The 576,716-nt window shown below is 43.6% G+C and overlaps 1 protein-coding gene and 1 pseudogene across 1 annotated transcript; one reads left to right on the forward strand and one right to left on the reverse strand.

Moving 5' to 3' along the window:
* The first annotated feature begins 220,388 nt into the window (after nucleotides 1-220,388).
* Nucleotides 220,389-221,967, forward strand: LOC132401186 (AP-1 complex subunit beta-1-like; annotated as a pseudogene).
* Nucleotides 221,968-374,764: 152,797 nt separating this feature from the next.
* LOC132396623 (zinc-binding protein A33-like) lies at nucleotides 374,765-387,893 on the reverse strand. The gene is made up of 6 exons (XM_059974360.1): nucleotides 387,156-387,893; nucleotides 386,134-386,229; nucleotides 385,447-385,680; nucleotides 383,912-383,934; nucleotides 383,706-383,824; nucleotides 374,765-375,901 (listed from the first exon to the last, which is right to left on the reverse strand). The coding sequence occupies exons 1-6, from the start codon at nucleotides 387,564-387,566 to the stop codon at nucleotides 375,348-375,350; spliced, it is 1,437 nt and encodes a 478-aa protein (XP_059830343.1). The 5' UTR covers nucleotides 387,567-387,893; the 3' UTR covers nucleotides 374,765-375,347.
* Between the last annotated feature and the right edge of the window lie 188,823 nt (nucleotides 387,894-576,716).

Below are 576,716 nucleotides of genomic sequence, written 5' to 3' on the forward strand. Positions count from 1 at the left end.
GAGTTCTCTCCACATCCTTCGAAATGCCAGAGAGTACAGACCTAGATCTGTCAATGGTTTGTCGTATGATGACCCTTTCATTACTGGAATCATACTTGTGAATCTCCCCCGGACCATTTCCAATGCCAGCATATCTCGGCTGAGATGAGGGAGCCCGAAGCTGTTCAGAATATTCAAGATGAGGCTTCGGCGGTGCCTTCCAAAGCCTCAGCAACACATCTCTGCTCTTGTGTTCTAGACCTATTGAAATAAATGCTAACCTTGCATTTGCCTTGCTCACCAACATCTCAAACTGCAAATTAATCTTCAAGGTATTCTGCACAAGGACTCCCGAGACCTTTTGCATGTCAGATTTTTGGATATATCCCCCGTTAATAAAATTGTCTGCACATTTATTCCTACTACCCTGTTGCATGGCCATGCACTTTCCGACATGATATTCAATTGCATTTTCCTTGCTCATTCTTCAAATCTGTCTAAGTCTTTCTGCATCCTACCCGATTCTGCAACACTACCTAGCCCGCCACGAACCTTCGTATCATCTGAAAACTTCGCAACAAAGATACCCATTTCATCAGCTAAAATAATTATAAAGAGCATTAAAAAAGTACAGGTAGTCCCAACTGCAAAACTGCAGAACACCACTAATCACTAGCAGCCAACCAGACAAGTAGCCTTTAATTACCACTCGCTGCCTTCTTTCAGTCAGCTAATGCTCTAACGATTTCAGTAATTTGCGCGTAATACCACGGGATCTTGACTTGGTAAGAAGCCTCATGTGTGGCACCTTATCAAAGGGCTTCTGATAGTGCAAATATACAACATCCACTGCGTACTCTTTATCATTTCTACTGGTAATCTCCTCAAAAAATTTCAACAGGTTGGTCAGGCAGAAGTTTCTCTGAAGGAAACCATACTCACTTTATTCGATCTTGCCCAGTGGCAACAAGTCCTTCATTATCTTGACCTTAACATTTGATTCCAACATCTTCCCAACGACTGATGTAAGGCTAACTCTTCTATAACTTCCTTTCTGCTACCTTTCTCTTTTCATAAAGAGTGGAGTAACATTTGTAATTTTCCAGCCCTTCGGCACCCTGCCAGAATGTAATGATTTTCGAAAGATAATTCTTAATGCCGCCGCAATTTCTGCCGTTACCTCTTTCAGATACCTAGGATAAAGTTCATCTGGTCCGGTTGACTTATAAACCTTTAGGTCTTTTTTTAGGTTTTAGAGCAGCTTCACCCTTGTTATATTAACTGCATCCACTTACTTTCCTTCACATACTACAAATTGTGGCACAGTTCTACTTTCTCCAAAGTGAAGAATGATGCCAAATAATCATTTTAATTCATCTGCGATCTACTGGGTCCACATAATTATTTATTTTGCCATTCATTTACTTTTCTGTCCATCTTTGCTTTGTTCTATGCCGTCTCTTTTCGTTTTACATTAGCTTTGTATTCCCTTGTCAGTCACGGTTGTACTATTTTTCCATATGAGTACTTTTTAAAAAAATTTGGAATACACATACCCTTCACCTTCCTCATTTTCCCCAGAACCATACGCCATTGCTGCTCTGCTGACGTGCCAGTACCGATTAAGTTTTTTTTCCCTATTTCTGTCCCCATTACTACCTCACAAACATTAGGTTCCAGTGGTCTCACCTTCATGTCTCACCTTCCTTCTACTCTTTATATAACTGAATTAAAAATGGTTATCCCGCTTTATAGTGCGAGCTTTTCTGTTCAGGTTTCATTTTCTTTTCCCCTTCTTACCGTTCTATTATTTGTCATTCCTTGGATTTTAAGAATTTCCCAATTATCCAGCTTCCCACTCAACTTTGCTACCTTATTTGTCCTTCCCTTGTTCTTTATTCAGTCCTTGACTTCTTTGTCAGCCACAGTTACCTTCCCGTGTCAGTGTCATTTGAGACCTTCTTCCTCAGTGGGACACATCCATATGGCGCCCCGTGAACTGGTCACAGAAGCTTCAGCCTTTACTGCTCTGCCGTCATCCCAGACAGTAACTTCCTCCAATGCCCGTACAGGAATCCGGTCGATGAGCACAAGAAGTTCTTCCTGAATCTTTGAGTGTTTTCCCTCAGGCACCTGTACCTTCTCATCGTTGTAGCGATGAGAGGAAGGCACTTCCTAAGTGGTGGTAGTCGTTCGTGATGAATCCGGTTATAGAGATATCCCTCGTTGAAGATGTGCTGAACGCTACGGTCAGAATCCTCTTAGCGGTACTTTTGTAGAAAATTGCGACTGGCTTTTGTAACATATCAAACTGATAATGAAGTATTCCCACTGTCGTCCCTTCTTTGTAACTGCGTCGATATGCTGTGCCCAGTTTAGATCCTCAGAGATATTGATGCGTAGAAACAAGAAACTGCTCTCCTTTGCAGTTGTGGGTGTAGAAGGGTGGATTGCCAAGTTTGCAGACCCCACAGAGGTTGGTGGTATTGTGGATAGAGTAGAGGATTGTCGAAGATTGCAGAGAGACATTGATAGGATGCAGAAGTGGGCTGAGACGTGGCAGATGGAGTTCAACACAGAGAAGTGTGAGGTGGTACATTTTGGAAGGATAAACTCCAAGGCAGAGTACAAAGTAAATGGCAGGATACTTGGAAGAGTGGAGGAGTAGAGGGATCTAGGGTACATGTCCACAGATCGCTGAAAGTTGCCTCACAGGTAGATATGGTAGTTAAGAAAGCTTATGGAGTGTTTACTTCCATACATCGATGGATAAAGTTTAAGTAATGATGCAGCTCTATAAAACTCTGGTTAGGCCACACTTGGAGTGCTTTTTCCAGTTCTGGTTGCCTCACTATAGCAAAGATGTAGAAGCATTGGAAAGGGTACAAAGGAGATTTACCAGGATGCTGCCTGGATTAAAGAGTATGCATTATGATCAGAGATTAAGGGAGCTAGGTCTTTAATCTCTGGAGAGAAGGAGGATGAGAGGAGACATGATATAGGTATACAAGATATTAAGAGGAATAGATAAAGTGGACAGCCAGCGCCTCTTCCAGAGGGCGCCACTACTCAATACAACAGGACATGGCTTGAAGGGAAGGGGAGGGAATTTCAAGTGGGATATTAGAGGAAGGGTTTTCACTCAGAGAGTGGTTGGTCTGCGGAATGCAGTGCTTGAGTCAGTGGTGGAGGCAGAGTTACTAGTGAAATTTAAGAGACTACTAAACAGCTATATGGAGGTACTTAAGGTGCGGATTATATGTGAGGCAAGGTTTGTGTCGGCACAACATTGTGGGTCGAAGGGTCTGTTCTGTGCTCCATTGTTCTATGTTCTATGTTCTTGCCACCTCTGATCCATCAACGAGAACTATTTGTGTTCCCTCGTCATATGCTTTCTGAAGTCGCTAATCAGTCATTTGGTCTTTCCAATGTTGACTGCAAAGTTGTTGCTGTGTCAACACCCAAATGGCTGACATGCCTCTATCATTTACGCCATCCCTTTGGAAAACTCCATTGGAAATATTCCTAACAATAGCACACAGACCTGGGTATAAGATGAGTAGAGCAATGGGCGAATTACATCGTGCTGATGTGAACCCGTGTTGATTTTTAAAGAATTGAAAGTTATCTCCGATTCCGGAGGATCTGGGGAGGTTGTCGTGGATCCATGTAGAAGGAGAAATAGAGGCCCAGTGTATCGAGCTATTCGAAGAATTGCAGCGGTGATTGTATCAAACGCTGAGCTGTAAACAGCTGTAAGTTTAACTATTGTCGTGGAAAGCCAATGAGATCCCATCCACAGTAGGGCTGATGCGACGATGGGCATTCTGCTGTGGGAACAAATCCTTGCTAAGTCAGGAGTTTATTCTAGTCGAAGCCAATATCTCATCACTAGTGATGTGAATGCTGCTGGACGATAGTCGGTATAGCAGTTCTCCCTGTTCTTCTTTGGCACTGGTTTGATTGTTGCTCTTCCGAAGTAGTTGTAAACCACGGAATGTAGTAATGGCAGTTTGAATTTATGTTTAAGCAACACGGCAGCGGGTTTCCATACCTTACTCGGTACTCCTAGGAAGGACCAGCTGAATGTGAAACGATACAGCAGCGTTTCCTGTGCGATTCATTGACAGCTGAGAAACTCTGCGTTTTCCGGGGTGGAAGGAGGGGGCGCTTCCGACTGCAATGCAGGGTATTCAGTGGGGATTAAAAATGATTTGATGTTGTCACATAGACTTAATTCGAGTGAATAGCTTCTCGGTTTCTATCGGAGAGGACCTGTAAGAGACACTTACTTAAATTTCCCGAGCAAACACGAGGAAATTTGCAGATGCTGGAAATTCAAACAACACACACAAAATGCTGGTGGAACACACCAGACCAGGCAGCATCTTTAGGGAGAAACGCTGTCGAGGTCCGAAACGCTGTCGAGGCCCGAAATGTCGACAGCGCTTCTCCCTATTGATGCTGCCTGGCCTGCTGTGTTCCACCAGCATTTTGTGTGTGTTGTTGTTCCTGTAATTTCCCTATCGCTTGGCCCTCTATTTACACGATAGATAATTGGGTACAACCGGCAAAGCGAATAAGTATAAAGAATGAACAAGAATAGAGATGTTTACGTATCAGCACAGCGACTTAGCGGGAGGGCAATAGGCCAAAAATCCAAAGGTCATCAGAATGAACTCATTCTCTTCTGTTCTGCAGCTGAACTTTTACCGCAAATAAATGTCACGGAGCAGGAGTAAACAACACATATTTGAGTTAGAAATAACTAAAATCGAATTTTGACTTGAAAGGTCCTTTCACACACCATCTTTTTTTGCGATATTTCGAGAAATCCGCGGCTAAACGGATAGTTTCTGCTCTGCTCAGTGATTGTCATACAGACATTGTTCTTCGGTGCAATAAGCTGTGGCCCGCTGTTGAACAGAAAATGCTGGAAACACTCAGCACGTAAAGAAACATCTGTGGGGGAGAAAAACAAGATGTAACTTTCCGGTCCGCGACTCCTCAGTAGAAATGAAGCCGAGAGAAGCAGATAATCTTCACTGCGAAAGAAATTGGTAGGTTGGGATGGTGTGAAAAGGAAACATCTTGATAGGGCGAGACCTATACCTTCCATGACAGGAACCGCGAACGTACAAGGTTGGCCGCTTTACAGATGAAAAAGGGTAACACTAGGCCAAAATTGCAGACCGTTGACGGACAGAAATGTGCAGTTCCAAATGAGAGAGAAAGTGTTTTGGGTAAGAGCTTTATCCAAATGGTGGTTGATAATGGGGACCCACTGATCTGTGTGCGGATGGAGGAAGATTCATAATAATGTCTATTTAAATTACAGAGACCGAAACGTTCTTGGTCCCTTGAGATCTAAGCAGATCACCTACAATGTAACGGATTATTTTAATGACGTTTAGGACTGTACAAACTGAATGAATTGAAATGGCCGGGAATCAATCCCGGGTCAGCTGCTTGGAAGGCAGCTATGCTCACTCCTATATCACCATCAGTCCTTGATGTTACAGGAGATTCGGGTAGTGAAGCGTCTCCCATGCTTCCATGTGACTCGACCAGTTCCCCAATTGCTTTCTGCTGGATCATTCGTCGCTTACTGCAAGTTCTATTCCGGCCACATAGTGCGGCCATTCTGGAAGAATGAAGTTATGCAACAGTCAGTGATATTCACAAGTTATCAAGTCAGCGGGAGACGCTTATGGAGTGAGTTCTGTTTTAGATTCGCTCCATAATCTTTACTTTATTTAACCTTTGATCGCCCTTATCCAACTTATTTTTAACTGCACCAAAAGATTCTTGCTATTTTTTTGGACTTATCGTTAAGAGTTTACTGTGAATTTTTGCAGATATACAAACAGAAATGTCTCTTAGATCTAAAGGACGAGAACCTGGGCGCAACCCGAACGGTAATGGAAAGAAGCACGCTCATCCGAAAAACACTGTATTAACTTATGAACTGTTTATGGAGGTTTTGGATAAAAAAATTGATGAACTACAACGAATTTTTAAACAAGGTATAAAGGCTTTTCAAGATTATAAGGTTAAGACGGATTCAGTAATTAACCAGCAGCAAGTTCATATCGCATCTCTGCAATAAGATGCTCGGAAACGAGATTTGACAATCGAAAAATTGCAACAGATTTTAATGTCGACCATTAAATTGGTGGAAATTCTTAAAGCCAAGAGTGTCGACTTTGAGAATCGGTCCAGAAGACAGAACCGACGTATACTTGGTCTCCCAGACGGCATAGAAAAAGACGATCCTTCAAAATATTTTGCTCAACTTTTAAAAGATGCGTTTCCGTCGGTTTTTCCAAATAACCCTCCGTTACTTGATCGCGCACATAGAATTTTGCGTCGATCATCGAGTGCTCCAGCTAAACCTTCGGTTGTAATCGTCCGGTTTCATTCTGTACACGACAAAGAACAACTTATTCGTGTGACTCGGCGGGTAGGTATGGTTAAATTTCAAGATTACTATTTCCGTTTGGTTGAAGATTTTAGTCCTGAAGTTATGAGGAAAAGGCATCTTTTTAAACCTCTGATGTCTGAATGTTATGAGAAAAATCTAAAACCTGCGCTCTTATCCCCATGCGAAGCTTAGAATCTCTCCGCCGAATGCTCCACGCCAGATTTTCCTTTCAATATCTGAAGCGAAAAGATATCTGGAGGAAAACTTCCTTACTGATACAGACACTAATCTCTAATAAATGAGTGATTCTGATTGTGTAAGATGGTTTTCGATTCCTCAAACCAGATTCAGTCTCTGGTTATTGGTGTAGTTTTATCCTATACTTTATATTTAAGTTAAAGTGTGTTTTCGTCATATTAATCGCTCTGTTTTAAACACTTTAACCACTATACTATATTCTTGACTATTATCTTTGTTCCTTCGAAGGTGTATTTTTAACCCTTCGAAGGTGAATTCTTTTTTATTAAGATGGTGGATTTTTGAAAAAATATTTTTTTTTGGTTTTGTTTAAGATGGCGGTATTTTTTTTCTCTCTTGTCTTCTTCCGACAATGCATCGCTTATCATAGTTTAAATATTTTTTGTTTTGTCTGGGTTATAACCCGAATTATAAGCTTTTAGTGATTATATTCCTTTTTTACAACTAAGTATATTAAGAGGTGTGGTTTTAGTATAGTGATTATAATTTTTAAGGTCGGGGTGTTTTTTTTATATATATCCTTTATATAGGGTGTCTTCTTCCGCTGATGTTGGGATAGAATTAGTCTTATCTTTTACTTTTTCTAGCCACAATTTGGCTTTTTCTTGTCTTTTTCTTGTGGGGGTGCGGGATGGTCTGTTTTCTAATTTTATTTTTCTTTTACTAGATTGTTTTAGATTTTTAATTTGGGCTGTTTTTGAACTTCAAATATGTCTACGATGTCGTCACTTCCGAGTCCGCTCATTATTTTTGTTCCTCTTCCGGGTGCATGAGTTTAAAATCTGGTTAACCCTTTTTATACCAAAGGGTTGATTTTAGAATTATGGCTCAGACCATTAATTTTGTGTCTTGGAATACGAATGGTTTAAAACATCCGATTAAACTAAAGAAGATTTTCAAAGTATTACAAAGACTTAATGCTCATATTATTTTTGTTCAAGAAACTCATGTGAGGAAGGAGGACAAATATCGCTTTTTTAGGTCTTGGCGGGGTCAACAGTATCTTTCGAATTCGAATGCCAAAGTAAAGGGAGTTTCAATTTTTATTGACTCCTCTTTTGCATTTGTTCAACACGATATCTTTCCGCATCCGATTGGTAGATTTTTGTTAATTACGGGTTTACTTTGTAATAAAAAGGTTGCTATGGTTAATGTTTGTGCTCCAAATGTGGATTGTCCTGATTTTTTTAAGTCCTTATTTACTTCTTTTCCTAATCGAAATGAATATAAGTTAATAATGGGTGGTGACTTTAATTGTTGTTTAAATCCTTTGATGGATAAATCTTTATCTATTCAGAATTTACCCAATAAGTCAGCCACTTGTATTAACTCATTTTTGTCTGATAATGGAGTTTTTGATATTTGGAGATTTCGGCATCCTAACGATAAAGAGTTTTCTTTTTTCTCACATGTTTATCATTCTTATTCGAGAAATGATTATTTTTTATTGACTCTTGTTTTATTCCTTCGGTAATCGGTTGTAATTATGATATTATATCTATCTCTGACCATGCTGCATTAACACTTTCTATTCAATTTATGGATACAGCTTCTAATGTTAGACAATGGCGATTTGACTCTACCTTACTGCAAGATCCGGACTTTATTAAATTTAAGAAGGAACAGATCGATTTCTTCTTTTCAATTAATTCCACGGATGATATTTCTTGCGGAACACTTTGGGACACTTTTAAAGCGTATATACGTGGACAGATTATCTCTTACTCCGTTGGTTTGAGAAAACGCATTTTGAAGGAAACTCTTTTATTGGTCGATAAAATTAAAGAGATTGACAAGAAATATTCGATCACTCCTAGTAAGGGGCTTTACAAACAAAGGGTTGAACTTCAAACGGAACATAGTTTATTACTTACATCTCCGATTGAAAATCAATTAATGAAAACCTGATCTGATTTTTATATACATAGTGATAAATCAGGTAAACTGTTAGCTAGTCAGTTGAAGATAGCTTTGGTTAATGGTCAAATCACTAAGATTCGTCCGCAGAATGGGGATTTGACAGTTAACCATGATGAGATAAATAAGTCATTTCAAGACTTCTATACCTCCCTGTATCAATCTGAATTCCCAGAGGATCGTAATACCTTGTGTGATTTTATTGGGAAATTGAATTTTCCAAAATTATCATCCGATGATCTTTCAATATTAGATACTTCTATAACGGACGCAGAAATCAAAGGGGTTATTTCCTCAATGAATTCTGTGAAAGCACCAGGTCCAGATGGGTATACAGTAGAATTTTTTAAATGTTTTTCTTCTACTCTTTCTCTTTGGTGATGCAGGAATTTTGAGGAAGCGATTAGATTGGGGTATTTGCCACAATCTTTTTATAGAGCTTCTAATTCTTTAATACTGAAGAAAGATAAAGACCCTACTGTCTGTGCATCCTATAGACCAATATCTTTATTGAATGTAGACTTCAAGATCTTTTCCAAGTTACTGGCATCCAGGTTGGAGAAGGTTTTACCCCAAATTATTTCGGAAGATCAAACCTGCTTTGTTAAAAATCGCTATTCTTTTTTCAATGTTAGGAGATTACTGAATATTGTTTACATTCCTTCATATAGCTCCTCAGAATGTGTTATTTCATTAGATGGGGAGAAAGCATTTGATATAGTTGAGTGGTCTTACTTATTTAATGTGTTGGAGAAGTTTAATTTTAGTCCTACATTCATTTCCTGGATTAAACTGATATGTCACACTCCAGTAGCCTCAGTGTATATTAATAATCAAAGGTCTCCCTTTTTCTTTATTTCGGGGCACTAGACGAGGCTGTCCTCTTAGCCCATTACTATTTAACATTGCTTTGGAACCCTTGGCAATTGCCATCAGATAATCACAAGATATTTCGGGTATTAATTGTGGGAAGAATATTCATGTTATCTTTGTATGCAGATGATTTATTATTTTTCATTTCTAACCCTGAGAAATCTATTCCAGCATTTCTATCATTGTTGGCTCAATTTCGTGAGTTTTCTGGGTATAAGGTAAATCTTAATAAGAGTGAATTGTTTCCTTTGAATAGACAGGTCCCAATTTATGGAAGTTTACCTTTTAAATTAGTTAATGATTCTTTTATTTACATAGGGATTAAAATCACAAAAAATCATAAAGAATTATTTAGGTTTATTTTTTTACCCTTAATTAATCAGATAAAAGGTTTGTTTACTAAGTGGTCACCATTATCTTTATCTCTGATAGGTAGGATTAATGCTATTAAGATGGTTATTTTACCTAAGTTTTTATATATTTTTCAAGCGGTACCAATTTTTATTCCGAAATCTTTTTTTACTAATGTTGATTCAAAAATGTCCTCATAGATATGGCAGAATAAAAATTCCAGGTTAGGTAAAATACATTTACAGAAGACAAATAAGGAAGGAGGGTTAGCATTACCTAATTTCAGATTTTATTATTGGGCAGTTAATATTAGATATTTGTTATGTTGGTTGGGAGATTGGGATGTATCTTCTGGCCCTCATTGGTTGAGCTGGAAATTAAATCGGTACCAGGTTATGCTCTGGGTTCTATTTTAGGGACTTCTCTCCCTTTTGCTCTTTCTAAATTGCCGAAACGAGTTGACAACCCGATAGTTAAACATACTTTACGTATATGGTTTCAATTTCGGGAATTTCTCGGGTTGACTCAATTCGTTTTAAATATTCCTATTGTATCTAATTACTTTTTCCACCCTTCAATTATAGATCAAGCTTATTCGGCTTGGAAAACTAAGGGATTACTAAGATTTTCTGATTTATTTTTGGACAATTGTTTTATGTCTTTTGAGCAATTATCTAATAAATATAATTTGCCTAGATTTCATTTTTTTAGATATTTACAGACTAGGCATTTTTTAAGTACTGTACTTCCTACGTTTCCAAATTTTATGACTTCAGATATTTTGGAGAGTTTGTTTGAATTAAACCCTTTTCAAAAATGGCTTATATCAAAACTTTATAATATAATTATGAAGATACGTTCAGAGCCCCTTTATAAGATAAAAAAATGATTGGGAAAGAGAGCTTAGTCTTATTATTCCTATTGAGAATTGGGATAGAATTCTTCAATTAGTTAATACATCTTCTATATGTGCCGTACATTCATTAATAGAATTCAAGGTTGGACATCGGGCCCATTTGTCCAAGGATAAATTAGCTCACTTTTATTCTTATATAAATCCTATTTGTGATATATGTCAATTTGAATCTGCGTCTTTAACTCATATGTTTTGGTCATCTCCGCTTTAGAAAAAATATTGGAAAGATATTTTTGATATTATCTCTGCGGAATTAAACATCGATTTACAGCCCCATCCTATTACCGCAATTTTTGGTTTACCAATGATGGACTTACTGCATTTATCTTCTTCCGCCTGTCGAATGATTGCATTTCTCACTCTGATGGCTAGAAGATCTATTTTGCTGGGAAATTAATCCTCTCACTGTATTTCATTGGTTTTCTCAAACTATGTTATGTTTAAATTTAGAAAAAAAATAGAAGTGGTGTATTTGATACTTCTATTAAATTTGAAAAGATATGGAGACCATTTATTCAATATGATGTATTAAGTTCCTGTTCCAGGCTTATTTGATTTTCCAGCTTTAATCTTATTTATGTTGAGAGGATCGGAGTTTATGACAAGGATGATATGTATTCTTGTGAGATATTATAGACAGCCTTTGTTTTCCTTTTCTAGTTTTTATTTCTTTTCTTTTTTGTTTTTTTTTTGCTTTTTTTCTTCTTTATTAGCTATTAGATCAGTAGTTTAGTTATTTTTGCATAATATATATCTTTTTCCTTTTTCTGTGTTTTTTTCTATATTATATATTATGAAATACCTAGATTTACCTTGTTCATACATATACTGTATGGTTCATGTTTTGGGAAAACTCATTTATATTGTAATTATTGCTTATGTATTCCTCCATGTGCAATGGGAATTTGTATGTTTGTAATCCCTTTATTAATATATCAATTGTATTTTGTACATATTATTAATGACAATAAAAAGATTGAAAAAGAAAGACAAGTTATCAGATTAAGTGAAAGCCTAGTCCCTCAAAGAGTTGAGGAACAACAACTGATGTCCCGCCTCACGCATTAGCAAATGGGAAAACAAATCCTGATGATGCATGTTCTTTTGAAAGGCAGATAGATGGATATGGAAGGATGGAGTGGCATAGAGGCAGAATAATTTAGTTCATTCTTATACCCGGTTCGCTGCAGACGCGTTTTAAAAATTCTCTTGTATTTCCAGTTAACGTTTGAAGCAGGAAAACGGTCGTAATACATCGGGGAATTGAACTCCAGTCTTCTGCCTGAAAGCGGTTATAAAACACAGTGCAGACCCTCCGTCCCATGGTGTTTTCATGGCATTATAATTCACTCTCATTGTATTTGCTTCTGTCACCGCCACGGACACACAGCACACGCCTTCTAAACTACCCTGTCAACTTCTTCAGAGGGCTTGTTGGACCTACGGGCGTGAATACGGAGGTCCCTTTCAAAAGACAAAACTTTTCGATGATCGCAGACTGCCACTTGTCGGCCAGCGTCGCATGCTGTCCGTTTTCGGTTATAAACCACAACAACCCTCCACACTATCGACAAGTCCATAAATCTGCCTGTCGTCTGCAGGTTTACTAAATTACCTTTCACGTCCTCATCCAACTCATTTCCTGTCATCGAGTCGTCCAGTAACAGAACAGAACAGCACAGAAACAGTCCATTCGGCCAATCAAATCCATGCGAACGATTTACACTGTACCAAACATGTGTCTATTCATACTTCTCACAGAGTTCAAACCGAACTCGTTCCACAATCCCACGACCCTTAACCACTGTGCCTTGTCAGTAGTTCCACCTTGCCTCAGTGGAAAAAAAAAACGCGTGGCTTAAACTATCTATACCCCGCATAATTTTATCCAATTTGCTCTCAATATTCTATTCTCCAATGAATAAAATCCTAACCTATACGTTATATCCTTCTTACTCAGTTCCTCCAGACCTGCATACATTCCTGTAACATTTCTCAGACCTCTTTCAAACTTATTTACGTCTCTCCTGTACGTGGTGAGAGAGTCGCACCGCCAATGCCATATGCAGCTTCAACATTACATCCCAACATGAACATCACATCGCAACACCGGTACAGAGTAGCTTGAGTAATGAAGATCAATGTGCCAAAACCTTCTTTCAGACCCTCTCACCCTGTGACAACTCTTCCTTACTGTCTACAACACCCCCAATCTTGGATTTACCCTCATAAGTTCTGAACCATTTAACCACATTATTATCCAGATCATTGATAAAGATGACAAACAACGGATCCAGCATCGATCCTTCCACCATTTCACCAACCACAGTACTGTAGTCTGAAAAACAGCCATTTTCACCACTCTCCGGCTTGTTTCGCAAAGCCAATGTCTGATATAATTTACGATCTAATATTGAATGCCTAGCGGCTGACACTTATTTTCCATACTCCGATGCAAGACATTGCAAAATGGTTTATTAATGTCACAGAATACAACACCCAGTGCCCTGCGTTCCTCTGCTTCACTGGTACAGTTATCGATAAAATCCATAAGGTTGTTTAATCATGACCTATTACGCAGGAAACCATACTGATTATACTTAATCAGTCCATGTCAGTTGAAATAGTTAGAAATTGCTGGAAGTCCTTAGAATGCCTTCAACTAATTTTGCCACTATTGACATCAAGCTACTGGCCGACATTTTCCTGCTTTATGCTTACAGCAACAATTATCTGTAACCGAGGATGATTTTGTTATCGCTCTTAAGATATGGAAATTTCTGCACTTGCCTATCTCAGGGCCCGCCGGAGCCCCTTGTCATGCCCCGGGTTTTTCTACACCCTAATTTAGAAATATAGAAAGCCGACAGCACAATACAGGCCCTTCGGCCCGAACAAGCTGTTTAATTTGCCACAGGATATTAAAAAACCTTATGCTCTGTAATCTGGATCAGTTCCAATAAGTTGGTGCAGCTTTGCCTCACTTACATTGCCTGTGTATCCGTCCCTTGAGTAAATACGATACTCAAAGATATCAGTTATGTTCTCCTCCATTTCTTTTGAATCGACACATGGGTTACCATTCTGATCAACCAGATGACCAGTTTTGTCGTTTGCAATAATTTTGCTCTTAAAATATCTGTATTATCTCCTGTGCTTTCCTTTACCTTATCTGCCACAGAAAACATCATGCCTTCCTTTGTCCATCCTGATTTCACTCTTAAATATGTCATTGCATTTAGTAAAATCCATAAGCTCCTCATTGTCTCTTCCTGCCTATATCTGCTGTGCCCTTTTTCTTCACACGGGCTTCCGTATCGTTTGAATACCAAGGTTCTCTGTCCGTGTTGTCTTTACTTGTTTTCTTCGTCTTCAGGCACATACACATATTGTACTCACAAACTTCCACTTCTGAAGACCTCGCTCTTATCTACTGCAATTGTGCAGGACAATAGCCTGTCCCAATTCACACTTGAAAATTTTTTGTTGATGTCGTCGAAAATGGGCTTTCTCCAAATTATATTCTCAACCTCAGAGCAGACAGATGTTTTGAGTATTTACATTGAAACTAATGGCATTCTGATAACTTCATACGACATGTTTTGTTTTCTACTGCACCCAGAACCATTCTGCTAATTGTTCTGCACTCTGGGTCACATCTCGCGCATTGTTTAATCCCCACTTGCAGCGCGAGCAAACGTGTTTGTATGGATATTGTAGGTCTCACCTACCCTCAAAGAGATCCTAATGATCCAAAATACCCTCCCTTCTAAACCAACTCCTGAGCCACATTTAAAGTTCTATATCTTTCCTATTTCTAGCCTGCCTGGCATATGACATGTCGAGCAAACCTGTCATCGCAAGCCTGGACGTCTGGCACATTGCCATAGCACCTAACTCCCTGAACTAACATTTTTGAACGTCTTGGAATATCATCACTCTCCCTACCTACGTTGCTGGTAACAATATGGACTAAGACTTCTGTCTGATTCACTTAATACTGCTGAGGACTCGACTCAAGATATCGCGGGCCTTGGCATCGTACCATTCGGGAATCATTTTCTCCCGCACAGACACTCACTTCTATTCCCCAACAAAAGAATTTTATATCACCATAAATAGCCCCTTCTTTCCCTTTCAATGCTGAATCGCAGATTCCGGCTTAGTATCAGAGAAACAGCTGCTGCTTTCCTCTGCTGGAACATCCTTCTTAACTGTTTTTGAGGGTGTGGCCACAGGGGGTTTCTGCATTGGGTATTTAGCTAATTTTTCCTTCCAGGCTGTCATCCACTTACCTGTGAACTGAACATTAGGTGTAACTTCCGCTCTATATGCCCTATGTATCATACCCCGTTTCACAAATGATATAGCTTTCATCCACTTACTTCTCCAAATATTTCAGCTTGATACACTTTTTTCAGGTGTAGTTGTCAGGCATATGATCATTCTCCCTGCCTACTATCCCACAAGTGGATCTTTCCACTTGTGTTCGAGCATCTAAGCTCTTTTAACTGAGGAACCATACAGCAGAACGAGCAATAAAGGCAGAAAATCTATAGGTAGAGTCCTTCCATACTGTTTATTATGGAAGGACTCTACCTATAGATTTTCTGCCTTCTATCACTCAAGCCGCTGCTCAGTTAATGGTCGAAGAGCTGTAGCCCAAAAATCTACACTCTAACTCTGACAAGTCTAACGATGGCCGCTCTGCATGATCCTCCCTTACTTAATTTTGTTCTTGCCAATCAATACGGAACGCTTTTTGGCCACTGCCCAAATCACCAAACAGCCGCCAATCGCTTATTATTTTAACTCAATCGGCGAACCTGAGAGAACTATGCCTGCTCACTCTTCAAATCTCTGATTTGCCGCTGCTCAAAGGTCCAGACTGTCGGGAATCGCTACGGTTTCCACTCACTCAGAAAACTCGAGAGAACTATGCCTGCTGACTCTTCAAAACTCTGATTTGCCGCTGCTCAGAGCTGCAGACTTTCGTGAATCGCTACGATTTCCACTCACTCGCAGAACATGGGAGAACTATGCCTGCTAACTCTTCAGATCTCGGATTTGCCGCTGCTCAGAGCTGCAAACAGTCGAGAAACGCTACGATTTCCACTCACTCGGAGAACCTGACTGACCTGCATGTTCTAATGCCTCTCGATCTCGGATTGGTCGCAGCCCGAAAATCATTAATTAAAAAAGTGTACAGAATGAAATATCCTCTCAGGCTTAGGTTGTATAATAAAATAAGTGTTACAAACGTTTCTGAGCCATGACATGTACACAATGAAGTTAGTTATAGTAGGTTACTCGGCAGTACTATTTGAATAAAACTGAGTTGGACAATTTGAAATATTTCTTGTTACAATTCATTCTAACTGCTCAGGTTTTAGTTGTATATTCAAACAAATGCAACTAAACTGTTTGAAACATTAAAGATGTACACAATTAGGTGGATTTTTGTTATTCATTCAGGTAGTTAGTTGTATAATATAAGAGCCCTTCGAGCCATGCCTTCCCAGCAAACCTAGACAAACAGGATTAACTCTAATCATATCCGTAACCATGTACAAAGACCAACTCACCTCTTCAGTATGTCTTTGGACTGTGGGTGGAATCATGGGACAAGGGGAGCGCCCAAGCATTCTATGTGGACAACGTACGGAGCCTCCTGACAGAGCAGCACTAAAGTGTTCTTAGAAGTCCAGAACACACTGTAACCGCCACCCTACCCCGGCGACCAAGTTACTTCACAGTGTTTTTGAAAAATAGCTGTATTTTGAGGAATAAGCAAACACTGACTCAGGCATTATTGTCGCATTGTGATATAGACAATAGACAATAGACAATAGGTGCAGAAGTAGACCATTCAGCCCCTCGAGTCTGCACCGCCATTCTGAGATCATGGCTGATCATTCACTATCAATACCCAGTCCCTGCCTTGTCCCCATATCCATTGATTCCCCTATCCATCAGATATCTATCTTGCTCCTTCTTGAAAGCATCCAGAGAATTGGCCTCCAACGTCTTCCGAGGCAGTGCATTCCACACCTTCACAACTCTCTGGCAGAAGAGGTTTTTCCTCAACTTTGTTTTAAATAACTGACCTCTTATTCTCAATCCATGCCCTGTGGTACTGGACTCTCCCAACATCTGGAACACATTTCCTGCCTCAATCCTATCAAATCGTTTAATTATCTTAAACGTTTCAATCAGATCCCCTCTCAATCTCCTCAATTCCAGTGTGTACAAGCCCAATCTCTCCAATCTCTCTGCGTAAGACAGCCCTGCCATCCCAGGAATCAACCTAGTGAATTTACGCTGCACTTCCTCAATTGCCAGAATGTCCTTCCTTAAACCTGGAGACCAAAACTGTACACAATATTCCAGGTGTGGTCTCACCAGGGCCCTGTACAAATGCAAAAGGACATCCTTGCTCTTGTACTCAATTCCCCTTGTAATAAAGGCCAACATTTCATTTGCCCTCTTCACTGCCTGTTGCACTTGCTCATTCACCTTCATTGACTGATGAACTAGGACTCCTAGGTCTCATTGCATTTCTCCCTTACCTAACTCTACGCCGTTTCGACAATACTCTGCCCTCTTGTTCCTGCTGCCAAAGTGGATAACTTCTCATTTATTCACATTGAATTACATCTGCCAAGTATCTGCCCACTCACCCAACCTATCCAAGTCTCCATGAATATAATTGCTTTTAGCTTATCAGGCTTCAGCTGAACAATGAAATCAGTTTTGGAACCATTAACTGCAACAATCATGTTGTTTGCAACATGTTGCTGTGGAGAATTACTGTAAAAGTAGCAATCGCTTATTATTTTTACTGGGAACGCTGGTACGTTGATTCAGTAAATTGAAAATGCGATGATACCGTTGTACTCGGTTGAAGTTATTCTCTCCAACAAAACAACGCTCTGTCGGTTGTATTGACGTTTATTCCTGCTAATTTGCATGGAGTAAAGGGTATAAATGTCCAATCCAACAAAAAACCGCAACACCACGAAGATAGTCGGTATTGAGTTTCAGTCTACTCGTTTTCACGGTGTGTTGTGGTACACGACATGAGTGTTGGATGTGGAGCACATGAGATTGAGAAGGATTTTCATGGCAGCCCCATTTCAAGGCACGCCACAGGTATGATGAATTCCCAGACTGAGTATATAGTGTGGCACAGTTGTCGAGTCCCAAATCCATACAGTATGGAAACGGACCCTTTGGTCCCTATTACCCTGGTCAATCAATTAACCTATCAGAGTAAGTCCCATTTCCTCCCATATCCCTCTGAACAGTTCCTATCCAGCAGTTCATTTCTAAATCTTGCTGTAGTATCTGCTCTGTGACCTCCTCTGCCAGCTCATTCCGCATCCACATCACGCTTTTCGTGTTAGCTTTTCCCTCATATCGCTACTAAATTTGAGTTAAAGGGCATTGAGATAATGTTATACTTCTATAAACGCTGGTTATTTCACACGGGCATTTTGTTCAGTTCAGATCGTCACATTGCATGAAGGACGTGGAAGCCTTAGAGAGGATGCAGTGGAAAATTAACCTGATACAGCCTGGATTAGATAGCGTATCTAATGAGAGTAGCTTGTGCGATCTTGTGTCTTAGTATGTGTAAGGAAAAAGAATGAGAGGTGCACAAGACGGTGAGAACCATAGATGGAGCAAACCGCCAGGTTTGGTTTTCCCAGGGCAGAAATGACTGAATTCAGAGGGCACTGGAGTTGATCGGAGTAAGGTAAAGAGGAAAAGTTAGAGGAACCAGACTTTCTAATCAAACTGGTGGGTGCCTGTAGCAACCTGCCGGTGTGGTGATAGGTGGGCAATTGCGGCATTCTATTTTTAGTTTTATTTTTTTTCTGGCTGCTTTTAACTCATAATTTAATTCCCCTTCTTTATTAAACTTCAAGTTACATTTATTATCAAGGAAAATATAATCAAATCCGCGCAGCAGCTCGGAACAGCAGCTCAGCAACTCAGTTCAGCAGCTCAGCAGCTCAGCAGCTCCCAAGCCTCGATAATCAGTTAATCATATTACCAGCTCAAGTCACCGCCAAGATCCCAGACAGGAAGCCCAGCAGCCTGAGACAGTCTCACAGCCTCAGCGTCACGCAGGTAGGAACATCCAGGTTGTGAGGCTGTCTCAGGCTGCAGTGCTTCGTGTCTGCGAACTTGATGGTGACTTGAGCTGGTAATACGTCCAGCTTTAAATTGTCTAAATCTCGCACTAGGAACCGGGACCCGACGCGGCGAATCGCTTCGGACCAAAATTTTGCAGCCGGAGAAGCCGTTCTCTATCATCGTTTTGCAATCGAATCTCGCCCGACTCTCGATACTCTGTCTTTCAGTCCATCTGGAGAGGTGCTTAAATTGTCCAAACAGCGCTTTTACCTTTTATTAGGTCCCGAGCCTTGCAGCGGTGACTCGTTCCGGGCCAGGGACATGCACCAGTTGGACATGGCCCGGAAGGACGTGGATTTCTCTGCCGACGAATTCGAGCCTGCGCTTAGAGCCATCTACCCTCGCACTGGGTTAAATTGGACGACTTCGGTACTTCTCTGCCCGTTTTCCCCCTTCGGAATCTTCCACTCCAACCAGCACGCCCACATCTTCAAGTGCTTCGATAATGCAGCGCGCCAGCAGTACATACCTCTCAAGTTTGTTTTGCCCTTAATCGCCGCTGTTTTTTTTTTCCAGTGATAGTTACAAGAATTTACTTCAGAAAAGCTGCTACTAATAAAGCTTACTTTTGAAACACGTCTGTTGACGCACGTCTTTGTTAGCACCACCATTAACTGGAACGTATACTTTTATTTACTCCCCTGCAAAAAAAAATTAACTCCGCCTTGGACAGTCCCAAGCACTTCTGCGAAATGAGAATCCTAAAATTCCAGAGTTAGAGAAGCGCCAAAAGAACATCTAGTGACAACATCCCTGGAAGAGATAGGATATTTCAAAATGGACGACAACCTGGGTGTGGACATGACCTTAGATATAATTTACAAAGGGAAATAGAATGGAGTGCAGTAAAGGCAATGCTTCGACAGACCTGGTCGATTTCAGCAAACTGGGAAAATAATTTTGGTGCTGGGTCTCAACGGAGGGAAGTGGAATAGAGCATACGAAATGAATTTTTAGAGCAGTGTTGTTGATATGATCACTGGTGGAATTGCAAATCTGGATTTGGTGTTATGCAAGGAAGCAGATTTTAGTCTGGAACATATGGTAATGCAATCCTTTGAAGCAGTGATCATAATATAATGTTATTGACTCTTCAGTTTGAGAGAGGGGCGATGAATTCAGGCATAATATTATTTTAGTAAAGGAAAGGGATTTACAGACGCTTATGGGAGGAGCTGGCCAAATTTGATCAGATGTGGCACTTACAGGGATGGCGGCAGAACATCAATGACTGGAGTTTCTGGGGAAATCGGAAGGCGAAGGTGTGATGAACCCCAAAGGTAAAGAGGTATTCTGAAGGGGGGTGGGCCGCTGCAACTATGGATGACAATGGAAGTCAAAGAAAGCATAGAACTAAAACTGGAACGTAATAGAGAAAAAACAACTGGGAAGTTGGAAGACTGGGAAGGTAAAAACAGCAGTCAACTAGAATGTCACAGGGAAGGAACTGAATAAATAAAAAGGAAAGAAACCGATTAATATCAAAGAGGATACCAAACCTTTTTGCTTATATATATATATATATATAAAATTGAAGAAAAGTGAGAGTACAGATCAGACGGTTGGAAAATCATGCTAGGGAGGTAAAGTTTGGTGAGAAATTAATGGCAGACCAACTCAATAAGTATTTTGCATTAGTCTTCACTGTGAAAGCCCTAGCAGTATTTCATAAATTCCAGAACATCAGGGGACGGAAGTGGTGGAACACATGGAACAACCCTTAGTGATTTGTTCGCGTTATCTGACAATTTTGCAGAGGGGCTAGTAATTATCTTTCAAGAGTAATTAGATTCTGCAAGGTAAACGAAGGGCTCGAAATTTGCAAAAGCCCTTCCACACTTTCGAAGGTGGGGTGTGTGGGTAGGCAGATGAATAGAAATGATAAGCCAGTCAGCCTCACTAAAGTTGATGAGAATATTTTGGAGTACCCTATTATGCATGGGGCTTTGAGATGCTTTGAGGCACATGATAAAGTACTGAAAGTCTACATGGTTTCTTTAACCGTTTTTTTTTCCAGTTAGTATTACACTACCGAACGCATGCGACGATTTCTAGTAGACAAATTGTTAATAAATTCGATTAAACTTCACTACAAATACTTTGCTGAGGTACTCTGAGTTAGATCGTCACCTTAAATAGTGAAGGGGCGACCGATGTCGGAGTGTGTTCGGGGGATGAACCAAGATGGTGTGTTGCAGAATCGTTGCAGATGCAGTTCAGATGTCCATAGAAATGTATCGGGTGTGAGAACGGAGAGGTCGGGGCCCAGGCAGAGGAGATCTGGTGCCCGTACAACTGAGACTGGTGCGAGGGTCCATCGCTCTGGACACCGAACTGATTCAATAGGTTTCAAACGTACACTTAATGTCAGAGAAATGCATTCTGGGTCCTGTATGTTTTTTCATAATGAAACAGTTCAACACATACTATTTCAGGGTGAAGCATATCGGGTAGAAAGAATTTAACTGCTGGCTTAATTGCAATCTTGTAGGCGTGATAGATTTCATCGAAAAACTTTTAAGTTATGAGAGTGACTTTAATTCCCGGTATGGTGTTTCATTACGTACAATCTATGGGCATTTTGAGTTAATCACACTTCATTTGAAAAATGAGGCAGTCAGCGTTTTATTTTCGAATTTTCGACACCACACTCCAGTTTAGTTGGTTTAGTTCCATATCAGTTAGACTGCTAACCGCCATTTATACAAAAGCTGCTCTAATTCTTCGTCTTAGCCAATTATTTGACAGGAACGCAGAGACTTGTGTAATTGAGGTTAGATTAGCCAACCAGCATCAGACTAGACACCGCCGTCTTGTCATAATATTGGACTGAGAGGTGATGCGCGGAATAGGAATAGATGGACATATCCACAGACCAATGGGTGGGCGACATTTAACCATATAACAATTACAGCACAGAAACAGGCTACCTCGGCACTTCTAGACCGTGCCGACGCTTAGACTCAGCTAGTCCCACCGGCCCGCACTCAGACCATAACCCTCCATTCCTTTCCTGTCCATATACATGTCCAATTTTACTTTAAATGACAATACCGAACCTGCCTCTACCACTTCTACTGGAAGCTCATTCCATACAGCTACCACTCTCTGAGTAAAGAAATTCCCCGTCGTGTTACCCTTAAACTTTTGCATCCTAAATTTCAAATCATGTCCTCTAGTTTGAATCACCCCTACACTCAATGGTAGAAGCCTATCTACGTCAACTCGATCTATCGCCCTCACTGATTTAAATACCTCTATTAATTCCACCCTCAACCTTCTACGCTCCAAAGAATAAATACCTAACTTGTTCAGCCTTTCTCTGTAAATTAGTTGCTGAAACCCAAGTAACATTCCAGTAAATCTTCTCTGTACTCTCTATAATTCGGTGAACAGAACTGTACACAATACTCCAAATTCGGTCTTGACAATGCCTTGTAAAATGTTAACATTACATCCCAACCCCTATACTCAATGCTCTGATTTATAAAGGCCAGCGTACTAAAAACGTTCTTCACCACCCTATGCACATGAGATTCCATCTTCATGGAACTATGCACCGTTATTCTTAGATCACTCTGTTCTCCTGCATTCTTCAATGCCCTACCATTTACCATGTATGTCCTATTTGGATTATTACTACCAAAATGTAGCACCTCAAACTTATCTGCATTAAACAGCTTCGGCCATCGTTCTAACTGGCCTAAATCTCTCTCCAAGCTTTGAAAACCTACTTCATTATCCCCAACACCACCTATCTTAGTATCATCTGCATACTTATTTATCCAATTTACCACCCATCATCCAGATCATTAATGTATATGACAAACAACATTGGACCCAAAACAGATCCCTGAGGCACACGACTAGTCACAGGCCTCCAACCTGACAAACAGTTATCCACCACTACTCTCTGGCATCTCCTATCTAGCCACTGTTGAATCCATTGTACTACTTCAATATTAATACCTAACGATTGAACCTTCCTAACTAACCTTCCATGCGGAACCTTGTCAAAGGCCTTACTGAAGTCCATATAGACAACATCCAATGATTTACCCACCTCCAACTTTCCTCGTAACCTCTTCAAAAAATTCAATACGATTTGTTAAACATGAATCTTCCACGCACAAATCCATGCTGATTGATGCTAATCAGACCCTGTCTATCCAGATAATTATATATACCACCTCTAAGAATACTTTCCATTAATTTACCCAGCACTGACGTCAAACGGACAGGCCTATAATTGTTAGGTTTACTCTTAGAACCCTTTTGAAACAATGGAACCACATGAGCAATACGCCAATCCTCCGGCACCATCACCGTTTATATTGACATTTGAAATATTTCTGTCAGGGCCCCTGCCCATTCTACACCAACTTCGCTCAAGGTCCTAGGGAATATCCTGTCATGACCCGGAGATTTATCCACTTTTACATTCTTTAAAAGTGCCAGTATTTCCTCCTCTTTAATCGTCATAGTTTCCATAACTTCCCTGCTTGTTTCATTACCGTACACAATTCAATCTCTTTCTCTTTAGTGAATACCGAAGAAAATAATTTGCTCAAAATCTCCCCCCTCTCTTTTGGCTCCACAGATAGCTGTCCACTCTGATTCTCTAAAGGACCAATTTTATCCCTCACTGTCCTTTTTGCTATTAATATAACTGTAGAAAAACTTCGGATTTATTTTCACCTTACCTGCCAAAGCAACCTTATGTCTTCTTTTAACTTTTCTAATTTCTTCCTTAAGATTCTTTATATTCCTCGATCATCTCATTTACTCCATGCTGCCTATATTTAATGTAGATCTCTCTCTTTTTCCGAACCCAGTTTCCGATATCCCTTGAAAACCATGGAGTTCTCAAACTTTTAACCTTTCCTTCCAACCTAACAGGAACATAAAAATTCTGTACCCTCAAAACTTCACCTTTAAATGACCTCCATTTGTCTATTATATCCTTCCCATAAAACAAATTGTCGCAATCCAGTCCTTCCAAATCCTTTCGCATCTTCTCAAAGTTAGCCTTTCCGGAGTAGTTCCGGAATAATTCTTTGACTGACATCCGGTGGGTCCAATGAGGTACTGAGTCTCCAGGACGGTGTTTTGCCCCTCCCCAGACACACACTATACTAATGTCCCGGAGCTGCAGGTCGTTGGGACAATCCGCCCGGGAATAAGACCTGGGAGGTTAGGCGGTCAGTATGAGGATCTGGAGCTGGGACTGGAGACAATGAGGTCGCCTTTGTCTTGTGCTCAGTACGCGGCTTTATTAACGAACTGAAGCACCGAGTTCACCGGGTATTTCACCGCGCTGTTCAGTTGCTTCCTAAATTTCGACTGAGTCACGGCATAAATAAATGTGTTCGTGCAGCAGCCGAAATTCCTCAGCAAATACCCGACATGATAGAAGATCCATTCAGAATCATTGAAATCGTATCCTTTTCCTGAGACCTGATAATATATGGCATTTACAAAGTATGTCATCCACAGGAGGATGAAGTTTCCTGAGAGAGAGAAGAGTAAAACCACGGTCCTCCTCCTGCTCTCCATCTCCGGGTCACTGTGGCTGTCCTTTCTCTGACCCTTCAGCCCCTTACGCACCCGACTAGCCATTAAAATGTGCCTGACTGTCAGAGCGTTGAGCAGCAGGATCCCAGCGAACGGGAGGAACGGAGTTAAAACCGTATCGAGCCAGTCATACGCTACCCACCCGGGGTCAGTGAAATAATTGTCCATGAGTTGACAAAACCACGGTACATTATGGATGATCACGCTGGGTTCCTTCGTGAAGTATCGGGGAACATGTCTTTTACAGGAGAGCACTCCGGTTATTGTTAAAACCACAACCGCAGTTTTCCCGGTGCAGTATTTTGTCTTCAGTTTCTGGCAGCAAATGGCGACAAAACGATCAAAGGTGAAAGCGACGGTGAACCAGACAGAACAATCAGTGGCGGAGAACGTCAGTGCTTCTATAACACTACACACCGGGGTGATGCCCAGAAAACTCCACGGGAAATAATATAATCTGATTTGATACAAAATGACCTCAGTGACAATGGTCATTAGATCCGCCCCGGCCATGGCCACCAGGTAGCGAGTGGTGCAGATAGAAAGACCGCATTTCCCCCGGGATAGGATCACAATCGCCACTAAATTCACTGGTGAAGGAGAGAGAGAGAAAAGAGATTGGGAATTACTGAACACATCCTCTGGGAATGAACACGGGATCGGGCTTCAACTAAAGATCAGGAGTGCTGGAGTCTGTGAACGGCTGCTAATCTAACAACAGGCACAGGTCACACTGTCTCTGACCTGCATTCTTCAGTGTGGAGATAAGTGTGGACAACGATTAGTGTTAATACCGATTCCATTCGCAGCTGAGGCCGGTTTCACTTATGTAACCGTGATTGACCAAGCGTCAGGGAACTCAGCATCTGATGCAGCAGAAAATGAATACAGAGGTGAGCAAAACACACAAAATACTGGAGGAGCTCAGCAGGTCAGGCACCATACATGGAATTGAACAAACTCCTATCTCGGGCGAGAACTTTCTTCAGGGCGAAGCGGTCACCCAATTTATGACGGGTCGTAGAGGCAAAGTAGGAACAACGTTGTAATCAGAGGCTGATGGGCATCATTAATGGATTAATTCTACAGCACAGATGAATTCGATAGCACTAGTCAGCATATCCGTGACTACTGGTTCAGGTGATCAGAAACAATTACAGTGGCAGCAAAAGTTTGGGCACCACTAGTCAAAATTTATGTTACTCTGAATAGTTCAGAGCACGGAACGACCAGTCCTTGCTGAACGTCGACGGATCCTCTTTAGAGATCGTAAAGAGCACGAAATATCTAGGTGTTCACCTGGCGGAGAATCTCACCTGCTCCCCCAACACCAGCTCCATCGTAAAGAAAGCCCAGCAGCGTCTCCACTTTCTGCGAAGGCTGAGAAAATTCCATCTCCCACCACCCATCCTCATCACATTCTACAGGGGTTGTATTGAGAGCATCCTGAGAAGCTGCATCAGTTCCTGGTTCGGAAATTGCACCATCTCGGATTGCAAGACCTGCAGCGGATAGTTAGGTCAGTTGAGAGGATCATCGGGGGTCTCTCTTCCCGCCATTACATATACTTACACGACCCGCTGCATCCGCAAAGCAAACAGCATTATGAAGGACCCCACGCACCCCTCATACAAACTCTTCTCCCTCCTTCACAGCTGGGAAAAGGCACCGAAGCATTCGGGCTCTTACGACCAGACTATGTAACAGTTTCTTCCCCCAAGCCATTAGACTCCCCAATACCCAGAGTCTGGATTGATATTAACTTACTGCGCTATACTGAGCCTAGTATCCTGTTTATTATTTATTGTAATGCCTGCACTGTTTTGTGAAATTTATGCCGTTCTGGGTAGGGCTGTAGTCGAGTGTAGTTTTTTTATTCTTTCATGCAGCGCCATGGTCCTGAAAAGAAAACGTTGTCTCGTTTTTACTGTGTACTGTGCCAGCAGTTCTGGTCGGAATGACAATAAAATGTGACCTGACTTGACTTGACTTGAATTGACATGAGTGAGTAGAAGACGAAATGAATTCCAAAAGTCATAAAGTTAAAGATGAAACATTCTTTTCAAAGTTTTCAGCAAAATTAGTGTATTATTTTCATTTTGTTCAATTGTAGAGTGAAAAAAAAAGAACAGAGCCCAATATAAAAGTTTGGGCATCGCAAAAGTTTTGAGCTCTCAGATAACTTTTTGTCATGGTCCGGTATGTGAAATCGCCATTCCGGTTCACGGTCCGGTTCATCTACCTTATTCCAGGTTTTCCGGGTTTCCCCAGTTTCTGTTGAGGCAGATGATTCTTGTTTGGGCTGGCCTCATAAAGAGCTTCAGGATTCAGCCTCTGGTTGCTGGATTGTTCCTGTCTTAACGCCTTGTCTCTTATCCCTTCCCTTTACCTTCCTGCCTGGAGCGTTGCTTCGCCTTGAGCCTGCCTAGATAATTGCCTCGACTTGCCTCTGCCTGGAGCCTTGCATCGCCTCGCTTGTGTCTGCAGCCTCGCCCTATTTGGAACTGTCTGTCTGAGTCCACGCCTTCGTTAGGTATGTGCGGCCGTTTTGCCCCGTTCAGCTTTATGAGTTATGAGTCCCGGCCCTACGTCCTGTACCCAAGGAGGGGTCCCGGCTCTGTTTTCTGTATAATGAATCCCGACCCTACGTTCTTTACCGAAGGAGGGATCCCGGCTCGGTGTTCCATGTTCCCCTCTGTCCCTGGACTCTGTGTTCTGCGCTCCGGGTCCCCTTCGACAAGGCTTTGTGTTCTTGTCTTCTCGATGTGCCTCGCCCAGTCCAGCAGCCGGCTGCTGGTAATCAATCGTCCTGTAGCCACGTCTTGCCCTCGCCTTGTTCTGGAGTCCGAGCCCGAATCAAGACCCAGGTTCTGGGACCTTCTGCAGTCTCTGGCTTGGAGTGCAGGCCTAGGCTCCTAATTCCCAGATCCATGTCCTGGTTCCGCTATCCTTGTCAAGTCCTGGCCCAGACCCAGTTTCCTTGTCTCGTCCGGGGCCTTTGTCATGTCCAGCGTCCTTTCTTCCTCACTTCCCTTGCATCCTTCCCATGTCTAATCCGGTTTCTGGTAGTACAGTGTCTGTGACTTGCATTTGGGTCCACTTCCAACGCCCCACATGACACTTTTACTTAGGTTTCAAACCTTAATTAACAAGTTCGGCTATGGCCTTTTCACAGTCATAGTCCGGAAAGTCCAGGTGATGCAAATTTCAAAGGTTTATAAATACCCTGACTCCTCAAACCTTGTCCCAACAATCAGCAGCCATGCACCCCTCTAGCAACTGCCTAGCAATCTGAGAAATTTAAGTAAATGATGCCCACAAACCAGGAGAAGTTTATAAGAAGATACCGAAGAGTTTCCAGGTAACTGTTTCCTCTGTTAGCAACATAATTAAGAAATGGCAGTTAAGAGGTTCAGTGGAGGTCAAGTTGAGGTCTGGAAGACCAAAACAAATTCCGAGAGAACTGCTCGTAGGATTGCTGGAAAAGCAAATCAAAAACTCCATTTGACTGCAAAAGACCTTCAGGAAGTGTTAGCGCACTCGGGAGTGGTGGTGCACTGTTCTATTGTGCAGCGACACATGCACAAATATGACCTTCGTGGAATAGTCTTCACTAGAAAACCTTGCCTGCGTCCTCACCACAAAATCCAGCGTCGGAATATTGCAAATATACATCTAATCAAGCCTCAAGCATTTTGGAATCAAGTCCTGTGGACTGATGAAGTTAAAATAGATTTTTTGCGGCTGCAATAACCAAAGTTATGTTTGCAGAAAAATAAAAGGTGCAGAAATTCATGAAAAAACACCTCTACAACTGCTAAACACGGGGGTGGATCGATCATGCTTTGGACTTGTATGGCAGCCAGTGGCATGGGGAACATTTCACTGGTAGAGAAAAGAATGAATTCAATTATATACCAGCTAATTTTGGAAGCAAACATGAAGCTGTCTGTAAAAAAGCTGAAGATGAAAAGAGAACGGCTTCTACAACAGGATAATGATTCTAAACGTACCTCAAAACCCACAATGGACTCCCCCAAGAGGCGCAAGCTTAAGGTTTTGCCATGGCCCTCACAGTCCCCCGACCTAAACATCATCGAAATTCTGTGAATAAACCTGAAAAGAGCAGTGCATGCAAGACGTCCCAAGAATCTCACAGTACTAGAAGTCCTTTGCTAGGAAGAATGTGTGAAACACCCCAAACAAAAATTGAAAGACTCTTGGCTGGCTACAAAAAAAAAGTGTTTACAAGCTGAGATACTTGCCTAAGGGGGTGTTACAAAGTACCGATCATGCAGGGTGCCCAAACGTTTGCTTCGGGACCTTTTCCTTTTTTGTTATTTTGAAACTGTAAAAGATGGAAGTAAAAAAAAACATCTTGCTTAAAATATTAAATAAACATATCTTCCTTAAATTTAAGTCTTTTGGAAATCAGGTCATGTTTTACTCGCTTAGTTGTTCACAGTGACAGAAATTTTGAAAAGGACTGCCAAAACTTTTGCATGTCGTTGTATTAACCAATAGACCGTGAAATCCGACTCTGCGATATCCGACCTACAGGAAGACATCAAACGCATGACCAGGTTTTCTCTCTGATCATTAACTCAGAAACAGCGAACTTTACAAGGTAAGCCCTCCCACTCTCAGTCCCGGAGAGCTTCCCGTCGCCCAATCAGGGGCAGCTCTGGATAAGTTGTCATTAAAGGTAAGAATAACATACAAGTCGATCCATTGAATCTGAGGAGACATAAAGGTTTAGTTCCACTTGTCATTACATATGAAACATCTGAATGTTTAACTGGTAGGCTCAATATTTCTGACGGATATTTTGCGCAACTCTCATAACGTTGGAAGCTTGTACAAACGCCATTTCCAGAAAAGCTGGGATATTTTCCAAAATGCAATAAAAACAAAAATCTGTGATATGTTAATTCACGCGAACCTTCATTTAACTGATAAAATACAATGAAAAGATTTCAATAGTTTTACTGACCAACTTATTTGTATTTTGTAAAGATACAAAAATTTAGAATTTGACGGCTGTAACACACTCAACAAAAGTTGGGACAGAGGCATGCTTACCATTGTGTTACATCACCTTTCCTTTTAATAACACTTTTTAATCGTTTTGGAACATAGGATACTAATTGTAGTACATTTGCAATTGGAATTTTCGTCCATTCTTGCCTGATACATGACTTCACCTGCTCAACAGTCCGTGCTCTCCGTTGTCTGATTCTCCTCTTCATGATGCGCCATAGATCCGGACAGGCTGCCGGCCAGTCAAGCACAGGCACACTGTATCTACAAAGCCACGCTTTTGTAGTCCGTGCAGAATATGGTCTGCTATTGTCCTGCTGAAATAAGCATGGACGTCCCGGGAAGAGACGTCGCCTTGATGGCAACATATGTCTCTCTAAAATCCTAATATACGCCTCAGAGTCAATGGTACCTTCACATACATGCAACTCACCCATGCCGTGGGCACTTATGCACCCCATACCATCACAGATGCTGGCTTTTGCACCTTTCGCTGATAACGATCAGGGTGGTCGTTTTCATCTTTGGCTTGGAGAATTCGACGCCGGTTTTTTCCTAAAACTAGCTGAAATGTGGACTCATCTGACCTCAGCACAAAGTTCCACAGTCTTTCGATCCATCTGAGATGAGCTTGAGCCCAGAGAACTCGCCGGCGTTTCAGCATAGAGTTGATGCATGGCTTCCTCCTTGCGTTATACAGTTTCATGTTGCATTTCTGGATGCAGCGACAGACTGTGTTAAGTGACAATGGTTTTCCGAAGTACTCCCGAGCCCAGGTGGCTATAATTGTCACAGTAGCATGACGGTTTCTACGGCATGCCGCCTGAGGGCTCGAAGATCTCGCAAATTGAACAGTGTTTTCCGAACTTGCCCTTTACGCACTGAGATGTCTCTGAAACTTTTTCACAGTTTTATGTACTGTAGATGTTGAAAGACCTAAATTCTCTGCAATCTTGCGTTGGGACATGTTCCTTCTGAACTGACTAACAATTCTCTCACAAATATTGGCACAAAAGGCTGAGCCGCGACCCATCCTTGCTTGCAAAGACTGAGCCTTTGATGGACGCTACTTTTATACCCAGCCATGATACCTCACCTGCTACCAATTAGCCTGCTGAATGTGGAGTCTTCCAAATTGATATTACTTAAATATTCTGTGCACTTTTCAATCTTACTTTAAATCTGTCTCAACATTTGTTGAGTGTGTTGCAGCCATCAAATTCTAAATTTGTGTATATTTACAAAATACAATTAAGTTGGTCAGTAAAGCTTTTGAAAATCTTTTCATTGTACTTTTGTCAGTTAAATAATGGTTCACGTGAATTAACATATCACAGATTTTTGTTTTTATTGCATTTTGGAAAATATCCCAACTTATTGTAAATGGGGTTTGTAAAACGATAATATAGAAGTTGACTCCGGTTAACACACAGAAATGGCAAACAAGAATGGCTGTGCTCACTCACCTGGAACTCCATTCACGGTAACGAACACGTACAATATTTTTTCCACACTCTCGTACCTATCCAACATTGCAGACATTTTCTGTGTCCAGTGTCTGTGCCACTGTGAGCCGAGTGATTTCGCGGAATCAAATGTTGAGGCATAATATACTTGGGGATTATAACACCATTTAGCTACTCCACAGGGACAGATTTCAATAGATTTAAAAATGAGCATGCTTAAATTATTTACAAACCGATTACATCAGACAGGTGCAATCCCCACGGTGACAGATTGCGATTAATTTAGTGAATTATTTTTAGAGTATTAGTGAGAGTTATTTTCTCCAAAAGTGAACCCTCCGAAGTGTCTCATCAGTAAATGTCCTTCCCCTGTAAATATGTACTTCAAAGGAAACATTTGTCAAACAAACAATATTGCAGTAAATTATGTTATTTTAGCTGATGAAATGTATTGAATCACCCACTGTTACAATTGATATAGTTTGTGTTTGGGGGATTCTATCGAGAGTGTCAGGATGAAACTGTATGTTTGTGGTGACGATTAAACACTGTAAATTCCACGAAACCCTCCAACGTCTTCAGTGACTCATCAGACTCAGAAAATTTGTGGGCACGTCTAGAACCACCCCTTACCCTCATACATGTCCAGAAAACTCAGCAGTCTAGTGTGGGTGGGAGATTATGTTTTAATGATATCACACAGTATGTGTCAATGAATATGACGGAGGGCTGGAGAGGTGGTTAAGAAAATGTAGGGGTGTGTGTGTGTGTTTGTAGGGCGTAGTGTGTGTATCTCTGAGTGTGTCTGTGTTTTTGTCTGTCATTTGTCTGTCTATATGTCTCAGAGTGTTTCTGTGTCTGTGTCTGTGTACACTTATTGTCTCTGCCTGACCCTGCCTCACTGTGCACGTGTCCGTATACCTCGAATTCAGTTTATCCCCCTTGGTTCATTCTTTTCCCATCTGTCTCCTCTCCACAAACTACAGATGCTCTCGACCTTTCATTTCAAACATTTCACAAAATGGTTTCTTGAATCAGAAACATCAAGAAAATTTTTCAAAATTAAAACTGCAGTGCTGGTTAATGTCTGTGCAAATTATACAACCTTGAGATTCGTTACGGCTACAAATCAGCCGACACCCTAACTTGCAGAATGGATTATCCCAGAGAAAGTATTTCAGATAGCTCACTAAACGGCTGCCTCCATCTGAGAAAATAGCAAGAACAATTTTCAACGTTCAAAGTGCATTAATTATTAAGGTATCTCTTAATATAATAACTTTTTAGTGTCGCCTATATCGTGAGAACCCTGTAATAGATGCGAACCCTCAAGTCCATGAGCATGCTCTAAAACCACCGATTCCCCAAAATCCGTGTGTCCCCTCAAAACGGCATTCATTCCCAAATTTCTGCACACAGTCAAATCCACAGGAACACCCAAATACTTAAGCACCCTGAAATCGTTGAGCACACCCGTCTCAGTTTGCTCGCATAGCTGCCGCCACTCTCAAATCGACATGCATAACAATATTCGCTGACAAGCACACATTTCTGTGCACGTTACGAAATCCTTGCCTTCCCTCATATTCTCAAAAACAACCCGAAATCAGCAGAATCCTGAGATCCGTCTGCACCAACAAACCCGTGCGATCCCCCGTACCTGCTAACACTCATACATGTACATTAGGTTACGCCAGAGCAAGAATAATATCAAATAGTTCAAAAAAAATGTTTGCTTGTTTTTTAAAGCATGAATGGGTTTGAAATGTGTGTAAACGGAAAAATCTTGAGATTCGACACAATTGCAAATCCACCGACTCCCCCAAGTCAGTGTTCATCCCGGAATCCGCCAAAATACCCAACATTGCGCATATTTGCAAATCAGTGTGCACACCCAAAGCAACCGACACAAGACATTTTCTGTGCACTCGCACATTCCCTGACATTCGCTAAATCTGCGCAGATCTGCAAAGCTGCATGCGCCACCAAATCAGTATGTACTCCCAGATGCACAGAGAAACCCAGAAATATTCACACATCACCAAATCGGCGCATACAAGTACATATTAGGATATCCCTCAGAAGGAATCATTTCCAAAACTTCACAAAATAGCTGCCTCCACCTTAAAAGTATCAAGAACAAAGTTCAAAGTCCAGCCACACGTCCACATGGGTCTTTACCCGTATATACGTTGACGCCCCTAAAATCAGCACACATCCCCAAGTCCGTATACACCGCCAAATACGTGTGCATCACCAAATCAGTGTGAACCAGAATTCTGCGTGCACCCTAAACCCGTTGGCGCCCGACATGCACATCACGTTATCCTAGAGGAAGAATAATTTCAAGTAGTTTCGTCTTCATAATACTACAAGAAAAAGTTCAAAGTTCAAACCAAAGTATTTATGAACGAAACAATTTTTTTTTGATTTTCCACACCGTGAATTACGTATGCACCCCATTTCCATAAGCAGCTCCAAATCCACCAGCTCCCAAAATCCGCGTCCAATTCCATGCCCGCTGACATTCCCAACTGTGTGCAAATCCCCAAACCCATCTTCACCCCCTCGTCAGTGGTGACCCCAAATCCAACGACATCCCCATATTAGCTGAAAAATCATTACTTCCGTTTACATCACCTAATCCCTAAGCAATCCCCCCCACCATTTTCGCCAAGACACGCCTAAGTCAGCGCTTTCCTCAAATCTGTCTGCATCCACAATTCCGTGCGGTATCCCGAACCTGCTAATACAACCACATGCACATTAGGTTATCTCAGGGCAAGACTCATTTCAAGCTGTTCACAAAATATCTGCCTTCACCCCAAAAAGAAGCAAAAGCACGGGTTAAAGTTCAGGTTGTATTTGTTATTAAAGTCTGTATAAATGAAACAGCATTGAGATTCGACAAACCTCAAAACCCAACGGGCTTCACAAATCTGCGCCGATCTACATTCCCAAATGTGTGCACACCCTCAGACCCGCATGTAACTCCCAACTTAATGTTCACCTCAGAATCAGTGTGCATCCACAAATCCTTACCTACCCCCAAAACCTATGAACACCCAAAAATCAACCTACATATCTTTTATTTAGAAGCAGGGCACATTATCCTGGAAAATATAGGCTCACGTCAGGGATAGAGAAGTTCCTGGAGAGGATTCTTAGGGATCGAATGTTGAGCTAAAGACCACCTCTCAAATAAACAGACCAACCAGCTCTTTAATCTGTGATGTCCTGTTTTCCGTCCCTGCCCTATGGAATTGCACCACCAGAACTACAGACTTTAATACCGGTCCCACCTATGTACCTCTCCAAGTGTCTCCTAAATGTTGCAACAGAACGTTTATTCACCACTTCTTTTGGAAATTCATTCCACACTCACACTACCGTCTGAGTAAATAAATTAATTTTCATATTCGTTTTAAACATTCAGCTTTTACCCTTAACGTATGACAACTTGTTCTAGTCTCACCCAACCTGGGTGGGGGTCGGGGTGCGGAATCTGTTATCCTACGGACAGCTGACCCAATTTGCTAAGAAACCCCTCGGATTGACCTCAGTAGCATCCTACACAACTTCAACATAACATTCCAATTCGTGAACGCAGTACTTTGATATATGTAGGCCAAAGGCTGGCAATTTGAATATCACTGCCAAGGCCTCTCAAATTGCTGCAGTAGACTTGTACAAGGTTTGAGATGATACCTTGTCACAAGCAAGAATTTGATCCGCCCTAAATTAGACCATAAAACTTTCAGGTATAGGAGCAGCATTCGGGCATGTTCCTTCGCTATTCCTTCGACAGTTCATCAGTTCCCAAATCGGTGCACACCAGCAAACCCGCTTGCAACCCAACACAATGCTCTCCATCAAATCCATATGCGTTCTTAAAAATGCCGACACCACCAACTCCACCAACATACCCAGATCTGTGCGCAGCCAAATCCTGCTGAGAAACCCATAGGCACTTTAAGTTGTCCCAGAGCAAGAATCATTTTAAACAATTTACAAAATAGCTGCTTCCACTTTAAATCAAATATCAGAACAAACTTCAAAATTCAAAATGCTTTTGCTATTAAAGTATCTATAAATTAAACAAACTTGTGATTCATCATAACCCCAAATCCACGGAGACAGCAAATCCGTATGCATCCCCAAAGTTGCTGACACGCTCAAATTTGTCCGCAACCCCAAATCCCTGTGAAACCTCAAACACACATGCTACCCCCGAAACCGTGTGCACCACTAAATTCAACGGCATTCCGCAATCCGTGTGCACCCGCATAATCGTCGACACACCCTGAAACCTGCGCACATCTACAAATGAACGTGCAGTCCCATTTCCTTGTGCACCCCAAACCCAATGAAATCCCGACATACACATTAGATTTTTCCAGAGCAAGAATCATTTCAAACAATTCACAAAATAACAGCCTCCATCTTTAAAAAGTCCGAAGTTCAAAATGCATTACTTATCAGAAAGTATATGAGTGCCTGCATGTCTCTGAGTTGATATGAGTCCGCGTCTGTATCTGCCCATCTTTTTATGTGTCTTATTCTGTTTTTGTCAGAAACTAGTCAGCAGACAGCGCCCGCTCTTTGTCGACACAGCGTCGCTGCTGAGAATACTGAGCGAGTGTGGAATAAACCGTTCAGAACACCACAGCGACGTATATACACTATTCCAGGGAAATACATAGCTTTACATAGTTTGTAAGGGATGCAGCAACATCATGGGGTTCAATCGGACGAGGGGAGAGCTCGTACAGTATTAGAAACCTACAACACAATACAGGCCCTTCGCCCACAAAGCTGTGCCGAACATACCCTTACCTTAGAAATTACTAGGCTTACCCATAGTGCTCAATTTTTCTAAGCTCCATGTATCCATCTAGGAGTATGTTTAAACATTCTGTTGTTTCCGCATCCACCACTGCCGCCAGCACCCCACACCACGCACTGATCACTCCCTGCATAAAAAAATTAACCCTGGCATCTCCTATGCACCTGCTTCCAAGCACCTTAAAACTATACCCTCTCGTCCTAGTCATTTCATCCCTGGGATAATAGCATTCGACTTTCCATACGATCAATGCCTATCATCTGATGCACCTCTATCTGTCCTACAGTTCCCTTTCTACTGCCCTCACGCTTATTGAAGTGGATTAACATTTGCAATTTTGAAGTCTTCAGGAACCATACCAGAAACATTTGATTTTTCACTAATGCCGCCAGAATCTCTTCAGGCAACTCATCTACCTTCGTATCTTTCGGTTTTTCAAGAACCATCTTCACGAACTTCATGACGCCTGTCAGCTGAAACTACAGTGATTGTGTCTTCCGCAGAGATGTCTGAAGCAAAGTGCTTATCCAGTTTGTCAGCCATTTCCTCCTCCCCTATTACTCCCTCTCGAGCATCGTTCGGTAGCCATCCGATATCCAGTCTCACCGCTCTTTTAAACTGGATGTATCGAAGAAATTTATATATCCTCTTTAATACTATTGGCTAGCTTGCTTCCGTATTCCATCTTTTTCGTTGCTTTCTTTGGTATTTGACAGCTTCCCAATCCTCTAACTTCCGATTATTTTTTTCTCTACTCTATGCCCTCTCCTTGGCTTTTGTGTTGCCTTTGACTTGTCTTTATGGCCACTGTTGTGAATCAGCGGAATTATTTGACCCTCGTGCCTCTGAAGGTCTTTATTGGCTGTATTTCAAACAGACGTTGATAGATCCCTGGTTAGTGAGAGCATAAAGGGATATGGGGAGAAGGCAGGTGGTGGGAGCTAAGAGGGAAAATGGATCAGCCATGACGAAAATGTGGAGCGGACTTCATGGTTGAAATGTCCTAATTCTGCTGTCATATAGTCTGAGCGGCCAGAAGGTATGGATACCAAATTCATGCGCGGGAAGACGGAGGATGTTCTTCAAAGTGAGTACAGTGAGTTAGATGATCTCAGCATTTCGACCCACGCCAAAGTGCCAGGAAATGGAGAAGTAGGAAGATAATATCGTTCTTCATGTGGCAAAGTAGTTGGTGTAGGAGCGAAAGCTTCAGATTCAGTAATACTGGGATGAAATACCAAGTGAATGCTCTGTTGTGTTCAAAAATCGAACAGTAGGTAAATAGACGAGAATTTAAGCTTACAGTTATAAAATCACAAGTTGCATGTTTTCAAAATATAATTAATATATCCGCATTGGAAATGGATTCATGGTCAATCTCCTGAAGCTGTTTCGGTGGTGAGCTTTCTCGCCATGTGGATGGAAAGTAAGTTGTCATATAAGCAGCGCATCAGTAAAATGACTGACAAATGCACAGGAGCATTAAATATATTCAGGTGTCTTGGTGGATATTTTTGGAGTGCTACACCAACATCTTTATTGACCATTTAAATTTGTGTAGTCAGATCTGTTCTTGATAATGGTTGCGTGGCTTATGGATCAGCTTAATCTTCAATTTTAAAATGGTTGGATATGATGAGGCACAGGCTTTAACATTGTGCTGTAGTGTAGTAAGGATTCAGTTTTACTGCTTGAGATGAACAAAAAATCCTTTCAGTTGCAGAGTTTGTTGTTGATATTGTTATGTGTGCTGAACAAGCCAGATGGAAATGGCATCCAGAGCTAACAACCCCCCCCCCCCCCCCCCCGGAACTATGCAGCTAATGTGAGAGAGAGAGAGAGATGATGAACAGAGGAATAGACACCGGCTACAGATAAGAGAGAGAGACACAGAGAGAGAGAGAGAGAGAGAGAGAGAGAGAGAGAGAGAGAGAGAGAGAAAGACGGATGATTTAGTATTATGGCTTCTTCACTGATGGAAAGGTAAACAATCTTTTGCTACAAGGACACTTCTTTGTTCGTTAGCATTGTTGCTGAGACAGCAGGGAGTGGACTAGTTTGATGGACATGGACATGTTGAGTTGATGGATAGCTGATATCCCGTCAGTGGGGATAAAAGACGGTTCTGGGGAGACACCCTCAGACACACCAGTGGACACTGAAAGAGTGTTATACACCCTCAGGAAGGTGGAGGCCTGGAGGATCGGTTCAGGAGAATCGGTCCGGGGCACGGTGGATGAAGGCAGACCGGTGGGGACTTGTGTGTGTGTGTCCGCCCTTGCCTGGATGACGAGTCCATCACTGAAGAACGATGTAGACTGGAACGGAAGGGTCATAACTGGTGACCCCAACGGTACAGCAGAACAAGAAGACGACGGAAGGTTTGCATGCAGCAGCTGCTCATCTTTTGCTCGCTCCCTCTCTCTCTCTCCAACATTGCAACACAACAACTACATCAGCGCGAACTGAACTGAACTCTATATTCTCTTATTCATTTATCCCTAGACTTTGATAGAACTTGTTTTTTACTGTTGATCCTTATTCCTACCATTCTGTTTTTATTATTGCTAACCTGTTTTGTATGTATATTGGCATTTTTCATACTGTATTGTTTAGTTTACTAATAAACACTTTTATTTACAGTACCACCAGACTCCAACATTCCCTTCCATTTCTGCTGGTCTTTCACCCAGTTACGGAGTACGTAACAATGTCAACAAACTTGATTAATTAATGGGGGCAAAGACATGATCTTTGCCTCTTTCCCTCTAAGACATGTTAATGGATCTTTGGAGAACTGTTACAAACATCAAAATAAGACTGTTTTTAGTTCTGGGTATCACTTTCGGAATACGGGTTAGTTGGATTATGCAATATGCCCCAGTGCAGCTTTCTCTATAAACCCATGTTATTTTTTCCAACGAATTTTGTTGATTTTAGGTTACCAGATTGAATAAAATCGAAGCATGCCTGACAGTCTGTTGGTTCATCAGTTTATGAAGGAAAACTATCATGATAGTTTGACTATTATTACACAGAAGTCAAGGGATAATTCAACTGGGAATGTTGGTGTGGCTAATTTAGTGCCCGAATTATAGGTGTAACCTCCTGGTCGCCTCAGGCTCGCTCAGCTCGTTCTTGTCTAGGTGGAGTAGCCTTCGGCTCCACCAGACTGGGTAATCATGTTGTGTAGATGCTGTGTGATGTCCCCACCTCGCCAAAGAACAGACATTACACCATATGCAATTAAATGATTACACTTTTTTGATGTTACTATAACCAAGTGATTAATAACGATACAGTATATATGAAGGAAAAGAAAATAATGAAAAGGCGCCAATCATCAAAGTCCAAACCACTTCGTGCACAACCGTTGAAGCTCAATTACCGAAGTCTTCTGGCCACCATTCGAGCCCCTGCGAACTCCTTGTCTGGCAGCTCAGGACCACCCGAAGTGGTCAACCAAGCACATCTATCTTCGTCTCCTCTCCTCGTGGAACTTCCTGGCTTCGGACCCCCGCTTGGGATTCGTTCCTCGCCCAGTTTACAGCATCGCGTCCTCTCTCTCTCACTCCCTCGCGCCGATTCCCCAAAATGCCCGCCAACAATAGCTTACAGACTCAGAAGAAAGAACAACATTAATCCCAATTCGTTAACAAAGTAATACAATTCTCGATATCAGTAAATTTTAACCCAAACAAGCTTCCAGCACTCTCTCGCAACAAAGAAGCAGTCCTAACTTACCAAAACAAAAGAAGCCATTTTGATTAACATACGCAGTAATAAAGAAAAATAAGAAAACCCCTTTACATAGGTAACGATAAAGAAAATAAAATATTAACCATTTATCAGCATCTTCATCAGAATTAGTTGCCATCATTATAGGCTCAGTCTGTGGAGGAAATGTGTTCATGTAAAGTTGTAATTTGCTCTGACTCCCATTCGGTTTTGATGTGTCTCAAAACAGGTCATTCCAGCAGTAGGTCAGATTTAATATTATAGACTCGTCAAACTTTATTTCACATACGGAGAATGGGTTTCCACATCTGTATTGCACTGGTTCCTGCACATTGACTGTTGAGGGGGTTGAGCAGTTTGACTGTTCCGCTACAGAAACTGTGAAATGTTCAACTATGGATATACAAATTTCACGAAGCAAATCGGAAGCTGAAGGGTTTGGTCGGGTAGATTTGCCTGGATATTTTTGGGTATGTCGGCAAATATGGGGTTGTACACTAATAAGGTGCATATGAAGAATCGGGGTGTGCCAACGCATATGGCGGTGCAAACAGATTCAGGTGCATCGAGAATTTGGGGATGCACACGGATTCAGGGGGCATCGGCTGATTTGAAGGCGTGACGAACCCGAGGTTGTTTCATTTGTAGATACATTAACATTGGATCTCGTTACTGCTATTTTGTAATGTGGAGACAGCCATTTTGTGAACTGTTCGAAGTGCTTCGTAATCTGGGATAATCTAATTTGCATGGGAGTATCAACGGGCTGTGTTACGCCCAGATTGGAGGTGCATGACGAGACGCTGAGCATTCGGACGTCGAGAAGTAGGTGGAACTGAGGGATCTTTGAAAACCGATTCATAATTAGTCGAAAGTGGCATCACAGGTAGACAGGGTCGTAGAAAGAGATTGCAAATCAACGTATTGGGTACAGGAGATGGGATTATATATTGAAGTTGTATCAGACATATGTAAAACCTAATCTGGAATATTATGCGCAGTTAGTGTTATCTGCCTACAGGAAAAATATCAACAACTTTGAAAGCATGCAGAGAATATTTACAACACGTTTGCTGGGACTTGAGCTCTGACTTGCAGGAACTGGTTGAATAGGTTAGGAATTTATTCCCCGGAACGTAAGAAAATGATGTGAGATTTCATAGTGGAAGACAGAATTATGAATGTTATAGATAGGGCAAATGGAGGTCGACATTTTTCATCTGAAGCTGGGTAAGACTGGACAGAGTTCACATTTTAAGCGTGAAAGATTAAACATTTAAGGGGAACAAGAGATGGAATTTCTTGTCTCAGAGGGTTTTACTGGTTCGGGAAGTCCTGTCAGCGGAAGTGGCGGATGTGGCTTTGATTGCCTGGAAGTGACATATGGATAAGGACACGGATGTGTTGAGGACCATCTTAGAGGCGAGGTCATGGAACTTGGGAGTATAACAGTTTGGTACGGTCTGAGGAACGGAAAAAGTCAATTTCATTTTTATAGTCCTCTCTGACACTAAATAATATGCACATGAAGGGGAAGTGGTTGGCTCCGTTGTCTGGAAAGGTTTTAATGGGTCATGGAAGTGTATAAGTGCTGGACATCCATTATCAAATTAAGGCGATCAGGGCCAGGGATTTTAAAGTTGTCCAATAGTTCGAGAGCATGTGAAGTTCACGGAGCGAGATGGGAAAGGACTGAATACAGGGATAAAATGAATTTGAAGTATACGGACACGAGTTCAATCGGGCAGGGGTAGGAAGTGACAATGAGTCTACCCATACAAAGTCACAGAAACACATTCACACGCACTTACACACATAGACAGACGCAACGTCGGACACGTAAACAAACAATTCAATGCTATATAGTTCCCTGAGCCAGTCTGGTGTCCTAAAGAGTTTCTTTTACGCTGGCCAGGTGTTCTCAGCAGCCTTGCTGTTTGTGACACAAGCACAACCACGCAAAAAAAAAAAAAAAAAAAAACGGATAGGCACACGCTGGGACGCATACAGTGACATGTAAAAGTTTGGGCACTCCTGGTCAAAATTTATCTTACTTTGAATAACTAAGCGAGTAAAAGATGACCTGATTTCCAAAAGGCATAAAGTTAAAGATGACACATTTCTTTAATATTTTAAGCAAGATTATTATTTTTTTAAAATTTCCTTCTTTTTCAGTTTCAAAATAACAAAAAAGGAAAAGGCCGGGAAGTAAAAGTTTGGTCACACTGCATGCTCTGTATGCTTTCTGTATGCAGCTCAAAGTCCTTCAGATCTCTGAAATTCGTGGGCCGCATTGCATGCACTGCTCTTTTGAGGTATATCCACAGATTTTCGATGATGTACAGGTCGGGGGACTGTGAAGGCCTTGGCAAAACCTTTAGCTTGCGCCTTTTGAGGTAGTCCATTGTGGATTTTGAGGTACTTTTAAGATCTTTATCTTGTTGTAAATTCAATGCTCTTTTCATCTTCAGTTTTTTTTTGAAACGGTGTGAAGTTTGCTTCCAGAATTTGCTGGTATTTAATTGATTTCATTCTTTCCTCTACCAGGGAAATGTGCCCCGTGCCACTGGCTGCTACACAAGACCAAACCATCATCGATTCACCCCCGTACTTAACAGTTGAAGAGGTGCTCTTTTCATAAAATTCTGCAACCTTTTTTTCTCCAAAATTACCTTTGCTCATTGATGCCAAAATGTTCTATTTTAACTTCCTCAGTCCACAGAACATGTTTCCAAAATGCATCAAACTTGTTTAGATGCTCCTTCGCAAATTTCTGACGCTGAATTTTGTGGTGAGGACGCAGGAAAGGTTTTCTTCTGATGACTCTTCCATAAAGTTCATACTTGTGCAGGTTTTGCTGTACAGTAGAACAGCGCACCACCACTCTGGAGACTGCTAAATCTTTCTGAAGGTCTTTCGCAGTCAAACGAGGGTTTTGATAGTCCTTTCTAGCAAGCCTTCGAGCGGTTCACTCGGAAAGATTTTTGGTCATCTAGACCTTAACTTGACCTCCAACGTTCCTGTTATCTGCCACTTCTTAATACATTACGAACTGAGGAAATGGGAAGCTGAAAACGCTTTGCTATCTTCTTAAAGCTTCCTGTTGATTTGTCGGCATCGTTATTTTTATAGTGCTAGGCAGCTGCTTAGAGGAGTCCATGGCTGCTGATGTTGGGAAAAAGTTGGGAACCAGGTTATTTATAAAGCTTTGAGATTTGCATCACTTGGCCTTTCCTGACGATGACTGTGATCAAGCCATAGATCTAACAAGCCAGGTAAGGTCTGAGACCTTGGAAAAAAGTTATCTGAGAGCTCAAATCTTCTGGGCTGCCCTACTTCTGCATGGTGCAAATTTCCTTTATTTTCACTCTAAAATTTTCAAAACAAAACTAACATACCAATCTTGTTTAAAATCTAGAAAATAATATTTCATCTTAAACGTTATGACTTTTGGATATCAGTCCATCTTCTACTCACTTAAATATTCACAGTAACAGAAATTTTAACCAGTGGTGCCCAAAGTTTTGTGTGCCACTGTAGAAGCACATGGAGAATGTATTTTGAACGTTGAACTTTTTGAGATGGAGGCAGATATCTTGTGACTTGCTCGAAATTATTCTTGCTCTGGGAAAGTTTAATGTGCATGTGGGGATGGTTACGGGAATGAGGTTGGACTTCGATTTGCGGATGTGCGTAGGTTTCAGGGTGTGTTGGCAACCATGGTGGTGCACACGGAATTCACAGTGTCAGTATACTTGGGGATAAACACTGCTTTGATATTTGCAAGTTCTTGAGTGTGCAAAGGAATATTGGATTGCACATGGATATACGGCTGTGGGCAGATATGGGAGAGCTGATCTGGAGATGCACACTTGTTTGCGCCGTCCGTGGGGTTACATGCGGCTTTGCAGGTGTGCGCAGATTTAGTAATGCACACAGATTTGTAAATGTGCGCAAATTGGCCAATCCTGGTGGATTTTCAGGTGTGTCAAATCTCAAGGTTGTTTCATTGATACATACTTTAATATCGAATGCAACTTGAATCTCAAACCTCTATTCTTGCTGTTTTTTGAGGTGGATGCAGATATTTTGTGAACTGCGTGGAATGATTCTTGGTCTGGAATAATCTAATGTCAGCGTGCCGAATGTTCCGGACTGCAAACAGATTTGGGCTGCAGACTGATTTGAGAATTACGCTCTTAGGGGTGTTTTGGAGAATACAGGGTTGCACAGGGAATTGGTGATATGAACATAAATAAGGATTTGTCATTGAATATGGGGTGTCGATGGATTTGGAGGCACCCATTGAAACAGGGGTTCAGATGGGTTTGAGAAGGTGTGCAAGTTTGGTAAAGTCAGCGGATTTGGGTTTGCACGTGGTGCGAAGATGTGGACCCAAATGCAGGACACTGGCACGGGGACAGAGCTGGGATGCAGACATGGACGTGAGCATCAATGGAACTGACCGGAAAACAGGAGGATGAATGGAAAGGCAGGCGGCAGGCAACACTTATCTTAACACGGAGAGACAGAGTTAACGCAGGCAAACAACAGTGCTGAAACAAAACTTAGAATACACAATCCTAAGCGGTTGGGAACATGAATTAGCACATTAGAGGAAAAAACGATCTGGCGATCAGTGGATGCAAAGCCGGGATATTTATGCAGAACACTCAAAATGCTGGTGGGACACAACAGGCCAGGGAGCATCTATAGAAGAAGCCCTGTCGACGTTTCGGGCCGAGATCCTTCGTCAGGACTAACTGAAAGAAAAGACAGTAAAAGATTTGGAAGTAGGAGGGTGAGGGGGAACTCCGAAATGATAGAAGACAGGAAGGGGAGGATGAAATTAAGAACTGGAAAGCTAATTGGAAAAAAGCATACAGAGATGGAGAAGGGAACGGATCAGAGGACGGGAGCCTAGGGAGAATGAAAGGGGTAGGGGAGCACCAGAGGGAGATGGAGAACAGGCAAAGAGTGATTGTGAGAGGGACAGAGAGAGAAAAAAGGGGTGTACATAAATAGATAGATAGATAGATAGATAGATAGATAGATAGATAGACAGATAGATAGATAGATAGATAGATAGATAGATAGATAGATAGATAGATAGATAGATAGATAGATAGATAGATAGATAGATAGATAGATAGATAGATAGATAGATAGATAGATAGATAGATAGATAGATAGATAGATAGATAGATAGATAGATAGATAGATAAATAGATAGATAAGGGATTGGGTAAGAAGGGAGGAAGAGTCTTAACAAAAGTTAAATAAATCAATGTTTACGTTATCAGGTTGGAGGATAACCGGACGGAATATAAGGCGTTGTTCATCCAACCTGAATGTGGCTTCATTTTCACAGTAGAGGAGGCCACGGATAGACATATCTGAATGGGAATGGGACGTGCAATTATCTTGACAGTAGGGGAGTCTATGGATAGACATAACAGACTGGGAATGGGACGTGGAATTGGACTAGAATATTTGCGCTGCAGATTTAGATTACAATCAGGTTTGCCACAACCAAGGAGCCCGGAAGAACACGGGGATAAGCAAATTAGGAGAATATGAGGAATCAACAGTTGGGAGCGCGATAATAACACCCCCTTACCCCCCTCTACGGGAGCATCCAGGCGAACCACCAGGCTTGCCAGGATTGCCACAATAGAAGTCTCTGATGAATGAGAGGTCTAGAATGAAGTTGCGGGATATCCAGGTACGATCCTCAGGACCGTATCCCTTCCAATCGACGACGTACTGGAATCAACTGGCTCGGCGGCGTACATCCAGTTTTCGCCGGATTGAGTACGCTGGGTGATCGTCGATGATCCGAGCGGGTAGAGGTAGTTCAGCAGGAGGGCATAAAGGGCTGACAGACACAGGTTTCAGTTGGGAGAGGCGGAGCGTGGGGGTGACTGTGCATGCATCTCTGTAGCTTGAGTTTGACCGTCAAAAGGTTGATGGTGCTCTCTATTTCAAATGGTCCGAGGGAACGAGTGGTGAGTTTCTTGGATTCGGTTTTGAGGGGATGTCTCTTGAAGAGAGCCAAACCTTCTGAACAGGCTGATGTTGGGTGACATGATGCCGATCGGCTGTACTCCGGTTGCGGTCAGTGGAGTGGAGCAGGGCAGAGCGTACATCCTTCCAGACCTTGCGGCGGAGATGCGCCTAAACTGAAGGCTCGGCGATGTCGTCTTCGTGGGCAGGAAGCGGAGGGTGTTGATAGCCTGGGGAACATTCGAAAGTGGATATACCGGTGTCGGCGCTGGTCGGAGAGTTCTGGGCATACTCAATCGAAGGGAGATGTGTGGTCCAGGATGACGGGTTACTGGTGGAAATGCAGCGCAGTGCTGCTTCCAAGTCCCGATTGGCTCACTCTGTCTGACTGTTAGTCTGTGGACGGAAACCGAAAGACAGACTCACTGAAGCTCCGACGGCCTGAGAGAAGATTTTCCAGACTTGGGAGATGAGTTGGGGGCACCCCTTCAGAAAAGATGACGGAGGGGATGCCTTGTATGTGGAGACCTGTTGTACAAGGAGATCAGCTGTTTCCTGGGCTGTAGGGAGTTTTTGAAGGGTTATGAAGTGTATGGCTTGGAAAAACAGTCCAGCACGGTGAGTGTAGCTGTGTTACCATGTGAAGGGGTAGCCCAGTGACGAAATCTAGAGCAATGTGGGACCAATTGTGAACAGGGACAGGTAGGAGATGAAGCAGCCCAGCAGGTGGCCGATGGGAGGCGGAGACGAAGAAGCGAGTGTCAGCATCTATGGTGGATTACCAGAAATGTTGCTTCAAAAGGGATAGGGAGCGACCTATTCCAGGATTACATGCGAACCGGGAAGGATGCCCCCAATGAAGAACCTGAGAAGGGATAGTGTCAGGTACGATGAGACAGTTAGGGGGAACATCGCCTGGGTCAATTTGAGTCAGTTGAGTCTCCCTAACTACGGCCTTGATCTTCCATGTGAGGGCAGCCACGATACAGGATGGTAGAAGGGTGGTTTCCGGGCTAGAAGAGCTCTTCTTGGAGAGGTACAGGCGGGAGAGAGCATCTGGCTTCACGTCTTCGAATCAGTGCTGTAGGTAAGCGTGAAGTTGAAGTTCCCGAGAGCAGTGCCCAACGGACATGGTGGGAGATATGACGTTTAACTGTTTGGATCTATGCCGGCTTCTTATGGTTAGTCCAATGATGATCGGATATTCTGGTCCCTCCAGCCAGTACCTCCACTCCTCCAAGGCGAGTTTGACGCCAGCAACTCACGTTTCCCAACGTCGTAGTTACGTTCGGCGGGGTATAGACGGTGAGAGAAGAAGTCGCAGAGATGGAGATTTTGGTCGGGGGCGGAGAGTTGAGAGTGGACCAATCCCACACCAGAGTCGGTGGCGTCCATCTCCACTATGAACTGACGAGATTGGTCAGGCCAGACTAGGATGGGAGCGGAGGTGAAACGCCCCTTATGCTCTGAGAAGGCTGAGTCCCCTTCAGGAGTCCAGTGGAAGAGGTTCGCAGGAGAGGTAGAAACATAGAAACATTAAAAAAAGTGCAGGAGTAGGTCATTCGGCCCTTCGAGCCTACACCGCTATTCAGACTTAGAACTGACAGTCCTGAAAACCGTGGAACGAGGGTACTCATACACGAGTCGACCAACAAACTGGCGGCTCCTTGTTGTGGTCGCGGGGTTTTTATACTACATTTGCTGATGTAAAGCAGGTGTTCGTAGTTAGTGAAACCAGAGATTGATTGGAACTAAACGAGGTGATTGAGGCCCAATTCCTGAGGTGAATAGACAGGTGAACGATTGCCAGTTGGGACCCGTGACAGTACCCCAACCTCAACGTGAGCCTCTCAGTGATCCTACAGGCCTGTCTGGATGGTCCTGATGAAAATCCTGGATGACAGAATGGTCTAAGATGAAGGAGCGGGAAACCCAGGAATGCTCTTCTGGACAGTACCCTTCCCCTTCTACCAGGTATTCGAGACATTTGCCCTTACGGCGGACATCCAGTAGTCTTCGGACGGTGCATGCCGGATGATCATCGATGATATGGGCAGGTGGGGGAGTCTCAGCCGTGGGACACAATGGGCTGACGGAGACTGGCTTTAACTGAGACACATGAAAAGTTGAGTGGATGCGTATGGGCCTTGATAGCTTTAGGTGGACCACTGTGGGGTTGATAACCCTTTGAAACGTGAATGGTCCCAAGAAGCGAGGGGTGAGTTTCCTATGTTAATTTTTGAGCGGGATGTCATTGGAAGAAAGCCACACCATCCGCCCAGGTTGGTACTCTGGTGCCGGAGTCCGGTGTCGTTCGCCTGTCTTCTTATTTCGATCTGTTGTACTGAATAGGGCCGTGCGTGTTTCCTCCGAAACCTTGAGGCACCGATTGACATTTTCCCGAACCGACTATACCGCACTCTCCTCTTTTTACGCAAGGAACAGCGAGGGTTCGTACTCAAAGGGAGCACTCGAACGGAGAGCTTCCAATGGCAGAGCTCGTCAGAGAGTTGTCAGCGTACACAACACACGGGAGGTGGTCGCTCCAGGTCGAAGGGTTGTTTCCCGTTACACAACGGAGCGTCGCCTCCAGATCTTGCTTGACCCGTTCCGTCTGCCCATTCGCCTGGGGGTGGAAGCCGGATGACAGCCTGGCCAAAGCTCCTAAGGCTTAACAGAAGGCCTTCAATACCTGCAAGATGAACTGGGGACCTCGATCGGAGACTATGTTCGCGGGGTTCCGTGGAGGCGGAAGACGTGGCAGTCGAGAAAATCTGTGTTTTCTTGAGAGGAAGGGGGATAAGGAGGGTCACAAAGTGCACCGCCTTAGAGAATCGGTCTACTACGGTGAGGACAGTGGTGCTTCCGCCAGAAGGGGGTAGACCGGTGACGACGTCTAGGGCGATGTGTGACCAGGGCCGACTATAGGACGAAGTAGACCCGCAGCTGGTCGATGAGAGACTTTTCCCCGGGCACAGATGGAACAAGCCGAGGCATAAGCACGGATGTCCACCTGCATGGACGGCCACCAAAAGTGCTTTCAGAGGAGAGCCAGGGTACAATCACTCCCGGGGTGGCAGGCGAACCGGGACATGTGCCCCTATTGGAGAATCTGATACTTGACGGAGACGTGGAGGTACAGGCGATCGCCGGGTCCATTCCCATGGTCGGGGTCGTCCTCCTGAGCTTCCTTTACTTTAGTCTAGATCTCCCAAGATTATGTGGCCACCACGCATGGTGTTGGGAAGATAGTCTGGGGACTGGAGGTATCATCCTTGGAGTCATGTTGGCGGGATAGCGCGCCTAACTTCCCGTTCTTGGATCCTGACGGAATGTGAGGATAAACTTGAACCGCTCAAAAAACAATTGCCAACAGGCCCAGTGGGAGTTCAGTAGTTTGGCGGTATGAATATATCCCTCGGTTCTTATGATCAGTCCACACCACAAACAGGTGTTCTGCCCTTTTCAAACAGTGCCTCCATTCTTCCAGTGTTAGTTTGACCGCCAACAGTTCCCGATTCCCCACGTCGTAATTCCATTCACCGGGGTAGGGTCGGCGAGAGTGGGGGTGAAGTTTTTCTTCCGAACTTGCCCGTTGGGATAGGATCGATCCTACCCCGGAGTCAGGGGCGTCCACCTCAACGTTGAATTGACGGGGTAGGTCCGGATGGACCAGGATGTGAGCTGTGGTGAAACGCCTCTTCAGGTCGGTGAATGCTGAGTCCGCTTCCGAGTCCCAGCAAAACAGGGTAGTAGGGGAGGTAAGGCGGGTAAGGGTGGCCGCCACTCGACTGTAGTCCCTGATGAATCTGCGTGGAAGTTTGCCCCAGGAATCGTTGAAATTGTTTGCGTGACGTGGGGCTGGGCCATTCCTCCACTGCCCGGATCTTCACAAGGTCTGGTTTTACCGGCCGGCTTTCATTGATGCAGCCTAGGAAGCTGACCGAAGGAAAGTGGATCTCGCATTATTCCGCCCTTGCAATGAAACTAGGTCCCCAGCGTAGGGTTCAGGCTCGGGTACATAGGGCTCTCGAAGGGCTGGGATTGCTGATTCCGGGGGCAAAGCCATCCGAAGCAGACGGTTTGGATAGCCAGGGTTCTTGAAGGGAACGGAGAAAAAGAAGCGGAGACCCGGTCCACTTGTTCACTGAACTTCCGCATATTTGTGGCTAGTGTCCGAAGGTTTACCGTGATCTCCCGAAGTAATTTGTCTTGGGCACCCAATAGGTTGCCCTGGCTAGCCAGGGCCTACTGTACGGGATCCGTTTCCGCTTGGTTCATCGTGGACAGTTCGTTCTGTTACACAGACGTGTTGGTGGAAGGAACCCAAGTGCTGAACACGGGCGCCGACACCGAGTCGGGAGGAGTTACAGTCCTAGCGACCGTGGACTGGTGCCAACGGAGTCTTTACCCGGAATCTTGGTTTTAGTCCATAATTCAGGAACGATGCAAGACTTAGAACTGATAGTTCTAAGAAGCATGGAACGAGGTTACTTACACACGAGTTGAGCAACCAACTTGCAGCTCTTTGTTGTGTTCACAGGGTTTTTAATACTGCATTTGCAGATGGAAAACAGGTGTTAGTAGTGATTGGAACCTGGGAATGATTGGGAACTAAACGAGGAGATAGAAGCCCAATTCCTGAGGAAAATAGCCGGGTATGTGACTGCCAGAACGGACCGTGACACCGTGTGTCTCTGCATGTAAGAGCGACGGCAGAAAATGTTTTCCAGGATGTCGCCAGGACAAGATGACCGTTGTTATATGGAGAGGTTGGATAGGCATCAGGCTTAGGAGAATGAGAGGAAAACAAACCGAAACGATTAAAATTACCAAAGTGTCTGATAGGCAGCACACAAGATGCTAGAGGAACTCAGCAGTTCAGGCTTCATCTCTGAAAATGGTAAAACGTCGACATTCCGGTCCAAGACACATTTTCAGTCCCCAATCTCTAATTTGCCATCCAACTCTCCGAATTACTGTCCAGGGACCCTAATCTGACCTCTCTCATTCTGTATGCGTCACCATAAATCATAACCGGAAATTTAGGTCCCCGAAGTAAATTCTGTCTTTGAACACCACAACGGAGCGGTCCCTAATCCACAATCTGGTTTCTGACTTCACAAAACCCTATCCCATTATCCTAATCCGACATTTGACTCACTCACGTGCTTACTTCTAAACCCAAACTGACCTCTAACTCACACACATACTTGTCAAGAATTTCAATCTCATCTCGAACTTATCCACGTGCATGTCCCTAAACCCAAACAGAGCCCTATCCCATCCCTAAATCTGTCCGCTCATAACATTGCATTGCAGTTACTGAATCCTAATCGGCACTGTAAAATCCCACTGTAGCATTACTGCACCTCAACCTAATCTGATTTCAAAGACCCTACATCACTGTCCCTAAGCACTGATGTAATCTAATGTCTAATACTCCACATGCCTGTTCCCAAACATACTCTAATCTGATCAGTAACACCCAACGTCCCTGGCCTTAAAACATAATTTAAACCTGGGTTCTTTACATTCATGTCCCTTAACCCTAAACTGACTTCTACGCCACCCCAATATCCCTGTCCCCAAACGTAAATGTGGCTTCTTACAATATTACATCCCTGCACCTTACCCTTATATGACTACTAATTTCTTAACATCCCTTTCCCTATATCCTAACACGAACTCTAAATAACCTCATCACTGACTCTAAACATTAGTCTGACCTCTAGGTCCCCACTGTCCTGTCCGTAAACCCCTTCCAGACTTCCAACCCACCAGAACCATGACCTAAATTCCAATCTCTATCTCTCCATATCCCTGACGAGCAAACCTACACTCTGCTCTGAATCTCCACACCACTGTCCCCAAAGCGTAATCTACACTCAAACACACCACATCCCTAAACCTAAAACTTCATCTAATCTGACATCTAATACCCCACATCCCTGAACCTAGACCCTACCGTGACATCAATCCCATTACAGCCGTATCTCAGAAAGCTTGTTTGACCTCTAAATTCCCTAAATATAATCTGGATTATATGTCTGCACGTCCTTGTCCCTAATTCCGAATCTGAGCAAACTGTATTGCATGATCCAGAACAAAGTGGCAGGGCAGCGTGATACTGAATCTCGAGTGAGAACAAGAAGCACAAATAGGATGATTTTCCTAGTCAGCATAATCACATCCTAACCCAAAGTGAGACACTTTTCATTCTCCAGGTTCACGAAATGACAATGCTAAAGACGTGATGTTAAGAAAAGACAGCTAACCAGAAAGTGAAACCAAAGCTTTGAGAACAGAAAATGGGGACCACAAAACCATGAGTGACAGGGTGGAGTGACACTGAATCTCCATCAAACCCTGTTAACTTAACCCTTGCAATTCTCTGGGCCCAGATGTAGAGTAATGATCAGTGTAAATCAAAAGCAGGTAAGTCACATTTTACTTACTTTGAGAAGAAGCTTCATAACTTCTACTTTACAAATGGTCACAACATGACAAAATAAAGAGATATAAAACAACAGAACCCTGAAGATAACAAGGCTTTCATTATCTTGGTACATGTGTTGTAGCCAGGCTGGGCCTGATTAACCTTGACTGAGTCACTGGAAAAGGGCAACTGGTGATTAAGTACCCGAAACACTCATTCCCATTAACATTATTAATGATGGGCACTAATACACAGGCAATCAATTAAATCAAGTTGTGTTGGGCCAAGTTCATGAAAGGCATGGGCCAGGTTCAAGTAGCAGGGCTGTATCACACGGTCTGTCGAGTTATGAGGTCGAGAAGCCCAAGATAAATGATCTTGCCACAGACTGATTAAACTCAACCAAATCAAACACTGGGCCACACCACGCCACCACAAACACAGTGGAACACCCCACAGAACAACACTCATTCCCTACAATGCACCATCACCTATCCCATCATAAAAGCATATTCATAATACTATAAATTAAAATTTGTGTAAGGTGGTGGGTGATCCCAATAAAGTCAAGTGTGGCAGCTGTTTAATGAAGATGTGTGACAGAGCAAAGTGGCAGGGCGTCGTGATTCTATATCTCAAGTGTCGGGATCAAGAACACAGGACAGATGATATTCCCACTCTGCGTAATCACAATTTAACCAAACAGTGACAAACTTTTCATTTTCTTGACCAACAAAATGCCAATGAAGAAAGCCAAGGGTCGAGAATGGAGGGGGAAACTCTATGTTAAACCAAAGCTGGGAACAGAGAAAACAGGTCACCACTAAACTCATAGTGACAGGATGGAGTGTCATTGAATCCCGAGTAAATCCTGTTAATTTAATCCAATCGATTTCAGGCATCAAGATGCAAAATGAAGATCAGTGTAAATTTAAAGTAGGGGAGTTACATCTTATTTTGAGATGAAACCTCATAAGTAGGGCTCAAAACATCCTATTCCCCTTACAGTTAAAAAAACAAATAAAGATGCCTAAAATATCCAAACTCTCAAACTGACATGCATTTCACTGGCTTCGTCCATGGGAATAACACACGCAGGTCTGATCAACTCTGCAGCACTCTTCTCACCCTCCGAACCACAGACTTGCAGAACCCCAAAACCTACTGGTTCACGTGTTAATCCGACATCCCACAGGCAGTCTCTCTCCCTGTTACGTATGCCGTAACTGGGTGTCAGACCAGCAAAGACAGAGGTATCCGTTGGAGTCTGGTGGTAACAAAACTAAAGGTGTTTATTAGTAAATTACAGATTAGAGTATCAAAAATGCAAATATACAAAAAAAAACAAGTTAGCAGTAATAAACCTAAAAGTGTAGGAACAATAATGAGCACTAATAAAAAAGCTCTATCGATGTCTAGGGGTAAATGAATTGTCATAGAAAAGTATAAAGTTCAGTTCAGTTCATACATGCTGAGGTAATTATGGTTGCTGTGATGTAATCGTTGCAGAGGGAGAGAGAGAGAGAGAGAGAGAGAGAGAGAGAGAGAGAGAGATGTAAAAGCTGCAGTAGTCAAACCTTCTATTGCTTTCTTATTCCGTCGTATCATTTGGGTCATTCAGCTATGACCCATCGGTTCTTCAGCCAGACCATTCTTCTGTGATGGACTCATCACTCTGGCATGAGTGGACACACACACAAGTCCCCACCGGCCCTGCTGTACACTGTGAGCTTTATTCACCGATCTCCTGATTCGGTCTCCAAAGCCCCCACCTTTCTGTGCGTTCACAACACTCATTCAGTGTCCACTGGTGTGGCTGAAGGGTGTCTCCCCAGACCTGTCTTTTATCCCTACTAACGGGGTCTTAGCTATTATTCAACTTTGAATGACTGTGTTCATCAACTCAGGCAACTCCTGCTGTCTCCTGAGGAATGGTACCTAGCAAAGTAAATTCCTTGGAGTATAAGGTAAATAATCCAGGAAGAGACAAAATACAATAGATCAACAGACTCTCTGCCTCTTATCTGCAGCAGATGTTCTTGCCTGGGCTTTATCTCTCTCTCTCTCTCTCTCTCAATAGCAGCATAGCAGCAGCAATAGTTCAGAGTTCTCAGGCGGAGGGGGGAACGGTTAACTCTGCACCCCATTTTCCATCAGGTCTGTTCTTCACTCATAACACCCCCATCCTTCTGGGAATGTTCAGCAGGGTGAAAATTAACTAATAAAGTATATTACTGAATTACAAAATTTTACAAAATACAGAGGTGGTCTTAAGTACAAGAATAATACAGAGACACTTTCAAATTAACATCTAGATAAGCAATCAGCAAATATAGTATCACTCCCCTTTACATGCTGTATTTTAATATCGAATTCTTGTAACAACAACTCCAACTTAATAACCTCCTTATTTTTATTTTTCAAGTTAGCCAAAAATATCAAGGGATTCGGATCTTAGCTTTGGTGTATGTTAACCAATGTGTGAACCAATAAATGTGTGATTACCATGTAACACATTATAGAAATGTACAAATACTAATCTCTATTTTATTTTTAAACTTAACATTCAATCTTCCATGATGTTGTCTTTATTATTCACATGCTTTGTTCAAAAAATATCAAATTCTCGCAAAACAAGATCCTGTTATTCAAAGTGGCATTTTGTCAACCCTCGCCTCTCTTCCACTTAACCCTCACCTGGATAGAGTGCTCACCAGTGTGGAATAGGCCTTCAAAGACTCCTATCACATGAGCTAGCTTATCACCAATGTTTTCCAAACTAAGCCCATTTGCTGATCTTCCTCAACACTCATTAATTTTAAGCATGGCATTAATTTTATCTTCAGGATCTTTAACTCTGTTAGTTTCCAGTTTAACATCTGCAGGTGATCCGTGATGATCAACAGAACACTTTAATTTCTGTCTCTCCAAATCACATACTTGAACAACATCAAGTTTTTTATCCTTAAATTCCAAAACAAACTGTAATTGATTCACAGGCACCTTGTTAACAAATCATTGTTCAGTTAACGGTCCCTTCACTTTTGTCAACACTCCGACACCAAACCCGACATTAAATTTTCTTTATTCAGAAGTCTAGGAAAAATACTTCTCCCTTTCCCTTCAATAATATTCACATCACCAGCTTCAATCTCATTACTAACTTTTAACACACCTTCTAACACAAGTGACTGAGAATTCTCACTTTCTACCGGTGCCAAGGTTAAACCTTTCTTCACTGAACCAAGTCCATATGACCCAAAAGGACTGCATTCCTTTACAACTAAATCAGACACCTCAGACTTTTCCTGAGCTTCAACACTAGGTTCTTTACCCTGTGACTCCACATCTTTCACATCCTGAACACAAGCAAACGGGACATCTGCCTCTCCTAGGCTTTCAATATCAGTCCCCTTTTCAAATTCCAAGTTCTCTTGATCCTCCTAGTTACTCTATGGGCAACTCCCCTTCGGAGTAAACTCAACCTTGCAGGTTAAATCAACCTCGTCTGCTAACCCTGCAGACTCCCTCAAGGTAGCGGCATCCTTTTCCTCTAGGACTGTTCTCATATCATCGGGAACACACTTAAATTCTTCAACTGCACACAGCTCTGTCAAGCCAGACAGATCATCCATGTCCAACCCTGGACCTCCTAACTGCCCCATCTGTTTATCATCTTGGCTCTGTGCCTCCGTAACCTGCTTCCTCACTCTTAAATGTCCACCTAGGGGTATCATATGGGTAAGGTTCAAAATTTCATTATTTGACAACACTAAATTTGCTTCGTCTCCCTTACTTTCCTTAGCTCCACTATTCTCCGTCCCACCTTTAACCCCTTCTGGTACAAGGTCGGTAAAAACGCCTCTGCTAAATCAATACTGGACTAGTTTAAACTAGTTGCTGTCTCAGCCGCCTTTCGAGACTTGCTGTGTGTTACTGCGCATGCGAGATAAATCTTGGAATCTATGGGTGGGTCCTCAGCACTTACAGGCTTAATTGTCAGCATCGCTGAATACACGTCACCAACTGCCAGATCGTTACCAAGTAGGACGTCCACGCCGTCCACCGGTAGTTTCGACCGCACCCCTATTTCGACTGATCCAGATACCTGGTCACATTTCAGAAATATCCTGTGCAAAGGTACGGCCTCAGTCCGTTTTCCGATATCTCTCAACACATCCTCCCCAGTCTCAGTCTCAGAACCAAAATCTAACACCTTCCTTAAAATCAATGGCTGATCAGGCACAGTATCCCTCCAGATCCGCACTGGAACTGAGGTTTCTCCTTCCTTAACAGACACCGTCCCTTCCGAGATAAACTTCTCACGTCCCTCTTGTGCTCTATCTAACTTTGGCTTCCTCATCGATCTCTTGACCGACTCAATGCAACCAGTCGGGATTGCTGATTTCCCTTTTCCAGTCTCTTTCTTCGGAACAAAGCACTTAGATGCTGTGTGGCATACTTTCCCACAATTATAACACGTAAAGTTGGGAAACTTCCTGCCGGCCTGTTTGTCCTCTTCCTTACTTTTTCCACTAGCTCCCGGCTTATTCTCTGCCTTAGCTGGTGGGCTTTCTCTGGTGTCCCTTCTGCCTCTCTGGTAGCTCTTATTTGAGGAAAACTTTGTCTTCGGTGTTAAGGCATACTCGTCTGCTAACGTGGCAGTCTCAGACCGAGTCTCTGTCTCCCTCTCATCCAAATGCGTCTTCAGACTCTCAGGGACACAACTTTTAAATTGCTCCTTGAGCACCATCTGTTGCAGCTTATCAAAATTTCCATTGACCCCTTTTGAGGCACACCACCGATCCCAACATATTTGCATCTCACAGGCAAACTCTAAATACGTGTGGTTCCATGGCTTTCTCAAATTCCGGAACTTCTGCTGGTATGCCTCTGGCATCAACTCGTAACTCCTCAATATAGCCTTTTTTACTTCCTCATTATTCATAGACTCATCCATAGACAATGCCGAATACGCTTGCTGAGCCTTCCCCCTAAGAACGCTCTGTAACAGAACAGCCCATTTCCCCTTAGGCCAGTTCTGATTCACAGCCATTTTCTCAAAAAGGAGGAGGTACCTATCGACATCTCCTGTCCAATCTTGAACCCTTCATTTGGGTTTGATGCCCGGTCTCTTCGCTGTGATGCCTTTAAACTCTCCATTTCCAGCTCATGCTGCCTCTCTTTCTCTCTTTCCTTCCTCTGCCTATCAGCTTCTTCTAGCTGCCTTGCAGCTTCTATCTCCTTTATCTGGAGTATCTGGAGCTCATGCTCCCCTTTCTCCTTCTGCGCAGCCAACCTTAATCATTCTATTTGTAACTGGATCTCACCCTCGACTGGGTTTCCTCTCAGGAAACAGGTCCAATACATCCGACGTAAGCACAACTTCGGATACGTAATGCACAGCTATTGCTGTCTGTATATCCAACTTTCTCATCGACGATTTCACCGCCGAGAGATTTTATCGTTTTGCAACGCTCACCAATTCCGCCTTCCCGGCATCCTCTAATGAAATCCCGGAGACTAGGCCCCAATTTGTTCCGTACACCATAACTGGATGTCAGACAAACAAAGACAGAAGTATCCCTTGGAGACTGGTGGTACCAAAAAAGAAAATGCCAAGTCAAAGAGTATTCCAAGTCAGGGTTACCGACACCCCCCCCCCCCCGCCAATCCCCAGCACCCGCGCGCACCCAGGAAAATCTAGAAGGAAAACAAATGAGATATCAGAGAGAAAAATTGAGCAGTTTCCGTAAATGCAAACAAAGGCGTCGCCGTTTAGTGCTATCTTGACTTCACCCCGGCTCCATTTCCTGAGAGACAATGCGGGAATAATTTGTTCTTCATTAGTTAGTCAAAGGAGAATTTTGGACTCACATAGTTGACTCCTCGTGTCGGGAGTTGTGGAGAGTGATGGGTTTGTTTGTTTCTCTTTCTGAGTTGTCTTTCGGTATCACAAAGCTGCGTTCTTGAGATGGGGGGTGGGTGGTGTGGGCGGACGTGAAAGCACATGGGCGTGCCCTCAAGATGAAGAGCGTCGAAAAAACTTCTTTATGCGGAGGATATTTTCCACGATATTTTCCCATTATCCCATCCACCAGTCACTGGGGGATGACTGAAGGAATGGCGTCAGCTCTCAGCCAGTCAGCGGCTTTCATCGTTAGCATTGTGGGATAAGATGGAGGAGGATTCATCGCTGGGCATGGTTGTTCTCTCGACGGATGGGCCAAGAGACCTCCGAGAGCGGTCTCGGATCTCAGATGGAAAGAAATGTCACGGAAAGCGTCACACTCAATATTGTTTCAAAGTGTCACTGTGATTTAATATAGAACAGCAGTTGACTGTCCCTGGAGTGTTTGCTGTTTTGTGCACAGAGAGTGCTCAATATAATAATAATAATAATAATAATAATAATAATAATAATAATAATAATAATAATAATAATAATAATAATAATAATAATAATAATAATAATAATAATAATAATAATAATAATAAAATATTATTATTAATATTCTGTTTTTATTTTCAATTTCTCATGTTTTGCACATTGGTTTTTCGTCTTTGATCGTCTTTCACTGATTCCATTGACTTTCCTTGTATCGACTGCGAACGATCAAAAGAAAACGTATCTCGTGACTGTGGTACATACAACTGTGCATGTTATTTGATAATAAATTGCCTTAACACACTGGGAATTTTCCTCAAAATGACTAAGTCCCAACCTGTTCAACGCCTCCCCATATACTAGCCCCGTAGTTCGAGGCAATATTCTCCTAATTATTTTGTAATAGAAGGACAACTTTTCTCCAATAGGGTGACGATAACTGTAGACAGGACTCCTCTCGACAACATCGTGTTCAACTGCATCACAACATCTCACCCCTTGTGTTTGCTCCTCGGGCTGATAGAGGGCAGTGTCACATTCTTTCTCATCCAACACTATGAGGGATCTTGATGGGGTGAACGGTTACAGCCCTTTCCCCTGGATAGCTATGTCGAAAACTAGTGGGCACAGGTGTAAGACGAAAGGAGTGTTGTAAAGGTGTCCAGGGTGTCAAACAGCTCACCCCGACGATGGTCTATATGGAATGAGCTGGCAGAGAAAGAGGTTGACACACTTTCATAAGTGATGTTTAAAGATACTCGGACAGGTAAATGGATAGGAAATATTTCGGCGGGGTTACCCAACATTTTGCATGCGGTTGCGCCCTATTATTAATCGAGGGGTTCATATAAAAAGAACATGGAAACATAGGAAACCCCGCGCCCAATGCATGCCCATCAGCCCACAACGTTGTGCTTAACACGTCCCTACCTTAGGAAGTACTGGGCTTATCTATAGCCTTCTATTTCACTAAGCTCCAATTACCTATCTAACAACCTCTTAAAAGAACCTATTGTATCCGTCTTCACCACCGTTGCCGGAAGTCCATTCCACGCACTTAATACTCTCCGAGTAAAAATAAAAACTTACCCCTGCCATCTCCTCTGCACCTACCCCCCAGCACATTAAACCTGTGTCCTCTTTTGGCAACCATTTCAGCACTGGGGAAAAGCCTCTGACTATCCACACAGTCAATGCCTCTCATCGTTTTGTACAACTCTATCAGGACTCCTCTCATCCTCCGTCGCTCCAAGGAGAAAAGGCAGAGTTCGCTCAGCCTATTTTCATTAGGCATGCTCCCCAATCCAGGCAACATCCTTGTAAATCTCCTCTGCAACCTGTCAGTGGCTTCCATATCCTTCCTGTAGTGAGGCGAACAAAACTTGAGCACAGTACTCCAATTGGGGTCTGATCAGGTTCCTATATAGCTGCAATATTACCTCTCGGCTCGTAAATTCAATTTCACAATTGATGAAGACCAATACACCGTATGCCTTCTTAACCACAGAGTCAACCTGCGCAGCTGCTTTGAGCGTTCTATGGACCCGGACCGCAAGATCTGTCTGATCCTCCACACTGCCAAGAGTCTTACTATTAATACTATATTCTGCCATCATATTTGACCTTCTAAAATGAAACTCTTCACACTTATCTGAGTTGAACTGCATCTTCCACTTCTCAGCACAGTTTTGTATCCTATCCCGCGGTAACCTCTGACAGCCCTCCACACTATCCACGACTCCTCCAACTTTTGCTTCATCAGCAAACTTACTAACCCATCCCTCCACTTCCTCAACCAGTTCAATTATAAAAATCATGAAGAGTTAGGGTCCAAGAACAGATTCATGAGGCACTCCACTGGTGACCGACCTCCATGCAGAATATGAGCCGTCTACAACCACGCTTTGCCTTCTGTGGCAAGCCAGTTCTGGATCCACAAAGCAATGTCCCCTTGGATCCCATGCCTACTTACTTTCTCAATAAGCTTTGCATGTGGGACATAGTAAAATGCGTTGCTGAAATCCATATACACTACATCTACTGCTGCTCCTTCCTCAATGTATTTAGTCACAACCTCAATCAGGTTCGTAAGGCATGACCTGCCCTTGACAAAGCCATGCTGACTACTCCATCATATTATACTTCTCAAATGTACATGAATCCTGCCTCTCATGATTTTCTGCATCAATTTAACAACCACTGAGTTAAGACTCTCTGGTCTATAATTTCCTGGGCTGTCTCTGCTCCTTATCTTGAAGAAAGGTGTCGTGCTGTGGTCCGTGAAGACCGCATTCCGGTTCACGGTCCAGTCTATGGACTCCGGTCTCTGGATCTTCTGGCTGTCCCTTATTTCAGTTGGGTTTAATCATAGGCACCTGATGCTCGTCTTGAGGCCGGGAATGTAAGTGGCCCTGGTTTCGAGTGCAGGTTCTGGTTCGTCTTGTCAGTATCTCGTCCTTGCATCCGTGGGGTAAGTCGGGCGTCTTTGCCGTTATCCTGCAGGTTGATCTGTCCCTTCCTGTCCTTGACTCCGTTTGATAAGCAAGGTCATCTTTGCCGTTACTCCGAGGCTGCAATTGTCTCTTCCCTTCCCTTCCTTTCATCTTCCTCCTGTAGCCTTGTCTGAAGCCTTTGCCTGAAGCCTTTGAGTGAAGCTTTGTCTTCAACTGCGCCTGTGTCCTCGCCTGCATCGCTGTCAAATTCTACCCCGGAGCAAGACCGCAGCCTTGCTGTGTCTAGATAAGAAACAGTCTATCGTTGTTGGGAACCGACTCTGTGTCCACTCCTTCGCTAGGTAGGTTCGGCCGTTTGCCTCTACCTTGTGTTAGGAACCGTGTCTGTGTCCACGCTTTCGCTAGGTAGATCCTACCGCTTGCTGCTACCTCGTGTTATGAACTGTATCTCTATGTTTTGTGTACGAGTCCAGGCCCTACGTCCTGCTCCCTAGGAGGGGTCCTGACTCCGTGTACAGCCCCGGCCGCAAGTCCTGTTCCCAAGAAGGGGTCCTGGCTCTGTGTTTCATGTTCATGTGTTCCTATCTCTGCCAAGACCAAGTCAAGGCTTCGGGGTCTCGTCTCGTCCTAATGCCTCGCCGAGCCCAGGAGTACCACGTACTGCCCAGCAACGCCTAGAAGAATCCAGGCCTTGTTTTGTCCTGTAGCCACGTCATGTTTTCGCCCAATTCAGGAGTCCAAGCCCCAGTTGGTCTTGCCCAGTCTCTGGCTCGGAGTCCATACCCAAGCCACGCCTGGTCCCGCAGCCAAGCCTCGAAGAACCCAAGCCATGTCCAGTACTGTAGCCACGTTATGTCCTCGCCTAGTTCCGGGGTCCGAGTGCAAGTCAAGGCCCAAGTCTTGGGTCCTCATCCAGTCTCTGGCTCTATGACCAAACCCTTGCTCCTGGTTCACAGTTCCTTGTCATGGACCTGCTTTTCAAGCTAAAGCCCTAGCACAAGTCTGTTTTCCTGTCCCAGCTCCTAGTCTGTGCCCTGTCCTAACTCCAGCTCTCTGCTATTCCTTGTACTTCAGTGTCTGTGTCTCGCATTTGTGTCAACTCCCAGCGCCCCACCTTATGACAAAAGGAACAACATCTGCAAGCCTCCGATCCTCGGGAGCCTCTCCCGTCCGTAGTGATGATGCAAAGATCATCGGCAGAGGCTTAGCAGTCTCCATCTTCGCCTCCCTCAGTAGCCTGGGGTACATTTCGTCCGGTCCCAGCGACTTACACAACTTAGGACGTTTGCTTTCACGTCTTATCCTCTTGCTCTTCACATTCTTGAAAAATGTCTTGGTATTTTCCTTAGTTCCGCCCGCCAAGACCTTCTCATGGCCCCTTCTAGCTCTTCTAATGTCCTTCTTAAACTTCTTCCTGTTAGCCTTATAATCTTCTAGATCTCTAACATTCCCCAGCACTCTAGACCTTTTGTAAGCTTTTCTTTTCTTCTTTACTAGACTTATTGTAGCCTTTATACACCATGTGGCACTCTCAGAACCTCTAACAGTGGTGTTAACAGTTGAGGCTAACAAAATGGCTCTCTGTATTGTTATAATGAAATGGCTTTTCTGTAATGATATTTAATGCTGTAATCGGCTTCTGTGTCTGGTATGCTTCGGTTATGACTACTGATGAGGTGGAAAATAACCAATGGATATTTGTTATGCTATCTTTTATGTATAAGCTGAGCGGGAGTTCGCGGTATTTTTCGGGAGGAGAGCGAGGATGACGGACGTGTGAGGAGCAGACAGCGGTTCTAGACCGACGGATACTGGACATCGGCGGTTCGGACGGTGGTCGAAGGCTCGGAATGTCGTTGTGGATGGAACTGGAGGAGTGAGCTCCAATGTATTAAAATATTATGTGCACCAACTGATAAATTTATTTATTTGGCGCATTTAGATTATCTGCTTATACTAACCCATCAGTAAGAGATAAGTATAAAGTTGCAATTACTTACTCGCTTTTGGGTGTATTGTCTGGTATTTGTAATCCGAGCGTGTACAGGGGGTGGGGTGATTACTCCTTTTTTACACCGAAGTCCGGCACTATTGGTGGGACAACGGTGGTTCACGCCGAGCGGGCTGGGGTCAACAACAATCATGGTTCCTGTACCCTACTATAGCTTCCCTGTCTCATTGGAACGTACCTATACAAAGCTCTACATATATATCCCCTGAATATTTGCCACATTTCTTCTGTGATTTTTCCTGAGAACATCTGTTTCCAATTTAAGCCTGCAATCTCCTGCCTGATAGCCCCATCATTCCCCTTATTCAAGTCAAACGCTTTTCTAACTTGTCTATTCCTATCTCTCTCCAATGCTATTGTAAAGGAGAAAGAATTATGATATCTATCTGCAAAATGCTCTCCCACTGAGAGATCTGACACCTGACCAGGTTCATTTCCCAATACCAAATCAAGTACAGCCTCTCCTCTTATAGGCTTATCTACATACTGTGTCAGAAAGAAACCTTCCCGAACAAACTCCAGCCATCTAAACCCGTTGCTTTAGGAAGTTCCAATGAGACAGGGAAGCTATGGTAGGGTACAGGAATAGACCCGTTGCCAATCGATACTTGGGAAATTAAAATCTCCCATCACGATAACTCTACTATTATTACACCTTTCCATAATATGTTTCCTTATCTCTTCCTTGGTATTCCGGTTACTATTAGGCGACCTATAAAAAACACCCAGTAAAGTTATTGACCCTTTTGTGTTCCTAACATCCACCCACAGAGATTCCGTAGACAATCGCTCCAAGGAGCCCAACTTTGCTGCAGCTGTGACACTATCCTGATCAACAGTGCCACCCGCAGTGTCAGCTCCTTGTCCTTTCTGAAACATATAAAGTCTGGAACTTGAAGTAACTAATCCTGCCCCTGAGCCAACCAAGTCTCTGTAATGGCCATCACATCATTTCTCAAAGTTCTGATACACGCTCTAAACACATCCGCTTTGTTTACAACACTCCTTGCATTAAAATAGGCACATCTCAAGCCTTCGGTCAGAGCCCGCCCCTTCTCTATCACCTGCTTATCCTCCCTCTCACACTGTCTACAAGCTTTCTGTATTTGTGAGCTAACCTGCTGTTCCCTGGTCGCTTCATTTCGGTTCCCAATGCCCAACAATTCTAAGTTGAAACCTCCCAAGTAACCTTAGCAAACCTTTCCGCCAGGATATTGGTCACCCTGGGATTCAAGTGCAACCCATCCTTTTCGTTCAGCTAACACCTGCCCCCCAAAAGGTCCCAATAATCCAGAAATCTGTATCACTGCTCTCCCGTGCTCCAATCCCTCAGTCACGCATTTATTCTCCACCTCATCCTATTTCTTTAGCGCTCTACCGGCTGACGTCACGCGTCTGTGCAGTCTCTCCCCTCTTTAACCCGAGCAGAAAAAAATATTCGTTTCGCTCCGACAAATCAGCAGTTCATTCGCAGCCTTCTTGCTCCGAAGTTCGTCAGCAGCAGTTTGGGAGCACCTGTTATAGAGAGAGCACGTGTTATAGAGGGATGCTATGTTTTGTAATTGCAATATTAAACGAATTCAATTGAAGATACATGAGTTCTAAATGTAAGTCTAACTTCTTCATTAATTTAGGCGAGGCGCGTAGGTATTACGTGGAAACGTGATGACGCATCCAGTTCACACTTTCAGACATTGGAATCAGAATGAATTATTGGGACAGCCTATCTAATACACCTAGGAAGTACATATATACACAGGATAATATTTTATAAATTGTTCAATTCAGACCTAAAGATATCCAGCCTCACTTCAACATAAGAACATAATAAATAGGAGCAGGAGTGGGCCATCCGGCCAATCGAGCCTACACCGCCTTTCAATAAGATCATGGCTGATCTGTCCGTAAACTCAACTCCATCTACCTGCCTTTTTACATTGACCCTTAATTCCCTTACTATGTAAAACCCTATCTAACTGTTTCTTAAATATATTTAGTGAAGTATCCTCAACTGCTTCCCTGGGCAGCGAATTCCACAGATTCAACACTCTCTGGGAAAAGCAATTTCTCCTCAACTCCGTCCATAATCTTCTCTCCTGATTCTTGAGGCTATGTCCCCTAGTTAAAGACTCACCTACCAATGGAAACAACTTTCCTACTTCTATCTTATCTATCCCTTTCAAAATGTTGTATGTTTTGCTTGTGAAATTTTGTAATTTCTAGATATTAACAGTAAAGCACCAGTTAATCGGATAATTGTTCACAAGAATGTTACTGTGCGACACCAGCTCTTTGTGCCATAAGGTCTTGTTACCAGACAGAACTCTAAAATAAATCAAATAAATGGTGTTAGCGTACGGAAAATGCACCAAGAGAGCGAAGCTGTGATGCAGACCGCCGAACCATTTCAAGAAAGCTCTTTAAGAGGATTTGTGAAAGTGTGTGAAACTACGAGCAGGTGCCAGGAGAGAGAGAGAGAGAGAGAGAGAGATAAAGGGAATGAGAGAATTAGGAAGTACCTGTAACATCAGATGATTTTGTGGACAGAGGATCGGACAGAGAGAGTGCATGAGTAGAGTATAGGAAGGGCAAGAATGGAGGTGGACAGTAAAAGACAGATTGTGTGACAAGATGAGGTAGAGGTGACATTAAAAATGTATGAAAGGGGAAATGAACAGACCTTTCAGAGGAGTGAATTGGGAGAACAAAGGGAACGGGAAAGCGATGGAGAAAAGTTGAGCGGGAATGAGGTAAGCTCGGTAGGCGTTGGATGGTGCGGTAAATAAATGACCAACTGTAATGCATTTGTGTTATTTACTTCACTGAGGGCTGCCTGTTTCCAAAACTAGAACAAATCTGGGAACTTTTCATTAAAGAACCATGTGTTCTCACTGATCAGTCACTCAGAAACTGCCAACAGCATACTTATAAGTTTCCCAATAACATAGTCACGGAGAGCCGCCTGGAGTCAGCACTGGGAACACTCTGGACAAAAGGTCATTAAGGGGGATCCCGTTAGTTCTAGTGGATCAAGTTCGAGGAGACACGGGGGTTATCTTCCGTTTGTTATTAAATGTGAAAAATCAAAATCTTGAATTGACACTATCGTATCACTGACGGATGTTTGTGCAATTTTCATCAAGCTGGAAGCTTGTAAAGCGACCATAAACAGATTCACACCGGTTAACACACATAAATATCAAACATGATTTTTTCTTCTCATTCACCAGGAACTCAAATTACAGCAATTAACACGTGCAATGCTTTACGCATACTACAGTACATACACCACATTTCCCACATTTCCTCTGTCCGGTGGTTCACCTCCTGTGCTACAGGCGATTTCTATCAGAATGAAGTGTTGCGGCGTTACATACCTGGGTTCTTAACACCATTTAGCGACCCCACAGGGACGCTTCAAATAGATTTTAAAATAAAGATTTTTTAAATTATTGACAAATGGATTTCGTGATACAAGCACAAACTCCGAGGTTACAGATTGTCATTAATTTGGTAAAGAAATAATGAAACTGACAACAATGGAAATTGTTATGTTACTAAAAGATATACATCGATTACTCCTGCAAATTGGTTATTGTTTCAAACACCATTAGACCAAACTTACTCAGGCCAGCTGTTTGGTTACGTCCTTATTTCCGTTCAGGAACTAAAACTGTCATGGTCCGATCCATGAAATACGCATTCCAGTTCACGGTTCGGTCTTGTCCCTTATTCCAGTTCTTCTGGTTTCCCCCGTTTCTGTTGAGGCAGCGGATTCTCGTTTAGGCTGGCTTTAGAAACAGCTTCAGAATTCAGCCTCTGGGGGCTGGAATGATCCTGTCCATACACCCTGTCTGTATTCCTTCCCTTCACATTCCTCCTGGAGCATTGCCTGGAGCCGCACCTCGCCTCGCCTGGAGCTTTGCTTCGTCTTACCTCACCTGAAACCTCGCTTTGCCTCGCCTGGTCTGGAGCCACGCCTCGCCTGGATCCTCTCGTTGCCTGGAGCCTTGCCTTCACTGCTGTCAAGTCCAACCACTGGAGCAATATAAAGAACTGTCTATCGTCGATTGGAAATGCCTCTGTGACCACTCCGTCGCTAGGTAGGTCCTCTCGTTTGCCGCTAATTAGTGTTTGGAACTCTCTGGTGTTCAAGCCTTCACAAGGTAGGGCAGGCCGTCTGCCGCTACCTTGCGAGTACCGTCTCGTTGTATTCTGCATTCTATGTTATGAGTCCCGGCCCTATGTCCTGTTTCCAAGGAGGGGTCCCGGCTCTGCATTCCATGTTTCTGTCTCTTACTCGACCAAGTCAAGGCTTCGGGGTCTCGTTCAGTCCTAACCATGTCCAATAACCTTGTCCTGTCCAAGCCACGGCTTTGTCTTCTCGTCTAGTCCATGTGCCTCGCCCTGCTCAGCAGTACCTTCCCCAGCCCGATGCTGGGGTTCCTTTGTCCTGTCCGCGAGTCTCACGTCCAGTCCTCGTCTTATAGCCTCGACATGTCTTCGCCTAATTCTGGAGTCCGAGCCCGAGTCAAGACCCAGGTTCTGGGTCCTTGTCCAGTCTCTTGCTCGGGTCCAAGGACAGGCTTCTAGTCCCTAGTTCCATATCTTGGTTCCGCTATCCTAGATCAGGCCCGGAATCCTTGTCACGTCCAAGGCCTGTGTCATGTCCAGCGTCCTTTGATCCCCACTCCTTTTGCTTCCTTCTCACGCCTAGTACTGGCCCTTGTAGTTCAGTGTCCGTGTCTTGCATTTGGGTCCGCTTCTAACGTCCCCCTTATGACGAAAACAGTCGCTCCACTACGATTCTGATCGCAATTCATCTTACTGTACCCACATCCGTCTTTTCCAATTACCATTAACCACCCTGACCGTGCTGTGGTTTTGCAGGCTTTGTGCATGTTCTATATCATTGGGAGGAATGTACTCACTGCGAAATGAAGCGTGGCTGCCTTCCATTTGCCTTCAAACTACACATGTTACGTCTTTCTACATTCCCAGCCTGTCCATGTGTCAACGCTCACTTGGTGTTAGGCATCAGGCTTCTCTGCTCTGAGACGCATTTAGGCCAGTTTTGTAAGTTCGTTCGTCCCAATAAAGACGTCCACGCCCTCAGATGTGTCTTATTTAGTCAAATGTTCTTCAACTGCAATTTTGTACTTCAAAAGCTCCATTTCTCAGACACGAAATTTTGAAGTAAAATGTGTCAGTGTAGCTTGTGAAATTGTACACTTGGGGAGAATGGTAACAGCAAATTATCAATGTGAGTGTTTCCATGGGAAACTGTCCAGATTTGTACCAGTGCTTGGGACGTGTAGCCCTCCGTCTTAGTGTCAATCAGCGGGGTTGTAATGGCTGGCAAAGTCACATAATCTGTCATCGCACACAGACGGACACAGATAAAGACACTCATAGTCACAATCATGCACCCTCACTCATCGATATAAACACCACACACGCGCACGCTGATTTCGACAGGAACAAATCGAGACGCGCAAACAAACACACACACACACACACACACACACACACACACACACACACACACACACACACACACACACACACACACACACACACACACACACACACACACACACACACACACACACGCAACTGCACTTTGTTATCAGACGCTCCAACTTTCCGTCATGTTGGAAGAAACTAACTTCCATAAATGATCTAACAGCATCATAGAAGAGAGAATTCAGTTGCCCATGCTCACGTTGGTGAGGATTGACAAATAGCCGGGTAGAGTGTCTGGATACAAGTGCTTTGATGGAATCCGTTTAATGTTGCGCCGTGGTTGGCAGAGACACTGTGGACCAATGGGTCATGTTAACGTGTTTTACCTTTCTTTGATCTATGGAGAATTATTAATAATAGAAGGTAACTACGTGTATTTTCACAGAGCATACATTTCTCTTAACGCTGAAGAATATAGACATGTGCTTTATCTAGGGCAACGATTTGTACACCGCACGAACACGTTCAAGGTGGTTACTGGACATCGATAAAGACAGATGTGGTTATAACGAGATCAGATTCGATTTACTCTCACTAAGTCTCCTCAACCGATGGACGAAAGTCAACACGACACAGACAAAAGGTGGTAGGCTTGGTGCGATGTTGTTTGAAACAATTTTCCCATTGCTGGAAGAATGACGCTCCCCATTTACAGCCCTTAGTACGATCACAATTTTCATTGTTTATTTCATAATTAAGTCATAATCTGTCACTGCGGCGATTGCCCACTTGCATAAAATAATGTTTGTAAGTAGTTTAAAGATCTCCCTTTAGAGTCGCAAAAGTGTGTTAAAACCCTTGACATGTGCTGCCTGAACATTTCATCCTGACAGATCGTTTGTAGCACAGGCGGACAATTCACTGGGCATAGAAAATATCTACAGTGTTGGGCAGGTGCAGATGTATGAGCGAAATATTGTCCGTGTTTATTGCGGTCATTGGCGCTCCTGGCCGGAAAGGTTTGACGTGGAAAAATTACACTCTGAAATGCACCATTTCTGAGTTATTGATCAAAGTGATCCAATGGATCTATTGACGTCTGCTATCCAATTGAACTGAGCTGTACAGTTAATACATTAACAGAGCAAATCAGCCACTGGTTGTCCCCTCTTTCTTTCGAAGACCAGTCGTGGATCGCGGCACGAATTCATCCTGACCTGAAGAAGGCTGTCTGCTCGAAACTTTGATAGTTTGTTCAATTTCCATGTATTCTGCCTGACCTGCTCAGTTCCTCCAGAAACTTGTGTGTGTTGCCCCCTCTGTATCCCTTCTCGGCCCTATCGAATAATGACTTTCCAGGGGCCTGGTCAGTCACAGTCAAATCACTGAAAACGGTCTCATCGACTAAAATCAGGATTAGCACAAATCGTATTTATTCATGGAGCTCATTTTTGTACCCTACGAATGCACACCCATCGCCTTATCTCCACATTACAGACGGCAGGTCGGAGACAATGTGGCCCGTATCTGATATTAGATTAGTAGCCGTTCACAGACTCTATCGCAGCTGATGGTACATGGTGTGTAGAAAAAAATAAAAAGTTATGCGTAACCGTAGGTAATTCCTAAAGTAAGTACATGCTTGGCACAGAATTGTGGGCCGTAGTGCCAGTATTGTGCTGTACTTTTTCTGTGTTTCTATGATCTTCAGCTAAAGCCCGATCCCTTGGTAGTTGCCGGAGAATGTGCCCAGTAATGCCCATTGTATGTTCTCTTTGCTTACATTCCCCCCCCCCCCCACCAGTCAATTTAGTGGCGTTTGTCATCTGTCCCGGGAAAGTGCGGTCTCTCTACCTGCACCTCGTGGCCATGGCATCGACGGTTCCACTGACCATTGTAACCGAGGTGATTTTATATCGGATCAATAATTATAACTTTCCTTTGAATCTTCTGGACATTACCCGTGTGTGCAGAGTTATTGATGTGTAGGTGTACACAGCCACAGACTGTTCTGTCTGCTTCACCTTCACTTTCCCCTTTGATCGCTTTGTCGCTATTTGCTGCCAGAAGCTAAAAACAAAATATTGCACCGGGAAACTGCAACCGACGTACTGTTCTGTCTGACAAACTTTTCCCGAAACTTCATGTTGGAACTGCAACGGATAATCAATAATGTACCTTGGTTATGTACACCCAAACAAAGGGTCTTCATTGACCATATTTGGGTAGGATATGGAGAATAGTGTAAAAGTAGTGTAAAGCCTACTTTGACTCAAAAGTCAGTACGATAAAATTAAGCCCAGGTCAAAGAGTGATGTTTAGAATAAATCAACCCACACTACTTTAAAATCCAAGGTTCGCAGCCCCCTATGAATTTAGACAATGCAAATCTATCAGCGTAAGAACTACGGACTTATCCAGATAAAAGTGTGTGGTACCACATCAACCAGCTGTAATTGCTGGGGGAGAAAAAGGGAAATTATCATCCGAAGCAGTTAACAATTCATGTGCATGATGACTTGACAGTCGTTGTACATGATACTTCTTCTTTGGAAGATCTGAGTTTCGAAAAGTTATTCAAAGAAGATGCAACAGATCTGACCGATGAAGAGAGTTTCCATTTTCTCAGTCCAAAAGTCAAGGGTGGGTGTTTGTAAAGAAAGTAAAGAGAATAAGAACTACACGCTTCCCAGGCTCCCCTATCCTGAAATTAAACTGCGTGAGAAAAGATGGATGGCTTGAGTCCAAAGACAATTGGAAGCCCTGATTGGATGGGTTAGTAAAAAAGATGGAACATATGGACTTAAAGTAAGTTGAGATTAGAACTGGAAATAAGAGCAGATATTACCGTTGTGTATTTACAGATTTAATTCTACATGAGTCGAATAATGCACTTTATTTTGATGGAATTTACCATGACCGACGCCATGAAAAGTTGTGCACAGAAAGATTACAGGCGATGAAAATGTCAACAAAGACTTCGTTACATGAAGCAGATTGTGTGATCAGTTTTTTTTTCGCAACGGACACGGGTAATAGGCACATATGGAAGGAATTGAAGAAACAATTTTGTAATACGCTGAGGTAGATGGTTTGACATGCGTGGATAAAAAATTAAATATTCCAAAGGGGACTGAGCTACAATTCCTACGTAATAACATTTTGCAGATGACATTGTTTAGTAATCCAGGGGGGATAATTATTAGTTAGTTCCTATGCCCAATTATTGAGCAACCTGCAGGTGACGATAACCACACTAACATATTTTTTGTGGGATCAGAAATATGTGGAACAGAGTGGTAAGTAGCACTGGGGCTCCACAGGAAACTGCCCTGTCTCCATTCTCTTCACCATCTACACCTTGGACTTCAACTACTGTACATAGTCTTGCGATCTTCAGAAGCCTTCTGATGACTGCATCAGCAAGGGAGATGAGGCTGAGTACAGGACTACGGTGGGAAACTTTGTCATATAGTGTGAGCGGAATCATTTGCGGCTTAATGTGAAAAAATCTATGGAGCTGGTGGTGGACCTGAGGAGGGCTAAGGCACTGGTGAACCTTGTTTCCATTCAAAGTGTCAGTGTGGACATGGTGGAAGATTACAAGTACCTGGGGATACGAATTGACAATAAACTGGACTGGTCAAAGAACACTGAGGTTGTCCACAAGAAGAGTCAGAGCCCTCTCTATTTCCTGAGGAGTCTGAAGTCATTTAACATCTGCCGGTCTATTCTGAGGATGTTCTACCACTCTGTGGTGGTCAGTGCCATCATGTTTACTGTTGTGTGCTGGGGAAGCAGGCATTCGCAAGGCCAGTGATGTTGTGGGGGTAGGACTGACTCTCTGACAGTGCTGTCTGAAAAAAGGATGCTACCTAAGTTGCATGCCGTCTTGGAAATTGTCTCCCATCCACTCCATAATGTACTGGTTAAGCACAGGAGTACATTCAGCCAAAGACTCATTCCACAGAGATGCAACATTAAGCGTCATAGGAAGTCATTCCTGCTTGTGGCCATCAAACTTTACAAATCCTCCCTCTGAGTGTCAGACACTCTGAACCAATAGGCTGGTCCTGGACTTAGTTCCACTTGGCATAATTTACTTATTATTATTTAATTATTTCTGGTTTTATTTTGCTATTTTTCCATATTATTCTTTTTTGGTGCAACTGTACCGAAACCCAATTTCCCTCGGGATCAATAAAGTATGTCTGATCACACCCATGTGAATTTTGAGTGGGGGTAGTGAAGTACAGAAGAGATATATCGATTGGGGTGACCACTTCAAGTGTTTATGAATGATTGTTTCTATTATTATAACCTGTCCACAGGAGGATGCAGTACAGGGAAGAGTAGAATGGAAAGGTCGCCAAGGCACACGGGAAAGAGTTTCTGTCAGGGTCAAGGCCCCTCCAGCGTTTTGAAAACTAACAGAAAAATGATCACTCCACAACCTGAATTAACTAGAACTACATCAGAACCTAAATGTAGTGAGTCTTAGTGTAATGCAAAAAGTGTAGATTTAGTATTAACACTTTGCTGCTTTGGTTCCAGGATACCAGAAAATATAGGTAATTTTTAAATTAACTGAAATAATGGTGCCTGAATGATCCTCATGTGCAACAGAACAACTACTTACTTACCTTCTTGGGGGACAACTAAGCACGAGTGAGTTGAGGTCAACTAAATGTAGAAAGAAGAGAGGACTATTGGAATTAGCGGGACCAGGTCTGGCACGGTCAATACCTCAGGTATAGCAGAATTGGAAAATCCGATACAGTCTCTTCAGCTCAAAATAGAGGATATTACTGGAGAAAGTTATCAGGACCAAAAGCAAACTAGTCAAATCTGATTCATTTAAATTTCTGAAGCCCCTTCAGGATACAGCAAATGTTATAATTGTCCGCAAGGACCCCCTATCTAAAGGAACACGTAAAGCAGAGATTCATACCCGACATACAAGTAGCTTACTCACCATGGTTGGTATGAATTCATTATAACTTGTTGCAACTCAGATACCAAATTGGATATCAGATGAACGATGGGTTGGAGAAGATGTTCCCTTATGTCATACTAACTAATAGACTTATGTAACACTTACCCAAAAGTGTCCCCTATATGTCTAGGGGAAACGGAGATCCAGCCACTCACCAACCCACCTCCCGTTACGCGCAGGTGCTGTGAGAATCGAGTTTATGCCTCGCGCCCGCCAACAGTATCAAACCCATAACAAGTACCGTTATGAAATACACTTTAAAGAGTTTACTAAAATTAAAAGTGTATTAGGCAATACAATATACATATATATGGAAAAAATCAAAAGGCGCCAACTTATCAATGTTCAGTCTGTTTAGTGCACTCGTTGGAGCTCAACCATCGAACCATTCGACCATTTGTCGCTTGCCTCCGACTTCCACGTCTTCCACCCCGGACTCCCCGGTGGTCTTCCGAGCGCACGTCCACCTCCCTCGGCGTCTTTCTCCCGACTCCCCTCACAACAAAAACCCGCGAAAACCCGTCCCCCAAGTTCCCAGCCTCTCAAGACACAATAACATTCCCCATTGATTAACAAATGAATAATATTACCATATCAGCCATTCTAAAGCGAAACAAAGGCGAGAGAAACACTTATCCGACAAAGAAGCATTCCTACTCGTAACAAACCAAAGAAGCCATTTTGAGGAACATACACAGGGCGTTGTACACTTACATTAACCAATACTGTACTAGATACTTGTGACGATGGCAACGGGAGGTTTTATGTTGGTGCAGTATTTCACATTCGCCATAATGGAAACAATTTGACTTACTCCTTGAAAAGGGTTCACAATGTACGTAAACATTACGAAAATTATTGGATATTCTTAATCAACCCACCAAAATGTGTTATTGTTATGAATGATATCGGAAAAGGGATACATTTATGGAAATGCCATCGAGGGAGTAACCTCTGGGCTTGTTCAGAAGAGATAAATAGACAGAAACTTGTGAACTGTGGCTTCAATACTTCCGAGAAATATTCGTTGTCTATTCGTTTGTCTATTTCTGCAGTATGCACTGTTGGGACGAACATATTATATAGTAGCATCAGCCATGCGTTTACTAAGGTATGGAAAGAGAGTACTTTGGAAGGTCACAATGTTTCAATTGGGGGTGTGACTTTAAATTTGATATTGGGGGTCAAATGTTGCCTCGACCAGCAGTGGATAAAGTATTGATCGAAAATCTAGCAATCCAATCGACTATGTTGATACTGAGTTGCCACCGATTCCTCATTTGACTGTAGACTGAACACGAGTTGTGTAGGAGGCAAAAGAGACAATTCATCAATGGACTGAACATACAAACGTAATTAAGACACGTGCTGATGTGGCAAATGTTTAAGGCACGTGTTGATGAGGCAAATTAAATATTGAGTGACTCAGACTTCTGGGATAAGTTTTGGAATTGGGGATCAAATGTTCAAATACATCTATGGGTGAGGATAATCTCACATGGTGCTGTAATATTCATTATATATACACTGGTAATTGTATTGTTTTAATGTGTTTTAGCTTAGAAGATGAAAGGCTGAAATTATGCGAAGGGTACACAATGATGATTTTCAGAACTGAGAAATTTTTACCCGGTACACAGATTGTACGAAATTAGTAAGTAAATGTTATAATATAAGTGCAGCCCACCTCCTGGGGATCCGTGGCAATCCTATGGATATTCAACAGAATAATGGAGGATAGTGATCCTAAGATAAATATTTTTGGACAAGAGAAGTGAGATTTCGGCTCGAAAGACTGACAATCTACAAATCGGTGAATTCAAATTAATTAAGGGTAGTGGAAGCTGTCTTTGTCCTTGACGCATGCTTGAAGACAGATGCTTCCATTTTTAAAGACTCTCCATTCTCCATTCTGTCAGCTTGACGTACTGGGCTTGATCAACGTTTTAAGGAAGACACAACGCTTCTTCAGATAATCTGCAGAATTAGAGTTCATTTCCAAATGTTATTTGTGAGATGTTCTTTGGTTGCTTATAACATGACGGTGTGTAAATGTTGGGGTTGATACTTGGCTGAAGTAATTCGAGCTCATTGCTGATGGAGAACGACGAGCCATGAATTATCGACTGCCACTTGATGGGAAGAAGACAATAAATTGATGTTGGCTTGGAGCAAGAACAAGAACAAGGTGTTAAAGGACAGACACAAGAGCTATGGCCAATTATATTGGAATGCGATATTTGAGTTAATAAGGAATAAATAAAAAAGTGGATGACTTCTGTGTGGCTGTAGCTGAAACTACGACGATGTCCACCGCAGATACCGGCGTAAGCCACCCAACGTGAAACTCGCGTTGAGTGAATAGGGACAACGCAGAACGCCTGGCCAGCTTAAACTCCTTTGTAAGGGTAATGCCTTTGCTATTTTTTGACTATTCAGGGGAGTCAGGGATACTTAGCGGGTGTGCACATAATGTATTAGGGTATGAATTAACGTATTTGTTAGTGTAAACAATAAAGGTAAATGTCAGTAAATTCAGATCTCTCTGTGCTTCACTAATCATCGTTATAAGTAGCTTATTTTACAACAGCAGTGATATGAAATCAGAGTCAGATTTTAATTTCAAATCTCAGCTACTTGAATATATGGCGTATTTACTAGAGATATGAATGTTGCATACTTTCATATGATCTATCAAGAAAACATATTTGAATTTGTCTTCGTTGCATTAAGTCGACAACATAGTGCCACGAGATGCTTGACTCCAATATTCCGGTCCTCCCTGCAATTGTTCGGTGTCGCTGTGCCGTTAGGATAAATTATGGGGAAATTAAGTGGTCCAAACAGGAAATGCAGCGAGTTAGTAATGTTCCGTCAAGACGCAATAGAACTGTTCTTTGACGCTGGGCTTTCATTAAATCACTCTCGTTTACTGTTATAGAATTCAGCAGCTGTGCCGTGTGAAATATTGGTCGGGTCCTGTTCCTAGATCATCGCAACTGGTGAAATTTTAAATTCATACATTAGCAGACGCAAGATATTATATTTAACGCTTCTGCAGAGAGAGCACTTGAATTACAATGAACATTAACGCACACGAAAAAGATCAAATTAATCGTAAATTCACAGCTGATTTCAAAACATGGATCGGGGTGATATTCCATACTCATAATTTTCCCTGGTAATGTGACGAAATTATCATTAGAGTTTCCCGCTCTAGCGCAATTTTATGCTCCCATAAACAAATGAAAACAAGTCCGATGTTGTTTCTTGCAACACCGCTTTCAGTGAAATCCATTATCCCCCCTCTTTCATTCTGATACGGACTCTGTCCTCTTCTGCACAAGCCGTTGCGGTCTCTTTATTCCGAACTTCAGTTATCGCCTCTGCAACACCTGAATTGAAATGTGTCCGGATCTAATTTCTGTGGTAAGGCCGTAAGGCACAGTAGTATAATTTCGCCATTCGGCAAATAAACAGTTCACCAATTCATCACGGCTGATCTAATTTTCCTCTTAGTCCCCATCCCCTGACTTCTCTCCGTATCCCTTCATGCCCTGGCCAGTCAAAGATCTATCAACTTCTGCCTCAACTGTACTGTAGAAAAAGACTTGTCCTCCACAGCTGCCCCAGGGCATAGAATTGCCCAGACTCCCCATTTTCTATTTCTCAAGAAATTCCTCCCCATCTTCGTTCCATAAGGACACCCTTCCATTCTGTGGCTGTGCGCTCTGGTCATAGATGCCCGCACCGCAAGAAACATCCTCTCCACATCCACTCTATCAAGGCCTTGCATATGCGATCGCTTTCATGAGGTCACCCCTCATTCATCTTAATTCTAGCGTATACCACCCGGCCATCAGACGCTCGTCATTTGACAAGCCATTCAATCCTGGAATCTTTTGAGTGAAACTCCTTTTGAAACTTCTCTATTCTCAGCACACCCTTTCTAATCTAAGGAGCAGAACCGGTTCACTGTACTTCAATGACAGCACTGACAACATTATGGGTGTACATACACGTCTGGGACTGCAGCCGTTCAAGAAGGCAGCTCATCACGAACTTCTCAAGGGCAACAAGGAATGGGCAATAAATGGTGGATTAGCTGACGACGACCACATCCCTTAAATGAATCAATTTTTAAAAGTGAAGCTTCACTACCGCTTTATGAAGTTTCAAAATTACCTCTTTGCATCATTCCATCATGATTGTTGTATTGACCCTTCCAGCCCCATTCTCTCACCTTCTCTCTTGCAACCTTTTGCGGGAAGGGATGGGAAGCATTGTTTTTCACGCCACAGCTTCTCTTCGCATACCATCCACTCCTGGTAAGAATGTTACACATCTCTATTCTGTCTCCCTTGTCCTTGTAACCCCTATACTTCATTATCTACAGTCTCTGCCTCCACTGTACTGTATAGTCTGTCCTTTTTATCACCCGTATACTGTAAAATCTCTGTTACTCCCACAGTCTATAGTCTCCAGTCTCTGTCACCCTTATATTGTAGAGTCCCTAATCTATGCCACCCCTATAGTCTATAGTCTCCAATCTCTGGAAACCCCTATGGTTTATAATTCCTAGTCCTTGTCATCCCTATACACTCTCGTCTGATAACACACTCACACCCATATAGCATAGTCCAGCCTCTGTCATTTCTACTCTGTACTGTCCGCAGTCCCTGTCACCACTATACTCATAACGTCTCCAGTCTCTGTCAGAACTGCAATGTATATACAGAGAATATCACTGTATGACACACGCTGTAATTGTTCGAAATACCGACGGACTGAGTGGGAAATGGGAGTGTGTACGCCTTTAGTGGAAAAAACACATGTCGGCGAGGGTTCAGCAGAAGTTTCTCGGGGTGAACATCGGAATCGATACGATAGTTTTCTTTGTGAGGCAACGGGCAAATAAGGTTGGAGATAATTGGAGAGCCCATTTGTTGTTTCTTGCCCCGTATAATTGATGTAATTTTGCTGACTTTACTGGAAACTGCAAACAAATAACATTCGCTTACCTGGCTGCAGGAATGTAGACATATTTACCAGACATTTAAATAGCATGGAAATGCATTTGAAATTGTTCAAAGCGTTCAATTCGAACAGCGTTTTAACTACAGAGCCGATCAAGTAATATAACCAGATGTTTGACTCCTCTCTTCAGCTGCTCCCTGAATTTCCTCTGTGACAGAGTGTAGATACACGTGCTGGTGCAGGTACAGAGATATTGAAACATGAACCCAAACTGTTGCAGTATATATGGTGGGGTATTCAAATATCTGTCAGTGCAAGAGTAATTCTGAAATGGCCAGATCATGGTATATACAATAATGGGGATCCACAACAATATGAAATTGGCTGATAGAGCGAGCAACAAAATTATTGATTTTCTCCGATTCTCCACATCTGGATCATTCTTTTTCTCTCTGCTGTTCCTGAATCCCTGGCGAACTCTGATTGCCGCGATAATAATGACTGACTGTTAAAGCATTAAAAAGTAGAATCAAATTGAATGCCAATAAAGGTGTAGTAATAGCGCTAAACAGCTGGTATGATTTCCACGCTGGTGAGGTAACGAAATCAATGTTTAAAATGCATCGCATGTCTACAGTGTTTATGACAAGGGAAGGATCCACCACAAAATATCATGGGACACCCTTTGTAGGATTTCCTAAAACCACAATTACTATCACAATCGTCGCTGTCCTCTCGGTGCAGTATCGCTCCCGCAGCTGTTGACAGCAGTTTGCAACGCAGCGATCGAACGTGAAAACCACCGTGAGCCATACAGAACAGTCCCTGGTTGTGAGCGTCAGGACAAGTGACAGGGAGCAAACCGGTGTAATGAGCAAAGGAACAGCATAAGTGTAAATACTATTGATTTCACAGAGCACAACAGCAATAATATCACCCATTAATCAGCTGCTGCCATCCCCACCAGCTAACGAGAGATTCTTTTAGAGAGGCCACATTTTCCCAGAGACAGGATCACAATCGCCAAGAAATTAACTGCATGGAAACAAGGAAGTGTTAGATTCATGCGCAGAAATCCCGATCATTTTTTTACTTCTGTGCATGCATCAAAATGTTTTCAATCGTACTGAGTTAACCTTAGACATCTGATCATATGCTTGATCAGACAGGCCTCGAGTCGGGGAGAAAACACATTCGGAGAGTCAACACCGGCTCCATCATTGTCCGTCGCAGGATGATAACGACAGACTAGTGTAGCATTTGAGCCGCAGCTTTCCAGTTGTTAGACATTAACCTATCATTGTAGCTGAGAATGCTGAAGGTTTTATGTATTGCGGTAATAAAATGCATTGAGGAAGACTGTTTCTTTGGAGATAATATTTTCGAGTGCAGGAACGGCAGAGCTAAAAGCATCTTTCGATGTTGAGGAGACAAATAAACTTGAATCTTGGACATTGCGACGGAGACGAAACCTGAAGATTTCTACTCCTTCATGTTGTGAGATGGATGTCAAAGAAATCAAATAACTCTTCTCCATATTAAAACCCGGCAAAGAAGGAGGAATCCGCTAAGTGGAAAGTGGTTTGCAAGTTATTGTGGCAATTTCAAAGACATATCGAGAATTGAACAGAAAAAAAAACACTTTAGTAGCACTAAGCCGGATAGAAAATAACTGTGTTGCTGAATAATCGGGGTGTTGGAGCTGCAGTGATTCTAGAATCTGATTTCGAACAGGTGAAGCTGAAAGGAAGATTAATATTCATTCATTTGTTAATATGTTCGCACAAAAAAAAAATTCAGTAGAAAAATAAAAAAATAAAAGCATGTATATACTTAAAACTGAACGGGCTTAAAATTCTTATCAGATGACGCATCATCTGTAACAAATGCAACAAGAATGAAACACACGCGTGCAGTAGCAGCCATTTCCAGGTACTTACCCGGGATACCAATCGCTGCCCGTACAGGATAGTAAATACACGCGATGTAGAAATTTGCTGGATACCCCATTTCTGGTGTGTATTGATGATCAGTTGAAAATAGTCCAACGGCCGACGTCTACCGTTGTTTGCTTTGCAAGATTTTTTTATACAGGAGAGCAAAATTCACTCTGACAATTAATCATGCCAAGTGGTTAACCATATCAGTGACAGTCCACTGAACAAATACTCCAGGTTTGTTTTCTTTTCTGTTAATTGCGCCATTGTGCAATGAAAATTGTTCCATTAGAATTACAAAATAGCAATCATTTTAATTGTGTCTGTTCACACTTTCAAACGAGACCATTGTACATTATTTCTCGGTGACACTGAGTTTGTGGGATACAAATAAAAATTTTCTTAGTGTCCAATATTTTTACAAAGTGCACTACCGCTCTCCAATAATTATCAATTGTAACAATTGGCGAAGCGCATTAAGATTCTAGCGTTAAGGAAGGGCATTTAGTTTCATTGTTCAATACAATAACCTTTTCATGGAATGGGAATGTTCGCACCTCCTTCTTGCCTTCAGGTTGGTTTGGTGCCGCGATAGTGGTCAACCTGGACGACAAATAACTTAGCGAATGAAGTGATTAATTATGTATCTCGAAGGCCATTTCTACATCAAAATCGTTATGTGTTTCGCGGTGTCGTCTGTGATTAATATAAGGATTCTTGTTTCATGAAACGCTCTTTAAAAATAGATCCAATGCCACGTTTTCCAGTCATAGAAGTGCACTGTTTAACTCGGATTTCTCCCACTAACATAGCAATCCATTTGCATCCTCTCCACTGACAGTTTGTGCCATTTCCTGCAGGAGAGTTATTTTCATATGTTGTTCACTGCACTGTGCTCTATTTTTATCACGCAAATTGTAAAAGATTCAGAGTGTCTATTGTCGGAAGTAAATGATTTCTAAAAGAGGTGATTTATCCATATGAGACACAGTCTCCTTATTTTTTTTTACTGGATTGACGTCGCATTTAAGGAAAATGAATTGATATCGGTCACAACAGAACTACAGAAAGGGACAGTAATTTATTCCGGCTGTCTCTATGTGTACGAAGGCCCATGTCTTCCCGGGAACTTCCTGGGCGGGCTACAGTGGCGGGCTTCTGCGCCCCACCGCTGGTGGTAGAAGCACCATTGTTCGTTCGTCTTCTCACCCTTTCTCTGGGGTTAGCGGGCCTAGCGGCCGGGCCTGGTCTAGTTTGCTGCTGGGAGCGTGACCTGGATATCTGTGCGATGGACGCCCCACTCTCCTTCTTTGCCTTCCACAGCGCGTCCGCCCTGGCCACCCCTTGCGGGGTTCGCTGAAATCCGCGTCGGACAGCAGCAGGCGTATGTCCTCGGGCAACTGCTCCAAGAATGGCTGCTCAAACATAAGGCAGGGCTTGTGACCTCCGGCCTGCGACAGCATCTCGTTCATCAAAGCCGACAGTGGCCTGTCCCCCAAACCATCCAGGTGCAGTAACCGGCAGAAAGTCCTAATGAGCAAGGCTTTGAATTCTGTGTATTTGCCTTCCGCTGGGGCAGTTGTATGAACTCCTCAACCTGGGCGGCTGTCTCCTGGTCGAGGGAGCTCACCAGGTAGTAGTAACGTGTGGCATCCGAGGTTATCTGCCGAATGTGGAATTGGGCTTCAGCGTGCTGGAACCATAGGTAAGGTCGCAGCGTCCAGAAGCTTGGTAGTTTTAACGAAACCGCATGAACAGATGCGGCGTCGTTCATCTCCGGTCCAAATATCGTTTGGGCCGTCGTGGTCACCAATTGTAGCGGTGTGCTATACGCAGCACTGATATAATGACACGGAGTCGGTGATCTGCAGTTGCAAAAGAGGTTTATTCAAACTTCGCGGCCTCGCTTTAAAACCTTCCTGATCCCGCCCTACCCGGGCGGGAATGCTGTGTGGGGCGCGTATTCACAGTCCCGTCCCGCGCGCGGGCTTTTCCCCTTGCTGTTGAAGCTGGCTTAGCGCCCTCTTTGGGACCGGCCTCAATGCCGGTGCGCGCCGATTTGTGAGCCGGTTCGAAAGCGCTGGGAAGTGGGTAACCACAGTTTCATATTTAACTTTATGACTTTTGAAGATCAGTTCATCTTCTACTAAATTAACTATTCACAGTAACAGAAATTTTCACCGGGGTACTCAAACATTTGCATGCCACTGTAAGCCCTGTGTTTGTTGTCCACAATGCTATAATGAGCAGACAAGATACGGGTCATAAATGTGTTTAAATATATTGAATTATTGTGTAGCCGCGCAGTTACAATAATATTCTGGACACGTAAAATGAAATTGCTGACTACAGCTACGCATGTCTGATTAGATAGAATGAGGGTGATTTTAGATGCATATCGTATTTATACTGAGTTAAATACTGTATGTAATTAGTTTTGCTACAATAAGTGTATGGGACACTGGAAAAAACACTGGAAAAATGTTGAATTTCCCCTTGGGGATGAATAAAGTATCTATCTATCTATCTATCTATCTATCTATCTATCTATCTATCTATCTATCTATCTATCTATCTAGCCTTTCAGCTTGAAATTGGTGAGATGCAGAGACGATGAGATTCCAGCCGGCAATACGAACTTTTTGCACTTTTCTTAAATCGCACAAGTTACTTCAAATTTGATTGCGGCCGGATATCTTTGTAACCAGTGACTAAAGTAGGTTATTAAAATGGCTGTTGGCAATGAATTCGGAAAAATTACGTTTGTGGTGCTGGGAAAAGTGTCCGTGCAGCCCCAGATTCTGATGTTTCAGGGCATATTGTCTGCCAAAATAGACTATTTCTCCGTCTGAAAGCGAGGTGACGCCCGCTTGTATAAAGTGAAACATGAACTGTCCGGATACAACTGTAAAGAATTTCCATATGTAGTACCACTGTACGATTTTGTTTTTAAGCGCTTGGATTCTGCTAGTGCTTGATGAAAACATAATGTTTGTTGGTGTTTAGTTCATCATCTTACTTTCGGCTGGAATTCAGTACCTAAAGTAGTCCACATCAATCTTTGTCTCGGCATTCAGTAAATGCCTGCATGGAATGTGTAATGTAAATAAGCTCAGTATATGACAAAATGCTACTGAAACAAGATGCGATGTGCTGCAAATTTCCATTGAGAAGCTTGAAGACTGGCTTCGCTCAGCTGGACGCCTTGCTGTTAGTTTATCTGTCACTGAGCGGAAATTACCCTGAACCAATCAGATCTCTTGGCCCACTTCTGACAGAGGAATCGTCACATCTGTAGAGTAAATCAACGACAATGTGAATCAGTATGAACATTCGGCAAGTATAGACAGCGTCATGATGAGGATGGGACAGATTTTAATTTCACTCAACAACTAATGTGAAAATGTAAAATGAACAGCAATATTTCACATCACAACAACTTTATTTTCCGGACATTTTAAATGAAATAATGGTGCGTGAATGGTGCTCATGGGCAACATAACGATTATTTACTCACTTTCTTGGGGATAACTAAGCGCAAATGATTTTAGGTCAGTCAGAAATAGAAGGAAGAGAGGACTATTGGAATTAATGGGAAACAGGTAACGCTCCAGGGCTGGCAACGGCCGATACTTTAGATATAGCAGAATTGGAAAATCAGATACAGTCGTTTCAGCTAAAAATGAGGGATATTACTGGAGAAAATTCTCCGGACCAAATGCAAACTAGTCAAATCGGTGTATCATGGGTTACGCTGGATTCATTTAAATTTCTGAACCCCCTTTACGATACAAGTTTGATAATTGACCGCATAGACTCCCGATCTAAAGGAGCACATAAAGCAGAGATCTGAGCCAGATATACCAATTCGTTACTCACCATGGTTGGCTTGAATTTCTTACAACTTGATGCACATCAAGTGCAAAATTGGATATCAGATGAACAATTAATAGAATGGGTTGGAGAAGAATTTCCCTTATGTCACATTAGAAGTCTTACATGAACCAATAGAGTACTGGGAACATGTGATGATTATGAAGGGAGGTTTTTATGTTGGTGCTGTATTTCACATTCGGTATCATAGAAATATTTTGACTTTCTCATTTAAAAGGGATGACAATGTAGCTATATGTTATGAGTATTATTGTATATCCTGATGCAACCCACCAAAACATGCAATTATTATGAATGATATCGGAGAAGGGATAGATTTATCGAACTTGTAGATTGTGGTTTGAATACTTCTTAGAATTGTCTGTTGTCTATTTTGCCTGTGAACAATGATCTTATGCTGCAGTATGCACTGGTGGGATGAACATCTTATATAGCAACATCAGCCATGCGTTTACCAAGGAATGGAAAGAGTGTCCTTTTGTTAAGTCACAATGTTGCAATTGGGAGAGTAACTTTAAATTTGACTACTGGAGGACAAACTTTGCATCGACAAGCAGTGGAGAAGATTGTGGAGGAAATCTTGCAAATCAACCGACTCTGCTGTTACTGAGCTGTCACCGATCCATCATTTGTTTGCTAGTTGTGGAGGAGGCAAACTAAATCATTCATCAATGGACTGAACATACAAATGTTATTAAGTCACATGCTGATAAGGCAAATTAAATACTAAATGACTCAGACTTCTGGGATAAGTTTTGGAATTAGAGATCAAATGTTCAAATGCATTAATTGGTCATGATAATCGCACATGCTGCTGTTCTATTAATTTTTATGTACAATGGTAATTGTATTGTTAATGTGTACCAACTTAAAAGATGAAAGGCTGAAATTATGCAAAACGTAGAAGGTTATTTCTTTCAGCATTGAGAATAAGATACACGGTACAAAATTGTATGAAATTAGTAAGTAAGTGTTATAATGTAAGTGCACACCTCCTGGGGATCCGTGGCAATCAAATGGATAGTCAACAAAATAAAAGGAGGATAGTGATAATAAGATAAATATCTTTGGATCAAGAGAAGGGAGATTTCGGCCAAAAGACTGACAATCTACAAATCGGTGAATTGAAATGAATTAAGGATAGTGGATACTGTGTTTGTTTTTGCCGCATGCTTGTGGACAGAAGCTTCTATTTTGTAAAGACTCTCTATTCTGCATTTTGTGAACTTGATGAGCTGGGTTTGATAATTTTGTTTGAAGAAGCCACAATGCTTCTTCAGGTAATCTGCTGGACTGCAGATAATTTCCAAATAAGAAACATGGAAAATGTTCTTTGATTGCTTATGTAATGCAGGTTTGTGGAATTTTGGTGCCTACCTGAAGGGATTCGAGCTGATTGCTGATTGAGAACAACGAGCCATAAATTATCGTCTGCCTCTTGATGGGAAGAGGACAATAGATTGATGTTGGCTTGGAGCAGAGCCAAGAACAAGGCGTAAAAGGACTTACACATGAGCTATGGTCAAAGACAGTGGAATGTGATATTTGAATTGATAAGGAATGGATATAAAATAGGATACTTTGTGTGTGCTAGTAGCGGTAACTTCGAAAATAACCACCGCTGATACAAGCGTAAGCCAATGTATTTAGGAAAGGATTCACTTATTTGTTAGCTTAAGCAATAAAGGTTCTTGTCAGTAAATACAGATATCGCTGTGCTTCACTAATCATCGTCATAAGTAGTATTTGTATAACAGCACTGATATGAAATATGACTCAGATTTGGACCCAAATAAAACACACAGGCACTGAATTACTAGGAAGATGACTAAGTGTATTAAGAAAGTAAGGGAAGTGGGGCAGAAACGACGCTGGACAACACACAGGCCCTGGGCAAGACTAGGAGACTGGGCTACGACTAGAGCAGAAAAATCGGACCTTGACGAGGAACTAGGAACTGAGCACTAGGAACTAGAAACAAGGACTCCGAGCCAGAGACTGGACAGGGACCCGGAATCTGGGTCTTGTCTCTGGCTCGGACTCCGGATCCAGGCGAGGACTGGACGTGGCAAGGGAACAGGGTTGGACGTGGGGGTAGACGCGGGACGCCAGGGCTTGAAGAGGACATGAAGCTCAGATTTGGTCTTGATCGAGGGAGAGCAGAAACGCAGAGCCTCGGTCGAGGGAGAGCAAAGCAGAAGCGGGGAGAGGCGTAGCTGAATACGGGCACTAGCCCTGGACGAGACCAGGACTCGGGGCCTAAGATACGACTTGGAATTGGACATGGACTGGAACCTCTTCGGAGCCACGGACACGGACTGGAAACGCCTCGGAGACTTGGACTTGAACACAGTTTGCTGAACCTTGGACTGGAGCATAGGAACACAGAACACAGATCCGGGACTCCTCCTTGGGAACAGGACATATGTCTGAGACTCATACACGGACACTAAACAGAGGGACAGAAAGAGCCAGTTCCTTCAGTTGGCGTGGCAAGACTCCGGTCTCACTCCGGTGGCAGAACTTGACGGATACAGGCAAGGACGCAGGCGTGGTAGCCGGCAAGGCTTCAGGCGTGGGTAGCCGGCAGGGCTTCAGGCGGGAGTTGCAGGCAGGGCTTCAGGCGGGGGTTGCAGGCAGGGTCTCAGACGGGGGTGGCAGGCAGGGCTTCAGGGGGAAAGAAGGGAACAGTCCAGCCTCAGGGTCACGGCAAAGACGGCCTGATGTACCCAACGGAGGTAAGGACAGGAAGGGACAGATCACCCCCGTAGGTTAACGTCATGGACAGCCTGATTTACCCCAAGGAGTCAAGGACGCGAAGGGACAGATCTCACCGTAGGATAACGACATGAATGGCCTGACTTACCCCGCAGAGGCGTGGACGGGATAGCGACGAGAAGAACCAACCACAATCACACTCGGACCCAGGGCCACCTATATTTCAGGCCCAATATGAGAATCAGGTGCTGTGATTAAGGCCAAATGAAACAACAGACAGCCAGAAGACCCGGAGTCTGGAGTCCACAGATACGACCGTGAACCGGAACATGGACTTCACAGACTGGCATTTTTATTCCAAATTTCAACTATTAACGTTTGCCCACCAGGCTGCTCGAATATATGTCGTATTTACTAGAGATATGAATGATGCATATACTCACATCTATCAAGAAAATTCTATTGGATTTCTGTTCGATGCTTCGAGCCGGCAACACAGCGCCACCAGATATTTGACTCCATTCTTCAGGATCTCCCTGAAATTGGTCACTGTCACTGTGTCGTTGGGTTAATTTATGGAGAAATCAAATGGACCGAACAGGAAATGCAGCGAGGTAGTAATGTTCCGTCAAGCTGCAATGGAACTGTTCCTTGACGCTGGCTTTTCATTAAATCACTCTCGTTTACTGTTACAGAATTCAGCACCTATGCCTTGTGAAGTATTGGTCGTGTCCTGTTCCTGGATCATCCCAACTGGTGAAATTTTAAATACATACATTAGTAGACACAAGATTTTAGATTCGACGCTTCTGCAGAGCGGACATTTGAATTACGGTGAAAATTAACACACACAAAAAAAGAAGAAGATCCAGTTTATCGTCAATTCACAGCTAACTTCCACATATGGATTGGGGTGATATTCCATACTGATCATTTTCCCTGGTAATTTGATGAAATGATAACCAGAGCTTCCCGCTCTAGCGCTATTATGTGCTCCCATAGACAAATGGAAACACGTCAGGTGATGTGTTTCTCGCAACAACGCTTTGTGTGAAATCTATTCCCCCTCCTTCATTCTCATTCGGTCTCGGTCCTCTTCTTTTGCACAAGCCGCTGCCCTTTCATCATTCCGAACTTCAGTCATCGTCTGTGCACCACCTGAATTGAAATCTGTCCGGATCTATTTTGTGCTGTAAGGCCATAAGACACAGGAGCATGATATGGCTGTTCGGAAAATAATCTTTTCGCCATTTCAGCACGGCTGATCTAACTTTCTTCTTAGCTCCCATCCCCTGACTTCGCACAGTATCCCTTCATGCCCTAGCTAATCAAGTAGCTATCAGCCTCTGCCGCAACTGTACGCCAGGGTTTTCCATGTAACATCACATGCTCCTTGTAGTGCTATAGTACATGACGAGAACTTTAAATAATACCAATGTTCTCTCTGACCAACCATTTGTCAGAAGGTTAAATTTTCTCAGCGCTTGAAAGCAGCACGGCACAAACAAAATAACACGTGAGCAGCAACAAAGGCCCTCTGTGTGGGAGCATTTCAGTTAATGTGCAGCTTAGAATAACTTGGAACAGAGAATCATACTAATGGAAGGGATCAGACCGAGCCAAGTCACAGACTGAATGCCCCAAACTTACACAGACAGGAATACTGTCGAAGAATTAGATGGAGAGACCCGATGGCAGCAACATAGAAGGTGAGCTCTTCCCACAACTTAGGTTGAACCTTGCTGTAACAGTGCAATGTCAGAGCTCAGAAAGGCGACTAAAATTATCTGATAATATATTGGCTGTGAAAATGAGTACAGCAACAGAATCATGTCATTTGGCCCATCGAGTCTGCACCAGCATTTCATTACAGCTGATCCATTTTCCCTCTCAGCCCAAACCCCTTGCCTTCTTCCCATATCCCTTCATGCTCTGAATAGTCAAGAATTCATCACCCTCTTTCCTAAAATATACTCTATTACTTGGCCTCCAGAGCAGCATATAAGAACAAATTCCACAGATTCACCATGCTTCGTTTAAAGAAGTTCCTCCTCATTTCCATTCTGAAAGAACAAAACTCGATTTTGAGGCTGAGTCCTCTGGTCGTAGACCCCCCCCCCCCCCTCACTCTGGTAAACATGCTTTCCACATCCACTCTATTGAGAATTTTCAATATTTGATAGATTTCAATGAGGGCCCCTTCACTGTTTTGAACTTCAGTGACTAGAAGCCCCAAGTCATTAAATTTTCTTTATCAGACAAACCTTATAATTCCAGAAATATTTCTGTAAACTTCCTCTGAACCCTTTCCAATGTAAGCACGTCTGTTCTAGATAAGAGGCTTGAATCTGCTCTCAACCATCCAGGTGGGGCCACACCTGTGCTTTGTAAATGTTCAACAACACCTCCTTGCTTTTATATTATCGTACTCTTCAACTTATTTTCCTCTCCTTTGCGAAAACAGTATGCACTCCCATTGATTCTTGCAAAGTGGATGACCATACAATTCTCTGAATTATGTCTTTTACTCATTGATGTCTATTGTAACTCTTTTTCACAGGTTGGAAATGGCAAAAAAAAATGTGTACGGGAATTTTAAACAGAACAACATGTCAAATTTGCTGTCTCTGCCCAGATATTTAAGGAATTACTAGATATTTCCTGAGTAGCACTAATATATCAGTGTTGATCCTTGGAGATGAAGAAGTATCGCATCCCAGCTGGAGAAGTGCTTTGTGTCTGAGATGAAGTTTCTGTTGTAACTCGTGAAATCCATATAAACAGGGGTGCTGAGAACACAACAGCATTTGTTCACTGGAGATCAGTTCAACTACATTGATTATGCAAGGGATCTACTACATCTGATATTTGACTTATGAATTGACAATGAACTATGGGAAGGAATTTACTCTTAACTCAGTCATCTGACCTGCATGCACAGCAGCGAGTTCACACTGGTGATATGTCGTTCACCTGTTCAGACTGTGCGAAGGGATTCACTTGGTTATGTGAACTGAAGATACATCTGCGAATTCACACTGGGAATAGGCCGTTCACCTGCTCAGCATGTGGGAAGGAATTCAATGACGCATCCAGCCTACACCGGCGAGTTCATGATGGGGACAGGCCATTAACCTGTTCAAACTGTGGGAAGGCGTTCATTCGGACATCTCAAGTGATGGTACATCAGCGAATTCACACTGGGGAGAGGCCATTTTTCTGCTTTGAATGTGGGAAGACATTCACTCATTTATCTGACCTACAGGTGCATCAGCGAGTACACTCATTGCGAGAGGCCATTCACTTGCTTAGGCTGTGGGAAGGCATTTTCTCGGTCAATTGAGCTGAAGACACAACAGCGAATTCACACTGGAGAGAGACTGTTCATCTGCTCAGTGTGGGAAAAAGGCGATTCAGACATATCAACTGAAGGTGCAGACTGGAGAGAGACCGTTCACCTGATCAGTCTGTGGAAGGTGGTTTATTCAGTCATCTCAACTGATGGGACGTCAGCAAATTCACTCTGGGGAGAGGCCGTAAGCCTGATCTGAATGTGGACAGAGATTAAGTCAGTCACCTGTCTTACAGACACACCGACGAGTCCACACTGGGGAGAGGCCATTCTCCTGCTCCGAATATGGGAAGAGATTCTCTCCGTCATCCCACCTTGTGACACACTACCGAGTTCCGCTGGGGAAAATGCTAGAACAGGCTATAGGCTGGATATCTAAAACTCACATTTGCTGAATCAAGAGGCAAGTTCAAAAGTAACTGTTGGTACCGAACGCTGCAATTATTGCTGCAGTTCATCAAGCCCAGTTCTGCACCCTGCTCGCTGGGCATGGGAGGATTTCTTTGGCTGATGTTCACGTGTAGTTGGACAGGAGTTTAATAGTGTGGATCTATGACACAGAAATCGGTTCCAATTTAAAGTCCGCCTGCATTGACAGAACCTCCTTTTTCTCCACTGACAATAATCTCCTATAACTACCACAAGGCCTGAATTTACACTTTCCTGTTGAGCACCAGAGCTGACAGTGCCACCGGTCTTTCTGTTGCTGCCGTGCCCCAATGGATCATCCCTACTTCACATCCCCAATCCCTAACACCCACGCAGCAGTATCCAATGAGTTGTTTTGATAACTGAGGGGAATGCCTGTAGGAGAGCCCTATACTGACTTCAAAATGCAACTTTCCACACTTGGTGGTCTTGAATTTCGTATCCAAATCCTGTACTCTGGGTGTAGCTATCTCTTCAGATCTTTCATTGATAGCACTCTCAGGCTCCCGAATGATACTGAGTATATCCAACTCCCTGACCCGGCCAATCGGGGAGCACGTACCGCAAATATAGCAACCAGGAAAATCGTCAGGGATCCAGAATTCCCACATCCGACAGCAGGAGCATCCCATCCTGACTAATCTGTATAAAATACACCACTGTATGTCAGGAAGTAATTAACATAAGCAAGAAAACATCAAACTTGAATGGGTCAATGACAGTTGAAGTAGTGTGATCTATATCTGTGGTCTTACCATGTGGTCGAAGGAATAGAGGTTGCCATTTTGTGAATCTGTTCTGTAACATCCATTTTGTGAACTGATTGATGAACTGATTCTTGTTATAGGGTAACATAATCAAAACAATTGAACACAACAAGTTTCTGGTACTTCCATTCTAAGCCTGAAATCACTCTGAGATAAGGTGCGAGAGGCTTGCAAACTAATCTCTTTATCTCTGCAATGACTGTCAGATAAGCTGTGTATTATGTACACTGTTAGGTCTGCAGAAGTAATCTCGTTATTTCAAAGTGAAATCACTCTTAATAAGCTATGAACTAAGTATAGTGCCAGTTTCGCAGCAGGCAACCCGTTATCTTCTCTGAGTGCCTGAGCAAAATAGTTTTTTTTTTCTGTTTTGAGTTTGTCATGGTCCGGTCCGTGAAGACAGCATTTCGGTTCACGGTCCCGTCCATCGATCCTTATAGCAGCTTTTCCGATTTTCCCTTGTTCTGTTGGGTGCTCTGATTGAGGCACCTGATTCTCTTTCCTTTTTCAATTTTTTAATTGAATTGTTTCAAAAACAGATACATAACCGTCATAATTATACAAAGGGAGTAAGGTTACATTATTGGCAATTAAGACATGAGTAAAAACTATAGGTAACACCATATAACAGACCTCCCGAACCCTTGATATAAACAAGATAAAAGAAAGAAAATAAATATGATTAGAAAAAAAACTTAAATTGAAAATCAAAAAGCATAATAAGTTAAAGTAAACACATCTAAACATACATTTTAAAAAACAAACAAAAAAAAAACAAGCTGGGCTATTCTATTATATCAAAAATATATTAGTCTGGTCAACACCGCTCCTCTACTCAAATTAATGTATAATATAAAGGAATCGAAAGTATTGAATAAACGGCCTCCAAGCTTCTTCAAATTTAACTGAGGAATCAAAGGTAACACTTCTATTTTTTTTTACATTTAAAAAACTGTCTATGGTTTGAGAAAACCAATGAGATATACTGGGAGGATTTATCTCTTTCTACTTCAATAAATTAGATCTTCTAGCCTTTGAAGTTGCAAATGCAATCTTCTGCTGAGCTGCAGAGGGCAGATCAATCATTCGTAAGCCAAAAATTGCAGTAGTAGGATCAAGCTGTAAATCAATATGCTAAACAGTAGTGAATGTATTAACAATATCTTTCCAAATTTTTTCTAGAAAAGGACAAGACCAAAACCTATGAGCCGGAGAGGTCCCCTCAGAGTGACATCTGTCACAAATCGGATTTATATGTGAGTAAAAACGAGCTAATTTATATTTAGACATATTCGGCCAATGTACCACTTTAAATTGAACCAACCCTATGTCTTACACAAATACAAAATTAACTAATTGAATATTTTCCCATTTCTCTGAAGTTAAAGAAAGTTGAAGTGCCTTCTCCAATGTTATTTTTCAATTTCAGCGAATATATCTGGCTGTATATTCATAATCATATCATAAATGATTTCTAATGCACCCTTTTGATAAGGGTTTAATTCTGTTTCCCATGATATCAGTTGGATACGAAATCGGAAAAGTAGGTGGCATCGGATTTAAATTGAATCTCTGATCTGTAAGTATCTAAAAATGAGATTTGGGAAAATTATATTTATTAGACAACTGTTCAAAAGAGTTGACACAGTTATCCAAATATAAATCACGAAAACATAACCCTTCGTTTTCCAAACCAATAAGGCTTGATCCATGAGAGAAAGTTGAAAGATAAAATATTAGATATACTAGGACTAGATAACAAAATATATTCAAGCCACAAAATTTACGAAACTGAAACCATATTCGAAATGTATGTTTAATTAATGGAAAAAAAAACATTTGTTCATTCAATTTAGGTAAAAAAAAAGCAAGGGAAGCAATGTCCCTAAGATGGAAGTCAATGAAAATCCTTGCACAGAATTACTTTCAAGATTAACCCATTGAGGACAAACGTTAATGTCCACATCTTATGCCCAAAATATTAAATGTCGAATATTAATTACAGAATAATAAAATCTGAAGTTCGGCAGTGCCAAGCCACCGTTCTTTCTGGATCTCTGCAAGTATTATTAACTTTGCCTAGGATTTTTATTAACCATATATATGACAAAATTTTTGAATCAATAGTATCAAAAATGATTTAGGCATAAAGATTGGTACAGCTTGGAAAAGATATAAAAATATTAGGTAAGATAATCATTTATTAGCATTGATTCGACCAAGACGGTAAGGACCATTTACCAAGCCGTTGTTTAACCTGGTCTATTAAAGTAAAAAAAAAATGACATTAAATAAATACTTATGTTTTTGTTAGTAATCTTAACATGTAAGTAAGTAAAATAATCCATAGCCAATCTAAATGTTAAACGTCTATAAATGGGAACTTGCTTATTTAAAGGGAAAAGTTCGTTCTTATTAAGATTCAGTTTGGAACCAGAAAGGTTACTAAACTGAGCGAACAAGGATATGACAGCAGGAATGGATTACTCAGGATTCGAAAGATATTATAACATATCATCTGCATATAATGATATCTTGTGTATTACATTTCCGCGGAAAATTCCAATTATAGAAGGTGATTCAGGAATAGCAATAGCTAATGTTTCCAGGGCAATATCAAATAACAATGAACTACAGGACAAACTTGCCTATTGCTGCGACACAACTGAAAAAAAGGAGATCTTATATTATTGGTAAGTACCGAAGCTCTAGCGGCATAGCATACCAATTTAACACAAGATATAAATTGCGGGATAAAATTAAATTTCTCAAGCGTACTAAAATGTATGTCCATTCAACTCTATCAAACGCGTTCTCGACATCCAATGAGATAACACATTCTGAAGTTCTAGCTGAGGGTGCATAAACAATATTCATTAATCTCCTAATACTAAAGGACGAAGAGAGTTTTTCTTTAATAAATCCGGTATTATCAACCGAAATAATTCGAGCCATACATTCTCCAATCTAGTTGCCGCTATTTTCGAAAAAAAAAATCTTAGAGTATACATTCAATAAGGATATAACCCTGTATGTTGCACATTCAGTGGGATCTTAATATTTTTTTAAGAATTAGGGAAATAGAGGCACCATAAAAAGGTTGTGGTAATTTACCTAAAAATAATGCACCTTTACCGATTTTACATAGCTAGGGAGAAAGTATAGAAGAAAAGGATTTTTAAAATTCCCCTGTATAACCATCTGGGCCAGGTGCTTTACCTGAATTCATCGAAATATGATGAATGTTCCGTAATATGAGCATCCAATACTAAACAATTATTAGGTGATGATTTCGGAACATTCAATTTCCTTAAGAATTCATGCATTATAGTGGGGCCATGAGGAGATTTTTATTGATATAAGGAGGTGTAAAATTCTTGAAAGATCTATTTATCTCACCATGATCAAACTTCAAATTGCCATCTCGTTTACGACTTTTAATAATCTGACGTTTAACCGAAGCAGATACAATTGACGAGACAATAATTTACCAGATTTATCACCATATGTAAAAATGCCTGCTGGACCTACTTAATAGATTTTCAATCGAGGATGTTAAAAGTAAACTACGGTCCATTTGAAGTTCGACCGTTTTTATTTATAAAGCTTCTTACTAGTTGCAAAATAGTTTATCTTGTTAATTGCTTTAATCATATCAACCAACATACACATTTCTTTATTAATTCGTTTTTTTGGGCCAGCAGAATATGAGATAATCTGTACACGGATGTATGCTTTAAAAATGTCCGATTGTACCCGGCTGGATATTTCATCCGTAGAGTTTATTAAAGAAAAAAAAAACAATCGGTTCCTTAAAGAAATTCACAAAGTCCAAGTTATGTAACAATATAGAATTGAATCGCTATTCTCCAGTACTAGAAGTCGTAACCATTAGTTCAATAGAAAATTTCAGTGGTGCATGGTCAGAAATGACAATGGAATCTTAATTACAGTCAGTAACAGAGGGAATTAGACGAGAGTCAAAAAAGTAGTCAATTACAGAATAACCATGATAAACGTGAGAAAAGAATGAAAAATTTTTGTTTTTCGTTGGATGTGGAAATCTCCAGATTCCTGAAATTCCAAAATCAAGCATAAAGGAATTGATAAAGTAGCAGATTAATTCGGAACCGCCTAATTAGACTTAGATCTATCAATGGAAGGATTTAAACAACAATTAAAATTTCCTCCCATTATCAACATATAGTCATTTAAATTGGGAAAGGATGTGAATAAGAGTTTAAAAAACTCAGGATAATCAATAGTCGGAGCAAAAGCATTAACGATAACCCGTTTTTCTTTACATAGTAGGCCAGTGATTACCACAAATCTACCGTTCGAATCCGAAATTGTTTCGTAATGAACGAATGAATTCGACAAATCTATAAAAATAAAAAACGCCATTCACTTTCGCCTGGGAATTCGAATCATTTTGTTGACCTTTCCAAAACCTGAAAAAGAAAGTCCTTTCTCTGACATTCCTCACAGTTTCTTGTACAAAAATAATATGGGCTTTCATTCTTCGGAATTCTTTGAATTTTTCCCCCGTTTAATCGGGTGATTTAAACCGTTTGCTTCCACAAAACAAAATTAATAATCTTATCCATTATAATAAGACCAGTAGGATGGTACGGAAAGGATTAACCAGAATACAAACTCATGAACTCGGAAGAGGACGAAAGGTTCAACGAGGAACCGGAAGTTACGACATATCGGACACGTTAGTAGTTTCGAAATAGCCCAGGTGAAAAAATCTAGTCTAAAAAAGAAGAACCTCCCTCCCCCAACCCAAAGACCAGGAAAAAAGCCAGAGATTGACCAAAAGATAAGTTAAAGCAAAATCTACCCTCATCGTTCCTGACGGCAGCCCAAAAGATAAAAGTTTTTTTCAAAGAAGACCTACACATAATTCAAAAAATATATGACTAAAATTATCTAAAAAATAGCAGGAAGAAAATATAACTACCGCTATCTTCTAGCAAAGATTTAAATCACGGAACAGAGTACTAAGATACTACTACTTAGGAAAAAGAGTCCATGTTGTTAATTATTACTTTCACGCATAAACAATTGAAAATGACGCAGCAGGAAAATAAGGTCCTATGGGAAGAACAACGCAGGACGAGATTTTAAAATGTAAAAAAGAGAGCAAATGAAATTCCGTTCAAAAAAAGTAATCAAACACCAAAACATTCACTAAATAATTTCAAGAAATGAAAAAAAACAGTATCCTAAAAAGGAGCAGCAAAGTTAATCTAGAAATACTAAAAATACCTACAGTACAAACCACGACAGAGCACCCACACATAAACATTTAAAAATGATGCCCCAAGAAAATAAGGTCTTATGGGAAGCAGAAAGCAAAACGACATCTTGAAATGTAAAAAAAAGGAGAAAGAATTTATCTCCGTTCAAAAAAAAGAAATCACACATCAAAGCATTTACTAAATAGTTTCAAAAAATAAAGAACAGTAGAATCCTAAAAGGGAACAGAAAAGTTAATCTAACAATACTAAAAAGATACCTACCGCACAAACCAGAAAAGAGAATCCTCACTTTCTAACTGACCCGATCAATAGGCTGGTAAATAGCGTAGAAATTTAAGTAAAAGCAGAGTAAGTAATTAGGTACGTAAGAAAGTAAGTAAGTAAGCAAATAGATAGATAGATAGATAGATAGATAGATAGATAGATAGATAGATAGATAGATAGATAGATAGATAGATAGATAGATAGATAGATAGATAGATAGATAGATAGATAGATAGATAGATAGATAGATTGATTGATTGATTGATTGATTGATTGATTGATTGATTGATTGATAAATGACTGAACCCAAGGAGAGGAGAGGAAGCTTCCTGTTCAAAGATTTTTTGAGCTTCATTTAATGTCTTGAAGAAACAACGGGAATTATCAGAGAGAACGATCCTCAGTCGAGCAGGAAAAAGCAGTGCTGGCTTCAGATCTATTCGAAAAAAATCCGACATCATATGTTTAAACGCCATTCGTTACTTCAGAACCTCAGAGCTAAAATCTTCAACGTAGTGGAAGTTGAATTCTTTAAATTCAAACGTGCCTTTCCGCAGAGCAAAGTGAATCAGAAATTCCTTGACATGAACATAATGGAATAATTACCAGCCATGGATGTGGAGATCTTAGACGTAAAGAGCGATGGATACGGTCGATTAATGGAGGGTCGTCCAGGACCTCTGTGCAGAACACATCGATTAAAATTGAGAAAGAACATAATAGGATTACCCTCCTCAACATCCTTCGGGAGACCAGTTATCCGTAGATTCTGTCTTCGAGATCGATTTTCAAGGTCGGTAACTTTAGATTTATAACAGTCCAGTTGTTGAGACATCAAAGTAAAAGTTTGTTCCAAAGTTGTGATTTTTCGGTCTCTTGGGCGAGACACCTCGTCAATTTCTGAAGTTATTTCTTGCTGCAGTACAACTTCACGTTTAAGCGATCTAAAATTATCCTCGATCGTCTATAAAACTCCTTCAAACACGGCAAATTGAGTACGTTTATCATCTATAAGTTTCCACATTGCTTCAGCAGTTAACGGAGACAGCTTGATTGTTTAGAATCATCATCTCTTTTTCCATTAGTCAGTTGAACTTGCAAACCAAACTTCTGAGATTCCTGCACATGCACTCCAAAACCTCTTTGCAGAACAGTTATTCCGAAATTACTGAGTAATTCTCTGTCTCTTTCTCTGCCAATCTAGTTCCCTCTCAATACTCTCTCTCCTTCTCTCACAACTTACGCTCTCTCTCTCTCTCTCTTCTTCCCTCCCTCCCCTCTTTTCCTCTCTCTCATTCTCTCTCATGCACTCACTTGTTCTCTCTCCCAACTTCGCTTACTGTGTCTCCCTCCATCTCTCTCACACACTCCATCTCACCCCATCCACCTCTCGCGTGTACACGGTCTTCTCTTTTCCACTTTTACTGTAGCTTTCTCCCCCTCTCACGCACTCTTTCCCTCTCTCACTGACCTTCGCGATCTTTCCCTCCTTCACGATGTCTCATTTACTTTGTTTCTATCGCAGTCTATCTTGTACACCCTTCCCTCGCTCTCTGACTTTCCTTCATTATGTCGTACTCTCTCACTCTGTTCCTCACTCTCTCCTTTACGCTTTGCTTCGCAGTCTCACTCCCGCTCTCTCCCTCATAATGTCTCCCTCATGCTCCGCCTTTCAACGCACCCTCTCGTTGTCTCATTCTATTCCGCTTACCCTTAGCCTCCCTAACTCTGTCGCTCGCAATGTGCCTGGTCCCTCACTCTCTCCATCCTCTCAAGCTGTCCCTCTTACTCTCGCACGCTTTCTCTTTCCTTCTCTCTCTCTCTCTCTCTCTCTCTCTCTCTCTCTCTCTCTCTCTCTCTCTCTCTCTCTCTCTCTCTCTCTCTCTCTCTCTCTCTCTCTCTCTCTCTCTCTCTCTCTCTCTCTCTCTCTCTCTCTCTCTCTCTCTCTCTCTCTCTCTCTCTCTCTCTCTCTCTCTCTCGCTTTTTTTTCTCTCGGAGTTCCTCACGGGTCAGTATTGGGACTGCAGTATTGCAGTTCCTGATCCGGACTCCGGGTCCTTCGACCGCCCCGTGTTTCGCCTTGAACTCAAGTAGTCACACCTAAGGGTCATATTAGCTTGGTTGGGCTCAAGTAGGCGCACCTGATGCCTATCGGTTGGCTGTGAATAGAAGGGGCTCTGGGATTGACTATAGTTGGGTGGGGGGTCGTCCTTCTGTCCCGGCTTGGAGTACCACCGTTAACGACAAGTTATGTGAGCGAGTAATGGTCTGGGCTGCTCCGTAGCCCGCCTGAGACTTCAGGCCACAGTTAGTCTTGAAGTCACCCTGGACCAAGCTCCCTTCTTATCCCTCGCCTCCGACGGGTTGTGCCCTGCGATCTGCCCAGGCGCCCCGGGGCCTACCCAGGCCCCTGTGTCCTGCCTGGGAGGTCCGGGCACTGCGCAGGAGTTCTGCTACCCGCCAAGGGGGCAATTCCCTGTATTCTTAGTCCCAAGAACCCATCCTCGCCACGACTCAAGACTCCAGCCTCTAGCAAAGCATCAATACCTCACCCTCAAGCAAACCTCATGATTTTAGCCTCAAGAACCCATCCTCTAGCCAAGCCTCAAGACCTCAGCCTCAACCAAGCCTCGTATCCAGCCTCAAGAACCCATCCTCAAGCCAAGCTTCAAGATCCCAGCCTTCAGACCCCTGCCTCTAGGCAAGTCTCAAGAACCCAGCCTCAAGCCAATCCTCGTGATCCCAGCCTCAAGCCAAGCCTCGGGGGCATCTCTGAACTCCAAGAGCATGTCCACGAACGCCACGGTCCCCACACATTGCCCTTTTCTTCAGCTTGCCCCGTACTTCCCACACTACTTCAGTGCCTGCATCCTGCATTTGGGTACAATCTCACTTCCACTTATGACATGCAGACTATTATATAAATGGGGCGACAATGCAAACATTGGAGATGCAAAGGGAATTAGGAGTCCTCGTGCAAGGCACCCAGTAGGATAATTTACAAGTTGAGTCTGGGATAAAGAAGACAAATGCAATGTTGGCATTTACTTCGGACTGATTAGAATATAAAAGGATGAAGAACACGCTGAGACTTTATAAGACATTAATCAAATTGCACTTCGAGTAAGGTCAACAGTTTTGGGCACTTCATCTCAGAAAGAAAGTATTGGAGAGAGTCCAAAGGAGAATCAGGAGAATGCTTCTGGAAATGAAGAGGTTACCATCTAAGATGCATTTGGCTGCCTTGGCCCTGTACCTAACGGAATTTAGAAGAATGTAGGGGGATCTCAGTGAAACCAACCGAATGTTAAATGACTGCATAAGGTGGAATTGGAGTGTATGTTCCTCTGGTGGAATATCCAGAACTAAAGAGAAGATCCTCAAAATTGAGGCACACTTTAAGGACAGAGGCACGGATATTTTAAGCAGCGAATAGTGAATCTGTGGTATGGTCTTTCACAGACTGTGGTGAAGGCCAAGTCGTTGGGAGATTTTAAAGTTGAGACTGATAATTTCCTGATTGGGGAGACAAAATATCTGGTGAGTTGGCTGGTGCCTTGATGTTGATGGGCTCCAGGATCAAACACAATTACACACACACACACACACACACACACACACACACACACACACACACACACATGCACACACACACACACACACACACACACACACACACACACACACACACACACACACACACACACGCACACACATGCACACACACGCAGCTACGAGTAAATATGATGATAATTTGTCTTCATTTCTAAAATAGTTCAAATTCTGTAACAGGAATCTACCTCAAGCTGGCAGATAGAAGAGCAACCTACAATTTGCGAAGAACGGTTAGAGGCAGGAGTTATGGATGAAGATGAAAATATTCTCCAAGATCTGGCAGTTTTGTCATAACTGGGAAGCAGCGGGAAATGTTGAGAGGGTTGTGAGGAAGTGTCTCCGCTCTGAAAAGTCGACAGTTCATTCCTTTCCGTAGATGATATCTGGCCTGCTGAGTTTCTTTAGTATTTTGGGTGTAGTGCTATGATTCAGCAACAATGAATATAGAACTGAGACAGTTTTTTTTTATATAAACAAATAAAACCTTTATTAAGCACTGCTCAAAAGGAAATCCAAAAATAAACAAACGACCAACTTAACTGGAAGTTAGCTACTATATGGCAGCTCAAACTGTTCTTAAAACGAGAAACGCGAACACAGTTCCTGAAAGTAGTAAATGCAAAAGTCCAACCGATTTACACAGTCAATTAGGAGGGATTTTACTAGAAGTAACTCATTCTTCGAAGACACGACGTTACTACTGATTCCAGCTGAAATATGCCTTGCTCGAAGACTTTACCATGAAGGAAAATGAATGGCTTAAAATCACTGACCTTTCCTTGGCGAAGCCCTGCTCCAGTCCTTTCTGCTCCCTCAGCAGATACTATCTCGGATGCACGTTACTAATTCCTTCCGAATGAGGATCAAATAATGTAGAACCTGTTTTACTGTCGACAACACCAACTTTTTTCGATCCTTCAGCTTCCCGACCTTCGATAATTTTTCCCTCTCCTACTGGACTTTAACTGGCAACGATTATCAGAACTGCCGGCACAACGATTCTTACAATGGAAGTTAAAACTCCACTTTCAACCGAAACTGCGTCATGAAACCAAATACGCAACAGAACGGAGTCACTAACGAATTAAGCCACGAATTGACCTGCGTCATAGCGGGGCGTGCTCCTTTTATACCTGTTGAAAGAGGCCATTACATGACCTCTCTGTGGCATGAAAATTACATTATTCCACCATCACAAGACCATCGTGCCCAGCAGAGCCTCAATTACATCATGGTTATGTGACAGTCACATGATACCCACGGGGATTGTAACAGTAGAAATGAGTAAAGAGTCGACGCTTCTGGACAAAACCCTTCATTGGAATCTCATTTTGTCTGTTTTGTTTTTTATTTCGAGCATCTGTAGATTTTCTCTTGTAACTTTGTTAATCCCATTGTTTCCACTTACCGACAAGTGGGGGAAGAGAATAAGGGGTATGAACGCAGCTTAATTGTAATACCTTGCGACATTTGTCTCTAATCCGATGCAGAGGGTATTTCACCGCATTCTTTAGATATTCTATGAATTTGCTCTGAGTCAGGGCGTAAATGCACATGTTGGTGCAGGAACTGAGAATCTTCAGCATTGCCAATATGTGTTTTGTGATGTTTCGGGGAGCCGTACCAGATTATATAAATATTACTCACTGTAATCCGTTCATCGATAGAAAATGCCATCAGTGTTCCCACAAATATGTGAAACGACCGGTTATGCTGAAAAGCAAAACGATGGATTTGCGTCGGTTCTCCATCTCCCGGTCCCTATCATTCTCTCCACTCTTTTGTCTCGGGAGCCCATTGTGGGTCGACTGGCCGCAAGAGTCCGCCTCACTGTTAGAATGTTGAACAGCAAAATCAGAAAGAATTGGAGACCAGGGACGAAAATGAGGTCAAACAAGTTAAATACCCCCATGTGTTATGGGTCCGTTTGGCCGTTCTCCTTTATCACATCTTTCTCCAAGATTATGCCCCAATTTCATTTATTTGATCTCCAGTTGCTGCTAGCTTATCCAATTACCGTAAACCTGGGTTTCATTGGAGACTGGGAAATAAATACGATGGCGACTTTGTCACAGGTGGCCAGTTTGTTGGTCGATTCTCGTTTGGTACATTGTTCACTTGTCCAGTTAGAACTGTTAGGTCTAAGTTCCGTACTAGTTTCTAGATAGCCCCTGTAAATCCCGCGGTTTCCTTGTCAAAATTCCACCGGTTTCCTGTTCTGCGTTCAGGTTTACGCCAGCCTCCCTAACTCAGCCGACGCGGCGGTGTTTGGCACTTGTGCTCTCCTCGAACGCCACCTTGCAGCACAATGGGGATGAGTTTTTGAAGCTTGATGTATAAACACAACACCAGAGAACACCATCAATTATTTTTCAGTTCCGTATTTAAAGTAATAGGTGACCTTCTCCAAACAGGCCAGCACACTCACTCTCCGACACCCACAGCCGCCGTTCTTCAGGTGCAATATTTTGATTTCAGCTTCTCACAGCCAATAGCCACAAATCGATCGACGTTGAGAGTGACAGTCAGACATCCCGAGGTCGTAGAGCTCGCACAAATCAGCCATTTATTGAGTCTGAACACAGGAGTGATCGGCGAAAATAAATCCGAGCAGTTCACGATAGCAGCGGATTTCAGATAAAGACCAGGAGATCGGCCACAGTCATTACAAGAATCTAGTGAGTGACATATTTGGAGACACCGCACTTTGCCCTTGACAGGATCACAATCGCCACCATGTTATCTGGAAGACAGACAGGGAACGGCAAGTTGAGAAAATACTGAGCAGAAGCCAATGCAGCTGTTCGAGGGTATCATTGAAAATATTCACTTCATTGTTGCATTTGTCGGTCGGAGTGTCCAAGTCTATTTTATTTGAAAACGTTATCCTTATTGCTGACCGAATTTAGATGTTGCAGCAGGAAGCTAAAACTATGCAACTAAGGGTCAATTCTGGATAAAACATTTTCTAACGTTGTCTTCCGCGTCTCGATTGGATGGAATGAATAAATCCGGACGCTGATGGCCGGGTTCTTCCATTAGACAATCATCAACTTCCATGGCGATCCCTGACAGCGACAGAACAGCTGAAAGACGGAACAAAGGCAGGCAATACTGGAGACTCTCATCCAGTCAAAACAGAATCTTCAGTTAAACAGTTAAAGTTTCTTCCTCAGAACTATTCTCAGAGAGATCCCTGTCACGACTGTAAACTGGTTTCTCTTTCCATACAAGCTGCTTGGGGCTTAGTATTTCCAGCATTCCCCGAGTTTGTTTCCTATTCCAGCATTTGCCGCATCACTGACTTTACAACAGAACATTGACTGATTCGAAAGTTACAGGGCAGTATGATACAACCTCAAAGACAGACATGACGCCTACCACTGAATCCATCACAGAGAAGCAGAGGAGAGGAAGTCAACGTCCAGCAGCGAACTCTGTATCGCAGTCAGATGTCTGTAAGAGTGCCATATGTAAGTTTAATGGAATGCACTTCGCAGTATTGATAACTATGAAGACCATCGCTGATTGTGTTGTGACTCAGCAACGCCTTCACAATGCTTTCTATTGACTGATTTTACATTCAGTCATATAGTACACATTCATTAAAAATCCACAGCACAGAATTCTTCATGATTGCGTAAGTGTCACTACCAGCTGATAGTTCGATTGTTGCACCCAATTCAGACAATCGCTCACATATAAGAGCAGATAGTCAATTGATATAATATCCGCGCGAAAAAAACACAATATTTGCAAATGCAGTGCAGCTGCTACAAGAGCAAAAGCACAGAGACCCGAATCACATTATAGATCCCAAACCGCTGGGGGAAAGCTGCCGGACCCGCTCAGTTCCACAGATTTTGCAGGATTCGTTGAATTCCTGCAGAGGTATTATTATTATTAATCATCATCATCATCATCATCATCCTCACAGCGTCTATAGCCTACCGCTGTTTCCACTCCATTCCTGAAATCGGGAATACCTGAAATGGGCAGGCGACTGTGGATACCAGTGACAGAAGCAATCACAACATTGCAATTAAACTTCATCTCCCAACAACGGCAGCTGATACTGCGACTTTACGGGATTTCCAAAGTCTGATATAAAAAGAAAGTAAAATTCCTCTTTCCAGCAGATGATTGGACACACTATATCAGTGAGAATTTGTGATTCCTGTTTTTTCCTGAATAACTAGCTCCGAGAGGCACTCGAGGCATGGATCTTATCCATGACTTGATTTATACATAGAATTAAACTCCAAAGGTACGGTTTCACACTTCATTGATTTTCGTCGTTACATCTGCTTGTAAATGAAACACCCCAATCAAGATATCCGGCTGATAGAAGACCAATGAGTTCGGTAGTTTTAATTTAAAAAGTCTGAATTTTACCACCAAGCAGCTACGGTTACATATTTAATGTTTCCATTTAGCTAAATATACATCTGCAAATGGAGAGAAACTAGACTGACAGAATCCAACTTCTTGTTCCTGCAGGTTCCTATTCCGAACTCTCCTTCAGAACTCTATTTTGCTCCCAGACCAGAATGCAGACAAGTACTGACTTCGCAGTTTGTCACAGTAACGGACATTTGCATATTACTGTACATTAAACGAATTTTCTATATGAACCCGAAATTCAACATCATTGACTTCGAAATCTTGCGTAACATAGTTCAACATTCTATGGAATTGCAGCGCAGACAACGAACATGAGATCTCCTTTTGCCATTTCTACCTGGTGTACAGGGGATGCACTTCAGAATGTCACATGTTTCGCCAACAGGATCACAATCGCCGGTAAATTAACCGCAAAGAAATGAAAAGTAATTCCTGATAGATAAATGAAACATTTGATTTGAGAATACTGTTGTGCAGTACATAATCATTCCAATTCCCGTGAAGCTCTGTTGTAAGAGGCTAGTTGAAGAAACTCAGCGTTGGAACATTTATAACGGCCAGAGAGTGGAATTTCCCCTTTGGCATGAAATGCTGAACAAATACAAAGAATCACATGTCCTTTTCTCATCGGACTATGACGGGCGGTACAGTGATTCTTGTGGATATAATGAATGGAAGACAAATGGACGGATATAAAATATGAGTTTGTTCTCATTTTCTGCTATGAGGTGAAAAGACCTGCTTGTACGGAATCAACTGGAAAGTACACCGAAAGGGCTGCCATGTTGTTGTTGCTGTTGTAGAGAGCCACACTGCGGTCTAAAGATACAAACTGCGACATAGACACGATATACGGTAATCCTTCTTTCAATGGGCAACAGCCGCCGCCCAGTGTTTCATGTCAATGCAATCAAAGCGTGGGATGTCGCAAACAATAAATTGATCCAGAATAGAATTTGGCATCATATAATGTGGTACTGAATACATCAATAATTGTTCCGGCATGATTCATTGGAGATGCAATGAAGACATGGGCCTTCCTACACATAAAGACAGCCGGAATAAATTACTGTCCCTTTCTGTAGTTCTGTTGTGACCGATATCAATTCATTTTCCTTAAATGCGACGTCAATCCAGCAAAAAAAAAAATAAGGAGACTGTGTCACATATGGATAAATCACCTCTTTTAGAAATCATTTGTTTCCGGCAATAGACACACTGACTCTTTTACAATTTGCGAGATAAAAAAAATAGAGCACAATGCAGTGAACAACATATGAAAATAACACTCCTGCAGGAAATGGCACAAAATGTCAATGGAGCGGACGCAAATGGATTGCTATGATAGTGGGAAAAATCCGAGTTAAACAGTGCCGTCCTATGTCAGAAAAATTTAGTATTGATTCTCTCTATTTTTAAGAGGGCTTCATGAAAGAAAGATCCTTACATTAATCACAGATGACCCCGCAACACCAATATTGATTTCGATGTGAAATTGGCCTGCGTGATACATAATTAACCAAATCATTGGCTAACTTATATCATCCAGATTGACCACTATCGAGGCACCAAACTAACCTGAAAGCAAGAAGGAGGTGCGAACATTCCCATTCCGAGAAAAGATTTTTGAATTGAACAATCAACCTAAATGCCCTTCCTTAACGCTAGAATCTTAATGTGCTTTGACTATTGTTGCAATTGATAATTATTTGAGAGACGTAAACTTTGTAAAAATATTGAGACTCAGAATATTTTATTAGAAACACACAAACTCAGTGTCAAAGAGAAAAAATGTACAATGTTCTCGTTTGAAAGTGAGAACAAGCACAATTAAAATTATTGTTATTTTGCAATTCTACTGAGGGAACGATTTTCATTGCACAATGATGCAAGTTACAGAAATTAAAACAAACCTGGAGTATTTGTTCAGTGGATTGTCACTGATATGTCCAACCACGTGTCGTGATTAATTGTCAGAGTGCATTTTGCTCTCCTGTATATAAAAAAATCTTGCAAAGCAAACAACAGTAGACAACGGCTGTTCGACTATTTTCTGCTGATCATCAATTCACACAGACAATGGGATATCCAGCAATTTACTACATCGCGAGTATTTACTATCCTGTACTAGCAGCGATTGGTATCCCTGGTAAGTAACCGGAATAGGCTACTACTGTATCAGTGCGTGTTATCTTGTAGCGTTTTTTACAGATGGTGCCTCATCTAATGAGTGTTTTAAGCCTGTTCAGGTTGAAATATATATTGTACTTCATTATATTATTTTTCTACTGAGTTTTTATTCTTTTCTTATGTGCGAACATATTAACCAGTGATTGAATATTAATATTCCTTTCAGCTTGAACTTTTCGAAATCAGATTCTACAATTGCTGCAGCACCAACATCCTATTTTTTCGGCAATCAGTTATTTTCTCTCCGGAATACTGGCACTAACGTGATTTTTTTTCTATTTATTTCTCGAAATGTCTGAAATTGCCGCAATATCTTGCAAAACACCTTCCATTTAGCGGTGTCCTCCTTCTTCTCTGGGTTTTAATTTAGAGAAGTTTTATTTGATTTTTTACATTCATTACACAACATGAAGGAATATAAATCTTTATGTATCGTCTCCGTCGCAATGTCCAAGATTCAAATTTATTTCCCACCTCAAAATCGAAACATGCATTTAGCGATGCCGTTCCTTCACTCGAAAATATAATCACGGAAGAAGCTGTTTCACTGAATCCATTTTTATCACCGCAATCTATAAACATTCAGCATTCTCAGCTACAATGACGGGTCTGTCTAGATTAGTGTGTACATAAGCCGCCTACTTGAAAACTTGCTGTCAACTGGAAAGCTGCGGCTCAAATGCAGGACTAGTCCGTCGTTGTCATCCAGAAAAGGACAGTGATGGACCCGGAGTTCACTCTCCGACTCGAGCAATGTCTGATCAAGCAGATGATCAGATGTCTGAGGTTCACTCAGTACAATTGAATGCATTTTGTTGCATGCATAGAAGTAAAACAATGATCAGGATTTCTGCGCATGAAGCTAACTCTTCCTTGTTTCCTTGCAGTTAATTTATTGGCGATTGTGATCCTATCTCTGGGAAAATGTGGCCTCTCGAAATGCATCTCTCGTTACCTGGTGGGAATGGCAGCAACTGATTTAATGGGTGTTATCATTGCTGTTGTGCTCTGTGAAATCAATAATATTTACTCTTATGCTGTTCCTTTGCTCATTACACCGGTTTGCTCCCTGACACTTGTCTTGACGCTCGCAACCAGGGACTGTTCTGTTTGGCTCACGGTGGTTTTCACGTTCGATCGCTGCATTGCAATCTGCAGTCAAAAGCTGCGGGAGCGATACTGCACCGAGAGGACAGCGGCTATTGTAATAGTAATTGTGGGTTTAGGAAGTTGTGCAAAGGGTATCCCATCATATTTTGCGATGGAACCTTCCTTTGTCATGAACAACGTACACACGCGTTGCATTTTCAAAATGGATTTCTTTTCCTCACCAGCGTGGAAAGCATACCAGTTTTTTAACACCATCACTACACCTTTATTGGCATTCGGTTTGATTCTATTTTTTAATGCTTTAACAGTCAGTCATATTATCGCGGCGAACAAAGTTCGCCGGGGGCTCAGAAACAGCAGAGAGAAAAATAATGATCCAGCGGTGGAGAACCGAAGAAAGTCAATAATTCTGTTGTTTGCTCTATCAGCCAATTTCATATTGTTGTGGATCCCCATTATTGTATATACTATGATCTGGCCATATCAGAATTACTCTTACACTGACAGATATTTGAATACCCCGCCATATATACTGCAACAGTTTGGATTCATGTTGCAATATCTCTGTACCTGCACCAACACGTGTATCTACACTCTGTCACTGAGGAAATTCAGGGAGGAGCTGAAGAGAGGAATCAAACATTTGGTTACCTTATATATTCGTCTCTGCTGCCAAAACGTTGTTCGAATTAAAAGCTTTGAAAGAGTTTAAATGCATTTCTATGTTGTTTATATGTCTGATAAATGTGTCTACATTCCAGGTGAGCAAATGTTAGTAGTTTGCAGGTTCCAGTCAAGTCAACATAATTACTTCAATTTTACGGGGCAAGAAACAACCAATGTCCAATCTTTGCCGTTGCCTCACAATCATGACTATCGTAACCATTCACCCTGACAATCTTCTGCTGAAATCTCACCAACATAGCTTTTGGTCCATTACTGGCGCCCACACCTCCGTTCCCCCTTCTGTCGGTCGGTATTCTCAACCGATTACAGTGTGTGTCCGACCCTGACACATAGACCACTTTTGAATGTGCGCTGTAGTTTTGACAGAGACTGGAGACGATTTAGTGGTGAAAGGAACTGCGGACTGTATAGAGTAGTCGTGACAGAGTTGGGGATTATACTGTATGAGGCTGAGGGTGCCATTAGACGATAGTGCATACAGAGACTGGAGGCTATACTATAGGGGTACATAAACTGGAGACTGCAGTACAGGGGTGACAGAGACTAGCGACTATACACTATAGGGATGACAGGCACTCGGGACAATTAAGTTTAGTGGTGAAAGTGACTGCGGACTGTACAGAGTAGGGATGACAAAGGTTGGAGATTATACTGTATGGGGGTGAGTGTGTCATTAGACGATAGAGCATAGCTATGACAGAGGCTCCCGACGATACACTATAGGGGTGACAAAAACTGCAGACTGCAGTATAGGGGTGACGGAGACTGGCGACTACCGACTACGGGGTAACAGAGGCTGGAGACTAAAGAGAATAGGAGTGACACAGAATGGAGGCTATAGATTATAAGGGTTACAGAGACTGGAGACTATACTGTACAGGGGTAAAAGAGGGTGGAAACAACGGAGTATAGGAGTGACACAGACAGGAGTCTATAGGTGTATTCGTGGAAGTCTGGAGACATCAGTACAGGACTAACAGATACTCGAGACAAGAGAGTATAAGGGTGACAAAGACTGGGGAGTACACAGGATAGCGGTTACAACGACTGGAGTCTTTACAGTCGAGTGGTAACAGAGACAAGGGACTGTACACTTTAGGTGTGACAGATACTAGAGACAATTCACTATTGTGGTTACAGAGACAATATACTGCAGGGGTGACAGTATACGGGTGGTAAAGAGGACAGACTATACAGTATAGAGGATACAGAGACTGGAGACGATGAAGTATAGGGATGACAAAGACAGGAAACAAAACAGAATAATGGCGTCAGAAAATGGGGTCTATACAGAATAAGGGTATCAGAATGGAGTCTATACAGAATAGAGGTGCCAGAGAATGTGGTCTAAACAGAATAGTGGACACAGTGAATGGAGTCTACACAGAATAGTGGTGTCAGAGAAAGGGGTCAACACAAATAGTGGACTCAGTGAATGGGGTCTATAGAGAATAATGGTGTCAGAAAATGTAGTCTATACAGAATCGTGGTGTCAGAGAATGGGGTCCATACAGAATTTTGGTGTCAGAGATTGGGTCCATACAGAATAGTGGTATCCGAGCATCGGGTCTACACAGAATAGTGGAGTCAGAGAATGGTGTCTATACAGCAGAATAGTGGCGTCAGAGAATGTTGTCTATACAGAATACTGGTATCAGAGAATGGGCTCAATACGGAAAAGTGGTGTCAGAAATGGTGTCAATTCAGAATAGTGGTATCAGAGAATGGGGTCTTTACAGAATAGTGGCGTCAGAGAATGTGGTCTATACAGTTTACGGAAGTCAAAGACTTCAGAATATGCAGAGTATGAGTGAAGGAGGCTATAAAGTATAGGATGAACAGCGAAAAGGGAGTATACCGTACAGAGATAACTGATATAAATAAAGATTCTAGCCACAGTCATTCCAAACAGTTTCATTTATTTTCACTCACACCGTAACATCGGTTTCTAGACCCTCATCGTGTAGAATTCCCCACCCCTCATAGCGTGGAGTGACACTTTCAAATGCACATTAGATTATTCAAGAGCAAGAATCATTTCAAACAGTTCACAAAATAGCTGTCCCTTACAAAAATAACAGAAACAAAGATCAAACTGTATTTAGCAGTGAAGTACCCTGAAACTCATCACACCCCAATCAACTTACACACCTAAATCAGCGTGCACCCGCAAATCTGTGCGCAATCTCAAATTTGCGTGCAACGTCATGTTGAACAACAAACCCATAATTTTGCGCACATTCCCACATCTGTGTGCACCCCCATATTGGCCGCCACATCTCCATATCTGTGTGCATCCCAAAATCCAAGTGCACCCCACAAATCAGTGTGGACCACTAAATACACGGACATTGCGAAAACCGTGTCCATTCCCTTTTTAACGATTCCTTAAATCTGCGTGCACAAGTAAATCTAACTGCACCCCCAAATCTGTGTACAGCCCAAACCTGCTGACAACCCACACGCGCTTTAGATTATTCCAGAGCAGGGTGAATTTCAAACTGTTCGCGAAAAAAAGCTGTCTCCACCTTACAAAAATAGCAAGAACAAAGTTCAGAATTCAAACTGCATTTTTCAGTGAAGTACCTATGAATGAAGCAATGTTGAGATTCTTCTCACCTCAAAACGACTTACACCTCCTGATCCGCGATATTCGCTGACACAACCCTAAATCTGCTGACATCCCCAGATCTGTGCGAACTGCTAAACCCACTGACTCCTTACACATATTTTAGATTATCCCAGAGCAAGAATAATTTCAAACTGTTCAATAAGTAGTTGCTTTCGCCTTAAACTGATATCAAGAAAAAAAGTTCAAAGAACATTTTTATTAAAGTATCAAAAATGAAACAACCTTCGGTTTTGCCAAAACCCCAGACCCGCAGGCACCTTTAATAACAAGTATCCATCATACGGGTAGACATCCATACTATGCCCCCAGAAATCTAGCGTACTACGTGGCATCAATACCTCAAATACCGGTTGTAGAACGATCTGTAGAGCAGAGTAGCGTGAGAATCTGTTTCAAGTTTGTCACCGTAGGGATACACTTCAGATTCGCCCCTTTAAGCATTAAATTTCCCGCACTTGTTTCTGCTGTCTGTCCCCCGATTTATTTCTATTCTTGCGGGAACATGTCGACCTGAAACGTAGACTCTCCATCTCTCTCCAGACATGCTGCCTGACCGGCTCGATTGCTCCTGAACTTTGTGTCTGTTTAAACGGGAGTCTTCTGCTCTTCGTCCAGCGGAAAAAATCTTGGGAAGACATTAGTTGTTCATCTGCTTTTGATGGGTCAAATCACGGGAAGGTTTCGTGTCGGCCACCCGACTGCGCTTGAGGCTCAGCGGCCTTTCCACCAGTCACCGAAGGACTCTCTAATTATCTGTTTCTCCCCCCCCCCCCCAGTCTCTGTCACCCTGGATATGGAAATGGCGAGACCGTGGCTCGAGGTGACTGGGGATCAGAGGAGTGCGGGACTTACCGGGAACCGGAGGTATCTCGCTGACTCCGGGAAGAGATTCATAAACTGGTAATGTGTGTTGGGATCGGAGGGATTCATATCGGAAAGACATTACTGAGAGATGGAGGTGGCGGAGAATCGGGCGTGTGGTCTGGGAGTCGCCGCAGTGTCTGTGGAGGGGAAAGGAGGGGTACGGAGACCGGATTCAGTATCATCGGGTGAGATAATAAGACCAAAAGACAAAAGAGCAGAAGTCGACCATTCGGCCCTTCGAGTCTGCTCTACCATTTTATCATGAGCTGATCAATCTCCCCTTTAGTCCCATTCCACCGCCTTCTCACCATAACCTTTGAAGCCGTAGCTACTCAGATACCTATCAGTCTCTGCCTTAAATACACCCAATGACTTGGCCTTCTCTGCCGCCCGTGGCAACAAATTCCACAGATAATGACGTGATCCAGTAGAATTATGACGTTTTCAAAATTCTCCCCTCCCCTGAGTCCCGTCTCCCGGCCGGTCCCATTCTTGGAAGGGTGGGAGTATAATTGTGTTACAAGTCCGGAACAGTTTCATGTTACAACTTGGAGTCAAAGTCCCATCTCGACACATTCACTGGGAATGAATTCACGGGGAAACTTCATCCTGTCTTCTGGCTGAGAATCTGCTCTCTTTCCGCTGCGTGTCTGTAAATTGGTCGTGTCCCGGGACCGGCGTCAGTGATAAAGTCCCTGCAAATATATGTGTGCGGAGAGTGAAATGAACACGAGACGAGAATTATCAATCAATTGATTATAACTCGTTTACCGCAACTAATCATCAAAAAGAAGCACTGCGGATTCAGCAGAAGCCACGGGCAGCGTGTCCTGTGCACACTCGGGTCCTAAGATCCTCCCGCATGGAAGATAAATATGACAAGTGGGTGTGCTGCTGACTGGAAAAGGGGGTCGTGTGAATCATCGTAAGACCATTAGGCATTGGATAAGAATTTGGACATTCAGCCCATCGTTCCGCTCCGCCATTCCATCATGGCCGAAACCGTTTCCCATTCAACCCTATACACCTGCCTTCTTCTCATATCCTTCGATGGGCTGATCGATCAGGAAATGATCAACTTCCGCCTTGGACTCCAACGCAGTCGGTGGCAGAGCATTGCAGAGATTCACTACTCTCTGGCTATAAATATTCCTCCTTAACTCTGTTCAAAAAGATCTCTCCTCAATTTTCAGGTTGTGCCCTCTGGTCTAGGTACCCACACGACATGAAACAAGCTCTCCACATCCACCCGCTCTACTCATTTCAATATGCAGTACATTTCAATGAGATCCAACTTCCATTTTGAGATCTGGGATTCAAAGCATTCCTTGCTTAAATATTCTGCCCCTTCAATGAAATGCCATCATTGCATTTCCCTTCCTTACTCAACCTGCGAAATCACCTTCTGGGACACTTGCATGAGAACTCCTAATGTGCACCTCTCATATCTGAATTTTCTCCCCAGTTAAATAAAAGTCCACGCTATTATTCAGTTGACTAACATGCATCATCATACTTTCCTCCACACTGTATTTAATCTGTCAAGTGTTTTTTTTAACCTTTATTCAAATGTGTCTAAATCTTGCCACAATCGCAATGCTTCACCAGCACAACATATCCCTCCACCTACTTTTGCAGCATCCACTAACTTTGCCAGTAATCCATCAGGTGACAAGTAGCAGTCCTTATACCGTCCCCTGAGGAACAGCACTAGTCACTGGCAGCCAACCTGAAAAGGCCTCGTTATTCCCACGCGCTGCCTCCTGTCTGTCAGCCATTTCTCTATCCATGCCAATATATTTTCTGTAACGCCATAGGATTTTATCTTGTTGGGCAGTCTCCTGAGTGGTACCTGAACAAAGACCTTCTGTTAAAGCAAATGACATTCAATGCCTCTCATTTGTCCACCCTCTTTTTCACTTCCTCGAAGAACTGGAACAGATTTGTTACGCCACGATTTCCTTCCATACGAACCATGCTGACATTGACTTATTTTATCAAAAACCTCCAAATATCTTGAAAACGCATCCTTGATAAAATAATACAATACTATCCCAACCAGTGAGGTAAGTATAACTGGCCTATAATTCCCTTTCATTTGTCTTCCTCCCTTCTTTAAACGTGATTTTTTTTTCAATGATTAAGGACTATGCCAGAATCAATTGATTCTTGAATGTTCGTGACAAATGCATCCATCATCTTTTCAGTAACCTCTCTCAGGACAGGGACGTAGTTCATCTGGTCCAGCTGACTTATCCACTTTATGACCTTTGAGTCTGTCGAAGACTTCTTCCTTTGTACTACCAAAGACACTCACTGCTGCAAATTATTCATTAAGTTCATCTGCCAGTTCTTTGTCCCCTATTACTACCCCAACAGAATTATGTGCATTTATTTTCGTGTTTAATACTGTGAATTAACTTAAAGTCACTCCCATAACTTAATAATCGTTTTATCTGAAAAATATCTAGCCCCAAATATTGTAAAGATGCCTGCATTTGATTTCTCTCAACCTCATCTGCTTCACATTGAAATAGGTTGTTTGTAACTGCTTGATGATAACAAAACAAAACACAGAAAGTTTTATTTCAATTAGATACGAGGCATATTTCAGCATAATGTCGGCCATTTGAAGTGTCAATATAATTATTTCCCTTCTTGTTTTAAGCCCTTCTATAAACCCAGTTGATTTATATATTCTGTAAAGGTGTCCACTCTCCTACAAGTGTTGCCATAAGCCCATAATTCTTAACCCTACCAGCCCCTTAGCTTCTGATTTGCTAAATAGAAGGTCTATTTCCACAGTTGAACTTTTAACAGCTTTTGTTGCCTAATAGGCAACTCCAATAATTTCCTTCAATAGTGCTGTGTGTATTGTCCATTAGGTGCAGACATATAAACCAAATTTTGTATATGAAATACTGTTTGATGGGTTTCCACCAGTCAATCTGACCTACTGCTAAAAAAAACCATTTTAAGACTCATCAAAACCGGAAAGGATTCAGAAAAAATTACAAGTTTGCAAGGACAAATTTCCTGTACCCACTGTAAGCCTAAACTTTTAGCAAATAATTCTGTTTCATATACCGCTAAATGGCTGGTAAGACATTTCTTTATCATTATCTGCAATTCAGGCATACACGAAAAGAAAACATCCACACCAACATTCCCAGTTCAATTAACTTTTGTCCTTTCTGCAAAAATGTTTAGCGTATGATAAAAACATCCATTAATATATTGATGACTAGCAGACTCTCAGGCAGAACCGAATCCAATTGTGTAACCTAAAATCAACTGAAGTCATTGGAGAAAACAAGGTGTGGTTACCGAGAAAACTACACAGGGAAAATTTGTATCATCCAATACACACATTCTCCCAACTTAATATGAAATCAGCCACCGAAATTAAAAAAAAAACTGCATCGTGATGCTCTCTACTGTCCTCTCGCATACCTTTAACAGGATAATATTTCTACGCCCCTTCAAATTAATCCAGTGTGTTAATATCAACTTCAACCTGTCATTGTAAGAGCAATTGTCCCATTTTGATCAGTAAAGCAAAACATGACCTTATTGCACCAGAACATAATCTTAAGGCCGGTTCTTGTATCACATCCGAACATTTTAAAGTTGAAAATGAATCTGATCCGTAAGCCACACAGACCTAATGAAGAACAGATCGAATTAAACAAATATAAACGGTTTTTATATTTAAAAAGGATTTTCGTGTTGCACCGAAGAACAGCCACATAGATGCCTAAGGAGATTTAATGCTACTTTACATTTTTCAATTATTTTACTGATACTGTGCTTCCATTTTAGCTAATTATCCATCCGCATGCCTGGAAATCCTACAAATGACACTTCTTCAAGAGTTTAAACATACAATTTCAAATCAAATGCAGTTTATTAATCCTGTTTGTAAAACATGGTTTAGCGACTGGAAGCTCATATCTTCAACTATTTGCCCACTGTTTAACCGTATTAATTGCAAAGTCATCGTATTGATAGTAAAATTGAAATTATTACCTCTAATCGATAAAGCTGAATTATCTGAATATTGTGCTTTACACAGCAGAGTACCTATCTCAGAGAAAATATTATTAATCCTAATATTAAATAATGAATGCCTACAAATACTGCCTTGTGGGGTCCCATTCTCTATCTCATAGAAACACAAACGTAACGTGCCTACCCTTACCTGCACAGATCGTCCAAATAAATTCTCAGAATAAATATACAATCTCCCTCTCACTCCTAATTTTCATAATTAAATCCAAAGTCCTTCCTTCCATAATAAATCATTATCAATTATATTATCAAAAATACTGCTAGTACATCAGCGGTATTTAACTGTGCTTTCCTAATATCATGTTCCAAACCTAAACATGAATCTAATGTCATTTTGCCCTTCCAAGTCCACGCTAGTAAAACGCTATATCACCTCCCTATTCCAAAATATAACTCAAGCGCTCGATGATCATATATTGAATCAGTTTATATAAATGAGACGTTAACAATATAGGTCCCAACTAGAAGAATCAGACGGGGATCTGCCAGATTATAGAATAGGCACTACTGCTGCCATTTTCCATGAGGAGAGTAGGTGGCTTGCCTTGACCTGCGTTAATAATAGACTTCTTAGTTTCCTACAAGGAAAGCTCGACATCGGAGATACTATTATTGCTACAGCTGATTTACAACAGAACAGGGCATTCACTGAGATAGCTATCCCTACATTGGTTAACATTTCTTTTAAATTATCTTGATTGCGAAGCGTAGCAAATGACCCAGCCAGTAACACAACGTTCCCTGTTTCAGTAACAATCATTTTGCCCTCATTAATCAACACTGGAATATTATGAACCTTGCAAATCTTCCCATATCCTTAATCATATGCAAACATCTCCGAGTTTGATATCCCTTCCAATATTAACTCAATATGATTCCAGTAAATCACCGCCTTCCTCAATACGGCCTGTGCCTTTTTATTCTTAATAATGTCTTTCGGAGACTGATGCATCATCATATAAAAACTTAAATTTCTCCCAACTTCCTTTACCAAAAATTGCAGCTCCTGCAAGTGGCTGCTTGTCACCGATATAAATCCAGTCTCCAGCTCATAAATACAGGAAGGCTGAATGACGCTCATATTCACTAATCACCGTGTGATTTCTCATTTGGTCGACAGGCACCTCAACCTCTGACAGCAGTGGTGAGAGGTGAGTCCGCGCTACGATAGGCCGAGTGGTAATCTTCCGGTATTCTGTTTGGTTGCTGGTTACCAGTGGTGTTCCACAGGGGTCCGTGTTGGGGCCGCTTCTTTTTACGGTGTATATCAACAATTTGGATTATGGAATAGATGGCTTTGTGGCTCAGTTTGCTGATGATACAAAATAGGCGGAGGAGCCGTTAGTGCTGAGGAAACAGAGAGTCTGCAAAGAGACTTGGATAGATTGGAGGAATGGGCAAATTTGTGGCAAATGAATTACAATGTCGGAAAGTGTACGCCCATGCACTTTGGTAGAAGAAAGAAACGGGTAAGATTATTATTTAAATGGGGAGAGAATTCAAAGTTCTGAGATGCAACGGGACTTGGGAGTCCTTGTGCAGGAGACCCTTAAGGTTAAATTCCAGGTTGAGTCAGTGGACTCTCCAAGCGGCTGCGCAGGTTGGCAGTGGTGTTAAGAAGGCGTGTAGTGTAATTGCATTCAACAACCGTGGGATTGAATTCAGGAGCTGTAGGTAATGTTGAAGCCTTTGTTTGACCGCACTTTCAGTACTATGTTCAAATGTGGTCATCTTACCACAAGAAGTTTGTGGCTACAATAGAGAGTGTGTCGAGGAGATTTACAAGACTTTGGCTTGGTTTGGGGAGCATGACTTATGAGAATAGATTGAGTGAACTTGCACCTTTCTTCTTGGGGCGACTGAGGATGAGAGGTGACCTAATGGAGGTGTATAAGATAATGAGAGGCTTTGACCATGTGGAGAACCAGAGATATATTCCCACGATTGAAATGACTAACACGAGGGGATGTAGTTTTATGGTGCTTGGAAGTGGTTGCAAGGGGGATGTAATGGGTAAGTTTGTAACACAGAGTGCAGTGGGTGTGTGGAATGTACTGACAGGTACAGTGGTAGACGCAGATACAATAGGATATTTTCAGAGATTCTTGGATAGGTAAATGGAGCTTAGAAATATTGAGGGCTATACGATAGGGAAAACCTAGGCAGGTTAAATGGTCAACACAAACTACGAGCTAAAGGGCCTGCAATGAGATGTATTTTGTGGATTCTCAGTACTATTAACTGTGGGGTTAACTGTTCAAGCTAACAGCATGGCTTTTCTGTATGGTTAAAATGAAATGGCTTCTCTGTAATGTTACTTAATGCTGTAATAAGAGTCTGTATCTGGAATGTTTGGATTAAAACTGTAGATGGCGGGGCGGGGAGCTAACCAATGGAGAATTGTTATGCTATCTTGTATGTGAGAGCTGAGCGGGAGTTCGCTGTACTTTTCGGGAGGCGACCGAGGAGGACGGACGAGTGAGGAGCGAACAGCTGTTCCAGGGCGGCGGATACTAGAAGTCGGCGGCTAGGGCGGTGGCCGAAGGGCCGGAATGTCGTTTTGGATGGAACCGGAGACGTGGGCTCCAGCATATTAAAATAGGAAGCAAACAAGCTGATAAACCTACCGATTCGGCGCTTTTAGGTTACCTGCTTCTAGTAACCCATCACTAAGAAATAGCTATAAAGTTGCAATTACTTACTCACCTTTTGGCGTATTGTCTGGTATATGTGTTGCGAGCGTGTACTGGGTGGGGTGGGGGGAAATTACACTGCTTATTCACCGAAGTACTGCACTATTGGCTGGGCGACGGCGGTTCATCCGAAGCGACCGGAGTTAACCTCGGGGCACGGATGCTACATCTGCAGGGTTTCTCGTCCGGGATTTGAATATTTCAGATACGCTTGAATGCGCCCCGGTTTAAACCAGGGGAAATGGATTCGGAAAAGATTCAACTCTTGTGTGAGACCGAGGGAGTACGGTTTACTCATGCATGCGTATTAAGAGGGGTGGGCATGCGTATCTCGGACGAAGTGTTAATTCAACATTTTCTGTACAGTTAGGGTTAGGGTTATGCTATCCTATTATCCTAATGAAGCGTTTCGGCTCGAAACGTCGTTACTACCTCCTCCCATAGATGCTGTCTGGCCTGCTGAGCTCTGCCAGCATTTTGTGCTTTTACTTTTGATTTAGGCTTTGTGTTAGCGCAGATTGGTGCTGACGTCTATCGGTGACCTCAGTGAGGCGGGGCCATGGGCCGTGAACCTTACCACAGAGGAAAGGTTTGACGTTTCTAATGGAACGCCAGAGGAGTTGCCAGCCGCTGGGGCGGAGATTTTCGAGAATGGGTTCTATAGTTTTTAAAGGATGAAGGAGTCGGAGAGCGTTCTTGCATCCGGAGTGAAGGCCATGTGTCAGTTTGCTATCACCGTACAGGCCGAGGAAAAGGAGAGGCCAGAGCGTGCAGTGGACCCATTGGGGGCGTCCGATGACGCCATACTCCTAGCTGACAGTGACATGACTGCTCTGAAGACACCGCAACTGTCAGAGTTAAGTCCGGGGTAAATTGCAACTGCTCACGTATTTGAGATGGATTTGGGAGGTGTATTTGAGAGGTGGGCCGGGTGGAGAAGACACAACACGGCTCATTGCCTCTGTTACTGAGAGAATGGCCTCTGTTGCGGTCGAAGAACCAAATGTTATATCGTGTAACGTCACCTCCGGACCGACTTCGGCGTTGACAGTTGGTCCTGCCTGAGAAGTATCGGAGGGTTGTGATGAAGTCACTGCATGGTGATTGGACGCTTAGGGGTGGAAACGACCGATGGGTTGAACAAGGATCTGTTTTATTGGCCCCGAATGAGGTCGGAGTTCGACGAGTACTGCAAGTCCTGCATATGTTACATTCGCCAGAATACGCTGCCTGTGCAGGCTGCACCGTTGTCGCACTTGCAAAGTGCGGGGCCTTTAGATCTGGCATATCTGGATTTCCTGGCCATGGAACCCGATACCAGAAACACGGCGAATGTCATAGTCATCACGGATCATTTCACCAGGTATGCTCAAGCGTTCCCCACTACGGATCAGAGGGTGACTACGTTGGCAAAAGTGCTATGGGAGAAGTATTTTGTGCAGTATGGCCTTCCCCGGCAGATACATAGAGACCAGCGACGAGACTTCGTGAGTAAACTTATCTATGATGTACTGGATATGCTGTGAATTGAGAAATCGAGGACTACGCCCTGTTATCCGCAGGGCGACCCCGAGCCGGGGAGGTATTATCGGTTCCTACTAGACATGCTCGGGACTCTGGAGATCAGCAAAAACAATCAATGGAGTCAACATATTGGAAATCGGGTTCACTGGTACAACTGTACACGCAATGATGCTGCTGGGTACTCGCCCTATGATCTGATCTTCGGGCGCGAGTCAAGGTTGCCCATTGACCTCTGTTTCGGGACGGCCGCGTATGAAGTATCACCGAAGCCTTACTTGCAGTATGTAGCTAATATGAAGAAGGAGCTGCAAAGGCCTTATGGGTTGGCTGGGAAGGCGGCCGCCAAGCAGAATAGGGGAAATAAGAAGAGGTATGACCAGAAAGTGAAGTTCTCCAAATTCCTGCCGGAAGACCGACTCCTCAAAAGGAATTTGTGGTTGCCTAGGAAACACAATCTGGCTGATCAGTGGGCGGGCACGCCCTATGTGTTGGAGATGCCACATTTTGCCAAATTTAGCGGTTTTCCGAGTGCGACCCGAGAATGGGAAGGGATCCGTCAAGATTCTCAATCTGAGTCACCTGTTGCCTCTGGGGCGAAATGTACAGGTAGAGCGGGAGTCCGAGGTGCCGGTTGCATCTAGTACCAGGACCTTGCGTCCACGCAGGGTGGTGGAAGGGCCTACTCTGGGAGAGTTGAACGCGGGCTCAGCCATTGTGAGGAATACTGAATCGGAGGATGATGACTCGGACGGTTGGTGCATGTGGCCGTTCGCTGATGTCTTCGTGATGGAGGAGGATGCTCCTGGCCCTTTCCCATCTGGATTATACGGGGTAAGGGTGACTAGTGATGGGCCTTCGGGGATAGCACAGAGTGGTGGACAGGAGGATGTGGGGCCCAAGCAAGAGATGGAGGGTTCCGAGATGAAGAGGGGTTTGGGTGACCACTGGCGAGAGGGTACGCCTCGTAGTTTCCATGAGTCTTCCGCATTGCCCGAGGTGGAAGTGTTAGAAGATGGAGTGCGCAGGGGTCAGAGAAGTAGGCAACCCCCCCACCACCCCCCAAGATAGTTTGGCTTATGTAGCGCCCGGGGAGGGTATGATCTCCACTTTTTGGGGGAGTCACAGTTTTCTGCACTTGGATTGGGCTTTGTGTTTTGCAGGAAGGGTTGTCGAATTATTTGAGCGTTATGAGGGAATGACTGAATCCGGTAGGGGGAGAATGTAGGGTTCTCACTACGATTGGCTGTGATGTTTACTGTCAAGGTTAACAAAATGGCTTCTCTATATTGTTATAATGAAATGGCTTCTCTGGGAGTAAGCAGGACGGAGGTGTGAGGAGCAGGCAGCGGTTCCAGGGCGGCAGATACTGGTAGTCGGTGGTTCGGACAGAGGCGGAAGTCTGGGAAGGTCGTTGTGGATGGAATCGGAGGCGTGAGCTCCAACGTATTAAAATATTATGCGCACAAACTGATAAACTTACTGATTGGCGCCTTTATGTTATCTGTTTCTACTAACCCAGCACTAAGACATCATTAGAAAGTTGCAATTATTTATTTGCCTAAGGTGTATTCTTTGATATTTGTGTTGCGAGCGTGCACGGGGGGGGCGGGGGGGGATTACATCGGATTCACTGTATTGCACTGTTGGCGGAACGGCGGTTCACCCTAGACGTACGGGGGTAAACAGGGTGCGCAGACGCTACACTTGTTTAGTTGGTCTCGGCTGGTTTTTAAAGTTTGCCCAGTCCTCCAGTCTCCCGCTACTCTTTGCGACTTTATACAGATGAGCTTTTAATATGATACTATCTTTTATTTCCTTAGATAGCCAACGTTGGCTCTCCCCACACTTACTGTACTTACTTTTGACTGGAATATACTTCTGTTGAGCTCTGTGAGAAATCTCTTCGTAAGTATTCCGCTGTTCCTCAACTGTCCTACCAAGTCGCTTGTGTTCCAAATCCACATTAGCCAACTTCTCCCTCATCCGTTGGAGTGTCTCTTGTTCAAGCATAATACACTAGTTTTAGATCTAACTATTTCATCCTCCATCTGAAAGCGAAATTTAATTGTACTATGACCGCTCTTTCCAAGAGGGTCCCTAACTACAAAATTGTTAATCTTACCTGTCTCATTGTACAGTACTCCATCTAAGATAGTAATTTACCTTGTAAGTTCACTAACATGCTGCTCAAGGAAGCCATCACAGATGCATTATATGAAGTCCTCACAAGATCACAAGACAAAGGAGCAGAAGTAGGCCATTCGGCCCATCGAGTCTGCTCCGCCGCTCCACCATGAGCTAAACTATTCTCCCATCTAGTTCCAATACCCGGATTTTTCTACATATCCCTTGATAGCCTGACTAATTAGATACCTATCAATATCCTTCTTAAGCACCCTCAATGATCGGACCTCCAAAGCTGTATGTGGCAACGAATTCCAGAAATCCACAACCCTCTGGCTCCTCAAGACTTACTTCACCAACCTGATTAACCCAATTTATGTGGAAGTTAAAAGCACGCATGACAATTGCCGTTCCGTGCTTAAGTCTCAGTTATTTCTTGGTTAATCGCTTCTGCCACTGCAATATTTTTATTAGTTGGACTATAGACCACATCCACCAGAGTTTTTTCCCCTTAACAGTACTTAATCTGATAGACTCAGCATTCTGCTCCATAGATTTTATATCGTCTCTCACAATCGTTCTCATCTCATCCCTAATCAGGAGCGTTCTCATCTCCTCTGCCTTCCTGCCTATCTTTCTTATTACATGATAGCGTTAAATATTTAATTCCCAGACATCTCCCCCTTGCGATCAGTTTTTTGTAATGGCCCCTAAATCATATGCCTTGGTACTGATCTGCGCCGCAAGGACACTAATCTTGTTTCTAATACTACGGGTATTTAGATAAAATGCCCTTATACTTATAGTGACCTATGCGATATTTGCTTTTACTTTCATGCATTCTACTCTTACAGTTTTTTTCTTCTCTGACTCCAGCTTTGGTCTCTGCATGACTTCCCTCTTCTTTTCTGTGTGGGTTCCCATCCCCCTGCATATTAATTTAAAGCTTCCCCAACAGCAGTAGCAAACAATCTCCCTAGGACAATGACCCCGGTCCTGCCCAGATACAGACCATCCCGACGGTAGTGCTCCTACCTCCCCCGCAAACGGTTCCATTGCCCCAAGTATCTGAACTCATCCCTCATGCACTATCGCTCAAGACGCATATTCATTCTAGCTATCCTACTATTCCAACTCTGGTTAACACTTGGCACCGGCCATAATCCTCAGATTATTACTTTTGTGGTTCTGCTATTTAATTTATCTCTTAGCTCCCATAATTCATCTTGAGGACCTCATCCTGCTTTTTCTTTATATCGTTAGTACCTGCATGCACGACGAACACCCTCCCCGTTCAGAATACCCTGCAGCCTCTCTGTTACATCTCTGACTGTTGTACCTGAGAGGCAACACACCATACGGGAGACCGGTTTGCGGCTAGAAAAGCTCCTCTGTATATCCCTGCCTCGGAAAGTAGTGGAGACCAATTCTCTGCATGTTCTCAAGAAGGAGCTAGAGAGGTATCTTATGGATAGGGGAATCAAGGGATATGGGGACATGGCAGGAACCGGGTATTGACAGTAGTTGTTCAGGCATGATCTCAAAATGGCGGCGCAGGCTCGAAGTGCCGATCGGTCTACTTCTGCACCTATTGTCTATTGTCTTTTGACTCGGCTATCCCCGCAGTAGTGACCGTTTCCGAACTTTTTGGCAGCGCCACAGATGAGCTGACGATCGATAAGTTGGCGCCGGAATCGATCAGGACAGATATTCGTTTGTCTGCTACTTCAATTGTCAACAGAGGGTGCTCTCTTGGATTTTCTGACAGTGTGATACTACTCTCCTGTATCATCGAGCACTCCTCGCTGCTCTATTGAGGTCCGAAGGATTTGCCGGGGTAAAAGAGGTACTCTGCGAGTATTACGGTGACAGTTTCTGCAGTTCTTAGCTCAGTGTCCTCTTCATCTGCACCGTCCTCACTGACCCTCTGACCCGTTTTGACTTCTGGGGCGGGACTCAAACACTGCATCCTGAGTACCCGCTCTCTGCACTACTGCCCCTTTCCATATACACTTTAAAGAGTCCATTCCGACCCATATTAATCAGAATTTTGTGTCACCTGAGATGAGGTCTGTGTCTGTCATGCAAAGGGAATTAGGAGTCCTCGTGCAAGGCACCCAGTAGGTTAATATGCAAGCTGAGTCTGGGGTAGAGAAGACAAATGCAATGTTGGCATTGACTTCGAAGAGAATAGAATATAAAAGCATGAAGAACACGCTGAGGCTTTATAAGTCACTAATCAGACTGAACTTCGAGTAAGGTCAACTGTTTTGGGCACTTCGTCTCAGAAAGAATGTATTGTCATTGGAGGGAGTCCCGAGCAGGATCACGTGGATGATTCTGAAAATGAAGAGCTTAGCATGTACGATGCATTTGGCTGCTTTGGGCCTGTACTTACTGGAATTTAGAAGAATGCAGGGAGATCTCAGAGAAACCAACCGAATGTTAAAAGACAACATAAGTTGGAATTGGAATGGATGTTCCTCTGGTGGAATTTCAAAAACTATAGGGAAAATACTCAAAATTGAGGCACACTTTAAGGACAGAGGCACGGATTTTTGAAGCAGAGAATAGTGAATCTGTGGTATGGTCTTTCACAGACTGCAGTGAAGGCCAAGTCCATGGGAGACCATGAGACTGATAGTTCCCTGATTTGGGAGACCATGAGACTGATAGTTCCCTGATTGGGGAGACAAAGCATCTGATGATTAGGCAGGTGCATTTATATGGGTGGAATCCAGGATCAAACTCACATACACACACGCACACACACACACAGCTACAAGTAAATATGATGGCAATTCGTCTTCATTTCTAAAATAGTTCAAATTATGTAACAGGAAGCTACCTGAAGCTGGCAGAGAGAAGAGCAGCCTACAGGTAGAGAAGAACGGATCGAGGCAGGAACAAGAGTTATGGGTGAGGATGAAAATATTCCCCAAAATCAGGCAGTTTTGCCATAACTGGGAAGCAGCGGGAAATGTTGAGAGGGTTGTGAGGAAGCGTCTCCACTCTGAAAAGGCGACAGTTTATTCTTTTCCAAAGATGCTATCTGGCCTGCGGAGTTCCTTCAGTATTTTGTGTGTAGTGCCACGATTCAGCACCAATGAATATAGAACTGCGACAGTTTTTTTAATAAACAAATAAAACATTTTTAAGCACTGCTCAAAAGGAAAACCAAAAATAAACAAACGGCTAACTTAACAGGATGTTAGCTATTATATGGCAGATTGAACTGTTTTTTAAAATGAGAAATGCGAACACAGTTATTGAAAGTAGTAAATAGAAAAAGCCCAATGATTTACACAGTGCAATTAGAAGAGATTTTCCTAGAAGTAATTCATTCTTCGACTACGCGAAGTTACTGATGATTCCAGCTGAAATATGCCTTGTCGAAGGTTTTACAACGAAGGAAAATAAAGGGCTTTAAAGCACTGACCTTTCCTTGCCGAAACCCTGCTCCAGTCCTATCCTAAAGACTATCTCAGATGCACGTTACTAATTCCTTCCGAATGAGGATCAAATAATGTAGAACATGTTTTAATGTCACAATCACCACCATGTTATCTGGAAGATAGACAAGGAACGGCAAGTTGAAAAATTACTGAGCGGAAGCCGATGCAGCTGTTCGAGGGTATCATTGAATTATTTTCACTTTATTCTTGCATTTGTCGGTCGGAGTGTGGAAGTCTATTTTATTTGAATACGTTATCTTTATTCTGACCGAAATAAGAAGTAGCAGCGGAAAGCTAAAACTATGCAACTCTCTGCTCAGGGTCAGTACTGGATGAACCATTTTCTAACGTCGTCTTCCTCGTCTCGAATAGATGAAATGAATAAATCCGGACGTTGATGGCAGGATTCATCCATTAGACATCATCAACTTCCATGGCGATCCCTGTCAGCGACAGAACAGCTGAAAGACGGAACAAAGGCAGGGAATACTGGAGACTCTCATCCAGTCAAAACAGAATCTTCGGAAAAAGAGTTAAAATTTCTTCCTCAGAACTATTCTCAGAGACACCCCTGACACAAGTGTAAACTGGTTTCTCTTTCCATACAAGCTGCTTGGGGTTTAGTGTTTCCAGCATTCCCCGAGTTTGTTTCCTATTCCAGCATTTGCCACATCACTGACTTCAAAACAGAACATTGACTGATTCGAAAGTTACAGGGCTGTCTGACACGAGCTCAAAGACAGACATGACCCCTACCACTGAATCCATCACAGAGAAGCAGGGGAGAGGAATTCAACGTCCAGCAGCAAACTCTGTGCCGCAGTCAGATGTCTGTAAGAGTGTCATATGTAAATATAATGGAATATATTTAATTGTATTGATAACTATGAAGACCAACACCGATTGTGTTCTGGCTCAGCAACGCCTTCATAATATTTTCTATCGACTGCTTTTACATTCAGTCGTATTGTACACATTCATTAAAAATCCACAGCACAGAACTCCGCATGATTGCGCAAGTGTCACTATCAGTAGATCTTTCGATTGTTGCACCCAACTCAGACAATTGCTCACATAATAGAGCAGACAATCAATTGATATAATTTCCGCGTGAAGAAAAAACAATATTTGCAAATGCAGTGTAGCTGCTACAAGAGCCAAAACACAGAGACCCGAATCACATTATAGATCCCAAACCGCTGGGGGAACGCTGTCGGACCCGCTCAGTTCCACTGATATTGGAGGATCGTTGTATTCCTGGAGCGGTATTATTATTAATCATCATCATCATCATCATCATCATCATCATCATCATCATCATCATCATCATCATCATCATCATCATCATCATCATCATCATCAACGGGTCTATAGTCTACCGTTGTTTCCACACCATTCCTGAAATGGGGAATACCTGGACTGAGCAGGCGACTGTGGAAACGAGTGACAGAAGCAATCACAACATTGCAATTAAACTTCATTTCCCAACAACGGCAGCTGACATTGCGACTAAACGGGATTTTCAAAGTCTGATATAAAAAGAAAGTAAAATTCCTCTATCCGGCAGATGATTGGACACACTATTTCAGTGAGAATATGTTTTTCCTGAATAGATAGCTCCGGGAGGCACTCTGATCTTATCCATGCCTTGATTTATACATAGAATTAAACTCCAAAGATACGTTTACACACTTCATTGAATTTCTTCGTTACAGCCGCTTGTAAATGAAACACCCCAATAAAAATATCCGGCTGATTGAAGACAAATTAGTTCGATAGTTTTAATTAGAAAGTCTGAACTTTTCCACCAAGCAGCTACGTTTACACATTTAATTATTCCAGTTGGCAAATTGTGCATCTGCAAATGGAGAGAAACTAGACTGACAGAATTCAACTTCTTGTTCCTGTAGGTTCCTATTCCGAACTTTCCTTCAGAACTCTTTTTTTGCTGGCAGAACAAAATGCAGACATAGCAAGACACACACAGTCTGATCTTATCCATTCGCAGAGTCCTTGATTTATACATAGAATTAAACTCCAGAGATACGTTTACATACTTCACAGATTTTCTTGGTTAGAGCTGCTAGAAAATGAAAAATAATGGGGCGACTGAAGACAGATGAGGTCAATAGATGTAATTACAATGTCTGTACTTTGCCGCCAAGCAGTTACATTCGCAGATTTTGTTTTTCCTGTTGACTAATTATTCATCTGCATATGGAGAGAAACTAAGCTAACAGAATTCTACTTCCTGTTCCTGTGGGTTTCCATTTCTAACTCTCCTTCAGAACTCCTTTTTGTTCGCAGACCAGCATGCAAACATAGCAAGACACACACACACACACACACACACACACACACACACACACACACACACACACACACACACACACACACACACACACACACACACACACACACACACACACACACACACACACATTACAATGACCTAGGACGGGATGACCGCGTTGCTGATATACAAACAGAATAAAATTTGCAGATGGAAGAAATCCACAGCGAAACAGATTCCCTACAGCTTTTATTTTCGATGTTGCTAATGTAACAGTCTTTCAGGAGCATCTCCAATGTAAAGAAATTGAGGTAAAGAAATGAAGATTAAAATTTCATTGTACAAATCTGCAAAGGAATGGGCAGAAGGAGGGGACAGAGAGAGACAGAGAGGTTAATTGTGTACATGTCCATCTACGATACATTGTGAGAGTGTGAGAATCATTCTGTACATGCACTCTGGTATATTGTGAGAAAGTGGTTAGAGTATGGCTCATACATTTATTACATTTTCTTGCATTAATCTTGCATTGAGTCGTCATGAATCATGATAACTTCTTTTGTGTCTATTAAATTTCTTAAAAAATTATACTGCCGGAAAGTCAACATTATCACAATTATCTCTTTGGAGTCAAACTGCTTCTGCAGCTTCGTCACTGGCACACATAGCTAGGGAACGCAGGATACAGAGCCTTGGTCGAAGGAGAGACAGTAACATGGAACACGCTGCCTGACCCCTCCTTTGATACAGGACGTAGTGTCGGGACTCATTACTCAGAACGCTAAACACGACGAGAAAGTTCCCAACGCTAGATAGCGGCAAAACGGCTGGACCTACCTGGCGAAGCCGTGGACACAGACAACTCCCAACGCCAGGAAGCGGCCAACGACCGGACCTGCTTAGCGAAGGCGTGAACACAGACGGACAGATCCAAACTCGCGAGGCTCCAGACAGAGGCAAAGCACCACGAAGAGGCAAGGTGAGGCAAGGCTCCAGGCAGAGGCAATGTGAGGCAGGGCTCCATGTAAAGGCGAAACGAGGCAATGCTCCATGCAGAGGCAAGGCGAGGCAAGGCTCCAGGCAGAGGCACTGTGAGGCAGGGCTCCAGGCAGAGGCAAGGCGAGGCAAGGCTCCAGGCAGAGGCAATGTGAGGCAGGGCTCCATGTAAAGGCGAAACGAGGCAATGCTCCAGGCAGAGGCAAGGCGAGGCAAGGCTCCATGCAGAGGCAAGGCGAGGCAGGGCTCCAGGCAGAGGCAAGGCGAGGCAAGGCTCCAGGCAGAGGCACTGTGGGGCAGGGCTCCATGCAGAGGCAATGTGAGGCAGGGCTCCAGGTAGAGGCAAGACGAAGCAAGGCTCCAGGCAGAGGCAAAGCGAGGCAAGGATCCAGGATCAGTGTTCTACGTTCCTGTCTCTGCCTCGACCAAGGCTTTGCTATCCTGTCATTTCGTCTACTAAGTCCAGGCGTCTGGGTTTCATCCAGTCGTAGTTATGTCCAAGGTCTTTGTTCTGTCCCAGCCACGGCTTTGTGTTCTCGTCTTGCCATGTGCCAGCTCAGGAGTACCATGCAAAGCCCGGGGTTGTGGTTCTCCCGTCCTGTGCCACTCTTCGTCCTGTAACCACGTCTTGTCCTTGGCTTGTTCTGGGGTCCGAGCTCGAGTCAAAACTCAGGTTCAGAGTCCTTGAACATTCTCTGGCTCGGAGTCCATGCACAGGCTCTCAGTCCCCAGTTCGATGTCCTGGTTCCCTACCCTAGTCAGGTCCTAACCCAGGCCCGGTGTCTTTGCCTCGTCCGGGGCCGGTGCCATTTCCAGCGTACATTCTTCCACTCTTCTCCTGCTTCCTTCTGTCGCGTAGTCCTGTTCCTGGTAGTTCAGTGTCTATGTCTTGCTTTTTGTGTCCACTCCGAACGCCCATCATATAACGGAACAATCAGACCAGACTTGGATCCAGCGACACAGAAACTATCTTTTAAATCTCGCTGTCCTCTCTCCTGTTAAATACGCCCCACCCCCCGCCTGCCATGGGCCGGTGCGTGAAAAATGCATTCCAGTTCACGATCCGGACCATATTCTTATTCCAGGTTTTCCGGGTTACGCCAGGATATGTTGAGGCACCTGATTCTTGTTTGGGATGGTCTCCTTGTCTGTATCCATTTTCTTCAAATTGCCTCTGCCTGGAGCCTCGCCTCGCCTTGCCTCTGGCCGGAGCCTTGTCTCTCCTTGCCTCTGCCTGGAGCCACGCCCTGTCTGGAACTGTCTGTCTGTGTCCACGCTTTCGGGAGAAATTTCCGGCCGTTTACCGCTTCCTAGCGTTGGGAAATGTCGGTGTGCACGCCAGCGCTGGGTAGGACTGGCCGTTTGCCCCTTTCTAGCGTTGGGAACTGTCTGTGTCCACGCCTTCGCTAGGTAGGTCCGGACGATTTGCCGCTACCTCGAGTGGGTAACTGTAGGGTCGTGTTGAGCGTTCTGGGTAAAAATTCTTGGCACTACGTCCTGTACCCAAGGAGGGAACCAGGCTCAGAATTCCTTGTTTCTGTCTTTCCCTGGACCAAGGCTCTGTGTTCGGCGTTCCTGCCCTCCCTCGACCAAGGCTTTATGTTCCTGTCTCTTCTTTGACCACGACAAGGCCTCGGGGTCTCGTCCTGTCCTAGCCACGGCTTTCTGTTCTCGTATTGTCACGTACCTCGCACAGCTCAGGAGTACCTTGCCAAACCCGGCGCTGGGGCTCCCCCGTCCTGTGCCTCTCCTCTTCGTGTGGCCTCTTCTTGTCCTCGCTTGGTTCTGGGCTCCGTGCACGAGTCAAGACCCAGGTTCTGGGTCCTTGTCTAGTCTCTGGCTCGGAGTCCAAGCACAGGTTCCTAGTCCCCAGTTCCATATACTGGTTCGCCATCCTCCCAGGCCCGGTTTCTTTGTCTCGTGCGTGGCTGATGTCATGTCCAGCGTACTTTCTTCCTCTCTTCACCTGCTTCCTTCTCACGCCTATACATGTTCTTGGTAGTTCAGTGGCTGTGTCTTCCTTTTGGGTTCACTCCCAATGCCCAACGTAAGACAGAACAATCCAGCCAGACATGGACCCAGCAACACAGACACTGTCGTTTAACTCAAGCTATACTCTCTGTTGTTGAATGCTGCCCCCTCCCACCCCGACCGCCCGTGTCGTCCATGGTCTGGGGAAGCCTTTTTCGTTTGCCAGAAGGCTCCCAGAGAAATGGCAGTTCTGTCGAGGTCAAGTCCGTTAACTCCGCATTCCGCTTCACGGTCCGGTTCAGGCTCCTTATTCCAGGTTTTCCGAGTTTCCCCAGTTTCTCTTGATGCAGCTGATTCTTGATTGGGCTGGCGTCATAAATACCTTCAGGATTCAGCCTCGGGCTGCTGGATTGTTGCTGTCCTAACCCCTTGTCTGTATCCCCTCTCTTCACCTTGCCTCTGCTTCGAGGGAACCCCAATGCCTGCTGTGCATGGTACTCCTGTTCAAGGCGAGGCACATGACAAGACGAGAACAGAAAGCCGTGGCTGAGACAGGACAAGGACCATGGGCATGACAAGGACTGGATAAGAACTAGAAGCCTAGACTTGGTCGAGGAAAAGATAGGATCGCAAAACATTGGTCGAGGCAGAGACAGGAACGTAGAACACTGAGCCTGGAGTTTTGCCTCGCCTTGCCTCTGCCTGGAGCCTTGCATCTCCATGCCTCTGCCTTGAAGCCTCGCCTCGCCTTACCTCTGCCTGGAGCCTTGCCCTGTTTGGAACTGTCTGTCTGTTTCCACGCCTTCTCTAGGAAGGTCCAGGCGTTTGCTAGCGTTTGGAACTCTTTGTGTCTATGCCTTCGCTAGGTAGGTCCGGCAGTTTTGCCGCTACCTAGCGTTGGGAAATGTCTCGTCCTGTTCAGCGTTCAGAGGAATGAGTCCCTGCCCTACATCCTGTACCAAAGGAGGGGTCCCGGCTCGGCGTTCCCTGTTCATATCTCTCCCTCGGCCCAGGATCTGTGTTCAGCATTCCTGTCTCTTCCTCGAACAAGTCAAGGCTTCTGTGTCTCGTCCAGTCCTGGTCACGTCCAAGGTCCTTGTGCTGTCTTTGCCACGAATTTGTGCTCTTGTCTTGTCATGTGCCTCACCCAGCTCCGGGGCATCTTGCCCAGCCCGGCTCTGGGGTTCCCCCGTCCTGTGCCTCTCCTCGACCTGTAGCCACGTCTTGTCCTCGGCTGAATTTGGGGTCCAAGCCCGAGTCAGGACCTAGGTTCTGGGTCCTTGTCCAGTCTCTGACTCGGAGTCCAAGCCCAGACTCCTAGTCCCCAGTTCCATGTCCTGATTCCCTATCCTAGCCAGGACCTAGACCAGGCCTGGTGTCCTTGTCTCGTCCAGGGCCAGTGTCATGTCCAGCGTCCTTACTTTCTCTCTTCGCCTGCTTCTTTCTCACGCCTAGTCCTTTTCCTGGCAGTTCACTGTCTGTGTCTTGCTTTTGGGCCAACCGTATGACACTGGAATACTTTTGCAATGACGAATTGGCGAAAATGCACCCAGACAAGAATTGAAAGACTCTGGGCTGGCTACAGTAAGCGTTTACAAGCTGTGATACTTGCCACATGGGGTATTACTAAGTTCTGACTTTGCAGCGTACCCAAACATTTTCGTCGGGCCCTTTTCCCTTTTGTTATTTTGAATTTGTTAAAGATGGGAATTAAAAAAAAATAATATTGCTTAGGCCGGCTGGTGGCTCAATGGCATCAGCGCAAGACTACGGACCGAAGGCTCCCGAGTTGGAATCCAAATCGGGCCACTCCCGAGCACGCTTTCCATCCGTGCCGGGTTGAGCATTGAGCTGGTCACTCAGCCTTGTAAAAATAAAATCAACTTTCGAGTCAGGAGCGTTCATATCGTTAACCGGTTAATCCGAACCTCGATCAACCCTGACACCATGCGCCAGACAAAAATGGCTGATTGTCTTAAATAAATGTGTCCACTTTAACTTTATGCCTTATGGAAATCAAGACATCTTTTACTTGCTTAGCTTTTTACAGTAACGGACTTTTTGACCAAGGGTGTCCAGACATTTGCATGGCGCTGTACATTAAACGAATTTTCTATATGAACCAGAAATTCAATATCATTGACTTCGAAATCTTGCGTAAAATAGTTCAATATTCTATAGAATTGCAGCGCAGACAACGAGCATGAGATCTCCTTTTACCATTTCTACCTGGTGTACAGGGGAGGCACTTCGGAATGTCACATATTCCACCAACAGGATCACAATCGCCGTTAAGTTAACCGCAAAGAAATGAAAAGTAATTCCTGCAAGGGTAAATGAAACATTTAACCTGAGCAAACCGTTGTGCAGTGCAGAATCATTACAATTCCCGTTATGCTCTGTTGTAAGTGGCTAGTTAAAGAAACTCAGCGTTGGAACACTTATAACAGCCAAAGAGGGGAATTTCCCCCTTGACATGAAATGCTGAGCAAATACGAAGAAAAACATATCCTTTTCTTAGCGGACTATGACGGGTCGTACAGTGATTATTTTGGATATAATGAATGGGAGACATTTGGACGGATATAAAATACGAGTTTGTTCCCATTTTCTGCTATGAGGTGAAAAGACCTGCTTGTAAAGAATCAACTGGAAAGTCCACGGAAAGAGCTGCCATGTTGTTGTTGCTGTTGTAGCGAGCCACACTGCGGTCTAAAAGTACAAACTGCGACATAGACACGATATACGGTAATCCTTCTTTCAATGTGCAACAGCCGCCGTACACTGTTTCATGTCAATGTAATCAAAGCGTGGGATGTCGCCAACAATATATTGATCCGGAATAGATTCTGGCATCAAATAATGTGGTACTGAATACATCAACAACTGTTCTGGCATGATTCTTTGGAGATGTAATGAAGACATGGGCCTTCCTACACATAGAGACAGCGCGGGAATAAATTAGTCATTTTTTGTCGTTCTTTTGTGACCGAGATCAATTCATTTGCCTAAAATGCGACGTCAATCCATTAAAAAAATAAGGAGACCGCGTCACCTATGGATAAACCACCGCTTTTAGAAATCATTTGCTTCCGACAATAGACACTCTGACCCTTTTACAATTTGCGAGATAAAACATTAGAGCACAATGCAGTGAACAATATATGAAAATAACACTCCTGCAGGAAATGGCACTATGTTAGTGGTAGAAATCCGAGTTAAACAGTGCAGTCCTATGTCTGAAAAATTTAGTATTGGTTCACTCTATTTTTTAAGAAGGCTTCATGAAACAAGACTTCTTTCATTAATCACAGATGATCCCGCTACACCCATAACGATTTCGATGTGAAAATTGCCTGCGTGATACATAATTAATCAAATCATTGACTACCTTGTGTCATCCAGTTTGACCACTATGGCGGCACCAAACCAACCTGAAAGCAAAAGGAGGTGCGAACATTCCAATTCCGAGAAAAGATTGTTTAATTGAACTATCAAATTAAATGTTTTTCCTTAACGATAGAATCTTAATGTGCTTTGCCTATTGTTGCAATTGATAATTATTTGAGAGAAGTCCACTTTGTAAAAATATTGAGACTAAGAATATTTTTTGAAACGCACAAACTCAGTGTCATCGAGAAAAAAAAGTACAATGTTCTCGTTTGAAAGTGATAATAAGCACAATTAAAATAATTGTTATTTTGTAATTATACTGATGGAACAATTTTCATTGCACAATGACCCAAGTTACAGAAATGAAAACAAACATGGAGTATTTGTTCAGTGGACTGTCTAACCACGTGGCATGATTAATTGTCAGAGTGCATTTTGCTCTCCCGTATAAAAATAAACTTGCAAAGGAAACAACAGTAGACATAGGCAGTTGAACTATTTTCAGCTGATCATCAATTCACACAGAAAATGGGATATCCAGCAATTTACTACATGGCGAGTATTTACTATCCTGTACTAGCAGCGATTGCTATCCCTGGTAAGTAACTGGAATTGACTACTACAGTGTGTGTGTGTTTTGTGCTTGTAGCATTTATTACAGAAGATGCATCATCTGATGAGTGTTTTAAGCCTGTTCAGGTTGAAATATATATTGCATTTTATTCCTTTATTTTTCTACTGAGTTTTTATTCGTTTCTTATGTGGGAAAACAGTAACCAGTGATTGAATATTAATATTCCTTTCAGCTTCAACTGTTTGAAATCTGATTCTACAATCGCTGCAGCTCCAACATCCATTTTTTCGGCAATCTGTTATTTTCTTTCCGGCTTAATGGAACTAAAGTGATTTTTTATTCTATTTATTTCTCGAAATGCCTTTGAAATTGCCACAATGCCTTGCAAAACAGCTTCGATTTAGCGGTGTCCTCCTTCTTTTCCGGGTTTTAATTTAGAGACATTTTATTTGATTTCTTACATCCATCTCACAACATGAAGGAACAGAAATCTTTAGGTTTCGTCTCTGTCGCAATGTCCAAGATTCAAATTTATTTCCCACCTCAAAATCGAAACATGCATTTAGCGATGCCGTTCCTTCACTCGAAAATATAATCTCCGAAGAAACAGTTTCACTGAATCCATTTTATCACCGCAATCTATAAACATTCAGCATTCTCAGCTCCAATGATGTGTCTGTCTAGATTAATGTGTACATAAGCCGCCTACTTGAAATCCTGCTGTCAACTGGAAAGCTGCGACTCAAATGCAGCACTCGTCTGTCGTTGTCATCCAGAGAAGGACAGCGATGGACCTGGAGTTCACTCTCCGAGAGTGCTCACTCTCCGACCCGAGGCCTGTCTCATGAAACGTATGATCAGATGTCTAAGGTTCACTCAGTACGTTTGCAAACATTTTGATGCATGCATAGAAGTAAAAAAAAAATGATCAGGATTTCGGCGCATGAAGCTAACTTTTCCTTGCTTCCTTGCAGTTAATTTCTTGGCGATTGTGATCCTATCTCTGGGAAAATGTGGCCTCTCGAAATGCATCTCTCGTTACCTGGTGGGAATGGCAGCAGCTGATTTAATGGGTGTTATCATTGCTGTTGTGCTCTGTGAAATCAATAATATTTACTCTTATGCTGTTCCTTTGCTCATTACACCGGTTTGCTCCCTGACACTTGTCTTGACGCTCGCAACCAGGGACTGTTCTGTTTGGCTCACGGTGGTTTTCACGTTCGATCGCTGCATTGCAATCTGCAGTCAAAAGCTGCGGGAGCGATACTGCACCGAGAGGACAGCGGCTATTGTAATAGTAATTGTGGGTTTAGGAAGTTGTGCAAAGGGTATCCCATCATATTTTGCGATGGAACCTTCCTTTGTCATGAACAACGTACACACGCGTTGCATTTTCAAAATGGATTTCTTTTCCTCACCAGCGTGGAAAGCATACCAGTTTTTTAACACTATCACTACACCTTTAATGGCATTCGGTTTGATTCTATTTTTTAATGCTTTAACAGTCAGTCATATTATCGCGGCGAACAGAGTTCGCCGGGGGCTCAGAAACAGCAGAGAGAAACATAATGATCCAGAGGTGGAGAACCGGAGAAAGTCAATAATTCTGTTGTTTGCTCTATCAGCCAATTTCATATTGTTGTGGATCCCCATTATTGTATATACTATGATCTGGCCATATCAGAATTACTCTTACACTGACAGATATTTAAATACCCCGCCGTATATCCTGCAACAGTTTGGGTTCATGTTGCAATATCTCTGTACCTGCACCAACACGTGTATCTACACTCTGTCACAGAGGAAATTCAGGGAGGAGCTGAAGAGAGGAATCAAACATCTGGTTACGTTATATAATCGTCTCTGTAGCTAAACGCTGTTCGAATTAAAAGCTTTGAATGAGTTTAAATGCGTTTGTATGTTATTTTTATGTCTGGTAAATGTGTCTACTTTCCAGGTGAGCGAATGTTAGTAGTTTGCAGGTTCCGGTAAAGTCAACAAAATTACTTCAGTTCTAAGGGGCAAGAAACAACAAATGTCCAATCTTTGCCGTTGCCTCACAATGATGACTATCGTAACGATTCAACCTGACAACCTTCTGCTGAAATCTCACTAACATGGCTTTTGGTCCATTACTGGCGTCCCCACCCCCGTTTCCGCTTCTGTCAGTAGGTATTCTCAACCGATTACAGTGTGTGTCCTACCCTCATACATCGACCTCTTCTGAATGTGCGCTGTTGTTTTGACAGAGACTGGAGAGGATTAAGTATAGTGGTGAAATGGACTGCGGACTGTACAGATTAAGGGTGACAGAGGTTGGGGATTATACTGTATGAGGCTGAGGGTGACATTAGACGATAGAGCATAGAGACTGGAGGCTATACGCTATAGGGATGACAGGCAATCGAGACAATTAGGTTTAGTGGTGAAAGTGACTGCGGACTGTACAGAGTAGGGATGACAAAGGTTGGGGATTATACAGTATGAGGGTGAGTGTGTCTTTAGACGATAGACCATAGCTGTGACACAGTCTCCCGACGATACACTATAGGGGTGACATTAACCGGAGACTGCAGTATAGTGGTGACAGAGACTGGCGACTACAGACTACGGGGTAACAGAGGCTAGAGACTAAAGAGAATAGGAGTGACACAGAATGGAGCCTATAGATTATAAGGGTTACAGACACTGGGGTCTATAGAGTATTGGGTGACAGAGACTGGAGACTATAGGTGTATTCGTGGCAGACTGGAGACAACAGTATAGGACTAACAGATACTGGAGACAAGAGAGTATAAGGTTAACAAAGACTGGGGAATACAGAGGATAGCTGTTACAGAGACTGGATTCTTTACAGTCGAGGAGTAACACAGACGAGAGACTGTACACTTTAGGTGTAACAGACATTACAGGAAATATACTATTATGACTACAGAGACGATATACTGTAGGGGTGACAGTGCAAGATACTTTACAGTATACGGGTGATAAAGAGGACAGATTATACAGTATAAGGCAGACAGAGACTGGAGATGAAGAAGTATAGGGGTGACAAAGACAGGAAACAAAACAGAATAGTCTGTCAGAGCTTGGGGACCATACAGAATAGTGGTGTCAGAGAATGGGCTCTATACAGAATAGTGGTATCAGGGAATGAGCTCTATACGGAAAAGCGGTGTCAGGGAATGGGGTCAATACAGATGGTGGTGTCAGCGATAAGGTTCTATACAGAATAGTGGTATCAGAGAATGGAGTCTACACAGAATAGTGGTATCAGAGAATGGGGTCTATACTGAACAGTGGCGTAAGAGAATTGAGTCTATAGAGAATAGTGGCGTCAGAGACTGTGGTCTATACAGTTTTCGGGAGGCAAAGACATCAGAATATGCAGAGTATGACTGAAGGAGGCGGTAACGTATAGGTTGAGCAGCGACAGGGGAGTATACCGTACAGAGATAACTGATATAAGTAAAGATTCTAGCCACAGTCATTCCAGACTGTTTCATTTATTTTCACTCACTCTGTAACATCGGTTTGTAAACAGCAGAATGGTCTCAAGAGACCAGAGGGTCAATTTGGGGCGTTCTGTAATAGTACCTGTGGTAGTAGTGTCAGGCGCACGAACACTTTGCACAGGTAACTCCACTGGTGGGGAGGGAGGCATTATTATTTTATATACATCTAATCATATGGACATTAATCTAAGGGTATCGCCGATGAATTTGTTGCGGATTAAAACTACAGCAGGTTAGAAATGCTGTTTAACAACGTCAGTTTACGTAGATGAAATAATTATTATGATCTATTCACCTAATCCCCCGCACCCCAACACCCCGCCCAAACTAACAGTAGAATTTCGAGCACCTTCTCGGCTAGGCGGCAGCAGATTTAACACTCAACATTTCTCTGCTGGAGAGGTGTAGAGACTGGATTTGTGGATGTTGAATAGTTATATGGGAAAGTTAAAAGACAAATTTTTTCGTGGAGAAAGTCTGTGGATGTTAGGTCCCGAGTGTGCTCAGGACACGCCGCCCGTGGCTTCTGCTGAATTCGCAGCGTTTCTGTTCGATGATTGGATGCGGTGACCGAGTTATAATAAATTGATTGATAATTCTCGTCTTGTGTTTATTTCACTCTCCGCACATTTATATTTACAGGGACTTTATCACTGACGCCAGTCCCGGGAGACGACCAATTTACAGACCCGCAGCGGAAAGGGAACAGATTCTCAGCCAGAAGACAGGATAAAGTTTCCCCGTGAATTTATTCCCAGTGAATGTGTCGAGATGGGAATTTGTCTCCGCGTTGTGAAATGAAACTGTTTCGGACTTGTAACACATGTACACTCCCACCCTTCCAAGAATGGGACCGGCCGGGAGACGGGACTCAGGGGAGGGGAGAATTCTGAAAACTTCATAATTCTACTGGTTCAGGTCATTATCTGTGGAATTTGTTGCCACGGGCGGCAGAGAAGGCCAAGTCATTGGGTGTATTTAAGGCAGAGACTGATAGGCATCTGAGTAGCTACGGGATCAAAGGTTATGGTGAGAAGGTGGAGGAATGGGACTATAGGGGAGATTGATCAGCTCGTGATAAAATGGCAGAGCAGACTCGAAATGCCGAATGGTCGACTTCTGCTCTTTTGTCTTATGGTCTCATTATCTCACCCGATGATACTGAATCCGGTCTCCGGACACCTCCTTTCACCTCCACAGACTCTGCGGCGACTCCCAGACCGCACGCCCGATTCGCCGCCACCTCCACTTCTCAGTAATGTCTCTCCGATATGAATCCCTCTGATCCCAGCCCACATTCCCAGTTTATAAATCTCTTCCCGGAGTCAGGGAATTCCTCCGGGTCCCGGTAAGTCCCGCACTCCTCTGATCACCAGTCACCTCGAGCCACGGTGTCGTCATTTCCATATCCAGGGTGACAGAGACCGGGGGGAGAAGCAGATAATTAGAGAGTCCTTCGGTGACCGGTGGAAAGGCCGCTGAGCCTCAGGTGCAGTCGGGTGGCTGACACGAAACTTTCCCGTGATTTGACCCAACAAAAGGAGATGGACAACTGATATCTTCCCAAGATTTTTTTTTCCACTGGACGAAGAGCAAAAGATTCCCGCTTAAACAGACACAAAACTCTGGAGCAACCGAGCCGGTCAGGCAGCAAGTGAGGAAAGAGATGGAGAGTCTACGTTTCAGGTCGACATCTTCCCGCAAGAACAGTAACGAGTCAGGGGACAGACAGCAGAAACGAGTGCGGGAAATTGAATGCTTAAAGGGGCGAATCTAAAGTGTATCAATACGTTGACAAACTTGAGACAGATTCTCAGGCTACTCTGCACTACAGATCGTTTTACAACCGGTATTTGAGGTATTGATGCCACGCAGTAGGCTTGATTTCTGGGGGCATAGTATGGACGAATACACGTACGATGGATACTTGTTATTAAAGGTGCCTGCGGGTCTGGGGTTTTGGCAAAACCGAAGGTTGCTTCATTTTTGATACTTTAATAAAAATGCTCTTTGAACTTTTTTCTTGATATTAGTTTAAGGCGGAAGCAACTACTTATTGAACAGTTTGAAATTATTATTGCTCTGGGATAATCTAAAATATATGTGGGGAGTCAGTGGTTTTAGCAGTTCGCACAGATCTGGGGATGTGCGCAGACTTAGGGTTGTGTCAGCGAATGTCGCGGATCAGGAGGTGTGAGTCGTTTTGAGGTGTGATGAATCTCAGCATTGCTTCATTCATAGGTACTTCACTGACAAATACAGTTTGAATTCTGAGCTTTGTTCTTGCTGTTTTTGTAAGGTGGAGACAGCTTTATTTCGTGAACAGTTCGAAATTGACCTTGTTCTGGAATAATCTAGAGCGTGTGCGTTGTCAGCAGGTTTGGGCTGTACACAGATTTTGGGGTGCAGATAGATTTACTAGTGCACGCAGTTTTAAGGAATCGGTAAAAAGGGAATCGACAAGGTATTCGCTGGATCGGTGGATTTACTGGTCCACACTGATTTGTGGGGTGCACTTGGATTATGGGATGCACACAGATATGGAGATGTGACGGCCAATATGGGGGGGGGCACACAGATGTGGGGATGTGCGTAAATTTATGGGTGTGTTGTTCAACATGGCGCTGCACACAAATTTGGGATTGTGCACAGATTTGCGGATGCACGCTGATTTAGATGTGTAAGTTGATTGGGGTGTGATGAGCTTCAGGGTACTTTACTGATAAATACAGTGTGATCTTTGTTTTTGTTATTTTTGTAACTGTTTTGTAACTATTTTGTGAATTGTTTAAAATGATTCTTGCTCTGGGAAAACCTAATGTGCACTTGAAGGTGTCACTCCACGCTATGAGGGGTGGGGAAGTCGACACGACGAGGGTCACAAGTTGAAAAACAATCAGATGCCAAACCGAAACAACACTTTAGTGCCAGGTGAAAAAAGTGCAAAAGCTGTTCGAAAGTTGTGAAGAAGAAAAGAGACAAATGGAAACAAACATGTTTGCACAAAAATATACAATCACACAGAGGCTTCACTGACTGTGAATAATAATATCTTTCAATAGCTATCATTCCATAGACTTATTGATCAAGGACCAAACTGATATCTGGAGAATTTAAATGCCAGGCGAGATGGACTGAAAATGCAGGGTGTTGAAACCAGAGAAGTCCAGATCGGGCTGATTCACGGCATTGTTTACTGACCTCTCTGGTGAACTGAGCTGAGGCCGTGTCCTCCTCCGGCTGCTCCAGCCTTTCTGTGCATGGACTCACTTTCACTCTGAGCAGTATTCGCTCTCTTTTATTGTTTGCATGATTTGCTTTTAATTTCTCTCGGCACCTTGTGTGTTTCATGGAGTTTTATGTTTTTGGGTTTCTTTGATTGGTAGCTGCCTGCAAGGAGACAAATCTCAAAGTTCCTACTTTCTTTCTTTTTTAATCTTTTTATTAATTTTCAAATTCATAAACATAGAAACAGTGTAACAGTGGAAATACAAAGAATTTAGTATAACATTATTGGTAATTGACATATGCAAGTAAACGCTGTGGATAATACAATTATAATCGACCTCCTGAACTCTAAATATAAATAACCATGATAATAAATAAAAAATGAAAAAAAAATATGGAGAAAAAATCCCAAAGTGAAAAAATAACTAAACTAAACTGAATCAAAAACTAATCTAAACATAAAAAAACATGGCTGGGCTAATATGTTACAACAAATACAATCATTAATGTCATTAACTCTGCTCCTCTATCCATATATTCTCGGTTAATAAAAAGGATTCGGAAAAGGTCAAGCTACATCAAATGACAGTGTTGAATAAATGGCTTCCAAGTCTCTTCAAATTTAACCGAATGATCAAAATTGACACTTCTGATTTTTTTTTCTAAATTTTACCATGATATAGTTTGTGAAAACCATTGAAATATAGTAGGAGGATTGGTCTCTATCCAATTCAATAAAATGGATCTTCTAGCCATTAATGTAGTACCTTCAATCATCCGACAAGCTGAAGAGGATAAAAAAAAAACTATGTTCCATCATTGGTAAACCAAAAATTGCCGTAATATGATGAAGTTGTAAATCAATACGCAAAACTGTTGGAAATAATATCAAAAATATCTTTCCAAAATTTCTTCAGAACAGGACAATACCAAGGCATATGAGTCAAGGAAGCTAGCTCAGAATGACATCTGACAGAAATCGGATTTATATGTGAGTAAAAACAAGCTTGTTTATCTTTACACATGTGCATCCTATCAATTAATTTGTCCACCTTCAATCAATTAATGTTTAGCACATATGGAGGAAAAGTTAACTAATTGAAAACTTTTCTCCCATTTCTCTCTAGGTAAGTGAAGTGAAGTTGAAGTTCCCTTTCCCATTCATTCGTAATTTTATTACATATACCTGGCTGTATTTTGATAATTATATCATAAATGGTTGCTATTAAACCCTTCTGATTAGGATTTAAGCCTAAAATTTTTTCTGTGATATCAGTTCGATATGAAGTCAGAAGTGTAGGTAGCGTAGTATTCAATTAGTTTCTAATTTGTAAATATCTAGAAAAATGGGATCTGGGCAAATTATATTTATTAGACAACTGTTCAAAAGACATGAAACAGTTATCCAAGAATACATCACAAAAACACATTATACCCTTCATTTTCCATATTAAAAAGTCTTGATCCATAACAGAGGGTTGGAAAAAAAATATAATAAAGGTTGATACAATAAATTTGTTCAAACCAAAATATTTACAAAATTGAAACTATATTTGTAACGTGTATTTGATTATTGGATTAGCCATTTGTTTTTTTCAATTTAGAGAGGACAAAGGCAAGCAAAGTTCCTAAAATAGAAACCAATGAGAACCCCTGTACAGAATTATATCCAAGGTTTACCCATTGTGGACTTGGAATTATATCCTAATCTTGTGTCTAAAGTATTAAATATAAAAATATTAATTGCCCAGTAATAAAATCATAAAATTCGGCAATGAAATACCACTGTCTGTTTTGGACTTCTGTAGGCATTTTTTATTTAGTCTAGGATTTTTGTTCTGCCATGTATATATATATATATATATATATATGAAGAAATTTCAGTATCAACAGTATCAAAAAAGGATATAGGAATAAAAATGGGTACCGATTGAAATAGTTCTAAGAATTTAGGTAGAATAATCATATTAATAGCATTGATTCGGCCTATCAGTGATAAAGACAATGGGGACCATTTAGTAAACAATTGTTTAACCTGATTAATTAACATTAAAATATTCAGCTTAAATAATTTCTTATGCTTCTTAGTAATTTTAACACCAAGTAAGTAAAATAGTCTGTAATCAATCTGAATAGTGAATGCTCATAAATTGGAACCTGCATACTAAATGGAAAAAGTCCACTCTTCTTAAGATTCAGTTTGTAACCAGAGAAGTTACTAAACTGAGCAAGCAAGGATATTACTGCCAGAATTAATTTCTCAGGGTTAGAGATATATAGTAATAAATCATCTGCATACAGTGATAACTTGTGTATCTTATTCCCGTGGGTAATGCCAAGTATATTAGGTGAATCACGAATAGTAATAACTAAAGGTTCCAAGGCAATATGAAATAATAATGGACTAAACTAAGAGGGCAACCCTGCCTAGTACTGCAAAATCACTGTAAATTGGGAGAACTTTGATTATTGGTAAATACCGAAGCTGAAGGGTTAAGGTGTATTAATTTAATCCAAGAATTAAATATTAGACTAACATTGAATTTTTCATCCAAGTTGTATAATCTACAAATTATTTGTTAATAAATGCACTTTGATATTTAAATTCCAAAAAATCGGTCAGGAAAGATTTCTACTTTCGAAATCGTTGCTGACTTTGGCCTGTTATCACATGTGCCGCTAAGTACTCTGAAACCTCACGTTTGATAATTGACTTCAACATTCTTCCAACCACTGAAGTGATGCTAACTGGTCTGTCATTTCCTTTCTACTGCCTCCCTCCCTTCTGAAAGTGTACAGCAACATTTGTAATTGTCCAGTTTTCAGGATCTATTCCAGAATATTGAGAAAATTTAAAAAATCAACGTCTCCACCATATCTTCAGATACCTCTTTCAGAACCATAGGATGTAGTCCATCTCCTCCAGGCCTTCAGACTTTTCACCTTCCCAAGCATCTTCCCTGACGTATGCGCTCACTCCTGCCCCCTGACACACTCCAACTTCCTGCATGCTGCCAGTGTCGTCATCGCTGAAGACTGAAGCAAAGTACATGAGAATAATGCCATGACAATAATTCTGTATCCTGGGACAGGAGAAATTTGTCCTTCTGTTCTTTTTTCTTATACAGATCCTGCTTCCATGAATATCTTCACGGGGACTAGTAATGGTTGGCACTGGTTGTGGTATCAGTTGTTGTCGACCACACCATGGGATAAGGTACTGTATGCACAGAAGATCTTGGGGCTCCAGAGCAACTGGTATCGAGTTGCCTGGGACACATGCTGACCCATGACTTCATTTCTGATTTGAGTCCATGACAACAGCATCATTGCATTCACAATGAAGTTGTAGTTGAGTGGTAGCCCCTTTGAAGAACATAAGACATAGGAGCAGAAGGAGGCCATTTGGTACATTAAGACTGCTCCGCTATTCAATCTTGGGCTTCACCCAGTCCTCTCCATTCCTTGCTTTCACCCCATACCCTTTGATGCCCTGGCAAATCAAGAACGTACCTACCTCTGTCTTAAATGCACACAATGACTTATCCACAACAGCCGCTCATGGCAACTAATTCCACAGATTTACCACTCCCTGACTAAGGTAATTTCTCCACATCTCTGTTCTGAAAGGTCCTCCTTCAATCCTGAACTCACACCCTCTTGTCCCTCCTGAAGCGGGCCCAGTGTGTAAAAAATCTCCGACAAATTCCTGGTTGTAACCTTGGTTGTGTTATTTCTATTTGGGAAAGCCTCTACGAAAGTATCCACGATCACTGGAATATATTTCAGTCCTCCACGGGATGGAGGTAAATGTCCAACAAAATCAATCTGCAGGTTAACGCATGGTCCATCTAATGGGTAAGTGTCTTAAACTGCTTTTCTAGCCATTTTATCTGAGTTATACTGGGCACAAAACAAACAGCTCTTACTATAAAGTTATACTCCTCACATCCTCACATTTTTGGCCACCAACACAGATTCCTCAAACTTTTCCATAGATCTATCTGTGCCCACAAATATTCTGTATCTGTATTCCCGGATATTTTCCATAGTCTGCAGAATGATTTCCTCTCTGTACCTTCGCTCACTCTTGATCCTGTTGCAGTTCCGTGACAATGTCTATAGACTTAATTTTCTGGTTTCAATGCCGTCACTCCCTCTATATCTTGATTCCGTTTTCCCCCACATCTTGCTCCCAGTTTTTGGCGAGCCCACCAGCCTTCTTTTCCCCTTACAGGGATGACATTAAGAGAGCTTCACCTTTTTCACTCCATCCGAGTTTCCTCATGCCATCTCAAATATCTGTTTCAACAAGGGTGTTGATGGTATTGGTTTACCATTTGATCAGCCATATCCTCTCAATTCCCATGGCAAATATTCAGTCAAACTGTTACAAACATACATACTATCTGAGTTTATGACTGATCCTGAAGGATATCTGTCTGAATGGTTGACAAGAAAAGCTATAGCAGCAAGCACTGCCACTTGTGCTCTCATTGCTGTGGGTAACGTGATTGCAACACTTTCCATCTCTACTCCTTCCTCACCCTCCACATATATACCACCCTGTAAGTCTCTCTCCATCCTGAACTGATGACGATCCAGCAACAAATATCCGTAAAGATGAAATTACTTGTTGAATGACTTTATTTTCCTCTCCTGATTTTAAAATGGGAAGGGATGGTCCGTACTGTACTTGTAATACTGTCACCTGACACTCATGAGGTTCACCTGGTAAGTTAGATTGTCTGCGAGCATGTTTGTACCATTAACTCAGTTAACAAAGACATTACAGCCCTATAATAACAATATCCCTCGGTCTATTCGAGTTTGACTGACTGTTCTATCCTTGATACGACCATCCAGAATAAGCTGAATTGGAGTTTGTTCTGTTAAAATGGTGAGTGGATTAAAAATAACCATAGAATTGAAATGGTTAACTGTCGAAAACACTGCTGATAGATGCCACTCAGATGTTGTAAATCATCTGACGGGAGTAAGCTGTCGAGATGCACATGCCACTGTCTCCAGTCGGCCGCGTGCCTCCTGGAGGAACACAGCTGATATTGTGTTACTGGTGGCCATGACTCCAAAGAGAATGGCTCAGAATTGTGTGGGGTCTAAAGAGCAGGGGCTTCTGCAAAGCCAATTTCAAGATCTGACACCACCTTGGTGTGCTCTGTTTTCCTTTCCCATGAAACTCCTTTTTTCAGGAGCTCCATAAATAGGTAAACTTTGCTGAGAAAGCTATTTATGTGATCTCTGCAATACCCTACCAAATCAACTTCAATCCCCTCTCATTTGTGGAGAGAGGTAGTTTTACCACTACATTCATACACTGTTTTGCACTCTCGTTTCCCAGGGGTTATGACCTCCTGTAACACTTGCAATAGTTCTTCACCTAACCCATAATGCTCCTCTTAATCCTGTTATTAAACACACATTACGATTGCTTTTGTAACATTAATGGCCAGAAGGTCTATATTACAAAATTGGAAAGAAGTAAACCCTCCTACCACGTCTCAGTGGCTTTTTCAAACTATTTCTTATCTGAGTTTGGAAAAAATTAGAAGCACTATTTTTGACTCGTCAATTAAATTTGAAGAAACTTGGGGACCGTTCATTCGACATTTTCATATGAATTAATTTGGCCTTTCCCAGACCCTCTGTCTGTTTATTCTTGTTCAGGTATGGAGTTCCGGAGTTCTTTGACACTATCATATACTTATAAACTGTTATTATTGCCCATGTTAGTTTTAGTTTAGTGTTTGTTTCATATATATATTTACTTTCACACATCTCTATTTTTTTTTCTTTTTCTTTTGATGATTAGTTTTTTTTCATATATAATTATATAGACATGATTGATGAATGTACTTTTTTGTTGTTGATGTTTAATAGGATATTATTATCTTATTATCAATGTAATCTTAAGTCTATTGTATTCATAACCTATTCATTATTATGTTATGTTTTTTTATATTTATACGAAACTCAATAAAAAGATTGAAAAAGAAAGAAAAAAGAATGCTCCTTTTGGGTCTTTATCTGTTACATTAGATCATCTCCATATTGAATTAAACACTGTTGAGATGAAAAAGCAATTGGCAACCATTGATGGAAAAAGAATGAATTATTAAATCATTATTGCAAACTGTCCATTTATACAATTGTCCTCTCCAAATGAAAGCAGTTTTATACTGATTCCCTGTTTGAAAAGGAATGGAACAAAATCCATTCCTTATTTGCAGTGCTATGAAACATCTTGCTACAGTATTCTGCTGGATCATGTTCCTGTGACTTGTTACTACAGTGAAGGCAGATAACGTGGTCTGTATTCAATTCCCGGTCATCTATGGTATGTCTCCAACTCTCATTAGATTTCTGAACCGGCTATATGGGTGAATTGTAGATGCTATTTCACACAAAATTCACTGTCTTAACAAACTCTGACAAGTAATCTCTACAGTCATTTCAGAAATCTATATTGCCTCAGGCATTTGGGATCAGGGCATTCTATAGACACCTCTCCTTGCATCCTGCCACAGTTGTGTTTGCAGTTAGAAAATACCAACTGGCAGTCTAAAATAATTTTTTCTGGCCTTTGAGTCCTCTGCAATATCTTCAGCTTTCACGCACGTCTCCCCGTGTGTATATATCCAGTGATCGTCGTCCTGCTGGAATGGCAATCGAGACCTGCTCTCTATAAACGATAACCTGCTAAATCCGAACAATGATCAGATCAAACGGCAGATCAAAATCAATTCAAATTCAAATTTAATTAGCAATCAATCATACATGAATACAGCCGTACAAAACGGCATTAATCTGCAGCCAAGATGGGGTAGATGGGGTGGGGAGTGGCTCATTAGGCTGGAAGAGCAGCCCCTTACTAAGCACGGATGCCATGCTGCGCGGCCTCCAGCATGTCCTCTCCTGGAATGCAGTGGCAGGCTACCCGTAGATACAAGCCTAGTCTTCACTACAACCGAGGCCACGCAGGTACACCACCATCTGTCACATCGCAAGAGAGCATCCACAACACTCACCTAGGGTCTCACTGCACACTATCTTCATGCATCAACTCTGATGCCTCCTTTGCATTCATGTAGCAGACAGCAACACAGTCTGTACCCAGTCCAGCATCTCTGTCACAGAGCAGCTCTCTTATGCAGCAGACAGTAACGCGGTCTGTACCCAGTCCAACACCTCCATCACACAGCAGCTCATTGATGCAGCAGACAGTAACGCGGTCTGTAGCCAGTCCAACACCTCTGTCACAGAGCAGCTCACTGATGGAGCAGACAGTAATACGGTCTGTATGCAGTCCAACACCTCCATCACAGAGCAGCTCACTGATGGAGCAGACAGTAACACGGTCTGTATGCAGTCCAACACCTCCATCACAGAGCAGCTCACTGATGGAGCAGACTATAACACCGTGCAAACCCAAACCCAGCACCCCCGCCACAGAGCAGATCGCCAATGGACTAGACACACAGTTCCCCAAATTCCTGGAGTTCAGAATTGTTTCTCATTTGTAGAAAAAGACGATTAATAAAGAAAAAAATCTGTGGTTGGCAGCATTCGAATGAATCACCGTCTTAATAACAGACCGGTTTACCGAATAAAATCAATTCCTCCAATATGTTCTTGAGCCGTTGCCAAATCTATGAGCACAACCCAGTGGAGCACAGTAAGTTGTCACAACTGCAGTTGCAAGAAAGAGTTTGTCTACCAGAAATATTGATGAACTGAAACAGCCTTGAATGGAGGGAGTGGTTTAAAATTCCTCTTTGCTGTGGGGTCTGATCAGCAGCTAGAGGAAGCGCATGGTGGAGGTTCTTGCCTCTAAGGGAGATTCTACCATTCATTAAATACAAGAGTTTACATACTTTTTCCAGCCTGGATTGTGAATATAGAAAAATAATATGTTCAATAAAGATATGAAAAGTATAATTGTTTTTTGTTTATTAGTTTAGGCAGATTGTGTTTGTTTATCATTGTGACTTAGATGACAAACAGACCACAATTTTATAACTAACAGTACACCAAGTAATTGCAAAGTGTTCAAATCTTTTCTTGTAACAAAATATCTTCCGTGGCATAGTCAAATCCGGTATTTGTGAGTGTCCACTATATCCAGTTAAATTAATAGCTTTGTGTATTTCTCAACGTTGCACTGAATGTGTCTGTGTGTAGGAATCTCCTGGATCACAACAAAATTTGATGGGAAAGCCTCCTACCCTAGATTATACAAGGGGGTCTACCTGCACCATCCCATGACGCGGTACACACCCGCGTAACTGAAGCCTGACATCGTCACTGTGCACTTGGAGTCCCAGTGGGTAACTCCGGATACGGTCATGGCTTTTAATTGGCACCCTGGACATTATGTTGTGGGTAACGTGGTTGACTCTCCAGTGACCATGGGGGCTTTGTTACATCGTGACCATTGCCAAATTGTCTGGGTTGCGGGCAATTCCTGGCAAAAAACAAAAGAAGACCTTTGTGTCTTTAATTGGAATATTTCCATATGTTCAGGTATTCATTAACAGTGGGAATGTAAGCATTCCGATCACATCCTCCACCATCTCATCTGCTAGTGGCGCTGTTGAGCTGGAGAGCACCAGATCCTGATCAGCAACCCGCTTCCTTCATTCTGCCACTGGTCACCTTCTTCTCTTATAAAGGCCGTTTTAGAATCCTCTTTCTCCTTATCCTCATTATATTTCTCCCTTACTTCATCTTCCTATACTCGTGTCATCCTTCTGAGAACCTATGCTTCAGTATGTATGGGATCTGTAGGATCAAACATTTCACGGACACTTTTGTTCTCTTCAGTACTGTGCAATTCCAAGCTCTTCAGGCAGTGAATGCTCTGCTGTTGTGTCAGATTCTGCAGATCCAAAGTAGGACAAGAAACACTCGAGAAAACCGGCCATAGCCAAATCACAAACGCGGAAAGATGTTCCCCTTTCCGATTTTTGCACTTGGTTGAGAGTCTCCACAGGCTCACTTCCATTAGTTCCTGTAACTTTGAATCTAGCCTTCGCTAAATCACCCTGCGTCCCCGGCCTTTGTACCTGTTCTTCCGGCAGGGCTAAGTTTAACATTGAAGTTAGACACAGAAGGGTTCGCTTCCGTTCCTAAGCCTCATTAATCCTGTCGTGGTGAACATCAGCAGAAGAAGCTCCTCCCTGGCCCAGTGACCAGGGAGCAGAACTGGATTTGATGAACTCAGCAACAGCTCCGGAGTCCGACACCAAGTGTCACTTTAAACATAACTCTGGGTTTAGCAACTGTGAAGGTTGAACAACCAGCATGCACCTTAAAGTTTTTTCCCCAGTGAACTCAATAGTACGCGGCGAGGAACGAGGACCAAGTGAATTGCTTCCCACAGTCTGAACAGGTGAACTGCCTTTTCCCAGTGTGATCTCGGTGGTGCGTCTCCAGGTGGGATCAGAGAGTGAATCATTTCCCTGAGCTCGTTCTTTATTCTGTCAATTCATCAAGTCAGATGTCAGATGTAAAGAATCCCTCAAACAATCAATGCCGTTGAAGAATTGATCTCCGGTGAATAAATGCTGGTGTGTTCTCAGCACCTCGGTTCCAGTGAATAACACTGAGCTAAAACAGAAAACAAAACTCGTTTCAGACACAAAACACGTTTCCAGCTGGGATGAGATATTTCTTCATCTGCACGGATCAACAGCTGATATGTCGGTGTCACAAAGGAAATATCTGGCCATTCTGTAAATATCCGGACAGAGACAGCAAAACTGACGTGTTGATGTGTTTGAGGTTCCTTGCATTTTTTGAAAAATTTTGCCGTTATCGACTTGTAAAAATATTTACACACTACATCAATGGGTGAAGGAGAGCATTTTGGGAGGTTTCTGATCAGGTATTTTGGTAGAAGTAATTAAAGAGAACACTATTTTCTAATGAAAAAATATATCAAAAATCTGAAATGCAAAAAGACTTTGGAGTCTTTGTGCAGGAATCACGGAAGGTTATTTTGCGGTTTGAGTTGGTGATGAGGAAGGCAAATGTGATGTTTAGATAGGACTAAAATATTGATTTAGATAAGACTAAAATATGCAAGCATAAAGCACCGGTGAGGCCTCGCTTGGAGTATTGTTATCAGTTTTGGGACCCTTTTCTCAGAAAATTTTGCATAGGTTTCAGAGGAGGTTCATGAATATGATTCTGGGAATGAAATGCTTGACACATGAGTTGCTCCGGGCCTCTGGTGTAGAATTCGGGAAAATTATGAGGTTCCTGATTGAAGCCTATCAAATGTTGAAAAGTGTCGTTGGAGTGGATGTGTAGAGAATGTTTCCTCCAAGACCAGAGGACGCAGCCTCAAAATAGAGGGATCTCTTTTTAGAATGGAGATAAGGGGGAAATTCTTTAGCCAGCGAGTGGGGAATCTGCAGAGTTCGATGCTACAGGTGCGAGTGGAGGACAACTCATTGGGCATTCTTAAGACATGTTCTTGTTAGACGGGACATTAGGGGATATGGGGAGAAGGCATGAGATTGGTGCTGAGTGGGAAAATGGATCAGCTATGAAGAAATGTAAATATGTGTAGTATAAATGTCCGTAATGGCGGGAAGAGAGACCCCGATGATCTTCTCAGCTGACCTCTCTATCCGCTGCAGTGCCTTGCGATCTGAGATGGTGCAATTTCAGAACCAGGCTGTGAAGCAGCTGCTCAGGATGCTCTTAATACAACCCCTGTAGAATGTGATGAGGATGGGGGGGGGAGTGTGTTAGATGGACTTTCCTCAGCCTTTGCAGAAAGTAGAAACACTGCTGGGCTTTCTTTGCTATAAAACTGGAGTTGAGGGACCAGGTGAGATTCTCCACCAGGTGAACACCATGAAATTTAGTGCTCTTAAAAATCTCTACCGAGAAGCTATCGATATTCAGCGGGTAGTGGTCGCTCCGTGCCCTCCTGAAGTCAACAATCATCTACATTGTTTTGTTCACATGCAGAGGCAGGTTGTTGGCTCTGCACCAGTCCGTTAGCCGCTGCACCTCCTCTATGTAAGGTGACTCGTCGTTATTGCTGATGAGACCCTCCACTGTCGTGTGATCGGCGAACATGATGATATGCTTCAAGCTATGTGTTGCAGCACAGTCAGCAGAGTGATCAGTGGACTGAACAAACAGCCCTGTGGAGCCCCCGTGCTCAGTGTGATGGTGTTGGAGATGATGCTCCCGATCCGAACTGAGTGACTTCTCCCAGTCAGGAAGTCTAGGATCCAGTTGCAGAGGGAGGTGTTCAGGCCCAGTAGGCTCAGCTTTCCAATCAGTTTCTGAGGGATGATTGCGTTGAATGCTGAACTGAAGACTATGAACAGCTTCCAACGTATGTGTCTTTTTTTCCCAGATGGGTTAGGGCCAGGTGGAGGGTGATGGCAATGGCGTCATCTGTTGTGCGGTTGGCACAGTACGCAAACCGCAGGGGGTTCAGTGAGGGCGGCAGCAGTGTCTTGATATGCCTTATGACGAGCCTCTCGAAAAACTTCATGATGATGGATGTGAGTGCAACGGGACGGTGGTCATTTAGGCAGGACACTGAAGACCTATGGCACGGGGACGATGGTAGCAGCCTTGAAGCACATTGGAACGGTGTCGCTGCTCAGGGAGATGTTGAAGATGTCAGTCAGAAGATCTGCTAGCTGGTCTGCACATCCTCTGAGCACTCTAATAGGAATGTTGTCTGTTCCAGCAGCCTTCCATGGGTTGATCCTGCACAGGGTTCTTCTCACATCGTCCACGGTGAGACACAGCACCTGGTCATTTGTAGGAGGTGTGGACTTCCTCGCCGCTACGTCATTTTCCGCCTCACAGTTATTCAGCGAATGTGGGACGGAGGCATCACCTGAACAGACAGGTCATGTTGTCCTATAGTTGGTGATGTCCTGGATGCCTTTCCACATGTCCCGCGTGTCATCGCTGTCCTGGAAGTGGCTGTGGATACGCCAGTCAGTCAAGTATGTATACCTGATGCTTTATTTCCAATGTTTATTGACTGCTTACATATTGATACGCACCTTGGCAAGGAGGGAATGTGTAACATTTTGCTACGCACCTGCTGGCACCCTAGGTTGAAGGAGGCGGCACACAATAAAATACGGTCATGTTTAACATGTCAAAAAAATAATGAGGGAAAAGGAGTAAAGTGCGCTTCAGGAAAAAAAGAACACCTTCCAGGCGGTTCATTTGAATGCTTCCAGCTTGGTTTCATTGAATTACCGCGTGTACAATGTTATAAGTATTGTTTAACAGTTGTGGACGTCCTCAGTGGATGGATTGAAGCCTATCCAACCACCAACAACAAAGGCTCAATGATAGTGAGACTGGTACTCACAAACATTATACCAGGATTTGGGGTACATCGACAGATAAGCTCAGATAATGGTCGTCACTTTGCAGGAAGGATAAATAAAGGAGTTGTGTGAGGTATTGCATATTGATCAACAGTTCCACTGTACCTACCACCCTAGGGTGGAAAGCATAGTGGGAAGAGCTAACGGCACCTCGAAAAACAAATTAGCCAAACTGATGTCTGAAACTGGGCTAAGTTGACTAAAGGTTCTCCCATTTGCACTGTACCACATGCGGATCACTCCCCATTCGACTATTGGGGTGTCAGCCGCCGAGATCATTTATGGGCGCCCGGGAAGAACCCCATGGGATGCCAATACCCAACCCCCCCATCCAAGTTGATCTCAACGTCATGTGGGACGATACTACCTGGCTAATTCTGGTAGCATTACATTTACTCTGACCCCCCCTGCTCCCCGGGTGAATGATGATGTGAACTCATCGATTACAATGCCAATTAATATGAAGGAGAGGCCGTAGTCTTTCTCATTGAAGTGTGGTACATTAGTGATGTGAATGCCACTGGTGACTTGTTCTCCCAGTGAAACGTTGTACAAATTGCTGGAAAAACTCAACAGGCTGGGCAGCATCTATGGAAAAGCATACGGTCGAGGTTTCAGGCCGAGAGCCTTCCGCAGGACTGGAGAAAATAAGACGAATAGTACTGTGGTGTTTTGGGGGGAACATTGTGGAAAACAGTTAGTAAAAAGAAGAAAAATTACAATGGATTAAAAAGCTGTTCTAATGGGATGTATGCTGGAAGATCCAAGTGCAGTCACAGAGCCTTTGACAAGTACAGCACAGAAACTGGCCCTTCTGCCCAATCTAATCCATTTAAAACATCAACCTGCTCCGGGACAATAGTCCTCTCTAACTATCCAGCCTTTGCTTAAACATTGAAATCGAGCGCGTGTGCACCACTTGTGCTGGCAGTTCATTCCAGACTCTCTCTGCCCTCAGAGTGAAGAAGATATCCGTCATGTTCCTCTGAAATCTCAATCTTCCACGTTCTATGAAATAAAGTCCTGACCTCCAATCTTACTCCAGGTCATCTAGACACGGGTACATCCTTGTCAACTTTCCCTGTCCACTTCCAACGATATTGAGATCGTTCTTTCAGATAGGTATCCAAAACTGCACACAGTACTCCAGATTACTCCTGGAACACCACGTGGGGAAGTGCCGGCCATTTTACCTGCCGTGGGAGATTTCAGCGATCACTTTGTTGCAGATGTACATCCCACCTCAGGCTCCAGATGAACTCTGCGATGTGATCAACAAGAACAAATAACACATCCTGTTGCCATCACCGTCATTATGGGGGATTTGAAATAGGCCAGCTTGAAAAAGTCTCGAAATGATGATTACCAACTAATCACTTGTGGTACCAGAGAAGCCAACACCCTGGGCCACCTTCAAGATCACTTACCGAGCTATCCCATGTCCACACTCTGGAATGTCTGATCACCTGGTTGTACGTCTTCTCCCAGCGTATTATAAAATACCAAATACTGCAACAGCAGCAGTGAGGACCAAGAAGGTGTGGAGAAGTGAGGCACAGGAGCGCTGACAGGACAACTTTGATTCGGGTGTATTCAGGGACTCATATTCGAGTGTGAGTGAGTACGCCACAGCAGACACCAACTTCATTAAAACCTGTGTGGCTGAGTGTGTGCCAACAAGAACTTATTATACATACCCCAGACCAAAGGCTGTGGATGACCAGGAGGCTCGTTACAGCTATGACATTTAAGTCTGGCGACCCGTGTCTGTCCAAATAAACGAGGCATGACTTGCAGAAGGCTAATTCAAGAGCTAAGAAACAATTCCAAGAGAGGTTTCATGCGACATCGAATGAATGTCAATTTTGGCAGGGTGTGCAGACCATTACATCCTACAAACGTAATGCTCTGAAAACGAAAGCTAACCAATTGGCGGGGCTATTAAAATACACTTTCAATCCCATTGCTATGGTTGGAAGCTCCCACCTGCTTCCAAAGGGCTGTAATTATACCAGTGGACGGGAAGAGCAGGGAGAGCTGCCTTAATGACAGTTGTAACACTCTTATCTTAGGTGATGAAGTGCTTTGAGAGTTGGGTTGTGGCTGAAATCAGCTCCTGTTTCAGCAAGCACTTGAACCACTGCAATTTGCCCATCACCCAATACTCCAAGTTATGTCTTGCCTGTGCTTTTTGAAGATTTAATAACACATCTATATGTGTATATTCTAGTCCTCATGAAATTAATGCATACATATTATTTGGCTTCCTTGCTAACGACTCAGCCCGCAAATTAATCTTCAGGGAATCCAGCACGAGTATTCCCGAGTGTCTTTGCAGCTCAGATGCTTGAAATTCTCCTCCATTTTGAAAACTGCCCGAGCTTTTATTTTATATAATGAACTGCACGATAATACACCTCCCGAAATACTGTCAAAATGAATTTTCTGTCTGAAATAAATTGTTCTGTTGCAACTCAGTGAAATCCACTGGAACTGGGGTGCTGAGAATACATCAGCATTTGTCCACTGGAGGTCAGTTATTCAACACACTGGTTTTGCATTGATGAGCCATTGCTGACACCATGTTGTGTATGTTACTGAGGGGCAGTGCAGAGCACACCAGGACATCCGCATGCAGCACACTCAACGGGTCATTGTTGACAACCCTGTTTGTACAGTCTGTGAAACCTTCCCATGTTGGCGTGGCGAACTGAGTGGCAGAGGAATGACACTGTTAACTACCACTACACTTGCATCAGTACAGATGAATAATGAATATACAATTGGGAAACAATACAGTTTATTGGAGAACATGTAACCTTCAATCGAACAGTTGAACATTATGAGGATACTCATCAGTAGTAATCCAAATTTATTCACTTCCGAATATCTTTAAGTAAAACTATCCAGGGCAACTTCTATACTTATCTGATTACCTGATACCTCCTCGATATTCAACTTCACTTTCGCCTGCTTTATTTCTAGATCATTTGGAGACAAATGTATCTGTTTCTCTCCTCCATTGTCTCTGCATTGGCTGAGAGGATGGAAAAGATGGCCTCGCATTAACCACCATTGTGGATGCTGACGATTATTGGAGTATAAAAATATTATGGAGTATAAAAGTTGTATTATTTGCTGTGTAACCAAAACTGTGTAGTCAGCTTGCTATGCATCAATCCAAAATGAAATCCTAGGAATGTAGATGACAATGGTGTGTTAAAGGTAGCTAAAGAGATGTAGTCAGCTTTGAAACTTGCTATTTGCTATGCATGTACCCACTTTAGCAGGGGAATGAAATATTAAGAATGTAAACTTGCTATTTGCTAGAGAATGAAATCTTAGGAATGTAAAAGACAATGGTGTGTTAATGAGAGGTAGGTAAGAGATGTAGATTAGAACATGATTAATCAATGGGACGTACGTGTGGTACGTGTGAAACTGGACCAGGAGACTGATATAAAAAATGCTGTGTCCGGGGATCGGTGGGCAATCAGCGACTAGCTCAATGACTGTCTCATCTTTGATTTGCAAATTGAAGTTTAACCCTCCTTGAAGAATCTTCTGCGTCCCTGGTCATTTGTAAGGCACGAAAAACCACCGCAAAATTGGCGACTGCGGCAGGTTCGGAAAGAGACCCGCTGAAAGGAAACGGCAGATTGGGGACACTTCTCAGTCCTCTAGGGACCCCCACAAGGCTAAAAGAATTAAGGGTGCACCCAAACAAAAGATAAGCGACAATTTGGACTAAGAATTCTGTTGGCTTTGGGGAGCTCTTGGAGTCTCAGAAGTGTGGAATCACTGCCGAAGGGTCTCTCCGGTCCAAAGAATCTGGCAGAATTGGGGGTTAACAGAGGAGGCTCAGAGGATTGATCAAGAACACTGCAGTGAGGGTCAGTACAAATAAATTAATAAGAAGTTAAGTTAAGAAAAAGTCCACGTGGTGTTGGTAAATCCCTGTGGTTACCGCTTCGTATGAAACGAAGGGCTGAACGGGCAGGGAAAGGAAAATAGAATAGAATTAGAGTAGAAAATCCTCGTGGATACCGCCTTAAGAGATAAGGGTCTGAATAGACGAGGTGTAAAGAGAAAGTTCTGTGGGTACCGCTCTGAATAGAGGTCTTCACGGGCAGAACAGAATAGGAAACAAAGACAGTCCAATATATAGTTTAAAGCGCTGGTCGATAGACGATAGACTAGGCATAGAGTAAATAATATTATCCAGTAAACGAACTGCGAATCTTTAAAATAACTTAAAAAGAGAGAATAACATGACAGGTAAAGGAACAGCAGTAGAGATTCTGAGCGAAAAATTCCCGATAAATAAAAATGAGGTCAAAAAACTTCAGAAAAATGGTAAAAAAGAACCAATAACCTGGTCACAAAGTGGCCAAGAGAAGGAACGTTTGATGTAAGTTTGTGCGAAGAAATGGAGGGACTAATTAAAAATTACAAACCAAAAGATAAATCTGAGAAAAAAGGGCAAAAATAAGAACGAGAAATGGAAGTGCTAAATCTCTTCAGAACGGAGGGGGAAAGGCTGAGGAGGACAGGTAGAATATATATGTATATATTTTTAAAACTTTTTTATTGTAGAATATTGATTACAAGCGAGGAAGACACTCAGGTGCTGGAAAAACAGCTTGTTAGAGAGAGAGAGGAGGGTACAGTGAGAAGCTGGCTTCGGCTCCGTACCCGGATGCGAAAGAAACAGAAAAAACCCCTCCCTACAATGAGGAAGAAACCCCTAAGCAGTGTCCCCTGCTGACGGGGACAGTAAACATGCAGGGAGAAGTACAAGTTTGGGATAATGAGGAAGAAAAAAAAATACGAGAAGGAAAAAGCGGCGATATGGAAGGAGATACAGGCAGAAAGGATAAAGGTGGAACAGGTACAGAGAGTAATGGAAGTAGGGATTGAACGGATGAAATACTTAAGAGAGGAAAAGGAATATGAGGAGTATAGGTTATACCATAGAAATAAACAGACTAGAAAAGAAGGTGACTCATTGGAGGAGCCAGAGTTAAGTGGAGAGAGTGAGGATGTGAGAATGTGTGGGGAACAGGTAGGAAGCAGAAGCCTAGAAGAGCAGCAGGAGGCGGCAGGGGAGCGACTTGCGGAAGTAGAGGGAGAGCCAGATAAGTTACTGAGGGGATTGCCAGAAGAGATGCAAAAAATATTCCAGGGGTCAACCAATTATTGAATCAAGACAGAAAGGAAGGACTCCACAGGGAGACCGAGGGAAGAAGAGGACCCTGGAGAAATTTGTGTGGGAGGCAGTAAAGACATACCCTGAGACAGATGGGGAGTGAGGTGAGGAGGAGAGCCAGCGCAGGTGGGAAGAAGGAGGAAGAATGATGCCGTTGTTAGTAAAAGGATCATGACAAGTGCAGTATATCCCTTGGGGATCCCAGGACCTAGAAGGGCTGAAAAACACTGTTCCCAATCTACATGAAGGAGCAGGGAAATGGATTAGAGCCTTTGAAGAAGAAACGGCGGGACGATTATTGGCTATGGGAGATTTGAAGGCACTATTGATAAGGTTGATGGGAACCTCCAAATTTAACGACCTAATGGGAATGGCTGGCATAGTAAACTCGAACGACCCGAGAACTGATGGAGACGGGTTTGACAGAGTGAGGCAGAAGGGTATGGCAGGCCCTCAGAAAGCTTTCTCCACCCAAAGTGGACCCCAAAGCCTTAAAAGGGGATCCACTGGGAGATACTGAAAACCCAGCAGCCTACGTAGAAGACCAGTTGAAAAGTTGGATACTGGAGACTGAGCAAGAGGTGGAGAATAGCTTATTTATGACATCACTGTTCTGACATAGCATTTTGGATGCAATGCCTCCACAAGTAAAATCCAAACTGGAGGAAGTGGTTGGGGTAACGTCAAAGACCCCACAAAAATTTAGAGACCACGTAGCCCATGCGGTTGAGAAATACCGGAAAGACAAACAAAGGTTGGCTGAGCAGCAGGAAGAGGTGCAAATAAAGTTAATACAAATGCAGCTCGAAGAGCTCAAAAAGAAGGAAAAAGAGAAAAGCAAAAGGATGCTGCCAGCAACCAGCGGGCCGAGTACAGCCATCGAATTGGACAAAGCACTGCTATATGGAGGGACCGATCATACTGTAAGACAAGGTCTGGAAAACCCCATGCCAATAATCGTCTTTGGAGGAGCATTCCCACAAATGCCCTATCAGGAACAGACTAAATTCAAACAGCCCAGGCAGGACTGGAAGTCCCAAGGAGGGGGACAGAGGAGCTATGGGCAGAGGGGACCAGTGAGGAGACAGGGAGAATGAGAGGTAGAGAGATTGTGCTGGGGATGTAATCAGCCAGGTCACATGAAAAGAGATTGTCTGTTTACATCATGGCCTGATACACACCAGCAGGAACCGATAAGAAGGGAACTAAAGTTAAACCAAGGACCAGCCCCCACAGGCCCAAGCGGACCTGTGAACCCCTATGCGAGGTATTAGGGGTGCCCCGAGAACTTGAGTGGGAAGGGACGTAAACCAATGATAACAAGGAAGGCAGACGAGGAACCCTTTGTTCAGGTTATGTTAGAAGGGCAACTGACACCAATGATGATAGATACTGGAGCCACGTACACTTGTGTACAGCCACAGTATGCCCTTCACCTTCCCATGTCAGGGAAGTTTATTAAGACGGTAGGGTTCTCGGGGAAAACACAGTTGACACAGTGCACGGCTTCAGTGCGGTTAAGAATGGGAAATAAAGGAATTGTTTTGCCGGTGCTAGTATTTAAAGGGACTCCGATTAATTTGTTAGGCAGAGATGCCTTATTGAAACTGGAATTAAAATTAGAATGCACCAGATATGGGCTGAGTGTGGAAAGAGCAGGGGCTCAGTTGATAGTGCGAGAAGACGAGAAGGCTAATGTCTTTTGGATAGGAGATATCGCAGATCAGATTCAGGGAACCAGGGAAAAATGGAAAAAGGGGGTGCAGGCAATATTACCCAGGGCAGTAATGCACAAATCTGAGCTACATTGTACAGTGATTTTTGACGAGACTCAGAACAAGGAGTTAGAGGAGAGATGGCACCTGGAGGTATGTACCCAACAGCACCTGGAAGGGGAGGCTGTGATAATTGGAAAGCAAGAGGCAGCTTTGCAAGTTAAGTGGAACACCTTTTTAAAAAAATGGTACAGGTTACCGGAGGCTGCGCCCCACGTAACATTGTTGGTAAACAAGGGATATCAGTCTAAAGACTAAGGACCCTTAGTTAAGAGTGTTGAAACCGTAACAGTGTGGAAGAAGATCACGCCAGAGGTGTGGATATCAGAAGACAAAAATTGCATTAAAATAATGGTAAGTATAGATATGGTAGGGATAGTGAGAGAGGTCGAAATAACACCCCAACCACACATGCCCTTGCTTGGAAAGGAAAGAGGCCAGCAGAAAGATAAAAGTTTAGATGAGTTGCCGACTATTCTGTGGTCACAGCATGACACGGATGTAGGGAAAATAAAAAACAGCTAGTCCGGTGGAAATAAGGCTGAAAATGGGAGCAATTCCACCTAGGAGACCACAATAGCCTCTAAGACAAGAAGCAGAAGAGGGAATAGCATCGACAGTGCAGGGGTTGCTTGAAATATGGGTGCTTAAATGTACAAACAGTCCATGCAATACCCCGTTGCTGCCGGTCTTAAAAGCAGGAATTGCGGTCAGCACCAGCATTAGCTTTACCTGACTACGAGAAGGTTTTTCATTTGTATGTACCTAAATGACAGGAGGGTTATGTCACAGCGGTTCTAACACAAGAGACAGGCACTGGAAATGCAAAGCAGCCGATAAGCATACTACAGTACGAGACCAGATGAGGTGGCTCAGGGGTATCGACCTTGTTGTCAGGGATTGGCGGCGCTGTACTATGCATCTGAAAAGGCATCATCTGTAACCCTGGGCTATCCTGTGACTCTGTACACACACCACAAAGTAGCAGAATTGCTGGAAAGAGGGAAATTTTTGTTGACGCCAGCCAGGATAGCAGCGTATCAGATGCTATTGACATTTCCAGATATAACTATACAGAGATGCACTACCAGTAATATAACTAATTTTGTCCCTCTGGGCTATGAAGGAGAACCCCATGATTGTGTAGGGAAGACGATGGCATTTGCCAAATTGAGAGCAGATTTACGGTCAGAACCACGAGAGGATGCAGATAAAAATGTTCTGTTCGTAGATGGCTCTTGTTATAGGGACTATGATGGAAATCATACGGGGTTCTCAGTAGTACAGCAGGATCAGTTGAGCTATAAGATTATTAGGATGGAGTCTTGTCCCCAACCGTGTTCCGCCCAATTAGCGGAAATCAAAGCCCTGACAGCTGCGTGTGAAATGATGGAAGGTGAGAAAGTAGATATCTATACTGATTCGGCAGATGCTCATGGAGTATGCCATTTGTCCGGGGCAGTGTGGAAGCAGAGAGGTTTTAAAAAATGTAATGGAGATCCCATACAGCATTGTCAGCAAATTCTAGACTTAATAAAAGCCATAATGAAACCTAAAGCATTGGCTATAGTAAAATGCCAGGCACATAAAAAGGCAATCGATGTAATAACAAAGGGAAATCAAGCTGCAGACGAGGCAGCCAGAAAAGCGTCTGGGTGTACATCAGCTGTCATTGCCCCTAGGTAAGCCTAACTCCAGAACCGGAGGTAGAGGAACTGATTGAAATACAAGGTAAGGCAACTTTGGCAGAACAGACAATGTTGAGAAAAAGGGGGGCCAAGCAGAACCCGGAAGGCTTGTGGAGCACGGAAGACGGTTTGTTGGTAGCGCCCACCCCTCTACTGACGATTCCAATTTCAGAAGCGCATGGGATGGACCATTGTACAAGGGGGGAAGTGATAAAGAAAATACAGAAGGATGGTTTTTGGTCACCTTATTTACAGGCTTCAGTGGACTTTGTCTTGTCACAGTGCGAGGTATGCGCACAGAATAATGTTCGAAAGGGAATTACAACCCCAATAGGTCACATTCCTGTACCTGAAGGACCATTTAAACATCTAGTGATCGATTACATAGACATGAAAAAGACAGTGAGAGGGAAAAGATACATGCTTGTAGTAATTGATCAATTTAGCAGATGGGTGGAGGTGGTACCTTCAAGAGATCAAGGGGCAAAGACAGTGGTAAAATTTCTGACAAATGAAGTGATCCCAAGGTTTGGAATACCTACAGAAGTTAGCTCAGACAATGGTTCAGCTTTTATCCAGAAGGTGGTCAAACTGGTACTACAGGATCTGAGGATAAAGCAAAGATTTGGATGTGTATACAACCCTCAGTCGCAGGGCATGGTAGAGAGAATTAATGGAACCCTGAAAGCCAAACTAAACAAAATTTGTGCAGACACTAAACTTAATTGGGTCGATGCTTTACCGTTAGCATTGATGAGTTACCGCATGCAAACTAATGGAATAAAATGCCTGACACCGCATGAGATGCTCACTGGGAAGCTTTCATACCTGTGATAGGGGTAAGAAAAAATGTTGATTGGATAAACTATATATACTACAATCAACAGAGATTCATCAATTACACCGCTGATGCACTGGAGGCCTTAGGGCAACAGCTAGGTGCAACTAGCAGGATGGCGTGGCAAAACAAACAGGTACTGTATTGGCTTTCGGCAGAAAAAGGGGGTGCGTGTGTAATGTTTGGAGAACAATGCTGCACAATACCGAACAATACTAGCCCAGAAGGGTCTTTCACCAGAGCAATGAATAAATTAAAGAATCTGCGTTCAAACAGAATGCACAATTTGAACATCAGTTTTTTGATTGGTTAGAAAGTAGATTCGGAGGATGGGGAGCATGTCTGACTAAAATAGCAATAACTGTCAGTATTGTATTGTTGAGCTGTGCGTTTGTGCTGTGCTGTTTACTTTCTTGTCTCAAATCTCTTGTAGTGCGTGCTGCAACCAAACAATTTCCGATGCTCGTGGCAATTACTGAAGCAAGCTTAGTGGAGAAAGAAACACCGAAAATATATCGTTACAGCCTGCAACACCTGCAGGATGAACAAGAGCAAAACGACAGTGTGCGAGTAGATTGTAAGGGCTTATGAGTCTTTTTCCCTGTCCCATCAGGTACCAAGATGAAGGTTTTTGGCTCAGCGGCCCAGGGTAACAGGGAGAGAATGCTTTGAGATCTTGGCGCAGAAAATTATAGTTTAACCCGAGATTTGGGAATATATGCTTGAGTTGATTGGGGCTTTTGTGTGCGGACTCTTAGTCTTCTTTCTCTGTATGAGACCTCTGGGTCTCAAAGGGTCATTATATTGCAGTATAAAAACATTATGGAGTATAAAAGTTGTATTATTTGCTGTGTAACCAAAACTATGTAGTCAGCTTGTTATGCATGTATCCAAAATGAAATCCTAGCAATGTAGAAGACAATGGTGTGTTAAATGTAGATAAAGAGATGTAGTCAGATTTGAAACTTTCTATTTGCTATGCATACACCCAATTTAGCAGGAGAATGAAGTATTAAGAATGTAAACTTGCTATTTGCTAGAGAATGAATTCTTAGGAATGTAAAAAACAATGGTGTGTTAATGAGAGGTAGCTAAGAGATGTAGATCAGAACATGATTAAGTCAATGGTACGTCCGTGTGGTATGTGTCAAACTGGACCAGGAGACTGATATAAAAAATGTTGTGTCCGGGGATCGGAGGGCAATCAGCGACTAGCTCAATGACTGTCTCAGCTTTGATTTGCAAATTAAAGTTTAACCCTTCTTGAAGAATCTTTTGCGTCTCCTGGTCATTTGTGAGGCACGAAAAACCTCGACACTACCCTTGAGCTCTGGGTGCAAAGTGAAAGTGTTTGCCCAACTGACTGAGGGGTCAACTGTCCCTTCACCGTCACCACTGTTGATTGTCTGAAAGATAAATCGGAGTGTCTCATCATCTCTATCGAGAGCATCCCATCGGCAACGTGCCTCTGGACCTCAGCTTGCAGAGAACATTCACTATCTGCAAGTGGGTTCATATGATGCCAATCTAAACTCTCTGGAGCAGTCTGGACATGATATGTCTCTGCAAATCTCAGAGATAAGATAGGCCCTGGCTAATATATTGGGATTGTAAACTTTTGTCATCTTTCCAACTCCCGATGTTTTATTCGTATTTCAAAATCAGCTGTATTCTGCTGTGTTTTCTTTCCTAAATTATGTTCTGCAAATTAATGGACTTCCTTAGTGGTGTACATTAATTTTGCACAGATAACACCTTTGCAGTACCATCTGCTGTCTCAGGCTTGTATTGCAGACTGGTCACTCATAGTTTCACTGCCGGCTCGTAAAGTGAAATGCTGCATTTCCCTGTGGTCACCCAGATGGCACGGTTTCCAATACTCTTGTCTCTCTAAAAGAAGGTGGAGTAAATTCACGGGCTTACAATTGGACATTGTCAAGACCACTTACACTGACAATCACAGATTTATACAGCGCAAGAACCCGTCCACACCTTCTTCACTACCTTGTCCACGTGTGTCATGACTTTCAGTGAACTCCGTACTTGTATCCCTCTGCCGCTCTGTTCTGTCACTCTCCCTGGCTCTGTCATTCACTCTGTATGTTCTGGCCTGGTTTAACTTCCCAAAATCAATCACATTTTGCTTGTCCGCGTTCTTTAGTTCACTTTCCTAGCTGGTCTCCATCCCACTGTAATCAGAAACAACGCTCTCTTTCACGTCACACCAGCTTAGTGTCAACCACACCCTCAATAATTGTTCAACCTACATTCTCCTCCAAATCATTCACAAACGTGATCAACACCAGTTCACTGCAAGATAAAAGTTAAAGTAGAGACGAGTGAAACAAAGAGCAGGAGAGTGGTGGTGAGGGGAACTCGTTGGGCCTGGTGTCCAGGTGGAAACAGAGAGCTCTGTGGATTTCCTGGTGGGCTTTTTATAGTGAACATAGGGCCAGGAAACTGGAAATTATTGCTAAGATTTTGTGTGCGTTGCTTGGATTTCCAGCAGCTGCAGATTTTCACTTGTTTGTGACCAGGAGATTCTGTTTGTTGTAGGCAGAGTGAATATACTTGACAAAATGGACTCCCGATATACACGGGGTCTCACTGACCTAGAGGAGGCTGCACTGGAAGTATCAGATACAGTAGATCAACCTGACAGGCTCACAGGTGAAATGTTGCTTCACTTGGAAAGGCTCTTTGTGATCCAGAAAGGAGCGGAGGGAGGAAGTAAATGGGGGTTTGTAGAAATTCACTCTCTTGCAAGGATATGTTCTAGGATGGAGATTAGTTGGGGGAGGGGTGTAAAGATAGGAAGGTAGGAAGCGGTTTTGTCAAGATAACTGCAGGTTATATAAAAAGTCAGCTGGTGTGAATCCGTTTTGTGAGCCCCGTCACCTGCCACGGTCAGTGTCTTTCTCGGGTTAACTATCACCTGAATGTGCCAGGGTGGATGGTGGAGGGTTTACAGGGATGCCGAGTGAAAGGCCTCTCCCCAGTGTGAACTCACAGATGTTTGGTCATTTGAAATGACTGACTGAATTCCTTCCCACAGTCTGAGCATTTGAAAGGCTTCTCTCCAATGTGAATTTGATGATGCTCCTTCAGTTGAGAAGACCGAGTGAACACCTTCCCACATTCAGAACAGGTGAACAGCCTCTCCCCAATGTGAACTCGCTGATGAACTTTCAAGTCAGATGACCGAATGAATTCCTTCTCACAGACCGAGCAGGTGAATGATTTCTCCCCAGTGTGAACTAACTGGTGTGTCAGTAGGTGAGATGATCAAGTGAACCTCTTCCCACATTCGGAGCAGGAAAATGGCCTCTCCCCAGTATGAAGTCGCTGATGCACTTTCAAGTCAGATGACCGTGCAAATTGTTTCCCACAATCTAAGCAGGTGAGTGGTTTCTCCCCCGCGAGAACTCGCTGATGTATTTTTAAGTCAGTTGAGCGTGTGAATTCCTTCCCACAGACTGAGCAGGTGTACGGCTTCTCCCCAGTGTGAATTCGCTGATGAACTTTCAACTTATACGACGATGTGAATTCCTTATCCCAATCTGAGCAGTTGAATGGTTTCTCCCCAGTGTGAAGAAACTGATGTTTCGTCGTTTGAGCTGACTGACTGAATCCCTTCCCACATGCAGAACAGGAGAACGGCCTCTCCCCAGTGTGAATTGCATATTCCTTTAAAAGAGTGGATGGCCGACTGAATCCTTTCCCAAATTCAGAGCAGCTGACTGGCCTCTCCCTGGTGTGAACTGACTGGTGACTCAGTAGCTGATTTGACCAAATGAATCCCTTTCCAAATTCAGAGCTTGTGAAGGTCCTGTCTCCGGTGAGAACTAACTGGTGTATCTGTAGATCAGATGACCAAGTGAATCCCTTCCCACAGTCGAAGCAGGCGAATGGCCTCTCCCCAGTGTGAACTTGCTGGTGTCTCTGTAGTGTTGAAAAGTGAATGAATCCCTTCCCACAGCCTGAGCAGATAAACGGCATCTTCTCAGTGTGAACTCACTGGTGTTCATCATTCATTTGAGATGATTGCGTGAACCCTTTCCCACATTCAGAGCAGGTGAATGGCCTCTCCCCTCTGTGAACTTGCTGATGTCACTATGATGTGGTTGAGTGTGTGAATGCCGTCCCACAGTCTGAGCTGGTGAATATTCGGATATATCTTCAGCATCAATGACAGAATGAATTGCTTCCCACAGTCAGAACAGGGAGATCATCTCACTACGGTGTGAACTTCCTGATGTATCTTCAGACTGGATGACTGAGTAATTCCCCTCACTCACACAGAGCGGTTGAATGGCCTCTCCGCACTGTGTATTCACTGGCGTGTCTGTGGCTAGCCTGTGAGTGAATCCCTTTCCACAGTGAGAGAAGGAGAATGATATCTCACTGCAATCAATTCTGTGGCAATTCAAAAAGTTAGATGTTTGAATCCCTTCTACAATCAATGCAGTTGAAGAGCTGATCTCCTGTGAACAAGTGCTGGAGTGTTCTCAGCAACCCTGTTCCTGTGGATATCACTGAATTACAACGGAAAACTACATTTCAGACTCAAAATACATTTCCAGTTGGAATGAGATAATGCTTCATCTACAAGGATCGGGAATCGATGTCTTGGTGTAGCAAGGAAAATATTTTGTCACTCCTTAAGCATTCGGACAGAAAGAGAAAAACTGACATGCTGTTGTGTTTGAGATTCCTGTACACAAGTGTTCTGCCATTTTGAACCTGTAAAAATACTTACAAAATACTTCAATGGGTGAAGGACAATATTTCAGGAGAGATTATAATCTGTGGTGTGAACTTATGAACATAAGAAATAGGAGCAGGAGTAGGCCATCTGGCCTGTCGAGCCTGCACCATCATTTAGTGAGATCATGGCTGATCTGGCAATGGATTCATCTCAACGTTCCTGCCTTTTCCCCATAACCCTGAATTCCCCTACTCCCCCAAAATCTATCCAACCTTGTCTTAAGTATATTTACTGAGATTGCCTCCACTCTTTCATTAGGCAGAGAAATCCACAGATTCGCCACCCTTTGGGAAAAGCAGTTCCTCCTCATCTCCATCCCAATTTCAGCCGAATCTTCAGGCAATGTCCTCTAGTTCTAGACTCATCTACCAGTAAAAACAACATATCTACCTCTATCTTATCTATCCCTTTCATAATTTTATATGTTTCTAAAAGATCTCCTTTCAGTGTGATACCTGGCATCACAATGTTACCCAGTTCAACTCAAGTTGAGATATACCACAGGCTGCTGTGAGAAGTGAAGGGGAGATTGCTGAGCCTCTGGCAATGACTTTTGTATTATCAATCAGGATGGGAGAAGAACCAGAGGATTGGAAGGCATTGTTCCCTTGTTAAGGAGAGGGAGTTGAGGCAACCTAGGAAATTATTTTGAGAAGTATAATTTGATTAGGGCTAGTCAGCATGGCTTTGTCAAGGGCAGGTAATGCTTTACAACCCTGATTGAATTTTTTGACGATGTAGCAGAGCACACTTATGAAGTTAGAAAATTGGATGTAGTGTACATGGCTTTCAGTAAGGCTTTTGACAAGGTACCACATGTGAGGCTCATTCAGAAAGTAATGAGACAAGGATCCAAGGAGACATGGCTTTGTGGATCCAGTATTGGCTTGCCCACAGAAGGTAAAGGGTGTTTGTAGATGGTTCATATTCTTCATGGAGGATGGTGAACAACAGTGCTCCACAGGAATCTCTTCTAGGACCCCTCTTCTTTCTAATTTTTACAGATGTCTTCAATGAGGATGTAGAAGAGTGGGGAAGTAAGTTTGCTGATGACACAAACGTCGGGGTGTTGTGCATAGTCAGTATGGTTGTCAGACGTTACTGCGCCTCATTGATAGGATGCAAATTTAGGCTGAGAGGTGGCAGATGGAGTTCAACCCAGTTGATCATTTCAGTAGGTCCAATTTAAAGACAGAACACAATATCAATGTTAGGACTCGTGACAGTGTGCAGGATCAGCAAGATCGTGGGGTCTGTGTCTATAGAACACGCAAAGCTGTTGTGCAGGTTAACATTGTTGTTAAGAAAGCCTTCATTAAACATGGGACTGAAATCAAAGGCAGTGAGGTAATGTTACCTTTATATGAGGCCTTAGTTAGTCTCCACTTTTGGTACTTCTGGTATTCAATTCAATTCTGCTCACCTCACTATAGGAAGGATGAGGATACGATAGAAATAGTGCAGAGATTTATGAGGATGTTGATTGGATTGGAAAACATGCCTTATGAGAATCGGTTGAGTGAACTTTGGAGTGACAGTAGATGAATGGTGTCCTGATAGAGGCGAATAAAATGATGAGGTCCAGAGTCTCAATTCCCAAGACTGAAATGGGACTGAAATAGCATTAAGGTGCTTGGAAGTAGGTACAAGGGGGTTGTCAGAGTTACGTTTTTCACACAGAGAGTGATGGGAGAGGTGAATACAATAGGGTATTTCCAGAGACACTCAGATAGATACATGGAGCTAGGAAAAGGAGAGGGCTATATGGTAGGGAAATTCTAGGCAATTTCTCAGTGAGGTTGCATGGTCGGCACAACTTTATGGACCGAAGGGCGTGTAATATACTGTAGATTTCTATGTTTCTATACCCTAGTAACAAGGCAAGGATCAGGCATCCTGACTGACCAACAAGGTCTCTTACTGTATTCCTGTCTGTATGAGAATGGGCTATTTCTGTCTTCAATCAACCTGTGACTTGGCTCAATTTGTCCTGACTTTTGGTATTATTTCAAGTTCCGGTCATGTTTCAGAACAATACAAAGAGCACTTATTACTACATGTATGATCCTGGTGATTTTCTAATTATATCCATCCCCTCCCTCCCAAAATGAAAATGAAGGTTAGGGTAATAGATTTTCTCATTGGAGCATGGCAATTTTGTGATGTAAACCCACAAGTCACTTGTCATCGAAGACAAAGCTGTTTCATATCGTTCTTTACCCAGAGAGAACTAAAACTGACGGAAGGACTTTTTGTTTGCCATGCAGCACGAATTGACATTTTTACTGCTAACTAGAAGGTAGACTTTTCATCCGAGATTAATTGGGAAATACATTTTTGTTCCGAGTTACCAATCCTTGGATTTACACAGCTGGAGTTCGGTAGTGTTTGGGAGATACATTCAGTCGCATTTCTTCCTACATTACAGGGACAACGCTGGATCTGTTACCAATGGCTGCATTTTTACCCAGAAGGCATTACGATTGAGAAACCTGTCTGTCAGGCACCGACTGCTCTTGAGGTACATGACTTTGTACTTGCTACACTGAATTTGCAGAAACGGTTAAGGCATCATGCTTACCCAGAATCCTCCAGATTCAGGTAAACAAATGCGTATGCGTATAGATTAGACATTGAGGCCCTGAATCCCTGCCCTCAGTCGACGAAACGACTCGAGACGTTCGGCAACTCACACAAATTGCGAGAGGAACATAGCACCTCAGGCAGAATCTACGGAAAAGAATAAACAGTCGGCGTTTTCGGCCGAGACCCTTCTTCAGGTTTGTGATTCTGAAGGATCGGCAGCAGGTAGGAGCGGATTTCTGGGCGGGGATTTTTCCCGCACTGGTGAACCACAACTGATGGGCAATTATTGCGGTGGCCGGACGCACCGTTCCTCCGCGCCCCGGGACACTCCCGGTCCTAAAGCCCTCTCTCAGATTTACTATCTGTATCCAGGCACTGGGGAAATCTTTGTAGATCAGCGAATGTGGGCAATAGACGATCTCCCGTTCCTGGGGAATTCTTAGAGAGGCAGCCATGACTGACAGAACCAGCCGTTTCCCTGCCAGTCCATAGGGCGTGTTTTCCAGTAGTAGCGGAAAGAAATGGGAGTGAATGGATCTCTCAGACATTGCCGAGCTTCAGCTATCTCATTAAGAGGATTGGCAACTCGATAGAAAATATAGACTCCAGTTAATCTCAGATGAATAGTCTGTTTTGCAAGCAACGAACATGTTAATTAGAGCTGTAGAGAGAGAAAGAACAAAACCCTTCCATCAGACTTAATTCTTACGAAAGTCACCTTTGTGCAGCCTCCTTGTTTTCTGAAACGTTCTACACGTGAGAAATGCTTTGTACAATTCTCTCGGGGTACCAATGATATCAAACGCCTTTGTCCTGGTCAAGTGACGTGTAGCTCTCACATCACAAATATGCCGCACTCTAATGAGAAAAACTTCTGCCTTCTATGTTATAGTCATTGGCATCACCATCTATGAGTTCACCACCGTCAGACACGGTGGAGTGATGGTGGGGGGCACAGACGTAGACAGTTAGTCCAGATGCTGCACCATACCCAGCAGTGCGATGACTTCTTCCCGCATGTTGAGTTGAATCTCGCAGAAACAGTGTCGTGTCAGAGCTCAGCATAGAGTCTAAAATCATCTCATCTGAAATATAAGTCTTAGGAGCAGAATTAACCATTGAGTCTGCTCCGCTAGTTTATCATGGCGGATCCATTTTCTCTCTCAGCCTCAATCTCCCGACTTCTCCCCGTCACTTCATGTCCTAACTAATCAATAATCCATCAACGCCAACCTTAAGTATACCCATTCACTTGGTCTCCGCAGCCTCCTGTGGCATCGGAGTCCACAGATTCTGCACTCTCTGGCTAAAGTGAGTCCTTCTCACCACATTTATGAAAATCTGAAAGAACATCCCTTCATTTTGCAGCTCTGCACTCTGGTCTTAGACACCCCACAACAGGAAATATCTTTTCCAAATCCACTCTGGTGCGATTGAATAGGCTTCAATGGAGGCCTCCATCATCCTTCTAAACGCTAGAAAGTAGAGGCACTGAGCCATCAAATACTCCACGTTATGACAAGCCTTTCACATCCAGAATCATTTCCATGAAACTTCGTTGATCACACTCCAATGTAAGAACATCCTTTCCTAGATAACGTGTCTAAAACAGCTCACAGTTCTTCAACTGGGGCCTCACCAGTGCTCAATGAAGCCTCAATAGCGCAAACGTACTTAAATATTTCTGTCCTCTTGAAACGAATCCGAGCATCCCTGCAGGGATCGGCGTCAGGAGACCTCCAGTCTTGCCAAGGGTTTCAACAGTCCTGTTGGAAGGATTAGACCAATGACGTTAACTGGATTCTTGTCGCAGATGCTACCTGGCCTGCTGAGTTCCTGCAATATTTTATGTGTGTTGTTCGGATTTCTATCATCTGCTGATTTTCTCTTGTTTGTTATAGGATGTTTTTGTCAAACTTGTCCCAGGTTAAAAACGGCAACATAATTTTGTACAAGGATCTCAAAGACTACAACTCGTGAGTTAGGCTGTCACTGTCGTTATACTTAAGGAGTGACCAGATAGTTCCATTGTGGCACTAACATATCAGTTGCTGATTCTTGGAGATGAAGAAGTATCTCATCCCAGCTGGAAAAGTGTTTTGTGTTGTATCTCAGTGAAATCCCCAGAACCGGGGTGTTGAAAACACACCAGCATTTGGTGACTGGAGATCAGTTCTTCAACTGTATTAATTGTACATCTGTCTTGATGAACCGATAGGAAACTGTGGAAACTCATTCGCTCACTCATCCCACCTGCTGATATACCAGCAGGTTCTCATTGAGGAGAGGCCGTTCACCTGCTCAAGTTGCGGGAAAGAATTCACTTGGTCACCTAGACTACTGACACACCAAACAGTTCACACGGGGGAGAAACCATCGCTCTGCTTTTAGTGTGGGAACGGTTTCACACGGTTATCTGACCTACTCGCACACCAGTCAACTCACAGTGGGGAGAGACCATTCACCTGCTTAGAATGTGGGAAGGGGTTTCCTCGGTCATTAGAACTGAGGTGACATCATCGAATTCACATAGGGGAGAGGCCGTTCACTTGCTAAGAATGTGGGAAGGGGGTATTCTCTGTCTACAGAACTGAATTCACTTTTGTAAAAGGTTGTTCAGCTGTGCAGAATTTTGGAGGGGATTCACTTAGTCATCAGATCTACAGCGAGTTGACACTAGGGACAGGCCATTCATCTGCTCGGAATGTGGGAAGAGATTCACTCAGATGACCTAGAGACGCATCACCGACTTCACACTAGGGTGAGGCCATTCACTTGTTCTAAATCGGGAAGAGATTCACTCAGTCATCGACATTTGGTATACAGCCAATCTCACAGTAGTGAAAAGGTTTAAATAATTTGCATGCTGGCTATTGTAACATCGTGGTTACTGAATCCATCGTGAAGTTTAAAAGCGATTGTTGGTGTTGACCTCTGCAATTATTGTTACTGTTCATCATACCACGTTCTGTACCCTGGTCACTGGGCATGGGAGGAGTTTCTTCTGTTGATGTTCACCAGCAATCAGGCAGGAGTTTAATATTCTGGATCTGTGATAAATAAATCAGTTCTATTTTAAATTCTGTCTCTGTTATTTATTCAATATACAACGCACCCGATGTACAGTAGTGAGTCAACTCAGCCCAGCTGGTCCCTGAAGTACTCCACAGCAGTGCTCTTCAATTCATCCTTGCAGTTGACTGATCTCACCCCAGCGGTGATGGGTTGCTAACCTGCAGGTTAACCTTAAGTGTATCCTGCACAAGGACTGCCAAGTCCCTTTGCATCTCTACATTTTGAATTTTCTCCCCTTCTAAATAATAGTCTGCACTTTATTTCTTCCACTCAAGTGCATAACCATACACGTTCCAAACATCTGCCACTTTTTTGCCCATTCCACTAAACTATTTAATTCCCTCTGCAGACTCTCTGATCCCTCAACACTACCCACTCCTATACCTATGTCTATATCATGGCCAAATTGTTCTACAAATCCATTCATCGCATGGTGCAAATTGTAAAAGCAGCGGTCCCTGCTTTTCCTAGGCTACATTGATGACTGCATGGGTGCTGTTTCCTGCAGCCATGCTGAGCTCATCATCTTTATCAACTTTACCCCCAACTTCCACCATGACTTCCATTTCACTGAGTCTATTTAAAACACCTCCATCCTCCTCAATATTTCTGCCTCAATCTCTGGAGGCAGCTTGTCTACTGACATCAATTATCAACCTACTGACTCTCAAGTCTCTTTCAGAATCTCCTCTCACCCTGTAATTTGTAAAAATGCCAACATCTTTTCTCTGTTCTCAGGATGAGGTTTTTTTGTTCATTGCAGAACTGAGATGTTCTCCTTCTTCAAAGAAAGGGTCTTTCCTTCCCCTATTATCAATGCCAACTTCACCCCATCCTCCTGCCACCCCACAGGAATATTGTCCTCACCAACCACTCCACTAGCCTCCGCGTTCAGCGCATAATTACCCATGACTTCCTCCATTTCAAATAGGATTCCACAACGAAGCAAAGCTTTTTTCTCCTCCCCTCCGCCCCTCCGCCCCCCGGTGTGGCCGCCTGTATATCAATGTGACCGGACGTGGTTTGGGAGACCACTTCTGTCGCTAGAACCTGTGATTTCCAGGTGGTCACCCATTATAATTCTACTACCTATTCCAATATGTCTGTCCATGGCTTCTTCTGCTGCAACCGTGAGGCCATATAGATTCGGGGAGCAAACATGTTATATTTTGTCTGGGCAGCCTTCAACCTGAGAACATCAACATCGATTTCTCGAACTTCTAATAATTGTCCCCCACATCTCCTTCACCATTCCCCATTCTTGTTTCCTTCTCTCACATTACCGCCTTGCCTGCCCATCACCTCTCTTTGGTGCTCCTCTAACTACCATTTCTTCAATGGTTTTCTACCATCAACCATCAGACTCTCCCTTCTTTACTCCTTTTCCTTTTCCACCAGACACTCCCCAGCTCCTTACCTATCCCCTCCTCCTCTCCTGGTTTCAGCAGTCATCTTGCTTTTTTTTTCTTCTTCCCCTCCCACCACCTTTATCTCTGAATCCTGATCTAATTCTGATGTCGGGTCTCCACACAAATATTCTACTGTTTGATCTTTTGCAACGATGCTGCCTGGCCAGCATTTCTCCAGCATTTTGTGCATGTTGCTTGGATTTACCGCATCTTCAGATTTTCTCGTGTGTGTGACCTTTCCGTGGCTGATGCACAATGCCTTGAATTTCCTCTTCGACTTTTTATGAAAAGAAAACACAAGCTGACTGTAGTTACGTTTGACATGTCCTTCGTAAGTCAAATCTCTGGGATGAGGAAGAGTGACATTGATAGTTAACCTCCATCCTCCCTGTTCATTTCAGCGTTATGGGTCAGTTTCAATTCTTCTAAAGGACTGTTTGTCACACTGTTGTGTTGTGAGAGTACACCACTGTTGGACATGAATGAATTAATGCACACAAGAAAACATTAACGAATTAAGGATAGCTGAAGTAGAGAAACCAGTCTGATATTTTTGTCATGAGATCGAAGGATTAGTGACTGCCATTTTGTGAAGCTGCTCTGTAACCGATTGATAAACTGAATCTTCCGGTGGGATAAGCTAATGCGAGCAATTGAACCTGGACACAAGGACAATGCAAAGATAAGTAGAGGCACATGCTGTTTTGAGGATATCGAGAGGCTACAGAAGGACATAGGTAGATAAGAAGAATGGGCGAAGTGGCAAATGGAATGCAGTTTCAGGAAGAGTATGGCCATACAAATTGTCGATGAAATGAAAGGGTTGACTATTTTCCAAATGGAGAGAAAATACAAAAATCTGAGGCGCAAATGGACTCCCGAAAGGATAAATTGTAGGTTGATACTAATGTGAGGAAGGAAAAAAAAACAATATTAGCATTCGTTTTTAGAGGATTAGAACATAAATGCAATGATGTAATATTGAGAGTTTATCAGGCATTGGCGAGGCCTTGTTTGGAGTCTTGTAGGCAGGTTTGGGCACATTATCTCGGAAAAGATCTGCTGAAGCTGGTGAGGGTTCAAAGGAGTTTCACCAAATTGATTCCAGGATTAAACGGCTTTTCTGATTAAGAATGATTGACGGCTCTGGGCCTGTATTCAATGGAATTCAGAAGAATGGCGGATAACATAATTGAAACCTAATCAACAGTAAAAGGACTAGACAGAGTGGATGTACAGACGATGTTTCCTCTGGTGGGAGTGCTAAGACCAGAGGACACAGCCTCAGATTCGAGATGTGTCTTATTCGAATGGAGATGAAAAGGAATTTCTTGAGCTGGGAAGTAGGGATTCTGTAAAACGTGTTGCCACGGGCAGCTGCAGAGGCCAAGTCTTTATGTATATTTAAGGCAGAGGCTGATATATTCTTGATTTGGCCGTGCTTGAAAGAATATGGGGTGAAGGTGGGAAATTGAGGCTGTAAGGAAAGATAGATCAGCCATGATGGGACAGATACGATGTGCCAAATGTACTAATTGTGCACGTATATCTTGTGGTGTTGGAACAGCCTCTCATTCAATGAGAGCAAGAGCAAAGAGCTGATTACTGACTTTAGGAGGAGGAAATTGAAGGTCTCTGAGCCAGTCCTCCACAGGGATCAAAAGGTTTGTTTACTGTGGAGAAGGGCATGTAGCCTGGGGAATTCAAGGAAGAGAATGGTAATGGCCTGAAACATGATAAACAAGGAGGTCCTGTCAGTTTCGAACACATAAACCTGAATATATCCCTGGGGTCTGAGGGTGGCAGTGGAGGATTGCTTTGTATATCGGAGGACTGTGATTAGTGCTGTGCTGTGTGGATCGATGCTTGGTTACTGTGGCGACCCACTTTCTGCGCAGGCGAACCGGCTCACAAATAGCCAGCGCGCGGGGGGAAACTTTGGTAATGCACCTCGGACGTAATTTCCGCTCGGAGAGGTTGGGCGCTACGGATTAAATGCCAGCGCCCCGAAGTTGGAATAAACTCGTCTCGAAACGATTTACCGACCGCGTGTCGTCTCTAGCTCTATATGTAGTATATCGCTTAATTGGTGACCCCGACGGTCCAAACGGGATTTGGACAAATGATGACCGACTTTTCATCTGTTCAAGCAGTTTCGCAAAAACTACCGATTTTCTGGACGCTGCGACCACGCGTGTGGTTTAGCCAAGCAGAAGCCTAGTTCCAGATTCGGCAGATATCTTCTGATTCCACGCGGTACTATCACGTGGTGAACGCCCTTGACCAGGAGACAGCCGCCCAGGTTGAGTATTTCACACAGTCGCCCCCGGAAGAAGGCAAATATGAAGCATTCAAAGCACTGCTCATTGGGCCCTTTCGCCTCTCACTGCGTCAGCAGGATGCCAGCCTGCTTCACCTGGACGGTTTGGGAGACAGACTGCCGTCAGCATTGATGAACAAGATGCTGGCCCTGGCTGACGGACACAAGCCCTGTCTCATGTTCGAGTAAGCGTTCCGAGAGCAACTGTCCGAGGACATACATCTGCTGCTGGCCGACGCAGATTTCAGCGACCCCGGAAGGTGGCGGCCCGGGCAGACGTGCTGTGGAAAGCCAAGAGGGAGAGCGTGGTGTCCGTCTGTCAGATTACCAGGCCACGCACCCAACAGCGGACCAGACCAGGCCCGGCAGGGGGGCGCACACAACACAGAGGTGTTTCTACCACCAGCGGTGGGGCACAAAAGCCCGCCGTTGTTGCCCGCCCTGCTCGCCCCGCTAATGACTATGGCGGCTGGCCACAAGGACAGCCTCTTGTACGTCTGGGACAAACAGTCTGGACGCCGCTTCTTGGTCGACACTGTAGCGGATATCAGCGTCTTGCCCCCGACGGGGTACGACACCCGCAACAGGAAGCCAGGACCCACCCTGAGGGCCGCAAACGGCAGCACGATACGGGCCTACGGCACCCGCACAGTGCAGCTGCAGTTCGGCGCCAGCCGGTTCACGTGGGACTTCACACTGGCCGCGGTGGCGCAACCACTCGTGGGGGCGGACTTCTTGCGAGCTCACAGCCGGCTGCTCGACTTGCAAGGGAAAAGACTGGTACATGCCGAGACTTTCCGGACGTTCTCCCTGGGTGAAGCCAATTTGCCGGCCCCACAACTGGATTCCATCACGCTGTCGGACAACGAATTCACCAGAATCCTGGCAGACTTTCAATCGAATCTGACACCGCAGTTCACGACAGCCATGCCCGGACACGGGGTTCAGCACCACATTCTGACCAAGGGAACACCCCTCCACGCCCGCGCACGAAGGATACCCCCGGAATAGCTCCGCCTGGCGAAGGAGGAGTTAAAGAGGATGGAGGAATTGGGGATCGTACGGAGGTCTGACAGCTCATGAGCCTCCTCCCAGCACATCGTGCCCAAAGCAGCTGGGGGTAGGAGACCATGCGGCGACTACGGCAGACTGAACGAGGCTACAACTCCAGACCGCTACCCCGGACTTTGCAGCAAACCCGAACGGGGCATGATTTTTTTCCAAAGTAGAACTCGTCCGGGGATACCATCAAATCCCGGTGTACCCTGAAGACATCCCCAAAACAGCACTTATCACCCCGTTCGGCCTGCTCGAGTTCCTCCGAATGCCGTTCTGCCTGAGATGCCGCACAAACGTCCCAGCGGTTAACGGACGCGGTGGGACGAGACCCTGACTTTGCGTTCATCTATTCGGACGACATCCTTATAGCCAGCAGTAGTCCCCAGGAGCATCTATCTCACCACCGCCAGCTCTACTCCCGCCTGAGTGATTTCGGCCTCACGAACAACTGGGCTAAATGCCAGTTCGATCTCGACACCATCGACTTCCTGGGCCTCAGGATTACAAAAGACGGTGCAACACTTCTGTCCGCCAAGGTAAACGCGATCCGGCACTTTGCCCTGCCCAACACGGTCAAAGGCCTACAGGAGTTTGATGTCATGGTGAACTTCTACCACCGTTTCCTCCCCTCAGCAGCCCGTATCATGCGTACTTTGTACACCTTGATGTCGGGTAAAGGCAAGGACATTACTTGGGACGAGGAGACCGCGGCCGCTTTCGTTAAAGCCAAGGAAGCTTTGGCAGATGCCGCGGTGCTGTTGCACCCCAGAACGGAAGTTCCGACCGCACTCACGTTGGACGCATCCGACACAGCAGTCGGTGGGGTGCTGGAGCAGCTCATCGAGGGGCGCTGGCAACCCCTGTCGTTCTTCAGCAAGTACCTACGACCACCCGAACTCAAGTACAGTGCTTTCGACCGGGAGCTGTTGGCACTGTATCTGGCAATCCGGCATTTCAGGCACTTCTTAGTAGGCAGGCAATTCACCGCGTTCACGGACCACAAACCGTTGACGTTCGCATTCACGAAGGTGTCCGATCCTTGGTCGGCTCGCCAGCAGCGACACCTGTCCTGCATCTCCGAGTACACGACGGACATCCAGCATGTCTCGGGGAAGAGCAACGTCGTGGCGGACGCACTCTCCAGACCAGCTATACAGGCCCTATCCCTGGGTGTGGACGATACAGCACTGGCGGAGGACGATGCAGCATTGGCGCAGCCACAGCAGGCAGACGACGAGATGCCCAGCTACAGGACTGCAGTCTCGTGTTTGCAGCTGCAGGATTTTCTCGTAGGTCCAAGTGAGAGGACCCTCCTGTGCGACGTGGCTACCGGCCAACCTCGCCCAATCGTCCCGGCAGCCTGGAGGCGGCGAGCCTTCGACTCCATACACGGTTTGGCGCACCCAACTATTAGGGCAACCGTCCGGCTGGCCTCCATCAAGTTCGCGTGGCACGAACTTCGAAAGCAGGTCAGTGAATGGGCCGTAACGTGCGCACATTGCCAAACAGCCAAGGTGCAGCGGCACACTAAAGCCTGGCGACCACATTGATGTGGATGTCGTGAGCGCCCTTCCAGTGTCCCGAGGAGCGCGGTAGCTCCTAACTATGGTAGACCGGTTCACGAGGTGGCCAGAAGCTGTCCCGCTCACCGACACATCTGCCGATTCCTGCGCCCGAGCTCTGATTGCAACATGGGTAGCACGCTTCGGGGTACCGGCCCACATTACGTCCGACAGAGGCGCCCGGTTCACCTCCAGCCTGTGGTCAGCTTTGTTGGGAACGCAGCTACACCACACTAATGCCTACCACCCACTGTCGAACGGACTAGTGGAACGCTTCCACCATCACTTGAAGACCTCTCTCATGGCCCACCTGAGAGGACCTAACTGGGTGGACGAGCATCCCTGGGTCCTGCTTGGAATTCGCATAGCGCCCAAAGAGGATCTGTACGCCTCGTAGACCGAGTTTCTGTACGGCGCACCCCTGGTCGTCCCAGGAATGTTCATACCTGCCCCAAGGGGGCAAGAGGAAGAACCCGCAGCAGTCCTGGACAGACTATGCGAAAGGCTCGGCAACCTGGCCCCGTAACGACCGACGGACCCCGACCCATATACCCAAAGGTCTGCAGAACTGTAAGTTTGTGTTTGTACGACGGGGCGGACACTGGGCACCGCTACAGCGGCCGTTCGAGGGGCCGTTCACGGTGATCAACAACAACGGGTACACGTACGTTCTGGACATTGGGGGGGAAAGAGGTTTTCACGGTGGACCGACTCAAACCAGCCCATGTGGACTTGGCGCAGCCGGACTAGGATCAGGCACCGCGGTGCAGAGTCAGACCTCCGAAACAGAGGCTGATCGAGACTGTGGACATTGGGCGGGGGGGGGGTGGGTGTATCGCCGGTTCTGGTATGAGGGGTTATGTGGCGACCCACTTTCTCCGCAGTGGAACCGGCTCACAAATAGCCAGCGTGCGGTGGCAGACTTTGGTAATGAACCTCCGACGTCATTTCCGCCCAGAGAGGGCGGGCGCTCGGGATTAAATGCCAGAGCTGCGAAGTTTGAATAAACTAGTCTTGACACGACTTACTGACTGCGTGCCGTCTCTAGCGCTGTATGTAGTACATCGCTACATTACTATTTTTTGTCATTTTTATTATCGATTTACATGACAGGCTGGTGACATGATCAGTAATTTTATGATGTGAGGTGTGAGCGGATAAAAATATTTAACAAGAACTGAAAGAAAACATTTTCCACACAGAGGATGGAAATAGCTGCAAGTTAAGATGGAAATGCAAGGTTGTAGAGACAGGTGCCACTACAATTATTAAAAGTTAGTTCGGCAAGTACATGGGGAGGAAAGATTTAGACAGAGGCAGACAAATGATGATCACCTTGGTTGCCATGGACGGGTAGGGTCAAAGGGCATTTGTCCATCGTGTATTTTACAAAATACAAAATCCATGGTAACAATCTGTCACTCAGGTGGGGAACCAGGACAATAGTCACGTTATTACGGATTGCATGGTCCCGCCCAGAGTGATGTTTTGTGTTCTGTGTGCTCAGCTTGTCCTGGGCCGAGAAACAGAGCTGAACGTTGGCGGTTTGTTTTATATAAACACAATCTGAGCTTCTCAATTGAATTAACATCACAGAAGATGCAAATTTCGTCAAAGAGTCTGCTTGTGCACTTTACGGTCGGTGGGTTTAAGTCCAAAAACGATCCATGTGGTGTCCTGGTGAGAGCAGACTTGAACACCCAACATGACCCAACAGCGAACATTACTGTTATCGGGACCTTAAAATTGCAAGCTCAAACGTAAACTCAGAGTAACAATTTAGCAAGTAAAAGAACGTTGTTTTTTTTTACTGCATGTGGAATCAATAGAAGTCTTCTTGAAATCATATTCATCTAATTATCAAATAGTCAATCGGATAATCCTATTTAGTTTGCGTTCTGATTAAATAGACAGTTATACTGACGATTTGGATGAGAATGTGGTGACCTGATCAGTAAATCTGCAGATGACACCAGCATTGGAGGTGCGGTGGACTGTGGAGATGCTTATAGCTGAGCATAAATCTATGTTTAGATCAACTGGGAAAGTGGATAAGGAACGGCAGAGTGAATTCAAGTCAGACAAGTGTGGGAAGTTAAGCCAGTAGATGTCAGGACCCCGGGGAGTGTTGAAGAGCAGAGATACTGAAGAAAACAAGTACATCGTTGCCACAGTGAAGATGCAGGTAGGAAAAGTGGAGAAGGCGTTTGATACCCTTGTCTTCATCAGTTAGAGTATGAAGTGCCAGAGATGTCATGGCATGGTACAACTGTTCAAGAGATTGGTGAAAATACACTGGGAGCACTGTGCGGGATTCTGTTTACCTGGCGGCAGCATGGATAGCATTAAGCTGGAAGTGGTGCCGACAAGTTTCATTATGATGTTGTCAGAACTACGTCTTGAATGATATTGGAGGAGCTCGTCGGGATATCAGAGGAACCCGCTAGGGTGTCAGAGGAGCCCGTTGGGATATAGGAGGATTCTGTCAATATGTTTGGATGAGCCATTTTGGGTACAGATGAGTGTCCTGACTGCAGACTGTGCTGACAGCTACCCGGAAGCATCGGAGATTGTCCTGGGCATTTCACTTGCGCTCACAGACTGTCCGATGGTGACAATATAAATTCCCACAGTCCTATGACCCCTGTCTGGTGAAGGGACAGCCGACATTCAATCTGTGTAGCATCAGATGTTGCTAGAACTAGGACTCAGGGTTTGGTCGTGCCTGCTGCTGCAGACCAGGTGATTCTCTGGAAGTGCTACGGTGTGGTTGAGCTCGGCTCAGCAGGGGCCTGGCCTCTCATATTGGTTCTGCCCTCTTGTGCTGGAGCGGTGGAATGACGGGCGAGATTGCCTGCCTCTACACACTGCCCAGAAATTGTACCGTCGTTTGTTCGACAATGTCGCTCAATGTCGTTGATATAATGTATGTTATTTTTGAGTAAATACGTTTCTTTCCTCTATATTTTGAGTTAAGGCACTCACTATTTCTGAATGTTTGCTTGATGTTTTGAAAGTTTTACACGTTGGCCACAGAGGAGAGCAGCCTCGTTTATAGAAACATTGAAAACCTCCAGCGCATAGAGCTGTGCCGAACATGTCCTTACTTGAAAAATTACCAAGGATTGTACTTCACCACAGGATAGAACATAAAGCAGTATATGCAGGAACATCCCCTTCGGCCCATTATCTCTGTCCTGACTATTTATTTATATTTGCCCATCTTTTCACCCTCCTCCTCTACACATCTATTTGTTGACCAGTCCCTTTGATGCTCACCCAATTCAGTCGGTCCACGGTCCAAAATCAGGAATAGAATCGAGAGAAGCCATTCAGCCCCTCACTTGTTCTGTCACCAAATAAGAGAAACACCACTTCACGGTGCTAATGTGACTTTCAATGAATCCCCATTCCATTCGCAACCAAACCTCTGCCCAGTCAGTTCAGATGGCAGCAACGTCGTCTCCAAAATTTCCAGCAGCATAGGTGTATCACAAGGCTGTGTGCTTCGCTCTCTCCATCCCCACCCCGACTCCCAGATCGATGCGTTTCATACTGGTGACTGTGAGGCGACGCATAGCACTAATGCCACATTTAGGTTTGTTGTTAGCACCACTGCTGTTGGCCGAATTGAATTAAGTGATGAATCAGCAGAGAGGAGGGAGATTGAAAATCTGGCTAAATAGTGTCAGTATAACAACCTCGTATTCAGTGTCAGCAAGTGCAAGCAGCTGATTATTGACCCTTAGGGGGATGAAACAGGATCCAGTCCTTATCGGGGATCAAAGATTAGTAACCTTAGATTCCTCCATGTTCTTATTTCAGAGGATTTGTCCTCTGCAATTACATGGAACGCACAGCAGCATCTCAAATTTGTTAAGTTTGTAAGATGCAACAAGACATCTAAAACCTTTAAAAACTTCTGCAGATGTATGCTGTAGAGTCCGTTTAGTGGTTGCACCATAGCTTGGAATGGAAACACCAGAGCCCTTGAAAGGGAAATTCTACAAAAAGGAATGGATACGACCCAGAACATCATGGGTAAATCCCTCCTCATCATGGAACACATCCTTATGGACTGTCATTGCTGGAAAGCAACATTCATGAACATGGAGACCAACGCACAATTCATGCTCTCTTCTCACTGCTGTGACCAGGAAGAAGATGCATGAGCCTTAGGATCCACACCTCCAAGTTCAGGAAGAGTTATCACACCTCAACCTCTTGAACTAGAAGGGATAATCTTGCACAAATTTACTCACCCCTTTCACTGAACTTTTCCCACATGCTACGGAATCACAGCTCAGCTTCGTCAGATTTATTTATTTCATTTTTTTTTTTCTTTCTTTTACTTTTTCATTAGTATTTGCACGTTTTCTTGTCTTTTGCATATTGTTTCTGTTATACGTCCTGCTGGGTGTGGATTTTCATCGATTCCATTATGGTTCTTTGATATAATGAGCATTTCCACAAAATATCGAATCTCAGGATTCTGCATGGTGACATGCTTATACATCAATAATGAATTTAACTTGCATATATAATTTTGCTGATGTCACATCTATTGTTCGTGAGATATATCAGCAAGTTGAGTGGTGTTGCCGCTACAACCCTGTACTTAATATCGTTAAGACGAAGGAATTGATTGTGGACTTCAGGAAGTGGAAGTAGAAGGAGCACACATATAACCACATAGCAATTTCTGCACGGAAACAGGCTATCTTGTCCCGTCGAGCTGCACTCAGCCCACAGCCCTCCATTGTTTTCCTGCCAATATGCCTACTCAATTTTAATTTAAATGACAATATCGAACCTGCCTCGAACACTGCTACTGGAAGCTCGCCCCACTCAGCTACCACTCTCTGAGTAAAGAAGTTTACTCTCGTGTTACCCCTAAACTTTTGCCCCCTAAATCTCAACTCCAGTTCTCTTGGTTAAATGACCTCACACTTATCAGCATTAAAATCAATCTGCCATCTTTCAGCCCACTCGTCAAACTTGTCTAAATCTCTCTGCAAGCTTTGAAAACGTACTTAATTATCCACAACGCCACCTATTTTAATATCATCTGCAAACTTTCTAATCCAATTTACCACCCCATCAGACAGATCATTAATGTATATGCAAAATAACATTGGACTTAGGTATTAATTTAGGTATTAATGCTGGAGTAATAAAATGGATTCAACAGTGGCTAGATGGGAGATGCCAGAGAGTAGTGGTGGATAATTGTTTATCGGGATGGAGTCCGGTGACTAGCGGGGTGCCTCAGGGATCTGTTTTGGGCCCAATGTTGTTTGTAACATACATAAATGATCTGGATGATGGGGTGCTAAATTGGATTAGTAAGTATGCCGATGATACTAAGGTAGGAGGTGTTGTGGATAATGAGGTGGGTTTTCAAAGCTTGCAGGGAGATTTATGCCGGTTAGAAGAATGGGCTGAACGTTCGCAGATGGAGTTTAATGCTGGGAAGTGTGAGGTTCTATATTTTGGCAGGAATAATCCAAATAGAACATACAGGGTAAATGGTAGGGCATAGAGGAATGCAGAGGAACAGAGAGATCTAGGGATAACAGTGCATACTTCCCTGAAGGTGGAGTCTCATGTAGATAGGGTGGTGAAGAAGGCTTTTGGAACGCTGGCCTTTATAAATCAAAGCATTGACTACAGAAGTTGGGATGTAATGTTAAAATGGTTCAAGGCATTGATAAGGCCAAATTTGGAATATTGTGTGCAGTTCTGGTCACCGAATTACAGGAAAGATATCAACAAATTAGAGAGAGTGCAGAGACGATTTACTAGGATGTTACCTGGATTTCAGCACTCAAGTTACAGAGAAAGGTTGAACAAGTTAGGTCTCTATTCATTGGAGTGTAGAATGTTGAGGGGGGATTTGATCGCGGTATTTAAAATTTTGAGACGGATAGACAAATTTGACGTGAATAGGCTGTTTCCATTGAGAGTAGGGGAGATTCAAACGAGAGGACATGATTTGAGAGTTGGGGCCAGAAGTTTAAGGGAATCACGAGGGGGCACTTCTTTACTCAGAGAGTGATAGCTGTGTGGAATGAGCTTCCTGTAGAAGAGGTAGAGGCCAGTTCAGTTGTGTCATTTAAGGTAAAATTGGATAGGTATATGGACAGGAAAGGAGTGGAGGGTTATGGGCTGAGTGCGGGTAGGTGGGACTAGGTGAGATTAAGAGTTCGGCACGGACTAGGAGGGCTGAGATGGCCTGTTTCCGTGCTGTGATTGTTATATGGTTATATGGACTCAGTACAGACCCCTGAGGCACACCACTAGGCACCGGCCTCCAACCTGACAAACAGATAATCACCACTACTCTCTGGCATTTCCCATCCAACCACTGTTGAAAACATTTTACTACTTCAATAGTTTTACCTAATGATTGAACCTTCCTAACTGACCTTCCATATGGAACCTTGTTAAAGATCTCACTGGTCCATATAGACAACATGCACTGTTTTACCCTCGTCAACTTTCCTAGCAAAATCTTCAAAGAATTCAATATGATTTGTCAAACATGACCTTCCACGCACCAATTCGTGTTGACTGTTCCTAATCAGACTTTTTCTATCCAGATAATTATATACACGTTCTCTAAGTATACTTTCCATTAACTTACCCACCACTGATGTCAAACTTACAGGCCGATAATTGCTAGAATTACTCTGAGAACCCTTTTTAGACAATATAACAACATGAGAAATACGCCAATCCTCCGGCACAATCCCGTTTCTAATGACATTTGAAATATTTCTGTCAGGGCCACTGCTATTTCTACACTAATTTTCCTTCTGATCCCAGTGAATATCCTATCAGGACCAGGAGACCTATCCTCTTTTATATTCCCGACAAGCGCTCGGACTTCCTCTTCTTTAATCATCATAGTTTCCATATCTTCCCTACTTGTTTCCCCGACCTTTCACAATTCAACATTGTGAAGACCGAAGAAAAGAAATTGTTCAAAATCTCCCCCATCTCTTTTGGCTCCACATATAGCTGTCCACTCTTATTCTCTAAGGGACCAATTATATCCCCCACTCTCCTTTTGCTATTAATATAACTGTAGAAAGCCTTTGGATTTATTTTCACCTTACTTGCCACAACAACGTCATATCTTCTTTTAGCTTTTCTAATTTCTTTCTTAAGATTATTTTTACATTCTTTATATTCCTCGAGCACCTCATTTACTCCATGCTGCCTATATTTGTTGCAGATTTCTCTTTTTTTCCGAACCAATTTTCCAACATCCCTTGAAAGCCATTACTCTCTGAAACTTTTAACCTTTCCTTTCAACTTAACAGGAATATAAAGATTCTGCATTCTCAATATTTAACATTTAAATGACCTCCATTTCTCCATTACTATCTTCCCATAAAACAAGTTGTCCCGATCCACTGCTTCTAAATCCTTTCGCATCTCCTCAATGTTAGCCTTTCTCCAATCAAAAATCTCAAACCCGGGTCCAGTCCTATCCTTCTCCATAATTACCGTATATTGAAAATAATGGCATCGTGATCACTGGACCCGAATTTCTCCCCAACACATACCTTCATTACCTAACCTATTCCAGTCCCTAACAGGAGATCCAACACTGCCCCTTCTCTGGTTGGTACCTCTATGTATTGCTTCAATAAGCTACCCAGCGCAAATTTCCACCCAAACCTGCCAGTCCTTTTACAGTATGGGATTCCCAGACTATGTGTGGAAAATTCAAACCTCCCACAATCTCAACCCTTTGCTGACTACAAATATCTGCAATCTCCTTACAAATTTGTTCCTCCAATTCTCGCTGTCATTAGATGGTCTATAATACACCCCTATAAGTGTAACTACACCTTTCCCATTCGTAAATTCCATTCAAATAGTCTCCCTAGACGAGCCCTCTAATCTATCGCGCTAACGAGGTGTTAATGGCATATTTCCGGTGTAAGGCAGCCGAGTACCAGAAGGGGCCATGTCAGCCAGAGCACCGCTGTAATATTTTCTCTGACAAGCTATGCAACACCTTCCCCTTCTTCACCCTCCGATTCTATCATACCTGAAGCAAAGAAATCCAGGAATATTTATTTGCCGATCAAGCCCCTCCTGCAACCATGTTTCACTAATAGCTGCAACATCATATTTGCAGGTATCAATGCTCTAAGTTCATCCACCTTTCTTACAATGCTTCTAGCATTGTAATAAATGCATTTAAGAAATTCTCCACCTCTTACTGTCTGTTAGTCACTAACGCTGCAAACAGCTTTACCATCTTTTCCTTCCTTCTCCCATACAGCTGTTCCTACACTCTATAACTAGTTTAAATCCACTGGATTTGTCCCCCTCCAGTTCAGATGTAAACCGTCCCGCCGGAATGGGTCCCACCTCCCCTGGAAAAAATGTCCACTTATCTATAAATCTGAAACCCTCCTTACTGCACCATGCCTTCAGCCACATGTTGATCTGTGCTATCTTACTATTTCTAAACCCGCCTGCACGACGCTGGTATCAATCCTGAGAGGTCTTGTCCTGTCCTTTAACTTGGCGCCTAACTCCATAAACTCACCTTTCAAGACCGCCGTGGATCGGGAACTGTTGTCCTCCTCACTCTTCACACCAGCCTTCATAACTGGGTCCAAAATTAAAAGTGTGAGCAGTTTCCATTTCCGGCCTGTCGACATCTCTGAGGAAATATCCTGTGCCTAACATATTGATGCAGTTACAATGAAGACACAACATCGGCTATATTTCATTCGGAGATTGAGGAGAATCGCTCTGTCACTAAAGAGCATTTAGTGGAGAGCATTCTATCTGGTTGCATCACTGCCTGGTATGGAGAGGCCACTGCATAGGATCGGAAAATGCTGCAGAAATGTGTAACCTCAGTTAGCTCCTTCATGGGCGCTAGACTCCACAGCATCAAGAACACATTGAAATACTGATGCCATTCAAAAGGTGGCATCTGTCGTTAAGGACCCCCATCACCCATGACTTGCCTTTTTCTCATTGCTGTTATCAAGGGTGATGTTCAGAATCTTGAAGTCACAATCAACATTTCAGGACCAGTCTCATCCCCTCCGCCATCAGATTTCTTTATGGACAGTGAACCCATAAACACCTGCTCAGTATTTCCTACTCTGTTCTCCCAATAGTTCTTAATTTTAATTTTATACATACTTATTTTAATTCACAGTTTTTATTACTATGTATTGCAATGTCACAAAACAGCAAAATTCAACACATATGCCAGTGATATTAAAACTGATTCTGATACACAAACACACACAGCTGGGCTCAGACCTACATCACTCCCACATTCCCCCCTTTGTGACACTCTGCTTGCTCCACCGGTACGGAGCTCAAACTCTTGCAACACCTGTCCTTTAAATTCATAGCTGAAGGTGTGTTGTATCTGTTCACTGTTTGAATTGGATATGAAATGAAGAACATTGAATGGGAGGGAAAGTTTGAGTACAATATGGAAGGTCTCCAATGATGGTATACGGGGTCCTGGTGAGAGTGTACTTGGAACACTGTACATGGTCCCCTTCACAGTGTCTGCTTGTAGAATGCGGTGAAGGCTTCCCAGATTGATTTGGAGGGTGGGGGTGAGTCCTCAGGGAGATTAAACTGACTCGGCCTGCCTCACAATTAGACAAATCACAAGTGGAAACTGGCCTTCCATTGAAGGTGAAACAGACATGGGTAATGTTAGGAAGTTTCTTCAGGACATCAGAAAGAAATAACGTTTTCCACACTGAGACGTAGAAAGTCCTGTCCTGTATTTTCCCTGCAGCCACGGATCGTTCATCACCACGAGAACACTAGAACACTAGAACACCACATCACAGTACAGGCACTTCGGCCCTCGATATTGTGCCGACCCATATATTCCTTTATAAAAGTACTAAACCCACATTACCACCTAACCATCTATGTTCCCTTCATGCATGTGCCTGTCTAAGATGCTCTTAAATACCCCTAATATTTTAACCTCCAACCTTTCCCTGGCAAGTCATTCCAGGCACCCACAACCCTCTGTGTAAAAACTAACCCCTGAAGTCTCCCCTGAACTTCCCTCTCTTGACTTTGTACATATGCCCTCTGGTGTTTGCTATTCGTGCCTGGGAAAAGGTACGGATTATCCACCCTACCTATGCCTCTCCTAATCTTGTAGACCTCTATCAAGTCCCTTCTCATCCTTCTACGCTCCAAAGAGAAATGTCCCAGGACTGCTAACCTTGACTCATAAGACTTGTTCTCCAAACCAGGCAATATCCTGGTAAATCTACACTGCACCCTCTTCATAGCTTACACATCCTTCTTATAGTGAGGTGACCAGAACTGATCACAATACTCTAAGTGTGATCTCACAAGTGATTTGTAGAGTTGCAACATTACCTCTCTACTCTTGAACTCAATCCCCCTATTAATGAAGCATAGCATCCCATAGGCCTTCTTAAATATCTTATTAACCTATGCAGCCCGTTTGAGGAATCTATGGATTTGAACCCCAAAGTCCCTCTGTTCATCCTCACTCCTAAGTATCCGACCATTAACCTTGTACTCAGTCTTCTGGTTTGTCTTTCCAAAATGCATCACCTCTCACTTGTCCGGATAGAACTCCATCTGCCACTTTTCTACCCAACTCTGCATCCTATCTATATCCTCTTGTAACCTTCGACAACCTACAGATCCATCCACAACACCTCCGTATCATTTGCAAACTTACTCTCCCACCCTTCCGCCTCTTATCCAGGCAATATATAGAAATCACAAAGAGCAGATGTTTCAAGACAGATCTTTGCAGCACTTCACTGGTAGCCGAACTATCAGGCAGGCAGAATACTTTCTTTCCACTGCTAACCACTTCTTTCTTCATGCAAGCCATTTTTTTTGTACCCAAACAGCCAAGGTTGCACTGACCCATGCCACATGACTTTCTGGATGAGTCTTTCGTTGGGTACCTTGTCAAATGCCTTGCTACAATCCATGTAGACCAAATCTATCGCCCTACCCTCATCAATTTCTTATGTAGTCTCTACAAGTACCTCAATTAGGTTCGAAAGGCACAGCCGTCCCTTCACAAAGTCATGTTGACTATCTTTGAGTAGACTGTACTTATCCAAATGCTGTTAGATCCTATCTTTAAGAATTCTTTCCAGTAGTTTGCAGACCACCGTTAAAACTTGCTGGTCTATAATTCCCATGATTCTCCCTATTATCTTTTTTTTTAAAAAGGAAGGAACTATATTTGCCAATCTCCAATCCCAAGATCATTGTTACTGATCCAGATATCTCTTCTCTCAATGCCCACAGCAACCTGGGGTATATCACGTCCGGCCCTGGGGACTATTATCCATCTTGATTTTTTTAAGAAGATGCAGCATTTCTTATTCCTTAATCTCCTCATTTTCCAAAACACATCCGGCTCTATTTCGACCTCAGACTGATCAAGATCCTGTTCTCTTGTGACTAATGAAGCAAAGTATTCATTTAGGACTTCCCCAACCTCCTGAGCCTCTAGGCACATGTTGCCCTCTTTATCCTTTAGCGGCCCCACCTTCATTCTTGTCATCCTTCCATTCTTCACATACGCATAGAACGTCTTGGAATTCTCCTTAAACCTACATGCCTAGGCCTAGGGTCAGGAACGCCTGGGACCGTGTCTGCAGCATTTTAGAGAGGGAGTGAAAAGAGCCAGATATGTTGGCACATTTTGGCACCAATGACATTGGAACTAAAAGCAAAGACGTCCTGAAAAGAGAATTTGGAGAGCTTAGTAGAAAGCTTAGAAGCAGTACCTTCAGTGATGTAACTTCTAGATTGCTGCCTGTGCCACATGTTGGTGAGGGTAGAAACAGGATAATTTGGCAGAGCAAAGATGGCTGAGAAGATAGTGCAGGGGGGGCAGGGCTTGAGGTTTTTAGATTATTGGGATCTCTTCTGGTGGGGGTATGACGTGCTCAAAAGGGATGAGAGGGATGCAAAATTAATAATGGAAGCAAATACAGCACTAAAAGGTGGATAATCTTGCTGCTCGAATACAGATTGTCAGGTATGATGTTGTAGCCATCACTTAAGCATGTCTTAATGGATGGTTGTTGTTGGGAGCTGAATGGCCAAGGGTACAAAATGTTCCGTTCGTGTAGGAAAGTAGGGCGATGAGGTGGCGTGGCTCTGCTGGTAAATCAGTAGAGAGATGTGACATAGGATTGGAAGATATTTAATCCTTGTGGGTTGAGATAAGGAACTGCAAATTTAATAATGACACGGATGGCAGTTATATACATGCCTCCCAACAGTAGTTGGAAAGTTGGCCACAGTTTACAAATGGAAATAGAAAAGGCCAATGAAAAGGACAATGTTATGATAGTCATGGGAGATTTCAACATGCAGGTTAATTGGAAATAAACAGGTGGGTAAAGGAACTCAAGAGAGTGAATTTGTTGAATGCTATGTGATGGATTTTCAGAACAGTCTGACGTTGAGCCTACTGGGGGAACAGCTCTACTGGATTGGATGTTATATGTTAAACCAGAGGTGATTAGGTAAAAGACACTTTACGAGGCAGTGCTCACGGTGACTGAGTTCAACTTGAAATTTGATAAGGAGAAATTAAAATCTGATGTTATAATATTTCAGAAGAGTAAAAGAGATTACAGTGGTCTGAGAAAGGAGTTGGCCAAAGTAGCTTGGAGAGAGATGTTGTCCGGAATGACAACAGAGCTGAAATTGTGTCAGATTCTGAGAAAATGAGGAAGGTGAAGGATAGATGTATCCAAAAAATAATTAAATACTCAAATGGCAAAATAGTACAATTGTGGCTGAGAAGGGAAGACAAGCTAATGTAAATCCAAAAGAGTGGGCGAACAACAAAGTAAAAATTAATAGGAAGACAGAGAATTGGGAAGCTTTTAAATACCTACAGAGAGGAACTGAAAAAAATGATTGGGAGGGGAAAAATGAAATATGGAATTGGATGGAATTGAATGGACTTTATTTTATTATTTATGCACGAGCAGCGAAAACTTTTATGTAACACCTCCGTCTATATGTGCAGTTTATAGTAATTCATGATAAATAATATGTATAACATGCTTGTTAATATAAAAATATAGTTGTCTCAGCACGAGTTAAGCAGTCTTATGGACTTGTTGAACAAACTGTCCCCGGAGCCTGTTGGTCCTGACTTTTATACAACAGTACCGTTTCCCGGATGGTAGCAACTGGTACAGTTTGTGGTTGGGATTACTCGTGTCTCCAATGATCCGTCGGCCTCTTCTTACACACCTGTCTTTGTAAAAAAAAAAACTGGCAAACTATATCAAATTTTCTTTCGTATTGTAAAAATATAGAGATGAGAGTGGATATAGAACCGTTACAAAATCAGGCCAGATATATAATAATGGGAGATAGAGATATGCCAGATGAGCTAAAGGAGTATTTCGCATCACGCTTCACTTTGGAAGACACTAGCACTGTGCCAGATGTTGAAGGGAGCGAGGGAAGAGAAGTGAGTGCACTTACTGTTACAAGGGAGAAGGTGCTCAAAAAGCTGAAAGACCTAAAGCTACATAAGTCATCCCAACCAGATGGACTGCACCCTAGTGTTCTTAAAGTGGTAGCGGTAGACATTGTGGAGGCATTTGAAATGACTTTTCAAAAACCACTGGACTCTAGTATGGTGCTAGATGAATGGAAAACTGCAAAGGTCACTCAACTCTAATTCAGGAGGGTGGTAGCAGAAAGGAACTTATAGACCAATTAGCCTCACCTCTGTAGTTGGGAAGGCATTAGTTGCAATTGTTAAGTATGAGGTTATGGAATACTTGGTGACACTGGGCAAGATATGACGTCAGCATTGCTTCCTTTAGGGAATATTTTGCATGCAAACCTGTAGGAATTCTTAGTGGAGATTATAAGTAGGGTAGATAAAAGGGTTGTAGTGCATGTTGTATACTTGGAGTTCAGAAGGCCTTTGACAATTTTGCACACATGAGGCTGCTTACTTAGTAACGGTGTTACAGAAAAGTTATCGGTATGGATAGAGCGTCTGCTGGTTGGTAGGAAGTAGCGAACGAGATTACAAAGATCCTTTTATAGTTGGCAGTCAGTGACTAGTGGTGTTCTACAGGAGTCAGTGTTAGGACCACTTCTTTTGATGCTGCGTATTATATATCAGTGATTTAGATGTTGGAATAGATGGTTTTGTTCCCAAGTTTGCAGATGATATGAAGATTTGTAGAAGGACTGGTAGTGTTGAAGAAACAGGTAGGCTGCACAAGGACTTAGATGAGGAGAATGGGCAGGAAAGTGGCAAATTATATACAATGCTGGAAAATTCATGGTCATGTACTTTGGAAGCAGACATAATATGCAGATTATTTTAAATGGGGAGAAAATGCAAAAATCTGAGAGGCAAGTGGACCTGGGAGAACCACTGCAGACACTCTAAAGGTTAACTTGCAGGTAGAGTCAGATCCGAGGAAAGTAAATGCATTGTTAGCGCTCAGTTCAAGGGGTTTAGTATAAAAGAGCAGGGATGTGATGCTGAGGGTTTATAAGGCACTCGTGAGACCTTACCTTGAGTATTGTGAGCAGTTTTGGGCTCCTCATTTAAGAAAAGATGTGCAGATATTTGGGAGGGTTCAGAGGAGGTTCACACGGATGATTCCTGTAATAACATGAAACGTTTAATAGCTTTGTGCCTGTACTCGCTGGAATTTAGAAAGATGATGGGAGATTTCATTGAAACTTTCGAATGTTGAAAGGCCAATACAAAGTAGATGTGGAAAGGATGTTTCCCGTGCTGGAGGAGTCCAGGACAAGAGGGCACAGGCTTAAGATAGAGGAGCGTCAATTTATAAAAAAAAATGCAGAGGAATTTATTTAGCCAGAGGGCAGTGAATTTGCAGAACTTGTTACCACAGGCAGCCGTGGAGGTTAGTTCGTTGGGCGTATTTAAGGCAGAGCTTGATAGGTTCTATATTTAACACAGTATTAAACGTTTTTGGGAGAAGGTCAGGGAGTGAGGCTGAGGAGGGGAACAATGATCAGCTATAACTGAATGGCGGAGCAAACTCGAATGCCAAATGTTCTAATTCTGCTCCTGTATATTATGGCCTTATGGTTATCAGAGCACTACAATGAAGTATTGTGAAAATAAGCACGGACAACCCAACCAGCATTGATATCATTCAACATTTCATCTCAGCAGAAGCACACACATTATAACCGGCCTGGCAATGCTCCTCACACACACACACAAGAAGGATTGGCAGAATGTAGTCAGATTCTCAGCAATATACGTTGTTCGTTGTTATTTCCCTTAGTAACCTGGAAACCATTCTCTTCAGTCACGGTAATTTATGTATTTAAACAACACAAACACACACACACACACACACACACACACACACACACACACACACACACACACACACACACGCACACACACACACGCCAGACATGTGATGACACACTGCAACATACAAATACTGTATGTGTGTGTATACACATACACACATATGTATCAATGTACATATGTCCATATCAATGTGTACACACGCACCCACTGATATTTACCACAATCAACACACACACACAGGGTAACACCTACTCAGTGATATTATCAGAGTGTCACAAACGGCCAGAGAAACAGGCACAAATGTCTATTTAGGAGTGAAATCTGTCGTCCTTACCCAGTCTGTCTGTTCTGAGGCACTGAGCTGCTCCCTGACATGTCGTCATATCAACAGTTCACAGACAGAGTCCAGGGTGCGGTTCCTCAGGATGATGATCCAGGAATGTTAAACCTACGGCCTATCTCATCCATCTTCTTAAGCATGTCCCTTTTATCTGCTTTTGCCCCATCTCCCTCTAAGCATTTCTTATCTATGTACCTGTCTAAATATATATTTTAAATATTTTAATTTTACTTGCTTATGTGCTACAGCAAATTTTAATTTTTCCAGTTACAGCAAGTTCCATATACCCACCTCCCTCTCTGTGAGAATGTTACCCCAGAGATCCTTCGTAAAAGAAAATCCCCTTTCACTTTCAATTTGAGCCCTCTGGGCTGTAAGGAGGTTTAAAAAATACTTATTTTCTCCAGTTTCTTTCAGATTTAACTTCATCAGGAATTCGCAAGGAAGTAAAGCATGTTTATTAAGTAAAGATTATTACCATATCTCCTATATCAGCATGACTTGAGAAATACTAATCAGCCACTTGTAGAACCACGGAACGATAGTGTGCAAAGAATACCTATTCTTTCTACTGCCGGAGGAAATGTGTCTAAGCTGTTCGCTGCCACAGACTGTTGCTGAGGCCATAAGATTGAATGTACAGTATTTTATTGGAGGTTAGTAGGCCCGTCATCAATAGTGGCATCGGAATTTAACTGGGGAAGTTAGGGGAATGTTGTTAGGAGGAAAATAGATCAGCTATGATCGAATGGCTTATGACCGTATGCTGTGATCAGGTTGTCTCAGTTAATGCTCCGAAGGGCTGCTGCTGAGTTTCTGTCTGCACTTTAGTCCCGCGCTCCTCATCTCCGGCCACCCAGTTCGGAAGGGTCGAGTCGAGAGGAGGAAGTCCTGCTCGGCTTGTTCTCGAGCTTGGCCAAGATGGCCATTCTCGGGTCTAGGCGGCGGAAGATGAAGGGCACTGTCAGGGCTAAAAACCTGCCCCTTTTCCGAGTATACGTCCATGCTCGACTGTCCTTGGAGAGAGAGCACGGGGTCGTTGAGGCTTCATTGAGGGAATTCCGTGAGTTGTGGTCACGACGCAGGATTGACTGTCTTACAGACGGTCACAATCATATAATAATTTTCGGAATGGCTACTGTCTTGCGAATAATGATTGTCTTGTGTCCGTGTGTTGTAAATAAACTTTCATTTTCAATAAAAGTTAATGCTTTGAATGCAAAGATCAAATTTCTGATCATTAAAGTTACATACAATCGTTGCACACTGCAGCCCGTCACTGATACGTTGAAACTGAACATGTCTCCGCTCTATGCTTGCCTCAAGTACAGTGGCATGCAAATGTTTGGGCACCTATGGTCAAAATTTCTGTTACTGTGAATAGCTAAGCGAGTAAAGGATGACCTGATTTCCAAAAGGTATACAGTTAAAGATGGCACATTTCTTTAATATTTTAAACAAAATTAGAAAAAGGAAAAGGGCTCGTTGCACCCTGCATGGTCAGCACTCTGTAACACCCCCTTTGGCAAGTAGCACAGCTTGTAAAAGCTTTCTGTAGCCAGTTAAGAAATTTTTAATTCCTATTTGGGGGATTTCCGCCCATTCTTCCTTGCAAAAGGCATCTAGTTCTTTGAGATTCTTGAGCCGTCTTGCATGCAATGCTCTTTTGTTGTCTATCCACAGATTTTCGATGATGTTTTGGTCGGGGGACTCTGAGGGCCATGGCAAAACCTTCAGCTTGCACCTCTTGAGGTAGTCCATTGTGGTTTTGAGGTGTGTTTGGGATCATTATCCTTTTATAGAAGCCATCATCTATTCATCTTCAGCTTTGTTACATACGGTGTGATGTTTGCTTCAAGAATTTGCTGGTATTTAATTGAAGTAATTCTTCCCTCAACCAATGAAATGTTCTCCGTGCCAAGGGCTGCAAAGCCAGCCCAAAGCATAATTGATCTATCCCCAAATAACAATTGGAGAGGTGTTCTTTACATGAAATTCTGCACTCCTTTTTTCTCCAAACATACCTTTGCTCAATCCAGCCAAAAAGTTTAATTTTAACTTCATCCGTCCACAGGATTTGTTTACAAAATGCATCAGGCTTGTTTAGATTTTCTTAGGCAAACGTCTGACGCTAAGGATTTCTGGTGAGGACGCAAGGAAGGTTTTCTTTTGCTGACTCTTCCGTCACGTCATATTTGTGCAGTTGTCAGTAGAACAGTGCACCCACACTCCACAGTCTGCGAAATCTTCTTGAAGGTCTTTTGCAGTCAAACTGAGTTTTGATCTGACCCTCTAGTAATCCTACGAGCATGACTCTCGGAAAGATTTCTTGGTCTTCCAGACCTCGACTTGACATCCACCGATCCCGTTAACTGCCATTTCTAAACTGCATTACAAACTGAAGGAACCGGCTACCTGGAAACGCTTTGCTATCTAATTATAGCCTTCTCCTGCTTTGTGGGCAACATTTATTTTAATTTTCAGAGCGCTAGGCAGCTGCTTAGAGGGGCCCATGGCTGCTGATTGTTGGTACAGGGCTTGTGGAGTCAGGATGTTTATAAAGCTTTGAAATTTGCACTACCTGGCTTTTCCTTAGATGATTGTGAGTACGCCATAGCTATAACAAGTTAATAAATGTCTGAGACCTTTGTGAAAGTTATCAAAGAGTTGAAATCTCTTCAGGTGCCCAAACATTTGCATGGTACTCCTTTCCTTATTTTCACTCTAAAATTGTGCAAAAATATAATACGCTAAATTGTTTAAAATGTTAAAAAGAATGTTTCCTCCTTAACTTTTATGACTTTTGGAGATTAGTTCATCTTCTACTCAATTAACTATTCACAGTAAAATAAATTTTGACCACGGGTGCCCAAACTTTTGCATGCCACTGTATATCTGTTGTGAACCCAGTTGCCTCCTCACTTGCGGTTCCTTTCTAATTAAACTGGGTCCCATCTTCCAGTCCTTCCGCGGCTAATCTGTGTGACTATCATCTGCACGCCGTCCTGTTCCTGAATATTCACAAGGTCCGTCCGCTTCTAGGACATTTGGACGTGCCTACCGTATTATCAAATAGGTCATTCGCATTTCTGCTTAAATCAGAACCACCTCCCTTTCATAAGCTCTCAGGATGTAACCAGAATTTTTTTTTTTACGTTTCCCCCTTTGCTGTCCTTCCGCAATAACTTGGCGTGCAGGTTCTCTAATTGTGAACATTTCTCTTAATGATTCCCCTTCTACCCAGGGTTGTGTTCGCCTGTTCCATATCCACGTACATGAAATGTTTACTTTCTTTTGTTAACCTTTCAAATGCCACTCGGAGTTGATGGCAGGTTCAATGGGGCTGAAAAAGATAACGCATTATCGAGACTTCAATAAATAGCATACATATATGAATGAAAAGTACAAGATGGAGACGGTGAGCCTTGTAACATGATTTGAAGCTGTAATCACTCACTCAATGTCGACAAGCAGGATGAGGGATGCATTAATAAGGCTTTGGGTTGCTGATCTCTCTGCAAACGCTGCGTCCTGGGTAACAATAAGAGACGTGAATCTGCGCTTCAGCTAAACATGGGGGGCGTAAAGGACATTTATTTCACGACAACTGAAATTATGCAGAGTTTATAGATGACGCATCATTCAGTTCCTTTTCCCTCAACATGTACGAAATTCTCGAGTCAATAGCCATCATTATCTGTTGATCCAAGAGATTGCACTGTTTACAGTAGATTGCAAAACGGTATAGGTTTATTGAATGGGAACGCTGCAATTATATTCCACCGTCTTGTACAAACATTTATAACATTGTTACAGTCAAGAAGGGCGTGGGTATTATATGCTTGTTTTAAGAGAACCCTTCCTGATGTGTTTACCCTGATTGTTTCCTTTGATCGTTCTGAACATGGTGAACATATTCATCCTTTCTCGAGGGAAGTGCGGCCTCTCCAGAGCTGTCACTTGCTACCTGGTTACCATGGCAATGGCGGATCTACTGGTTCTTATCCTGGACTTGATACTGAGCAAGATTCCTCTTATGTACATGCCATTCCGCGTTTTCCTCCGCTCAATGACCAAGGGGTGTAATATCACGCTGTTCTGCTTCACACCGTCACCGACTGTTCGGTCAGGTTCACCGTCACATTCACCTTTGATCGATGCATTGCCATTTATTGCCAGAAGCTGAAATCAAAATATTACTCCCTGAAAACTGCGGTCGCCGTTTTGGGGACAGTGACTGCGCTCAGCTGTTTGAAGAATATTTACTGGTAGTTTCGGTTCCCACAGTAATACAACTGGAGTATTGCTCCATTTGTTTGTATTCCGAGAGGGTATGTATATATGCATATCTCGACTGAAATGGAACTCTTTTATTACTTTCTGACCCCTGCAGTCCCATTTGTGATGGTTCTGCTGAAGAATGGCTTCACCGTCAGACACGCTTTAGTCTCCAGCAGAGCTCTCAGAAGACTCAGGATTCCCGGAAACGGGCAGAGTGCCAGAGATCCGGAGATGCAGAAACGCAGGAAATCGCTCGCTTTATTGTTGATCGTCTCGGGGAATTTCATCCCGTTGTAGGCACCTTTCACTCTGTATTATGCGTGTTCTCGGCTGTTTTTTTTGTCACTACGTTTAAGCTTCCGCCACATTCGCTGCGACAGCTGGGCATTATTCTGCAGCTTCTGAGCTGTTGTACAAACACGGCCTTTACGCCTTTACACCAAGGAAATTCAGGGAGCAGCAAATGAAGGTAGTAAAATCTCCGCTTGCACTCATCGTTGCGACGAAGTCGTGAGTTAGCGGCCTCATCCACCCGGACCTAACCAACGTTCCGTACATTGCAGGTACCTTCTGTCCGACCGGGCCGGCACAATCCTTGTTCCACTCAGAACTCCCAAGCAGTAATTACGTACAGAGGTCCCTCACACAGCTGCAGTGTGTTTACTTCATTTGCCAGCTTGTCTTCCCATTTCTGCTCCATCACAGGACCCTACAAATTTAAAGGGCATTGTGTTTCAGAATTCCACCGTGCCGTCCTTTTGCCCGCGCGCGTACACCTATCCAGCTATGAGAATATAGTCCTGAGTCTATGTTCCCAAGCCCATCTGTTCAATCCCTACAATGACGACTAAATTGGTGATGCTTCCTGCACCCACGCTGAGCTCGTCAATTTCATCTACGACGCCGGCAACTTTCCCCACTGCTTGCAGATATACTGGACCCCATTCTGACAACTGCCTCGACTGTACACCTCTCCTTCCCAACTTCAGAGGCACATTGCAAAGCCACTGATCCTCCCTGCAATCCTGGCTGTCCCTCCTGCATCGGTAACATGTAGCAAAGCGCTATTACATTCTGTCATTTCATTGCATGAGCAGTTCCTCTTAGGACATTGCGGATGGGTTGAAGTGGTGCAGGGGAAGTCCGATATTGTACAGTAAACAGAAATTCCCTTCCACCATGATCGGCAATGATATCATTATCAGCTCTATTTCCATCAAGTGTATCATTCCCCCATCCCACCACATATAATTAAGGAGATATGGTCTCCTTGTCCTCAGCTAACGCACCACAAGCCTCCGCATGCAAGCTATGTACCGTAACCTCCATCACTTTCAGAGCGGCTGTACCGCCAGGCACGTCTGTCCTTCCCGCATCTACAGCTTCGCAAATCGTGCTCTGCGCGATTCTATTGTTTACTCGTCGCTCCCCACAGTTCTTCTGTATTCCTGCAACCTTCCTCAACACTGCATCTATCATACACTGACTCTCCTCCGGGACTAAGACCCTCAGCTGTCCTTTCAGGTGAAGAGATACTTTCACCTGCGAAACCTTCTGGGTCATCGTTTGAATCCCGTGCTCCTAGTTCGGCCTCTGCTACCTTAGTAGGACCCGATGTAGATTGAGGGACAGCATCAAGGGCACATTTACTCAATCTGCCGCCGTGCTAAGGATTTCTATGTGTCCATCTATTTCAGTCGCCCTTCACATTCCGGCACCGGCAAGTCGCCCCCTAGCTTACAATTCTGCCACGATAATTCTAACGCATGTTCAAGGACGAACACTTCATAATGCTTCTGGTAGTCTCCAGCCTCATTACGTGCACATCCATTTCTCTTACTGCCGGGAAATAATCTCGTCTATTTTCTCACCACTCTCCCCCTTGTTTTCCAGCAATCAGTTGAGCTTCTCACGCGTTCTCGGCCGTCACGCCCTCATTACCCGTTTATCGCCATCCTCTCGTTTCCGAGATCTGTACTTAATTCCATGTTCCACAGGGCTACCATTTTCATTTTCCTCAGCTCTTTCGTCTTACAGCTATCAATTCCTGGCTTGATCTATGATTCCCTTACAACCTGCCTTCCCAAGCAACTACCTTTCCAATCTGCTGAACTACCGTTTTTCCCTCCAGCTTCTGCTTCTCCCCTTACAGAATCTTTTGGATTCCCTTTGGCTTCAGCCTATTTCATTTCCAACCCTAATGGAGTGACTCGGACAGAAATGCCGACGTCCCATTTCGCTTTCTCAATGCTGCCTGATATGCTGAGTTCCTCCATTAATTTGTTCGTTTTGATCATGATTACCATCATCTTCAGAATTTTTTTTGGCTGTCCCATTCAACAGCCAAGTAAATGCATGACGGAGTGGGGGGTGGGTTAGTAAGTTTGCTGTTGACACTAAATTTGGGGGTGTTGTGGATAGTGTGGAGGGCTGTCAGAGTTTACAGCGGGACATTGACAGGATGCAAAACTGGGCTGAGAAGTGGCAGATTGGAGTTCAAACCCAGATAAGTGTGAAGTAGTTCCTCTTGGTTGATTAAATATGATAGCAGAATATAGTATAGTAGAGTATAATATAGTATAGTATATATAATATAATATAATATAATATAGTATAGTATAGAATATATATAGTACGACCCTTGGCAGTGTGGAGAATCAGAGGGATCTTCGGGTCTGAGTCCATTGGACGCACAAAACAGCTGCGCAGTTTGATTCTGTGGTGAAGAAGACCTTCATTAATCGTGGAACTGAATTTAGGAGCCGAGAAGTAATGTTGCATCTATATAGGATCCTGGTAAGACACCACTTAGAGTACTGTGCTCAGTTCTGGTCGCCTCACGACAGGAAGGATGTGGAGCCGTAGAAAGGGTGCAGAAGAGGATTATAAGGGTGTTACCTGGATTGCGGAGCATGCCTTATGAAAACATATTGAGTGAACGCGGCCTTTTCTCCTTGGAGCGATGGAGGATAAGAAGTATTAGATCACTTCTATCTGACGGCGAGGACAACTAAATAGCTAGATGAAGTGGTTACTAAGACAACATCCGGTCTCACCAATGCCGAGGAAGTCTCACATCGGAGCACCGGTGACTTCACTTAACGCCCAATGGTTTGCATGTGTAATATTGCCGCTTCGGCAGAGCAGTTTTGCCACTGGAGAGTAACGTGAGTAATTGTGGCAGAGGTGATACTTTTACTGACTTTCTTGCAAGAACTTATTGCGTTCTGTGTTGTCGAAACTCAGCGATGCCTACAGCATTTGCGTTATCTTGTTTTATCCGACACGAAGGTGTTCCCAATGAGTTGACTCCTTTGGGTCGTCTCTGTTGTTGCGGCTAGAGGCGAATCGATATGGCTGACCCTTGACCTCACAAGGAATCTCGTGGTAGTATTCTACATTATTGTTTAACTTCAGCTGTTACAAATTGTTCCGCACCACTGTTATTGTACGGTATAAAGTTTTCTTCTCTTTGAAGACTATGCATGACAAGCTTTTTAATGAACATCCAATTCATTGCTTTACGGTACATGCCACAATAATAAAACAAATCCGATTACAATCGTTCCACTGGGAGTCACGGATCACATGTGAAACAGGGTGATCACTACAGGGGTTTAGCCTCTAACAAACGGCACACGGTGAAGTTCCTGGTCTACAGCACATCACTTTCTCTTGCCAACCTTAAAAAAAATCTCATCCTCTTCCTCACAGCTCTCCTTATTCTTTCCCCTCAGTCTGGTGAGTTTCTCGCGCGTTCTCGCCACCCACATTCTCATGACGTGCTCACTAGCATCGAATCTCCTTATTTGATTCAAAGGCCTTCTGTCCTTTCAGATTTCGCTTCTTACGTCTTCCAGCTATCGGCTCCCGGTTTCATTTATGATTCTCTTTCTTCCCTCGTCCCCATTCAGCCGCCTTCCCACTCCACTAGAATTCACTTTCCAGCTTCAGTTCCTTCCCGTCACTGTTCATGTAGGTGCATACAGTGAGTTGACCTCTTTTATGGATTTCTCTCTTGTTTCCCTCTTATGTTGTGTGTATATGATTAAACGTTTGAGTTTTTTAAAAAAATGTTATTGGCTAGCAAAATTTTGTATCCATTCTTTAACTTCTCAATGACATTTTAGTTGCCTTCAGTTTGCATTTAACAACGTCCCAATCATCTACATTTCCATTAATTCCTGTTCTATTGCAAACATTCTCTATGGCTATTACGATGCCTTTGACTTCTCTTGTTTGGCACGTTTGTCTCATGTTTCCTTTCAAAGACATGTCCTCCTTGAGAAGTATATATGCAGTGCCCTCCAAATTCCTTCCAGAAATTACAGACATTGCTGTTGTGCTGTTCATTCCTGCCAGTGTTCTTTTCCAGTCAATTCTGACCACCTCGTCTCTCATGCCTCAGTGCTTCCCTTTACCACAGCGAAATTCTGATGCATCCCACTATAGCTCCCTTTTTCACGTTACAAGGAGAATTCCATCATACTGAATTCATTTTCAACAAAGTGATTTTTTTTTTATCAAGCTCTCTAATCAATTACGGCTCATTACACTAATACCGTACTGGGCTCAACTACCAGCTATCTATACCACATCTAGGCATTCCAAAAATTCTCTCTTGGAATCCAGCACCAACATGATCTTCCCAATCTTGCTGCATATTTAAGACCCTCATGTCGATTGTTACATTGCTGCTTTGGCATACATTTCCAATCTTCCTTTGTAATTTGCAAACCACATCCTTGCTGTTATGGGCGGGCTGTATTTACAGTGGCATGCAAACGTTTTGACACCTCTGGTCAAAATTTTCCTTACTGTGAATAGCTAAGTGTGTAGAAGATGAACTGATCTCCAAAAGTCATAAAGTTAAAGATGAAACATGATTTTCAACATTTTAAGCAAGATTATGTGTATTATTTTTGTTTTCTACAGTTTTGGGGATAAAAAGGAAATGAACACCATGCAAAAGTTTGGGCACCCCTGAAGATGTGAACTGTCAGATAACTTTTACCAAGGTCTCAGACCTTAATTATCTTCTTAGGGTTATAGCTTGTTCAGAGTCATCGTTAGGAAAGGCCACGTCAAGTCAAGTCAAGTCATTTTTTCTTGTCATTTCGACCATAACTGCTGGTACAGTACATAGTAAAAAAGAGACAACGGTTTCAGGACCGAGGTGTTACATGACACAGTACAAAAGCAAGACTGAACTACGTAAAATCAACATAGAAAAAAAAAACTGCTCTAGACTACAGACCTACACAGGACTGCATAAAGTGCACAAAACAGTGCAGGTATTACAATAAATAATAAGCCAGTCAATAAGGTGTCAATCCAGGCTCTGGGTATTGAAGAGTCTGATATCTTGGGGGAATAAACTGTTACATAATTTGGTCGTGAAAGCCCGAATGCTTCGATGCATTTTCTTAGACTGCAGGAGGGAGAAGAGTTTGTATGAGGGGTGCGCGAGGACTTTCCTAATGCTATTTCCTTTGCGCATGCCGCGTGTAGTGTAAATGACCGTAATGGCGGGAAGAAAGACCCCGATGATCTTCTCAGCTGACCTCACAATCCGCTGCAGCGTCTTGCGATCCGAGATGGTGCACTTTCCAAACGTGGCAGTGATGGAACTGCTCAGGATGCTCTCAATACAAAACCTGTAGAATGTGATGAGGATGAGGGGTGGGATATGGACTCTCCTCAGCCTTGGCAGAAAGTAGAGACGCTGCTGGGCTACTTTTGCTATGGAGTTGGTTATGAGAGACAAGGTGATATTCTGCGCCGGGTGAACACCAAGAAATTTGTCGTTCTTACCGATCTCTACCGGGGAGCCGTCGATTCTCAGCGGGTAGTGTTCGCTCCTTGCCCTCCTGAAGTCAGCAACCATCTCTTTTGTTTTGTTCACATTCAGAGACGGGTTGTTGGCTCTACACCAGTTCGTTAGCTGCTGCTCCTCCTCTCTGTAAGCTGTGTGATGCAAATGACAAAGCTTTATAAATACCCTAACTCCTCAAACCTTGTTCGAACAATCATCAGATAAGGGTTCTTCTAATGGGCTGCCTAGCACTCTGGAAATTTAAAAAAAAAGAAAAAATGGTGATCACAAGGTAGGAGATGGCAATAAGAAGATTGCAAAGCGTTTTCAGGTAGCCGTTTCCTCAGTTCGTAATGTAATTAAGAAATGACAGTTAACACGAACGGTAGAGGTCAAGTTGAGGTCTGGAAGAGCCAGAAAACTTTTCTACATAACTGCTCGTAGGATTGCTAAAAAGGAAAACCAGAACCGCATTTGACTGCCAAACACCTTGAAGAAGAATTAGCAGAGTCTGGAATGTTGATGCACTGACTTCTATGCAGCGACACCTGCACATATATGATCTTCATTCAAGAGTCCTCAGAAGAAATCCTTTCCTGCGTCTTCGCCATAAAATTCAGCAACGGAAGTTTGTAAAGGAACATCTCAACAAGTCTGACGCATTTTGGAAACAAGTCCAGTGGACTGAAAGTGGTCTGTGGACAAAAAATAGAACTTTTTTTGCCGCAAAGAGCAAAGGTATATTTGGAGAGAAAAGAAAATGCAGAATTTCATGAAAATCACATATCTCCGACTGTTAAGCATGGGGATGGATCGATCATGCTTTGGGCTTGTGCTGCAGCCAGTGTCACGGGGAAAAATTCATTGGTAGATGGACAAATTAATTCAATTAAATAGCAGCAAATTCTGGAAGCAAACGTAACACCGTATGCAATAAAGCCGAAGATGAAAAAATGATGGTTTCTATAAAAGGATAATGATAATAAACACACCTGAAAATCCACAATGGAGTCGCTCAAGAGGCGCAAGCTGAAGGTTTTGCCATGGCCTTCACAGTCCCCCGACATAAACATAATCGAAAATCAGTCGATAGAACTCAAAAGAGCATTACATGCAAGACGGCTCAAGAATCTCAAAGAACTAGAAGCCTTTGCAAGGAAGAATGGGCGAAAATCTCCCAAACAGGAATTAAAAGTTTCTTAGCTGGCTACAGAAAGCGTTTTCAAGCTGTGAGACTAGCCAAAGGGGTGTTACTAAGTACTGACCATGCAGTGTGCCCAAACTTTCGCTTCGAGCCCTTTTCCTTTTTTGATATTTTGAAACTGTAAAAGATGGAAATAAAAAAGGTAATCTTACTTAAAATATTGAAGAAACCTGTCATCTTTAACTTTATGGAAATCTGATCATCATTTAATCGCTTAGCTATGCACAGTAACATAAATTTTGACCAGTCGCGCACATACCTTTGCATACCACTGTACCTCATTTCATGGTCTTTCGCCCTGACAGTTCGTTAGCTCCATCCACAATGATACAACGCTTCACGACCCTGTAGAACCCCGGTCAAATTATTTTGTTTCATTTTAATCGAATGAGCACCCACCGCCCTTTTGTACCTACTTGCCTGAACTTCAGCTAAAATGTGTATCACTGACATTACACTTCTATCTATAATCTTCTTTGAAACAAGGATTCAATGATTCTTACATCACATGCACGTATGCCGATACTTAACTGTGCAAGAAGTTCTTCTACCGTATCCAGTGTACTGCACACATTCAAATATAACGCCTTCAGTCTTGTATTCAGCCATTTCGATTTTGCCCGCCTTTTCCGTTGTAAATTGAATTCTTGACTGGAATTTTGCCCTATCAGCCTTTCCTTGCTCGGAGTCTCACGAAATATTGCCTCTTTGTAAACCAGCTATCGCATCTTCGGCACTATGACAACAATTCCCTGACCCCTGACAAGTAAATGTAAAACCACCTAAAAAGCTCCAGCTAACCTGTCAGCAAGACATTATATCCCTCGGGTTAGGTGCAATCGGTACCTTTTATACAGCTCCTACCCTCTCCATTCTCATTCTAATGCTCTAATCGTTATTGCCAATGAGCAAATCAACAACAGACCGTCCCTATGTTAGAGGGCCCCAGTGAGATTGAAAACTCTTCAAAGATTGTCTGTCTGGCGTCAATGGTCGCATAACCAGAACCTGTGATATACTCCAGCTGCACACAGGACCATCCTCCCATAGCTTTACGTGACCCTGATCGGTTGGGTGCAGGGGGAGTAGTGGCCTAAGCTGGTGGGCTAACCATGCTAAAGTGTGACCTACAGGCTAGCGGAGGAAAGGAGATTCGTACATCTCTTTTATTTGATCTATCTGCATAAAAATAATTCCGGACATTGTTCAATCGATACGTGGATATAGAATGTACAGCATGAAAGGAGGTTCAGCTTGTGTTCAGTGATGCAGATTATGGATCACTCCGAGAAACCTAGAAATATCGAGTGTAGATAACTTGGCGGTGTATACAGATGTTTTTTTTTTCCGATGTCCAATGCTGTCAATAATAAATTAAACATAATTGTTAACATATACAGTATATCTGCAAACATACGCTTAACATATTAAAAAAAGGAAAAAATATTTTGAAGAATACTGCAAATAAATGTTCAAGTTTATGCTGTTTAACCGGGCTGTGTACAACAACAAAGAGAATTATTCCACATCACAAATTACATTAATGGCACCAGAAAAAGATGCAGTTAACCTGCTGTAGTTCAGCACACGAAGAAGTAAAGTAAATGCCAGATATTGGTATAAAACTAAAATAAAACATATTATTGATAAATAATATGTCCTGACGAAGGATCTCGACCCGAAACGTTGACTGCTTCTTTCAACGGATGCTGCCCGACCTGCTGAATTCATCCAGCTTTTTTGTACGACTTAGTGATACATATTTTGCAACAATTTGGAATGTTTGCCCCAATAGCAGTAAAGATTCCAAGGAAGTTCCCTGTAAGTAGGGACGGTTATGAAACACAGCCCAGATGATTCCGCCCGAAGACTTCGCTAATCTCACTCTGCCTCATCTCTCCGACCTCTTGGAGAGCCACTCTGAACTGCAGAACAGCGGACAAGAAGCAGACACGTTGACTGCAATGCTGGAACGCCAGGACGATTACCGGCTCCTGCATTCAATAAGCAGAATGGTGTACAGTTTCAAAACACATCACCGATCACCTTGATATTGTCATTGCTTTCCTAGCTCACTGAGCTGCAGCGATGATTTTACTGGTGGCTACGCTGATGACGTCATTAGTATTCGACGCCCATTGTTGACTATGTTGATAATATGGCTGTCTTTGGAGCCTTATGACCGTCTACAGTGATGAGATCACAGCGCTTCCTGGTCATCAGCTGAAATGAATTTCAAAATGTATATTTGAATTTCTTCCGCTTTAAATAGAATTCAGCTGGAGATTTATCCAACTCCCCTTGTGCGATTACTGCAGTCAGCTGATGTTCGGTTATCCGGATCAAAGGGATGAACTAACTGGACTCCGTCATTCTGTACAACACTGTTTTTGTTGTTATCTGCGTGGACCGCATTCGCAACTCTGTCACAAATTAACCACTCAGGTGGACAGTCATTCCAGGTGCTACTGTCCTGCAGCCTGAACGCTGACCTCAAATGCAGGACACCGCTTAACCCTTTCTTAGCCGTTAACCTTAAAGATGCAACTGATACGTCGTTATTCTAATGCCAATAGATTGCAATTTGTCAAATTGCATCTCGTTTCTTTTCTATATAGATACGCCACTACCGCAGATTGTAAATAATATCAAATAAAAACCAATGCATATATCTTGCTTTTACAGGTCGGATGACGGAGCGAAGCGATGAAGAGCAATTTGGTATCAGGCTCGTTGTTTATTTCAACTTTTGTTTGTGCGCAGTCAATGTTTCAAACTCCACGTTTGTACCAAAAACATACACACTGGATACACCATAATAAGCATTTTTAATTATATCTGTCGGTGGAAATAATCAACACGGTGCAGCTTTCTCAAACTGTGAGACGTGTTTACACAAAATTGGAGAAAGTCCAATTTTGTGGAAATGAGAAAGTATCTAGGAAGAGTGGATTGGGATAAGTTGTTTTCTGGCAACGATACGTTCAGTAAGTGGAAGGCCTTGAAAGGCAAAATATTTAGAGTGCAGAGATTGCAGGTTTCTACCAGAATTAAAGGCTAAGTCAGCAGGCATAGGGAACCTTGGTTTTCAAGGGATATTGGCGAACTGGTTAAGACAAAGAGACAGGTGTATAGCAGGTATAGGCTACAAGGAACAAATGAGATACTTGAAGCGTATAGAAAATGTAAGAAAATACGAAAGAAGGAAATCATGAAGGCAAAATGAAGACCTGATTTGGCAGATAATGTGAAGGTAAATCGGAAGGGTTTCTTCAAGTACATTAAGACTAAAACGACGGAAAAGGTCAAATTTGGTCACCTAGAAGATCAGAGTGGTCGTCTATGTGTGGAGCCTCACGAGATGGAGGAGATCTTAAACAGATTTTTTGCATCAGTATTTGGTCAGGAAACTGGCATAGCGTATATTGAAGGAAGGAAAACAAGCAGTAGTGTCATGGAACATATAGAGATTAAAGAGGAGTTGGTGCTTGCTGTCTTGCAGCGAATACAAGTAGATAATTCCCCCGCGCCTGAAATGATATTTCCTCGGAACTTTAGAGAGACTAGTGTATAAATTGCAAGGGGCTTGACAGAAATATTAAAAATGTCCTCACCCGCGGTGTCGGAGGAATGGAGGGTAGCTAATTTTGTTCCGTTGTTTAAAAAAAGCTCCAAAAGTAAACAAGGTAATTATAGGCGGCTGAGCCTGAGATCAATAGTAGATAATTAAACATTGAGTATAGCAGTTGGGGTGTAATGTTAAAATTGTACAAGGTGTTGGTGAGGCCAAATTTGGAGTATTGTGTACGGTTCTAGTCACCGAATTATAGGAAAGATGTCAACAAAATAGACAGAGTACGGAGGAGGTTTACCAGAATGTTTCCTGTGTTTCAGCACCTATGTTACATTGAAGGGTTTAACAAGTTGGGTCTTTATTCTTTGGAGCGTAGCAGTCTGAGAGGGGACTTGATAGAGGTATTTACAATTATGAGGGGGATAGATAGAGTTGACGTTCCGATAGCAGGAGTATTAATGCCATTGGTAGATCGTTGAAATGGTAGGAGAATCATTGCTGTAACTTCTGTTCAGCCCAGCAGACAGTTCTAAGGGGTCCCTGCAGAAATTCACTGGAGCTGGGGTGACCAACCGCTGACAGCAACAACAATTTTCTATTGTGGGGGAGATGGTGTCATCTCCTTGATTCCTGTTTACTTCTGTTTTATCAACGCTGTTTGATGGCAAGTTCATTCAAAGGCTGCATTCATTTCTGGGCCGACACCTTGGAGATTCCACTAAAGAAAGTCAGCCTGTAACGACAGATTGCATCGTTGGCCATTTTCCTTAATCCGTGTGATCTGGAAAACATGTGAAAGTCTGGACTGTAACAATTTGACACCAGTATGTACGGAATCATGAGAAAGAATAAACTTGATATTACAGAATGGTTAATGTGGAGAGAATACAATGCGGAATATCAAATGCACATAAAGGCTGAAGGAGACTTGACAAACTATAAAGGGTTTTTAAGTGAAGGAAGGCAAATATTACAGTATACCAGCAGCAGTGTATGAGGAAACATGTGGAAGAAAAAGTTGGCAAACCAGTTAGCAAGTATCTGAAATATTGGAGTCATAGAGTTGTAGTACGTGAAACAAGCCATTCAGCCCATTTCCATATTGACCAATAAGCCTAACTGATCTGTTCTCCTTGCCGGTGTTTGTCTCATGTCTTCACAAACTTTTCCTCTCACTGTGAAAGTCAAGGTTGTTTAATGTCATTTCTAGTGCACAAGTGTAAAGGAGAATAAAATTGTTGTTACTCTGGATATGATGCAAAATAACTTAATAGGCACTAAGAATAGGAAAATATAAACACAATATGCAGTATATGAATACATGAGGTCACATATATAGCATATGTAATAGATTTATTGTTGCACGAGGGGAAATTTAATATGTTCCTTTCCATTCTAAAAAAAAGGTTATCAGATCGTGGTAAAATGTGCTGACGTGGGTTTAGAGTCTATTGACAAACTGCAAACTGACCGATGGATTGATTTTTCTCTTGTAGGTGGCAGATATATTCTTCCGGGACAATAAAAATAATGGAACTTCAGAAAGAGATCTACATCTGTTATACAGCTCTCGTTACATGTACGTGCAGATCAGCTCCTTCCGTGAAAATGCAGAAAGTTTGAAGTTAACACTTCTCCTTCTACCTTAGGCTAAAACTGATCAATCAACCCAGCTGTGGACCACTTTCTGCAGGTCCAACTCGCCAATTTCTGCAAAGAAGTGATCCGCATGCTCCACGACCGCTGGACTAAGTGTGTAAATGTCGGAAAAATAAATGTGCTAGGTTTTCTAAAATTGACTGCCTATGATCACGAACTTATCAATCACAACTCGTATACACCAAAGGTCAATTGGATGGCATGTTGACTGGCGACTGGATACCGTCCCTTCTAGAACAGTAAAACACAGGAACAGGTTGCTCGGCCCACAATGCCATGCCATGCTAACTGAAAAGTAAATCAGAAACCACCACCCCAAAAAGTACACCCTTGTACTGTCACAATATCCATATTCCTCCATCTTCCTCATGTTCTTGCATCTAGCTTATACGTCCCTTCAACGCCTCTAATGAATTTGTTCATTAGCAGGTGCATTCCAGTTATATACCACGCTCTGAGAGAGAAAAAAAAACGATCACTCACATCTCCTTTGAAACCACGATTTCTCATCTGTAAGGAGGTCTCCCAATCTACGTCGAGTCTCACCGATGTACAGGAGGCTATACAGCAAGCAGCAAAAACAGTACATGAGCCCAATAGACGCACAAATGAAGTCTCGCAGACTCAAAAGTGAAGGGTTGTCTCATCTGGAAGTACAGTTTAAGGGCCTGTATGGTAGTGAGGGAGAAAGTGTAGCACTTGTTTGCTTGCAAGGATAAATGTCAGGAGCAAAATTAGTTGGGAAGGATGAATGGACAAGGGAGTCGCGTAAGGAACGACCTGTGAAAGGAGGAAGTGGGGGTTCGAGTTGGGTGGGGCAAAGAAAAGTGTGCTTGGTGGTGGGATCCCTTTGGAGGTAGCGGATGGCACAGAGAATTATGTGCTGGACACAGAGTCCGATTGGGTGGAAGGTGAGGAAGGATCGGGCAAGTGCAGACGTACGGGAAAGGGAAGAGATGTGGTTGCTGGCTGCGTGGATAGCAGAGGAAGGGAAACCCCTGTTTTTGAAAAAAAGGAAGACACCTTCGTTCTGAAATGAAAAGCTTTATGCTGACAGCAGATCGTGCGAAGACATAGTATTTGAGAAAATGGGATGGCGTTTTTATATAGGGAGGGACAGTACAGTTGAGGTAGTTGTGAAAGTCTGTGGGTTTGTAGTTTGCATCTCTTGTCTCCGGAGATTGAGACAGTGAATTCGAGAAAGGGAAGGGAGGTGTCGGAAATAGATCAGGTGAATTTAAGGGCATGGTCGAACTTGGAGGCAAAGTGGATGAAGTCGCCGAGTTTATTACAGGTGCAGGAGACAGTAACAAAGCAGTTGTCGATGTAGATTTGGAAAAGTGCTAGATGGTCATCAGTGTAGACTGTTCCACGAAGCCGACAGTCTGGTATAGTTGGGAACCAGGTGAATGCCCATGGCTACCGCTTCTGTCTAAAGGAAGTCGGTGGAGCTAAAGGAGAAATTATTCAGAGTGAGAACACGTTCCGCTAGGTGGAAGAAAGTGGTGGTGGAGTGGAACTGCTCAAGTCTGGTGTCCAGAAGAAAAAGAAAAAATATAAGATTTGCCCTGGCACCTTCCTGGAGGTGGACGCGGAAAGGAACTGACCATCCATTGTAGAAATGAGATGATGCGGGGCAAGGAGTTCAAAATCACTGCAAAGTTCAATAGCGGGTGAGCTGACACGAATGTAAGTAGGAAGGAATTCAACTAGGGTGGATAAAACATGGTGGAGGTAAGCCGATATAATTTCAGTAGGACAGGAACAAGCTGAAATAATGGGTCTACATGGACAAAGAAGTTGTGGATATTGGATAAGAACAGCCAGGATTTCTTGGTCTCATTTGGCAATTAAGAAAAATATCATAGAATCAAGTACAGAAAAAAATCATCAAAGTGTCCAGTTGACACGTGCTGACTGAGAAACTTCTACGGTCTTGACATTGAAAGTCTCAGACAACAGGGGAAAAATATTGGATGTTGGGAATAGAAAGTGACCTCACCAAATTCCTTCCAGAGACCAAAGGTAAGCTGGATGGTGCGTTCGTTGGCCGAAAGATACTGTCCTTTGCGTTATTGGGTGACCGGAGGAAAGAGGCAATGATAGATAGGGGAGCTCCTGTGGCCCGGTCCAAGACCATATCCACGACAGTTACGTCCATCCAAAACTGATCCTGAGTTCATGGTTAGAATGTAAAGTTTGCTTTTGGGTGAAGAGCTGCAAAGCCATTGCCGGGCTCTGGGAACAACTCTCACTGTTCCCGGGAGCAGTAGACTGTGATGAAAAATACAAACCGAAAACCAGTATTTTTGAAAATTCAGTTAAGACTGGTGAAATCCCTGAGTACTGGAAATGGGCTGAAGTTGTCCCGGTATGTAAGAAATGGGACCGCACTGACTCTGCTAACTGTAGACCTATAAGCGTAGCATGCATCATGATGGAAACACTAATCATGAATGAGTTGGAAAATAAACTGATATGAATAGGCATGTTATCAGAAAGCCAGCATGGATCAGAAAGGGGAAGCAAATCGTCTTTTACTAATATTCAGCAATGCAGATTATTTTAATGAACTAATATTTATAATAACAATAGAGCGATTGATATCATTTACTTGGATTTTCAGAAGGCTTTTGCAAATTTCCACGAAAGAGGTTAATAATCAAATGATAGGAGGTAGGGATTCAGCGTATAGGTCTGCAAATGTGTACAAAATTGGCTCAAAAGCAGAAAACAATCAGTTATGATGAGATGACTTTTTCACACCTGGCAGATCTTAAAAGTGGGGTTCCACAAGAATCAGTTTTGTGACCGCTGCTGTTTTTAATTTACATTAGTAATTTGTTTAAGAACCTAAAAATCTCATAACGTTATTTTACAGATAACACAAAATTAGAGGGAAAGGCTGATAATATTCAAGCAGCAGAATCAATACTGTTTAGATCTAACTAAAATCCGGATAAATAGCAGATTCAAATCAACGTGCGCTTGTGAGGCCTCTCCTTGAGTACTGTGTACAATCTAATTTCCGTATTTTTTGAAGGATGTGAAGAGACTGGAGAAAGGCAATGAGGCTCATTCCCGGATTGTAGCCTATGAGCTGAGAAGATTGAAACAGTTAAAGCTTTTCTGCCAAAGTTGATGCAGAATGAGAGGAGTTATGATAGATGAATTCAAAATAATTAAGAGTAGAACTAAAGGGGATGCCAGCAGCTACTTTAAAAATAATTCATCAACTAGGACACTGGATCACAGGTGGAGAGTGTTTAAAGGGAGATTTCAGACAAACATTAGAAAGGATTTCTTTACACAGTGAGTTGTGGACACTTGGAACAAATTACCCAGTTGTATAGTTGACGGTAGTACCTTAGAGACGTTCTAATCTAAACCCAACGATGAATTCTAATATTATTGACAAGTATCCAAGTCATTTGTTTTTCATTGTCCATCAGTAAATGAGCTAAGAACAATGGAACTGAATCCTGTAGTGTACATTAATAAATAATTGTGCGCATGGACAATGTAGGCTGTTGGTCCCGATATGCACTTAATGAAGTTTGAAGTACAAATCCAACATAACAAGCATCATGGAAACAGGCACTACGTATAATGGATTTCAGTATCAGCTACGCGACAGATGACATAATATTGTTGTTCAAAGTGCAATTTGAACAAAACATGGAGATAATTATTTATGATGATTCAATGCAATATTTATGCAACAAAATACAACAAATGTACGAAACGTACTCTCCCCACTCTGACAGTATACAAGAGACGGACCTGCACAGAATGATTCTCACACTCTCACACTGTATCATAGACTGACGGGCATTGAAAGAAGCCCACACTCTCACACTGCACCAGAGTCGCTGTCTCTCTCACTCTCTCTCGCTTTCTCCTCCCTTCCGCCCATTCCTTTGTAGTATTGAAACGTCTTTACGTTTGACTGATTTGTGATGCTCTAGAAAGACTGTTACATGATGATGATGACAATGACGTCGACTCAGGCATAAGAGGCCAGCTTCGCGGATTTTTATGCCTTACAAAGCGTGGAACACAGACAAGTCGCTGTATTTTTCTATATTTCACTCAACCCGGCACGAATGGAAAGCGTACTCGGGAAAGGACCGACTGGATTTGAACTCCGTTCCGAAGTCTGGCGCTGATGTCACTGCACAACCAGACGACCTGAACATAAATGCTGGGAAATTTTGTGTTGCTGTGGATTTCCACTATCTGCAAATTTTCTCGTGTTTGTATGTTCTCTGTAATGCATCTGTTCATATCGTGTGTGTGTGTGTGTGTGTGTGTGTGTGTGTGTGTGTGTGTGTGTGTGTGTGTGTGTGTGTGTGTGTGTGTGTGTGCGTGCGTGCGTGCGTGTGTGTGTGTGTGTGTGTGTGTGTGTGTGTGTGTGTGCGTGCGTGCGTGTGTGTGTGTGTGTGTGTGTGTGTGTGTGTGTGTGTGTGTGTTGCTATGTCTGCATGCTGGTCTGCGACCAAAAAGGTGTTCTTAAGGACAGTTCGAAATGGGAACCCGCAGGAACTGGACGTATGATTCTGTCAGTTTGGTTTCTCTCCGTTTTTAGATGAATAAGTAGCCAACAAGAAAAATGAAATCTATAAACGTAGCTGCTTACTGGCAACGTTCAGACATTGCAATTAATACTACCGACCTTATTTGTCTTCAATCGGCCGAATATTTATATCGGGGTGTTTTCATAACAGGCACCTGTAATGGAGAAATTCAGTGAAGTATATAACCGTATCACTGGACATTAACTCTATGTATAAATCAAGGCCGCTTTGAATGGATAAAATCAGAGTGTCTCCCGGAGCTATTTATTCAGGAGAAACAGTAATCACTGAGTCTCACTGAAATGGTGTATCCAGTCATCTGGCAGAAAGAAGAATTTTACTTTATATTTATTTCAGCCTTCGGAATTCCAGGTAAGTTGCAGAGTCAGCTTCCGTTGGTAGAAAAAGAAGTTAAATTCCAATGTTGTGATTCTTTCTGTCGCTGGTTTCCACTGTTCCCTGCCCAGTGCCTGTATTCGGAATTTCAGGAACGGAGTGAAAACACCGGGGTACTATAGATGGCATGGTCCCTTCTGGCTCCTGGCTTTCTTCCTGTGCAATTGAGCCTTAATCACCTCGCTTAGTTCACAATCATTCCCTGGTTCCACTAAGTACAATCACCTGCAGTCCATTAGCAAATGCAGTATAAAAATCCCGTGATCACAACTAGGAGGTGCCAGTTCCTTGGTGGATTCCTGTACGACTATCTTCGTTACATGGTTCTTCGGACTATCAGTTCGAAGTCTAGCATCCTTTCTGACTTTTCTACTAAAATCAGGACTCCGTATACAGACTCCCGTGGCGCCCATTCCACGCTCGCTACGACGGTAACGCCTCCCGACGCGGCCTTCGCGCCCGTGCTCTGCACTTCTGCTCCACCGCCACGTCCTTGCAACAATAGATGATGTGATGTAAATAACACAACAAATCGCTACAGGAATTCAATGAAACCTGCATTAACTGTGGAAGAGCCAGCGTTCCCACAGCGGTTTGCGATTAATAATGTAATTCTGGTCACTGTGGTTTTGGTCTTGTGGCAGCTGCAATGCATTTGCAAATATTATGTTTTTACAGCCCGCGGAGATTGTCTGCATTCGTGTGTAAGCGATTGTCTCAGTCGCGTGTAACAATCGAAATATCAACTCGTAGAGACAATTACGCAAATGTTAGGAGTTCCGTGCTGTGGATTTTTAATTAATGTGTACGATATTACTGAACGTAAAAACAGTCGATAGAAAACATAGTGAATCCGCTGCGGAGCCACAACACAAGCAGCGTAGTGCTTCATAGATACTCTGAAATGTATTATAATATATTTACATCTGACACTCTTACAGACATCTGACTGCGGACCCGAGTTTGCTGCTGGACATTGAATTCCTCTACTTGCTTCTCTGTGATGGATTCAGTGGGAGGCGTCATGTCAGTCTGTCTGTGAGGTCGTGATAAACTGTGCTACATCTGTTGGAATCAGCCAATATTCTGTTGTAAAATTAGTGGGGTGGCAAAAGCTGGAATAGGAAACAAACTCGGGGAATGCTGGAAACGCTGAGACCCAAGCAGCTTGTATGGGAAGAGAAACCAGTTAACACTCGTGTCAGGGGACTCTCTGAGAACAGTTCAGAGGAGAGATACTTAACTGTTTTCCACATGGTTGCAAGGACGTGGCGGTGGAACGAACCAATGTGTTGAACGCTGGCGCGGAGGCCGACTCAGGAGGTGTTACCGTCGTAGCGAGCGTGGAATCGGTGCCCACGAGCCACCGCATGTTTAAATTATAAAACACGAATGCTGAAACAGGAATGCCGTGTGTTTCTGGAAATTCCCCCTTGCCTGTTCTACCTTCTTCTGGTTTGCAACTTCATATTATACAAATATCTAGAATGCATTGTTATAAGTATTGCTTAGAGATAGTAGTTTTATTTAGCAGATGGATTGAAGCTGTTCCTGCAATTAATAATACCGCTATGATGGTGGCAAGAATATTGTTAAAATAAATAATTAATCGCTATGGACTTCCAGAAGTGGTAATCTTGGACAATGGGTCACATTTTGTTGCCAAAATAAATGAGGCAGTCTGTAGAAAACATGCTATAAAACAACAGTTCCACTGCACCCATCATCCAAAAGCCGCCGGCATAGTCGAATGAGCCAATGGGTACTTTAAAAGATAAATTGGCTAAACTTACACAAGAAACTAGATTGACCTGGTTAAAGATTATACCCGCAGGCGTATTCCGTATGAGAATCACGCCATCAGGTAAGACTGAGTTATCACCTGCTGAAATTATCTACGGGAAACCTGTGAGAACCCCATGTAGATCCCGACCTTGTTTACCGCTCTTCCCTGAGAGCTTACCTGCACAATTAGTTATACATACCTTGAGAGAGGAGATGAAAAAATATTTATGCAAGTTAACTAAAACTTTCTAAAGCCTGCATTCACAGGTACAACAGGGTTATCGGAAAGACGAAACCCAGCCTAAAGGTGACTACCCCACGTTTGAGTCTGCAGATTTTGCCCTGATTAAGAACTGGGATTGAGGGCTAATCAGACCTCGGTAGAGAGGATCACACTCATCATGACTGATTCCACATATTTCACAACAACCAAGAAAGGAGAAATCTTTGAACTCAAAGCAGAACTCAACAGCGATAAGAAGCAGGAAAAGGAAGGAGCAGTGAAGAATGTGATTGCGTCAAAGACTGTTGGCAAAGATGTCAGTGCCCTCTTTCCTGATGTCATTACCTGTGTGCAGACAGGCAAATTGGAGTTGAAGAAGCTGGTGTACCTCTATCTAATGAACTATGCAACAATCCAAACAGATATGGCAATTATAGCTGTCAACACTATTGTTAAGGACTCTGAAGATCCCAATCCACATCTCAGAGCGCTGGCCGTGAGAACAATTGGCTGCATCAGTGTGGATAAAATCACTGAGTATTCGTGTGAGCCCCAGCAAAAATGTCAAAAGGATGAAGACAAATTATGTAGAAAAAAAACTGCTGCTGACTGTGTAGACAAGTACATGACATCAATGCGCAGCGGATAGAATTCAGGGATTTCTGGACACTCTAAAGGATCTGATATCTGACTCTAATCCAATGGTCATTGCAGATGCTGTGGCTGCTCTGTCGCAGATTGCAGAATCTCATCCAATCACTAACTTGTTAGACCTGAATTTTCAGACAATCATCAAGCTCTTAACCCAATTAAATGAATGTATTAAATAGGGCCAGGTATTTATCCTTAATTGTTTGGCTGATTATAGCCCAAAGGATGACCGAGAAGCTCATCTGTTGTTTGCAGAACCAGAACTCTAATGCATTGCCCTCCGGAATATTAACATCATTATACAGAAAAGTTCTGAGAGTCTTGAGCACGAAACATGGTTTACATTGTAAAATACAATGTTCCAATACATGTGAAACTGGAATACTGGAGATTATCATTCGATTGGATTCTCGAGCCAGCTTTGCACAGGTTTTGGTAGAATTGAATGAGTATGCCACTGAAGTAGATAGTGACTTTGTATGAAAATCAGTGCATTCAATTGGTTGATGTGCAATTAAATTTGAGCATTCAGCCGAACACTGCGTGAATACGCTACTTGACGTCATTCAGACAAATGTAACTTACGACGTCCAAGAAGCTATTGTAGTAATATAGGACATTTTCCGCAGACACCCAAACAAGTATGAAAGTGTTATGGCAACACTTTGTGAAAATTTGGACTCATTGGATGAACCAGAAGCAAGAGCCGCGATTATATGGATAGCCCGAGAGTATAGGTAATGCTAATGTACTGTTAGAGAGCATCCTGGAAGGATTCCATGATGAGAGCACTAGGGTTCAACTACAACTTTTGACTGCTGTTGTGAAACTGTTCTTAAAAACAGCCGACTGAGACACAAGAGCTGGTGCAGCAAGTTCTAAGCTTGGCAACACAGGATCCTGACTACCCTGACTTGAGAGACACTGTATACTGCCGTCTACTTTCTAAAAATTCAGTGGCAGCAAAAGAAGTAGTATTGGCAGAAAATCCTCTGATTTCAGAAGAAACTGATCTTATTGAGCCAACGCTGCTTGATGAATTAATCTGCCATATTGGAACACAGTGCATTTTTGAAGGGACAGTCTCGGAGGATACATCGAACTGACTGCAAACGTGTTACTGAAGGAACTGAGTAGAAGGGTTCTCTTGGACTCAAGAAAAATGTATTGGTTGATAATGGTGTTTTGCACTTGGATGTCTGATTGTATTAATTTCGATTATTGTCTGTATCCTACGGAGCTTTTGGCCATGTTCTGCATCATGTTATAGAAGCAACAATCTGTTCTTGAAAGGTATAATGTGATGATAAAAAGGAGGGAATTATGAAATTTTAAGGGAATTGATGGTCATAAGAAATGATCAGCTGATTCTGGTAAAAGGAGGGTCAAAATTAAGTGCCAGCTTGAGTATGCTCTGTTTTATGAAAAGTAGCAGAGATTGTCCATGACTGGGAAACAAATGCGTTCAGTTTGTTTAGATTAACAGTACGCAGCTGTCCCTTTGAGAACGACGCGTGGGCTGCATTCACATAGGTTGAATACATCATGCCTCACGATGTTACATCACCTTATATGTTTCCACCTTTGTCTATTCAAATTTTACTGAGAAGGCAAGCATTTGTCTGTAATGAAAACTCGTGATTTAGTGTACTCTCATATCTAATTAATTAGGATTTGCTCCAACTGACTTGGCGGGAATATTATGATAACTGAGTGTTCTTTGTCTGCTAATCCTATAAATTGTAGTGTTTTTAACTGGGGGGAGAGGGGGGAGAGAGAGAGAGACTTTGTTATTCGGCTATGAGTTTCTAGCTGGCTGAGCTCGAACAATAAACTGCTGATGAGTTTAAAGAAAAAAATGTTGGTCCGCAGTTTTTAGATTTACAGTGGAAGCAAAATTTATTGGTAAGGCACCACCGAGATTCAGTCACCTTTGTTGGGACAAACTATCTCCCACAAATGTTCTAAATATTGAATCATTAATTTAATCATAATCTGTCCCCACTGGGATTGCACGGGTCTGATGTAACTGGTCTGTAAATAATTTTAAAAAAATCGTTTTTAAATCTGTTGAAATCTGTCCCTGTGGAGTCGCAAAATATTATTAAAAGCCCCAGGCAAGTGTTGCCTCAACATGTCATTCCGAGAGATCACATGTAGCACAGACCGATCATTGGACAGAGAAAATGTCTGCAATGTTTTATTGGTATTTGAGTGTGCAGACAATATTGTACGCGTTGATTGCCGTCATTTGAGTTCCTGATGAGTGAGCAGAGCGATTCATGTTGGGTATTTCTGAGTGTTTACTGGTGTGAACATTTATGATCATTTAACAAGTTTTCAACTTGATGATAATTCTGTAAATACCCGTCAGAGGTATCGATCCTGTCAGGCCATCATTCTGATTTTTCATATTTAACGACAAGCGGATCTAAAGCTATATCTATCCTCTCACTCATCGGATCGACTGGAACGTTATTCTTGCCATTAATGCCATCTTGTCTACATTTGTCTAATGCTGGTGGGAGGGGGTGACCGGGGGGATTTTAATGGAACCTGCTTGCTCCAGTGTTGCCCCATTGCTGGGGACAGGCAGCTCCACAGAAAGGTGTGACAGGCTGGGTTTAAATGAGACTTTGTCCAGATTTGCCCCAGTGCAGGGGTTGGCTTCTCTCCGAGAAGGTGAGCCTGGGAGTGTTTTAATGAGAATTTGTCCTACTTTTTTTCCAATGCTGGGACAACACCTTCCAGGAAAGTGTGACTCGGAGGGTTTTACATTGTGAAATAACCAGTCCCTGGGTTACTGATTACAGAGAAGCCTTGGTTCTGTGTTTAACGTCTCCCTATGAAGCCTGTAACAGTCCGATCCTTCTGTCTGTTGGTCAATGATTGGGTTTGATCACTTGAACCAGTGTTCACGGATCTGCTAACGTTGATATCGAATTTAACTGCGCTGTACAATTAATCCATTAAATAGGCTCTCGGCCTCCGGTTACTAAACTTGTTTCTGCTTTATCTGAGAGGCCCGTCGGAAATCAAGGCCCCGCTTCCTCCCGAAGAAGGATCACAGCCTGAAGCGAGTGTTTGTTCAATTCCGTGGAAGCTGCCTGAACTGCTGAGTTCCTCCAGTATCTTGTGTGTATTGCTCCCTTCTGTATCACTTCTCGGCCCCATCAGATGCTGAGAGTCCGGTCTGCCTGTTCAGTCACGGTGAAATCAGTGAAACCGTTCCCATCAGTGACTGGAATCGGGATCAGCACCGAACGTTGTTGTTCGTGTAGCTTGCTTTTATCGCCGAGGTTTGCCCGCACATCGTCCTATCTCCACAAAGAAGAGGGTAGGTTGGAGACAGCGTAATCCATGTCTGATGTTAGATGAGCAGCCGTTCACAGACTCTAGCTCTCCTGATCTGTAGATGAAACCCGATCGGCTGTTAATTCCCGCAGAATGTGTTCACTAATGTCCAGTGACTGTTCTTTCTCAATCTCTCCAGTGAATTTAGTTGCGATTGTGCTCCTGACCCGGGGAAAGTGCGGCCTCTCTACCTGCACCTCTCGCTACCTGGTGGCCATGGCAGCAGCGGATCTACTCACCTTTGTCCCCGAGGTTTTTTTTTAAATCAATTGGTATTACTTCCGGTTGAGTTTTCTGGGCATCACCCCTGTGTGCACTGTTACCGATAAATTGAGATTCACAGCCACACACTGTTCTGTCTGGTTTACCGGCAATTGCACCTTTGATCGGTTTGTAGCCATTTACTGCCAGAAGCTGAAAACAAATTATTGCACCGGGAAAACTGCGACAGTGATTCTGACAAAATCCGGCGTACTGTTCTGTCTGAAAAACGTTCCCCGATACTTTAGATGGGAACTCAGCATGATCATCGACAATATATCATAGTTGTGTAGAATCATTGACAACTATTTTACTGACCCCGGGTGCATAGGTTATGACTGGCTCGATACGGTTTTAACTCCGTTCCTCCCTTTCGTTGGGATCCTGCTGCTCAACGCTCTGACAGTGGCACATTTTAGTGGCCAGTCGGGTCCGTAAGGGGTTGAAGGGTCAGAACAAGTGGGAGAGCCCTAGTGACCCGTAGATGAAGAGCAGGAGGAGGTCTGCTGTCTGCCCTTTCGGCAACTTCGTCCTCCTGTGGATGACACTGGTTGTAACTTTTATTTATTACCAGGTCTCAGGAAAAGCATACAATTTCAATTAATCTGAATGGATCTTTACCTACGCCATTGTTTTCAGCTGCTGCACGAACATATTTAACTCAGTTGACATTCAGGGAGCAGTTTATCAGAGCGGTGAAATATCCGATCACCTCTATACTTCAGCTTATTAATAAAACTGCGTCTTGATCACAAGCCAGAGGCGGCCGCAAAGTTTTCAGTCCGGTCTCCAGTTTCTCACGTTCCCCACCTGATTTTTCAAGTGTTATTCTCACGCCGATTTCCCATCGACTGAGTTATGGAACATTAGCTTAGATTTTATGTGGGAAGGGGCAAAGCACCGTCTTGGAGAATCAGTATCTCATTGGAGCGGGAAGATGTCAGTCAAAGAAGTGTCAGAGTTCAATCCAGATAAGTGTGAAGTGGTTCATTTTGATAGGTCAAATATGATGCTAGAATATAATACTATATTAATGGTAAGAGTCTTGGCCGTGTGGGGGATCAGAGGTGGCTTGGGGTCCGAGTCCATAGGATGCTTAAAGCAGCTGCGCAGGTTGACTCTGTAGCTACAAAGGCGTACGGTGTCTTGGCGTTCATTAATCGTGGAATTGAATTTGGGAGCCGAGAGGTAATCTTGCAGCTATATAGGACCCTGATCAGACCCCACTTGGAGTACTGTGCTCAGTTCTGATCGCCTCACTACTGGAAGGATGTAAAAGCCATAGAAAGGGTGCAAAGGAGATTTACAAGAATGTTGCCTGGATTGGGGAGCATGCCTTATGAGAATAGCTTGAGTGAACTTGGAGCGAAGGAGGATGAGAGGTGACCTGATAGAGGAACAGAACATGATGAGAGGCATTGATCGTGCGGATAGTAAAAGGCTTTTTCCCAGAGCTGAAATGGCTGCCGCAATAGGACACAGGTTTAAGGTGCTGGGGAGCAGATACAGAGGAGATGTCAGGGGTAAGTTTTTTATTCAGAGAGTTGTGAGTGTGTGGGGTGGGCTGCCGGCTACAGTGTTGGAGGCGGATACGATAGGGTCTTTTAAGAGACTTTTGGATAGGTCCATGGAGTTTAGAAAACAGAGGGCTATAGGTAGGCCTAGTGAAGTCTAAGGTAGGTACATGTTCGGTACACATTTGTGGGCCGCAGGACCTATATTGTGCTCTAGGTTTTCTATGTTTCTATTCTAAAGAACTACTCCGGAAGGCGCCGACACTTTGCTCAGTGGATATTTGCATCTGTTTCCGTTCCCTCCCACCATTCCCACAGACCGCCGTTCCCACATGACGGCGGCGTCTAGTCTCATGCTGTTTGGCTATTTCAGTGTTATAACACCAGTCATCCCTACCCCTACAATGATTGACTAACGTGAAGAAATAGGCGCGATTTTGATAAAAGACGGTCGACACTCCCACTGCAACGCGCAAATACTGCCTGTTGGATCCCATTCTCTATCGCATAGAAGCTAAAATATATCTTTCCCACCTTTACTTGCAGAGACCATCCAAACTAAAAGAATCCGGGAAAAATAATAAATCTCCCCTCCAAATGTCCATAATTTAATCAAAAGTCCTTCCTTCCATAAATATCATCTGCCTTTTTCAATATTTAAAATACTGCTATTACAACTTTATTTAACAGTACTTCAACAACATCGTCTTCCAAGCATAAATCTGTAGTGAATGTCATTCTACCCATCCTAAATTCACTCTGACAAACAATATATCATCTCTCTCTGCCATAATATTACGCTAGATTAACAAACTTTTCATAAGTTTATATAAATGCGCTGTCAGCAATATACAGTATATATCTCTGCCTTAAATATAGTTTGGCCTTTGTACCTGCTCGTCGCAACAAATTCCACAGAGTTACCACCTGCTGACTAAAGTAATTTCTCGCATTTCAGTTTTAAAGAGGCATTCTTCGATCCTGAAATCATGCCCTCTTGTCCCGGAATAGATTGCTTTATTGCCAAGATTGCAGATGATACGAAGATTGATGAAGGAGCCGGTTGTGCTCAGGTAACAGGTAGGCTGCACATGGAATAGGATGAGGAGAATGGGCAAGAAATTGGCAAATGAAATACAATGCTGGAAAATTCAAGGTCATGAGCTTTGGTAGTAGAAATAATGTGGAGATTGTTTTTTAAATGGGGAGAATATACAAAAAATGAGATGAAAATGGACTTAGAAGTCCTTCTGCAGCACATGCTAAAGGTTGGTGGTGAGGAAGGGAAATGCAATGTTAGCATTCAGTTCAGTTCCAGTTTATTGTCAGTTAGGAACCACATGTGCAATGCAGTTAAAAGTGTGAAAATATTCCTCCAGAATAATATCACAAAAGCACACGGCAAAACAGACTACACCAGAAAATTTACATAACATTTGGTAATCCCCAAATCCCGACTCCGGAGAGGCTGCTGCATATTAATATCGCTCTACCATCTTAGCACGTTCCACTGAAAGGAGCTCCATACCCGCCAGTCAAAACAAGACTACCTAGACACACCAAGTCAGGAGACCAACTCTACCACCCAACAAACCAAAAACTAAAGCCACATAACCTACACAAAACCACATAGTTACATACAGTTATAGTTAACATATAGTTACAATCGTGCAGACAATACCATAATTGATTAAAAAACAGACCATGGACACAGTAAACATCGTCCAAAGATCTTAAAAGACTAAGTTCGAAAGAAACCACCACACCGTGTTCACAAGTCGTCAGGATCCATAGAACCATAGAATATTACAGCACAGAAACAGGCCTTTTGGCCATTCATGGTTGTGCCGAATTATTTTTCTGCCTAGTGCCACTGACCTGCATCTGGACCATATCCCTCCAACCCGATCTCATCCATATACCTGTCCAAGTTTTTCTTAAATGTCAAAAGTGAGCCCGCATTCACCACTTCATCTGGTAGCTCATTCCACACTCCCACCAGTCTCTGCGTGAAGAAGCCCCCCTCCCAATTTTCCCTTTAAACTTTTCCCCCTTCACTCTTAACCTATGACCTCAGTTTTTTTTCTCCCCTAGCCACAGTGGAAAAAAAGCCTGCTTGCATTTATCTCTACCCATCATAATTTTATACACCTCTATCAAATCACCCCTCATTCTCCTACACTCCAGGGAATAAAGTCCTAACCTATTTAACCTTTCTCAGTAACTCAGTTATCAAGTACCGGCAACATCCTTGTAAAGCTTCTCTACATTCTTTCAACCTTATTAATATCCTTCCTATAATTTGGTGACCAATACTACACACAATACTCCAAATTCGTTCTCACCATTGTCTTATACAACGTCACCATTACATTCCAACTCTTCAACCTGTGTAAATTCAGTCCCCATGTCATTCTCCAGAGAACATTGTTCAGTTAATCAAAACAAGATGTAGGCAGATTCCACAGCGAAGGACAAACAGTTAATTATACACTTCACAGAACAGAGCACACACAAGTTGGCACTTAATTTTACTCTCTCATGTACAGGAGTTTTACAATAATTTCTTACATCCGCTATTGCCCTTAATACTACTTCAATAGAAATAGGAAAAAACATGGGAAAGATGTGCAAGGTGACGGTCGGATTTGGGGTTCAACTTGTAGGCAGATTAGGAAAATATTGTTGGTGCTGCTTTCCAGGACAGAAAATTTGTAGAATGTCCCAACGATGGCTTTTCAGAACCGCTTGTGCTTGAGCCCAATGGGAGGAAGGCAATTCCAGAGTGAACCAGATAAAAAAACCTTTAGAAAGCAGTAATCATAAAATGATAGAATTCATCCCAGAGCCCGAGAGGGAGATAACGTCAGATGTGTCAGTATCAGAGTGGAGTAGGTTAGTTACGGAGGCATGAGGGACGAGCTGGCCAAAGTAGATTGGAAAGGGACACTAGCAGGGATGATTGCAGAACAATACAGACTGGAGTTCCAGAGCAATTCGTAAAGATAAATCCCAAAGATGAGGAAGTATTAGACAGTGAGAATGAGGTAATCATACTTGACATGGAAATTTAAAGAAAGCATGAAAGCGAAAGAGAGAACATACAATAGAGCAAAAATTCTCAGGATGTTGGATTATTGTGAAGGTTTTTATAATCATCAGAAAGCCATCAGGTGAAAAATGAGTTATGAAGGAAAGCTTGCCTACAATACTCAAGAGGAGACAAAGTATAATGAGTAAAAAAGAGTCGAGTGTGGATATTGGACCAGAAGAAAATGAAACTGAAGAAAAGAAATGCGAGACAAAGAAATGACTGACGTACTTTTTTCGCATATTGTGTCAATCCTCATTGTGGAAGCTACCAGCTATATGTCAAAAATGTGAGAGTGTCTGGGGACATAAATGGGTGTTGTTGCTGGTGCTAAGAAGAAAATGCGAGGGAGGATTGTAGGTCTGAACGTGCCTGGACCAAATGGACTACACCCCAGTGTTTGGAAAGAGTCAGATGAAGAGAATATTGGGGCATGATTAATGATCTTTCAAGAATGGTAATTGTCATTCAAGACTGGAAATTGCAAATATCGCTTCATACTTTAAGAAGGCAGAGCAGCTGAGGAAAGAAAATTATAGCTGTGTTAGTCTGGATGTCGTGTGCTTTTGAAGATGTTGGAGTACAATGTTAAGGACGAACTTTTGGATACATACAGGCACATGATAAAGTAGGGCAAAGACTGCATGCCTTCCCTTAAAGGGAAATCCTGCCCGACAAATCTGTTGGAACTCTTTGATAAACACAAAGCCAAGATAGACAAAGAATGATTTGGATGACAGAATTGTTGCCTTTGTTGCTTGGTTTGCAGATGATATGAAGATATATGAAGGGGCATGTAGCGCTGCAGAATTTCGGAATCTGTGGAAGGAGATAGACAGTATAGGAAATCGGCAAATAAGTAATAGATGGGTTATCGAGTAGTGAAGTCGTGCATGCACTTTGGTAAAATGAATAAAGGCATAGGCGATTGTGTAAGCAGGGAGAAAATACAAAAACCAGAGATGCCAAGGGACATGAATTTCCTTATGTAGGATTACCTAACAGCTAACTTGCAGTTTGTATCAGTGGTAAGATCAGCAAAGTCAATGTGAACATTCATTTCGAGAGGTTTAGAATACAAGAGCAAGGATGTAATGCTGAGGATTTATAAGGCATTATTCAGACCACACTTGGAGCATTGTGAGCAGAATTGGGTCCGTATATCGGAAAAGACGTGCTGACATCGGAAAGAATCGAAGGGCTTCACAATAATTCCGGAAATGAAAGAGTTAACATATGAGGAGTGTTTGATGGTTCCAGGATTGTACTCAGTGCAGTTTAGAAGAATGGCTGATTTATTATCCCCCTCAATCCTATTCTTCCGCCTCCACCCCATAAATTTTGAGACACTGACTTATCAATATGTTTATTTATTAACTTCTGTTTTAAAAATCTGCAGATGCTGGTAATCCAAGCAATGCAGGTCTTGATGAAGGGTCTCGGCCTGATCTCTCTGAAACTATCTCAAGAGAGTTGATGTCAGTAGGATGTTTCTTATAGTGGCTGGGTCGAGCACAGAAGGCACAGCCTCCGACTAGAGGGAGTTCCATTTCGAACAGAGACGAGGAGAGATTTCTTTAGCCATAGAATAGTGAATACGCTACATGCAGCTGTGGAGGCCAACTAATTGAGTATATTTAAAGCAGAGCCACACATACACGAAATGCTGGAAAAACCCAGGTCAGGAAGCATCTGTGGAAAATAATAAACAGTTGACCGTTCAGACTGAAACAGTTCATCAGGACCTGTGTTGTTTCAGGGTCGCTGCAAATTTCTCCGCTGTCCTAATAAGGGGCGGCGGGCAGTGAGTTGGCGGGAAAGAGGACAAAGGGATCCTCATCTTCATCTTTGTTCCCCGCCAGCCTCCCGTTACGTCTACACACACAGTTCACCCATAGGCTTTTCACCCCTCCCACACCTGGTTCTGGTTCAATCTGCCATTCATTTCTCGAATGCAGGCTCCTATTATCAGCTCCTTTACTGCCTCTAAACCTCACATTACCTCAGCACACTCATAAATGACACTAAGGCTACTTCCACACCAGAATGGATAATTTTGAAAACGTCAATTCGCGTAAAAGCGATAAGCGTCCACACCAGGCGTTTTTGAAAATACCTCTTGCTTCTGATAGTTACAAACGACTACAAAGTCACCAAAGCAGAGGAGAACGTGGACTGGGAGTCGTGTCAAACCAAATACAATGACATCTTTTACCGCTATAAAGAACAGTGCATCTGTTCCGGCACGCCATGACAGTACACACTCTACCTCCCAACCGGCGTTAACAGATTGATGAACTTTTTAGAATTTTAGAAAAAAAACATTTTCGGGGGAGGAAAACGCCTTTTCAGTGTCTACGGACGGTGATAACAAAGAGAAAAAGCTTCGGTTATGGATTTATCTGGTCTGGTGTGGATATAGCCAAACCATCATGGGATAGTGGACAGAGAAGAGGGTTATCCTTGTTGACACCTTGTTGTGCCGGGTCCAGTGACAATGTTTTAAGATACATCCTGGCAGGGACATGAATAAGAAAGATGAAAGGAATAATGGACAAATGGGACTAGCTCATTAAAGCAAGTTGGTCGGCAGGAACAAGTTAGGCCGAAGAGCCTCTGTGCCCCTCCTGTTTAAATCAGTTCCCTCTCCCCCTTCCCATCTTAAACCACACCTTTCCCGCACTCGTTTCAGCAGTCTATCTCCCCTATTTATTTCTATTATTTAGTGAAGATGTCGATCTGAAACGCAGACTATTCATCTCTCTTGCCACATGCTACCTGACCCGCTCCGTTCCTCTGGTATTTTGTGTCTGTTTGGTCGGGAAATAACTGCACCCCGTCCAGCAGAAAAACACTGGTGAAACTTTAGTTGTCCTTTCGCTTTCGTCAGGTCAAACCATGGGAAAGGTTCGTGTCAGCCACTCGACTGTGCCTGTGGCCCAACGGCGTTCCCTTTGGTCCCGGGGCCGCGCTGCCCGAGTCTCCCCCCGATCCCCTGGACCGTGCTGCCCGTGTCTCCCCCTCCTCCCGATCCTCAGGGAGTCTCTAATTCTCTGCTTCTTCCCCCAGTCTCTGTCACTTTGGATGCTGAAACGGCGCATCCGGAGCTCGAGTTGTCTGAGAATCGGAAGAGCATGAGATGGACCGGGACCCGAAGGGATCACCCTGTCACCGGGAAGAAATTCTTATCCTGACCTTGTTTACGGGGATCAGAGGGATTCTCATCGGGGAGACATTGCTGGGAGGTGGAGGCGGCGGGAAATCGGCGCTGGTGTCTGGCAGCCGCCGCAAAGTCGGTGGAGAAGGAAGGGGTCGATCTCAGTCCGGAAACCGGATTCTGGGACATTGAGCGGGTTGCGGACGTGACCAAGCAGGATGATGACGGAATCATTTTACTCATCTCTCTTAAGTCCCGTCTCCCTGCCGGTCGCAACTCTGAGCGGGTGGGAGTTTATCTCAGTTACGAGTCCGGGACAATTTTATTTTACAACGTGGAGACGAAGTCCCATCTCCACAACTTCAGTGCGAGTAACTTCACGGAGAATGTTTATCCTTTCTTCTTGACTGCAGATGGAAACCAATGGCTGAGAATCTGCTCCGGTTCCGCTCCGGGTCTGTAAACGGGTCGGGTCGCGGGACCGGCGTTAGGAGTAAAACCCCTGTAAATATAAATGTGCTGAGAGTGCAATAAACACGAGATGAGAATTATCGATCCATAATTTTTAACTCGTTCAGCGCATCCATCAACGGAACAGAAACACCGCGCATTCAGCCGCAGGCGCGGGGCGGCGGGTCCTGAGCTCCCCCGGGTCCTAAAGTTCATAGATTGAAGTCAGATTAAACGCGGCGAGTGTAATCGGTGCTAACTGGAAAAGGGGGAAGGGGGGTCAGGGTGACTCTTTGTAAGGTCATAGGATATAGGAGTAGAATTAGGCCATTCAGTCCATCGACTCCACTCCTCTATTCCATCATGGCAGATCCCGGATCCCACACCACCCCATACAGCTGCCTTCTCGCCATACGCTTTGGTGGACTGATCGATTAGCAAATGATCAAGTTCAGCCTGAAATATACCCACAGACAGATTCCACCGCACTACAGGATCACTGCTCTCCGACCAAAATTATTCCTCCTTACCTCTGTTCGAAAAGATCTCCCCTCAGTATTGAGGCTGTTCCCCCTAGTCTGGATATCCCTACCACATGAAACAACCTCTCTACATCGATCCTATCTGGACCTTCCAACATTCTGTAGGTTTCAATGATATTCCCCTCCCTTTCTGAGACATGGGAACCAAAACATTGACAAAACTGCAACTGTGGCCTAATTTGTGTCTTATATAGACTCAGCATTATCTCTTTGCTTAAACATTCTATTCCCTCCACAGAAATGTCAACATTGCATTTCCCTTCGTAACCAAAGTATCAACCTCGGAAATAACCTTCTGGGACTCTTGCTTAACTTTCTGAGAGCTCCTAAGTCCCCTGCACCTCTGAAATTTGATTTTTTTTTCTCAGTTCAGTAATAGTCCGCACTATTATTTCTTTGAACATAATGCATAGTCATACACTTCCCAACACTACATTCAATCTGACACTTCTTTAAACCATTTCTCCAATTTGTCTGTCCTGCTGCAATCGCATTGTTTCCTCAGCACTACCCATCCCTCCAACTTTCTTAGTATCATCCGCAGACTTTGCCACAAAACCATCAATTCTGTTATCTAAATCAGTGACAAACAATATGAAAAGTAGTAGTCCAGATACTGAGCGCTGGGGAATACCACTAGAAACTAGTAGGCAATCTGAAAATGTCCCCTTTATTTCCACTCGCTGCCTCCGATCTGTCAGCCATTTCTTTACCCATTTGTCTGTAATGTCATAGGATTTTAACTGGTTTGGCCGCCTCATGTGTGATACCTTATCAAAGGCCTTCTGAAAATACAAATAAATGATATGCACTTCCTCTCCTTTGTCCACCATCCTTCTCACCTCCTCAAAAACATCTAACAGATAATTCAGGCATGGATTCCTTTTACATAAACCATGCTGACATTGACTTATTTTATCATTCGTCTACAAATACGTTGAAAACACATCTTCAAAAAAGAAAGATTACAACACTTTCCCAACCACTGAAGTCAGGCTAACTGGCCTATAATTTCCTGTATTTTGCCTTTTTCCATTTTTAAATACTGCTATTATCAATTTTTCAGTTCCTCAAGACCATGCCGGAATTAAGTTATTCTTGAAATATCGTGACCAATGCATCCGTTTTCTGTTCAGCAACCTCTTTCAGGACTCTGTGATGTAGTCCATCTGACCCACGTGACCTACCCACCTTTAGACATTTGAGTTTGCCTAGCACTTTTTCCTTTGTAATAGCAAAGAGACTCACACCTCCCCTGACACTCATGGACCTCTGGTGCTCTGCTTGTGTCTTCCACAGTGATGACTGATGCAAAGTATTCATTAAAGTCATCTGCCATTTCTTTCTCCCCATTGCTACCTCACCAGCATTATTTTCCAGTGATCCAATATCAACTCTTATCTCCCTTTCACTCTTATTGTAACCGACAAAAAAAAAATATCTTGCATCCGCTTTTGTATTAATGGCTAGTTTGTCCATGTAATTCATCTGTACCATTCTTATCGTTTTTTTAGTTGATTTCTGTTGGATTATAAATGCATCCCAATCATTCAATCTCCCACTCACTGTTGCTAACTTATATGCCATTTCAATAGACAATACGCAATAGGCAATAGGTGCAGAAGTAGACCAATTGGCCCTTCGAGCCTGCACCGCCATTCTGAGATCATGGCTGATCATCTACTATCAATACGCGGTTCCTGCCTTATCCCCATATCCCTTGATTCCGCTATCCATAAGATAGCTATCTCGCACCTTCTTGAAAGCATCCAGAGAATTGGCTTCCACTGCCTTCTGAGGCACTACATTCCACACACCCACAAATCTCTGGCAGAAGAAGATTTTCCTTAACTCTGTCCTCAGTGACCTACCCCTTATGCTTAAACCATGCCCTCTGGTATTGGACACTCCCAGCATCTGGAACAGATTCTCAGCCTCGATCTTGTCCAATATCTTAATAATCTTATTTGTTGCAATCAGATCCCCTCTCAATCTCCTTAATTCCAACATGTACAAGCCCAGTCTCTCTAACCTCTCTGTGTAAGACAGTCCGGACATCCCTGGAATTAACCTTGTGAATCTACACTACACCTCCTCTACAGCCAGGATGTCCTTCCTTAACCCTGAAGACCAAAGGTGTACTCAATACTCCAGGTGTGGTCTCAACATGGCCCAGTACAAATGCAAAATGATTTCCTTGCTCTTGTATTCAATTCCCTTTGTAATAAAGGCCAACATTCAATTAGCCTTCTTCACTGCCTGCTGCACTTGCTCATTCACCTTCAGTGACTGATGAACAAATACTCCTAGATCTCTTTGTATTTCTCACTTACCTAACTCTGCACTGTTCAGATAATAATCGGCCTTCCTGATCTTACTCCCAAAGTGGACAACCTCACACTTATTCACATTAAACGTCATCTGCCAAGTATCTGCCCACTCACCCAGCCTATCCAAGTCACCCTGAATTCTCCTAACGTCCTCATCACATGTCACACTGCCACCCAGCTTAGTATCATAAGGAAACTTGCTGAAGTGATTCTCAATGCCTTCAACTAAATTGTTGATGTAAATCGTAAACAGCTGTGGTCCCAATACCGAGCCCTGTGGCACCCCACTAGTCACCACCTGCCATTTCGAGAAACACCTATTCACCGCTACCTTTTGCTTTCTATCTGCCAACCAGTTTTCTATCCATGTCAATGTCTTCCCCCCAATGCCATGAGCTCTGATTTCACCCACCAATCTCCTATGTGGGACCTTACCAAATGCTTTCTGAAAATCGAGGTACACTACAACCTTGTCTAACTTCCTGGATACATCCTCGAAAAACTCAAATAGATTAGTCAAGCATGACTTGCCCTTGGTAAATCCATGCTGGCTCGGCCCAATCCTATCACTGCTATCTATATATGCCACTAATTCATCTTAAATAACGGACTCTAGGATCTTCCCCACTACTGATGTTAGGCTGACAGGACGATAGCTCTCTGTTTTCTGCCTCCCTCCTTTCTTAAAAAGTGGGATAACATTAGCCATTCTCCAATCCTCAGGAACTGATCCTGAATCTAATGAACATTGGAAAATGATTATCAATGCATCCGCAATTTCCAGAGCCACCTCCTTTAGTACCCTAGGATGCAAACCATCAGCCTTCAGTCCCATCTGTCTACTCATTACCGTCTCCTTCCTAATGTCAATCTGTTTCATTTCCTCTGTTATTCTATGTCCTTGACCCATCCATACATCTGGAAGATTGTTTCACTCTTCCTTAGTGAAGACAGATCTAAAGTATTTATTAAATTCTTCAGCCATTTCTCTGTTTCCCATAACGATTTCACCCAATTCATTCTTCAAGTGTCCAACATTGTTCTTGACTATCTTCTTTCTCTTCACATACCTAAAAAAGCTTTTGCTATCCTCCTTTATATTCCTGGCTAGCTTGCGTTCTTACCTCATTTTTTCTCCCCGTATTGCCTTTTTAGTTAAGTTCTGCTGTTCCTTAAAAGTTTCCCAATCATGTCTTCCCACTGACCTTAGCTCTGTCATACCTCTTTTTTTTTAATGCTATGCAATGTCTGACTTCCTTTGTCAACCACTGTGGCACCGTTCCCCCCTTTGAATCCTTCCTTCTCTGGGGGGATGAACTGTGCATTATTATCCCAAGAATATCTGCCATTGCTGTTCCACTATCTTTTCTGCTAGGATATCCGTCCATTTAACTTTGGCCAGATCCCCCCTCATGGCTCTTTAGTCTCCTTTGTTCAACTGCAGCACTGACACTTCCGATCTGCCCTTATCCTTCTCAAATTGCAGATAAAATCATATCATATTTCCTTAGGTTTTACACAGTCCTTAATTTCACTTGTCAGCCACGGATTCCTACCCTGCGATTTGAGAGCTTGTTCTGTGAGACAAATTCATCCTGCACCTTGTGAAGTATTCCAGAAAACTTTAGATAGCTCTACTCAGCCGTCAACAGCGCAGTATCCTCCTCCAATTCACATCGGAACATTCCTCTCTCATGGCTTTGTAATTCTCTTTATTCCATTGCGATAATGATGGATGTGACATCGGCTTCTCCCTCTCAAATTGCAGTATGAATTGAACCGTATTATGATCACTTTCTCCAAAGCGTTCCTTTTCTTTAAGCTTCCGAATAAGATCAGATTAATTATTACATCCAACCCAGTATGGCGTTTCCCCGAGTGGGCCCCAACACAAGCTGCTCCACAAAGACGTCTCGTAGAATTCAACAAATTCCCTCTCTTGAGATCCGACACCAACCTGATGTTCCAAATTTCTTATCATATTGTAGACCCACAATACAATGGTGACATTGCCGTTATTACATGCCTTTCCTGCTCAATACTCTGAATTAACAAAGTCACTCCAGAACTTTAAAAAGGTTTATTTAAAAATTATCAACCCCGTAAGAATGTAATGACGCTTGCATTTGATTTCCTTAAAACTTAAATGCTTCACAGTGTAATAGTATTTTGGAATTAATTCAAGTCAGGCACCATGTAATTTCAATCAACCGTTTCTTCTTTATTGTAACTTCAGCCGGCGATAGATCCAAGATCTCCAGTAGGCAAGATTCGCCTTCTTAACAATCGGACCTCTGACCTAGGATTTCTATCTTTCATGCAGATACTGTCTCTGTTATACAGACATTTAGCAGCAATTCTAACAATTACGGCAGCCTTCGAATTACTTCACCTTAAGCAATCAGCACAGCCAGCAGTCCATATTTGTCCATTTAGCCCCACATAAGGAGCTCGGTGGAAAAGCTCTCTCAAGTCACTTTTGACCACAGGTTGATTGTAAAATACGTTAATTATAAAGCAGGAATAATGTTAATCAAAAAGTGAACAGTATGATCTGCCATCTCTCTCATACGTGACTAGCTCAAATTAGCCATTTTAGCAAAACAGCTTAACAATCTTTTTATCCTGAAAAGGGGATAACAAAGCACCAAAATCCTTTAGCCGTAAAAGGGAATAAGACAGTATCTCCATTACATTATTACCTTTTGCCAAGTTTCAGAAATGGCCACAACGTCATACTTGGTAACTTGTAGCTGAATTTCAAGATCATCCATTTTAATTCGTATACTGCGTGCATTCAGATATAACACTTTCAGTCTAGTATTGAATTAACTTCAGCGAGTAAACACTGGTGAGAATCTGTTCAACTGCTCAGACTGCGGGAAGGAATTCACTCAGTCATCGCAACTGAATGAACATCAGCGAGTTCGCACTGGGCAGAAGCAGTTCATCTGTTCGGACTGGGATGGAATTTACACATTCATCGCTCCTACCGACACACCAGACTGTTTTCAGCACTAGGAGGATATTGACTGTCCAGACATTCACACACTTATCAACGCTGCAGAGACAGTGGTGGGTTCACACTGTGGTGAGGGTGGTCACCAGCTCTGAATGTGGGGTGGGTTTCAATCAGTCATTCATCCTTGCATCGCCCTACTGAGCTTTGACCCATCACTAATCGGAGAGATCAGAAGCTTGAGAGGTCGTATTTCATTCAAGATTCAAGATTCAAAAACTTTATTGTCATTATAACCGTACATCAGCTCTGCAGGGTAGAATGAGACAGCGCTTCCAGGAGGAGTACAATTATAACATAACAAACGCAACACTAAATAATAAACAAAATAATAAATAGTAAAACGCAGCAGTCACATGTCAGTTAAAAACAAGTGATAAGTGTTCAGTGAAAATTATAAGTTTCCAAAGCGGAGTCTGGTAGAGCAGCTATTTAGCAGTCTGACTGCTTGTGGGAGTAAGTTATTTAGTAGACGTGGTTTTTGTTTTGATGCTCCTGTAACGTTTACCTGATGGCAGAAGAACAAATAGTTCATGGAGAGGGTGTGAGGGGTCTTTAATGATGTATCGTGCCTTCTGGAAGCATCGACTCTGAAAGAGGTCTTGGACAGAAAGTAGGGTTACCCCAATAACCTTCTCTGCTCCCCTAACCACCCTCTGCAAGGTTTTTTTTTGTCGGCAGCATTGCAGCTGGAGTACCAGGTAGTGATGCAAAAGGTCAGCACACTGTCAACCACGCCTCTGTAGAATGTAGTTAAGATGTTAGTCGGACGTGTTGCTTGTTTAAGCTTCCTCAGCAAGTGCAAGCTCTGCTGGGCTCGTTTCACAATCGCAGTGTTGTTCCTGGACCAGGTGAGATTGTCCAAGATCTGCACCCCAGGTTCGCCAATCGAGTATTAAAGGCAGTGGTTCAGGGCAGGTTATTTTTGAGCTTTCAGCAGGACCCCATCAGCATTCAGGACTGATTATCAAGAAGATCTTAAAGTCACGCAGGAGCAAATGGAACGGCCTATGTTGGAGTGGGCAGAGTCAGAGCGGAGACTTTGCGGCTTGAGTTTTCAGTGAAGAGAGCATCCAATTAGAGAACGCAGAATTATGCTGGAACTAGATTTTGTTGCCCCTTTTTTTACATTTACTCAGTTAGAACAGTAGAGCTGCCAGGCAAGATAGTGGGAAACTCCACTTGCAGGACGTCGGAAGGCTGGGGACCCCCCGTGTCCCTGATAACTAGACCTGGGAGAACGGTATCCAGCTTCAGCCCCGAAAATTCCACATTAAGTAGTTGTAACTGGAACCTACTGAACTCCAGATCATTCGGGAGGCTGAAGGAGTGATAGGTAGGGCATGTAGAGAGGTAGTTGTATCCAAGGTGCACGGCACAGGAAACTGGGTGACAGTCAGGGAGGGCAAAGGGGGAAAGCGACTGCAGTTTACCCCTGTGTCCATCCCCTGAACAGCACATATATTATTTTAGATACTGTTGGGACGGGACGGTGAGGTGACCTAGCAAAGGAAATTCACAGCAGCAGGGTCTCTGGCCCTCAATCTGGCTCTGAGACTGAGAAGGGAAGGGTGGAGTAAAAGCGAGCTGTGGTCATAGGTGGCTCATTAGCTGAGGGAACTGAATGGATGTTCTGTGGGTGAGAATGAAATGCCAGGATGCTATGTTGTCTCCTGTGAGCTCCAGGTCTGGGACATCTCCGGACGACCGCTCCGCATTCCGCAAAAAGGATGAACAGTGAAGGTCGTGGTCCATGAGGGTACAAATGACATGGGCTGGTAGAGTGACGAGCTTCTGCAAAGTGAGTTCAGGGAATGAGCTGCTCAGTTAAATGGCTGTTCGTCCAGGGTTGTGGTCTCAGGAAAAGGAAGAATATGCAGCTTGATACGTTGCTAAGGAGTTGGTGCAGGAGGGAGAGCATAAAGCTTTTGGAGCACTTCAGTCCGCAAACATTGCAATGTCCACAGGAGCGTGAGCGTGCGGGGTGAGAGGGGACATCGTTGATTGAGGGTGAGTAGGCAGGCAGATCTCTCCCTCTGTCACACCCACTCTGTCACAAACACGTGCACTGGAGTGTCAGGGAGCGGAGTGAGAAGGAAAAAGGGGAATGAGGAGGATGGAGTTCGTGCTCCTTCACAAAGTTCCAGATTCAGCCTCCCCTCGACATCTGGAATTGGTCTCGTTCCCTACCCCAGGCTGGGTGTGAGCATTGAGTTGCCTTGTCTACAAGAAAATGAATTGTTCGATATCATCTGGCTAACACACTTTGATAATAAATTTATGTTCCTGTTAGGTTGAAAGGAAAGGTTAGAAGTTTGAGAGCCATGGTTTTCAAGGGATATTGGAAACTTGGTGAGGACAAAAGGGAGAAATCTACAATAAATTTAGGCAGTATGGAGTAAATGAATTGCTCGTGGTATATGAAGAATGTAAGAAGAATCTTAAGAAAGATATTAGAAAATCTAAATGAAGATACGAAGTTACTTTGGCGAGTAAGTAGAAAATAAGTCCGAAGAATTTCTACAGTTATATTAAAAACAAAAGGACAGTGAGGGATAAAATTGGTCCCTTAGAGAATCAATGTGGACAGCTATGTGTGGAGCCGAAAGAGATGGGGGTGATTTTGAACAATTTCTTTTCTTCGGCATTCACTAAGGAGAAAGATATTGAATTGTGTAAGGTAAGGGAAACAAGTAGGGAATTTATGGAATCTATGATTAAAGAGGAGTGAATACTGGCGCTTTTAAGGAATCTAAAAGTGGATAAATCCCCGGATCCTGACAGGATATTCCGTAGGGCCTTGAGGAAAATTAGTGTAGAAATAGCAGAGGCTCTGACAGAAATATTTCAGATCTCATTAGAAACGGGGATGGCGTCAGAGCATTGGCGTATCGCACATGTGGTTCAATTGTTTAAAGAGGGTTTTAAGAGTAAACCTAGCAATTATAGGACTGTCAGTTTGACGTCCGTTGTGGGTAAATTAATGGAAAGTGTTCTTAACAATGGTATTTATAATTATCTGGATAGACAGCGTCTGATTAGGAACAGTCAACATGGATTTGTGCGTGGAAGGTCATTTTGACATATTTTATTGAATTTTTTGAAGAGGTTACAAGGATAGTTTACCAGGGTAAAGCAGTGGATTTTGTCTATATAGACTTCAGTAAGGCCTTTGTCAAGGTACCGCACGGAAGGTTAATAAGGAAGGTTCAATCTTAGGTATTAATATTGAAGTGGTAAAATAGATTCAACAGTGGCTGGGTGGGAGATGCTTGACAGCAGTGGTGGATAACTGTTTGTCAGGTTGGAGGCCGGTGTCTAGCGGTGTGCCTCAGGTACAATGAGGTTTTGTCATATATGTTAATGATCTGGATGATGGGATGGTAAATTAGATTACTATGTATGCAGATGATACTAAGGTAGATGGCGTTTTGGATAATGAAGTAGATTTTCAATGCTTACAGAGATTCAGGCAAGTTAGAAAAGTGGATTGAACGATGGCAGATGGAATTTAATGCTGATGTGTGAGGGGCTTCATTTTAGTAGGAATAATCCAAATAGGATATCCATGGTAAATGGTAGGGCATTGAAGAATGCAGTGGAACAGAGTGACCTAGTAATAATGGTGCATAGTTCCCTGAAAGTGGAATCTCATGTGGATAGGGTGTTGAAGAAAGCTTTTGGTATGTTGGGCTTTATAAATCAAAGCATAGCGCATTAGAGTTGGGATGTAATGTTAAAATTGTACAAGGCATAGGTAAGGCCGAATTTGGAGTATTCTGAACAGTTCTGGTCACCGAATTATGGGAAGGATGTCAGCAAAATACAGAGAGTACAGAGATTTACTACAATGTTACCTGGGTTTCTGCACCTATGTTACAGGGAATGGTTGAACAAATAGGATCTTTATTCTTTGGAGTGTGGAAGGTTGAGGGGGGACATGATAGAGGTATTGAAAATTATGAGGGGGATATATAGGGTTGACGTGGATAGGCTTTTCCATTGAGAGTAGGGGAGATTCAAGCAAGAGGACATGAGTTGAAAGGTAGGGGGCACAAACTTTAAGGGTAACACGAGTGGAAATTTCTTTACTCAGAGAGTTGTGGAACGAGTTTACAGTAGAAATAGTAGAGGCAGTTTCGGTACTGTCATTTAAAGTAAAATTGGAATGGAATGGAGGGCTGTGGGCTGAGGGTGGTGTAATGGGACGATGTGAGAGTAAGCGTTAGGCACGGACAAGAAGGGCTGAGATGGCCTGTTTCCGTGCTGTAATTGTTATATGGTTATCTGGCTATATGCAGAAACTGTCTCAGTGAGGGTCCGAGAGTAGAAAATGAACCGGTGTTCAGCCCCATTGCTCCGTGCCAAACAAGAGCCCCTATCTGAGTCCATCCTATCTGTCTGTGCTCGACACGATAACTCTCACGTTTCCTCTTTCGGTACTTGTCCCAGTGTCTTTTATTTTCCTCCTCAACCCCATTCCCTGCCTTCTTCCATGACCATTGACGCCTTTACTAATCAAGCACTGACAAATCTCTGTTTTAAATAAACGTGATGATTTGGCCTCCGAGCCTTCCGTGGCAATGAACTCCACAGGTCATCATCTCTCTAAATGCATGTTCTCTAGTATTAGACATTTTGACTCGGAAGGTTAAAAATGGCTGTTATCTACTCTACCTACACCTCTCGTAATTTGATCAAGCTCTATCTGGTCACCCTGAGCCTCCCCTACTCCAGAGAAAACAGCCCAAGTTTATCCGAGATCGCCTTACACATAAGCTCCTGCCTCTAATTCAGGCCACATCCTGGTGAACCTCTTTGCTGCCGCCCTAAACACCAACGGCGTAACGGGCTTTATGTAAGTAAATGGTCGGTTGTTGATTAATGTGAGTGTCAAAAGTGATGTGTTGAAAGCAGCAGTATAAAGTTTAGAGGGAAAATTGAATAGCCATGATCGAATGGTGGAGAAGACAAAGGACGGAATGGGAATTTCAATTCCTAGGACGAATGGTAAAATGTTGAGATGTCGAAGCAATGCGGAGGAAGCTGCGGATGAAGGTAAGTGTGGATGTCCAGGTAGTAGATGGCGTTAAGTACCTTTTCACTACGTCTTCCAACCAACAACAATTAACTCAGTGTGGATCAGACATAAGTGCTTTTAACTTTACTTGCAGAAGGGACGATGAGCAGTCACAAGAGCTGGTAATAGCTTTATTTAAAAACAAAACAAAGGCAGTACAGTCACTCTTATCGACACAAGTTCAAGGACAGGGTGCGTTCTGTTGTCTGCTGAATTAGTGTATTTGGCATTCTTCCAGCAGCACAGATGTGGGTTTGCAGTCAATTGCTCAGGTACAATCAGTATGATGTTGCACGAAGATAATTAGCAAAACTCTCTGAGGTCTACCGAGGCTGCAAACGGTAACGCCCACAAAAATTTTGGCAAGCGTGAGACGTTGTTGTACTTCTGCGTGCATAGGTTCCGCTGGAAATTTCTGTTGGCGGCGTTGCCTAGACCCCTGCTGCAGCCGATTGTCTCCGTGCTAACAGCCTTCTCGTTGATGTCCAGAGCGGGCACCCCGCTGTGAATCTGTATTCGCGGAGTCCACACCCTTCCTGAGGGCCGATCTCCTTTGCGAATTCCCAGCTGCTCCGGTCTGCTGCGCATGCTAACTTTAACATTCATGCTTGCCACTGTTCCCTATCTGCCATACCACTGTATGGCATTGCAGCTCAATGAAAGGCTCGTTTAATGCTCCTGAGCTGTATTGCAAAAATCTGTCCCTGAGGAGAGCTGAACACTCTAATTCCGGTGCAGCCTTCACCACTTCTACGGGACAGATTCTACGGGCCTCTGTCCAGCAGAAATACGAATAGTTTGAAACCTGAAGGCTTCCAGCAGCTCCAGCGCCTCATCGGCACATCCATCTGACTTCTTCCCCTTTTCCTGTCCCTTCTCTAGTATTTGTCACCAGGAGTAATCCAGAGACAGCTCTCCTTATTTCTGTTCCACAGCAGACCCAGAAGTCCATATGAACATAAGATATACGAGCAGAAGTAGCTATTCGTCCCATCGAGTCTGCTCCGCTGTTCTACCAGAAGCTGATCTCATTCTTCCAGTGTTCCCCACTCCCCCTGCCTTCTCCCCGTACCCTTTGATGTCCTGGCTAATCAAGAACCTATCTGTCTTTCCCTTAAATGCGCCCAATGACTTGCCTTCAAGATCCGCTCATGGTAACAGATTCCACATATTTACTACTCTCTGAGTGAAGTAATTTCTCCGCATCACTGCTCTAAATGGGCGTCCTTCAATTCGGAAGTTCCCTCTTGTCCTATAATCCCCTACCATGGGAAATAACTTTGTCATTATAATCTGTTCAGTTCTTTAACATTCGGAAAGCTTCTTTGAGAAACACCCTCATTCTTCTGAACTCCAGGGAACCCTAACCCTAACCCTAATGCGAACTCCAGGGATTACAGTCCAAGAGCTGATGGAGGTTCCTGATATGTAACCCTTTCATTCTCGTGAATTTTCTCTTGAACCCTCTCCAATTGCATAAGGATACCAAACTGCATACAATTCTATTAAGTGTGGCCGCACGAGTGTCCGATAGTACATAAACATCACATCCTTGCTCTTGTATTATATTCCTTTAGAAATGTATGCCAACATTTATTTTGACTTCTTCTTCAACTGCTCAACCTGAAGGATAATCTTTAGGGTATCCTGCACAATAACAGCCAAATCCCTTCGCATCTCTCCATTTGGAATTCACTCCCTATCTAAATAATAATCGGCCCGTTTATTTGTTCCACCAAGTACATAACCATAAACTTTCCAACATTGCATTTATTTTGCCACTTCTTTGTTCATTCTCCTAAACTATCCAAGTCTTTCTTAGGCTCCCTACTTCTTCAGCACCAACCATTCCTCCAACTATCTTCGTATCATCGACAAATATGGCGGCAAATACATTAATATCATTGTACAAGTCATTGACATGCAGCACAAGAAGCTGTGATCCCAACACTGACACGTGCAGTGATCCCAACACTGACCCACGATGAACTCCATCAGTAACCGGCAGGATGCTCGAGTAGGATCCGTTCATTCCCACTCTGTTCATTTCCAATCAACCAATTCTCCACCCATGCTACTAATTCTCCTGTAATTCCATGGGACCTTACCTTGCTAAGCAGCATCATGTGCTGCACCTTGTATCATGTATCTGTACCATGTACCTGCCTTCTGAAAATGCAGGTACACCACATCTACTGCATCTCCATTGTCTGCTCTGCTTGCAATTTCCACAAAAATTGCATTAAAGCTAGTCAGACAGGATTTTCCTTTCAGAAAAGCAAGCTGCGATTGGCCTATCTCGTCATGTGCCTCCAGGTACTCCACGGACTTGGCTGGTGTTGATGCTGAAGCTCCCCTCTGAAAGGTTGTGTTCCTGTGGATCAAATCTCCCCCTATCGGTTTCAACAGTGGTCTAAATGGGTACTTTTCCCTTTTCAAACTGCCATGTCAAGACCATGTCTTCTCTTCCCACTTGTCAACCCAGGCGGTGCCTATTTTTATTAACACCGTTGGTGAAATGGTAGATTAGCCTGAGCACAATTTTGACGTTTCATGAACAACTATTTACTCTCCATTGTTTGATTTCAAACTGATCCATGGAAAGAGCCCAACATCAACGTTACAAATTTGGCTTGGTAAAATAAGACAGGGTGGTAATGAGGGATTGTCAAGTCGGAGGTTTCTAACGGGTGGCATTCACGGGTATCTGTCCCCGTACTCCCCCTTGTCGTAACAATATAAGAACACAAGATATAGAAGCAGAATTAGGCCATTCGGACCACGGAGTCTTCTCCGCCATTTCATCATGTCTGGTAAAAATATCCTCTCACTCCTAATATCCTCCTTTATCCCTGTGTTCCCTCATGCTTTGATCCAACAAGAATCTACTAATCTCTGTATTAAATGTACATTGGAGTTCGCGCCCACAGCTGCCTGTGGCAGCAAATTCCATTGATTCACATCAGCACTCTCTGGCGAAAGATATTCCATAGAACCATAGAACGATAGTGCATTACAGCACAGAAACAGGAACTTTCGGCCCTTTTTAGTTGTGCCGAACCATTTTTCTGCCTAGTCACACTGACCTGCACCCAGACCATATAGCACCATACGCGCCCCCCAATCCATATTCCTTTCCAAATGTTTTCTTGCATTAGGGTTAAAAGTGAGCCTGCATTCACCAATTCAACCGGCAGTTCATACCACACTGCTACCACTCTGTGTAAAGAAGTTGCGCCTAATGTTCCCTTTAATCTTTATCCACCCACGACCTCTCTCTTTTTTCTCCCCCAGCCTCACCGGAAAAAGCCTGCTTTTCCATCGCGACGCCTTTCCAGGCCGCCTCCATCGTCCCTGTGCTGAAGAAGTCTTCATTGCCCTGCCTAAATGACTACTGTCCCGTAGCACTCACATCCATCATCATGAAGTGTTTCAAGAGGTTCGTCATAAGGCATATCAAGAACCTGCTGCCACCCTCACTGGACCCCCTGCATTTTGCGTACCGTCCTAACCACTCAACAGATGACGCCATTGACATTACAATCGACATTGCCTTATACCACCTGGACAAAAAAGACACATACGTTCGGATGCTGTTCATATACGTCAGATCAGCATTTAGCACAGTCATCCCTCAGATACTGATTGGAAAGCTGAGCCTACTGGGACTGCACACCTCCCTCTGCAACTGGATCCTACACTTCCTGACTGGGGGACGACAGTCACTCCGGATCGGGAGCGGCATATACAGCACCATCACACTGAGCACGGGGGCTTCCCAGGGCTGACTGCTCAGTTCACTGTTGTTCACTCTGCTGACCCACGACTGTGCTGCAACACACAGCTCGAACAATATCATCAAGTTCGCCGATGACACGACCGTGGTTGTTCTCATTAGCAAGAACGACGAGTCAGCTTACAGAGAGGAAACGCAGCGGCTAAGGGACTGGTGCAGAGCCAACAACCTGTCTCTGAATGTGAAAAAAACAAAAGAGATGGTTGTTGACTTCAGGAGGGCACAGAGCGACCACTCCCCGCAAAACATCGACGGCTCCTCGGTAGAGATCGTAAAAAGCACCAAATTTCTTGGTGCTCACCTGGCGGAGAATCTCGCCTGGTCCCTCAACACCAGCTCCATAGCAAAGGAAGTCCAGCACCGTCTCTACTTTCTGCGAAGTCTGAGTAAAGCCCATCTCCCACCCACCCGATCTTCATCACATTCTACAGGGGTTGTATTGAGAGTATCCCGTGCAGCTGCATCACTGCCTGGTTCGGGAATTGCACCTTTTCGGATCAAAAGACCCTATAGTGGATAATGAAGTCAGATGAGAAGATCATCGGGGTCTCTCTTCACGCCATCACGGACATCTATACTACACGCTGCATCCACAAAGCAAACAGAATTATAAAGGATCCCACCCACACCTCATACAAACTCTTCACACTCCTGCCGTCTGGGAGAAGGCACCGAAGCATTTGTGCTCTCACGACCAGACTATGCAACAGTTTCTTCCCCCAAGCTGCCATTCTCCTCGATACCCAAAGCCTGCCCTGACACCTTTCCCTATTGTCCAGTTTATTCATTATTGTAATGCCTGCACTGTTTTGTGCACTTTATTCAGTCCTGGGGAGGTCTGTGGTCTAGTGTAGTTGTTGTGTGTTATATTTTTCTCTGTGCTGTTTGTTTTTTTTTACGTAGTTCAGTCTCGTTTTGGTAATATATCAAGTAACATCATGGCCCATAAAAACGTTGTTTTTTTTACAATGTACTGTACCAGCAGTAATGGTCGAAATGACAATAAATGTGAGTTGACTTGACTTGATTGCACTCACTCTATCTATATCCTTCATAATTTGATACACCTCTATTAGTTCTCTCCTCATTCTTCTACACTCCATAGAATAATGGCCTAACCTTTTCAACTTTTATTTGTAACTCAGTTTCTCAAGTCCTGGCAACATCCCTGTAAACCTTCTCTGCACTCTTTCAATCTTGTTAATAGCCATCCTATAATTAGTTGACTGAAACAGCAGACAATGTTCCAAATGTGGCCATACCAAAGTCTTATACAACCTCACCATAGCATTCCATCTCTTATCTTCAATACTTTGATTTATAAAGGTCAATGCACAAAAAGCTCTATTTACTACCCTATTTACCTGTGACGCCACTTTTAGGGAATTATGCCCTGTATTCCCAGATCCCTCTGTTCTACTGCACTCCTCAGTATCTTACCATTTACCTTGTATGCTCTACCTTGGTTTGACCTTCCGAAGTGCAATACCTCACAATTGACCGCATTAAACTCCATTTGCTATTTTTCAGCCCATTTTCCAGCTGGTCCAAATCCCTCCGCAACATTTGAAAATCTTCCTCACTGTCCATTACACCTCCAGTCTTTGTATCATCAGCAAATTTGTTGATACAATTTAACACATTATCATCCAATTTATTGATATAGATGACCAATAACAACGGACCCGGCTCTAATCATTGTGGCACGCCACCAGTCACAGGTCTCCATTCTGAGAAGCAATCCTCCACTACCACTCTCTGGCTTCGCCCATTGAGCCAATGTCTAATCCAATTTATTACTTCACCATGTATACCTAACGACTGAATCTTCCCAACTAACCTCCCATGTGGGAACTTGTCAAATGCCTTACGGAAGTCCATGTAGACAACATCCACCGCCTTCCCTTTATCTACATTCCTGCAAACCTCCTCGAAAAACACTACTGGATTGGTTAAACATGACGTACCACGCACAAAGCCATGTTGAATCTACCTAAATGTCCCTGTCTATCGAAAGTGTTGTAGATCCTGTCTCATAATACTCCTTCCAATAATTTACCTACAACTGATGTCAAACTTCCGGGCCTACGTTTTCTCGGATTACCTTTAGAGCCTCTTTTAAACAGCGGGAAACATGAGCTATCCTCTAATCCTCCGGCACCTCACCCGTGAATGCCGACATTATATATATATATATCTGTCAGGGCCCCTGCAATTTCAACACTAGCCTCCCTCTCGTTACTATGGAATACCCTATCAGGTCCTTGGGATTTATCTACACTATTTGCCTCAAGACAGCAAGCACCTCCTCCTTTTCAATCTGTTTTGTATCCATGATCTAACTACTTGTTTGCCTTATTTCCATAGACTCCTTGCCAGATTCCTGAGTAAATACATATGCAAAGAACAAGATCTCCCCCATTGCTTTTGGTTCCATACGTAGCCGAACACTCTGATCTCAAGAGAACCAACCAATGTTTATCCCTTACTTTCCTTCTGCTATTAACATACCTGTTGAATCTCTCAGGATTATCCTTCACTTTGACTACCAAAGCAACATGATGTCTTCTTTTAACCCTCCTGATTTGTTTCTTAATATTTTCTTGCACATTTTATACTCCTCAAGCACCTTATTTGCTCCTTGTTACCTGTACCTGCCATAAGTCTCTCTCTTCTTCGTTATAAGATTTTCAATAGCTCTCGAAAACCAAGGTTCCTTATTCTTATTCAATTTGCCTTTAATTCTGACAGGAACTTAGAAACTCTGAACTCTCAAAATTTCTCCGTTGAAAGTGTCCCACTTCCCAATCACATCCTTGCCACAAACAACCTGTCCCAATCCACATTTTTGGAACCCTTCTCAATTATTCCAATTTAGCCTTTTTTCTAGTTTAGAATCTCAACCCGAGAACCAGATCTATCTTTATCCATGCTCAAGTTCAAACTAATGGGGTTATGATCACTGGACAAAATGTTTTCCCCTACACACACTTCTGTCACCTGTCCTAGCTCGTTTCCTAATAGGATATCTAATATTGCACCCTTTCTAGCTGGTGCCTTTGTATATTGATTTAGAACACTTTCCTGAATACATTTTACAAACTCTAACTCGTCCAGACCTTTAACAGTATGGGAGTCCCAATCAATATGTGGAAAATCAAAATCCCCTGCTGACACAATTTTATGTCTCCTGCCGTCGTCTGCTATCTCTCTAGAGATTTGCTCCTCTCATTATTGCTGACTATTGGATGGTCTGTAATACAACCACATTAATGTGGTCATTCCTTTCCTGTTTCTCAGCTCCACCTATTTGGCGTCGGGAGACATCCTCTAGTCAGTCCTGCCTGAGCACTGCTGTAACATTTTTCCCTGACTAACAATGCCACCGCCCTCCACCCTGCATCCCTCTACCTCGGTCACGTCTGAAACATCGGAACACTGGAACATTAAGCTGCCAGCCCTGCCCCTCGTAGCCAAGTTTCACCAATGGCTATAACGTTATATTTCCATGGGTGAATCCACGCTTTCAGCTCGTCTGCCTTCCCCACAATACTCCTTGCATTGAAATAGACACAACTTAGAAGATTATTACCATCATATATAACCCTTCTATGTCTGACTTTGCATGAACTTTTAACATCATTTATTTCCAACACCCCCCCCCCCCCACTATCTGCTCGGCAATCCGGTTCCCATCCCCCGGCAAATTTAGTTTAAACCCTCCACAATTCCTCTTCATCTCTGTTCTAAAAAAGTCGCCTCTATTCTGAGACGGTGTTATTTGGTCATAGAATCTTCCATCATAGAAAATATCCTTTCGACATCCTCTCTATCACTGTCTTTCACCATTCGATAGGTTTCAAAGAAGTCACGTTTCATTCTTCGGAAAATCAGCGAACACAGGCTCAAAACTATCAAGAACTCTTCGTATGACAAACCGTCCAATCTGGAACCATTTTTATACGACCTCCTTTGAACATTCTCCATCCTTTCCAAGGTATCCTATGCAAGGCTTATTGAGAATATAAGGAGGCATGGGATCCAAGGAAATCTTCCGTTATGGATCCCGAATTGTCTTGCCCACTGTACGTAAAGAATGGTTGTAGACGGGTCATGTTCTCCATGGAGGTCGGTGAGCAGTGTTATGCCTCAGAGATCTGCTCTGGGACCTCCTACTCTTCGTGATATTTATAAATGAACTAGACGAGGAAGTAGAGGGATGGGCAAGGAAATTTGCTGATGACACAGAGGTTGGGATGCTGTGGACCGTGTGGAGGTGCTGTCAGAGGTTACAGCGGGCCATCAACATGATACAAAACTGGGCTGAGAAGTGGAAGACGGATTTCAACCCAGATAAGTGTGGTGGTTCATTTTGGTTTGTCAAATACAATGGCAGAATATAGTATTGGTGGTAAGACTCTTGGAAGTGTGGAGGATCAGAGGGATCATAGTGTCCGAGTCCATAGGAAAGTGAAAGCTGCTGCTCAGGTTGACTCTTTGGTTAAGAGGACATGCGATGCATTGGGCTTCATCAGTCTTGGGATTGAGTTTAGGAGCCGAGAGGGAATGTGGCAGCTATATAGGCTGCTGGTCAGACTCCACTTGGTGTACTGTGCTCAGTCCCCGTTGACACACTCCAGGAAGGATGTGGAACCCATAGAACGGGTGCAGAGGAGATTTACAAGAATGCTGCCTGGATTGGGGAGCATGCCTTATGTGAATAGGTTGAGTGAACTCGGCCTTTTCACCTTGGAGCGACGGAGTATGAGAAGTGACCTGGAAGAGATGTATAGGATGATGGGAGTCATTGATCGATTTGATGGTCAAAGGCTTTTCCCCTGGATGAAATAGCTAAGTCGAGTAAGATTTATTTATTTATTTATCTATTTATTTATCTGTTTATTTATTTTTCTTTTATTTACGCAGAGTGCTGAGTGCGTGGAATCTGCTGCCGGCAAAGGATTGTGGAGCCACTTACGTCACTGTCTATCTGAGGCTCCTCGATAGGTGTATGGCTTAGAAAAATAAAGAACGATGGGTAAACCGATGCAGTTTGTATAGCAAGGACTTGTTCGTCACAGCTTTGTGGGCCGAAGTGCCTGCTTTGCACTGTAGGCTTTCGATGTTTCTATTGTTCTCAGGTAAGGGGTCCATGACAGTTCACAATACTCACAATACAAGGATGGAGATGGATCAAAGGAGGTTGTATAAAAATGGTGCCAGAACGGACGGCTTGTCATATGAAGAGTTCTGGATGGTTTTGAGCACGTGTTCACTGATTTTCTGAAGAATGAAAAGTGACTTCTTTGGAACCTATTGAATGGTGAGGCTTCACGAATGCTTTATAAAAGCTCAACATTGCATTATTGTTTTTGCAATCTATTCCTCTTGAAATGAATACTAACATCTCATTTGCCTTCCTCACTGGAGACCTGACCTGTAACTTAAACTTTAGGGAATCCGGCACAAGTGGTTTCGTGTGCCTTTTCAACTCAGTTTTGTTGTATTTTATCTTCAAATAAAACTCTTCTTTCAGTTTTTCTCTCAAACTGCATGACCATACACTTCCCGGCACTGTATTCTATTTGCCAACTGTTCGCTCATTCCCGCAATCTGACTAACTCCTTCTGCAGACACCCCCCCCCCCCCGCTTCCTTTCCACTACTTGCTTTGTGATCATCAGCTGTAAAGCCATGTCTCCTTCATCAAAATCATTGACATATAACATGAAAAGAAGCAATCAGTCCAGAATTAGAATCTGGTTTGTTATGACTAACTGATGTGAAATTTGATGTTTGTTGGCAGCAATACAGTGCAAGAACTACGAAGTGCTACCTTACAAGTTAGATGGGTATATGGATTGATAAATGGAACTTTCAATAGGTAGTCAGGTTCCTTGCATTAAAATAAATAAAGGAAAGACAGTTTAGTCTCTAAGACTTTCCTCACCCCTGCCTCTCCGGCATGCTGATCATGCTAACTTTAATATTCATGTTTGCAATAATTCCCTATCTTCCACACCATTGCAATGGATAGCAACCCACTAACAGGTTCATTTAAATCCCCTGAGCTACATTAACAAATCTACTCGTGGGACGTATTTGAACCTGCTAATTCATGCCCAGCGTGTTCAAATTCTACAGGTCGCCTCTTCCCGAGCAAAAATCCCAATACTTTGAACACGGAAAGCTTCCAGCTGCATCAGCTCCTCACCAACACTTCCATCTGCCTCGTCCTCATATTCTTGCCCTCATCAGCATGTGGCACCACGAATAAACCGGAAAAAAACTCTCCTTATTTCTGCTGCACATCGATTCCACAGATTTGGCTGCTGCTGTTGCTGCTCTCCTCTGAAAGGCCGTGTCCCCCATAGATCAACTCTCCAGGTCCATCTGCTTCACCAGTTCGGTAAACAGATACTTATCCCCCTCTAATCTGCCATGACAAGTCCACGCTAACGTTAAGGATGCAAACAGCTCCTTCTCCCCTCCCCGCAGTAGGAAGATCAGATCACAACCTGGTGTAACTCAAACCCTGCTACGTGCCTCAGGTGAAGATTAAACATGCAACCTCGAGCACAGTGAGAAAATAGTCCGTTGAGGCTTATGAGGCACTCCAGGGTTGCTTTGATGTGACAGCCTGGCAGGCACTCTGTGAGCCACATGGAGAGGACATTGATGGGCTCACAGACTGCATCACTGGTTACATCAACTTCTGTGTGGACTGCAATGTTCTGGCAAGAACTGTCCTTTGTTATTCAAATAACAAGCCATGGGTAACAAAGGGCATTAAGGACATTTTGAATGCTATAAAGAGGGAGTTTAGAGATGGAAATAGGGAGGATCTGTGGACAATCGAGAGGGACCTGAAAGACAAGATCATGGAGGCTAAAGACCGGTATAGGAGGAAGCCTGAGTGGAAACTCCAGCAGAACAACATGAGAGAGGTCTGGTGTGGGATGAGGACCATCACTGGATTCCGACAAACTAGCAACAGAGGAGCTGAAGGCAGTATGGACAGGGCCAACCAAGTTAACCTGTTCTTCAACAGATTTGACACTGTGGCCATCCCCCACATGATTCATCTGTTGTCGGTCCCCAAACAACACATTCTCCACTCTCCTCTCCTACCCCTCTTCACAGCCCCCCAGCCTGCTCTCATGACTACACCCCTCCTTCACCTGAAACCACCACTGTAGGCTTCGCAGCTGAACAGTTGAGAAGACAGCAGATACGTCTCCACCGAAGCAAGGCTGCAGGCCCTGATGCTGTCAGCCCTATTGTGCTCAAAGCCTATGCACCCCCACCCCCCCACAATGTGGAGTATTTCACCCTGACCATAGCCTGAGTCTGAGTCTCCAGAGGGTTCCTGTACTGTGGAAGACGTCCTGCCTCGTTCCTGTACCGTAGACGCCGCGCCCTAGTGGCTCTAATGTCTACAGTCCGGTGGCACTGACCTCTCACATCATGAAGACCCTGGAGAAACTTGTTCTAGAGCAGCTCCAGCCTATGGTTAGGGCACACATACGCCCCCTCCAGTTCGCCTACCAGCCTCGACTAGGAGTTGAGGATGTCATCATCTACCTGCTGAATCATGGCTACGCCCATTTGGACAAGCCGGCGAGCGCTGCGGGGGTCATATTGTTTTTATCTTCTCCAGTGCGTTTTACACCATCCGCCCTGCTGTGCTGGGTGAGAAGCTGACAGTGATGCAGGTGGATGCTTTCCTAGTATCATGAATGATTGATTACCTGACTGCCAGACCACAGTACGTGCGCTTGCAACACTGGTGTGTCAGACAGATTGGTCAGCAGCACTGGGTCTCCACAGGGGACTGTCCTGTCTCCCTTTCTCTTCACCATCTACACATCGGACTTCAACTTCTGCACAGAGTCTTGACATCTTCAGTAGTTTTCTGATGACTCTGCTATAGTTGGATGCATCAGCAAAGGAGATAAGGCGGAGTACAGGGCTACGGTGAGAAACTTTGTCACGTGGTGTCAGCAGAATCATCTGCAGCTTAATGCGAAAAAGACTAAGGGTCTGGTGGTGGACCTGAGGAGGGCTAAAGCACCGGTAATCCCTGTTTCCATCCAAAGGGTCAGTGTGGACATGGTGGAGGATTACAAATACCTGGGGATACGAATTGGCAATGAACTGGACTGGTGAAGGAACACTGAGGCTGTCTACAAGAAGGGTCAGAACCGTCTCTACTTTCTGAGAAGACTGAGGTCCTCTAACATCTGCCTGACGATGCTGAGGACTGTGGTGGCCAGTACTATCATGTTTGTGCTATTATGTGTTGGGCAGCATGCTAAGGCTAGCATACACTAACAGAATCAAAGCCAATGATGTTGTGGGGACGGAACTGGACTCTCTGACGGTCTGAAAAAAGGATGCTGTCCAAGTTGCATGCCATCTTGGGAAATGTCTCCCATCCACCCCATAATGTACAGGTTAGGCACAGGAGTACATTCAGCCTGCGACTCATTCCACCAAGATGCAACACTGCCCATCAAACTTTACAGCTCCTCTCTCGATGTGTCAGCCACCCTGAGCCAATGGCTGATCCTGGACTTATTTCCACTTGGCCCAATTTACCTATTATTATTTAATTATTTATGATTTTGCATTGCTAGATTTCTACACTATTCCTGGTTGGTGCGACTGTAACGAAATCCAATTTCCCTCGGGATCAGTAAATTATGTCTGTCTGTCCGTCTGTCTGTCTGTCTGTTCTCAGGCCACTGGAACATCCAGGCCGTGTTCTTTTTTATTCCTACATTTGCGAAGCGGGACTGGAGCCTGAACTCACAATCGATGTTTCAATAACAGCTACTTCCTCTCCATTAGCAGATTTCAAAATGGTCAATGTAAACTGCCTACCATCAGATTTACAAACTTTGCATAGTGAAAGGAGACAGAGGGTGGCAGTGCGGTCTTCTTATTGAAGTTGGACGTTTCTGAAGGATGCAATTCACAGCAATCGGTGCCCGTACTCTCGTTTGTCATAACAACATAAGACTATTTTTACTGTGCCCACGGTCTGCCTTTTAATCAATTATAGTATTGTTTACACTGTTGTAAATATATGTCGTACCTATGTGGTTTTATATAAGTCTTGTAGCTTTAATTGTTGGTTTGTTTTGTGGTAGAGTTCGTCTCCTGACTTGGCGTGTCTGGGTAGTCTTGTTTTGTCTGGTGGTTTTGGAGATGCTTTCTGCGGAACGCCCTAAGATGGTAGCGCGATATAAGTGTGCAGCAGCCTCCCCAGACTCTGGATTTGGGGACTGCCAAACGTTATGTGGATTTCTGGTGTACTCTGTTTTCTCGTGTGCTTTTGGGCTATCATTCTGGAGGAATGTTGTTTCTTTTTTTAAGGGATATTGCATTACAGTTGTGATTCCTAAATGACAGTAAACTGAAATTCAATTCAACCATAAGGCACAGAAGGAGAATTAAGCCATGTGGACCATCAAATCTGCACTGTCATTTCATCATAGCTGGTCCAATTTTTCCGTCAGCCCTAAACTCCTGCCTCTGCCCAAATCCCTGCATGCCTGACCTATCAAGAATCTGCCAATCTCTGTCATAAATACACATAGGACCTCGCGCCGCAGCTGCCTCTGGTGACAAATTCCGTTGATTCACAACTCTCTGGCTAAAAATATTCCTCCCGTTCTCTGTTCTGTAAAGACGCGTATATATTCTGGGACGGTGTCCTCTGATCATAGATTACCCCACCGTAGCAAGATTCCTTCAATATCCACTCTATCTTGATCCTTCAGCACTCGATGGGTTTCAGCGCAGTCACTCCTCATTCATCAGAATTCCAATGCACACAGGCCCAAAGCCATCAAACGTTCTTCATATGAGAAACTGTTCAAACCTCTAATAATTTTCGCCAAAGTCCTTTGAAACCTCTCAATTCTTTTTAAGGCAAGGGGCACAAAACTATGCACAATACTCCAAATGCGCCCTTAAAAGCGACTTATAAAAGCCGAGCATTACATCATGCTTTGAAATTGAATTCCTCTTGAAATGAATGCTAACATCGCATTTGCCTTCCTGACTAGAGACTTGATCTGCAAATTAAACTTTAAACAATACTGCACAAGTACTGTCGTGACCCTTTGCGCCTCCAACGTGTTGCTTTTATTTCATCTTTTGACAATGGCCATTCATTTCATTTATTCTACTAAGGTGCATGACCATACACTTCCCGACAGTCTATTCTACCTGCCATCTCTTTGTCCTTTCGCCAAAACTGTCTAGTACCTTCTGCAGCCTCTCTGCTTCCTTCCCACTACCTGCTTTAACATCAATATTTTTATCGGCTGCAGAGCCATGACTCTATCATCCACATCATTGATATATAACATGAAAGGGAACGGTCCGTACACTGATCGCTGCGAGACACCACTAGTCACCTAAAACTGAACAGAAAAGACCCATTTTATTCAATTAGTTGCGTGTCCGTTAATCTTTCATCTATCCTAGATTATTTCCTGCAATACCATGGGGTGTTATCTTTCTAAGCACCCTGTTATACAGTACTGTCAATAGACTTTCAAGACTTAAGTGAACCAAATCCACCGATAACTCTGTATCTATTCTGCCTGTTATTTCATCAAAAACGCTCAGGCAAGGATTACCTCATGAAAACCATGTGTACTGTGGCTTACCTTGTAATGTATATCTGTTACCCGGAGCCTCATTCTTAATAATCAATCCAAACATCTTCCCAACCGCTGAAGCATGCTAACTGGCCTATACTTTACATTCTGCTGCTAACATCCTTTTATGAAGACTTGAGTGACATTTGCAGTTTTCCAGTCCTCCAGAACTATTCTATAATCTAATGATTTGCAAGTGAGTTGTCCACCTGTCACTTCACACTTACCCCACCATTCAATGACTGATCAATTCCGGGCCTCAACCTTTATTTTCTACCAGCTAGACATCATCCCCACTTGCCTTTTATTTCTAAACTCCATCTGCATACTCTTTAATTCATTCCAGGGATCAGGCCTCCAGAGTTAGAGAACTCTTAACATTCCTACACTCTGCCTGAAAACTCTGCAAATCCGATTTAAATTTCCACTTACTGACCTTGTGACTCCAACCGCTCATTACAGCTTCTGCCATTGGCGGAAACATTTGAATATTTCCCTGTCAGCACTACTAAGGAATTTGCGTCTTTCTGAAGTTTCACTCTTCACTTGTCCACGATACCTGGATAAAGTTTCTGTGGAATCTCTGGACATGAAACCCCCTTTAAACCAGGAACAGGCCTAATGTATCCCTTTTGTAAAGACTCGAGAACCTGCAGTTAGGTAACTAGAACTGTTCCTAGCTGTGACCTCACCTGTTCACATGTAAGAATGCTTCCAGATTTCTCACCTCGTCCCTTCACTAACAAAGAAAAATACATCACTTCCGTCTCTACCTGCTTGCACTCACCTGGCTATTAGCACAAAGTTTTATTCACAAGCAAACTTAGATCTCTTTGTACTTTATAATCGCTCTTCACAGAAACAAGTCTGCTTTTTGATCCATCCTACTATTGCACATGACCTCACACTTAAACGCATGAAGCTCTATTGACCGTTTCCTGACACTCACGCACGTTCTCTATTTCCTGTTTTAGAGGCTAATTGTTCCTATCACTGTATCCCATTCTATCTCTTTCCCTGGTGTTAATAATCGTCGACCCTTCACACTCTGTCCCGTCCCCCAGCTGATTAATAGTAGCTAATTGAGGGGCCAAAACGAATCGTTAGAACACATTTGATGTTGCATCCACTGAAAATGAAAACAGCCCTGTTTAATCTGCCTCTGTCTCTGTAAGAAAATCAGTCTTCAATCCTTGCTAGCTCATCTCCCATCAGTACAGTGAGCTCTGTTCTTGTACAGTAGCCTTTCATTGTCAAATGCTTTCTAAATCGAAGCACACCACATCTATGGTTCCCGTCTAGCGGTATTGCCGGTTACATCTTGATTTACTGACCTTTGACAAACTTTAGGTAATTTATCACTTTTCTCCAGCCCTTTTGTTTCAAATGCTCCAGAGCAAATGGCTGGGAGCTGATGTCATATACGTTTAGTCCCTTTAGTTTACCCTCACCCGCCTTTAGTGAAAGTGTCTGTTACGATAGCTTCATTGTTGAAATATGGCCCATCAGTTTATCGATGGTGCATTTACCCTTGATCACTGTATTATTTATTTGCAGCTTCTATGTTCGCTTTATATTTTGTCTTTCTTCCCAGTTGATTCTGAAGCACTCAGTCTGCCTCCTGTCCTGCCTCTTTATATGCTCTTTGATTCAATATTTACCTTGATTTCTTTTGTTGACCACCTTTTTAATTAAATAGATAGTTCCTTAATTCCTGTAAGGGTAAGATGACGACCAGCTTCACTTATGGATACTATCCACTTTTGCCCGTTACTTGTATACGGACATAATATATAAAAAAAATATCTAATGTGTTCTGAGTCTTGTAAAATTTGTAAAGAAAACGAAAAAAAATATACAGTGAACAATGAATGAAAATAATACAAATACAAGAAATGGCAGAATAAGTCCATGGTGAGAAGGGAGATGACTTGGTGAGTCAGTGGAAAAATCCGAGTGTACGTCTATGCTAGAAATTAGTGTACTCAGCCTGTCCATTTGTTTCAGTAAGTTCATAAAATCGTCCCCATAATCACTACGGATGCAGTGATGTCTTCAGAGTGAAATAATTATGCCAATCGTTTTCTGAATTTCTCATCCACTTTGACGAGTGTTGTAGCAGAAAGCCAAACTAAAAGTAAAGAAACATGAACATTTCCCTTCCAGAGAGAGGATTAACGAATTTAAAGGCCAAAACAAATGGCTTTCCACGACTTCGTAATCTTAATATTCTGCGTCTCTTGTTAATTATTTGAGGGACATTTTAGGTTGTAAAAATATTGGGACATACAATTAATTCATTTGTAACCTGTATAACATGTGGTGGGCTTGGAGAACTATAGTCCCTATGCTGGCTAATGGGTGGTCAGCTTATATGGTTAAGGCATGGACTAGATGTGTAGAAGTTCCATTGTGTCGGCCGTATATTTGCACGAGTCCATTACTCTATTCCCATCTTCCAGTGTAAATGAGCGAAATTAATGAAAACTGGTATTCAATATGTGGAAATATGTTCACCGAGAAACGATTTCCATTGCACCATGATATAACTGTTATAATTTGTTTTCCTTGAAGTGCTTGTTCAGTTCACTACAGAGATGTCTTAGTCTTTGATGGAAATTTAATGAACACCTTGTTTACAAAGTGGAAGAAGTTACTCAGGTAGAGCTAGAAAATTGAATTGACGACAGAATTGTCGAAGATTTTCTAGAAGCATATTTCTTCTTGTGCCCGGTAATTCGTAGAAGAACCAACGAAGATGAGAAAAAGCAATCTTCGACCACCCCCGCAAGGAAAACTTTAATTAACAATGTCATGACATTTCTAAATCAACAGCGAATCCATGGATGCAACCTCAATATTTACTTTCTCTTTTTCACTGTTTCTTTAATTTAATTCCCTCTTTTCCATATACTTCAAAAGAATTTATATTTTTACTATTATTCATTGGATGTAAGCATTATATTTCGCGATATCTGCCAGTGATTGCAAACCTGATTCAGATTTTGAGCTACCAGCGTTCGCCCACAGGCCACCTGAATAGGTAGCGTATTTAATAAAGGTAAGGGTAAAATAAAGGAGCAGAAGAATTTAATTCGTACCCTCGAGTCTGTTCCGCCACTGAATCTTTGGCTGATCCAATTCTGCATTCATCACTATTCCCGTGGCTTTTCCCCATACCATTTGATGCCCTACCTAATCAAGAACCTACCCATCCCTGCCTTAAATGCACCCAATGACTTGGCCCCCACAGCTACTCGTGGCGACAAATTCCACAGATTTACCACCCTCTGACTAAATGAATTTCTCAGCATCTCTGTCAAAATGTAAGTCTTCAATCCTGAATTCGTGTCCATTTGCCCTGAACTCCCCTACCAAGAGAAATACTCTTTTTCCATATACAATCAGTTCAGGCCTTTTAATATTTGGAATGGTTCTATGAGATCTCCCCTCATTCTCTTGTACTCGAGAGAATACAGCCCAAGAGCTGCAAGACGTTACTCATATGTTAAACATTTCTTTCCTGGAATCATTCTCCTGAATCTTCTCTGAACCCTTTCCAATGTCGGTATATCCTTTCAAAAATCAGGAGCACAAAAATGCTCACAGTACTCCAAGTATGGTGTCATGAGTGCCTTATAGAGTCTCAACATCACTCCCCTGCACTTAAGTTCTAGAAAGGAATGCCAACATTGCACTAGCCTTCGTCACCACTGAGTCAGCCTGGAGGGTAGCCTATAAGCTATCCTGCACAAGGACTCCCAAGTCCCTTTGCATCTCGGCATTTTGAATTCTCTCCCCATCAAAATAATAGTCCGCAGTTTATGTCTTCTGCCAAAATGTATGAATATACACTTTACAATATCCTATTTCATTTGCCCTTTTTTGCTCTTTCGCCTAAAATATCTAAGTAACTCTGCAGGCTCTCTGGTCACTGAACTCTACCCGTTCCTCCACCTATTAATAGAGTGGACAGCCAGCACCTTTTCCTCAGGGCACCACTGCTCAGTACAAGAGGACATAGCTTTAAGGTGAGGGGAGGGAAGTTCAAGGGGGGATAATAGAGAAAGGTGTTTCACTCAAAGAATGGTTGGTGCGTGGAATACACTGCCTGAGTCAGTGGTGGAGGCAGATACACTACTGAAATTTAAGAGATTACTAGACAGGTATATGGAGGAATTTAAGATGGGGGTGTTATATGGGAGGCAGGTTTTGAGGGTCGAAACAACATTGTGGGCCGAAGGGCCTGTAATGTGCTGTACTATTCGATGTTCTATATTCTATGTTCTATCTTGGTGTCACCGGCAAATGTAGCCAAAAATTCATTAATATCGGAGTCCAAATCGCTGACGTACATCGTAAAAATATGTGGTCCCATCATCTACTCTACTGGTAACCGGCAGCTAGCCTGACGATGATCTCTTTTTTCTCACTCTCTGTTTTCTGCAGACACGCCAATGCTTCCGCACTCTGGTAACTTCTCATTAATTCCGTGGGCCCTTATCTTGCTAAGAGGACTCATAATTGGCACCTTGTCAAGGGCGTTCAGAAAATCAAAGTACACCACGTCTACCGCATCTCCTTTATTTGCGCTGCTTATCATTCCCTGAAAGAATTGAGTAGGTTTGTCAGGCAGGATTTTCCTTTCAGGAAACCATGCTGATTTTGGCCCCTCTTGTCATGTGCCTCCAGGTACTCCATAATCACAACTCTAACAATCGATTCCAAGAAATTCCTAACCACTGATGTCAGGCTAATAGATCTATAGTTTCTTTTCTACTGCCTCCCATCCTTCCTAAATAGAGGAGTACCATTTGCAATTTTCCAGTCATCTGCTACAAATCGAAAATATATTGATACTTGAAAGTTCAATGTTATTGCCTCCACAATCTGTCAATCCACTTCATTCAAATCCCAAAGGTGCATTCCATCGGTTTCCGGTGATTCATCTACCCTCAGACCATTACTCTTGCTGAACACCTTCTTATAAGGAGTATATTTGTCTGGAACTTCCCTCATTTTTCGCAGAAACTCCAGCCATTGCTGCTCTTGTCCTTTCTGTTAGTGTCTCCTTACAGTCAACTTTGGCCGGTTCCTCTCGCAATTCAATGGCATTCGTCTTATTCCACTAAAATACAAACACATTGAAATTTAGTTTCTCCTTCTCATACTTCAAACGGAACTCGATCATACTGTGATCACTGTTCCTTACGGGTTCCTTACCCTTACGCTCTCTTATGGCATCCACATCACTGCACACATCACCTACCCTTGTTATTTCTCAACTCAAACCACAGAGACTCTACACTTTCCAATTCTATGTCACCACTTACAAATGATTTAATAATATTTCTTATACACAGGGCCTCACCACCCGCTCTGCCAACGAAACTATCTTTCCGATACATGGTATATCCTTAGGCATTCAGCTCCCAACGGAAATCATCTGTTAGCTGAGTTTCAGAGTTTGCCACAACATCCTACTTCCCAATCTGTAGCTGAATTTCAAGATGCAGCATTTTATATCCTATACTGCATGATTTCAAATATAACATTTTCAGTCCAGTATTTATTGCTTTCTGTTTTACCTGCACCACGCCTCTATTGTCCTGCAAGTCATCCCACTAGGTGCGACTACGCCTCATCTCCTGCAAGTGAAATCCATTTTTTCTACAGGTCGTACCACCCCCCAGAAGATGCCCCAAAGATCCAGGAAACTGAAATGCTGTCCCCTACACACGGCTCTGTGCCACACAGATATATGCCTATTCATGCTATTCCTGTTCTTGTTAGCACGTGGCACTGAAAGAAATCTTGAGATTACTACCCCAGAGGTCCTGATTGTATGCTTCCTACTCAACTCTTTTCATTGCCACTTCATGACATCCTCATTTTTTCTAGCTATATCATTGATACCAACGTCCACCATGACTTCTGAGTATTCACCATCTCGCTTCAGAATACTCTGCACCCGATCAGAGACATCCCGTACCCTATCAACTGGGAGGGAACACGCTATGCGCGTATCGCTATCAGGCTGACAGAACGTCCTGTATGTTCCCCTGACTATGGAATGAATCCCCTATGAAAACCGCATTCCACTTCTTCTTCTCTCCCTTCTGCACCACGTAACAACGTTCAAAGACGCGATCGCACTCGTCCATCTCTATCAGGTCGCACCACATCAACTGCATCTAAAAAGAGATAACGAATACTGACAGGGATACCCATAGGTGTGCTCTACTATCTGAGCTCGTCCGTTCCCTTCCCTGACAGTCATCCCCTTATCTAACTCCTACAGCCTCCGGGTGACTGACTCCCTGCAGCTGCTATCGGTCTCATGTTCACTTTCGCCACCAAGCTGGATGTAATCAAGCCGCAGCTCCTGATCCCTTACTTGATCCCTCAGGAGCTGCATTTCTGCACACTTGGTACAGATGTGGCCATCTGGTAGACTGGAAGTATCCCAAGTTTCCCACATCTGGCACCCAGAGCAAAGCTCTAGCCCTAGAGACATGCTCTCTATTCCTTAAAAAAATGTAAGGAAAAATCGAAGTCCACTCAGCCACTTACCTCGCCGATGCCCGAATGAGACATTCTGAAGCATTCTCAGTGAATTCTATCCCCCGTCCTCCTCCATTCTGATATGGACTTAGTCCTCTTCTTCTGCTCAAGACGCTGCCCCTCCTGATTTAGTACTTCAGTCATCCTTTCTGAATCACCTAATTTTACTTCTGTCCGGACCTAATTTCAGCAGCAGGGCCATATGACATTGGAGCATAATTTGTCCATTCGGCCAATCATCTGTTCAACCATATCATCATGGCTGATACAATTTTCCTCTCAGCCCCAGTCTCCTGCCCTCTCCCCTTATCCCTTCATACCCTGACCAAACAAGAATCTATCAACTTCTGCCTCGTATACCGCAAATAAAGTCTTAGCCTCCATGACTTTCTGTTGCAAATAAATTCTACCGATTTACCATTCTCTAGATACGAAATTCCTCCTCATCCCCGTTCTAAAGGGAAGACCCTGTATTCTGAGGCCAGTGCTTCGTTCTTATGTTAAATCATGAGATCTTCTTCATGTTCACCAGCAAGGTCTTACACCATTCCATTGATTTCAGTGACCTCTGCCTTATTCTTGTGAACTCAGGTGAATTACTACCCGAGCTATCTAACGCTGTGCATCTGACAAGTCATTCAATCCAGGAATCATGTTTGCGAGCCTACTTTGAAACCTCTCCAGTGTCAGCAAATCGTCTCTAAGAGAAAGGGCCCAGCGCAACACGAAATGTTCCGAGAAGCCTCGCCAATGCTTCATGAAGTTTCAACATGACGCATTTTCATCTTTCTATCATGTCTGATGTATTATTCGTCTCGGCCCCATTCTCACAGATTCTCCCTGTAAACTTTGACAACATTACTCGAAAAACGGTCGGGCACATTGTCTTTCGCACCCCAGCTGCAATTCGGATGCCATCCCCTCTCACTGAGACTGCTAAAAGTCTATTTATGGCTCAGACAGTGGCCTCGTGCAGGTTTAGACTTCCACTATGGAAGGAAAGTTGCGCTTTCTAAATGAAAAATATCAATAATCGCATATTTTGCACTCTTATAACCGTAGCTCACTTTAAATGAAGCAAACACGAGAAAATCTGCAGATGCTGGAAGTTAAAGCAACACACACAAAATGCGGTGGAACGCAGCAGGCCAGGTAGCATCTACAGAAATCCCTGGAATGGTCAAGTGAAATAGTAGAGAATTGAAAAAATCTTCGAAAAAACATATTGGCTTTACTTAGTTCGTTGACCCAGATAAGGTATTAATCCAAATTTTAATACACTTTCTGCCATAGCAGCGACCACATTAGCGCCTTAAGGTTCTTACTTTCATCAAATAATTACATTAATTTTGCTGACTTTACTGAAACGGAAAAACGAAACTACTAAATTCATTCACCTGGCTGCAAGGGTATATTGACTAGACTAAAAATAAAAAAGAACATATTGAGAACGATTTCAACTTCCTTCAACGTTTACAATTTGATTTACATTTTACCCGCAGAAACGACCATTTAACGTAACGAGACGTTTAACTCCACCCTTTAATTCCTCCCTGAACTTCCTCTGCGACAGAGTGTAGATACATGTGTTGGTACAGGTGGAGAGAAACTGCAACATGAATCCAAATTGTTGTAGGATATACGTCGGTGTATTCAAGTATTTGTCTTTGTAAGAGTAATTCTGAACTTGCCAGTTAATAGTATATATAATAAAGGGGATCCACAACAATATGAAATTAGAAGACAGAGCAAACAACAAAATTATTGACTTTCTGCGGTTCTCCGCCTCTGGATCATTCCCTTTCTCTGTGCTGTTTCTGAGCCCCCGGCGAACTCTGTTTGCCGCGATAATATGACTGACTGTTAAAGTGTTAAAAAGCAGTATCAAACCGATCGGCAATAAAGGTGTAGTGATAGTGTTAAACATTTGGTGTGCTTTCCACGCTGGTAAAGTAAGGAAATCGTTTGTCAAAATGCATCGCCAGGGAATGTTGTCAATGAAATGCATAGGTTCTACTGCAAAGTATAAAGGGACATCCTTTGCACAACTCCATATGCACATGATTACTATCGCAATAGTCGCTGTCCTCTCGGTGCAGTATCGTTCCCGCAACTTTTGACTGCAGATTGCAATACAGCGATCGAACGTGAAAGCCACCGTGAGCCAAACCGAACAGTCCATGGCTGTGACCCTCAGGACAAGCGTCACGGCGCAAACCGGTGTAATGAGCAAAAGACGGGAATAATTATAAATATTATTGATCTCAGAGCAGACAACAGAAATAATAACACCCATTAAATCAGATGCTGCCATTCCCACCAGGTAACGGGAGATACATTTAGAGAGTCCGCAGTTTCCCTGAGACAGGATCACAATCGCCACTAAATTAACTGCAAGGAAGCAAAGAAGAGTTAGGTTCATGCGCACAAACCCTGATCATTTGTACTTATTATCTACGCATATAAACGTGTTAAATCGGACTGAGTGAACCTCAGATATCTGATCCTATGCCCAGTCAGGGAGGCTTCCATTCGGAGAGTGTAAACGTTGTTTTGTACTCGCTGCATGACTGTCCTTCGATGGGATGATTAACAATGGGCCCGAGTAACAGTTGAGCAACAGCGTTCCAATTGACCTTGGGTTTTCCAGTGGGTGGCTTATCGACCCTTTATATAGAGAGCTAAGAATGCTGGAGATTTTATATATTACGGGAATAAAATGGATGAGGGAGACTGTTTGTTAACAGATAAAATTTTGAATTGGCGGGACGGCTGTGCTAAACTTATACTTCGGTATACAGGTGGCAAATAAACTTGAATCTTGTTCATAGCAACGGAGATGCAACAAACAGATGTGCACACCCTCATGGTGTGAGAGGGATGGAAGAAATAAAATAAAACTTTTCTAATCATAACTTAATTTAAACCAGCAAACGAGGAGGACACAATCAAATGAAAGAGTATTTTCACTTTCCTAGTGGCAATTTCAAACGCATACTGATAAATAAATAGTTGCATTAAGACGGAGATGGATATAATGCATGTTGCTGAAAAACAACGGAGCTCGCAGAGAGAGCTGCAGCGACGATAAAGACTTTGATTTAATTTTTGCATACGTCTCAGTTTTACATCGATGTAGATTCAAATTTAAAACACTGCATGCTGGTCCAGTTGGAAGGTCGAATGAAGTAAATGCAAGAAATGTATAAATATTAACACTCACTCGATCTTACATCAGAAACAATTTCAGAGAAAAATCAAATAATAAAATGAAATATATACTTAAACCTGACCAGGCTTAACACGCACATCAGATAAGGCACTATTTGTAACGAATGTTACAAGAACAAAACACAAACATACAGCAGTAGCCGAATTCAGTTACTTACCTGGGATACCAATCACTGCTAGTACAGGATAGTAAATACTCGCGATGTAGTAAATTGCTGGATATCCCATTTTATGTGTGAGATGGTTATCAGTTGAAAATCATCCAACTGCCGATATCAACTGTTGATTTCTTTGCAAGCTCTTATACAGGAGGCTCGGACAATTAATCATATCACCTGCTTTGTCACATCAGTGACAGTCCACAGAACAAACAATTCAGGTAAACTATTTATATAAATTGTGTTATCGTACAATTAAAATCACTCCAGCGGAATAATCACAAAATACGAATTATGTTTAGTATTATTTATTCAGACCTTCAAACGAGAAGGTTGCACAATCTTTCTCAATGACAGAGTTTGCAAGTTTCAAATAAAATACTTATTAGTCTCAATATTTTTACAGACTGCACTCTCTCCCTCAGATAACTATCAATTACAGCAAGAGTCGAAACGCATTAAGAAGCATTAGGATTGTTTGTTCATTTTGATAATCTTTTCGTGGAAGGGAAATGTACCGGTTCTCTCAGTTCTGTTCATACATTCACCAAGTTTTCTTTGAAAATTCCTTCCTGTCAGCATGTTAAATCGTAGTGTTGACGTATTTCAGGGCATTGCTGTAATCTGAATGCTGCAGATTTCCTCTTCGATTCCACCGTAAATATATTAATTCTTAAAGGTATCTACTTGACCATTAGCATTCTCTTAGCTTGGATGGGAAACTTGGTCAAACAACAGAGCATTGCAGATGTTATTGGTAGAAGTTTATTAAAGGAAGGATTGATAGATTTAGTGATGGTATAGACTGAATGTCTGGACTTAAGTGTATGTCGTATGAAGATAACCGAGATAGAACTTTCCTTTTTGGAACAAAGGAGGGTGACGGGTGAGGTATACCTGATGATGAAGGGCGTTGATAGAATCCATACCCAGAGACATAATCCCATTGCGGAAATGAACAAGGTAAAAGGGCATTACTTTAAAGTGATTGGAATTAAGTATAATTGTGTGTGTCAGAGGAAAGAAGATTTTTCAGAGTGGTGGGTGCGTCGAACACCATGCTGCAGGCGGTGATAGAGCTAGGTGCATTAGGGACATCTATCAAGCCCTAGCCATGCAAACAGATGTAGCAAAATTGATGTCTATGTAGAAGTAATTGGTGACTGTGCTGCCAGATTATATTAAGCTTTTCAGTTGTTTGCGAAGTTTCCAGGGGAAGGAAACTGGAAGCATTGTTCTTTGTGTTGTCTTTCCTACATAACTTTTAAAATTATTTTTCCCCCGCAGGTCAGGTGATATCCACGATAACTTGTTGCTAATGTGATGGTCTCGAATCTGGTTACGAGTTTCTCAAGTTCAGAGAAAATTGGCCATCATGGAAATTAACGATTAATGTTGATTTAAATAAGGATTATAAATATAGCATTTTTGGGAGATAGATTTGAATAATTCAGAAGCAATCTCGAAATAAGTCTTTACACACTGCGTTTCCATAGAATGTTAAAGTACTTTGCACAAGATTTCTAAGACACTGATTTTGCATTTCGAGTTCATGCGGACAATTGGTTTTATATAAGCAGTGTGTTTGTCTTCAAAAATACAAATGAACAGACAAGATTGCTGTCATCAATATGTTTAGATTTGTTGAACTATTGTGTAGAGGCGTAGTTAAAATAAAATAATGAAACTATTAAAATACAATTGCTGAAGCCAACTACGCAGATCTGGTTATCCTTTCATCTTGCACGTAATGGGCGCAGACACGATTAGATTCCAGCCACAGAAGCCAAGCTCTTTTTCACTATGTTACTTTTATCTCATGAAGTATACGAAACTTTGCGCCTACATATCTTCCCAAACCAGACATTTAAGTGAGATATTAAAATTGGTCGAGCATTTCTCCGACTCACAGTAACTTGACGCCACACGTCAGCTCTCAAGACACATCTGTAAAACGCATGACAAAGAGGAGGAAGTCTGCAGATGTTGGAAATTCAAGCAACTCACACAAAATGCTGGTGAAACGCAGCAGGCCAGGCAGCATCTATAGAAAAAGCTCTGTCGGCGTTTCGGGCTGATACCCTTCGTCAGGACTAACTGAAAGAAAAGATAGTAAGAGATTTCTTTAAGTTAGTCCTGATGAAGGGTCTCGGACCGAAACGACGACACTGTTTTTTCCTATAGATGCTGCCTGGCCTGATGTGTTCCACCAGCATTTTGTGTGTGTTGTAAAAACATGATATATATAGGGTAACTGAATAGAAATTGCACTGAACCGATCAGTTCATTCGGCCCTCTTTTGACAGCAGAATTGTCACTCACACATAGCCTAGATCATGGATATTAGATCATGGATCATAGATATGAATATTCTGTAAATTCAGACGGCGTCCTGTTGGAGAAGGGATATATATTGTAATTTCACTGAACAACCATTGTTTATTCTCGTAAAATAAAGAGCAGCATTTCACATCACAACAGCTTCCTATTTCTGGAAGAAACAGCACTTATCTAATGAACGACAAAAACACCTTCTAATTATCTGATCACGGCATTGGTCAAACATATTTAAAAAGTCTAAAATCTTAAGGTAGGCAGTCCTCCCATACCCTCGGCATTTATCATCAACCAGTCTCCTGTTTACTCAGAAAATTCCAGGAAGTACCGCAGTAAACCACGTTCCACTTCAGTATGACCGAGGTGGCATTTCATGCATTCTTTCCCAGTTCAGGGCACACAGGACTTTGGACGTGTTTTCAGAAGGCTGCCTTCGCCGCATTACGTAGCACCGTTTGTAGTGGAAAAGGCTGTCAACAAGGTGCCCTATAGATTGCATCTGTCAGCACCACTGAGGATATACCCAGTATTCCAGGTTTCCCAGCTTAAGCCGATTACTACCTCTCCCCTCGCCCTAGACACCTCACCTCCCACTCCTCCCCGCCTTGTGGTCCCCCATTGTTTATACACTGCCGTGCCTCCTGGCATCTTGCCGGGTACGTGGCAAGGTCCAGTACCTTGGAGACTGGGAAGTCTACGGCCCAGAAGTCCATACTTGGATCCCAGCGAAGGACATCTTGAACAACTCGCTGATCCGGGACTTCCAGCGGACACAGGTCTCCGGCGCCTCAGGGGCTGCCCCAAGGGAAGGGGGCAGTGTCACAGCCATGGATTTGGCAGCGCAGTAGATACGGCAATTGCGCTTATGAATTTGTACGGGTCAAGTGTTTATTATTTAATCGTGATAGTATTTAACTCCATTCTTGTCGTCTAAGCGTCGGGACTTGGCCAGAGCATAGCAACACTTTGCTGTTTTTTTTTTTTTTTTTTTTGCATTCTGCCTTCCCTGAGCTATAGAACTTTCAAACCAACTGACTCTGAAGACTAACGACATTAGTTTCATGTTTAGATGTTCGTTTCAGCCTCAGTACAGGCGTCGTTTTCCATCTGAGAGTTTCAGTTAATGGCCGTGTTTGGTCCAGCGTACATTGCTTTATATTTCCTTTAACACTGTTCAAGTTAAAGTCTGTGGACAACCGACCCGCTTCAATGTCTCTCACTCCGCACTTGGGCCATATCTGAACATGGTAGCACTCCAAATGCAATACCACTTCCAATCGTCTCGGCATCGCCTGCTGTAAATTTCCCCAAACCCCTCTTCCATTTCCCAATGCAAAGATGCCCTTATCCCCTCTGCGCCTTCTCTAATATAATCACATCCCATTTCCGACTGAATTTCCTCCAACACAACGCACCCCAAACTATTCTGTAACTTCCCAAATACAAACTCACCCCAATCCACACTCTACCCTCTTTAATACATTCAGAACTACAGCCCCTCTGCACACTCGCCAATACCGTCACATCCAAATCACGTTCGTACCGTCGCTAATGCAAATCCAAGCCCAATTCTCTCGGAATACTCTCCAAAACAATCACATAACCTCACTGCTTAGAAACTATAGAACACTGTCTTTGAAGTCTTCCCCCTCCTCCTGCCCAGGTGCAGGAGGACTTGTGACTTGTGACTTGAGCACTTGTGACTCCGCGCATTCCGCGACATTCTACTTCTTCGCCACTCACCCCCCCCCCCCACCCCCGACAGTAGGGTTAGTCCATGTCTCTGCCTCACTAGGAACCACCGATAGAAGCGGGCAGTTACACCGCCGTTACATCAGCGGTCATCTGAACTGAAACAAGTTCTGAACAGACCATTTTATCAAAATTACACATCACAACAATGATGATCTACCCCACTCAATACGCATGGAGCCATTACCGATAACCCTTCAGAGGCACACCACCTCTCCACACCGGCAACGACCATACCAGCACAGACTTAAACACACAAGCCACTGGTTCGATGCTAAGGGCAATCACACAACATCTAACACAATCAGTTCCGGAACGACACGCCCACAATTGAAACGCTCAAGTTCGGCCAGAACGCGTTTGTCCAGGAGAAGACAGCCTCTGGCCCAGCCAAACGGAGAAATCCCGTTTTGTGGATGCTACGTGATGTGTTCTCCGGTACAAATCGGAAACGCAAAAATATCAGACAGCACAACAAATGCAATTAATCGATTGAACTTCATAAATGTTAATCAGGCTACAGGGTTAGGAAAGAAAATAAAAAGAAAGACGGCCCATTTTAATGGAACAATCTTCTGTGCAGCTTGGAGCACATCAATTCGTCCATTTGTTCCCGATCGACTACCCCTGAGCGTGGATGACCAATGGACCATCGCTCCCAGACCACTCCATCCGACGGTCCACCTACTCTCCGCACTCGCGTCTTACCTCTTCATCTCTCGCTGACCAAATTCCGCGAAATCCCCTCTCTCAGACCCACAAGAAAGAACAACATGGCTCTCAATGGAGAGCACATATTCCAAAACCCCCGTTACCTCTAGTCATAACACAAGCATGGCTGCTACAGAGAAAGCATATTCTTAGCAGTGAGACATTACAGAGAGACCATTACATTAGCGCGTTACACTCAGTTTACCAAGGTCTGTCGTGTTCTTTTGATGTGGAAACAGATAGTGCAGCTCATTTCTCCAGTTCAACCGAACACAAAAGGAATTTTTGCCTCTATACTATCTGAATCTCGATGGTACATGTGATTGACCTCTACTCTCTGTTCCTCTCCGCCCCTCTGCTCGAGAACAGTCAATACCCTCTCCGCATTTCCAACTTATGATCAGAAATATATTTTGACGAGAATTCTGCAGGGCAATACCGAGAGCAGGGCGGTATACAGAGCTGCTCAACGAGGCAATAGGAAGAGATAACTGTTACCAAGCACTGGTATATAAAGATTGATTGGCGCAGGATACTGCCGGTGTTGACGACAGAGTACATATTGCTGAATAATTGAATCGCTGCATTACTCACAGGGAACCTGCCCAAAATTGTTTTATGAAAAACACCCGAACCTATATAGTGCTCCGAGAATTGTCTCTGTATTACAGGCTTAGTTGTACCTTCGAAATACCTTTAAGATTCAACCTCACATACATCACTCTTTTTCGCCTTTGCTAATAACTCCGTGCCTGGCGATGCCAGGAAGTCGGCAATATTCATTGTTGCCGAATACCACAACAAGCCAATCAAACAAAAGGATCGGGTATCCCCTTTTCCAAAACACTGATCGAAAATTAAACAAGCATTTAAACTCAGAATAGGAACACATACCACGAGCCCTCAATTGTTACGATTCAACAACAATGTATATAGAATTGAGATAGGTTTTTATTATAACAAATAAAACTTTTATTAAAAACTGCTCAAAATCAACCCTGAAGTAAACAAGCGACTAACTTAACCAAAAGTCGGCTGCTATACAACAGCTCGAACAGCCCTTAAAACCAGAAATGCGACGACAGTTCTTAAAAGTAGTAGTGCAAAAGTCCAAATGATTTACACAGTCAATTAGGAGACTTTCCTTGAGGTAATAAATTCTCTTACGGCGTGGCGTTACTGCTGATCCCAGCTTAAATATGCTTTGCCCGAAGAATTTAAGATGAAGGAATTAAAAGGGCTTAAATGGACTGACCTTTTCCTTTTGGCGAGTAACTCACAGCACCAGTCTTTTCTGCTCTTACAGAAGGGACCATCGTGAGTGCAGATTATCATCTTCTGAATGAATGTCAAATAAGTTCGATCCCGTATTACCGCTGACACCAACATTACTCGATCCTTCATCTTCCTGAACTTCAATAAATACTTTACTCACCAACTGGAATATAACAGACTGCGATTTAGCGAACTGCCCGCACAACGATCCTTACTACAATTTAAAAGGAATCTGCGTCACGAAATCAAATACGCCGGAAACCGGAGTCACTGATGAATTAAGCCACGAACTGAACTGCGTCACAGGGAGCGGGTTTCCTTTCATACCTGTTGATAGAGGCTATGACATGACCTCTCACTGGCGGGAAAATTACATCACTCCTGCATCACACGACCAGTACATCATGCCCAGCAGAGCCTCAGCTACATCATGGTCATGTGACAGTCACAAGATACCCACGGGGCAGTAACAGGGCAGAGAAGCCAGCAATATTAAACAGGATACTAACAGTTGTTTTTTTCTTCTCCCGTAACAGTGGCATGCAGAGGTTGAGGCATTCCTGGTTAAAATTTCTATTACTATGAATAGCTAATCGAGTAAAATATCGCCTGATTTTCAAAGGGCATAGTGTTAATGAAGACACATTTCTATCATATTTTAAGTCAGATTGCTTTTTTTTATTTCCATCTTTTACAAATCCAAAATAACAAAAACGTAAAGGATACGGAGCAAAAGTTTGTGCACCCTGTACGGACTGTAGTTAATGTGTGTATGCCTCCGTTAGTCTCGTGAGAGCATGAATTTGGGCATTGGAAAGTTTCCACGGCGCAAAGCTGGGCAAGATTATATGGAAGACCGGTAGTTTTCCATACTGCAAGTCTCCCCTCTCCACGCCACCGATGTTGTCAAGAGAAGGTCTAAGGAACCAACCAGCTTGGCATTGGGGTCGTCGCCATTGTCAGTACTTAGCAACAGCCCCTTTGGCAAGAATCACAGCTTGTAATCGCTTTCTGTAGCCAGCTATGAGTCTTTCAGTTCTTGTTCGGCGGATTTTTGCCCATTCTTCCTTGTAAAGTCCTTCTCGGTCTGTGAGATTCTTGGGCCGTCTTGAATGCACTGCGCTTTTGAGGACTATGTACAGAATTTCGATTATGTTTATGTCGAGGGATTGCCAGAGCCATGGCAAAACTTCAGCATCCGTCTCTTGAAGGAGTCCTTTGAGGATTTTGAGGTGTGTTCACGACCATTATCGTTGCAGAAGCCATCCTCTTTTATTCTTCATCTTCATGTGTGAAGTTTGCTTCCAGAAATTGCTGGTATTTAAATTGAATTCATTCTTCCTTCGACTAGTACAATGTTCCCCGTGCCACTGCCTGCAACACATGTTCGATCCAAGCCTGTGGTTGATAGTTGGAGAGGTGTACCTTTCATGAATTTCTCCAAATATAACTTTGCTCATTGCGGCCAGAAATATCTATTTTAACTTCATCAGTACACAGGGATTGTTTCCAAAATGCATCAGACATGTTTAGATGCTCCTTTGCAAACTTCGGACTTTGTATTTTGTGGAGAAGGCGTAGGCAAAGGCTTTCTTCTGATGATTCTTCCATGAAGGTCATATTTCTGCAGGTGTCGCTGCACAGTAGAACAGTGCACCACCACTACAGACTGCTAATTCTTCCCGATGGTCTTTTGCAGTCAAGCGGGGGTTTTGATTTGCCTTTCTAGCAATCCTACAAGCAGGTCCCTCAGAAGGTTTCCTTGGTCTTCGAGGCCTGAACTTGACCACCATCGTTCCTGTTCTTAATTAAATTCTTAACTGTTCTTAACGCCAATTTCTTAATGACATTATGAACTGTGGAAATGGCTACCGGAAAACGCTTTGCTACCTTCTTATAGCCTTATCGTGCTTGGTGGGCATCATTTATTTTAATTTTCAGAGTGCTAGGCAGCTGCATGCTGTTACAGGGAATATAAACCAATATTTTCAGGTCCGAACACGGCCGTTAACTGCAACTCTCAAATGGAAAAGGAAGCCTACACTGCCGCAGAAGAGAACATCTAAACATTAAACGAATGCCGCTAGTCTTCAGAGTTAGTTCATTTGAAAGTCCAATAGCTCAGCGAAGGCCGGAAGCAAAACAGCAGCGAAGCGTTGCTATGCACTCTCCATGTCGCTACATGAATGGAGTTAAATACTATCACGGTTAAATAACAATCTCCTGACCCGTACAAATTCACAAGCGCAATTGCCGTATTTACTGCGCTGCCGGATCCATCGCTGTGTCAGGTACCCCTTCTCAATGCGCACCACCTGAGACGCCACAGACCTGTGTCCGCTGGAAGTACCGGATCAGCGACTTGTCAAGCTGTAATTCGCTGGGATCCAAATACGTTCTTCTGGGCCATGCCCTTCCCAATCCAAAAGCTACTGGACCTTACCGCCTACCAAGCGAGATGCCAGGAGGCGCCGTACAGTATAGACAAATGGGGACTAACAAATGGTGAGGAGGGGGAGGTGGGGTGACTGGGACGAGGGGAGAGGAAGTAACCTGTTGAGCTGGGAAACTTGGAATACTGAGAGGATCTTCAGTGGTGCTTGCAGACGCAATATTTATGTCAAGTCAAACTTGAGTTTCCAGAAAGTCTTGGGACCTAGAGGCAAAAGAAAATAAAATTTTAAAATAATAGCAAGAATTCACTGAAAGACCGGACGGAACCAACTGCCTGAGTACTCCCTCTGACCGGGACATTTGGTGAGGAGGAGTCCTCGCAGCATCACTGAGGAAATACGGGAGCAGCGTTGGAATCTGCCGTAAGTTGCCGAATTTTAAATAACTGGAGACTGTTTCATGGAAAAGAGAAGTGCTGTCACTGCGTTTGGGTTAGCGCTAACTTTGCCACGACGATTATCGCGCGCGGGCACTCTTCGGAAACGGTGCGAGGCTTAAGAAGAGCTCGCGAACTTTCGGGAGTGCTCGCCCGATTTGGAACCAAAACGGTCGTAGACAATACGGTCCATTAGAGAAACTGTCGTGCAGGTCCGAATTCTTCTACAAAGTCCGAAAGGCAGCCAGATTTTCACCTAATGGCTGATTAATTATGACTTATGACTGCTGACTGATGACTAATGGAACTGACTGAACTATGAATCTGCCGCACTTGCTAAAAATAAAAGGTGAAAAAAAGGGAAAGTTGTTTGGTCATTGAGTGGAATCCGGTTAAAAAAAAACCTTCGGGCAATGGAAGATGCACATGTTCAAAGTAGAACAAGAACTCCGTTAGCACAAAGTATATTGTGGATCCTGTGGTCAAATCGACACTAAAAAAAAACAAGCTGGATGAACTCAAGCAGGTCGGGCAGTATCTGTTGACAGGAGCTGTCAACGTTTCCACTCCTTGCTTTCCCTCCCCCACCCCTTGATCTTTCCTCTGATTGATTTTTCACCGGACACATTCCACACACCCCCCACCTTCTTCATATGCCCCTTGCCCCGTCCTGCTGTAGTCCTGACGAAGTGTCTCGGCCCGAAACGTTGACTTTTCCTTTCAACGGATGCTGCTCGACCTGCTGAGTTTATCCAGCTTGTTTGTATGGGTTAACAAGAACTCCGACTTGACAGTGAAACATATTGGTTGACAGTGCAAAACAGAACTCGACCGGGAAACTACAGGACAAGAAAACAGAGATCTGGGAGCTTTGAGCTGGAACAGCAGGAGCAATAACCTGGAATCCTAAAAAAGGAAGAAAATCAAGTTAAGATAAAACAACGTCAAAGCATCATTAGAAAGGTCTACTTACCTTCTCACCTGTGAACAGCTTGCAGAAGAAATCGAACATTGCTGATCAATCAGCTGAACAACTCAAGGCAGAGCGAACGACAGCAAAAAGATTATTTTCTCATCTGTCCAACAGTATTACCAGGACCTATGAAAGCATATGTGAAGAGGAGCTCAGAGTCAGTTTCGATAAACTCACAATAGAAGCCGAGAAAGTCATGGAAACCAACGATGATGTGGAGGCAGGACTCATTGCAGAACTGGAGGCGAAGCTGAACACTTAGGAAAGTAGCTGTGTTAACTGAACAGCAAAAACGTCAATGAGAACGGCTGTTGAAAAGTACGTGGAGCTCACCACCTCAGTCCTAGAGCAACTTCCACCAAATAGACAGTATGGCATCAAACTCCAAGAGTCAGGTAATTAAACCACCATCCAGGACATCCTAGGGTGGAGGAAGTGAGACAGTGTTGGCGCAGCGTGCGAGCCAAAATGCGGCAGTTGACGCTGCGAAAACTGCAAGCTGCTTGGCAAAAGGAATGACTCTTGCTGAAGAGTGGGAACTTAAAGCAGTAAGAAGAGTCGTCACCTATGTCATAGATGACCGCCTCAGCAAGGAACCACTTTGGCACGCCAGATATCCTTGGTTAGAAGATCAAGCTTCCTTGTCAAACAATAGAATAATAGTCGAGGCTACATTTCTCAGGAAGGAAAAGCAACTAGCCAAAAAACGTGAGTGGAGAGCTGCCTTCACTGCTCAAGTGCATGACATGGTCGATCGAAGGGTTGAAATGAAATTGTCCAAAAACAAGATCATCAACTGGAAGTAGCCAGTCTGGTCCATAAGCCACCTTATTGCTGACAACTCGCACTCTGTCACCACGCCAGTGAGAATCGTGTGGAACAACAGTCAAAAGTTCAGAGGCGTGAGCTTGAACGACCTGCTAATTAAAGGTCCAGATGTCCTCAACCAGATTCGCACTGTCCTGATCAGATTCAGGGGTGGAGTGGATGCTACTCTGGGTGACATTAAAAAAGATGTACAATTCGGTTTGGTTGGAAGACCGAGAAATGCACCTGCATAGATTCTTCTGGCGATACTCCGAGGACGAGGAGCTGGGGAAATATGCAATCACAAGAGTGAACATCGGAGACACACCAGCAGGGTGTATTGCGCAGCTAGCAATGCGCAAAATTGCTAACCTCCCTCCTTTCCCCACCTCAAAGTGGAGCGGCAGGTGCTCCAACACGACAGCTACGTTGATTACATTCTCACATCCCACAACAACCTTGACCAGCTGAAATCCATCACAGCAAATGTGGAGCAGGTTATGAAGGCCGGAGGTTTCGAGCTCAAGCCTTGGGACTTTTCCAGGCAAAGTGAGAGGAAAGAGTGCAATGGCAAGCTGGAGACGTCTAAGGCAGAATCCATGGTCTTGCCAAAACAAATGCGCGATGATGACACAGGGCGCTTGGCCTGGGCTACATATTAGAAGAGGACAAGCTCCATGTCATGACTGCAATCGATTTCTCGAAGAGAAAGAAAAAAAATGAGACTTGGCCAAGACCTTATACAGGAGCAAATCAGAGACCAGACGCCAAACTCCCTGACACGAAAAGAACTGCTCAGCCAAGTATCAGCGCTGCCTGACCCAAAGGCCAAAGGCCCGATATCTCCTGCTAAGCAGAAAGGAACTATTTTGGAACTAAGAGCGTTCCTGGGAGTGAAGAGCGCAAGTAGTCCAGAGTCAAAGAGACATGGGACATAGCACTCTCAAATGGCCTCAGAGAGGATGCAATGAAGCTCTTGGAGGAGTACGTTCAACTTAGTAAGATAAGGTTCACCACGGCCCTGACTCCAACAAGCTTCAATGAGGAACCCTGGACAATTGAGTTCTCTGATGGAAGGCAGCACGCCTATGTAGCAGTTATGTACCTAAGGTGAAACTCGGACCGGAGCTCTGTTGTCAGACTGGTGGAGTCTAAAGCCAAATTAACTCACTTGGATCATAAAGGTGATGCTGTCAAAGCAGAGATGTGTGGAGCAGTGTTTCCCTCACGCCTGAAAAAGTACTTTGAGCTGCATAGCCGAATCCATGCTGAGAGGTGGTACCATTTCTTTGATAGCCAAACAGTCCTTGGTGCAATACAGCGTGAAAGCTATGGCTATCAAACATTCTTTGCTAATAGTATCGTAGAGATTCAGAGCACCATAGGAGTACAGGCCTGGCGTTGGATTCCTGGACGGCAAAATATTGCTGATGTACCCATCAGAGGACCCAGTCCTCAAGACCTGGATGGAGACTCAGAGCGGCAAAATGGGCCAAAGTTTTTGTGTTTGCCAGTGAGTGAGTGGCCGATGAAATCAGCTGAAGAACTAGCAGCCACTGCCAGGGAAAGCATCAACAAGTTGCAAAGAAGGCATTGATTGCTGCTGTGACAAGGGCCAAGACAAATAAACAAGTACCAGTTCAAACCAAAACAACGGAGACCACCTGCAGCGTCAGCCATCAGAAGACTTGTGGATCTCAAGCGGTTCAGTGTTCTCACTCGACTATTCAAAACAGATGCATGGGTCAGGACAGCAGCAAAATAGTTTATTGGACAAAATCAAGCAGTGCACACTCGAAAGTGGAAGACAGTTTTTTTGGTCAGAGTCATCTCAGTGAAGGAACGAGTAGATCTTCTAAGAGTCATTTTTCTAGCAGCACAAGAAGGCTTAACCTTCCCGAGTAGCTCTACAGACAAGGAGATAACTAATCTGTTGAGTCTGGTCGTCTGAGGAGAACGGGCCTGCAATCCTCGGTGTCGTCTGAAGCTGGTAGCCGGAGATGGAGACGCCGGAAACGGTGAGCGAGGAGGCGGAAGTGTGGCCAACAGGAAGGGTTCCGTGCCGGGCAAACAGCAACCCCTAGCCGGCCGGTTCTCCCGTCCATTCTGCTCTCCAATGTCCGTTCCGTGGACAATAAATTGGACTATATCCGACTCTAATGAAATACTCGGCGAGAGTACAGAGTCTGTTGCGTGTACGTTTTCACAGAGACATGGCTCACCGATGGAACTTCGGATGCCGCCGTTCAGATGGACAGATCACCTTGTTTCGGGCGGACAGGGACGCAGCTTTCTCCGGTAAGACTCGCGGTGGTGGCTTGTGTGTTTACATCAACACAGAATGGCGTAGGAACAAATGATGGTTTCCAGATACTGCTTATCGCTAGTGGAGTTTGTAGCTGTTAGTTGCAGACCATTTTTATTTGCCACGGGAATTCGCCGCTGTCCTTATATTCGGTGTATACATGAGCCCCAGCGCTAATGCTAAGGAGGCGCTCTGTGAACGGTACGGGGATATTAGCGAACTGCTGAACACACAACCTGATGGACTGTTTATTGTCCCTTGTGATTTTAACCACGCAAACTTTAAGTCAGTGCTCCCCAAATTCCATCAGTATGTGGACTTTGCAACGAGAGGGGAAGATCCATTTGGAACTTGTTTACACAAACATTCCCGACGCGTACCGAGCAGAGCCCCGCCCCCACCTAGGTTACTCAGACCACATCTCTGTTATGCAAATCCCAGCATAAAGAACGCTCGTCAGGCGCTCAGAGGCAGGTGAAAACCTGGTCAGCAGCAGTCATCTCAGCTCTTAAAGACTGCTATGAGCACGCTGACTGGCACATGTTCAGGGAGGCTGCAACCAATGGCGATTCTACCAATTTAGAGGAGTACACAGCATCAGTGACCAGCTCTGTTAGCAAGTGCGTTGATGATGTTACTCTCTCCAAGACCATCATTATACGCGCTATCCAGAAGCCTTGGATGACCGCGGACGTGCGTGCACATCAGAAGACCCGTGACTCCGCCTTCAGAGCAGGCGATAAGGCAGCACTAACAACAGCAGAGGCCAAACTATTCCGGACCATCAGAGGGGCAAAGCGTGCACACGCTCAGCGAATCCAGAGCCACTTCCAGGTCAGCGGCGACAAGCGGCGCATGTGGAAGGGCATCCAGGACATCACCAATTACAGAACATCACCTGACTGTGCGGGTGATGCCTCCCTCCTAGAGGCGTTGAATAACTTCTAAGCCCGTTTTCAGGCGGAAATGACCTGGCGGCGAGGAGGTCCATCCCTCCTACAAATGGCCAGGTGCTGTGTCTCACCGTGGCCGATGTGAGAAGAACCCTGTGCAGGGACAGCCCACGGAAGGCTGCTGGAGCAGACAATATTCCTGGTACCGTGCACTCCCAGAGGATGTGAAGACCAGCTAGCAGATGTTCTCACTGTCATCTTCAACATCTCCCTGAGCAGCATCACCGTTCCTACGTACTTCAAGGCCGACAGCATCGTTCTCGTACCGAAGAAGCCTTCAGTGTCCTGCCTAAGTGACTATCGTCCCGTTGCACACACATTCATCATCATGCGGTGTTTCGAGAGGCTCGTCATGAGGCATATCAAGACCATGCTGCCCCCATCACTGGACGTCCTGCAGTTTGCGTACCGTCCCAACCGCTCGACAGATAAAGCCATTGCCATCACCCTCCACCGGGCACTAACCCTCCTGGACAGAAAAAGACACAGACGGTCGGACGCTGCTCATGGACATCTGTTCAGCATTCAACACAATCGTTCCTCAGAAAAATTGGAAATCTGAGACGACTGAGCCTGAACACCTCCCTCTGCAACTGGATCATAAACTTCCTGACTGAGAGACCTTCACCCAGTCCGGATCGGCAGCAGCATCTCCAACACCATCACATTGAGCACCCCCGCACCCCCCCCCCACCCTCGCCAGGGATGTGTGCTCAGTCCACTGCTTTTCACTCTGCTGACCCATGGCTGTGCTGCAACGCACAGCTCGAAACCCATCAACAAGTTCGCCGATGACATGACCGTGGTTGGTCTCATCTACAAGAATGACGTGTCAGCTTACAGAGAGGAGGTGCAGCGGCGATCGGACTGGTGCAGAGCCAACAACCTGTCTCTGAATGTGACCAATACGAAAGGGATGGTTGTGGACCTCAGGAGGGCACGGAGTGACCACTCCCCGCTGAACATCGACGCTCCTCGGTGGAGATCGTTAAGAACACCACATTTCTTGGTGTTCACCTGGCGAAGCATCTCACCTGGTCCGTCAACACCAGCTCCATAACAACGAATGCCCAGCAACGTGTCTACCTTCAGGGAAGTCTGAGGAAAGTCCATACTCCACCACACCCACCCCCCCCATCCTCATCACATTCTGCAGGGGCTGTATTGAGAGCATCCTGAGCAACTGCGTCACTGTTTGGTTCGGAAATTGCACCATCTCGGATCGCAAAACCCTGCAGCGGACAGTATGGTCAGGTGTGAAGATCATCGGGGTGTCGCTTCCCTCCATTACGTACATTTACACTACATGCTGAATCCGCAAAGCAAATAGGATTAAGAAGGATCCCACGCACACCTCATACAAACTCTTCACACTCCTGCCGTCTGGGAAAAGGCATCGAAGCATTCGGGTTCTCACGATCAGACTGTTTAACAGTTTCATCCCCCAAGCTATCAGACTCCTCAATACCCAAAGCCTGGACTGACACCTTCCTGCCCCATTGGCTTGTTTGTATATATATTGTAACGCCTCCACTGTTTTGCGCACTTTGTGCAGTAATGGGTAGGACTGAAGTGTAGTGTACTTTTTTCTGTGTTTTTTTTTTTCTTTACGTAGCTCGGTCTAGTATTTGTACTGTGCGATGTAACACTATGGTCCTGAAAAAACGTTGTCTCTTTTTTTTACTATGTACTGTACCAGCAGTTATGATAGAAATGACAATAAACACGACTTGACTTGACCAAGCTGTTGGTTTGCGGTGGCCGAGTGCAAATCTTCAAAAAGGTCAGTTGGTGTCCTTATCTTGCCTTCTGATACCAGGGTGTCCACACATTTAACTTGGGAGGCCCACAATGAGAGTCATGACGGAGTGGCCAGCACCTTGCTGAAGATGAGCAGAAAGACATGATTGATCAGCGAAAGGAAAATTGCCCAAAAATTGTCGAAAGCTGTATGCTCTGTTAGAAGGCAAAAAGCAAGGAAATGTCAACAAGTAATTGGTGACTTGCCGCCAGATAGAACTGAACCTGCTGCACCGTTCCAGTTCACAACGGTGGACCTCTTCGGATGCTACCACGTAACAGATGACATGGAGAAAAGAGTAACTCTGAATGTCTGGGGAGTGGTCTTTTACTGCATGGCCATCCAAACAGAGTTTATAAACACCCTATCAACCGAAGGATTCCTGATGGCCTATAAAGGTTCACAGCAATCAGGAGACATCCAAGAAAGATCTGGTCAGATCCAGGCACCAATTTCATTGGAACAAAACCAGTCTAGGAGGAGCTGTACAGATTTTTGGAAGACCTGAACGAAGCTGACTTGCAGGAGACAGCGGCAGAAAATGGAACCGAGTGTATATGGAAAATCGATCCGCCGGAATCTCCACACTGGAATGGTGCTGCAAAAGCCGTTGTACGCATTGTAAAGTAAGCACTCCAGAGTCTTGGGAAGGAGTCTGTGATCTGTTACAGCGAGTTCCAGACAACTCTTCACATTGCAGCCAACCATCCCAATGAACGCTCAATTGATGTCAGGGTACATAGCCGGGAAGACTGTTTTCGGTATGTCACACTCAACACTCTTCTAATCGGTCGAGCTTCTCAAAGCGGCTATTTCAAAACCTTTGACTTTTCCACCTACCCCTACAAAAGACCGAGCAATGCAGTCAGATGTGACCAAGCTCTGGCGATGCTAGAGCCAACTCGCTGGTCGCAATTTGTTTGTCAGGAGCCAGTAGCATACTGCACAGAGATGTTTGGGACATCGTCTGGTTAAGCGAGCAAAACGCACTGAGAGGACATTTCAAGCTTGGTAGAGTCGTCAAGACTAATCCAAACAGCAAAGGCATCGTGAGGGACGACAATATCAGGATATTCCCAAGCTAAAGTGCTCCTGTGACAAAAGCTTTGAAAGTAACAAGGCATCCAGTCTTTGATGGGAAAAAGGCAGGATCCAAGCCACCATCCTTCACAGAGACGTCAGGCGGCTGGATATCTTACTACCTGTTGATGGAAAGTCAAACCAAAAGTACGTCGTACGAACACCGAACTGGGACCACCAAATTTCCCTTTGAAGCTGGCGATCTACCCAGTGTTTCCATGGGAAGATCGAGTGGTGGATGTCAAGTCACTTTAGAACTTCTATAAAGTCTTGGGAGCTAGAGACAACAGAAAATAAAACTTAAAAGTAATAGCAAGAATCCACTGATAGACCGGTTGGAACACACTGCCTGAGTGCTGCTTCTGCCCGGAACATTTAGGGGGACCCCGCAGCATCACAGCGGCAGTCCGGGACCAACGTTAGAATCTGCGGTAAGATGTTGAACTTTAACTAACTTGGAGGACTGTTTCATGGAAAAGAGCACTGCTCTCACTGCGTTTGGGTTAGCGCTACCTTCACGTCACGGGGATCATTGCGCACAAGCGCGTCTGGGAAATGGAGCGAGGTTTAAGAAGAGCTCAGGAACCTTCGGGAAGAGACGCCCGGTTTGAAAACATAACGGTCTATTAGGGAGCAGAGTTTGTGCAGATCGAATCCGTCTACGAAGTCCGGAGTGTAGCCAGTTTTTTTCACCTAATGACCGGTGTCTCATGTCTAACGACTAATGTTTAATGATTAATGACTAATGTATATTGGCTAATGGCTAATGGTTCATGAACTAATAGAACTGTCAAACTGCCGCACTTGTGAAAAATAAAAGGAGGAAAAAGGAAAAGTTTTTTGGTCATTGAGTGGAATTCAGTTAAAAAACCTTCCGGTAGACGCATTCAATCTCTTTCAAGTGGGGCAGCAGCACATGTTCAAAGAAGAATAAGAAATCCAACTTGACACACAATTTGAATGACAGAAGGGACTCCAGCCCCCGCTCCTTCCTGATCATGAGATTGACGTACGAGTCCCTGCTGCTTAACATTTGATCCAGCGCTGCGAGCGTAACCGGAGACGAACAGGGCTTCTCTGCTGCGCGCCCAGAAACAACATTCCCGGCAGTCCGATCGTCTCCGTCAACAGGTAAGGTCTTCCAAGCCAGGAGAGCAGGCAGGTCTAGTTGGCACTAAAGGATCTTTCCCTGAAAGTCGGGAGCCGGCAATTGGCACCGCACTGCACCCCAGTGACCCTCTTCCCTACGCCTGGTGGACTCCCCTGTCTATACTGTGTGGCGCCTCCTGGCATCTTGCGGGGTACATGATAAGGTCCAGTACCTTGTGGACTGGGAAAGGGATGGCCCAGAGGAGCGTTCTTGGATCTCCGCGAAGTATATCTTGGAAAAGTCGCTGATCCGGGACTTCAGGCGGACACAGGTCTGTGGCGCCTCAAGGGCTGCGCCTGGAGAGTGGGGCCCTGTCACTACAACATATTCGACAACGCAGCAGATACGGCAATCATGCTTGTGAATATGCACCTGTCAACTAATTATTGCATTGTGATAGTATGTAGCTCCATATTTGTCATCCTAGTACTTTTCGAGAGTCAGAGACAAAGCAACAACGTTTCGCTGTCTGTTTTCGTTCGGCCTTCCCTGAGAAAGTGGATTGTCGAGTCAGCTGACTCTGAATACTAGAGGTATTCATTTACATTTAGTTTATTCCCTCCAGCCACGCTGTAAGCATTATTTTCCCATTTGAGAGTTTTAGTTAACGGCACTGCTTGGCCAAACATTTATCGTTTTCTTCTCCCTGTAACATTGTTCGCATTAAAGTCGGTGAACTATTGAGCGTCTTCGCTGTCTCTCTCTCCGCACTTTGGCCATATCAGAGCCTGCTGACAGTCTGTGTCTTTTAAATTGTATTGACTTCATTATTACATCATTCATGCATACGAGGTGTAAAAACTATTTACATCCGTCTCCATCTATCTGCAATTTTCATTTGATCGAAATTTGTAATAAATAGTATGTACCACAGGATAGTCATATAACTGGAGCTGTAAAGCTGTAACATCACTTCTTGAACTTTGAGCTCAATCGCACTGCTAATAAGAGTAATTTGCAAAGTACCTTAACCGCAGATTGATTTAAGTAATCACTTCAAGGAGCTGTAAACTTGGACCTCAAACCTCTCTGCTCAGCAACACTGTTAATGGTCTTCCACTTAACCCTTTACTGCTTGGCCGACCAAGGTGCAACACTTCACATTTATCTGTGATTACCTCCATCTGCCATTTTACTCTCCTTATGCGCGAATGATCTACATTGCGCTGTATCTTTTGCCAGTGTTCTTCACTAAGTACAACTACACCACTTTTGGTAGCATTCAAAAATTTATTAAACCACCCAGCTGCATTTTGGTCCTGCTCATTTAAATATTTCACAAATAGCAGACGTCCCAGAACAGATCATTGCAGAACGCCAAAAATTACAGACCTCCAGCTCGAATAAGTCTCTTCAAACACATTCTTTAAACAAGAGGGACTTTGTTAAATTCTTTAGTAAAATGCATGTAGAGGACATCATCAGCTCTACCTCCATCTATGTCTTTCGTCACAATAGATTTTCCCACGATTCCGTCTTGAATACCAGTCACCCGTCCTCTGAGTCCTCCTCTGTGCCTAGGAAAGATATGAAGCTACTAGTGAATGACAAAGCAATCTTGTCTCATGCCTCACACAAAAACCTGGCGTATACCCCATCAGGCCCCAGGATGTTATTAAACAATACTCATTAGGAGTCCCAATACTTCCTCCTCCTTGACCTCCAAACTTTCTAACATATTTATACATGCAGCACTGTCTATTAGTCCACTTCTTTTGCCTTTGTTAAATACCGAAGCAAATTACTTACTACTTATCCACTCATATTCTCCGGATCCAAGCAAATGTTCCCCTTTATCCTTCAGGGGTCCTATCCTCTCCCCACTAATCCTCATGCCTTGATATATGTATGGAGTGCCTTGGGATTCACCATAATTCTACCTGCCAAGGACCTTTCATGGCCCTCTTTGCTTTCGTAAGTTCATTTTTTAGTTATTTTCTTGATTCTGAAACACCTTCAAATATTCCATTTGATCCCAATTTCCAAAACTTGATGTACTTTTCCTTTTTATTCTTTACTAAATTCTTCACTTCTGTCGGCATTCCAGTTTTTCTTCTATTTCTCTCCCTGTCCTTTGTTCTAACTGGAAGATACATTTCCTGTACACTGTGCAATCAATCTTTAAACACTCTTCCCATGACTGATGTGGATTTACCAGAAAAAAAGTTATTTCCGATTAAACCTTTTTAGTTCTGCCGTATATGCACTTCTCCTGCTTAAATATATCCTATTCTTATCTATAGCTATCTTGAAAGTGATGAAGTTGTGACCTCAGTCACCTCACTGATCACCCACTGAATGGGCAGTTACCTGAATAAACATATTACCCAAACTCCAGGTAGTAGTACAATCCCACTTGACAGCACACTTCCTGTTCGTCAGTTCTCTTCAAATGGACTCAGTGTCTGAACCCTCCACTCTGTCTCCCCTGTGTGTAGTTGTGAAATTCTCCCTGATTAATTCTTCCTTTTACCTCCTTCTTTAGCTTTTCAAAAAATTCAAAATCTTGGTAGATTAATCATACATCTCTGCCAATGTCTCAAACAAGTCTCTGCAATGGACACGACATTACTGTTACATGTACTGATTCATGTTCTGTGTTCATCACCTTTACCCATAATATTCCTGACATTCAAATACACACCATTCAAACTATATGTCTCATCATACCTGTAAATTTCATTTTGCCTGTCCATACTTTCACTGATGTTTACCTTTCTGTCTAATCCTTCACTCACTGAACTGGTGTTCTGATTTCCCGCACACAGCAAAACGACTTTAAATCGTCCTGAGTAGCATTAGCAAACCTCCTGGTCACCGTATTACTTCCCCTCCAGTTCAGGTGCATCACGTCCCTCTTCGAAAGGTCACCCGCTGCCCAGAAAGAGGTTCTAATTATCCAAACTTGAAACCCTGTCCCCTACACCAATACTGTCCTGCCTGATCTCTTCCTCCCTTGCTGGGCTTCAGAAACATTGTCAGTGCCGGCAGCCTGGCTGCTGTTGTGCCCTAAAAGTTCATCCCATCATCAGTTTTCAAAATGTGTTCTTCTTTTAAGCGGAGCAGCCACTGAGGGATCCTGCAGTACCTAACTCTTTCCCTTGCCTCTCCTGGTGGTCAACAAACAAATCTGTATCCTGCACCTTATGTGTGACTACACTAATGATCTGGTTTCAGTGTCCTAGTCGATCCTTGGTCTGTCGATCATCACCTCAATATCCATGACGTAGTCATTCAGAACTGCAGCTGGTGCACTTCCCTCATGTGAAGTTATCGATGACACTGACCGACTCCCTGATCTCCCACATCATCAGGTAGAGAATGTCTCTTCCATAACAGGCATTCCAGCTACGCAACAGGGAGAGTAATTGTGAAGAAAATCTCTCAATTTTGGCTTCCCAAAGTGCAATAGTTCATATGCCATTTCTCTGATTCACTGTCTGGCATGTTTCTGGCATCCTGTATGGTTCCCCAATGCTTGGTTCAATTTCAGCTTCCTAAATCTTACATATGAATCGTCTTTCTTGTTTAAAACAAAAACAATATATCTCACCTTCTTTAGTTCCTGAATGTTCCCGTCCTTCTCTACCTTCACAACCTGCAGAGGGAACTCCGCAATTCTGACCGACTGGACTGTGAGCGACTCTGACATGTCAGTTGGACTTAACGATAACGTCGACTTCCAGACTACTCTCTATATTCTCTGACCAATTCTGCTGCAATTAGCATTCCACAAATTTATTCACCTGCGGAATTATTCATAGCCATATCGATAACTGTCCAAAAACCTTCAGAATTATAACCCTTAAATCTTTCCCAATGAAACTCCAATCACCTCTTCAGGCTCACTTCCCGAGACTAAGTTAAGGATCTGCCCCTCTCTGGTGACTATCTACATAGTGTTTCAGAAAGCCTTTCTGAACATACCTAACATTTAATGCCCTATGTAAGCCTTAGGCTGCAAAGGAGTCCCAGTCATGTTGGGGAGATTAATCAACTACTACAGCTACACAATTGTTTTTACATCAGTCCATAATCTTCTTCCATACCTGCTGATCTCTCTCACTGTCTATTAGGATGATTACAGTATAATACCACAACGGTGATTGCACCTTACTTCGTACATTATTTCACTCGATGAGCTTCTTGACTAACCTCTACTTTGTGACATTCTACATGATCAGCCATGCAGCTCCCAAACCTCATTCACCTCCCTCTGGAATGTTTGAATCATCTGAATTCCGGAACGTTTAGGTATCCGTCCCGCCTTTCTCTCAGCCAGAACGTTATAATGGCTAATTTACTGTGTCACAGAGTAATCCTGGTTCCAAGTACGTCTGCTTTAACTGTTCTACACCCAGCACTGAAATAAACAGATTTCAGCCCCTTGCTGCCACTGTGCTCATTATCAATGCCCCATCTTGACTTCCTGATGGGGTTTCTCGACTTCGTCTCTACCTTCAGCTCAATACTACATACTGATTTGTAACTCTGTTACCCACCCATTCTCTTCCTCCACAAAGAGGCCACATGAGAAAACTCTGCAAGGGTGGCTCCAACAAAATTCCCCGTCAGCACATTAGCTCCCCTCAGTACAGGAGTAAGCCATCCTCCTGACACTAGTCCCACCTATCCTGAAAGAGACGCAGTGATCTGTTTTCCTGATGCTATGCCTCTTGCACCAGATTGTTAGCCACACAGTTCAGTGTACCACCTTACCATCTCTTACCTCGCAAGCATGCGGGACCTGAATTAATCTTGACATCACCAGTCCCGAGATTCTACTTCTTAACTTTCTTCCCAACTACCTGAATTCTATTTGCAGGATATTCTCTCTGTTCTAACTTCAAAGGACCACGAGCTCCGGCTGCTCACCCTGCCGGGCATGATGGAGTAACACGTCATCCTGCAATCTCACTCATTTCCGCAGATACTCTCGTCTGGTTCCCCCACACACCCACCCACTCACGCTGAAGTGTTTACTGCATGTGCTTGCAAACCTGTATATTCATGAGCTTATCTGATAGCCTCTTTATAATGAAAATTGTTTAACAATCATTCAGTTTACTTTTTTTCAATTCAACTCAGGTATGACATAAGCATTTGCCAAGAAAGGAATTGCTGCCACGTGATAAAGCAAAACACTTTATGAGAACTACTACGATTTCAATGCCGAAAGGCAAACAAATGTGTACAGTAATCAAAATAATACTGATCATCTACTAAACAAGCCAATTTCTGCAGTTGGAGGATTCATAGATCTTACAATGTCTCGTAGCCAGTTCTCTCTCTCTCTCTCTCTCTCTCTCTCTCTCTCTCTCTCTCTCTCTCTCTCTCTCTCTCTCTCTCTCTCTCTCTCTCTCTCTCTCTTTCCCCATCACCAGTCGACTAAATATCACGAACTGAACTGAACTTCATTCATCATCATCGTGGATGTGATGGGCATGGATTGAGAATGAGAGGTCAGTTATTTAAAACAGAGTTGAGGAAGAGCTTCTTCTCCCAGAGAGTTGTGGAGGTGTGGAATGCCCTGCCTCGGAAGACGGTGGAGGCCGATTCTCTGGAAGCTTTCAAGAAGGAGCTCTATAGATATCTGATGGATATGGGCATCAAGGGATATGGGGACAAGGCAGGGACTGGGTAATGATAGTGAATGATCAGCCATGATCTCAGAATGGCGGAGCAGACTCGAGGGGCCGAATGGTCTACTTCTGCACCTATTGTCTATTGTCTATCGTAAGACTGTATCCATTTTTACCCCTCGGCTTGAAGAAGCTTGGTTTTCCTATTTACACACACACACACACACACACACACACACACACACACACACACGCACAAACATTGCTAACCTGTTTGATATACCTGCATTTATATTACTGCATTGCGTAGTTACTAATAAATAGTATTAGTTTATAGCAATACCAGACCCACTGTGTTTTCTATTTCTGCTGGTTTTTATTCCGTCAAGGGGTGCCTGACAAAACACAATCTTCACAGATCTAAGATGCCTGAATAATCACAACCAAAGCATTTCCACCTGGTATGGGTGATGCATTTGGAAAATCCTCATGTTCCCCGAGACAGGGATCACACTCACTGTTAAATTAGACACAAAGAAATGAAAAGTTATTCCAGCAGAGGCAGAACATATCAAGTTGATTTGAACAAATGGCTGTGTAGTTCAGAATAGTTCCAGCTCCTCTGATTCTATGGTGACAATGGTTAGTTAAGAAACCAAGCATTCCAGCATTGATAATGGCAAAACTTCTCCTTTGAGCCTGAAAAATTTAGGAAATGCGTAGAATTGCAGGTCCGCGTTCATTCGTGATAACTTATGAAAATACTCTGGACATTCGGCAGATTCCTGCGGATTGGAGGAAAGCAAATTTCAGGCCATTGTTGAAAAAAAAATGTAGACAATGAGTAGGTAACAAGAGGCCAATTAGTTTCACATCTGTAATTGGGAAAACGTATGAAGCTATCAGTAAAGAAGAAATAGCAAAGCATCTGGAAACAAATGTATCCATCATGCAGATGCAGCATTGATCCAGCTCAAGCAAACCCTGGTTGACAAAGTTACAAGGGTTATTTGAGACTATAACGAACAGAGAGTTTACAGGGGAACAGGTAGTAATTATTTATTGTACTTTCAGAACGCTTTCGATAACGTGTCAAATAAAAGACTTTTCCGTAATGTAAGGAAGTATAGAGTTGGGAGTGATGTATTAGCATGGATAGAGGATTGGGATACATGGGAGTTACTGTGGTTGTCCATCAGCAGGGAAAGTTTGCTCCGAGGTCGTGAACTGCTGCTCACGATACACATGAACGATCTGGAAGAGGGGACTGAGTGTGATGTACGAAAGATTGCTCATGACACTAAATTGAGTGGACAAGCAAGTTGTGCAGAGGATACGGAGAGTCTGCAAAAAGATATAGATAGGTCAATTGTCTGGGCAAGGTTCTGGCAGATGGAGTACAATGGCAGTAAATATGAGATCATTAACTTTAGAAGGAAAAGAGGAAGTTCGGGCTATTATTTAAATAGTAAAAGATTGCAGCATGCCTCTTTGGAGAGGAATTTGTGAGCGCTTGTGCATGAACTGCAAAATGTTAGTTTGCAGGTGCAGTCGGCAATCGAGAAGACAAATGGAACTATTGAGCCATAGAACATTACATCTGGCCCTTGGCTGTGCCGAACCATTTTACTGCCTAGTCCCACTGACCTGCACATGGACCTTATGCCTCCATACACCTCTCACCCATGTACCTGTCCAATTTTTCTTAAATGTTAAAAGTGAGCCCACAATTACCACTTCATTTGGCAGTTCATTCCACACTCCCACCACTGTCTGTGTGAAGAAGCCCCTCCCCCAAATGTTCCCTTTAAACAGTTCCCCCGTCACCCTTATCCCATGCCCTCCGTTTTTTTTTCTCCCCTAGCCTCAGTTGAAAATGCCTGCTTGCATTCACTCTATCTATACCCATCAAAATGTTATATACCTCTATCGAATCTCCCTTCATTCTTCTACTCTTCAGGGACGAAAGTAGTAACCTATTCAACCTTTCTCTGTAACTCAAATTCTCAAGTCCCGGCATTATCCTTGTAAACTTTCTCTGCACTGTTCCAACCAGATTTATATCCTTCCTGTACAGCGGTGACCAAAACTGCACACGATACTCCAAATTCTGCATCACCAATGCCTTATACAACCTCACCGTAACATTCCAAATATTATACTCAATAATTTGATTTATAAAGGCCAATGTACCGAAAGCTCTTTTTACAACCCTATCTACCTGTGCCGCCACTTTCAGGGAATTTTGTATCTATATTTCTGGATCCCTCTGTCCTACAGCACTCCTCAGTGCCCAATCATTTACCTTGTATCTTCTACCTTGGCTTATCCTTCCAAAGTGCAATATCTCACACTTGTCTGTATTAAACTCCACCTGCCATTGTGCATCCCATTTTTCCAGATGGTGCAAATCCCTCTGCAAGCTTTGAATACCTTCCTCACTGTCCACTACACCTCCAACCTTTGTATCATCAGCAAATTTGCTGATCCAATTTACCACATTTTCATCCAGATCATTGACATAGAGGACAAATAAAAATGGACCCAGCACTTATCCCTGTTGCACGCCACTTGTCACCGGAAATTAGTCACTAGTCACAGTCTTCAGAGAAGCAATCCTCCACTACCACTCTTCAGGTTCTTCCATTAAGCCAATGTCTAATCCAATTTAATAGCTCTCGGTGTATACCAAGCGACTGAAACTTCCTAACTAACCTCCCATGCGGGTCCTTGTCAAAGACCTTACCAAAGTCCATGTAGACAACATCCACTGCCTTCCCTTCATCCACTTTCCTGATAACCTCCTCGAAAAAACTGTAATAGATTTGTCAATCATGACCTACCACGCACAAAGCCATGTTGACTCTCCCTAATAAGTCGCTGTCTATCCAAATAATTGTAGATCCTATCCCTTAGTATTCCTTCCAAAAATTTACCTACTACTGACATCAAATTTACAGGCCTCTCATTTCCCGGATTACTTTTAGAGCCTGCTTTGAAACAACGGAACAACATTAGCTACCCCCAGAACCCTCCGGCACCTCGCCCTTAGATATTGACATTATAAATATATCTGCCAGGGCACCTGCAATTTCAACACTAGTCTCCTTCAAGGTCCAAGGGTATACTCTGTCACGTCCTGGGGTTTTATTTACTCTGATTTGCCTCAACATAGCAAGCACCTCCTCCTCTTCAATCTGTATAGCTTCTGAGACCTCACTACAGGTTTGCTTTATTTCCATTGACTCCAAGCCAGTTTCCTTAGTAAATGCGGACGCAAAAGACACCCACGATCTCCCCATTTTTTTTCCATATATTGCTGACCACTCTAATCTTCAAGAAGACCAATTTTATCCCTTACTATCCTTTTGCTCTTAATATACCTGTAGAAGCTCTTTGCATTATCCTTCACCTTGACCGCCAAAGCAACATCACGTCTTCTTTTAGCACTACTGATTTATCTCTTAAGTTTTTTTTTTGCACTTTGTATTCTCCTCAAGTACCTTATCTGCTCACTATATATGCCATTCATCTCTCTCTCTCTTCTTCTTCATCAGAGTTCTAATATCGTTTGAGAACCAAGGTTCCTTATTCTTATTCACTTTGCCTTTAATCCTGACAGGAACATACAAACTCTGCACGCTCAAAATTTCTGCTTTGAAGGCCTCTCACTTACCAATCACATCCTTGCCAGAGAACAACCTATCCCAATCCACGCCTTTTAAATCATTTCTCATTTCTTCAGATTTAGCCATTTTCCAGTTTAGAACCTCAACTCGACGACCAGATCTATCTTTGCAGAGAGATTTAGGACTGTTAGGAGAGTGGGCTGAAAGATGGCAGATGGAGTTTAATGCCGATAAATGTGAGGTGCTACATTTTGGTAGGAATAATCCAAAAAGGACATACATCGTAAATGGTAGGGCGTTGAAGAATGCAGTAGAACAGAGTGATCTACGAATAATTGTGCAGATTTCCCGGAAGGTGGAATCTCATGTTGATAGGGTGGTGAAGAAATCTTTTGGTATGCTGGCCTTTATAAATCAGAGCATTGAGTACAGGAGTTGGGATGTAATGTTAAAATTGTACAAGGCATTGGTAAGGCCGAATATGGAGTATTGTGTACAGTTCTGGTCACCAAATTATTGGAATGATATCAACAATATAGAGAGAGTACAGAGACGATTTACTACAATGTTACTTGGGTTTCATCACCTTAGTTACAGGGAAAGGCTGAACAAGTCAGATCATTATTCTTTGGGGTGTAGATTGTTGGGGGGGGGCTTGATAGAGGTATTTAAAATAATGAGAGGAATAGATCGAGATGACGTGAATAGGCTTTTTCCATTGAGAATGGGGAGATTCAAACAAGAATACATGATTTGAGAGTTAAGGGGCAAATATTTAAGGGTAGCACGAGGGCGAATTTCTTTACTCAGAGAGTGGTAGGTGTGTGAAATCAGCTTCCAGTTGAAGTCGTAAAGGCAAGTTCGGTATCGTCATTTAAGTGAAAATTGAATAGGTATATAGACAGAAAAGGATTGGAGGGTTATGGGCAGACTGCGGGACAGAAGGGCCGAGATGGCCTGTTTCCATGCTGTAATTGTTATATTGTTATGTGATTATATGTGTGCATATATCTGTATGTATGTAATATATGTTTGTGTGTGTGTGTGTATATATATACACAGGAAAATCTCTTCTGTGCAATGGATTTTTTCAGCGATTTTTATGAACCTCACCACAGGGTCATCTACTAGAAACCTCAACCTTGGAATCACACGTTCGTTGCCATTTTTGATATTATTTGCATTTCTTTGTTCTTATTTGTTCAGGGTGTAGATCGATTAAGTTTTATTCTAATTCCAATGATACACTGACAGATAAATAAAGATTTCTGAGGACAAGGTTAAATTCATTCCTTTTAATGTTAATGTGCTATTAAATCAAATCAAACGGAAGAGAATTTTATCCAAAATGAAAAAAAACAAGCCCATGTAGTATATTTACAGGAAACTTATTTAAGTGATAATGAGCATAAAAAGCGAAAGAGAATGGGCTTCACTAATCTGTTTTTCTTCTCATATAAATCAGGACATAGGTGAGGAGTTGCTATTCTCATATCAGGTAAGCTAAATTTTAAAAAAGTATTCGAAATGGAAAATAAAGAGGGCAGATATATTCCTGTAAGGGTGAATATAGACGGAAATTCAGTTACTCTATTGAATATATACGCACCCCGGGGAAGCGATACTGGTTTCTTTCAGAAAATTTCTGATTTCATGCTTGCTGAAACAGAAGGTGTTGGGGAGAGATACACTTACAACTACAACCAAACTTAGACTCTTCCAATAGAAAAACCTGTGAAACAAAACCTTTCCATAAGAAAGTTAATACACATTTTGAGGATGCTGGTTTAATTGATATATGGAGGGACCTTTTCCCTGACAGAAGGTTTACACTCAGTATTCTGCTCCCCATTCTGGATATACAAGACTAGGCTATTTCATAACATTTGGAAAAGACAAAGACAAAATAAACACCTGTGGTATTGGGACAATAGATCTAAGTGACCATGCACCTATATATTTGTCTGTTGATTTTGACCTACAACCAAAGAATGCTATTTGGAAATTAAATTCAAGTCTACCAGATGATCCGTACTTAAAGGAACAAGTTAAAAAAGAAACTGGGCTCTACTTAGAACTTAATGATAATGGAGAGGTTTCACCTCCCATTTTATGGGATACTGTGAAGGAAGTCTTAAGAGGGAAATTTATAGCGATATCTTCATATAGGAAAAAATAAGGAATAAAACATCGGAGGAATTACAAAATAGGCTGAAGGAACTGGAGAAAAAACACAAACTGAATTTGGCACAGGATACATTAGGGGAAATTAAAAGAATTAGGAATGAAATAAATAGTTTTGTTACGCAAGAAATCTGGAAAAAAATACTGTTTCTAAAACAAAGACATTATGAAAGTGGATCGAAATCTATGAAAATACTGGCGTGGAACCGGGAAAAAAAAGTTGGCAGAAAATACAATTCATAGAATTAGGGACTCAAGAACGAAAATGATAAAGCATAAGCTAAGTGAAATTCAAGAAGCTTTTGAAGAGTTTTACAAAATTCTATATTACAAAGTTCCAGGGGGAAGCATAACACAAATTGACTCCTTCTTGAATTCTCTAGAGTTAACCACTTTAAGCGAAGAACAAACTGGAATGATGACTGCCGACATAACTGAAGTTGAATTAAAAGCTGCAGTTGTATGCTTAAATTGAGCAAGTCACCCGGAACAGATGGGTATACGACAGAGTGGTACAAAGCAATTAAAAATGAGTTAATTCCTCTTTTACTCCCCACACTGAACTGGGCTCTAAAAAAGGCACAAATGCCATCAAGTTGGAAGGAAGCCATAATTTCAGCTATAACGAATGAAGGCAAGGATAAAATGCAATGTGGGACATTTAGACCAATATCTGTTCTTAATATAGATTATAGATTATTTACCTCCATCATGGGCAAACGATTAGAAGAGTTTCGAACCATACTGGTATGTAACGATCAGACAGGTTTTATACGACAACGCCAGACACAAGACAATATACGAAGGACACTTCACTTTATAGATCATATACAAAAAAAAGAAAATCGAAGCAATAGTATTAAGCGTGGACGCTGAAAAAGCAATTGATTCGGTTAACTGGAATTTTCTTTTCAGAGTTTTACATAGATTTATTTACCAAGACACAACTATTAAATCTATACAGACACTATATGACAATCGTACTGCTAGGATTAAAATCAATGGATATTTATCAAATAGTCTTACCCTAGAAAGGGGCACGAGACAGGGTTGTGCATGGCCACCGCTACTCTTCCCGTTATATCTGGAACCATTAGCTCAATACATCGGACAAAATGAAGTTATCAGAAGAATTACTATTGAAGGGACAGAGCATAAATTGGCTTGTTATGCAGGTGATATTTTGATCTGGGCAACCAACATACCCTTTACCTAAATTGATGCAATCCTTTGAACAATATGGTCAATTATTAGGATACAAGTTCAACGTAGATAAACAACCCAATAACTTTCATATGACTATGGCCCACCGAGACAACTTGAAAGTCGATACCCCTGTGTACGGCACACAAAGTCCTTGAAATATTTGGGCATCATGATGCCAAAAGATTTGGCAAAATTATCAGAATGTAATTATCGGCCTTTATACAAAACAATAAGGAAGATGTCGTATGATGGAACCTGATTCCTTTTTTCAGTCACAGTTCAAGGATTGAGTCTATTAAAATGAATATATTGCCCAGACTGTTATATCTCTTTCAGACCCTACCAATAGAGATTAATAAAAATCAATTCAATGAATTGAACAAAATGCTATCAAGGTATATTTGGCAGGGTAAAAGGTCTAGAGTTCGTCTCAAAACTTTGTTATTAGCTAAAGAAAGCGGGGATGCGGCCTACATTTGTAACACTTACCCCACAGGCTGGTATATGTCTAGGGGAAAAGGAGATCCAGTCACACACCAACACCACCTCCCGTACACACAGGTGCTGTGAGAATCAAGTTCATGCCGCGTGCACACACACAGTGTCCCTCGTGACATTGCCAGAGTTCCTCAAAGCTTCTTGCAATACACAAAACCCAATCCAGGTGCAGAAAGTTGCGACATAACTAACCAGAGCAGTAGAAATCACATTCGGTTCTCCTGGCACCACATATGTCAACCGCTCCGGGGGGCGGCTACTTCTCTGAGATCTCCGTAACACTTCTGCCGACCCTACTGCCTCACTGGGCTCCCTCTTCACCTGCGAACCCACTGCATCGGACACCCCTAGTCTACCTGACAGATCCTTACCACCTCGCTCACTGGGTTTCCCCCTCAACTAAGAACCCTCCGGTTCACGTTCGGGTTCCTCCCTCTCTCCCTCCAACGCTGGCTGCCTCTCCATCTGAACCTCAACACCTTCCCTCCTCTCACCCAACTCAGTATAGGAAGGGCCAGCAGCCTCCTCTTCTGGTACTGGACCGCCAGCGAATGGGAACAGGGCCCACTCATCTGAGTCCTCCTCTTCCGAAGCGGTATCCATTCCCGGGTTAAGGACCCGCCCCCGCTCTTCAGCAGCAGCCTCTTCCCTCCCTCCGCGACCTCGCAGAGTCCTTGTACTAGGCACAACCTCCCACTCTGGATCCTTGTCCACCTGCACCGCTTGACCCAGTGGCAGCAGGTGATTCCGATGGAGTACCTTGACAGGCCCATTCCCATCCTCAGTTTTCTCAACCCCAAGCCTAGTCAGTAATTCATGGGTAAGGCGGCTCTCAAAGTCCCGCCCCTGATCACTATGGATTCGCCTGGGAAGGGCGTAATGAACAAAATACTTCTCCCATAACACCTTCGCCACTGTCGTCGTCTTCTGATCCTCAGTGGGAAATGCCTGAGCATAGCGAGTGTAATGTTCGGTGACGACTAAGACATTTGAAATGTTGTTGGTGTCAGGCTCAATCGACAGAAAATCCATACGTACCAGGTCCAGAGGCCGCGGACTCTGCAAATGCGACAGTGGAGCCGCCGACGCTGGCAGGGCCTTCCTCCTAATGCAACGACTGCATTTACTATAGTATCCTTCGACCTCCCCCCTCATCCGCGGCTAGTAGAACCGGTCTTTGAGTAATCTATAGGTCTTTTCCACCCCCAAGTGTCCAGAATCATCATGTAAGGCCTGGAGTACAGTCTGCCGATACTTCTCCGGCAGGACCAGTTGCCAACGGCGGGTTGGTACGGTGGTGCCGTGAACCGGTACAAGATTTGGTTCTATAACTTTAACCGAGACCACTCCTTCAATAACAAAGGCACGGACGGGTGTTTCGCCTTCTCAGCCAACTCCACATCTTCCTGCTCTACCGCTCTCCACACAGTGCCAAGACCCTGGTCATTGTGCTGAGCAGCTGCCACTTCCCCCGGAATCAGTTCTGGCAACGGTTTAGTCCGCAGTGCTGTCAGGTCACAGTAAGCTAGGGATATGGCGTCGTCAAAAACCCCCAAATGGTCCACGGCTCGCTCCAGCCTTCCTCTTCCCTCGGTCTTCACGGTGATAGCAAACTGGCACATGGCCTTCACTCCAGGGGCAGGGACACTCTCCCACTCCTCCTCCTTCTCCTGTCCCCCCGGCTCCCGACGTGACAAAGCATCCGCATCGACATTCCTGCTTCCTGGGCGGTACCTCAAGCTGAACTCATTTACAGACAAGGCCGCTAGCCACCAATATCCTGTGGCATCCTGCTTAGCTGAGGTCAAAATATAAGTGAGAGGATTGTTATCCATTCTCACCTCAAACTTGGCTCCGTATAGGTAATCGCTGAACTTGTCCACCACCGCCCAATTCAGCGCCAGGAACTCCGAATTGTGGGTGGGACAGTTTCTCTCAGATGGTGACAAGCTGCGGCTGACAAACGCTACCTGTCTCAATGTTTTGCCATGCTCCTGGTACAGAACAGCCGCTAGATCCTCTTGGCTGGCATCCGTGTGCAGCACATATGGCTTTGCGGGATCGGCAACAGCTAACACCGGGGCCTGGGTCAGTGCCTTTTTCAAAGATCGGAACGCCTCTTCACATCGATCAACCCATTTCGCGCCAAAAGGTTCCGCCGGGTTCCAGTATCCTCCATCGTCTTGCCTCCTGTCCCCCCTCCTTTTCTTTCCCAGCGGGGGATAGCCACCCAACAGCTTAGTCCACGGGTGACACATTTTGGCGTATCCTTTCACGAATCGGCGGTAATAACCACAGAACCCCAAAAATGAGCGTAGAGCTCTCACTTTCTGGGGTCTCGGCCAGGTGGTCACGGCCTCTATCTTGATTGGATCAGTAGCCACTCCCTCTCGCAAAATGATATGGCCAGCGAAGCTGACCGACGACTTGCAGAACTGGCATTTGTCCAGGGAAAGTTTCAGCTCTTCTTCATTAAGTTGGTTTAACACATTTAAAAGCCTCTGCTCATGTTCCTCCAAAATTAATTCAAATCATCCAGGTGCACCAGCACCTCCAACAGAATCATATGCCCAACAGTTCTCTCCATGAGCCTCTGGAAGGTGGCTAGTGCCCCCGATATGCCTTGGGGCATTCGCTCGAACTGAAAGAACCCCAGCGGGCAGATAAAGGCTGTCTTATCTTTATCGCCCTCACTCATCGGGATCTGGTAATACCCACTTCTTAAGTCCAGCACACTGAACCATTTTGCTCCGCTCAGGCAGGCCAACGCGTCCGCGACCCACGGGACAGTATATTGATCAGGGACAGTTCGCCGATTCAAAGTCCTGTGGTGAACGCACATGCGCACCCTCCCATTCTTCTTCCGTGCCACCGCTATTGGACTTCGGGATTCTGTGTATACACACAGTATTCTGGACTTCAACATGCACAAGTGCTGCCGGACATCCTCAACATCTGGCGGGGCCAGCCGCCGAGATCTCTCTTGGAACGGGGTGTCCTCCGTCACCCAGATGTTATGGCGAGTGCTTTTGGAGAAGCCCACATCAAACTCGCCCCGAGAAAAACAGCTTCCATCTTCAGCAACTTCTCCACCAGCCTGCGTTTCCACTCCGGCGACACAGTAGAATCCCCAAAGTTAAAGGCTTCAGCTGTCAGCTCCCTTCGATGCTCCAACCCTTCCCCTTTAGGGGTCCTCCCTGGTGCGCTAGACATTACCGTCACCAAGAACAGATATGCCAACGGCATTCCCCTCTTAAAGGTGATTTCTCTTGCCTCGCATGTACCACCCCTGGTCTCTGCATTTCGGGCCTCACCAGCGCACCCGCCGGAAATCGTGTCTCCCCTTCTAGATCGTCCGGGGCGTCTACTGACAGGGCTTCGCCCGTCGGCACACCTGGGAATCTGTGGGTCTCCATCACGAGTGCTACCTTCCCTGGTCAGATCTCATTGGGCCTCGCCTGCCTACAGCACACCGTCCCTCGTTTACACTCCGGGTCCAGCCCTTGGGAGACAACCCCTTCTTCGAATACCGCTCGAAACACTGGATGCACCGAGAGGGTCTCCAGAAAGTCTTCCCCCCTTTCTCCTTACAAGCTCCCAGGAGCCGTCGCACAACGGGGGAGTTAGTCCCCACCAGGAGGGTAGTACCATCGGTTTCCACCGGGTGCGGACACACCAACACCAACGTTTCAATTGCTTCGCACACTCCCACATCGCCCTCCGAGAATTCCAATCTGATTGATAGGTACCCATCGTTCAGGTAGTCACCCTCGCTCACACCCCAAATCTGCAAGGCCTCAAATGGGGTTACGGGCAAATGCTTTATATATTTCTTGTAGAACGACCGGGACAATAAGGTCACCTGCGATCCTGTATCAAGAACGGCTTTCGCGTAAACTCCTTCTATCCGTCGACACACACTGGCACGGGATCCTACCAGCCCCTCCGGAATAGAGGCGTGGGCACCCAGTGGCCCCTGGCTGATCTCTAGGAACGTGTTCCTCTAGAGGCTCCAGTCAGCTCCCTCACTGAGCCTCTCCTAAGTTTCCCCGACACCTCTCCCTTCTTATTCGCAGCGGGGCAATCCCTACGCGGGACTCCTTGTCTCTCACAATCCCACCTAAAGTGGCCCTCCTCTCCATAACTTTAGCACAAACTTTGCCGCCCACAGTCCCGCCCCTCTTTCCCACAGTTAAAACACACGCTGCCCACCGCCATTCCTCTCCCAGGACGGCTCGCTCTCCCAACCCACTGCACTGGCCGCCCCCGGGAGTGGGTGCCTCCCCTGTCCTCCCCGCCGGACGGGGGTCCCCACTCCCCTGGGGGTTGTCAGTCCTCCAGCCAGCCGCCACTTCCTGTATCGCTGAAGTTCGCTCCCGGAGGCCTGAGCCCCTTTTCCACCCCAACGCTCTCTCTTCCTCCCGCACCTCTCTAATCAGTTGCCCGAACGATGGAGGAGGGGCCTTTCCTATAAGCCTGCCGGATATTCTACGCCACCTCTCCTCCTCCAGAGGGCCACTGAATATCTAACATCCTCCCGCTAGCCAGTCAGGCGCCTTCACTACCCCCACGCCGCAACCCCGTAAAAGCATCACCTCATTCCGAAATATGAACTCGGAGAGATTTTCCCCTCTCCGTTGTTCCAGGCGATGAAACTCTGCTAAAAGCAGCCTGGGTTCCCCTGACAAACCAAACGCTCCCTCCAAAACTTCTATGCATTCCTCAACTGAAGCCCCAGGCTTCTCAGCGTTCAACTCCCGGGCGGTTTTGGCTGCCGAACCCCACAAACTTCCCACTATTCGGTGCCTCTTCTCCTCCTCCGAGCTTGGCCACTCCTGCAAAATCAAAGACGTATGCTCGATGCAGGTCTCATAGTCCACCTCCCCATGCGGGGTAGGCTTGGCTCCGGGGAACACCCCCAGCTTCAGCCGTGGCCTCTCGGCCACTGCCACCAGGGAGTTAAGTGCAGCTGCCAGCTCCGAGGCTTCCCACCTACCTGCGGGGCGTGGCCTAGTCACGCCTCCCTCCTCCGACCTCCCTTTACTAGTAACGGGTACTTCTCCGGGGGCCACCTCTAGCTCTAGCTCCTCCTCCAGTGTCTCGTCATCCTCATCCTCGGAGAGGGTGACCCCACGGCACCGCCTCCCCCGGAACAGTGACCGTCGCCGGAAGTTCCAACGTCATGACGTCAGCACACGTACGAACCAACACCCAGCTGGACGCCACCTCTTCACCACACCGTCGAGCTACCAGAACTACCTGCCCAATAACTTTTACCAAACTTAAACCCCGCACTAACGAGTCTCCTGAAACTCGAAAATCCACTCCGCTCACTACACAGGCATACTGCACCGGTACATCTTCCAACTCTCACCAGTTAACAATCTTATCTCTGTCCATCTCCGCACTGCTACCTGCGCGATTCCACAGCCCCTGACAATCTAATCCGGGGCGAGCACCCCGCAAATGTAACAGTTACCCCACAGGCTGGTATATGTCTAGGGGAAAAGGAAATCCAGCCACACATCAACCCCACCTCCCGTACGCGCTGGAGCTGTGGGAGTAAAATTTATGCCGCGCGCACAAACACAGTATCAAACACACCAGATACCGTTACAAAATACACTTTAAAGATTTTACTAAAACTAAAAGAGTACTATGCAATACAACATATATGAAAGGAAAGAAAAAGTAAAAGGCGCAACCTTATCAAAGTTCACTCAGTTTAGTGCACATCGTTGGAGCTCAACCATTGAACCATTCGACCCCTCCTCCCTTTCCTCCGACCTCCACGTCCTCGCATCTAGGACCACACCCGGTGGTCAGCCAAACAGTGCAGCGCAAGTCCACCTTCCTCGGCGTCTTCTTCCCGACTTTCCTGAAAAAACCGCGAAAACCCCCACGCTCCCAGCCTCACCAGACAGAATAGCATTCCCCATTGGTTAACAAATGAATCCAACTCCCATATCAGCAAGTCTAAAGCTAAACAACTGCGAGAGACTTATTAGACAAAGAAGCATTCCTACTCTTAACAAACCGAAGAAGCCATTTTAAGTAACATGCACAAGACATTGTACACATTCTCTTAGAGATTATTATGTAGCAGCACAGTTGAGAGCTGTGATATGTTGGTGCAACCCATCATATGACGCTCAATGGAAAAACATTGAAGAGCGGGTACTTCCCATCTCCATCCAATTAATTGTGGCTGATAACAACCTGCAAAGGTCTATAAATAATATTGATAACCTATGGGTGAAATTGACTCCTAAAATATGGAAAACTGCTATAAAAGAATATAAACTAGAGGGAGATATTGCAATTATTAAATGGTGTGCATATGACTCGGATTTTACACCAAATAAATTGGATGCTAGTTCTAAGGACTGGGCAGCTAAAGGAATAACAGTTCTTTGCAACATTTCAGTTTTGACATGCTTAAAAGGAAACACTCATTAGAAACACAAGATATTTATCGGTTATTAGAGATGCGACAAGATGTTAATTAAACGCTTAAAATGTAACCCAATCAAGTGCATGCTTGATCGAGCTCCTTAGAAAAGCATATAATTCAGATATTGGTAGTAGAATCATTTCAAGCATATATAAGGATTTTTCAAAACTTATACCATATTCGACTTCATACATTAAAACAAAATGGGAGAAGGAAGAAGGGATAATTATATGTGAGAATGAATGGAGAACAATATGGTGGTATAAATGGAAGTTTACCAGTTCAGAGAAATGGAGGGAGTTTGGATTGATAAACGTGATAAGATATTTTGTTACACACTCTCGGAAATCCCATTATGATAGTAACCTCCCTGTTTGCTGGAGAAATTGTGGAAATCAAAATGCAAATCATTATCATATTTTTGGGACCGCCCTGTGACATCTTTAAATGTGAAATACCCTTAGCGAGTAAAACCATATATTTTGGATATATACCTCAAGAATGGTTGAAAAGAGATCAATATTTAATGAATATACTGTTGGTGGCTGGTAAAAAGACTCTTACTAGGAAATGGTTATCACCGGAGAGCCCAACTTTAAATACTTGGATGGAAATTACAATGGATATTTACAAAATGGAGAAAATAGTAGCTTAATCATAAGCTGGAACAATTTGATTCATACTGGGGAAAATGGTTTAAGTACATAATGCCTCATAGGCCTGATTTTATTCTCACAAATCAATGAATCTGTTGTAAAAAAAAAAGATCACTCACTACTTCTACATAGTTCTTTCCATTTGCTTGTTTCTTCTTTCCACTCTTTTCGTGATTTATAAGATTATAAGATATATATGTACAATATCTGAAATACATCTTATGGAAATATTTGTTTGATGATGAACTTAAATAAAAAAGATAAATTACCAACATCCTGCCTGGCATTCTCTTTAAACTTACTAGTTACAAAACAAATCGAATGAGAAAAAAAAACAACAACACCTACCCTCGGGTCTGCCTGCTTACACCGAAGCCTGTTGAGCCAAAGCCGTCCCACTCTGACTTAGTCCACTCCGAAGATGGCCGCTTCGCGAGACGAAACTTCTTTTATAGTGCGCCAACTGACCGGCTGTCTTCAGCTCCTCCACTTCCAATTGTTTGGCTGTTTAAAAAAACTGAAAAAGACGGCGAATCTGCTCCTTCTCCGCTCTTCATTTTTGGTTTTCGTTGCTTGAGGGATTGAATTTAAGAGCAGGAAGGCCATGCTGCAACTGTACAGTGTAGTGTTGAGGCCGGACTTGGAGTATTGTGTGAAGTTCTGGTCTCATTATTTCAGGAAAGATATACCTGCGGAGGGGATTCACCAGTGTGATTCCAGAGACGAGAGGGTTAAACTATAAGGAGAGATTAAGTTGCTGGGACTGCATTCGCTGGAAATCAGAATGATGGGAAATCTTATAGAAGCATATAAAATTATGAAGGGGATAGAGAGGATAGAGCAGGGCTCGTTGACTTCATTAACTTTGCCTCCATCTTTCACCCTACCCTCAAATTTACCTGGACCATTTCTGACACCTCCCTCTCCTTTATTGATCTTTCTATCTCCATCTCTGTAGAGTGCCTATCTACTGATATTTACTACAAGCCTACAGACTGTCACAGCTACCTGGACTATTCCTCTTCCCACCCTGTCGCTTGCGATAATGATATCCCCTTCTCACAATTCCTCCGCCGCCGCTGCATCTGCTCTCAGGATGAGGGTCTTCATTCCAGGACGAAGAAGGTGTCTTCCGTTTTTAAACAAAGGGACTTCCCTTCTTCCAGTATCAACTCTACTCTCAAACGCATCTCTCCCATTTCCCGCACATCTGCCCTCACCCCATCTGCCCACCACCCCACTCGGTATAGGGTTCCCCTTGTCCCCACCTACCATCCCACCAGTCTCCAGATCCAACGTATAATTCTCCGTAACTTCCCCCCACCTCCTTCTGCCTTCCACAGGGATCGCTCCTTACGTGACTCCCTTGTCCATTCATCTTCCCCATCCCTTCCCACTGATCTCCCTCCTGGCACATATCCTTGCAAGTGGAACCAGTGCTACACCTGCCCTTACACTTCCTCCCTTACCACCATTCAGGACCCCAGACACTCCTTCCAGGTGAGGCGACACTTCACTAGTGAGTTGGATGGTGTGGTCTACTGCGTCCGTTGCACCCGGTGTGGCATTTTATATATTGGTGAGACCCAACGCAGACTGGGAGACCATTTCACTGAGCACCTACGCTCTGTCAGCCAGAGAAAGCAGGATCTCCCAGTGGCCACACATCTCTTTCTATCTTTCGTTTCAGTTAGTCCTGACGAAAGATCTCGGCCCGAAACGTCGATAATGCTTCTCCCTGTAGATGCTGCCTGGCCTGCTGCGTTCCACCAGCATTTCGTGTGTGTTCCTTAAATCTTGTGTCTTTTGGTCTTAATATTGAAACTTGTGAAAAAACCACAACGGGGAAATCTTCATTATCAACAATGAATTTGAACTGAGGTTTGCACCCATTTATAACACGAGTTCTCATTGGCGATGGAAATACCTGCTTGTCGAATGTGAAAAGGACTGTTTATCGAGAGAAAATTTGTAGAGCTGTCGTTGATGCTATAGAGTCCCAAATTGTTCTGAAGATGCAAGCTGCGCCATAGCCATTATCTATGGTAATCCTTCTTGCATTGCACAGCATGATTAGCCATACAGTGTTTTATTTAGATATAATCAAGGCATGGTAATGGGGACAACAAAACTCTCCCGGCAAGATTTGTTGGATATATAATTATAGCTTTTGTGCCCCCAGTTGACCCCCGTTCCCCTAGGGTAAACCGCCGTCGCTCCGCCAGTAGTTCAATACATCTGTGTAAATATGTTGTTATGCCCCCCCAGTACACGTTCACAATACAAATACAAGACAATACCCAAAAACGAGTAAATAATTGCAACTTTACAGTGATTTCTTATTGATGAGCTAATATAAACAGAAAACCTAAAGGCGCCAAAGCAATAATCAGTTAGTGCACATATTTTAATACGTTGGAGCTCACGCCTACGGTTCCTTTCACAACGAACTTCCGATCCTTCGGTCACTGGTCGAACCACCGATGTCCAGTATCCGTTGCTCTGGATCCGCTATCCGCTCTGCACACATCAGTCCTCCTCGCTCTCCTCCCGGAAAACCCTGCGAACTCCCGCTCAGCTTACACAGGCAAGACATCATAACAATTCACCATTGGTTAGTTTCCCCTTTATCAATACCCATAACCTAAACATACAAGACTCAGGATCCCATTACAGCATTACAGAGAAGTCATTTCATTATAAAATACAGAGAAGACATTTTGTTAGCCTGAGCAGTTAACACCACTGTTACTGGTACTGAGAACTCTACATTCTTCCCCTACCAAATTTCGTCATGCCCTCATGACGCTCAAATAATGAATGCATGGGAGTTCCATACACACAAGCACAGCGCGAGTATAAGTTATTGTGATTTTAATTGCTTTGTTCTAGCAGATAATAAATCATTAGTCTTAAATGCAACGTGTCTGAAATCCAGTAAGGAAAATATGGAGACCGCAACACCTATGGATAAAGCACATTCTGAGACGTTATTTGCCTTCCCACAGGAGACACCCTGAGATTGGTACAATTAGCAAGATTGAAAAAAAAATCAGAATGCAGTCAACAATGTATGAAAAAATCACACCTACAAGAAATGGCACAAAATATCAGTGGAGCGGGGTGAAATGGCTCTATATTACAACTATTTCGTGTTAAACAATGCATTTCTGTGCAAAAAAAGTGATATTCAATCTCTCCATGTTTAAAGATTGCTTCATGAAACAGACTTTATACATAAATGAGGTATACGCTTATAGAAAAGAGTGGAAAGAAAAAAAAAAGAAGCAAACGGAAAGAACTATGTACAAGTAGGGAGAGATCTTTTTTTTTTACAAAATATTCATTGATTTGTGAGAACAAAATCAGGCCTATCAGGCATTATGTAGTTAAACCATTTTTCTCAGAATGAATCAAATTGTTCCAACTTATGATTAACAGATGCTGTTATCTTCTCCAGTTTGTAAATGTCCATTGTAATTTCCATCCATGTATTTAAAGTTTGGCTCTCCTGTGATAACCATTTCCTAGTAAGAGTCTTTTTACCAGCCACCAACAGTATATTCATTAAATATTATCTATTTTCAAACATTCTTGAGGTGTATATCCAGAATATATGATGTTACTCTCTATGGGTATTTTACTTTTTAAGATGTCTTGTAGGGCATTGTGTATCCTCCAATTGTTTTTGATAACAGGGCAGTCCCAAAAAATATGATAATGATTTGCATTTTGATTTCCACTATTTCTCCAGCACACAGGGAGGTTACTATCATAATGGGATTTCTGAGAGGGTGTAATAAAACATCTTCTTAAGTTTTTCTATCCAAGCTCCGCACATTTCCGTGAACTGGTACACTTCCATTGATACCTCCATATTGTTGTCCATTGTTCCTCAGATATAATTATCCCTCCTTCCTTCATTTTTCTTTTAATGTGTGAAGCCGAATGTGTTTTAAGACTTGACAACCCCTTATACATGATTGAAATGATTCTACTACCGTTATCTGAATTATATAATTTTCTAAATAGCTCTATCAAGCATGTACTTGCCTTGGTTATATTTTTAAGCGTCTTTCTAACATATTGTCGCATCTGTAAAAACCGATAAAAACCTTGTGTTTTTAATAAATGTTTCTCTTTAAGCATTTCAAAACTGGATAGTGTTCTTTTCTTTCATTATGTTGCAAAGAGCTGTTATTCCTTTAGCTGTTTAGTCCTCAAATCTAGCTTCCAATTTATTTGTTGTAAAATCCGAGTCATATGCACATCATTTAAGAATTGCAATATCTTTCGAGAGAGAGATTTTAGTTGCACGATGACGCAATTAATATAAATGAAAACAAACCTGAACTGTTTGTTTAGTCGGCTGTCACTGATGTGACTGACCACATGGTATGATTGTCAAATTGCCCATTCCTCTCCTGTATAAGAGCTTGCAAATCAGCGGTAGGCATCGGCAGTTGGACTATTTTCAACTGATCACCAATTCACACAGAAAATGGGATATCCAGGGGTTTACTACATCGCGTGTGTTTACTATCCTCTACTGGCTGTGATTGGTATCACTGGTAAGTAACTGCAATGGGCTACTACTGTATGTGTGCGTTTCATCCTTCTAACATTTGTTACAGATGCTGCGTCCTCTGATGTGTGTTTTAAGACTGTTCGGGTATAAGTGGATACTTTATTTTTTCTTCCATTTTTTTCTCTGAAATTGTTACTCCGTTATAATGTCCGATGATACTTCTCAGTATAACATTTTGTTTGAGTGTTAATATTGACACTGTTTTAACATTTTTCCTTACTCGGCCTTCCATCAGGTATTGTTCTAAAACTGATTCTGCATCAATGTACAATCTCAAACATTTACTAAAATGAAAACAAAATCTTTAGTATTGCAGCAGATCTCCCTGCGAGCCCCCGGGTTTTTTCCGCAACAAACAGTCCTTTCCAAAGAGATTTTTTTTTTTCTGTATTTATTTTTGGAAATGTCTTTGAATTTGTCACAGTACCGAGCGAAACTTTTCCGTTTTAGCGTGTTGTTCTTCTTCGGACAGTTTTAATTTAGCTAAGATCCGATGAAATGAGATTTATTTTAATGCTTACATTCATCTCACAACACGAGAGGGTAAAAGCTTTTATGTTGCATCTCCTCGCAATGTACACGATTCTCGTTTATTTGTCACCTGTACATCGAAACATTCATTTAGCTCTGCCGTCCCTTCACTCCAAAATGTTATCTCCGAAGAAACAGTCTCCTTAACTCCACTTTATTCCCGCAATATATAAAATGTTCAGCATTCTCCGCTACAATGATGGGCTGTCTAGATGAGTGGATCGATAATCCTAACCTTTTGTTTTGTCCCCTTGCAGTTAATTTAGTGGCGATTGTGATCCTGTCTCTGAGAAACTGCGAAGTCTCTAAATGCATCTCCCGTTACCTGGTGGGAATGGCAGCAGCTGATTTACTGGGTGTTATTATTGCTGTTGTTCTCATTGAGATCAATAATATTTATAGTTATGCCCTTCCTTTGCACATTACACCGGTTTGCACCTTGACGCTTGTCCTGAGGCTCGCGACCGTGGGCTGTTCTGTTTGGCTCACGGTGGCTTTCACGTTCGATCGCTGCATTGAAATCTGCAGTCAACAGTTGCGGGAACGATATTGCACCGAGAGGACAGCGACTATTGTAATAGGAATGGTGTGTATAGGATGTTGCGTGAAAAGTGTTCCATTCTACTTTGCGGTAGAACCCTACGTTATCATTGACAACATACCCTGGCGATGTATTTTGACAATGGATTACCGTACTTTACCAGCATGGAAAACATTCCTGTTATTTAACACTATCAATACACCTTTTATCACGATCGGTTTGATTCTACTTTTTAATGCTTTACCAGTCAGTCATATTATCGCGGCAAACAGAGTTCGCAGGGGACTCAAGAACAGCAGAGAGAAAAAGAATGATCCAGAGGTGGAGAACCGGAGAAAGTCAATATTTTTTTTCGCTCTATCAGCCGATTTCATATTGTTGTGGATGCCCTATATTATACATACTGGCAAGGTCAGAATTACTCTTACACAAATAGATATTTGAATACCCCGACATATATCCTGCAACAGTTTGGGTTGATGTTGAGGTATCTCTGGACCTGCACCAACACGTGTATCTACACTCTGTCACAGAGGAAATTCAGGGAGCAATTGAAAGATGGATTAAAATATCTGTTCACATTTAATGGACGGGCCTGTAGATAAAACGCGTCCGATTGTAAAGTTTCTTGGGAGTTCAAATAAATGTCCATATCATTTAGATTTCCGGGAACTCAACAATATATTCATGCAGCCTTGTGGAAGAAAGTTAGTAACTTGTCATGTTTTTTTTTGCTCAGCATAACAAGACTTTCCGTTTCCAAGTACATTTACATTTCTTCCCCTCACAGAGATCAGCCATCAGGACATTTCCAGCAAAATATAAACATCACCACCACATCCTATACAAAAGCACTTATTAGTATAGCAGACAAGTTTACATCTACTTATTGTAGAAAAGATTGCAATGTTTTATGAAAACTATTTGTTTCTGAGTGTACCGTATGTTTTAAAAAGTCCAAAAGAATCTATTCCATGATTAATGTACGCCAACCAGAAAGTCCAGGGGCCTTATCGGATATCTAACAAAGAAAAAAACTTCTTCCTTGCACAAAAGTCCAGGATATTAAGAAGATTTAGTTTTTTAATTTCTTCTTCTGAAGTGTATTAATAATACGACTGCTGGGTAGGCCTAAGAGAAAAGACATTGGAACCAATTCAAACTCCATCTTCAGAATCTTTTTCCATTTCATCCAAAGTATCACTCCAGTATGCCAAAGATTTGGACAAGTCCAAAAACAGTGGGTGAAAGCTCCAGCATTTCCTTTAGATTTAGAACACATTGGAGAACCCCCAGTCTTAAATGTCAAGAGACGATCTGGAGTCAGACGGGCTCTATGGACAATTTTGAGTTGCAATGCTTTAGTTCTATTACAAACTGAAATTTCTTTTGGATTATCACAGATAGCTACTCATGTTTCAGCTATAATTTCTACTCCCAGCTCTTCCTCCCAGACCATTCCCAGCTGCTCTGACTCTCCACAGGAACATCCCCTCAGAATACTATAAAACGTACTGATAGAGACTTCACTCTTAGAACAAAACACCCTCTTTTCTATGTCAGAACTGTAGAAATCAGTTAACAATGATGGTTTATTTTTTCTCTCTGTATATAATCTCTTCTCTGAAGGAAAAGGAAAAAAAGATCCTTACTGGGTATGTTGAGTTTCTGCACTATTTGGCTAAAAAACATCAACGTTCCTTTATCAAACAAGTTACCAAGATGGAAAATACTCTTAGAAATCCAAAGGTTAAGCCCAGAATCCTGTATGCCAGACTGAAAACCTGGACTGCCGGTTATTGGAATGCAGGGCGATATTTTAGCTGCGTTGCCCTCAATTTGTCGCACCTCCCTTCAAGCCCTGATTGTGTTAATTATTATTGGATTGCGACAATATTCCTTAACTAATTCACTCTTATCGAAGAAAAGCAGTGTGTTCTGCGTGTTAGGCTTCAATGTCCTACCGAATCAAGGAGGAATCCCTGCAAACCGAGTCAACCACATCAGATAAAAGGAACTTAATTGATATTTTTGATGTTTGGAAAATCCAGACCTCCTAAGCTAATGGGAAACTGTAACCTAGACATTTTAAAACAGTTTTTTTTAATCCAAAATGAAATAAAAAAACAAACCTGTCCCTTATTGTTTAAGTGTTTTTTGGGGTAAAAGCGACTGGAACCATTCATATTGGGTAGAGCAGACGAGGAAGAATGTTCATTTTGAGCAAGTTTATTCAGCCAAGCCAAGAAATGCGAAGAGTGCAACGTCGCTCAGGATACTGTTTGATTTTATCAAATAACTGTGTAAAGTTAGCTTTGGACAATTGATCAAACGTAGCTGTGATGAATATGCCTAGGTGAACCAAACCTGTCTGTGACCATTTAAAGGGGAAAACATCCTGAGTGTCAGGTACCTGCTGCAGCTTCCCCAGAGGCATAGCCTCTGGTTTTGTAAAGTTGGATTTATGAACTGAAAAGCCGCTAAAGAAATTGATGCATTGTATAAGGCGGTGCACTAATAGAGCAGGGTTTGATATGAAAATTAGATCATCCGCATACAGCGTAAATTTATGTGACTTTAATCCTATGTCTGGAGCAGATATAGCCTCAGCGAATGGCTTGATCACTAGTGTGAAACGTAGTGGTGATAAAAGTTGTGGTCTCATTCACCTAGCTGCTCACCCACTGAGTGGGCAGTTACTGGAATAGACGCATTACCCAACACCAGGTACTAGTACAATCCCATTCGTTTGATGGCAAACATACTTTTTTTCAGTATTCTTCAAATGGACTCAGTGTATGAACCCTGCACTTTGTCTCCCCTCAGTATAACTGTGAAATTGTCCGTGATTGGTAGTCCAACTCACACCTCTTTTACCTCCTTCTCTAGCTTTTCAAAAACTTCAAACATCTGGAAGATTAATCCCGTGTCCCTGCCCATTTCTCAACCAAGCCTCTGTAATGGACACAACATTTCAGTTCCATGTACTGATCCATGTTCTGTGTTCATCACCTTTACCCATAACATTCCTGACATTCAAATGCACACCATTCAAACTATACGTCTCATCATACCTGCTGCTTTGATTTTGCCCGTCCATACTTTCACACTGTCTACTTTCGTGTCTAATCCTACACTGATTGACCTGGTGCTCCGATTCCCCGCCCCCTGCAATACCTGTTTAAACACTCCTGAGTAGCATTAGCAAACCTCCCGGCCACCATATTACTTCCCCTCTAGTTCAGGTGCAACAGGTCCCTTTACGAAAAATCAGTCCTTGCCCTGGAAAAGGTTCCAATGATCCAAGCTTGATACCCTGCCCCTGCATCATCACCTCTGTCACTCATTTATTTTTTGTTGTCATCCTATTCTTACATGCACAAGCCCATGGCAAAGGAATTAATCCAGAAATTACTACCTTGGAGATCCTTCTCTTCATCCTATATCACAACAATATATACTCGGTCTATAGAATCTCTTCCACTTTTTTGACAACGACACTGGTGTTAATAAGCACCATGACCTCTGGCTGTTCAATTTTCCCCCTGAGAATATCCTGCAGCCGCTCTGGTACATCTGGACCCAAACACCAGGGAGGCAAGACAGCATTCTGTAGTCTCATTTGCGGCCAAGGTCACTCTTGGTTGTACCTATAACTATCGATTATTCTAACACTCATGCACTGCCTGACTTTACCCTTCCCTGCCACAAGGTAAACTCCAGGTTTTCTACATCTTATTTCAAACTTAAACAAACTAATGGAATCAGGAACAGGCAAAAGTTACTGAAAGTGTTTGTGGACTCGGTCTGACTGTCAAAGTGGAAGTGACCATGCAGCTTTTCTTCCAGAGACCAAAGACGAGCTGCATGGTGCATTTACTGGCCGTGAAATATTCCTTAGTGTACAGGACAGACAGGAGGAAAGAGGCGATATGAGACAGGGCAGTTACCGTGGATAGGGTAAGACCATATTCATGACAGATATGTCCTGCAGAGACTGAGTCCGAGTTTGGTCTAGGATGAGGAGCAAATAGAGCCAGTGCCTGATTCCGGGAGCAACTCTCAGCGATCCCAGGACCAGTGGAGTTGTCAAATTGTGGCTGGGTGGGAATATTTGTCTGAAAAAGTGATTATAAATGCAAATAGTGCTGCTGCCACTGTGTCCTGCCCTGGTTCTGGGGAGGAGCTCTGAGAGGAACTGAAATTATACCTTATTTCTGATTGTACCGGTTTCCTTTATGTGACCAAAGGCAAGTTGCATTGTGTGTTCATTGGCCACGAAATACAGTCCGAAGTCTACATGGGTGACAGAAGGAAAGAGGCATCTTTGCTAACTCTATACACTCAATATGTAGGATCTCATCTCATTTCAGACAATGAAATGTGTGCCAATTTGCATCAGGACCTCTAGAGTTTCAATCTTCCCCATGAAAATATCCTGCAGCTGCACCTATACACCCTGGACGCTGGCACCGTGAGGCAACAAACCGTCCTTTGTCACTTTTGTGGCCACAGTATCTCCTGCCTTCCTCCACTAACTAGTGAATAGACTGTCACTATCACACTGCCTGACTTTACTCTTCCCTGCCACAGGGCAACCACCAGGGTTTCCTCATCTCGTTTTGAAATTCATAGCATCAGATACCTGCTACAGTTTCCAAAAAGTATTCCTGGACTCAGTCTGACAGTCTGAGAACTTTGCTTAAAAACGGGTACGCTCTAGATATTAACAATCACAGATATCCGGCCCAGAGGCAAAGTCTTAATAGAATGTGACCACACCAATTTCCTTTCAGAGTCCAAGGGCGAACTGCTTGTAAGATACTCTCATTTGTGTAAATGAGTAAATGAGTAACCGAAGAAAAGAGACGGTGTGAGACAGAGGATTTATCATGGTCAGTGTCAGGGCCATATCCATTGACAGTTATGTCCTTCTCAGAGAGACCGAGCTCATGGCCATGGTCTGAATTACATTTCAATGACACGGGAATCATTAATAAATCAATATGTGGCAGATTGTGAGGCCAATCATTCATCATATCGTGCTAGTCTCATAATAATGCGATAGATGTTGACATTAAGCCCAGTGATACATGCTTTCAGGGTGATTTATTAATGATTCCCGTGTCCTTGAAATGTAATTATTATAGAGGGTCGTCAATACAAAACAGTGATGTGGAGAATTTTTCTACCGATTCAAATTGGTGAATTTGAGGATTTTGTTTTTTGCCACGTGTAGCTATGGAGGCCAGGTCGTTGGGTGCATTTAAGGCAGAGATTAATCGGTTCTTGATTGAACATGGCATCAAGGCTGATGGGGAAAAGGCCTGGAAATGAGTTTGAGCAGTGGAAAGAAAGGATCGATCATAATTGAATGTTGGAGCAGACTCGGTGTACAAAACAGCCTAGTTCTGCTCCTATGTCTTATACTTTTATGGTCTTCTGTATCAGAAAGGCGGCATGGGTCAGAAAGGGTAAATCATGGTTTACTACTATGGTGCAGGTCTATGAACAGGGAACTGAAATTTATGATAACAATAAAGAGGTGATTTCATTTACTTCGACTTCTGAAGTATTTTGAGAAGGTACTACAGAAGAGGTTAATATTCAAATTACAGGAGGTACGTATTCAAGATATGGGATGCGAATGTGTGTAGAATTGGCTCAAAAACAGAAAGGAAAGAGTTCTGGTGAGAGGATCATTTTCACACCCGAAAGATGTTAAAAGCTGGGATCCACAAGAATCCGTTTTTGGGGCTTCTGCTGTTTTTATTTACATTAATGATCTGGATAAGCACATAACTAATAAACCAGTTCACCTGCAGATGACACAAAATTAGAGAGCTGGGTTAACAACATTCAGGCAGCAGAATCAATCCAGGTAGATCTAAACAAAATTCTTTAGTGGGCAGTTAAATGACAGGTGAAATGTAATGTAAGTAATTGTAAAAAATATATATAGGATGTAGAAGTATTAGATATAAATATGTAATGAGGGTCTTGAGTAAGAAAATTTATTTTATGAGAAGGATATGTGTCTCCTGGAAGACATCACTATCAACATCTAGGTAATGCACTGAAGCAATAACGTTTGGTTCATAATGTGCTCTGAGGAGTTCAGAGCGAGGGACATTCTCCTTAAGCTGCATACTGCACTTCTGAGGCCACGCCTTGAGTAATGTGTACGATTGTGATCCCTATATTTTGTGAGGGACGTGACGGCACTGGAAAGAGTTCACAGACAATGATTAGAATTATTGCAGGACTTCAGTGTGTGAACTATTCAGAAAGACTGAGAGAAGTAAATCTTTTTGGCTTTGGCACGAGGTGTGGATGCAGCTCCAGTGCGGAGTGAGAGACACTGAAGCGCGTCGATAGTTCACAGAGGTTAATGTGAAAAGTGTCAAAGAGAAAAGAAAACAATAAACTCACGACCAAACTACAAGTTTCAAATGGAAAACAAAGTGTACACTGCGGCTGAAAAGACCAAATAAGAATAAAACGAATACCACTTAACTTCAGAGTCAGATCACTATCAACATTAATTAGCTGAAATGTGCGTATCCCCGAGCGCAATTGCCGAATCTGTTCCGCTGCAGAATCCGCGGTTCTGATAGGCTTACGTTGACGGAAAATGAGAGGAGATATGACAGAAGTGTGCAGAATCATGAAGAGTAGGGGTAGCTTCTACTTCAAAGTTACACAAAGGAAACGGGACCACATATGGAACGGGTTAAATTTGCAGATGTTGGAAATATTTCAATTTGCAAAGCAATATACATTACATTGTACATGATCTCATTGATCCGGCTTTCGGTCATCTATTGACACTTTCTTCGAATCTGTGTTTGTGTGTTTTGAATTTTATTGACTTTATTACCTACATCCTTCATATACAAGAGTACAGATCTTTACTTATGTCTCCTTCTAAATGTGCAATATGCAGTTTATAATAATTTATAATAAATAGCATGACATGTAATAGGACATTCACTATAGCATAGAAATACAATTGTACAATTGTTTGTGTGCGTTTGGCAAGGACTAAAGCACAGTTCAAATGGAAAACTGCATGGACAGATGTATGGATCGGTCAGTTTCGCTGGTTTCAGTTCAGAGATGAATAATTAGCCAACAAAAATATGAAATATGTAAATGTATCTGCTTCCTGACAAAGCTCCGTCTTTGAAGTTAAATCTACCGGCCTATTCCCACCAGAGATACTGCCTAGATAATGCTAAGGAATTTTGATGTATTTGTCTCCAATCGCCCCAATATTTACATTAAGGACAATGGTATTGAAATAAAGGGTTTTTTTTCAAACAAATGTAACTAACAAAGTTAGTGAGGTGTATATCTGTATCTCTGGAGACCAATTCTTTGTATAAATCAGGGCCGCTTTGAATGCATCATTCGTCTGCCGGGCTGTGAAGAGAGGAGCAACAGAAATCACAGATTCTCAATGAAATGGTGAATCCAGACATCCGGCGGATAGAAGCCGTTTACTATCCTTTAATCTCAGCCTTTGGAATTTCCGGTAAACCGCAGTGTCAGCTGCCGTGGGCGGATGCTGAAGTTTAATTCCAATGATGTGATTGAATCTGCCTCTGGTTTAAACTGTCACATTCCCCTCCCAGTATCCCGCAGTTTAGGAATGTAGTGGAAACACCGGGACTATGGATTCTGGTATTTGGATCTAAAAACAAACCGCTGCAGGAATTCAGCGAATGGACTGTTTCGGCAGCGTTATTCATTCGAACGGTTTGTGATTAAAAATGAAATGTTCGGGACTCTGTGCTTCTGGTCTTGCAGCAGCTGCACTGCATTTGCAAATATTGTGTTAAAGTAGGCCGCGGAGATTATACCAATAGATTGTCAACATTTGTTTGTGAGCGATTTTCTGAGTGAGATGCAACAATTAAAGCATTGACTGGTCATAACATTATAAAACCGTAAGGAGTTCCGCGTTGTAAGACGACTCTGTTGTGAATTTTTAATAAATGTGTGGGATGTGACCGAATGCAAAACAGTTAATGGACACCGCAATGAACTCGTTGCTTTGTCCATTAACGCAACCGACGAGGTGCTTCATAGTAATCTATAATGTGAGGTTGTGAAAGACTGCGCTGTATCTGTTAGAATCAGTCAATGTTCTGTTGTAAAATCAATGAGGTGGCAGATGCGGGAATAGGAAACAAACTCGGGGAATACTGGAAACACTAAGCCCAAAGTAGCCTCTATCGAAATAGAAACCGGTTAACCCTCGTGTCGGGTGTCTCTCTGAGAACAGTTCGGAAGAGAGATTCTTTAATTGCTTTTCCACATATTCTGTTTTGCCTGGACGAGTGTTTCTAGCATTTCCTGTTTATGTTCCGACTTTCGGCTGTTCCGTCGCTGACAGGGATCGCCATGGAAGTTGATGATTGTCTAATGGGAGAACCCCACCATCAGCGTCCGGATTTATTTATTTCCTCCAGGCGAGACGCGGAGGGCGCCGGTAGAAAATGTTCCAGCCAGTACTGACTCTGAAGAGGTATTTACGCAGCTTTAGCTTTCCGCTGCCACTTCACATTTCGGTAATCAGTGAGGAATCCGTATTCAGATCATATTGATTTCATTTTCCTGTGTAAATTCCTTCTCTGTCTCCGCTAGCTCTGCGCCCTCTCTCGACCCTCCCACCTCTAAATGTAACAACAAAGTGGAAATATTAATGGATCCCCTCAAACTGCTGGATTGGTTTCTGCTCAGGATTTTCACAACTTGCTATTCCCGCCTCTCTTCCAGCGAACTTGATGGCAATTGTGATCCTGTCCCGGGGAAAGTGCGGCCTCTCCAAATGTGTCACTCGCTACCTGGTGGGAATGGCGGCGTCCGATCTCCTGGTCGTTATCTCCGATCCGCTGCTGTGGTGGACTGCTCTGATTTATTTTCCCGGATCATTCTTGCGAATCACTCCTGTGCGCAGACTTGACCTATAGTTAGTTTTTGCGAGCACTACGGCCTCAGTCTGGCTGACTGTCGCTTTCACCTTCGATCGATTTGTGGCTATTTGCTGTGAGAAACTGAAAACAAAATATTGCACTGCGAAAACGGCGGCTGTAGTTATCGGGACAGTGAGTGTGCTGGCCTGTTTGGAGACTGTTCCCTGGGGCTTCGTTTTCGGGTTTGTAGAAATAATTGGTCCTGTTCCCTGGCATTGTACTTACACACCGAGCTACACAAACGCTTCCTCATGGGCGGCATTTGACCTGTTTAACCTCATTTTAACCCCTTGTGTCCAATTCTTTCTGATTTTGCTGTTGAATATTTCGAACGTCAGGTGGATTCTAGCGACCAGTGGAGCCCGCCGGAGACTCCGGGGACAAAAGAGTGGAGACAATGACAAGGACCGGGAGATGGAGAACCGACGCAAGTCCATTGTTTTGCTCTTCAGCATAACCGGAAGTTTCATATTGTTGTGGGAAACATATGTGGTATTTTCTATCTATCATCGGATCTCAATGAGTTTTGTTTATTCTGTCTTCGATCCCAGTTACATCACAGAACACATATCGTCAATGCTGCAGGTTCTCAGTTTCTGCACGAACACCTGTATTTACGCTCTGACTCAGAGCAAGTTCCGAGAGGAACTAAAGAAAACGGTGAAATACCCATTGAATCTGATTTTACAATTCAGGAATCATCAGAAATAAATGTTGTAAAGTTTAAAACTCAGCTGCCTTCATGTTCCCACCCCCCACGTGGGTAAAAGGAAACAATCTGATGAACAGAGTTACAAAAAAAACACGAGAAAATCTGCATTCACTCGAAATACAAAGACAACACACACAAAATTAGATCCTGGTGAAGGGTCTCGGCCCGAAACGTCGACTGCTTACTCTGGTTGACTCCATGGTTAAGAAGGCATAGAGTTGGAGTTGTGCAGTAGCCTTCATCAATCGTGGGATTGAGTTTAAGATATATTGCACCTATATAGGACCCTGGTAAGATTTCACTTCTCAGTTCTGATCGCCTCACTACAGGAAGAATGCGGAAACCATAAAAAGGGTACAAAGGAGGTTTACAAGGATGTTGCCTGGATTGGGGAGCATGCCTTATTAGAATAGGTTGAGTGAAATCGCCCTTTTCTCCTTGGAGCGACGGAGGATGAGAGGTGGCCTGATAGAGGTGTACAAGATAATGTGAGAGATTGATGGTGTGGATAGTCAGGGTCTTGTTCCCAAATGGCTAACACGAGAGGGCACAGTTTTAATGTGCTTGGAAGCAGACACAGAGGAGATGTCATGGTTAAGTTTTTGTTAGGCAGAGAGTGCTAAGTGCGTGAAATGGGCTTCTGTCGGCGCTGGCCGAAGCGAAAACGATATATCTATTTCGACAGACTCCTGAATTGATACATGGAGCTTAGAAAAATAGATGACTATGGGTAATCCCAGGTAGTTCTATGATAAGGACATGTTCGGCACAGCTTTGTGGACCGAAAGGCCTGTATGTGTGCTGTAGGCTTTCTATGTTTCTTGTCCACCCACAATATTCTGGAGAAAATCATCAGGCCAGGCAGCATCTGCGCAAAAGAGTAAGCCATCGACGTTTCAGGGCTGAGACCCTTCATCAGAGTCCTGTGAATTGTTTACTCTATTCCATTGTGTGTGTGTGTTGCCTTAGAGTTACAAACCAGCTGTTTACAGCGGATCCCGAAGCCATAACTGGACTCACCATCCCAGAAAAATCCCTTGTACGCCTCATGTCCCGCCCTTTTGAACTGTAGCTTGAGGCGAACCTGTTCCCCTACTTCCCAGTTCTGAGAAAACTGCCTGTTCTTGGAGTGTGTTTTCATCTGGATCAACAAACCCTGTTCCCGTCAAAACCCGTCCTTGCCTTCACCCTTTTTTTCACTGCTCCTTCTCCTCATGTATGTTCTCCTTCTCACTGCCATCTTGACCTATCTTCCTTTAAGATAATGTTTTTTTGCAACTGAAGACAAATACCGTTACGTGCACATGTTGCTCTGTGAGACATAGAGAGATAGAGAAAGCGAGCGCGAGCAAAAGACAGCACCAGGGCTGAGGGGGCGAGGGAGAGAGCGAATGAGACATCGCGAGGAAAGGATGAAAGGGAACGTGCACGAGAAAGAGCGCGTGAGGGAGAGGGTGCCATGGAGATGACGCTAGAGTGAGTGCGAGGGAGAGGGTGCAAGCGAGGGTTAGCGCCGGAAGGAGACATCGCGAGGGGAGACAGAGTGTGAGAGAGAGTGAATGAGATATCGTGAGAGAAAGAATGAGACATAGAGAGAAAGTGGAGGGAGAGAGAGATAGTAAGGGTGCATGAGATATCGTGAAGGAGTGAGCGTGAGGTCTGAGAGCGCGAAAGGCAGAAAGCCAATGAGACATCACGAGAAAGAATGCACGAGGAATTGGCGTGAGGCATCGGGCACGAGAGAGAGCATGGAAGGAAAAGTGCACGAGGCAGATGACGTGAGAGTGAGCAGGAGGGGATGGGCGGTTGGGAGAGACAGACTAAGAGAGAATGAGAGAGACAGATATAGTGAAGCGAATGAGACATCATGAGGGAGAAAGAGAGAAATAGATAGTAAGGCGACTGTGACATCGTGAGGGAGGGAGAGAGATGGTGAGGCGAATAAGTCATCATAAGTGGGACAGGGAAAGAGTTCGTGGAGCGAAAGCGGCATCATGAGGGAGACAGGGTGGGAGATGGTGAAGCGAATGAGGCAAAGTGAGGGAGACTGCGAGAGGGAGGGAGAGAATAGTAAATTGTAAGAGGAGTCATATGTAATGTTCAGGAAGATGAAATTGGATAGGGTCTTGGAGAAGAAGCAAGAAAAAAGTCACACTGTGAATCAGGTGAGTGAACAGTGACCTGGAAATATGAGGACGATCAATGAGAATCCCAAGGCATCCTGTGCATACACTGAAAATAACCATATAGTTGGGTGAGGACAGGACTACTCAATGTCAGAGGTGGGAGTTTGAGCCTGGAGCCAGAGTTCGCATGCGAGGTAGAAAATTAACACTTTGCATTCAATGAGTTCTCTGAGGAGAAGGACATGGGGGAAAGCAGGATCAGAAAGGGAGTATGGTGATATTTTCTGGTGTGCTGATACTACAGAGGAAGTGCTGTTAGGTCTGTCAAACCATTTAGAGAGGTAAATCCTTTGCAGGATCAGCCCATTTGGAGAAGCCAGCAGTTGACTACAGGGACAGTTCACTTCACAATATCTACACCTTTATTAGCAGGACACGGACCTAAAAAACTCTTTGCACTGTGCAGTGAGCACACGAACCGGTACGCACCCAACCCTGTACTCCCCCGTTAAACACTTGTACAATCCTAGCACATCAAGGGCAGAGACCTGTACAATCCTGATAATGGACTGTAATTCATGGACACCATGTATCCCCTACATCCTATAGGGCATCTTTCAGGATATAACGGGTTGTTGATAAAGGGGAACCTTGAATGCATGCTTCAATTTCCAAAGGTTTTTGAAATACCACCGGCAAAGATAGAAACAGAATGTAAGCAGGTTAAGGACAGGTGTAAAATCAACAGAGTAGTGTGTGATTGTAATTTCTCCAATATTGACTGAAATTCTCTTAGTGTGGATAGTCAGAGGAGTGGAATTTGCTAGCTTTCTGGAAAGATTTACCAGCATTTATAGCTTATTTTAGGTAGGTTTCTGCAGATTTAGCATGTCATCTAAAACTCATAATGTTCTGTAGATCTGTAGTGGAGAATAGCCTGGCTGGTCAGGGTTAGAAAGACCAATGCACTTGAAAGCAATAGCAACTGAAAAGTTTTAGATGCAGCCAGTCCGTCACAGCTAAAGACCTCCCCAACACTGAGCACATTTACAGGGAGCGCACTCACAGGAAAGCACCATCCATCATCAAGGATTCCATGATCCAGGTGATGTTCGCTTCTCGATGCTGCCATCATTAAGGAATTCCAGGAGCATCAGGGTCCATAGCACCAGTTTTGGGAATGGATATTCCCCTCAACAATCAAGCTTTTGAAGAGATTTGTATAATTTCACTCACCACAGCAATGAACTCACATTCAGGGACTCCTCAACTCATATTCAAGATAGTTACTTCGTATTTATTATAATTTTCTTTCGTGTTTTATTGTTTATTTACACAATCTATTGCCCTTGTTGTCTTCTGTACATTGCTGTTCTGTCCACCGTTGATGTTATCAGTTTTTCTTTGATTACTTTGTGTTTCTTTGCATACTCTGCATACCCGGAACAAAACGTATATGGTGACATTAGTAATTCGACATTAAATTTGCTTTCAACATTGAACGTCACAGATTATGTCTTGTGGGGATAGGCGGAAGGAGATAGGAATTTCTGTTTGGAGAGTAGCAGGGTGAGAGGTGAATTAAAAGAATCTTACAAATGCTAGGCGGCAATCGAGTGGGCATCCAGAGGAATTTTCCCACAACGGAAGTGGCAAAAACTCGGAGCCATAATTTTAAGGTATTTGGAGAAAAATATAGGGTGTTGCTGTCTGAGATAAATTTTTAATCACTCAAAATTTGTGCTATTCACAGCTCACGATGGCGGTAAAGGCAGATATATTAGTGACACTTACGAGTCCTTGCATTGGGGCATGACCCTTGCAACGATGAATTTCACTGGGAGACCATTTTGATAAAAAGATATCTTCAAAGAAGGGCACAATTTTGGGGAGTTTGCTAAACTCAGGGCAAGCTAATGAAAACTCCGTTAGGCAGGACTTGTGGAGAGTAAAGACGGGGTGTAGCTGTAACACACACCTGACCTGTGCGAGTTATTTAAAGATGAGTGGTTCAAAGTTCAAAAAGTTTCTGTGAGTGGGACGGACAGGAATCAAATCTAAGAATTTTCAATGATCGCAGATGTTGCAAGTGCAGTCAAAAAGGAAAAGGAACAATACGGAAGTTTGGGAACTGGAAATTAGGCAGAGCTCTTGATGAATGTGCAACAATATACTAGTTAAACAAAGAGTCAGCAGTGTTGAATGATGGCGGGTGGGGGCGAGATGCAATGATTTTGCAGGAAAGACTGGCGAGAATATCAAATCACAAGGGGCATCACGGCGAAAGAAGGAATGTAAGCAACTCAGTGGAGGAGCAGTGGAAGTATGCCTGGAGCCAGAAAAAAGTAGTCACATCACCAAATGACTAATCCACATCAGTACTCATCAAACAGAATATGAAGGAGGAAAGAAATATCAGGAAGGATATGCTGATATTCCGCGGGAAATTGACAACCAGGTGATGGGAGTGTCAGAACTCTCAATGAACACAAAGGTGGAAAAATCACTAGCACTGGATAGGATCATTCCACGTTACTGAGGGAGTAACCATACCAGGTTACTGATGGAAAATTGCAGTTTGATTGGGACCTTCACAGAGATCTCTGTAGTCTAACTTTAATTGCACTTTTTGCTGCAGAGAGATGAGCCAATTCTGACCGTATGTTTTATAAAAGCTGTAGTATAAATCCAGGAAACTACATTGTTGACACCAAATTATCATGCATTTGTGAACAGTGAAGGAGAATGCCAAAGGATTCAGCAGGACGCAGACGAGCTGGAAATGTGGGCAGAGAAATGGCAGGTGAAGTGTTGCACTCTGTGAAGTCAGATTTCAGATGTATCCTTCAGAATTCATATCAATGTTGGGGCAAATGGAATGCCAGTTATGCGAGTGGTCTGTTCTGAAGCAGGAAGTGGGAGATCAGGGAATCAGTCAGTGTCCTCGATTACTTCACATTGGGGAAGTGCATCAGCTACAGTTCCTGACTGACTGTGTGAAGGAAATGGAGGTAGTGATCGTCAGGCTAAACATCGTCTAGGACACTGAGACCAGATCTTTGGTGAGATACTGACACCTATGGTGCAGGATGCTGATGTCTGGCTAATACCAGTACCAGGAGAGACAAAGAACTTAGTCAGACAGTGCGGAGTCCACTGGTGGAATCTCCACTCACAGAAGAAGACTTTAAATAATGAGGGAGGAATGACTTCGGGCACAACTGTAGCAGCTAGATTGCTGGTACTGATTCCCAGCACTGGAGGAAGAGATCAGTTGGGACAGTATTTGAGAGGTGACTCAATATTCGGTGGTGTTGAAAGAGATACCAGCAGGGTGTGTTGCCTCCTGAACATGTCGGAGCGTTGCAGAACATTCTGAGGTGCTCATGGTGCATATAACATGGTAAAAAGAAGACTGAGTTTCTGCACAATGAATATGCGGAGTTAGGAGAGATCTTCTAACCCTTTTCCACACAGTTGATACAGTTAACTTTGTTGAAATGCCCAAATGCTGCAATCCAGTTCCCCTGATATCCCTGTGTGATATACAAACAGATCTCCCACCAACTCCAGAGGGATTTACAGTGCAATTCCAGAAATTAATTGCTATTTTACGTATTTCTAAACTCTATTTACATGGCCTCATGTGAGGAACCTGGTGAGACCTCCCCCATCAGAGATGATCGCCTTGATTATAATGCAATGTTACACTCTCCCCAACTTTTCAGCTCTCCCTGCTACATGTGAATCATCTACACCTAGAGTGGGGAATCTCCTACGCTGCCTATCGTTAACTCCGAATCACAGGCTTGAACAGGACAGAACCTCGGCACAGTGACCAAGACGTCTGTGGTATAGTACATTTTTCTTTGTTTAGCCCATATCCTTCTAAACCTCTCCTATCCACGTATCTGTCTGAATGTCTGTTAAACATTTTAATTGTGCTGTTCTCTGCAGCCTCCTCTGGGAGCTCATTTCATATACAGTGGCATGCAAAAGTCTGGCACTCCTTTTCAAAATTTCTGTTTCTGTGAATAGCTAAGTGAGTAAATGATGACCTGATTTTCAAAATGCATAAAGTTAAAGATGACACATTTCTTAAATATTTTAAGCAAGATTACTTTATTTTTATTTCCATCTTTTACTGTTACAGAATAACAAAATTGAAAAGGGCCTGAAGCTAAAATATGGGCATACTGCATCATCAGCAATTACTAACACCCCCCTTTGGCAATTATCACAGCTTGTAAATGCTTTTTGTTGCCAGATAAGAGTCCTTCAATTCTGATTTGGCGGATTTTCGCCAATTCTTCCTTGCAAAATCCTTCTAGTTCTGTAAAATTCCTGTGCCGTCTTGCAGACACTGTTCTTTTGAGGTCTATCCACAAATCTTCGATGATATTTCGATCAGGAGACTCTGAGGGTCATGGCAAAACCTTCAGCTTGCGGCTCGAGCTAGTCCACTGTGGATTTTGAGGTGTGTTTAGGATCATTGCCTTGGTGGAGAAGCCATCCTCATTTCATCTTCAGCATTTTTACAGTCGGTGCGATGTTTGCTTCCAGAATTTGCTAGTATTTAATTGAAATCATTCTTCCCTCTACCATCAATGTTCCCCATGCCATGGCTGCAACACAAGCCCAAAGCATGATCGATCCACCCCTGTGTTTAACAGTTGGGGAGATGTTCTTTTTCATGAAATTCTGCACACTTCTTTGTTCTCCAAACATACCTTTGTTCCTTGCGGCCAAAAAGTTGTATTTTAAATTCTTTAGTCCACAGGGCTTGTTTCAAAAATAGATCAGTCTTGTTTAGATGTTCCTTTGCAAACTTCTTCCGCTGAATTTTGTGGTGAGGCCGCAGGAATGCCTTTCTTCTGATGACCCTTCCATAAATATCATACGTGTGCAGGTGTCGCTGCACGGTAGAACAGTGCATCACCACTCCAGAGTCTGCTAAATCTTCCAGAAGGTTTTTTGCAGTTAAACGGGGTTTTGATTTGCCTTTCTGTCAATCCTATGAATAGTTCTCCTGGAATGTTTTCTTGGTCCTGCAGACCTGAATTTGACCTCCACCGTTCCTGTTAACTGCCTTCTCCTGCTTTGTGGGCATCAATTATGTCGATTTTCAGAGTGCTGGGCAGCTGCTTTGAGGAGCCCGTGCCTGCTGATCTTTGGGGCAAAGTTTGAGGTTTCAGGGTATTTCTAAAGCCTTGAAATTTGCATAACCTGCCCTTTCCTAACGATAGTTGTAAACATGCTATAGTCCTAACAAGTAAATTAAGTCTGAGATCTTGGTAAAAGTTATCTGAGAGCTCAAATCTCTTGGAGTGCCCAAACTTTGGCATAGTTCTCCTGTACATTTTTCATTCCAAAATTGTACAAAAGAAAAATAGTACACTAATCTTGCTTAAATGTTGAAAAGATTGTTTCATCTTTAACTTTATGACTTTTGGAAATCAGTTCAGCCTCTACTCACTTAATTATTCACAGTAACAGAAGTTTTGACTAGGGGTGTCCAAACGTTTGCACACCACTGTGCCCACCGCCCTCTATGTGGAGGAAGTTGATCCTCAGGTCTCTTTTGAAGTTTCCCTCCATCACATATCTCCTTCAGTTTTAGACTCTCAATTTTCTTCATTACTTAATCACTTTTCCCCTATACATTTGTGACTGGAAATGCACACAATACATTGTGGTCTAACCAATGACCTGTACTGAAAAGACATGAAATCCCATCTCCTGTACTCCAAACTCTAACTGATTAATGCCTTCCTCACCACCCTGTATACACTTTCAGAGAACCATGAAATTGTATCCTTGGTCTCTCTGTTTTTAACACACTTGAGGACCCAACTCATTGCCACAGATACACTTGTTGGTGCCCACTGTTAAGTAGTTTTCTGTCACTGAGGCTCACTTAGAACATTGAACAGTACAGTATAGGAACAGGCCCTTCTTCCCACGATATATGTGCTGGACACAATGCCACATTAAACGAAATCGCTTCTCTCCCTTCAAAATCGTGTCTGCTTTCACCACAGCCGATGACAGCCTCTACCGTAAATAAAACTAATGTACTTCTTGCCTCGCACGTAATCTTTAAATTATCACCCTGTCACCTTAATGGCAAGCCTTCTCGAATGTGACATTTCCACCAAGGGAAAAATATTCTGACTGTTTACCTTACTTGCACCTCTCGTAGTTGTATAAAAGTCTGTCATGCCTCACCTCAGTCTCCTTCACTCTGAGGAAAAGAGTGCCAGTGTGTCTGATCGTTGCTTGTAAAACAAAGCCCCAGTCCTGGCAACATTCCTATGAATCTTATGGAACCATAGAACCACAGAACATTACACCACAGAAACAGGCCTTTTGGCCCTTCTTCGCTGTGCCAAGCCATTTTTCTTTTTTTTTTGCCTAGTCCCACTGACCTGCACCTGGGCCATATCCCATCAAACCCCTCTCAGCCAAGTTTTTACCTGTCCAAGTTTTTCTTAAATGTCAAAAGTGAGCCCGCATTCACCACTTCATCTGGCAGCTTATTCCACACTCCCACCACGCTCTGCGTGAAGAAGCACCCACTAATGTTCCCTTTAGACGGTTCCCCCTTCACCCTTAACCCATGTCCTCTGTTTTTTTTTTAATTTCTCCCCTGATCTCAGTGGGAAAAGCCTGCTTCCATTCACTCTATCTATACCCATCATAATTTTATACACCTCTATCCAATCACCCCTCATTCTCCTCGGCTCCAGGGAATAAAGTCCTAAGCTATTCAACCTTTCTCTGTAACTCAGTTTCTCAAGTCCCGGCAACATCCTTGTAAACCTTCTCTGCACTCTTTCAACCTTATTAATATCCTTCATGTAATCAGGTGACCAAAACTGCAGACAATACTCCAAATTCGGTTTTCCAATATCTTATACCACCTCACGGTTACATTCTGTTACGTACCCCGTAACTGGGTGTCTGACCAGCAGAGAAAGAAGAATCCGTTGCAGTCTGGTGGTACCAAAACTGAAGGTGTTTATCAGTAAACTACACAATACAATATCAATAATGGAAATATACATATAAAACAAGTTAGCAGTAATAAACCTAAAAGTGTAGGAATAATAATAATCAATAATAAACAAGCTCTATCGATGTCTAGGGGTAAGTGAATTGTCATAGGAAAGTATAGGGCTCAGTTTATAAATGCTGGGGTAATTATGGTTGTTGTGTTGAAATCGTTGGAAAGAGAGAGAACGAGCGAGATGTAACAGCAACAGCTGCGGCAGGCAAACCTTTTGTGGCTTTCTTAATCCGTTGTGTCATTGTGACCATTCAGTTATGACCCCTCTAGTCTTCAGCTAGGCCGTTCTTCTATGGTGGGCTCGTCACTCTGGCATGAGTGGACACACACTGGGAGCTTTACTGACCGATCTGCTGATTCGGTTTCCGAAGCCCCCACCTTTCTGTGGGTTCCCAACACTCAGTCAGTGTCCAGTGGTGTGTTTGAATAGTGTCTCTCCACACCTGTTTTTTATCCCTTCTCACGGGGTCTCAGCTATCCATCAACTCTGAGTGACCGTATCCATCAAATCAGGCCACTCCTGCTATCACCTGACGAATGTTAACGAGCAAAGTCCTTGTAGTAGAAGGTAAATAATCCAGGAAGAGTCAAAATACAGTAAACCAACAGTCTCTCTCCCCCTCTTAACTGTAGCAGATGTTCTTGCCTGGGATTCATCGCTCTCTCTCTCATGAGCAGCATAGCAACAGTAATAGTTCGTAGTTTTCAGGAGTGGGGTTGGGAATGGTTAACTCAGCACCCCATTGACCAGCAGGTCTCTGCATCACTATAACAATTCCAACTCTTATACTCAATACTTTGATTTATACAGGCCAATGTACCAAAAGCTCTCTTTACAACCCTATCCACTTGTGTTGCCACTTTTAGGGAATTATCTATCTGTTCTCCAAGATCCCTCTTTTCTACTGCACGCCTCAGTGTCCTACCATTTACCTTGAATGTTCTACATTGGTTTGATCTTCCGAAATGCAATACCACACACTAATCCGCATTAAGTTCCATCTGCCATTTTTCAGCCCATTCCTCCAACTGTTGAAATTCCCCTGCAAGCTTTGAAAACCTTCTTTACTGTCCACTACACCTCCAATCTTTGTATCATCGGCAGATTTGTTGATCCAATTTGCCACGTTATCATCCAGATCACTGATATAGATGACGAATAACAATGGACCCAGCACTGATCCCTGTGGCACACCTCTAGTCACAGGCCTCCAATCAGAGTACCAATCCTCCACTACCACTCTCTACCTTCTTCCATTGAGCCAATGTCTAATCCAACTTACAATCTCTCAATGTATACCTAGCGACTGAATGTTCCTAACTAATCTCCCATGCGGGACCTTGTCAAAGGTTTTACTGAGGTCCATGTGTACAACATCCACTACCTTCTCTTCATCCACTTTCTTGGTAAATTTCTTTAAAAACTCTAATAGATTGGATAAACATGACCTACCACGCACAAAGCCATGCTAACTGTTTCTAATAAGTCCCTGTCTATACAAGTACTTGTAGATCCTATCTCTCAGAATTCCATCCAATAATTTACCTACTGCCGATGTCAAACTTACCAGTCTGTAATTTCCCGGCTTTCTTTTTGAGCCCTTTTTAAACAACGGAACTACATGAGCTATCCTCCAATCCTCCGGCACCTGACCCGTGGATATCGACATTTTAAATAATTCTGCCAGGGCCCCTGCAATTTCAAAACTAGTCTCTCTCAAGGTCCGAGGTAATTCCGTGTCAGGTCCTGGGGATTTATCTACTCTGATTTCCCTCAAGACCGCAAGCACTCTTCCTCTTTAATCTGTATAAGTTCCATGACCTCCCTACTTGTTTGTCTTGTTTCCATAGACTCCATTCCAGTTTCCTTAGTAAATACAGATGCAAAAAAAACATTTAATAACTCTCCCATTTCTTTTGGTTCTATACATAGCCGACTACTCTAATCTTCAAGAGGACCAATTTTATCCCTTACTTTCCTTTTGCTCTTAACATACCTGCAGAAGCTCTTAGGATTGACCTTCACCCGGACTGCCAAAGCAACCTCATGTCTTCTTTTTTGCGCTCCTGATTTATTTCTTAAGTATATTTTTGCACTTTTTATACTCCTCAAGCATCTTATTTCCTCCCTGTAGCCTATACATGTTATACATCTTCTTTATCAGAGTTCCAATATCCCTCGAGAACCAAGGTTCCTTATTCTTATTCGTTTTGTCTTTAACCCTGACAGGAACACACAAACTCTGCACTCTCAAAATTTCTCCTTTGAAGGCCTCCCACTTATCAACCGCATCCTGCCAGAGAACGAACTGTCCCAATCTACACTTTTTAGATCCTTTCTCATTTCTTCAAATTTGGCTTTTTTCCAGTTTAGAACTTCAACCCGAGGACCAGATCTATCTTTATCCATGATCAAGTTGAAACTAATGACGTTATGATCACTGAAAACAAAGTGTTCGCCTACACACACTTCCGTCCCCTGCCCTAACTCATTTACTAATAGGAGATCTAATATTGCAACCTCCCTAGATGGTACATCTATATATTGATTTGGAAAACTTTGCTGAATACATTTCACAAATTCTAACCCATCTAGACCTTTAACAGTATCTGAACATTGCCAGCTTAATTACTTCCTTCCTGTAGCGTGGTGACCGGAACTGCACAGTGTACTCATGGTGTTACCTAAATAATGATTTGAACAACTGTAATATGAGAAAATTAAAATAGTAAATCATATGAGCAAAACGTTATAATCTGAAGACCAGCTGGAAGGCTGCCACCGACTGACCGGCGGAGAAACTACATGTAAACTCGTGCCTTTTCGTCGCCCAAATTCCTCTGCCAACAGTCCAGACGTTCCCAGATTTGCAGAATGAAATACCAGAAAGCAAATTCTGATGCAGGTTAACGATTGAATGAGGCTGCAACATCGGACATCAGACCAGGAGTCCAAACCACGACTGTAGAAGGAAAACCGTGAAAACAGACCCTGTCGGATACAATCAAAGACAAAGTCAAAGTCAATGTATTATCAAAGTACGAACGTCTCCATACACTAACTTGAGATTGATTTTCGTGTAGGCATTTACAGGAAAATAAAGAAATTTGTCTGAATATATGGAAACTATATGTAGGCAAAGACAGAGAAACATCCGATATGCAAAAGGAGAAAAGCGGTGCAACTCGAACAATAAGGATAAGAATATGAATTCTCACTGTTTAATTTGCACCACTTGTCTTAGGTGTGTGACGGAAATGGATTGTGCCTTTAAGAGAGAGAGAGAAAAAAAAACTGGTTACAGTACTGCTGCCTGCTTCTGGTTTGCTATGGAGAGAGAAAGGTGGAGTTATATGACGGACAGCGGATGTTTACAGATGCTTCGCAGCGTGTTTATTTAAGCAAGGTCAGATGACTCGCTCGCAGGCTCACAGAGTGGAACGCCCGTTCAGGCGATCGGTCAACGAAAAGGGAGCCAGTGACAGAACAGTCACCGCGTAAAACTTTCGAGTGCCCACAAGGGTGGACTGAGCATCGATCAAACATATCGATCAGTGGCTATCACGGTGTGTAGAAGGGCTGACCCGGTGGAGGCTACCGGTGTGTTTAACCTTGCCTGGGTGGTAGTTTTCCCTCGATGTCCATACCCTTTGTGATAAGCTACGCTTGGCTTACTCGAAAGTGGATTCTGATCCCGACGACGGAAGATCAACGGCACCTGGTCACTTGTTCCTCTCCTATTGCAGATTCACTTTGTCTTACAGACACCTCTCTCTCCCCCACCAATGCCCTGCATTGAACTGAAATTTCTTACATTCCCATCGTAAGACTTTAAATCTTGCCACTCGAGCTTGAACGAGTTTGTGAATTATATTCAAACACATAATGCATAACATTGTAACCTTTTGATTTACCTGGTTTAAATTACTATATTAAATAGTTACTAATAATTAGTGGATATTATCATCAAAAACAGACTCCAGTGTATTCTTTTGCTGTCGGTTCTTTTAAACCGTTGTGTGTACGTAACAGGTGTACAAGAGTATGACAGGCACTGATCGTGTGGATAGTCAAACGTCTTTTCCCAGGGTTGAAATGGCTAACACGAAAGGTCACAGTTTTAAGGTGCTTGGAAGTAGGTACAGAGGAGATGTCAGGGGTAAGTTTTTTACGCAGAGTGTGGCGAGTGCGTGAAATGGGCCACCAGCAACGGTAGTGGAGGCAGATACGATAAGGTCTTTGAAGAGACGCCTGGATAGGATCATGGAGCTTAGAAAAATAAAGGGCTATGTGTAGCCCTCGGTAATTTCTGAAGTACGTACATGTTCGGCACAGCACTGTGGGCCGAACGGCCTGCACTGTGCTGTAGTTTTCTTTGGTCATACGATTCTCTAAATTGTAGACTCTTAATTGTGAAACATAAAACTCCTGAACCTACTGCCTGATTGAGGTAGGGAATAGAATGCGAGTTTTGCACGGTGGGGGTCCCTGATGAATATTTATTTCTTTTTTTATTGAGTTTTCAATGATTACAGAAGAAAAGAAAAAAATATCAACCCTTCCCGCCTCCCCTCTAACATATCCCGAAAGAAAGAAAGAAAGAAAGAAAGAAAGAAAGAAAGAAAGAAAGAAAGAAAGAAAGAAAGAAAGAAAGAAAGAAAGAAAGAAAGAAAGAAAGAAAGAAAGAAAGAAAGAAAGAAAGAAAGAAAGAAAGAAAGAAAGAAAGAAAGAAAGAAAGAAAGAAAGAAAGAAAGAAAGAAAGAAAGAAAGAAAAAATGAATGAATGAATGAATTAATGAATGAATGAATGAATGAATGAATGAATACCTGGATATCAGAAGATCCCAACATGCTCCAAGGAGTTCATAATAGTTTTAGTATATATATATTTCTTTCTTTCCCCAAATTACCAGTAATTTTATCTTCGGAGCATCTATATAGTTAGTCCTATCATTTGTAAATAAGGGCGCCAAATTTTCAGAAATGTTTCATATTTATCTCCTAAATTATAAGTATTTTTTTCAAGTGGAATACAGCTAAAGATTTCGCTCTTCCAACGATCTCTACTTAAGTATGAATCCGATTTCCAAGTAACTGCAATAGACTTCTTGGCTACTGCCAATGCAATTTTTATGAATTCTTTCTGATATTTATTCAATTTGGGTTTTGGTTTTATCACTTCAATATCGCCTAGTAAAAATAATATTGGGTTATGTGGAAGTTGTGTTCCAATAATTTGTTCCAATACAACTCTTAAATTTGTCGAAAAAGGTTGAATTTTAAAACAAGACCAAGTAGAATGCAAAAAAGTACCAATTGCTTGGTTACATCGGAAGCATTGATCAGCTAAATTTGGGTTTAATTTATTTATTTTTGTGGTATAATATATAATTGATGTAAAAAATTATTTTGTACTAATCTTAACCGAACATTTGTTATATTTGTCATACTGTCAAGACATAGTATTGACCAACTTGTTTCTTCAATTTTAATATTCAAGTCAGTTTCCCATTTTTGTCATGACTTATGAATTCCTTGTTTAATTGCCTGTTTTGAATCAAACTATACATAGAAGAAATATTTTTTTTATTTTTTTTTTCCTTTTTGAATTAAAGTTTCTATTTCATTAGGTTTCGGCAATAACATTGCTTGACCCAGTTTATCTCTTAAATAAGCCCTTAATTGAAAATTACAAAAAAGAGTGTTGTTTGATATTTTCTATTTATTCTTTAATTGATCAAATGACATTAATATACCTCCTTCAAAACAGTGTCCGATATATCTAATCCCTTTTTGAAACCAGTTGTATAAAAGTTGGTTATCCATTGTAAAAGGAATAAGTTTATTTTGATTTAAAGATCTCTTTGCTAATAAAGATTTCCTTATCTCATCGTCAACATCTATCTTATTACATAAATCAATCAAATGTTTTAATATAGGAGATTCTTTCTTTTGCCATACCCATTTAGATTCCCACTTACACATAAAGTCTTCTAGTATATTTTCTCCTATTTTATCTAGTTTGATTCTAAATATTTATTTCTTATGGCAGTGGAGGTGTGAGATTTGCCGCTGATGCTCTGGGCTGCATCCATCGCAGTCTGTAGACTTTTCCCTTCCTTGGCATTGGTTTTCCATATGAGGCCGTCATCTGGAAAACAACCCGCTCGGATACTCGGTCTGTCTTGTCTCTCTCTCTCATTCATACATACACACATACTCACATACACACACACACACATACGCTGGAATCACACCGGTGTCGAGGTGGCCAGTCAGGGGAGGGGATCAGCTGGGTGATGATATCAGTAACATCACTTACACCAGGTAAGTGATGATACTCTTCCCTGGGCACAAAAGTGCCCAGGCCGACTGTCAGTGTGTTTACATGAGAACCAGCGAAAACGTTCTCCATGGTACGTACATCTGTCGAAATTTGCCGGAGTCTTCAGTAACATGCTAAGTCCCTTCAATTTCCTATTCAGATATAACAACTGTACTGTGTTTGATGTGCTTGGCCCAGGGTAGATTTTCAGAGATGTTGGCACTCATGTCCCTCAATCTCCCCTCCTCTCCCTTCACCCCACCCCTAACCCACTTGCTGACCACCGCCTTTCCTCTTCCTTAATCTTCTCACGCTCCCCATTTCCCTCAAATCCCACACCTCCCTCTTCCATCCAGTTCTTATTCATTTCTCACTCTCCCTGAACCCCTTCAACCTCTCTATTCCCCTCAACCCATCTCCCCCAAATCCCGCCTCCCCTCCACTTCTTACTCATTTCTTACTCTCCCCTCCCTCTCGCCGAACTGCCTCTCCCTCCCTATCTCCGTCACTCTGTTGAAGTAAAACTTGCGGAATTTCAGAATTAAATAAAATTAACAGTACAAAAAATAAGCGAGGCTCTGTTCATGGGTTCAATGCCCATTCAGAAATCCGATGGCAGAAAGGAAGAAGCTGCTCCTTAATCGTAGAATGTGTGCCTTCAGACTGCTATACCTCATTCCCGATGGTAGCAATGAGAAGAGGGCATGTCCTCGGTGATGGGGTCCTTAATGATTGATGTCAACTTTTTGAGATATTGTCTTTTGAAGATGTCCCGGAGCTGGGGAGGGTGGTGCCCCTGGTTGAGCGGGCTGGGACTGCAACCTACTGCAGCTTTTCCCGATCTAGTGCAGTGGCCCCACTCTCCGTACCAGACGGAGATGTGACCAATGTGACCACTCTTCGCAGAAGATCTGTAGAAATTTGTTTGGCTTATGGAATGCTTGCTTTTATTACATGAGGCTTTGAGTTCAAAACTATGTTGACGTTATGTTGCAAAGTTATCAAACTCTGGTTGGGCCACATCTGGTGATCTGCGTACGTTTCTGGTCGCCCCACTACAGGAAGGATGTGGAGACTTTGGAGCGGGTTTGGAGAAGTGGTTTATCAGGATGTTGCCTGATTTAGAGGGCATGTGAGCCCATGAGAGGCTGGATAAACTTGGGTTGTTTTCTCCCGAGCTTAGGAAACTGAGAGGAGATCTGATGGAGGTTTACAAGATTATGAGAGGCATAGATAGAATGGTCAGAGAGCATCTGCTCCCAGGGTTGAAATATCTAATTCCAGAGGACAGGCATTGATGATGAGAGCGAGTAGGTTCAAGGGGAATGTGAGGGGTAAGTTTTTCTTTTATTCAGAGAGTGGTGGATGCCGGGACTGCTTTGCCTGCTCTGCTGGCAGAGGCAAATACATTAGAGTTTTTTTTCGAGACGTTTGCATTTATACATGGATGTGTGGAAGTGGGAGAGATTAACGTTTGGGTGTGTTTGATTTGTGTTTCAGCCGGTATGGCACCAAATTGTGTTCCTCAAAATCCTAAACTAGCTACTGCCGGGCCTTAGAATTATAGAAAACTAAAACTTGATAAGATATTTTTTACACCCTCTCAGAAATCCCATTATGATAGTAACCTCCCTGTTTGCTAGATAAATTGTGGAAATCAAAATGCAAATCATTATCATATTTTTTGGGGACTGCCCTGTTACCAAAAACTATTGGAGGGGGATACGCAATGCCCGACAAGACATCATTAAATATAAAATACCCTGAGAGAGTAAGACCATATATTTTGGATATAAACCTCAAGAATGGTTGAAAAGAGATAAATATTTAATGAATGTACTGTTGGTGGTTGGGAAAAAGACTCTTATTAGGAAATCGTTATCACAGTAGAGTCCAACTTTAAATACATGGATGGAAATTACAATGGACGTTTACAAAATGGAGAAGATAACAGCATCTGTTAATCATAAGCTGCAACAATTTGATTCATACTGGGAAAAATGGTTTATCTACACAATGCCTCATAGACCTGATTTTATTCTCACAAGTCAATGAATATCTTGTAAAGAAAAAAAATCACACCCTACCTGTACATAGTTCTTTCCGTTTGCTTGTTTTTTTTCTTTCCACTCTTTTGTCTGTGTATACCTCAGATAAATACTTCGTGGAGATTTGTGATATATATATATATATATATATAACATATATGTACAATGTCTGTCTGAAATACATCTTATGGAAATGCTTGTTTGATGATGAACTTCAATAAAAATTTTACAAAATAAAAGAAATATAGAATACTTACAGCACAACACAGGCTCTTCGGCTCCCAGTACCGTGCTGAAAATGTACTTACTTCAGAGATTACCTAGCGTTCTCTATAGCCCTCTATTTTACTAAGCTCCGTGTACCTATCCAGGAGTCTGCTAAAAGGTCTTCTGTGCAAATAAATCGGTATGTCAGGCCAGGAGAGATGTTTGGAGATGCTGACACCCCGGGAACTTGAAACTGCTCACCCTTTCCATTGCTGATCGATCAATGAGGAATTCCTTATCGATGGATCAGCATCGATCACCATTCAGCCCAACGAGTCCCGGATCCTACTCAACCCCATGCACCTGCATTCTAGCCATATCCTTTGATGCCCTGAACGATAAGGAGACGGTTAACTCTGCCTAGATAAACCTACAGACTTGCCCTTCACGGCTGCACTGCAGTCTGTGGCAGAATATTCACAGGTTAGCAACTCTCCTCCTGACCACTGTCCCGTTCCTGAAACGAGATGGACAGATCAGGGAATAGGGCAACGAAATCGCAGGTGCAACGTAGTATGAGGAATTGTCTGGTCTTGCACTTCGGTAGACAGATTAAAGGCAGACGAGTGAATCTGCAGATGCTGGAAACGAATAAAAACACAAAGTGCTGGCAGAAATCAACAGGCCAGACAGCATCTATGGAAGGAAGTAATGACGACGTTTCGGGCCGAAACCCTCAAAGGCACAGACTGTTTTCATGCATCCGCATGCATACGGCTCGGTGGCGACCCCATCTGGACAAGTCTGGGACTACCGTCAGTGTTCACATGATCCGTCTATCAGAATCAGATTTATTATCTCCAGCATGTGTTGTGAAATTTGTTAAATTAGCAGCAGCAGTTTAATATAGAAAAAATAGTAACAATAATAAATAATTCATTTCCAGCATACCTATACATAATAGATCTAAATCATGCAAAAAACAGAAATACTCTACTGTATATTTTTTTAAAATGAGGTAGTGCTCAATGTCCATTTAAGAATCAGATGGCATAGGGCGAGAAGCTGTTCCTGAATCGCTGAGTGTGTGCCTTCAGACTTCTGTACCTCCCACCGAAAGGTAACAGTGAAAAATGGGCATGCCCTGGGTGCTGGTGGTCCTTAATAATGGACACTGTCTTTCTGAAACACCACTCCCTGAAGATTTCCTGGGTAATTTGTAAGCTAGTACCCAAGGTGGAGCAGACTAAATGCAAAACCCTTTGCAGCTTATTTCGGTCCTGTTCAGAAGCCCTTCTCCCCTACCCCTCCCCCCCCCCAATACCAGACAGTGATGCAGGTGTCAGAATGCACACCCCGTCACTCGCCTCTCTCCCTTTCCATGTGGGGATGTGGGGAGATGGGGACACGGGAACCGAGGTATACGTCTGAAATAAGAAATTCTGAAAGAGGGAACAGTTGTTTGCTGTACAGATCTCGCTCCCTTGCTTTGAAACACGTGGCTATTGTTCTAGAGCTGTTCTTCATCTTTACTGAACTTGTAGGAAATGTCAATCATGCAAACAGACAACATTAGGAACACAAAAAGCACCACCACCAGAAATGGCTTAAAACAGAGCTAATATCTCCTCCATCGCTGATCCAATGCACAGAAAATTGGTTGTTTGGATATAAAGTTCAGAGATAAATATCAGAAGCTGAATTATTCTCGCCTTAATTCCCCAAGAATATTCTTACAGTGTGGATACTGTGTGTCGCTTCTTTCAAATAAATCTGGCCGCACAATGATCTCTCCTAACCATGGCAACACACACAATGTTGGAGGAATTGTTTCAAATACAATATTAAACACCTTTCTCACTTAAATGACAGTGTTTTGTTGACCGGTTTGGATTTGATTTCAGCGGGAAAGCCTCTCCCTGTTCTGTGGAATGTGCGCGGACAGGCAGCTGATTGCACGCAGACACTGAGTTCCGAATCTCACTGAACAATAACCCGCATCTTTAAAATCAATCGATGTTTTGGCCTCTTTCGCCTTCCATTCCAGCCCTGATGAAGGGTCTCGGCCTGCAACGTTGATTGTTTATTCCCTTCCGTAGATGCTGCGAACTCGGTGCTCGGTAACTGTGTGTTAGCATCCTCCTGTCCGCGCACATTCGTCAGAACCGGCAGCGGCCGTTCTGCTGAAAACAAATCCAAACGGTCCGACCAAACATCGTCATTCAAGTGTGAACAAAGTTTAATAATGTTTTTTTTAATCCCTTTCTGCTACTGGGAAGAGCGGTAGACTCAATGACGTGATGTAAGGAACATTACCTGGGGTCACGAACCCGCAAAGTTACCAGTTACAATTGCGGCCCTGTTTGATGCGAGGTTCCAGTATTTTATTTTTAACTCTGACGTTCATAATCGGCAGCTGTACTAATAATATTTTCACCATATTTCACGTCACTGCGAATGGCGGAGTTTCCCTGTTAAACTCAACGAGCGGAAAGCTACGAATTTACACCAGCCCGGCTTCTGGGAGGGTCTGTGCTCCGCCCAGTGTGAAACGGTGCTGCACAGGACGAGTTTCAGCTCAAAGATCCCTCACCAGAGAGGCGCATTTCTGCTGAAATTAGACAAAACCCGTTCGACAATTTACTCCCACCTAAGAGGAACAAATGTTGTCAATTATTTTCTCAGTGCTTCTAGATCTAGGGGGGGTTATTCACGTTCATTATTTAATACTAAAATTAAAAGATTATTGCCTTACCATCCGGGCAACTGCTGTCACAAGAAACGACCTCCCCCACGGTAAACAGCGGGTTTCATTTCACAAGCAGGAGTTGATGACCACACCACACCGGAATCATTTGTGTGAGTTGTCTCCCTGAAAGTCCAGAAGACTATATGACCATAAGGCATAGGTACAGAATTAGGCCATTTGGTCCATCGAGTCTGCGCTGAATCATGACTGATTCAGTATTCGTCGGAGCCCCAGTCTCCTGCCCTCTCCGTGTAACCATTCATGCCCTGCCAATCAAGAGTCGATCAAACTCTTCCTTAAATATGCATAAAGATTTGGCCTCCACAGCAGCCTGTAGCAAAGAATTCCACGCATTCAACACTTTCTGGCTAAATAAGTGCCTTCTAAAAGGACGCCACTCTATTTTGAGGTTGTGTCCTCTGGTCTTAGACCCTCCCACCAGAGGAAACATCCTCTCCACATCCACTCAATCAAACTCTTCCGTCGGGCTTCAATGACGTCACTTCTTATCCTTTTGAAATCCAGTGAATACAGGCCCAGAGCCATCAAACGCTTTTCATATGACAAGCCATTCAATCGTAGAATCATTTTCATGAACTTCGTTTGAACCCCTTCCAGTTTCAGAGCACTTTTTCTAAGATATAGGTCTAAACTGCTCACAGTGTGGCCTCACCAGTGCTTCAGAAAGTCTCAACATGACATCTTTACTATTACTCTTGAAATGATTGCTAATATTGCACCTGCCTTCCTTACCACAGACTCAGCCTGAAAGTTAACCTTTAGGGAATCCTGCACAAGGACTCCCAAGTCCCTCAGTGCCTTTTTTTTTGAATTTCTCTCGATTTCAAAAATACTCAATCCTTCCACTTCTTCTACCAAAGTGCATGACAATACATTTGCGGACACTGTATTCCAGCTGCCACTTCTTTGTCCATTCTCCTAACCTGGCTGTCTCCCTCTGCATCCTCAACTTCCTCAAAGCTACCTGTCCCTCCACCCTTTATATCATCTGTAAACTTTTTCAACAAGGTAATCAATTACATCATCCAAATTCTGGCATACAATGTAAAAAGAAGCAGTCCCTACACATGCACCTGTGAAGCACCATTAGCCATCGCCAACTAACCAGAACAGACTCGCTTTATTCCCACTCTTTGCCGCCTGGCAATCAGAATCTTTCCTGTAATACCATGAGTTCATAACTTGTTAAGCAGCCTCATGTATGGAATCTTGTCAAATGCCTTCTGAAAATCCAAGTCCACAGCTTCGATCAATTCTCCTTTGCTTCTCCTGTTTGTTATTTCATCAGATAATTCCAACAGGTTTATCAGGCAAGGTTGTCCTTTGGGGAAATCATGCTGAATAAGGCTTATCCTATCATGTGCCTCCAAGTACCCTCAGAGTTACTTAATAATGGACTCCAACACCTTTCCAACCCCTTAGGTCAACCTAACTGGCCTACAATTTCCTTTCTTCTGACTCTCTCCCTTCTTGAAGAATTGAGTGACATATGCAAAATTCCAGTCTTCTGGAAGCTTTCCAGAACATAGTGTTTCATGAATGATCATTACTAATGCGTCCACAGTCTTTTCAGACACCTCTTTCAGAATTCTGGGATCTACACCATCTGGTCCAGGTGACTTATCTTCCTTCAGCCCTTTTAGTTCCCCAACAATTTTCTCTCTAATGATGGTAACTTCACACACTTCATGATACATGACACCGGGAACTTCCACCATTTTTCTTGTGTCATCCACAGTGAAGAATGATGCAAAATACTCATTCAGTTCGTCCACCATTTCCTTTCCCCCATAATTATCTCTGCAGCACCTTTCTCTAGCGTCCGCTATCTAGTCTCGCATTTTCTATTCGACTGTAAGTTTCGAAAGAAACTTTCGATATCCTCTTGCAATGTCGCATATTCCAAAGGGCCAACTGATTTAACATGGGGAAGAGTGATGGGCTGATGAACAATGGGGCCCATGGAAGGAATGAGGCAAGAACTTCAGTAAAAATTTTGTCAGTATGTCAGCTGGAAGGGTGAAATGCACTCACTGAAAATTTTCACCTATGATAAAATGCCGGAAGGGATGGGATGACGTCTTGATTGACAAGGTGTGCTCCGCAGATTAAAAATGGCCACCCGTGATGAAGTGATGCACTGAATTCTTCAGGTTGTAGAGCAGGGAAGGTTTCTGTGCAAACTGGAAAGGAGGTTTGGGCATGTGAGTTTGTTAGCGTTGATCATGACCATCTTCTACAGGTGACATGGAGGGCAGGAGTGGGAGTGGGGAAAGGGAAATGGAGAAGAAGAGGAAAAGATGAGTGAAACCATTATCACCCCTGTGTCTTCTATCTCTCCTTACCCTGCATATTTCTGTCCCTCTCTCCACCCTTGTCTTTCCACTCACTCTGCACTTGCTCAACCCCCTCGCTCTCCACCCACACTCTCGCCTCTAGCTCTGCACCTCTCGTTCAGCACCCCTCTCACCACCACTATACTCCCCTCTGCACTTCCATTCTCTCCTTCATCCCCCTCTCCCCCTAGTTTATCCCTCTCTGTTCCCATCCCTCCGCTCCATTAACCCTAACTGTAAGGCTCATGATTTGTATCATCACTATCAAATGTCCCGGAAATCTACATTCCAAGCAAAACAGTCCTAATCTATTCAATCTTTCCTTACAACTTAGTTCCTCTTATCATGGCATCACCCCTGTAAATTTTAAATGTACTCTTACAAACCTATTTACATATTTCATGTAGTTAAGTGACCAAAACCACAGACAATACTCTACGTTAGGCCTCAGCAACTTAAACATGACATCCCATCTCCTGTACCCAGTACAGATATCTATGAAGTCCAATGTGTCTAAACCTTTTCTTACAGCCATATCCACATATGATATCACTTCCAAAGTATTATGAACTTGGATTCCCCAATCCCAACGTTCTACCATACTCATCAGTGTCCGAATTTTAATCTGTAAATCCTAGCCTCCTGGTTCATACCAAAATTCCATTTGCCGTTTTTTCATCTGATCCAAATCGCTCTGCAAGATATGATAGTCTCCTTCGCTGTCCAATATACCCCCCACTCTTGGAGTCATCCACATATTTGGTGACCCAGTTGACCACATTATCATCCAGATTACTGAGACAGATGACGAGAAACAACACTCAGCACCAATCCCTGCGGCAGTACACTAGCCACAGGCCTCCATTCAGAGAGGCAAACGTAAGCTACCACTCTCTGGGATCTCCCACAAAGCCGATGGTTAATCTAATTTAATACTTCATCTTGAAAGCCCAGTGACTGAACCTTCCCGAGTATCCTTCCATGCGGGACCTTGTCAAATGCCTTGCTAAAGTCTATGCCCGCAGCAACCAGAAACTTCCCTTCTCACTACAATGTCAGGTACAAAGGCCTCAAGTTAACTTGTTCATATTTTGAGCCTTTCTTAAAAAGCGGGGCAACCTTGGCTATCTTCCAATCCTTCAGTACCTCACCTGCCACGAAGCATAACTTAAAGATTTCTGCATCGCTCAAGGTCCGAGGAAACAATTTGTAAGTCTCTGGGGACTTACCCACCCTAACTTGCATTATGTCTGCAAACACGTCCTCTTCTATGATCTGCACAGAGTCATTGAACTCACTCTGCTTTGCCTCATAGACTCCATTTAAGGTCCTCCCCATTTTTCTGGTTCCCCACATAGATTACCCTTCGGTAATCAGGAAAATCAATTTTGTACTTTGCAATTCCCTTTCTCTTATAACTTATGTATAATTCCTTGGGATTCTACTTCACCTTTTCTACTGGGCCAAATTCATGTATCTTCTCAGCCCTCCAGCTGTCTTTCTAAAGTGTCCTCTTGCAATATCTTATACTCCACAAATTCCTCAGTCCCCACGTGCTATCATCTTTATACTTTACCATGGCCTCAATTCCTCTTGAAAACCAAGATGTCCCCCACGCCTTGATCTTTCCTCTGATTGGATTTTCCCCTGGCACCTTCCACCCTCTCCCATCCCCCCCACCTTTTTTAGAGAGACCCTGCCCCCTCCTTCTTCAGTCCTGATGAATGGTCTGGGCCCAAACTGCTGACTGCTTATTTCAACGGATGTTGCCCGACCTGCTGAGTTCATCCAGCTTATTTGTATGTGTTGATTTGACCACAGCATCTGCAGTGTACTTTGTGTTCAGAATAGATGTGGAAAGGATGTTTCCTATTGTGGGATGGTCCAGGATAAGAGGGCACAGCCCTCGGGATAGAGGGGCACCCTTTCAAAACAAAGATGCAGAAAAATTTCCCTAGGTGAAGTATGGTGAATGTGTAGAATTTGTTGCCACATGCAGGCTGTGGTGGCCAGATCACTGGGTATATTTAAGGCAAAGATTGATATGTTCTTGATTGGATATGACATCGAACATTACAGGGACAAGTCCAGGAACTGGAATTGAGGAGCGAAAAAAAATGTTTAGCCATGATTGAATAGCGGAGCAGACTCAGGCAGGCATTCAGAAAAGGGCCTTTTTTCCCCTACTCTCAACTTCTTGTCAGTCAGGCATTCTTCCATTCATGCTGGTATCTTTCCTGTAATATTCAGGGCTCTTAACTTGTTAAACAGCCTCTTGGGCAGTACCTTCTCAAAGGCCTTATGAAAATCCAAGTAAATAACAACTGCTGACATCCTTTGTCTACCCTGTCTTTCAAAGAGCTCCAACACGTGTCAGGTAAGAAAACCTTAGTGACTATGGCCTAATTTATCATGTGCCTCCTAGTATACCAAACTTTATTTTTAATACTGTTGAAGTCAGACTAACTAGCTTATAATTTATTGTCTTTTGCCTTCTTCCTTTCTTAAAGAGTGGAGTGACATTTGCAATTTTCCATTCATCTGAAACCATTCCAGATTCTAGGGATTGTTGAAAGATCACTACCAATGCCTCTACAAACTTTTCAGCTACCTCTTTCAGAACACCCGGGCGAAGTCCATTGGTCCATGTGACTTATTTACCAAACCACCTTCTCCTTAGAAATAGCAACTGACTTCTGACCCAACACACTAATTTCTGACTTACTATTGTGTCTTCCTCAATGAAGACTGATGCAAAATGCTTATTTTGTTTGTTTTCCTTTTTTGTCCCCCATTGCTACCTCTACAGTATCATTTTCCAATTTTGACTCTCTTTTACCTTGTATATCTGAACAAGCTTTTGGTATGCTCTTTTATATTATTGGCAAATTAACTTTCATATTTTATCTTTACTGCTTATTGATTGTAATTGGTGTGTTGATTTTAATTGGTGTGTAGAGTTGGAGGGGTCTCGGGAAGTTGTTGTAGAGCAGAGGTCTTGATGGACAGCATTGGAGGATTTCAATTCAGCATAGAGCCGGGTGGGAGTGGGTGGGGGAAATGAGGCAACAAAAATATCACTGTAAGATCTGAGGAAATGAAACCTTCTCCTTGACCCAAGACAACTGCCTCATTATTTGTCTCTGGTATTATTTACTTATATTGTAAAATACTGTAGTGTTTATGCCTTGCACTTTACTGCCAGCACAAAATCATTTTCGCAACATATGTCAGTGATAATATACCTGATTCTGTTTCCCAGCTCCATCTCTGACCTCAGCCTTGTTTCAAACTGTTGCTCAGTGTTGTTTTGTGGTTTTGACCAGATGTTGTTTTTGTTTGTGACACTGAGATTCCATTGTTCATTCTCTGCCAGTTTCCTTTCACAAACACAACATGTTGTTTCACAGAATCACTCAACATGTATGTGGTACAGAGAAGACTGGAATTTGGAGCAGCATACAGGATGGTGGAGGTGGAGGCATTCAGCAGGTCAGGCAATGTTCCGGGACGAGACCTTTAATTAAACTATGATCGATAGGTACCTTAGAATAAAACCAGCCCAAAACTATGTCTGTGTCCATGCTCTCACACCATACAGGATTGTAATGGACAGAGTGAGGGACTAATGTCACATAAAGGATGTGTGTAAACACAACTGCTGTATTTTGTCCAAATTAGGTACCTTTAATTAAACAAAAGTAGAGACTAGCATTGAAGGTAGATGAGAAGAGGTTCAGTCAGCGGATTCCTGGGATGAAAAGGCTGTCCTTCCCAGAAGAGCTAAAAGCTTTAGACCTGTACAGTTTGGAATTTGTAGTAATGAGAGGTGATCTTATTGAGATTTGAAAGATCCAGAGGGAGATGACAGTGTAGATGTTGAGAAGTTCCCAGGAATGGGTACGACTCAAACAAGGGGGATGTGGTAACAAGTTGTGTGGTCATTGAAAAGCGAAGTATATTGGTATTTCTTCTTACAGTGTTAAAGCCAGAATCTTAAACACTGGGATCATTGAATGAAATGGATCAATCTGCGAAGCAATGCGGATTTGAGAGCTTTGTGGATCTGGCTCAGGAGAGGAGTTGAGGCCAGGGGCTAATCACCTGGATCGATTTGAGAAGTGGGTCAGGGTTGAGGAGCCTGGTGACCCAGTCAAGCTCCTGATCTGTTCTGCGTTCGTGTGTAGAGGTGCAGGTGTCTCATGATGCTTTTCAATCGAAGCAAAAGGCTGAGAGTGAAGGACTGAAGCATAGCAGAGGGGAGGTAGTTTTATTTTAACTGATGGGGGAAAAGAGGCTGGGCTCTGCAGACACGGGACATAGCGCGCCAAGGTTTAAAAGGGAGAGAAAAAAACTTCCAACGGTCTTTTCAATCGACGCAAGCGGCTGAGCATGAAAGACTTAAGCATAGCAGAGGGGAGGTCGTTTATCTATTCTTTAACTGATTTGGCAAAAGAGGCTCTACTGCACAGGCGCGGGACTTATCACGCCAAGGTTTAAAAGGGAGACCACCATATAAAATGGCCATCATTGGAGTGGACTGAGTCAGAGTGGGAAAGCTTTGGCTCAATGATGCTTCGGTGAGAAACAGGCAGAGGCGAGGGTAGGTTCCGGTAAGTTTCTGTTTTTCTTCTTTTTTTTTGTTCAGAACAGAGAATATGCCAGTCAGGATGTTGCAATGCTCCTCTTGCAGGATGTGGGAAGTCAGGGAGACCTCCGGTGTCGCTGATAAAGATACCTGCAAGAAGTGCATCCAGCTGCAGCTCCTAACAAACCGCATTAGGGAACTGAAGCTGGAGCTGGATGACATCTGGATCATCCGGGATACTGAACAGTTTATAGATAGTAGCTTCCAGGAGGTAGTTACACCTAAGGAACAGGGCACAGGTAATTGTGTTACCATCGGGCGAGGGAAGGGAAAAGGGCAGGTAGTGCAGGGTTCCCCTGTGGCCATTCCCCTCAGAACAGGTATACCAATTTGGATACGGTTGGGGGGTATGGCTTACCTGGGAAAAGCTGCAGCAGCTGGATCTCTGGCACTGAGTCTGGTTCTGCAGTGCAGAAGGGAGGGAGGAAGAAGAGGAGAGCAGTAGTGATAGAGGACTCATTTGTCAGGGGTGCAGTCACGAGATTCTGTGGTCGTGACAGAGACTTTCAGATGGTTTGTTGCCTCCCAGGTGCCAGGGTCAAGGATGTCTCTGATCGTGTGCACAGCATTTTTTTGTTTTTTTTTTATTGAAGTTCATCAAACAAACATTTCCATAAGATGTATTTCAGACATTGTACATATATATCATATAATCATATATATCAGAAATCTCCACAAAGTATTTATCTGAGGTATACACTTATACAAAAGAGTGGAAAGAAAAAAACAAGCAAAAGGAAAGAACTATGGAGTGATCTTTCTTTTACAACAGATTCATTGATTTGTGAGAATAAAATCAGGCCTATGAGGCATTATGTACTTAAACCATTTTTCCCAGTATGAATCAAATTGTTCCAGCTTATGATTAACAGAAGCTATTATCTTCTCCATTTTGTAAATGTCCATTGTAATTTCCATCCATGCATTTAAACATGGGCTCTCCTGTGATAACTATTTCCTAGTAAGAGTCTTTTTACCAGCCACCAACAGTATATTCATTAAATATTTATCTCTTTTCAACCATTCTTGAGGTATATATCCAAAATATAGGATCTTACTCGCTAAGGGTATTTCACATTTAACAATGTCTTGTAGGGCATCATGTATCCCCCTCCAATAGTTTTTGATAACAGGGCAGTCCTAAAAAATATGATAATGATTCGCATTTTGATTTCAACAATTTCTCCAGCAAACAGAGAGGTTACTATCATAGTGGGATTTCTGAGAGTGTGTAGTAAAATATCTTATCACGTTTTTCCATCCAAACTCCCTCCATTTCTGTGAATTGGTACACTTCCATTGACATTTCCATATTGTTGTCCATTCCTCCTCAGATATAATTAACCCTCCTTCCTTCTCCCATTTTGTTTTAATGTATGAAGTTGAATGTGTTTTAAAATTTGACAACCCCTTATACATGCTTAAAATGATTCTACTACCATTATATGAATTATATGCTTTTCTAAAGCGCTCTATCAAGCCCTGGTTACATATTTAATCATCTTATTAACGTATTGTCACATCTGTAAATACTGATTTTAAAAAATCTTGTTTTTCTAACAAGTGTTTCTCTTTAAGCATTTCAAAACTGAACAGTGTTCCTTCTTTCATTACGTTGCAAAGAACTGTTATACCTTTAGCTGTACAGTCCTTCAATCTAGCGTCCAATTTATTTGGTGTAAAATCAGAGTCATATGCTCACCATTTAAGAATAGCAATATCTCCTTCTAGATTATATTCTTTTATAGAAGTTTTCCATATTTTAAGAGTCAATTTCACCCATGGGTTATCAATAGTATTTATGTACCTTTGCAGGTTGTTATCAGCCAAAATTGCTTGTATGGTGATGGGAAGTACCCACTCCTCAATGCAGGGCACAGGTAATTGGATTATTGTCAGGTGAGGGAAAGGGAAAAAGCAGGCAGAGCAGGCCTCCCTGTGGCCATTCCCCTCAACAACAAGTATACCGATTAGGATACTTTTGGGGAAGTGGCTTACTTGGGACAAGCTGCAGCAGCCAGATCTCTGGCACTGCGTCTCATTCTACAGTGCAGAAGGGAGGGTACAAGAAGAGGAGAATGGTAGTGATAGGGGACTTGATAGTTAGAGGTACAGACAGGGGGTTCTGTGGTCATAACAGAGACACCCAGATTGTTTGTTTCCTCCAGGGTGCCAGGGTCAGGGTTGTCTCTGATGGCGTGCATAGTATTCTTAAGTGGGTGGGTGATCAGCCCGATGTCGTGGCACACATCAGTACAAATGACATGGGTAGAAAAAATTCAGGAGGTCCTGAAGAGTGAGTACAGAGAGCTTGGTAGGAAGTTGAAAGGCAGGACCTTGATGGTAGTAGTCTCCGGATTGCTGCCTGTGCCACATGCCAGTAAAGGTAAGAATAGGATGCTCTGGCAGATGAACACATGGCTGAGAAACTAGTGTAGGGAGAAAGGTTTCAGATTTCTAGATCATTGGGACCTTTACTGGGGCAGGTAGGACCTGTACAAGAAAGACGGATACACCTGAACGACAAGTGGACCAATATACTTCCAGGAAGGTTTGCTAGTGTTATTGGGGAGGGTTTAAACTAGATTTGCAGGGGAATGGGAACCAGAGTGCCAGAGTAGATAGTGGAACGGGGTTAAAAATAAATGATGTTAGTAGTCCATGCAAAGTCATAAATAGTAAGGTTGTGTGTGGTGGTAAAAATATTCTGAGGTGTATATATTTCAATGTGAGGAGTATTGTGGGAAAGGCAGATGAGCTGAGGGCCTGGATTGACCCATGGAATTATGGCATCATAGCCATTACTGAAACTTGGCAGCCGGAGGGGCAGGACTGGCAGCTCAGTGTTGCAGAGTTCCAATGTTTCAGATGTGATAGAGGCAGAGGGATGAAGGGTCGGGTGGTGGCATTGCTAGTTAGGGAAAATATTACTGCAGTGCTTCGGCAGGAAAGATGAGAGGGCTTGTCTTCTGAGGCCATATGGGTGGAGCTCAGAAACAGTAAAGGTATGACCACATTAATAGGGCTGTAATATAGACCACCCAATAGTCAGCCAGAACTGGAGGAACAAATCTGCAAAGAGATAACAGACAAATGCAGGATACAGGAAGTTGTGTTTGTAGGGGATTTTAATTTTCCACACATTGATTGGGACTCCCATACTGTTAGGTGGGTAAGAGTTTGTGAAATGTGTTCAGGAAAGTTCTATGATCAATATATAGATGTACCAAATAGGGAAGATGCAATATTAGATTTCCTATTAGGAAATAAGTTTGGGCAAGTGATGGAAGTGAGTGTAGGGGAACACTTTGGTTCCAGTGATCATAACACCACTAGTTTCAACTTGATGGATAAAGATAGATCTGGTCCTCAGGTTGAAGTTCTAAACGGGAAAAAGAAATGAGCAAGGATCTAGAAAGCATAGATTGGGACAGGTTGTTCTCTGGCAAGGATATGATTGGTAAGTGGGAGGCCTTCAAAGGAGAAATGTTGAGAGTGCAGAGATTGTGTGTTCCTGTCGGGGTAAAAGGCAAAACAAATAAGGAACTTTGGTTCTCGAGTGATATTGGAACTCTGATAAAGAAGAAGCAAGATGTATAGGCAACAAGGAGGAAATAAGATGCTTGAGGAGTATAAAGAGAGTCAGAAAATAAAAAAGAAATCAGGAGGGCAAAAAGAAGACATGTGTTTGCTTTGGTAGTCAGGGTGAAGGAGAATCCTAAGAGCTTCTACAGGTATGTTAAGAGCAAATGGTTAGTAAGGGATGAAATTGGTCCTCTTGAAGATCAGAGTGGTCGGCTATGTATGGAAACAAAAGAAATGGGAGAGATATTAAATGCGTTTTTTGCAACTGTATTTACTAAGGAAACTGGAATGGAGTCTATGGAAGCATGGCAAGTAAGTAGGGAGGTCATGGAACTTATATGGATTAAAGAGGAGGATGTCTTGAGGCAAATCAGAGTAGATAAATCCCCAGGACCTGACAGGGCATTCCCTCGGAATTTGTGAGAAGCTAGAGTTAAAATTGCAGAGGCCCTGCCAAAAATATTTAAAATATCAATATCTACGGGTCAGGTGCCGGAGGATTGGAGGATAGCTCATGTAGTTCTGTTGTTTAAAAAATAGGCTCAAAAAGAAAGCCAGGAAATTACAGGGTGATATGTTTAACATCAGTAGTAGGTAAATTATTGGAAGGAATACTCAGAGATAGGATCTACAAGTACTTGGATAGACAGGGACTTATTAGAAACAGTCAGCATGGCTTTGTGCATGGTAGGTCATGTTTAACCAATCTATTAGATTTTTTCAAGGAAGTTACCAGGAAAGTGGATGAAGGGAAGGCAGTGGATGTTGTATACATGGACTTCAGTAAGGCCTTTTAAAAAGGTCCCACTTGGGAGGTTAGTTAGGGAGATTCAGTCGCTAGGTATACATGGGGAGGTAATAAATTGAATTAGACATTGGGTCAATGGAAGAAGCCAGAAAGTGGTAGTGGAGGATTGCTACTCTGAGTGGAGGCCTGTGTCTAGTGGTGAGCCACGGATCAGTGCTGGGTCCATTTTGATTTGTCATCTATATCAATGATCTGGATGATAATGTGGCAAATTCGATCAGGAAATTTGCTGATGATAACAAGATTGGAGGTATAGTGGACAGTAAAGAAAGTTTTCAAAGCTTGTGGAGTGATTTGGACCAGTTGGAGGAATGGGCTGAAAAATAGCAGATGAAGTTTAATATGGATAATTATGAGGTATTGCACTTTGAAAAGTCAAACCAAGGTAGAACATAAAAGGTAAACTGTAGGACACTGAGGAGTGCAGTAGAACAGAGGGATCTGGGAGTACAGATACATAATTCCCTAAAAGTGGCATCACAAGTAGATAGGGTCATAAAGAGTGCTTTTGTACATTGGCCTTTATAAATCAAAGTATTGATTATAAGTGTTGGAATGTAATGGCGAGGTTGTATAAGACATTGGTGAGAGCGAATTTGGAGCATTGTGTGAAGTTTTGATCACCTAATTACAGGAAGGATATTAATAAGGTTGAAAGAGTGCAGAGGTTTACAAGGATGTTGCCAGGACTGAGCATTGAGCATTGAACCCTGGTCACTGAGCATTGGAGGAGTCTGTTCTGCTGATGTTAGCCTTAAACTAGACTGGACTTCAATATTGCAGATCTATAAAAGATAAATCATATCTGTTTCAAATCCCATGTTGCAGGTGTTTACTGCCTCTACCACACCCACAATATACACTAGAGAGGCCACATGGCCCATCTGGTCCCTGCCCATGTTTCCGTTTCACATCAGTGTATCAAAATCTATCCCTGATGTTCCACTCTCACTCTCCCTGTGATGACAGGTTGCCACTAGTCATCAGTCCGTGGGAAAAATATTTCCCTTGAATTTCATAGAATCATAGAAATCTACAGCACATTACAGGCACTTCAGCCCATAGTGTTGTGCCGATCATGTAACCTACTCTTAAAAACTGCCGAGGATTACCCTACTGCATAGCCCGCTATTTTTCTAGGCTCCATGTACCTATCTCAGTAGGGTATCTTAACATACCGTATTGTATTCACCCCCACCATCATTACCACCAGTGCATTCCACACATCCACGTCTCTTTGTGTAAAAACAAAGCGCTTAGCTCTGACATCTCCTCTCTACCTACTTCCAAGCAAATTAAACCTATGACCCCTCGTGTTAGTCATTTCAGCCCAGAGGAAAAGCCACTGGCTTTTCACACGACCAATGCATCTCATCATGTTATACACCTGCATGAATTTCCTGCATGATTTGCTCCAGTCTGAATAAGACAATGAGATCACTGTGGTTTTAATGTTCTTCGGGGCTCTGGACTAAGGTGGTTAAGCTCCTTCTTCCCTGTTCTTTTCAATGTTTTGGGTGATTTTGACTAATTTCAAATGACTGTGCCTCAGACAGCTGGGTTGCTGCAATGCACCTCTAAAGTCTGACAGCAGACTGGGGAGTGATCCTTTGATGGAGCAGAGTCAGAAACCAGAGAGTTGCCAGCTTGAGTCAGTGCTTTGGGGCTCCAGAAATAGAAGGGACCTAGAGTTTATAAGGAAGAAGAGGAAGGGGAACCAGAGCAGCAGGATGTAGCTACAAATGAAAGATCAGAAACATTGTGAAACAATTTGATGAAAGAAATTGCAGTTAATTTCTGCAAAATACTGGTGGAAATCAACAGATCAGGCCGCAAATGTGGAGTGGAGTAAATAGACAAGGTTTAGGCCGAACCCCTTCAGCATGTCTGGACTGTCAACTCCTCTGCTTAGTTGCTGGCTGAACTGCAGAGTTCTCCCTGCATTGTCTGTGCGTGTGACCCTGGTGTGATTGTGTGATTGTGTCCAAAAGTTGCTGGAAAGTATCTGCAAGTGGGAAGAATTGGAGAAATATTTGGAAATCTGACTTTTTAAAGCATCATTTAGCAAGTGAATCACATATAGACAGTGTGTAAAAGCTCTGGTGAGAAAATCCTTCATTACCCTATTACAGGCCTGCTACATAGGTTGTGTGAGAGTGCAGATGAACTTGATCAAACCCAGAGGAGATCAAAGTTCTTGTCGACAGTGATTTTCAGACTGTTGAAATGAGTACCTTGAAATATAAAATTAATTGCGCACCATGTTGTCACTGGGTAAAAATTGCACAGCCCAAGATTTTTGCGCATGTATTTCAAATTAGAGGGGAGATTGGTGGGATGGTGGGCAGAAGTAGAAGGGAACTAATATCCTTGTGGTAAGTCTTGTTAGTGCTTCCCTGTGGGGCGGTTGGTTAAACTAAAGTTGCAGGGACGATTGGAGCCAGAATGACAGAACAGATAGCAGAGAGGTTGAATTGAATTAACTATTACATACATCCTTGATATACATGATGAGTAGAAATCTTTAGGTTACATCTCCATCTAAAAGTGCAATGTGCATTTAACAGTTATTTATAATAATTAATAAGTATAACCGGGCATTCAAAATAACATAGTGTTATGATCCCAGCCCCCTCCCTTGTGAGAATCGCAAGAGCACCGTCGAAAGGGGGGGGGGGGGGGGGGTCAGTAGACACAGTCGGAGAGAGAGAGAGAGAGAGAGAGACGTGCCAGCGATACAGAACAAAGACAACAGCGACTATTGTCTCATGGAGATCACGTGAAAAGCCTTTGGGCAAGATGGGCTGGTTGAGAGAGAGATTGCATCATCCCAACCTGATTGACACCTGCGACCCCGTGAGGAAGTATAAAGGAGAGTCTCAGGGGGAAAGCCCCCTCAGACGCACCAAGAAGACACGAGAGAGTGTTCCCGCAGTAGCGGGAAGCCATTCTGAAGGAAGCCACGTGCGTTAGATTCCGGGATTGGAATTTGTGGCTGGAATCACAGGAAACCGCTTTTAAATAACATCGGGGAGAGGAAACCAACGCTCCCCCGATTTCAAGGAAGATTCACCGAAACTCGGCAAGTTCTTTCTCTTCTCCCACAATCTCTCTCTCTCGGTCGCCCCACGCAAGAACCAGTGATTTTCAAAGGGCTGAGGCCGGCAGCCTTCTGAGTGACTTTTATATTTCCAACGGACAATCTATTAACCCCTAGACATCAGCAGAGCTCACTTAATAATGATGATTATTAATATACCCGCGCTTTAGATTGAGTGTTGACAATGTGCCCTATCTGAATGTATGCATTAACCCTACTTTTGTGTCCCTTTACGAATAAAATGTTTGAAAATAGTGACAACAGACTTCAACAGACCTCTCTATCTTTGCTGGTAAGTTATCCAATTACGGGATACGTAACAATTGGGTGGTTCGTCCGGGATTTGACACCAAATTGGGAGGTCAGTGAATCGGGCTTGTAAATCAAAAACTTGAATCTGGTTACCCGGGTAGCCAGACGGGAAACCAGCAAACATGGACGTGGGTGAATTTATGAAAAACCCGACGGTGGGGGCGCTAGAGGCGGCCACCAAATCAGACTTGTTAAATTTGGCGAAGGGGTTGAACCTCACAGGAGTGAGGTTGCCCATGAAAAAGCGGGAGGTACGAAGGGCCATAACTCAGTATTACGTTGGGAAGAATGTGTTTGAAGATGAGGTATTGGGAGATATCCCTGACAAAGTACCATCAAGTGGGACGGTTCAGTTAGAGGTGGAGAAATTAAAGTGGGAACGTGAACTTAAGTTAAAAGAGCTGGAAGTGGCGGGGAGAGAGAGAGAGCTGTGAACGAGAGCAGTTTAAATCTGGCCAGTTTTGATTTGGCCGAGACGTCTTTGCCGACCTTGTGCCACGAGGGTTCCGAGGGTGGTAAGACGGAGAGTAGTACAGTGAAAGGGGGTAAGGGAGAGGAGATAGATCTGCCTTTAGCGAAGAGAAAGGTCCTAAAGGTAGGAAATAAAGATGAGAAACAGATAAAGCAGTTAAAAGGTCCAGAGTTGGACAAGGATGATCTGTCTGGTTTGGCAGAATTGTTTGAAGAACTTGAGAGTTCTAAAGGTGTTCCCGATAATGAGGTGAGGGCAATCCTAGATGGAAAGGATACCCTTGCCTCAAAGGAGTCTGCTGAAAAGGCCGAGGAGGTTGTTTCAGCTCGCAGGGTTGCGCCTTCCCCGGGTGGGAGCCGCCCAGAGAGTAACTGGGGGGATCGTGGGAGGTTTGAATCTGAAAAAGGTACGGGAGTTGAAAGCCTGGAAGAGGCCAATGTCCCGTTTGAGAGTGTCCGAGATGGGGATGCCCGAGTGGCTGACCCAGTGGAACGAGGCGGCCGTCCTTGTGGGTCTGGGTCAGATGGACTCGGTTCAGTGGGAAAAGGGTTAACCTTGGTAACCGGGGAAAGTGTGAGCTCCCCGGCGTCTGTGCTCGAAGGAGTGGTCCTCGGTTCAGTGGGAAAAGGGTTAACCTTGGTAACCGGGGAAAGTGTGAGCTCCCCGGCGTCTGTACTCAAAGGAGTGGTCAAAGTTAATTCAGAATTTAAGAATGGGGGGGGGGGTGAGGATTGTTGGCGAAGGAAACGAAAAGCCTGTAGTTCCCAGATCGAAGGAAGAAATCTTAAACCTGGCAGATCGCTCACAGAGTGAGCCGGGGAACAGCGGGCCCCCCCACTCTATTGTTATGCCTGGATGGGGTGTGAAAAGGCTGCCTTCGACAGGCTACTTGAGCGAAGAGTTCGAATCAAACACCAATAGCCTGAAGGGGACTGATAAAAGGGCCAGCCACCTGGGTAAAATCGAAGAATTGGGTGAAAAGGGTCTAAGTATGGGGCATGGTGTTGCTACAATAACCCCGATGAGCGGGGCGGGCGGGAGTTCACCACGAAAAACTACTCAAGTTCTCCACGGGGGTGCTCGCCGGAAAAGAGGCGACGGTTAATGGAGATGCCATTGTTAGACAGTCAGGCAGGTTGAGCAGGTTTGCGCCAAAGCCTGTGAATAATAAAAGACAGCCCTTTTGGAGACCTGCCGGTTAAGTTAAACGACTGAAATGATTAGTATTCGCGTAAACTTTTGTAAATGCACCTAAGCTAAGGTCACACCTCCTTAGTTTTGTTAGGAAAAAAAATAAATAGGTGGTTATTGAATTGAAGTCTGATCTACGGTTCGCAATGTTAAGATATGAAAGAAAGGGACACTGTAATCGTTAACTATTTAGATACTGACTTGAATGTATTACGGAATTATTTTGTGAAAAGAAAAACTTGTGTATTGTGTTAGATCCAAAGGTGTAAGACTGTGGTCCACTCCGTTTTAACCGCTGGTAAAACGGCTTTTTAAGAGGGGAGGTGTTATTATCCCAGCCCCCTCCCTTTTGAGAATCGCAAGAGCACCCGTCGAAAGGGGGGGGGGGTCAGTAGACCCAGTCGGAGAGAGAGAGACGTGCGACTATTGTCTCATGGAGACCACGTGAAAAGCCTTTGGGCAAGGTGGGCTGGTTGAGAGAGAGATTGCATCATCCCAACCTGATTGACACCTGCGACCCCGTGAGGAAGTATACAGGAGAGTCTCAGGGGGACAGCCCCTCAGACGCACCAAGAAGAGTGTCCCGCAGTAGCGGGAAGCCATTCTGAAGGAAGCCACGTGCGTTAGATTCCGGGATTGGAATTTGTGGCTGGAATCACAGGAAACCGCTTTTAAATAACATCGGGGAGAGGAAACCAACGCTCCCCCGATTTCACGGAAGATTCACCGAAACTCGGCAAATTCTTTCTCTTCTCCCACAATCTCTCTCTCTCGGTCGCCCCACGCAAGAACCAGTGATTTTCAAAGGGCTGAGGCCGGCAGCCTTCTGAGTGACTTTTATATTTCCAACGGACAATCTATTAACCCCTAGACATCAGCAGAGCTCACTTAATAATGATTATTAATATACCCGCGCTTTAGATTGAGTGTTGACAATGTGCCCTATCTGAATGTATGCATTAACCCTACTTTTGTGTCCCTTTACGAATAAAATGTTTGAAAATAGTGACAACAGGCTTCGACAGACCTCTCTATCTTTGCTGGTAAGTTATTCAGTTACGGGATACGTAACAATAGAAATACAATTGTATCAGCATAAATTAAGTAGTCTGATGGCCTGGTGGAAGAAGCTGTCTCTGAGACTGCTGGTCCTGGCTTTTATGCTGCAGAACCGTTTCCCAGATGGTAGCATCTGCAACAGACTGTGGTTTGGGTGACTGAGCTCCCCAGTGATCCTGCGGGTCCTTTTTACACAATAATGTTAATATCCTGGATAGTGGGAAGTTCACATATACAGATGAGCTGGGCTGAACGCACCACTCTTTGTGGAGTCCTGCGACTGGGGGAAGTATAGATCCCATACCAGACAGTGATGCAGACTCTCAGTATGCTCTCAAGTGTGCCCCTGCAGAAATTTCTTGGGATTTTGGGAACCATACCAAATTTCAACAGTCTATGGTGAAAGAAGCGCTGTTGTGCCTTTTTCGTCACACAGCCCGTGTATGTATAGACCAGGTGAGATCCACAGTGATGTTTATGCTGAGGAACTTAAAGCTGTTCACCCTCTCAACGGCAGATCAATTGATGTCAAAACAGTTTACGCTGTCCCCATTCTTTTTGTTGTCCATAACAAACTCCTTTGTTTCTTGCGGTTTTCTTCACACCAGTCAGTTGTTGTTCAGACCTCAGATAGGTTCAGCAATCAAATGGTTGAGCATGATGCGATGAATGTGCTGAGATGTGTATATCACAATGCAAGAAGCATCGTAGGAATGCCAGATGAGCTCACGGCAGGGAATTATGATATTGTAGCCATTATTGAGACGTCGTTTCACCCAACAGTTTGAGAGATCTGGAGGGGAAAAAATTGTAGACAGATTGCAGACTATGCCAAGAAACAAAGGTTGAGATTGTAAGCGATTTTAAATTTCCATATATTAACTAGGACACCCATATTGTAAAAGAACTAGAAGAGGTAGAGTTTGTCAAATGTGCCATTAATCAGTGCATAGAATTTCTGACGTAGAAGTGGGCAATAAGCTATTAGGAATGATCCAGGGCAGTTGACAGAATGTAGTATATGGGAACACTTTGTATCCAGTGACCGTAATTCCATGAGAAGTAATATAGAAACATATATTCCGAGTAAATATAGTAAAACAGAGGTCTGGACCATAGGTTGAGATTCTAAATTGGAGAAAGGTCAATTTTGATGGTATCAGAGAGGATCTGACAAGTGTGGATTGGGACAGGCTGTTTTCTGGCAAAGCAGTACTTTGTAAGTGGGAGGTCTTCAGAAATGGAATTTTGAGGTTGTAGAGTTTGTATGTGCCTGCCAAAATAAAAGTTGAAAGGCAACTGGTACAGGGTACCTTGGTTTTCAAGAGATATTGAGGTCCTGCATATGTTGTTCCTCTAACTGCCTCATGCTGTTGGGTGCAACCAAGACTCATTAATGACTATTCCACAATACCATGCTTCCATGCGCTGAGCTCATCTGACTTTTTTGTCAGCTTCTGTTAGTTTTTGAAAGCTTCCCAATATTTGTGCACTATTATTTGCCCTCTCTTTGGCTTTTATGTTGGGTTTGGCTTCTCATTTCAGCGACGGTTGTGTCCTCCTGCCTGTAGAGTGCTTCTTTTGGATGTATCTAACATGCACCTCCCGATTTGCTCCCAGAAACTCCAGCCATTGCTGCACAATCATCATTCCTACCAGTTTCCCCTTCCAACCAAGTTTGGCCAGCTTCTCAGTCAAAGAAGCATGGAGAAGTTCAGTGCAGAAACAGACCATTTTTCTTGTCTAGACAATGCTGATAACATTTAAGCTGTCTAATGCAATGACTTGCACTGGGACCATAGCCCTCCATACCGCTACCATCCAGGTACCTCTGTAACTTCTCTTAAATGGTGAATTCGAGCTTACATGCACCACGTGCTGGAATCTCATTCCACACTCTCACAATCAACTCAGTGAAGAGCTTTTCCAAATGTTCCCATATAATATTCATTAAATGGGGAAGCCACTTAATCATGACCTCTGGTTGTCATCCCACCCAATCTCAATGGAAAAGCCTGCTTGCCTTTACCCTATCTAGACCCTGATAATTTTGAATACTTTCAGCAAATCCTCAAAGCAATGTATAGTTTCCCTGTTTATGTTTAGAGCCTTTTCGTAGGTGTATAAGATGATGAGGGGCATTGATCGTGTGGATAGCCAAAGGCTTTTCCCAGGACTAAAATGGCTAACATGAGGGGGCATAGTTTTAAGGTGTATAGAAATAGGTACCAAGAAATGTCAGGGGTATGTTTTTTTTACACAGAGTGGTTGGTGTGTGTAATGCATTGCCAGCAGCAGTGGTTGAGGCAGATACAATAGGGTCTTTTAACAGCCTCTTACATAGGAACACGGAGCTTAGAAAAGTAGAAGGCTATGAGCTAGGGAAATTCTTGGCAGAGTAGTTTACATGGTTGGCACCAAGATTATGAGCTGAATGGCCTGGAATATGCTATAGATTTCTATGTTCTATGTTGAACAGCGAAATAACTTTGGCTGATCTGCAACCCTCTGATAACTCCCTGTCACTAAGGATGAATTAATTATCTCTGCTAGGGCCCCAAAAATTTCTGCACTTGCCTACTGTAGAGCGAGCATCTTGACAAGCCCTGGAGATTTGTCTACCCTAATCTGCCTCAGGATAGCAAACATCTCCTCTTCTTTAATCTGTACAGGTTCCGCGACGTTCATGCCGCTTTTCCACACTCCAATAGACCCTGTGTCCATCTCTTGAGTCAATAGAGATGAAACAAATATTTAATATCTCCTCATCTGCTTTGGTTCCACATATGGATTGCCATTCCGGTCTTCCAGAGGACCAACTTTGAGGTGCAATCTGTTTGTTCTTAATCTATCTCTAGAATGCCTGAGGATTATCCTTAATCTTTTCTGTGAGGGTAACCTCATGCCTTCTTCTAGCAATCCTGAGTTATTTCATGTGTTCCCTTACATTTTTTTATACTCCATAAGAGCCTGCATGCCTATCCATGTATGCAACTACATTTTGTGCTTCACCAGGGTCTCAATATCTCTTGAAAAATAAGGTTCGCTACAGTTTCTATCCTTCCCTTTTATTCTGACAAGCACATATCCACTTTGGATATCCAACTTTCAAAATGTTGCTTTGAATGCCTCCCATTTACTAAGCATACCTTTACCATAAAGCAGCCTGCCCCAGACAACAGTTGCTAGATCCCAGTATCATAATACCAGGTGTTGATCCATGCCATCTACACATCCGCCTTTCCTACGCTGCTCCTTGTATTGAAATATACAGGGCTCAGTAATCCATACAAGGAGACAAAATATATGGGGGAGATTTTTTTTGCATCCGTATTTACTCAGGAGATGGATACAGTCTATAGAAGTGAGGCAAAGCCGCATCAACTTCATAGACGCTGTACAGATAACAGAGGTGGAGGTGTTTGCTGTCTTAATGCAAATTAGTGTGGATAAATCCCCAGGGATTAACAAGTTGTTACCCTAGGAACCTGCAGAGGACAAGTGCAGGAAATGTCGAGGCCCAGACACAGATATTTAAATAATCTTCAGTGACAGGTAATGGAGTGGAGGATTGGAGAACTGTCAAAGTTGCTTCGCTGTTCCAGAAATGCTCTAAAAATAAACTAAGAAATTGTACGTTGGTGAGCTTGACATCAGTGGGGGAAAAGTTATTGGAATGTTACATACAGAAACCGGATATATAAGTACTTGAATAGATGCAGACTGATTAAGGATAGACAGCATGGCTTTGTGCATGATAGGTCATGTCTCACCAATCTCATAGAGTCTCTCAAGGAAGTTATCAGGAAAGTGGATGAAGGCAAGGCAGTGGATGTTGTCTATATGGACTTTAGCAAGGCACTTGACAAAGTCTTATATGGGAGGTTGGTAAAGAATGTTCAGTCACTCAGCATTCAAGATGAGATAATAAACTGGATGAGACACTGGGCTTTGAGAGACAAGTAGTGTGCCGCAAGGATCAGTGCTGGATCTGTGGTCATCTGTTTGTCATCTATATCAGTAATCTGGAAGTTAACGTGGTTAGCTGGATCAGCAAATTTGTGGATGACACCAAGACTGGGGTTTTAGTGGACAGCTAGGAAGACTATCATGGTTTGCAGTGAGATCTGGACCAGCTGGAAAAATAGGTTGAGAAATGCAAAATGGAATTTAATGGAGATAATAGAGGACTCGATAGTTAGAGGTACAGACGATAGGTTCTGTGTGTCGCAACAGGGACTCCGGGTTAGTTTGTTGCCTCCCGGGTGCCAGGGTCAGGGTTGTCTCTGATCGCATGCACAGCATTCTGAAATGGGAGGGTGAGTGGCAAGATGTCGTGGTACACATCGGTACTAATGATGTAGGAAGAATGAGTGAGGAGGTCCTGAAGAGTATAGAGAGCTTGGTAGGAAGTTAAAAGTCAGGACCTCGAGGCTGGTAATGTCAGGATTGCTACCTGTGCCACATGCCAGTGAGGGTAAGAATAGGATGAAGTCGTGGCTGGTGTAGGGGACTGGGTTTCAGGTTTCAGGATCATTGAGACCTCGTCTGGGGCAGGTGAGACCTGTACAAGGGAGATAGATTACACCTGAACTACAGGGGGAGCAATATCCTTTCAGGGAGATTTGTTAGTACTATTGGGTGGGGGGAGGGGTGGTGATTAAACTAGATTTGCAGGGGGATAGGAAACAGAGTGCCAGAGTAGATAGTGGAGCAGGGCTGAAAATAAATGATACTGAAGTTTCATGCAAAGGAACAAATAAAAGGGCTGTGTGTGGTGGTAATTATCTTCTGAGATGTATCTATTTCAATGAGAGGAGTATTGTGGGGAAGGCTGACGAGCTGAGGGTGTGGATTGATACTTGGAATTATGACATTGTAGCCATTAGTGAAACTTGGCTACAGGAGGGGCAGGACTAGCAGCTTAATGTTCAAGGGTTCCGATGTTTCAGATGTGATAGAGGCAGAGGGATGATGGGTGGGTGGGCGGGGTGGGGTTGGTGACTGCTAGTCAGAGAAAATGTTACAGCTGTGCTCAGGCAGGACAGATTAGAGAGCTTATCTACTGAACCCATATGGGTGGAGCTGAGAAACATGAAGGGTATGACCACATTAATGGGTTTATATTATAGTGCACCCAATATTCAGCGAGAATTAGAGGAGCAAATCTGCAGAGAGATAGCAGACAACTGCAGGAAACAAAGTTGTGATAGTAGAGGATTTTAATTTTCCATGTATTGATTGGGACTCCCATACTGTTTAAGGTCTAGACGGGTTAGAGTTTGTAAAATGTGTTCAGGAAAGTTTTCTAATCAATATATAAAGATACTGACTAGAGAGGATGCAATATTAGAACTCCTATTAGGAAACAAGTTAGGACAGGTGATGGAGGTGTGTGTAGGGGAACACTTTGGTGCTGTGATAATAAAAACCATTAGTTTCAACCTGATCATGGATAAAGATAGATCTGGTCCTCAGGTCGAGGTTTAAAACTGGAAAAAGGTTAATTTTGAAGAAATGATGAAGCATCTAAAAAATATAGATTAGGTCAGGTTGTTCTCTGCCAAGGATGTCATTGGTAAGTGGGAGGTCTGCAGAGGAGATATTATGAGATTGAATAGTTTGTATGTTCCTCTCAGGATTAAAGGCAAAGTGAATTAAAATAAGGAACCTTGGTTCTCTAGGGATATTGGAACTCTGATAAAGATGAAGAGAGAGATGTATGACATGTATAGGAATCAGGGAGAAATTAAGGTACTTGAGGAGAATAAAAAGTACAAAAAATTCTTAAGAAGAAAGCAGGAGGGCTAAAAGAAGACGAGGTAGCTTTGGCAGTCAAAGTGAAGGATAATCCAAAGAGCTTCTACAGGTATATTAAGAGCAAAGGATAGGAAGGATAGTTGGTCCTCTTAAAGATCAGAGTGTTCGGCTATGTATGGAACCAAAAGAAATGGGACAGATCTTAAATGTGTCTGTATTTTCTACGGAAACTAGCATGGAGTCAATGGAAATAAGGTAAAAAAGTAGTGAAGTAATGGAACCTATACAGATTGAAGAAAAGGAGCTGCTTGCTATCTTGTGGTGAATCAGCATAGATAAATCCCAAGGACCTGACAGGTTATTCCCTCGGACCTAGAAGGAGACCAGTGTTGAAATTACAGGAGCCCTGGAAGATATATTTAAAATGTCGGTATCTAAGGGTGAGGTGCCGGAGGTTTGGAGGACAGCTCATGTTGTTCTGTTGTTTCAAAATGGCTCCAAAAGTAATCCAGGAAATTATAGGCTGGTAAGTTTGACATTGGTAGTAGGTAAAATATTAGAAGGAGTACTAAGAGGTAGGATCTACAAGTATTTAGATAGACAGGAAATATTTGGTCGAGTCAACACGGTTTTCAATGTGGTGGGTCATGTTTAACAAATCCATTAGAGTTTTTCGAGGAGCTTACAAGGAATGTGGATGAAAGGAAGGCAGTGGATGTTGTCTACGTGGACTTCACTAAGGCCTTTGACAAGGTCCCGCATGGGAGTTTAGTTAGGAAGATTCAGTCACTAGGTATACATGGTGAGTTAGTAAATTGGATTCAACATTGGCTCAATGGGAGACGTCAGAGAGTGGTAGTGGAGGATTGCTTCTCTGAGTGGAGGCCTTTAACCAGTGGTGTGCCACAGGATTCATTGCTAGGTCCTTTGTTATTTGTGATCCATATCAATGATCTGGATGATAATGTGGTAAATTGGATCAGCAAATTTGCTGATAATACAAAGATTGGAGGTGTAGTGGACAGTGAGGAAGGTTTTCAAAGCTAGCAGAGGGATCTGGAGCAGCTGGAAAAATGGCAGATAGAGTTTAATACAGACAAATGTGACGTTTTGCTCTTTGGAAGGAAAAACCAAGGTAGAACATACAAGTTGAATGGTAGGGCACTGAGGAATGCAGTAAACAGAGGGATCTAGCAATACAGATACAAAATTCCCTATAAGTGGCGTCACAGTTAGGGTAGTAAAGAGAACTTTTGGTACATTGGACTTTATAAATCAAAGAATTGGGTATTAGAGTTGCAATTTTATGGTGAAGTTGTATAAGGCATTGGTGAAGCCGAATTTGGAAGGATATTAATAAGGTTGAAAGAATGCAGAGAAGGTTTACAAGGATGTTGCCAGGACTTGAGAAACTGAGTTACAAAGAAAGGTTGAATAGGTTAGGACTTTATTCCCTGGAGCGTAGGAGAATGAAGGGAGACTTGATGGAGGTATATAAAATTATGATGGGTTTAGATAGGTTGAATGCAAGCAGGCATTTTCCACTGACGCTAGGGGAGAAAAAAAAACAGAGGACATGGGTTAAGGGTGAAGGAGGAAAAGTTTAAAGGGAACATTGGGGGAACAGTTCAAGGGAACATTCTTCACACAGAGTGGTTGGAGTGTGGAATGAACTGCCAGATGAAGTGGTAAATGCGGGCTCACTTTCAACCTTTAAGAAAAATTTGGACAGGTACATTCATGAGAGGTGTGTGGAGGGATATGGGCTGGGTGCAGGTCACTGTGTCTAGGCAGAAAAATGTTTCGGCACAACCAAGAAGGGCCAATAGGCCTGTTTCTGTACTGTAATGTTGTATGGTTCTAAGTATGAGGTGTTGCATCTGGTAGGACCAAGGTCTTACACAGTGATTGGTAGGGCATTGAGCGGTGCTGTAGAAGAAACAGGTCTTGGAATACAGGTCTATAATTCACTGAAATTGGTGTTACAGTTCAATAGGGATGGAAAAGAAGATTTTGGCACATTGGCCTTCATAAATAAAAGTACTGAGTACAGGAGATAGATGTTTATATTGACTTTGTACAAGACATTGTTGAGGCCTAATGTGGAGTGTTGTGTGCAGTTTTGGTCACCGACCTACAGGAAAGATGTAAAAGAGGTTGAAAGAGTTCAGAGAAAGTTCACGAGGATGTTGCCAGGTCTGGAGGACTTGGGTTATAAGGAGAGATCGCACAGGTCAGTACTTTATTCCTTGGAACGTAGAAGATTAAGGGGAGATTTAATTGAGGTATACCATAATTATGAGGCTTGAGGATGGGGTAAATGCCCGCTGGCTTTTACCACAGAGATGGGGTCGGTCTACAACCAGAGGCCATCGGTTAAGGTTGAAAGCTGGGACATTAAGGGTACATCAGGGGAAACTTTTTCACACAAATGGTCATCTGGGTGAGCAATGATCAGCCAGCACAAATGGTGCATGCGAGCTCAATTTCAACATTCAAGAGGTTTATATAGGTACATGAATGGTAGGGGTATAGATGTAGACAATTTAACTACCTCAGCAGCAATTAGATGGGCCAAAGGGTCTGTTACTGTGTTGTACTTTTCTATGACTGTGACAAGAACCTTCACTAATACTAATATTAATTCTAATATTCAGTTGTGCAGAACAACCATACTTCTGAGTAGGAGATATCTACATGGCGTTAAAACAATGGCACTAGCAGTACATGGAAAAAGCTCCCAGCGGCATGTTAACTAAGGCTATTTGTGTGAGAGTGTTTCAGTTACTGTGGGGTCAGGCACCCATGCAGCTCAGTAGGAGGAGGGAATAATGCCAAAGGAGGGAGTCAGACTGAGCCAGGTCACAGATTGGAGATGGCAGAAATGCCTCATTCTTATGGAGACAGGAAGAGCATCAGAGAGTTTGATGGTCATTCCAGATACCAGCACTGTACCCAGTTATAAGATGATTTCTCTCTCCAACTTGTGTTGAACCTCACTGTAACAGTGGAGTGCCAGATCACACTTTCGCAACTAAAGTGATCTCATCTGGAATGTTGTCTTTCACCTATTCATGGATTTTGTAAATCTTCTTACAAGTTAAAAATGACAAGGAATTTGCTTACGGGGATCTCAAGCACAACACACCCTGGATTTTTAAATATGAACTGCTATCACGACCTGTTAAGACGGGTAAAATCTGAGTTGTCGATAGCCAATGTTGATGCCTTGCAGTGTAATGACCTTGCAGGTGGGGACGTTTATTCAGCAGTGCAGCTAACGAGCAGGCCTGTTACTGATGACGCACACATGGACACTGATATTTACCCCACATGCGCAGTAAACTGAAACATGTCTGAAAAGTCTGTTGATGCAGCTAGTTCAGATCAGGAGGATTCTGAGGCACATGACAGCAAAAACAGGGGCTCAAAAATGATGATTTGTCATAGACTTCTCTTTCTTCCATGTTACAGCAGGATTTAGGTAGTAAAGAGGATGAGAAAGGTTTGTCCTTGTACAGGGCGGAATTTATAGCGGAACAAAGCCAAGGTTCAGAGATTACTGCGTTAAAGCAGACAACTCTCACAGAAGAGGAGGTTCAGAAAGAGTCAGAAGAATATTATCTTAAGGACGGGGTGTTGATTAGGAAGAGTGGAGGTCATGCACTGTTCCTGCAAATGTGGATTGGGCCGTTGAGCATCAAGTAGTGGTCCGGAAAGTTTACAGGGCTGAGATTTTAAACATGGCTCATAGTATGCCTTTATGTGGACATTTTGGAGTGCGAAAGACAGTGAATAGGAATATGAAGGAATTCTGTTGGCCTAATTTAAGAAAGCATGTTGTGGAATTTTGCAGGACCTGCCATACCTGCCAGGTTCTGGGAAAACCTAATCAGGTTATTCAAGAAGCATCACTTAAACCGCTACCTGTTTTTGGTGCAAACACGAGGAAATCTGCAGATGCTGGAAGGTCAAGCAATACACACAAACTGCTGGTGGAATGCAGCAGGCCAGGCAGCATCTATAGGAAGAAGTACAGTCGACATTTTGGGCCGGGACCCTTTGTCAGGTCACTTCGTTGACAATTCACCTGTGAGTCGGCCTGTGTGGTATACTGTATCCGGTGCTCACGGTGTGGCCTCTTATATATTGGTGAGACCCGACGCAGACTGGGAGACCGTTTTGCTGAACATCAACGCTCTGTCCACCAGAGAAAGCAGGATCTACCAGGGGCCACACATTTTACTTCCACGTCCCATTCCCATTCTGATATGCCTGTCCATGGCCTCCTCTACTGTCAAGATGAAGCCACACTCAGGTTGGAGGAGCAATACCTGACATTCCGTCTGGGTAGCCTCCAACCTGATGGCATGAACATTGATTTCTCTAACTTCTGTTAATGTCACTACTCCCCTTCTTGCCCCATCCCTGATTTATTTATTTTTCCCTCCCTTCCTTTTTTTCTCTCTCTGCCCATCACTCTTTGCCTCTTCGCCATCTCCCTCTGGTGCTCTCCTTTCATCTTTCTTTCTCCCTAGGCATCCCATCCCATGATCCTTTCGAGCTCTGCTTCCTTTTTGACAATCACCTTTCCAGCTCTCAGCTTCTCCTTAGCCCCTCCTGTCTTTTGCTAGCATTTTGGATCCCCCCCCCTCCTACTTTCAAATCTCCTACTATCTTTTCTTTCCCTTAGTCCTGACGAAGGGTCTTGGTCTGAAACGTCGACTGTACTTCTTCCTATCGATGCTGCCCGGCCTGCCACGTTCCACCAGCATTTTGTGTGTGTTACCTGCTTTTGGTGAACCTTTTTCCACGGTCATAGTGGATTGTGTTGCCCCATTGCCAAAGATTGCAGCTGGTTATGCGTATCAGTTGACAATCATGTGTGCTGTGTCCAGCTTCCCTGAAGCAGTCCCCTCAGAAATATCAAGGCCAAGACTGTGGTGAAAGCACTCATCAAGTTTCTCACACTGGTAGGTCTGTGCAAAGAAATCCAATCTGACCAGGGTAGTAACTTTACTTAGAAAACATTCCGACAGATAGTTGGTGAGTTGGGAGCTAAGAAAATTGTGTCATCTGCATATCACCTACCGTCCCGGGGAGCCTTGGATCAGTTCCACTCCATTCTTAAAACCATGATTAAATCGTATTGTGTGGAAAATGGAAAAAAAAACTCGGATGAAGGGGTTCCCCTACTTCTATTCGCCGATAAAGACTGAATTCAAGAATCATTGGGGTTGAGTACGTTTGAACTCGTTTTTGGTCACAGGGCTAGAGGGCCTTTGACCCTACTCAGAGAACAGTGGTCTGATCCAAAAGTGTGTGTAAGCATACTTAATTATGTTTTGGAATTCTGACACAGACTTAACAAGGCTTGTGACCCTGCAAAACAGACTTTACAGCACTCTCAGACAAAAATGAAGCTTTGGTATGACCAGAACGCAAGGGAACAGAGGTATCATGTTGTAGATAAGGTTTTGGTGCTGTCCCCCCTCCTTACCAACTCCCTTTAAGCGAGATTTAGTGGACCGTACAAGATAATTAAGAAAATTGATTCTTTGAATTATACTATTAGAACTCCTGACCAAAGGAAAGCTACTCAGTCGGGAACGTAAACATGATCAAGCCTTATCATGACATTGAGACATCACCTGTGAGTACTGTTATGGAAGCAAGTAAGGTCGTGGAGCCTGGTAACAAGGTACCAGATACTTTTAGCAAGCTAAGTGTAGTCTCCACAAGGCTTGAAAATTCTGTTGTTTTGGAAACCAGTGACAGTAAAATCCATCATTTGGAGTCTGAGCAGCAGCATCATTTGAAGTGCTTATTTAGCAAGTATAACAATTTATTGCCTGACATTCCTAAACAGTGCTCAGCTTTTGTGCAAGACGTAATTGTAGATAAAGTTGATCCGATTAAGCAGCAGCCTTACAGAATGAACTTGGCCAAAAGTAAAATGGCTGAACAAGAAATTGGATACATGCTGACACACAGCATCATAAGGCCATCTACCCGACGACGAGGCGTCGTCCTGTGTTATTGTGCCTAAGCCGGGCGGAAGCATGAGATTCTGTACTGACTACAGAAAAGTTAATGCGGTAACCAAGACAGATGCATATCCTATCTCCAGAGTGGATGACTGTATTCATAAAGTGGGAAAAGCTAAGGACCTTACAAAAATTGAATTATTAAAGAGATACTGGTGTTTCCCTTTGAAAGAAAGAGCTAAGAATATACTTGCATTTGTAACACCATCTGGACTGTATGAGGACAACGTTTTACCCTTTCGGATGAAAAATGCTCCAGGAACATTCCAAAGGATGTTAAATTCAGTGATTCGAGATTTTGAACAGGGGCTTATATTGATGATTTGGTTGTATGGAAAGACACATGGGAAGAGCATATCTCGGCAATAGAGAAATTGTTTGAAAGACTGTCCAAGACCAATCTTACAGTAAACCTCGCTAAAAGTGAATTTGGCCATGGCACCTTCACTTACCTTGGCTATGTAGTAGGCCAGAGCCAACTGGCTCCTGTGCAGGCCAAAGTTCAGGCTATCGTGGAGGTTCCCATTCCGACGGGCAAGAGAGCATTAAGAAGGTTTTTAGGAATGGTTGGGTATTACCGTAAGTTTTGTAAAAACATCGCAGACATCGGTCTCCCCCTAATGAAACTCCTAGGGAAGAGGGAAAGATTTGTATGGGGTGAACTTTGCTAAATGGCACTTGAACACCTGAAAACCATCCTGTTTCATCAGCCTGTTCTCAAAGCACCTGATTTTAATAACCCATTTTCAATCGCGGTAGATGGTAGTGATGAAGCTGCTGGGGCAGTATTGTTGCAAAAGGACGGCAATAGACAATAGGTGCAGGAGCAGTCCATTCGGCCCTTTGAGCCAGCACCACTATTTAATGTGATCGTGGCTGATCATCCACAATCATTAACGTGTTCCTGCCTTACCCCATATCCCTTGACTCCGCTGTCTTTCAGAGCTCTATCTAACTCTTTCTTCAATCACCGAGAGAATTGGCCTCCAATGCCTCTGAGGCAGAGCATTCCTCAAATCCACAACTCTCTGGGTGAAAAAGTTTTCACTGAACTCTGTTCTAAATGGCCTAGACCTTATTCCTAAACTGTGGGCTCTGGTTCTGGACAACCCCAACATCAGGAACATGCTTACTGCCTCTTGTGTGTCCAGTCCCTTAATGATCTTATATGTTTCAGTCAGATCCTCTGTCATCCTTCTAAATTCCAGTGTGCACAAGTCCAGTCACTCCAATCTTTCAAAATATGACAGTCCCGCCATCCTGGGAATCAACCTAGTGAACCCACACTGCACTCCCTCAATAGCAAGAATGTCCTTCCTCAAATTTGGAGACCAAAAGTGAACACAATACTCCAGGTGTGGAGTCACCAGGGCCCTGTACAACTGCAGAAGGACCTCTTTGCTCCTATATTCAACTCCCCTTGTTATGAAGGCCAACATACCATTAGCTTTCTTCACTGCCTGCTGTACCTACATGCTTACTTTCAGTTACGGATGAACAAGGACACTTACATCTCCTTGTACTTCCTCTTTTCATAACATGACACCATTCAGATACTAATCCGCCTTCCTGTTCTTAACACCAAAGTGGATAACCTCACATTTATCCACATTAAACTGCATCTGCCCACTCAACCAACCTGTCCAAGTCACCCTGCATTCTCCTAACATTCTCCTCGTATTTCCCACTGCCAGCCTGCTTTGTGTCAGGCAAATATTCTAATGTTACTTTTAAACCCTTCATCTAAATCATTAATGTATATTGTAAATAGCTGCAGTCCCAGCACCAAGCCTATCGGTACCCCACTAGTCACTGCCTGCCATTCTGAAAAGGACCCGTTAATCCCTACTCTTTGTCTCCTGTTTGCTAACCAATTTCTTATACATGTTAGTACCCTACCCCCAATACCATGTGCTCTAAATTTTGCCCACTAATCTCCTATGTGAGACCTTATCAAAGGATTTCTGAAAGTCCAAGTACGCTACATCTACTGGCTCTCCCTTGTCGATTTTCATAGTTACATCCTCAAAAACTTAGAGAAGATTAGTCTAGTATGATTTCCCCTTCATAAATCCATGCTGACTTGGACCGATCCTGTTACTGTTATCCAAATGATTATGATGATGACAGTGTACATCCAGTAGCTTTTTTCTCAAATAAATTTAATGTGCATCAGAAAAAAAAAATTCTATCGTTGAAAAGGAATTGTTAACACTCAATTTAGCTTTGTAACATTTTGATGTCTGCATATGTCCTGCGCAGAAACCACTTGTGGCTTACACGGACCATAATCCATTAGTGTTTCTGAGTAAAATGAAGGATAAGAATAGTAGGTTACTAAACTGGAGTTTGATCCTGCAAGAATATGACTTGGAAATAAGACGTGAAAGGTACTGACAACATTATAGCAGACTGTTAGTCTAGAAGACGTTAAGCTCAAGTTTGTATACGTTTTTGCTATGTTCTTGATAATTACACATGTATTGCTTCAGGCTGTATAATCCATAGTGAGACAGAAAGTTAGCTCCTTAATCAAATTTTTTCCTAAAAGGATGGTGTGACGGGATCGTAAGGTTTATTCAATATGGACTGTTCCTTTAAAGGGGGGGGGGGCGTACTACTGATTAAGAGAGAGAGAGAGAGAGAGAGCAACGAACAGCTCGTGAGTTGCTATGGAAATTGAAGGGCGGAGCCAGGTAATGGACAGCTGGTGTTCAGCAAGTTTAGATAAATACAAGGCCAGCTTGTTTTTTAGACAGACACAAAGAAGACGCGCAGAAAAACAGAGACACGGACACAGAACGAGGTTTGTGTGCCCACGAAAACGGTGGGGTTTGCTCACAGTGTGGAAAACGTGTGACCGGTGGAAAGCTATCAGTGTGTTTAGCCCTTGCCTGGGTTGATGGTTTTACTATGGGAAAACGGCACTCTCTTCTGTGTGATCACAGTCAGTGACTTGAACAGGGACTTCAGTGGACAACGGGAAGATTTGATGGCATCGGCGCACTGGGAAAACAAATCACCTCTCATTCTCCCCTCAATCTACTCAATATCACGAACTGAACTGACTTCACACATACACCATCGTAAAACTCTATCATTTACCGCCTAAGCCTGAAGAAGTTTGGGGTTTCATATTTATTCACTTATATATGCATAAACTCTGCTAACCCATTTACTTTATCTTTTTTTATTATTTTATTATGTAGACACTAATAAAATAGTGTTAGTTAACAGTAGACTCAGACTCCAGGTGTGTTCCATTTCTGCTGGTCCTTTTAACCCGTTACGGGGTGCGTAAGTACTGTTAAACATAGATTATTACAGTGTGAAACATGTAGGACTGAACAAAATCAAATGTAGACTTCAATACAATTTTTCGGGGGTTTATAGTTTTCACATAAAAGCTTTATTAAATTATGGGAGTGACTGTTAATTCTCAGTCTGGAGCAGGAAAAGGTATGTAATAATGGCAAAGTCACAAATGTTTTGGGGAAGATCAATATGCAACGGGATTCGGAAAATCAGGTTGGTGTCAGTTCTCAAGAGAAGGAAAATGTTGAATAGCTATGAGATGGCTTTTTAAAGCTTATGGTCTTAACAAGATTCACCCTGACAGCCCTCTTCCAGTCAGCACAGCCTCCACTTGCCCGATTACACCTGTGCATGTATGAGTGGACTTTATGACACGCCGCCCGTGGCTGGGGCTGAATCTGCAGTTTTTTTTTGTGTTCGGTTAACGGACGCAGTGAACGAGTTAAAATTAATGGAACAAAAAAATCTCATCTCGGGTTTATATCATTCTCTGCACATTTATATGTACAGAGACTTTACTCCTGATTCCGGTCCAGGGACCCGACCCGATTACAGACCCGGAGCGGAACCGGAGCAGATTTTCAGCCCCTGGTTTTCATCCCAAATCGCAAAGAAAGGATAAAGTTTCCCCGTGAATTTATTCCCAGTGGAGGTGTGGAGATGGGACTTGGTCTCCGCGTTGTAAAATGAAACTGTCCCAGACTCGTAACTGAGATTAACTCCCACCCTCCCGGGGATGGGACAGGCAGGCAGACGGGAATCAAAGGAGGTGTGAACACGGAACACGTCATAATCCCACTGTAACACGTCATCAACCCGCCCGATGATCCAGAATCCGGTCTCTGGACTCAGTCTGACAGCTCCCTTCCTCTGCACAGAATCTGCGGCGACCCCCAGCCACCAGAACCGATTCCCTGTCACCTCCACCTCCCAGTAATGTCTCCCCGATGTGATTTCCTCCGAGCCCAGCACACATTCCGAGTGTGTGAATCTCTTCCCGGTGTCAGGGAGATCCCTTCGGGTCCCAGTCCATCTCACACTCTTCCGATCCTCAGACACCTCGAGCCACGGATGCGCCGTTTCCACATCCAGGGTGACAGAGACTGGGGGGAGAAGCAGAGAATTATAGAGTCCCCGGGGATCGGGGGGAGACTCGGGCAGCGCGACCCCGGGACTAGGGGTGGGGGTAAGAGGAAGACTGGGACAGTGCGGTCTGGGGGTAAGAGGAAGACTGGGACAGTGCGGTCTGGGGGATCAGGGAGATACTCAGCACTGTTCAAGGATCAGGGAGATACTCAGCACTGTTCAAGGATCAGGGAAATACTCAGCACTGTTCAAGGATCAGGGAAAGGCCGCTGGGCCTCAAGCGCAGTCGAGTGGCCGACACGAACCAATGATAGCGGATGGACAACTATTGTCACCCCAAGGGTTTTCCGCTGGACAAAGAGCAGAGATTTCCCGATCAAACAGACACAAAATGCTGGAGGAACCGAGCAGGTCCGGTAGCATGTGTTGAGAGAGATGAACAGTCTGCGACTCATGTCGACATCTTCCCACAAAAACAGAAATAGGTGAGATGGACAGCGGAAACCAGTGCGGGAAAAGCGTGGATTAAGATGGGAAGGGATGGGTGAATGGATTTAAACAGGTGGTCACAGAGGCTCTTCGGCCCAATTTGTTCATGCCAATCAACTTGCTTTAATGAGTTCCCATTTTCCCATTATTCCCTTCCACCTTTCTTATCCATGTCCTTGCCAAGATGTATTTGAAAACATTGTCCTTATACCCAACTCTAGAGATAAACAAGGTCCCTGTGTGAACAGAGATAACCCTCTTCCTTGTCCACTACACCATGAATTTTAGTGTCACCCACAAAACTAACAACTATGTCACCAATATTCTCATCCAAATCAATAATATGTATGCCATACACACGCGGCCCCAGCACCGACACCTGCAGGTCACAGGCCTCCAGTGTTTAAGAGACAATTCAATAGGCAAGACACAGACTGACCTAACGCCGGTCAATGGGATTAATGTAGATGAGTAAATAGGTCAGCACAGAGATGATGTGTCGAAGGGCACATTTCTATGCTGTACGGTGATGGATCTGTGAACTGAATGGCTAAGAATTCCCACCCCCCCCTTTCTTCCCCACCCCCTTCCGGTGCTGAGAATTCCAAACAGACCATGACACCTGAACATTCACTACTCAGACAGGGAAACATCCTCCCTGTGTCCTGCTTGCTGAACCTTGAAAGACTGTTTCCCTGAGATCTCCTCTCATTCTTCTGAACAGGGAACAGAGAACATAGAACAGTAAAGCACAACAACAGGCCCTTCATTCAATGTTAGCATTCATTTGCGAGTATGAAGTGTGAGGTGGGGGACTGTGTAGGTTCAAGAGAGTAAAGGAGGTAATAATGGAATGAGTAGGGAAGAGATGAACAGCCGATTGAACAGAGATGAACCAAAACCAGATGGGTGAATGGTGGAAAGCCTGTGTGTGTAGATATAACGAGAAAACGTGGAAGGGGACACAGATGGGAGATAAGGATCCCTTTGTCCCCTTTCCCACAACCCCATTACCTTCAGGCCTTCATGAGAACAGGGGAAGAATTTGCAAGGACCCTTAAGCAACACAGGTCCTGGTGAAGAGTTTCAGCCCGAACTGTCGACTGTTTACTCTTTTCTATAGATGCTTCCTGCCTGCTGAGTTCCTCTGGCATTTTATGTGCGTTGCTCTGCTTTAAACATCATCAGTTATTTGGCCTCCACAGCTGTCTGTTACAGATTCACTATCCCATGGCTAAAGCAATTTCTCCTCATCTCTGTTCTTAATGGACATCCCTATAGCCAGAGGCAGTGGCATCCGGTCCTGGACTCATCCACTGTAGGAAACATCCTCCCAACATCAACAGAGTGAACCAGAACCTGGTGAGAGAGGGGTGGAAAGCCTGTGTGTGAACTGTGTGTGTAGACGTAAAGAGAAGGTGGAGGGGTCAAAGATGGGAGATGAGGATCCCTCTGTCACCTTTCCCACAACCCCATAGGTCACAGCCCCTCATTGGGACAGGGATGAATTTAATGGACCATTAAGCAACAGGTGTCCTGATGAAGCATTTTAGCCCGAGCTGTCGGCTGTTTACTCCTTTCAATAGATGTTTCCTGGCCTGCTGAGATCCTCCAACATTTTGTCTGTTTACTCCTCTTTAAATGTGCAACCTTGTCAAAGGCCTTCTGAAAGTACAAACATACAACATGCACTACAACCCCTTTATCTATCCTACTTGTAATCTCTTCAAAGAACTTCAACAGGTTTGCCAGGCAAAATATTACCTAAAGGAATTCATGCTGACTTGTCCTATCTTTTCCAGTGTCACCAAGTATTCCATAACCTCATACTTAACAATTGACACTAATGTCTTCCCAACCACAACGGTGAGGCTAACTGGTCTATAATTTTCTTTCTGCTGCCTTCCACCTTACTTAAAGTTGAGTGGCATTTGCAGTTTTCCAATCCTCTAGCACTATACCAGAGTCCAATGATTTTTGAAAGATCATTTCAAATGCCTCCACAATGTCTACCATTACATTTTTCAGAACACTATGGAACAGTTCATCTGGTCTGTGTGACTTATGCAACTTTTTGGGGCACCTTCTCCCTTGTAACAGTAACTGCACTGTTCCCTGGCACTTCAAAATCTGCCACAGTGTTAGTTTCTTCCATAGAGAAGACTGGTGCAAAATACTCATTTAGTTAATCTGTCATCTCTTTGTGCCCCATTGCTATACAGGAAGGGTAAATCATGCTTGAATAATCTTCTGGAAGTTTTTGAGTATGTAACTATGAAAATGGACAAGGGAGAACCAGTGGATGTAGTGTACATGGACTTTCAGAAAGCCTTTGATAAGGTCCTGCATAGGAGATTAGTGTGCAAAACTAGAGTGCATGATATTGAGGGTTAGAGTACTAACATGGATAGAAAATTGGTTGGCAGACAGGAAACAAAGAGTAGGGAATAACAGATCCTTTTCAGAATGGCAGGCAGTGACTAGTGGGGTACTGCAAGGCTCGAAGATGGGACCACAGCTATTTACAATATACATTAATGATTTAGATGAAGGGATTAAAAGTAACTTTAGAAAAAGTTGCAGATGACACAAAGCTGGGTGGCAGTGTGAAACATGTGGAGGATGTTGGGAGAATGCAGGGTGTCTTGGACAGGTTGGGTGAGTTGGTAGGTGCATGGCCGATGCAGTTTAATGAGGATAACTGTGAGCTCATCCACTTTGGTGGCAAGAACAGGAAGGCAGATTACGATCTGAATGGTGCCAAGTTAGGAAAACATAGAATCATAGAAAATAGGTGCAGGAGCAGGCCAATCAGCCCTTCGAGCATGCACCGCCATTCAGTATGATCATGGCTTATCATCCAACTCAGAACCCTGTACCTGCTTTCTCTCTGTACCCCCTGATCACTTTAGCCACAAGGGCCAAATCTAACTTCCTCTTTTAAATATAGCCAATGACCTGGCCTCAACTGTTTCCTGTGGCAGAGAATTCCACAGATTCACCACTCTCTGTGTGAAAAAGTTTGTCCTCATCTCGGTCCTAAACGGCTTCCCCTTTATCCTTAAACTGTGACCCCTCGTTCTGGACTTCCCCAACATTGAAAACAATCTTCCTGCATCTAGCCTGTCCAATCCCTTTAGAACTTTATATCTTTCAAGAAGATCCCCCCTCAATCTTCTAAATTCCAGTGAGTATAATCCTAGTCAATACAATTTTTCTTCATATGAAAGTCCTGCCATCCCAGGAATCAATCTGGTGAGCCTTCTCTGTACTCCCTCTATGGCAAGAATGTCTTTCCTCAGATTAGGGGACCAAAATTGCACACAATATTCTAGGAGTGGTCTCACCAAGCCCTTGTACAACAGCAGTAGAACCTCCCTGCTCCTGTACTCAAATCCTTTTGCTATGAATGCCAACATACCATTTGCCTTTTTCACCAGCTGCTATATCTGCATGCCCACCTTCAATGACTGGTGTACAATGACACCCAGGTCTCGTTGCATCTCCCCTTTTCCTAATTGGCCGCTGTTCAGATTATAATCTGTTTTCCTGTTCGTGCAAGCAAAGTGGATAACCTCACATTTATCCACATTAAATTGCATCTGCCATGAATATGCCCACTCACCTAACCTATCCAAGTCACCCTGCATCCTCTTAGCATCCTCCTCACAGCTAACACCACCGCCCAACTTCAACTGCAAACTGCAACTGCAACTGCAACTGCAAACTTGGAGATGCTGAACTTAATTCCCTCGTCTAAATCATTAATATATATTCTAAACAACTGGGGTCCCAGCACTGAGCCTTGCAGTACCCCACTAGTCACTGCCTGCCATTCTGAAAAGGTCCTGTTTACATCCACTCTTTGCTTCCTGTCTGCCAAGCAATCTATCCACATCAATACCATACCCCCAATACCGTGTGCTTTAAGTTTGCACACTAATCTCCTGTGTGGGGCCATGTCAAAAGACTTTTGAAAATCTAAATATACCACATCCACTGGCTCACTCCTATCCACTCTACTAGATACATCTTCAAAAAATTCTGTAAGATTCGTCAGACATGATTTTCCTTTCACAAATCCATGCTGACTTTGTCCGATGCTTTCACCTCTTTCCAAGTGTGCTGTTTTCAAATCTTTGATAACCAGCTCTAGCATTTTCCCCACCATCGATGTCAGACTAACCAGACTATAATTCCCCGGTTTCGCTCTCCGTCTGTTTTTAAAAAGAGGGGTTACATTAGCCACCCTACAATCCTCAGGAACTAATCCAGAGTCTAAGGAGTTTTGAAAAGCTATCACTAATGTATCCAGTATTTCTCGGGCTACTTCCTTAAGCTCTCTGGGATGCAGACCATCTGGCCATGGGGATTTATCTGCCTTTAATCCCTTCAATTTACCTAACACCACTTCCCTACTAACATGTATTTCCCTCAGTTCTTCCATCTCACTAGACCCTCGGACCCTTACTATTTCTGGAAGATTATTTATGTCCTCTTTAGTGAAGACAGAACCAAAGTAGTTGGTTCTGTAGTTGGAAAGTATTTGGAAAAGTGTAAGTACAATGAGATCTAGGTGTTCTTGTACATCAGTCACTGAAAGTAAGCATGCAGGTACAGCAGGCAGTGAAGAAAGCTAATAGCATTTTGGCCTTCAAAACAAGAGGAGTTGAGTATAGGAGCAAAGAGGTCCTTCTGTGGTAGTACAGGCCCCTGGTGACAACACACCTGGAGTATTGTGTTCAGTTTTGGTCTCAAAATTTGAGGAAGGGCTTTCTTGCTATTGAGGGAGTGCAGCGTAGGCTCACGAGGTTAATTCCTGGGATGGCAGGACTGTTGTGTGTTGAAAGATTGGAGCGACTGGGCTTGTATACACTGGAATTTAGAAGGATGAGAGGGGATCTGATTGAAACATCTACGATTATTAAGGGATTGGACCCGGTAGAGGCAGGAAACATGTTAACGATGTTAGGGGTGTCCAGAAACAGGGGCCACAGTTTAAGAATAAGGTGTAGGTCATTTAGAATGGAGTTCAGGAAAAACCTTTTCACTCAGAGTTGTGGATCTATAGAATGCTCTGCCTCAGAAGGCAGTGGAGGCCAATTCTCTGGATGCTTTCAAGAAAGAGTTAGCTAGAACTCTTAAAGATAGCGGAGTCAAGGGATATGGGGAGAAGGCAGGAACGGGGTACTGATTGTGGATGATCAGCCATGATTACATTGAAAGGCAGTGCTGACCCGAAGGGCCGAATAGCCTACTCCTACTCCTCTTGCTTATTGTCTGTTATACACGGCCTTATTTTAAAATGGTCCTATATCCACTCTCATTTCTATTTTATTTTTTTGCAATACTTGAAAAACAATTTGATATCATTTTACAAAGTCAGGTGTGTAAAAAGGGCCCGAAGGATTTTTGGAGACCCGAGACCCCAACCACAAACTGTGCCAGTTGCTACCTTCTGGGAAATGGTACCGCAGCATGTATATGACTGCCATCAGGGTCATTTTCACTTTTGCAGTTCCTTACCTCAACCCACAAGGATTCAACATCTTCCAATCCTATGTCACATCTCTCTACTGATTTACCAGGACAGCCATGCCCCCTGTCTGCATATTTTCCTATACTACCAATACATTGTGTAACCTTGAGCATTCAGCTCCCAACTGCAACTATCATTCATCCACGAATCAGTGATGGCCACAACATCATACTTGATGATCGGTAACCGAGCAACAAGATCATCCACCTTATTTCTCAAATGCCATGCATTGAGATATAACACTTGGTTTACTGTATCTGCTACCCTTTTTATTCTGCATCCCTAAAGCTCTGATACTCAGACTGCGAGCTGCAATTGCATCCAGACTGTCTGCTCTATCTGACAGTCTGACTGCATGGTATCTTTGCATTTTTACCATAAGTCCTGTCCCTTCAATCGTTATCAACACACCCACTTCCGACCAAATTAGTTTAACCCCTCCCCAACAGTTCTATGGAACCCCTCTATGTCATAGACCCATGGCTATCTCCCATCTCACTCCTACCTCCATAATTGTGCCTTAATACCCATTTTCTGAATCCCATTTGTGGCTATTTCAATTAATTACAGCATACCTGGTTCCCATTAGAGAATATAGGATTAGAACTCTGGCCGCTCATTCATGGGTCGCCAGTTCGTTGGCGATTCTGGTGTCTGTAAACACCATTTCCTGATCCCTTAGTACTGTTAGTTCTATGCTCTGCTCCATTCCCTAGATTTTCGATGTAAACCTGGTCTCTGAGTCAAGATTTCCCTGGTAACCTGTTCCATGTTTGTGACTGTGCTAGCGCCTCTCGACCCTGCCTCCGTGCCTGTGCCCTGCACTTGGGTTCATCCCTGGTCACTCCCTTGCAACACTCTATGAGAATATTGTTCTCCCTTGGGTACAGGTCCAATACATCCATTTTGAGCAGGTCAACCTCCACCAGAAGAGATCCCAATGATCAAAAAACCTGAAGCCCTGATTCCTGCATTAGCTTTTCAGCCATCTTTAATCTGCCAAATTGACCTGTTTCTACCCTCACCAGCACGTGGTACATGCAGCAATACAGAAATTACAAACCTGGAGATACTGCTTCACAGCTTTCTACCAAGCTCTCTAAATTATATATTCAAGAGCTCTTTGCTTTTACATCCTCCAGAACTGTCCCAAAATGTGCCGACATATCTGGCTGTTTTCCCTCCCTCTCTAAAGTGCTGCAGACACAATCCGAGACATCCCCAACTCTGGCACCGAGGAGGCAACATACCATTCGGGTGACCCGTTCACATCCATGGATTCTCCTGTTTGTTCTCCGAACGATTGAATCCCCTATCACTACTGATCCCCTCTTCTCCCTCTAACAACAGTGAGAGTTGTGGATCCAGAAGGGAAAGACCTGTGTCAATCAGACTCTGTACAGCACAAAACATGTGTATTTTTCTGAAAGTCCCGGTGACCACACTGATACCTGCTTTTATTCCCTGCAATAGCATCAAGTCAGTATTAATTTCCCAGCTCCTGTGGTAGGATTCAATGTCATGCCTTGGCGTGTTAGTGCAGTGTGCCTGGGATCAGGACGCAGAGGTTCATCTGCCAGTCCCGTGTATTAGTTGTATTGTGACCATGTGCAGGTGTGTCCAGTGGTCTGACATCTCCAGCTGACCAGGTGACAGTGATGCCTCCCAGTCGGTGGGGTTGATGTGGAATAAACTTCAGTTCACCTTCAGTCCACTATTCCAGATAATCTTTGCTTTAAATTATAACAATCATGTTTCATAAACAAGGCGGAATGAATCTTTGTAAGTTTTACCTCTATTAATGGCATCATGTGCTTCTCTCAGCACTGTGTTCAACAAATAGGGGTGAACAAATTTTTCAACTGGTAGAGCTTCATCTGTCACTGACAATTCCTGGACATCGTCACTAATTCTGTAAATATTAAACTGCTGGTGATAAACTGGTATTTAGAACTATTTCACAAATCCATAATGGGTTTCAGTAAAGAGCATATCCTACCTCCTGTTCTGATGAGCTTCCTCCTGAAATAAATAAAAGACAAATCTGATTAGACATTGATTTACTGCCGACATCCTGAATTTCATCCAAATCATTACAAGATGTTGAAAATTCCCACTCCCGCAGTCACTCACTCAAACGGACAATCAGAACCATGGGGAAAATTACAGGGAATGTTTCTGAAAATTAGACTATTACTGAGAGGAAGAAACTTAGAGGAAAGTGCGGATTGGTTGTGCATTTTAACCTAGTTAAGATGTCAGAATGATAAAATGGAACAATTTCAGATTAGTAATGGATTTGATTGTGTACTGGTGGAGAAAGTACTTCAATTTCTGGCTAACATGAGACGACGCCATTGTAAGGTGCTTGGAAGTAGGTGCAGAGGAGATGTCAGGGTAAGAATTTTATGTAGAGACTGGCGAGTGCATGCACTGGGCTGCAGACTACGGTGGTGGAGGCAGATACGATAGGGTCTTTTAAGAGACTTCATCATAGCTGCATAGAGCTTAGTAAAATAGAGCACTATGGGTAACCCGAGGTACTTTCTAATGCTAATAAATATTTGGCATAGCATTGTGGCCTGTATTGTGCTGTAGGTTTTCTTTGTTTCTACTTATGGGGAGACCTTCAGTCAAAGATAAACTACCAGATCGTTTTTAATAAATCCCACGATAAATTTAGTGAGGAGGATGTGGAACTCACTGCCACAGCAGTAGCTGCAGAGGAACAACAGAGATTGAATGTAATGGGAAAACTGAATAAACTCATGAGGGATCGTGGAGGTCACGGCACTGTTGCTGGGTGCGGTGAGCAGGTGCGAGGAGGGAAGCAGGGAAATTGATAGGAAAAGGTAGGCCGAATGGACTGTTTATTATAGTGAATAAGATATAATCTCATGTGAAACTTATCTGAAAAGGTAAAGAAACAGTGAAAGTTTCCATAATCTGATGGACCAGATATAGAGGATAAATCTGATGTGTGGGTCATATTCTTTGTTTTCACTGATTAACAAAGATATCCTCATACCCATTGCACCAGACACAAAGTCACAGTCTGTGACTGCAACTGGGCATCAATGGGAGGTTTAGAGGGTAAGTAAAGTAGTAATTAAGGACACAATCAACAGACTGTGTCCTTAATGGTAACTAGTCACGTGACTGGGGGTGTGGTAAATGGGAAGGGAATAAGTTACATGTTTATACTTTGTTCTGGACTGTTTTGAGCTGGGGATGGACCGATGTCACATATTTCATTGAGCACTCAGTTGCAGCTTACTTCATGATTAATTACCTCGAAATTCCTTGCTTAAAAATTATCTGGTGCTGATGAAGTATCAAACATATCTTTTCGACATTTTGAATGTCATTATGGAATGATTAGTGGGCGCATCACATAGGTATAACAATCTGTGAGAGGTGGCCAGTAGCAGCAATTGATTTGTTGGAATCAGCCGCTGTCCTGTGTTTATTTCAAAAATACCACTGTTCATTTAGTGACCTGCGACAGAAACAAATTAAAATATAATCCCTCACCTTGAGAAATATCACACTGTCTTTTTGATCCATCTGTTCCTTTAACTTTGTGATTTCCTCCTGAATTAACCTTATATTCTCCTGAATCTCTCGAAGATTTTTTTCCATTGGATTTAGAATCCTCTCCTCTTCATGCCTGAGATCCCTGAGTAAGCTCTGCTCTTTCTCCGTGATAATCTGGTGCAGTTCAGCAAACTGGGATGTGATGTGGGTCTGAATGCTGTTGGACTGTTCCTGTCGAATGAAAAGTGAAGATTAATTTCTTATATTGCTGTGTTGTATTTCCTTCTGACATTAAGGCCATTATGGACATTCTGTCCACTAAAATCCATGTAGTACTGAGCGCATTCACATCAACGCCATTCCTTCACAGATATTTAAGGTGACCATATGGCCCTTGAAAATCCACGCTACTTCTGAGAGCATTCTGGTCCCGTTTTCCTGAAACCCATTCTCGCCCGTTGACACATTAAATCCCATTTGATTTATGAACACTCTTCCAAACCTTCACAGGGGCAATGTCCTTGAGATGTGTCTGAAAGAGTTGTGGTAACAGGGACAACACTCAATCTCCACATAGACAGCACCAGTGGTTAGGATCGAATGCAGGTCACTGGATCTGCGATACTCTGCTATTCTGCATTAAAGAGAGCAAAACTATAGAGCAATATCAGAAATGTCCCTCACCCGAACTCCAGAAATCTTTTCTTTCTGTTGCTGCTCCTTTTCCAGGAAGTCTGATTTCCGTTTTGTTAGAGAGTTTAAGGAAGATTTTAGCTGATCCTGGAAGTCAGAGAGTGAAGAAAATAGAAACAAAGATAAATCAAAAGAAACAGGTGAACAAACCCGATTATCACACAGAAAATGCTGGAGGAACTGAATGAGTCAGGCAGCATCTATGCACGGGAAATAAACAGTGGGTGCTTCGGTATGTGACCATTCAGTAGGACTGGAAAGGATTGCGACAGACTCCAGAATAAAACAGTTGGGGATGAGAACCAGCTGACAGGTGCCGGAGAGAAAATGTGGGTGGGGGTTGATGAATAATGAAGCTGATTTATGTCGAATTACCGTGTGAACGAGTAGTCTTTGTAGTACTGCAAGGCTGTGTCTTTATTGATGCTTTGTTGTACGCTTGAGTGCTCGGTGGAGTGTGCCGATTCTTTTTTTGTTGGTGGGGAGGAGTTTATTTGCCTTACTGCTGCGTATGTGTGGGCGGAGGGATCTGGGCGGGGTGGGGGGGCTTTGGGGTTCGAACGTTTAACTCCCTTTCATTCTTTGGAGCATTCCACTGTTTTCGTGGATGTCTGTGGAGAAACGTTATTTCAGGATGTCTATTGTGTACGTTTCTCTGACATTAAATGTACCTACTGAGTTCAATTGCATTGGGACTGTTTGTGGTCCAGAATGGTGACGAGGAGGAGGTATAGGAGTCAGGTGCGGAACCTGTCCCGCTGTCAGATACAAGTGCTAAGAGGGAGATCAGTGAAGAGGAGCCAGTAGATAAGGGAGTTACATAGAGAGCGATCCCTGCAGAAAGCGGAGAGTTGTGGGGAGGGATTGGGATGGGCTGTGCGAAGCAAAGATGTGCTAGGATCCTTTTGGAGATGGCGAAAAATGCAGAGAATGGTGTGTTGGTTATGAGGCTCGTGTGTTGATTGGTCGGTCGAGTGAGGTTGGGTTGAATATCAAATTTGTGTAAGTTTTACCTTGTAGATTTTAACAGCTTCTTTAATCGGCAGGAAGCGGTGTTCTCCGTGTTCTTGCGCAACTGCACAGATCAGACAGATCAATGTCTTGTCTGTTTCACAAAACAGCTTCAGTTCTTCCTCATGTTCCTCGCAGTGAAGGTTACTCTCCTTCCCTTTCGGATTCAGGTTTAGATTTCGAGCTTTTTCTGCCAGATTTGCTAAGGCACGATTGACCCTGAGGGTGCGGTCAGCAATCACCTCTCTACATTCCGGACAGGAGTTTCTCCCCTTCCTTTCCCAACATCGTGTGATACAAGAGCGACAGAAGTTGTGTCCGCACTGCAATGATACCGGATCGGTGAATAATTCCAGGCAGATGAGACAAATTGTCTCCTCGGTCCAACTCTCGGCCGGTCCTTTCGAAGCCATATTAACTCCCAGCACTTCCTGATTCAGAATTCTTTCACTTTCGGGGAGCTGCTGATCCCCAACAGTACAGCGATTGTCCGCTACACGCGCTGCAATCTCAGGGAATGAACATTATGTTACTTGTATACAGGCAGGTTTCTAGACACAATATGCAGATCAGCCTACAAGAGGAGAGGAGGTACTTGACTTGGTATGGGGAAGTGAACCTGGACAGGTGTCAGATCTCTCAGTGGGAGAGCATTTTGGAGATAGTGATCATAATTCTGTCTCCTTCACAACAGCATTGGAGATGGACAAATTAGAAAAGCGTTGAATTGGAGTAAGGGGAACTATGAGGCTATCTGGCAGGAAATTGGAGGCTTAAGTTGGAAACAGATGTTCTCAGGGAAAATTACGGAATTAATGTGGCAAATATTCAGGGTATATTTGTGTGGAGTTCTGTATAGGTAAGTTCCAATGAGACAGGGAAGTTATGGTAGGGTACAGAAACCGTAGTGTACAATGACTGTAATAAATCTAGTCAAGAAGAAAAGAAAAGCTTACAAAAGGTTCAGAGAGCTAGGTAATGTTAGAGATCTAGAAGTTGATAAAGCTACTATGAAGGAACTCAAGAAGGAAATTAGGAGAGCCAGAAGGGGCCATGAGAAGGCCTTTGTGGGCAGGATTAATGAAAACTGCAAAGCATTCTACAAGTATCTGAAGAGCAAGAGGATAAGACGTGAACGATTAGGACCTATCAAGTGTGGCAGTGGGAAAGTGTGTATGGAACCAGAGGAAATAGCAGAGGTACTTAATGAATACTTTACTTCAGTATTCACTATGGAAAAGGATTTTGGCACTTGCAGAGATGACTTAAAGTGGACTGAAGTACTTGCGCATGTAGATATTATGGAAGAGGATGTGCTGGAGCTTTTGGAAAGTATAAAGTTGGATAAATCGCCGGGACTGGATGAGATGTACCTCAGGGTACTTTGGGAGTCGAGGGAGGAGATTGCTGTGCCTCTCGTCATGATCCTTGCATCATCAATGTTAACAGGAGAAGTTAAGGAGGATTGGGAGGGGGGGGGGTTGCAGATGTTGTTCCTTTATTCAAGAAATGAAGCAGAGATAGCCCAGGGAATTATAGACCAGTGTGTCTTACCTTAGTGGTTGGTAACTTCATGGAGAAGATCCTGAGAAACAGGATTTATGAACATTTGGAGAGATACAATATGATTAGGAGTAGTCAGCATGGGATTGTCAAGGGCAAATCGTGCCTTATGAGCCTGATTGAATTTTTTGAGGATATGACTAAACACATTGATGAAGGAAGAGCAGTAGATGTAGAGTATATGGATTTCAGCAAGGCATTTGATAAGGTATCCCATGCAAGGCGTATTGACAAGTAAAGAGGCATGGGATCCAAGGGTACATTGCTTTGTGGATCCAGAACTGGCTTGCCCACAGAAGGCAAAGTGTGGTTGTAGACGGGTCATATTCTGAAAGAAGGTCAGTCAACAGTGAGATGCCTCAGGGATCTGTTCTGGGAACCTTACTCTTCGTGATTTTTAGAAATGCCCTGGATGAGGAAGTGGAGAGATGGGTTAGTAAGTTTGCTGATGACACAAAGTGTGGAGGTGTTGTGGATAGTGTGGAGAGCGGGACATTGATAAAATGCAAAACCGGACTTAGAAGTGGCAGATGGAGTTCAATCCAGATATGTCTGAAGTGGTTCATTTTGGTAGGTCAAATAGAATGGCAGAATATAGAATTGATGGTGTAGTGTGTAGGCCTCCGATAGTCTTGATAGACCATGGATTTGCACCTTGGCAAGGCTTTTTTTTAAATAGAAGACTGGCATTTGTCCAAGCTGCAAGTCTTCCTTCTCCACGCCACCAATGTTGTCCAAGGGAAGGGCATTAGGACCCATACACAGAGCAATATATGGTTAAGTGTCTTGCTCAAGGACACACACACAAGCCTCAGCCGAAGCTCGAACTAATGACCTTCAGATAACTAGACTAATGCCTTAACTACCTGGCCATGCGTTAACACACTATTAATAGTAAGACTGTTGGCATCGTGGAAGTTCAGAGGTATCTTGGGCTTCGAGTACGCAGGACACCCAAAGCAGCTGCGCAGGTTGACTCTCTGATTATGAAGGCGTACTGGCCTTCATCAAATGTGGAATTGAACTTAGGTGGCATAGAGGTAATGTTGCAGCTATATAGGACCCTGGTCAGAGCCCACTTGGAGTACTGTGCTGAGTTCTGGTCATCTCACTGCAGGATGTGGAATCCATAGAAAGGGTGCAGAGGAGATTTACAAGGATGTTGCCCAGATTGGGGAGTATGCCTTATGAGAATAGGTTGAGTGTACTCGGCCTTTTCTCCTTGGAGCAACGGAGGGTGACATGTGACCTGATAGAGGTGTAAAAAATGATGAGAGGCACTGATCGTGTGGATAGTCAGAGGATTTTTCCCAGAGCTGAAATGGTTGCCACAAGAGGACATGTGTTGAAGTTGCTGTGAAGTAGGTATGGAGATGATGTCAGCGGTATGTTTTTTACTCTGAGAGTGGTGAGTGCATGGATTGGGCTGTCAGCAATGGTGGTGGAGTTAAATGCTATAGGATCTTTTCAGAGACTTTTGGATCAGTACATGGAGCTTAGAATAATAGAGGGCTATAGGTAAGCCTAGTAATTTCTAAGGCAGGGACACATTCAGCACAACTTTGCGTACCCAAATGCCTGTATTGTGCTGTAGGTTTTCTATGTTTCTATTTTACTGCCTGTGTGTCATTTCCATATTAGAGTTGAATCTGAAACCCATCAGCCAGGTTGGAACAGAAATGGAAATTTAGCCATGGGCTGCCCAAGTCCATCTGTGAAAGGAGCAGCATCGTCATCCGACAAAACCCAGAAATGTCAGGAGAATATCAAAATATTCATATCTGGGAAAGGAAGGGGCTTCCCCTGGAAGATGATTAAAGTCTGTTGTGAAAGGAAAAACCACAAGGCCGATCAGCTCCAGGTTTTTGCTGTTTCTATTATGTTGAATTTACAAGAGCATCAGGACTTGCACCACCAGGTTCAGGAACAGTTATTAACCTGCAAGATCAGCCTCTGAACAATAGAGGATATTTACACAGTCTTTTCCATCCATTGATGCTTCCACAAACAATGATCGCACTTTAACGTCTCTGCAGCTTGTTATTTCATGTCTTGTTATTCATAGTTACAGTTACTATTCCATTGATTTTCTGAGTATGCCTCAAGCAAACGATTCTTGGTGTGATATTTGGTGACTTATCTGTACTCTGATAATAAAATTTACTTTGAACTTTATCTTCGGTGAACTCCCTTTGATTCTGAGAACAAACTGAGACTGACAGCTTCATCTCACAGCAGCATACCTTCCTCAGACACAATCACAGCTAATCAGTGAACATTGTTTGGAGAAACATGTTCTTATTGCCTGACGTGTGTCAGTGGGCGATAAGCTGAGCACTCGGAGCTGACTGAAGTTTGTATCTGGGAGCGAGTGGACCCAGGGGGGAGCTTGGACCATTGAAGGCTGCAAAACTGGCCGAGGTCTGAATCCTTTGTGTCCTCGGAGATATTACAGTGATTAGGCTTGTCTCATGATTAGAGAAATAAGAAATGTCAGACACTCTCTCACTGGGTATCTACAGGCAAGGAGCAGAAATTATGTTCATCCTGAATGAGGTATGGAGCCAAGGGTCGTAGACTGGAAATCAGAGTGGTTTATGACTTTGGAAATTTATCGAGACAAAGAACATTTTTTACATTCATGGGAAGTCCAATCAAGTGTGGCGAATGAACACAATGACTAATAGAAGCTATGCAACTAACTTCAGAAGGCACAGTGTATAACTGTCAAGTTCAATCTAAAATAACCACAGTGGAAAACCATGGAAATGCATTTGTGTATGAAACTGCAAGTAGGGCAGCAAGAGACAACAACTTAAAAATTAAAGAAATGGAAGAAAACCGATCAGTCAAACCAAGTGAAACATGGGTCACAGACGAACATGCAAGATCAGTGCTCAACTGAAAAGAATTACTGGATGGAAAATGATGGGTGATTAAATGAAGATGGGGTTTGGAGAGATGGTAATACTGATGGTCTGGTAGCACCAGGTGAGCTTTTTCCTTATCTGGCATGGCTAATACCCTCTTGAGGACACAGTCAAGTGCAAAGTCTGATCGATACATCTTTCCCATGATGGTGATCAATGGAGAAGCTACCTCAACTAAGCACTCCTGCACCATCTCTTCCAGTTTTACATCTTCACATGGATTACATTACTTTACCAAAGTGCCAAGGATATTCAGATACGTTAGTAATCGTGGATTTATTTTCAGGTTGGGTGGAAGCCTTCCCAGCAAGAAAAGCTACTGTCACACGCAGAGCCAAAGATCTGATTAAGGAATATGTTCCTCGATGGAGATGGCCATGTCCCACTAACTTAAAGCAGGAACCCATTTCACGGAAATGTCTGTCAAGAATTATGTTGATTGATGAATATTGAATTGTCTTTTTATTGTCCACATCCTACATCAGGGTATGTTGAAAGAATAACTGGTAGCATCTAGCAGTGGCTGACTAGGTGTCACGAGGAAGGAGTACCATGTCCTACAGCTTCCCCTTTGGTGTTATGCAGCATCAGGATAAGCCCAAACAAGGCAAGAAAACTGAGGCCATTTGAAGTGGTGACGGGCTGACCTACGTCATTACTAGAAGCGCTCGATCTGAGAGATGCTCATGTAGATGTCATATTAAATACGGACATACTTTGATTCCTGACGAGTGGGTCCCAGTGAAGAAACCGCAAGGTTACGAATCCATTGGTTATTCTATTAGCAGATTATTCATATGATGTATTTATTAAAATTTTGTAGCTTATTAAAATAAATTAAAATTTTAAAAACAAAGGATCTAGTGCTTTCCCAATGTGTATGAGAATTAAAGTCTTCTCAGGCTTCCAGTCGGGTACAGGTTTCGATTTTAACAAAATTTCAATGACAGGCTCTGCATCTTCATCAGGGTATTTGCCTGAGCATGTCTAATCGGGACGGTTGACGGGGATATATATGCCACTGGACTTAAGGAACCTTGGAATTAAGGTCATGTGTTATTTTTGACTCCCGGAAGAACCCTAAGGATCAGAAATTAAACAGAATTTCAATGGAAGAAATCAATCATAATGGGATTGCAGAATGGCCTAATTTGCTCATGCTCATTCAGTCCATCAACTTTGCAGCTGCATTGAGAGATCTATGACCAAAGGAGACCATAAGATACAGAAGCAAAATTCAGCTATTCGGCGTGATGGAGAGCACTCGATGAACACACCCCTTACATACACAAACATCGTCTTCTCATTCTGTTGTTGAACTGCTAAATATACACATTTCAATGTTTTACCCTGTATATTTCATAAAGGGTTTTAAATTGGTTTGATACTCTCGGGATGGCTTTGTAGTGCTTTTCCCAACATACACCACAGAATATTCAACGTCTCTGGTGACGGGGTTGTGTATATGTTGTTTGTATACTGGATACAGATAGATACATATTTATATTTTGTAGCATGATTGCAACTACATTGTGGTGTATATCTTATACTAAGATGTGTGGTTTTCAGTTAACTTTGTGTGTATTTGATAATGGTGAGTCTTGTGCCCAATAATTTGGGCTTGTCGATCTTGCAAAAATGTGAGAAGTGGATCCAGCCATTCTTTTTCCATTGAAATGCTGAAAGGGAAGGGTAGATGTAGAACCTTTACTCAGGTAGTGAGAGTGCGGAACGAGCTGCCAGCACAGGTGGTGGATGTGGCTTTGATTTCATAATTTACGAGACATCAATAAAGGTACATGGAGAGTTATGTAATGGGCAAATGGGCTGAATGGCCTGTTTGGATTCTATGATTCTGAGTACGTTCTGAGCAGCAGCTCTCTAACAGTGGGTCCCACACTTCTGCCCACTCACAGTGATTTGCCCAAGGTAAACTGAAAATAAATCAGTGACCAACACGTAACAGCGATTTGTCTATTTTTATTTGCTTTTTACTTTGTATTTCCATCATTTAACCATGTAGTATGACTCCCACATCACGATGGTAGGATGTCTGCCGATGATCAGTCCTCCACCCTGAGTGTGGCCAGTCTCACAAGGAACAACAATCCAGCTCATTACTGCAGAAGCTTTTGTCCACAGCATCACTCTACAGACACGGCCCCATGGTACAGAATCCTCCCATGTCTGCACATTCAGAAGTGTTGGAATCTGCCCATGGAGAACAAGGGTTAATGTAGAGCCGGCTTGTCTATAGTGAGGTCTGGTGCAGTCAAACAGCCTTTCCCCAACAGTTTCAAGTTCCAATTTACCATGATTCAGCCGTAACCAGCACACAGCTAAAATGAAAACATACCCTGGTAAATTTTCTATGCACCCTCTCTAAAACTTGCACATCTTTCCTACCTGAAGACCAGATCCAAACACAAAATTCTAAGTGCCATTTAACTGTACTTTTAGAGAACTGTACAATGATCTTGTGGCTCTTGAGATAAGTGCCCTGACTAATGAAGGCCAACACACCATATGCCTTTTTGAACACCCTTCCAGCTTTTTTGTAAGGATGTGATTTCCGGGCAGTGAAGCAACATCCCTCCAGTGTTTGTTGATCTTGTACTGGAGGTTCCGTATCACTTCACCATTCCACTTTGTCTTTATTATCCAGGTCCCCAGCTTGGCTTATTGGGATTTTCCTCCTTGTCAAACCCATTTTAAAGTTTAACGTTGTCAGCATGTTCAGGGGGTGGTGTTATTACTAATGGAGAGGGAGAGCCACCACAGTTTGGCCCTGTCCTGTGGCTTTTTCAATGGAATCTGCTGTGAGGCCCTCAGCCGGGCTCCATTTAAAGTTGGGCTGCTATGCACCCCCCCCCCCCCCCCCCGCCACCCCGAGTGTTCTACCCAACCCCCAGCATTGTTTTACCAAATCCTGTTTATCTGCCTAGGCTGCAAGTCCTTACTGTTGCTAGGACACCGCCCTGCTGTGTTTGCTTATTCTGCTGGAGGTGCTGTAGAAAAGGTCCTGCAGATGTTTGAAATCCAGGCACCACACACAAAATGCTGCAGGAACTCAGCAGGCCAAGCAGCATCTGTGGAAATAAATACAGTTGATGTTTTGGACCAACCTTTGGCTAGACTGGGGGTTCAGTAAGGGTATTTCTAAACCCTAACCCCTTTCAGGATACCATCCTGTAAGTGGTTAGGGTTTAGCAACAGAATAGGACATGGTGTTGGTGAGCCTGAATTTTAATATTTATTTTGGTTCAGGATCCCCTGTGTCAGAAAGTGATCAGTACATTAACATTGAATATGGTCCAACAGAGATTTATTCTTCACAAACAAAAACAACTAACACAATTCACAAACAAGATGCAAATCCAAGCAACACACACAAAATTCTGGAGGAACTTAGCAGGCCAGGCAGCATCTGTGGAAATTGTACGGTCAATGTTTTGGGACTTCATTGATGGATCAGCTCCCAGTAACACATTCAGAAACTCAAAGAGAAACAAGGAATGACCCCAACATTGTCAGAACTCTAAGAAATCAACATGCAAGGATGGCCAGCTCATCTTTAACTCTATGTTTCCGGAGCTGTCACTGAGATGAGGCCAACTGTCAGTATGTGTTGATCTCGTGATCTGATTCCCTCTAAACTGAACACCAGAGCATTAGAGAATCTCCATGAAAGACACCTGGGTACAGTCAAGAGGATCAGGATGTCTCCTGAGGTTACATGCTATGGCTGGGAATAGGTAAACAAATTGAAATCTCGATCGAAAGCTGTTTGTGATGCCACGAGGTTCAAAATGCAGCCCCTCAGGTGCCGTTACACCCATGGGAATGGCCGTCTTCATTATGAAAAAGTGTGCAGATAGACTTTGCTGGGCCATCCATGCACTCATTGGTTCTGATTGCTATGGATGCTCATTGGAAGTTGCCAGAGGTGAAACTAATGAATTCAATTACCTCAGCAAAGGCTGAATCCACTCTGAGAACTACCTTCTCCAGAAATAACTTATTTGAACAAATTGTGAGTGACCATGGACGACAATACACATCAAAAGTGTCTAAACTATTCATGAAGGAAAATCTCATCAAACATTTCAAATCAGATCACCACCACCCAGAAATGAATGGGTTAGTTGAAAGGTTTATCCAAACCTTCAACACTGATGTATACAGTGGATATTGGAGATCAAGAATTGAGATGTAATGTGGACCAGATATTGGATGCTCAGCTGAAGAACACACTGGATTAGATTGTATCCAACAAGATAGACACATTTCAGCCTCTGGACTTTCCTCTCAATGATGATCATGTCACTAACAGCAATGTGACTCTGACAAATGAGAACGGTGGAGGTTACAGAAAGACAATGAAGTAAAAGACTGTGTCCTAATGATTGAATAAAATGATTATGTACAGATCTAACAGCAAAGCCAATTCTGTGTCACAACAAGTAGTGCCCACTAAAATATCATTAGTGACATTCCAGAAACTTGGGTGTTGTCACTGCTGTAATCCATGTCTCTACTTCTAGACCTTGTCTGTGGTTTCACTTCACATTAGCATCTTTTATTTGAACACTACAGCACAAAACAGGCCATTCAGCCCATCAAGACCTTGCAGAACTATTATTCTGTCTGGTTCCACCGACCTGTATATGACCCTACTACTCCCACACATGTAGACATCCAACTCCCTCATCAATGTTGAAATTGAACTTATGCTGGCACTCATTTGACACACCCACCATCCTCTCAGTGGAGATGTTCCATTAAATATCTCCCTTTCACCCTTAACCTATCATGTCTACTTGTAGCTCACACAAACTCATGGAAAATTTTTATCATCCTATCTATACCCCTCATAACCTATACACAGCTAGAAAATCTTCCCTCATACACAGGCATGAAATTAATCAATTCAATCTGCCCCTATAGTCAAGGTCTTCAGGTATCAGTAACATCTTTGTAAACATATGAATTGATTTCTTTGAGGATGTGACAAAGCATATTGATGAATTTAGAGCAGTGTATGGGATGTATATGGATACTGCCAAGGCATTTGATCAGGTTCCTCATGGTAAGCTCATTCAGAGAATAAGGAGACATGGGATGCAGGGAGACAAGGCTGTGTGGATACAGAAGTTGCCAGTCATTAGAAGACAGAGTGTGATTGCAGAGAGAGGGTATTCTGCCTGGAGGTCAGTGACAAGTGGTGTTCTGCAGGGATCTGCACTGGATCCTTACTCTTTACGATTTGTATAACAGTGTAATACACACAAAATGTTGGTAGGAACTCTGCAGATCAGGCAACATCTATGGATATGAATAATGAGTTGACGGTTCAGTTCGAGACCTTTCTTGCAGGCTAGAAAGAAAGGGGCAGAAGGGAGAATAAGTTGCCGTGGGAGGGTAAGGATTACAAGTGGGCAGGTACTAGGTGAGGGGAAAGGTGAGTAGGTGGGGAAGAGAAATGAAGTAACAAGCTGGGCTGGGAGGTGATAGGGAGAAGAGATAAACAGCTGAAGAAGGAAACTGACCAGAGAGGAGTGAGGACCATTGGAGAACAGAAGGGTACATAAGGAAGACAATATAGACAATAGACAGTAGGTGCAGGAGTAGGCCATTCGGCCCTTCTAGCCAGCACCACCATTCACTGTGATCATGGCGAATCATACACAATCAGTACCCCGTTTCTGCCTTCTCCCCATATCCCTTGACCCCGTAATCTATAAGAGCTCTATCTAACTCACTCTTGAAAGCATCCAGAGACTTGGCCTCCACTGCCCTCTGGGGCAGAGCATTTTGCATATCCAACACTCTGGGTGAAAAAAGTTTTTCTGCATCACTGTTCTAAATGGCCTACACATTCTTAAACTGTGGCCTCTGGTTCTGGACTCACCCATCAGTGGGAATATGCTTCCTGCCTCCACAGTGTCCAATCTCTTAACAATCTTATATGTTTCAATCAGATCCCCTCTCATCCTTCTAAGTTCCAGTGCGTACAAGCCCAGTCATTCCAATCTTTCAACCCATGGCAGTCCTGCCATTCCGGGAATTAACCTTGTGAACCTATGCTGCACTCCCTCAATAGCAAGAATGTCCTTCCTCAAATTTGGAGACCAAACCTGCATGCAATAAAGTTGGGGTCTCACCAGCACCCTGTACTGCTGCAGAAGGACCTCTTTACTCCTATACTCAATTCCTCCTGTTATAAAGGCCAGCTTGCCATTAGCTTTCTTCACTGCCTGCTGTACTTACATGCTTGCTTTCATTGTCTGATATGCAAGAACACCGAGATCTCGTTGTACTTCCCCTTTTCCTAATTTGACTCCATTTAGATATTAACCTGCCTCCCTGTTCCTGCCACCAAAGTGGATAACCTCACATTTATCCACATTAAACTGCATCTGCCATAAATTCGCTCACTCACCTAGCCTGTCCAAGTCACCCTGCATTCTCATAAAATCCTCCTGACATTTCACACTGCCACCCAGCTTTGGGTCATTGGAAAATTTGCTAATGTTACTTTTAAGCATTAATGTATATTATAAACAGCTGTGGTCCCAGCACCAGACCTTCCAGTACCGCACTGGTAAAAGCCTGCCATTCTGAAAGGGACACTTTATTTGTTACGCTGTTTACTGTCAGCCAGCCAATTTTCAATCCATGTCAGTACTCTGCCCACAAAACCATGTGCCCTAATTTTGCCCACTAATCTCCTATGTGGCACTTTATCTAAGGCATTCTAAAAGTCCAGGTACACTACATCCACTGGCTCACCCTTGTCCATTTTCAAAGTTACATCCTCAAAAAAATCCAGAAGATTGATCAAGCATGATTTTCCCTTCGTAAATCCATGCTGACTTGGACTGATCCTTCTACTGCTATCCAAATGTGTCCTAATTTCCTAATTTGTAATTGCCTCCAGCATCTTTCCCACCACTGACGTCAAGCTAACTGGTCTATAATTCCCTGTTTTCTCTCTCCCTCCTTTCTTGAAAAGTGGGACAACATTAGCTACCCTCCAATCCGCAGGAACTGATCCTGAATCTATAGAACACTGGAAAATGATTACCAATGCAACCGTGATTTCTCAAGCCACCTCCTTAGGTACCCTGGGATGCAGACCATCAGGTCCGGGGGACTTATCGCCCTTCAGATCCAACAGTCTATCCAAGACCGTTTCTTGCCTAATATAAATTTCCTTCAGTTCATTCATTACCCTAGTTCCTTTGGCTACTATTACATCTGGGAGATTGTTTATCTCTTCCCTAGTGAAGACAGATACAAAGTACCTGTTCAACTCATCTGCCATTTCCTTGTTCCCCATAATAAATTCACCCTTTTCTATCTACAATGGCCCAATTTTGGTCTTAACTATTTCTTTTCTTTTCATATGCCTAAAGAAGCTTTTATTATCCTCCTTTATATTCTTAGCTAGTTTACCTTTGTACTGTAGCGATGTGCTACACACAGCGCCGAAATAACGACACACAGTTGGTAAATCGTTTTGAGACTAGTTTATTCAAACTTCGTGGCACTGGCATTTAATCCCTAGAGTCCGCCTGCTCCGGGCAGAAATGACGTCAGAGATGCATACACAATGTCTCCTCCGCGTGCTGGCTATTTGTGAGCCGGTTCGCCTGCGCAGAAAGTTGGTCGCCTCATTTTTTCCTCCGCGTTTTGCCTTTTTTGTTATCTACTGTTGCTCTTTAAAAGCTTCCCACTCATCTTTGCTATATTTTACTTCTTCTCTTTTATTATTATACCGTCCATTACTTCCCTCATCAGCCATGGCCACCCCTTACTCCCCTTAGGATCTTTCTTCCTCTTTGGAATGAACCAATCCTGTACCTTCTGCATTACTCCCAGAAATACATGCCACTGTTTTCCCAGCTAGTGTATTGTTCCATTGAATTTTGGCCAGCTCCTCCCTCATAGCTCCATAGTTCCCTTTGTTCAACTGTAATACAGACACATCCGATTTTCCCTTTTCCTTCTCAAATTGTAGGTTAAAGCATATCATATTATGATTACTACCTCCTAATGGCTCCTTTAGTTATGTGAGGAGAAGACAGGAGGTGAGGGAGAGCCAGAATGGAGAAGGGGAGAAGGGAGAGGGGGGAGAAATTTATGGCAGCAGGTTAGTGGCTAGGCAGCCGTATTTTGATGTATTACTCCTCCAGCCCAGGAGTGTTGTGATCGTGGCAGTGGGGGAGTCCATGGCAGGCATGTTGGAATGGGATTAGTGAGAGAAATAGACAGAGGAATAAGACAAAGGGGCAGAATTAGGCCATCTAGGTCTCAATGAAATCCCCATGCATTTTTCTAAATTCTAGTGAGTACAGGCTAAAAGCTGCCAACCACTCCTCATACGTTAAGCTCTTCACTCCTGGAATCATCCTCATAAAACCAGAATCATCTGCTGTGATGGTTAGAGCAAAAAGCAGTTCCCCAATCAGTGTCGGGTGTCGCTGTTGCAGAGGAGAGTGGATGCTGTCGGTGACCCTGACAAACTCACAAGTGAAGTGTCACCTTATCTGAGTGGACTGTTCAGGACCTTGAATAGTGGTGTGTGAGGAGCTGAATGGGCAGGTGTAGCAATTGCTGTGACCCAGCGGAGATTAGAATCAGAGATTAAACAAACTTGTGCTGTTTTCTCTGGAGCTGTGGAGCTAAAGTAAGATTTAACAAATGTTTGTAAGATTACAGAGTTGTCGATAGAATAGGCAATTGTTTTTTTTTGTCCCAGACTTGAAATATCACAGACTAGGGGGCATGCATTTACACAGAGAGGGATTAAGTTGAAAGGAGGTGTGTGGGGCCTGGTTTGTTAACACATTGTGGTAGGCGCATGAATTGCCCTTCCAGGGCTGATACCTGAGGCAAATGCAACAGAGTGGATCAAGAGGCTCTAAAATAGGTACACGAATGTGCAGGAAATGGACAAGTGAGGAAATTATATAGGCAGATGGCATTAGTTCGGTGAGGTATTAAAGATGATAAATTACTGACATGTTTCTGGAATGTATTGTTCAGTGTTCAATGTTCATCGGCATGTTGCTCCACCCTCGGGCTGGATACAGCAAATCCGGCTGACTATGTTAGTTCTTGAGAAATATTCATCACAATCCACACCCTCTTAGCAATAAATCAAACCTACAATCCTTTCTTGACATTTCCAGGTAAATTTATTATCAAAACACGCATACATTACCACCTTCTTCATGGGGATTCAATTTCTTGCTGCTGTTTAGAAGAAAAAAACACAACAGAATGTATTAAAAACTTAGCCGGAAAAGACAAAGACAGAGAAATGACCAACGTGTAGGGAAAGTAAAGTTTGCAAATAAACAACATATGATGATGACATTGACTTGTAGACTCCTTGAAAGTGAGTCAGTAGGTTGTGGAATCCTTTTAGATATCTTGGTGATTATATTATCCACATAGGTTCAGGAGTCTGATGGTTGTAGGGAAAAAACTGTTCCTGAACCCAGTGATGTCAGAACAAAATGGTCCAGTATCCCTCTCCCTGATGTCTTGATGAGAAGAGGGCATATCCTGAACGCTGGGCATCCTTCATGATAGATGCTGCTTTCTAGTGACAGTGCTCCATATAAATGTATTCAATGGTGTTGAGAGGTTTGCCTGTAATGGACTGGGCTCTATCCACCACTTTTCCAATACTTTCTGAAAGCCTAAAATTGCAGATGTCACTCCACTCTTCAAGAAGGGAAGAAGTCAGTAGCTTGAGCTCAGTTTTCGGAAGATGTCAGAATCAATTGGTAAGGACGAGGTTTCGAGGTACTTGGAGGAACATGAGAAAATAAGCCAAAGACCACAAAGGTCCCTTAAGGAGAAATCTTGCTTGACAAATCTGTTGAAATTTGTTGAAGAAGTAACAAGCAAGATGGGCAAAGTAGTATCAATGGAAGATGTGAAATTTGATTTTCAGTAGGCATTTGACAAGGTGGAGCTGTTAAACAAGATAGGAGTGCAGGGATTACAGGAATGATACTAGCATGGATAAAGCGTTGGCTGATTGGCAGCAAAGAGTGGGAATAAAGGGAGCCTTTCCTGGTTGTCTGCAGTGACTAGTGGTATTCGGCAGGGATCAGGGTTGGGTCTGCTTGTATTTCGTGTTATGTCAATGATTTTTGAATGATCAATTTAATGACTTAGTGGTAATGTTTGTGGAGAATATGAGGGTAGGTGGAGGGGCAGGTAGTCTTGAGGAAGCAGAGGAATTACAGAATTAGATAGATTCAGTTAAAGCAGAGGCAGATGGAATACAGTGTCGAAAACCACATGATCATTCACTTTGGTAGAAGGAATAATAGTGTAATCTATTTTTCTAGTCAGTGACAAAATTTAACATTCCATGGTGTGAAAGGACCTGTGTATCCTTGTGCAAGATTCTCTAAAGAGGGTTTCTTCTTTTTGTTAACTAGCAGGAATGCTAATTTACTGATAACGAGAATGGTATTCCTTTGTAAACCAAATGGGGATTAATTTTCTTTCTTCTGAGTCTGTAAGCTTTTGTTGACGGGCTTTTGGGCAGATCGGCGCGAGGGGGTCGAGAGAGAGGACGCAATGCTCTAAGCTGGGCGAGGATCGGACCCCAAAGGGGGGTCCGAGGCCGGGAGATTCTCCGAGGAGGGGGGGGTTGAAGGTAGATGTGCTTGGTTGACCACTCGGAGGGTCCTGAGCTGTTTGGAGAGTCGAGGAGTTCGGAGGGTCCTGAGCTGTTTGGAGAGTCGAGGAGTTCGGAGGGTCCTGAGCTGTTTGGAGAGTCGAGGAGTTCGGAGGGTCCTGAGCTGCGAGTCGAGGAGTTCGGAGGGGATCGAATGGTGGCCAGAAGACTTCAGTAATTGAGCTCCAACGGTTGTGCACGAAGTGGTTTGGACTTTGATAAGTTTGGCGCCTTTTCTTTAATTTTCTCTTCATATATACTGTATCGTTATTAATCACTTAGTTATAGTAACCTTTATAAATTGTACTCATTTAATCGCATATGGTGTGCTGTCTGTTTTTGGGCGAGGCGGGGACATCACACAGCATCCACACCAGCTGATTACCCAGTTTGGCGGGGCCGAAGGCTGCTCCCCCTAGACGGGAACGAGCTGAGCGAGCCTGAGGCGACCCAGGGAGTTACACAAGATTCTCTAAAGGTAAACTTGCAGGCTGAATCCGTGGTGAGGAAGGCCAATGCATCGTGAACATTCATTTTGAGAGGACTGGAATATAAAAGCAAGTAAGTATGGCTGAGAACAGTTAGGTCACGGGTGATGCCTCACTTGGAGTATTGTAAGAAGTTTTGGTCTCATCACGTAAGGAAGGATGTGCTGACATTGGGGAGGGTTCAAAGGAGATTTCATAAAACATGAAAGGCTGATATGAAGAGCATCTGAAGGCACCGGGCCTGTATTCACTGCAACCTGGAAGAACAAGGAGGAGTTAATTGAATCCTACTAAATAGTAAAGGCCCTACAGTAGATGCAGAGAGGATGTTTGTAATGTGGCAGCCTATGACCAGAGGAGACAGCCTCTGTATACAGGGACATTCCTTTGCAATTGAAATGTGGAGGTTTTCTTTACTAAGAGTATTGTGAATTTATGGAATCGGTTCGCACAGTGGGCTGTGGCAACCTCATCATTGGGTGTATTTAATGTAAATGTGTGAAGAAGTATAAAGCAAGAGAGTTGACCATGGGAGAACGGGAAAAGGGGGGGTAGCAGAAGACGGTGATAGAGATGTGAGGACAAGACAGGAATTCTCCAAAATGGGGATTTTTCAAGTTTATTTATTAACACACAGGGAGGTGTTAGCCATTTAGGCTCCTTGAGCTGAGCCTCCCACTGAACCTCCACTTTAATCTGAGCTTCATTATAGGACAATTTACAATGGCCGATTATCTAACCAACAAGTTGTACATTTTTGGAATGTGGGAGGAAACCGGAGCAACCGATAAAAACCTGCACAGTCACGGGGAACAGGTGGATGCTGAGGACTTGCATTTTCTGGAGGCCTTCAACAAGGTGCTGTATGTGAGGCTGCTTGGCAAGGTGAGATCCCATGGCATTACAGGAAGGATACAAGCATACAGGAAGCATTGGCTGATGGCAGCGGCAAAGAGTGGGAATAAAAGGAGCCTTTCCTTGTTGGCTACCAGTGACTAATGGTGTTCCTCAGGAGTCAGTTGTTGGGACCAGTTCATTTGTGTTATATGTCAATGATTTGCATGATGGAATTGATGGCATTGTGACCATCTTTGCAGTTGATATGAAAACAGATGGGTGGGCAGGCAGTACTGAGGAAGCAGGTGTAACAGAATTCACCCCTTCCCAAACTGATTGAGGGGATTACACAGTATCTAAATTTTCCTGACCTTACATGAACAGTCAAAGAACAGAAAATATATAACCAGTTATATAAGAGTTTCTGCTACTGGCCGCATGTTCCTCATAGTCCCATTTTGAATATCCTCATGTCAATCAGGCACCTTACACCTGCAATAGTTGTACTCCTTCAGATTAACCCCCACCCATATACATGAAGTGTCTGATTTTATGTACATTTCTTATCAATTCACATATCACATTCTAATGTTATTGGGTGTAGGTCGTGGAGGCCAGTCTCACATGGCACTTGGTTTTTCTGGGTCCCTAAGAAACATTCCTTGGGAGATGAGAAATCCCAGTTGTGGAAGTGGAACCCACTCTTCTCCAATTTCACAGACAGGTGATTCTTTAACAGGCACTGACGAACTGTATTTACATATGTTGCATGCTTTCCATAAGAGTTTCAATAAAGCAGAATGCCATCAAGGTACACAAACACGACCTTGTTAAGCAATTCCTCCAGAATGTCATTCATAAATGTCTGAAAGTCAGCTGAAGGATTGGCAGCCCAAAGAGTATCACTAAGTATTCATAATGGCCTATCATGGTATTTAAAGGTGTCTTCCACTCATCCTCTTCACAAATACAAATTAAATTGGAAACATTCCTCAGGTTCCTCAGAGATTGTATGTTCCTGTCAGGGTGAAAAACAAAATTAATAAGAATAAGGAACCTTGGTTCTTGAGGGATATTGGAACTCTGATAAAGAAGAAGAGAGAGATGTATAACATTTACAGGCATCAGAGAGGAAATAAGATGCTTGAAGAGTATAAAAAGAGTAAGAAAATACTTAAGAAAGAAATCAGGATGTCTAAAAGAAGACATGAGGTTGTCTTGGCAGTCAGGGTGAAGGATAATACTAAGCGCTTCTAAAGGTATGTTAAGAGCAAAAGGATAGTAAGGGATAAAATTGGTCCTCTTGAATATCAGAGTGGTCAGCTATGTATGGAAAAAAAAGAAATGGGAGAGATATTAAATGGGTTCTTTGCATCTGTATTTACTAAGGAAACTGGAACAGAGTCTAGGGAAACAAGGCAAACAAGCAGGGAGGTCATGGAATTTATACAGATTAAAGAGGAGGAGATGCTTGCTGTTTTGAGGCAAATCAGAGTAAATAAATCCCCAGGACCTGAAAGGGCATTCCCTTGGACCTTGAAGGAGACTAGTGTTGAAATTGCAGAGGCCCTGGCAGAAGTATATAAAACGTCGACATCCATGGGTCAGGTGCTGGAGGATTGGAAGATAGCTCTTGTAGTTCCATTGTTTAAAAATGGCTCCAAAAGTAAGCTGGGAAATTATATGCTGGTAAATTTGACATTGGTAATAGGTAAATTATTGGAAGGAATACTAAGAGATAGGATCTAAAAGTATTTGGATAGACAGGGGCTTATTAGAAAGAGTCAGCATGGCTTTGTGCATGGTAGGTCATGTTTAACCAATCTATTAGAGTTTTTCAAGGAAGTTACCAGGAAAGTGGATGAAGAGAAAGCAGTGGATGTTGTGTACATGGACTTCAGTAAGACCTTTGACAAGGTCCCGCATGGGAGGTTAGTTAGGAAGATTCAGTCGCTAGGTATACATGGAGAGGTAGTAAATTGATTAGGGATTGGATCAATGGGAGACGTCAGAGAATGGTAGTGGAGGATTGATGCTCTGAGTGGAGGCCTGTGACTAGTGGTGTGCCATAGAGATCACTGCTGGCTCCATTGTTATTTATCATCTATATCAATGATCTGGATGATAATGTGGCAAAGTGGATCATCAAATTTGCTGATGATACAAAGATTGGAGGTGTAGTGTAAAGTGAGGAGGGTTTCCAAAGCTTGCAGAGGGATTTGGACCATTTGGAGGAATGGGCTGAAAAATAGCTGATGGAGTTTTATGCAGACAAGTATGAAGCATTGCACTTCGGATGGTCAAACCAAGGTAGAACATACAAAGTAAATGATAGGACACTGAGGAGTGCAGTAGAACAGAGGGATCTGGGAGTACAGATACATAATTCCCTAAAAGTGGTGTCACAAGTAGATAGGGTCATAAGGAGAACTTTTGGGACATTGGCCTTTATAAATGAAAGTACTGACTATAAGTGTTGAAATGTAATGGTGAGGTTGTATAAGATACTGGTGAGAGCAAATTTGAAGTATTGTGTGCAGTTTTGGTCACCTAATTACAGGAAGGATATTAATAAGGTTGAAAGAGTACAGAGAAGATTTACAAGGATGTTGCTGGGACTTGAGAAACTGAGTTGCAAAGAAAGGTTGAATAGGTTAGGAGTTTATTCCCTGGAGCATAGGAGAATGAGGGGTGATATGAAAAAGGTGTATAAAATTATGATGGGTGTAGATCAAGTGAATGCAACAGGCTTTTTCCACTAAGGCTAGTGGAGAGAAAAACCAGAGCTCATGGGTTAAGGGTGAAAGGGGAAAAGTTTAAAGGAAACATTGTGGGCGCTTCTTCACGCAGTGTGGTGTGAGTGTGGAAATAGCTATGAGATGAAGTGGTGAATGCAGGCTCACTGTTGACATTTAAGAAAAACTTGAATAGGTATATGGATGAGAGGGGTTTTGAGGGATGTCCCAGGTGTAGGTCAGTGGCACTTGGAAGAAAAATGGTTCGGCACAACCAAGAAGGGCAAAAATGCCTGTTGCTCTGGTGTAATGTCCTATGGTTCAGTTTTGTGAGATTAGTTGACCTTGCAGTATTTCAAACTCCCTGTTAATTGTGGGCAAGGAGGAGTGATTCACACTGTTACTTTATTAAAGCCCCTACAATCTATGCAAGGTCTCAGACGTCCTTCTTTTTGGTTACAAAATGAACCCTGGTCCCACTGAAGTGCGGGATCTGATAAACACTGAGGAACGAGCCTTTTAAATGTATTGGTCCTTTACCAGAATTTCAGGTCTAGTGATGGGATAAAGACTCCTCCTCGTGAATACATTTGTCCTTGACTGCCATTTCAGGTCCTGAGAAGAAAAAGTCTTCATCCAGATGGACAGATCCCTAAAATAACTTTATGGCACAATCATAGCACCAATGGAGCGGTACATGCAACTGCCATCTCTTTAAGGAAATCCTCAAGGAGGTTGGAATATTACTGGGAAACTTTCTGAGATCATCATAGTTTGAAAGCTTGGGAACGTCAGAGTTAGACTTGAAAACGTGGCTGACAGGCTTGGGAACTCGGTAAGCTTCTCAGAGGCAGTCCTAAAGACATCTGTATGCCCAGGCTAGTATACGACCATTCAACCATAACGGGACCATGCTGTGAAACACACGGATAAGCTAAGATGAGACAGACCACAGGAGAATGGAGAAGCTGAAATCTATCAGTATCCTCAGGGGCTCCAAAATGTGACACACGTTTCCTAACTCAAGTAGTTTCCCATCAAAAGTGGAGGCTGTTATGAGATGGTCTATGTTCTAACGTCAAGATTGGGTCATCAGTCCTGCCGATGGATTTTCCTAACATCAACTGTACTTTTTCCTTAGATGCTGCCCATCATACTAATTTCTTCCCACTTTTTGTGTGTGCTGCTTTGATTTCCAGCATCTTCAGATTTGCTCATGTTGGTGCTTAGTGATTGGGACTCTAATTAGAAACTTGTCAGGCCATGCACAGATTTAAAAGAAAACCTGTGGAGCCGGAGTCTATAAAAGCCCAAAGCCATTTCCGTGCCACCCCAGGCCAATAAATAGGGCACATATACCTAGAGGTCGTGGGAAGAAGAGGTATCATTGGGACTGCCACAAGACTCCCTCTGCCAGCCAGTAGGACTGTGGGAGGAAACCAGAGCTTCCAGAGGAAATCCACGCTGTCAGAGGAATAAAGTGCAAACTCCTTACAGGCAGCGATGGAAAGTGAACTCTGTACTGTATGGTCACCCATATGAATAATGCATTGTGCTAACCACTACACTGCCGTAATGTCTCATACACAGGAGTCGGTTGAATGACAATTACACTTGACCATGGGCATAAATCTGATGGGTGTGTTTCCACGTTGTCTATTTCTGTACCTGAATCTCTCTGTCTACTCACACTCATGTCCCAGTCGGATTTTGCATGGCTCGGTAAAATACGCAACCATTCTTCTAAATGACACAAGAATCTGGAGCTAATTTAGTTGTTTTGGTTTGTGCAGAATGAATCTCTGTTGGACCGTATTCAATGTTAATTTATCCATCACTTAATCATAGAGGAGATTCTGAACCACAATCAATATTAAGATTCAGCTTCACCAACACCCTGCCCAACTGTACTTCTAAACACTAAACCCATTACAGTACCTTGAGTGGCACACAGCCATAACTTGCACACAGTATCCTAGCAACAGCAATAACATGCAGCCAAAGTAGACAAACAGGTTTGGTAAAACAATGTTGAGGACTGTTGGGGGTTGGGCAGAACACTCTGGGAGGGGGAGGCACAGAAACAGAGCCCATTTGTGGGCCTAACAGCAGATTTCCTTGAGAAAGCCACAGGACAGTGCCACTCTGTGCAGTCTCTCCCAGTCCATAACTGATAACCCCACCACCTGAACATACTGGAACTTTAAACTAGAAATTGAGTTTAACGAGAAGAAAGATCCCAATAAAGGCATGTGGGGGACCTGCATAATAAAGACTTGGACCAAAATGAAGTGGTAGCCTGAAGTGATATGGAATCTCCAATATGAGATCAACAAACATTGGAGGAATATTTTTCAGCAACACACACAAAATGCTGTTGGAACACAGCAGGCCAGGCAGCATCTATAGGAAGAAGTACAGCCGATGTTTCAGGTCGAGACCTTTCGTCAGAATATTTTCACCATTGCCTGCACAATCACATCACTGCAAAGAAGTTGGTCAGGTATTTAAAAAGGTATAAGGTCTTCTTTAGTCAGGGCTTTTTTTGAGATATTGTTACAAATCTCTAAAAGTCTCGTTAGATGGTACAGCATTTTGTGTTCAGTTCTGGTCACCTCCTGAGAGGAAAGAGGTGGAAGTTTTAGAGAGGGTGTGTCGGAAATTTACCCAGATGTTGTTACATTTTAGCTGTATGCTGGTATATGGCTGAATCACGGTAAACAGGAACCTGAATGTGATGTAGCACACACAAAACGCTGGAGGAACTTAGCAGGCCAGGCAGCAACCAGGAAAAGAGTACAGTCAACATTCCAGGCCAAAACCATTCAGGAGAAACATAATATAATAGGAGAAACCTGAAGGGTGGGGAATGAAGTAAAGAGCTGGGAAGTAAATTGGTGAAACAGACAGAAGGCCGTGGAAGAAAGAAAAGGTGGGAGGAGGGAACACCTGAGTGAGACAAAGGGGGAGGGGACAAAGGGCAATCATGAGACAGTGGAAAGGGAATAAGAAATGGTAAAGGACAGGTTGGATTGGAGACCTTACCAGAACTTATCATTGGTGAAAGGCTGTTTGACTGTAACAGGCTTCACTGTAGAAAAGCCAGCTCTATATTAACCTTCCATCTCCCAGGGCAGATTCCAACACACCTGAATGTGAAGACATGGGAGGATTCTGTCCCATGGGGACATGTCCGTATCGTGATGCTGGGGACAAAATTTCCTGTGATGAGGAGCTTGAATGTTTTTCCCTGTGAGACTGGTCACATTCAGGGTGGAGGATTGATCATCAACAGACATCCTACCATCGGGATTTAGGAGCCACGCAACATTTTCAAATGACGAAAACACAAAATAGCAAGCAATTAAATATAGCCGAATTGTTGTTACGCATTGGTTACTGATTGATATCGCATTACCTTTGGTAAATTTACGTGAGAGGGCTGAAATCCAGGATCAACTTTTAGAGAGCTGCTGCGACTGGAGTGAAAATAGAACCATAGAAGCAAAACAGGTCATTTGGTCCATCTACGCACACCGATCTACGATGCTGCCTAGATCCATTGACCCAGTGTGTAACTCTCCAAACCTCTGCCATCCATGTATCTATAGACATTACTGTTAAATATTGAAACCAAACCCAATCCCCCATTTGTACTGTTAGTTCGTTCCACACACCCATCCCCCTCTGAGTGAAGACATTCCCCTTCATGTTCCTCTTTAGGATTTCAGCTCTCATGTTCAGCCCATGACCTCTTGTACTTGACTCAAAGAGCCTATGAGCAAAAGCTGCGGCTACATTGAGCCATTGAGTTAGCCATTCATTGTGATGGTGATGACGGTGGGAGGAATCTGTCAGGTTGAGGAACACCATCGAATCGTTGTCCTACACACCATGCCTTCCTCACACTAACAAACCAACCTCTTCTCTTGCAGGTGACATGAGAGTTGGTGGAGTTGTGGAAGGTTGTCGAAGATTACAACAGGACAAGGACAGGATGCGGTGAAGAAGCAGGTGGAGTTCAACCCTGGAGAGTGAGAAGTGATTCATTTTGGAAGGTGAACAAGATGGCAGAGTTCAGGGTTAATGTCACGAATCTCGGCAGTGTGGAGGAATGCAGCAAACCTGTGGTCATGTCATGGACCCCAGGAGTGCCACAGCCGGCTGTGGAGGTCAAGTCACTGGGTGTATTTAAGGCAGAGATTAGAGGATTGCTGACAGCTAAGGGTTATGGGAAAAGCAGGAGAATGGTGTTGAGAGGGAAATGGATCAGCCATGATGAAATAGTGAAGCAGACTGGATGGGCCAAGTTAACAATGTGGTATATAACCGAAGAAAATAATGGCTGAAGTTGCTTAGTGTAAAGGTGTTTCCTACGAGCGTTAAAAAATGAAAATCACAGAAATAGTGACAGTAAAGTTGCCAATATAAAAAAATGATTGCAACAAAGAAACGCCAAAATAATTCCATCCTATGTTTGTCCTCTCTCACCTCCTGAAAGCAATGAGCCCCATTTATAAGGCAACAGGACACACCATCTTTAATTACCCGCAAAATTAATTTAAGACAGCACATAAATTAGACCATGATGCACCCACAAAGTAGCTACTATAATATTACAAAATAAAGAGAATTATCTATCTGTATCCAGTATACGAACAACATATACACATGTACAGATTATCTATTGAATATTCCACTATGTCTTTTGGGAAAGGCTCCAGAAATCCAACCCAGGCATATCGACCGCGGAAGACACTGAAGTGCAAACATTTAGCCGAACGACAGCAGACAACAGGACAATGTGTGTGAGTGTAAGGAGTGTGTTCACTGAGTGTTCACCTTCATAAGCTGAATGGCCGAATTCTGCTCCTATATCCTGTATCTTATGATCTCCTGTGGTCAGAGATCCCTCGATGTTGCTGCACAAGTCCATAGACCAAAGGGCCATGGGATAAAGGACTAGAACAGGGCCATTTGGCCCATTGAGTCTGATTTCTTCTGTTGAATCTGTTTAATTTCTGATTCTTAGAGTTCTTCTGGGAGTCAAAAATGATGAGTGACCCCAGCACCAAGGTTTCAGAGTCCAACCATCATGCAAATATGAAACAACTAAATAAAGAGCTGAGAAATGATGCTAAGTGAGGAATTAATGCTCAGAAGTGTAAGGTAAAGTAATAAAAGACAGCTTCTGAAAAATCTATCACTTTGATAATAAAATAAAGAAAATTCCTAAGAGAGTGACAAATTAACTCATAGATTTAAAACTCTCAGACTGCTTGCCAGGTACAGGTATCAATTTTAACTGACGTTTCAATTTAAAGCTTTGTCATCTTTATTGGGGATGTTACCTGGGTATGTCCACTCCAGTGGTATATATATCCCCAGTCATCGCTTAACTTGGTTTCAGTTACTGGATTTTCTTCCTGATCTGGTAGCTGATGATAAACCTCCTGTTTCCTTTCATAACCTCCATCATCAATTCCTGTGATGTTGTGTCTGGAGCTGAATTTAATGGGACAGGAACGATAGGATAATGTGCTGAATGTGAACATCTGGGTGATGGGCTGAAGGGGTGTTCCTGTGCCGTTGTAGCTGGGACTGAGTGTAATGGGACAGAATGGCACAATGATGTAGCAAAGGTTTTTTCCCTTGGCTGTTGTGTCTGTGACTGATGACAATGGAACAGGAACAGAAGGATGATGGGCTGAATGTGTGCTCCTGTGTTTATGTGTCTGTGTGATTGACTCAGGGGCAGGAAGGGTAGGAGGCTGGGTTGAGGCTGTTGTGCCTGTGTGTGACTGACTCTTAAGTGACAGGAAGGATAGGATGATGGACTAACGGGGTGTTCCTGTGCTGGTGTATCTGTGACTGACTGTAATAGGACACAATCATCAGGTTGATAGGCCAAATTTGTGGTCCAGTACTGACTTGTCAGTGACTGACCCTATTGGGATAGCAAAACCACGTGATGGGCCGAAGTGGACTTCCTGATTTTCCTCTCCGTAAAAGTCAGTCACATATGGAACAGCAAAAGAACACACTTTCGACATCATCCTACCCTTCCTGCCCTATTAGATTCAGTCACAGGCACAACAGCACTGGAATACCAATTAGGGGCACCACCAGGCTGCTCCTATCCCATTAGGGTCAGTCACATACACAACAGTGCAGGGACACCCCTTCAGCCCATCACCCTGATGATCCTGTCCCATTAGTGTCAGTCACAGACGCACTAGCACAGGTCTTCCTGTCCCTATAGACTCACTCAAAGACACAACAGTACAGGAAAACACACGGCCCATCACCCTGATATTCCTGTCCTATCAGAGTCCCTCATAGACACAACAGCAGAGGAACACCCCTTCAGCCCATCATCAGGCTGCTCCTGTCCCATTAGAGTCCAGTCACAGAACAGACAGGCAGGAACACCCCTTTGACCTTTTGCCATGATGTTTCCCTCCCGTTACGGAAACCCCAAAAGAGGACAGTACAGGAACACACCTTCGGCCCATCATCCTGAAGTTCCTGTCCCATTATAGTCAGCCTTAGACACTACAGCACACGAACAATCGCACCAACACAGGAAAACCCCTTCGGCCATCACCATGGTTTTCCTGTCCTATATGAGTCAGCCACATACATAACAGCACAGGTAAACCCCTTTGGCGCATCTTCCTACAGTTCCTGTCCCATTAGAGACAGTCCCAGGCACAACAGCAATGAACCTGCTCTTCGGCCCATCACCCTGATGCTCCTGTACTATTAGAGTCAGTCACACCCACACAAAGGCACAGGAACAGTCCTTTGTATAATCACCATGATTTTCCCATCCAATAAGAGTCAGTCACGTAAACAACAGCACAGGAGACACATTCAGCACATTACAAGGTTTCTCCTTTTCCAATAGGGTCCATCACTGACAAACCAGTTCAACACATGTTCGGCCCATCACCCTGATACTGTAAATTCCGGGGTATAAGCCGAGAATTTTGCCCTAAATTTTGGTCCTAAAATTAGGAGGTTGGCTTACACAAAGGGTGCCAACTTTGGAAAAACGAATACGCGGAAGACATGTCATATTTATTGGCTTTTTTTTTAGTCATATTCGTTCCACTGTTGTCGCATGAATTCTTTGAAAGATTTGTTTAAATTCACAACTAGTGGCTGAAGCACGGAGATTTTCAGCTTTCAATGTTGCTTTAGTCTCACCTGACAAGTGCGCTTTGAAGATGTTGCAGACAAGCAGCAACTTTTCTTTCCCGAAACCTTCAGGACATCGACGCCACACCTCTTCAACCCACTTCAAGCAACCGACTTCATCCATCCAGCAGCGTTCTTGAATTTAAACAATAACACCCTGTGGCAATTTTCTGAGCAATCTTCTTTTTTTGTCTCAATACAAGATCACGTCTATTCATAAATCGGGTGCACCAGCTTTGCATAGCTTTGAAATTTTCGCTGAGCTCATGGTGTTTTTCGGCCTATTTCAACGCTTGAACTCGAATCATTTCATTGGTAACAATGTATCCGGACGATCGCTGGTGATTCACCCACTCTAAAACTTTTTCTTCCAGATCTGGACACTGACATGTTTTCCCGCGGTTTGCTCATTTTGTCTTTGGCATTTCCCGTAGCATGTCCTCTACCTTTCTCCACTCTCTCCACACCTGGACAACACCTGCAATATTGTGTTCAAGTGAGACCACACCTGGAGTATTGCGTTCAGATTTGATCTCCAAATTTGAGGGAGGACATTCTTGCTATTGAGAGAGTGCAATGTAAATTCACAAGATTAATTTCCGGGATGGCACGACTGTCATATGTTGAAAGATTGGAGAGCCTTGGCTTGTATACACTGGAATTTAGAAGGATGAGAGGAGGTCTGATTGAAACATATAAGATTATTAAGGGATTGGACACATTAGAGGCAGGAAAAATGTTCCCGATGTCGGGGGAGTCCAGAACCAGAGGCCACAGTTTAAGAATAAGGGGTAGGCCATTTAGAAGAGAGTTGAGGAAAAACTTTTTCACTCAGAGTGTTGTGGATCTGTGGAATGCTCTACCTCAGAAGGCAGTGGAGGCCAATTCTCTGGATGCTTTCAAGAAAGAGTTAGATAGAGCTCTTAAAGATAGCAGAGGCAAGGATATGGGGAGAAGGCAGGAACAGGGTACTAATTGTGGATGATCAGCCATGATCATATTGAATGGTGGTGCTGGCTCAAAGGGCCAAATGGTGTCCTCCTGCACCTATTGTCTCTCATCTATTGTCTCTCACTCTCTCTCGCTTACACTAAACTTCTTAGCAGCTGCAGAAATACTTGTTCTTTTAGCAAAATCAACAACCTTCAGCTTGAAGACACCATCATATCGCATTCATTTTAATCCTTTGTACATGGCGGTCACAAACTCAATACTGAGTAGACGTATTGATTCTGCCACCCCGTGTTATGTTTGAACAAGATTACGATGGGCGCTAAATGGTTTTGCAAGGGTTATAATTCTGAGAATTCTTTACCATTAAAGACCTAATCCAAGATTTCCCTGATTTATTTATTAAGAATTTACTTATAATGCTGTACAATGAGTAGGCCTGTTTTCTTAGCAGGTACTGGTTCACAAAATTTCCTGGTTCCAGATCCAGCAAAGCTGAGTACTGGCATGTAAGATCTTGTGATCTTTTCTGGTTATATCAAAAACCTCTACGAATTGGTTCGACTTATTCAAAGGTAACATGAAAAAGGCACTTTTACAGCCTTGAAAATGGGGGTCTGCTTATACTCCAGGTTGGCTAATACTCAGGAATATACGGTATTACTATAAGCATTGGATTCAGTCACACACACAACAGCACATGAACACCCCTTCAGCCCATCACCCATTTAAGTCACATTAGAGACTTAGAGATTGTCACAAATGCAACAGTACAGGAAAACCCCTCGGTCCATCACCCTGAAGTTCCTATCCAATGAGAGGCACATACACAACAGCACAGGAGACACATTCAGCCCAACACAAGGTTTCTCCTGCCCCATTAGGTTGCATCACAGACAAGCCAGCACAGTAACACACCTTCGGCCCATCTTCATACTGTTCCTGTACCATCAGTGTCAGTCACTACCACAAGAGCAAGGGAAAACCCCTTTGTCGCATCGCCATGATGTTTCCATCCCATTAGAAAAACCCACAGACAGGACAGTACAGGACCACACCTTCAGCCCATCACCCTGAATTCCCTGTCCCATTAAAGTTAGTCACAGATGCGGCAGCACAGGAACACACCTTCGCCCTATCACCCTGATGCTCTTGCCACATTAGAGTCAGTCACAGACCCCAAAGCATAGGACCAAAGCTTTGGCCCATCAGCCTGGTGCTCCTCTCACGTTAGAGACAGTCACAGACTCATCAATACAGGAAAAGCTCTTTGCTCCATCTCCATGATTTTCCTGTCCCTGAAGAGTCAGTCACTTACACAACGGTACCAGAAGATACCTTCGGCCCATCATCAGGTTTCTGTTTACCCATTATGGTCAGTCACAGACAAGCCAGTACTGGAACACACTTTCGGCCTATCACCCTAATGTTCCTGTCCCATTAGAGACAATCACAGGCACGACAGCACAGGAAAACCGCTTCGGCCAATCTTCATACTGTGACATTCAAGTCAGTAACAGAGACGACAGCACAGGAACACCCATTCGACCCATCGCTGGTCTGTTCCTGTCCCATTAAAGTCAGTTGCAGACACAAAACTACAGAAACAGATCTTTCAACCCATCATTCTGCTGCTCGATAAGACAATAAGATGGATGAGCAGAAGCTTTTCCTTCTCAAATTGCGGGGTGAATTCCATCATTTTATGATCTCTTTTCCCTCAGAGTTCATGGACCTTAAACTCTCTAATCAATTCTGTTTCATTGTACAACACTCAGTGCAGGATCACTGATCCCCTAGTAGCCTCAACAACCAGATGTTTGAAAAAGCCACCTCATAGGCAACCTAGAAATTCCCCACCTGTAATTGAGTGCAACCTGATTTTCCCAATCTACCTGCATATTGAAATCACCCATGACTACTGTAACATTGCCCTTTTGACAAGCATTTTCTGTCTCCCGTTGTAATTTGTAGACCACCATCTTACTACTGTTTGGGCATCTGTATATCACTCCTATCAGGATCTTTTCACCTCTGCAGTTCTGTAGCTCCATCCAAAATCATTCAAACCTACTCATCCTATGTCACCTCTTTCTAATGATTTGATTTCCTTTTTTTCCAACAGAGCAATGCTACCCACTCTGCCTGTCCATTCAACACAATGTCTATCCTTGGACATTGAGCTCCCAACTATAATCCTCCTTCAGCCATGACTCAGTGATACCCACATCATCATAGAGTGACATGCAAAAGCTTCGGTACACCTGGTCAAAATCTCTGTCACTGTGAATAGTTAACTGTGTAGAAGATGAACTGATTTCCAAAAGTCATTAAGATAAAGATGAAACATTCTTTTCGAAATTTTAAGCAGGAATAGTGCACTATTTTTGTTTTGTACAATTTTAGACTGAAAAAAAGGAAAGGTGCACCATGCAAAAGTTTGGGCACCCCTAGAGATTTGAGCTCTCAGATAAACTTTACCAAGGTCTCAGAACTTAATTAGCTTTTTTAGGCCTGTGGCTTGTTCACAATCATCAGTAGGAAAGGCCAGTGTTGCAAATTACAGAGCTTTACAAATACCCTGACTCCTCAAACCTTGTCCCAAAAATCAGCAAACATGGGCTCCTTTAAGCAGCTGACTAGCACTCTGAAAATTAAAATAAATGATGCCCGCAAGGCAGGAGAAGGCTATAAGAAGATGGCATAGCATTTTCAGGTAGCCATTTCCTCAGTTTGTAATGTAATTAAGAAATGGCAGTTAACAGGATCAGTGGAGGTCAAGTTGAGGTCTGGAAAAGCAAGAAAACTTTCTGAGAGAACAGCTAATAGGATTGCCAGAAAGGCAAATCAAAACCCCCGTTTGACTGCAAAATACCTTCAGGAAGATTTAGCAGACTCTGGAGTGGTGGTGCACTGTTCTACTGTGTAGCGACACCTGCACAAATATGACCTTCGTGGAAGAGTCATCAGAAGAAAACCTTTCCTGTGTCCAAAATTCAGCGCCAGAAGTTTGCAAAGGAACATCAAAACAAGCCTGATGTATTTCCGAAAGAAGTCCTGTGGACTGATGAATTGCAAATACAACTTTTTGGCTGCAATGAGCAAAGGTATGTTTAGAGAAAAAAGGGTGCAGAATTTCATAAAAATAACACCTCTCCAACTGTTAAGCACAGGGGTGGATAGATCATGCTTTGGGCTTGTGTCGCAGCCAGTGGCACAGGGAACATTTCACTGGTAGAGGGAAGAATGATTTCAATTAAATACCAGCAAATTCTGGAAGCAAACATCGCACCATCTGTAAAAAAGCTGAAGATGAAAAGAGGATGGCTTCTGCAACAGGATAATGATCCTATACACACCTCAAAATCCACAATGCACTACGCGAGGTGCAAGCTGAAGATTTTCCCATGATCCTCACAGTCTCCTGAACTAAACTTCATCAAAATTCTGTAGACAGACCTCAATAGAGAAGTGCATGCAAGACGGCCCAAGAATCTCACAGAACTAGAAGTCTTTTGCATGGAAGAATGGGTGCAATTCCCCAAACAAGAATTGAAAGACCCTTAAGTGGCTACAGAAAGCGTTTAAAGCTTTGATACAGTTGGCCCTCCTTATCCGCGGGTTCTGCATGCGCTCATTCAACCAACCACAGATCGGAAAAACACAGAAGTTCTCTTTCCAGCACTTATTGTTTGAGCATGTACAGAGTAATTTTTCCTGTCATTATTCCCTAAACAATACAGTATAACAAATATTTAAATAGCATTTCCATTGTATTGGGTATTATAAGTAATCTAGAGATGATTTTAATGTACAAGCAGTCCCATTTTAATGTACAAGTATGAACGAGTACCATTCCCGAGTCTGTCTGTAAGTCGGATTTGAAGTCGGAACAGATACATCCAGTTTTACTTAGCTCAAGTAGTCAAACGTTTGTCTTATTATATAGTATATATTTTAAATTTGTATGCATATAAAACACTTAAGAAATGTATATATTTCAATAATTAAACCATTGTGTTGTTTAGTAATAATTGTAGTTTTCATCGGGGCAGGGCCTTTCACATGCTGCATTAAAATTGTTTTGATCATTGACCGACTGTAGCCTAACGCTTTTCCAATGACCAATGGCATTTCATCTCTTTCTGATCGCTTTAGCTCTTCCACTTTATTTTCAATCTTGATCGTCACTATTTTCATGTACACAAACACTGCAGATTCAGAGTTGAACCGCCGGGTCCTAATGTCCACCACACTGAGACACTTTAAATAAGGTCCATGGTTCCGCTGGGTCCAAAAGCTCACCTAACTGAGTAAATAAGTGACTTGAGCTTCTGCGTTTTTTTGGTATCCGAGGGGGTCCAGGAGCCAATTCCCTGCGGATAAGGAGGGCCAAATGTTCTTGCCAAGTATTATACTTATCACTAAGTATTGACCATGCAGGGTGCCCAAACTTTTGCTTCGGGCTCTTTTCCTTTTCTGTTATATTGAAACTGCAATAGATGGAAATTAAAAAAAAGTAATCTTGCCGTAACATATTAAAGAAATGTGTAATCTTTAACTTTATGCGTTTTGGAAATCAGGTCATCTATCACTGATTTAGTAACTTACAGTAACAGACATTTGAACCGGGGTGGCCAAACTTCTGCATGCCACTGTACCTGCTAAACTGTAACTGCCCAGCAAGTTCATCTAACTTATTTTGGATATACTGCGCGTATCCTATTGAACACAATCACTTCCACATTCACCCTTTTCCATTTTGTCAACTCTTTATGTTGCAGCACGGCTTGTTGACTGCCATATTGTCCAATCATCAGCCGACTCTTGCCTGCAGTCTGACTACACACTGCCAAAGTCAACCTATAGCCGGGGAAGTCATAATAACCCCCCCCCCCCAAACCCTCCGTCTATTAGCTTATTATTAACTTCTGTTTACCACATCCTGCTACCGCGGACAGCCAGGGCTGCTGCATAAATTAAGGTAATTAGGGCACTATCAACTTATCAGTGTGAACTGGGAAATCCTGTCACTTTTCACTTGTAAATGTTGTAAATCTAATGTTAAAGGGAACGTATTATTAATCTCTTCAATGAGTGTATCTACTGTATGTCCCTTGGTGATGCCACTGTGATAACGTGATGGCTTTTGGGATCGTTAAAATCTCCCTCTCTCGTTTTGAGAGATTTCTGACGACTAAAAGTGAGAAATCGAAACCAAAACAGTGATCAAAGCTGAAAGAGAAACGTTAACTACAATTTTAAGCGCTTACTTTGGTGTTGCATTGAAACTTGAAAGGAAGGAACGTACTATCGATGCACAGTCTGGTGAGGACGGGCTTATCAGTGATGTTGAAGCGATCTATTGTAAAATCAAAAGTATGCAGTGAGGAACTGAAACGACAGCTTGGGCCTGGGCAACTTTAACGGAGCTAGGAAGCCGCGATCGTATGAGTTACAGAGCAGATCGATACTTTGAAACGCGACACATAATAACATTAACGAAGTACGGAAAGGACAAGTCAGCAGAGAAACAGATCTGTGCATCGAGTTAACGCGTTATAAGGTAGTATGTAAATATTGTACGCACACAAAAGCTCTATTCGGAATTGCAAAGTGGAATGAGGCGAATCTGCGCGGAATCGGGGAGACCTTCGGTGGCAGGATCAGCAGTCTCAGCGGGAGGGGTTAACAGTGATGTCAATCATTTTAAAAGGCAGCCAAAAGTGACGCGTCCCCAGAAACAGCGAACTCCAAGGAACTGGAAAGGGAAACCAATGCAAAAGGGACCTCTAGTGGCTCAGGTTATGATGGCCGAAAGGACGTAATTGGCATGGCAGACACAGCTGGAGTTAACCGAGTAAAAATTGAGAGAGTGAAAAGATACAGGACTGCTGATGGATGTTCTGAAAGAAAACAAGAGGTTTATCATCAGCTACGAGATCAGAAAGATAATCTGGTATCTGAAACCAAGTTAAGCGACGACTGGGGGTGTATATACCACATGAATTGTCATACTTAGGTATCATAGCCAACAAAGAATGCAGAGTTGGAAATGAAACATCGGTTAAAATCGATACCTGCACTTGGTTAGATGTCTGACAAGAGTGTATTAGTCTATTAATTAAGTTGTCACTGTCTTCAGAATTTTCCTTAATTTATTTTGAAAGAGATAGTTTTCAGAAGGGCCATTGTTTATTACTTTCCCTTACACTTCTGAGCATTAAAACTATTCACAGTAACATATAAAAACCTACAGCACAATACAGGCTCTTCGACCCACAAAGTTGTGCTGAACATGTCCCTACCTTAGAAATTGATTGGTTACTTATTGCCCTGTAGTTTACTAAGTTCCATGTATCTGTCTAAAAGTCTCTTAAAAAACCCTATTGCATCCACCTCCACCACCATTGCTGGCAGCCCATTCCACGCACTCACAACTCTCTGATTAAAAAACATACCCCTGACATCTCCTCTGTACCTACTCCTCAGCACCTTAAACATGTGTCCTCTTGCGGCAACCATTTCAGCCCCGGGTAAAAGCCTCTGACTATTCACACAATCAATGTGGCATCACATTTCTCAGCTCTGGGCATCATTTCTCAGCTGATTATTTAGTTTGCTTAGTAATTGTATGGTGGTTTGTACTCTGAAATCGTGGTGTTAAGACGAATCATCATTTTCGACACCCAGAGGGCCAGAAATTAAACAGGAAAACAAGAGGAGGAGAATCAGTCACAATGGGATGGCAGAAAAGACTCGATGAGCAAAATAACTCTATTCTGCTCCTTTATCTCATGGTCCTTGATTCTATCAGCTTGGACATTATACTGAGGATCTCTGGCCATCGGAGATCCTGAGATACTGAGCAGAATTCGGCCACAGGGCTTGTGACAGAGAGCGCTCGGTAAATGAAACCCCCCCCCCCCCTCTCTCTCTCTCTCTCTCTGTCTCTCTCTCTCTCTCTCTCTCTCTCTCACACACACACACACACACACACACACACACACACACACACACACACACACACGTCCTTCTGCTGTCATTTGGATGAATGTAGGCACTTCAATGTCTTCCATGGTATACTTTCTAAAGGTTTTTAAAACTGGGTTGAGATGTTCGGCTTATCAAGATACTAAAAGCTTTGTTAAGCATATTAAATGTAAAAGAAAACTGAAGGTAGCTCTGAGACCAATAGGAAATGATGCTGGGGATATTGTAATGAGAGATGCAGAGATGACAGAGGAAATGAATGAGTATTTTGCATCCGTCTTCACAGAAGACATCTGAACACATGTTCAGCGGCATACTGAACAGTCAGGAGAGTCAGGGAAGTGAATTATGTGCAGTGAAATTTAAGACTGAGAAGGTACTCAGAAAGCTTAATGGTCAGAGGGTGGATAAATCTCCTAGACTTGATACAATGTGATATGGTGCAACTCAAACTACCTGTGTCTCAATATCACCAAGACCAAGGAGATGGTGGTAGACTTTAGGAGACCTAGGCCTCATATGGAGCCAGTGATCATTAATGGAGAATGTGTGGAGCAGGTTAAGACCTGCAAGTATCTGGGAATGCAGTTAGACGAGAAGCTAGACTGGACTGCCAACACAGATGCCCTGTGCAGGAAAGCACAGAGCCGACTGTACTTTCTCAGAAGGCTTCCTCAGAAATTCAATGTTTGTAGTGAGATGCTGAAGATGTTCTATCAGTCAGTTGTGGAGAGTGCCCTCTTTTTGTGGTGGCATGCTGGGCAGGCAGCATTAAGAAGAGGGACGCCTCATGTCTTAATAAGCTGGTAAGGAAGGTGGGCTCTGTCGTGGGCACAGAACTGGAGAGTATGACTTCAGTGCCAGAGTGGAGGGCGCTGAGTAGGCTACGGTCAATCATGGAAAACCCTGAACATCCTCTGCTCAGCACCAGCCAGAGATAGAGAAGCAGCTTCAGTGGCAGATTACTGTCAATGCAATGCTCCTCAGAAATGATGAAAAGATCATTACTCCCCAATGCCATTTGGCTCTACAAATCAACCACCAGGGGCAAGACATGTTAACGTGCCGGGGTTAGGACTGAGCTTAAGTTACCACTCAATGCACTTTAGTAAACTATTTAGGAACTTTTTAAAAGCTATTTATTAATGCTTTTTGGGAGGTTGATTTTAGATGCATATCATATTTATACTGAGTTAAATTACTGTATGTAATTAGTTTTGCTACAATAAGTGTATGGGACACTGGAAAAATGTTGAATTTCCCCTTGGGGATGAATAATGTATCTATCTATCATTCTATCTATCTATCTCAATGCACCCCCAGGTTCTGAAGGAAGTAGCTGGAGAGACTGCGGAGGCATTCATTTGTTGAGTTATAGAATATAAGTGCATGGATGTGATGTTGAGACTCTATAATGTACTCTTGAAACCACACTTGGAGTATTGTGTGCAGTTCTGGGCTCCTTATTTTAGAAAGGATATGTTGACATTGGAGAGGGTTCAGAGAAGATGCACAAAAATGATTCCAGGATTGAAAGGGTTATTAGGGTTTGAGAGTCTGGCAGCTCTTGGTCTCTATTCCCTGAAGTTCAGGAAAATGATGGGGATCTCATAATGACATTCCGAATGTTAAAAGGCGAGAATAGGTTAGACAGAAAAAACGTTATTTCCCATGGCAGGGGAATCAAAAACGAATGGCCAGGAATTCAGGATTGAAGGACGTCCATTTAGAACAGAGATGCGGAGAACTCATTTTAGTCACTGGGTGGTAAATCTGTGGAATTTGTTGCCACGAGCAGCAGTGGAGGCCAAATCATTGGGAGTATTGAAAACAGAGATAGATAGGATCTTGATTAGCCAGGGCACCAAAGGGTGTGGAGAGACTGCAGCTATCAGATCTGCCATGATTCAATGGTGGAGCAAACTTGATAGGCCGGATGGCCTCCTTCTGTTCCTTTAACTTATGTGGTCTTATGCCGTCTAGCATACAGGAGTCTGGTTGAATGCCAATTACACTTGAACCAAAGGACCATGGGCACTACCTGCCATTATTCGGACAGGGGGCTGTTTCCACGTTGTCTATTTCTCTCCGTATACTCACACTCATATCCCAGTCGGATCTTTTTACGGCTCGGTAAATTCGGCAAACATTCTTCTGAACGACCAACGAATCTGGAGCTAATTGTTTTAGTCGATTTTCCTTATGAAGAATGGATCTCTGCTGACCTTATTCAGTGTTAATGTACTGTTCACTTTCTTACACAGAGGTCCTGAACCATTATCAATATTACGATTCAGCCTCACCCACACCCTTTCTAATTATATTTTTAAACCCGAACTTCTCACAATACTTTGAGTAGACAAAGCAGATACAGCAGGCCAATACTAGCAACAGTAAGGACTTGCAGCCGAGGGAGACAAGCAGGTTTGGTAAAACAATAATACGAGGAAATCTGCAGATGCTGGAAGTTCAAGCAACACACACAAAATGCTGGTGGAACGCAGCAGGCCAGGCAGCATCTATAGAAAGAAGCACTGTCAACGTTTCGGGCCAACGCTAACTGAAAGAACAGATAGTAAGAGATATGAAAGTGGAAGCGGGAGGGAGAGATCCGAAATGATAGGAGAAGACAGGAGGGCGATGGATGAAGCCAAGAGCTCGAAAGTTGATTGGCAAAAGGGATACACAGATGGAGAAGGAAAAGGATCATGGGACGGGAGGCCTACGGTGAAAGAAAGAGGGAGGGGAGCACCAGAGGGAGATGGAGAGCAGGCGAGGAGTGATTGTGAGAGGGGCAGAGAGAGAAATAAGAGAGAGAGGAGGGAAAAAAGGTGCATAAACAAACAAACAAACAAAAAAAAACGGTGGGATAAGAAGTGGAGCAGGGTCATTAATGGAAGTTAGAGAAATCAATGTTCATGCCATCAGGTTGGAGGCTACCCAGACGGAATAGAAGGTGCTGTCCCTACTGAGAGTGGCTTCATCTTGACAGTAGAGGAGGCCATGGATAGACATATCAGAATGGGAATGGGACGTCGAATTTAAATGTGTGGCCACTGGGAGATCCCGCTTTCTCTGGCGGAAGAAGCATAGGTGAGCCTGTGAGTCGTCTGGTGTGACATACTGTGTCCGATGCTCCCCGTGTGGCCTTCTATATATTGGTGAGACCCGACGAAAACAGGAAGACCGTTTCGTTGAACACTTACGCTCTGTCTGCCACAGAAAGCAGGATCTCCCAAATACTCCTCTCCATTAGAAACAGTCACAGACCCACCAGTACAGTAAAAGCCCTCAGGCCCGTCTCCATGATTTTTTCTGTCCCATAAGAGTCAGTCACAGACACAACGGCACCGGAAGAGAGATTTCGACTATTACCATGATGTTCCTGTCCCAGTAGATTCAGTCACAGACACGACAGCACAGGAAAACCCCTTGGGCAATCTTGCTGCCGTTCCTGTGCAATTAGAGTCAGTCACAGGCACAACAGCAATGAACAGCAACAGCTCTGAAGTTTCCAGCCCCTGAGAGAGAAGCACAGACAGGACAGTAGATGAATACACCTTCAACCCATCATCCTGTATTTCCTGTCCTATTTCAGTCAATCACAGACACAGACACAAAAGCACAGGAACACTCCTTCTGCCATTGCCGGGCTGCTCCTGTGCCACTATGTCAGTTACAGACACAAACCTACAGAAACAGACCTTTCAGTCCATCATTCTACTGCCTCATAAGACAGTAAGATATTTGAGCAACTCAGCAGGTCGGACAGCATCCGTGGAAACAAGTCATGTTTTCCAAGGATGGTGTCCGACCTGCTGAGTTCCTCCAGCGTGTTGTACGTGTTGCTTTGACCCCAGCATATGCAGAGCACTTTGTATTTAAGATATATGAGCAGAAGCGTTCCCTTCTCACATTGGGTGAGGAATACCTTCATTTTATGATCACTTTTCTCCTTAGAGTTCCTGTACCTTAAACTCTCTAATCAATTCTGATATATTGTACAGCACCCAATGCAGGATCGCTGATCCCTTTGTGGCCTCAGCCACGAGATGCTTCAAAAGGCCGCCTCCTAGGCATCCTAGAAACACCTCCTCCGGTAATCGAGCACAACCTGATTTTCCCAATCTGCCTGCGTATTGAAATCACGCAAGCATTTTCTATCTCCCGTTGTAATTTGTAGACCCCATCCTTACTACCGTTTGGGGGTCTGTATATTACTCCCACCAGGGTCTTTTCAACCCTGCAGTTCCGTAGCTCCATTCACAATCATTCAAACCTACCCATCCCTTGTCACCTCTTTCTAACGATTTCATTTCTTTTTTTTTTACCAACAGAGTGATGCCAGCCACTCTGCCTGTCCATTCGACACAATGTGTATCATTGGACATTAAGCTCCCAACTATAAGCTTCCTTCGACCATGGTTCAGTAATGCCCTCATCATCACACATGCCAAACTGTAACTGTGCAGCATGTTCATCTATCTTATTCTGGATATACGGCGTGTATTCAAATACAGCAGCTTCAGTTCTGCATTCACCCGTTTCCAATTTGTCCACTCTTTAAGTTGCAACTCGGCCTGTTGACAGCACTTTGCCCAATCATCTTGCCTGCAGTCTCACTGCACACCGCCAATGTCAACCTATAAACGGGGAAGTGATAACAGTCCCCACCCCACCTGTTAAGACAGTTATTAACCTCTGTTTACCACAGCCTGCTATTGTGGACAGCCTGTTTTGCTGTATAAAATTATGCTGACTCAGGCACTATCAACTAGTCAGTTGAACTGGGAGATCTTGTCACCTTTCACTTGTAAATATTGTAAATCTTATCTTTAAGGGAACTTATTGTTACTCTTTCTTATATCTCTTCTATTATTTCTATATCCGTGCACTTCCGATGCCACTGTGATACTGTAATTGCTTTCGGGATCAATAATGTCTCTCTCTGTCCCTTTGTCTCCCACTCTCTCCCTCTCTCCCCTTCCCTCTGCCTCTCCCTCACTCGCAGTCTCGCTCTCTCTCTCGTGAGTTTTGAGAGATTTCTGACGTCTAAAATTGAGGAATGCTCCTTACGATCGAAACCAATACAATGACCAAAGCTGAGAAGAAACGTTAACAGGAATTTTAAGCGCTTGCTTAGGTGATGCCTTTAAACTTGACACCATTGGTAAAGAAGTATGGAAGGAATGTGCTATCGATGCACAGTCTGGTTTGGACCAGCTTATCAGTAATGTTGAAGCGATATGTTGTAAAATCAAAAGGATCAAAATCAAATGCAAAATAACGTGATTTAGCAGACAACAAAATTAGATTAGATTAGATTAGATTCACTCAGTCCTCGTTTATTGTCATTTAGAAATGCATGCATGCATTAAGGAATGATACAATGTTCCTCCAGAGTGATATCACAAAAGAAACAGGACAAACCAAAGACTCACACTGACAAAAACACATAATTATAACATATAGTTACAGCAGTGCAAATCAATACCATAATTTGATAAAAAGCAGACCATGGGCATGGTTATAAAAAGTGTCAAGTCCTGATCGACTCCGAAAGTCCCCGATAGCAGGCAGCAAAAAGGGAGAAACTCTCCCTGCCATAAACTTTCAGGCACCGACAACCGATGTATTGGAAGCACCCAACCACAGCAGACTTTGAGTCCGTCCGAAAACTTCGGGCCTTGGAACAGCCTCTCCGATACAGCCTCCCGAGCGCCATCCTCTGAAGAGTGCCTTTGACCTCGTCCCGGCCGCCGAAACAAGCAAGGCCGAGGTCTCGGAGGCCTTGTCCTCCGGAGATTCCGGACCACACAGTAGTAGCGGCAGTGAAGCGGGCATTTTAGAAGTTTCTCTGGATGTTCCTCCACGCTCTCAAATCTGTCTACATCTAATCAGAATTGTGCACAGAACCCCACTTAACAAACAACAAATATCATACTCCAGAGAGGCTGCGCGCGCTGCATCTCGCCGGCACCTTCTCCTCCCTCCTTTATCTTTAAGGGAACTTATTGATACTCTTTCTTACATCTCATCTAAGGTTTCTATATCTGTGCACTTACGCACCCTGTACAACTTTTGTCTGAAGGAGTGAATGTATTGTCTGCTTTTATTTTCAAAGTTCTTGTGCAGTGTTAGTTTTCCCTTGTTGCACATAAAATAAACTCTCTTACTGTAACGGTGTGCTACACGCAGCACTGAAATAACGACATCGAGTCGGTAAACTGCAGTTAAAAAAGATTTTATTCGAACTTCGCGGCCTCGCTTTAAAGCCTCCCTGATCCCGCCCTCCCCGGGCACGGATGCTGTAGGGGGCCGTATTCACAGTCCCGCGCGGGTTTTTCCCTTTGTTGGTGAAGCAGACTTGGCGCTCTTTTGGGTCTGATCTTTATGCCGGCGCGCTGGCTATTTGTGAACCGGTTCGAGTGCGCTAGGAAGTGGGTCGCCACATAGCACCCCCCTCCCCAGAACCAGCGATACACCCCCAATGTCCACAGTCTGGGCCGGAGACTGTTTGGGAGGTCGGACTCTCCGCCGCGGTGCCGGAAACTCGACCGGTTGCGCCACGTCCACATGGGCCGGTTTGAGTCGGTCCACCGTGAGAACCTCCTCTCTGCACCCAACGTCCAGCAGGAACGTGGACCCGTTGTTCCTGATCACCGTAAACGACCCCTCGTAGGGCCGCTGTAGCGGTGACCGATGCCTGCCCCTTGGTACAAACACAAACTTACAGTTCTGCAGGTCTTTGGGTACGCAGGTCGGGTTCTGCACATGCTGTGAAGTGGGTATGGGGGCCAGGTTGTCGAGACTCTCGTGTAGTCTGCCCAGGACTGCTGCAGGTTATTCCTCGTGCCCCCTTGGGGCTGGTATGAACTCCCCGGGGACGACCAGGGGTGCGTCGTACACCAACTCGGCCGACGAGGTGTGCAGATCGTCTTTGGGCGCCGTCGGATGCCGAGTAGGACCCAGGGAAGCTCGTCCACCCAGTTAGCTCCTCTCAGGCGGGCCATGAGTACAGACTTTAGGTGACGGTAGAAACGCTCCACTAGTCCGTTCGGCTGTGGGTGGTAGGCAGTTGTATGGTGCAGCTGTGTCCCCAAAAGGCTGGCCATAGCTGACCACAGGCCGGAGGTGAACTGGGCACCTCTGTCGGAGGTAATGTGGGCCGGTACACCAAAGCGGGATACCTAGGTGGCGATCAGTGCCCGGGCGCAAGATACGGAGGTGGTGTTGGTGAGCGTGATCGCCTTTGGCCATCTGGTGAACCGGTCCACGATAGTGAGGAGGTGCCGCGCTCCACGCGACACTGGCAGGGGGCCCACGATATCCACAATAATGTGGTCGAAACGCCGGTGGGTGGGGTGGAACCTTAGCGGCAGGGCTTTGGTGTGCCGCTGCACCTTGGCCGTCTGGCAGTGCATGCACGTTTTGGCCCATTCACTGACTTGCTTGCGGAGTCCGTGCCAAACGAACCTGCTGGAGACCATCTGGACGGTTGTTCTGATAGAGGGGTGCGCTAAGTTATGAATGGAGTCGAAAACGCGTCGCCGCCAGGCTGCCGGGACTACGGGATGGCGTTGGCCGGTGGTGACGGCACAGAGTAAGGTCCTCTTACCTGGGCCTACGGGGAGGTCCTGGAGCTGCAAACCGGAGACTAAAGTTCTGTAACTAGGGATCTCCTCGTCTGCCTGCTGCGCCTCTGCCAGCGCCTCAAAGTCTAGCCCTTGGGAAACGGCATGAATGCTAGGGCGAGAGAGCGCGTCCGCCACGACATTGTCCTTATCCGAGACATGCCGGACATCCGTCGTGTATTCAGAGATGTAGGACAGATGGCGCTGCTGGCGGGACGACCAGGGATCGGACACCTTCGTGAACGTAAAGGTAAGCGGCTTGTAGTCCGTGAACGCGGTGAAGGGCCTAACTTCTAAGAAGTACCTGAAATGCCGGATTGCCAGGTATAGCGCCAACAGTTCCCGGTCGAAAGCACTGTATTGGAGCTCGGGTGGTCGCAGATGTTTGCCGAAAAATGCCAGGGGTTGCCAGCGACCCTCGATGAGTTGCTCCAGTACCCCACCGACTGCCGTGTTAGATGCGTCCACTGTGAGGGCGGTAGAGACGTCCATTCTGTGGTGCACTAGCATCGCGGCGTTTGCCAAGGCTTCTTTCGTTTTAATGAAAACGGCGGAGGACTCCTCGTCCCAGTTAATGTCCTTGCCCGGACCCGACATCAGGGCAAACAGGGGGCGCATGATTCGCTCAGCTGAAGGGAGGAAGCGGTGGTAGAAATTTACCATACCCACAAATTCCTGAAGGCCTTTGATTGTGGTGGGTCGGGGAAAATGGCGGACTGTGTCTACCTTAGCGGGTAGAGGGGTTGCCACGTCTGTAGTGATCCTGTGGCCCAGGAAGTCGTTGGAGTTGAGCCCGAACTGGCATTTGGCCGGGTTGATTGTAAGACCGTACTCACTCAGTCGGGCGTAGAGTTGACGTAGGTGGGACAGATGCTCCTGACGACTGCTGCTGGCTATGAGGATGTCGTCCAAATAGATGAAAGCGAAGTCCAGGTCTCGTCCCACCGCGACCATTAACCGCTGAAACATCTGTGCCGCATTCTTCAGGCCGAACGGCATGCGGAGGAACTCGAAAAGGCCGAACGAGCTGATGGGTGAGGTTTTAGGGACGTTGTCCGGATGCATCAGGATTTGATGGTATCCCCGGACTAGGTCTGCCTTGGAGAAGATCCGTGCGCCGTGCTGGTTTGCTGCAAAGTCCTGAATGTGCGGCTCAGGGTAGTGGTCCGGTGTTGTAGCCTCGTTCAGCCTGCAGTAGTTGCCGTATGGTCTCCAGCCCCCTGTCGCTTTGGGGACCATGTGCATGGGGGAGGCCTATGTGCTGTCGGACCACCATATGACTCCCAATTCCTCCATCCTCTTGAACTCCTTCGCCAGTCGGAGCTTCTCCGGGGGAAGCCTTCGAGCACGGGCGTGGAAGGGTGGTCCCTGTGTCGGGATGTGGTGCTGTACGCCGTGTCTGGGCATGGCTGCCGTAAACAGCGGGGCCAGAACCGATCGGAAATCCGCCAGGACTCTGCTGAAGTCGTTCTCGGACAGCGTAATGGAGTCCAGGTGTGGGGCCGGCAACTGGCTTCATCCAGGGAGTACGTCTGAAAGGTCTCGGCGTGGACCAGTCTCTGCCTCGGCAGGTCGACCAGTAGGCTTGGAGACCTCAAAATGTCCACACCCAGAAGCGGTTGGGCTACGGCGGCCAGTGTGAAGTCCCACGTGAACGGCTGGAGCCGAACTGTAGCTGCACTGTACCGGTACCGTAGGTCCTTATTGTGCTGCCGTTCGCGGCCCTCAGGGTGGGACCCGGTGCCCTGTTGCGGGTGTCGTTACTCGTCGGAGGTAAGACGCTGATCTCGGCACCGGTATCGACCAAAAAACGGCGTCCTGACTGCTTGTCCCACCCATACAGGAGGCTATCCCGATGGCCATCCGCCGTAGCCATCAGCGGCGGCTGGCCCTGGCGTTTCCCGGGAAATTGCAGGGTGGGCGACAGCGGCGGGCTTCTGCGCCCCACCGATGGTGGTAGAAGCACCATTATTCGTTGGTCTCCTCACCCCTGCCTCTGGGGTAAGCGGGCTCTGTGGCCGGGCCTGGTCTGGTCTGCTGCTGGGAGCGTGGCCTGGTGATCTGTGCGACGGACGCCCCACTCTCCTTATTGGCGTTCCACAGCATGTCCGCCAGTGCTGCCAACTTCCGAGGGACGCTGCAATCCGCGTCGGACAGCATCAGGCGTATGTCCACGGGCAGCTGCTCCAGGAATGCCTGCTCAAACATGAGGCAGGGCTTGTGTCCTCCGGCCAGAGACAACATCTCATTCATTAAAATCGATGGAGGTCTGTCTCCCAAACCATCCAGGTGCAGTAAGCGGACAGCCCGCTCGCGCCGTGAGAGTCCGAAAGTCTTTCTGAGCAAGGTTTGAATTCCGTGTATTTGCTGTCCGCTGGGGGAGACTGTATGGACTCCTCAAACTGGGCCGCTGTGTCCTGGTCGAGGGAGCTCACCACGGAGGAGTAACATGTGTCCTCCGAGGTTATCTGCCGAACGTGGAATTGGGCTTCTGATTGCTGGAACTATAGGTGAGGTCGCAGCGTCCAGAAGCATGGCTGCATGAACTGATGCGGCGTCGGTCATCTTCGGCCCAAATATCGTTTGGGCCTTCGGGGGTCACCAATTGTAGCGGTGTGCTACACGCAGCGCTGAAATAACGACACGGAGTCGGTAAACTGCAGTTAAAGAAGATTTTATTCGAACTTCGCGGCCTCGCTTTAAAGCCTCCCTGATCCCGCCCTCCCTGGGCGCGGATGCTGTAGGGGCCCGTATTCACAGTCCTGTACCGCGCGCGGATACTGTAGGGGGCACGTATTCACAGTCCCGCGTGGGCTTTTCCCTTTGTTGGTGAAGCAGTCTTGGCTCCCTTTTGGGATTGACATTTATGCCGGCGCGCTGGCTATTTGTGAGCCGGTTCGAGTGCGCTAGGAAGTGGGTCGCCACATTATGATTGATCCGTGCCACACCTGCCCGTCAAATCTCTACATCATTCAGGGCCCGACACAGTCCATCCAGATGAGGCATCTCTTCAGCTTTGGGTCTGCTGGGTGTAATCTACTATATCCGGTTCTCCCGGATTGGCCTCCTCGACATTAGTGAGACCCGATATAGATTGGATGACCATAATTAAACGAAATCCTGAAGATGCTGGAAATACAGAGTTGCATACACAACATTTTGCAGGAACCCAGAGGCATCTATAGAGGAAATAAAACATAACAGACATTTCCTGCCGGGGTCCTTCACTGGGACTGGAAAGGAAGAGGGAAGACGCTGGAATAAGATGCTGGGGGTGGTGTGAGTTGGAGGAGGTAAAGCTTATAGGTAGTATGTGAAACCAGATAAGGGTGAAGTCGGGTGGTCTGGGCAGGGGATGAAGATAGAAACTGGGAGGGGTTAGGTGGCAAAAGCAAAGGGCTGAAACGAAAGAATCATATAAGAGAGGAAAGAGGACCTTGGAAGGAAGGGAAGGAAAAGAGGCACTTGAGGGAGATAGTAGGTGGTGGAGGAGAACAGCGGATGTGGAAGGGTGAATAGAATGGGCACGGGGTAGAAGAAAAGGGAAGGTTGTAGATGCTAAACAAACAAACAAACAAATAAATAAATAGATAGATAGATAGATAGATAGATAGATAGATAGATAGATAGATAGTTAGATAGATAGATAGATAGATAGATAGATAGATAGATAGATAGATAGATAGATAGATAGATAGATAGATAGATAGATAGATAGATAGATAGATAGATAGATAGATAGATAGATAGATAAATAAATAAATAAATCAAATACATGTTCATGCCCTACTGCAGGCTGCAGGCGACCTAGAAGGAATATGAGGTGTTGCTTCTCCAATCTGAGAGTGCCCTGATTATGTTCGAACAATGGACCGACATGCCAATGTGGAAATGGGGAGTGAATTATAAATGACTGGCTACCGGAAAATCCTGTTAATTGTGGACGGAGCAAACGCGCTTGACAAAGCTGTCTCCCAGTCTCGATCGGTTCACACTGATGTTGAGGAGGCTGTACTAAGAGCATCAGGTACAGTAGATAAACCTGTCAGGCTCGCAGGTGAAATGTCACCTCAGCTAGAAAGTCTGTTTGTTATCCAGAATGGGGCTGATGGAGGCAGTAAATGGGAGAAGTTCTCTCACTTGCAAGGTTATCAGAATCAGAATCAGGTTTATTATCACCGGCATGTGTTGTGAAAGTTATTAACTTAACAGCAGCAGTTCAATGCAATATATAAAATAGAAGAAATAAAAAAAATGAATGAATGAATGAATGAATAGATAGATAGATGAATTGCCGCATTCGTCTATTGAATAGATTAAGAATGGCGCAAAACTGAAATAATATATACTTAAAAAGTTAGGCTGTGTTCAAAATTTCAATGTTCATTTAGGAATCGGATGGCACAGGGGATGAAGCTGTTCCTGAATCTTTGAATGTGTGCCTTTAGGCATCTGTACCTATTACCTGATGGCAAAAGGTTAGAAAAGGGCATCCCTGGGTGCTGGAGGTACTTAATAATGGACGCTGCCTTTCTGAGACACCGCTTCTTGAAAGTGTCCTGATTACTTTGTAGGTTAGTACCTAAGATTGATCCGACTAAGCTAAAAACCTCTTCAGCATCTTTCGGTCCTCTGCAGGAGCAACGACTTCCCCACCCCCACCCCCACCCCGCCGCGCCGCCATACCAGACTCTGATGCAGCCTGTCATAATGGACTCCACGGTACATCAATAGAAGCTTCTGAGTGTTTTTGTTGATATACCAAATCTCTTCAAACATCGATTGAAGTATAGTCGCTGTCCTGCCTTCTTTATAACTGCATTGATATGTTGGGTGCAGATTAGGTCCACAGAGAGCTTGACACCTAACAAGTTAAAACTGTTTGCTCTCTCCACTTCTGATCCATCTATGAGGATTGGGATGTGTTCCTTCGTCTTACCCTTCCTGAAGTCCCCAATTAACTCTTTCGCCTTACTGACGTTGAGTGCCTAGTTGTTGCTGCGACATCACTTCACTCGCTGGCATATCTCGCTCCTGTACGCCCTCTCGTCACCATCTGAGATCCTACCAAGAATGGTTGCATGAACAGCAAATTTATAGATTGTATTTGAGCTGAGCCTATCCACACAGTCGTGTGTATATAGAGTAGAGCAGTGAGCTTAGCATAATCTCCTGAGGTGCACCAGTGTTTATCGTCAGCGAGGAGGAGATGATTTCACCAATCCGCACACATTTTGCTCTTCCGTTCAGGCAGTCATGGATCCAATTGCAGAGGAACGTACAGAGGTTTGGATTCTGTAACGTCTCAATCAGGATTGTGGGAACGGTGCTATTAAATGCTGAGGTGTAGTCGATGACCATCAGGCTGATATAAGTCTTTGTGTTGTCCACGTGGTCTAAAACAGTGTGAGGAGCCTTTGAGATTCTATCTGCCGTTGACCTGCTGTGGCGATAGGCAAATTACAATGGGTTCAAGTCCTTGCTGAGGCAGCTTGAATACTCCCACCAGTTGGTTGGCACAGGGTTTCAGAGCCTTACCATGTACTCCACCGGGACCTTGCGAAGGTTCACTCTCTTTACACACAATCTAACATCGCCTCTGAGACGGAGATCACAGAGTCATCAGATGCAGCAGGGATCTTCACAGCTGTAGTTGTGTCCTCCCTTTCAAAGCGTGCGCAGAAGGTGTTGAGTTCTTCTGGTAGTGAAGCATCGCTGCCATTCATGCTATTGGGTATTGCTTTCTAGGAAGTAATGTCTTGCAAACCCGCCAGAGTTGTCGTGCATTCGATGTCACCTTCAGCATCGTTAGGCATAGTCTCTTCGCCGTTGAAATAGCCCTCCGCAAATCATACCTGGTTTTCTGGCACAGGCCTAGGTTGCAAGATTCAATGCCACAGATCTAGCCTTCAGCAGACGACGTACCTCCTGGTTCCATAAAACATATAACCATATAACAATTGCAGCGTGGACACAGGCCATCTCGGCCATTGGAGTCCGTGCCGAGTCTGTGTCAGTGCGGGTCGTGTATTCCGACCAACCCGCACTCAGCCCATAACCCTTCATTCCTTTCCTGTCCATATACCTATCCATTTTTTTAAATGACAATATCGAATCTGCCTTTAGCACTTCTACTGGAAGCTCGTTCCATACAGCTACCAATCTCTGAGTAAAGAAGTTCCCCTTCGTGTTACCCCTAAACTTTTGCCCCTTAACTCTCAACTAATATCCTCTTGTTTGAATCTACCCTACACTCAATGGAAAAAGCCTATCCACGTCAACTCTGTCTATCCCCCTCATAATTTAAAATACCTCTCCCATCCCCTCTCAACCTTCTATGCTCTAAAGTATAAAAACCTAACTTGTTCAAGCGTTCTCTGTAACTTATGTGCTAAAACTCAGGAAACATTCTAGTAAATCTCCTCCGTAGTCTCACTATTTTGTCGATTTCTTTCCTATAATTTGTTGACCCGAACTTTACACGATACTCCAAATGTGGCCTCACCAATGCCTTGTACAATTTTAACACTACCTCCCAACTCCTATACTCAATGCTCCGATTTATAAAGGCCAACATACCAAAAGCTTTCGTCACCACCCTATCCACATGAGATTCCACCTTCAGGGAACTATGCACCATTATTCCTAGATCACTCTGTTCTCCTGCATTTCTCAATGCCCGACCATTTTTCATGTATGTCCTATTTTGATTAGTCCTACCAAAATGTGTCACCTCACACTTAGCAGCATCCACGGCTTTTGGATATGTTCCAGGAGGGAGATTAGTGGACAGTGACGAATGGAATCCTTGTGGAAAGCACAAAGTTCGTAGCGTGTGGGGCAGGTAAGGATGCGTTTGGTGGTTGGATACCTTTGAAGATGAAAGAAGTTGCAAAGGATGATGTGTTGTGTTCGGAGGCTCTTGCGGTTACAGGTAGAGACAAGAGGGACTCCATCAATGCTAAGGTGGCTGGAAGTTGGAATGAAGGTGAGTTTTAAGGAAACAGTGACAATGGGAGTGAGGTCAGCAACAAAGATGGAGAAAGGGAAACCCGATTCTTTGTGGGAACCTTTGATCTCTTGGAAAAGGAAACCTCATCCTGTGAATAGAGGTGGTGGAGAATGAGTAAAAGGAATAGCCTTTTTGCAGAAGACAGGGTCGGATAGGGTTTGCCAAAATAACCGTGCAAATCGGTAGGCTTAGAAAAAAACTGTCAGCTCCTGTGTAGCTATTTTGTGAGCCCTGCCAAATGCCGCAGTCGCTGTCTTTCTCGCGTTAGCTGTCGACTGAACGCAGCAGCGTAGGTAATGCAGAGTTTTACAGAGATGGCTAGTGGTGTAAGGGTCAGGCGGCTTCACAGAATGGTGAAAAGTTTCACCAGGAAGTTGTCTGGATGAGAGATTGAGCTACTATGTAAGGACAGTTCGGACAAACATGGGCTGTTTTCTCTGGAGTGTTGGAGGCTCCGGGTGAGCTGAGAGACATTGAGAAGATTACAAGAGATATGGATAGAGTAGAGAGCTGCCATTTTTAAACACACGTGAAAGTGCCTAATACCTGAGATCATGCATTTGGAGAGATGAGGGACTTGCGAAATTAATTGCCACGGACGGCTCAGAGACCAAGTTATCGGGTTTATTTAAAACAGAGGTTGATCGGCTCTTGATTAGTAAAGATGATGGAGAGAAGGCAGGAGAACGGGGTAGAGAAGGAATATAAAAGACATTGGGACAGGCAGAGAAAGACACGAGACTTTTCAAGCAAAGACAGATGTGATAGACCCGATTGGCGTTCTTCTCTGGTACGGAGCAGTGGGGCTGAAACTATTGGAGTATAAAAGTTGAGATTGTTTGCTGTGTAGCCAAAACTATGTAGTCAGCTTTGAAACTTGCTATTTGCTATGCATGTACCCAATTTAGTAGGAGAATGAAATCTTAAGAGTGTAGAAGACAATGGTGTGTTAATGAGAGGTAGCTAAGACATGTAGATTCGAATATGATTAAGTCAATGGGTAGAAACAATAGTGGCGGATGTACGTGTGATACGCAACTGCAGACTGATTGGATATGCTAATGCAGCTAAACCAGGAGATTGCTATAAAACATGCTATGTCCCCGGATCGGTGGGCAATCAGCGACTAGCTCAATGACTGTCTCAGCTTTGATTTGCAAATTAAAGTTTAACCTTTCTTGAAGAATCTTCTGCGTCTCCTGGTCATTTGTGGGGCACGAGAAACCACGACAAAATTGGCGACAGCGGCAGGACCAGAAAGAGATCCGCGGAAAGGAAACGGCAGATTGGGGACGCTTCCCAGTCCTCTAGGGACCCCCACAAGGCTAACAGAATAAAGGGTGCACCCAAACAAAAGGTAAACGCTTTTAACGGCAATTTGGACTAAGAATTCTGTTGGCTTTGTGGAGGTCTTGGAGTCTCAGCAGTGTGGAACCATTGCAGAAGGGTCTCTCCAGTCCAAAGAATCTGGCAGAATTGGGGGTTAACATGCGGCTCAGAGGACTGATCAAGACCACTGCAGTGAGGTTAAGTACAAATAAGTTGATAAGAAGTTAATTTAAGAGAAATTCCACGTGGTGTTGTTAAATCTCTGTGGATACCGCTTCGTATAAGACGAAGGTCTGAACGGGCAGGGAAAGGGAAAATAGAGAATATCCTCGTGGATACCGCCTTAAGAGATAAGGGTCTGAATAGACGAGGTGCAAAGAGCAAGTTCTGTGGACACCGCTCTGAATAGAGGTCTGTACCGGCACAGCAGAATAGGAAACAAGGGAACAGTCCAATATATAGTTTAAAGCGCTGGTAGATAGACGATCGACTAGGCATAGAATTAGGGTAAATAATATCCAGCAAACGAACTGTGTATCTCTGAAATACCTTAAAATGAAAGAAATAACATGACAGGTAAAGGAACGGCAGTAGAGATTCTAAGCAAAAAATTCCCGATAAATAAATATGAGATCACAAAAAGCTTCAGAGAGGAACGTTTGATGAAAGTTTATGCGAAGAAATGGGGACACTAATTAAAAATTACAAACCAAAAGATAAATCTAAGAAAAGAGGGCAAAAAAGAGAACGAGAAATGGAAGTGCTAAAACTCTTCAGAACGGAGGGAGAAAGGCTGAGGAGGACAAGTAGAATATTGATTGCAGGCGAGGAAGACACTAAGCTGCTCCAGAAATAGTCTGTTAGAGAGAGAGGAAGGAACAGTGAGAAACTGGCTTCAGCTCCGTACCCGGATGCAAAAGAAACAGAAAAGCCCCCTCCCTATAATGAGGAAGGAACCCCTAAGCAGTGCCCCCTGCTGACGGGGACAGTAAACATGCAGGGAGAAGTACAAGTTTGGGATAATGAGGAGGAAAAAAATACGAGAAGGAAAAAGCGGCGATATGGAAGGAGATACAGGCAGAAAGGATAAAGGTGGAACAGGCAAAGAGAAATGAAAGAAGAGATTGAACAGATGAAATACTTGAGAGAGGAAAAAGAGTATGAGGAGTATCGGTTATACCATAGAAATAAACAGACTAAATTCAAACAGCCCAGACAGGACTGGAAGTCCCAAGGAGGGGGACAGAGGAGCTATGGGCAGAGGGGACCAGTGAGGAAGCAGGGGGAAAGAGAGGTAGAGAGATTGTGCTGGGGATATAATCAGCCTGGTCACATGAGAGGAGATTGTCCGATTACACCATGGCCTGTCACACACCAGCAGGAACAGATAAGAAGGGAACTAAAGTTTAGCCAAGGACCAGCTCCCACAGGCCCAAGCGAACCTGTGAACACCTATGCGAGGTATTAGGGGTGCCCCGAGAACTCAAGTGGGAAAGGACATTACCCAATGTTAACAAGGGAGGCAGACGAGGAACCCATTATTCAGATTATGTTAGAAGGGCAAGTGACAGCAATGATGATAGATACTGGAGCCACATACACTTGTGTCCAGCCACAGTATGCCCTTCACCTTCCCATGTCAGGAAAGTTTATTAAGACGGTAGGGTTCTCGGGGAAAACACAGTTGACACAATGCATGGATCCAGTGTGGTTGAGAATGGGAAATAAAGGAATTGTTTTGTCGGTGCTAGTATTTAAAGGAACTCCGATTAATTTGTTAGGCCTTATTGAAACTGGAATTAAAATTAGAATGCACCAGAAATGGGCTGAGTGTGGAAAGAGCAGGGGCTCAATTGATAGTGCGAGAAGACAAGAAGTCTAATGTCTTTTGGATCGGAGACATCGACGATCAGATTCAGGAACACTGGAGAAATGGAAAAAGGGCGTGCAGGCTATATTACCCAGGGCTGTAATGCCCAAATCTGAGCTACATTGTACAGTGATTTTTGCTGAGATTCAGAACAGAGAGTTAGAGGAGAGATGGCACCTGGAGGCATGTACCCAACAGCACCTGGAAGGGGAGGCTGTGATAATTGGAAAGCAAGGGGCAGCTTTACAAGTTAAGTGGAACACCTTTTTAGAAAAATGGTACAGTATACCGGAGGCTGCACCCCACGGTACATTGTTGGTAAACAAGGGATATCAGTCTAAAGACTTAGGACCCTTAGTGAAGAGTGCTGAAACCGTAACAGTGTGGAGGAAAATCACACCACTGGTGTGGATATCAGAAGACAACAATTGCATTAAAATAATATTAAGTGTAGATATGGTAGGGACAGTGAGAGAGGTAGAAATAACTCCCCAACCACACCTGCCCTTGCTGGGAAAGGAAAGAGGCCAGTAGAATGATAAAAGTTTAGATGAGTTGTCGTCAATTCTGTGGTCACAGCATGACACGGACGTAGGGAAAATAAAAACAGCAAGTCCGGTGGAAATAAGGCTGAAAAGGGGAGCAATTCCACCCACGAGACCACAATACCCTCTAAGACCAGAAGCAGAAGAGTGAATAGCATCGACAGTGCAGGGGTTGCTTGAAATAGGAGCCTAAAAGAACAAACAGTCCATGCAATACCCCGTTGCTGCCGGTCTTAAAAGCAGAAAAATCTAAGTGGAGATTGGCGCATGATTTGCGAGCGGTAAATGATGTGGTAGAGGACTGGCCAGCGGTAGTCCGCAATCCCCACACGCTTTTCACTAATGTTCCACCAGAAGCAAGTTACTTTTCAGTGATTGATTTGTGTTCGGCTTTCTCAACATTCCTCTGGCTGACCAGTGTCAGTATCTGTTTGCATTTACTTACAGAGGTGCTCAGTATATACCTATACCAGAATGCCACAAGGGTTTAAACATTCACCCCATTTTTTTAATCAGGTGTTGAAGGCAGACCTCGAGGGCATACCATTGGAAAGTACATTGTTACAGTATGTGGATGACCTGTTGATTTGCTCCCACAGTAAGGAACAGTGTGAGCAGGACACTATAACTCTGTTAGAGAAGCTGGCGCACGGAGGACATAAAGTATCCAAAAAGAAACTGCAATTTTGCACGCAGCAAGTGGAATGCAGGGTAGTATCAAAGGGAGCGAAGGCGATAGCACCAGATCAGATTGAGGCAATAAGTAAGGCCCCAAACCGCAGACTGTAGGGCAGATGATGACGTTTTTGGGAATGGCCGGGTACAGCTCAGATTGGATAGGAGAATATGCTGAGATTGTGGCACCTTTAAGAAAGATAATGACAGAAGCAGGACATACATATTTGAAGAATGGCTTACAGTGGAATGAAGAGGCGGAGATAGCTTTCAATACTATTAAGCAGGAATTGCAGTCAGCACCAGGATTAGCTTTGCCTGACTACGAGAATGTTTTCATTTGTATGCATCCAACCGACAGGAGGGTAATGTCACAGCGGATCTAACACAAGAGACAGGTACAGGAAAAGCAAAGCAGCCGAAAGCATACTACAGTACGAGACTAGATGAGGTGGCTCAGGGGTATCCAATATGTTATCAGGGATTGGCGTGGCAAAACAGACAGGTACTGGATTGGCTTTTGGCAGAAAAAGGGTGTGTGTGTGTAATGTTTGGAGAACAATGCTGCACTTTCATACTGAACAATACTAGCCCAGAAGGGTCTTTCAACAGAGCAATGAATAAATTAAAGAATCTGCGGACGGAGGTCAAACAGAATGCAGGATTTGAACATCAGTTATTTGATTGTTTGGAAAGTAGACTCGGAGGATGGGGAGCATGGCTGACTAAAATAGCAATAACTGTCAGTATTAAATCGTTGAGCTGTGCGCTTGTGCTGTGCTGTTTTCTTCCTTGCTTCAAATCTCTTGTAGTGCATGCTGCAACCAAATAATTTCCAATGCTCGTGGCAATTACTAAATCAAGCTTATTGGAGAAAGAAACACCAAGAATGTATCGTTACAGCCTACAACACCTGCAGGATGAACAAGAGCAAAACGACAGTGTGGGAGTAGATTGTAAGGGTTTCTGAGTCTTTTTCCCTGTCTCAGGTACAGAGGGACAGGTTTTGGGCTCAGCGGCCCAGGGTAACAGGGAGAGAATACTTTGAGGTCTTGGCGCAGAAAATTATAGTTTAACCCGAAATTTGGGAATAAGTGCTTGAGTATATTGGGGCTTTTGTGCCCAGACTCTTAGTCATTTCTCTGTGTGAGACCCCCTGGGTCTCAAAGGGGGGATATATTGGAGTATAAAAGTTGAGATTGTTTGCTGTGTAACCAAAACTATGTAGTCAGCTTTGAAACTTGCTATTTGCTTTGCATGTACCCAATTTAGTAGGAGAATGAAATCTTAAGAATGTAGAAGACAATGGTGTGTTAATGAGAGGTAGCTAAGACATGTAGATTCGAATATGATTAAGTCAATGGGTAGAAACAATAGTGGCGGATGTACGTGTGATACGCAACTGCAGACTGATTGGATATGCTAATGCAGCTAAACCAGGAGATTGCTATAAAACATGCTATGTCCCCGGATCGGTGGGCAATCAGCGACTAGCTCAATGACTGTCTCAGCTTTGATTTGCAAATTAAAGTTTAACCCTTCTTGAATAATCTTCTGCGTCTCCTGGTCATTTGTGGGGCACGAGAAACCACACAAACCCTGCTTAATATAATTGAATAATGCCTTCGGATTTGCCTTCACTCTACTCGCCAAGGCTTTCTCATGCCCCCTTCCTGCCCTCATAAGCCCCTTCTTAAGCTCCTTTCTTGCTACCCTATATTCCTCAATAGACTCATCTGATCCTTGCTTCCTAAATCTCACGTATGCTGCCTTCTTCCATCTGACTAAATTCTCCACCTCACTTGTCACCCATGGTTCCTTCACCCTACCATTCTTTATCTTACTCTCAGGGACAAATTTATCCCTAACATCCTGCAAGAGATCTCTATAAATCGACCACATATCCATAGTACATTTCCCTGCAAAATCGATTCCAACTCACATCCGCAAGATCTAGCCTTATAGCCTCATAATTTTCCTTTCCCCAATTAAAAAAATCCTGTACTCTTTGATTCTATCCTTTTCCCTGATAATGTTAAAGGCCAGGGAGCGGTGGTCACTGTCCCCCACGTGCTCACCCACTGAGAGATTTGTGACATCACCCGGTTCGTTACCTAATACTAGATCTAGTATGGCATTCCCCCTAGTCAGCTTGTCAACATACTGTGACAGGAATATGTCCTGGACACATTTAACAAACTCTGCCCCAACAGAACTATTGGAACTAATTAGGTGCCAATCAATATTAGGGAAGTTAATGCCACCCATGATAATAACCCTGTTATTTTTGCACCTTTCCAAAATCTGCCTCCAAATCTGCTCCTTGGTATCTCTGCTGGTACCAGTGGGCCTATAGAATACCCCCAGTAGAGTAGCTGCCTCCTTCCTGTTCCTGACTTCTACCCATACCGACTTAAAAGGCGATCCTGCTACATTACCCACTCTTTCTGTAGCTGTAGTAGTATCCATGACCAGTAATGCCACACTTCCTCCCCTTCCCCACCTCCATCCCTTTTAAAGCACTGAAATCCAGGAATATTGTGAATCCATTCCTGCCCTGGTGCCAGCCAGGTCTCTGTAAGGGCCATTACATCATAATTCTATGTATGTATCCAAGCTCTCAGTTCATCACCTTTGTTCCTGATTCTTCTTGCATTGAAGTACACGCACTTTAGCCCTTCTACCTTACTACCTTTACACCCTTTATGCTGTTTCTCTTTTCTCAAAGCATCTTTATATGCTAGATCTGGCTTTTCTCCATGCACTATACTTGCAGGTCTCGCACAACCTTTATCATCTTCCACCTCACTATCTGCTCTAACACTCTGGTCCCCCTCCCTCTGCAAATCTAATTGAAACCCTCCACCTGGAGCAGCACCAGCAAACCATCCCGAAATGAATTGTAAATACCTGCTTGTCCGAATTCAACCGCAATGTTGTTGTTGTAGAGGGTTTTTTTTCTGAAGATACAAGCTGCGACACAGACACTAAATAGTGTAATCCATCTTTCATTGGAGAGCATGACTGCCCGTAGTGTTTCATGGAGATATAATCAAGGTATTGGAGTTCCCAAACAAATATTTATTAGCACTAGATTCTGGAATAAAGTAACGTTGGACTCCGGAAAACAAAAACTGTTCGGTAATGATTTATTGGAGATATAATGAGGGCATGGGACTTCGCACACAGAGGGACAGAGCGAATATAAATTATTGTCATTCGATGTCGGTTTGTTGTGGCGCACTTCAATTCATTGGACTTAAATGCAACGTCTCTTAAATCCAGGAAGGAAAATAAGAAGACCGCATCACCCATGGGTAAACTGTCGCTTTTAGACGTTATTTGTCCTCCACAATAGACACCCAGAGCTTTGTAAAATTTGCAAAGAAAAACAAAACTGCAGTGAACAATGTATGAAAAAAAAACTACAGGATATGGCACAAACTGTCAATGGAGAGCGGAGAAATGGATCGGTATTTTAGTGGGAGAAATCCGGGTACCTCGTGTTAAACAGCGCATTTCCGTTGCTGAAAAATATTGAAATTATCTAATTTTACAGATCGTTTTATGAAACGAAAATCTTGCATTAAACGCAGATATCAGTTTAGATATGGAGTTAGCCTTCGAGATACAAAACTAATCTAATTGTTTACCAAGTTATTTCTCATCCATATTGGCAACTATTGTTGCACCAAACCAATTTCTTAGCAAGAACTAAGTGTGAATATTACCCTTCCTGGAAAGGATTTTGATTCAGAACGAGAAGGCAGCGGGAGAGCACCAAAGGATTTCCAGCGGGAAGACATTTTGAGTTCTCGGGGCAGGAAAGAGGCCAGACTGCGCAAGTGCGTGACGTCAGCCAGTTGAACGATAACAGCTTAAAAAGAAGGTAGCCATATCCAGCGGGCAGCGTTGGGACCTGGCAGCGGAGTGAGAGGTAGCAGAGTGAAAGGGGTTTGGCCCCATGGGACGAGGTGAGGCAGTTGATGATTGCAAAAGGAAGGAGGATGTGTGTGAGGCCAGTTTTCTGTGATGGGTGTCAGATGTGGGAGGTGCTGGAGTCTCCCGGCCACATCTGCACCCGGTGCATCGAGATACAACTCCTAAGCGACCGTGTTAGGAAACTGGAGCTGCAGCTCGATTACCTTCGCCTGTTTAGGGAGAGTGAGGAGGTGATAGAGAGGAGTTACAGGCAGATGGTCACTCCGGAGCCACGGGGGACAGAGAAATGGGTCAGAGTCAGGAGAGGGAAGGGGAAGAGTCAGGTACTATAGAGAACCTCTGTGTCTGTACCCCTTGACAATAAGTACTCCTGTTTGAGCACTGTTGGGAAGGGGACAGCCTACCTGGGGGAAGCGACAGTGGCCGTGCCTCTGTGGCTCAGAAGCGTAGGGAAAAGAAGAGGAAGGCAGTAGTGATAGGGGACTCTATAGTCAGGGGGTCTGACAGGCGATTCTGTGGACGCAGGAAAGAAACTCGGATGGTAGTTTGCCTCCCAGTGCCAGGGTCCGTGATATTATTGATCGTGTCCAAGACATCCTGCGGTGGGAGGGAGAACGGGTAGAGGTCGTGGTACATATTGGTACCAATGAAATAGGTAGCAAAAGGGAAGAGGACCAATTTCATATTGCTGTGGATCCATTTATTGTACATACTATGAACAGGCAAGTTCGGAATTACTATTACACAGACAGATATTTGAATACCCCGCCGTATATCCTGCAACAGTTTGGGTCCATGTTGCAATATATCTGTACCTGCACCAACACGTGTATCTACACTCTGTCACAGAGGAAATTCAGGGAGCAGCTGTAGGGTGGAGTCAAACATCTTCTCCGTTATATGTTCGTCTCTGTCGGTAAAACGCAAATCGAAATATAAGCTTTGACAAGAGTTCAAATTCATTTCTATGTTAATTATATGTCTGCTACTTTCGGACAGATGGAGCTTGTCTGCCTGGGAAGGTAGCCCATCTCAGAGAGGGAAAGCTCTGATTTCAAACCTCCGCAGCCTTGCGGCCATACCCACTCATGAGAACGGCTCCGGGAGTAACCCTGAGGACAAATCCGTGGCTGGAGTTTCTAAGACAAACCGACATTCCCTTGGACAACATCTGTGGCTGGAAAGAGGAGACTCGCTGCACGGGCAACTGCCGGTCTTCCGGACAACCTTGCCCAGGCCTGCGCCCTGGAGAGGCTTTCCAGGCGCAGATCCATGGTCTCGCGAGAGTATCGGATGCCACCACGACCTCGACCGCCACCATATGTGCCTATATTCCTGCAGCCAGGTGAGCGAATACTAGCAGTTTTCCGGCCCTGATAATTCAGCAAAATAAATTCAATTACGTGGGGGCAAATAATCAACAGAAATGCACTGACGCGATCGCTAAATTAGCCGATTATTGCCAGATCCTGGGCTAGCGAGTTATGCGAAGCCGTTATGATGTTTACTAACATTGGTGGAATTTTATTCAAATTCACAATACTATCGATCATACCAGGGACTTTTGTGATGACTCGAAAAATATACCTGAAATATGGAAAGCTGATGCAAGTTAAAATGAGCCCGGATGCCTACAATTTTCATTATACCAGTGCAAAATATGTGATTATTGCTTTTTTTATCCAGAACTCGCCTCGCGTGTCCCCTTCGAAAAGCGGGTGTAAAACTGCACGAAGCTCCGGTCTGACCCAGAAATGTGCATGTGTAGCAGATTGTCTGACAGGGTGTGACAGCAGAAATGCAGCTGTGGGTTTTCTTTCTGTGTTAATTTCCCCCCATTAAAATAGACTGTCTGCAGAAGCGTTGGAACTAATATATTGTGTCTACTATGGTAATAAATGTGAAAATTCAAATATTGCGATATTGAAACTGGGCACGAGCAGTTATGCACAGGGCAAGTGTGCTGCATTCTACAGCAGTAAACGAGAGATCAAAAACAAAAAGTCAGTTTGAAGCAGTGCGTCTTGACGGAGCTTAAACACAAAATACTCTGCAGATGCTGGGGTCAAAGCAACACATACTACTCGCGGGAGGAACTCAGAAGGTCGGGCAGCATCCATGGAAGGGAACAGTCAATGTTTCGGGCCGAGACCCTTCGTAGGACTGAACAGGGACGGAGCAGGGGCTCTATAAAGAAGGTAGGAAGTAGAAGGCTGGTAGGTGCCAGGTGAAAAACCAGTAAGGGGAAAGATCAAGGGGTTTGGGAGGGGAAGCAGGGAGGGGATAGGCAGGAGAGGTGAAGAAGAAATGTAACGGGAAAGCACTATGGGTAGTAGAAGGAAGTGGAACCATGAGGGAGGTGACAGTCAGCTGTAGGAGGATGCGGACTGAAACTAGGTTGGGGCAACGGAGGGGAGGGAACTAACGGAAGTTGGAGAATTCAATGTTCATGCCAAGGGGCTGGTGAATACCCAGACGGTTGCTCCTCCAACCTGAGTTTGGCCTCATCATGGCAGTCGTGGAGGCCATGTATGAACATATCGGAATGGGAATGTGAAGCAGATTTGAAGTAGGCAGCAACCGGGAGATCCTGTCTGCTGTGGCGGACGGAGCGCAGATGCTCGAGGAAGCGGTCCCCCAATCTGCGTCGGGTCTCACCAGATCGAGATATATAATTACTCAGAATTTTATCAGAATATACATAGACAAAAATATAAATATATAATATATGTATTGTATTTATCAGAATTTTTAGTAAGTCAGAAGGCAAGTCACGGCTAAAAGCGGATGTTTATCCGTAGGTGATGCTAGGTGCCATATTTTCAGGACTGGATTTAAGACACTTCATATTTAAGGTAAATGCGCGATCATCGCCACACCGAAGCGGCAAGAAATGACAATAACTTCTACTCAGGCTGTCCCTGTGTGCGTAAAGTGCCATACCTTCATTATATTTTCAATAAATCATGTCGGATTATTCCAGAATCTGTACTTGATATATATTTTGTCTGGGAAAACCCACGCCTTCATAGCGTACATGAAAATTTGTACAGTCATTCCTTATTGTCTAATAAATGAATAACCGTGATATCGTCTTCTTTATCTGAATCTTGACAAAAACTTGAGACTTTACACCACACTACGAGAACTGTTTTGGTGAACGTTTTAGATGTCTTTAGACAGACAGATCCTTCTATCGCATTTTGGCAGATGTGTACTCGTGCTTTACTTCCGTCAAAATGTCTATTTCTTTCAAATTCCAAACCTACGACAACACATCCATTCTGAGATATGAGGCCCAACACTGTTGAAAATATTCCAAGTGTGGCCTACGAACTGTCCTCTAAGGGCTCAGCATTATTTCCTTGTTTCTATATTGCATTTTCCTTGAAATAAATACCAACATTGTATTTGCCTACCTTTCAACGGAGTTAACCTATAAATGAACCTTCGGAGTTTTGCACGAGGACCCCTAAGTCATTCTGCATTTTTGATGTTTGCACCTTCTCCCCATTTAGACAATAGTCCGCACTATTGTTCCTTTGACAAAAATGCAGTATCGTACATTTCCCGAAACAATTTTCCATCTGCCAATATTTCGCCCATTCTTCCAACTTGATGGCGTCCTCAACCATACCGACTCCTCCACGTATTTTCGTATTATCCGCAAAACTATCAATTCCGTTATCTAAATCGTTGGCAAACAATGGGAAATGCGCCAGTCTCAATACTCATCCACAAGGAAAACCACTAGTTACTGGAAGCCAACCAGAAAAGGCCCATTTTATTCCCACTTTCTGCCTGCTGCTGATAAAGCATTAGTCTATCCTTGCCAATATTTTTCCTGTAACTCCATAGGATTTTATTTTGTTAACCAGCCTCAAGTGTAGCTCCATATCTAACGCTTTCTTAAAATCCAAGTAAATTACATTTACTGCCTCTTCTTTCTCCACCCGTTTGTTACTTCCTGATAGAAACGGACAAGACATGTCGGGCAAAATTACCTTTTGCAGAAACTATCCTGACTTTGACATATTTTATCATTAATCTCCAAGTACCTCGAAACCTGAAATTTAACAATAGACTCCAACAATTTCGCAACCGCTGACAGTAGGAAAACAGGCCTATAATATCCTCCCTTTTTCATCCCCCCTTCTCAAAGAGTGGAGTGACATTTGCAATCTTCGACACCACGGAATCCAAGCCAAATCAAGTGATTCTTTAAACATCATGACCAATGCAGCCATTTTCTTTTCAACCATCTCTCTCAGGTTTCTGGGATTTAGACCATCTGGCCCAAGTGAAATATTCATCTTACGACCTATGAATTTGCCTACCACTTTTCCCTTTGTAATAGTAATGACATTCTCTCCTGTTCTCTGACACTCACAGATCTCAGGCATACTGACAGTGTCTTCCACAGTGAAGAGTTATGCAAAGTTCCTATTAAGTTCATCTGCCAGTTCTTTGTCCCTATTTACCATCTCACAGGCATAATTTTCCAGTGGCCGAAAATAAACACCTTCTTCCCTTCATATAATCAAAAGGAAACCTTTTTGTATCCTGCTTTATATTATTGTCTAATCTCATATTTCATATTTCCCTTCCAATACATGTTGTCTTTGGATTTAAAAATCACCCACTCATCCAACTTCCCACCCACATTTGCTCCCTCATATAGCATTTTCTGGCTTTCTTATGCAGTCCTTAAATTCCGTTGTCAGCCACGGTTGCCTGTCCCAGCCATTTGAAAACTTTTTCCTCTATGGGAAATATCTATCCCGCGCCTTCTGAACTATCCCTGAAACGTCAGCTATCTCTGCTCGACCGTCATCCTAACCAACATCCCCCTCCAGTCCAACTGGACAAGCTTCCCTTCTGTAATTTCGTTTATTCCATTGTGATATTGATACATGTAAGTTACAGATCAGCGTTAAACACAACCATGCAACGCGGAGAAATAACATATTTAATAACGTATACAATGCGGAATGTATATCTATTGTAATGTATAAATGCTGGACCCGTAAGGCAGATGATCGCGGGAATTGGATTTTCTTTCATCCTCTGAGATATTCATAACAGAAACATGTTTGAGAAGCATAGAACATAGAATAGTACAGCACATTACTGGCCCTTCGGCCCACAATGTTGTGTCGAACCTCAAACTCTGCCTCCCATATAACCATCCACCTTAAATCCCTCCATATACCTATCTCGTAGTCTCTTAAACTTCACTAGTGTATCTGCCTCCACCACTGACTCAGGCAGTGCATTCCACGCAACAACCACTCTCTAAGTGAAAAACCTTCCTCTAATATCCCCCTTGAACTAGTCTCTCCTTACCTTAAAGCCATGTCCTATAGTATTGAGCAGTGGTGCCCTGGGGAAGAGGCTGTGCCTGGCCGCTCTGTCTATTCCTCTTAGTGTCTTGTACACCTCTATCATGACTTCTTCCATCCTCCTTCTCTCCAAAGAGTAAAGCACTAGCTCACTTAATCTCTGATCATAATCCATATTCTCTAAACCAGGCAGCATCCTGGTAAATCTCCTCTGTAGCTTTTCCAATACTTACACATCCTTCCTATACTGAGGCGACCAGAACTGGACACAGTACTCCAAGTGTGGCCTAACTATAGTTTTATACAGCAGCATCATCACATCGCGACTCTTAAACTCTATCCCTCTGCTTATGAAAGCTAACACACCATAATCTTTCTTAACTACCCTAACCACATGTGAGGCAACTTTGAGGGATCGGTGGGCTTGTACCCCCAGATAGCTCTGCTCCTCCACACTACCAAGCATCCTGCCATTTACTTTGTACTCTGCCTTGGAGTTTGTCCTTCCGAAGTGTACCACCTGTTACGTATTCAGGCGACAATAAATATATGAGTTCGGCGAGGGCTTCTTATAACAAACAACACGTTTATTAAACACAGAAAACAAACCCCCCAAAAGTAAACAAACACTACCGTAACCGGAAACAGCTGCTGAGCGGCAGCCCAAACAGTTCTTAAAGTGATATTCCAAAAACAGTTCTTTAAAAGTGATATTCCAAAACAGTTCTTTAAAGTGGTATTGCCAAAAGTTCGATATGCTCTCAGTCCATTTAAAAGGAGAGGCTTTATAAGACGATTTAGGTTCTCTTTCACGTCGCTTGCTTCGATCCCCGACGTCGAACTTCCCACGAAGAATATACGAAACAGAACGGCTTAAAGGCACTGACCTTTCCTTCTCCACTTCCTTCAATCCTTTCTAGTTAAACCTAGGGATTAACACGAAGATAGTCAACGAAATCCTTACAAATAAGGATCAAACAAAGGTCGCCCCCGTTTCACCGTAGAAAGCGATTCTCCTCGATCTTTAACTTCCAACTTCCAATCTTCACTCTCCACTAATTTCGAACTAACAGAATCATAAAGAACCTGCTGGAAATGAACTTTTAAACTTTAGCATTGAATAAAAACTTCATCCTTCAGCTAAACTGCGTCATCACTTAAAACACGCAGTGGCATGAAGTCAACCTGGCAAATCCAGCCACGAACTGCCCCTCCTCTCAGGGTGGGGTCTACCTTTTATAACCTGGAAAAAAAAACCGTCTCATGGTCTCTACTGGCGGGAAAATGACGTCACCACCATCACAAGACCATCACCTCAAATCCAGTACAGCTTCAACCCCAGTCACATGAGAAGTGCTCCACTGTTATGTGTCACGAGTACGTAACACCTCCCTCCAAAAAAACATTTTTGGTCTGACAAGAACAAAAATTTTTTACAATTGCTTACAAGAAAAACAAAGGTATAAATTTTATAACATATACAATACACAACACCATCATATAACAGCTTATAACTCACAATACTGTAGGAGTGTTACAATTGAAAAAAAAACACTCCATAAAAAAAAACATTACAGTGTACATTCAACATCGAGATAGACAATCAGCAACCACATTATCTTTACCTTTAATATGAGTCATCGCAATATTGTACTCTTGTAACATCAAACTTCAATTTAATAATCTTCTGTTTTTGTTTTTCATCTTACTCAGGAAATCTAACGGATTATGATCAGTGTAAACAATAAGTAGTTTTTGAGTTGTACTAACATATACCTCAAAATATTCCAAAGCTAAAACAAGAGATAACAATTCTTCCTCTATTGTCGAATAGTTTCTTTGATGCTTATTAAATTTCTTAGAAAAGTAAGCTACTGGATGATCAACCTCATCACCCTCATTCCTTTGCATTAATACTGCTCCTGCAGCCTCATCACTAGCATCCACAGCCAATGAAAAAGGTTTTTCAAAGTCAGGTGCCTTAAGCACAGGTTGTTGACATATTATTGGTTTTCAATTTTTCAAATGCTTCTTGACAAGGCACCGTCCATACAAACTTCTCATTCTTCCGCAGAAGGTTAGTTAATGGAAGGGCTACATTAGCAAAATTCTTACAAAATTTCCGATAATATCCTACCATTCCCAAAAACCTTCTGAGAGTCTTTTTCCCCGTTGGAGTGGGAATCTCTAAAATTGCCTGAACTTCTGCCTGTACAGGAGCTACCTTACCTTGACCCACAACATAACCAAGATAAGTCACAGTGGCATGTCCAAATTCACTCTTAGCTAAATTAACAGTTAAGTGAACTTTTGAAAGCCTTTCAAACAATTTCTCCATCGCAATAATGCATGCTTCCCAAGTATCATTTCCTGTCACTAAATCATCAATATAAGCATCAGTATCTTTCAATCCCTGAATCACAAAGTTAATCATCCTCTGGAAAGTACCTGGGGCATTCTTCATCTCAAATGGAAGAACATTATACTCATATAACCCAGTTGGAGTTACAAATGCAGAAATCTCTCTACCTCTGTCCGTTAATGGAACACACCAATACCCTTTCAATAAATCAATCTTTGTAAGGAACTTTGCTTTTCCAACTTTATCTTCACAATCATCTACTCTAGGAATTGGATATGCATCTGTTTTCGTTACAGCATTCACCTTCCTATAATCCGTACAAAACCTAATACTACCATTTGGCTTTGGCACCATAACACATGGCGAACTCCAATTCGAGTTAGAATGTCTAATGATATTATTCTCTAACATATATTCAATTTCTTTCTCAGCAAGATCACATTTTTCCATGTTCATCCTATATGGATGTTGTTGAATAGGTTTGGCATCCCCAACATCTACATCATGTGAAGCTATAGTAGTCCTTCTCGGAACATCTGGAAACAACTCCCTATATTTAAAAATCAACTCCTTCATCTGTTATCTCTGCTCTAACTGTAAATGTGCTAATTTTTCATCAATATTTTCCAGAATGGTTGAATTTGGTAACCTAACAGAACAATGTTGGATTTAGAATGAAAGTCAGATGAATCATCTATCATGTTCCTAGTTATTCAAACTCATTCTCACTAACCACAACAGTCACAGTTTCAGATTGTTTCTCAAAATGTGGTTTCAACATATTTATATGGCAAAGTTGTGTTGACCTTCTACGATCTGGAGTTTTTACCACGTAATCCACATAATTGATTTTAGACATTATTTCGTAAGGACCATGAAATCTAGCTTGTAATGGATTTGTCTGCACTGGGAAAAAAAACAACACCTTTTCTCCAGGCTTAAACATCCTCATCCTAGCTTCTTTATCATACCAAGTCTTCATTTTCTCCTGAGCCAACTTTAAATTTTCCTTAGCTAAACTACAAGCTTTATGTAACCTGTTCTTAAATTTCAACACATAGTCCAACAAATTAATGTGTACTTCCTTACTAATCCACTGCTCTTTCAACAAAGCTAAAGGTCCTCTAACTCTATGCCCAAACACAAGTTCAAATGGACTAAAACCTACAGATTCCTGTACCGCTTCCCTTACTGCAAATAAAAGTAAGTTTATACCCTCATTCCAGTCACTTTCAATTTCCACACAAAATGTCCTAATCATATTCTTGAGGGTAGAATGAAACCTCTTCAAGGCACCCTGCGATTCTGGATGGTATGCAGACGAAATGATTTGCTTAGCTCCCAATTTATAAACTATCTGTTGAAACAATCCAGACATAAAATTACTGCCTATATCAGTTTGTATCTCCTTCGGTAATCCAAATTAAGTAAAAAAAATATAAGGGCCTTTGTCACAGTCTTAGCTTTTATATTCCTAAGTGGTACTGCCTCTGGAAACCTAGAAGAAGTACACATGATAGTCAACAAATACTGATAACCAGCTTTTGTCTTTGGTAATGGACCAACACAATCTACAATAACTTTAGAAAATGCTTCACCAAATGCTGGGATAGGTTGTAATGGAGCTACTGGTGTAACCTGATTTGGTTTACCCACAATTTGACAAGTATGGCACGTTTTGCAAAACATCGCCACATCTTTTCTTAGACCAGGCCAGTAAAAATGTTTTAAAATCTTGTCCACAGTTTTCCTTACCCCTTGATGTCCACCTAAAGGCACACTATGAGCTAAAGTCAAAATCTCATTTCGATAAACTTTTGGAACAACTACCTGGCAAACAACATTCCAATCCTCACTTGCAGGAATTGTAGGCGATCTCCACTTCCTCATCAACACTCCTTTTTCCAAGTAATATCCTACTGGCACCTTATCAATTTCACTATCTAGTAAAACCTGCTCTCGTAATTTTATAATCTCAGAGTCTCTATTCTGCTCTGCTATCAAATCCTTCCTAGACAAAGATAAATCTTTATAGTCAGACTTACTCCCAGAATCTTGTTCAAACAACAAGAATAAGAAAGTCTCTGACACATCCTCAAAACTCGAATCCTGAGTTGAACAGTCCTGAATAACAACCTCATTCTGTGCATCAATCTTTTTAGCCATAGCTCTAGTCACAACACAGGAAGAATCTGTGTTAGAATTCAACTCTGGTTCCTCTGACTCCATTGTCAAATGCACTTCAGGAAAAACTTGTCCACCTGCCAAGTCATTACCTAACAATAAAGAAATACCCTTCACAGTTAAGCTATGCTGTAATCCTACTTTAACAAATCCTGTAACTAACCCTGACTTTAAATTTACTTTATGTAAATGTACAGGCATAAAATCACTTCCAACACCTCTTATGTAATTTACCTCACTGGTATCAGACTCTTCATTAAACTTCAATACACTGTCTAACATCAGTGATTGAGAAGCACCAGTATCCCTAAGGATTTTTATTGGCACCAGAGTAGACCCTTCCTTCAAGGATACAAACCCTTCAGTTATAAAATGATCATATCCCTTTTTAACTTGGTCAGAATCTAACAAAGCCTCATTTGTTTTTATCAAACCCTGTAACTTTACAGGTGCTTCAGTATGTTGCACACAAGCATCGGGAACTGCTTCCTTCTCTTTCTTTTTCAATTTGAAACAGTTAGCTATTACATGGCCAGGCTTCTTACAATAGTTACAAGTAAGACCAAACTGTCTTTCCTTCACAGGCTTTCCTTTCTCATCAACTTTCTCATTAACCTCTGATTGAATTTCTGATTTACGAGGAGTCTCCATGTTATTTTTCCTCTTAAAAATTCTGCCCTGAGGAAATTTGTTCTTATGGATCAAAACATACTCATCAGCTAATCTAGCACAGTCCTGCAATTTATCAGCATCCTTCTCATTTAAGTAGGTCCTTACTTCAACAGGAATGCTTCTTTTAAATTCCTCCATTAAGATCAGCTCTCTCAATGTATCATAGTCCCCATTTACATTTTTAGAAGAAACCCATCTCTCAAAACACATAGCTTTATCATAGGCAAATTCCACATAAGTTTTTTTTCCACAGACTTTTTCAAACTTCTGAATCTTTACCTATATGCTTCTGGGACTAACTCATATGCGTTTAAGATATGCCTCTTTACAATATCATAATCAAGTGCTTGCGCAGCTGTTAAAGCTGTGTAAACTTGTTGTGCTTTGCCTTTAATTACACTCTGTAACAACACTGACCATTTATCTTTCGGTCACTCTGACATCCGAGCAATAGTTTCAAAATGTTGAAAATACCTTTCCACTTCTGTTTCACTAAATGGAGGGACCAATTTAATTTCCTGACTAGCAACAAACGTTTTTTTAGAACCAGAAGACTGATTTCCAGACCTTAATTCCTCCATTGCATATGCAAATGATCTCTTCTTTTGTTCCATCTCCAATTTACACCTCTCCAAATCAACTTTAATTTGTTCCAACTTCATTTGTTCGATTTGCAACTGCATCTCCAGATTACTTATTGGAAACGACTCTAAAATCGATTCATCAAAAACACCCGAATCCACATAGTGTGACGCGATTTTTCTCTGTATCACAGCTTTAGAAGTAGTCTGCAAAATACCTTTAAGTTGCAATCTACTAGCTATCTGAAACACCTCATTTTTTTTCGCCTTCGCCAACACCTCCGCAGCTGGCGAAGCCAGAAACTCATCAATATTCATTGCTGCCGAATACCACAAGAAGCCAAACAAAAGAACCGAGTAATCCCCGTTTCCAAAACACCGATTTAAAAGTTAGCAAGCATTTAAACTCAACTGATTCAATCCCGGACGAGCCCCCATATTTAATGTTACGTATTCAGGCAACAATAAATATATGAGTTCGGCAAGGGTTTCTTATAACAAACAACACGTTTATTAAACACAGAAAACAAACCCCCCAAATGTAAACAAACACTACCGTAACCGGAAACAGCTGCTGAGCGGCAGCCCAAACAGTTCTTAAAGTGATATTCCAAAAACAGTTCTTTAAAAGTGATATTCCAAAATCAGTTCTTAAAAGTGGTATTGCCAAAAGTTCGATATGCTCACAGTCCATTTAAAAGGAGAGGCTTTATAAGACGATTTAGGTTCTCTTTCACGTCGCTTGCTTCGATCCCCGACGTCGAACTTCCCACGAAGAATTTACGAAACAGAACGGCTTAAAGACCTTTCCTTCTCCACTACCTTCAATCCTTTCTAGTTAAACCTAGGGATTAACACGAAGATAGTCAACGAAATCCTTCCAAATAAGGATCAAACAAAGGTCGCCCCAGTTTCACCGTAGAAAACGATTCTCCTCGATCTTTAACTTCCAACTTCCAATCTTCACTCTCCACTAATTTCGAACTAACAGAATCATAAAGCACCTGCTGGTAATGACCTTTTAAACTTTAGCATTAAATAAAAACTTCATCCTTCAGCTAAACTGCGTAATCACTTAAAACACGCAGTGCCATGAAGTCAACCTGGCAAATCCAGCCACGAACTGCCCCTCCTCACAGGGTGGGGTCTACCTTTTATAAACTGTAAAAAAAAACCGTCACATGATCTCTACTGGCGGGAAAATGACGTCACCACCATCACAAGACCATCACCTCAAGTCCAGTACAGCTTCAACCCCAGTCATATGACAAGGGCTCCAGTGTCATGTGTCACGAGTACGTAACACACCTCACAATTCTCCGGGTTGAACTCCATCTGCGACTTCTCAGCCCACTACTGCATCCTATCAATGTCTCTCTGCAACCTTCGGAAATGCTCTACACTATCTACAACACCACCAACATTTGTGTCGTCTGCAAACTTGCCAACTCACACTTCTACCCCCACATCTAGGTCGTTAATAGAAATCACAAAAAAATAGAGGTCCCGGAACAGATCCTTGTGGGACACCACTTGTCATAACCCTCCAATCTGAAAGTACATCCTCTACCACGACATTCTGTCTTCTGCAGGGAAGCCAATTCTGAATCCACCTGGCAAACCTACCTGGATCTCATGCCTTCCGACTTTCTGAATATGCCCACCATGTGAAACCTTGTCAAATGCCTTACTAAAATCCATGTAGATCACATCCACTACACTACCCTGATCTATATGTCTAGTCACCTCCTCAAAGAACTCTATCAAGCTTGTTAGGCACGATCTGCTCTTCACAAAGCAATGCTGACTGTCCATGATCAGATCATGATTCTCTAAATGCACATAGATCCTATCTCTAAGAATCTTTTCCAACAGCTTTCTCACCACAGCCGTAAGGCTCATTGGTCTATAATTACCCGGACTATCCGTACTGCTGTTTTTGAAGAAGGAGACAATATTCACCTCCCTCCAATCTTCCGGTACCATTCCTGAGGAGAACGAGGACATAAAGATCCTAGCCAGACACACAGCAATCTCTTCCCTTGCCTCATGGAGCAGCCTGGGGTATATTCCGTCAGGCCCCGGGGTCTTATCTGTCCTAATGTATTTTAACAACTCCAACACCTCCTCTCCCTTAATATTAACATGCTCCAGAACATCAATCTTACTCATATTGTCCTCACCGTCATCAAGTTCCCTCTCATTGGTGAATACCAAAGAGAAGTATTCACTGAGAACCTCGTTCACTTACACAGCCTCCAGGCACATCTTCCCGCTTTTATCTCTAATCGGTCCCTCCTTCACTCCTGTCATCCTTTTGTTCTTCACATAATTGGAGAATGCCTTGGGGTTTTCCTTTACCCTACTCGCCTTCTCATGCCCCCTTCTTGCTCTTCTTAGCCCCTTCTTAAGCTCCTTTCTTGCTACCCTATATTCCTCAGTAGACCCAACTGATCCTTGCTTCCTAAACCTCGTGTATACTGCCTTCTTCCACCTGACTAGATTTTCCACTTTACTTGTCACCCATGGTTCCCTCACCATACCATTCTTTATCTTCCTCACTGGGACAAATTTATCCCTAACTTCCTGCAAGATATCCCTAAACATCGACCACATGTCGATAGTACATTTCCCTGCAAAAACATCATCCCAGTTCTAGTCTTATAACCTCATAATTTGCCTTTCCACAATTAAAATTTTTCCTGTCCTCTCTGATTCTATCTTTTTCCATGATAATGCTAAATGTCAGGGAGCGCTGATCACTGTCCCCCAGATGATCACCAGTAAGAGATCTGTGACCTGACCTGGTTCGTTACCTTTCAAAAAAAAATACGCAGTCAGATTGCCAGATCAACTTTTCATGGTAGAGGAGCTACATGCAGGATAGAGGTAGAGGTGGGAGAGAGGGATTCATTGTGTTTTTGATTGGGGAGAACATCATGGTGGTACTCCCAGAAGGTTCGTCTAGCCAGACTATATCGGTGGAATGTAGACAAAAGATGGAGATGATCACTTTGCTAGAAGTGAATTTCATTGGGAATTAGATGAACAAATACACAGAACGATTGCAGATAGATTAAAATGAAAGGTCTGCGATTGTAGTTGATTACTGTTCCCTTATATTAAATGTAACTGTAACGTTCTCCTTCGGGTGTAACGAAACGCCGAATTTAACGTCCGGATAAACCACAGTTAATAAGAACCAGATCGCAGTAAGATTAACCATTTACTGTTCACTCTTCACATTAACATATGGTGAAAACTGTTGATAAAACAATACAAGATTGATACAGTATTTGTTCCTTCCTTAATATCACATTTCAAGTGTAAATACTTGCAAAGGTGACTATAACTACATTACACTAAGGTGCAGTATACAGGGAGAGTTTACCTGCTCCATTGACTACTTTAAATACACTTCCATGCAAACTATCCGCGACTCTTTAACTAACGAAAGCATAAACATTATCTACCGTCGTTACCTCCAACAGGATCAGCATTAACATCTTAGTTCAATATATCGATTATCTATTAACTTACAGCGTTGCTCTCACTGTGATTTCTCATGCCTGCAAAACTGCTTGTGCTCAGGTGAGCCTCGTGGAAAGCCCCCACCCTCGCGCTAATTTCAAACCGGTGTTTTCCCACAAGACGCGGCGAAACCGGATGTGACGTCATCGCATGCCGATATATTTTACATGCAATGAATACACTTTAAACACTTCTAATTCTAACTAGAAAATACTATTGAATGAATTACTAAGCGAAAATATTATAAACTAAATAACTGTCGTAAAGACAGCACACTCCCCGCTTGACCTTCGTAAGGTCACAATGAGCAGAGTACAAAACTTAGTCTCTTAATCAGTCATTGGGTAGAAGTAGAATAACTTCTGTAACTGGCCCTTGGTAAATTTTCACATCGCCTTGGTCGGTAGTCTTCAATTCGATCTTCCTGACATGTCCATCCTCGCTAGGGAATGTAACAGTGATTCTGGCCGTTGGCCAGCTGTTGCGAGCGGCTTGCTTGTCCCTGAGCAGGACTAAGTCTTCAACTTGAAGATTCCTTCGGGGTTCTGTCCACTTTTGTCTCTGTTGCAACAAAGGTAGATATTTTTGTCTCCAGCGAGGCCAGAACTGATTTGCCAGAGCCTGGACTTGTCTCCATTGCTTTTTGTCTGAAAAGTCTCCTGGTGGCGGACGTGCTCCTGCCTTCTGCGTAAGGAGCGTTGATGGCGAAAGTATAAAGGGGTTTTCTGGGTCAGAAGACACAGGTAGGAATGATTGTGCTTTTATAATGGCTGTGACCTCTGCCATTAGGGTGCACAGTACCTCGTGGGCCAATCGGGTGCGTTGCTGTATCTCAGGTTTCCTTTTCCAGGTTTTCAGTAAGGACGTGAACCGTTTGACTGCCTGCTCTTTGTTATCTGGTGAGCGCTGGCATGGTTCTCTGATAGGCAATGGGGCAACCCCATTATTTGCTTCATCTCTGAAGACCTTGGTGTCTTCGGTTTTTAAAGAAATGGTATCTTGAGCTGATTGTGCAAGTTTGTCGTCATACTTCGTTAGAGCGAAGACTGACTGGCCCAGCGACTCGTCGCTTGCCTCGCGCTTGTTAACGCCTTGTTGTGCTTCCTTGATGCACGGGACACTCGGGCAGGGTTGAAAGATTGAATGGCGGCCACTCTCTAGCACATTGGTCTTGAGTGTGTTAACCATCGGTTTGTGTACGTCACCGAGACACACCTCTCCTATCACCACCCAGCCCAGATCCAGACATTGCGCGAAGGGGGCGTTGAGTGGTCCATTGATCTGCTGCCTAACCTTGTGTACCTGGATAACATCTCTTCCTAATAGCAGGAGTATTTCCGCTTTCGGATCCAGTTCTGGGATGTGTTTGGCGATGTGGTGGAGATGCGGCTGGTGTAGGGATCCCAGCGCGGTTATTCATGATTTCGTTGCACTCTAAGAGCGGAGGGAGACAGATGACGACTTTACCATCCAGGGACTCGATCTGGATGCCTTCTGCCTTCCTTCCTTGGGTTTTCATGTTGCCTGAGCAAGTTTTGAGGTAGTATGGGAACCGCTCACTCTCAATGTTGAACAATTTAAAGAACTCTGGACTGACTAGTGAACGATTGCTCTGATCGTCCAGAATCACATAGGCTTTGATGGCCTTGTCTTTGGCTCTTTTAGGGTACACCTTAGTGAGGCAGATCTTGGAACAAGAACGACTTGACTGAGCTTGACCGCAAACTTCTGTACAGTTCGTGCTGACAGCTATTGACCTAGAGTGAGCCTCTCCCTCCCCGCCGTCCTGTTGTGGGGGTGAAGGAGCGCTCTCGGTTTGTGGTGACAGGTCGGGATGCATGGCCTCGACGTGATCTGGGCTGCCACATTCCGGACACTTCACGGCGATCGTACACTCTCTGGCGAGGTGAGAGGTTGAGGAACAGCATCTAAAACATATTCTTTTCTCCTTGAGAAGAGCCGTCCTCTCTTCAAGGGGTTTTTCCCTAAACATTCTGCATGCTTTCAGGGGGTGAGGTTTGTTATGCAATGGACAATACTTGCCAGGGTCGTTGTTAGTCGTAAGGGCTTCGGTCTTGAGCACTGACACGGGTTTATCAATGTTGAAAACATTCGAAACGGATCTGCCTGGCTTGGTGTAAATCGAACTGCTTCCTGGACCTACAAGGCTAGGGTCGTTTCGCCTCTTCGCCTCCTTGCACACAAACCTAGTGAGGAGCTCAAAGGGAGGAAATCAACCATCGTGGTCTTCCTTGTACTCTGAGGCAACAGTCAGCCACTTGTCCTGCAGCCCAAATGGAAGTTTGTCCACAATTGGTCTAATCCCGGATGGAGTATCTAGGAATACTAAACCAGCTGAATAGCCATCTTCTTTGGCGCCTTGGATCTCCATGAGTAAATCTCCGAATTCTCTTAACTTAAAGTGATCTTTGGCTGACACCTTAGGAAAGTTTCCCAGACGTCGATATAGCGCCGCTTCAATAATGTCGGGGGCCCCATATCTCTCCCAAAGTCTCTCCCACGCTTCGCTTAAGGCTAGCTCAGGTTTGTTGATGTACACTGAACGCATGCGTCTCACCTGGTCGCATGATTCTTTCCCCAGCCATTTCGCCATAAGGTCCAACCTTTGGGTTGCACTGAGCTGGACCCCGTCAATCACGTTGGTGAATGTGGAGAGCCAAGCACGGTAATTTTCGGGTTTATCGTCAAACTGGTACAGTCCCGAAGTGACGAGATCCCGTCGTGCTAAATACTGCAGCGTGGGATCGGCTGCAAGCGGCATGCGGGCTGGAGAAGTACGTTGGCGCCCATATGACTGAGAACGCACGTTTCTCATGGAATTTGCCATCCTGGATTCAACCTCCGCGTCTCTTCGCATCGAGCTTTGTAACTTTGGTGTCAAAGTATATCGGTTGTCAGCTCTTTCATTCTTGACTTCATCGCGGGGCCGCGAGGGTAAATTCTCTTCCTCGTAGCTGGGGAAGTTATCGAATAGGTATGGAGAGGGGAGACGGGCCTGCCTGTCTGCTTGATATTGTACATAGTCGCTCGTGCGTTCCAGTCTGGTCCTTTCCAAAGCAGAATTTGTTTCGGTCAGATCACGCGACCCTTCACCTTCTTCTATGTACTCTGCTTTCACCCTGGCAGCTTCTCCTTCTCCTTCTAGCTGCAGCACATGCAACTCTGTCGATATTTTTGTCATTTCCAACTGGGTTTCGGCCTCTTCGGCTTCTCTGGCGGCCCTTTCTTTCTGGATTTCGGCTTCTCTGGCAGCCTCTTCTCTTTGTCTGGCGGCCCTTTCGGCTTCTTTGGCGGCCCTTTCTTTCTGGATTTCGGCTTCTCTGGCAGCCTCTTCTCTTTGTCTGGCGGCCCTTTCGGCTTCTTTGGTGGCCAGTTTCATTTTCAAAACTGCCTCTTGTTTGGCGTAATGCAGTCGCACCTTGGCGGCTTCTGCCTTGGCTCTTGCCTGTGTGGACTTACTTGATGTCGTTCTACTGCCCTTGTCGCTGGGCGCCATCGACTTGATCCCGGATCGAGCTGACATTGCAGCACTTGGAACACCTGATAACGCCTGGGTGGGCTTACTTGATGTCGGTTTACTGCCCTTGTCGCTGGGCGGCGTCGACTTGATGCTGGATTGAGCTGACATTGCAGCACTTGAAACACCTGATAATGCCGCTTTTTCACTGTAACGTTCTCCTTCGGGTGTAACGAAACGCCGAATTTAACGTCCGGATAAACCACAGTTAATAAGAACCAGATCGCAGTAAGATTAACCATTTACTGTTCACTCTTCACATTAACATATGGTGAAAACTGTTGATAAAACAATACAAGATTGATACAGTATTTGTTCCTTCCTTAATATCACATTTCAAGTGTAAATACTTGCAAAGGTGACTATAACTACATTACACTAAGGTGCAGTATACAGGGAGAGTTTACCTGCTCCATTGACTACTTTAAATACACTTCCATGCAAACTATCCGCGACTCTTTAACTAACGAAAGCATAAACATTATCTACCGTCGTTACCTCTAACAGGATCAGCATTAACATCTTAGTTCAATATATCGATTATCTATTAACTTACAGCGTTGCTCTCACTGTGATTTCTCATGCCTGCAAAACTGCTTGTGCTCAGGTGAGCCTCGTGGAAAGCCCCCACCCTCGCGCTAATTTCAAACCGGTGTTTTCCCACAAGACGCGGCGAAACCGGATGTGACGTCATCGCATGCCGATATATTTTACATGCAATGAATACACTTTAAACACTTCTAATTCTAACTAGAAAATACTATTGAATGAATTAATAAGCGAAAATATTATAAACTAAATAACTGTCGTAAAGACAGCACAGTAACTGTCGTGGTCCAAAGGTCTCGAGAGGCTGTTCGCAGGTAAAAGGGTGTCTGACAACTGGAAGACTCGAAAAATAAGGATGTGACAGATAAGTGGCCGTATACCCCTGTTAGTGTGAAGGAATGTTCGTATAATTATGGAATCCTGGATGATGAGGGAATACGAGTCTCTGATATGGAACATGGAGTTGACTTGTCAGTTGTACGCATCTGGGAGCAAGTGAATCCGATGAGAAAAATACAATTTTTTGGAAGTACACACATGCGAATTCAGCAGAGTGGGGAAAAAAAAAGATCGTTGATCTCTTTATCAGAATAGCTGAGGAGATTCCAAAAAGACTCTGTTTGTATAATAAGGTTAAAACATTAAATTGGGGAATAATCTATCCCTGAATTTTCAATGTGTAAATTAAGTGAAATTTAAAATGGAGATATTCACGTTACAACAGAGAAGTTTCTGGCAGTGTTGAGGTGCATTAACATAACTAAAACTTCGGTGTCTAATGAAGTATATCCTGTGACATGATGGAACGCTTGGAGAGATTCCTGAGGTCCTGGCGTAGATATCTACATCATCTTTTGCCCTGTGAAGATGATACCGGAAGACTGCTGAATGGCTATCACAGATCCTTTATCTCAGAAGGGCTGCAGGAACAAACCAAGGAACTACAGGTCAGTGAGCCAAAGAACAGTGGCGGGAAATACTGTGGACAATATTCTAAAGGGCAAGATCTAACAGTATTTGAATATAGAGGACCTCACTGATATTGAAGGGGATCACATTTGCTGTCCCTTTGATCGTAATATAGCCAGAAAATGTTTGGGGATTCCGCTTACCATCCTTCAGCAGCCACCTGTTTTTGCCCACCTGAACTTGGTGTGCCATTTTTGTACTTCATTGGATTGGAATTGCGTGAACCTAATACGCATATCCTCATTTTCCCTTCTGTACTGGGGCCTGAACACCCTTCGAAGTACGTTATATTTGTAAGCTTTTCCTTTTGTTTCAAGGAGAATGTACAGATCCTCCAGACGTAATATTTCACGTTTCAAATCCTCCTACTGAAAACCATCTGTTTGACAGGAGCAGTATATCCCAATCCACACAAACCATGTCACTTCTGAATCCTGCAAAGCTCGCATTACGTCATATCCTATGCATGGAGTTACGATCACATAATCCAGAGTATTACCCAAAATACGTCACTTGTCCCGTATCATCCGTTAAGAGCAGACTCAGTATCGCACACTCTCTGGATGGGAAATCGAGCTGATGGTTCAGGAAGGTTTCTTCAACACTCTTGACAAACTCCATCTCATCCAATCCTTTTACACTACAGGGCTTTCAGACAATAATTGGGAAGTTAAATGTCATTTATATATATACTGGAACTGACTGCTGTCTCTCTACAAACGTATTCCCAAATAGATTAAGTTCCAAACATTGCCCTTCCTTGTTCGCCAACCGGCTTATTCGTGTCTTTGCTTGTAGCCTTAACGTCTTCCTCCCTCATAGACAATGAGATTGATAACTTGCCGTTGTAATTCTCATCCACCTGCAACCTCTGCTTAAACCCCTGGCTAGAGCAGCACTAGCAAACATTCCTGCAAGTATATTGTTCCCCTCTAGTTCAGGTGCCAACAGTCCTGCGAATTAAGGTTCAGTTCCTCCCTGGATGGCAGCCCAATACCCCAAATTCAGAAGGCTTCCGTCCTGCACTATCTTCATAGCGACATGCTAATTGAACTGCATTTCTACTTCTTTGACTAGCACTCGGACTGGTAAGGTAATCATCTGGAAGGAATCATTCTGAAAGTCCCGTATTTTAAGTTTTTCCGCCAAATTCCCTAATCCAGCTTTGCAGGAGCTCATCAAACCTTCTGCCTTTGTCATTGCTATCAGTGCAGAACACGTCTCCTGCACATGCTTTTCCATAAGACTACATTTTGAGAAGAATTAAGGAAAACATAAGGTCATACGGACAGATAGGCAGAAAGGAAAAGGAGGTGAGTGGCTCTCGTAGTTAACGATGAATTCAGGGTGATTGAGAGAGACGATATCAGATCTACAGTGCAGAATGTTGAGTCCATCTGGGCAGAGATTAAGGATAGTAAAGGGTAAAAAAATCACTGGGAAAATATCCATAGACCACCCAAGAAAAATATTGCAGTGGCAGAGGCGGTTAACCAAGAAATAATTGAGGCTTGTAAGAACGGAACGACAGTAGTCATGGGGGATTTAAACTTCCACATAGATTGGGTGAATCAGCTCAGTCAAGGAAATTTTGGGAAGGACTTCATAGAATGCATTCGTGATGGCGTTCTTGAGCAGCATGTTAGTGAACCTACAAAAGAAAATGCAATCTTAGATCCAGTCCGGTGCAATGAGACAGGTAAGATAACGATCTTGTAATCAAGGTTCTTCTGGGAAAGAGTGATCATAGAAGAATTGAATTTCGCATACAGATAGAAGATGAAATAGTTAGATCTAAAAATAGTGTTTTATGCTTGAACAAGGGAGAATAAAACAGAATGAAGGAGGAGTTGGCTAATGTGGATTGGGAGCACAGGCTATTTGATAGGACAGTTGAGGAATAGTGGAATACTTTCAAAGAGTTTTTTTCACAGTGCTCAAAAGAAGTATATTCCAGTCAAAATTAAGGGCAGTAAGTGTGGGAAGAGCCAGCATTGAATAACTAAGGAAATAAAAAAAAGCATCAAATTGAAAGCCCATTTGTACAAAGTCGCAAAGGGTAATGGGAGACTGGGGATTGGGAAAACTTTAAAAAGCAACAACGGAAAACTAAATAAGAAAATAAGAAGGAGAGATAGCGTGTGAAAGTAAATTAGCACAAAATATAGAAATGTTACAAGGACGTGGCGGTGGAACGAACCCAAATGCTGAACACGGCCGCTAAGGCCGAGTAGGGAGGCGTTACGGTCGGAGTGAGCGCGGAAGTGGTGCCAAGGGAGTCTTTACCCGGAGCCTTGGTTTTAATAGAGAATTCAGGAACGCTAGACTAGAACTGATGGTCCTATGAACCATGGAACGAGGTTATTCATACAGGAGTCGATTGACGAACTGGCTGCTCCTTGTTATGGTCGCAGGATTTTTATACTGCATTTGCTGATGGAAGGCAAGTGTTTGTAGTGCGAATAACCTGCGAATGATTGGGAACTAAACGAGGTGACTGAGGCCCAATTCCTGAGCAAAATAGCCAGGTAGGCGATTGCCAGAAAGGACCGCGACAGGTACCCCTCCCTCAACGGGAGTCACCTGGCGATCCTCCAGGCCCGTCTGGATGTTCCCGATGAAAATCCTGGATGATGGAAGGCTCTAGGACGAAGGAGCGGGGAACCCAGGAATGCTTTTCTGGACGGTACCCTTCCCGTTCGGCGTACATCCAGTCGTCTTTGGACGGTGTCTGCCGGATGGTCGTCGACGATACGGGCAGATGGGGGGGGTCTCATCCGGGGTACACAAGGGGCCAACGGAAACTGGCTTTAACTGAGACACATGAAAATTTGGGTGGATGTGCATGGACCTTGACAGCTTTAGGTGGACCGCTGAGGGATTGATAATCCTTTCAACATAGAATGGTCCCAAGAAGCGAGCGGCGAGCTTCCCATGTTCGTTTCTGAACGGGACTTCCCTGGAAGAAAGTCACGCCATCTGCCCAGCTTGGTACTCCGGTGCCGGAGTCCGGTGTTGGTCGGCTGTCTTCTTATTTCGATTTGTTGATCTTTGCAGGGCCGTGCGTGTTTTCTCCCAAATCTTAAGGCACCGATCAATATGATCCGAACCGACGGTACCGCAATCTCCTCTTCCTCGGGGAACAGCGGGGGTTGGTACCCAAAGGAGCATTCGAACGGAGACCTTCCAGTGGCAGAAAGCACCTGCGAGTTGTGGGCGTACTCGGCCCACGGGAGATGGTCGCTGCAGGTTGAGAGTGGTTTGCCGTTACACAACGTAGCGTCGCCTCCATGTTTTGGTTGACCCGTTCCGTCTGCCCGTTCGTCTGGGGGTGGAAGCCCGATGACAGCATGACTGATACATCTAAGGCTCAACAAAAGGCCTTCCATACCTGCGAGACGAACTGGGGTTCTCGATCGCAGATGATGTCCGCGGGGATTCCGTGGGGGAAGATGTGGCGGACGAGAAGATCCGCGGTTTCCTCAGAGGAAGGGAGTTTAGGGAGGGCCACAAAGTTCACTGCCTTGGAAACCGGTCTACTACGGTGAGCACGGTGGTGTCCCCATGTGGAGGGGATACACCGGTGATGAAGTCTAGTGCTTTGTGCGACCAAGAACGACCAGGGACAGGTAGAGGACGAAGTAGATCCGCAGGTGGTCCATGAGAGACCTTAACCCAAGCACAAATGGAAAAAGCCGGGTGTCCCTCTCCATGGACGGCCACCAAAAGTGCTTCCTCTGGAGAGCCAGGGTCCGATCACTCTCCGGGATGGCAGGCGAACCGAGATGTGCGCCCCCACTGGAGAACCTGAGGCTTGACGGAGACGGTCACGGACAGGCGATCGCCGGGTCCATTGCCAGGGTCGGGTCGTCCCGCTAGGCTTCCTTTTCATTTTCCTCGATCTCCCATGTGAGGGTGGCCACCACGCAGTATGGTGGGAGTATAGTCTCGGGACTGGTGGTGTCATCCTTGGAGTCATGCTGGCTGGATACCGTGTTCGGTTTCCCGTTCTTATATACTGGACGGTACGTGAGGGTAAATTTCAGCCGTCCAAATCAATGTCCAACGGGCCTGGCAGGAGTACAGTCGTTCGGCGGTCTGAATATACCCCATGTTCTTATGATCAGTCCACACCAAAAACGGGTGTCCTGCCCCCTGCATACAGTGCCTCCATTCTTCCAGTGCAAGTTTGACGGCCAGCAGTTCCCGATACCCCACTTCGTAATTCCGCTTGGCGGGGTAGAGTCGGCGACAGCAGAAGGCGCCGGGATGAAGCTTTTCGTCCAAACATCTCCTTTGGGACAGGACCGCTCCTACCTCGGAGTCAGAGACGTCCAACTCAACGATGAACTGACGAGATGCGTCCGGATGGACCAGGATGGGAGCGATGGTGAAACGCCTCTTCAGGTTGGTGAAAGATGAATCCGTTTTGGATTCCCAGCAAAATGGTGTGGTAAGCGAGATAAGCCGGATAAGCGGGTGGTGGGGTGTGGGAGGGGGCGCCACTCGACTGTAGTCCCTGATGAATCTGCGGTAGAAGTTTGCAAACTCCAGGAATCGTTGAAGTTGTTTGCGTGTCGTGGGTCTTGGCTATTCCTCCACTGCCCTGATCTTGTCGGGGTCTGCTTTTACCTGCCCGCTTTCAATGATATAGCCTAGGCAGCGGACAGAGGGGACGTGGTACACACATTTTTCCGGCTTTGCAAATAACTGGTTTTCCCACAGTCTCTGGAGGACTTGACGGACACGGTGTACGTGTTCTTGGGGGCTGCGAGAAAATATCAGGATATCGTCAATATAAACAAATACGAACCGATTGATAAAGTCCCACAGCACGTCATTGATCAGGATTTGGAAAAAGGCATGACCAAATATTCAAATTGGCCCAGAGGTGTATTGAAGGCCGTTTTCCATTCGTCCCTCTCCCTCAACCTGACAAAATGGTAGGCGTTGCGATGGTCCAGCTTTGAGAAGGTGATGGCTCCATGCAGTGTTTCAAATGCAGAACTAAAGAGGGTTAAAGGGTATTTGTTCTTAACTGTTATATTATTTAGGCCTCGGTAGTCGATACAAGGGCGAAGCGTCCCTTCCTTATATTGTAGAAAGAAGAAACTTGCGCCTACCGGGGAAGATGAAGGCCTGATAATGCCCGCCGCGAGGGACTCGCTAATGTACGTCTCTATGGCCTCTCTCTCCGGTCGGGATAAGATAAAAAGGTGACTGGTGGGTAGCGGGGCCCCGGGGAGTAAGTCGATTGCACATCATATGGGCGATGCGGAGGCAGGGAAAGGACCCGTTGTTTACTGAATAACTGTCTCAAGTGGGCACGCGGGAGAAGTCGAGGGGTTGCAAAACAGATGGGGTAGTGGTAGCTTCTCTGGGAGATGGGGCCGACCACAGACAGTTGGCATGGCAAGACCGCCTCCATTCGGCTATCGTCCAGGTAGACCAGTCGATATGGGGATTGTGTTGGGTCAGCCACGGATACCCTATAAATAACGGGGCTTGAGTTGAATGATGAGACTTAATCGTACATCCTCCCGATGATTGCCGGATAGGATCAAGGTCAGGGGTGGCTTACAGAGAATCACCCAAGCCAGCAGTTTTCCGTCCAGGGCCTGGGCCTCCAGGGGTGTGGTTAGCGGCTCGAGAGGTATTCTGGCCTGGGTGGCTATTTCTTCGTCCAGCAGATTGCCCTCAGCTCCGGAATCCACTAAAGCGAAAAGGAACAGGTTCTGTTGATCGTAATTCACGGTTGCCGGGATCTGCATCCGAGTCTGGGGTGCTGAAGGGAGTATCATTCGGCCCACCAGAGGTCCCTTTCTCACTGGTGAGCCCTCCCTTTTGGCCGCTGAGGGCAGGTCTCCCGGAATTGTCCTGGCTAACCACAATAGTAGCAATCCCCAGCCCTCCTCCTCCGAGTTCGTTCGGCCGGGGAGAGACGGCTCCGTCCCAGCTGGATTGGTCCCTCCCCACAGGAGGGTGGGGACGGTTGTGGCAGAAGCCACACTCGGAGCGGCTGGGGAAGGGGGGCTGGCTGAGACTGGTGAGGTGTACTGTGGGTTTCCCCGTGGAGCGGGGAGATTGGTCTCTCTCTGACGCTCCTGAAGTCGATAATCTGATCGAAGGCTAGCGAGATCAGAGAGTGCAGACAGTCCGTGTCGTCCCTCGCGGCCAGCTCATCCTTGATCTTTTCCGAAAGGCACTGTTGAAAAACCTCTTGTAGGGCCTTGTCATTCCACCCGGACTCTATGGCTAAGGTCCGGAACTCAATGGAATACCTGGCCACACTTCGCGAAGCTTGACGAAGGGTAAGCAGCCGTTTCGCGGCGTCCTTACTGTGAATGGACTGTTCGAAGAATTTCCTAATTTCTGCGACAAAGGAGGAGTAGGAGGAACAAACCTCTTGTCGGTTTTCCCATATCACCATTGCCCAAGCCAAGGCATCCCCTCGGAGTAGCCCCATGATGTACGCACTCTTAGATTTAACGGAAGTGTAGGTATGTGGCTGCAGCACAAAGACTAGGGAGCATTGTAACAGGAAGTCCCGGCACCTATCTAGGTCCCCGGCGAAGGGTTCAGGCTCGCGTACATACGGCTGTCGAGAGGATGGTGTTGCTGATTCCGTGGGCGATGCCATCCCGACGGTGCGGTTTGGGTAGCCAGGTTTCTTGGAGGGGACGGAGGAAAAGAAGCGGAGACCCGGTCCACTGTTCACTGACCTTCTGCACATTCGTGGTTAGTATCCGAAGGTTTTCCGTGATCTCTCGACGTAGTTGGTCGTGGGCGCCAATTAGGTAGCCCTGGCTGACCAGGGCCTGTTCTACGGGATCCGTGTCCGCTGGATTCATCGTGGCCAGTTCGTTCTGTTACAATGACGTGGCGGTAGAGCGAACCCAAGTGCTGAACACGGGTGCGGCTGCCGAGCATGGATCCGTTACGGTCGTAGAGAGCGCGGAATTGGGGCCAAGGGAGTAGAGAATTCAGGGACGATGCTAGACTAGAACTAATAGTCCTAAAAACCATTGAATGAGGTTACTCGTACACGAGTCGACCAACGAATTGGAGCCCCTTGTTGTGGTCGTAGGATATACCTGTACTGCATTTGCTGATGGAAAGTAGGTGTTTGTAGTTAGTGGAACCTGGGAATGATTGGAACTAAACCAGGTGATTGAGGCTAAACTCCTGAGGAAAATAGCCACGTGGGCGATTGCCAGAAGGGACCGTGACAAAAAAGTTATCAAAAGCTTTTATAAAGATATCAACTGGAAAACGTCAACGTACATCCCTTGGAAGTCGATAAGGGGAAATTGATACTGGGTGGTAAGGAAATGCTGAGACATTGAACGACTATTTTGTGTCGGTCTTCAAGCTGGAGGACATGTCTGGTAATGATAAAAACTGACGTTATGGACGAAATGGGCGGTGAGGATCTCGATAATATCACTGTTACTAAAGAAATAATGATGAACAGACTGGAGACCCTGAAGGTAGATAAGTCCCCCGGTCCTGATGGGATGCACCCCAGGATGCTGAAGGAAGTGGCGGAGGTTATAGTAGATGCATGGTAATCATTTAGCAAAACTCTCTAGACTCTGGCAGGACACCGTGGATTAAAAGGCAGCAAATGTTAAAAAAAAGATGTAGGCAAAAGACAGACAACGATAGGCCAGTTAGCCTAACATATGTAGTCGGGAAAATGCTTGAAGCTGACATTAAGGAATAAATACTGAAACATTTAGGAAGGAGGGGTTCCATTCGACAGCCGCAGTATAGATTCAGATAGGGCAGGTCCTGTTTGACAAACATATTGGAGTTCTTTGAGTACATAATGAATGCAGTGGATAGAGGGGGACAGGTGGATGTCATATACTTGGATTTCGGGAATCCAAGTATCTTGTGCCGCACAATAGACTTATAAATAAGATACGGATGCATGGAGTTGGAGGAAGTGTATTGGCATGGATAGTGGATTGGTTAACCAACAGAAGGCAGAGTTGGTATAAATGGGTGTTTCTCTTGTTGGCAGTCGGTGGTGAGTGTGGTGCCACAGGGGTCGGTGCTGGGCCCACAGCTGTTTACCATTTACATTGCCGATTTGGAAGAGGGGACTTACTGTGGCGTGTCAAAATTTGCTGATGACACTAAACTGAGTGGAAAAGCAAATTTTACAGAGGTTGTGGAGCATCTTTCTGAGGATATAGATATGTTAAGTGGATGGGCCAAGGTCTGGAAGATCAACATAATGTTGGTAAATTCGAGATCATCCAATTTGGAAGGGATAATAGAAGAGCAGGTTAATGTTTAAATGGTGAAGGACTGCAGCATGCTGTTGTACAGAAGGACTTGGGAGTGCTTGTTCCTGAATAGCAAGAAGTTAGCTTGCAGGTACAAAAGGTTAGTAAGAAGGCAAACGGAATGTTGTCTTTTGCTCGAGACATTGAATTCAAGAGCAGGGAGTTCATGCTGCAATTATACAGTGTACTGGAGAGACTGCACCTGGAGAACTGTGTGAAGTTCTGGTCTCCATACTTGATGAAAGATATACTGGTTTTGGAGGCAGTGCTGGGCAGGTTGACCAGGTTGATTCCAGAGGTCAAGGGGCTAACCACCTCTGCACTGCCTCCAATCGCCTGGGTCTATACTCTTTGGAAATCAGGAGAATGAGAGGGGATCTTATAGAAACATACAACATTGCCCTGCGGCGGTATCTCTCTTGTCTTATCTTTGCCTCCGTCCGTTCTGTCAGGCCGTTCTGCCGTTACCTGACGGATGGACCTGCCTCACCTTGGTGTGGAGTGAAAGTTGAGTCAAAGGATAAGTCCCAAATCTATGTACTGTCCAGTCTCATGCTAGTGTCTTGTTAAAGAGGAGTCCCGGCAATGTCGAAGGATAAGTCCCGGTTCTTTGTTGATGTACAGTTACTATTCTGCCTCCAAGCCCCAGCCTCCGATATACGCAAGACTCAAGCCTCAAGAACTCAGCCTCGAGCATCAAGACCTCAGCCTCGAGCCTCAAATCTGAAGACCCCAGCCAGAAGCTTCAAGAACCCAGGCCTCGTCAGTTCCTCACCTCGTCTGGGGTCCGAGCCCGAGTCAAGACCCAAATTCTGGGTCCTTGTCCATTCTCGGGCTCGGAATCCACACCCAGGCTCCTTGTTCCCAGTCCGTCGTCCCTATCTAGTCTGCGACCTGTCCCGTCCTGTTCCTAATACTTCAGTGTCTATGTCCTGGATTTGGGTCCATCCCGACACCCCCCCACCCCCAGGACAATCTAAGTGGACAGAAAAAGCTTTTTCAAGTCTGTAAGAGAAAAAGTGAAATGAAAGGGGATACAGGACAGCTAGAAAATGAGGCAGGAGAAAGAATAACAGGGCCAAGGAAATGGCAGATGAATAGATAATACAGTGCAATAGTCTTCATTGTGGAGACACGAGAAGTGTGCCACATTTTGTAGTGTGTGAATGAAGAGCAGTGGGTGCAGATACGGTAACAAGGGGAGGGTGCTCAAAAAGCTGACAGACTTAAAAGTACATAGGTCCCCTCGGGCAGATGTACTGCACCCTAGGGCTCTGAAATAGTAGAGACAGTGGCGACATTAGAAATGGTCTTTTAAAACATCGGATTCTGGCATGGTGCCAGAATGTCACTCTACCCTTTAAGACAGGAGGAAGAAAGGAGAAAGGAAATTATAGACCCGCTAGCATGACCTCATTCGTTGGGAAGGTAATAATGTAAAATGGTAAGGACAAGGCCGTGGAGTATTTGCTGACATTGGAAAATTTAGGACAAAGTCAGCATGGTTTGCTTCAGGAAAAATCCTGCCTGACGAAGCTGTTGTAATTCCTTGAGGAGATTATAAGTGTGATTTATAAATGAGAGGCAGTGGATGTTTTATATTTGACTACCGGGAGCCCTTTGACAAGGTGACACATGAGGCTGCTTACCGATTTCAGTGACCGTATATGACACGCAAATTGCTAAGATGGTTAGAGCGCTGGCTGGTTGGAAAAAGGCAGCAAGTGAGAATAAATGGATCCTTGTCAGGTGGCTGCCAGTAACTAGTGGTGTTCCGGAGTGGTCGGTGTTGGCATCATTGCTTTTTAAGGTTTATATAATTGATTTAGATGATGGAATAGATGGTTTTGTTGCCAATTTTGCAGATGATACGAAGTTTGGTGGATGTAAGTAGTATAGAGGAAACGGGTAGGATGCAGATGGATTTAGACAGATTAGGAGAATGGACAAGGAAGTGGCAAATGAAATATAATGTTGGAAAATATGGTCATGCAGTTGTGTAGTAGAAATAAATGTGCGAGTAAATTTCGTAACAGAGAGAAAATCCAAATATCTGAAATGCTAAAGGACCATTAAATGCTCTTTATATGATAAGTCAATCAATCCTGGAAACATTTTAGTAATCAACTTTGAACTCTCTCCAGTTTCATCACATCCTTCCAAAGGTAAGTGGCTCTTCTCTTAAAACTATTATGGTTATAGATTGGGTAAAAGCACCAAACCTCAGTGGAAGAAATGCCTACTTGCATTTACACACGGCAACTGCCTAATATCAATACAATGGATGTTACACTTATTCTACCTTACTTTAACCGTCACGGATTCTCCATGTTCTCGACATATTGTTGAGGTTCTCAACGAGAAAGTCCACTCGAGCTCCAGGCACCTGGCACCAGGTATCTGTGATACCTAATAAAACTAAACCAATGGAAGAAAAGTCATACCAGCGTCACGTTGGTAATTTGCATTTTTCAATGCAGTCTCTGCTCACGTGAAGATCTCATTAGTGAGCCTTCATTGTTTGGCACATCTGCCTGAATTACCTGAGTTAATTTGGCTGAACTAAGCGGCCATGACAAATTACCAACGTTCTCTCACAAGGCTGCATGAATATATATATTTAAGTTCCTGGAAATCTGTATGATATCGACATTTATTTGAACATATATTTGAACGCCCAATATACTTTGCAATCGGTCTTGCATTTATCTGCAGACCCGACCTCTGAATGTGACCAGATACTTGAGTCCATCTTTCAATTGCTTTCTGAATCTCCTCTGTGACAGAGTGTAGATACACGTGTTGGTGCAGGTACAAAGATACCTCAACATCAATCCAAACTGCTGCAGGATATATGTCGGGGTACTCAAATATCTATTTGTGTAAGAGTAATTCTGAACTTGCCACTTCATAGTATGTACAATATAGGGGATCCACAACAATATGAAATTGGCTGACAGAGCGAACAACAAAAATATTGACTTTCTCCGGGTCTGCATCTCTGGATCATTCTTTTTCTCTCTGCTGTTCCTGAGCCCCCGGCGAACCTTGTTTGCCGCAATGATGTGACTGACTGTTAAAGCATTAAAAAGTAGAATCAAACCAATCGGCAGTAAAGGTGTAGTGATAGTGTTAATCATCTGGAATGCTTTCCACGCTGGCAAAGTAAAGTAATCCGTTGTCAAAATGCATCGCCAAGGTATGTTTTCAATGATAACGTAAGGTTCGACCGCAAAGTAGAATGGAACACTTTTCACACAACATACTAAACATAGAATTCCTATTACAATAGTCGCTGTCCTCTCGGTGCAGTATCGTTCCCGCAACTTTTGACTGCAGATTGCAATGCAGCGATCGAACGTGAAAGCCACCGTGAGCCAAACAGAACAGCCCACGGTTGCGAGCCTCAGGACTAGTGTCCAGGCGCAAATCGCTGTCATGTGCAAAGGAAGGGCGTAGCTATAAATGTTATTGATCTCATCGAGAACAACAGCAATAATAACGCCCAGTAAATCAGCTACTGCCATTCCCACCAGGTAACGGGAAATGCATTTAGAGAGTCCGCAGTTTCGCAGAGACAGGATCACAATCGCCACTGAATTAACTGCAAAGAAGCAAAAATAAAAGTTTACGCTTATCGAAACACTCATCTAGACAGCCCATCATTATACCTGAGAATGCTGAAGATGTTATATATTGCGGGAATAAAACGGGCTCATAGAGACTGTTTCTTCGGAGATAACATTTTTGAGTGGAAGATCGGCAGAGCTAAATGAATATTTCGATGTACAGGTGGCAAATAAACGTGAATTGTGTACATTGCGAGGAAACGCAACCTAAAGGCTTTTATCTTCTCGTGTTGTGAGATGAATGTTAATATTAAAATAAGTCTCATCTTACTTGATCTTATCTAAATTAAAACTGTCCAAGGAAGAATAACACGCTAAAAAGGAAAAAGCTTCGCTGGGTATTGTGGCAAATTCAAATAAATTTCGACAAATAAGTACAGAAAACAAAAATCTCTTTGGAAAGGATTGTTTGTTACCGAAAAACCGGGGGGGGGGGGTTGCAGGGAGAGCTGCAGCGATACCAAAGATTTTGTTTACATTTTCGCAAACGTTTGTGTTTCTACGTTGATGCAGAATCAGATTTAAAACAATACGTGATGGAAGGCCAAGTAAGGTAAAATGCTACAACAGTATCAATATATAACACTCAATCAATTTTTATATCGACGAAAATGTTCGGACATTCCAACGGAGTAGAATTCCAGGGAAAATTGGAAGAGAAAAATAAAACATATACTTAAACCTGAACAGTCTTACACTCATCAGATGAGGCACCATCTGTAACAAATGCTGCAAGAACAATCACACACATAAAGTAGTAGCCAATTCCAGGAACATACCAGTGATACCAATCGCTGCTAGTACAGGATAGTAAATACACGCGATGTAGTAAATCGCGGGATATCCCATTTTCTGTGTGAATTGGAGATCAGTTGAAAATAGTACAACTGCCGATATCTACTGCTGATTTGTATGCTATTATACAGGAGAGGAATGTGCACTCTGACAATTAATTATACCGCGTGGTCAGTCACATCAGTGACATCCGACTAAACAAACAGTTCAGGTCGGTTTTCATTTATATTAATTGCGTCATCCTGCAATTAAAATCACTCCCTTGAGAAAAATCACAAGAAATAACAACTATTTTTAAATTTTGTTTATTCACACCTTCAAACGAGAACATTTTACATGCTTTATGTCTGACGCAGTGTTGGTGCATTGCACATAAAATAATTCTAAGTCGGAATATTTTTACAACCTGCACTATCACTCTCAAATAATTAGCAATTAACAATTATATCAGTGGACGAAGCACATTACTATTCTGAGGTTAGGGAAGGGCATTTAGAGTCATTGGGGTAATGGGAGTGGACGCAAAAGCAAGATACGGGCACTGAACTACCTGGAACAGGAACAGGAGTGAGAAGAAAGTAAGGAAAGTGGGGAAGAAAGGATAGTGGACATGACACCGGTCCCGGACGAGACAAGGACTCCGGCCCTGGGATAGGACATGACTAGGATAGGGAAACAGTACATGGAACTGGGAACTAGCAATCTGGGCGTGGACTCCGAGCCAGAGAGTGGACAACGACCCAGAACCTAGGTCTTTACTCAGGATCGGAGCCCCGAACTAGGCAAGGACATGTCGAGTTTACAGGACTGGACGTGAGACTCGTGGACAGGACAAGGGAACCCCAGCACCGGGCTGGGCAAGGTACTCTTGTGATGGGCGAGGCACATGGACAAGACGGAAACACAGCGCCTTGGCCGAGGAAGGACAGAAATGCAGAACACGTAGCCGACGGAGAGACAGAGACATGGAACACTGTGCTGGGACCTGTCCTTGGGTGCAGGACGTTGGGCCGGGACACATTACACAGAACACAGAGCAGGGACCCTTCCTTGGGTACAGGACGTAGGGCCGGGACTCATTACACAGAACGCTGAACAGGACGAGACAGTTTCCAACGCTAGGTTGCGGCAAAACTGTCGGACGTACAAACGTACTTTGCGAAGTCCGACTGTTCTAAACAGGGCGTGGCTCCAGAAACAGGCAAGGCGAGGCAAGGCTCCAGGCAGAGGCAAGAGGAGGGAAGGCTCCAGGTAGAGGGAAGGCGAGGCATGTCTGCAGGCAGAGGAATGGCGAGGCAATGCGAGGTTCCAGGCAGAGGCAGGCAGGAAGGTGAAGGGAAGGGATACAGACAAGGGCTTTGGAGAGGATCAATCCAGCAGTCAGACGCTGAATCCTTAAGCCATTTATGAGGCCAGCCTTCACAAGAATCAACTGCCTCAACAAAAACTGGGTGAAACCGAAACACCTGGAATAAGGAACTGGACTGGACCGTGAACCGGAATGCGTATTTCACGAACCGGACCATGACTTTTATTTCAATTGTTCAATTCAATAATCTATTCCCGGAAAGGGGATGCTCACACCTCCTTCTTGCTTTCAGATTGGTTTGGTGCAACAACAGTGGTGAATCTGAATGAGAAATTATTTAGTAATCGATTAGATTAGTTACGTACCTCGAAGGTAAACTTAAAATCTAAACTAATATGGGAGTAGCGGGATCGTCTATTATTTATGTAAGAGGTCTGTTTCATGAAGCAATCTTTAAACATGGAGGGATTAAATATCATTTTTTGCACAGAAATGCATTGTTTAACACGAAGTAGTTGTAATATACGTCCATTTCACGCCTCTCCATTGATATTTTGTGTCATTGCTTGTAGGGGTGATATTATCATACATTGTTCAGTGCATTCTGATTTTTTTTTTCTATCTTGCAAATTGTACCAATCTCAGGGTGTCTCCTGTGGGAAGGCAAATAACGTCTCAGAATGTGCTTTCTCCTCAGGTGATGCGGTCTCCATATTGTCCTTACTGGATTTCAGACACGTTGCATTCATGTCTATTGATTTCTTATCCGCCACAACAAAGCAACCGAAAGGACAATAAATTATACTCGCAACACACACAAAATGCTGGTGGAACACAGCAGGACAGGCAGCATCTATAAGGAGAAGCACTGTCGACGTTTCAGGGCGAGACCCTCCTGCTGTGTTCCACCAGAATTTCGGGTGTGCTGCTTGAATTTCCAGCAACTGCAGATTTCCTTGTGTTTGCTTTTGTAACTTATGCTCGCGCTGTGCCTGTGTGTATGGAACTGCCATGCTTTCATTAAATATCCAATAAATCATGTCGGGACAGTTTCGTTGCCCCAATTACTCCTCCTTGATTATATCTAAATGAAACACTGTATGGTTAATCAGGCTGTGCAGTGCAAGAAGGATTACCGTAGATAATGGCAATGTCGCAGCTCGCATCTTCAGAACAATTTGGGACTCTATACCATCTACGACAAATCTACAAGTTTTCTCTCGATAAATTTTCCTTTTGACTTCGGTTAAGCAGGTATTTCCTTCGCAAATTTAGAACTCGTGTTATACATGGGTTCATTGTTGATAATGAAGATTTCCCCTCTGGGGTTCTTCCACAAGTTTCAATATTAGACCAAAAGACATAAGATTTTGGGGCAGGATTAGGCCATTTAGCCCATTGCGTCTGTTCCGCCATTTCAGCATGGTTGCTCTAATTGTCCTCTCAGTGCCAACTTCCTGCCCTGAGCAACCAATTACCTATCAAAACTGAGCTTTAAAAATACAAAACGAATTGACTTCCACAACTGCAGGAGGCAAAAAAAAAAACACTGATTTTGCAAAAGAAAATCATTTTCACATCTGTTCAAACGGTTGCCCTTCCATTCTGAGGCTATGTTCGCTGGAATCAGACTGTCCCGCCACAGGGTACTTCCTATTGAAAGTTTCACGCCATGATTATTTCCACAAGAAATACGATAAGGCCGGTTATGTTCTCCAAGGAACAACATTAGTACATAGGAAATAGGAGCAGGAGTATGACACCAGGCCGGCCCAGCCTGCTGCGTCATTCAATGAGATCATGACTGGTCTGACCATGTACTCGTGTCCAACTACTTGCCCTTCCCCCATAACCTTTAACTCCCCTACTACGCAAAAGTCTATACAACCTACTCTTAATGAAATTGACTGAGGTAGCCTTCATTGCTTCTTTGGACAGAAAATTGCACAGATTCTCCACACTGCGATAAGTAGTTCCTCCTTACCTCTGTCCTACAAATACTGCCCCAAATCTTGAGGTTCTATCTCCTGGATCTAGTCTCAGCAACTAGGGGGAACTACGTTCCTGCTCTATCTTAACAATCCCCTTCATAATTTTATATGTTTCCATAAGATCTCCTCTCATCATTCTGAATTCCAACAAATGCAGTCCCAGCGACTTAATCTGCCCTCATAGTTTAAACCACTCATCTCTGGAAACAAACTGGTGAAACTCCTCCTCCAGTATATCTTTCCTCAAATAGTGAGACCAGAACTTCACACAGTACTCCAAGTGCAGCCTCAACAGTACACTGTACATTTGCAGCAAAGCCTTCCTGCTCTTAAATTCAATCCCTCAAGCAATGAAGGCCAACAATGAAGAGCTGAAAATGAGAGGGTTTATGCTCTTGTTCAGTTTTTTTTTAAACGGCCAACCAATTGGGAGTGGAGTTGCTGAAGACAGCTGGTCAGCTAGTGCACTATAAAAGAAGTTTCGTCTAGCGAAACGGCCGTTGCCAGAGCTGAGAAGGAGAGGATTCTCGGGCTTTTAATGTTTTTTTTAAACGGGCAACCAATGGGGAGCGGAGGAAATGAAGACAGCCAGTCAGCTAGCGCACTATAAAAAAGAAGTTTCGTCTAGCGAAGTGGCCAACGTCGGAGTGGACTGAGTCAGAGTGGGACGGCTTTGGCTCAATCAGGCTTCGGTGTAAGCATGCACAGGCGAGGGCAGGTTCTGGTAAGCTGTTGTTATTATTTTTTCGCATTCGATTTTTAACTATTAAGTTTAGAGAGAATGCCAGGCAGGATGTTGGAATGTTCCTCTTGTAGGATGTGGGAAGTGAGGGAGAACTTTGGTGTCTCTGACAACGAAACCTGCAAGAAGTGCTTCCAGCTGCAGCTCCTAACAGACCTTGTTAGGGAGAATGAGGAGTTTATAGATAGTAGCTTCCGTGAGGTAGTTTCACCAAAGCAGCAGCACACAGGTAATTTGGTTACCGTCAGGCGAGGGAAGGGCAAAGGCCAGGCAGAGCAGGGTTCACCTGTGACCATTCCCCTTAACAACAAATATACCGAACTTGATACTCTTGGAGGGGGTAATGAGTTAACTGGGACAAGCTGTGGCAGCCGGATCTCTGCCACTGAGTCTGGTTATGCAGTGCAGAAGGGAGGGGTGAAGAAGAGGAAAGCGGTGGTGATAGGGGCCTCGATATTTAGAGGTACAGAAAGGAGGTTCTGTGGTTGTGACAGAGACTCACAGATGGTTTGTTGTCTCCTGGGTGCCAGGGTCTAGGATGTTTCTGATCTCGTGCATAGCATTCTGAAGTGGGACGGTGATCAGCCAGATGTCATGGTACACATCGGTACCAATGACGTAGGAAGAAAGAGTCAGGAGGTACTGAAGAGTGAATATAGAGAGATTAGTAGGGTTAAAAAGCAGGACCTCAAGGGAGGTAATCTCAGGATTGCTACCTGTACCACATGCCAGTGAGGGTAAGACTAGGATGCTCTGGCGGTTGAACACCTGGCTGAGGAGCTGGTGTAAGGGGCAGGGTTTCAGGGTTCAGGATCATTGGGACCTCTTCTGCGGCAGGTGAGAACAGTACAGGAGAGACGGGTTACATCTGAACTACAAGGGGACCAATATCCTGGCAGCGAAGTTTGTTAGTGCTGTTGGGGATGATTTCAACTAGAGATACAGTGGGATGGGAACCAGATTGCCAGAGCAGATAGTGGAGCAGGGTTGAAAATAAATTATGTTAAAGTTCATGCAAAGTATCAAATAGAAGAATTGTGTGGGGTGATAATCATCTTCTGATGTGTGTCTATTTAAATGCAAGGAGTATTGTGGAAAAGGCTGACGAGCAGAGGACATGGATTGACACGTGCATTTACGACATTATAGCCATTAATGAGACTTGGCAACAGGAGGGTCAGGATTTACTGCTTAATGTTCCAGGGTTCCGAAGTTTCAGACGTGATAGAGGCAGAGGTATGAAGAGGGGAGGTGTGACATTGGACTAAATGGATTTCAGTAAGGCCTTGGTCAAGGTCCAGCATGGGAGGTTAGTTCGGAACATTCCGTCGCTTGGTCTACAAGGAGAGGTATAATTCGGATTAGACATTGGCTCAATGGAAGCAGCCAGTAAGTGGTAGTGGATGATTGCTTCTCTGAAGGCTGTGACTAGTGACTAGTTGCCTGTGCCACAGGGATCAGTGCTGGGTCCATTTTTATTTGACATCTATGTCAATCATCTGTATGATAATGTGGTAAATTGGATCAACGAATTTGCTGATGATACAGATTGGAGGTGTAGTGGACAGTGATAAAGGTTTTCAAAGCTTGCAGAGGGATTTGCACCAGCTGGAAAAATGACAGGTGGAGTTTAATACAGACAAGTGTTGCACTTTGGAAGGACAAACTGAGGTAGAGCATACAAGGTAAATGGTAGGGCACTGAGGAGTGCAGTAGAACAGAGGGATCTGGGAATACAGATACAAAATTCCCTAAAAGTGGCGTCACACAGAGATAGGGCTGTAAAAATTGGTTTTCTTACATCGGACTTTATAAATCAAAGTATTCAGTAAAGATTTGGAATGTTATGGTGAGGTTGTATAAGGCATTGGTGAGGCTGAAATTGAAGTATTGTGTGCAGTTTTGTTCTCTACAATACAGGAAGGATATCAATAAGGTTAAAACAGTGCAGAGATGGTTTACAAGGATGTTGACGAGACTTGAGAATCTGAGTTACAGAGAAAGGTTGACTATCATAGGACTTTACTCCCTGGAGTGTAGAAGAATGAGGGCAGAATTGATAGAGTTATATAAAATTATGATGGGTTTAGATAGAGTGAATGCAAACAGGCTTTTCCCACTGAGACTGGAGAGAGAGAAAAAAAAACAGAGGGCATGGGTTAAGGGTAAAGGAGTAAAGGTATAATGGAAACATTAGGGGGCAGGGGCTTCTTTACACTGAAAGTGGTGGGAGTGTGAAATGAGCTGCCAGATAAAGTGGTAAATGTGGGCTCACTGTTAACATTTAAGACAATTTGGACAGGTACATGGATGAGAGGTGTATGGAGGGATATGGTCCAGGTGTAGGTCAGGGGGACTAGGCAGATAAATGGTTCGGCACAGCCAAGAAGGGCCAAATGTAATGTTCTATGGTTCTCTGGTTCTCAATTGCCGTCTGCACCTGTAAACCTACATTTTGCAATTCATGGACACGCACAAGTTCCTCTCTAAAGCGGCATGCTGCAATATTTTACTATTTAAATAATAGACTGAACTTCCTCTTTTCCTTCGACAGTGAATGATCTCGTATTTACTGCCATTGTACTCCATCTGCCAGAACCTTGCCCTGTCAATTGGCCTATCTATACCTCCTTGCAGACTGTCCGTATCCACTACACAACTTGCTTTTCCACTAAATTTAGTGTAATCTACAATCTCAGATACATTGCATTCAATAGACAATAGACAATAGACAATAGGTGCAGAAGTAGACCATTCGGCCACTCGAGTCTGCATCGCCATTCTGAGATCATGGCTGATTATTCACTAACAATACCCAGTCCCTGCCTTGACCCATACCCCTTGATTCATCTATCCATCAGATATCTATCTAGCTCCTTCTTGAAAGCATCCAGAGAATTGGCCTCCACCGTCTTCCGAGGCAGTGCATTCCACACCTCCTCAACTCTCTAGGAGAAGAAGCTCTTCCTCAACTCTGTTTTAAATAACTGACCTCTTATTCTCAATTCATGCCCTCTGGTACTGGACTCTCCAAACATCTGGAACATATTTCCTGCCTCAATCCTATCAAATCCTTTAATTATCTTAAACGTTTCAATCAGATCCCCTCTCAATCTCCTAATTCCAGCGTGTACAAGCCCAATCTCTCCAATCTCTCTGCGTAAGACAGCCCTGCCATCCCAAGAATCAACCTAGTGAATCTACGCTGCACTTCCTCAATTGCTAGAATGTCCTTCCTTAAACCTGGAGACCAAAACTGTACACAATATTCCAGGTGTGGTCTCACCAGGGCCCTGTACAAATGCAAAAGGATATCCTTGCTCTTGTATTCTATTCCCCTTGTAAGAAAGGCCAACATTCCATTTGCCCTCTTCACTGCCTGTTGCACTTGCTCATTCACCTTCATTGACTGGTGAACTAGGACTCCTAGGTCTCTTTGCATTTCTCCCTTACCTAACTCTACACCGTTCAGACAATACTCTGCCCTCTTGTTCCTGCTTCCAAAGTGGATAACTTCACATTTATTCACATTGAATGACATCTGCCAAGTATCTGCCCACTCACCCAGCCTATCCAAGTCTCCCTGTATTCTCCTAACGTCCTCTTCGCATGTCACACAGCCACCTGGTTTAGTATTGTCAGCAAACTTGCTGATATAGTTTTCAATGCCCTCATCTAAATCATTGACATAAATCGTAAAGAGCTGTGGTCCCAATACAGAGTCCTGTGGTACCCCACTAGTCACCTCCAGCCAGTCCGAGAAACACCCATTCACTGCTACACTTTGCTGTCTATCTGCCAACCAGTTTTCTATCCATGTTGAAACCTTGCCCCCAATGCCATGAGCTCTGATTTTACTCACCAATCTCCTATGTGGCACCTTATCGAATGCCTTCTGAAAATCTAGGTACACAACATCCACTGGCTTACCCTCGTCTAACATCCTTGTTACACCCTCAAAAGACTCCAACAGATTAGTCAAGCATGATTTGCCCTTGGTAAATCCATGCTGGCTCGGCCTAATCCTATTTCTGCCATCTAGATGTGCCACTATTTCGTCCTTAATAATGGACTCAAGCTTCTTCCCCACGACTGACGTTAGGTGAACAGGGCGATAGTTCTCCGTTTTCTCCTTCCCTCCCTTCTTGAAAAGAGGGATAACATTAGCCACACTCCAATCTTCAGGAACTGATCCTGAATCTAAGGAACATTGGAAAATGATTACCAATGCATCCGCAATTTCTTGAACCACCTCTTTTAGAACCCTTGGATGCAGACCATCTTGACCCGGGGATGTATTAGCCTTCAGTCCTACCAGTCTACTCATCACAGTTTCTCTCCTAATGTCAATCTGTCTCAATTCCTCAGATATCTTATGACCCTGGCCCATCCATACATCTGGGAGATTGCTTGTGTCCTCCCTGGTGAAGACAGATCTAAAGTACGCATTCAATTATGTTGCCATTTCCCTGTTTCCCATAACTATTTCTCCCAATTCATTCTTCAAGGGGCCAACATTGTTCTTAACTATCTTCTTTCCCTTTACATAGCTAAAAAAGCTTTTGCTATCCCCTTTTATATTCCTGGCTAGACTGAGCTCATACCTGATTTTTTCTCTCCGTATTGCTTTTTTAGTTAAGATCTGCTGTTCCTTAAAACATTCCCAATCATCTGTATTCCCTCTCATCTTAGCCCTGTCATACTTCTTTTTCTTTAATGCTATACAATCTCTGACTTCCTTTGTCAACCACTGTGGCCCCTTCCCCCTCTTTGAATCCTTCCTTCTCATTGGAATGAACTGCTTTTGCATCTTTTGTATTTTGCCCAAGAATATCTGCCACTGCTGATCCACAGTCGTTCCTGCCAGGGCATCCGCCCATTTAACTTTGGCCAGCTCTTCCCTCATTGCTCCGTAGTCTCCTTTATTTAATTGCAACACTGACACCCCTGATCTGCCCTTATCCCTCTCAAATTGTAGATAAAAACTTATCATGTTATGATCACTACTTCTTAATGGCTCCTTTACTTCATGATCACTTATCAATTCCTGTTCATTACACATCACCAAGTCCAAAATAGCCTCGTTCCTGGTTGGCTCAAGCACAAGCTGTTCCAAAAATACATCCCTTAGACACTCCACAAACTCCCTATCCTGGGGTCCAGCACCTACCTGATTCTCCCAGTTCACCTGCATGTTGAAATCTCCCATAACGACTACATTACCTTTAGCACATGCCAATATTAACTCCCTAATCAACTTGTACCCAATATCCACGCTACTGTTTGGGGGCCTGTACACAACACCCATTAGGGTCTTTTTACCCTTACTGTTCCTCAGCTCAATCCACACAGACTCTACTTCCGCTGTTCCCAAGTCACCTCTTGCTAAGGACTGAATCTCATTCCTCACCAACAGGGCCACCCCACCCCCTCTTCCCAGATTTCTGTCTCTACGATAGCACGTATACCCTGGTACACTCAATTCCCAGGCCTGATCCCCTTGCAGCCATGTCTCCTTTATCCCAACAATATCGTAGTTCCCCATTTTCATCTGAGCTTCAAGCTCATCTGTCTTATTTCTGACACTACGCGCATTCAAGTATAGAATTCTTAGCCCATTCCTCCTCTCTTTGCTTAAAACACTGTCTACTGTACCTAACCCAGCTCCTTGAACTTCCATCAGGCTAATTGTACCCTGAATTTTGATGACCTTCTCAAGATCACCCAAACCTTCTACACATTTAACCCCATGCTCCTTCTGACCAACCCTCTGGATCTGGATCCCTGCCCCCTGCACATCTATTTTAAACCCCCCCGAGCAGCACTGGCAAACACTCCTGCAAGAATGTTAGTACCCCTCCAGTTCAGATGTAGACCGTCCCTTCGAAACAGATCCCAATGTCCCTGGAACAAAGACCAATTATCCAAAAACCTGAACCCTTTCTTCCTGCACCATGCTCTCAGCCTCGTATTAATGTGCATAAGCATTCTATTCTTCGCCTCACTTGCACGTGGCACAAGTAGCAATCCCAAGATTGTCACCCTGGAGGTCCTGCCTTTCAGCTTCACTCCTAACTCCCTGAACTCTCTAAGCAGGACCCTCTCACTCACCTTACCTACATCATTGGTCCCTACATGGACCACTACATCTGGGTTCATGCCCTCGTTCTCAAGAACAGCCTTCACCCTATCTGTGATGTCCCGGACCCTGGCACCAGGGAGGCAACATACCATCCGAGACTCCCGATCTGCCCCACAAAATCTCCTATCTGCCCCCCTAACTATAGTATCCCCTAAAACTATCGCTCTCTTCTCTTCCCTCCTCCCCTTTCTAGTTGAGGGTTCAACCTCTGTGCCAGAGGTAGGACCACTACAACTCATTCCTGGTAGGTCATCCCCATCAACAGTATCCAGTATCCACAGTATCCATTCAATCCACTCTTCCAGATCGTTCATGTGTATCGTGAATAATAGTTCACAATCTCTGGGCAAACTTTCACTGCTGCTTGACAACCTCAGTAATACCCATGTAATTCAATCCTCTATCCATGCTAATACATGACTCCCAACTCTGTGCATCCTTACGTTACGGAGAAGTCTTTTATGTGGCACATTATGGAACATCTTATGAAAGTACAAGTAAATAACTACTACCTGTTCCCCTGTAAACTCTCTGTTTGTTGTATCCTCAAGTAACCCTTGTAACTTTGTCAAACAGGTTTTGCTAGTGCTGGATCAATGCTGCATCTGCATGATCGCCACATTTGTTTCCAGATGCTTTCCTATTTCTTCTTTACTGATAGCTTCATGCATTTCCACAAATAATTGGACTCTCGTTACCTACCGATTGTCTACAGCTTTTTTTTCAACAATGGCCTGAAGTTTTCTTTCTTCCAATTTGCAGGGATCTGCAGAAAGTCCAGAGAATTTTCGTAAGTTATCACGAATGAAAGGCGGCCTGCAATTCTACACATTTCCTAAATATTTCAGGCCCAAAGGGGAAGTTTTACCAGTATCAATGATGCAATTCTCGGTTTCTTAACTACCCATTGACAACATAGAATCAGAGGAACTGGAACCATTCTGAACGACACAGCCATTTGTTCAAATCAAATCGTTATGTTTTGCCTCTGCTGGAATAACTTTTCATTTATTTGTGTCTAATTTAACTACGATTGTGATCCCTGTCTCGGCGAACATGAGGAGATTCGAAATGCATCACCCGTACCAGGTGGAAATGTCTTTGTTGTGATTATTCAGGCATATTTGATCCGTGATTGTTGTGTGTTGTCACGTACCCCCTGCCGAGTTAAACGCCAGCAGAAAAACAAAACACCGTGGAGTCTGGTATTGCTATAAAATAATACTATTTATTAGTAACTAAGCAATACAGTAATATAAATGCAGATACATCAAACAGGTTAACAATGATTGTGCGTGCGTGTGTGTGTGTGTGTGTGTGTGTGTGTGTGTGTGTGTGTGTAAACAGGAAAACCTAGCTTCTTCAAGTCTAGGGGCAAATGGATACAGTCTTTCGTTGATGAGTGAAGTTCAGCTCATTTCGTGGTATTGAGTCGAGTGAGGGAAGAAGGAGGGAGGGAGACAGAGAGAGAGAGGGAGAGGGAATGTTGGTTTATCTTTCAAAGCCAATGCCGACCACGTCGTCCTCCTGTTCCCGAAACTTACAGTCACCAACTTGTGACCACAACAAGGGGGACCGTTCTTCCGTGGTGTAATTACCAACGCCGGCGGGGATTGGATCCCCACCGTTCACACCCTTTCTCTCTGCGAGAGCCACTGATCAATCCGACTGATCGACCCTCTCAAAACCCACCTTTTTCTGTGGCACAGCAAAGATCATTCAATGCCCAAAGCTATGTGTCTGTAGGTCTATCAGCTGACGCACTATATAACTCAGCATGCTGAGCACCAGTCGTCCATCAAAATTCGCTGCCCTCGGTCACCATGGCGACCCATGAGCTGCTTATTGCTCTTTCTCTGCAAAAACTCACATGCAGGCAGTGACCTTGTGTGTTCAAAACAAGCTTGCAGAGAAACCATAACACCATCTCCGAGCAGTCCTTGTCTCTCTCTTTCCCTTAATAACAAGAGGTCCGGTGTTGAACAACAACTCTTTCTCTCTCTCACTTTTCAAAAACACCGTTCATAGGGCTAATTCAGTACACCGTCACGTCCCCTTCCTTTTAGGATTTTTTATTATGAAGGAAAAAGTTTTAGTTTAACTGTAGATTGCAAAGGTTTAAAACCATACCTGTAATATCAGACAACAGAGCAAAACGGGCGCAAGTTCTAACTTAACATCTGGATAAACAATCAGCTATAACGTTGCCAATACCTTTCACATGTTTGATGTATAAGTCATATTCTTGCAATATCAATCTCCAATTTAATAACCTATTCTTTTCCTTCATTTTAGTTAGAAACACCAACGAATTGTGTTCCATGTAAGCCACAAATGGTTTCTGGGCAGGACAAATATAGACTTCAAGATATTGTAAAGCCAGAATAAGTGCTAGCAATTCCTTTTCAACGGTGGAATAGTTTTATGCAGCACATTAAGTTTATTTGAGAAATAAGCTACTGGGTGTTCAATATTGTCCCCGCCCCTCCGTAACAGCACTGCCCTAGTAGCTTCATCACTAGTGTCTGTTGCTACGGAGAATGGTTTTGAAAAACCAGGTGTTTTGAGCACAGAATGAGAACACAGGATAGTTTTCAGACGTTCAAATGCTTCCTGCAAAGGTCATTCGAAACAAACCTTTCACTCTTCCCCAGGAGTTTTGTTACGGGGAAAGCCGTTACGCTGCTGTTTACATTCGAACCTGATGATACCGCTGTCTGCATTCAGTTCTGATGACCCTGCTGTTTGCATTCAGATCTGATGACCCTGCTGTTTAAATTTGAATCTGATGCACGGTGTAAATATATCACATTTATACCTCTATCATGTCTCCTTTCATACCCCTTCTCTCCAGAGAACAAAGCGCTAGCTCCCTTAATCTCTGATCATGATGCATTCTCTCAAAACCAGGCATCTTCCTGGTAAATCACGTCTGTGCCCTTTCCAATGCTTCCACATCCTTCCTAAAGTGAGGCGCCCAGAACTGGACACTATACTCCAAGTGGGGCCTAACCAGAGTTTTATAGAGCTGCATTATCACCCCGCGACTTTTAAACCATATTACTGGAATTATGAAAGCTAACACTCCATAAGCTTGCTTATATACCTTATCTACCTGTGAGGAAACTTTCAGTGATCCGAAAACATGTACCTTCAGATATTTCTGCTCCTGCACACTCCCAATTATCCTGCCATTTACTTTGTACTCTGCCTTGGAGTTTGACTTTCCAAAGTGTACCACCTCACACTTCTCCGGGTTGAACTCCATCTGGCACTTCTCAGCCCACTTCAGCATCCTCTCTCTGCAATCTTCAACAATCCGCAACGCTATCTACAACACCACCAACCTTTGTGTCGTCTGCAAACTTGCCAAACCACCCTTCTACCCCCACATCTAGGTAGCTAATGAAAATCACGAAAATTAGAGGTCTCAGCACCGGTCTTTGTGGGACACCACTGATCACCATCATACAACCCGAATGGACTTCAACAAAACACTCACACGAAATGCTGGCAGAACTCAGCAGGCCAGACAGCATCTATGGGAGGAGGTACTAACGACGTTTCGGGCCGAACCCTTCATCTTCTTCAAAGATTTCAAGTTCCCTGGCCCCAACCGCCTTATTTTCACCATGGACGTCCAGTCCCTATATACCTCTATCCCCCACCAGAAAGGTCTCCGAGCTCTCCGTTTCTTCCTGGATTCTAGACCCAGCCAGTCACTTTCTACCACCACTTTTCTCCGTCTCGCGGAATAAAAAAGTGTTGCCTCCGAATGTACTTCCTCCACCATGACACTCTGCCTTCTGCAGGCAAGCCAATTCTAAATCAACCTGCCCAAACTTCCCTGGATCCCATGCCTTCTGACTTTTTATATAAGCCTACCATGTGGTACCTTGTCAATTGCCTTACTAATCCATGTAGATCACATCCGCTGCACTACCCTCATCTATATGATTGATCGCCTCCTCAAAGAACACTATCAGGCTTGTTAGAAACGATCTGCCCTTCACAAAGCCATGCTGACTGTTCCTGATCAGACCATGATTCTCTAAATGTCCACAGATCCTATCTCTAAGAATCTTTTCCACCAGCTTTCCCACCACAGACGTAAGGCTCACTGGTCTATAATTACCCGGACTACCCCTACTGCCTTTTTCGTACAAGGTGACAACATTTGCCTCCCTCCAATCTTCCACTACCATCCTTGTGGACAACGAGGACATAAAGATGCTAGCCAGAGGCTCATCAATCTCTTTCCTCGCCTCGTGGAGCAGTCTAGGGAATATTCCGTCAGTCCCTGGGAAAATATCCATCCTAACGTATTTTAACAACTCCAACACCTCTTCTCACTTAATATCGACATGCTCCAGATAGTCAACCTCACTCATATTGTCCGCATGATCATCAGGTACCCTCTCATTGGTGAATATCGAAGAGAAGTATTCATTCAGGACCTCGCTCACTTCCACAGGCTCCAGGCACATCTCCCCTCCTTTATCGCTAATCAATCCTTTCTTCACTCTTTTCAACCTCTTGTTCTTCACATAATTGAAGAACGCTTGGGGTTTTCCTTTACCCTACTTGCCAAGGCCTCAAGTCCCCTTCTTACTCTCATGAGCTACTTAATCTCCTTCCTTCCTACCCTATATTCCTCAATAGACTCATCTGATACTTGTTTCTTAAACCCTACGTATGTTGCCTTCTTCCATCTGACTAGATTCCACACCTCACTTGTCACCCATTGTCCCTTTTCCCTACCATTCCGCATCTTCCCCACAGGGACAAAATTATCCCTAAAATCCTGCAAGATATCTGTAAACATCGACTACATGTCCATAGTACATTACCCTGCAAAACATCATCCCAACTGACTCCCGCAAGTTCCAGACTTATAGTCTCATAATTTGACATTCCCCAATTAAAAATTTTCCTGTCTTCTCTGATTCTGTCCTTTTCCATGGTAATGTTAAAGCCCAGGGAGTGGTGGTCACTGTCCCCCAGGTACTCATCCACTGAGAGATCTGTGACCTGACCTGGTCCGTTACCTAATACTAGATCTTGTATGACATTCCCCCTAGTAGACCTGTCAACATACTGTGACAGGAATCTATCCTGGACACAGTTAACAAACTCTGCACAGTCTAAACTATTGGAACTAATCAGTTCCCAATCAATATTAGACAAGTTAAATTCACCCATGATAACAACCCTGTTATTTTTGTACTTTTTCAAAATCTGCCTCACAATCTGCTCCTCACTATCTCTGCTTCTACCAGGGGGTCCTATAGAATACTCCCAATTGAGTAACTGCTCCCTGCCTGGTCCTGAATTCCACCCATACTGACTCAAAAGAGGATCCTGCTACATAACCCGCCCTTTCTGAAGCTGTAATAGTATCCCTGACCAGCAATGCCACCCCTCCGCTCCTCCCCCTATCCGTTTTAAACCATTGAAATCCAGGAATATTGAGAATCCATTCCTGCCCTGGTGCCAGCCAAGTCTCCGTAATGGCCACTACGTCATAATTCCAAGTATTTATTCCAGCTCTCAGTTCATCACCTTTGTCCCTGATGCTTCTTGCATTGAAGTACATGCACTTTAGCCCTTCTAACATATTACTTTTACACCCTTTATATTGTTTGTTTCTCCTCAAAGCCTCTTTATATACTGCATCTGGCTGTACTCCATGCACGATGCTTGCAGCTCTCGCATGGCCATTACCCTCCTCCAACTCACTAACTGCTCGAACACTCAGGTTCCCTCCCCCTGCAAATATAGTTTAAGTCCCCCGGAGCAGAACTAGCAAACCTTCCCGCAAGGATGTTAGTCCTCCTCCAGTTCAGATGCAACCAGCCCCGTCTGAACAGGTCCCACTTTCCCTGGAACAAGGCCCAATTGTCCAGAAACATGAAGCCCTCCCTCCTGCACCTCCTCCAGCTGTTACTAAAACTTGGTTGGAGGAAGGGCAGGATTGAATGATGCATGTCCGTGGTTCAAGTGTTTTAAAAGGAATAGGATGGGAGGTAGAAAAGGTGGGGGGGGGAGTGGCATTGCTGGTCAAGGATAGTATCATGGCTATAGAAAGTGAGGACGCTGCAGATCGAGTGTCAACTGTGTCAGTGTGAGTGGAAGTCAGAAATGGGAGGGGATCAATCACTCTGCTGGGAGTATTCTATAGGCCGCCAAATAGTCCTCGGGACACCGGGGAGCAGATAAGTAGGCAGATTTTAGAATGGTGCACAAAATACAGGGTAGTAGTTACAGGTGATTTCAAGTTCACTCATATTGACTGACACCTCCTGAGTGCAAAGGGGATAGATGGAGCTGAATTTGTCAGGAGTGTTCAAGAAGGATTCCTGACACAGTATGTGGACCGGCAGCCGAGAGGAGAGGCTCTACTGGATATGGTACTGGGTAATGAACCTGGTCAGGTTACAGACCTCTTGGTGGGGGAGCATTTTGGTGAGAGTGACCACAACTCCCTCAGCTTCAGCATAGTTATGGACAGGGATAAATTCAGACGAAATGCTGAAGTGTTTAACTAGGGAAGGGTTAACTTTGAAAGGATGAGGCAGGAACTAGCGAGAGCAAATTGGAAACAAATGTTCAAAGGGAAAGCACAGAAGTAATGTGAGATCAGGGTTCATGATAGGTTTCTTCCACTGAGGCGAGGAAAAAGGATTAAATATAAGAATCAGGAAGCAGGGCTTTGGAGAGCTAGAAGAGAGCATGAGAAGGAGTTGGCATGTAGCATTAAGGAGAACCACAAGGCGTTCAATGCGTATGTGAAGAACAGGAGGATGACGAGTACGAAGGTGGGACCGCGAAAGGATAAAGAGGGCAACATGTGCCTGGAAGCAGAGGAGGCTGGGGAGGTCCTAAATGAATACTTTGCTTCAGTATTCACAAGTGAACAGGATCTTGATCAAGGTGTGGTTAAAATTGACCTGTGTGCTGGTCAATGTGGAGATTAAGGAAGAAGTAGTGCTTGATCTTCTTAGAAACATCAAGATTGATAAATCCCCAGGGCCAGAAATGATACACCCCAGGTTGTTGTGGGAATTCAGAGAAGAGATCACTGGAGCTTTAGCTATGATCTTTGAATCCTCTTTAGCTGCAGGGGAAGTGCCGGAGGACTGGAGAATGACAAATGTAGTTACCTGGTTTAAAAAAAATATTGAGAAACCTGGGAGCTATAGACCGGTGAGTCTTACGTCGGTGGTCTGCAAACTACTGGAAAGGAATCTTAAAGATCGTATCTACGAGCATTTGGAGACATACAGTCTACTCATGGATATTCGACATAGCTTTGTAAAGGGAAGAACGTGCTTCACGAGCCTGATAGAACTTTTTGAAGAGTTAAAAAAAGAAATTGATGAGGGTAGGGCAGTGGATGTGGTCTACATGAACATAAGCAAGGCATTTGATAAGTTCCCTCATGAGAGACTCATCCAGAAAGTCATGAGGCATGAGATAAGTGAAACCCTGGCTGGTCGGATAAAAAAATGGCTTAAAGGAAGAAAGCAGAGGTAGTTGCGGAAGGAAAAAATACTCTGCCTGGAGGTCGGTGACTAGTGGAGTGTCGCAGGGTTCTGTCCTGGGAACCCTGCTCTTTCTGATTTTTATAAATGAATTGGATGTAGACGCGGGAGGATGGATAATTAATTTCCGGGCGACACGAAGATTGGAGGAGTTCTGGATGGAGCTGCAGGTTGTCGAAGGTAACAAGAGGATATAGACAGGCTGCAAGTTTGGGCAAAAAAATGGCAGATGGAGTTCAATCCAGATAAATGTGAGGTGATGCGTTTTGGAAGAACAAACCAGAAGACAGAGTACAGGATTAATGGTCAGTAACTTAAGAGTGTGGATGAACAAAGGTAGCTTTGGGTTCAAATCTATACATCCCTCAAAGTCGCTGTGCTTGTTGATAGGGTAGTTAAGAAGGCCTATGGGATGCTAGGCTTCATTAACAGGCAGATTGATTTGAAGAATAGAGAGGTCATGTTCCAACTCTACAAATCTTCAATGAGACCGTACTTGAGAGTATTGTGTTCAGTTCTGGTCACCTCATTATAGAAAGGATGTAGAAGCTATGGGGAGGATGCAGATGAGATTTACCAGGATGTTGCCTGTTTTGGAGAGCAAGTCACATGAAGCAAGGTTAGCAGAGCTGGGACTTTTCTCTTCGGAGCGTAGAAGAATGAAAGGGGACGATAGAGGTCTACAAGATTATGAGAGGCATAGATAAGGTGGGTACTCAGTACTGTTTCCCAGAGGGCATATGTAGTAAACATAGCAAACACCAGAGGGTATATGTACAAAGTTAATGTAGGGAAGTTTAGGGGAGACAACAGGGGTAAGTTTTTTTTTACACTGAGTGTTGTGAGTGCCTGGAATGACTTGCCAGGGGTGGCGGTGGAGGTTAAAACGTTAGGGGTATATAAGAGACTCTTGGACAAGCACATGGATGAATGGAAAATAGGGTGTTATGGGGTAGTGTGGGTTTCGTACTTTTTTAAAGGATTATATAGGGCAGCACAACATGGACGGCTGAAGGGCATGTACTGTGCTGTAGTGTTCTAAGGTTCTTTTGTTAAGTCCCCAACCTGAGTTTGACTGAAGCCTTGTCCACTGCACAAGGGGCTTGCTATCTCTTATGTAAAAGTATAGTGTAATATAAATGAAATATGGGGTGACAAATGTTTGACCTAAAATGTCCATTGTTCTTTCCACAAGCTTGCTTGACCAATTGATGTTTCCAACAAGTTTGATTTATTAAAGCACAGTTCTGCACCGGAATACTCGAGTCCAGAAGAGGATTAGCAGCTCTTGATATCAATCATGGCACAACAGTGGGTTATGAACCAAAGGGATTAAGCTACATGGTTGTATTTTTGATGATCAGTGACAAAATGCCACAGCATTTTGCAACCCGAAAGCGTACAATTGAAGATTTAGCAGGTTGGCAGCTTGCAGCATCTTAAGGCATTGAGGCCATGACTTTTTAAGCAAATTCTTACAAAAGCATGTGGATGGATTGACATTAGGATTTTAGCAAAATGTGCAAGAATAGTCACAATTTCACCAAGCTGTAGTAAGTATTAAAGCAAACCGATTACGCTTCATGGAATTAGGTACACAATGCTGGAAAAACTTAGCAGGTCAGGCAGCATCCGGGAGAAAAGAGTAGCCAACGTTTTGGGCCGAGACCCTTCATCAGGAATGGCGGGGTGGGGGGGGGGGGCGAAGAGATGGCCGAACTGGGCTTGGAAGAAGTGAAGGAGAACCTCACTGATCAGTCAAGCTGGGAAGTGTATGGGTTGGCTAATACTAACTATCTGTTATTTGTGAATTGGGGTACCGTGCGCAATCATAATCGGTTGAAAACGGACGTGGAAGCAAGGAGAAACATCGGGAAATTCCAGGAAGACCTTCTTCGTTGCTGCTGCTGCTGTGAGGTCCGGGACTCTGCTGGGAAGAACAGTCCCCCAATCCTCGGGGTCGCGTTGTCGATGGACGTTGGCGGGGCCGTCTTAATACGGTCAGCAGAGGATGGTGCTCGGAGAAGGTGTGCCGGAGGGGATGGTTGTCGGTTCGGAGGTTCGACGGACTCAGGTCGCTTTCGGTCTACGAGGCTGAGTCGGGCAGTGCCTTGGAAGTCCATAGCGGGGGTATTCCCTTCTGCTGCCCGCGTGGGATGGCGAGTCTGTCGGGACCCTGGGGACTTATGGAAACTGTGGTGAATTTTTTTGAACTTACAGTCCTTTATCATCTTGGACTATTTTTACTGTGCCTATAGTCTTTTTTTTTAGCAATTATGCTATTGTTTGTAATTTTGTAACTATATGCTGTAATTACGTGATTTTGTGCAGGTCTTGTAGCTTTAGTTTTTGGTCCTGTTTTTGTCTGTTGGATTTGGATCGCCATTATTAAAGAGATTGTTGTAAAGGTGGATGTAGTGTGGATTCAAGAAAATTGGTTGAAACAAACTTTAGACTTCGTGGTATATGGATATACAATGATAAGCAAAGATAGAAATCGAGGGGGAGAAGGGAGTTGTGTTATGTTTATCAAGCAAGGTATACCTGGAAAAGGGAGGTGATCATAGTGATGGAAGTGTGGGAGGAGGAGAGAAAGTGTTTATAATTAACTTCTACAATCTATGTAAAATGTTGGATTAAGGATACAAGGACAAAACAAACAAAGTAGTGTGTTGTGCAGATTTCAATGCTCACAGCACAATATTGGGGGATTTTATTACAGATTCGAATGGAAATGTAAGTGAAAATTTGATGGAAGAAGGGGATCTGGTGTGCATGAATGATGGTAGAGGAACAAGGATAAACATAACAACAGGAGCTGGGTCAGTATAAGATATTACGTTAGTGTCTGATACATAGAAATTACCTTGGCTGGAGTTAGCAACTGGGGAGTTTGGACTGCTTCAGCAGTAGGAAGTGATCACTACCCATTTTTTGTTCAGTGGGTGAAAGAATTGAAGTGAGAACAGGTGGTAGAATCCCAAAGTGAGTGCTTGGAAAGGCTGATTGGCATAAGTTCCAGAAAGTGAGTGAATAAGCACTGACAAGCATTGATATTTCTGTAAGTATAGATGAATTAAACAGTCAGGTGAGTTCAGCAATTGTTATGGCCCCAGAAGGATCTATACCCACGAGTAAAAATAGAATGAATAGAAAACTACTACCGTGGTGGACAGAAGAATGTTGTCAGGCTGTAAAAAAGAGGAAGTATTCATATTAGTTAAAATAACCCATAATATGCAGCTTTTGATTCAATATAAGAAGGCACAGGCAGTGGTGAGAACAACTATACGTCAAACTAAAAGGGCAAGTTGGAGGAGCTTTTGCAACAAAATCGGAAGAGCAACGCCTGTGGGGTATTATTAAGAGGATGGGTGGAGATAGAAGCAAATGGGAATATCCAGTAATGATATCTGAGGAGCAAACAACAGTCTCCAGCAGGAATTAGGCTGAGATAATGGCCATGTCGTTTGTAAAGATACACAGTTCAGAAAATTTGTCTGAAGAAGGGAGAAGGAGAAAGGAAAGGACAATGAATAACACACAGGTGTGTTAAACAGGAGGGAAGAGATTGATGATATAATTGATGAAGCATTTACGCTGGCAGAGATGGTGATAGCAACAACGAGATCGAGACCAAACTCCCCAGGGAAAGATCTGATATGTTATGTTATGGTAAAAAATGTAGGAGAAGGAGCGCTTTTGAAGTTGCTGCATCTTTACATCAGAATATGGGAGGAGGGAAGTTTACCAAGTGCATGAAAAGAAGCAGTAGTAATTCCAATAAGGAAACCTGGCAAGGATCCATCAAAAGCCACTAGCTACAGGCCAATAGCATAAACATCAAGTATATGCAAAATAATGGAATGGACGATAACAGAAAGTTTATTGTATGAACTGGAGAAGAGGGGAATGCTGGAAAGTTATCAGAGTGGTTTTAGGAAGGGACGGAATTCCATGGACTTAGTGATAATGTTAGAGACTGAAATAAGAAAGACCCTGGCAATTAAAGACTCAGTAGTTGCAGTGCTTTTTGACAAAGAAAAAACCTGTGCCATGATGTGGAAGGAAGGATTGTTAATTAAACTGCACAAGTTTGGGGTTAGTGGGAGAGTTTTTAATTGGATAAAATACTTTTTGCTTAGTCGAATACATCAAGTTCATATTGTATCAGAATCATCAAAACAGTACATAGTGGGTACCTTAGGGTAGTGTGATTATCCCGTTACTTTTCATCATTGTGATCAATGATGTCTTCACAAAGGTACCAGTGGATACAGGTAGGTCACTGTTTGATGATGATGGGGCCTTGTGAAAAAGAGGCAGGAAAATGGAGCATATAATCAGGAAGCTACAAGGAGTAATTGATGAAGTGATGGAGTGGGGTCATGATTGGGGATGTATATTTTCAGCAGAAAAAAACCCCTCAAACAGCAGTTTTCACCAGGGAAACAATTCAGGGAGGGAAAAAGTTCAGGATGTATGGGATTGAATTAGAATGGGTTGGATAATTTAAATTTCTGGGAGTTACATGTGATTCACGATTAACATGGGCAGACCATATCAGGAAAGTTGAGTAGAAACGTAAAAAAGTAATGAATGTAATGAGATGTTTGATTGGGAGAGAATGGGGAGCAAGTTATTCGGCGTTGAAGAGAATGTATGTGGTTTTAGTTAAGATTTGTGTTGGACTATGGAAGTGTAGCATGTCGATCAGCTGCTAGATGTCTTATAAGGAAACTGGATGTGATTTCGCCTCAGGCTTTCAGAGTGTGCAGTGGGGCTCTTAAAGCATCACCGGTATCAGCCCTACGTGTATAAATGGGAATCAGTCCTTTGGAACTAAGAAGGATGCAATTGATGGCAAAACATTGGTCTAATTTGAAGGGGCACAATGAACCTCACCCTTCAAAAGGAGTGTTGGCAGGAGTGCTGGAAGAATGGGAGGTTTCAGAGGGATAACTTTAGTCGGGTAGGGAATGATATTGCTAAGGAATGGGAGTGTTTGATCTAAGGATAAGTCCTTCAGTATTTTATCTGGTTGTAACTTCATGGAAGATTGCATGGCCTGAAATAGTCTGGCATTTGTTAAAGGCAAAAAAGGAAAGGAAAATGTATAACTGATTTGGTAAATGCATTTAACTGTCATGTGATGGAAAAGTATAGTGATTACACCAGGTGCTAAGGAACCGGAAACAGGAGTGATAGGGTTTGGGGAGGGTATACCAGCAAAATAAATTGGAATCAGCAGAACATCGAGTAAGTTAGGGATGTATACAGTGGAGATGTTGGCAGTGTTGGTTGCGTTGTGATCGGTGCAGAAAGCTACACAGGTCAAGGTGTATATATGCTCAAGTTTATCCTCAGTTCTAGCAAGTATAATGTCTTTTCACGCAAAATGTACTTTATGAATTCCTTCAGTCACATGAATTGCAAATCGGGGAGGTCAGGTAAAACTTCTATGAGTTCCAGCTCATGTAGGAGTGAAGGGGAATGGGAGGGTGGATGAGTTGGCAAAGAGAGTGTTAAAGAAAAAAAAATAAAGAAATGTATATTAGTATCAGTAAAGCAGAGGCTAAGAGTGTAATCTGGGAACAATATCAACCAAATTTGGCAAGAAAGATGGGACAGGGAGGGGAAAGGGAGGCATTTATATTACATACAAAAATGTGTTACAGGTACGAGTGTAGGCAGTGGATACAGAGGAGGAAACTGTGTGGACCAGTTTAAGGCTGGGGCACTGAGCACTAAACAAAACAACCTTTCCCTATAACGTAGGTGCTGAAACCCAGGGAATATTCTCGTAAATCTCCTCTGTACTTTCTCTATTTTGTTGACGTATTTCCTATAATTTGGTGACCAGAACTGTACACAATACACCGAATTTGCCTCACCAATGCCCTGCGCAATTTTAACAATGCATCCCAACTCCTATACTCAATGCTCTGATTTATAAAGGCCAGCATACCAAAAGCTTTTTTTAACCACCCCATCTGCATGAGATTCCACCTTCAGGGAACTACGCACCATTATTCCTAGATTACTCTGTTCTACTGCATTGCTCAATGCCCTACCATTTTCCATGTATATCCCATTTTGATTATTACTACCAAAATGTAGCACCTCACACTTATCAGCATTAAACTCCATCTCACAACTTTCAGCCCACTCTTCCAACTGGCCTAATTATCTCTGCAAGCTTTGAAAACCTACTTCATTATCCACAATTCCACCTATCTTAGTATCATCTGCATACTTACTAATCCAATTTACCACTCCATCAGCCAGATCATTAATGTAAATAACAAACAACATTGGACCCTGTACAGATCCCTGAAGCACACCACTAGTCACCGGCTTCCAACCTGATAAACAGTTATCCACCACTACTCTCTGGCATCTCCCAAACAGCCACTGTTGAATCCATTTCAATTCTTCAATATTAATACCTAATGATTGAACCTTCCTAACGACCCTTCCATGTGGATCCTTGTCGAAGGTCTTACTGAAGTCCATAAAGACAACATCCACTGTTTCACGTTCGTCAACTTTCCTAGTAACCTCTTCAAAAAATTCAATAAGATTTGTCAAAAATGACCTTCCACGCACAAATCCATGTTGACTTCTTCCATGTTGACAGGTAATTATAAATACCATTTCGAAGAATACCTTCCATTAATTTACCCACCACTGACTTCAAACTTACACTTCGATAATTACTAGGTTTACTCATAGAACCCTTTTTAAACAATGGAACCACATGAAAAATAGGCCAATCCTCCGCCACCATCCCTGTTTCTAATGACATTTGAAATATTTCTGTCACAGCCCCTGCTATTTCCACAGTAACTTCCCGCAAGCTCGAAGGGAATATCCTGTCAGGATCCGGAGACGTATCCACTTTTATATCCTTTAAAAGCTCTAGCACTTCCTCTTCTTTAAACATCATTGTTTCCATAACTACCCCATTTGTGTCCATTACCTAACGGAATTCAATATCATTCTCCTTAGCGAATACCGATGAAAAGAAATTGTTCAAAATCTCCCCCATCACCTTTGGCTCCATACATAGCTGTCCACTCTGATTCTCTAAGGGAACAATTTTATCCTCACTATCCTTTTGCTATTAATATAATTGTAGAAACCCTTTTGATTTATTTTCAGCTTACTTCCCAAAGCAACCTCGTATCTTCTTTTAGCTTTTCTAATTTCTTTAAGATTCTTTTTACAATCTTTATATTCCTCGAACATTTCATTTACCGCATGCTGCCTAAATTTATTGCTGACCTCTCTCTCTTTCCGAATCAAATTTCCAATATCCTTTGGAAACCATGGATCTCTCAAACTTTTCACATTTCCTTTCAATCAAACAGGAACATAAAGATTCTGTACCCTCAGAAATTTACCTGTAAATTACCTCAATTTCTCTGTTACATCTTTCTCATAAAACAAATTCTCCCAATCCACTCCTTCTAAATCCATTCGCATCTTCTCAAAGTTAGCCTTTCTCCCATCAAAAATTTCAACTTTGGGACGAGTCCTATCCTTCTCCATAATTATATTGAAACTAATGGTATTGTGATCACTGGACACGAAGTGCTCCCCAACACATACATCTGTCACCTGACCTATCTCATTCCCTTACAGGAGATCCAACACAGCCCCTTCTTGAGTTGGTACCTCTATGTATTGCTGAAAAAAACTATACTGCACACGTTTTGCAAATCCAAACCATCCAGCCCTTTTACAGAATGCGCTTCCCAGTCTATGTGTGGAGAATTAAAATTTCCCACAATTACGTACTTGTGTTTACTACAAATATCTGCAATCTCCTTAAAAATTTGCTCCTCCAATTCTCGCTCCACATTGGGTGGTCTATAAAACACCCCTATAAGTGTTAACACACATTTCCCATTCATCAATTACACACAAATATTCTCCCTAGAAGAACCCTGTAATCTATCCTCGCCAAAGCACCGCTGTAATATTTTCTCAGGCAAGCAATGCAATACCTCCCCTTCTTACCCTCCGATGCTATCACACCCGAAGCAAGGAAATCCAGAAATATTTAGTTGCCAATCACAACCCTCCTGCAACCATGTTTCACTATTAGCTACCACATCATATCTCCACGTAGCAATCCATGCTCTAAGCTCATCCACCTTTCTTACAATGCTCCTAGCATTAAAATAGATGCACTTAAGAAACTCTCCACCTCTTCCTCTCTGATTATCGCTAACGGTGCAAACAAATTTATTTTCTTTTTGTTCCATTGCCCCTACATCTTCGGTCTGAGCGCTCCCCTTCTCTATCACCTCCCTCACACACTGACTACAAGTTTCTCTATTTTGAACTAACCTCCGCACACCTAGTATCTTCAAATTGTACCCACCCCGAACCATTCTATTTCGTTTATAGGATATGAAGGACAAGCAGAAATAGGGTACTAGGATAGCTAAAGATGGGAGGAAAAAGTAAGTGTGTGTGTGTGTGTGTGTGTGTGTGTGTGTGTGTGTGTGTGTGTGTGTGTGTGTGTGTGTGTGTGTGTGTGTGTGATTGCTTGAAAGGATTTAGAATGTAAATCTATCACACACTACAGTACAGAAGGTGGCGGTAATGCACCATTAAGCTGGGTACCAACCGCCGTAAAACAAGACAGAGAAGAAGAGGATGAGCATGTTTGGATATATAGACAAGGTCAGCTGGCTTTCTGGTAGACACACGGACACAGAAGAAACAAATACTGGATGAGCTTTGAGTGTCCACAAAATGGTGGGTTTTGCGGATCGGTCAGGAGAATCAATCAGTGCCTCTCGTTGTGGGGAAGGGTGACCGGTGGAAAGCTATCAGTCTGTTTAACCCTTGTCTGGGTTTATAGTTTTACCACATGAAGACGGTATCCTTAGTGTGGTCACATTCGGTGACATTAAAGGATTCGGAGGACAACGGAAAGATCAACGGTATCGGCTTATGTTGAGAACAAATCATCTCCTCTCTCTCTCTCTCCCCGTCTCCCCTTCCCCCTCGCCCCCCCCCCCCCACAGCGTCGTTTACCTACCATCATTAGACTGTATCCCTGTACACCTAAGCGTGAAGTTTGGGTTTTATATTGACACACCTATATATGCATAAACTGTGGTAACCTGTTTGATTAACTGCTTTTATGTTATTATACTACATAGTTACTAATAAACCAGTGTTCTTTAACAGTAAAACCAGACTGCAAGTGTGTACCATTTCTGCTGGTTCTTTTAACCCGTTACGGGGTTACAATGACAGTTGCAATATCAATAGCACAAGATTACCAGGTCTATCAGGATAATGGATCTCCCCCTCATTGTGAACTCAAAGCCCAGCTGTTAATCAAAATCATTATCATGGTGTTAAGACTCAACAAAACATACAACAGGTAACAATGTTCTAGTAAAGAACATGGGCCTGATGCAGTGAAGATAACAAACATGGCTATTTACACTTCTTGGTACATTTGTAGGAAGAGCGAACCAAAGTATATGTGTGTCTAAAATGAAAGTATGGCAACACTTCAGAATCAGTTACTGTTTGAGATATTAAACATCAGGGCCACCTTTCAATCTCGGCCAGTTGTGAGCTCTAAATATTAAAATTGCAAACTCAGAGTATGCAACTGCTATGCAACTTGCTTTGTGTTGACCGCCACTATGAAACTCCCCCTACGATTTTGTTTGAATCATCCATGCACTGAAACAGACTTTCACCATAAAGAACACAATTCAGCAGATGGAGTGCAAGGGGGCACAGCTGGTGAAGCTGTTGCCTCAAACCAATGATTCCACTTCAATCCTGGCCTCTGGCACTGAGTTTACAAAGACATTGATAGAAATGTGGATCCAAAATAATGCAAAATGGGAGCTAGATTGCCAGGTCAAAAGTCTCCATTTCCGTATTGTACAGTTGCAAATTTAAATCACCCACTTGCATGGCAGAGTTTACTTTTAAAAGGCAACTTCTTGCTATGGCCGATTTAAAACTCAGTACACAATGCAATCAAGCCAAAGCCTTAAACTGAAATAGCTTCTCACTGTGACACATAACCCAAGTAAATCATTTCAGATAAAATGAACAAAGGCCTTACTCCAGGTGTTCAAAGACTATTTGCATAATGGTATTGGTGCAGAGCATAAAAAAGGACTGGAAAGAAACTGAAAGATTCGTAGCCTCAAGCAGCCAATTTGTTTCCCATCTTTTGGTCCATTAAGTCTATCGTCCAGCAAGATGGGAGTAGACCAGCATGGCTATCTGGACCAAAGGACCTGCTTAGGGGCTGTCATGCCTTATAACTCAAAGCCTATCCACAGACGTCTACTACAAACCTACTATCTCCCACAGCTACCTAGACTATTCCTCCTCCCACCCTGTCTCCTGCAAAAATGATATCCCTTTCTCTCAATTCTTCCGCCTCCACCGCATCTGCTCTCAGGATGAGGTATTTCATTCTAGGACAAGGAGATGTCTTCCATTTTTAAAGAAAGGGGCTTCCCTTCGTTCACTATTAACACTGCCCTCCATCGCGTCTCCCGTATTTCACGCACCTCTGCCCTCACCCCTTCCCCCCGCCAGCCTAACAGGGATGGAGTCCCCGTGGACCTCACCTCTCACCCTACCAGCTTACAAATCCAATGTATAATCCTCCGTAAATTCCGCCACCTCATGACCCCACCACCAGCCAAATCTACACCTCCCCCAACTCTCGGCTTTCTACAGGGATCGCTCCCTACGCGACTCCCTTGTCCATTCATCCCCCCCCCCCAACTCTCCCCACCGACCTCCCACCGAGCACTCATCCCTGCAAACGGAAGATGTGCTACACCTGCCCCCACACTTCTTCCCTCACCACCATCCTAGGCCCCGGACAGTCCTTTCAGGTGAGGCACCACTTCACCTGTGAGGCAACTGGGATGATATACTGTATTCGGTGTTCCCGATGTGGCCACTTATACATTGGGGAGACCCGCCGCAGACTGGGAGACCGTTTCGACAAACGCCGGCGCTCAGTCCTTCAGCACTGGCAGGATCACTCTGTGGCCACAAATTTCAATTCCACAGACCACTTCCATTCTGACATGTCTGTCCATGGCCTCCTCTACCGTCAAAATGAGGCCACAGGCAGGATGATGGAGCAATACCTTATCTCTCGCCTAGGTAGCCTCCTACCTGCCGGCATGAACATTTATCTCACAGTCCTCCGTTGATACCGCTGCCCCCCCCCCCCCCCACTTCCGCCCATCCCTATCTATTATTTTAGTCTGGTTCAGTTTCTTTTTTTCCCCCTCACTATAATCTCCCCCAGCCCTACCTTTCTTTCTCTTTTATTTCCCATATTTCTCCACCTTCTTCCTCGCCCATTTCCCTCCAGCCTATCACTTCTTAGCTCTATACTTTATCCCTACCCCCACTTCTTATCCTCCCTCAACCATCCCATGTTACTTCACTCCTGATGAAGGGTTTCGGCCTGAAACGTCGTCATTACCTCCTCCCATAGATGTTGTTTGGCCTGATGAGTTCTGCCAGCATTTTGTGTCTTTATTAACTCAAAGTTCAACTCATTTTCCAAGAAAAAAACACAAAGGAATTGTAAATAACCCGTTTTGTTAAGCAAGGCAAGTCTTATAGACAGAAAGATCTGATATAAGATTCTACAAAAATTTAAATAAAAATACTTGCTAGAGTTTGTATTTCCACACAATGTACTCAGAGAGGTAGTTATATAAAAGTTACTAAGGGGATTCCACCTGCATTTCACCAAATTATTAACTGCCCATCCATTGCTGGTGAATAGCATAAAGATCAATAAATGAGCTCACACGCTCTGTTATAAGAGATGATGACATAAAGTGTGAGGTGTTACATTTTGGTACGAATAATCAAAACAAGACATACATGGTAAATGGTAGGGCATTGGTGAATGCAGTAGAACAGAGTGATCTAGGAATAATGGTGCATAGTTCCTTGAAGTTGGAATCTCATGTGGATAGGGTGGTGAAGAAAACTTTTGGTATGCTGGCCTTTATAAATCAGAGCATTGAGTATAGGAGTTGGGATGTAATGTTAAAATTATACAATGCATTGGTAAGGCCAAATTTGGAGTATTGTGTACAATTCTGGTCACCTAATTATAAAAAAAAGATGTTAACAAAATAGAGAGTGTACAGAGAAGATTTACTAGAATGTTACCTGGGTTTCAGAACCTAAGCTACAGAGAAAGGTTGAACAAGTCAGGTCTTTATTCTTTGGAACATAGAAGGTTGAGGCTGGACTTGACAGAGGTATTTACAATTAAGAGCGGGTAGACAGAGTTGACATGGATAGGCATTTTCCTTTGAGAGTAGGGGAGATTCAAACAAGAGGACATGAGTTGATAGGGGGCAAAAGTGTAAGGTTAACATGGGGAATCTTCTTTACTGAGAGAGTGGTAGCTGTGCGGAACGAGCTCCCAGTGGAAGTGGTAGAGGGAGGTTTGATATTGTCATTTAAAAAACAAATAGATAAGCATATTTACAGGAAAGGAATGGAGGGTTATAGGCTGAGTGCAGGTTGGTGGGACTAGGTGGGAGTAAGCGTCTGGCACGGACTAGAAAGGCCGAGATGGTCTGTTTCCGTGCCGTAATTGTGAACTGGTTATAATTGTGTCAGCCAAGAAGCAAAGCATCAATGAGTCAAAGGCTCCGGCCAGTGTTCCTTTTGGGGCAGGTGCAGTTCCTACAATAGTTCAATAATTTTAAAGAACGCTGCCAATACACACCATGCTGAAGAAAGGCACTATCCCCCACCCCAAGAAAACTTAGCAATTAAAAAAAAACAGGTGCTCAGCTGTTGCACTGTCACAACTTGAGACACTTTTTACGTTAATAAAGAAAAAGAAAACACGGCTCTTTATAATAGGACCGGGCAGGTTCCTACCTGGGTGTTAGTGGTTTGGAAACCCCACTTCCTTCTGTAATCTAAATATCGTCGAATCCAAAAACAAAATAAAATTTCACGTGGAAATAATGGAGTGCATTTGACCTGAAAGTATTTGCCGATGTATTTAAACACAGATTTAGAAGAAAAGAGAAAAATATCTCCAGACATTAAATCTGGTTTCGCTTTAAACACCATATAAAATTGATGTTGCTGCTAACTCAGTAGAAGCCTAACGTCCGGTCCTAAACCAACAATATTCTATCCAATCCACCGTGCTGGCGTCCGGCACGATTAAGAAGCGCATGGATTACAGCACGCAGCAATTAACCGGGAGTCCGCTCACGCAGTGCGTCAAACAGCTCTGAACATAAAACAAAGAGTAACGAGAGAGCAAATACCCCTAATATAGTGAGGAGATATGCAATATGCGCAATTCCAGCAAGCAACTCCGATCACTCCTGCAATGAACGAGTTGCAGCTGGTCTTCTTGTTCATTCATTGGACAGGGTGTGATCGGAGTTCCTTGCTGGGATTGGTCAGATTGCACATCTCTTCGGTATATTAGGGGCATTTGCTTTCTCGTTACTCCGTTCAGTGTTGTTTGACGCGGTGCATAACCGGACTTCAGCTTAGTTGCTGCGTGCTTTAGTCCGCGAGCTTATTAATCATGCAGGACGCCAACAAGTTGGATTGGGTAGAATATAGTTGGTTCAGAATCGTACGGTAGGCTTCAGCTGGATTAGCAGCAATACAATTGTAATACTGCTTAAAGAGAAGCCAGCTTTCATATCTGGAGTTGTTTTGCTATTTTCCTCTAAAACTGTTTTAATACATTGGCAACTACTTTCAGGTCAAATGCACTCCATTCTCACGAAGAGAACGTTTCTTTTACTTACGGGTTCAACGACATTTAGATTTCAAGGGGAAGAGGGGTTTCCAAACCACTTACACCTCGGTGCAAACCTGTCCGGTGCTATTTTAAAGGGATTTGGTTCTCCTACGTCTGGCAGTTTAGACGCATCTAGGCTCATTGCTGTTTTCCAAAGAATGTATAATTAACCACACAATTACAAAAAACCCAAATTCTCGAAAACAAACTAGCCGAACGTAGAAACAGAATAATAAAACCTCCTAATCAGATGGGGGTTCTCCTGGAGACCAAACAAAGATTTAATTGAAAAACTAAAAGCATTTAAGTCAGACAGCCTCTTGAACAGTATGCTTCTTTCAATCTTATATCGATTACAACTCAGCAAAACATGCTGAACTGTCTCTGGACTACCACAGCCACATAATCCAGTAGGATGTTTCCCTATTATCTTTAAGTAATAATTTAGCCCACAATGCCCCAAAGTAAGTCTTAATTTCACCATTTCTCTATGATTTTAAGAGTAACAGTCTGAGCCCTTTTTAAATAGTGAGTGACTAGAAAAGAAATGCCTTCCCTTTAATTAATTTTTCAAATCCTCCAGTCACTTCTCTATACCTTTTTTTTATCCTACTTCTCACTTCTGCTCTACCTAGGCTTATTCTAATTCCTACTTGCTCACTCTGTAAGGAAAACTTTGCAATGCCATCTGCAATTTCATTTCCCTCCACCCCAAGTATCCATGTAAACCTGACTTCACAACACATCTTCCCTACTCTAAACAAAGCTAAGAGAATCTCAACAAATATGTTAGAACGACCTTTTGATTTATTCCCTTTTATAGCCTCTAAGGCAGCAACAGATGACAACCCTGCATGCTCGAGAGTCTTCTATCCACCATAAGGCTCAGAGGATTGCTAATAATTATGCTGCAACGACAGAGACATCATCTGAAACTCGGTGACCAATCTCAACTCTCATCTGAGACACGTACATCCCAAATCTTGTCTTGATGCTCCCTGAGTCCGCTGAGTCATCAGTAGAAATCTTCAGATAAGATCCCTATTTATTATTTATATATTCATTTACTATTGACGCTGTTGAAATTGCTCTGCTTCCTTAAAACTGAAAAAGGAGGTATAGGTCTACTTCTGATTCTGGCAAAAGCCAAAAAGGAACGGGTGGCAAGCAAATTTGGTCAGCTATATCTTCCTCAATCAGTTCAATTTCACAGCCAGAATTTCACCAAATCTAAAAAACTTTTAATTTTACTTTGGCGCCCCGACGTCTCCTGCAAAAGACATTTTGACTGACAGCTGTGATTAAATCTGTTTAGTTTTGCCCAATATTGCAGGCCCAACTTCACTCGGCTTAAATGTCGAGGCGCTTCTCCCATCTCCAGACATAATGCAGGGACTGATGTTGTTCTGAAAGCTGCATGACAGAGTCTAAGTGCTTTGGACTGCACAGTGCCTAATCTTCGAAGCACTGCCGTAGCAGCTGAACAATAAGCAATACAACCATAATCAATTACTGATCTAATCATATATTAAGCACATAGTTTCCCGCCCTGCTCCCCAGTCACATCCAACAATACTTCTCATAACATTTAAAACTTTCTCACACTTTTCGATTGTTTCAGCTGTATGAACACTCCAATAAGTCATGTATCAAACGAGACACCTAAACACTTGAATACCTTGACCTTTTAAATGGAGAATCATAGAGACAGAATGCACAATCAGGAATCTTTCTTCTGAAGCCAAAAATCATATATTTGGACACATATGCAGAAATCCTGAAACCACATTTATTTGCCCAGTTTTCAACTGATCTTAAAGACTTTTGTACCGGCTTTAATATATCCTTGACCTTTCTTCCTCTCTTCCAGATTGCACCATCCTCTGCAAGCAATGATTTGCCAAATCCTGTCCCTACCTGCTCATAGATATCGTCTACAATGACATTAAAAATAACTAGACCAGTGACGCTTCCTTGACGGGTACCATTATCTATTTTAACCGACTTGGAGTTTGTTCTGCCTGTTATTACTTGAATTATCCTTTCCTTAAGAAGATCTTTGATCCAATTAAACATTCTACCTCTCATTCCCGCATCATAATAAACCGTCCTTCCATAGTGAGTCATATGCTCTTTCAATATCTTGAAGTACACTTACCATAACTTCTCTATATTGAAATGCTTTTTTAATATCATGATCTAAAAGGACAAAAGTATTTTAGACTCTCTCGGAGCTTTTTAAAGTAAACTTTGATCCCAACCCTCTGACTGCCTTGTTTGGCATTGTTGGAGGCAATGCCTTTACTCTTAAGCCGAATGATTTGCATATTTTTCCTTTTATTTCTCTTTTAGCCAGAAGAGCTTTGTTGTTTAAATGGAAAGATGCTATTCCGCCTACTCATGCCCAATGGTTGACTGATGTTATGTTATGCTTATATTTATAGAAGATCAGGTGTTCCATTTCTGTACCTACACAAGATTTTTCACATTATGGGGACCTTTTTGGAACTACGTTTTGTTCAACAATGATGATGGCTATTATATGTTTGAATTTAACACTATATGTTCAGGACTTTTTTCTTTTAACCAAAGAGCTGTGTTCTTTTCTCCTTTTTTTTCTGGGGTTTTCATTTTTTAAATTAGAATAAAATATATCTTTTCAATATTATATTTAATTTACTATACATAGATATGGCACATTTCAACTTTGTTTCTATTTTCATAATATCGTAATGTATTTGTATTCGTCTGTGCAAGTAATCAATTAAAATGTTGAAAAAGAAAAAAAGGGCAGTTTCCATTGTTCATCTTCCAGTTCTAAAACCAGTTTGAGAGGCAGCAAAATGTTCCTTATTTTCTAAAAAAAAAATAAACAAGTCTGATGGCGACTATTGGTTCCTTAGTGTTGCAGAACACTGATTTTAAAGCTATAAGCCAATATGAACTAGGTCTAGACGCGTCTTTACCAGGCTTTAAAACTGGACTACTACAGCATGCTTCCATTCTACTAGTAATTTTCCTTCTTTCCATAATGAATTAAACAAAGCTAGAATTTCTATTAATACATAGTCATCTAAATGCTTGCACAATTCACAACACTTTCCAACAATACCAGGAGAAGTGTTTGAACCAGACTGGACAGCTTCCAGCCATTCCTGAAGGGAGAAAAACAGATTTCTGGTGCTACTATAACCCAATCAACTGTCCAATTTCCAACTTTCCTTTGACATTATTTCCTTTCTCAAATCGCCTGGCTCTCCAGAACTGTGTGCTGCTTGCAACACTTCTACAAACATATCAGTGCATTTCCCGTGTTGGTCATAGCTTCAATATCTCCATCTATTGTTTTGAATAGAAAGAGATGTCCCTTTCCCTTGGATCCTGCCACCTCCAAGCATCAATTATATTCATGTACTTCATGAAGGCCAGGGTGGTATTTGCTGCACTGACCTTCACGAGTTTTTTAACTGATCTGTCCAACATTTCATCCAGACAGAAATTCAATTGACAAAAATTAAGAAATATTCATATCCTTGAACAACTTTCAGAAAAAAAATTGAATAATTTTCTCATCATTATAATTGGGGGAGTATAAATTCAAAAGTGTCCAGGATTCTGAATATATTTGACAGTTGACCCTAATAAATCTCCCGGCCGGGTCAATGAAAGCAAACTTCACCTTCACTGGCAAATTCTTCCCTATCAATACTGCCACTCCTCTGGCTTTAGAATTAAGTGAGGATGTTATTACTTGACCAAAGCATCCTCTCTTTAATTTGTTATGTTCTGTCACTATAAGCTGAGTTTGCTGAAGTAAGTAATATATATGTAATTTATTTTTTACTGAAGTTCATCATCAAACAAACATTTCCATAAGATGTATTTCAGACATTGTACATATATATCACATTCTCATATATATCACAAATCTCCACAAAGTATTTATCTGAGGTATACTCTTGTAGAAATGAGGGGAAAGAAAAAAAAAACTATCAGAAGGAAAGAAATATGTACAAGTAAGGAGTGATCTTTTTTTTTTTACAACATATTCATTGATTTGTGAGAATAAATCAGGCCTATGAGGCATCATGTAGTTAAACTATTTTCCCAGTATGAATCAAATTGCTCCAGCTTATGATTAACAGATATTCATATCTTCATCATTTTGTAAATATCCATTTTAAATTCCATCCATGCATTTAAATCTGAGCTCTCCTGTGATAACTATTTCTCAGTAAGAGTCTTTTTACCAGCCACCAACACTATATTCATTAAATATTTATCTCTTTTCACTCATTCGTGAAGTATAAATCCAAAATATATGGTCTTACTCTCTTAGGGTATTTCACATTTAAAGATGTCTTGTAGGGCATTGTGTATCCCCCTCCAATAGTTTTTGATAACAGGGCAGTCCCAAAAAATATGATAATGATTTGCATTTTGATTTCCACAATTTCTCCAGCAAAATTTTTGGTAGCCTCTAGTGTAATTTACATATTTAGCACAATATTGTAGACCAAAGGACCCGTATTGCGCTATAAATTTCTATGTTCTACATCTACCAAGAGCACTTGAGAATTTTCCGCAGCTGCTCCGAAACCTTCCGGATTCTGTTTCTCTGGAGACAACATAACATCCTTGTATCTCTTTTACCGCCTCTGAAACTTGAGTCTTCTCTCGAATACTGCCCTGCCTGATCTCTTCCTCCCTTCATGGGGTTCAGAGACACTGTCAGTTGCAGCAGCCAGGCTGCTTCCGTTGTGCTCTAATAGGTCATTCCATTATCAGTATTCAAAATGTGTACTTGCTGCGAGCGGAGCAGCCACCGGGGGACCCTAAAACATCTGGCTCTTTCCTTTGTCTCTCCTGGTGGTCAACAAACAAGTTTGCATCCTGCACCTTATGTGTGATCACACCAATGATCTGGTCTCAGTGTCCTAGCCGATCCTTAGTCTTTCGATCATCAACTTGTTATGCAAGATGAACAGCTCTGATGGGAAGAAGGGTGCAGAGTTGCCCAAGTTCCCCCCTCTCCCCGGGAGAATTACAAACCATTTCTGTTGCTATGCTGCTCATGAGAGAGAGTGATGATGAGGAAACATGCAAGAACATCTGCTTCTGATAAGAGAGGGGAGAAAGGCTTGTTCATGCACCGTACTGTGACTTCTGAGAGGGTTATTTATCTTATACCATTCTGTTCATTAACAATCCTCAGTGCACAACAGGAGTGGGCTAGTTTGATGAACACAGCCATTCAATATTGATTAATAGCTGAGACCCCGTGAGTAGGGATAAAAGTGAGGTGTGGAGAGACACCATTCAGACACACCGGGAGACACACTAGTGGACACTGATTGAGTGTTGGGACCCACGGGAAGGTGTGGGGCATCGGAGACCGAACAAGGAGATCTTTCAGTAAAACTCACAGTGTTATAGCAGGGTTATAGCAGTGTTATTATTACTAACGTGTGTTATCTATATATTTGCATTATTGATATTGATTTGCTTATTTTATTAATAAACACTTTTGAATATAGTACAACCAGACTCCAACGGATTTTTCTTTCTCTGCTGGTTAGATACCAAGTTATGGGGTACGTAATTTCCATCGCTCAGTCAGTCAGGAACTGCAGCATGTACACTTTACTCATGTGAAGTTATCAGTGCACTGACCGATACCCATCTCTCACATCCTCAGGCAGTGTATGCCTCTGCCATAACCGTCATTCCAGCTACTCAGCAAGGAGAGAAATTCTGAAGAAAACGACTGGAATTTGACATCCCAGAGTACAACAGCTCATATGTAATTTCTCTGATTCAGTGTCTGACATGTTTCTGACTGCCTATATGTTTCTCCAATGCCCTGTCCAATTTCAGCTTCCTAAATCTTACATATGAATCCTCTTACTTTTTTTTAAACAAATATAATATCTCTCATCTTCCTTATTTCCTGAATGTACCCGTCATTCTCTACCTTCCGAACACGGAGCTCCGGAATTCTGACCGACTGGACTGTGAGTGCCTCTGATATGTCAGATGGACTTAACGATAACATCGGCTCCCAGACTACTGTCTATGATCTCTGTCCAATTCTGCTACAATTAGCATTCCACAAATTTACATTCATTCACCTGCGGATTCATTCTTAACCATATCGATAATTGTCTGAAACCCTTCAGAATTATAATCCTTAATACTTTCCTAATGAAACTCCAAACATCCCTTTAGGCTCATTTCCCGAACCGAAGTCAAGTATGTCCCCCTTCCTGGTGACTATCTACATACTGTTTCAGGAAACCTTTCTGAACCCACCTAACAAATAATGCCCCATATAAGCCTCAGGCTGCAAGAGAGTCCCAGTCATTCTGGGGAGATTAATCACCCACTAAAGCAACAGTATTGTTTTTACATCAGTCCATATTCTGCTGACATATATGTTGAAATCTCTCACTGTCTATTGGGCTGTTTAGTCTAGTCGCACTGCAGTGATTGGACCTTTCTTATTTCTGCGTGCTACGTACATTATTTCATTGGATGAATCTTTTGGATAACCTCAACTTTGTGACATTCTACCTGATCAGCAGTGTAGCTCCCCAAACTTATTCACCTCCCTCTGGACTGTTTGAATCATCTGAATTCTGGAATGTTTAGCTATCAGTCCTGCTCTTCTATGAGATAGATCTTGGTAATGGCTAAATCACAGTGTCACAGAGTAATGCTGGTTGTAAGTACGTCTGCATTAACTGTTCTACACCCTGCACTGAAATAAACACACTTCAGCCCCTTGCTGTCACTGTACTCATTAACAATACCCTATCTTGACTTCCTGATGAGGTTTCTCGACCTCGTCACTACATTCTGCTCAATACTACATACTGACTTGTAACTCTGTTTCCCACCCATCCCCTTGCTCCACACACAGGCCGCATGAGAAAACTCTGCAAGGGTGGCTCCAACAAAATTCCGTCAGAACATTAGCTCCCCTCAGTACGGGAGTAACCCATCCTCCTTAAACTAGTCCCGCCTATCCTGAAAGGGAACGCAGTGATCTGTGTTCCTGATGCCATGCCTCGTGCACCAGATTGTTAGCTACACATTTCACAATACCACCTTACCATCTCTTACCTCGCAAGCATGCGGGGCCTGAATTAATCTTGAAATCACCAACCCCGATTTCCTACTTCTTAACTTTCTATCCAACTTCCTAAATTCTATTTGCAGGACCATCTCTGTTTTAAGTTCTAATAAGGACCACGACCTCCGGCTGCTCACCCTGCCCTGCAATGCTGGAGTAACACATCATCCTGCAATCTCACTCATTTCCACAAATACTGTCGTCTGGTTCAACCACACATCCCCTCCACCCCCTGCTAAAGTGTTTACTGCATGTGCTTCCAAACCTGTGTATTCATAAGCTTATCTGATAGCTTCTTTGTAATGAAAATTGTTTAACAGTCATTCGGATTTCTTTTTCAATGCACCTCTGGGTATTACATATGCATTTGCAAAAAAATGAATCACTGCACACGCGTTAAAGCAAAACAATTTTTGAGAACTACTACGATTTCAATGCCGAAAGGCCAACAAACGTCTACAGTAGCAGCAGTGCAGTCATCAAAATAATACTGATCATCCACTAAACAAGTCAATTTCTGCAATGCTTGAGGAGTCACAGATCTGACAAAGTCACACAGCCAGTTCTCTCTCTCTCCCCCTCCCTCTCCCTCTCTCTCCCTCCCTGTCTCTCTCTCCCTCACCTCTCTCTTTCTACCCCCTCTCCCCCTCTGCCTCAGTCAGACACAGTCTATCTTTCTCTCTCATGCTGTCTTTTTTCTCCCCTCTCAACATTCTGTTCCCTATTACAGCTCCAGGTGTGGTCTGAGACAAATCTAACTGCATCTTTCAGCAAAGAATATTGCTGATTCTTATACCCTTCAAAACCGCTTACACTGATACATTTACCTCTTGGCGGGACCAGCTGCATCCATACGAACTTTGATGAACTTCAGCCCGGACAAACGCGTTATTCACCACCTGAACTATTGTGCCTGCACTTGGCTCTCTGAAAACCGTAGACTGTTTCTCCTGTCTATCCTCAGAACGATCCCACTCCAATCTAACACTGTTTAGTCTTACAGACTTCCATTTTATTTCAGCATAAGCCAAGGAGGAATCACAGTTAACTCGTTCCTTACAGACCCACCGTGGCAGCGAGATCCTATCAAACAACATTCTCTGTATGTGAAATAAATCTACCTCTGGCACCAATCCACTTATAATTTCCTCCAGCTGCCTGAAAGCTATGTCCTGTCGTGTTAGCCATTGCCAACTTGGTGAAAAGACGCAGTGTATCCACGCTATTGATCTTTTTTTCTCTCTCTTGTACAAATCTTTCAAATCTCCTCTCATCCCCCTTTTCTGTAAAGGAAGAAGCCCAAGCTTGCTCAGCTTTTCGTCATGTGCTCTCTATAATGAGGCGACCATTCCTGAAATCAATTTTCCAAGTGTGGTCAAAGCAGTTTCATAAAGTTTTAACATTACCCTGCAGCTCCCGAACTCAGACCCCTGACAATGAAAACCAACACATCAAAAGCCTTCATACCATAATCGTAGCGTTTGTATTCTGTCATCCTGTTTGATTTTTCATTGTTTATCATTTAATACATTTTCCAGAGGGAACTCTGTCTGCCACATCTCAGCCCAGTTTAGCAACTTGTCGTTGTAACCTTAAGACCATAAAAACATAAGAGCAGAATCAGGCCATTCAGTCCATCGTGTCTGTTCTATAATTCCATTATGGCTGATCCCAGAACCCACTCAACCCCATACACCTGCCTTTTGACCATACCCTTTGATGTCCTGACCGATCATTAACTTCCACCTTAAATATACCAAGAACTTGGCCTCCACCCCAGACTGTCGTAGAGCATTCAACAGTCTCTCCACTCTCTGGCTAAAATAATTCCACCTTACCACTGTTCTAAAAGGTCAGTCCCACCCTCATTTGTGAAGCTGTACCTTTTAATTCTGGATACACACACTATAGGAAATATCCTCTACACATCCACCCTATCTAATCCTGAGTACAGGCCCAAAGCTGCCAAATGTTTCACATATGTGAAACGCTTTGTTCCCAGAATCATCCTCATAAACCTCCCCTGGACTGTTTCCAATAACACCACATCTTTTCTGAGATATGAGGCCCAAAACTGTTGGCAATCCTCCAGGTGCGGCCTGACTAGCGACATATAAATGTGCAGAATTATCTCTTTGCTTTTATATCCTGTTCCTCTTGAAACAAATGATAGCATTGCATGCTCCTTTCCACCTTCTTCACCTCTCCTGCCTATCCCCTCCCTGCTTCCCCTCCCCCATCCCTTTATCTTTCCTCTGATTAGTTTTCCACCTTCCCCCCACCTTCTTTATAGAGCCCCTGCCACACTTCTTTAGTCCTGACGAAGGGCCTCGACCCGAAACGTTGACTGCTTCTTTCAACGGACGCTGTCCGACCGGATGAGTTCATCCAGCTTTTTTGTACGTCTTGATTTGACCACAGCATCTGCAATGTACTTTGTGTTAGCATTGCATTAACCTTCTTTACTGCAGACTCAGCTGATAAAATTATCTTCTAGATGTCTTGCATGAGGATTTCTATGTACTTCTTCAACTCTAATGTTTGACCCTTGTGCCCATATAGATAGTAGTCCGCACTACCTTTCCTTTTACCAAAATGCACTTGTCACAGACCTATCCGTGGACTCCGCATTCCAGTTCAATGTCCAGTATGTGGATTCCGCACACCGGATATTTATTCTTCCCCGTGTTCCGTTGGGTGCCTTGATTGAGGCACCTGTTCCTCATATCGAGCCTGCAACATAAATAGCTCCGGGGTTCAGAGGTTCCTTTGCTGGACAGTCCGGTCAGAATCCCACAAGAAGCTTGTCACTGGAAACCAGTTACCAGAAACACTTGACCTCAGCCAGTGTGGGAATTCTGGACCATTATTGGAGTCGCCGAGTATCGTGCACTCTAGGTTGCTACAGTGTCTGTGGCTGCTTAACAAATTAAGTCTTTTTCGTGGCCAGCTGTTGCCGGCTGTTTGCCGCTGCTCTGAGTAAGGTACAAATTATGAAGGTTTCGTGCCCAACTGAGAATACCCGGTGGTTTGCAGAAAGGAGTCCCAGATCTGTGCCCAAGTAAGGAGTTCCGGCTTCGTGCCCGATTAAGGAGCCCCTGCTCTGTGTCCAAGAACGGGGTCCCGGCTCCGTGCCCGAGAACGGTGTCCCGGCTCCGTGTCCAAGTACGGGGTTTCGGCTCCGTGTCCGAGTACGGCGTTTCGGCTCCGTGTCCGAGTACGGCGTTTCGGCTCCGTGTCCGAGTACGAGGTTTCGGCTCCGTGTCCGAGTAAGCAGTCCCGGCTCCGTGTCCGAGTAAGGAGTCCGACGCCGTGTCTGAGTAAGGAGTTTCAAGTTGATTCAAGTCAACTCCAATTCCAAGCTAGGTCACGTGAAGTCTGACTCTGTCTGAGTTCCTAGTCAAGTCAAGCCTGGATTCAAAATCAAGCTAAGCAAAGTCCAATTTTCCGGCCGTGAGCCAAGTCAACAGCCACTTACCGAGTCCCTGCCAAGACACGAGTTTCAAATCATGACTCAAGTTCCCAGTCAAGTCCAAATCCGAAGACCTGTCTCCAGTTTTTCTCCTTTGTTAGCCTATGTTCTCGTCGAATTTGACGTATTCTGCTCGCTCCTTTCCTTAACTAATATTATCAATAATTACTCTTCTGTGTCTAGTACCTCTGTGTCTGCGACTTGCACTTGGGTCCGCTCCCAACGCCCCCTTGCAACAGCATTATCATACATTTCCCAACACTGCATTCCATCTGCCACACTTTTTTCGCCTATTCTTCCAAATTCTCTAAATCCTGCTGCAAACATATTGCTTCCTCACCACTCATACCCCTTCAGCTATCTTCATATCATCCACGAACTTTGCCACATACCTTTCAATTATCTATATCTTTGATAAACAACGTGAAAAATAGTGGTCCCAATACAGACCCCTGATGAATACTCGTCACTCATCACTGGCAGTCAATCAGAAAAGTAAAAATAAAAACACAAAAGTACAACTGCAGATGCTGTGAATCAAAGAATACGTACACAACGCTGGAAGAACTCAGCAGGTCAGGCAGCATCCGTGAGAAAAATGTAGCCAACGTTTCAGGCCGGGATGAAGGCCCATACCTGATGAAGGGTCTCGGCCCGAAACGTTGGCTACTCTTTTGTCACAGATGTTGCCTGACCTGCTGAGTTCTTCTAGCGTTGTGTACTTAATCAAAAAAGGCTCCTTTAATTCTCACTCACTACCTCCTACCTGTCAGCCAATCCGCTAACCATGCCAGAATCTTTCCTGTAATCCTACATGATTTTATCTTGTTAAGCAGTCTAATATGTAGCACTTCACCAAATGCCTTCTGAAAATCCAAGTAAATGACATCCACTGCCTCCCCTTTGTCCACACAGCTTGTTACTTCCTCAAAGACTTCTAACAGATTGTCAAGGAAGATTTCCCTTCATAGAAATCATGTTGACTGTGACTTATTTTATCATTAGTCTGCAGGTACCTCGTAACGTCATCCTTAATAAGACTCCAACACTTTCCCAACCATTGAGGTTAGGCTAACTGGACTCTGCTATCCATTCTTTTGACTTTCTCCCTTCTTAAAGGGTGGAGTGACATTTGAAAACTTCCAGTCCTCTGGGACCATGCCAGAATCAACATACTCTTGAAAGATTATGACCAATGCATGCAGCATCTCTTCAGCAAGCTCTCTCAGGAATCTGAGAAGTAGTCCCCGCGGGACCTTGTTACTTAATCTACTTCAAGACCTCTGAGTTTGCCGAGCACTTTTTCCTTTTTTATTAGCAACGGCACTCACCCCTGTCGCGTGAAACTGACAGATCTTTTACAGTGAAGGCAGATGAAAAGTACCCATTGCGTTTATCTGCCATTTTTGAACCCATTCATACCTCACCAGCATCCTTCGCCAGTGGTTCAATATCATCTCTCAACCCCCATTTACTCTTTATAGAATAAAAAAAAGAAACTTTTCGCATCCTGCTTTATTGTTATGCCTATCAATTTGAGAACATCTTCGTTTGTGCAACCTATGTATCCAGAACTTGTAAACTATTCTCAGAAACTTCACCCATCTCTGCTCTGCTGTAATCCCTGCCAGTATCCTCCTCCAATCCACCTGGGCAAGGTCCTCTTTCATGCCTCTCTAAATCCATTTATTCCATTCGGAAAAGGATATATCTGAGTTATGCTTCACCCTCTCAAATTGCAGTATGAATTCAATCATATTATTATCACAGCCTCCTAAGGGTCCTTTACATGAAGCTGCCTTATGAGATCAGGAAGACTATATGACACACAATCTAAAGAAAAGCTTTTCCTGAGCAGGCTCAAGCACAAGCTAGTTTAAAAAGCCATCTCGTAGGCATTCAACAAATTAATTTTCTTGCGATTCAACATCTACTTGATTTTCCAAATCCTCCTTGCATATTGAAGTTACCCACTACAATTGTGTCATTATCCTTACTATCAGAATCAGAATCAGGTTTTTATCACCGGCATGTGACGTGAAATCTGTTAACTTAGCAGCAGCAGTTCAATGCAATACATAATATAGAACAAATAATAATAATAAGTAAATCAATTACAGTATACGTATCATCAGCGAGGAGGAGAAGTTTATAACCAGTCCAAACAGATTGTGGTCTTCCGGTTAGGAAGTTGAGAATCCAATTGCAGAGGGAGGTACAGAGGCCCAGACTTTCCAACTTCTGCAACTGAGCAATAATCGACGAACTGCATCCTGACATATGTGTTTGTGTTATCCAGGTGGTCTGAAGCCGTGCGAAGAGCCATTGAGATTGCATCTGCCTTTGCCCTATTGTGGAAGTAGACAAATTGCAATGGGTCCAGGACATTGCTGAGACAAGAGTACAGATAGGCCATGATCAACCCCTCAAAATATTTCATTACTATAGATGTTTGTGCTACCGAGCAATAATCATTAAGGCTTCTCACCTTATTCTTCCTAGGGACTGGTTTAATTGTTGCCTTTTTGAAACAATTTGGAACCTCTGTCTGTGACAGTAAGAGGCTGAAAATTTCAATGGACAATAGACAATAGGTGCATGATTAGGCCATTCCGCTCTTCGAGCAAGCACCACCATTCAATGTGATCATGGCTGATCATCCACAATCAGTAACCAGTTCCTGCCATCTCCCCATATCCCTTGACTCCGCTATCCTTAAGAACTCTATTTAACTCTTTCTTGAAAGCAGCTAGAGAATTGGCCTCCACTGCCATCTGAGACAGAGCATTCCATAGATTCTCAACTCTCCGGCTGAAAATGTGTTTTTACTGAACTCCATTCTAAATGGCTTACATCTTATTGCTAATCTGCGGCCTCTGGTTCTGTACTCCTCCAACATCGGGAACATATTTCCTGCCTCTAGTGTGTCCAATCCCTTAATAATCTTTTATGATTCAATCAGATCCCCTCTTATCCTTCTAAATTTCAGTATAAAAAAACCCAGTCGCTCCAATCTTTCAACATATGACAATCACGCCATCCCAGGAATCAACCTCGTGAACCTACGCTACACTCCCTCAATAGCAAGAATGTCCTTCCTCAAAATTGGAGAGAAAAACTGAACAGAATACACCAGGTGTGGTCTCACCAGGGCTCTGTACAACTTCAGAAGAACCTCTTTGCTCCTATGCTCAATTCCCCTTGTTATGAAGGCCAACATACCATTAACCGTCTTCACTGCCTGCTGTACCTGCATGCTTACTTTCAGTGTCTGATGAACAAGGACACCTAGATCTCGTTGTACTTCCCCATTTCACAACTTAACAACATTCAGATAATAATCTGCCTTTCTGGTCTTGCCACCCAGGTGGATAATCTGACATTTATCCATATTAAACTGCATCTGCCATGCATCTGCCCACTCATCCAACCTGTCTGTGACCCTGCATTTTCCTAACATCTTCCTCGTATTTTACACTGCCACCCAGCTTTGTCATCTGCAAATTTGCTAATGTTACCTTTAATCTCTTCATCTAAATCATTGATGTATATTGAAATATCTGTGGTCCCAGCACTGAGCCTTGCGGTACCCCACTAGTCACTGCCTGCCATTCTGAAAAGGATCCATTAATCCATTAATCCCTACTCTTTGTTTCCGGTCTGTCAACCAATTTTCTATCCATGTTAGTACCCTATCTCCAATATTATGTGCTCCACTAATCTCCTATGTGAGACCTAGGCTTTCTGAAAGTCCAGGTACACTACATCCACTGACTCACCCTTGTCCGTTTTCATAGTTACAACCTCAAAAAATTCCAGAAGATTGGTCAAGCATGCCTTCCCTTGAATACTCCCGTGAATTGGTAGTACAGGTTTTCAGAGCCTTTTATAATTCAAAGTACTGAGTATGGGAGTTAGGATGTTATGGTGCGGTTTTATAAGACATTGGAGTGGCCAAATTTGGGGTACTGTATTCTGTACAGTTCTGGTCACCTAATTTTAGGAAGAATAGCAGTAAGATTGAAAGATTGCATAGAAGATTTACTGGGATGTTGCCAGGTTTTCAGGACATGAGTTATAGGGAAAGACTGACCAGGTTACGACTTTATTCTTTGGAGCATAGAACAATAAGGGGGGATTTCATGGAGGTTTACTAAATAATGAGGGGTATAGTAAATGCGAGTAGGTTCTTTCCACTTAGATTAGGAGAGATAAATACGAGGGGACATGGCTTTAGGGTGAAAGGTAAAAGTTTTAGGGGGAATATTAGGGGGAACTCCTTCACTCAAAGAGTGCTGGGAGCGTGGAGCAACCTGCTATCTGATGTGGTAAATGCGGGCTCACTCTTAAGTTTTACGACTAAATTAAATAGAGACATGAATGGGAGAGGTCTGGCGGGTTTGGACTGAGTGCAGGTCAAAGGGATGGGCGGAATAAAGGTTCGTCACAGACTAGAAGGGCTGAATAGCCTGTTTTCTGTGCCTTAGTGTTCCATTGTTGTATATTCTTAAATAAGAAAGTGCATAGTATGAGAAGGATTTGAGTCTCCTGGAAGACATCGGTGTCAACCTCCAGCTATTACACTGAAGCAATTAGGAAGGCTAATATACAATAATGATGGACTACATAATGCGCTCAGAGGAGTTCAGAGATAGAGACATGTCGTTAAGCTGTTTCATGCACTTGTGACGCCACGCTTTGAGAACTGTGTACAATTCTGATATTCATTTTTTGTAAGGGATGTGAAGGCACTGGAAAGAGATCAGAGAAGGGCGACTACTCTCACTACAGGACTGCAGGGTGTGAGCTATGCAGCGAGATTGAGAAAATTAAATCTATTTGGCCTACGTTGACATATAATGAGAGGAGATATGATCGAAATGTTCAGAATCATTAAGGGTAGACGTAAGTAGGATGCCAACTGCTACTTCAAAATTAATCCATCAACAAGAAAACGTGGAGACTGGGTTAAGGGAGATTTCAGGCTAACGTCAGAAAACAATTTGTTGTAGAGTGATTTGACAGATACACAATGAGCTCAACACTCTCACACACAAGCATGGACTGACAGGTACAGAATGAACCCCACTCTCACACTGTATATACTGACAGCTACAGAATGAACAACACTCTGTCAGAATCAGAAACATAATCAGAGTTATTTTCACTGGCATGTGACATGAAACGTGTTATCTTAGTAGCTGCAATTCAAAACAATAGCTTATCGAGAAGAGAAAAAAGAAAAATAATAATAATAATAAATATAAATACTGTTACTGAATAAAAATGAAAACAATTATAGTATGAATACATTAAATAATTTTTAAAAAGTGCAAAATCAGAAATACCGTCTATTAAAAAAGTGTGGTATTATACAAAAATTTAATGTCCATTTAGGAATCGAATGTCAGAGGGGCAGCAGTTGTCAATCACTGAAGGTGTGACTTCAGACCACAGAATACCTGTTGGTAACAGTGAGAAAGGGAAGTACCCAGAATGCTGGAGGTCCTGAGTAACGGACGTTGCCTTTCTGAGATATCACTCCCTAAAGATGTCCGGGTACTTTGTAGACTAGTACCCAAGATAGAGCTGACATGATTTACAAACTTCTTCACTTCTTTCGGTACCGGGCAGTATCACACTGTATCATAGACTGACAGGTAGAGCATTAACCCCACACTCTGACAGATAATACAGGAGGAAAAACAGTCCGGCAATCTATGCATCTATTTCTGCATGTCATTCTGCCTGCTTGTCCTGTTTGTCAGTTTGCCTATCGGCTCTCTCCCTCTCCCTCCCTCCAACAAATTTACCTCTCGCTTATCTTTTGTGCGATCATTTCCAGCTGCCATGCAGTTGTTCATCTGACAATTTCGGATATTTTTGTACTATTTAACAGTCTGCTCATTCCTTTCCAGATTGAAATATTTATTCTCTATTTATTTTGATCTCTGACAGATTTGAGATACCAATTAAAGACTGCTACATCAGCAACATGACGCGCAGAATTCGGGATGAACTCATTAGAGTTCCTTTTGTTGCCCTGGATTGCCAACATCTTCACAATTTCTCGTGTTTGTACATCAGCAACGTGCTCATTTTACCGTTTCCATCCTGATCTCAGTCTCTCTATTCAATCTTTGTTCGAATCTGTGTTTGTGTATTTCGAATTGAAATGTCTTCATGACTTGCATCCTTCATATACACGAGAGATAAAAATTTTTACGTTATGTTTCTGTCTAAATGTGTAACGTGCAATTTGTAGTAACTTATAATAAATAGTTATGTACAAAAGGACAGTCAGTATAGGGTAGAAATACATTTGTGCTGATTTTTCTGTGTGTGTGTGTTTGTGTGAGCGAGAGCGAGAGAGAGAGAGGGTGAGTGTGAGTGTGAGTGTCACCAGGAAGAAGCTGAAGGACTGAAGGACAGTTCAAAATGGGTAATTGCAGGGACAAAGGTTGGGGTCGGTCAGTGTCGCTGTCTGCGTTCAGAGATGAATATTTAGTCAACAAAAAGATGAAATCTGTAAGTGTATCTGTTTCCTGACAAACCTCAGTTTTTGAAATTAAATCGACCGATTTATTTCCACCAGAGACACTGCTGAGGGAATGCCAAAGAGCTTTGATGTATTTGTCTCCAATCGCCCGAATGTCTACAACAGAGACAATCGTACTGAGTTAAAGTATTTGTTCAAGCAAGTGTAACTAAGAAAGATAGTCAGGTGTATAACCGTATCTCTGGAGACAGATCCTCTGTATAAATCTGGTCCGCTTTCTACCCTGTCACAGCTGTCTACCGGAGCTGTGAATACCGGAGCAACAGAAATCACAGATTCACACTGAAATGGTGTATCCAGTCATCTGGCGAATAGAAGCCGTTTACTTTCCTTTTATTTCAGCCTTTGGAATTCCCGGTAAGCCGTAGGGTCAGCTGCCGTGGGTGGTTGTTGAAGTTTAATCCCAATAATGTGATTGATTCTGCCGCTGGTTTAAACTCTCACATTGCAATCCCGGTATTCCGCATTTCAGCAATGGAGTGCAAACACCGGGACGATAGATGCTGGGATTTGGATCTAAAACCAAACCGCTGCAGGAATTCAGCGAATAGGTCAATTTCTGTGGGACTGAGCGGGACAGGTACTGTTCATCCAGCGGCTGGTGATCAATAATGGGAAGCTCGAGTCTCTGTCAATTGATTGTCCGCATTTGAATGTGAGTGAATGTCTATTTAGGAGCAAAAGTCAAACCATTGACTGTAGTAATACTTTAGCAAATGTGAGTAGTTCCGTGTTGCAACACGAAACGTGGATTTTTAGTAAATGTCTGCGATTTGACTGAATATAAAGCAGATGATGGACAACACAGTGAAGTCGGCGATGAGACAATTAACACAATCGAAGTGGCGCTTCATTGTTATCAATACCGTGAAATATTTTATGTTATACAGTATCTACATCTGACACGGTTACAGACATCTGACTACGGCAGCGAGTTTGAATTCCTCTCCCGTGCTTCTCTGAGATGGAGTCAGTGGGAGGCGTCATGTCTGTCTGTGAGTTTGTGTCAGACTGCGCTGTATCTGTTGGAATCCCTCAATGTTCTGTTGTAAAGTCAGTGAGTTGGCAGATGCTGAAACAGGAAACAAACACGGGGAATGCTGGAAGAACTGAGTCAAAAGCAGCTTGAGTGGAAATAGAAACCGGTTAATACATGTTTCAGGGTTCTCGCTGAGAACAGTTCTGTGGAGAGATACTTTAATTTGGTTTACCTGGATGAGCGTTTCCAGCATTTCCTGGTTTTGTTCCGTATTTCGGGTGTTCCGTCGCTGACAGGGATCGTCATGAAAGCTGATGATTGTCTAATGGAAGAAACCCGCCATCAGCGTCCGGGTTTATCCATTTCATCCAGACGAGATGTTACATCCAGTATTGATCCCGTGTCTTGGTCCTGGTTAGCATTTCCCACCTTTTCCTTTTCCTCCCTAATTGGTCCTTAACCCCCACACTTGATTCCCAATCTTTCCCAATTCCTCTCAATCAGCAGCACCTGGTTTCCATTAGCCACCAGAGGATAAGACTCCGACAGCTCTGGACAGGCCTTGCCAGATCGTTGGTCGACTCTCAGGGAGAGAGGAACCTTGCTTCAAGTCTTCAATCCCGTATCTCTCCGTAAACCAAGTCTCCCAGGTTCTGACTCAGCCTGGTCCCGATTCTGCACTCGCTACGGAGATTCTGCCTCCTGCTCCTGCCTCCGCGTCGGAGTCCTGCACTTGGGTTTGATTTCCCGCCACGTCCCTGTCACAGAAGAATGTGGCCAGCCAGGAACCCAGCGGACTTTGATCCCGTGCCTCCCCAGCTAGGGCCAGTTACTGGGCGCCCACGACCAATTGCTCCGGAAAGTTACGGAACACCTCCATACGCTGGCCACAAGTGTGGGGAAGGTCAGTGAGCAGCTGGACCGGATGTCCGTCTTCCTTAGTCCGCCGCACCCCCCCCCCCCCCGAGAACTCCGCCCGGCACAGCTGGGCAACCTGGACCGTCTGTGCCCCTGGAACTGGCAACGAGATCCCCTCGAGAACCGTATGTTCCGGAGCCAGAATCCTACGCGGGGGACCGACCCAGGGAGGTGTAGGGCATTCCTACTACAATGCTCCGAGCAACAGCCACGAACACACGCATCAGATAATTCGAAGATCGCATACGACATGGGGCTGCTGCGAGGGGATGCCCTGGCATCCCCTCGGCTATTTGGGACAACCAACCCGAGGATTGCGCCTCGTTCCCCACCTTCTTCATGGAGATGCGCAAGGCTTTCGAGCAGCCCTTTAGCGGAAAGAACACCCCCAGACTCTTGCTGACCCTGTGTCAGGGTCCACGGAGTGGGGATAAAAGTGCCATCGCATTCCGCACCCTCGCAGCCGACTCAGGATGGAATGACGAGGCACTATGGGAGGTGTTCCGACAGCGTCTCGCAGAAAGGATTAAGGACGAACTGGCAGCGAAAGATGACTCGGGCAGCCTGGAAGCTTTAATTTCTTTAGCGACCAGGCTGGACGTCTGGTTGCGGGATCGTCGGAGGGAAAGGACTAGTCACCCAGCTCCTCGGGTAAATCCATGCCCTGTTTCCCAACCTTCTACCAATTCGCCTTCCTCGACTCCCCCAGGTTTCCTTCCTGCTCCATCTGTCCACAACGTCCTGGAAGAAGAACCAATGCAGCTGGGTCGGACGATACTCCGTTCGGCCCCCCAAACCTGGATGCAGATCCCGCCTACTGTGATCTTCCAGCAAAAGTCCTTGCCCCTATCAGCCCTAGTTGATTTCGGCGCTGAAGGCAATCTGTTAGATGAGGATGTAGCCGCCCGGGCCAGAATCTCTCGGGAACCACTCTCCACGCCCTTGGAGGCCCGGGGCCTGGACGGTAGGCCGCTGGCTCAGGTAACCTACCGCACTCCGCCCTTAACACTAGTCCTGTTTGTTAACCACCAAGAAAAGGTTAGATTCGATCTAATCCACTCGCCTCAAGCAACGGTGGTACCAGGATACCCATGGCTGGTCCAGCACAATCCCCAGATCGACTGGACCGCCGGGAAGATAGCCAGATGGAGTCGGGCATGCCACGCCCACATTCTACAGTCGGCCCCAGCTCCCAGGAAGGTTCCGGTGACCTCGCCGGTCTCCGAACACCTTGACCTCTACAGGGTATCTTCTGAATACCGTGACTTGGGACAGGTGTTCAGCAAACAACGAGCACTTGCCCTGCCTCCGCACTGCCCTTATGGCCGTGCCATCGTCCTTCTCCTTGGAGCCCTGCTACCCACCAGTCGCCTCTATAATTTATCGCGACCAGAGAGGGAGGCCATGGAGAATTACCTGGGCGAGTCCCTCGCAGCCGGCCTCATCAGGCCCACTTCCTCCTCGGTGGGCGCCGGGTTCTTGTTCGTGGAAAGGAAATTCGGATCGCTTCATCCCTGCATCGATCATCGAAGCTTGAACAATATAACCATTTAGAATAAGTACCCACTACCTCTCATTAGTTCAGCCTTCGACCCGCTACACAGACTGACCATCTTTTCCAAGCGGGACCTACGGAATGCCGACCACCTCGTTAGGATACGGGAAGCGGATGAGTGGAAGACAGATTTAACACCCCTCTAGGCGATTTTGAATATCTTGTAATGTCGTTTGGCCTTACTAATCCTCCCGCCGTTTTCCGGGCCTTCATCAACGATGTGTTAAGGGACTTCATTAACCATTTCGTGTTCGTTTATCCAGACGACATTCTGACCTTTTACTGCAAACTATAGGAACATGTTCGCCATTTCCGTAGAGTCCTTCAGCGGCTGAGGGAAAACCAACTGTTTGTGTAGGCGGTGAAATGTGAGTTTCACGTCCCTTCGATCAGCTTTCTAGGATACATCATCGAAAGCCGGCAGGTGAGAGCGGACCCGGAGAAGATCCGTGCGGTGGAGGAATGGCCTCGGCCCACGACCCGCAAGCATCTCCAGCGGTTCGTGGCGTTCGCGAACTTCTACCGCCGTTTTATCAGGGACTACAGTCGGGTGGCAGCCCCCCTCACCCAGCTTACCTCGCCCTCCACACTCTTTCCTTGGGACACCGAAGCGGAAGCAGCATTCACTAACTTAAAGAGACGCTTTACAACCGCCCCCATCCTGATCCATCCGGACGCGTCCCAATAATTCTTCGTAGAGGTGGACGTTTCAGATTCCGGGGTAGGAGCAGTCATGTGCCAATGGTCGGGTACGGACGAAAAGATTCACCCCTGTGCCTTTTTTCCCGCAGATTGTCCCCCCCCCCCCACCCCCCGGAACGGAATTATGATTTGGGAAATCGAGAGTTATTGGCGATCAAGCTGGCGTTGGAAGAGTGGAGGCAATGGCTGCAGTTTAATTGCAGCCTGTTAAGCACAAAAACCTAGGGTATATTCAGATCGCTAAGCGCCTGAACGCCCGCCAGGCCCTTTGGGCATTATTCTTTGGGCAATTCAAGTTTTGCATCACTTACCGCCCAGAGTCCATGAACGGAAATCCGGACGCTCTCTCCCACCAATATGACTCCAGGGAGTACAACTCCAGTTCAGAAACGATCATAACCCCCCTCCCCCCCATCCTGCATGGTGGCCTCCCTCATCTGGGAGATCGAGTCCGTGGTAAAGGAAGCTCAACGGGATGACCCGGACCCAGTTAAAGGACCCAGCGACCGCCTCTATGTGCCCGAATGCGTCCGATCTCAGGTCCTCTAGAGGGGGCATGCGTCTCGATTTGCCTGCCACCCCGGAAGTAATCGAAACCTGGCCTCCTGAGAAGAAATTTTTGGTGGCCCTCCATGGAAGCAGACACCCCTTCCTACGTCGCGGCATGTCCCACGTGCCCGGGAGAAGGCCTCTCATCGGGCGCCTGCTAGATTGCTTCGCCCCCTGCCTGTTCCTGGCCGCCCATGCTCGCACATCGCATTGGACCTCGACACAGGTCTGCCCAAATCCCGCGGAAATACAACCATTCTCACCGTGGTAGACGGATTTTCAAAGTTTGTGCATTTTGTAGGCCTATCTAAACTCCCCTCGGCCCAAGAGACCACTGACCTCCTTGTCCGCCATGTCTTCCGCCTCCACGGAAACCCCGCCGACATCGTCTCGGACCGAGGTCCCCAGTTCGTGTCCAAGGCGTGGAGAGCATTCGGCCGAGGTTTGGGTTCATCAGTTAGCCTATCATCCGGCTTCCACCCCCAGACAAATGGACGGACTGAGCGGATTTACCAGGACCTGGAAGCAACGTTGCTTTGCATGAACGCAAACAACCCAGACACCTGGAACGACCAACTCCCATGGGTCGAGTACGCCCACAACTCCCTCGTCAGTTCAGCCGTAGGAAATTCCCCGTTCGAGTGCTCACTTGTGTACCAGCCCCCGTTGTTTCCCGCGCAGGAAGAAGAGATTGCAGTACCATCCGTCCGCGATTATATCGACCGGTGCCGCAGGATTTGGTAGGAGACACGTGCGGCACTAGCCTGTTCAGCAGACCGCTACAAGGAGACAACCGACGGACACCGGACCCCGGCACCTGAGTACCAACCTGGGCAGTTGGTATGGCTGTTAGCTAAAGACAGTCCGCTGAAGAATGAGCAAAGAAAAATTGCTCCTCGCTTCCTAGGCAAGTTCAGAGTTGAACGGGTTATCAATCCTACGGCGGTGAGACTGAAAACACCAAGTTCCCTACGCATGACCCTACCTTCCCAAGTTAAAGTTATGTTTCCCAAGTTAAACCAGTCTCGGCCAGTCCCTTGTGTCCACCGCTCGATACAACCCCACCATCCCGAATCATTGCCAACCGTCCGACGGCTATTGGATGTGCACTGAAGGGGCAGAGGGTTTCAGGATATGGTCCAGAGGAGCGTTCCTGGGTTCCCGGTCCTTTACTTTGGACCTTCCCTCATCCAGGACTTTTATCGAGACCATCCCGACAAGCGGGGAAACTCGGGAGGCTCCCTTTGAGGACGGGGTGCTGTCATGGTACTGGCCGGAATTTCCCACCTTTTCCCTTTCCTCCCTATTTGGTCCTTAATCCCCACACTTGATTCCCAATCTTTCCCAATTCCTCTCGATCACCAGCACCAGGTTTCCATTAGCCACCAGAGGATAAGACTCCGACAGCTCGGGTCAGCCTTTGCCAAATTGTTGGTCGACTCTCTGAGAGAGAGAGAGGAACCTTGCTCCAAGCCTTCAACCCCGTATCTCTCCGTAAACCGAGTCTCCCAGGTCCTGCCTCAGTCTGGTCCGATTCTACACTCGCTACGGAGATTCTGCCTCCTGATTCTGCCTCCGCGTCAGAGTCCTGCACTTGGATTCGTTTTCTCGCCACGTCCCTGTCACATCCTAAGGAAGTAGTTACCCAACTTTCCTCTGCTACTTCGCATTTCGGTCATTAGTATGCAATCGGTATTCAGATAATATTGACCTTATTTCACTGTGTAAACTGCTTCTCTGTCTCCGCCAGCTGGGCGCCCTCACTCGATCCTCCCACCACGAAATGCAACAATAAAGTGGTGTTATTACAGCATCCCATCAGATTGCTGCATTGGCTTCTACTCAGTATTTTTTCAACTTGCTGTTCCCTGTCTCTCTTCCAGCGAACGTGGTGGCGATTGTGATCCTGTCCCGGGGGAAGTGCGGTCTCTCGAAATGTGTCACTCGCTACCTGGTGGGAATGGCAGCGGCGGACCTCCTAGTCGTTATCTCCAATCCGCTGCTGAACTGGACTGTTCTGCTTTATTTTCGCCGATCATTTCTGCACATCACTCCTGTCTGCAGATACCGTTACTGGTTCATTTTTGCGAGTACTGCGGCCTCAGTCTGGCTGACTGTCGCTTTCACCGGGGATCGATTTGTGGCTATTTGTTGTGAGAAGCTGAAAACAAAATATTGCACCGCGAGAACAGCGGCTGTGGCTATCGGGACAGTGAGTGTGCTGGCCTGTTTGGAGTCTGTCCCCTGGGGCTTTGTATCCGAGCCTGCAGAAATAACTGATGGTGTTCCTTGGGGATGTGTTGTTACACAGAGCTACAAAACATCTCCCTCATGTGCGGCATTTGAGATGTTACATCTCATTTTAACACCTTGTGTCCCATTCTGTCTGATGTTGCTTTTGAATATTCTAACAGTCAGGCGGATTCTAGCGGCTAGTCGAGCCCGCAGTCGGCTCCGGGGACAAAAGAGTGGAGAGAATGAGAAGGACCGGGAGATGGAGAACCGACGCAAATCCATCGTTTTGCTCTTCAGCATAACCGGTAGTTTCCTATTGTTGTGGGGAACATACGTGGTATTTAATATCTATATACGAATTTCAATGTCTTTTTTTGTTTCTGTCACGGATCCCCGTTACATCACAGGACACACATCAGACATGCTGCAGGTTCTCAGTTCCTGCACCAACACGTGTGTTTATGCTGTGACACAGAGCAAATTCCGAGAGGAACTAACGAATGCGATGAAATACCCGCTGAATCGGATTTTGAAACTCACGAAACGTTAGAAATAAGTGCTGTGAAGTATTACAAACCAGCTGCCTTTATGCTCCCCGTTCTATCTCCCCACTTGTGGTTAAATGGAAACAATGTGATGAACAGAGTTTCTAAACAGACAAGGGAAGATCTGTAGATGCTCGAAATACAAAACAACACACACAAAATCAGAAAACCTGTTTAACGATCTCGCCCCGAAACGTCGACTGTTTCCTCTTTTCCTCACAGAAAATGCTGGAAGAACTCAGCAGGCCAGACAGCATCTTTGGAAAAGATTAAATTCGACGTTTCGGGCCGAGACTCTTTAGCAGAGGCCTGTCAATTGTTTACTCTTTTCCATTTTGTGTGGGTTGCCTTAGAATTACAAACCAGCTGTTTAGATCTGATCCCGACGGCATCACTGGTCTCACCACCCCAGATAAATCCCCCTGGCGCCTCACGTCCCGCCCTGGTAAATTGAACCTGTTTCCCCGCTTCCGGGTTCTGACAAAACTGTCTGATCTTGCTGTATATTTTTCTCTGTATCAACCACCCCTGATCCTGTCATAACCCGTCCTTTCCTTCACCTGCTTTTTTCTCCTCTTTCTCTACTTGTAGGTATTCCTTCTCACTGCCAGCTTGAACTATCTCCCTGTACGAGAATTTTCCTGTTTTACAATGGCAGACAAAGTGCTGTCACCTTCAATAGTTCCTCTTAGAGAGATGGAGACAGTGAGCGTGAACAGGAGACAGTACGAGGGCTGAGGGCGCGAACCAGAGAGCCAATGAGACACCGCGAGGAGAGGGAGCGCGGGAGAGGGTGCCATGGAGATTACGCTAGAATGAACGCGAGGGTGAGGGCGGAAGGGAGAGCGACAGAAGGAGACATAGCGGGGGGGGGAGCGCGCACGAGGGAGTTGGTGTGATGGAGAGGGCGCGAAGGAGAGCACGTAATGGAGAGCGAAAGGAATAGAAGACAAGGCAGATGTCGCGAGAGTGAGCGCGAGGGAATGGCGTGTCGGAGAGACAGGGGGGGGAAGGGAAAGGGAGCGACAGAGAGAGATGGAGAAACAGAGGGAGAAGGATGGAGTGAGAGAGTCAGAGAGATATAGAGGGAGAGAGAAATGGAGAGAGATAGAGAGGAAAGAGAAGGATAGAGGCAGAGAGGGAAGGAGAGATTGAGAAGGGGAGAGGGGGAGAGAGAGGAATAAGGGAGCGAGGGACAGAGAGAGAGAGGGAGAGATAGACGGGGAGGGAGAGGGAGAGAGAGGGGATGAGAGAGCTGAGAGAGCAGGGGGGAGAGATAGAGAGAGAAAGGGAGAGAGCTAGGGGAGAGAGAGGGAGAGAGAAAGAGGAAGAGAGGGAGGAGGAGGGACTGAGAGACAGAGAGATGGAGAGAGGGGGAGAGATAGTGATAGGGGAGACAGAGACAGAGAGAGAAGAGACAAAGAGAGGGAGGAGACGGAGAACAAGGGAGAGTCAGACAGCGAGGGAGAGGGAGTGATAGACAGTAAGAGAGAGATAGAGAGGGAGAGGGAGAGAGAGACAGAAAGAGAGGGAGATGGAGAGAGGGGAGAGAGAAAGAGAGAGGGAGAGAGGTAGAAGGAGGGAGAGACGGGAAGACAGACAGAGAGAGAGAGGGAGGGAGTGAAAGAGAGTGGCGGAGAGACACAGAGGTATAAAGAGTGAGATAGAGATGAAGTATGTAGGGGGAGAGACAGGGAGAAAGAAAGAGAGGAGGGAGGAGGGAGAGGGAGGGACAGAGAGAAATAAAGGGAGAGGGAAAGTGAGGGTGGACAGAGAGAGTGAGAGACAGAGAGAGGAAGGGAAAGAGGGTGACAGATGGGGAGGAGAGAAATAGATAAAGAAAGATAGAAAGAGAAACAGACATAGAAAGAGAGAGAAAGAGAGATAGGAGAGAGAAGGAAAAGATGGAGGACGAGAGGGAGAGGGAGAGAGAGAAGGTAAATGGGAGATGGATGGAGAGAGGGGAAGTGAGGGAAAGGGTGGGAGAGACAGACGGTGATGGAGAAAGAGGGAGAGAGATCGAGAGAAAGGAAAATGAAGAGAGAGTGGGGAGATAGATAGAAAGTGAAAGAAAGAGTGAGAATGAACAGAGAGAGAAGAGAGAGAGAGCGGGAGAGACAGAGAGAGGGAGAGAGTTGGAGAGAAGGAGAAGGAGGGAGAGAGGAGAAGAGAGAGAGGGAGAGAGAGGATAGAAGGAGAGGGAGAGAGTGAGGGAGAGGGGAGGGAGAGTGAGGGGGAGAAAGTTGGAAAGAGAGAGGCAGAGAAGAGAGGGAGATAGAAATAGAGAGAGAGGGGAAGAAAGAGAGGGAGAGACAAAGATATAGAGGGAGATGGAGAGAGAGAGAGAGAGAGAACAGGCTTTGACAATCCACTCTATCACGAATAATTACTTATTTTGTGGATGATAAGTACATTTTTGGATTATGTACAACTACTACCGTAGAAATTTGTTTTTTTTTTTTGTTCTATATTTAAAATTATACGAGTTCTAACAAATTGCGTGGTTGCAAGATATGTGCAATTTTCGCTGTTAGCAAATGTATATGTAAATACCCTGTGCGGAATAGAAAGAAGAATCCAATGAATGAAATAATAATAATAAAAAACAAATCATTACAAAGAGCATATTTGAAGGCACATTAATAAACAGGTTGGAAGGATATAAATCTCATAGACCAAATACGTTAGCGGGGGTGGGGCAGGGGGACAAACAGAAATGGGTGAGAAATGGGGAGATATGTTATCTCCATTATGCCAGGGACAAGGATGTCTCTGAGAAGTTACAGGACTTTCTGAAAGGGCAGGGTGAGCAGCCAGAGATCGAGGTGCTTATTAGAACTAACAGCAGAGAGACAAAGTCCTCCAGAGAATTTAGGGAGTTGGGCAGAATGTTAAGTAGTAAGAACTGTGGAGTGGTGATTTCAGGTTTACACCAGTGTCACGTGCTTGCGAGGTAAGATATGGTATGTTGGTACAGTTAACTATGTGGCTCACAATCTGGGACAGGAGGAAGGGCATCAGGAACACTGATCATTGGGCTCTCTTTCAGGATAAGCAGGACTGATGTAAGGAGGATGGGTTACAGTGAAAGGGAAGTAATATTCTCACAGGAATGCTTGCTGAAGCCGCCCTTATGATTTTTATCATGTGGCACGTGGGATCCAGAGCTACAGGTCGGTATATAACATTGAGCGGAGGTTAGAGATAAGGTCGAAGAACCCTAAAAAGAATTCAAGGTGGTGCCACGTTAATGAGCACAGTGGCAAAGAACAGCCGAAATGAGTTTATTTCAGTGGAGCATGTAGAACAGTTAATGCAGATGTACTTACAGCCTGGTTTAGTACATGGCATCGTGATTCACACATTGCAGAGGTCTGGTTGAAAGAAGGGAAGGACTGGTATCTAAACATTCCAGGATTCATATCATTCAGACAGCAGAGAGGGAGGTAAATGAGGTTAGGGAGCTGCATTGCTGATCGATCAGAACGTCACAAGGTTGAGGAAATCTTGGAGACTCATCCGGTAAGACAATATCGGTGGAGCTCAGGAATAAGAAAGGTTCAATCATTGTACTGGGATTCAACATAGAAACATAGAAAATAAGTGCAGGAGTAGGCCATTCGGCGCTTCGTACCTGCACCACTATTCAGTATGATCATGGCTGATCATCCAACTCAGAACCCTGTACCTGCTTTCTCTCCATACCCCAGATCCCTTTAGCTACAAGAACCATATCTAACTTATCGATGGGACTTCCCCATTGCTGTGGGGACGGTGGAGAAAGATTATACTGTAGAACTCCCAATAGCCAGTAAGACAGAGGGATAGATACGTCAGCAGGTTATGAGATGACACAAAAACGTTAGTGTAGCACTCGTGGGTAAATAATCTCCAGAATAACTGGGACTCCCTTCCAAACTGAGGTTGTGCTTAGGAAGGTGTCGAGACACAGGATGTAGATGGTCCACCAGGTAGGTGGACAGACTTGACATAGTATTGGTAAATGAGCGAGATGACTTGAGTTTCATTAGGAAAGGTTTGCAGATTATCATTCTGGAGGTTTTCAGACAGTTATTGATAAGTCTGGACCTGCAGGTGGATTAATTTAAATTTGTGGAAGGAACATTACAGCAGAATTGGCAGGAATCACAGAGAATATTCTGGGAGCTGATGTTACTGGTTCTGTCCATGTCTGACATGTGAGAATCACTTACAGTCCAGCTGGTCAGTATTCAGGACTTCCTCATTGCTGTGGGGACGGTGGAGAAGGACGTGTTCGCTCCAGAATTTAGGGCGATGAGAAATAATGCTTTTGTTTAACAGTGTAACTGGAGACATAGGTAGGGATAAAGAAGATGAAATTAGATAGGGTCTTGGAGGATCAAACAGGAAGCAAGAAACAAGCACCACTGCGAATCAGGAGAGTTAAGAGTCGTCAGGAAATGGCCTCATTCAGGAGAATCCCAAGGCATCTTATGTATACACATGAAACAACAGTAGAGTGGGGAGATGACAGGACCCCTCTAGGAAAAAGGTGTGAGTTTATTCCTAGAGCCAGAGTTAGGATGCGAGGTAGAAAATAAATACAGGTATTCATTAAGGAAAAAGACAAGGAGGAAAGCGTGATGAGAACGGAGATATGGTGACATTCCCTGGTGTGTTAATACGAAAGGGGAAGTGTTGTTGGGTCTCTTAAACCATTTAGAGGGGTAAATACTTTGGGAGATTTAGTCCATTGTGGGACACCGTCCACATGCAGTTAAATATGATGCTTAAATTTTCGGCACTGTCCGGTAAAACAGAGATCTTAACAACATCTGACCCGTTCTGCAATAGAAGGGAATGGTCTGTCTCTGGCATAACCATGCCCTGTATATGTGACTGCTCAGGAAAAGTCAGCATTTGACTACAGAGACAGGGAACCTTCCAATATCTAGAGCTTCACTTCCTAGACATAGAGCAATAAAAGGCACAGCTCTGTGCAGTGAGCACACGGTCCTGTACACACACTGCACTATACTTCTATTCAAGGTCACTGTCACTGTCGCTAACAGGGATCGCCATGGAAGTTAATGATTTTCTAATGAAAGAATCCGGCCAACAGCGGTCGGATTTATTCATTTCATCCGGACGAGACGCAAAAGTCGCCGGTAGAAAATATTCCATTCAGTATTGACGCTGAGGACGTAGTTACCCAGTGTTAGCTTTCCGCTGCCACTTCATATATCGGTCGTCAGTAAGGAATCCGTATTCAGATCATGTTGACTTTACTTCACTGTGCAGAACTTCTTCCCTGTGCGCTTGCTCGACGCTCCGACTACTAAATGTAACAGTGAACTGGAAATATTACAGGATTCTTTCAAACAGCTGCACTGGCTTCTGCTCAGTATTTTCTCAAATTGCTGTTCCCTCTCTGTCTTACAGCGAACTTGGTGGCAATTGTGATCCTGTCCCGGGGAAAGTGCGGTCTCTCCAAATGTGTCATTCGCTACCTGATGGGAATGGCAGTGACCGATCTCCTGGTTGTTATCTCGGATCCGCCGCTCAGGATGTCTGCTCTGAATTATTTACCCCGATCATTGCTGCGAATCACTCCTGTGTGCAGGCTCGGTCTGTGGTTGATTGCAGCGAGCACTGCAGCCTCAATCTGGCTGACTGTCGCGTTCACCGTCGATCGATTTGCCGCTATTTGCTGTAAGAAGCTGAAAACAAAATATTACACCAAGAGAACGGCGGCTGTGGTTATCGGGACAGTGAGTGTGCTGGCCTGTTTGGAGACTGACCCCTGGGGCTTTGTATATAAGCCCGGAAAAATAATTGACGGTGTTCCCTGGTATTGTGCTCTTTCAACGAGCTACTCAAATTCTTCCCCATGGGCTGCATTTGAGATGTTTGACCTCATTTTAACCCATTGTGTCCCATTTTTTCTGATTTTGCTGTTCAGTATTCTGACTGTCAGGCGGATTCTACCGGCCACTTGAGCCCGCAGGTGGCTCCGGGGACAAAAGAGTGGAGAGAATGACAAGTACCTGGAGATGGAGAACCGACGCTCGTCCATGTTTTGCTGTTCAACATAACCAATAGTTTCATATTGTTGTGGGGACCATACGTGCCATTTTCTATCTATATACGGATTTCGAAGAGTTTTGTTTATTCTGTGACCGATCCTCGTTACGTCATGCAACACACATCAAGAATGCTGCAGATTCTCAGTTCCTACACCAACACGTGTACTTACGCCCTTACTCAGAGAAAATTCTGGGAGGTACTAAAGAATGTGGTGAAATACCCATTGAATCGGATTTCCAAACCCATGGACCTTTAGAAATAAATGCTATCAAGTATTACAATTCAGCTGCCTTCTTGTTCTCTGTTCTATCCCCCCACGTGTGGGCAGATGGAGGCAATGTGATGAACAGAGTTACAAAACAAACACGAGACAATCTGCAGATGCTCGAAATACAAAATCTAATCTTGGTGAAGAGTCTCGCCCCGGAAAGTCGACTTTTCCTGTTTTCCACACTCAAAATTCGGATGAACTCAGCAGGCAAGGCAGCATCAATGGAAAAGAGTAGAATGTCGACGTTTCGTATCGTCCTTCGATCAGAGTTCTGTCCTGTTCACTTTTTTCCATCTGGTGTGTACTGCTTCAGAGTTACAAAATCATTGTTTACAGCTGATCCCGATGGCATCACTTACCTCACAATCCCTGAGAAATCTAATTTGCACCTCACTTCCTGTCCTGTTAAATTGAAGCTTGAGGTGAATCTGTTACCCCTGCTACTCGGTTTTGACAAAACTGTCTGAATTTGGACTAGACTTTCGTCTGCAGCAACCACTCCTGCCCCATCATAGACCCTCCATTCCTTTGATTCTTTTTCCTCCTCCTTCTCTACCTGTACTCATTCTCACTGCCAACTTGAACTATCTTCGTGTAAGAGAATTTTCATGTTTTACAACTGAAGGCAAAGTACCGTTACGTTCACTTGTCGTTCTGTGAGAGATAGAGAAACAGAAGTAAGCGTGAGCAGCAGACAGCGGGAGGGGTGAGGCGTGAAGGTGTGTGCGAAAGTGACATCGTGAGCAAAGGGCGAGAGGAAGGGGATGCCATTGAGATGACGCTCGAGTGAGCGTGAGGAAGAGGACGTCAGGGTAGTGTGCAGAGAGAATCAGAAGGAGATATCGCGATGGGGAGAGCGCATAAGAGAGTTGTGCGAGGGAGGGTGTGCGAAGGAGTGCAAGTGAGGGAGAGAGAGCGAGAGAGCGAGAGAGAGAGAGAGAGAGAGAGAGAGAGAGAGAGAGAGAGAGAGAGAGAGAGAGAGAGAGGGACAGACAGACAGACAGACAGACAGACAGAGACAGAGACAGAGACAGAGAGTAAACAGGCTTTGTTATAATCCACTCCATCACCGAGATCGGCTTGTTTTATTGGTTGCTGATTTTGGATTATGTACAACTATGACTGCAGACATCCGTGGTTTTTTTGTTCTATATTGAAATCGCTCGAGTTCTAACAAATTGTGCGGTTGCAAGATGTGTGCAGTCTCCTTTGTTTGCGAATGTATATGTAAATACCTGAGCTGAGTAAAAGAAAAAGTACAATGAATGAATTTTAATACAATTTTCATTACAAAGAGGCTGTTTGAAGGCACATTAAAGTATCGGATCAAAGGATATAAATCACATAGAACAAACATTTAGCGGGGGGATAGTGGAGTATGTGTGGACATGGGTGTGATTGCAGAATGGTGCGTTACCTCCATCATGACTGGGCCAAGGATATCTCCGAGAATTTACAGGCCATTCTGAAAGTGCAGGGTGAACAGCCAGAGATCATGGTCCTTATCAGAACGAACAACATAGAGACAAGGTCCTGCAAAGAGAATTTCGGGAGTTGGACAGAAAATTTAGAATTGAGAACTTTGGGGTGGTGATTTCAGGACTACTTCAGTGTCACGTGCCTGCGAGGTAAGAGATGGCAAGTTGGTACATTTAGGTGTGTGGTTCACAATCTGGTGTAGGAGGGAGGGCATTAGGAACACCGGTCTTTGGGCTGTCTTCCAGGATAACTGTGACTGGTGTAAGGAGGATGGGCTATAGAAAAGGGGAAGTAATATTCTCCAAGGAAGCTCGCTGAAGCCACCCTGATGATTTTTATCATGTGGCATGTAGAGGGGGTGTCATGATCCTGAAGTAGTATTGAGCGGAGGCAGAGATGAGGTCGAGGAACCTTAAACAAGTCAAGGTGGGGCCACGTTAATGAGCGCAGTGGCACCAAAAGGCAGACGTGAGTTTATTTCAGTGCACGACGTAGAACAGATAATGGAGATGAACTTAGAGCCTGGATTACTGCATGCCACGCTAATTCATCTATTACAGAGATTTGGCTGAGAGAAGGACAGGACAAGTGTTAAAACATTCCGGGATTCATATCATTCAGGCAGTCCAGAGGGAGTTAAATGAGGTTGGGGAGCTGCATTGCTGATCTGGCAGAACGTCACAAGGTTGAGCAAATCCCGGAGGCTCATCCAGTCAGTCAATGTGGTTGGAGCTCAGGAATAAGAAAGATGCTATCACTGTAATTGGATTATATTGTACGAATCCCAATAGAGAGTAATACAGAGGGATAGGTATATCAGCAGGTTATGAGATGACATAAAAATATTAGAGTAGCACCACTGGGTGAATTATCTCCCCAGAATGACTGGCACTCCCTTAGCAGCTGAGGCTCGGATGGGGCATTATTTGTTAGGTGTGTTCACGAAGGTTTCTGGAAACCATATGTAGATGGTTCAACAGGGAGGGGGCATTCTTGATATAGTAATGGGAAATGAGCGAGATGATTGGAATTTCATTGGGAAAGATTTCCCAATGAATTTCCCGAAGTATCTCTGGAGGTTTTCAGACAGTTATTGAGTAAGTTAAGTCTAGACCTGCAGTTGGATCAATGCCAATTTGCGGAAGGAAAATTACATCAGAATTGGGCAGGAATCACAGAGAGTAGTCTGGGAGCTGATGTTACTGGTTAAGTCATGTTTGACATGTGAGAGTTACTTACAGTCTAGCTGGTCAGAATACAGGAATTCCCCGTCCTTGTGAGAAAGGTGGAGAAGGACGAGGTCGTTCTGGAACTTAGGGTGATGAGAAATGTTTTACTTGTTTAGAAATGTAAGAGAAGTCATATGCAAGGATGAGGAAGATGAAATTAGACAGGGCCTTGGAGGAACATACAGGCAGCAAGAAACAAGCAACACTGTGAATCACGAGAGTGAAGAGTGACCAAGAAATATCCTCATTCAGGAGTATCAATGAGAATCACAAGGAATCTTATGCATACACAGAAAGCAATAGTATAGTGGGGAGAGGACCGGACCACTCCAGTACAAAGGTGGGAGATTATGCCCAGATCCAGACTTAGCATGCGCAGTACAAAATGAATACCGGTGTTCACTAAAGAAAATGAGAAAAACGTGTTGAGAAAGGCGGTGTGGCATTTTGATACTAAACAGAAGGTGTTGTTGGGTCTCTCAAACCATTTAGATGGGTAAATCCTTTGGGAGATTGAGTCCGTTGTGGACACAGACCACATACAGTTAAATATGGTGTATAAACTGCCGGCACCGTACTGAAAGAACAAAGATCTTAACAACATCTGGCCCGTACTGCAATAGAAAGGGATGGTCTATCTTTGGTATAAGCATGCCCTGCATATGTGACTGCACAGGAATAGCCAACATTTGACTAGAAAGACAGTGATCTTTTCAATATCTAGAGCTTCGCTACCAGGACAAAGAACAATAAAGCTCACAACACTGTGCAGTGAGCACATAGACCTGTACACACCCAATACTGTATTCCCCCGTTAAACACTAGAACTCCCACAGCACTTCAAGGACAGGGCACTGTACGAATGTGATAATGGACATCAATTAATTGACACTATCTATCCCCTCAATCCCACTGGACATCTCTCAGGATGTAACAGAGAGTTGACAAAGGGGTACATTTAATATTGTGTGTTTCAATTTCCAAACAATTTTGAAATGCCAGAGGCAGAAAGAGGAACAAAAATATAGGCAGGTTCTGGAAAGTAGTAAAAACAACAGGTTAGTGTGTGACTGTAATTTCCCAGAGATTGGCTGAGATTGTCTTAGTGTAGAGTCTCCGAAGAGCGGAATTTCATGGCATCGTGGAAATATCACCCAGTATTTAGAGTCTATACCATATCAGTTTGTGCATATTTCGCATGCGATCTAAATCTTTGATCATGTTCTTTAGATCTGTAGTGGAGAATAGTCTGACTGGTCTGACTGAGAAACACCAATGCCCTTGAATGCAATAACAATTGAATATTTGTGAATGCAGCCAGTCCTTCACAGGTAAAGCCGTCCTCACCACTAAACACATCTACAAGGAGACTTGTTACAGGAAAATAGCATACATTATCAAGGTCTCCATCATCCAGGCGATGCTCTCTTTTAAATGCTGATATCAAGAAGGAATTACAAGTGCCTCAGGTGCCACAGCCCCAGGTTTCAGAAATAGCTATTACCCCTCAACGATCTGGCTTTGGAAGCAGAGAGGATAATGTCACTCAGCACAACAGTGAACTGACATTCAGGGGATCCACATCTCATGTTATTGATAGTTACTGCATATTTATTATCATTTTGGTTTGCTTTTACGTACACAAGTTATTCTCTTTTTTGTCTTTTCTACATTGGCGTTTTGCCATCAAAATGTGTGCAATTTTTCATTGATTCCGTTGTGTTTCATTCTATTTGCTCTGCATGCCCGGTACAAAATACATATGGTAACATTTGCACTTTGACAATAAATTTACTTTGAACATTGAACGTCACAGAAAATATCTCGTGAGGATAACTGGATATAAGATAGGACTTTTCTCTTGGCAGGACGCAGGATGACAGGTGACTTGATGGAGGCATACAAAATGATAGGAAGCATCAAATATGGGGACATCCAGGGAATGTTTCCCGAAGTAGAAGTTCGTAAAACAAGGACGCATAAGTTTTAAGGTTATTCGAGAAAACTCTCTGTGTGTGTGTGTGTGTGTGTGTGTGTGTGTGTGTGTGTGTGTGTGTGTGACCGGAGGTGTGGGGATGTCTGAGGTTAACTGTTAAACGCAGAAAATGTGCGAAGTTTACAGTTAGCGATGGTGGTAAAGAAAGATGCTTTAGAGACTATTAAGAGACCTTGCACTGGGGCATGACCCTTGCAATTGATGAATTCCAGTGGGAGAACATTTTGATGACAGTCATCCTCAAAGAAGGACACAATCTTGGGCGACATTTCTTAACTCAGAGCAAGTTAATGATCACCTACCACCTTGTACTTCTTCTTCACCTTTCAGCATCTTCTTATCCTGACATCGTATCTATTTTCTTTTTTTTTTGCAATCTTGCTAAAGGGCCTCAGTCCGAAATGCTGACAGTTTACTATTTTCCATAGATGCTGAGTTCCTACAACATTTTGTATGTGATGCAAGATAACGAGAATTATGTTAGGCAGGACATGGGGACAGCAGAGACCGGGGGCAGCTGTAACTCACACCTGACCTTTGAGAAATATTGAAAGCTGAGTGGTTCAAAATTCAAATGGTTTATGTGAGGTTGAAAGACAAGAATCCAGATCCAAGAATATCGCCTGCACGGAGATGTTGCACAAGGAGTCAAAAAGAAAACGGAAGATTAGTAACGTTAAGAAAGTGGAAATTAGACAATCCCTTTGATGAAATGCAGAAATATGCAAATTAAACATAATTTGTAGTGGTAAATGGTGGTAGGGGAGAGGGAATGATTTTGATGAGCAAGCCTGGAGAGAATACCTTGTACATACATTAAAATGTTAGCGGCACTACAGTTAAAGCAGGAATGTAGACAACTCACTGAAGGAGGAGTGAAAGTATGTCCAGATCCTGAATAAGTGACCAAATCATCAACTGATTTTTTTTTCCCGTCAGTATTCACCAAACAGAAAATGATGGGGGAAGTTAGAATCAGGAAGGATCCGCTCATATTCCACACATATTACTAACAAGTTGCTGGGAGCATTGGGACTCTCAAAGAACACGAATGTGGATGAATAACCAGGAGTGGATAGAATTCATTCCAGGTTGTTGAGTGAATGAGGCAAGATTGTAGATTGCTGGGCTTTCTCAGTGATCTTTGTAGTCTATTCTTAATTGCACATGTTGTGGCAGGCACTTACAGATGAGGCAATATTGCTCGTCCACTTAACAAGGGCTTTGTTACAAACCAGTAAAGGACTTGAGTGACACAAAAATTTAGTGCAGTTGTCGATTGCCAAAGGATTCGCAAAACATAGACCAGCTGGAAATATGGGCAGAGGAATGGCATATGACATAGTGTACGATAGGACTTGAAATGTTAGAGGTTTTTCTTCAGAATATCTCTCCCTGTTGGAGTGGCAAGAATGGCAGTAATGCCAGTGACATGCTCTGCCTCAGGATGTGGGAGGTCAGGGAGTCGGTCAGTGTCTGCTGTAAATTCACAGGAGGGACATTCATTAGCTGTAGTTCCACTCATCTAGACAGTGAGACCAGATCCTTTAGTGAGATGGTCACACCTAAGCTGAAGGATGCTGATAAGTTTACTGATCACCAGGAGAGACAAGAGAACGTGTCGGACGGTTCAGAGTCCCCAGTGGCTGCTCGCCTCACAACACGTTCACGTTTTGAATACCGATGGGGGAATGACCTCTCAGGGCAAAAGGGCAGCAGCCATGCTGCTGGCACTGACAGTGTCTCAGTTGCCCAGTAGGGGAGAACGGGCAGTATTTGAGAAGACTCAAGATTCTGTGGCTGTAAAAACAGATCCCAGGATGGTGCGTTGCTTCTTGAATACCAGGTTCAGGAACGAGTCAGAGCGGCTGCAAAAAATTCTCAAGTGCTCGTGCGGCATATAAATTGGTAGAAAGAGGGTTGCACTTATAAACATTGAATAGAAGGAATTAGGAAAAAACTTAAAAAGCACAACTTCAAAAATAGTATTCTCTGGATTACACCCTGTGGAAAATATTTGTGAGGATAGAAACAGAATGATAATTCAGACGAATATTTGACTGACGGGCTGAGGCAGGGGGCAAAATTTAAGTTCTTGGATCACTGCAATTTCTTCTGTGATAGGGAGACTTGTATACAAGAGATGGATTGCTTCTGAACTGGAGGGGCACAATATTCTGTAGATTTGCTAGTGATGCTCAGAATACTGTAAATGAGAGTAGCGGTCATAGTGACCCTGACCAGGAGATAATACATTTCCAAATGACAGCAAATTTAGTCAACAGGATAGACAGGAGCACAGACAATGGAACGGAAAGACAATTGGTACAAACGACATTTGCTGCATTGTAAGAGGCTTGACCAGTCAGGTGGATGAACAGCTGTGGTTGACAAGAGAAAAAAAAAAATCAGACAGTGCAGGGTTCTTCAGCGGCTGCTCGCCTCACAACGCATATACCTTTAGAATACTGATGGGGGAATGCTGGCTCTGGCAGTGTCTCTGATGCCCAGTAGAGGAGGCCGAAATCAGTCTGTGCAGTTTTTGAGAGAAGACTCAAGACTCTGTGTTGCTTCAGGGTCAGGAACCTGTCAGAACTGCTGCAGAAAGTTCTTAAGCACTCGAGGTGCATATAAATTGTTATAAATAGGGCTGAGCTGGTACACAGTGAACAGCGGGCATTAGGAAAGACCATCAAAAGCGCAACTTAAAAAAAAAACAGTAATATCTAGTTTGCACTCTGTGCAACATATTGGTGATGTTAGAAATAGAATGATGATTCAGATGAAAATGTGACTGAGCGGCTGATGCATGGGGCAAGATTGAAGTTCTTGCTTCACTGCAATTTCATCTGTGGTACGGAGACTTGCACACACGAGAGGGATTTTCGTGAACTGCAGGGGCCCAGCATCCTATAGATTTGCGAGTGATGCTCAGAATAGTGTAAATGAGAGTGGCTGTCATTGTGGCCCTCAGCATTTTGCCAATGGGAGAAACTATAGTCAGCAGGATAGACATGAAAACCAAGAAAGGAGATGAAAGACAATTGGTTTAAACTGCATTCTCTTCAGTGTAAGAGGCTTGACAGGTCAGGAGGATGAATTCAGGTGTGATTGACTCTGAGGACTGCTGGATCACTTCCTTTTATATATTGGTCAATGATGTGGGTGAGAGAATTAACGGCTTTTTGGTCAAGTTTTCGGACAATTCGAAGACAGATGGAGGGCAGGTAGTGTTGAATATTCAAGGAATCTGCTGAAGGGTAGACGGATTGGGAGAAATGGGCAAAGAAATGGAAGATGGAGTATAGTGCAGAAAGCAGTCTGGTCATATGCATATAAGTCGTAATTTCCTACCAAGTTAAAATTCAAAACCACAGAAGATCCTCCTGTAGGAATTGTAACTTGCAGGATGATTCGGTGATAAGAAAGACAGGTGAAACATTAGAATTTTTTTCAACAGGACAAGTATACTAATGCAAAATGCTACATTGAGGTTTCCAAGTCATTGGTCAGACCGCATATGCAGTACTATGAGCGGTTGTGTGACCCTTATCTAAAAAAAAAATAGTTTCGTGCCATTGGAGAGGGTCCAAATGAGATTTATGAGCTAGATTGGAGAAATTAAAGTGTTAATGTTTGAGGAGTGATTAATGGCTCCAGGTCTTTACTCGGTGGAGTTTCCAAGAATTCGGTGGATCTCATGGAAACCTATTGAGATTGAAAGGCTTATACAGAGTCGATATGGAGAGAATGTGTCCAATAGTGGAGGTGTCTAGGACCGGAGTGCACAGTTGCAGAATGCAGGGATATCCATCCAGAACATAAACGAAGAGGAATTACTTACAAAGTTGTTTGCGATACTTGAATTCATTGCCACAGACAGGTGTCGAGGCCAAACCATTCAGTATAAAACGCATGCTGATAGATTTCGATTGGTCAGTGGATGAAGGATTATGAGGAAAAGGCAAGAGAATGGTTTAAAGAGGGATAAAAGAATCAGCCATCATGGAATGGTGGAGAGGACTGGGTTTGGCTGAATGGCATAATTTTGCCCTTAATTCTTATGGTCCTATCACAGTAACAACAGAATCATGGTTGAGGGAAGGGCAGAATGGACAGCTCAATGATACAGAATATAAAGTTGCAGGTAACAAGGGAGAACGTGCAATGTTGTGCAAAGTAGGAGACATTTAAAAGTGTGATGTCAGGTGTCCAGAAACTGTATGATAATTGTAGGGTAAAGGAAACGGCTGGCAGCTTTCAGGAAAACTTGCTGATGAGAGATACTGAGGTCATGTTTGAGAAAGTGGAAACAGCCTGCTTACATTTACTTTTTAGCCAAAGCAGTTAGCTTCATTCGCCTTCGATTGCCACATCATTGATATTTTCCCACAACCAATGAACTTAGTTTCAAAGACACCTCATCTCATATTTTCTATAATTATTGATTGGTCAATCATTGTTTCTTCTCTTTGCATTCGCACAGCTTATTCCCTTCTTCACTTTGGTTAAGCGCGCTAGTTGGCCGGTTTTTCACTGATTGTTATAGTTATTATCTATGGAACAGATAACACTTATCTTTCTGTATATTTGTTGAAAAGACAAAATTAATCTTAGGTACTATATGTGGCATATATGTACGTAGAACTCCTGTCTACTACCTTCAATTATTCCTTGCTTTTGTAAAGATTATTGTTATTTGTCACATTTACATTGGAAAGCAGTGAAAGGCATTTTTTCCATTTTATTTAAATCCTGCCTATTTGCATTGATCACAGGACAGTAAACCACTAGAATTGTCAATTCCGTGAAAAGGTTATTGTAAAGCACAAGTCAAGAGATGGATACAAGAATATTTCCAAGTCACTGATTATCCCTTGAAGAACAGTTAAATCAATCATAAAAAAAAACAGAAAGAATAAGGCACAGCTGTGAAACAGCCAGGAGCATACTGTCCTCAATAACGAGGGGATTGTGCGAGAATGGGAAAGTGATGGAGGCCCCCAACAGACCTATGATAACTCGTAAGGAGTTACATGCTTTAGTGCCGAGATGGGAGAGACTGCGCATACAACAACTGTTGTCTGGGTGCTTCACGCAGATTTTTCTTGGTTTTCAAATTCTTTTCACCGAGTTGTTTGAAGTGTGCTTTTGTCATCAAGGTGTAGTTTTAGCCAGGACACAGACTCAGCAGTAATTGGTACTAGATTATTTTTACAACAGTTAATTGAAGCATCCTGACTTCACACGGTGATCTCCATTTAACTAATTTTATGAATTCTAAAACCAATTGGCTGCACCAGTGATTATCTGGTCTGTCATATTAAAGGGTGTGAATATTCAGTCAATGGATTATTTTCATTATATCACTTTGGTGATACCATTTTCCTTTTGACATGAAATAGTCTTTCTGTTATTCAATTTCAAAAAAGCCGAATTAAACCATTGTGGATTAATGTTGTTTAAAAGAAAAAAACCATGAAATAATCGAAGGTGGGTTTGAATACTTTTATTAGGTGCTGTAACAGCAGGAACAATGCTGTCCTTGATCTTGCTGCTGTGTGTTCTCGCTCCTTTATGTCTGCTGCCCAACGGAAGGTGTGAGAAGACAAAATGACAGGGGTGGGAAGGGTTTTTGATTGTGTTAACAACTTCCCCGGAGCAGCGGGAAATACAGCCGGAGTCAATGGAGGGGAGGAACGTTTCTGTGACAGACTGGGCTGAGATCAGAAAGTCCTTCTGTCATAAGGGGGATGTGGGGGGTGGACCCAAAAGCAAGACACAGACACTGAACTACCAGGAACAGGACTAGGCGTGAGAAGGAAGCAAGGAAAGTGGGGAAGAAAGTACACTGAACATAACACCGGCCCCGGACGATACAAGGACTTCGGACCTGGGCTAGGACATGGCTAGGATAGGGAACCAGGACATGGAACTGGGGACTAGGAGCCTGGGTTTGGACTCCAAGCCAGAGACTGGACAAGGACCCAGAATCTGGGTCTTGACTTGGGCTCGATGTCCACAGCTAGACGAGGACATGACGAGGTTACAGGACAGGACAAGGGATCCTCAGCACAGGACGAGGGAATCCCAGCACCGGGCTGGGCAAGGTACTCCTGTGCTGGACGAAGCACATGGACATGACGAGAGCAGAGAGCCTAGATCGAGGGAGAGACAGCAGGACTGGCTGCGAAACTCCTGGACAAATGAACCCCAGCACAGGACGAGGGAATCCCATTACCGGGCTGGGCAAAGTACTCCTGTGCCGGGCGAAGCACATGGACCTGATGAGAACCCAGAGCCTACGGAGAGACAGGGACATGGAACACCGAGCCAGGACCCCTCGTTGGGTACAGGATGCAGGGCCGGGACTCACAAGACAGAACACAAAGCTGGGATCCCTATTTGATGCAGGACGTAGGGCCAGGACTCATTATACAAAGCACCAAACACGACGAGACAGTTCCCAACGCTAGGTAGTGGCAGGACGGCCGAACTTACTTAGCCAAGGCGTGGACATGCACAAACAGTTTCCAACAGGCCCAGATACAGGCAAGGCGAGGCAAGGCTCCAGGCACAGGCAAGACAAGGCAAGGCTCCAGGCAGAGGCAAGGCGAGGCGAGGCAAGGATCCAGGCGGAGGCACGACTCCAGGCAGAGGCAAGGCGTGGCGAGGCAAGGATCCATGCAGGGGCAAGGCGAGGTGAAGCAAGACTCCAGGCAGAGGCAAGACGAGGCGGGGCAAAGCTTCAGGCAGGGGCAAGGCGAGGCGAGGAAAGGCGAAGCAAGGCGAAGCACCAGGAGGAAGGTGAAGGGAAGGGATTACAGACAGGGTGTTTGTACAGGAACAATCCAGCAGCCCGAGGCTGAATCCTGGAGTTACTTATGAAGCCAGTCCAAAGAACAATCAAGCACAAAAAGGTGGGAAATCTCAGCAGGCCAGACAGCGTCTATGGGAAGAGGCAGTGACAACGTTTCGGGCCGAAACCCTGCATCAGGAGTGAAGTAACATGGGGTGATCGAGGGGGGATAAGAAGTGGAGCGACAGATGAATCAGAGAGCTGAGAAGTGATAGGCTGGAGGGAAAAGGGCTGGGGGAAGGTGGAGAATTATGGGAAATAAAAGAGAAAGAAAGATAGGGCTGGGGGAGATTATAGGGGGGGGGGGTGGTAGGAGGGAGAAAGAGAACCAGACAAAATTTATAGATAAGGATGGGGTAAGGGGGTGGGGCAAGGGCTAGCAAAGGAGGTCTGTAGGTTGAATGTTCATGCCTGCCGGTAGGAGGCTACCTAGGCGGGAGACAAGGTATTACTCCATCGACCTGCGTGTGGCCTTATCTTGACGGTAGAGGTGACCATGTACCGACATATCGGAGTGGGAGTGGTCTGTGGAATTGAAGTGTGTGGCCAAAAGGAGATCCCGCCACTGCTGGAGGACCGAGCTCCGGTGTTCGACGAAACGGTCTCCCAGACTGCGGTGGGTCTCCCCAATGTTTAAATGGCCACATCAGGAGCACCGGATACAGTATATCATCCCAGTTGACTCGCAAGTGAAGTGGTGCTTCTCCTGAAAGGACTGTCTGGGGCCTAGGCTGGTGGTGAGGGAAGAAGTGAGGGGGCAGGTGTAGCACTTCTTCCGTTTGCAGGGATAAGTGCTTGGAGGGAGGTCGGTGGGGAGAGATGGAGGGGTGTATGGACAAGGGTGTCCCGTAGGGAGCCATCCCGGCGGAAAACCGAGAGTGAGGTGGTGGAAGGGGAAAATGTGGCTGGTGGTGGAATCCCGTAGGAGGTTGCGGAAGTTGCGGAGGATTATACTTTGAATCTGTAGGCTGGTAGGGGGACTCTATCCCTGGTGGGCTGGCGGAGGGATGGGGTAAGGATAGAGGTGCGTGAAATACGGGAGACGCGATGGAGTGCAGAGTTGATAGTGGACAAAGGGAAGCCCATTTCTTTAAAAAAGGAAGGCATCTTCTTTGTCCTAGAATGAGAGGCCTCATCCTGAGAGCAGATGCGGCGGAGGCGGAGGGATTGAGAGAAATTGATAGCATTTTTGCAGGAGACAGGGTGGGAGGAGGAATAGTCCTGGTAGCTTTTAGAATCTGTAGGTTTGTAGTAGACATCGGTGGATAGGCTGTCTCCAGAGATAGAAACAGAAAAATCTAGGAAAGGGAGGGATGTGTCGGAAATAGACCAGGTGAATTTGAAGGCATGTGTGAAAGTTGGCGGCGAAGTTAATGAAGTCGACGAGCTCAGCAAGTGTGCAGGAAGCAGCGCCGATGAACTCGTCGATATTACGGAAGGAAAGAGGAGGACCGACACCGGTCCAGGATTGGAACATAGATTGCTCCACATGGCCGACAAAAAGGCAGGCGTATCTTGGACCCATGCGGGTGCCCATGGGTACCCCTTTAGTTTGGAGGAAGTTGGAGGAAGCAAAGGAGAAATTGTTAAGGGTGAGGACTAATTCCGCAAGACGGAGAAGTGTGGTAGTAGAGGGTGATTGGCTGGGTCTCAAATCCAGGAAGAAATGGAGAGCTTGGAGACCTTCCTGGTGGGCTATATAGGTATATAGGGACTGGACGTCAATGGTGAAAATGAGACCGTAGGGGCCAGAGAACTTGAAATCTTTGAAGAGATGTAAAGCATGGGAAGTATCATGGACATAGGTGGCAAGCGATTGGACAAGGGGAAATAAAACCGAGTCGACATAGGCAGAAATGAGTTCCGTAGGGCAGGAGAAAGCAGAGGCAATGGTTCTGCCTGGGCAGTCAGGTGTGTGAATCTTAGGGAGGATGTAGAAACCCGAAGTGCCGGGTATGGGAACTATAAGTTTGGTGGCCGTGGATAGGAGATCTCCCGAACTGATGAGATCAGAAATGGTTTGGAAATAATGGACTGGTTCTCCCGAGTGGGGTCATGGTCCAGGGATAGATAAGAGGAAGTGTCATCGAGTTGTCGTCGTGTCTCCGTTATTTACGGGTCAGTGCGCCCGACGCCAACAGCAACCCCCTTATCAGCGGATTTGATGTAAGGTTGGGATTGTTGAGGAGGGAGTGGAGAGCAGAGCGTTCAGAGGGGGTAGGGTTGGAATTGCAGTAAGGGATGGTGAAGTCGAGACGGTTAATCTCCCGACGGCAATTAGAGATAAACAGATCCAGGGCGGGTAGAAGTCCTGGGCGGGGAGACCATGAGGAGGAGGAGGAGGAGGACGGTTGGATATGGGAAAACGGGTCATCGGTGGGGGTGGGAGAGTCCCTACCGAAGAAGTGCGCTGGAAGACGGAGCCGGCGGTAGAAGAGCTCCCACTTCCTGGTGCACGCGGAACTCGGTGAGTTGAAGGCGAAGGGGGAGAAAGGTGAGGCTCTTACTGAAGACAGAGCGCACAGCCTCCGTGAGAGGAAGGTCAGAGGTGATGTTGAAGACCCGGCAGGGATGAGAGCTCTGGTCCGTGGGGGGTGGGAGACTGGTGGAGTCAGCGGGGGAGGTCACGACTTCACCACCCCTTGCTTTGCATCTCTACAATGATTTCAAGTTCCCTAGCTCCCACTGCTCCGTTTTTACCATAGACGTCCAGTCCCTATATACATCTATCCCCCAGCAGGAAGGTCTACAAGCTCTCCATTTTTTCCTGGATTCCAGACCCAGCCAGTCACCCTCTACCACCACTCTTCTCTGCCTTGAGGAATTAGTCCTCAATCTTAACAATTTCTACTTTGGCTCCTCCAACTTCCTCCAAACTGAAGGTGTAGCCATGGCACCCGCATGGGCCCTAACTACGCCTGCCTTTTTGTCGGCCATGTGGAGCAATCTATGATCGAAGCCTGCACCGGTATCTGTCCTCCTGTTTTCTTACGTTATATCGACGACTGCATCGGCGCTGCTTCCTGCACACTTGCTGAGCTCGTCGACTTCGTTAACTTCGCCTCCAACTTTCACACCGCCCTCAAATTCACCTGGTCTATTTCGGACACCTCCCTCCCCTTCTTAGATCTTTCTATTTCTATCTCTGGAGAAAGCCTATCCACCGATGTCTACTATAAACTTACTGACACCCACAGCATGCTAGACTATTCCTCCACCCACCATGTCTCCTGTAAAAATGCTATCCCTTCCTCTCAATTCCTCCGCCTCCACTGCTACTCTTCACAGGATGAGGCCTTCCAATCTAGGACAATGGAGATGTTTTCCTTTTTTTAAAAAAATGAGCTTCCCTTTGTCCACTATCAACTCTGCCCTCCATCAAGTCTCCCGTACTTCATGCACCTCTGCCTTCACCCCATCTCTCCGCCAGCCCACCAGTCCCCCTAGTACTCAACTATCACCCTACCAGCGTACAGATCCGCAATTTCCGCCACCGCTTGCCGGATACCAACTCCAGCCACATCTTCCCCTCCCCCCACTCTCGGTTTTCCGCAGGGATCGCTCCCTATGCGACTCCGTTGTCCATTCATCCCCCCATCCCTCCCCATCGACCTCTCTCCAGGCACTTATCCCTGTAAATGGAAGAAGAGCTACGCCTGCCCCCAACACTTCTTCCCTCACCACTATCCTAGACCCCAGACAGTCCTTTCAGGTGAGGCACCACTTCACCTACGAGTCAGCTGGGGAATCACGTTCCTCAACCGAAACTGGGGAAACCTGGAAAACATGGAATAAGAAACATGGACCAGACCGCGAGCCGGAATGCAGTATTCACGGACCGGACCATGACACCTTCTCTGATATGACTTAACAAATTGTCGCTACTCACTCATCTGGACTGAACCCCATTGACCAATCCTCAGCCTACTCACCATCCTGATGAAGACTCCCTTGTATCAGAATTAGAATAGGGTTAATTATCACCAGCATGAGCTCTGAAATATGAAAACTGTTACATCAGGTGGGAGGTACAGAAGCCTGAAGGCAACACTGAGCGATTCAGGACCAGCTTCTTAACCTCTGCCATCCGATTCTTAAATGGGCTTTAAAACCTTGGACACCACCTTACTATTTAAATATATATTATTTCCGTTTCTACGTGATTTTTATCTGTTCAATATACGGATAATGTAATTGGCTTACTTAGTTATTATTATTTTTTATTATTTTCTTTTCTTCTATTTTATGTATTGCATTAAACGGCTGCTGCGAAGTTAACAAATTTCACGACGCATACCGGTAATAATAAACCTGATTCTGATTCTGATTTGTTAACTTTGCAGTAGCAGTTCAATCCAATACATGATAACATAGAAAGGGAAAAAAAAAACAAGTTAAACAGTAACAGTAAGTATATATGCATATTCAAATAATGAAATATAGTGCAAATACAAAAATAATCTATATTATAAAAGACAGGTCGTGTTCATGGATAGAATGTCCATATAGGAATCGTTTGGCAGAGGGGAAGAAGCTGTTCCTGAATCACTGAATGTGTGCCTTCAAGCTTCTGTACTTCTTTCTTGCCTTTAAAAACGAGAAGAGGGCATGTCTTGAGTGATGGAGTCCTTCATTATTAACGTCGCCTTTCTGATGCACCACTACTTAAGATTGTCTTGGATACCACAGAAGCTCAAACTCAAGATGGAGCTGACTAATTTTACAACTTCTGAAAGCTTCCTTTGGCCCTGTGCAGTAATTGCCGCCATCCCCACAAAAGAGTAATGCAGTCTGTCTGTATACACTTCACTGTAAATTGAGGAAGGTTTTTGAGTGACTTTCGTCACGAGTTCTCAAAGAGATCTCTGATAGGCCAATCAGATGGTTCACTGCTGTTCAGTGATAAAATAAAATGATTTGTACAATTAAGAAACATTAAAGAATAGTTGAAACACTCGAGTCATGATGATCATGGTGAGGTCTACTTGAGAGAGACATTTATACACATACTGTCCGCCAAATTCAAAGAGGTTGAAAGATAAGTTTGCAGGGAGACAAAACGTGACAGGGCACATGGAACTAAAAATTAATCCCTATCAGGAGAAAACAACACCTGAACTCTCCGCACTGTTCTCCAGCAGTTTAAGGATGATGTCCAGCAGGAACTTAACTCGCAAGTCCTCCCGGCCTACCAACAACCAAGCATTGCCATCCTGGTGCACTTCATTATAGCTTATGAAGAAGCATGTGGCTTCCTTCTCAGAGATGATAGATGTTTGTGCACGCGTCTCTGGAAGGCATGGACCCCATCGTCGCAGAATCCTCCAACCATATTATCTGGAAGGCTGTTCGAAATTCTGATAGCACAGTGAAGGATGCTTCTATCTAGTGTGCAGGTTCTCGCAGTGGGCATAGAAACAGGATAAGCAGGAATAGATAAACTTGATCGGGTGGTGCGCCTTCTCTCATAGGATGAAGGCAGCATGGCGCTAAGGTCTGCAGCGCTGTGGCTGGAGTGCATTTTGTATAGCACATTGAGAAATCACATATTTTCAAACTCCGATGAAATATAGGTGCTGTCTTGTCTTCGTTATAGTTGCATTGTTATTTTGGGACAAGGATAGATTTTCAGAGATCTTGACTCCCAGGAATTTGAAATTGCTCACTCTGTCCTATTCTAATCCCTCTGAATGGATTGTTTCGTGTTCTCACGTCTTACTCTTGAAATCGTCAATACCTTCTTCATTCTTTCTATTGGTTTGAATATAGTTATGTGAATGTACGGTCAAGATCACAGTTTAGGGATCTGTTCTGTAGAAAAGTGAATTTTACTGGTTTTGACTGGATCTAGCAGAGCTGGAGTGAGAGAATCTGTATGACAGAACATGAACAAATGGCAAGTGGGATTTTTTGTTTAGAGCGTGATTGCAGCTGTCCTGAAGTCGCCTGTTCCTTTTAAGGGTGAAACTTAAAATGGCAAGTTCACGGAACCTTGGCCAATGAGAGACATAGCGGCTCCGGGTAAGAAATAAAGGAAGCATACACTGGGCGTAGGTGGTCAGAATCGAGCAAATCACCTGATAAAAATAAAATTTGTTAGGAATACACTTAAGAGGGAGACCAGGAGGGCAGGCCAATGTTATGTGATTGATCAGGAAGGTCAGCAAAATACCAAGAGGTTCGAAAGCTATGTTAGGAGTAACAGTGTGGCTTGGGAGGGAGAGGCCCTGTAGAGATCAGCAGGCTCTCCATGCCTTGAGCCACAGGGAATGGGTGGGTTCATGAATCAATCAATGATATATTTTGTTTTGTGTTTACGGAGTACAATATCTTGGTTGCACCATGGATAATGCAAACTCGTGGAGTTGCTTTGGAGGACATTCATATCACCAGCGAGCAGTTATTGGCAGCCTACAATGAATTAAGGTGGACGAATCCTCAGAGCGTGACTCACTGCTTTGTGGAAGGAGAGAGAAAAATTCTTGAGGTCTACTGAAGTTTTCCCCAGTGACTGAAGAGTAGCTAATCATGTTCTATTGTTTAAAGAGCTGTCAAGTGCAAGATTGGGAACTACAGGTCAGTCAGCCTAAATTCAATAGTTCGGAAGTTACTACAGGGGATTCTGAGGACAGGAATCACCTGTATTTGGATAGATTGTGTCTGATTAGCAGTATTCAGCATGGCTTTATTTGCGGAAAGTTGTCATTGATGAATCTACAAAGGTTTTTGAAGAGGTAAATAAAACAGTTTCTTATAATGCAGGCTGAGGATTAGTGATGTGCTCCAGCGGGCAGCGCTGTGAGTCTTGTCGTTCGTTGTTTTAATAATGTCTTTGCATACAAATGCACAAGACTTCATCAGTAAGTTCAGACATGTTGTTGATAGTGAAGAATGTTCTCAAAGATTACAAGGAGCTACTAATCAGTTATGAAAGAGGGCTAGAGTGACAAATGGCTCACAACACAGCTACAGATGTGAGAGAAATTTGTGAATCCTATAGGATTTTTTTCTATTTCTACATATGATCTAAATGTGATCAGGTCTTCACCTAAGTCCTGAAACAAGAGAAAGAGTATCCAATTAAATCAATAACACCAAAATATTATACTGGTTCATTTATTTATTGAGATAAATGATCCATGAGTCTGTGGGTCATTGAAAGTGGTGACAGTGTAAACAGGGTGGTGAAGAAGTGCTCTGGCATGAATCCTTCATCAGTCAGGGCACTGAATACAAGGGTTAGGATGTAGCAACTGTACAATGTGTTGATGAGACTGTAGTTGGATTTTTGCCCTGCAACAGAAAGGTTGTGATTCAGTTGGAGAGGATGAACTAAAGATTCACAAATAGTACCTGGAAATGAGTTACAAGGAGAGACTGGAGAGTCTGTATTCTCGGAATGTAGGAATCTGAGTGTTGAGAGTATAGAGGTATATAAACTCCTGAGGGACATTGCTGATATATTGAATGGCTGCAGTCATGTTCACAACAAAGGCCATATAAAACTAGATGGAGTAGATTTGTGGTGAGAGGGAATGATTTAAGGACATGTGACGGGAATGTTTTGCACATTCCTCTTCCCATCTTTTACATACCCCCAGTCACTTGTGAACCACCTGAAGTGGAGTGAGGAGTTCCCAGTGCTTTCCATCTTTCACTCAGTTACAGAAATGCACAACACAAAAACGCGGCCATACCGACCAAGGTGTCAGTCCTAGTTTTCCATTTCCCTGTGTTTGATCCATATCCCTCTCAACCTCTCCTATCTATGTACCTGACCGAATGTCTGCTAAACATTGTGATTGTATCTCCTCTGCGTCTTCTTCTGGCAGCGTGTACCACTTACCAACCACTCTCCGCGTGGAAGAGGTTGCCCGAGTGTCCCTTTTGATTTTCCCCTTTCATCTTGCCAAACATTCTGCCCTTTCCCAGCTTAGTGATTTTCATCCTACAAATAAGCCACCGGAACTGCACACAATGCATTGTGATCTCACCAAGGGCCTGTACTGTCACAACATAAAGCCCCATCTCCGTTACTCCAAACTCTAATGGATGAATGCCTTCTTCACCAACCTGTCTACACTTACAGAAAACTATGTTCTTGTAATCCTTGGTATCTCTTTTCTCCAACACTCTTCAGGACCCGAGAGACATGTCGTTACCCCCGGTTACATAGTTTTCTGTCACTGAGGCTCAGTCAGAACATTGAAAAGTGCATTATAGGAACAGTTCCTTCTTCACACAATGTTTGTGCTGAACACAATGCCACATTAAACTAAATCTCTTCTCTTCCTTCAATGTCACTATCATATCAGCTTCCATCACTTCCCATCGAAGTCCATTCCAGTCCCCAGCACTCTGTAACTAGAACTGATTTACTATTTGCCCTGCATATTATCTTTAAATGATCATCCTGTCACTTTAAATGCAGCCTTCCTGAATTTGACATATCCATTCTGGGAAAATGATGCTGCCTGTTTCCCTTATCTACAACTCCCAAAGTTTTGTAAACTTCTGTCAAGTCTTCTTCACTCCAGCGAAAACACTCCCAGTGTGTCTAATCTTTACTTGAAACACAAAACCTCAATCCAGGCAACATTTCTGTGAATCTTTTCTTCACCTTTCCACCTTAATCACTTCCTTCATTATGGCGATGACCAGAATTGCACAGAGTACTACAGCTGTGGTGAAATTAATATTTTGTACAACTGTAATGTGATGTTGCATCGCCTCTGCTGCCAAAGGCAAGCATGCTGTTCACCTACTTCACAACATTTTCTACCTGCGTTGTGACTGTCAAGGAACTATGTGCCAGTATCCCATGTACCTGTATAACATAATAATATGTTATTATCTATTCAGGAACGCTTCCCATGACACTGCCATTTACTGTTTATGTTCTGGCCTGCTTTAACTTCCCAAAATCCATCACTGTGCTCTTATCTGACTCTGTAACAAAACTTCTCCGTTTTCCTGCAACAACCACACAGAGATAAATGTCCAGCAACAATTCGCCACACCTGTCGTCTGTCTGTGTGTAACTTGCACAAGACAAAACCTGGACCCCTCTGTACTTCACTCATGTGCTGTCCCTCTTCATACAAATAATAGACTGCCTTGTGATTCTTTCCACCACTGAACACGCCATCACTACATTAAATTCCATTTTGTAAGTATTCTCTATTTTCCCCAGCCTCTCTATATCCTGCTGCAAAGACCAAATGTCCCATTACAACATTACCCCCACCACATTCTCCGTCATTTATAGACAGCCTTGGATTCCTCAAACTCTGGCTCCTTGTCCGGGTGATTAATATCGATTGTGAATAATTGACGGCTCTCAACTTATCACTGTTCTCTTGGCCAACACATTACCACCCCAAACTCAGCCCATTCCACCATGATTTTAATATTGATAGTATATAATTGAAGGCCCAGAACAGATACAGGGGATATTCCAGTGGTTGCATCCTCCCATCCGAAAACAAACCGGTTAATTGTGTCAGTCTTCTACGTGAAAACCAGCTTTTTATACTTATGAACTCGTCTTGTGATTTCTGGTGTCGTGATTGATGCTTCTGAAAATCTAAGTCTACTACATCTGCAGGTTCCATTCTAACATCTAGATGTACTCTTTTCATGTTAATCAATGAGCTGACTAGGACTCAAATTGATTCAAAGATAGACATGTTGGTGATGAAACCTTTTGCCACACTGTCCCTCGTCAGTCAATGCACTGAGCATAGAGGCTGGGACGTTGCGTTGCAGTTGTACAAGATGTGAGGTCACATTGAAATATCGTGTTTAGTGCTGATCACACTGTGAGAGGAAAGATGCCATTAAGCTGGAAATATGGCAGGGGAAATTAACAAGGTCAATATTGGACCACAAATGACTGAGTTATGAGCAGTTTAGGACTGTTTTCCTTGGAATGTGGGAGAATTAGGGGCAATATTGTGGAGGTGTTTGAAACAATGAAGTGAATGCACAGAGACATTTTGATAAGGATGTCGAATTATGAGCTAGAGGGCATCAGATTTTGAGAGGGAAGAGATCAAATAGGAATCTGTTGCTCTATGTCTTTCAGTCAGACAGTTCTCAGTTTCGCACATCAGGCCCACTGGGGCACCACTGACCCGGGATTTCTGTACTGTGCCAGTCTTTCAAGCTCTACCAGGTGTAGCCAGTCTTCGTGGTGTATACATCCGTTCCTCGGGATGAAGTCTTTGGTGCTTCTGTAGCTCTTGGTTTTTTTTTTTGTAAAATTGGGTTGCAGGGGATAGGATGTCTAACTCTACTCCATTTGCCTCCGGGCTTCGGATACTGCTGCAACATTGAATACGTTCGAATACTGAAGTCCCTCTCCCGGGCAGCCTGCAATCATCTCCCTGCAATAACTGAAAGAAAACCACGTTTCTCTCAATACAATGCATTCATTCACCCTGTGAATACCCTTTATAATTATGTATACCTCTCTCAAATCTCCCCTCATTCCCATACGCTCCAGGTAATAATGATAAAATGCCTTAAGGTTATTCTTGCTCCTGCTCACCAGGGATGTTTTATGTCCCATTTTGGCTTTTTTAATCACCTGCTTGAGCAATGTGCTGCTATCTTTGTATTCGGTAAGGCTCCAATTCGATTTACCTTCCCGATCCCCCTTAATTGTTCTGTAGAAGGCTCTAGTAGCATAGATCTTAATGTATATGCAGCTCCTTCCTGCAACCATATTTCATTTTATCCTCACAATCTGGTCTTATTCTGAGACCAATTGTAGCCTCACCCTCCAGCTGCTGTGTCCAAGGAGGGTGCGCTGCACTATTCTTGGTCCCTTGCATTTGACAAGGTCCCCCACGAGAGACTCATCCAGAAAGTCATGAGGCATGGGATCAGTGGACCTTGGCTGCTCGGATAAAATAAATAAATTAATTAATTCATTAATAGATAGATAGATAGATAGATAGATAGATAGATAGATAGATTAATTGATTAATTAATTAATTAATTAATTGATTGATTGGCTTACAAGAAGAAAGCAGAGAGTAGAAGTGGGAGGAATGTATTCTGCCTGGAGGTCGGTGACTAGTGATTTAAGGTTCTGTCCTGGGATCCCTGCTTTTTGTGATTAACATAAAAGACCTGGATGATGAGGTGGAAGTATGGGTGAGTAAGTTTGAGGATGACACACAGACTTTAGGAGTTGGAGATCTAGCTGGACGCCAACAGTCCGTCGGATTTACTGTTGGAAACTCATCAAACATTATTTCATATGCAAAGTATTGGTTTATACGTTTTCTTCTGATAGGACCCTGCACATGGAGGTACTGAGGGGAATGAGCGGATTGACTGATTAGTTAGAGAAGCTGTTTAAATTTCAACTGTAGATAAAGACCTTCCACTTTGCAAAGCAGAAACTGTTTCAGGTGTTGTAGGTTTAAAAATTAGGGGCTTATGGTAAATCTAGTGGGATACTAGGCACAAGGGGAGACACGTTTACAGTATACCTTAAAGTGTTGGGTTCATGGGAGAAGTGGGTGAAACACAAGAAGGGAAGGAATTAATTGGATACGAACTGAATTGGCCAACTATAATAAATTGTACCTTATGTCGTGTTGGAAAACGTCATACTGGGTCGTGTAGATGTTGTCATTATGAAGCATTTGAACAGACAGTATTTCAGGGTAAAGCAGATCAGGTAGATAGAAATTAAATGCCGATTTTGTTACCGACGTTGGGGTGGAGATCTTTCCTTTCAGTTGTGGGAAAGAGTTTAATTTGATTCACTCTATTGGGTTGCAATTGTTACAATCTATAGGATTTTGGGGAGTAATTTAGTTTTCATTAGAAAGAAAAAAGACGCAGCTAGGGTTTTATTTCCCATTTCTCTACACCATATTCCAGTCCAGTTAGTGGAACGAACGCAAATTAAGTTAGAGTGTCAACCACCATGTACCCAAAGGCTGTCCTATTTATTCACGTTGGACAATTGTTCAAGGGGAAGGCCGGAACTGATGTGTTTGATATTGGATTAGCCAAACAGCATCAGACTAAAATTCCCTCTTTTTTGTGGGAAAGTCGGTCTGTGAGGTTGGTGGGCGGGAATGGGGATAGATGGACATATCCACAGACCAATGTATGTCTGACATTCCAGAGTAGTTCGTTGATTGGCATCTGACTAGTCCAAGACGGTGCTTTACCCCGCTCCAGAAACACACGATCCTAACGTCCCAGACCTACCGGTTGATAGGAATGTCGACCCCGGTATAACAATTGGGAGATGAGCTGGTGAATGTGAGGAGCTGGCGTCCTGATTGGAGAAACTGCGACCTCCCCCGGCTTGTGCTCAGGACGCGGTTTTACCAATATAATGAAGGGCCGAGGGGACAGAATATTTCAACGTCCTAATTATCTACTCCTTGAAGTTTGACTCAGTCACCGCGTAAATAAATGTGTTTGTCCAGCAGCTGAAATCACTCAATAAAACCTCGACGTAGATAAAGATCGATTCAGAATCATTGAAATTGAATCCTGTCCCTAAGACCTGACAATATGTGATGTTTATAACTGTTGTCATCCACAGGAGGATGAAGCTGCCGGACAGGGTGAAGGGTAAAACCACAGCCCTCCTCCTGCTCTCCATCTCCGGGTCACTGTGGTTCTCCCTCTTGTTCCGACCCTTCAGCCCTTTATGGACTTGACTGGCCACGAAAATGTGCCTGACTGTCAGAGCGTTGAGCACTAGGATCCCAGCGGAAGGAAGGGAATGAGTTAAAATTGTATCGAGCAAGTCATATATTCTCCACCCAGGCTCAGTGAAAACCTTGTCCATCAGTTTCTAGAACCACGGTACATTATAGATAATCTGTCCTGATTCCAGTGTGATGAATCGGGGAACGTTTCTCAAGCAGAACAATACGCCGGTTGTTGTTAGAACCACACCCGCAGTTTACCCGGTGCAATATTTTGTTATCAGCTTCGGGCAGCAAATGGATATAAACCGGTCAAAGGTGAAAGTGGCGGTGAACCACACGGAACACTGTCTGGCTACAGCCACCAGTACATGAAGAACATTATATCTGCTTTATTTGGTGTATCTGCACAAAAAATAATTCCGGACATTGTTCGGTGGAGTAGTGGATAAAAACCCTAAAATATGAAAAGAGATGCAGCTTGTATTCAGTGATGCAGATAATGGAACACACTGGGGAACATAAAAATATCGATTCTGCATCACTTACAGCTTTACACAACTGCTTCTTTTTCTGATCTTGCATACTGCCAAGAACAGAATAAATAAATATAATTGTTAAAATATTCCGCGTGGAGTTAAACATGCGTATAACGTAGAAATACACAAAATTATTGTGAAAAATGCTGCAAATAAGCGTTTAGGTTTATTTTGTTCCAGGCAAGCTGTGCACAACAAAGAAAATTATTTCGCATCACGAATCAGATTAATTACAGTCAGAAATAGATGTAGTTAACTCGTTGTAGTTCAGCACATGCAGAAATATGGGGTACGCCACATGTTGATTTAAAATGGCAATAGGACACATTATTATTAAAGATTTTGGAATGATTTTAATTGTTGTTCCAACAGGAGTAAATATTCCAAGGAAAATATCTCTGCAGATGGGGAAGGATGTGAAACACAGACTTGATGAATCTGCTCAAGATCTCCACGAGTCACATGCAGACTCTTCTCTCTGACCTCCTGGAAAGGCACATCCTGAATTGGAACTGCAGAACAGCAGACACAACAAACACATTCAGTGTTATGCTGGAACATCAGAATAGTTACGATCTCATGTATTCAATATGCAAAATAGTCTGTACTTTCAAAGCACGTCACTGACCACTCTGATGGTCATTGCTTCTCTGGATCTCAGCTCACTCAACTGACATGATGATATCACTACAGGCCAAGCTGCCGACGACATTACTTTTCCGCGCCCACCGTTGACCATGATGATAATGTTGTCTCCGGAGCCTTAGTCTGAACCAGACTTGACATCATTTTTTGACCTCAATCCGATAGAAAATTTGCGTGCAGAACTGAAACAGCGTGTGCAAGCAAGAGGACCTAAAAACCTGACACAATTACATCAGTTCTGCTTGGAGGAATGAAACTAAATTCCAGCAACTTTCTGTGTGAAGCTTGTGGAAGGCTACCCAAAACGTTTGACCTTGTTGAACAATTTAAAGGCAATGCTACCAAACACTAACAAAGTATATCTAAACTTCTGCCCCACTGGAAACGTGCTAAAAGAAATAAAAGCTGAAGTAAATCATTCTCACTACTATTATTCTGACATTTCACATTCTTGAAATAAAGTAGTGCTCCTAACTGACCTAAGGCAGGGAAGGTTTTCTAGGATTTTATGTCAGCAATTGTGAAAAACTGAGTTTAAATGTATTTGGCTACGGTGGATGTAAACTTCTGAGTTCAACTGTATCTATCCTGTGTCTTGTGAACTATTCCCAGACAACTCAGCCACCCCGCCCTGTTGTAATCCCTGTCAGTATCCTCCAACAGTCCACCTGTGGAAGGTCCTCTCTCATGCCTCTGTAAATTCCTTTATTCTATAGCGAAACTGATATATGTCAGTCATGCTTCACCCTCTCAAACTGCAGTATAAATTCGGGCATATTATGAACAATGTCTCCTAAGGGTTCATTTATATGAAGCTCCCTTATTATGTCGTGGTTTTTACAGAGCGGGCTCAAGAGCAACCTTCCCTAAAAAGCCATTTTGTAGGCATTCAATAAATTCCTGACTTGTGATTCAACACCAACCTGATTTTCCAAAACCCCTTGCATATTGCAGTTTCACATTACATTTGTGTCATTACCATGATTATCAGAATAAAAATCAGGTTTATTATCACCAGCATGTGACGTGCAGAAACAGTTCAATGCAATACCTAATATAGAAGAAGAAAAACATAAATAAATAAATAAACAAACAAACAAACAGACAAATAAATAAATACATACATACATACATACATAAATAAGTGGATCAATTACATTATTCGTCTATTCAATAGTTTAAACGTACAAAAATATATATTTCTTTAAAAGTGGGGTCGTGTCCAAGGGTTCAATGAATATTTAAGAATCGGATGGCACAGGGGCAAAAGGTGTGCTTGAATCGCCGAGTGCGTGCCATCAACTTCTGTACCTCCTACCAGATGTTAACTGTCTGAAAAGGGCATGCCCTGGGCGCTGATGGTCCTTAATAATGAACACTGCATATCTGAGACACCGCTCCTTGAAGATGTCCTGGGTACTTTGAAGGCTACTACCCAAGGTGGAGCCGAATAAGTTTACAACCCTCGGCAACTTCTTTCGGTGCTGTGCAGCAGATACCCCACCTCCCACCCCCACACCAGACAGTGATGCAGCCTGTTGGAATGCGCTCCTTGGTACATCTATCGAAGGTTCTGACTTTATTTGATGACATACCAAATCTCTTCAAATTCCGAATGAATTATAGCTGCTGTTTTGTCTTTTTTATAACTGCATCAATATGTTGGGACCAGGTTAGATCCTCAACGATCTTGACACTCACCTCTGATCACTCTATGGGGATTCGTATATGTTCTGACATTTTATCGTTCCAGAAGTTACAATCAGTTTTTCATCGTACTGACGTTGATTGCAAGGTTGTTACTGCGTCACTTCTCCTCGAGTTGGCATATCTGACCCCTGCAAGCCCTCTTGTCACCAACCGAGATTCCACCAACAATGGTTTTATCATCAGCAAATGTATAGATGGTTATGTCGCTATACCAAGTCAAAATGTCGTGGGTATATAGTAAGTAGGGAAATGGGATAAGCAGTCTCCCCTTAGGTGCGCCAGTGTTGACCGTCAACGAGGAGGAGATGTTATAACCAATCTGCACAATTTATTGTCTTTCGGTTAGGAAGTTGAGGATCCAATTGCAGAAGGAGAAACAGAGCCCAGATTCTGCAACAGGATTATGGGAATTAAATGCCAAGCAATAGCTGACGATCAACATCCTGACATAGGCGTTTGTGTTGTCCACGTGGTCTAAAGCCGTGTGAAGAGCCATTGAGATTCCATCTGCTGTTGATCTTATGGCGATAAGCAAATTGCAATAATCCAGGTCTTTGCTGAGGCAGGAGTTCAGCCTAGTCATGTGCAACCTCTCAAAGCATTTCAGCACTGTCAATGTTAGTGCTGCCGGGCGACAGTCATTAAGGTAACTGTCATTATTCTTTTTTAGCACTCATATAAATATTGGCTTTTTGAAACAAGTGGAAGTTTCTGCCCATAGCAATGAGAGGTTGAAAATATCCTTGAATACTCCCGGCAGTTGTTTGGCGCAGGTTTTCAGAGCCTTATCAGGTACTCCATCAGGACCTTCCAGTTGTAAACCTGCTGGATTATGTTCTGCTCTGCCGTACTGGTTCCCAGTAAAGGGAACAAATCATAGAACAGTACAGCACAGGAACGGACCGTTGGGCCCATAATATCACGCCCAACCAACTGAAAATAAATTCAGTAAACCCCGAAAATCTAATCATTCTGACCTACACAATGTCTATCTCACTCTTCCTTCCTCATATTCACGTCCCGTAAAAAACCCTTACTGTACTTAACGCCAGCACCATGCACCATACTGGGCATCCAGCAATCTCTGAGTAAAAAACATACCCCTCGCATCTCCTTTCAAATTACCCTCTCTCGCATTCATTGTTTTAGAAATTTCGGCTCTGCGATATAGACACTCCGTGTCTTCTCGATCTGTGCTTCGCATGATGTTATAAACCTCGATCTGATCTCCCCTCAGCCTTTGCTACTCCAAAGAAAATAGCCCAAATTTGTCAGGCCACTTATGTTAGCACATGCCGTCTTTAAACCAGACACCATCCTGGTAAACATCTACTGCTCCTTCTCCAATGCCTCAAAATCCTTCCTATACTGGGTGAACCAGAACTACATATAATAATCCAACTGTGGCCGAACCTTAGTCTTTTATAAGCTGAAGCATCACCTCTTAAACTCCGAGCTCAGTACCTCAGCTAATAAAAGCAAGCATTTGATAAGCATTCTTAACTACAGATTGACCTGTGTAGTCACTTTCAAGGAGCTATAAATTTCGACCTCAAACCTCTCTGCTCAACAACAATGTTCAGGGTCTTCCCCTTAAACTTTAACGACTTGTGTTTGGCCTACCAATGTGCAACACCCCACATGTATCTGTGCTCTGCTCCATCGAGTTGAGAAAAAACGCTTTTTCTCCCAAAAAACGTTTTCAGCCAGAGAGTTGTGAATCTATGGAATGCTCTGACTCAGCAGGCAGTGGAGGCCAATTTTCTGGATGCTTTCAAGAAAGAGTTAGATAGAGCTCTTAAGGATAGTGGAGTCAATGGCTATGGTGTGAAGGCAGGAAGTGGGTATTGATTGTGGAAGATCAGCCATGATCACAGTGAATGGCGTTGCTGGCTCGAAGTGCCGAATGGCCTTCTCCTGCACCTATTGTCTATTGTCTATCTGTTATTTCTCTGTCCTTATCTGCGAATGATCTAAATTGCTCTGTATTCTTTTCTAGTCTTCTTCACTATCCACAACTACATCACTCTCAGTATCATTCACAAACTTATTAAACCACCCATCTGCATTTTCATCCAGGTCATTTTAATATTTCACAAGCAGCAGTGGTCCCAGCACAGACCCCGGCAGAAAAACCACTAATTACAAACCTCCAGCCTGACCCGAAACGTTGACTATTTCTTTCAACCGATGCTGCCCGACCGACTCTTTTATGCAGATGGACTTAGTTAAATGCTTTCGTAAAATCCATGTAGACGATATTCTCTCCTCTACTTTCATCAATCTCTTTCGTCAATTCGTCAGAAATCTCACTCGAGTTGTTAAGATAGGACGTGCATCACACGAAAACATAATTGTTCTCAGTAATTCGGCCTTGGCTTCCGAAACCTCATATATCCTATCCCGAAGAAGTTCCTGTGGCAAAATCCGTACAACTGACGTGAGATTGCTTGCCGGTCTGCAGTTCTTTGATTTTTTTTTACCACTCACCCGTCCTCAGGGTCCTCGTCTGTGCCTGAAAAGGATACGAAGCTATTTGTCAAGACGATGGCAATCTCGTCTCTTGTTTCACTCAAAGACCTGGCGTAAACCCCGTCAGGCCACAGGATGTTATTAACCATAATACCCATTAAGAGACCCAATAAATGCCCCTCCTTGAACTCCAAGCTCCCTAAAATTTTTATGCATGCTGTACTGTCTACTAGTCCACATTTCTTTCCCTTTGATATCTACTGAAGCAAAGTTCATATTTTGTGTTTTACTCACGTCCTCCATATCCAAGTAATTGTTTTCTGCTTTATCCCTGAGGGGTCCTACCCTCTCCCCAGTTATCATCTTGTTGTAAATATGTATAAAGTACCTTGGTGTTCAACTTAATTCTACTTCACAATGAATTTTCATTGCCCTTCTTGGCTTTCGAAAATGTCTTTTTTTAGTTATGTTCTAGATTTTTTATAACCTTCATCTACTCCTTTTGATCCTAACTTCAAACACTTGACACATTTTCCTTTTTCTTCTTGACTAAAATCTTCACTTCTGTGGGAATCCAGGTTTCTCTTCTTTTTCCATCCCTGTCCATTCTTCTGTTAGGAACATACCTTTCCTGGACACGGTGCAATTAATCTTTAACCATATTTACCATGTCCGATGTGGATTTGCCAGAATAAAAGTTATTTCCAATTAACGCTTCATGGTTCCTGCCTAATACCCTCGTACTTTGCTGTTTTCCAGTTTACAAATATCTCATCCGTATCATTAGTATCTTGGAAGTGAGGGAGTTGTGGTCTCTGTCAACTAACTGCTCACTCACTGAGAGGGCATCTGAATAAACTAATTATCCAACCGCAGGTAATAGTACAATCCCTTTAGTTTGATTGCAACCTTTCTATTCTTGAGTTCTACTCTAGCGGACTCAGTGTATGAACCCTCCATGATGTCTCCCCTGAGTGCATCCGTGATAGTTTGCCTGATTAATAGTGCAACTCACACCTCTTATACTTCCTTCTCCAGCTTTTGAAAAAAAAACTTCAGAAGCCTGGTAGATTAATCACGCATCCCTGTCCAACTATCAACCAAGTCTCTGTAATAGCCACAACATTGTAGCTCAATGCACTGATCCATGTTCTATGTTCATCTCCTTTACTCATAATATTCCTTGCATTCATATACACACCATTCAAACTATATATCTCATCATACCTATTTACTTGATTTTGCCTGGCCGTTCTTTCACTGATAACTACCTTTGGGTCCAGTCTTTCAATCACTGACTTGGTGTTCCGATTACTAGCACCCTGCAATACCAGTTTAATCCTCCCGAGTAGCATTAGCCCACAGCCCATCCAGCATATTAGTTCCCCTCCAGATCAGCTGCAAACCGTCCTTCTACAGGTCACCCCTTGCCCAGAAATATGTTTAATTGATCGAAGATTAAAACACAGCCCCCTTTACAATCGCCTCAGTTTCTCATTCTGTTGTACTAACATCCCATTCCCAGTTGCACTAGCCCATGGCACTGGAAGTAATTCAGAAATTATGACCTTATATATCCTTCTCTGCACCCTATTTCATAACTGTATATAATCAGTCTGTAGAACCTCTTCCTTGTTTTTATAACGACATTGGTGCAATATGCACCACGACCTCTGGCTGTTCACTCTTCCCTTTGGGAATATCTTGCAGCTGCTCGATTACATCTGGATCCTTGCACCTGGGAGGCAAGACAGCATCCTGGGTCTCCTTTGTGGCCACAGTATCTCCTGTTTGTACGGCTAACTATCAAGTCGCCTATCACTGATGCTATACCCTGGTTATACACTTCCCTCCACATGGGGAACCACCAGGGTGTCTTCGTGTCATTTTAAACTTAAAGAATTTCGTAGAATCAGGTACTGGCAAAAGTTAACAGAAGTGTTGTGGATTCGGGCTGACTTCTGAATAGAAGGTGATCGCACAAGTCTGACGTCGCAGTACTTCAGTGGTGTAAACTAAATCATAGTCCTATGAGAGATGTGTATTCAAAAGTAAACTGGAAGGCGGAGCACGCAGTGATGATAGCAGAGCTGAAATTGCAGGGGTTACGGGGAAAAACGAGGATGATGCAGAAGAGATAAATTCGAAAAAAGTAATAAATATTCAAATGGCAAAATTTGTCAAAAGCAAGCTGGCAAACGACATCAAGTTTGTTAGAAAACTATACATTGAAACATAAAAGAGCGATGAGAATGGATGTAAGACTGCCTGATAATGAGGTCTAAAGAGAGAAAAAAGAGGAACAACGAGATGTGAGATGAACTAAATGAGTATTTTACCTTAGTCCTCACTGTGGAAGACATGTTGAAGGGTGAGAGGAAATAGAAGTGAGTGCAGTTACTATTACAAAGGAGAAGGTGCTCAAAAAGCTGAAAGACCTAAAAGTTCACTTGTCACCTGGATCAGTTCACTTGTCACCTGAACCCTGGAGTGTGCGGAGGAATTAGTATATGTCTTTCAGGGAACGTTTGACTCCAGTGTGTTTCCGGAGGACTGTACAATTGCAAATGACACTCCACTCTTTTGCAAAGGACAGGTGCAGCAGAAAGAAAATTACAGGTTAGTCAGCCTGAACTCAATAGCTGGGGAGATGTTTGTGTCAATTGTTTAAGATGATGTTATGGTGTACTTGGCAGGTAAGTGGTAAATAAAATATAATGCTGGTAAATATATGTTTATGCACTCTGCTGCAAGAAATACATGAGCTGACAGCTTTCGACCTGGAAAGAAAATAGAAAAAAGCTGAGATGCAGAGGGTCCTGAACGTCCATGTGAAAACATCCTAAAGGGTAACTTGCAGAATGCGTCTTCGGTGAGGAACGCAAATGCACACGAACAACACGCTTGAGAAACTCGACAGATCGGGCAGCATTAGTGGAAACGAGCAGTCACCGTCTCGGGCTAAGACCCTTCGGCAGGACTGAAGAGGGAAGGGCCTGGAGCCCTATAAGGAAAGTGGGGGGAGGGTAGGAAGGACAAGGATGGTAGGTGCTAGGTGAAAAACCAGTAAGAGGAAAGATCAAGGGGTGAGGGATGGGAAGCAGGGAGGGGATAGGCAGGAAAGCAGAAGAAGGAATTTAAATCGAAGCAAGAAGGTGAGAGTGAAGGACTAAAGATATCTCGGAGACAAGCCATTTTTTTACTGATAAAGGAAAAGAGGCTAGACTGCGCAAGCGCGTGACGTGGCACGCAGAAAGTTAAAAATAAAGAACGCCATATCGACCGGCCATCATCGGAGAGGCCATGGTTGGATTGGATTGAGTCAGAATGGGTCGGCTTTAGCTCAACAGGCTTCGGCGTGAACAGACAGAGGCGAGGGCAGGTTCTGGTAAGTTTTGTTTTGTTTGTTTAGACCAGAGAGAATGCCAGGCAGGATGTTGGAATGCTCCTCTTGCAGAATGTGCGAAGTCAGGGAGACTTCTGGTGTCCCTGAGAACGACTCCTGCAAGAACAGCAGCCAGCTGCAGCTCCTAACAAACCACGTTAGGGAACTGGAGCAGGAGCTGGATGTCCTCCGGACCATTCGGGAGAATGAAAAGTTTATAGATTTTAGTTTCAGAGAGGTAGTTACGCCAAAGGAGCAGCGCACAGGTAATTGGGTTACCGTCAGGCGAGGGAAGGGCAAAGAGTAGGCAGAGCAGGGCTCCCCAGTGGCCATTCACCTCAACAACAAATATACCGATTTGGATAATTTTGGGGCAGGGGGCTGACTTATCTAGGACAAGCTGCGGCAGCCGGATCTCTGGCACAGAATCTGGTTCTGCATTGCAGAAGGGAGGGGGGAAGAAGGGGAGAGCGGTAGTGATAAGGGACTCCATTGTTGGAGGTACAGAAAGGAGCTTCTGTGTTTGCCACAGAGACTTCCGGATGGTTTGTTGTCTTCCAGTTGCCAGGGTCGGGATGTCTCTGATCGCGTCCACAGCATTCTGAAGTGGGAGGGTGATCAGCCAGATGTCATGCTAAACATCGGTACCAATGACATAGGAAGAAAGAGTGAGGAGGTCCTGAAGAGTGAGTATAGAGAGCTTGATAGGAAGTTAAAAGCAGGACCTTGAGGGTGGTAATCTCAGGATTGCCACCTGTGCAACGTGCCAGTGAGGGTAAGAATAGGATACTCTGGAGGATGAACACGTGGCTAAGGAACTGGTGTAGGGGGCAGGGTTTCAGATTTCAGGCTCATAGGGACATCTTCTCGTGCAGGTGGGACCTGTACAACAGAACTAAAGGGCGACTAATACCCTTGAAGGGAGGTTTGTTAGTTCTATTGTCGTGGGGGGGGGGGGGTGATTAAACTAGATTTGCAGTGGAACCTGAGTGCCAACGAGAATTGGAGGCGCAAAGCTGCGGAGGGATAGCAGACAACCGCAGCAAACATAAAATTGTGATAGTACGTGTTTTTAATTTTCTACGTATTGATTGGGACTCCCGTACTGTTAAGGGTCTAAACGGGTCATAGTTTGTAATATGTGTTCAGGAAAGTTTTTGAAATCAATATATAGAGTTATTGACTAGAGGGTATACAATATTAGATCTGCTATTAGGAAAAGAGTTAGGGCAGGTGACAGAAGTGTGTGTGGGGGGAGTACTTTTGTTCCATCGATCACAACACCATTAATTTCAAATTGATCATGGACAAATATAGATCTGTTCCTCGGGTTGAGGTTCTAAACTGGAATAAGTCCAAATTTGAAGAAATGAAAAAGGATCGAAAAAGCATGGATTGGTACAGGCTGTTTTCCGGCAAGGATGTCGTTGGTCAGTGGCAAGCCTTCAAAGAAGAAATTTTGAAAGTGCAAAGTTTGTATGTTCCTCTCAGGATAAAAGGCAAAGTGAATAAGAACAACGGACCTTGGTTCTCCATGGATATTGGAGCTCTGATAAAGAACAGGGAGCAAATAAGTTACCCGAGGAGTATAAAATGTGCAAATCATTCCTTAAGAAAGAAATCAGAAGGGCTAACAGAAGACATGAGGTAGCTTAGGCAGTCAAGGTGAAAGCTAATCGGAAGAGCTTATACAGGTATATTAAGAGTAAAAGGATAGCAAGGGATAAATTTCGTTCTCTTGAAGATCAGAATGGTCGGCTATGTATGGAACCATAAGAATGGAAAGAGATTTTAAATGTTTTAATTTTTTGTGTCTGTATTTAGTAAGGAAAGTGACATGGACTCAATAGAATTAAGGCAAACAAGTAGTGAGGTCATGGAATCTATACAGATTGAAGAGCAGGAAGTGCAGAGATTTAATTCTGTTTTCTCCCTTCTCTGCATCATCATTCCGGTTCTCCGTTTTGAACTCCATCTGCCACTTCTCAGCCCATTCCTGCATCCTATCAATGTCTCTCCGCAATCATTGACAATCCTCTACACTACCCACAACAACACTAATCATTGTGTCGTCTGCAAACTTGCCAACCCACACTTCTACCCCCAAATCCAGGTCGTTAATAAAATATCACGAAAATTAGGGGCCCCAGAACGAATCCTTGTGGGACACCACCTGTCACAACCGTCCAATCCGAATGTACTCCCTCCACCACGATCCTCTGTTTTCTGCAGGCAAGCCAATTCTGAATCCAACTGCCCGAACGTTCCTGGATCCCATTCCTTCTGACTTCCTGAATAAGCCTATCATGTGGAACCTTATCAAATGCCTTACTAAAATCCATGTAGATCATATCCACTACACTACCCTCATCTATATGCATGGTCACCTCTTCAAAGAACTCTATCTGGCTTATTAGACGCGATCTGCCCATCACAAAGCCACGCTAACTGTCCCTGGTCAGATCATGCTTCTCTAAATGCCCATAGTTACTATCCCTATGAATCTTTTTGCAAACACTTTCCTACCACCGACGGAAAGCTCACTGGACTATAATTACCCGGGCTATCCCTACTAACTTTTTTTGAACAAGGGAACAACATCCGCCTCCTTCCAATCCACCGGTACCATTCCCATGGATAACGAGGACATGGGATCCTAGACAGAGGCTCAGTAAGCTCCTCCCTCGCAGCCTGGGGTATATTCCATCAGGCCCCGGGAACCTATCCGTCCTAATGTATTTTCACAACTCCAACTGCACCTCTCCCTAAATATCAACATGCTATAGAACTTAAAACTCACTCATATTGTCCTCACCGTCATCAAGTTCCAATATGTGAATACCGAAGAGAAACATTCATTGAGGACCTCACTCACTTCCAAAGCCTCCAGGTTTGTCTCCCCACCTTTTTCTCTAAACGGTCCTACCTTCACTGCGGTCATCCTTTTGTTCTTCACATAATTGAAGAATGCCTTTGGGTTTTCCTTTACCCTACTCGCCAAGAACCTCCCATGCCTCCTTCTTGCTCTCCTCAGCTCCTGCTTAAGCTCTTTTCTTGCTACCCTATATTTTTCAAAAGCCCCATTTGATAGTTGCTTCCTAAACTTCATGTACGCTGCCTTCTTCCACATGACTAGATTTTCTACCTCACTTTTCACCCATCGTTCCTTCACCCTACAATTATTAATCCTTTTCACCTGTCAAATTTATCCCTAGCATTCTGCAAAAGTTCCGTAAACATAGACCACATGTCTATAATACATTTCCCTGCAACAAAAAAATCATCCCAATACGCAAGAGCAAACTCTAGCCTTATAACCTCATAATTTGCCATTACCCAATTAAACATTTTCCTATCCTCTCTGATTCTATCCTTTTCCATGATAATGCTAAATGCCAGAGAGCGGTGGTCACTGTCTCCCAGATGCTTACCCACTGAGAGATCTGTGACCTTACCCGTTTCGTTACCTAATACTAGAACTAGTATTGCATTCCCCCTAGTCAGCCTGTGAACATATTGTGAAAGGAATCCGTCCTGGACACACTTAACAAACTCTGTCCCATCTGAACTATTGGATCTAATCAGGTGCCAATCAATATTAGGGAAGGTAAAGTCACCCATGATAACAACCATGTTATTCTAGCACCTTTCCAAAATCTGCCTCACAATCTGCTCCTACATATCTCTGCTGTACTAAGGGGCCTATAGAATACTCCCAATAGAGTAACTGCTCACTTTCTTTTCCTGACTTCCACCCATACTGACTCAAAATGGGATTCTGCTACATTTCCCACCCTTTCTGTGTTGTAATGGCATCCCTGACCAGTAATGCAACCCCTCCTCCCCTCCCCGCTTTCCCTTATAAAACTGTGAAATCCAGTGTTTCCTCCTCTAACTTCTGTTTGGCCTCATCATGGCAGTAAAGAAGGCCATGTATGGACTTATCCGTATGGAAATGTGAAGCAGAGTTGAAGTGGGTTGCAACCGGGAGATCGTGTCTGTTGTGGCGGACGGAGTGGAGGTGCTTGACGAAGCGGTCCCCCAATCTGCGTCGGGTCTCGCCGATGTAGAGGAGTCCGCACCGGGACCACTGGATAAAATAGATGACCATAAAGTCTCACAAGTGAAGTGTTGCCTCACCTGGAAGG

This window comes from Hypanus sabinus, chromosome 1, assembly GCF_030144855.1.
Source record: "Hypanus sabinus isolate sHypSab1 chromosome 1, sHypSab1.hap1, whole genome shotgun sequence".
Classification (NCBI taxonomy): domain Eukaryota; kingdom Metazoa; phylum Chordata; class Chondrichthyes; order Myliobatiformes; family Dasyatidae; genus Hypanus; species Hypanus sabinus.

What these genes read in the sequence shown, in the direction of transcription:
- LOC132396623 (XM_059974360.1), bottom strand. Translation starts at nt 387,566, where the DNA reads ATGGCTTCGAAAGGACCGGCCGAGAGTTGGACCGAGGAGACAATTTGT. An exon ending in AAAAGATTTCTGGAGTTCGG is followed by an intron (nt 385,681 to 386,133) that starts GTGAGGGACATT and finishes TTCATTCGACAG; the next exon opens with GAACAGTCCAACAGCATTCA. An exon ending in ACATGATGCCATTAATAGAG is followed by an intron (nt 375,902 to 383,705) that starts GTAAAACTTACA and finishes TTCTCCCCCCAG; the next exon opens with TCTCTGTCACCCTGGATGTG.